This window comes from Chrysoperla carnea, chromosome 1 (assembly GCF_905475395.1).
Source record: "Chrysoperla carnea chromosome 1, inChrCarn1.1, whole genome shotgun sequence".
NCBI classification, from domain to species: domain Eukaryota; kingdom Metazoa; phylum Arthropoda; class Insecta; order Neuroptera; family Chrysopidae; genus Chrysoperla; species Chrysoperla carnea.
The window spans coordinates 23,290,323-23,861,779 of record NC_058337.1 but is presented as its reverse complement, the minus strand read 5'-3'; the positions used below and the strand labels follow the sequence as shown (position 1 = coordinate 23,861,779).

General features: G+C 29.0%; 16 protein-coding genes, 1 long non-coding RNA gene and 2 other non-coding genes across 25 annotated transcripts; 6 read left to right on the top strand and 13 right to left on the bottom strand.

Annotated features, from left to right (window-relative positions):
• Positions 1 to 7,456: 7,456 nt before the first annotated feature.
• Positions 7,457 to 8,174, bottom strand: LOC123290940 (coiled-coil domain-containing protein 12). Its single transcript, XM_044871326.1, has 2 exons — positions 7,927 to 8,174; positions 7,457 to 7,861 (listed from the first exon to the last, which is right to left on the bottom strand). Exons 1-2 carry the CDS (start codon positions 8,076 to 8,078, stop codon positions 7,516 to 7,518), a joined length of 498 nt encoding a protein of 165 aa, XP_044727261.1. The 5' UTR covers positions 8,079 to 8,174; the 3' UTR covers positions 7,457 to 7,515.
• A 3,278-nt stretch (positions 8,175 to 11,452) lies between these two features.
• LOC123295589 (putative uncharacterized protein DDB_G0271606) lies at positions 11,453 to 13,446 on the bottom strand. The gene is made up of 2 exons (XM_044877032.1): positions 13,441 to 13,446; positions 11,453 to 13,150 (listed from the first exon to the last, which is right to left on the bottom strand). Exons 1-2 carry the CDS (start codon positions 13,444 to 13,446, stop codon positions 11,453 to 11,455), a joined length of 1,704 nt encoding a protein of 567 aa, XP_044732967.1.
• An 84,406-nt stretch (positions 13,447 to 97,852) lies between these two features.
• Positions 97,853 to 233,263, bottom strand: LOC123291052 (all trans-polyprenyl-diphosphate synthase PDSS1). Its single transcript, XM_044871489.1, has 8 exons — positions 232,949 to 233,263; positions 153,170 to 153,715; positions 139,814 to 139,953; positions 139,598 to 139,736; positions 98,955 to 99,044; positions 98,694 to 98,825; positions 98,432 to 98,626; positions 97,853 to 98,174 (listed from the first exon to the last, which is right to left on the bottom strand). The coding sequence occupies exons 1-8, from the start codon at positions 233,099 to 233,101 to the stop codon at positions 97,953 to 97,955; spliced, it is 1,617 nt and encodes a 538-aa protein (XP_044727424.1). The 5' UTR covers positions 233,102 to 233,263; the 3' UTR covers positions 97,853 to 97,952.
• Positions 233,148 to 236,451, top strand: LOC123291053 (39S ribosomal protein L32, mitochondrial). Its single transcript, XM_044871491.1, has 4 exons — positions 233,148 to 233,254; positions 233,401 to 233,555; positions 233,661 to 233,915; positions 236,140 to 236,451. The coding sequence occupies exons 2-4, from the start codon at positions 233,465 to 233,467 to the stop codon at positions 236,403 to 236,405; spliced, it is 612 nt and encodes a 203-aa protein (XP_044727426.1). The 5' UTR covers positions 233,148 to 233,254; positions 233,401 to 233,464; the 3' UTR covers positions 236,406 to 236,451.
• Positions 236,452 to 238,909: 2,458 nt separating this feature from the next.
• Positions 238,910 to 242,415, bottom strand: LOC123305416 (protein spindle-F). The gene is made up of 2 exons (XM_044887126.1): positions 241,569 to 242,415; positions 238,910 to 239,255 (listed from the first exon to the last, which is right to left on the bottom strand). Exons 1-2 carry the CDS (start codon positions 242,359 to 242,361, stop codon positions 238,963 to 238,965), a joined length of 1,086 nt encoding a protein of 361 aa, XP_044743061.1. The 5' UTR covers positions 242,362 to 242,415; the 3' UTR covers positions 238,910 to 238,962.
• On the bottom strand, positions 240,222 to 240,303 carry Trnas-uga. Its single transcript has one exon. It is a non-coding gene; the product is annotated as a tRNA-Ser (tRNA).
• A 3,978-nt stretch (positions 242,416 to 246,393) lies between the features above and the next one.
• On the top strand, positions 246,394 to 250,715 carry LOC123295500. Its single transcript, XM_044876913.1, has 3 exons — positions 246,394 to 246,583; positions 248,845 to 249,290; positions 250,464 to 250,715. Exons 1-3 carry the CDS (start codon positions 246,394 to 246,396, stop codon positions 250,659 to 250,661), a joined length of 834 nt encoding a protein of 277 aa, XP_044732848.1. The 3' UTR covers positions 250,662 to 250,715.
• A 9,698-nt stretch (positions 250,716 to 260,413) lies between these two features.
• Positions 260,414 to 266,177, top strand: LOC123305555 (ras-related protein Rab-8A-like). Its single transcript, XM_044887310.1, has 4 exons — positions 260,414 to 260,542; positions 263,636 to 263,922; positions 263,993 to 264,106; positions 265,876 to 266,177. The coding sequence occupies exons 1-4, from the start codon at positions 260,419 to 260,421 to the stop codon at positions 265,975 to 265,977; spliced, it is 627 nt and encodes a 208-aa protein (XP_044743245.1). The 5' UTR covers positions 260,414 to 260,418; the 3' UTR covers positions 265,978 to 266,177.
• A 7,275-nt stretch (positions 266,178 to 273,452) lies between these two features.
• On the top strand, positions 273,453 to 280,150 carry LOC123295412 (serine/threonine-protein kinase Nek8). The gene is made up of 10 exons (XM_044876792.1): positions 273,453 to 273,519; positions 274,498 to 274,654; positions 274,715 to 274,906; positions 275,335 to 275,473; positions 276,207 to 276,511; positions 276,615 to 276,694; positions 277,891 to 278,361; positions 279,610 to 279,725; positions 279,800 to 279,946; positions 280,007 to 280,150. The coding sequence occupies exons 1-10, from the start codon at positions 273,453 to 273,455 to the stop codon at positions 280,148 to 280,150; spliced, it is 1,818 nt and encodes a 605-aa protein (XP_044732727.1).
• On the bottom strand, positions 275,921 to 283,633 carry LOC123305805. Its single transcript, XM_044887635.1, has 3 exons — positions 283,548 to 283,633; positions 280,406 to 280,675; positions 275,921 to 276,056 (listed from the first exon to the last, which is right to left on the bottom strand). Exons 1-2 carry the CDS (start codon positions 283,591 to 283,593, stop codon positions 280,410 to 280,412), a joined length of 312 nt encoding a protein of 103 aa, XP_044743570.1. The 5' UTR covers positions 283,594 to 283,633; the 3' UTR covers positions 275,921 to 276,056; positions 280,406 to 280,409.
• Positions 283,634 to 283,729: 96 nt separating this feature from the next.
• Positions 283,730 to 285,795, bottom strand: LOC123295330. Its single transcript, XM_044876679.1, has 2 exons — positions 285,581 to 285,795; positions 283,730 to 283,945 (listed from the first exon to the last, which is right to left on the bottom strand). Exons 1-2 carry the CDS (start codon positions 285,722 to 285,724, stop codon positions 283,730 to 283,732), a joined length of 360 nt encoding a protein of 119 aa, XP_044732614.1. The 5' UTR covers positions 285,725 to 285,795.
• Positions 285,796 to 287,425: 1,630 nt separating this feature from the next.
• On the bottom strand, positions 287,426 to 288,976 carry LOC123299885 (alcohol dehydrogenase class-3). The gene is made up of 4 exons (XM_044882292.1): positions 288,826 to 288,976; positions 288,506 to 288,749; positions 287,601 to 288,447; positions 287,426 to 287,538 (listed from the first exon to the last, which is right to left on the bottom strand). The coding sequence occupies exons 1-4, from the start codon at positions 288,844 to 288,846 to the stop codon at positions 287,514 to 287,516; spliced, it is 1,137 nt and encodes a 378-aa protein (XP_044738227.1). The 5' UTR covers positions 288,847 to 288,976; the 3' UTR covers positions 287,426 to 287,513.
• A 4,472-nt stretch (positions 288,977 to 293,448) lies between these two features.
• LOC123298729 (inter-alpha-trypsin inhibitor heavy chain H4-like) lies at positions 293,449 to 306,624 on the bottom strand. 3 transcript variants are annotated; one of them, XM_044880825.1, is made up of 13 exons: positions 306,489 to 306,624; positions 306,164 to 306,333; positions 304,953 to 305,197; positions 304,775 to 304,885; positions 303,659 to 303,912; positions 303,008 to 303,222; positions 301,406 to 302,146; positions 299,204 to 299,548; positions 298,277 to 298,433; positions 295,518 to 295,661; positions 294,792 to 295,024; positions 294,218 to 294,354; positions 293,449 to 293,736 (listed from the first exon to the last, which is right to left on the bottom strand). In XM_044880825.1, exons 2-13 carry the CDS (start codon positions 306,305 to 306,307, stop codon positions 293,679 to 293,681), a joined length of 2,784 nt encoding a protein of 927 aa, XP_044736760.1. In that variant the 5' UTR covers positions 306,308 to 306,333; positions 306,489 to 306,624; the 3' UTR covers positions 293,449 to 293,678. The 3 variants fall into 3 exon arrangements, with proteins under 3 accessions (XP_044736760.1, XP_044736775.1, XP_044736767.1); XM_044880840.1 differs by having other exon boundaries at positions 304,953 to 305,146; XM_044880832.1 differs by having other exon boundaries at positions 306,164 to 306,328.
• A 5,421-nt stretch (positions 306,625 to 312,045) lies between these two features.
• On the top strand, positions 312,046 to 320,042 carry LOC123305671. Its single transcript, XR_006536851.1, has 3 exons — positions 312,046 to 312,175; positions 317,512 to 317,536; positions 319,985 to 320,042. It is a non-coding gene; the product is annotated as an uncharacterized LOC123305671 (long non-coding RNA).
• Positions 320,043 to 320,184: 142 nt separating this feature from the next.
• On the bottom strand, positions 320,185 to 352,992 carry LOC123305670 (probable ubiquitin carboxyl-terminal hydrolase FAF-X). 3 transcript variants are annotated; one of them, XM_044887451.1, is made up of 32 exons: positions 352,978 to 352,992; positions 351,928 to 352,146; positions 349,641 to 349,899; positions 348,134 to 348,359; positions 347,774 to 348,065; positions 347,294 to 347,614; positions 346,334 to 346,690; positions 345,016 to 345,158; positions 344,635 to 344,900; positions 343,305 to 343,620; positions 341,600 to 341,910; positions 339,453 to 339,597; positions 338,848 to 339,088; positions 338,645 to 338,782; positions 338,050 to 338,516; positions 337,202 to 337,665; positions 335,568 to 335,848; positions 333,886 to 334,345; positions 333,040 to 333,607; positions 331,501 to 331,796; positions 331,271 to 331,421; positions 330,243 to 330,493; positions 328,509 to 328,681; positions 327,802 to 327,998; positions 327,602 to 327,729; positions 327,366 to 327,532; positions 325,794 to 326,101; positions 325,475 to 325,713; positions 324,237 to 324,442; positions 324,021 to 324,164; positions 321,044 to 321,318; positions 320,185 to 320,914 (listed from the first exon to the last, which is right to left on the bottom strand). In XM_044887451.1, the coding sequence occupies exons 2-32, from the start codon at positions 351,988 to 351,990 to the stop codon at positions 320,527 to 320,529; spliced, it is 8,241 nt and encodes a 2,746-aa protein (XP_044743386.1). In that variant the 5' UTR covers positions 351,991 to 352,146; positions 352,978 to 352,992; the 3' UTR covers positions 320,185 to 320,526. The 3 variants fall into 3 exon arrangements, with proteins under 3 accessions (XP_044743386.1, XP_044743385.1, XP_044743387.1); XM_044887450.1 differs by lacking the exon at positions 352,978 to 352,992 and adding an exon at positions 352,609 to 352,814; XM_044887452.1 differs by lacking the exon at positions 352,978 to 352,992 and adding an exon at positions 352,218 to 352,234.
• A 2,479-nt stretch (positions 352,993 to 355,471) lies between these two features.
• On the bottom strand, positions 355,472 to 363,684 carry LOC123305157 (eukaryotic translation initiation factor 2A). The gene is made up of 9 exons (XM_044886788.1): positions 363,456 to 363,684; positions 363,115 to 363,259; positions 362,834 to 363,052; positions 361,932 to 362,196; positions 359,639 to 359,960; positions 357,936 to 358,110; positions 357,284 to 357,549; positions 355,715 to 355,938; positions 355,472 to 355,636 (listed from the first exon to the last, which is right to left on the bottom strand). Exons 1-9 carry the CDS (start codon positions 363,481 to 363,483, stop codon positions 355,511 to 355,513), a joined length of 1,770 nt encoding a protein of 589 aa, XP_044742723.1. The 5' UTR covers positions 363,484 to 363,684; the 3' UTR covers positions 355,472 to 355,510.
• A 9,461-nt stretch (positions 363,685 to 373,145) lies between these two features.
• Positions 373,146 to 564,837, bottom strand: LOC123300788. 3 transcript variants are annotated; one of them, XM_044883454.1, is made up of 11 exons: positions 564,698 to 564,837; positions 505,392 to 507,837; positions 398,306 to 398,425; positions 388,654 to 388,748; positions 382,659 to 383,067; positions 381,967 to 382,210; positions 381,740 to 381,908; positions 379,467 to 379,767; positions 379,269 to 379,348; positions 375,331 to 375,355; positions 373,327 to 373,479 (listed from the first exon to the last, which is right to left on the bottom strand). In XM_044883454.1, the coding sequence occupies exons 2-11, from the start codon at positions 507,066 to 507,068 to the stop codon at positions 373,468 to 373,470; spliced, it is 3,132 nt and encodes a 1,043-aa protein (XP_044739389.1). In that variant the 5' UTR covers positions 507,069 to 507,837; positions 564,698 to 564,837; the 3' UTR covers positions 373,327 to 373,467. The 3 variants fall into 3 exon arrangements, with proteins under 3 accessions (XP_044739373.1, XP_044739382.1, XP_044739389.1); XM_044883438.1 differs by lacking the exon at positions 375,331 to 375,355 and having other exon boundaries at positions 373,146 to 373,479; XM_044883447.1 differs by lacking the exons at positions 375,331 to 375,355; positions 398,306 to 398,425 and having other exon boundaries at positions 373,146 to 373,479.
• On the bottom strand, positions 547,141 to 547,213 carry Trnar-acg. Its single transcript has one exon. It is a non-coding gene; the product is annotated as a tRNA-Arg (tRNA).
• Positions 564,838 to 566,822: 1,985 nt separating the features above from the next.
• On the top strand, positions 566,823 to 569,412 carry LOC123300178 (probable leucine--tRNA ligase, mitochondrial; the record flags this gene model as incomplete). The annotated part of the gene is made up of 1 exon (XM_044882691.1): positions 566,823 to 569,412. A coding segment is annotated over exon 1 (2,571 nt), but the record flags the coding sequence as incomplete, so codon positions are not given.
• Positions 569,413 to 571,457: the final 2,045 nt, after the last annotated feature.

Here is a 571,457-nt window from a genome sequence, read left to right as displayed (position 1 = left end):
AATTTGTCTGTAAGTAAAATCTAACCGATAAAGTGACGATACTTTATTTCCTTCAACTTTGCTTATTATAAAAATATAAGTTGATAAATTCTTAAAATTAAAAACGATAATTAGCCAAACCTCAATCGTAAGTAGTGCCCGCCTGGTCGAAAAATACCAAAAAATATTTCGTCTTAGATTTAAGTAAGAAATTCATGGTTTACTGCTTGGTCCGTTAATTCAGGAACATCTTGTATTTTATCAGACTTTAGAGGCCATTCATAAAATATGCCACACAAATAAGAGGAGTAGGACGAGGTATTACTTAGTATCACGAAATGTGACAGGAAGCCAAAAATATTTACCGGGCTAAGGAAACGTAGTGTTCCAAATCATTGCTTAATTTAGTTTATACATCATATTTTAGCTTGCTGGGTTTATTAAAATTAAGACTATTTAAAGGCAGAGGGTCTAGCAATTGAGACGTTATATTTGCTAAAGGAGTTGAAAAAAATGTGACGCGACATGATCAAGGAAGGAGGGATCTACGCAAATTTTCCGTGTAGTATTTTATAAATAGCTCTTTTGAAGCAACAAGCAATATTTTTGTACAAGAGTGTATACCTGACAATATAAATGTCTGATTCGTTTGAAATGAAACAACCTAACATATAACTTTAAGCCCGAATTTGTAAATCTTCATAAGCTCGTTTTCTTTCCTAAATGTTTCTCCCGCACGATCTTTTGTTCTCTAAGAGTAATTAAGGATATCTCTAAAATATATTTAAAAGGTTTGTCATCCTTTCATATCATTTACAATTGTTAACAATTTGTAAAAAATGGTTCTGCATCATCATACAGACAATTATGATACAGGACTGAGCCCGCATGCTCAATACCAATATTTTTTATAAAGCATAGCGGCTATTTTGGAATTCGCCAATTTAGTTTTTACTTTACTTTACTTTGTTATAACAGCAATAGTAATAAGCACTCTGGCAAAATTTAAACTGTCTAACTATTGCAATGACAGGCAAGCGAACGGATATCGGAGTTTTAATAATAAGATGCGCTACCCTTCGTAGTAAAATAGTATTATGTAATTTGCAACCCTGGACAACATAACTAACTCATATATGCAGGATTGGTAGATTTAGGCTGAGAACACATTTTAAAAATTTCTTCAACTCTTCATCTTAAACATGGCATACAATTCAAATACCCAACGGATTCCCTACAAATCTGAAACGGTACATACAATTTTTGACGCCGTTCTTCAAAAAAAAGCTTTTCCGGAATCATGTTCTTCATGCCAATCAAAACATCGGGAGGTATCTATTCAATCCTGCATATTTATAGATAAACTAGACATAATTTACGAAGTCGGGGAAAAATTATTGTGTTTCTAGTCGAAGCCATGATATTTCTTATAAATATTATGACAAAATAGCCAATTCCATAGTGACAATGGAAGGTTGTAATATGAACGCAATTGTTATAATATATAATAGGTAGGATTTAAGTGATTATTTCAAGGAATTTCGAGATTTTGTAATACTTTATACACAGAGTGATCCTAGCAATAATGGTAAGACTTTAGAAAATGATAACGCGCACGTTAAAATAATGATAACTTCTCAATACATTCAAGTCAAGAAAGCTTTCTTTTTTAGATACAGGGTAGTATAATTATGGAAAAAAGACATTTTTTGGAGTAGGTATTTCCCAAACGGCTCCTTAAAAGTTGGAAATTGGAAATCATAATTTTAACGTTATCTACCATTTCCAGAAGTCCTGCTGTTATAACTTGGAGCACTCTGTAATACCCATCCGAAAGTATAAACCGGGAGAAAATTTTTATTCTTACACAAATGTTACATCAGTTAGTTAGACTTGCACAACCTGATTGAAAAATTTACAAAAATTTTAATTATAATAATAAAATCTCGAAGCTCCTTAACAGTAATAAAAAAATTGTTTGTTTTGTTTAATTTTTAATGTTAAGTTAACAATAGTGCAAAGTTTAGGCTTTTGCTATTATGAAGTCGCAGGTCGATCTCGGATTATTCCGATTGAGAATTGTCAAATGATATTATTTAAGAATTTCTAAATGATAAATTGATTTAAAGTGAAATTTACAATCTATGGTTGCATCCATAAATGAAAAATTTCTTTATTTCCAAGAAAGTACATACATTGTTCCTCTAATTGTTGGAAGTACGATAACACACATGCGCTTTCTTTAAAATAACTGCAATCTTCATTTTGCAGATGCTATCGAACACAGCTCTTGATAAACTCTGAAGAGTTCAGTTACAAGGTTGAGTAACTTACAGCAAGCGGTAATCACGATATCCAAACGAAGCTATATTTGCGTCATTGAAATAAAATCTTAATTTAAAATAACAAAGCAAAATTAATTACCAAGATACATCAACAGATTTAGAATTTCATTATTCTGAAGAAAGCACATGAGTATATCATCCCTCCAAATATTGGAAGTATGATACATAAACATGAGCTTTCTTCAAAATAAAGCCAAATCTTCATTTTGAAGCGGTTATCGAACACAGCTGTTGATCTTGACGTCGCTATGGAGCTGAGCCTTAGCCTTAAGTGACTTAAATAATACTCTAAATAAAAATATATTTTTGTAAAAGCTTTGCACAACACAACGACTTAATTAACCTAGATGCTTCTGCATAATTAATAAACTACTAATATAAAATAATTTAGCTTGATATTGACAAACAAAAATGTGATAATAAAATTAAAAATGTATTTATTTGCCAGTAATAACATAGCATAAGATATTATTTTTTATAAGCTTAAAATAATTGTAATTACTAATATTAGAATATGAAAAACAAATTATTTTTATAAGTCTCCATCACGCTATAATTAGTAATAGTTCAAGCAAAAAAAAAAAAAAAAAAAAACATTAAGACATTCATTACGTACTCCATTTTATTTTTTTAAATTATGGAAATTTATAAAAATGTGTAATATTCTATGTAAAAAATGGAGTACGTATTTTTAAGACATAACGACAGCGACATAACATAAGTTATGCCAAACTGACACTAACTGACGGTAGGCGACAGTATTTGAAGTCTGCGTCAAATATTGCACATTACATCCAGGTTGTATTATTGAAAATGCACCTAAAGAGAAAATTATCTGATGAGAGTATGCTAAAAGTCAAAGTCACCAAACCTTAGCTTTACGTTCACTCAAAATAAAAATGGTACGCCATTTTTGTTAAAACAAAATATAATATTGGTGAATTGAGGCTAACCTTAAATATTCAGGAACAGCCACACAACATAAGTTATATCTAACTGACGCTAAGCATCAAGTATTTGATGTCTGCGTCAAATATTGCGCACCAACATCCAGGTTGAGCGTCATTTAAAACGCACTTTAAGAGAAACTTATCTGACGGGACTCTGGTGTAAAAGTCATAGTCAACAAAAACCTTAACTTTACGACAATTTCCCACTCTTGCTACGTGGCTAACCTGTCATTGAATGGTCCAAGATATAATAGCAGAACTTCAGCAAATGGTAGATAACGTTAAAATGCAATAAAATTATGATATCCCCTTAAAGCCGGGAAAGCCTACTTATCTAGATACTGATTTTAGAAAAAATGAAATTTTTGTGAGTATTCTCAAAACAGCTGTTTAGAAGAATTGAAAATTAGGAACGCAGTATGAACTAAGGATCTTGCATGATTTAAAGTTATGGTCATAAATTACGAAAACCAGCAGTGGGGATATCGATGTGCCATAACCTAGTTTCGAGAAAATCTCTTAAGACACTATCTTCATTGCAAATACATTATTCTTTCGTTTTCAATGAAGTCGGTGGTGTTTTTTTTCTAAACAAGATTTTTAAAGTCAAACTGCGAGCCAAAATTTCAATTTTTCTAAGCACCCGATTTTGTCCTACTAATAAAACATTCATTTTCCTGTATCTAAAAAAGAAAGCTTTCCCGATTATAAATGTATTGAGAAATTATCATTATTACAACGATATTTACCATTTCCTAAAGTCCTGCTGTTGTAACTTGGACCCCCTCCGTATATAATTAGAATATATATAATTTTTTTTTACTTTTGAGTTCATTGACGACAATAAAAGTATCACTTTTCTGTGTGAGTCAATTTTATCTACCAATTCTAATTGATTACAAACTGTCAAATCTTCACGCCGTTACAAGAAATTATACTTTAAAGTGAAATGGGTTTTTTTCGCTCAGCCTCAGAATACGCACACACTTAGAAATGCTTTTTCAGGCCAATGAGCCGCCGAATTCAAAACAAAATAAGCAAACGTTGTTAAATTTAAAGGGAAACATCTTAAGGTCATGTAAGGCCAATTAGGCCAACGAATCGTGACAAAAAAAGCAAAGATTGTTGAGTTCAAAGGGGGCTCTCTTATTATCATCTTAAAGACATCAATCTTTAATAAATTTCTTCTTAAAAGTATAAATTCAAATTCATAACTGTTAAGAGTTAGATGAACAATTTAAATTTCATAAATGCTTTTTTTGAAACATTTATTTTGATTACCGAAAAGATTCGAACTAAAATGAATTTTAAGGGTTGATTTCTGTGACTCAACTTTCTAATAAAATTAAATTTCTTCTATTTCTTATCTGTTATTAATCCCTGTTGACTTTTAAATAGTTCTGAACCTGAATCTTTGTGCTCAACATAACTTATGTTTGAAACATTTTTCTCGTTAAAATTTTAGTTTCAATTTATTTGCTCGTATCAAGTCAAAAAGGACCCGATCGGTTTATGAGAATTAAAAACTTTATAGCAGCTATCACTTGTTTTAGCAATGTTACGAATTACGATCTTTTTTACAGGGATAAAAAATTAATAATATAAAAAATTATATTTAGAAAAAGTTTTTATAAATTTTTCGGTTCATTATATTAGTCATAGCGCCACAAGCACAAAAGTTATGGGACGCTACTTGTAGATAAGTATTAAATTCTCATAGCCGGAAATGTGTTCAATTAAATTTTTAGCAATTTATCTCTTAGGCTGCCTTGTTATTAATGTCATCAACAGGATATATTCAATTAATTTTTTTTAAATAATCAATATCGTAAATCAAATATATTTTGTAAATATTTATGCAACAAATATTTTTATAATATCTTAGCATATCAATTCATAATTTCATATTCAATATTTTCGATATTTACGTAAACGAATAACAAATAAATAAATGTAAACAAAAACAACTTATAGTGCGTACTTTTTTTTAGTTTATAATTAGATTAATTATTTGTATGTTTAATTGTATTATGTACATAAATATATTAACATTAAAAATAATTTCACGAAATATAATAGCATTATTTATTTTACTTACCTATTTATTTTATGTAGTTACTTCTTCCCACACAAATATTTTCATAACATTTACTTGAAAGTTTATATTGCAAATAAAAATTTAATTAAAATTAATATAAAAAAAATTATTTTAGTTGAACTTACACTATTAAATAATAGAAAAAAAATTGTTATCAAACAGGAAAAATTAGTTTAACCTACTTTTTTTTACTATCACTTTGACATTGTTAACGATTTACCGCCAAAATAATACTTATCTGAAATAAGAATGCATTCTTCTATAAAACAACGTCATCTATTTTAGAAGTTAATAAAAAAAATTTAAGTTTAGATTTTTATACCTTGTTCTCAATTAATTAACTATTTTAGTACCTACAGTTTAAAATTACATATTAAAACTCTAGTTTTTCATTATCAAATTCAATTACTATTAAATGGGAGGATAACATAAGACTTTCAGATCAGGTAGTTTCGGAAAAATCACAATTTTTTAGAGAAGGTCATTCACTAATTTAGAAAATTTTCCATTGGTTTCTTTTTTTTTATCGAAATTTATCACTCTGGAATCGTATACTTTATTCTAGAAATATTTCTTCAAAGTGTTTCATATAACAAATGATTAATTACTTCTTTGAAATAAAAGCTCTAAAATTTTTTTACAATACCAACTCAGCTTCAATATTTAATTACTGGACAGTTTTCGAAAATTCATATAAAATTCGATAAACCATATTTGTCGATTTTTGACTTTGAATTCTATCCAATCAAGCGTGAATCCACAAAATATTTTGAAGGCGCCGAATGAACTTATCACGAGCAATTTTTTAGTAATTAAAATTTAAATATTTTCATTGGTTTATTTTGAAAATTTTCTCTTTTTTCAATTAAAATTTGATAATACTTGATAATTTTTGAAGTGTCGGTTAAAAAAATTGTTCTGGGATCACCTTTTGTGTACAATTTTATTCGAAATATCAAGAAACTGATCGTCCGATCATCAAAGTGACTCGATATTTGTATATTTTTTTAATCAAAATTACTTTGGAAAATAATTTTCATCTGAAATCGGAGACAATAAGTTTGCTCGATGAAATTTTATCCAAAATATACAAAAATTGTGTTTATTTAACGATAGGATGAGTGTTTTTTGAGATTTAGCCTAAACTTCCTGTACGAAAAGCTCATATTTCAGAGTGATTATGAAGATTTCTCGAAAAATATCCACTAATCGTCAAAAAAAACTGGATTTTTTTAATCTGGTTGATTTTGCGATTAAATGACATGTTTCTGAGGTAAAAATAAGATTTTTAGGGGATAAATTTTAAAAATTAGATAATTCATGGCAATTTTAGTTTCATTGTATTATAACGACCGGTTCCACCGGGTGGTGTTATACTCATATCACTCAATTGGAGGAATGAATTTAAATCGTAATTTGACTTAACTACATCACTATACTTCTAAATCTTACGAACCAGGAGTAATTTTTAAGGAAATAACTATAAAAGTATATATTGTAGAAATAACAAAAAATTTGATAATATGCAAAATTTTTCTTATGTCTCCTTAGCAGTACACCCCCTAGCTTCTAGAATCTTTAAGATTTAGAGTAGAGAGAAACCAAGAGCCCGAAAACCTAAAACGAGATTTAAAAATCTTTCCTAAATAGTTTACAGAAATTATAGTTCACGTTAATTTCCGAAGTTTTACTTTTATACATTACGGCTATTCCCTGACAAGTATAAACGTAATTGTTTATCCAAACCCATCATTATTAAAGTATTTTTAGTTCAAAAATTCTTAATGTAGTTAGTAAGATAGCGATTTCTTTTCAATAGGTAATTTAAAAGCTATCTCTAATGAATATTCTTCCTACATATAATCTACTCCAGATTCTTGTTAAATGAAAATGAAATAAAACAACAATCTTACAGACATGTAAAAAATGACTGGTTTTATAAAAAAAAATCAATCTTAAAAATTTCCAATGGATCGTTTTTCTTAAATTAATGATCTTATTTTTTAGTGTTAACAATTTTACTTGTTTGAAAGTTAATATGTTATACGACTAAATGATAATAATATATGCAATACATTCACAACTTCGCTTTATAAATTACCTTATTTATTAAAGAAATTATATAAATCATTCAAAACTTATATTACGTTTCTCGATCTTCACTTGTATCTGCATTCGTTATAGCATTTACGGCGTCTGCTAAATCAGTCACATCTTGCCTTTGTTTAAGACGGTCGCGTATCAATTCAGCTATAGCCCTTTGCGTACGTTTTTCTAAAATTTCTAATTTTTTAGCCACATCTCGTTTTAAATCCCAATCTGGTTTCCGTGGTGCTAAATTCTGTATGTCTAATTCTTCAATCACCACACGGGATTTTCCCGCAGCTAATTGATCTTTAACTTCATCTTGAATGTTTGCAGGTTTACCAGCTGGGATTAAAGCCTGTTTCAAAGAATCATCTTCTGGTTGATAACTTCGAAATTTTGGCCTGAAAATATTGTTAATCATTGTTAATAAGTGTTTAAAAATTATAAAAATATCAAGTTTACGTACTTAGGAAGTGTTTCTTTATTTGAGTTGTTTTCGTTATCCTTTTCGTTTTGTTCTTCGTGGTTCCGCTTTCTTTTTAATGCAAGTAATCGTTCTTTTCGTTTGAGTGCTTCATCTTCGAGAGAACCAATTTTTGGCTCAGACATTATTGTCATTATTTACTTACAAATACAAAATCATCGATAAAACTTCTCGCAGATAAACATAATTTAAGAACTTTTTGAGGTTATGTTTATACACGATTCAAAACGATTGTTGACATTTTATTTTAGTTTTTTTTTTTAAATAGAGGGGCATTATAGTACTCACAGTAGGTTTTGCTACATCTGTTTAGTAAACATTGAATCATTAGTCATGGATTTTGTGGTTTGTTTATTGACTAACTAAATTTAATAAAAAATTCCGTTAGGCTTGGTTAAGCCTATTTACGAGCATATACCGGATGGCTTGAGTAATTTTCGGACTTGTGCAGAGACTATATCAGACTATATACCCATATATTCTCTGGACTTGTGCATATAATACGCTAATGAATATTATTAATACACGCTGCACTGGTTGAAGCCAATTAAAGTTCGTTTTTCTATTTATATTCTATGATTATTTATTTTATTTAAGGTCGCTTTTTAACATCTAGGTCAATTCTATGATTAGTTAAACCATGAATAGTTAAAGCAACTTTTGATAGTTTAGAAAAGATTTACCCTATATAAGCGCGGTTTCTGACAATTTCTCGAAGGGAGCAATATGAACCTTACTCGAAAATTTTTTGTGTATCTAACAATTGTATACTTTTCATGCTCTTAAGTTTACATTGTTTCCTTACCCATTGACACTGGAATTTTGATCTCGTAAAAAAAGCTCAAAAATCTGATTTATTTGCGATTGAAGGGTTGAACGAAAAGTTTCGAGATTGGATAAATTGCACCTGGATATCAACCATCGTACATTATTTTAGTTTATTAGGTCCGATTTTTGCATTTTTTGATTCAATATTATTAATTTGTTTTTTGTTTAAATTGAAGATGAAAAATTTTCCCGATGTTTTGCTATTATCTTAGAGATCACCTCTTTAAAAAAAATCTATGAAATGGCAACTTTTTATTTTAGAATTTATTGAAAATCATATAAAGTGTAATTTTGAAATATAAAATTAAAAAAATCGGATTCATTAAACGGTAGAGTGAGTTATTTTTGAGATACTGCCTAAAACCTAGTAGGCACGAAAAAATTTTATTTCGGAACGGTTCTGGAAATTACTACAAAAATATTCATCTAATCGTCAAAAGTCTAATTGATTTTGCGATTAAACGACATGTTTCTGAAAAAACTACTAAAAAAATTGCCCTGGGAAATCATTGTTTTACTTCCTTACTCTTGGGATCCGTAATTGACCATATGGGTAAAATTTACGGGCTTCTAGAATAGCTATGACCACGGTGAAAGGCATTTTTTTTACATGTTTTTAATTCATCAATTTTTTATATCGGGTAGATACCTTTTCTTTTCTGGTATTGTGTTTAAACTTTTTTTCAATGCCATTCGCTTGCATAGATAAAATTGTTCGCTTGGTCGACAGCACAGTCATATACACGACAGTCGTGGTAGAATAAAAGACAATTTATCTTATGTAAAAAATCTTTATTTATTTAATTTATATAACATAATTTGTAATTAATAAATATATCATTTAAACGAAAATAAGTCTTAGCAAATATATTAGCATAAAATATATAATGTATAATAAAAATGAGGTATTTACAAAATAAAAACAAATGATGACAAGGTGCCATTTTAAAGTACCTAAGTAGAATTTTTGTGGTCTTCAATCTTCTGCAGAATTTGCCAAACAAATAACAAAAAGTTTTTGTCAGTATTTATGAGGTAGTCCAAGCGAATTCGAAATATATAGAAAGAATGCTTTTCTATTGTTAATTATTATATATTGTATTGTAATCTATGTTTACACAAATTTTCTGACTTAGGTTATAGCCAGATTTTTAGTCTTAAAAATTGAAATATTGCAATTTTTTATGTCACCTTTCCCTTTTATAGTTTCACGATTAGTCGAAAGTCAGTTTATTGAATGCATCATTTTCCGTGATTTTCATGCATCTTTCAGAGTTAATTTATAATTTTTATTTGCAATGTCCACATTTATAAAATGTATTATAGGTACTAACTTGTGAAAACAATACTACAAATAATCTAACGCACTTCATTAATTTTTTGGTTTGTTATTTATGTTAAATTAGAGTAAGAAAACAGGTTTTACATGAAAACACATGTTCAGGATATTCTATTGTATTTGGTTTAAGGAATAGCCAACAAAAATATAGAAAAAACAATATTGTTCGAAAAATAGTTTGGTTTGATTGCTTGGCACATAACTATAGAGAGTAGTCAAAGTTTAACATCAGGATTTCATTAAATGGTAGATAACGTTAAAATAACGACAATTTCTCAATACATTTGTAGCTGGGAAAGCGTCCTTTTCTAGATACAGAGTGGTGAAATTTTGGAAGAAAAAGGATATTTTTATGATATTGCCAAAACACCTGTTTTGAAAATTGGACAATATAGAGCTAAGAAGCCATTCATTAGTATCGTAAGGACTCTGAGGGTACGGGGAGTTAAAAATCTCTATATACCCTTATTTCGGGCGAAGAGAGGGATGGTTGGTCGTTTTAAAACCCATTTTTACGTAATATTTTGTAAGTCGAAATTTAATAGTATAAATCTAGTACCACTTCGGATGCCGAATCGTTTTCTTCATTCTATAATGTACGCTTCGATTTACATCTTATTTTACAAAATTTTTATTCTTTTCAATTTTTATCCATTATAAGTTTGATAAATAATAAAACTGCGAGTTTTAGTGCAACTGATCCTTTTCTAATAACATTTTGTTATTCTAACAAAGAAGTGGAATCTCACGTAGGTAAGAAGAGGGCGGAGGAGACCGAGAAATCTTAAATACCCTTACATAGACGTAGAAGGAGTCAGGATTCGCCAAAATCATCCTTACGTTATTGATAAATGGCACCTAAGGCTTCTTCATGTTTTAATGCTTATTATGATAAATTACAAAAACCAGCGGTAGAGATAGTATGCCATCACCCCATTTTGATTTAAAAAAAATTTGTTGCGCCAAAGACTTTATTGCAAATAAAATAACGTTACGTCTCTAGCTTTGTCAAATTTCCAATTTCTTTAAGGAGTCGTTTTGGCAATATTCACAATAATATCCTTTTTTTCTAAAATTTTAACACCTTGCAGGTGTCTATAAAAGGACGCGTTCCCGACTCTAAGTGTATTGAGAAATTGTCATGGTATTAACTTTATTAACCATTTGATGAAGTCCTGCTATTATAACTTCGAGCATCTTGTATAAGTGCCTTTTGTGGATAAACTAATTTAGAAATTATTTCATTGAAAATACTGTTAATATTATTTGATCAATCTTATGCTTGGACTACCCCCTTATGTTATGGAAGAAACATGGATTTTGATCATTTTATTGAATTATTCAATTCTTAAAATAAAACGTTTGTGAATCATCCGATCGTCTTAATATACCGTTAAATTGACCTCCAAAATGATTTAACGATAATACTTTAGAAACTATATTTAAATCCTCTTGCTGACCATTGTCTATTTGGTATACACCTGACTGGTATAACAAATCTTTCAATTGTCTATCAGCTAAAGTATACGAAGGTTGTTGACGAAAATCAATTGGTCGTCTGAAATCTTGAATTGAATTTTGTAGAGGTGGCTGTAATTGTCTTAAATCTTGGAATGAAGTTTGTACTGATGGCTGTTGTCTAAATGACCCGAAGTTACTGCCCTGCTGCTCTTGTCTAAATGTATTTTGATTTGATCCAAAGTTACCATTTTGTTGTTGATTTAACCTAAAGTTACCAGCATTTTGTTGTTGATTTAATCCAAAGTTACCACTATTTTGTTGTTGATTTAATCCAAAGTTACCAGTTTGTTGTTCTTGTCGAAAAACTCGATTGGAATTTAAACCAGGATCACTTTGAGAGAGTACAAAGTTGCTTATCGATGGTGTTTGTGGATTAATTTGTTGTAAAGGTGGTAAAGCTTGATTGAAATTTAATGGAATGTGATTTTGTTGGAGTGGTAAATCTTGAAGGCTTTGTTGTCGGAGTGATGCTAAAAAGTCAACTGCCTCACGATTAGGTAACTGTTGCTGAACTAAAAATGATGGTTGGGGTTGAGAAATTGCTTGCGTGGAAATACTTGGTTGAAACGAAACTAACGAGCCTTGTTGTCTAAAAAGTTGCTGACGTCTTTGATTTTCTTGTTGTTGACGACGCAATTCTTGTTCTTTTAACTGTAATTGTAATAATCGCTGTTGTTCTTGTAATCGCCTTTGTTCTTCTTGCTCACGTTGTCTTTGACGTTGTTGTAAAAGTGACTCTTGTTGTTCTTGCCGTTCTTTATAAAGTTGGAACAACTGTTGCTGAAATAAACTTGGTTTTTCATCGCCGATAATTACACTGGAATGAAGTACGTTATTAACATTTGACGATGTAGCTTTATTAATATCACGCTGTTTAGTGGATTTTGAATCATCTTTGTATAATGGAATTACACTGTGAGGTAGACCAAGTTCGTCTTGGTGTACTGTGAATGCAGCTACTAAAGGCGCAGAGAAAAATTGCACTTCTTCAACTTTACCCGTTTCACTGTTTACATCATCTGTTTCAGTTTGTGCTGTTGGAGCTGGTGTAGATAAATCGTCAGGTTTAGCGGTAACAAAGTTATTTGTGTTCTTATTTCGGTTCGATAATAAATTCGAATTTGATGCTCGGCTTTCGGCATCTGAACTGCTTGCAACAATTGTATCGGGCTCCAATTCAACAGGGGTGTGTTTTTTGGAGATAATGAAATTAATTTCTTCTTCGACAGGCCCATTTTGATTATTATTTCCTTGATCTGCGGAAAATGAATGAACGTCATATACTTTTTTTACGTCTGGATTTGTCTCAGATGATTGATCATTATCAGTTATTTCTTGTTTCTGTTGTATAATTTTTTGTTCTTTGCTTTCATCGTCGATTTTCGATAAAACTTTTAATAAAGCTTTACGTAATTTTGGATCAAGATTAAGTTTTTGATCAATTAAACCACTTGCGTCAATATCTTGTCCATGACTGCTAGTTAGTGATATGATTAATATTGCTATTGGTATCCAAATCTGAAACAAAAAAAAAATTACAATTAGATTTAAAAGTTATTTTTATCTAATATAGTATCTCATAGATTTCCTATTCCTATTGAAAGGAATCGGAAACCAATTAATTAGATTTCTTCGTATTACTTAAAACCAATTAAAAAAAAAGAATTGAACCAAAAGTTAACCTCCGAGTCATTCTCATTTATTACGACTCATTTCGATTCAAAATTTTGTATATGGATTTCGTTTTTGGCTAACAATTTATTTCTGCAGATTTGCATTCTAACATTTAGCTCATGATCCATTTATACTTCCATCCTGTTAGTTTTGGAGATGTAAACATGATTAATGAACAGCATTATTAGCTCCAAAGTTGAAATTTAGCTTATCCACGAAGCGAAAAATGAGCTTAATCGGTTTTCTTGAAATATTAAGCCTGTTCAGGGCCGAATTTAGGATGGATCCAGCGGAACTATGCCTCCAGGGCCTCCACCAATTGAGGGGCCCCCACCAATTCGCATAAAATAGAAAAGTTATTGGTATGTTTTATAATTGATCCCAAATTCGATAGAAATTAGTAAATGTACAACTGGTGAATGTGAAATTCCTTTACGTGAATCTGAAAAACCTACTTCTCTATAATCTTTCAAATTCTAAGAACTACTATGTCGGATAGACTAGAAGATAAGCATAAAAATGTGAGACATTATTAGAGTGGATTTCAGAAAAGGAAGAATCCTACGGAAAAAGAGAAAAAATTTGAGCCTCGTTAAAACTCCGAAATTGACGAATATATTCCTTGTTCACGAGCAACCGAAAGCTGACAACGAAAAGCCTTTCATTTTGTTAATAAGAAATCGCGCAAGGTTTTAATTTAATAAGAATTAATAAACGATTTGTCAGCCAACATCAAAATTTGACCCCAGGACCTCCGAATCCTAAATACGGCCCTGAGCCTGCTTGAATACCAAAATTGTATTTTTTGAAGTTAAAACATCCATATGCTTCTCCCCTCCATGCACCCTCTAGTTCATAAAATCATCTTTCCATCCCAAAAAATTAATAGTCTGTTGTGGTTTTTAGGTATCGAAGTTAAATTGAATCGTCTATTTGAAAATGAATAATAGCCTTGTTGTTACCTCGAAGAGGTGTTCAGGTTCATACATGAAATAATTTTTAAATAAAAATTACATGATCCAATATCTAAAAATGATATTGATATCTTACACCGGTTTGTTTTTATTCCATTTAAAAAATGTATACACTCTTTATATTCATTTACATATCTCGGTTGCATAGTGCTAAGAGTCAAAGAGTGTTACTAAAAATTCACGAAGTCACACAACAGCTAGATAAAATACTATTATATAAAAAAAAAAGCAATGTTTATTTTTTAAATTGAATTCATTCATTAATTTTGATTAAATTGCAAGCCAGGTATGTCATAAAAACTATATGTAACAAATTGTAGCAATCTTATAATTATAATAATAATAAATATTTATATTATAATTCGTGAGAACTTGTCGCAGTCATTCATTTATTATTGAGTTCAATCCAAAACTTCCGTATTGATGATAATATTATAGTATACTGAAAATATTGAAACACAAGCAATAAAATATGTCTTGAGTTTCCAAAGTTTGTTGAGGATATAGAGATTTCGAGAAATAAAGAGTGGAAATATCTCATTTTCAAAGGGCGATTGTTAACAACCAATCCATTATCGAAAATCAATCCATATGGACTTTCGTAACTCTCGATTAGTTCTACAAACCTATATTTAAATTCAGTTTGAATTTTAGTAAAAAATTGTGCGTTGCCCTTTCGAGTATACAAAATCCGAAATTCGAAACTGGCATCAAATACTTAGGAGCGCTCATTAATTTTTATTTTATTTTTAATCAACTTTTTAATCTTGATAGCACGAGAGCTGGCAACGTTTTTGAGAATTTATTTAAGACGACTAAAATTTGTTTTCTTATTGAACTTATCTAACTAACGCTGGATTTTTGTCTGAGCATTGCTCTCTGATCAATTAAGCTTTCATATATTATAATTATAATAGTATACTACACTACAAGGGCAGAAAGTTTGAAATTCCTTCGCCTCAGACATCGTGGCGCGCAGTTCAAGGTTCTCCAAATTTCTGCCCGTGTGATGTATACTATTTTTCTTTATTTTCAGACGATTTTGCCGTTGCTAATACAATACCAAATATTATTCGAATAATCGGCTAAAACTAATTGTGTCTATAATTTTAATATATTTTTCTTTATCCACGGCCGGAAGTACGCACTTGCTGCTTCTGTTGGGAGGCTGAAAGTTCCACAGTAAATTTATTTATTTTCAATGATTCGAATAATTTTTGGTACTCTCAGATGCTAGACTTACTTCATACCTATCAAATAAAAAACACAAATTTTTAATCCAGTCGTCATGAAATCAACTTTTTCGTGATTTTGAGTTATCGTAAATCACAAATCTTATATTTTTTCTAGTGTGTTTTTTTCCTGTCCACGCGATATCTTCCTTATTCTTTTAACAGATTTGAACATTTTCCTCTCATTTTCAAGCTTATCGAGCTGGCTTTCTGATATAAAGTAGACTAACAGCCTAATAATGTACCGCTTAGGAAAAACCAGGCTAGAGAAATAATATCAACATTTAATTTTATTTTTTATGAAATTTGTATATCATATCTGTAATAAAATTGCCTATAAATAACAATAAAGTAATTTACTGTTGGTATTTATCACTGTTTTTAGCCTCGGGTAAAGCATTGCGGAATTTCGTATGGGTCGAGCTACAGTATATATACATTACCTATGGTATGGTGTTAATTAAATGATAGGTAATTATTTCAAACCAAAAAACTTCAAAACTGCTTTTTTTTGTGGCCAACACTATTTACAGTATACTATATTTATATTTGAATATAACAGATGTATAATAAAAACTAAACATTTAATTTGAATATTAAGTATTGTATTTTGCAAATAAATGAAGAAGCTATCTATTTATATACTGGGTGTTCCAAACCACCCGTCCAGGCTGATTATTCTGAATAGTTTTCAAAAAAAATTGAAACGAAAAAACACGTATCAAATATTTTTTGAAACTCTATCTAACCATACCAAAAACACCCTCCACCCTCAACCCCTGTTAGGGGTAGGGGGTGTAACTTGAAAAAATCAAATGGAAATCCCTATTTTTTTCTGCAGATTTGGATTCTTCAGAAGAAAAGACAAACATTTTGTCTAAGAAATTTTTCCCGATTTTCGGTAGATCGCGCTACAATCGACAAAAATCGTTCTTTTAGATTATGACAAAAATCAAAACGAAAAAGTAAAAAAATAAATAAAAACACAAACACAAACACACAGAACCAAAACAAAAACAAAACAAAAGCAACACAAAAGTTAGAAATTCAACGAAAATAAAAGAGAAGCGAAAATGTCGAATTGCGGTAATTGAGGTAAACCACTAGACAATTGGGAGGATACTAAATAAAGCTCTTAGAAAGAATTAGATATGAATCATTTTAGATTTAATTTTTTTTCAGACTTTCCAAAATAAAAAAAAAAACATTTTTACAAAAATAATTTTTCTAAATCATAATAAAATATGAAAAACAAAAACAGAATAGTCTTTTCTTCAAAAAAACAAAAACAAAATTGAAAATAACTATTCTCGACTCAAAAAACTTTTCTCGCCTTCACTTGAACTGCAATTCTAATGCCAAATCTAAAAGAACGATTTTTGTCGATTGTAGCGTGATCTACCGAAAATCGGGAAAAATTTCTTAGACAAAATGTTTGTCTTTTCTTCTGAAGAATCCAAATCTGCAGAAAAAAATAGGGGTTTCCATTTGATTTTTTCAAGTTACACCCCCTACCCCTAACAGGGGTTGAGGGTGGAGGGTGGAGGGTGTTTTTGGTATGGTTAGATAGAGTTTCAAAAAATATTTGATACGTGTTTTTTCGTTTCAATTTTTTTTGAAAACTATTCAGAATAATCAGCCTGGACGGGTGGTTTGGAACACCCCGTATACATAAATACAAATCGATAAAAAAAAAAACAGGAAATTTTTATTGATTTATTTCTTTGTTTGTTATAAAATCATTTTGTTTTATAGATTTTATAGTGAAAATAATGATAGATAAAAACTATTTGTGGAAAGTATTTATTTATTTAAATGCAGATAAATAAAATATTTTATGAGTTAAATTTTAATTTGCATCAATATTGGAATATAAATTAAATATCTGCTTTTGGTTTCCGCAAAAACTTTGTTTTAAATCAATATGACTATGATTGAAATTTCACTCTTAAAATTTAAATTGAAGTTTAAAGCCCGTGACTTTATAGACAAGCATAGAAGAAATTAATAAAAGCTAGGATTTGTGGAAGTCTTTACGTAACACAGGGGCACCAGTCTGTCAAGCTGGGTAATAAGGATGGAATAAGAATCCAAAATTGTTAAAATTTGTGAAAAAATTTTAGTCTTTAGAAAAAAATAATGAATTAAGAATAAAGCAGCCAAAAGTTCGATTTACGAACGGCAGGCGGTTTCTGTGGGAATAAATATGTGGCAGACTGAATGCAAGTTGCTGAAAATTATTGAAAAATTAAAAACTAGGAGTAGTCCATTAAAATATTACCAAATGGAAAATAACATCCTAACGTGGAAAACCAAAGGACAGAAGGTTTGATCAGGTAAAAAGTCTTGGTAGATTGATATAAAATTTAAAGAACTAAAATTTCAAATACTATCAAGGTATAGTGGCAGGCCAAATACTAAGTATAGTGGTATGCTTTATAATAGGGCATCGGTCTATTCATCCAAAAATAAGTAATAAAGATGGATATCAAAGGCGTTAAAATTTACGAAAAAAAACAAGAACTACGTGTAGACCTTTGAAGTATCAATGGCTGGCAGTTTCTGTGAGAATAAATAGGTGATAGACTGGTTACAAGTTGATGAAAATTAACGAAAAATTAAAAAATAGGTGCAGTCACTAAAATGTTAACAGGAAATATTTTTGGTAATATAAAAAACGTGAAGAAAGCACAAGACACCCTAAAAACATGAGAAACCAGAAGGCAGACCGTTTGGCTTGATAAATAATCTTGGCAATTGAAAAATTTTTCAATAAAATTTGTTTGGTTTAAATTTTCTTTTATCTCTTTTGATTATATATATTAGAAGATTAATTTTTGTAGGTAGTGCATGGACCGATATTTCAAATTCACGAGCTTGAAGTCCCTTTTCAGGAAATGTTAACATTTTCAGTAGCTATTAATGGAATATACGTTCAAGAAATAAATTAAATTTGTTTCTGCATAATTTTGTGGATAACCGAATGTTTTATATGGGACGGGTTTTAAACTATAAATGCTTAGAAGTAGCATAAAATAGGTACCAGAAGTCTTTAATAATTATTATTTACAGAAAAATGTTTAAGCAAAAATTACAAGTACTAAAGATGGGAAAACCATAGGCACTTTAGATTGAGCTTTAACCTTCAAGGTTCATTAATTCCAACTCTTCTTCGTTTCTGATAAGAGATGCAAGTCCGTTTTAAATTAGAAAGTTTTTCTTCATATATGAAGTTTTTCTTCAAATTATGATTATATTGGGCAGAAATTCAATGTGGAATACGGGGCCGAATTTACTCAAAGATGTTTTTATCGATGCTATATGCTTAAGAATTCGTCATTATTTTTAGAAAGCGTATAAATCAGGATATTAAAATTATAAGTTTGGTTGAGAATATGCTTGTGAAATGCAAAATTATGCAATTTTTTTTAAACATCTTCAATATTTTTTGTCATGTCTAAGATCAAATTTACATGAACGCAAAAATATTTTGACCTTTCGATTAATTTGCCGTCCCCAAAATTTGCCACCTAGAGTTATGGCTCATTTGGCCCAATATGTTAATCCAAGCCTGTGTGGAAAGATTCATAGAACGCGTTAAAGGATGGCTATAAGGACTTTCGAGTCACCTGTATATGATTTCGATCTAAAACTGTTGGCGTTTACTAAAACTTACTAACCATAAAAAAAATAGACAGATGTGTTTAGCTATAAAATAATTTTTCAAATTTTTATTACTTTTATTTTAATATACTAAAAGTTTTCGTTTAGAAATACAACATAGTCAGTTAAATTTATGTTTAATAAGTCATTGACTTGAGTAAGTATTGATGTAGATAGGTTAGGTATGTACGAACGCATAACTAGAAGTAATTGATTATAATAATTAACTTTGTTAACACTTATCGATTGCAATTACCTACACCGTTTTATTTTTTACGTATAAAAAATGTTAATTAAGTTTAAAATAGCTTTGTTTCTTTCGAATATATATTATTATTATTTTAAAAGTGAAATTACTTTTACATTTGGCAAACGTATACTGTTTTTCCTTTCTTTTTTAAAATAAATCGTAAAATATCTTTGAGCAAATTTAAACATGCAATCGCAGATTTTCTTTATTATAATTATTAAAGGAATAAATTATAATGAGTTTGGCAATGTATTCAATAATTTTGTGTTATATGGCGGTCATGCCAAAAATAAGAATGAAAATATTGATACAGGCTCTGAAATTTTAAATAATCGAGTCAATAGGCGCTACAGAAAGGTGTGACTCTTGCCCTCCTCCACAATTTTCCTCTAAGCAATGCGATTCATGATTTTTGTTCCCAAACCGGAAACTCGGATTGCCCTCAATTCACCCCGCACTTGGCTCATTCATCTGGGCCATGGACTTCCTCTTTTCTTCTCTGGTAGCATAGCTCAAAATTTTTGTTTGACATTCTGTCGTCTTCCATTCTTTGAACGTGTACAAATCAACAGTATCTTTGGGATTAAATAAATTTCACAATATCTTCAGCGTTCAAGATCACTGGTATTTTCCGCTTGTTGCGGATGCGCCATTCTGTTTTATTGACTTTGACTGTAACTGCTCCATCTGGAAACTCGGATTGCTCTCAGGTCGTCGAGAACTTGGTTCAGCCATCTGAACAGTGGTATTCGTTTTTTCCTGGTAGCACAAATAAAATTTTTTTTTGGGATTCTGGCGTCTTTGATTCTTTGAAAGTGTCCAAACCACGGATCATTGTTACTTTATTCAGGATCTATGCTATTTCCTGGTTGTTGCAGATGTGCCATTCTGCTTTGTTGATTTTGATTGTGACTGCTCCATATATTCTTACATTCTCTGATTATTTTACGTTCGAACCTTCTTATCTTTTACTGATTTTATACAGTGAGTGTCCAGTTTTCACTCCCATAGGTTTTTAATGCTCGAACTAACTCGAAGGTCTTGTATATTTTTAACTTTGTCTTTCTTATGATAAATTTATTTTCAGCAGGATTTGAAGAAATAAAACTCTTAGGAGTTTCAAGTTGGCGAAGTAAGCTCGGTTGCCTTTCTGGGTTACGGTATTAATTTTCAAAATTTAAAAAGCAATGAAAAAAATCATTAAAAAATTTGATAAATAAAAAAGATTGATAAATAATTTTTTTTTAAGTAAATGTGATTGAGAATTATCAAAATAGGAGGCTGTAAATGTTTTTTTGGAACGATTCTAGCAGTTGTTGTAATTGGCGTTCAAAACGGAATCCTATTTTCTGGCAACGGACAAGTTTAGTAATCTTTTGGGAAAGCTATGAAGAGAGTAAAACTCGTGTACACACTGTAGTGAAAACAATATATTACTTTCGTAAATTAAAAATCAATTTCAAATATTGTTATAACACATATTCATATTTAATTATAATTTACAAAGAGGTTTACTACAAAAAATAATAGATACTAAAAACTAATTTTTATTGTTCTCAATTGCAAATAATTACACATCATCGAATAATAACAATAGTTCTGATTGTTTAACATCTATTTAACATATAATAAATACAAAAAACAAAATAAAATATATTTATTATTCAGACAAATAATGATTAATAAATATGTAATCATACATGTCTAACACAAATGTTAAATCAAAACGGTACTTTAAAGTGATAAAAAACTCTCTCAAAAATATTCTTTTAATAATATTTATTTATTATTTTAAACTATTTATTACAATAAATAGTCAAATATACCACACCTTATTATTTTTTATAAATATATATGTCAAAATTTATTTATTTTTATTTAAAATAATATGGATAGAAATAATTAAAAGATTCGATCTCTATTTTAATTTACTTTGATCAAAATTACTTATGCGAAAATATAATAAATTTATTGATATTTGATATCTGAAGATAATATCGATTTATTATTTACTGATAGATTTGTAAAATTATTTGATTGATGTACCTACTTAATATTATTGATATTTACACAGCGGCAATCAAAGTAAAGTCGACGCCTAGGCCCTCGGTAAAGATTGGCACCTTTTTATACAAAATAATATTAACAAGGTAGAATAATAATATAAACTTCAGTTTATTAGTTACGAACTGGACGTCACTGGTATATTTGTTAAATCTATATTAGCATCATGTCGCCCTCAAGATTAAGATACGCTAAGATCTGAACCGCCGCCTGGTGTGTTTGCCTTATGGATTGGTCATTTATTAGGGATGAAAAGTTTTCGTATAGAGAATCGATTCTCAATTCAGACTTTAATTTTTTGTCTTTCGATTCTTAGAATCGATTAATTGAAATGATTGATTTTTTAAAAATCGATTCTAAAATATAAAAAGTAAATTATTAAATGGTAAATATTCTCTACTTAAAATGGTTGATTAATTGTGAAGTTAAATTAGTATTGAACTATCGAAAATATGATCCAAGATTCTCATTGGCAAAATTAAAGGTGCGTGAATCAAATTTTCAATTTATATTATTTCAATTTATTTTTTTTTTGACTAGGTTCATAGTTGATACCGAAACTTATGGTATAAGTAAAAAGGCGAGTTTCTAGAATCGATTCCCGTTTGATTTTGGAAAGTAAAAGTCGACTCTCAATAATCGATTATTTCAAATGAAGTCGGTTCTCGAGTAGAACCGGAATCGACTTTGTCATCTCTATCATCTATAGATCTTTCAGAATTGCAATTACCAAGTAGCCATCAACCCTATTTATTTATTTTTTATGATCATCACTGTAAAATTAAAGGATGATGATATGAACCTAAGTATACATATTCACTATAGCTAAAATATATTTTGGCTTGTCACTTGATAGAAAGTTGTCTCTCGATTTTGATAAAACCAAGCATCATACAAAAAGAACCTTAAAATCCGCGAATCCAATTCTGATATATGATGCAATAGGCATGTATTGAGACAGGGACTAGAAAGAATTTTGTTGTGAATATATGCACTAAAACATTGAGAAGAAAGAATTTCTCTTTGTTTATAATAATTTATAAAAAATGCAAATAAAATTCAGAAATTTTTTATAAATTTTTGTGTTCTTAATCCGCCGTAAGATAAACGAGTATAAATAAGCAATAAATATTAATGCTTTACATGTTAATATTTTTATGTATTTAGTTGACAAACAAGTGTTTTTGCATATTAATTTTGTAATTTTGAATATTTTTCTTTTTATGTCTTTGTTAAGAACAGAATTAAATAATCATTTATTTTGTACGTTTTACATGTCCTGAGAATTTTTAAGAAAAGTGAAATTTTAGTATACTTTCTTTCAAAATGATGTTTTTTCACAAAAGCAGGCTTTGGCATTTAAATTCATCTTACCGTTTAACAAATTTCAGAAACATGTTAAACTAATTTTAATGGCTGTAAATGTTCGTGAAGGTCTAAGGAACACGAACAAATAAAAATTTCCCAACAAAAAAATCGGTGTTGCTCCACCCCTTCACATTTTGTGCATTATTAAGTGTACTTATTACCGACTTAAAAAAAATTCTAAACATAAACATTTGTCAAAAGATTTTCGTCTTGATGTAGGTAACTGCAAGAGGTGAACATCGCAAAATTTAAATTAAACGGATCAATAACTTTATTATGCCAAACCTCCCTAGCAGTTGAAAAAACAGTTTAATTTTAATAAAAAAAGAAAACTAACTAAAAGCTAACTTAAAATATTTTTTTCTACTACACCTGGATGCGAATTATTCTCTTTAGATAAGGACAAACACCTACTAATAATTACTGGAATAATTAATTAACAAAGTATTGATTTATCCGATGAATTATCCCAAACATAAATATGTAGTAAGTTTTTTTCTTGAAGATATTGGATAAAATTACAAAGCAGAATTACAATGGAAAATGAATGAGTCTTCGCTAAATTTTTTGGAAATATTCGATTCTGAAGAGTAGAAACAAAGTTCGTGTTTTTTAAGACATTTCTAATAGAAGTGAAAAACATGCGGGTTTTTTGTATGTATATTGTCTTTGTATGAATAACTTTAGACATAAGCTATGTGTTTATAACAGGAAAAATCGATTGATAGTAAGAGTTCTCTTCCTATGACGAAATAAGGTCTTATTAAAACCATCAGTAACAGTCGATTGAAAATGAGTAAAGACATTGATTTCGATTGTAGTATCTTTTCATATAAAATACACCAAAATAATTTTGTTCAACTTCAAAATCTCGAAAACAAAGAAATTTTGAGCACTGTATTTTGCCATATTTTCAGAAAATTTGATCGAGAACTAGTGGGATTTTTCAAGATTGTTGGATTATAAAATTATTTTTATTTTAAAAAATTTTTTATTATAAATTGTGAAGTCGATTGATTTAAAAATAAACAAGTGAAAACAAACAATTGACTGATTTAATTGTTGAAATATCATTTATAGACAGCCCACTTATGGCAGATTTTCGGCCACTATTTGTTTTGGTTTTCGAAAATATTCAAAATATTCGAGAGTCGAAAATTTTCGTTTTTCGAGGATCTTCCACAATACCACTAGCTAGTTGCAAATTTTCAACTCCCTAATTTTTATACTTTTGGAGGAAATGGATATCAAAGTTTTTGTTTCTAACAGTGATGTTTACGAAAAAATGTTTCAAACAAAAGTTAATTTTTTTAAAAGAAACATCTTTTATATTTAATCTTTCGTTCTATCTGTAACGGCTTACAAGATATGTCCTACGGACCCAAGATCCAATTGACCTATGTTATTTGCATACAAACTTTTTACGTAAACTCTAACTCACTTTTTACGCCCTGAGCACTCAATAAAAATTACTTTATATCTCTTTTGGTTTTACGTTACGTTAACGTCATGTTAACGGAACTAAGTGATATTATGAACACCTATAATAAAATTTTGTTCGTACCATCAACATTTTTATTTTTATATTTTTAGAATACCTTGATATATATTTCATATATACAGGGAGTAATATTTCACACAAAGCAGATTTTTGTTTTTCTAAAAGATCTGAACCTTTTTGCCAAAACCTCTATTTGAATTACAAATTATTTTTTTAAAATATGACAATTTAAAAAATTTAGGGTGTGAAAGATCCTAGGGGTAAAGATTTGCGAATTGGTAAATGTTTTTATAACGATACCAATTGTGGCATTGTATTCACTTTCTTAAATTTCTATATACAATAGTATTTTATTTAAATTAATATACTCAGGTATAGTATAGTATACCTATTTATTTGACACAAATGACAAAGTTTATACAGTATTATTATAATATAAGGTATTAGTGAAAGCAAAAATCATATTGTACTTTATTTAATATTTTTTATGATGATGTTCTTCTTGTTCCAAGCGAATCATATAAATATTATTGATATTCTTATATATTATATGTTCATTTTAATTAATGCATTATTCATGGCATGCTTATACTACAGTATAATATAATAAGTATTATATTATATGAATGAAATGAAAAGATTTGAAATTTATGATATTTTGTTTATACAAACTACAAATCTTTTGTGAAATATACTGAAACAATAATGTCAGGTGTTTTAAATAATATATAACATGGTACTATGGAGAGTAGAGGTAAGGAGGACTATCTCTGAATATAAAAATGTCCCAAAAAGACAGAAATTAAGAAGGATAGAGAAGTTCACATCAACTTCTTTTGCTATACTAGCGCCATTCTACCTACTTTATTTACTGCTATTTTGGGACATTTTTTAAGTCAAACAACCATAAAAGATTGTGCTCCTTTCTACGATGAGTTTCTATGATGATTGGATTAATAGTTTCTGAGATATCAACTAAAATCGTAAACGAAGGGTAGGGTAATCTGTTCTAAGAGTATGCGGAAGATAAGAGTACCTAGTGGTGCTAGCGACCAAACGGTTTGAGACGTGAAGATAACTTCAATTGTGTTTAGAAGAAAACAAGTGAAAACAAACAATTGACTGAGTTAATTGTTGAAATACCATGCATAGTCAGTGTTGATTTCTTTATCACATTCCAAATACAAACATGTGACACATACATAACTAATAAAGTATAGTACATATGTAAATAACTTTATAGGTTTCTGCATTACCGACCGACATTTAATGTACAGTTTGTACACGTATTATAAAATTTTCGCCTAATTAGCGCCCTCACGGGTAAACAGTGATGTTTACGAAAAAATGTTTCAAACAAAAGTTGTTTAATTTTCGATAAGGAACATTTTTTACATTTAAACTTTTGTTCTATCTCTAACGGTTTATAAGATGGGTTCTACGGACCCAAGACCCAATTGACCTATGATGCTCATTTACGAACTTGACCTCACTTTTTACGTCCTGAGTACGCTGTAAAAATTTCAGCTCGATATCTTTTTTCGTTTTTGAGTTATCGTGTCCACAGACGGACGGACGGACGGACGGACGGACAACCAGAAATGGACTAATTAGGTGATTCTATGAACACCTATGACAAAATTTTTTTCCTAGCATCAATATTTTTAAGCGTTACAAACTTGGGACTAAACTTAATATACTATGTATATTTCATATATGCATGGTATAAAAATTGAAAAAGCAGTAAAACGGAGAAGTTACGTAAGTCTGAGTTTTTTAACGCAATTTGTAATATATTTTTATCATTCCAAATTATTACAACTCGAAAGCGTAATGTATTTCAAAAAAAACGATTATTGTTTTCGTACCAAGCTTATATTGAAAATAATGACAGTTTCGCTACTCACCACTAGACGGCAGCTGCAAAAGTGCTTATATAAAATGCCTCTGTGGTGTAAGATGATGCCGTGCGCAGTTACATAGGAGTTCGCGCGTACTCTTATACGATTGTCTTATGCTATATGTTTATAAAGTGAAGCTGATTCCTCTATACAAGTTCTAAATCAATTCTAGACGTGCTAGAAAGATGCGTTTTTTTGAATTCGAGCCGGATTGCTTGAAACCTACGGGAAAACTTAAAATTTTTCATTGAAAACCACCAGAAAATCGTAAAAGCACCCCACCTCTCCAAATTACGTTATTAACACCTCCCAAAATTAACCCCCAAAATAAATTGGAAGAATGTCAAGAATTATACAAAGAAGAAGACTGGATTGAGTGTTTTTGGTGTAAAACTTGGTGGCATGAGATAAGCACCGCGGATTTATTTGCGATTTATGTGTTGATTAATATACGCGTATTCTTATCGAACCCCTTGCGTCTTCTTATAGACTTGTATGTGTAAGAGTACGCAAATGCCATTTTGTGACCTTTAGCAAATTACGCAAAACTTTATTAAGATAGCAAGTTGTTACTCATAATTTTATTATATTATTCAATAATCTTTCGAATAAAATCAAAACTAATTATAAAAATTAAGCTTACTCTTGATATAAATCTCTTCGAACAATTTCTACAATAGGAACGTAAGAAATTTATTAATCAAGATAAATCAAATTTCGTTTTTTTTTTTCTTTCAGTAAACAAAATATCCAGGAGCAGTATGCAACGATACAAACTAAAACGTAATTAATAACTCAAAAAATTGTCATGTATTCATATTGCCCTCCAAAAATAGATGTGCCCTTGATAAAACCCTATTTTCAAAGCCTTGAAGAAAATATAGAATAGGTATATAATATCATGTATGAAGTGTAGAGATTGTAACGAGCGTTTGTATTTGGAGCATTTCAATCGAATGTATGTACATTTGATAGATGCGACTTGGCTTTGTATACAAATATTACCTTAACAGCAGACGCGTTGCTTAGTTAATTATTGGAAATTCGCTTTATAGACCTTTTCACTTTAAAAAATGATTACCTTTTGTTTCGGACAGTTTTTTTTTAAAACTAAGGTGATAAAATGAATAACAAATATGTTGTATCTTTGTCCAAATTATTATTGCCTGCCCGAAACAATAATGAATCGTAATTGAAATGAAAAGGTCTATTATGAGCTCACGGTCTAAAACACTCAAATATAAAGCAAAAAAGCAATGACTCGTGACCCTATATTAAATAATTATATGATTAATAATAATTTCTTATATAAGTTGTTTAAATAAAAATAATAATAAAAAAAAATCCATTATGAGATAATATTTTGGCATTATTATAACACTATAGTTGTTATATTTTGACAGATAAATATTAACATTATATATGTGGTATAAGACAATTGCATTACAGTCATTAAAATAGATATAGGTATAAAGTATATTAAATTTCACTTCAATTTAAATAACTTTTTGTGATTAAGTTTTTTGTTAGTTATTTATTTATATGAGAAAAATTACCCGTTGAAAAATTTATAGTGTATTCCAGGTATGTTATAGATAGAAAATTTCGAATTTGGATATGGATATATGAATAATATTATACCGGTTTCAGTTACATTTACAGATATAAAATTATTTCGTTTTATGTGATATTTTTGAATAGTTTCAGTTACGGATTTTAGATTCCCCAAGAATAGACCTTTTACAAGAAAAAAAGAAATGCTTTTTGATAATTTTTTTTGAAAATATAGGTCGAGTATATCCTGTAACTCAAAAATTACGCATTTTTAACAATAAAAACACTATGAAAAAAATTGTTAAAAAGTCACAATATTTGAAATATTTTAAAACGATTTTTTTTGGCTCCACCGCACACGTGATCTGTGATGTCAATCCGACAAGCAATGACAGTAAAACAGTGTCAACAGTTGTATTAATATATCACTATTATCAACTTTAAATGACGTCAAACCCACCTTCGTGTAACATCGTGTGTTTCCGAATCGTTTTCGCCCATTTGAATTTTAATGATTTTCATTGTCTGTTTTCTCGGTCATATGGCTTCAAAAAAATCGGGGGAAAAAATTAGCCCATTTATCAAGACATTTACTTTCCTTTAAAAAAAAGAAAAAAAAATGTGAAAAAGGTCTATTATAAGAAGAATATAATCTGGATAAAAATTTGGTACTGCAAAATTATTTTAAAAAAACAAAGTAAGCGGCGTGCTAGTGCTTTACCGACAAAAACCTGTTATCACATGTAATTAAGACTCCACTCCTACCACTCCTATAAATTGCTTGAAACTTTTATATCAGATTCGGTTACGGTTACTGGTAGATTCTTATTTCGGATTTCAATTGATTTTTAAATTAAGTTCGAAATGGTTTTATTTAGGAACTAGTGAAGTAACTGAGTAAATAAGAGGCTATAAAGATTTTTAATGGTAATTCTCAAGAAAATAAAACTCTATAAGCATATTTGCGGTTATAGATTCGAATTTTAATGTCGAATTGTACCAGAACTTGATGAAATTAAATGAAAAGTAAAATTAGTAAAAGTAAAATTTTTGATATCTAGCTTAGTTTTAGAGCCATAGAAACCAGAAAATGAAGAAATATTGAATTTATAAGAAACCTTGTTAAAAAATGTCATTTTAATTAAGAATCTAAGTGACGGACCATCATCTCCCAAAAAATTCGACTTGATGCATAATTTTTAGAGAAAAGATAAAAAGTAAAGCTAAATACGACAATGGACAAACGAGTATTACTTATTATAATTACCTTTACAAGAAAATATTTACTCCCCTATCTAGTAAAATATATGCTTTAATATAGGTCATTAACGCTACTATCAAATGAATTACAAGCGTCTTATTGGCATCCTCAATTATATGCAGTTATGACCTCACAAGCATCTGAAATTGAATTCAGCTGACCGAGCCGAGTACGTTCGGTTATAGCAGATAGCTGCGTGCAATTGAAATCCTAACTGTTCATAGATAATAAGCCTGGCTGACCGTTATCTACAGATTTAGCAAGGGGAGGATTATTCACAATGGTAGGGCTTGGTTTCACTTGAGATGTGTTTACTTCTTCATATTAGTATTAAAGCCATGAAAGTTAGAAAAATTTGTTATTGCTCGAGTTTATTTAGAGTGACTTGTCGTGGAATCTAACCACTCATTATTCTAGGAGCGAATCACCATTCTTATATTTTGACTAAGCTCGTTTTTGTCAAATAAACTTCTTTTCAGCTTCAAAGATTTTAACTATCTAAGTGTTAATACTATTAGGATATGGCGATATTGTAGGTACATCGGACAAACTATAAAATTATATAAATAATATAAATATTATAAAGTGTAATCAATCTATAATATGAATTATGATTAGCACTTTTATAAAAATTGAAACCGCAAAAGTATAAATAATTATATTATAAGTATCCAATGTTTTATTATTAACTACCGTGTCCAATATCCTTTTAAAGTAAATATATACCGTGTGCTCAATTCAAGTCTGCACCATATGGAAAACTTGATTATTATTTGTTTTATGAAAAAAAATTATTCTTAATAAAAAGTCCTGTATAGTCTAGAACGCAATATAAAATAATCAGATGTGAATTTTTTCAATTCGTATACAATATTTTGTCGAAAAATTTAAATTTTGACCAAGATTGTACTCTTATTTTATACAGTTTTGATAAGATTTATTAAGAAATGTTGATCTTTATTGAAAAATTCGATTAGATATTTAATATTATTCATTTGCCATGATTTTGTTATTTTTATACCATGCATATATGTAATATGCAAGATATACTAAGCTTAATCCCAAGTTTGTAACGCTTAGAAATATTGATGGTACGCACAAAATTTTGGTACAGGTGTTCATACAATCACCTAATTAGTCCATTTTCGGTTGTCTGCCCGTCTGTCCGTCTGTCTGTCAACACGATAACTCAAAAATAAAAAGAGATATCAAGATGAAATTTATATAGCGTACTCAGGACGTAAAAAGTGAGGTCGAGATCGTAAATGAGCAATAATAGGTCAATTGGGTCATCTTGTAAACCATTAGAGATAGAAAAAAAATTAAATGTAAAAAATTTCCTTATAAAAATATCCGTTTATCCGTGAAGGCGCAAATTAGGCGTAAATTGTATAGTATGTATTATATGGGAATATCAGTTCTGTATGTGTGATATGTATGTATGTGTAATGTGATACAGTAATCAACACTATCTATGCATGGTATTTCAACAATTAACTCAATTGTTTGTTTTCACTTGTTATTAACTCGTTTCAGCACTGATAATTTTTACTACAGATCGATATGTAGACAAATTGATACCACACAGAATTGACACAGAAATTTCGATCAGTAGACATAAATTTTTATCAATGCTAATACAGGGAAGAGTTAGTAAAAGTAGTTTACTGTTGGTTTGAGTCATGTAAGAATTTTCATCAAGAAAACTTTAGTTCATAAAACCAATACTAAAAATGTTTTCCACATGGTGCCGCTTTAATTGACCATACTGTATATAATTTCTTAAGAGAAAATTTATTTAATACGTCTTGTTTTGTAAGTATAAAAAAATTTAATAGTATTTTAAAAGTGAAAATTTAATTTTAAATTATTGGACTGTTTAAAATAAATAATGTTCGACAGAAGATAACCCAACACAAGATAAAGGATGTAGCAAAAAGGGTATCTAGCTATTCATTTTTTAATTTTCCAAGCTATGATTAGGTGGGTTTTATTATTGTAAATTTATAAACAAATCAAAGAAGTATATCATTCACGAAACAGAAATTCAGTAATTATAATAACTTGAATTAATTAAATGAAATAATTAATTAAATTAAACAATTAGAAGAAAGATGGCTCATTGAAAATTTTCCATAAGTAACGAGAAATGAAAACTGTACCGATTTTTTAACTATGCAAGAAAGAGAAAGATTTAGGATTATTAAGCTTATCTATTAAATTTTACTCCCTGTCTTCGTAAAAAAGTTTTACCAAAAGCTTATGCTTCGTAGTGTGCAGTTACAACTCCTGTTTAGCGTGCTACCTTACAAAAAAAGAAGGAAATAGAGGCGTCGTGGAGCACCTGGTAGAAATTATATTCTTTTCGTACCTTGGTACATTATAAATGTAGCGCTTACTTTTTTTATTTTCAAGATATTTTTCTGAAAATTTTAGGTATTCATTTTAGAAGTCAAATACTTGTTTTATTCTTTTAGTTTTTACTATATGAATTTATTGTAATATTAGCTTAAAAAAAGGACATACTTCTGATTTAGTCGTAAAGCCGATAAAAGCGTACATTACGTTTGGTTTTATCAGGATATTTATTATGGCATAACATAAAAATTTTCTGGTACTTACTTTAAATTGTCTCTGTTATCTTTAACTTCTAACTTTCACAACTCAACTCTTTGACAAAAAGTACAAATTGACAAGTTATAAAAATATTTTTGCATTTTCGCAAAATTCATGGCAAGCTGGCTCGAGTGAAAAAGTTTTAATTTCCTAGTTGAAAATAGTCAGTTTTTGGTGTCAATTTTTTTGTTGCACTTTGTTGGTTTAACCTCCCAACTAGCAAACAAATCCGAACGATAACGAGCGATAAGGAACATATTTCTAACAATTTGAGAGTTTAGGCTATTTGAATATGAATGGAGACAAATTTATTGAATTTGAGATAAAATGTTTGAAATAGAAGTTGACCGTGTAACAAAGGAGGCCGAAATCACTTTTTAGCTATAGAACCCTTTGTTAAAATTTTATTACTCTCTCTATGCACTGTAGGTATACACACACAGATTAATTTAATACAATATAATTTTGGCGAAAGCGATGGAAACTTCCAGATTTATGATAATGAAGATATATAGACAATAGATATAGGCGGTGATCTGGGCTCATATTATCTCGATTCAAACAGCATTCCAATAAAAAAAAAACTGCATTGAGATCGATCCGTCCATTTGGATGCTTCAAACTTGTAATATTTATTTCATTCTGTTAATAAAACAGAGTTTCGTATATAGTAGAGAAGTTATTTTAAACAATATCTTATGTTACTCTATTATATAATGTAAATTTAATGAATTTTATCTCTTCCATTTATAAAAATTTTAATTATAGAAAAAAGCCATAAATCTTCATAATAAACTGCCTAAGGCTGGTTGACAATAAACTTAATAATGTATAAAAGAAAATCTTAATAATTATTACGCCCATGTATTACACCCATAATTATGCATCTTTTATTCAAGATTTTCGTAGATAACATTTTTAAAAATTACACAATTTTTGACTGGAAGTTGTTTGCTTAATCAACGAGAAATACAATCATTTACTTTTTTTTGTAAAAGGTCAAATTTTTAATTGACTATCAATAGATACACTGAAATTAACTCATAACTATCTTCAACTTGATTGATGGCATTTAAAAATGTAATTATATTAAAGAAGAAGAAGAAAAAAACCCATCACGATTATATGTTATATCTGTTTAATTATTATTGCGTATTGTTTGAAAAACACCTTCATTAAATATATTATGGAATTATATACCGAGTGCTTTATTTATAATGCTATAAGAGCTAGTTTATCAACGAAAAAGTTCATTTAAAGACCGCTAGATTTTTAATTTTTTTTTTCTAATTGAAAGTAGGTAGGGAATCGGAATGTATACGTCGGGAAGGCAATAATTTGGTTGATTTACTAACACGAATTTAGCGTTAGTTAACGCAACCGCTCTCAAGAGCTAATCGTACGTCATCCCTACCACAGTTCAAGAATGAAAGAATATCCAAAATTCAGTCGTCTTAACAAAAACTCTCGGAAACGTTGACATCTCTCGTTCTATAAAGGTATTTAAAATAGTTCATTTATATTTGTTGGTGAAAGCGTTTTTGATTTTTCCAATTTCATTAGAGCTTGGTATCTCCTATAACGTGAAACGATCACGACTTTCCAATTTGAATTCGATTAAAAATATATTTCATAAAATTCTGTACAGAAAAGGTATGTACCGCTTTTTATACCTTAAATGAAAAAAAAAAGAACTTTATAATTTGATAATCAAAAATTTGAAGACCTAATTATCGTGCAATATTCACTTGAAAAGAAAATTACTTGATATCTATCTTTTAATTTCTAGCGATGCCTACAAAGATACCTCTGACACGGAGTTAATGTGTCCCACCCCATGCAATAATTATATAGTATTTGAAATTATTTTTTGAAGTACCTTGATCTAATATATATTGATTCGTAAAGTAAATTTCGAGAAAAGACCAAAATTTTACACTTTGCGACATATATCTTCCTTTAATATAATGTGAAAAGTCATAGCACTTTTCTTATTTCATTTTTAAAGATCTGGCCAACGATATTAAATTCTAACAATCAGAATTGTAAAGTCCGTCTAATCATGAAGTAAACGAATTATCCGTTTTTATTAATTTTTGAACTTGTATTTTGTAAAACTCAAAGACGTTTCAATCTTTAATATAAATTGAAAATAAGTTTAGTTCACAGATGGTGAGGGCAAGAAAATGAAAATAGTCATCATACTAAAATGTGTGTTCGAGGAAATAATTAAAACATTATTTATTAAACAGTTTTTGTTGCCGAAGTTAAAATTCCCTGGAATTTGGAATTTGAATTCACAAAGAATTTTGTTTTTGAAACAAGTACATCTATTATTGCAACATTGATTCACAACAGGCTTACAATTACATTTTTGGAATCTCTGGCCACCGAAAGGTAACTGATTTGCTACAGCCTTTCTGAAAGAAGTATAGTTTGTATCTAATTACTATAAATCTGGCCGGGAAAATTTTTTAAATAACTTGGTTCAAGCTTTATGATTGCCGTTTCTCATATCAACAATTTTCCGTTGAATATTTTTCATGAGTAGAGGTCCACCGTCTACTTTGGATACACTTATCAAAACACTATACTAATATCTTACTTAGTTTCATATATATTTCATATATTATGACTAGGCAAGGCATATAGTTAAATGCTATCGATCCAAGTTATTTTTCTAGCTAGTTGATTGAATGGCTGAATATACTCAGGCCGCTAGTTTAACGGCTAGTTTAAGTAAAAAGGTTAGGGTGTTAATTGAAATGCTAATTAACTTAGCTGTATGCGACATATTCATATTAAAACTTTCACAAAATTATTAACTTAATTGTCGCAAATGAATTGAAAACTGATAATTTAACATCTAACAACCAAGCCTTTAGTATAAAAATAACAATAATAACTAACAGAGTTTATTGTTTAAATACATGTATATGCTGAATTTCTTATTGCATATGCTGATTTAATTACGATAAAAGGTTGGTTAATAATATGCCTAGAGCTTGGAATCCTTGAAAATCAGTGTTACGCATATGTTACGACAATACCACGAAGGCCAACTGTGATTACTAAAAGACAATTAAATGAAGATTAAGTGAAATTTTGTATAAAAAATTAAAAAAACAAAACATCTTATAAAGAATAGAAGATGATACTTCAACTTCATACATAAAACTTGTAATAAAAAGAACACTTATCTACAATTTTCATCTTTATAGCTGTAAGCAATATCTAAAGGTGTGGCTTACTGTTTAATATATAATTAACGAATCAATAATATTTAATAAATTTTATAAAAGAAACACATCATATAGAGAAGAATTCTTCATCATCTTCATCTTCTTCTTCTTGTTTTGTATGTCATCTGTTTACAGTTGTATTCCTTGCTTGTGCAAAATAAATTATGCGATATAGACAACAACAAGAAACCGCTATGGTATGTATTATACACAAGATATTATGAAGTGAAACTTTTAGTTTCATTACCTACGCGTGTGAAATTTTTTTCTTCAATTATAGTTTTGTTTGTATGTATTTTGCACATTGCATACAAACATGATTTATCTTCTACATATTTAATAGTAGACGACTGCGACACTGGAAATTGATGAGAGAATATTTATAGAATTGTAATAACTAAGTAGATTCTTTCGTGTAACCTGAAAGGTCAATTTTATTTTCTTAGTATTCAAAGGAGTTCAGATATTTACTAATACCTTGGTGAGCCGTAATTCGGTAATTTCAAGAAATTCCAGAATAGAGATTGGAATAGGATATAATTTTATGTACCTATAACCATATAATATCGAGGTTATTATTGCTGGATTATCACAAATGTATAAATTCAAAAAGCGGGAAATCTATCTATAATGCGATTTTTATATCTAACCCGAGCGCCGCAATTTTTTTCATATAAAGTCACTTCAATGATATTTTTTTTTGGAGCTTTTGTACTGAATTAAGTATTTATGATAAAAAAAATCAATTGAATTTTTCAAGTATTTATTTTTTCACTGCCATTGAAAAATTAGATTATCAATTCCTACAAAGTGGACCTAGACAGCACACACTTTACGATCAAAAACCGATCGATGGGCAAACCGAATTATATTCTAGACACCAAGAATGAATAGTAGAAATTGTGGGAGACAACGTAAGAGATGGTCGGATGAGTTTAGAACCTACGGAGGAAATACATGGTCAAGAATTGCTACTGACATACAAGCGTGGAGAGACGCATTTGACATTCTGCCCTTGTGATTAAATTTACATTTTTGAAAGGAGAGACCGTTGCTCATTTACTGGAATCAAGGCTTATCATTATTATTATTATTATTATTATTATCAATTCCTACTATTGAGGAAAAGAGTAAAACATCTTAGGAGATTTCGTTTTATTGTGGTTATACGCGCTAAAGATTCCAGACTCTAATAATTATCTGTTATTTTACCAAGTCGGTGACATTGAATTTTAATATAATGATCGGTACAAAAGTTTTTTCTATTTAGGCCAATTTACACGAATGCAGCGAATTCAAACTAGTTGCAAACCTGTTTTTTTTTATCACTAATTACCTCGGAAAGTGACTGGATGCAAAGAAAGTGACTAGTTTTCTGTGCAAGCCTTTGGAGACTATAGAAATAATATCTGTTGGTGTTGGCGCAGGGCAAAAAACAAAGTCTTTTAACGCTTTTTAAAATTATTTTCTATTTTTAAAAGTACCATTCAAAAGATCAAGATCCAGGAGATATTTCATAGCCCTGTTATTATTTCCAGAGCTCCCTGCATTGGATCTACCAGCCACCCGACACATTGTAAAAAACGATTGTCAATTTTCGATTAGGCGAATAAATACCTTGTAGGCTGGGCGTGGGCATTGATAAATAAATCTATAGAAATTGGAGTGTGGGGTTCATAACTCGCGTTATGAGCATTTTGCTCACGCTCGATTTAAAACATATGTATATATATATATATATATATATATATATATATATATATATATATATATATATATATATATATATATTTATATATTTATATATATTCATTTATTTGAAGCTTGTGAGGACGTTCAAAAACTACCCAATCTGCGTGAAAGAGAAAGACTTTTCGCATATTAAAAAATTGTAAGGTTATGCATAATTAAGCCACACACCTATTTCTAGAGGTATATTTATCAACAACAATGCATACTGATGAGCACTGGAACTAATATATTTTCTATCAAAATTTACGTTTTTAGCAAAACTATGATTATTCAAATAAAACGTACGCACGCATATTACCTAAACCATAACGTATAATTTATACCAATCTATTAACTAATTACACTTAAGGTAGTACCTACACGAAAGTGATATTCCAAGAATTTCTCAAAACTCAGAATATAAAATATTTAATTCATAATACACTTGCTGTTAAAATTAGAAGATGATTTACCATGCCATACATGAGATATTAGCAATTAAAAGTGACGCAATTTGTACGTGTACATGGGAGAAGTGTATAAAAATACACAAATTTACAAATATTATATTTATTTACCAATGAATGACGTCCACCATCTCTATGAAAAACTAATATAATGTAGAATACTATATTTAGAAAATATATAAAAAAAAATAAAAATTATTTACCATATAGTTTCGATAAAAAACTTAAATAAATAACTCGTTTTAGCGATGATTTTTGTGGAAAAGATATGAAGACTAATGTTAAAGGCATATGTCATAGTGTGTGTGTTTATATGTATACTAGAAACAGTAGTGAGGAACTACAGTCTTGTGAAAATAATATATGGTATATGTATAATAGTCATAGCACAGTTAATGCACTGAATGATAGTATTAGTCCAAAACTTTTTGACTGGACGGTCGCGGAGGAACTACCTTAAACACAATTTATTATTCAAATTTGTTCAAATATTTAGTAGTACATAAATAAATAAAAATTATTATTTTTTATAAACAAAACCCACATGTTTAATAGAATAAATAATAATTTTTTTTTTTCACATTATTATTTTTATATTAATCCTAATAAAGTACCAAAATAAAAAATATAAAACTTTCACGATATCTGAAATTTATTTAAAAAAAATTATTTACAAGTTTTTGTAAATGAACATACATATAATTTAATATTTAATTCAATAAATTATAAAATATTTTTTTATAATGTGTTAAATAAATATTATTAAATTAAATTAACTTTTCTACTGAGTGTTCTATTCAGTTTTTTTATTACAGTATGTTAACATTCGATTTATTGTTTGAATAAATATATATTTCTATTAAAATAATTCTATAATGTTTTAAAAAATACAACATTGCCTTTATATATATTAGTCCCAAGTTTGTAATGCTTAATAATATTGATGATACGAAAAAAATTTTGGTGTAGGTGTTCATAGAATCATCTAATTAGTCCATTTTCGGTTGTCCGTGCGTCCGTCCGTCTGTGAACACGATAATTCAAAAACGAAAATATAGATATCAGGCTGAAATTTTTACAGCGCACTCAGGATGTAAAAAGTGAGGTACACCTCGTAAATGAGCAACATAGTTCAATTGAGTCTTGTAAACCGTCAATTCTGTCTTGTCCGTAGGACCCATATTGTAAACCGTTAGAGATAGAACAAAAGTTTAAATATATAAAATGTTTCTTATAAAAAAATAAACAACTTTTGTTTGAAACATTTTTTTGTAAACATCAATGTTTACTCACGAGGGCATACATTAGATGTACATTTTATAGTATGTATTAATATGGGATTATAAGTTATGTATGTGTGACATGTTTAGATATATGTGTAATGAGATAGAGTAATCAAAATTGTCTATACATGGTATTTCAACAATTAACTCTGTCAATTGTTTGTTTTCACTTGTTCAACTTCTGAAAAAAATGATTTAATAAATAAGGTGGAAGCGTAAATAAATCCATGGTATCTAGGTCTCTTACTAAGAAGGATACTTTTTAAAATTTGAATAACAAAAACTTTAACGTGTCAAAATAAATTTTGGTGTATTTTGTAGCTTGTACAAAATATGGCTCATATATCTATCACAGCTTTGAGCTTTGACGGTTTGAATTTGAAAGTCGATTGATTTTTCAATCACACCTTTTTAGGTAAATTCAAAGATAAGTGAAATTTACAAAATTTGAAAAACCCCCGATAAATGCGATTTCTTCCTTGTAAACCGATTTTTGGAAACTTAGCTATAAAATATTCTCAATCAAGTCGGTGCGACCGTTTAGGGGCTACGATGCCATTGAGAAACACACAGACCCAAAGATAAACACTATAAACTTATAACACTCCTTCTTATATCAATATCAAAGTGATGGTCAAGGTCACAGATGAGATGAAAAGGATACTTAGAGAGCTATCATTTTTGTGTCAAATTTTTGGAAATATTTTATTTGAAATTGAAATATTTGAGTTGACCGTATTCTTTTGAATTATTGTTTTGACTTACCTAATTATTTTACCATTTCACTTTTAGAAATGAATTGAGCCAGGTTTATTTGACCATTCATTTCTATAGTAATTATTTATATGTTAAAATTATATGTCATAATCGCCAATTTTTTAGTTTTTTCGGTTATGGAACTCTAAGCTTGCACTTAGCTAAGAGCACTCCCCGTTAAATTACCTTCAAATGAAACCAAAAAAATTAAAATCGGTTTATCCGTTTAGGCACTACGATGCTACAGACAAACACACACACATAGCGATCAAACTTATACCCCTTACACCCCTTTTTTTGTTCGAGGGTTAAAAATATTTAAATTTTTCCAATTTTTTCATTACAGAAGTTACAAAAAATTCTCATAGAGCCTTGTTAAATATGCCTTGGTTGACATTTTCACAACAAAACTTTAGTGTCAAAGCTTCAAATTATAGAAAAATTTACGCCATAAAACTTTTTTAATGATATGTAGCTCTGGAGTATGAATTTCCAGAATAAAAACTCAATTAAGGCAATGACTTTTTGTTTTTGTTTACTTTTAATCATGTGTACGATATTTATTTACATCATAGTCTCTCGATTATAATTGATGTTTTTAATATGACACATACAGCGTAAACTCAATATTGACAAATATCTAGTCTAGTAAATTTTTCAATTCACTTTAATCAATTAAGGAAATATTTGAGCATTTTTTTTACCGAATCAATTAATTTTTATTTTGAAGAACTTTACATTACAAAATTAATCCACTTTAAAATCTGGTTGACAAAAGGGATCGTTTGCCACAGCTCAAAGTAGATGCATTTTTGAGAGTGTTTGAAGGCAACAAAAAATTTTTTTGAAATTTTTTTAAAAAATTCGAGAAGGGAAGATTACCCATGGCGTAGAAGTGCGAATATTTTAGACTTGAACGCTTCAATCTCTATACATATATTAGTGTCTAAGGGAAAAATGAAATTTTTTTAGATGAAAGGTAATTAATAGAAAAAAGTAAAGTATTTTACTTTTTTTTTATAATGTAAGATATGCAAAGTGCCTATCCCTTTAATTAATTACTACTAAGTATAGTTACGAGTCATTATTCTTTAATCAGAATTTTAATCAAGTTTTTAGAATATTTTGAAATACATTTAATGAACTTGTCACTCAACCTTGATTTATTATTAAACAATAATAAATTATTTACTATCTGTCATCATCTTAATAAAAAAAAATTGTACATAAATTTTATAATTATTATTTCATCAATAGCAAACAACACACACAGTTTATTAAAACAAAATAAAAAAGTAATTTCTTCTACATTATCTTAAATTATTTAAGAGTTCAACATTTCAGTCAAGTCAGTATCATCGATACATAAACAAAATAAGTAAAAGGTACGTACATAAGTTAACATACATTTTACATTAGGTAATGTATTTGATAGTACTCGGTAATCGTGGAAATAATATTCAAGAAAAAAATTACATGTTGAATCACACGTTAGCATGAAAATACAACTTTGATTCTATCATTATGACGAAAAAAAGCAAAATGTATGTGTTATGTCTTAACTATAATTATATTTATATAAAGCGCTGGAAAATATAGTTTTTCATTAATTTTAATTTTCAATTTTGTCAATTTTTCAATTAATTTTGGTAAAATTGGAATTTTTATAATAATGCAAAAATACAAATAATTAATTTTACTACAATGCTTCATTTAATCAATTTTTCCATAAGAGTTTAATATTTACTCGTCTAATAACGTTTTTAATAATTATAGGTCTTTTGACATTAACCCAGAGAAATGAGACAAAAAAACAGCCGTTTTGCTTAAAATATCCAAATAAGGTTTTTTCACCGGCGATTTTTTATTTGGAAAATCATTCAAGGTCAATGGTCTTGATATAGGTTTTTTTTTTCAAATATCTATTAAAATATTAGTTTTATGGCAGTTTTAGTTATTATCAAATTTGCTCATTATTTATTATAAAATTTTACATAACAAAGGTTCTTGTCAAAATATCCTTAGAAGTAATAGTTATAAAAATATTTGTCTGAAGAACATTTAAAAAAATATTTTTGATATTTTTCATGTTGTAGAGTCGGCGACTTTAACTTTTCCCAGTTAAATATTTCGAAAACTATTGCTTACTCGGAAATTTTGTAAAGAATCCTTTTTTTGTAAAATTAACTTAATTAACAAATAAATATATATAATAGCTAAAACTGCCATAAACTTAATAGTTTACGAGATACTTGCAAAAACTTATTTTTGCGACCTTTGACCGTGAATAATTTTTTTTGCGCATATGATTTTGCAATCAATTTTTATAGATTTTGCATCGAAACAAAAATAATCTCGATAAAAATCCTTCACTCAGATTTTTTAAGTAGAAAAACCTTTATTTTTTCTAAAGTTATTCAAAAATTTTCAGATCCTTTATAAATCGAAAAGTTAAACCTTTTATTTCTTTTTAAAAAGTGTTTAGTTAACAATTTTTTGAACCATTTTACTGCCAAACGTTTTAAGAAATGATTTTCAGCACTCTAAAATACGTAGTAAACTTTTAGTGCAGCTGATCGGTCTAGGACACGATTACCAACAAATATAGGAATGTGGAAAAAATTTTCAAAAAGATATTTCTTACTTTCTTATATTTGAAAAAAATAACCACAACAAAGTAGCGTATATGGTTGACAACTCAAAGCTCTGAGAAGTCGGGAGATATACTAGAAAGTCGGGAAAAACTTGAATTCTAAATATATTGATGAATCATAATAACTGTATAATATTTTTGATGTTTTGTATACCCCGTTTTTCCAAAATTAAAAATTTAAATAAAAATGCTTCAAATAATTTAAAAAAATCTTTATTGGCTGAACTCTGGAGCATTATTAATATTCATATCGGGAGTCGGAAGAGGCTACACGATTTCTGAAGTCTTCCGATCAAATCTACAGAGGTAGCAATTCTAATAGCAGAAAATGGACATTTTGGTTTAAACTGTTTATAATGTTCTAAGGCTTAATTAAAAAAAAAATAGTTTAAAAAAAAACTAAAAAACAAGCTTTTGTAACTCGCTAAACTAAAAAGTAGAAAATAATTTCTATAAGTTCCAAAAAAAAATAAGAGTGGCTAAGAAAATAATCAACATCAAATTTACTAAAGAAAAAATACCAGAAACATCTTGTGAAAACCGCAGAAACCAATTAAAGACACTTTTGTACGGAAAATATTAAGTTTCTTCCAGAATGTGCTGTGTACGTTAAACTACCAATCATATGCCCGCTCACTCGAGGACCAATGATTTTCAATTTGTTAAAAGATTCAAGTCCAAACCACAAGAGAAATATTATTAAGTTGGCTTCTGAATAGACCCGGTGAAAAAAAGAAGAAGTAATAAGTAACATTACTTAAATACTTATAAAGTTGACTCATATGTATACTAATAGTGAATTTATTTATTTTGTTACAAAGGTCGATGACGTATATAAAACTTTCTCCGTGTATTCTTGAAGATGAGGTTCATCACTTACACAGAAGTTATGTTAATGTTTAATCATACACAACAACTCGTCACTATACATATACGTACATATTATATGGGTAGGTAACTTTGTAAAGAGTTATTCGTGTTATTTGTTTGTTTACACTGATTCTTACAGTCAAACCTGTTAACAATTTTCTTATTCAATAAGATATGCATTATATTAACGTACTAATAAGCAAAGAATAACTTTCTGATTAATTTTATGACTGTATTCATTGATAAAATTTAATATTTATTTTATACTGATATATTTTACCCTATTTCCTATTTTACTGATAGTAGTCGGGAACATTAAAGTCGATGACTTTTAGAAATCGAAATTTTCCTTTTAATACAGTGAATAAGTCGGAAAAAGTGTTAATAGTGAAAAAGTAGGGAAACAGCACCGATTTTAATGAAACTTTTTGAACGGTGTTTATAGGACCCCAAGGAACATTCAACAAACTTTTTGAAATTTAGCTTAAAATTGTCATCTTTTTTTGATCTTTGAATACGAATCAGATGTCAGATTATAGAAATCCTGAAACCTATTCCGGAAATTCCACTTTTCAGCACGAAAACGGAAAACTAAATATTTATCGTCCAAACTATGCTCTAGGAGGTATTTTTGGTCACCGATTAAGAATTCAATGTCAAATAACACGAATTCTGTCACGTCTTTCGAAAATCGTGCCATTTTTGGCCTAGAAAATAACTGTTTTGTCACAAAAACGGCACAAAAAAAACACACGCACAATATTTTGGAATATTGAATGGCTGAATGTCCCTTGAAGTCTAATAAACACATTATAAAAAGTTTCATTTACATCGGTGCCGTTTCCCAACTTTTCCAATTCTTTCCGGCTTATTAACTGTACTAATAGCCTTATTTTTTATAAATATCTTTTGCCAATATCAAGCCTGCTAGCCCTAATGGTAATGGTTTCCTCTGTTTTCGCACATGGCAACATTTATTACTAACTTTTATCTAGTCGTCTATTTATACTACGATATCCTGTCTCTCGTACAAGCCTCTTCGATACAATAAAACATCACTAGGGGAATTCTTTGAAAATTTCGTCTGTCAGTAGGAAACTGAACTGTTATTTCTACAGTGCCCATAACTACACATTTTCAAATATATCGTAAATCACGTTCTATTTTTGCTATCCTTTCAGCCAACTTAGATGCTAGACTTAATTCCGTCGTGTTCTAGAAAAAACCTACAGTTCTTTTCTCTAATTTTCGATCGTATCATTTTATTCTTGACAATAAAATAGTCCGCCGGCACGCTAGCTCAAATGGACAATTTATTGCATATAATAATAATCAATTTATTGAATATAGAAGTATTTATGGTTCCATGAATTTTTTTGTCTGCTATTTGGATTGATAGAAGGGATTTGGTAATATAAATAAGAAGTTTTAATCGTGATTCGAGTGTCTAATTTATGGAATTTTGTTTTTTAAGTTTCGTTCGTGATAATTGTTTTTTCTGCCGTATCTGATAAATTCGTATCTGACTATCATTAATAATACATTTCGTAATTGATTTTTGCAAACTATCTGCCCATGAATTTCTTTTAACATTTACGGTAGGCAAAATATATGGTCGAATCATTAAAATCGAATTAGTAAAAATTTCGATTAATTACATGCCCAAGATTTATATTATAAATGTAGTTTTACTAGATTTGACGTTTATACTAAATGCAATTATAATTTAATTTACTTAAATTTCCCCTTAAAATGTCTCTCACAATTAAAAATAGTACACTATGTTGTAGATTGAAGTACATTAAGTTATGTAGGTATCATAATAATTAGGTATGCTTTTATGCATGTGATTATTTTATTATACAAGTAAAAAAGTAATAGATGTTATAAAATATCATTCATTCCTAGGGCGTTGTTATATTATTAATCCATAATTAGGTATATCGCGGTAATAATTAGGTACACTAATGGAAGATTTTTGTGTGCATTGAGGAAACAAATTCAAAATAATTTATAAAATTTAAAAATTTACATGTGAACATGATGTATGTTTAGTTAATTATAAATCAGTCTATGTTAAAGTGCATTTAAGATAGTTGAGGAATTTACGATCTAAAGACCATGGTTGCCTTTGCTTCAAGCTGAAAAATTCACTTCTATGACTATTTGGTAATATAAACGCTGTGCTATAAAAGTACAGACTAATAGCACCACTCTCTAAGATATACGGAAGCCTGAATGGTTCACTGTCAATTTATGAGAAAGTGGCGCTACACTAGCTTATTTTTTAAATGTGTACTACCCAACTTTAAAAAAGTCACTAGTTCACTTTTAACAAGTGCACTTGTGACTTGTGGCATTATGAAACCGAACCCTTTTCAAGATATCGGTATTTTGTCATGTGCAAATTTCTAATTATAACGTCATAATAAACATCTAATAATACTTTTAAAGGTTAGAAATTAGAAATGTACAGATGCATAAGAAAAACATCAACAATTAAACATTATACTTCTTAAATAATACTAAAGAAAAACTAACTACATAAGACAAATTATAAACATTATCATCTTATTATTAAATTCGGACATACAATTATTAATAATTCCAGACAGTTTCGGTTGTGTCTAATTAAAAGATAATCATCAACGACTGACATCTTCAAAAGGGTTCGTTTCCATAATGTCACAAGTCACAAGTGCACTTGTTGTAAGTGAACTATTGACTTTTTTAAAAGTTGGTTTAATGCTTGTGGGTAGTACACATTTAAAAATAAGTTAGTGTAGCGATACTTTCTCATAAATTGACAATGAAACATTTAGATCTCCGTAAAAATACCAAGTCATGATTCACTAGTTTATAAAAACAATATTTTTCCCCTGATTGACCAAAATACATGACAATACCATATAGATCGATTATTCTTAGATGTCAAGATTTTACTAATAGACATATATTTATCAGGCACGTCAGATATTTATCAGACCATCGAAATTGGGTAACACATTAAAAACTCATATCAAATCCGATTTTCTCGCAAAACTCAATCGAAAATTCAAGGAATTCAGGGATATAATAGGGGGATGTAGACTTAATAAGATTTCGCAGTCTTATAAATTGTTAGTTGATTATACCCCAAACAAATTTGGGAAACAGAAGGTAGAACCCGAAAATGTGCTCGAAACCTGCATCAAGAGGACGAAGAAAATGTATCAACGAAAATAGAGTTAAACTTGTTTAAAAGATAAAAAAAATAAATTGACAATACAAGGGCTAGTATCATCTCTACACCATAAGAAATGTATGGCGTTTACTACAATGCTGGTATGGTATAGAGACAGATTTCAAAGTATATGTGTTAGCATAAATAATATTACAGTATTGAATAGGGCTATCCACCAGAAGTATTGGGGGTATCGCCAACCGGTATATACTGCATTGACTTCTTGTATTGCTAATGTTTTAAATTCCTTCAATGATAAAATCAGTGTCGCATTCACATTTGATGATACTGATATAGTGCATGGTAAGGAATGCACGGCGTTTATTGCAATGCTGGTATGGTATAGCGGCAGATACTAAAAAAGTATTACCTTGTTGTATGATCCAAATCTATTTCAGCGTTTTGTATAATCCTTTAACCCATTAAATTAAACGAATCTCCGATTTTTAGCTGATTTTTAGATGACAATTTTCAGCTTTAGTAACTGTTTCGAAAGCATACATCTGACTCCTGTTCTATCGTTCATTTGACTGACCGCTCCATGTGTGTGCACACAACTACTATAACTATTTCTCAAATGATTAGCTTTAGAAAATTCAATTTTTTTAGCCTGGCTCTTAATCCATGTAAAAATAATTTTTTACTTAATTTCTTTTACTATTTTGATTAAAATAAAAATAATCATACAGGTTTCGTGATAATTATTTATCAAAAAAATTTCCTTTTTAATTTCGAACAAAAAAATATATATAAAAAAAACTACATATCTAATTTACCTACTAAGATGATTACATCTCATTAATTAATTAAATTTTGATTATGAGAATAACAGAAAAGAAAAAAATAAATATAATTAAAAAAAATTTGTACCTTCATATAAATAATAATATTTATAAATTGAGATATGTATTAGAAGATATAATTAATTTTTATTTATATTTTTAATTTCGAAATATAAAAAATATAATATTTATTATTTTAAATTAAAAATATTATTTATTGTATGGTAAAATTTATAATATAAATTTATATAATGAAAATTATTAGGTTTATATTAAAACAATGGATATACATCTATTATAAAATATAACATATTAATTAGTAAAGAAATAATTTTTGTTATTTATTAAATTATATAATATTTATTAACGAGTATTATCTGTTCGCGTGGTCCAAATTATATTTTATTTTGGGGTAGGGTAGGTCAAAATATTTGTTAATTTGATCATATATAATAATCATGTCGAAATTTCTGTAATTATTGCTATTTTAAATATTGAGTAAAAATTCACACTTTTATATTTTAAAATTAGATAATGGTTATTGTAATCAGCGTAGAACATATCGATGTTTCGCAATACTTTAGGTCAGATTCTCAAGAGAAAACTACCGTATTTAGATCTGTTTACAAACCGTAAGTCATCTTGTAATTACGAAGATTAGCATATTTCGATTGAATCTTTTTTATAACAGCTCTTAGATTTCAGTGAAACAGTCACCAAATTAGCAACGGATAAAAGTGTGACTACATTGTAGTAGAAATACGTTTTATTTATAATACAAAAAATTGATCTATGCATTGGGACGAATTTGAAATTTGTTTCAAATAACTAGAGTTCTCATAAATTATCTTTGGTGAATATAACTTCTCTGTATAGATACTTTTAGATTGATGACTGAGTGTACACATGTGTGTGTGTTCTGGAACTTTTTTTTTCGCTCGATACCAAAACGAAAGTGCTACCAAAAAACTGAAATTTTTTGTGTCAATTCATGAGTATTTAATACGCCTTCTGTATAAATTTCAAGCCCTTTTCACATGGTCGTTTATGAAGAAGTCGTAATAAATGTAGGTATTTAAGTAAGTAAGAGCTTTTAAAAATGTTTAAAAATTTTTTATCAATATTCCACAAGCTATAATATTTAAAATCATACCAAAATTAAGAACTGTGCCTAGAAATGACAAAATTATTTCTGTAAAAACACTGACTTTGATAGTTAATTTCTTCTAAACCGCACAGAGAATCGATATGAATTTTTCTAAAAAGACGTATAAAGTGATGATTAAGTGATAAATAAAATTTCAAATTTTATTGGATCATTTTCATTTTTTTAGTATCGAAATACATTAATGAAATGGTCGTGCTATTCTTAAAATTTTGTAGAACAATTTGCCATATCCGTTCATCCTTACCACTCTTCGGTAGGTATTATTATTCTCAAACTTCTTCGAGTTAAGAATTATTGCAGCTCTTTGTTTGTAACATGTATAACAATAATTTAGTCTTCGCTTGTGTAAAACTACATTTTTCGAGAATGAAGAATAAAACGAAAATTGCGCCTACAAATGCTTAAGCACGCATTGCTCGATTTACCACAGAGAAAGTTAATGGAAAAATTATTTGGTTAGTTGGAGATATTAAAAAATTCGTAGCTCAGGAGTTGCGTTTGCTAAGCGAATTCCTTCAGAGATAGAAAAAATTACACATGTTTCTTCAAATCGAATATTGCATAGAGAGTTTACAGACACATAAACGCATAGATACATACACACACACACACACATATATATATATACTAGCGGCCCCGACGGACGTTGTCCCGTAAAAACGTAACTCCAATTCATGAATACTTATACTACGTTTAGCCTGTCCGCTAAACCCATCCCGCTAAACCCCAATTTAACTCCTATTTATTGGAGTGGCCTGACCTTCGACCTTTGGCCTGACCTTTGATAGTAGAGCTCGCTGCGCTCGCATATGGCTCTAATAAATGCCTATTGACAATACCTGAATACTATTAAAAATACATAGTACACATAGTATACATAATGTGATATGATTTATATGCGCTCCCACCATTTAATGAAATTTCATTTTTTTGGTACGGAGCCCTCAAAAACAGTTGTACTGGACCAACTTGTAAATCTAAACCATCCTCGAATCCCCTTGAAATCACACAAAAAATTTCATTAAAATCGGTCCAGCCGTCTAGGAGGAGTTCAATTACATACACACGCACACAAGAAATATATATATTAAGATATATATATATATATATATATATATATATATATATATATATATATATATATATATATATATATGTATATAAATTTTAACGATGGTCATTTTTGACACATATATTGGGTAGGATCGGTGAACATTTGAAGAAATTTTTTTCAAAATTCCATCAACAGTACAAAAGAAATAGCTCCATTTCCTTTGGCAATTCGCTAAAAGTTATATAGTCAATTTTTTTTAAATCCGCCACTGAGTATCGGTCCTACAATCTTAAGATAAATACTTTAATTTGAAATTTTTGTGGTCATTTTATATAAATTAGGTGAAACCGTATTCCTTTTATGGAATTAACCATTCTAATATAGTGAAAAAGAATTTCAGTATGTATGATTTTCAATCAGACATTTTAGTCAATAGTTACCCTTATTAACTTAAGAATTATGACTTTATAAGTGAGTAAAGTATATTTGAATTCTTTTAAGATTTTTTCCAAATCGAATTATGATTGCATGAAGTTATTATGTATTACCATAATAAAAAAGCCTGTAGCATCTTAAAATACAAGAGTATTACATTCAAATTTTGTTTATAAATATCACTACTTTACTTTTAATAAAGAAATTACTATTATTAACTATCTAAAAGATTTAGAAAATTAATTGAAATAACTTTTGTTTCTTTTTTTTTTTTGAAAGTAATTATTACCCTCTAAAATAATAATAGTAATATTATTCGCCCTCGTGTTTAAATTTCCTAGGTTTATGTTTAATAAATTAATGCCTAAGTATTATTTATAGTCATGAATTCATGACTTGAATCTATGTCTATGATTTCTGGGTATTAGTTTATTACCTATACTAATAATTCTATATTATTTTGATTTTTTAAACGATTTATTAGAGATTTTAATGCTTTACGGGCAATTTGCATAACATCACTGATGCTTCTAAAATATAAAATTTGAAAAATTTAGCAAACTTTCTTCATTTCCTTTTGAATAGGAAAAACTACATTGTATCGATTATTTAAAATTATTATATTTTTATTATGGATATGTCAAGAGGTTCAATTATTAGAATATTACCCCAATATACGAGGAGAAAAAAAGACGAAGTCTCTAAATTTTTACCTATATAGAACCCGTTGCGATGAAAATTTAGCATTAAGCTTATTTCATTTACTAGATCAAAATTAATCGATGCCAAGTGGTGCTTTTGCCCAGGGGGCGGTAACCGTCTCTTCTAGAAATGGAAATATTTATGGTACAAATAAGAATCGACAGGGGGATGATTTTCCAGCAAAAAGTGTCATTCAAGCATGTTTCGAAAAGTCAAAATTCAAGTCACGATTTATTCACAATAGAAATTCGCCGTTTTAACCGTTTTTTCTCGAATAACTAGAGAAATTGACATCCTACGAAACAAAACAATGTAACGAAAATTATCGGAGTCACAAATAACAAGTGAAAAAAGCAATTGACTTAGTTAGTTGTTGAAATACCATGTATAGACAGTGTTGATTACTCTGTCACATTACACATACATGCATGTCACACATATATGACTGATATTTTTTTTTGAAATTTTGCAATTTAAATGCAGCAAATTTTATTTGTAAGTTTTCGATTTATTTAACGATAAAGACATTGTTTTTGTTTTTTCGAAATTTTTTTTGCATTTAAATTATAATGTATGTTAAAAAATATATATCCGTAAGTGCTAGAACTTTTTGAGCATGTTGTCAGCACCTAAAAAATGTAAATTGGAAAGCGACAATTATTTGAGTTCCCGTGGTTAATTCATCAGTTTTTTCGCTGAATAAAACATAAAAAAAGTATCTTTCTTTTCAGTATAACTCTGTTAATTGTCGTGGAAATGATTTTACCTTTTTTAATTTTCAAGGTTTTCGGTATCTCGAAAACAAAATTTAGATACCAAATCATTTCATATTGTTAGTTTTAATACGTTAAATTATAACAGCATTTATCATTAAATGATCGCAAATATTTTCTAAACTAATTTTCTTAAGAACTAACTTATTACCAATTAAATTAATCCGATTTAGTTACGGTCACATTTATATTACACAATCATACACGCATTTAAAAAATATACTATTTAAAGAATAAATAATTATTATAAACTTTTTAAATCGTTAATTTTATTTCTAAAATGTTATACACTTCAATTATTTAACACTTTAAAAATCAATCTTGTAAATTTACTTTTTATTATAAACTACTTTGATCATTATTACGAAATAATTTTGTCTGGGGCAACTCTATATAAAGCATATTCGTGTTGTTTTTTTAAGAACAAAAAACATTTCCTCTATACAGAATGATCCAATAACAACTTATACAACAAAGATTGTTAAAATCAACGGTAAATTACTTTCGATGAACGTGTAAGGCGTTGATATTTGAGCACTTTCTACCATCTAGAATTTTACATTAACACTTAGTCTTCCAGCTGCAAATTTCTAGTAAAATGGGGCTATGAGAGGCGTCTGAGGTTCCACATGCCAGAAAACCACTCACTAATCGTACTGTTAAACAAATTGAACGTGCAATAGAGACTGTGTAAAATTTGGGAGTAGTTCAGCATCCTTAGGAAGAAGTTCAACATACTTAGGGATCTGTGCGAAGAATTTTGCCCACATTACCGCGAGTTGAATTTGTACAATAACTAAAGCCGGCAGACTATCAAAAGCGGCTTGATTCCATTACGACAAAATGTGGACAAAATTCCTGATTTCATTTACAATAATAAGTCTTTCTTAAATACTACTGAATATCAATGATGATAATAAATTCCCAAGTTATTCAACACTCATACTAGAATAGTATTTTGTGACACCCTGTACATATAAATGGCTTGGCTTTTTTCTTCTTGTAAATCATTAAAAAATATTTAGATCTTATTTTACTATTTATCTTATAATATTTGTCTGTTTTAATTGTGTTTATAAATGAATGCATAACTAGGTGTATCCGGTGGTATATATATGAAAAATTATTATGAGGCCGATTTAAAGGTAAAAGGTATTTTTTTATAATGGATTTATAGGTAAAAGGTAAAGGTATCTATGATATGAAAATTGATTTTCATTCATAGATTTTCGTAATTTGACCATGCTTTTTGCTTGTTGTATATTTTATTTGAAAGTCATTGGCAACGTAAGAAGTAAAAACAACGGACAGAATGTTTGCTACAATTAGGGTTGCCAGATTGCCTTTCCCGAAAATACGGTTGCTTTAAAATTGTAAACCTAACCTAACCTTACCTGAAACATACTATAACTATATGTATGTATGTATAGTTAGAGATTCAATCATACTTTTTTTTTTAATCACTACATAGTATAAAACAAAGTCTCTTTCTCTGTCCCTATGTCCCTTTGTATGCTTAAATCTTTGAAACTACGCAGCGGATTTTGATGTGGTTTTTTTTAATAGATAGAGTGATTAAAGAGGAAGGTTTATATGTATAATAACATCCATTTAATAGTGGAAAAGTACTGCTATTTTTGAGGTTTCTAATGTGATGTCGTAAATAATTACATTTTTTCCGCATACATTGCAAACGCAGGCTGAACCCTACGAGTTTTATCAAAATAATGTACTAAGTATTGTACGCGTGCGGGCCACGGGCAGTAATGAATAAATCAAAACTACTGGATCGATTTTAATCACATAGGCTATATATTTTATACCCGTGCGAAGCCAGAGCGGGCCGCTATGTTTTTATATACAACGTTCACAGTTTTTCTGTAGTGTATTTAGTATCAGCATTGCACCCGTGCAAAGCCGGGGCGGGTCGCTAGTATTTAATAAAATTCTATATTTTATAAATATATTGAAATATCGAAAATAATATTCACATTTAATAAAAGCATTCATATTGAATAAAATTTTTATCTTTGACATTTCAATTTTATTATTTAGCAAATGCACGTAAATGTAAATATGCTGAGGCCATAATAATAATACTACGAGATACACTATTTTACAGATACTAGCTGACCGACCACGCATTGTTGTGGCTTATACTATCGCTATAGCCTTTACTTCTCCTACCCTCACTTGTTCTCATTTTTTGTTCTCAATTTATAGGTTTTATCTTTTGGTGCAGAACCCTAATTTTTTGAGAAAACAGGACCAAATTGTTAATAATTAACATGATGTATCCCATCAAATTCTAAACCTCTATTTAAGTTATTTTTTTCTTGATTAGCAAAAAAACGAGCTATTAACTATTATAGAATAAAATGGTCCGCCCTATATATAAAGATACCTACAGTTGCAATAACATTACACAGTTAATATATTGAGATATCTAGTGATTTCTAGTAATTTCAGCGCTGCATTATTGGTCACAACACAAATTAATACCCTGCTCATTCGATGTCTAAATATTCTCTCCCTTTCGGAACAAAACTATAGAGAGTTATACAAAAAGTGAAAAAAATGGGCGATACGGGCAACTCTCGACAATGGCATGCCATTTTTTAACCTCTTCGACAGTTGCAAATATTTTTCTCTTAATTTCTATTTATTATGCTGCCAATGATCTTCTTTTAAGAATAATACCTCGATTTTTATAAATTCCACACTCAAGCCATGGTCACATAGGGATACTCAAAACATTTCGTTTTACGTTATAACCAAACTTAAATTAATCTAAAAAGCAAGACATTAATTTTTGTGAAAAACTTGAATATTCTTATACACAAAATCTTTATATGGCTTTTCACTTTATCGATTATTTCTCTACCACGATTTATACATTTCACTGTAAAACAACTAAAGAGGTTATTCATTTATTTATTTTTACAATTTCTTATTGTTTACTTAAATAAACACATTTCACAATTCGTGATATTTAAATATCATTAAACAATTACTACACGATCCTTGTAGGTAATAATACCGCCCTAAAGGTATAAAAATTAATGTGATTTACTTAATATATTCTCAAGGAATTAAAATACATTTTTATGAAAAAAAAGACGGTTCTTACATTTTTCCTATGAACCCATACAATAAATATGATCATTATGATCGATAAAAACAATATAGGTATGCATATCTAATAATTATCGTATACCGTAATTCACGATTTTAAGAGAGTACTTACAAAAATATTTTTTAAGTACTTTATTCAGGTCATTAGAAATTTTTTATGACGTCGTGCTCATATTGCTGAATATTGCAGGAAAGTAGAAAAAGTAATGAAAGATTAGTTACTATTCGTATTACGTCATTATTTGAATCATATACCTATATGATGTATGCCAGAAACAAAATAGTTTAGAATCTAAATTTTTTTAATGTATTCATTTATTGGTTTTATTTGAGACATTATTTGACCTTGTTTAAAAGTTCAATGTCATAAATCAAGTATGCTTTGTTTTTTCAATGCAATTCAGCCCATTATTATATTATAACATTTACTGTAAACGAATCTTACAGCTCATTTTTCACCCACTTCTTATTCTTGTATGGTTTGAAAATATGGACAATTCTGACTATAAAACAAGATTATAATACCGCCTGCCTTTTTCATCATATAATTTGTAATTTGGTGGAAAAGGCTAAGGATGTCTTATCCTGGAATGCAAGGTGTGTGTGGCACCCTGGTGCAGGGAACTAGCTAACTAGCTAACAAACATTCATAATACCCATAAAAATACAGGTGTCAACATTGTTTTGAAACCAATACAAAAACCAATACTGATTTATTGCACCCCAGCTCTTGATATAGGTATACTTGAGTTGTTTTATCGAGGCCAACATTTAAGAAAACAAAGGAAATATTTAAAGCACAAACTTGTTGTTCGATCTTTTAATTCTGATTTAAAATAACTTAAATTTAGCAAAAATATAAATTCGAATCAATTAAATTGGACACTATTAGACTCGAAAACACATTTTAAAGTTGGCCTTGATAAAACAAACTCAAGTATAGTTACGACGGTCTTGAAAGAGGTGGGAAACATATATCAAAGTGAAGCGCTATTTTGTTTTAAATCTTATATTACAAAATTAGGATTCATTTTCATAGGTGAAATTATTAGTAAACTATTAGTAAGTCAGAATGTTTTTTATGGCGTTAACTGTACAATATTATTAATGTTAATTTCAAGTAATGAATTATTTTCAAAAAAATAAATTTATTTTATTAATTAAAGAAGTATATGGATGACCTATGATTTATTTGAATAGTCTAGCATGTTTTAAGTGAACGGAAGTTTTTGAAAGGTATAAACAAAACAACCAAATTAGCTTTAAGCGGTATATTAAACGAATTTTAATAAATAATTTTTCTGAAGCGACTTTGATTAGATTAAAAATCATATGCTACACGAAATTCTCATTTAGTAGATTGTTTCAAATATCCCATCTGTAGTATCTAATTTCGAGATATCTAATTACCTACCAATCCTTAACTTATGCACTACGTATATTTTATTAAGAACTAGGACGTTTTTTTATTTTGTTGTAAAAGTACAATTATGGTCATGGGATTAAGAGTTAGCATAAAGTAAGAATTCATTTATATACATGCAAATTTTAACTTCAGCATTTTACCTTCAAACGATATGTAGAAACTTAATTATTTTCGATTTAAAATGAACAAATTTGTCTCTTTGGACAACGAACATAGTTAGGCTACTGTTATGATAGGCCTCAGAGCAGAATACATGTCTTTACTAGACAATCAAATTAATAGAATTTCGAGTCTCTTATGTAAAAAGATTATTTTATTATGTTTTAAGAGTCCTCTTCATGGGACAGCTCGAAAGAATAAAAATTGTTAAAAGACTTTTTTTTCTTTTTAATTTTTTTTCTCGTAGCGCGCTAATTTCTAAAATAAAAATTATGAACACTTTTAAAATACATTTCAATATCATTCACAATATCTGAATAATAATAAATTATACCTAAATAATACTCAAATAGCTCACAATTAGCTAGATAAATATGGTGGGAGCGCAAATAAATACATTTGAATGGTAAGATGGAATGCAATATATTTTTTATATGCGTTTCCACCATTTATTTCATGGGTATTAATTTTTTGGGGCGTATTGTTAATCTAAACCATCCTCACACCCACTTACACACACAAAAATTTCAATAGACCTTTTCATCGATTTTATTTTGTTTCGGACAATTGTCAAAAAACTATTCAACCTAAGAAAGTTAAATATATTTTATCTTTTTCAAGCAGCGCTTTTTGACAAGGATAGAAAATATAAGATATGTCTTTACTTGATTGAAAACAGTCCGAAAAAAAAAGAATCATTTTGTAAATGAAAAGCCCTATTACAAACACCGATGACGCGAGTTTCATGATTTTTGTTCATCTTAAAAAGTGCTCAACGTGCGCCAAAAGAAGTTTTCACTCCCAAAATCTTTTATAGCTTGTCTAATTTACAAAAAATGATTTTAACTTTCAATAAAATATTTCTAACAAATAAACATTGAAATTTAATCAGCACATTAATTAAGTACAAGTAATTAAAAAAAAAATTTTAATTACAGGTAATAATTATAAATTAATTAATTACTATTATAAACCAACAGTAGTTAATAATAAAACAATTGATTGCATACCACAGTTACCTATTCATCCTTAATCATCTTCTTTTCAATAACATATTTACGCAATAATCAATTCGGAAGAACTCTTAAATACTACCTGAAATACCATACAAATCTTTTGTTTTGTATGATGATGCTTTGCACATATGATTAAGTATGATTGTTTTATGAAATATCAAATGTATTTAAAAAAAAAAATAAAGTAATAATCTTATAAACAATGGCAAATTGTTGTGTATATGTGTTTATATTGTTTGAAAACAAGAAGTATATATACAACTTATAAGAATAATACATATTTTTTTATGATTATTGTTTTTTAAAGAATTTAAAAATTATTATAATTCTCTTTATAAGAAAAAAAAAACAGTTAAGTGCGAAATGAGCTGGCCATGTAAGGGTTTCTGAACGTATGGAAATTTTAATTTACTAGATTATCATTTAAGATTTTATATATATTTTTCCAAAACTTTAAGCTGAGTAGTTTTTGACAAAGGAGGAGGGAGATTAAATATATTAGATTTTGTTATATTTCCTGCATATTTTTTAAGCTACATATACTCTGTGTCATAAAAAACTCACGGATTTATATAAAGATAGACTAAAAAGTGCGTTTGACACTGAGTATACGTATTTCTGTCCTTCAATTAATTTTCGAAATTTAATTCGTTAAGGGGTCTAAAACTCGATTTTTTTTTCTGATTTTTGTGATTCTACAACTTAATAAAAATATTATCTTAAAATTTTAAGCGCTTAGGAGCAAAACTTTCCAAGTTATAGACAATTGAGTTTCCGGGCATGATTGAGTTTCATGTATCACACTTTAATCGCGTTTTTCTCAAAAAATGTTTCAAAGTCGTCTCTGTAATGTAAATCTTGAAAACCTTGGGCGTGATTTCACCTAAACTTTGTCCACTTCATTTACATACTAAATATTAGTTTCTGAACGAAGGATATTTTTTTCAATTACAACTTATTTTTAATTAACAAAAAGAGCAATTTTTGGCAAAAATCAAAATTTAAATGAGAGTTATTTTATTGCATCTGCACCAAAAACTCAAAAAAATAATCACATCAGGTGAAGAGGTATTGAGGGTGAATACCTTCCATCTTCTGAGAAGTCTGTTTTGAGAATTTCATCGGATGGGAAATGATGTAAACAATAAGCCACAAAAGCGTGAATTTATATACTAGAGGGCAATTTATTCAAAGGTTCTGGGTTTTGTTTTCAAGTAAAGTAAAAAACGGTATTTTTTAGTACAAAAGATTAGTACGTTGAATACGTTAGAATTACTCAAACCATTTGTGCGTTATTATTTATGCGATATTTTAATTTTAAACATGGCAATGAAAATTTAGCAGTTTATGCTTGAAAAAAGTCCGGTAAGCCCCTTGGGTTAAAACAACGTCCTGTACCAGTGATCAATCAATTGTGAAGTATTTTGTTTTTTGTTTGCATGCCAGGTTTCTTAACTTTCAATTATATGTAATAATTATTAGAAATACTTAGGTTTAGGGAAGATGGTGTCAGTAAGGGAAACTTATGAGTTTTAAATACTTCAACCGCAAACCTTCTATAATAGATTTAGGGAAAAATAGACCGGAAAAATAGACCTGGAAGAATAGACCGAAAGAAATTTCCGTAATAGTGCCCCAATTTTGAACAAAAGGGATAAAAACTTCAGATCCCAACCAACTCTTCTATAGTCGACAAACTCAATTCAACCAACCCGTAATTACTAGTTTCTGAGTCTATTTTTTCCCATTACCGATGTTTATCGATAATTTTTATTTTATCGAAAAATATTTAATATGAAATATTCATTACGATGGTGAGGCGTTAGAAATTTTACTACAGCAGAATTTACAACAACAAGGCTTTATTCTGAGCGTGACATGAAATATCAGAGATAACCAACTAACAGATCTCATTATGTAAGGTTTGAAAAATTGAACTGTATGCATTCTTTTATTAAACTATTTTGCAACAAATTTCTTTGATTTTTATCTACAGAACTATAAACCATAAACTCTTATAATGACTTAATCGTTTATATTATGTTTTAATGTATAACTATTTTGATAAATGTCCGGAAGAAAGTTTATTTAACAAGTTTTTCATTAATTTTTATCTTTTGACTAATTTACCAACAAGATATTTATGACGCGTTTGTTGTGCGCATCACAGGTGTACTTACTAACTGTGTCTTTTTTTGTTATCTCAACAATAAAAAATTAATATACCCATTAACAGTTAATCTAAATATGATTTTTTTAAAGAAATAAAAATTTAATTTCGCGGTTAATTATTTATGGTTTAAAAATATTCTTTTTTTATAATATCATATAATTATAATTACATACAGATTGATGGATGCGCCTCTTATTTCTTTTAATAGATATTATCGTCATTAATTTTAATAATTTTGATGATTTTATGAGATTAATTTCTTCGTTAAAAATATGGTAATTTTTATGAATTTTTTTTTTTAGTTAAATCAATGGTTTTGTGTGTACGTTTTTGTAACAAAAAGGAAAGCAATTTACTTTCTTTAAACGGAAATGTTACTTTTTCCAGTAAAATAATTTTTTTTTAATGTTGTTTTAATTTACTTTATTTAGCTGGTATCTGATATCATTTTGCTCAAAATTTATTTAACTAAGTCTTTCAAGGATCGCATAATTCTTTTAATCTGAAGTATCTTCAAGTGAAGATACTTCAGATTAAAAGAATTATGCGATCCTTGAAAGACTTCTTAAGAAGGAAGAATTTAGAAAATAATGATGGTAAGAGTTCTTATTTCAATGAGCTTTCTTTCATATGTAATTGAATACATTTGAAAATTTTAATTTGGAGGAGCCGCAAAGAAATTTCATTAGAACGGAGAAAATGCGCAAAATTTTAAAAAGCCCTTAATACAAAATAGTTATTATTGATAAACGGTGTTCCGTTATGACCACTTTAATTCAACACATTGATATAAATAATAAAACTCTGAGTAAAAACACTTAGACTTATGTCACGCTCTTTACGGGAATTCAATCGCTTCATAAAACCCTATGAATGAATTAATAAATATTTTGTAGCCTCCCTAAAACGGGGGTGCTTTACGTTTGGTATTGTATACTCCAAACAGATGAATTTTTACCGGATCATTATCAGATATAAGTGTAAGAAGGTGCAGTTTTCCTAGGCCAGATTGATTAGTGATGAGCGAGACCAAGACCAAAACTTGGTGAGACCAAAAAAAAAAGACTGTATTTGACTTTCTTTGTTTAACAAATTCAGATTAAAAGATTTAGCATCTTCGTTGGTATTGGTTTTGCAAGTCTTGTTTGACTTGCCCTGTGTATGAGCAAGATCGAATTACAACACCAAGTATGCGAGACAGAAACAGTAACTTACAACAGGACCAAAACTATGTGTAATAAACAGAGAGTTCAAGTCTGCGTGTGAAACATAAAGACAGTCAAATTAGCCTTGTTTTGGTCTTGATGCTCTTCACTAACTGCTTAATTGAAATAAAATACGAAGTGTAGGACTAGTGTACATTCTACCAACTTCTTTTGGAAAGAACAAAAATTCTAAATCGGAGGATAGTCTTCATATGATGTCCGGGTGCTAGATCCCAAAACTACGCATGCTTCAAGAAGACTCCCCTCCTCTATATATACTCGTTCTAAAGATCTCAAAATAGTACTCAAACACGTTATACGTTTAAGACTAAAAAGTTTCTACGTAATGTAAAGATCAAATTTATCGAAACAAACTTGTCTATTTATGTGGAGTAGTGATATATAGAAGGCGTGCGAAATTTATTTCTGATTAGGGCTTAAGAGCTTAATCCCCTCCCCCTTTAATCAAAAAAATACTTAGGTTTAAAGATAAAAACCTTGGCAGCAGCCTCAAAATTTTCTGTCCTTGTTAATTTGAGTTACTATAATAACTAATTATTAACCACAAGTGTCTACAGTATTTCGAATCGTTAGGCACATCGAAAACACTTTATAGCATAGGATTGAATTTTGGGATCTTTCTTGCAGGAAAATTGCATTTGTGCCCGTTTGAAGCGTCCTATTTGGAACATAATAATTCCAAAATTTGCAAATTATCTCCTTCTTACCGAAAAATGTCAATTTGAGTTTATTTGAATTTATTTCATTTTTATTATATTCGCAAGGATGAGGTACAAATATCTAGGCCAGTTTTCATTTTCCCCAAAAGTTTTGAATTAAAATAAAATTTTAAAATAGCAATCATAATTTCAATAAATTATTAAAATAATTAATTTTATTTAAAAAAGGTAATTTCGAATTAATTTCGAAATTACTTAACGGCACGTGTATCCAAATTAGTTTATGTTAGGTCACACATAGGGTCATTCAACCATAGTTAAAGATTCTATCAAAACCAGATCTTAAACAAGAATATTTTAGAACACTCAATCAAACCAAAAAAATAGTTTTAAAAAATTTGATGAAAAAACACTTACGAAATTCATTTTTACTGACGAATAAAAAATTCCCAAAAAACGAAACAAATGAATAAAAACTACTACGACACTAAAACACAATTAATTGAATAATTTCAAGACCCGTCAATATATTATTGATGTATCTTGGACCGTGGACAAATGATAAACTGATTTAATTGTGGATTAAAATGAATCTTGTGGAAAGTTAATATGATGATTGTTTTTTTGTGGGGCGTAGTAAGATAAACACCCTGCGCTAACTATCTTTCTCATGGTATTATAAGTTAATATACGGAGATTAATGACTTGAAAGTAGAAGGGAGTTTGACTTCACGTTCGCTTTAGCTATCTCTTGTATGTATGCATGTACTCAACTCAACAGGTTATGCATAGTTTATTTAAAAAAAATCATTTGAAAACGAAGAAGAACTTATCTGATTAATAAAAATATTTTTTATGCATATGAAATTCTTTACTGTAATTTTAAACGGTAATGAAACACCAGGGACCAGTTTTTTTTCAACTTGTTTGAATTCGTAATAAATTTAAATATTTGATTCTTTTTCAAAAATGATAATTATGTTTTTTTATTTTCTAAAAGAACTTTCAACTTTTCTTTTTTTTATGTTTGCCGTAAAAATTTATTTATTTTTGGGTTGAATTTTAATTTATAGGCTATATGATGTATAATTAATTTACGCTTCATGTTTATAGTCTCTATTAGATTGTTAAGAAACGCTATTTAGTCCAGCAGGTATCGGCGCACAATAATGGAAAATTTTTTCACCAAAATTTGGAATTTTTTTGAGTATTCATTGAAGTATACAGGATGTTTTTTTTTAAGTTGACTTATGCTTGAAACTCGAAAATTGATTCGATAAAAATGCTTCAAGCCAAAAATTTTGGATGTAAATGCGCCCATCTTACGCAGGCATTAAACTTGACCTATGTTTTTAGGCTCAATGAAAAGCTCACTCTACTTCCTTACTCGTAATAGATACATGAACACTTTTAATTAGAAAGTTGAAATAGATTAAAACGGTAACATTTATGATCGAAATATTTTCCCGCAAACCGTACAGCTTAGGCAAAACCGGAATCAAAATTTTTACCCAAAATGGGTTTTTCTTGTAATTGTCTCTGTGAAATCTAGACATCCTTCGAACAAATTTTCTAGTAAAAGTGGTTTGTTTTTCTATAAAGACCATTTTTGTTCAAATTGAACTAAACTGTTGTAATCACTTCTGTTTGAAACATTTTTTCGTAAACATCACTATTTACTGACAAGGGCGCAAATTAGTTGCAAATATCATAGTATTTATTATGTGGGAACATCAGTTACGTGTGTGGGACTATCTAAGGGTAGATATTGTGTCATCAACACTCTATATATATAGTATTTCAACAATTAACTCAGTCATTTGTTGTTTTCACTTGTTTATTTTAAAAATTATACAGTGTGTCGCATTTAAGATGAAGACACTCCCATATTTTAGTAATTTATAGGAATATCGATTTGAAACATTGCACTGTTATACAGGGTGATGGGTCACTTTTTTCAAGATACTTAACCGGAAAGTGAACTTAAAACTCAGCCTATTACAAATTATCAAATAGGGTCAATTCTTAATATTTTGCATAGCATCAGAGATGGTTAGATATATCGAAAAAAAAAACTATTAGAAAAAGTATCTTAGAATATTTTTGTATGTCCATATACCGATTTTCATGACAAAATTCGCATTTTGAATTTTGTTGATTATTTTGGTCCACACTCATAATTATTACAAGTTTATTGAAAAGTTTGAATACATAACACTATTAAATTATGAATTTGTCCAGTTTTTACATTCCATAGCACACTAGTTTGTAATTTTATGACTAGTGTGCTATGGAATTTTGTCATGAAAATCGGTATATGGGTATAAAAAAATATTCTAAGCAACTTATTCTAAATCATCTCTGACGCTAATCAAAATATTAAAAATTAGACCTGTTTACCAATTTGTAGTAGTCTGAGTTCTGATTTCGGTTAATAATTCTAACAAATGTGACTCATCTTAAATGCGACACACTGTATAAAAATGCATTAATAAGTTGGCTTTATTATATTTCCTGGACTATTAGAAATTTAAAAAAAATTGTCACCCCGAGAAAGTTTGTGCATCCTTACTTCCTTACTGTTATTACCATCGTTTGACAAAAGTAAAAATAAATAGCAAAAATATTCAATTGACATATTACGTATATATTTTATGACATGAATACATAATTATGTGTTTTAACTGCAGTATGTGAGATAGACATTATAATTTTTAGAATGATCTATCCATTCAGCCATGTAATAATATAAAATTTGCATACTAAATTGCATACATATATATATAAGAATTAACAATATTGCAAATGATTTGAAATAAATGCAGATTTTTATAGAAGTTAGCAATATTTATATGTATTTATTTTTTTGCACGCATATATAATATAATCTATTTTTTAGTTATGTAATATTTAAGATGGTAACAATATTTTTTCACAATAATGATGAAACGTTTCATATAATGCACCTACCTCTTTTGTAAAAATAAATTTGTAAAAATATTGATAGATATATAATATACAGGTTGATAGAAAAAAAATTTATGAAACCTTCTTGTAAAAATGAAAAGATATGTAAATATTGTACGTATAACAACATCGTATAAAAAGACATACAGATAATGACCGTCGTTATAACTCTTCGTCAATAATGATGAGCATATATCGCTCGCTGATCGTAATACGGCCAGCAAGTATGGGTTTGACTCGTCCGCCATAACTATTGCTAATGTTAATATTACCTCAATACAGTATACAGTTCACCTCAATACAGTATACAGTTCACACCGTTCACTGACATAGTGGTATTCATAAAAAATTTCTTACCGTGTATTTTGAATCTTTTAACTTTACTTTTCAGTTATTCATTCGGGTAACAAAATACTTTTTATCAAAAGGATCGGCTTAAGTGAAATTTTTTCAACCGTTTTTTTTTTTGCTTCTCTTATTTAACCTCTGAATTTTAGGCATGAATAAGAAAAATTTTTTATGAAAATCAAGACAAGACGAATTTCAATGAAATTGGGCGATGTCAAGTAACATTACAAGTCTCTTTCCTCCTTGAATCGGGAAAAAATATCTTTTTGATTTAATTTGTCTAATTTCAAGAAATTATAGTTAATTTGTCTATTTTTTGGTTGTGAAAGAATTTTTCCACATTAGAATTTATGATTTTCAATGATTTATTTGCGGCGTTGACTAAATATATAGAAATAGAGAAACTGAAGTAATTTACAACGATACTATTCAAATATATGAAAGATCCATCTTATAGAAAATAGTGGGCTTTTAATGGTCTGGCCATTCTATAAATCACTGCTGTGTTTTTTAAGATTTTAGAAATCTTAATCCTGCTTATGATTTCCTGAAGTCAATTGCGATTTTCCGAATAAAAAACAGGCACACTATATAAATATATTTTGTTATGAATTCATTCAATTGTGGGTTCAAAGATGAATTTTATTAGGATACTGTATTTAAAAAATTAATCAAGTGTCAGCCCGCGAGGTCTTAGCATTCCGTACCGATACAATAATCATCTTAGCCAGAGTTAAGAAACCGTATACCAATTGATTAGCGTAGAAGAAACATGCCCTAAGGCACCATGATTGTACAATGTAATTGATTACACTAGCCCATTGAAACAATCTAAATTTCTTAAGAAAATGACAAAATAATGCTCGGATTTACATGTTTTATATAGAAGCCACAGTTAAATGAAGAATTTTAGTCTGGAGTGAGTTTCATGATGATGAATTATGAATCATTTGATGATCGGCATCAGCCACAAAACTAACTAGATAAGGACGTTCATGTGCCAACGACATAAATTAAAAAAATAATAAAAAATTATGATAATAAAAATTTTTAGACAAATAAAAATATCAAAAATGAATATACGCGCACTCCACTTATTACGTACTCCACATCCTTACTTATTTTTCGATTTTTTTCTTGATATGGAACGCTTTAAGCTTTTACAAATAGTCGTGAGTGACTTATAGCAAAAAATTATTTTCTACTTTTAAGTGGAATAAAAGTTTGTCCCTTAAAAAGTATTTTTTATACAAAATTTTAATTTGAGACTAAAAGAAGCTTGTAAAAATATATATGTATCAAATATGGTGGAAGAGATGGGAAAAAACAGACACCATTGACTATGTATTGTCATGCAAACTAAGCGTGCGTGCAAGATTTCAGCTCAATTGGCTCAATAATTCCTTACATACATACATGCATACATACATACATTGCAAGTTAAATTAAAAAAATATAAATAAATATAATAATTAATAAATATAAATGATTTTGATTTATTTAAAGAGGAAAATATGATGTTATGGAATTAATTTCTTTGAATTTTAAGTTTAAAAAGTGGCGAAAACAAGGTTATAAATGGTACTAAACGGAATATAAATTGATATTACTCAAAAATATCTTCTATAACTATACTTTTACTAGCTAAAAATTATTATTATATTAATTGCTACATATTGTTTCCATATACATACTATTTGTGGCACATGATTGTCCTTAACCAATGAAAAACAGAAGATTGATGAGCAAAAACTAAAACATTACAATCGAATTAATACGGAACCATTATACATAAAATAAGGTATGCATAGGTATACATTAGAATGATAATTTTAATACTATTTTCTCATGAATTTAAAGAAATATAACTTAAGGCGGCATTCATATAAGCATTATATAAATAAACTATATATTATACACATACACATATAATATGTTTGGTCCAATAATATTTCCATATGTCGGACTTAAGGATGTATGAGCATGGTAGTGGGGGCACAAATTTAAAAGTAGATATTTTCAATTTTGATGATAAATTTATATTATTACTTGACGATATAAGACGAAAAGTAAGAATAAAATTTTTCGATATCTGGCTTAATTTTCAAAATATCGAAAATTGAAAATTTTGTTTAATTATTTTGCTTTCGATATTTCGAAAACCAAGACACATATCGAAAAATTTTATTCTGATTTTTCGTCTACATTCATGAAGTTATAACAAAATTCATCATCAAAGTTGAAAATAAGATAAAAATAATTTCAACCCTTAATCTACCCTGCTCTTACATCCCTTATATGGACGGTGACACTTAGTTTTTTTCTTTTCTAATTCATTGCTAATATGTTTACTTTCTATTAAAAAGTTTTTTTTTTATTTCTTTTCATTTATTCCAAATGAAAATTATCAAAAACTTCCAAAATATGTCGTTTTTTGAGATTCCTCCATAAGAGCCAATGTATTTTATATCGATTTTTAATGACTTTTTTCTTAAAAATTTGCACGGTTACCTAAGCTGAAATTTTAACCACATATTCTTGGAGTAAAAGACTACCTACAAACAAATTTTGAGCCTTTAAATCAAACATTGTTGTCATGCTCATACATCCTTAAATAATGAAAATATTAAAATTTATACATATTTTAGTTCTTATTGTTTTAATGGTTTTAATAGATGTGTGTTTATGTGTTTACTCATACATACTTACATCATTTGTAGATGATATCTATGAGTTACCTTACAGGTGATGGGTTTGTTTCAATTTAGGGTCAATGGAAAATAATTATAACAAATATTCAACTTATATTTGACGGACAATAATGATATTTCAAATATATTATGAATGCAAGTGGGATAGAGATGATTGCCTCCAGGAAATTGAAAAATTTACAGAATAATTAATTAAAACCAAGGTCTAATAAATAATGGTCTAATACGTTATGAAAGAACTTTTTCCTTTTTAGTAGACGCTTCTTGAAAGGTTATGCTTGTAACAATAGTGTTAAATTACTTTGACGATAAATTATATGCTTGAAAAATTTTTGCATTCTTACTATAAATGTCAGTTAAGAAACAAAAATACTACTGAGCGAGAATCAAACTCAAGATTGCAATTCAATAAACTATTGATCAGGAAGCTATGACCGTGAAAAATAAAATATAATTTAATCTGTACAGCACAATAAAATTAAATAAAAAATCATAGCAATAAAGAAAATGTCTTGCAAATTTTCCACAGTTCGTTATTAATTTGGGGGTCAGCCCCCAAAAAAGGGACCCTCCCTGGGAGGCTGATTTTTTAGTATAAAGATTTTATAACCTACGAAAGAACTGTGAGAAAATTGAAAGATTTATTTGGTTTTAAAAACTGCGTACATGAGCAAAAAATACACCAATTAAATCAGCTAGAATTTTTATTTAATACATAGTTTTTTTGTAATTTGTAAAAAACTGATTAAAATCCTCCACTATCCTTGAAAAAAAGGGTTATCCCCCCCCCCTCCTGAAAGGCCGATTTTTTAGTAAGAAAATTTTACAACCTAATAAACAACTGTTGAAATTTTCAACGATGCAACAAGTTTTTCCTTTTAGATTCCATTGTATTAGTAAAACCGCATAAATTGGATCCGACCAGCATCATTTTCTAACTAGAAGGACTATAGTATCATGTTCCAATGTCTTTGAAAATACGAAGGCGTAAGGACAGTATAGAAAATCGATTTCAAGAACATAACATTTTGAATTAAAAATTTGGATGAACTTCCATTTTGAAGTTATTACATAAAATTAAAATGTATACCTTCATTACTCATTCATATTTCAAGAATCAAAAATCGCACGGTTGTAAGATATGGACACTTAGATATGGACAAAGGTAGTAGATTTTTTTAAAAATTCCTATTTTCTATTATCAGTTCTTAAAAGTACCATAGATAGATCTAGTGACTAAAAGGTTGACTTGAACGGTAATCTACCCACTGCCTTAATATAATGATTATGTTAAATAAAGCTTAATTTTAAATCTAGCACATTTTGTCTGTTTAGTTTGTTCACAATGACTGTTAAATGAATCTAAATTTTAAATCTAGCACATTTTGCCTGTTTAGTCTGTTCACACTGTCACACTTGTCCAAGAGTGTGATTACTTCAGCTTGACCCGTTTCTTTTCTCAAAGTGAACGTTACTTGAACGTATTTTATCTCGTTAACTAGAATACGCCACTTATTCAATTAATGTCTGCAGTTTTTGAGAAAATGAATTTGGATCCACGTCAATGGATAGAATCGCAGTATCATCTACAAATGTAGCTGTCATTTCTGTGTCATCGACCGGTAGATCCGCGGTATAAATTAAAGAGTTGGACCCAGAATACTGCCCTGAGGTACACCAAATTAAATAGAAAATGGACCAGAGAGTTCTTCTTGAATTTTGACTCGGAAGTATCTGTCTTCTAAGTATGATTTTAAAACACTGAAATATGAACTTGGAATTTGATGTTTTAATTTGTACAACAGGCCTGGATGCCATACTTTAAAGATAGTAGATGAAAAGCTTTATAAAGAACATAAATAATGTAATCATATGTTTTCCTTTTACAGTATTTTAAGCTTTATTACAATATTGTCGAAATTATTTTGCCAACAAATTTATTTCAAGGGTTAAAAAACAATCTGTGAGTTATTTATATGTGTAAGTTATAAGTTATAAGAGGGTGGAAACTTTTTTTTAAATCACCTTGTATTTATAAAATAATGTTTTAATTTAAATGCTTCTTTAATGTTTATAGTTAGAAATTTTAAAAAGATTTATGTACATTAGAAATTTAATAAAATGTTAATTGTTGTGTTTTTCTTATATGTAAGATATATAGACAATAATGGAAATAACTAAATATTATTATACTGTAAGTCTAAATAATGCCCCAAGATATATAAACAAATTTATAGAGTATACCCCAAATAAATAATTACATGAATGTTTAAAATTATTTGACATATATGACTTTTTGAATTTTTGTAAATTTTCAATTAGGTTTAAATTTATTTATGAGGCAAGAAATACGCCATGTTTGCAGAAAGCTTTATTAAATTTGTACGATTATCCTATTACTGAAATGTCGCATCTATTGAAATAGACAACTCTATAAAGTAATAAATAGCAAAAATTTAATTAAACGAAGAAAATATATTTTTGTAATAAAATGAAGTGGCTGCCGTCATAAATAATCATTTATTAAGATTCCCTACCGCGAACTACCAATTTGATTAATTTAATGAAATCAAACATCATCAAAGATATTTTTATAAATCAATGCCCTGTACATTTTTTATATTAAAAAATTTAAACTAATGTTTGAAACGGTTAGAAATAACTGTAACTTGAAAACGAAAAGAGTGAGCAGGCTAAATTTTTCAAATGTTAGGATACATTCTGAGTGTTATAAAGTTAATTTATTTAAATAAGTTCGTGGATATACCAAATATTAAGTCCTTGGATTTGCCACAAGTTTCGAACATTATGGTCAGTGGAGTAAATCTAGACGATATTTGTTGACTTAAGGGATTAAATACGTACGAACTAAACTGTTAAATTTGGCTCAATTAAATTCTCTAGTTTTTGAAAAAATAAAATAAAAACCGCATACAAGTTGAAAAATCGCTTTTTTGGTGGCCATTTCATTGATTAACTATGACGCACCATTTTTTCGAGGGTCAAAAATTGAGAGAGTGTTTATTTTGGCATTAAAAAAAAATTCGTAATGTTTGATAACTGAACTATTCAATCCGTATAAATATGCTAGTTTTACTCGACTAGGTTGAAAATATAAATTTTCAGCCATACAGTTCTTCGAATCGCATGATCCAGTCATAGACAAAATTTTTTATACAAGATACAGAACCTTCAGAACTTCAGAAAAAAGGATAATAATGTAAAAAATAATTTTCAAGTAAATAATCCAATCAATAACTTTCTTGTGAGTAATTACACTTTGAACTTGATGCTAACCATATCCTTACAAAAAAATCGATTCATTGATGTCGACTTCAAAACGAAATTGCTCACGAGGAAATTATTGATTGGACTATTAACTTTAAAATAATCTTTTTCCTTTTTGCGCATTTTATGAAGTCCGTTTTATACACACACAAATATTTAATGAGTTTAGGACGTTTATCTTTGTACCTACATAAAAAACACAAAATCACCTACACGTATTATCCCATATCTTGAAAACTACTGAACTGATATTGATGAAACTTTCATTGTTCCCTACGTTGAAGTAAATGTAAGCCAATAAAGATACGTCCACAAACATACATATTATATACACCTATAAAATTTTGTATATTGTATCAAGCTCTTGTTTGATTATCATATGTAAATATATTGCAGTTCAAATAATATAGCAAACATACGTGTCGAATTGATAGCCTCCATTTTAGAAGTCGGTTAGAAAATAGAAAAGTAATATAAGCGATTTAAAACAATCCCGACGATTTTTTTGAGTGGCGCCTAGAGCTCAGCTGTGATATGATAATTTTGGGAGTCATTTTTCATTTTCCTATAAAATACATTCATGAATTCATCAAAGCAATTTAACAAGCAATATACAGAATGTTCGATTTACATCTTGGTGTATAAATATCACGAGTAGGTGTATAAATATCACATTAATGCGTTAAGCAATGCATCTAAAGGAGAGGTATTATATACATTTGTTGAAGCTTCGATATGCGCTGAAATAGTTGTAAGATGCTTGGAGAGAGGCAATTTCTTAGTTGAATAGATGAACTACAACAGATAAGCCACGATACAAGTCACTTTTGCAATTTCATATAACACCTATAATACCTCTTACTTATATGCATTGCTTAACGCATGTACTCTGTCATACTCGTCATATGCCTAGATGTAAATCGAACATTCTGTATAAAAGATATGACTATTGTTAATATCGATTAGATCGTCAATTTCTCAAACAGTTTCTTCAGTTATTATTAAAAAGAAATAATCAAAAAGTAAATAAATCATTAGACAATCATCGACTTATATAATTATATGTCAAATATCATATTGTTCATTCTCTTGTATCAGATTACACTTCTATTTTAATACGTTGGTAATCATTAATCTTTAAACAGCGTCTAGATAAATAAATACAATAAATTATTTTTAAAAAAAGAATCATTTATAGAAAAATAATAATAAATATAATTAAAGAAATGATTACATACACAGCTAGTGACTATTTACAATCATTACACACACATATGGTTAATAGCATTTAAAACTTAAAAGTGAAAAGTGCATTTTATAAATTTTAAAATATTCACTTTACCTGCGTATGTTATGTAAACAAGATGCAAAAATCGTTAGCCATTAGCTTAGCGTTATTAATACAATGTTTGAAATGAATTATAGAGATGTAGAACGAGTGCCACCCTGTGAAAGGGCAACCCTCTGCAGAATATGGTGGGAGCGCATGTAAATGTATATATTTTCAGATATGAAAATCTTTAATCCGCGAAAGGAGTCAAAGTCGTGTTCAACATACTAACATACTTACATACTAACATAATAACATACGTATGAAGCAAATAAGAGCGTGTTAAAAAAACCATAAAAGTAAAGGAGCCATTTTTTTCCATACCCCTTTCACAAAATCGCAAATCAAATTTGTAAGCTCTAAAGCGATTCAGCGATACGGTTTCTATGAGCAAATTACTCAATCTCGAAAAATTGTCATAATGTCTACGTATTTATTGTATTTTTAGTCATGGAAATGTTGGCCCTGTAAGATAAAGGGATTCTAATAGTATAGCTAATAACATCAGAAACTATGGTGTCCGGTGTATGAAATATTAAATACTAGCTCCACCCGTGAGTAATTCCGCTCCCGTAGTTCGTAACCGCAACCCGTGGGTATCCTGTACCCGTGGCTAAAAGCAACAAACAACAAATTTCCTAGAATAATGGTGAAAAAAATAAAAAGGTCTCAAAGAACATGTATTAAAAATAGCAATTATATGTCCATAAAATGTTTGCCTAGTAATGTTTTGAGTATTCTATGTCTAGATGATTAGGAGAGCATCTGGAAGAACTAACATGTTAGCCTAATAAACCTATGTTTTTAATTTATGATATTTTTTCTTTCAAATTTTTTGTATAGCGTGTTTTTTTCTTAGCGGTACATTTTTAGACCGTGAGTATATTTTTCGTCAAACCTAGACATAATAAGCTTGAAAATGAGGGGTGAATGAATCAGGGAGTTTGATAAAGGAATAAAGGAAAATAAGGGTGGGACAGAAAAAACTTGCTAGATTTTTGAAATAAAGATATATGAACCTAATAATAGATCATTAAACATTTAAATAGATCATTTATAAGATATTACCCATTTGTTTTGACCTAGGTTCATAATTCAAAATTTAAAATTTTTTTAAGGGTATAATAAAAATGACAATTACGGTCATAAATATAAAGGTGTGATTAGCCTAGATTTTTTAAAATGGTAATAAAAAATATTACCTCACAACTTAATTCATTGAATTAATTACCCATTGTAATCAAATGAATGATAAATACCTGGGGCCTGATTAATATTATTGATATATTGATATCTTGATACCATTGGGACGAAGTTTATCTTTTTAATTTGATAATAAAGAAAAAAAAAATTAAAAAAACTTTTTGATCTTCCTTTTTTCTTGGTAAAATCACAGTTATAAAAATGTCTATGTTAGACGAAACTAGTCAAAAATATTTTAAATTATTAAAATATTAAATAAATAAAAGTGGACTAAGCAAAGTAAACTGATAATTGTATTTCTTCAATCCTCATTATGGAGTTCCACAAAGTAAAGCTCTCTACAATTAATTACACAGTTATCCTATTGAGATAAAAGCAATCATTGCACAAAATTATCGGATTGAAGTAAACACACTTAAGAAAAAGTGTTACAAAATAATCCTACAGGGTAAAATGATATTTCGTTGTTTTAAGTAAACCATTAAAGCCAAAGCTATTATATTTATCAATAGATAGCTTATACGTGATCAAATTAAATGTTGAACAAAGACTTATGGTGATGCAAAAGCTATTCAATGTTTCTCAGCAAAAAAATTAATTTTAATACTTTTGATTTATGGTGAGACAAATTTCAACATAAAATTTGATTTTTTGTGTTAGTTTTCGCCTATTGGTTGTTTTACCCTTGGCTTCTGTTAACTTTATATAATACTCAATAACATAATTTGATAGGCGTATAATGAATTTTAATGTCAGTTTTTATAAAGATTAAAATATGTCATTGCGGGTAAAATGATACCCTTTGTATTGGTTAAAATGCTCCCTATTTTTTGTGTAAAATTATAATAGGTAAAATGATTTCCCATTATTTGTCGGATCTTGAATGTGTTGATTTAGATGATTTTATCAGTGCATTTTGTACTTATTTTTATGCTAATCAGTGGTGCAATGTAAAAGAACAATTAATATTTTATGTGAACTGTTTGGTAAAAAACGCAATTGGATCACTTTACGACCGTTTCTTAGAAGTTCGGTTAAATGATCCCTTTTGAGAAATATTGAATAGTTCTAAAAATTTCAACAAATCAAAAGAGATCTTCATACCAACCAACATTTCACTTGAATACTTGAAATAAAGAAATCAAAAATATTTCGACGTTATACATATCTCGAATAGTTTGAGTGTTGATTTTTTTATAAAAAGTAAACATTTCTTGAGTCAAGGATCTCAATAGTTAAATCTTTAATAATATTTTTTTTTAAAGTACCTATTTAATTAGGTACTTAAAAAATTTTTCAACAAAGAAAATATTACTTCTCCGATATTAAAAACATTTTTTTCTTGCAAATAGTAAGTACATTTTTTACAAAAAAATAGCGACAAATATTTAATAGCATCAATGAAAATACGATAGTTTAAAATCAGAATTTTTATTTTTTTCTAGATTGATTTTCTCAGCTGTATAGGTACATATGAAGGTAGTTTAAGCGCAAGACTCAAACGGTTTTGGTTGAAAAGTTATCACCATTGATTTACAGTACACGTAAATATACCATAAATATACAATTTTAATTGAATGCTATCATAAAGATAATAAGCTAAACTGATCAGATACATGACCTGTATATACAGACTACATTTCAACTGAGGTTGTGTAACAGATTTACATTATATTAAAAAAAAACTGTTTTTTATAAACAAAAAAAAAGAGAATCATATAAGTTATCAATAAATACTAGTGTTGCCACAATATACTTAATCAAGAAAAAAGTCCTGATTTTCGACAAAATGTTTTTTTCAGAACATTCATCAAAATACAGGGTCATCAAATTGTAATTATTTGATTTTAATTTCAAATAAAAATAAAACGGTATGAAATATCATTATGCTTGTTTTGAAATTTACATATCGTATATCTTGATTTTTGTTTAAATTTGATCCTTTTGCACTGTTATACCGCACCAAATTGTTAATTTTTGTGAATTCACGAAGCCATCTCACCAAAAATTTGATTGATCAATTTTTTCATGAAACAATGGATTATTTACTCGAACACAGAAATTGCAGCTTTTGAAATTTAAAGCCCATTCTACGGTAAACCACATGTTTATGAATCACGCTTGTATCCACAAAGTTTTCACCTAATTAGTCCATTTCCGTATGTTTGTCCGCCTGTTCGCCCTCTCACACGTCATCTCGATAAACGAAAAGACGTATCAAGCTGAAATTTTTATAGCCTGCTAAAAACATAGAAAGTGAGGTTGATTTCCAAAGTGAGCAACATTAGCCAATTGGGTCTTGGATTTGTAGGTCCCATCTTGTAAACTGTTAATGATTGGCCAAAAGTTTAACTGTAAAAAATGTTCCTTATAAAAAAAATAAACAACTTTTGTTTGAAACATTTTTTTCGTAAAAATCACTCTTTATCCGTGAGGGCGAACATTAGGTTAGAACAAATATAGTATGTATACAAGTATTGTATTGTATCAAGTATTCATGTTTTGTATACATGTTGTAAGAGGTTGCTCATACATTTTAATGCTGAAATGTGGAGAAGAAATAATAACGATTAATTTAAGTCTTTAAATCCACTTTCTGAGGGCAATTGGTTGTTTGTGTGACCAAAGTAATATATACGAGATGGTAACCATGGTTCTCATTGATCTTGCATACGATCGATAAGAAATAAGAATCACCAGGTCGTTACAATGTATTTGTTTGTTTATTACTATTTACACTGAGGAAGTGAGGAGAAAGATATTCTTATTACTTTGCATATAAGAGGGACTGTCTTCCTTTACTTACATGGCGTAAAAGAACAAATGATGGCGTAATCAACACTGCCTGTTCATGGTATTTCCTCTGGTATGGATTAGTGAGACTATATATGCTATATTTTTTTTTTGAGATATAGAAGTTAAAAATCATATTAAATATAAACAAATTGACAATTTATAATAAATAAATGGTTAGCGAGTTTTTTAATTATATACCTACCATCATCGTCATGTTTTAAGAAAGAACAATTTATTTGTGAGGTATTCTTTCAATCATATCTCTTTATTATAGTAATCCCTTCTCCTATATAAAAAAACAACAACGACATATGTAAAATCTATCATTAGTCTGCTATAACCGGCTGTTAAAGAATTTTTAAAAAAATGTATATAAAGAAAGTTTCTTTTTCATTTTAATTTTATGTAAAGTAAAACAAATAATTTTCACTATCATTTAATGAAATTGTTTTTATTTATAATTGATTCAACTAATCAAGAACGTATTTTTTTTACAAATAAAACTGGAATGTCCGGTCACTAGGTATACAAGAGTAGGTACAGTTAACAGGTTACTGCATCTGGTTTTGAATGTCATGTTGTATTGAATGGCAGATGACTTTTAACCTTTTTGTCCGACTTACAAATTATACATTCTCAGCTTGACCTGAATGTAATTAGTATGTAGCTTCGCTATTTTGTCATTGACCTCTTAACTGATATTAATATTTTTTTCATTAACACTTCAAAATAAGATTTATTAAGTGATCTTTTTTTTACACTCTTGGAATGAATATTATATGTGTACATACTTAATCGGAAATCGAACCTACAACTTCTTGTATACAAGGCAGGTATTTTATCTCTGTTGTGAGCCGTAGATGATGTTGTGGCTATTTTAGTCTAAGCAACAAGTTCAAATTGATGAAATATAGAAATAATGGTGGTTATAATAGAATACAAATGAAATTTACAAAATTTAAAAAAATCCCGACAATTTTTTAGAATACGGAACCCTAAACTTGCTTTTGAAACATATCTTAGAAAACTCTCCATAAAATTACCTTTTTCCTTAAAGCTTTTTCCAAGCTGAGCCGATTTTGAAGATCATCGGCAATTTTTTAGTTTTTTCGGGTACGCCAAGCTAAACTTGCACTTGAAACATAGCTAAGAACAGTCTCCATTAAATTACCTTTCAAACGAAACAAAAAAAAAATCGGTTCATCAGTTTAGACGTTACGATGCCACAGACAAACTGACAGACACATACACATAGCGATCAAACTTACAACACTCCTTTTTTTTGTTTCGGGGGCTAAAAATACGTGTGATAGCTCGTTGGATTCGAAAAAGTTGCGAAAGTTTTAAACAATTAAAGATAAAAAAGATATTTCGTTTTTTTGCCTTTATTTTATTAAATATTTATATTTAAGAAATAAATAACAGTAACATAAATATTTATTATTATAATCTGGTAAATAATTTTATTTTAATTTTAAGGTTAATATTTTATTATTATTTGTTTCAGGGTGTTGCGGTCTTTTCGGATTTTTGTAATTTATTTATTTTTTAATTTTAAGATTTTTTAATTTTAAGAGATTAAATGCTATTGAAGAGGATTGCCAAAGCAATCGAAACCGGTCTAGCTAATTAATAATAATTTTATAATCGAGCTAAATATTTTTATTGTGGGTCCTGAAGGGGATATATTTTAACAAAATGCATAATACAGCCCACAGAAATGCTCATCTTAATTTGAATAACATAGGTAGTCATTTTTTTAAAGCAAAAGATGCTATGATTTCTAAACTGGTAAAAAAAAAAACGTCAGTTTTTTTATTAAAATCTAATAATTATTAAGAATTTTTCAATTTACTTTTTTGAATTCGGGGATAAAAGTATAGGAACTACTACTAATTTTATTCAAATATCAATCATATTCAAAACTTCAGTCTTATCAAAAATTAAATCAATTGAATGTTCTATTCCTTATTCGTGGAATCTTATGAACAATCAATAATAAGCACAATCGTAGACAAAATATCCGGAGGATCCTGGTTCGAATCCCACTTTTGTGTAATTCATGGAAATACTGTCCTCTCTCCCCATGCTATGTGGTATAATGTGTTAAGATGACAAAAGCTATTAAAAGCATCATGTATGAAGGATTTTGACTTAAAGTACACAAAATTTTGTTTCATAAAAAAGTAAGAATAAACGCGGTTAGAGCAGGATTATGAGTAAATTTTACCCCAACCTTTTTATGGGCTGGCCGTTAATATCACGTTTATCTGCTAAACAGGATCAATAATTTCCTGGAATAAGTTTTTTTTAAAGGAAATGGCTTTACGGGAAAAATAACAAAACATCAAATGATTAACTTTTATTAGTTACAAATTGTGCTCAATTTTCATATGTGAAAAAATTTTAGGGAAGGAATATTTATTAAAGATTGGAATTATAACATTTAATTGGCTTATAATACAATAATTCGTTTAATTCCTTTTTATGATGATCATCAGATATTGGTGCACCATTACCTGGTCTACCCCAAAATGCATCCCAAGTCTCAAAATGTAATAGGCTAGCCTCTTTATCATTTTGTTGTGTTTCCAAAAGTTGTTTATGTTTCTGTTTTACCTGTGTTGATAACTCCTCAAGATAATCAGGGCCACCATTATACGTCCAAAATCTTGAAAGAAGCATAAAATTGTATGCAATACCACCCTATACATTTTATGCAAATAATTTTTTCTCATTTCCAATTTTGTATGTTTAATGATAGTTCATATTTGAATTTTTGTTTTAAATATCCGAAATAAAAAAGTAAACTCGTTTAGACTTCAGAGCTAAATTGGAAACCATAACGCGTCACAGCCCTTAAATAAAGGATTTAAGCGAGTACTGTGTGGGTCAAATTTTCATTTCCATATCAATTCTGTTTGAATGGAAATTTGGCCCACTACTCGTTTAATAATGCACTAAAATAGTTTTTAACTGTTAAAAACTTTTTTTATAACGTCGTAGTTTAAAATCTGTCTTTAGCTACTGTTACGTTTATTAGTTCGGTCAAGGATTTTAAAAACCAAGATCTCAAAATAATTTTTCCAATAAAAAAAGGTATAGCATTTCAAAAATGATATGAGGTAGATTATTTAAAAATAGTTAAATAAATTTAAAAAGGTCAGGTTTTTAAAATCGAAGGCAAAGCGACTCAATACTTTTCTTCCATTATAATATTATTTTAAAATAATTATGTTCCTCGAATTTTCAATTTGTATACTTGTGAATTAATAAGCACTTATCAGTTAATAATTTCAAAAACTCATCCAAAACATTAATTGACTTAAAACGACAAACCACTCTCGTGAGTGTTACTAATTGAGCCTGCTCTCGCGGTATAGCCATAAAAAATAAATCATTAGTTTACAAAAAATAAGAAAAAAGTAGAAAAAACTATATATAAATGACTTCAATATATTTATTTCTTATACACCATAGCTAATGTACACAGCTATGGTAGCTCAGTTAAAAGCAAGTCCAATAAGCCAGAAATTGTGGGTTTGAACTGCACTTTTTAGTTTTCTTACATTGATGTCAAAATCTTATATTACTACGCGTAATATAGAAACTCGTTACTCTTTCACACATAATGCACTAAATTACAGAAATTATTTTATTATTTAAATAGATTCAGTATCACGTACTGAAAGTAAATGCACAAAATCCTTAGAAAAATAGGCGGGGGAAGTGATTCCATTTTAAGGAAAACCGTTTAAGGCTATACCTCCATAGCCGTGCACTTTAGACCGAAAATAGTAATAACCTTTATTGTAGATAATTAATTGCAACATTAAACGCGTTATAACGTCATAAATATTAATTTTAGAAAAAAAAGTTTAGAGTAAAAGTTTTAGGAAATTTGTAGATTTAAAAGTTAAGTTATTATCATTTTCTTGTTTAAACAAATATTACAAGAGATATCGGTCAAATAAGCAAAAAGAAAATCGTCATAGTCGTATAAATCATAAACGGTTAGTGACACAAAAAAAATTAATTTACAAAAAAGGTAGGTAATTTAATTATCTACAATAAAAGTTAACATTTTTGGTCTAAAGTGTGCGGTTATATAAATATAGCCTAAAACGGTTTTCCGTAAAATGGAGGCACTTCCTCCGCCTTTTTTGTAAGGATTTTATGCATTAACTTATGCATTAACTATTTAAATATATAAAAAAAACACTCCTGTAATTTAATGCAGAAATAAATACTGTGTAGCCTGAGGTATATTGTTTTCATGTCAAAAGATATAAAAATTTTATAAATAAAAATGTATCCGCCATATTCGATTAAGACGTCATGTAAAGTTTTAGATCTTATACACGTAAGAAAAATTTCAGTTAGTTTTAAATTTAGGATTGTAGTTAACAGACTGAAAGTCACAAAATAGACAGCGAAATGAATGAAAGGATACTTTTAAAATATGTTATGATGATGATTATTTGATTCTCCTGACCTGAAAAGTTAAATTTAGAATTCGTCAAATGGTTTTAGAGTAAAAGTATCATCTCCTACACGAACAACGCAGGAACAACAAAGCCATTTAGTACCCCTTTAAAGTATACTTACTTTGGACATTCAGGTATTCGTGTAACATCGGTTGAACAAAGAGGCAAACGTACAGAAGCGCCTCTTCGTTTTGCTAACAATGGCACTAATTCAATTCCACCTGTTAATTCACCAGATGATTTTCTCGGACCTTCCGGATGATCTTCATTGCTATTTTTATTGGTTTTTGGATTATTACAAATTCGACAATCTTTGTTTTCTTTTTCTGGATCATTTTGAGTAATTTTTGGTAAGGGTTTCTTCGTTATTTTAGGTAATTTTTCTAATTCTTTTCTTGATTTGGATAAAAAGTTATTATTCTCAATTTCTTGTAATATTTTCTCCGTTGTCCAACCCTGAAAAATTAATGTGTAGAAATCAAAATTATTTTCACGTACATTGTTTTATTATCTAGTCTTAGACGAAGAAAGGAAGGAATAAAGTTTGAAAAATTTGGCAGTAAGTCGGATTTGAATGCGGTTTTCGGTAGAGCACCAGGGTTCGTTCGAGCGTCGACTCGTTAGAGCGCCAGGGAATTTTGTGACCTAATTTGATTTATAAGAAATTATAAAAATGTAGGAAATATGCAATTATCATAATTAATATGCATTTTATAATTGCATTTTAAATTGACCGTAATTATATTAAATTCACCAATCGGTTAATAGTGATGAAAATGATTTCAGACTTGATCACCAGATACTTCAGAGACTAATTCTGTCGCAATATTCGTATTCAGCGATCCAAAAAAGTCCCGTGTAACAAGTTTGAAATCATATTCGCCACTATTAACCGAATTGTGAATTTAATATTTACGGTCAATTTTTCAATAAATATATGCGGTCACAAAATTTCCTCAAGCTCTAACGAATATATAATTAAACCTCATTCAAATCAGACTGACTGTTCAAATTTTTCGAACTTTTATTATTTTTAGCACTTCGTTTCTTCGTCTATATATATTATTAAAAAAATGCCATTAAAAAAAATTACTGAACTTTCTTTGTGTTTTCCCGGAAATGAATTTAGTTAAATTATTTTATGAGATAAACTACCAATTTCTTTAATCATTGAATAAATCTTTAAATTTCTTTTCCGATTTTATACAAGTGATAGTTCCAAAATGTTATTAATTATAGATTTCGATTTGCGAAAAGCCATCCAATTAGTTCTTAAGATCTCTCCAGGGAATAAAAATCATTAGTTAATCTAAGAACTTGAACAAGTTAGCAAAAAATTATTTTTAATATCAAATTACCATAGATTTGAAAAAGTTTGATCCAACTTGTGGTGGTGGTCGCCATGGATAGCCGCCTGGACCAACTTTTCCCCATGGCGCATCAAATCGATCCTACAAAAGCAATAATTGTTATGAAATGTACGTTTTGATAAATTCAAGTTGTTGATGTCTTACCAATTGTTTTGCATAGTCCATTGTCTCTTTATCTAATCTGGCACGTGATTTCTTTTGTTCGGCAACGATTGCATCTATTTAAAAACGATTAATTAATTTATTGTATAGAACTTAAATAGTTGTAAATAGTGTAATAGCTGAGAAATAAATATGCTAGTTTACAAAAATTTAATTACATTCCCCTTAAAAATGGAAATAAATAGAATGTTTATTTTCAATTACAAAAAATTTAAGAACAAAATCTTGGGCCAATTTTATGGAAAAAAGTTCAAATTAAAATACTTGATTTTCTCGCGCTCGCGATAATGATTCATTTCAATGAATTCGCTAAATGATTCATTTCATGAATAATAACGCTTAGAGAACCTCCCTTGACCTACTTTATCCGCTCTGTAAACAGCAACTCTGCTTCCTTCGCTTGGACAATACAAGACTACCTACAGCCACGGAGCTTGCAATTTAGTATGGACATTATTTTAGGATGTATGGGTATCTAGACTACCAGGAGACTACACAGGGTGGCTTAGTTGAGGAAAATTATAAAATTTTTACTCTTATTTTCATGAAATTTCACGCCGAGTGCAAAAAATTGCATCTTTCTAGCATGGATGGAAGAAAAAAGGTAGTTTTGGGGGGCTTTTTCCGTGGATCCAAAAGTATTCTCTTAATTTAACTTTATTATGCGTATAAAAAAATCTATTATTCTAAAATCTGAATAGAAATAAAAAGAGTAGCTTTGGGGATGTATTTAAGGTGCGACCGTTCGCGAGGTTCCATCTCTACACCAAAATTTATGAATTTTAAATTGGTTCTGGGGTTTAGGGGTAAAAACGCAGCTGAAGTTTGGTCATCAAAGCACGAGACAATTCCAATTTTAAGCAATATCTTTCCACTACAAATAAATAAAAAATATTTTATAAAATCGAAAAAAATAATACCTAATTGACGGCGATAAAAATCCTGCTGTTGTCTACTGGTTCGATATCGAAATTTATTTTCAATCTCTGGACGAACAGTATCACCCATTTGAAACCGCAACGCTGGATCTTCTTTAATTGTTGGGTTCGTTGGATGTTGATAATAGCTACGTGGACTACGATTTCGTGACACATATTTTGGACATAATCCAAAACGTGTACGTTTCTCATCATCCGGTATTAATTCATTGGTGCGGATATTGTGGCGTATATTATTTTCATTCGGTGCCCCACCACCTGGTTTCCCCCATGGATAATACTTATCCAACATATCACGTAACTATAAAAACAGAAAAAAACCATTTTTAATTTAAAAAATATACGATGGGCACTATCGGAGACGAAAAATTGTAATTTCCACCAGCATGATACAAGGAACAAATGAAATATCAGGAATAACTCAATATGATCTGCGCTAGGACAATCATTCTGAAAATAACGCTAGAAATTTGAATAGTTTTTTTGCCAATGTCAAAACCCTCCATATAACATGACGAATATCTTTTATAGGTACTAGGACAAATTTGGGCTGAGAAGAGTTTCGCGTTTCTAAAGGTTTAGTTTCTAAGAGTTTAGGGTTTCTAAACAATTTTTAATTTAAGTGCTTCGATATTTTATTTCTGATTTAAAATAACTTACCTATATTAAGCGAAAATATTAATTCGAATTAATTAAATTGTTAAAGTTAAAAAAGGTGGCCTTGGTAAAATAACTTAAGTATAGTTACCTACTTATATTTTAGAAAAATGAGTTATAAATCAAGTGCACATAGAACGACAGGTTGAAATTTTTGCCAAGAGAAAATATCTGCTCATTAAAGAGTTTTGCTGGACACCAAATTTAAACTATATTGATAAAAGTATTTCCGAGTTATACAAATGCTTTTTTAATTAAACTCTTTTACCTTTATAATGCTTGCCTATTTACCTATTTTACATGCAAAAAAACTTTCATAATGACGAAATAAAAACTTTCCATAATTCATTGACCATAATCAATTGACCATAATTCATATTTTTTCCAAATATGAATTATGGTCCCACAAAAAATATTCCATTTTTCACTCGAATAAGTACAGAATCTGCACGAGTTGATGCTTACACGATAATCACATTGAATATTTACACTGGTGGCGTTAAAATATTGGTATTTTTTCCCATTTTAGTGTAGGTACAAAAATTTATCGTAGTTGGCAAAAAATTCATGTTGCTATTTTTATATCCTGTTTATGAAATATATCAGAGTATAATTTAGTTCCAAGTTTGTAACGCTTAACGAAGTTTGTAATAAAAAAACCTAATTAATCAATGTTCGCTTGAAAAGAGATATTTTTTTAATCGAGTGAAATTTTTATACCGTGTTTAGGACTATGAGTTCGTAAAAGAGCAATATAGGTCAATTGGATCCATATTTTAAATCGTTACATATCGAACAAAAATTTAAATTCAAAAAAAGTTCCATATATAAAAAAAAAAAGCTATTTTGTTTGAATTATTTTTTGTAAATAACTTTGCCTTCCCTTGAAGGTCCAAATTAGGGCAAAACTATGGGTTTTAATTTCATATTAATCCTATCCGAACTTATTTCTAAAAGTAATAAAAGCACTGATATTCAACACTGTCTATATAGAATATTTCACCGATTAACTCAATCTATTGTTTTTTTTCACTTGTTTTTTTATTAAATTTACGAAAGTTTCAAATGCATAATGTAAGCTGAAACTTTTAAAACTTTTATCGTAGCGGCCAAAATCAATTACTTTTTAAAAAATTCAAAAATTTTGTCTATACTTCTAAATTCATAAGTGATCATAAGTGATATTGTTAATTTTAATGTTTCCGCATAAGAAACTCGAAACTTGTTCGCGAGACTTATACAGTGATTATCCCAACGCAAATCATATTTCGGATAACACAGACGATTCTTTTTCCACCTTTTTATGTGTTATATCATGCCAACAGAAGTACGTTTCTAAATTTCTTCATCACCGAAAGTAATTTAAAATTAAATTATACACAAACTTTTCTTTGTTCTTGAATATTTTGTTGTAATTGTTCCAAACGTCTTCTTGACACTGATGCCATACCTTCCCGAATTGAACGTTGTTGTTCAAGTTTCCGGTTACGTAATTCAGTCAATGGTGTCATCGAAATTCTTTATTATGCGTATATAAAATTAAATTGTTGCAACACAGTTAAATTCTAAACAACAATGAAATTATTCGCAACTAATCAGTTTGATGTACGATATAACTTACATTCTGCATCGAGAGTTGTTTGTCTGTAATACGGAATATGGGATGAGGGGGATTGGTTTCGATAAAGTGACGAGGCACCACTTTGTACCTTGCACATTTGAACATAAGTTCAGGAATGTTTGTTTGTCCTATATATTTTATAATATATATCAGAGTATATAATCCTTCCTTATCCAAGTCCTTTTATTTATGTAGACATGAACAATTTTTTACATAGTCATTCAACTGTTATTATAAAAATCAATTAATCAAAATGTATTGAATTACTAGGCAATTTCTTCAACATAAATATAATAATGATTGCCTATATATTTTTCAAATAAAAATTAAAAATTTATAATTATAATTTTTTGAGGAAAAATTAAATTATTTATCTCCTTTTATGATGTAATTAATAATTCTTAACAATTAAAATAATTACTTACAATTTTTTTTACTTTGTTATTCAGTTGATTGGATCGATTTCTTTCCGCTAGTGACTATGATGGCCAACTTCTAAGAGTTCTTTGGGATTCCAGTAGGCGAAATAACAAAAAAAATGTAAAGAAGCTGATTTTAGTTTGACTTTTAAGTACGCAACGAAATTTATCGTAGGAAGAAATACGGCCTGTCAATACAGGGTGGACTGTTTTATTCTATTATGGCTAACAGTACGTTTTGTAGTTAACCAATCAAAAATAACTTAATCAAAAGTTACAGAGTTTGATGGGGGGCATCATATTCTGACATAAAATTGGAGCTAATTCTCCGGGTTTTAGATACTAAAAAGTAAGAAATAGAATAACACTTTAAATTAAAAAGTTGAAAAACAAACATTTTTTCTTTGAAACATTTTTTTGAAAATCGTTAGCTTTCGGAAAAATATGTCATTATTGCATTTAATCGAAAAAAAACCACGCTGGCTACAGAAAAATATATATGCCCAAACTTGCCAAGAGCAACAGAGGATATTTGCCTGTATCCATCACTTTGACTTGAAATTCTAATTTCAAGATCATTTGATCAAGGTCAAAAATTTTCCATGGCTTAAAAGTTATTAACACAGACGAATAACCTTTATGGTCTTTGATAACATTTGTCTAACAAACTTTTCTAAAAAAAATAGATATTTTTTTCGATTAAATGCAATAATGTCATATTTTTATATCGCTATTCCTCCGAAAGCTAATTATTAAGTGTTAAGTTTTTTATCAACTGTCTATTTTAAAGTTTAATTCTATCTCTCATCCTTTAGGATCTAAATTAACTATTAAAGCAACCCGAAGAAATTATTTTTTATTGGATAACTACAAAAGGAGCTCTAATAGATTAAAATGGTCCACACTGTATACCCTCAATTTTCCTATATAAAAAAATACATGTTTATTTTCTTAAATTCAATTCTTATTACTCTTGAAAGGGATGGCTCTGAAATCTAAATGACCCTGCCCGAGTAATTGAAGGTTAAACATATTTTTTAAGCGATATCTCCAACAGAGCTATTTATACAAATAGCAAAAATTCTGGTGACGAAGAAAGTAAACCAAATTCTATTTATAGAATATGTTGAACTAATAAGCATTAAAAATAAAGAAATTTGTTGTTATATAGGCAAGTATCACAACAATGTATAATGAGTTACATACGGTTCATCTTCGAACGGGAAATTTATACATACCCAAGTAAGCACCACCAACTATGCATCCAGTTTACCGTCAAATAGGCTCATGGTCTTCGCTTTTCGAAGGAAATCAAAAAATATGTATGTATGTATGTATAAAACTTATGGTAGTGAGAGCACCAAGGGAATTTTAGATTTAGGGTTGCACTTATTTGTACCTTATTTTCAACTTTGATAATGAATTTTTTTATAACTTCATAAATGTAGACGAAAAATAAGAATAAAAATTTTCTATATCGGCTTTGGTTTTCGAAATATCGAAAGCTAAATAATTAAACAATATTTTCTTCAATTTTCCATATTTTGAAAATTACTCCAGATATCGAAAAATTTTATTCTGACTTTTCGTCTTATATTGTCAAGTATAACATAATTCACCCCCAAAATTATAATAAATAGTTTTTTTTGTTTATTTCTATCGACTATTTTTGGAGAAATCTATGAAAACATATCATCCATCTACCGTCTTACCATAAAATCAATGTTAAATATGTCTACTTTTGAAATCATTTATTTATTTAAATTATCGGGCTTTATTTTCAGACTTGATTTAGACTTAGTCCAACTTCGTATAAAAAAAATTCAAGTTTTTTATTTTAAATTGCCTTGGTGTTCGTACATCCTTACAAATTTATTATTTACACAATTTAAGAAATTTCAATTAGGTAAGTATATCCTAAAATCTTCCGGACACAATGATTGTTTCTTATTAATATGTATTTTTTATCATATTTAACATTTTCCTGACTTTATTCCTTATTATACTTTCAACGTATCTATATTTATAACGAAATTGAAACTAAAACTAAGTCGCAGAATACTGGACAGTTATTGACTAAATATTTGAAATAGCTGAAGTAAATAAATGGAAGAAATTAAAATATGAGGTTTGTTATATTGTAATAGACATTTATTTGCGCTTCCACCATAGGTAGGTTTTTAATAGGAATTGTTTGAGAAGAAAATTTTAAAAAAATGTTGACTTCTGCATAGAAGCGTCAAAATAAAAAAATTCTTAACTTCTCATAAAAACTTCTCAAGTAAAATAAAAATTAATTAATTAAATTTTAAAGATTTTTCCAATCTAGACAATAAAGGAAGGGGTTTATGGCGTTCAGAAAACCGATTTATTCCGCGAAAAATATAAATCATATTGATTGTTAGAATTCCTTCAAACAACTTTCGTAGGCTACTACTCACGCTCTGTATCAATACAAAACTGAAAGTACTTGGCAAAAGGACATTGATTTCGTCAAGATCAAATTTTCATCAAAACTACGAATTCGTTTTTTTATTTTTTTGCGACGGATATTGAAAATGGTCAGAATTGTGAATTTTGTTTAATATTCTGATTAAAAATTCATTTAATGCATATTTCATGTGAAAGGCGTCCGCAACAGAGTGGTGATCCATTTTTAGGCTAAGTATTGTTATTGTTTTTAATTACAATATAATACCTAACGCCTAGTGAAGATAAGGAAATTATATGAAGACTGGGTGGCTGCAGTTGCCTTTTTAATGAAGACCATGCAGATATTTGACTGAAGTTAGAAAAGAAAAACTACAGAAAACCTGACAACATTCACAATCGCTAGTTATAAGTTTGGGTATAACTACAGCTATACTGTGTCTTCGAACAGCTGGAACCCGTATCCTATCAGTTTCACTTGATTATTTAATACTGGTAAATAATTTAACAGATAGTCTTTTAGAAACATGCTTTCTTTAGAATCTGTTTTTTTTTTAGAATATGCATATTATAAACTCGACCTTTTAAATTAAAAAAAGAATATATTTTCGTTCTCATTTAAAATCTATTTTCGTTAAAAGTCGATAAAAATTAAAGTATTTTGATTGAAATGTCTTTGTTTAACTTTTTATAAATAATATTATTGTTATTGTTTTTCTAATAATAATATTATTCTGTATAAAAATAAAAAACTTTATGTATGATAAAAATTCGGGAATAACAGGCTGTGCATAGCGTGCTTACTAAACGTTCAATGTCGTGATAGTTTTGTATAAAATATATACATACTACATATCATATAATGTGTATCAGATAGACCTAGATATTATTTGGCAAAAATAATATTAATAAAAATATTGTATACCAATTTTATACAGGGTTTTGAATAATTATGGTTCATCATATTAAAAATTGATATGCATTGGAAAAAGGAAATGCTTTGGCTACATTTAACATTGCATTTTGCTTTTGGTTAAAATTTCTGGAAAAATCTAGATAAATTAAGATGTTGTCATATTGATCATAAAATTTTAATAAAAAATTCTTTTTAAGGGAAAAACTTTTATTGTACTAAAAAGTACAAAATTTTTTTTTCTATGAGTCGCTCATACACGACTATTTGTAAAAGCTTATGGCGTAAAATTTAAAATATTGAGAATGAATCAGAACGCCACATCCACTCTTCACACCTACTTTTTTTTCTATTCATTCTTGATATTGAAAGCCTCAAACTTTTACAAACAGACGTGTATGAGTGACTCATAGAAAAAATTATTTTGTACTTTTAAGTACAATAAAAGCTTACCCCTTAAAAAGTATTTTTTATTAAAATTTTTAATTTAAGACTAAAATAATATAAAATATAATGGAAGCGATGGAAGAATCAAAACGCCACTTACCTTAGCATGCATTGTCATCTAAACTAAGCATGCATGAAAATTTCAGCTCAATCGGTTGATGGTAACTGCTTCAAAATTGAGTTGCAAGATTCCACCCGGATAAACATACATACAAATAAAAGCTTTTATTAAAATGGGTAAATATATACACCCGTCATGGATATCCGTGGCTTTATTTATTCCGTAGATCACAGGGTGAACTTAAGGACCAAAAAACCTACAGATTCGTACTAGCTAGAATCCGATAAAGGCATGGCCAGCCCGTGGATCACAGGATCTCAATACAATCTAATTCATGCGTTTAATGTAATAATAACGTTTCTCTACGTTTACTATAACAATACATATAGCTATATCACTTAGAATGGTAAAACCTGTGCCAATTTTGTGACGCAGAGATACATGTTTATAACAGAGGTCACCCACATCATTATTTTAATCTTTATTTATTTAAATTACATCCGAATATATACAATTAAATTTATGATGTAGATACAGTCGGTTACTTCGTTCTTATGCAAGCGACGGCAGTGTGACTGGCGCTGCCTGGATTTGAACCAGCAACCTCCCAGTTTAGATACTCGGCCACCTTTCTAGGTAGTTGCCGCTCGGCCATTTAACCGGAAGGGTTCCGCTTAAATGAATGATTTGAGTCGGTCCTTGCCGTCATAAAAGTCATTGTTAAACATTTAATACTTGAATTTGCATGTATTCAGCTACGATAATCTATCGACATAATTAATTCATATAGAATTTAAAAATTCAGTTTTTGTTAAGGGCTATAATTCCAAAACGAATGGTTTTAGAGAGGTTATAAGAGTATACTTTAATTACAAAAAAGGGTTAACTTTTTTCATTTCTTTGAAACTAAAATTTATCTCAAAATTTAACCAAATTGAAGAAATTTAATTAAATTTTAATTGTCGTGAAATAATTATTTGCTAATGTAAAAAATTACGGGGAATTTGGGAAGGTAAATTATAAGCGTAGATCCAATCTGACTAAAAATATGTCTCTTTAAATCTTGCCACTCGTGTAAATATTCCATTCCAATAAATCGAAAATAGGATTTAGTTCATTAGCATCTTAACTAAAGGTTATAAAAAACAATTTTGAACACCCGTTTATCAACATGCATTCTATTGTTATGTTTGGGTTAAATTAGATGATGTCTGTCTCAAGAAATAAATATTATGTAATCAATAATTTTAATAAAAACAATTTTATGCGATTATTTATATGCTTTTCTAAACTAGCATAGTAACGGATAGATATAACGTCCACGGAAGGATTTTAAAACATTATACACACTCATACAGCTTTCTGAATTTTTTTGAAAAAAAAAATCATAATTTTTGTCTTTTGCGGACAATATTTTTAGCGGCCGACTAATTGAAAGTTATGACAACATAATGTAGTATTTGAATTTCAGTCTGAAAGAATTTTGCAAAATTAAAAATTATACAGAACTAGCTTGTAGAAGTCGAAAAAAAATTCCTGGTTATTGAAGGTTGCATATAGGTGAGGAAATTTTGCATTTTACTTTTGAATAATTTGCTGTAAGATGGATCGAGGTGTTGGTTATTGCTTTCGACTCAGGAGACAATTTTAAAACACTTTCACTTAGCAGAACGTGGACCGGGGCCCAGGGCGACCTATTACTAGAAATTTTCTCAGTGGCTTTTATAAGTTTGCCCCTTATTATTAATATGGTACCTATCACCTCCATAATTTTTATCAAATTTTTTATCTCCGCAACTTTTCTTTAAATTTGCTTTAAAATTTATTGAAATTTGACACAGGGAGGCTTTCGAGGTCACTGATTTAGAATTTGATACCCAATACCAAATCTGAAACTTTTTGGGAAATTGCAGCATTTTGCCGATGGAAAAGCGAAAAAATCTATTAAAAATATTTGTTTTTTTGGTGGTATTCCTGTTTTTATACCATGTATATGAAATATATCAACGTATACTAAGTTTGGTCCCATTAGGTGTACACAAAATCACCTAATTAGTCCATTTCCGGTTGTCCGCCTGTCTGTCTGTTTGTCCGTTTGTCATCACGATAACGAAAAAAGATATCAAGTTGAAATTTTAACAGTGAGCTCAGGTCGTAAAAAGTGTGGTCGAGGTCGTAAATGAGCAACATAGGTTAATTGGGTCTTGGGTCCGTAGTACCCATCTTGTAAACCGTTAGAGATAGAACAAAAGTTTAAATATAAGAAATGTTCCTTATAAAAAATAAACAACTATTGTTTGAAACATTTTTTCGAAAACATCACTGTTTACCCGTGAGGGCACAAATTAGGTTCGAATATTGTATAGTATGTATTATATGGGAACATCAGTCATGTGTGTATGACATGTATGTATGGCTGGCTATCTCTCTTTATTTACATGACGAGAAAAAACAAACGATTCCGTAATCAACACTGTTTATACATGGTAATTCAACAATTAACCCTGTTAATAGTTTGTTTCACTTGTTTAAATTAAAAAATACTTCAGAATAATATAATTCATTGATTTAAATCAGCCTTTCTCTAACGATTAGTCGATGAAAACCAAAATTTAGCACACATTATTAAAACAAGTACTAGTTGAAAGAAAATATGTTTTAACATAATAATAATAGTGTTTACTTTATTTGATCATTTACATGCAATATTTCCGTAATAGTCTGGTTAACAACTTCAAGTTGGTGAAATATATAAATAATGGTAATAAAAGTACTTGTGATAGCTCGTTGGATTCGGAATGATGTCTAGAAAATTGTGCTAGAAGCATTTTTCAGCACATCAAAAATTGTAAAAGTTATAAACAATTAAAGATAAAAAACAAGCTATTTCGTTTTTCGACGAATATTTCATAAAATATTAATATTTAAGAAATTTAAAAAAGGGCGCTTAAAGAGGAATAATTTCCAATAAAAAACTCAAGTTTTCGGAAAACTCAAGTCTATCTCCATTAAGTTATAATTTTAATTTAACACTGAAAATAGATCTTTTTGCGTCATTTTTAGATTGTTGATATATTATCAAAAACGAGTATCTCACCCTAAGTAATTTTTTGAAGATATTAAATATTAATTAAAAAAGTGAAAACAAACAACTGACTGAGTTAATTGTTGAAATACCATGTATAGACAGTGTTGATTATGGAATCGATTGTTTTTTCACGCTATCTTATACACACATAGCTGATATTCCTATATAATACACACTATACAATATTCGAAAATAATTTGTGTCCCCACGGGTAAACAGTGATGTTTTCGAAAAATGTTTGGAATAAAAGTTGTTTATTTTTTTATAAGGAACATTTCTTATATTTAAACTTTTGTTCTATCTCTAACAGTTTACAAGATGGGTTCTACGGACCCAAGACCCAATTGAAATATGTTGCTCATTTACGAACTCGACTTCACTTTTTAAGACCTGAGCACGCTGTAAAAATTTCAACTTGATACCTTTTGTCGTTTCTGAGTTATCGTGATGACAGACAGACATCCGGAAATGAACTAATTATCATCAATATTTTTTAGCTTTACAACTAAACTTAGTACACCTTGATATATTTCATATACATGGTATAAAAATTTGTAAAAATTATGGTGTATTCTGAACACAAAAGAATTTATTAGATATCCTTGGAAATTTAGCTTAAAGTTAGTTTACTTCAACAAGTTAGACAGTTGTTTATTCAGAAAATTTTCCATCATTTCAAATCCAACGAGCAGATCACTGAAGATATATCAAATTAATAAATAATAAAAATACGATCAACTTCTAGCCTAAATTGTTTCATTTATCTTCATTTATTTTTAAAAATATTGAAAGGTACTATGAACAAAATTTTGTATAGGTGTTCATAAAATCACCTAATTAATCCATTTCCGGTTGCCTGTCTGTCTGTCTGTCTGTCGTCTGTCCGTCTATCATCATGATTACTCAAAAACGAAAAGAGATACCAAGCTGAAATTTTTATAGAGTACTTAGGACGTAAAAAGTGAGGCCGAGTTCGTAAATGAGCAACAAAGATTATTACACCAAGTTTGAATATTTAGTGTGTTCACATTTTTAAAACATTCATAAGGTTCTAATGGATATTGCGTTTATATCCGGTTCTTTTCTGTTCTTAATTAAATCCAGAATATAGATTATTTCCGAGCTTATTATTTCTATATCTAATATATTGGATAAAATTGCGTTAAGTAGAGGAATATTATATATTTGTGAATAGTGATTAATCCATTCCAGGGACTCAATCTTTTCGCATGTTATAATACGTTTTGATTTAAAAAGATATCAAAATTGCTTAGTAGTGCTTGCTTCCTTCATGAATTATTTTATAAAATTTTATTTCATTTCTTATCTTGCTAACAAGTAAATATTTTCTTGATTCCAGAAAATTTTTACGGAACCAAATACTTATTTTCTTGTTTAAATAAATATTCATATCGTTGGCTCAAGACATATTTTTTTTAATAGGTTTCAACAATCCAGTAATTAGTTTAAACAGGGTAGAGGGTTGAAATGAAGATTAAGAATTTTTTATAAGAAACATATATATTTTTATAAAATTGATTACAACAAGAATAACAATTAATAATATTTTTAGACCCTCGACAAAAATTTAAATTAAATTCAAAAAAATAAAAGTATAAATTTGTTTTAAAAAGTTGTTGCTTCATTTTTTTATATTGTCTTTATTTCTTTTTTAACAATTAATTTGAAATTTTCTTTTTATATAATAGTACAATAAAATTAAATAACTATAAGGAAAAAAATATTGCATCTTTGATGTTTGGCACAGTTTGTTAATATAAAAAAACATCAAAGACAGCTGTAGCTGATGTAATAATTTTGAACATTTTTGTTTTATTGTTCGATTTTCTACCTTCAAAATTGACCGAGATATGCTAATTTAAAGATCGTATCTTCACTTAAGCATGCTCGCTAAAACATTTTGTGATTTACTATTATGTTTTTGTACATAATCAAAAAAATGGCAGAAAAAAATGTTTTTCTCAGATTTAATTTTCATATATCATTTTTTCATGTCTGATTTATTTATATACGCTAAATTTAAATTAAGAGTTTTCGATACGGGGTTGTAACAACCAAATAAACATCAGTGGCAAATATCAAAGATGCAACACTTTTTTCCGTATTACAATGATTTTTTAAGTAATTTTATTGTATAAGAGAAACAAAACATGAGAGTATACTAAGTTTATTAATTATATTTTAAGTAATTTATTTTTAATAAATTTTTTAACAAATAATAATTATAATAATATGTATAATATGTATAGAAGGTACCACAACCACTACACAACAATCTTCACCCACATCATTACGTATATGGATTACTTATGATGTTGTATAGCATTATAGATTTGATTGATTAATTAGAATAATTTTTTTTAATGGTTTTAAAATAATAATATACAGAGGGGAAAGTATAATTATTTATTAAAAATTGGTGTTTTTGTGTAAAAATTTCGTTTTTTTGTTTGCAATTCACAAATATTCGTTTTCTCGCAATCATTCAAGCAGCATTCATTAAAATTCATTAGAGTATACATTTGAAATTACATTGATAATTATATAATATTATTATTTAAGGGCAGCTTTAATAATATAAATCAATTTTTTTAAATTTCCTTTGGGATTAAGGTTATTGTTTAAACAACACAAATTATTTTAAAAAAGAGCATAGCTTCCCAAAGTTATCCACTAACAAGTAGCAGTGTAACTGAATGTTAGACGGTGTGGAAATTTCTCAATCTTGATCCAAGCCAATTAAGTATAAAGACGTGACTTCGTATTTACTCTAAATATATAGTTACAACACTTTCTTTCTACTTCATTCTGCTACACAAATTTCCAACTTTCTGATATCAAAGTATCTTCTACTACCAGTATTTATTTTAATTTTTATAGAATTGGGAACATGCGAATAAATTCAAATATTACAATCGCCTATTATGTAAAATAATAGAATGTTCCAAAAATCAAAAGCCAAGGAAGGTAATAATTAACCCTCGCGTTATTTCATAGATATTTATTCTTAAACACCAAAAATTCTAAGAAATTGAAAATTGATACACTTTCCGTAAAAATGTAACCGGTATTTATGACAAGCTAGAAATATTGATTTAAAAAAAAAAACTTTCATAATTTCATTGTATTCGTTTTGTTTACAGTAGCTGATAAAATCGGTCCCCCCATTTAGTGCGTCACGGCTGGGTACATAGATCGAAATGAATAAACAAAGAGATTACCTCTAATTTTTTGCTCCAAATATTTTTCGAAAGCAGTTTAACAGCTTAAGAAAAGTACATGTGCCGAAAATCGTATTAAATTCGCTCAAAAGCCAGTTGAACGTTGTTTTTTCGACGGACCTATCGAATCTAAACGAAAACCATCGCCTTCATCAGATTTCTCTCGCCTTGCTTTTTATTTATTCTTTTATTATCGGAATTAAAATTACCACTCTGTGGAACTATTTTCGGTTGCTCAAGCGAGGGCTATAGAAAAATAATGCCTATAAAAATGTTTTGAATTGGGTTTATATTAAATAATTCCCGATACTTTTCTGGCAGAGCTGTGTTTAAAAATAATATCAATTTAAAAATATGGACTTATGTAAATATAATCAAATTCCATGAAATGTATTTATTTTTGTTTAATAATTCATCTGCAGTTCCCATTTAAAAACTTAAAATAAATTTTAAATTGTGCTTTTTTTCAAAATTAAAATTTAAGAATTATCTAATCTAATTTACTACTGACATATTTAATTTACAAAGATTTTTAACTATTTTTTTTTATACATTTTTATATGTAATTTAATTAATACATTTGTTATGTAATTAATAAAATATAATTAATTATATTTATTTATAAATATACAGTTATTATATATATTATTTTAAAAATAATTATAATATTTTTTGTTTTAAGTTTCCAGACACTATTAATAACTTGTAGTAACGTCAAAAAAATATTTTTATACATTTTTAATGTTTTTAAAACTATGAATAACTAAAAAATTAATAATAACTAATTAATTATATATACAATTAAATTATAAACTAAATAATATATTTGTGACGATGTTTTTATTCTTTAACTTATAAATAACGAATATATCCGAATAACTATAACTAACAAATTTTTGATTGTGGCAGAGGCGGATTATCCATACGATAAAATGGGCACGTGCCTACAGGCGCGCGCTGGAAAGTTTTTAAACAAACATAAAATTAATTGGGTAAGCATTGATAAGTGATAACCAATTTATTGATACCAATAAAAATATTCAAATTCAAATCAGATAAACCTAGCCAACTAGCGATAATAATTCGTACTACTCCATAGTTAAAGATTATGAAAAGGCCACAAAGAGGATGCGTAAGAAATGGCTCACAGCAGAAGAATCTGTCGAAGATATCACTTCTTCATCATCTGATCGGCTTCTGTTTTTGATGAGACTAAACAGAGCCATCGAACAATAAGTTTATCTTAAATTTTGAAACAAAATGATCAAATGCTTATTATTTTCTTTCATATTCATGGTTTGGTACATCATGAATTTCGTTTTAGCTGGACATACATCGATAAATAACAGTTTGGCCGTATTGAAATGTTTTCGCGTAACAAATATTCGTGACTTTTTCAAAAAGATAATACATCTTCGTATAAAGCAGTAAAAGTGGACGAATTTAAGGATTTAATACGACAAATCAATCAACCACCTTATTAAACAGATAATGGCTTCGTCGGAATTGCTATGCTTTTGCCTAAAAATTCAATTCTCTGATAGCTTTTTTCAGTCTATCGTGTTCATAAACAAAATTTGAAAGTGCTCGCAAAATACTTAAATTTTTTTGGAAGAAACGGTAGCATTGGTGTATTTAGTCAAGATCTGATCTTGCTAGAAGGCGAAAAAAGCAATATCAAAGATTGGATGAAAATTATATGTTTTTTTACGTAATAATTGTTTAATTTTAATTTTCAATTTTGCTTATTTAACAACAAATACCGATATTTTATTGCATGTTTTTGTACACGTATCAATGCCACAGCTCCACCAATTTCTCTAGAAGAATTTGATAGTTAAAGTTATTCTGATATATGTTTCTGAATAAGAAATTAAAATTTTGAATTATAAAACTCTTCTTGAAAGTACGCTTTTACTTAGTGACGATTTTTAAATTTAATCCATCAAATACAATTGATTGTATCTTAAAATTTATACACGATTTCGACTTCTCGAGTTTGATCGTTATGTAAATTAAATTATTTATATTTTCACTTAGTTTATGTGATAGAATAAACTAAGCAATATTAAATATGAAAAATATCTCCAATTTTTTTCAAGAAAAATTAGAATCTTCATATTAGTATTCGATAAAATTTACATGAAAAATTTCGGCGTCGTGTATCTTTGGTTAAGGCGACTTGTGTGACTTTTAAGAAGATTGTTGGGGACAAAAATTAATATGTATATATTTTTTTCAGACTAGATTATGAATAATAAATGTTGTTTCTTACAAAAAAATTAATTGACTAAAATATTTTACGATAAAATTTATGCTTAGAAATTTTTCTCAATTTTTTTTTTTTTTTTAAAGGCAAATTATGTGATTTGAGTTAGTTTTGTGTTTAATTATTCCTGAGACTTAAAAGTGTTACAAAATAGAAAAATAAGTCAAAATCTGCGTTCAAAACTAATTTCATTCCAATTGGCAAGTGGAACTTCAAGAGTATTCATTTAGAATAATTTTAAGCCTTAAATATTTTGTTCGATTAAAAATTATATAATAATAAAAGAACAAGGGGAGGAGTATGACAGAGTATTGCTTTCAATTGTTACTTAATAATTATAATTCTAAAAAAAATTAAATACTACTTAATAATTTCTGCAATTTACTCTTAATTACTAGAAAAAAAAATTGAGCGTTAATGCCAATAATAATTAAGAATATAAATACTACATAAAATATAAAAAAAAAAACTTCAAATCGGCGTATGCAAAAATATTGCCGTTATTATGTATTTTATATTTTGGCAAATTCTCCTATTTATCCAAATGTAATATTGTAAAGAAAACCACTGGACGATTTTTTTTTATTTCATTCGATTTAAAACAAAATCTGTGATGAGTACAAGTGCTTTTTGATGCGGGGACTCTGTAATTGTATTTGCAAGTCGTGCTGCTTCCATACAATGTTGTTGGGCCAAAAATTGTGTTTGTTTTAAGCCTTGTGATTTATGGACTAATTCAAAAGCACGTTCACAATCGCCTGGTTCACCAAAACGACGCATTATCATTGGTGTTAATTCTGGATACTAAAACACAAAAATTAATAATTATTAAAAAATTGTTCGAAAAATTTGATATTTTGCTACCGGAAAATAGTTTTATTTTAAAGAGTCAATGCGACAAGGTTTGGTTGTTCATTGAACAACCAAATATTGTGTGTTATGTTAAACCCCATTATTGTTAACTGATAATTCAAGTTAACAAAAATTTAATTTAAAAGTACAAAAACTTTAAACCTCTTTGTGAAAGCAAATAAAGTTGAAGTATTGATTATTCAACAAACCTTTTCGCATGCAAATAAGACGGGCGCTGTAGCTAGACCTAATTTTAAATCGGCCGCAGTTGGTTTACCCATTTCTTCTGCTGAAGAAACAAAATCTAACATATCATCAACCAATTGAAATGCTAATCCCAAATTTCGTCCATATTGATATGCTAATTCACAAGTCTGTTCATCAGCTTGTGCCAAAATTGCCACCTATAGAAAAAAAAATTACGGTTAGCAAATATTTGTTCAATTTCTAGCCTCTTTTCAGTATACTTACAGATTTCAGTGAGTTAGCAATAAGTGATGCAGTTTTACGATATGTTTTCGTTAAATAATGAGCAAATCGTTCGTTTTCTGTTTCTTTTGAACCCAATTGCATGAATTCACCTTGAATTAAATCGGTAATTACCTATTTTAAAATAAATAAAAAACAAATTATAAAATTTAATAAATAAATAAATACCATTTAAATATTGTAGGTCAATTAGTTTATAGATATTTTATTTTAATAATAATTTTAAAGTACACTTTACTTTACCTCACTAAGTACTAATGTGACGTCATCATTCTTTAAACGAGCAATCATCATTGAGGCTACAGCTAAGATAAAATCACCAGCCATTGCAACCTGAAATATAAATAATATCAATGTTAGAAATTATAGTTAAACTTTTTAACTTTTGCTATTAATTTTGTAGAAATTTTATTAATACGTCACAATTTTGAGAGAATTTAATGGCAGTTTGTTGTGTAACAATTCAGTTCTGAGAGCTATTAATTACTGGAGAATTTTTATTGGGAAATTTATCGTATAGATGTGGTTTCATCTGATGACAGAAGAAGGTTCATTGTTAATATAAATTTTTTATCTACTGTAACGCATATTTAACAAAATCACTATTATTTTCCGGCTAAAATACAGTTTTAAAGAGTGAATTGGTTTTTCTTGTTATAACACTAGTTTTGTTGGCACTCTTCGAAAAAAATTTTCCAATAAAATGATTTGTATTTCTATAAAGACCATTTTTGTACAAATTGAATGAAAAAACGCGTAAAAAGCTATGATATGTAGTTTCTAATAGGGTCTTATGTTTGAGTTTTTATGAAGAACAACTTTCTAATTTAAAGTTTTCGTCTAATTTTCTCTATATCCCTATAAGATGTGTGTCTTTGAAATTAACATTTTTCGTTTGAAGCATTTTCATCGAATAAACTTATTTTTCGAGTTTCGTGCATATGTGGCAAGTTAAAAAAGCACCCAGTATATTATATGGGAAAAATATAATTATTGTTTTAGTTTTACAGGAAAATTAAGCTAAGCTATGTTTCAAACATAGCATATTAGAAGAGTACGATACTTTTTCAGTTATAATTCAAACTTAAACTTAACTAAACTTCAAACTTAAGTTTGATTATTGCCAAACTTAATAACAATCATGTATTAAAGGAAAAACGCGAAGCAAGTTGAAAAGGAAACAAGTGAAAACAAACAATTGACCGAGTTAATTGTTAAAATAGCCTGTATAGAAAATGTTGAATGCCAGAGCTTGCATTAATTTTAATAAATCAGCGGATGGACAAACTTTCGGCGGATGAACAAACGAGCGGACAGACGGAATTAATCATTAAGTGATTTTATGAACACCTCTACTAAAATTTTATTCGTATCATCAATATTTCTAAGCGTAACAAGCTTGGGGCAAAAATTAGAATACCTTGATATAAATTTCATATCTACAGGGTATAAATATGAAGTGGTCACAGGTTAGAAAAATTCGAACAACTATTTTGGTTTGAAGTCGACGTTTCTAATTAGTATGCAAATTTTTCAAGAATATTTACAAAATCAATTATGCAATATTAAAATTATATTTATGTATAAAATACTGTTATTATTTATGACGTATAAATAACTTAAATTTCATTTTCAATTGTATATTACCTATTCATCATCAGTTTCAACAATACTTAGTAGTCACAAGTCACGTGTTACCCTGAATACAATTATAAAACTGGTTTTTAAAGTACTAATTAGTGACGCAATTATTAATTGAAGAAAAGTATTTTTCAAAACGTTTATGAATAGTAATTTATGAAAATTAGAAAACAATGAATTTATTGACATTAATTTCGAGTGCGTTCAAGAAGAGAACAATTCAGGAAGCAATTAAATCTACGGTATAGGAATCTCGAAACTATACGCAAAATACACTTAGTTGAAGGTTGAGAGGGGGTGAAAGTTCTCAATTCGATATGTATTTTTTCCATATATGAATACTTCCTAATCTGGCGTTATATACTAAAAAGTCAAATCTCAAAAAAAAAAAAAAAAAAAAAAAAGAGTAAAAATTTGCTTTTGATGAGCAAATGTGGTATTACTTTATTTCTTCAATAACTGTTTTAGCACCATCCAAAACGAAATAGTTAGAGTTAGTGTCTGTTAAATTATACCGCCAATATTTCTCTGAGATTCTTAAAACGATTAATACGTCAATTTATTCAGTAATTCAGATTTATTCAGTAAGATACGGATATGTTGGCTTACAGATATATTTGAACATACAGATAGGTCAAAAAGCCTTACGATTTGGACTTTTAAAAATTTTTTTTTTCAACAGTTAGACGAGTAATTAATTAAAGTTCAATAGGGAAAAAGACTCCATTAATCAAAGTACGAAAATTATCACAATATATTCAGAAGAATAACCAACCAGCCTTCTCAAATATCTCAAATAAATAAATATACAACTCACATCGCTCAAATTTTGTCTCTGCAACAGAAATGGTGAATGCTATACGACATTATCCAACTCCATAAAATTTCTTGTATGCGTGTCGAGTAGAAATTACTGTTTTGTTTAAGCCATATCACGGCTTTGAATCTTTAAACTACTTACGACCGTATAGTTACGTAAAGATTAGTATATTTTTTCTATATAGACGTTAAAGGTCAGTGAACCATGTCGGTTCGTTGAACTATAGTGCTAAGATCAGTTAAAATTCACTCTTGAACTAGAATTCAATCAAACTCAGCTAATTATTCCGTTTGTCAAGTTTAAATCGACCATTTTTAAATTACAATTCAATTTTATCAAATACATCTTTCATTTAGGTTCGCTTTTAATGAACTTTTTAACAGTACAAGTGTATTCTTATTAATTGAATTTATATTAGGTTTTTGGTAGTACATACTATATTAAAATAATAAATTCTCGAGAATGAACGAAAGTTCGAAAAATTGTAGTCATATATCAATAATAAAATTATTTTTTATTATTTTAATTATTTTTTATATTCCTATTGTATTTTGTGTGTATTTTTCGTTTCATAAGTCAAGAAAAAGACACAAATATTTGATATTTGTATGAGTTTGGCCTCGTGGCTTTATTAAATTCATATTGACATTTCGCTCAATTTAATAGTGATAATTGTTCTATTGTGTTGTAGAATTTTGAATTATTGAATGGTGATTCATACTGTACTTTCCCTCATTTTTCCCTCTTAAAATACAAATTATTTGTTTGCCACATGTGCCTGGGGACTTTCAAATCGAGTAAGTAGAATTGATACATTAAACATATTTGGAATCAAAAGAAATTCGGAATCAGGAATGAATTTTTATAATTAATACAGTTCGCATTACTCGGTAACATAATTCCGTCAACATATTCTTTAAAAAAAAAAAAGAAAAACGGAAAGTCAGTCAAAAAGTATTGCCGATAATTTTGTCCTTTATCGAAAACTAATGTGATATTACAATGGACGTTAATCTACCGAGTTTAACGTCTTAAACAAAGTAAAATTTGAACAAAAATATTTATACATAAAATATATAAGCTTTTTAATTGGTAAGGGGCTTTTGGCCCACGCTGAAGAGACAAAACAAAAAATTTAAAGAAAGTACTCCTATCGATTTTTAACAATACAAAATAAGGATTACAAAGCAATAAAGTAACATAACTTAACATTATATTTAATCAATATAAATTATCAACATTAATTTAATAAAAATAATTATTATACAAAAATATATATTTAAAAAAAATTAAATTGTGTCTGTTTTAACATGAGTATATTATTATTGATGAAAAATATTATGAAACATTTAATATTTGAACTGAACATGAACGAACGATCTCTTCTGTGTTTGGCTGCAAAACCAGATGCAGGCGACCTTGTCATGGTTTAGTTCGCTTGGTAAAAAAGGTATTAGGCAATAAATTCATGTATACCTCTACCTGTATAATACAACATGTACATTATATATATATATTTAAAATTTAATATGTTTTATAATAATTATTGTTATAAGTAGGTATGCACGTATGTACTCTATACCACAGGCTACGGTTTTACAACCACTTAATAATTGATTTTATTAAAACTCAAATATGTCATATTGGTGGAAAATAATGAATAATCACCCAATATCACATGTAATGGTAGGAGAGAATTACTTAAAATTAATTAATAAAAGTACAAATTCAGTGAGAGAAATTCCAATTTCTAAAACGGACGCAACGTCATAGTATGTATCTTCTCAGACTTTTTGACATACATGTGGAAACGCAAAGAAATTATTAGTTCAATTTTTTAATCTTTACTTTTTAGTACAAAGTAATTTTTAAATGTCATGTAAAGTTTAATATAGTGAAGGATTCCACAAATAAAATGCCACGCATTGGAGTGATTTACAGCGTAAAAACTACACTGTTAATTGATTTAACTGTCAATTACAAAACAGTTTTCTATTTATTTCGGACAGAATTAAGTTGATGAAGATCAAATGAATAATTGCGAATATACAGAGTATTTTAATCTATAATAGCTCGTTTTTTAGTAAACCAATCAAAAAACAACTTAACGAAAAATTGCGTCTTAAATGGTTAGAGATAGAATGATACTTCAAATAAGAAAGTTGCTCCTCATAAAAAACTAACATTTTTCATCTAAACTACTCAATTTTGTAAAGGTAAACATCACGAACGGTTCTCTCGTGAATACAGTATATTTTGGTCTAGGTTCTAAATAAATAGCTGCTGTAATCTAGGCAGACAATCTTTCCCCAGAATAATAAGATCTCCTCCCACTTTTACTGAATTTCTACTCAGTAATAAGAAATCATTTGAATTTAAGATATATTGGAAATTAAAGAAACCGGTTAGAGTAGGTATTTGTTGTTTCGTCACGATAGCGCTTATTTAAATTTTGTCTTTTAAACATTTCAAAAACATATTGAAAATAGATAATAATAACGGATTGATTTTGAATATACAGTTTTAGTTTATGGACTTTATTTATAAAAAATTATTTCTAGGAAGTACCTTGATATTTTTCAATTTTATTTCCTATATATAAACTGAATGTACGCATCTTCAAATCGATAATTTATATTTTTTAAATGTCATGAACATTTAAATCATATGATTATGGTAATTCGAAACAAAAATTTTTTCAGTTTTAGAATATTTTGTTCTGTACCTTAAAATAAATTTAGAAATGATACCTAATTTAAGCCTGAAAAATCTGTACCTTAAAATAAATTTAGAAATGATACCTAATTTAAGCCATAAAATTATAACACTGAAACAATGAAAAACTATACTTATATTCTAAGATATAGCACGTAAAAATCCATGAACGCTAACTTTCTGCCGGGTGGGAAAAACTTATGAGTGGATGCGGAGCTTAAAATAAAATGAGAAAAATTGAAAAAAGTTTCTGCTCCTTGCCAAATAAGTTCCCTAACGATCAAACAAATTTTACGCAATGCTAGCAGACATATCCCGCCTGCCCTTCCCGACTAATCTCAATCAAACCATGTTACCCTTTTTCAGGTGGGAATAGGGAGAGGAGGAAATGTCTGCCAGCAGTATGTTACGCTTGATCGATCATTAGGGAGCTTATTTGGTAAGGGGCAGGAATTTTTCTCAATTTTTAATAATTTTATTTACCCTTTTCCTCGATCTCGAAAATGATCGCTTTGCGATACATTCGCCCTATGTGAGAAAATGTTTCACATCGACTCAGGAGCTTATTTACCATACCTACTGCTGAAAGTTAGGGGCCGATTATTTCTCCAACTGTTTACGAAGTTTAAGAAAGTCAAGCAGCTAAGTTGGAGTATAAATATAAAAAAAAAAAGATTTCGAAAAAATTATAATGGCATACCAAATAATGATAACAAAAGCAATATTTAAGAATCTTTGAAACTTCTAAACTTATATAAATAATTTAGTTCAAACTCTTTCTTTCCTCTCGTATTTCAGATTAAAAATAATAATGTGGGTTTAACCTCCGTTTTTATGACGTACGCCTTATCACAGTGGCCACCCACATCATTATTTGTTAACCTTTATTTATTAAATTACAGTAATATTTACAATTTCATTTTTGGTGTGGGTGGAACGGGTTACTTCGTTCTTGTCCAAGCGAAGACAATGTAATCAATTCTGCACTCCTATTAATTATAAATAGTTCACACTGCCGCTGCCTGGATTCGAACCCGCAACCTAAGTCTAAATAATCCAACCGGATGAATTCAGAATCAATTATTTAAAGAAAGATATTAGTTAAATTATCAATAAATGGATATTGCCAGAAAGGTAAAATTAAGAAAAATGTTAATCTACTACATCCTAAGATTCCAAATCTTTCTCAATACACCTGCTATGCTTGCTTTTCAAAAGAATACACTACTTCTAGCATCTATATTATAACAGAAATACTTCACCAAAAAATACTAGATAACGTTAAAATAATGAAATTTCTATTTTCTTGTTTATAAAAATAAACTTTATAATATTACATTTACTAATTCTTGTCAATATATGTAATGATCCATTGACAAATTCTCTAATATAATTAAGAAATTAGTTTTTTTAATTTTGTTGCACAAATTAACGGTACTTTAAATTCATTAATTTAAGTTGTGTAATTCACTTATGTTTAAAAAAAAAATTCATTTATGTTTAAAAAAAAAGTAAGTATACATATTGACTTTATTTAATTGAAATATATACACACCTTTGTTCAAAAAAATAAATTATTATTAATCAACTTAATTAATTAAACAAGTGAAAACAGACAATTGACTAAGTTAATTGTTGAAAAACCCTGTATTAAAAGTGTAATTTCTTACACTTACCATTTTTTTTGGTTTTCGAAAATTTTCAAAAGTATTTTCTAGATTATTTTTCTTTCACAAGACCACTTGTTGAAGCAAACTGCAAATTTTCAACTCCTATCTTTTATAGTTTTGGAGAAAAAGGACACCAAAGTTTTGTCCTAATTTGCGGAGAAATGTTTGCGAAAAATAAACAGTGATGTTCACGAAAAATTATTTCAAGGAAAAGTTATTCAATATGTAAGGAACATTTTTTACAATTAAACTTTTTTTCTACTTCTAAGGGCTTACAAGATGGGTCCTATCCGCCCGCCTGCCCGTTCGTCAAAACGATAACTCAAAAAGAAAAACTGCAATCTGTGCAACATAGGTCAATTGGGTCTTGAGTCCGTAGGACCCTGTTTAAATAAACAACTTTTGTCTGAAACATTTTTTTTCGTAAACATCATTGTTTACACGCGTTGGTGCAAATTATTTTCGACCATTTTATAGTATTTATTATATGGGATTATCAGTTAGGTATGTGTGACACCACAATCGTGTTAAGTATACACAACTGTGAAAATCTAAGAGCATCTGACTATCTTTCGTTACTTACATAACGTAAAAAAATAAATGTTTGCGTAATCAACACTGTCCATACAACAATTAACTGTTTTTTGTCAATTGTTTGTTTTCACTTGTTTAATATAATTTTCCTAAAAAAATAATTTTTTTCATATTTTATAGAGAGGAAATAATTTTCCAAGAAAAAGGGTTTTGGGTATTCTTAAACGTAAATAAACAAGATAAGTTTTCTTTAATTATAACGTTTAATTTTGGAAATTTTGTTATCAATATTAGTCCATCTCAACAATTTAATCCAAGATCCATTCCATTCCTGCCGCTCATTATTTTTAAGATATCCCGTATTATCATGTAGTTATTTTAACATAAAACAAAATAATAAACAACTATTCATCGACATTAAAAAAAAGTACTTTTTTGTACATTTAATTCTCACATTCCAAATTGTAATTAATTAAATAATTTAATTAACTATAATTAATGAAGAAATTAGGTATGAAGAAATGTGTGCATTTAAACAAAATTTTGCTTTTATTTTGAAAGTTAATTTGCAAAAAATAATTAAGATAATTAAAGTTTAGATTTTATCTGCTAATTATTCAAATCTTCTTTTTGTTTGCAGGTGACCTATTTCCATAAAATTTAACTCTTTTGATTTTTGTGTAGTCTGTCCTATTTAGATATGTTTTCTGTAAATAGATCAGTTAGTTTGTAGGAAATAGTAAGAAACTATGTCAAAATGTCAATAATATATTACATATACTTAGGCTAGACAATATAATATTGTGGTAAACGGATTTGTATCATTAATGTCGTCGATATATACAAAATGTTGTAGAAAAAATAAAATTTAACAAATTATAGAGAAAAAAAAGTGGGTATAAATATATTTTGGGTTCGGGATAAAGAAACAAGGAAATATTTGATTTTTCAATAACAATCGCCAATCGGTAACTCACATCTAATGAATATACAAGAATAGCAACAGCTCAAAATACACTTTTATTTACAAATAAATATGAAAAAATAATAAATAATTGAATATTTAACCGCGAATGATAGTTCGCTTTAGAAGGGTGTTATAAGGTGATAATTTTAAGGTTAAAACGTCCGCCATTCTTTACTCAGTCTTTATGCCCAAAATTGATGGTACAGGAGCTCGCAACGTCAGCAAAACAAGAATTTTATTATGATTGATTTTATGAAATGTTGTTCTTCCAGTTAGAGCTTGGGCCATCTGGCGGTAGTGATTGCGTTTAGTACTGCGCAGCCTAAATGTACAGGTAATAATCCTAAATTTAAAAAAAATTTTAGTATGTCTTTATAATTTTAATATTATGTTATTTAGGTATACAAAAAACCTAAAATTAAATAAATTTAAAATAATTCTTACTGCTGTTTGATTCGATCTCGGAACTAGAAATCACTAAAATAATATAAAAATACTGGCGCCTTAACAACCGCGGCCATCTAACACCCATTAGCATTGTAACTTTTTCGGTTTTATTCAAGGTTTAGCAACCGAATTAACGTCTGGCAAATTAAATTTAGGTTTTTGTATTCTTAAATAACATAATATTAAAATTGCAGACATACTAAAATACTTTTAAAATTTAGGATTATTACCAGTACATTTAGGTTGCGCAGTACTAAACGCAACCGCTACCGCTAGCCAGATGGCCCAAGCTACTAACTGATAAAGCAAGAAGAACAACATATCATAAAATCAGACATAATAAAATTATCTCTCCAAAACGTTGCGATCTCCTATATTATCATACTAGCTGTTACCCGCCCGCTTTGCTGGGCAACATCCCCACTTGCACCCCTCCCTCCACATTTCCTTGCGTTGGATAACAGTTTTGTAATGTACACGTCATGCTCTTTTATTTGATATCCCACTTAAGTATATTTGTAAATATTCGATAATTCCTTCCCACTTTCTCGCTACACCTTTCTACCCTCCGAAGGTTAAAAAAATCTTCTAAATGTAATTTAAAACATTCTGACCAAGTTTTGAACTATTAAAAGCCATAATTGAAAAATATGAATTTTTTATTCATGAACACCCCCGCAACCCCCCTTGTGGGTGGAATTTCGTAAAATCCGTTCTTAGCTGACCTCTACTTGGCAAAAGGAATATTCCTGCCAAATTTCAAGTCTCTAGGTCTTATAGTTCCAGAGATATCGTGATGAGTGACTATCTATCTATATCTATAGAAAGTCTCCTATATATATAAGATGATACCATCAGCTTCAGTTTTGGAATTTAAATTGTTTTTAAATTCCCCTCCAATATGACTACTTAGAACAGCACAACGTTTTACTTTTTAAATAAAGTATCAAGTTTTTTTTTTTTTTTTTCAAATATAAATTAGAATTTACGGAATAAAAGTTATCATTTATTGATAATTTTAATTAAAACTTGGAATAGAAATTATCAATATTCCTATAAGAAACCTTATAAGGAACTTATCTTAGAAAAATTATTATTAGGTTCTTATAAGGAACTTCATTAGGAGATATGTTCAAATAATTCTAAATAATCAATATTGATAATTTTATTTCCAAATCGGAATTTAAATTATCAATATAGTGATATTAATTACAAGCTTTAAGCGATATACACTCTGTGTCAAAAAAACACACAGATTTACATAGAATATATATATAAACTTAAATTAAAGTGTAATGTAAATTAATTATGTTTGGTATTATTGTCTTAAACAGGACATACAAAGATTAAAGAATAAATTGACAGTACATAGTCGGTGTGGTCCTAAAGTCGTGTGAGTGCGACCACTGTAGTCCACACGACAAACTTCCCAAAGGGACAAAAACATTAAAAAAAGGTCTTGTTAGCCTTCATAGATTATTCTTCGAATATGTACTGCAGCGTATGTTGGAACGATCATTATCTCCATAGATAAATGATGTGTTTTATTCACTTTTCAGATTCTGTTTATTTGGTTTTTTCCAGTTTTTTTATTACTATTAAAAAACGGCTCAACTAATTCTGCTGAAAACTCTTCCAGTTCTTAAATACGCAATTACGCGTCGAATAAGCAAAGTATTAATGTCATAACTGGTTCGCGAGATAATCGAGACGAAAAAATCCGAAAGAACATACGCACATACATACACACACATAGACATCACATTGAAAAGGTTTGATTCGGATATTGCGGCCTTGAAACCGCGGAAATATGTAAAACTGGAGATTTTAAAAATCGGCCCCATTACATTAACTTCCTCTGGGAAGTTAATAAAATAAGAATCGAGGACTAAATCAGAAATTCCTACAAAAAGTTCAAAATAAAAAAAAGATAAAACTTAATTACGCAAAAGACAAAAACAAACATAAAAGTTCAATATCTTAATTTGAAGACGAACGTAATAAAATTAAAACAATTTAACAAAGCCCGACAACGTGGACAAAAAAGCTTGATACCTAATATGAGTTTTTTTATCCATCGTGAGCAGTCTTAAATTTATTTAAAATTAAACCAATATTATTTTTATTGTACGATACCGTGTAACGAACGAATTAAAGAAAAGATTAAAAAACTAGTCGATATATTTTGTAATAATAGACATACACGGTATATAAAATAAATTATAATAAAAGGAAGGTACTTTATAAAAAAATGATAATTTTTTTATTTATATATTATTTTAATCAAAATGAATGGCATAAAGTTATGTTTAATATACTTTTAAAATTAATCATACACATATTCATATTCATATATTATGTATTCTACTATAAAATAACAGGTTATTATTACAACCACAAATCTGTACTTACATAAGATATAAAACGACCTTGTTTAGTGCAATGCACTTTTATTTATATAAAAAACAAAATGTTATTATTATTATTATTAATATAGCGGCAATAAAATTACAATTACAGTACTAATTATAATTGGGTTACAATTTGTAACATTTATTTGCAAACTTTTAATATGATACAGTTACCATATCAATGGTTTCTTTGTATTTACTTTTTCTTAAACGATGTAATTACGATTAAAAATACCAGTGTACTTAGTTTGTAGAATGGCGTATTATAGGAACAGTTTAGGCTAAGCACTATACTTTTAATATATATTGTATTTATTTATGATAAACTGACGAAATTAATAAATTGTTTTTGTATTTTCTGAAATGATGGAATAGCGATTATAAATAACAGTGAACGTAATTTGTAAGATGACGTTTTACAGATAAAGTTTAGGCTAAGCACTATGCACATAGTTATAAGATGTATTATATTTAATTATGGTAAACTGACGATTAGCATTCAATCGCTGCTGGATAAAATTTTCTAAATTAATACAAAATAAGTTCATCATTCTATGGTTTTTGTTTATACCACGGAAATAGATTTTTATAACTTTTTCAAACGACCATTCAGTTCCACCTATTTGTTCTTGGAATCGAGAATAGCAATATATTTTAGTGGGAATCCCATTCGTATATGAAGCTAAATTCAACAAGTGGATACAACACTTCATTGATTTAATTGTTGAAATACCATGTATAGACAGTGCTCATTACGCAATCGATTGCTTTTTTTTTAAAGGAAGATAGCCACTCTTACACATGAAGAAATAAGAGTATCTTTCTTATTACTTCCTTAGTGGATATAGTATATGCTAAAACTAACAAATACATGCATACATAATGTATGTAAGCTATAAATTTAAAATATATACAATAACTGTATACATACTATGTAATGTTTCAAACCTAATTTGCGCCCTCATGAGTAAACAGTAATTTTTACCAAAAAATGTTTAAAATAAACTCGACCTTACATTTTACATCCTGTGTTACCGTGTTGACAAACAGATAGACGGACAACCAAAAGTGGGCTAATTAGGATTTTATGAATATTTATACTAGAATTTTGTTCGTACCATCAATATTTTTAAGCGTTACAAACTTGGGACAAAACTAAGTATACCTTGATATATTTCATATATTCATGGTATAAAAATGCAATGAGTGATAAAAATAAACAAAGAAAATAAACAATATAACAATTTCCCTTGACCATAAAAGATAGTCTGTGGCCATCATGGGTTTTTCCTTAAGTTTATTTTAGTTTTAATAATTGCTTCGCTTTCGTGGAATATATTAAAGAAAAAAAGTTAATGACCATGTATATAATGCAACCTTTATAACAAACATACTCTATAGCATTTAAATATTAGTATAAATTTTGATAGAAATGAAATTATTTTCGAGACTCCAAATTATATAAAAAATGATTCATTGGATTAGGTTAATACACATACAATAAATTGTCTTATAATATATTGATTTGCCTTGAAAGGGTAATAACATACAAAAATATAATTTCAAATTTCAGATTATTGCAGAAATGATAATTTCATCCCCCATTATTGGTTTCTAATTTTTAACAAAAAAGGTCCATTTTATAAAACACTAGATGTATACTTACCCACTTTGCTGGGCAACATTCCCATTCTCACCCCTTGCATAGGGGTCACAGTTTTATAATCTACACGTCATGCTCTTTTATTTGATACCCAACTTGGGTATATTTGAAAATATTTTATTGATCATCCCCCCTTTCTCGCTCCACCCCCAAAGGTTAAAAATAGATAAAAACAAACCTTGAAGCTGGTTTTATATCTTGCAATATTTGAGCTTAATCGATGCACAACTTAAGTTTTTGAAGCACACGCCTTTCAACTCCTATTTAAACCCCTTACTCTAAAATAATATGCATGTATTATACATAAAAGCCTTCCTTTTGATTCATTCTATCTATTAGAAAAAACCGCATGAAAAGCCGTTGCGCAGTTGTAAAGATCTAAGCATACATAGGGACATCATAGGTACAGACAACGGGAAGCGTTGTTTTATACTATGTATTGATATTTGCAGTTAAATAGATTTGCAGTCATAAATATATCATATAATGATTTAAATAAAATATTGCAAAGTTTATAACACAAAAGTATACCTTTCAATATTTTGAGCTCGACGTTAAACAATCGATTACATATATTTTTGTCCAAATAAATTACTATACACTAGTTTAATTTGCCGCTCGTAATTGAAGTGTTGCAAGAAGAAGAAAAATTAATTGTCAAATTTTTCTGGTAATATTAAAAAACCCTTAAATGTTGATAATTAGTACCTAAAGTTGCAGAAAATCACATAAAAAATAATATTCCCTGATTATTTATTCTGTAAAATTAATGTTTACAGAAAGATTAACGATAATTGAATTTGTATAACATTAAAAAAATATTTTTCCCAATGACAAATTAAAATAATCTTCAGTACTTTTCAGCACAGAAAGTGCATATTTAACCTCTAAGATACTAATCTCTGTTCAAATATAAGAATTAATAATACAGTATTTTAGGCAGTGAAAGAAAGATTTCATCATCTGATAAGTTGAATGTATGGACCATAAGGATCTCACTTACATGAACAGCTTGTTGACATTGCATTTATCTATATTCAAAATAAACATTTTTCCCGTATAATATTAATAAGCTCCATCCGCCATTTGACACAATCCAAGATTATTATTGCAGAAAACAAATGGTTGAAGCGCAATTAAATTAAGTACTATATGAAATAATAACATCTATTATAAATTTATCAGCGCTTCCACCATATTTATTAAACTGGCTTCTTTGTGAATATTTATGAACTTTTTCAAATTCATGCAACGCTGATAGCACCATTTATACAAAGAAATAAAGTTTTATAAAACTGAAGTTAAAAGCTCTTCTTTTACTACTCTGATCATTAAGAATATTCCGATTCGCAATACGTTTTTTGTTTAAATTAATGAAAATTTATTCTGTTGATCAGCGAACTAATAAATAACATATTTATTTAAAAAATTATACCCTATTTTTTAAATAAAATATATTTCAAAACATTTTTTCTTTTTTTCATATAAAAATTAGCATAAAAATATGATTTAAATGTATTGTTGTAATAATGAGTATTACAAAATGTCATCATCATTTCTAGCATTTTTATATTAAAAAATGATTTTAATAACCAATCCTTTTTTAATATATTCATTTTACTTTTTATTGATAACTAAATAAATAAAGCATATATCATCGATTAACACATTCTAGTTAAAAAACAAGTGTAAACAAACAATTGACTGAGTTAATTGTTGAAATACCATGCATTAACAGTGTTGATTACTCTATCACTTAACACATATATACATGTCACACATACATAACTGATATTTCCATATAATACATACTATACAATTTACGAATAATTTGCGCCCTCACGAGTAAACATGTTTACAAAAAAATGTATCAAACAAAAGTTGTTTTGTTTTTTATAAGGATCATTTTTTACATTTAATCTTTTGTTCTTTCTCTAACGGTTTACAAGATGGGTATTACAGGCCCAAGACCCAATTGACCTATGTTGCTCATTTATGAACTCGACTTCACTTTTTACGTCCTGAATACGCTGTAAAAATTTCATTTTGATATGTGTTTTCGCGTTGACAGATAGACGGACAGACGGACAGACAACCGGAAATGGATTAATTAGGTCATTCTTTGAATACCTATAACAAAATTTTTTTCGTAGCACCAATATTTTTAAGCGTCACAAACTTGGGACTAAACTTAGTATACCTTGCATATTACATACATGCATGGTATAATTATGTATTTCTTTTCCTTCTACTGATTTCAAAAAGTAAAATACAATTTTTAAACTAAACAAGCTCAGCGCAAATCATTTGGGGTTTACTTAGGTAAAAAATTTTTCAGAATATGTGGAAAAGATCGCTTATGTCATTATTAACCCATATTTATATTTTTCAGTGTATTGGAGAGCCACGTAAGACTTACATCTCGGAATCCAGGGCCAGTTCTCGAATCTTTATAAAAACTGTTCGGATGCATTTCTTAAAGCTGACATAAAGAAGTTAACAAATTTTTGTTGCGATATTGTGCAGGGGCTAGCCACTCTATGCGGATGGAAAAATTTATGCTGAAAATGAGAACGGGAATCGATATAGGAATTCTAATCAAAATTGGTCATTATTTCGAAAAGTCAATACCTTGCGAATTATTGATGATTGAAATTCGGAGTATTTAACGTCAAATAACTGTCGTATAATATCATACACTGTCTAAAGTAAAAAACCCTTGAAAATGAAAAAAAGTTTCAAATCTTAATTGACGGAGTTATAATGACAACAAGTTTCTCGGAACTTTCTTTTTATGTTCTATTTAGTACAAAAACTGATGAATTTGCCACGGAAACAAAAACTAATGCTTGCTGCTTTCCAAGTAATTTACCACGGGAACTAAAATTAATGCTTTGCCGCTTCTCAATCTATATATTTATATATAAATTTTATGTTGTGTAGGCTTCAAAAACTTAAAAAGTTCTGCATCGATTCAGCTCAAATTTTTACACGTTATACAACCCGCTTAGAGGATGGTTTTTATCTATTTTTTCCCTCGGCGCAAGTGGGTTATGGAGGAGGAAGTAGGGATGATCAATCAATTATTTTCAAATATACGAAAGTAAGGTATCGAATAAAAGAGCATGACGTGTACATTACCTACATAACAATAACCCCCGACGCAAGGGGATATGGGAGTGGAATGGAAGTGGGGATGAACAATCTGAACTCTTTTATTGGTAGGTTGTAAAATTTTTTTTAATTTACAAGTTGTTAAACTTCTCATATATTTTTATGCAATCATAATGTGCCACAGCGAAGCGTGAAAGGGTACTGCTAACAATAAAAACATTCTTTGAGAAATGAGATAAGATGAGTCACAGCTGGAAAAACATGAAATTAGCTTAGTGAAGAAAACCGAATATTTAAAGTTAAATTTACGTATTTAGCCTAGATTTAAATATGTCTTTAACAAATTATATTAAACAAAGTAACCACAAAAGATGTTAAAAAAACATCCGGGAAGATTTTTTCGTTTAAATAAATACTAAACACTCTACTTCAGTCTGAAGAGTATTTCCATGAATTGAATCAAAGTTTTTTCATGTGATTTTTTTTTAACAGACAATAATTTAAAGAAGAGAAGAATATTTCAATATTTATTCATAAAATGTCCTCGTATTAACGATCATATTGTAAAGTAAATACTCAGAATATTAAATATATTTTGACGTAAAAAAACATACCGCTGAAAAAAATGACGATAATCACGTTTTGTTTTCAGTGTCCAATAATAAAAATAATTAAAATAGAAAGCAAAAAAATAATTGCAGATCCAATGCAGTAAAATTTCTATATAAATAATTCGCACTGTTTTTAAGAAAGCAGCATTGAGTATTCGCACCGTGCGTGAGTTTTATTGGAGGCGTTTCCATGGTAACGAGACACTACTTAAATTATAGAATTGTATGGATGTATATATAATTGTATGGATTGCATTTATGACTTATATTGAAAATTTAATATTATTGTCTCACAAATTTAAATAAATAATTATGATAATTTACATTTGAAAAATAATATTTGAGCAATTTGATTTCTTATTTTCACAATTTTTAATGCATTAAGTTTAATCATTTAGTGTTTTTCAATAATTTTAATTTGACATTTCTATAACATTTACATTTAAAGAATTGCAAATTAGTCATTACAGCCTCTTTTATCGCCAAAATTTCACTGGAAGCGCTACCATCGATTTTATTGTCCCTACCATGACTACGGTAGGGACGCACAACGAATAGCTCACAGATTCTTAGATCAAACACATTTCAATTGAGTAAAATAATATGTCCATTTTATACATCTATCAAAACGATCGCATAATCCTTTCTGAGGTTTTATCTTTCGCCAAAAATGATAAGAAAGAGCTGCAGGGTAGACTGTATATCCGTACATTCACAATTCACATTTTGTGTATAAAAGAGTCGAGTATCGTGACCTTAAAATGTAAAAATCGAAATTTTCGAAATAAAACAATAATAATTACGAAATATTCTTAGATCTGGGAATCGTGAAAACAAAGAATCCTAATATATTTTTAGTGATGACAAAACACTGCTATTTGAGAATAACAAGTCTTAGAAAAGGAACAGTCAAATAAAAATCAAATGTAATTTATTGATTAAAGGATGTTCAAATTTTACACAAATAACTATATACAAAAATATTCAGCCCATTTTTGTACACTTTAATTTTCATACAATTCAAATATCTACATAAATTGTAGGTATTGTTCAATTTATAATGAATTCATTGTATAACTCTATATGCATATGATAATGAGGTTTTACTATACCAATTAAATGTTTTTCAATTGAATATTAAATGTAATAAATCTTCAAATGATCTCATATATTGACGGACATATTATTAACAAGTGAATGTTTTTATTGTTGAAATATTACGTGAAAATATGTCAACAGTTATAATGTAATTCCTTCCTAATATCATTGGCGTACTTTTAAATTATGCTTGTGTGTTCGTTGTAGTAGTACAAGAAACGGTGGTAAAAGGTCAATCTTCACCCATCTGATGAAACCAAATGAAAAATGTTTTTTTTTGAAATTTTATTATTTTTTAAACACTCTTATCATAGTTTTTTTATCGAAAAGTGTTCATGGCTAATTTTAATTAATGTTAATATCAATTATTTTCGTGAACTGTTTTTTTCCAAAAAGCCTATACCGTTATTTTCGCAATTAAATTATTATCATTCTTCTTATACCAATTTTGATTGGCTAACAGATCGTTGTAGATCTGTTTATAACAGTTAAGCTAATATAGATAACTACATCGATCTGTTAATCGCTCGATATTGGTATCAGAAGAAATATAATTTAATTACGAAAATAATGGTAAAGACTTGCTTTAAAAAACAGTTCATGAAAATAAATGAAAATTTCCGAAATTGATGTTTTTGCTTACACCTTTACTCTCGTGATAAGAGAAATCCTCACAAAATCTGAAGGACTTAATAAAATATATTTTTAAAAACTGTAGATAGGTTGAAAAAATCTAAGGAATTCATAATTTGAAAATAGCTAAAATTATATGAAGATAGAAAAAGTTTCTTTTCCTGATTCCTAATTTACATCCTGATTGCTAATTAAATTCATTATTAATTCATTTTGCATAAAAATGACGAATTTTTTATACCATTGTAATGACAAAATTGAATTTACATAATTGAATTAAAATATTTAATTAGTTATGCGTCTATAATATTTTTCAAGCGCGATTCATTAAAGAAAGAGCAGGCGTAAGTTGTAAGTTGTCATATGAACTTTTCATGATAATTTTCTTTTTAATTTTATCCATTTTTGCATAATTTCCAAATTTGTTTCAATTTTATACTTTACCATAGTGATTTGAGGTAAATAATTAACTTTTGCTTAATGGCCAATAAATAATAAGTCATTCCTTCAAACACATATAAGTCTCAAATTTTATCGGACGGTGTAAAATATATTTCATTAAATCAAACGAATTACAAACATTTTTGGTAATTATACAGAATTGGGGATCCACTTATTTTTGGCTATAAAAGAATTTAAAATTTTCTTTTAAATTAGTTATGTTCCTCTGTGAGTTGCCGTAGAACCACATTTCAAACTGGGAGAATTATTATTTGAAGGACGAAAAACAAGTTTCAACCCCGAAATTTTTCGTATTTATCAAATTTCAAAAATTTGTTAATAATAAATTTTTAATAGAATTCATTAGAATTCAATAGAGCTTCAATTGAGCCGTTTTTGCTAAACTTATCTCAGTACCTAGTTGCTTCGTTTAGGAGTTAAATGTTTTTTTGTAACTTAGCTTTAAACGCCAGTGCTAATTTGATCAATTTGAGTAGTAGACATTGTCAACTAGGAAATTGGGGCAAAAATCGAAATTTAAATTGAAAACAAACAATTGACTGAGTTGATTACGTAATAGTTTGTTTTTTACGTCATGTAAGTAAAGAAAGATAGCCACTCTTAGACAGCCCCACATACATAACTGATTTTCCCATATAATAGATACTATATAATTTGCGCCTAATTTGCATACTCACGGATAAACAGTGATGTGTGTGAAAAAATGTTTCACACTAAAGTTGTTTATTTTTTTATAAGAACATTTTTTACATTTTAACTTTTGTTCTATCTCTAATGGCTTACAAGATGGGTCCTACGGTCCTAAGACCCATTTGACCTATGTTGCTCATTTAAGAATTCGACCACACTTTGTACGTCTTGAGCACACTATAAAAATTTCAGCTTGATATCTTTTTTCGTTTTTGAGTTATCGTAACACCTATCCCAAAATTTAGTTGTTAGCATCAATATTTTTAAGCGTTATTACAAACTTGGGACTAACTTAATAAACCTTGATATATTTCATATATAAATGGTATAAAAACTATTATAAATTTCCTAAACATGTTTTATACTATTGAAAAACTTAAACCAAGCGTTTATTATAAAAATCTAAAAAAATTAATCCTTTAATTAGAAACATTAGGTCAATTAGAAACACTAATAATTTATATCTACACAAACCGGTACCTATTTTTTTACAGTTAAAAAAAAATTTATTTTCCATCTCATCTGTTTGAAGATGAGCAAAGAAATTTATGTGATAATGAAAAATAAAATGACCTCAACATTTAATTTAAAAAGAACGGAATAGTGATTAGCAACAGTTTTTTTTTATTCTTTAATTTAGAAAAAAATGTTATTTTATGCTATTAAAACAAATTATTCAAATTAATTTAAAACCAAATAGTAGTTGACATTCATAACATTTCCGAAAAATTTCATATTTTTTAATTCGTTTTTAAATGATTTATTTAACTTGATCGGAATTATAGTATACTAGAGTGATACCCACCGCTTCGCTCGGTTTAAAAGTAAAGATTAATAAAGTTTGCTCTCGCTTATCCCCTTTCTATAACACTCGAAATAATGGTAAGGATTATTTTACACAGGTAAAATATATGGTTGACTATTTTTTTAAATGTATAATAGTCGTAATTATTCATTGAGTATATCAGAAAAGATGGCCGTGAAATATTGTATGTACTATTTTTACAGAAATCTGTAATTTATGGTAATGTCAAATGTCAAATTAAATAAGTTAAAAAAAATTTATTTATTTATTAATATATCTTTATAAATTATATCTCATGTGTTATTATGAAGTATAGCTATATTGCTGACAAACAAACAAACATGCTCACTTTCGTATTTATAATATAATAGAGATTTAAATAATTTATCATCATTTCTGTCAAAAGGTGAATAACAAGGAAATTTTTCCTTAATATTATTGTATTCATAATATTATTTTTAAGGAAGTGTTTATATTTTTATATTAAATTAATATTCTTTTATAATAATCTTATTGTTCTTTTAAATTAAGATTTTGGTGCCATAATGGTACGAATATCGTCACCCAATATCGGTTTTCTATCAAAATATAAATGGTAGAAACTTTATAGAAACAAAATAAATAAATTTTAAAAAAATTGTTAATTTATGCCAAATAATTATTTTATAGCGCAAAGAACCAAATTTGGAATCTTGCTCAAAATAAAAAATATTTTTCTTTTTTTTGAGTTTTATACAAAAAGGTTCTCTTGTGATTTTTTCTATAGACGCTTAGTTTTCGAAATAAAAATTCTTGAAAAATAAAAAATGCAATTTCCGATTTAAAAAAATATTGTTATTTTTTTCCATCTCTGAAGTAATTTGCTTAGCTAACGCAGCTCTTGCGCTGCGAATTCTTGTATTTCATTTTAAGAATTATTTCAAGCATTATCTTATCATTTCAAAACTTGCTCAATTTAAGTGAAGTTTGCTGAATTTTTAAAGTTTTTTTCTTTTTCTCATTTTCCGCTAAATTTGACTCTTCGTACTCTTCCTTAATTAACTCTTCCTTATTGAAAAGTTTTGATTTATTTTTAAGAGGTTGTAAAAAAGTTAAAAAAATAAACAAAATTATTATAATTTAGGGATATTTTGTAAGATTTGATAGATAGCATCTAATATTTCATAATAAAACAACAATTTTTTTTTTTAATTTCAAAATATGCGGAATTAGAAGTTATTATTTTTGTACACATATTTAAATAAGTTTTATTTTTAATTTAAAATTTAAAATATATACCAGTCAGCGAATCTAACACTACAATTTAAAATTGAAAATAAAACAAGTGAAAACAAACAATTGACTGAGTTAATTATTGAAATACCATGTATAGACAGTGTTGATTACTGAATCGTTGGTTTTTTCACGTCATGTAAGTAAAGAGAGATAGCCATATGACACACACATGACTGATATTCCCATATAATAAACACTATCTAATTTGCGACTTCACGGGTACGAAAAAATGTTTCAAACAAAAGTTGTTTATTTTTTTATAAGAATCAACACCATTATGGTTTTTTAAATTCTTCTTATTTATAAAAAAAATAATGTAAGCACTGATATTCAACACTTTCTATACAGGGTATTTACACAATTAACTCAGTCAATTGGTTATTTTCACTTTTTTATAATAGTTTCCAGCGATCATAAAAAGATATGAAAAAGACATAAAGAATATTTAATTCAGCCTTGAATATTTTAAAGTATATCTATGGATTATTTTTAAATCAGGATGCCAATCGTCTCTGAATTTAACAATAAATAGTTTTAGTTGCAAAACTATATGTTTGGTTAAAATATAAAATTTATTTTTATTGCTGTGTTTTCAAGAAAAGCAGAATTTTTAATCATTGATCAAAACGTAAAGATGGCACACGTAAAGATCTACACATGGAAGTTAAAATTATACAATCTCCAAAGAATTATTTTTATTTAACTGTAAGACTATTATGTTATGCATATTACTGAATTATTTGTTTAAACATCATTCCTGTAGAGGAAAACCTGTAAAGAAATCCATGCTATACTACTTGTTGCAAATCTATTATTTGAGTATGTACAAATCTATTATTTTTACTCAAAACGTAAAAACTGATAAATTTTTTAAAAATTCTAAAAAAAATTATGATTTTTGTAAAACTTTGATGGTAAAATAATAATTCAAAAATTTTTCAAGTTTATTTCACTCGAAAAATTGATCGTTTCTCTATGATTTAAAATTAAAATTGAATTTAATCTCATTCCATTTTCTTAAAAATAAAAACCCGTAATTCAGATCACGGCCTCCATCAAAATTCAGCTACTCATTTTTACCAATTTATTCAAAGTTTTCTATAAAACAATTTCACTTGATTCCCTAGCCGCAAAAACGGTTATCCCGGTCGCATTTAGCTAAGGGAAGAGCATGGTAGTGGCATGCAACATTCTAGCAAGTCACAGAAATCGTTAAATACGTACAGGATGTCCCGGAGTCAAATACGGTCAGTATGTTGAATGCCCTAGAGTATGTGGCGTAAGGTTGTATAATATACTATTTCAATTTTACATTTTTTAATTTTGTTTCTAAAAATATTATTTGTAAACATTCACCATTTCAATTGTGTTATTGGTTTGCCAAGAGTGTTTTTCTCAGTGAGTATTTCAGAGATATGATTGAAAGTTAGAAGAGTTAGAATAAGCAGGAATTAAATCACAAACATATGCACAAGGAATTTCAACAACAGAATGAGAGCGTTGATTATTTTTAATACGCGGCAACCGTCATGATTGGCACCAATTGTAGTGCCAAAAGGGAAAAAAGCTATTAAAGCTATTACCGTACATGGAATCATCAACAACATTATATATGTGTCAATTAGAGAACAAAAATAACCAACTAATTCTATTTTAAGCAGAAAAATTAAAAAAACAAAAATTAATTGACAAAGACATTACTAATTTTTAATATACCCATCATATTCTATAATAATGTAACTAAATATTACAATACCTATTTAATTACATAAATTATATACATTTTTTATGTTAAAAAACAATAATAATACTTATTTTTATATCACCTTATTATTAAAATAAATATCTATGTAAGTATTAAAATTATCTACACTATTGATGTGTTGTAGAAATTACTAATTATGTTAAACTTGGCCTCTTAAAATGTTTATATTGTTTTTTTTTTCTCTCTTCTTATTAATTATTTAACCAAAATCAATATAGTGTTTTATACAAACTATTAATAGACACAATTGGGTTAGTTAGCTACAAGAGTTACTTCGGGATCTCGGTTTTATAAACACGTGGAATGAACAACGGGCACAGAGAATCATAGGAAACAGCGAAGCTATTCTTATCAAATATAAAAGAGCACTTTCCAATATGAATAAAAACCTAATTTTGAACTCCTGTTACAGCCCCAGCCGTATGTAAGCAAAAAAGTACTCTTGTGATTTTTCCTCTAGGCGCTTAGTTTTCGAAATAAAAATTCCTGGAAAACTAAAAATGAAATATTAGATTTTAAGAAAAATGTGTTATTTTTTCAATCTCCGAGGGAATTCCCTTAGTAAATGGAAGTCTGCAATTGAGTAGCATCATTTTGAAAATAATTCAATGTAAAAGGGTTTAATTATTTAATTTTGTTTATTAATAGGTATTAAACATTGTTATACCTAATCCAAGATTCTTTATTACAGTTTATGATATTTAATGCATTTTTATTTTTTATATTTATCAATTTTTTTTATATCATTGTAAAAAGTAAGCACTGTTTAATTATAATATACAGAATGTAAGCAGAACTACTGTAAGCTTTATTGCAAATAAAGTTTTATTATTATTATTATTATTATTAGTTATTAATAGATGCTAATTTTATTAAATTAGTTAACTATTTTAATTATTAGCGTAGCACAATCGAAATTTCAGACAGTTTTAACGGCGGATAATCCTTCTTAAAAATTTGTAATTAAATGTTTAATATGCCACCCGTTCTTTTTATTCGATTATAAATCGATTTTTGAATTCTGAAAAATCATTATTTACATCTTCAGAAGTCCCTGATAGAATGAAGCTAGCGAGAGTGGCCTGCCTTAATTTTTTTAAATAAAAAATAGAAAATTAAAAATGTTTTACCAGTTTATATAAATGAACAAATTATTTTATTTATATAAATGAACAAATAACACAAAATGTACATTTTTTAATAAGTATAGACTTAGAAAACTAAAACCGTGTTCTGAAAGTAATATCTTAGCAAATCTTAATTATTGTCTTGCTTAAATCAAAAGGCAAAATCAAAAACTCAAATGTCCAGAAGGTGGAAATATAGTAAAAGTATAGTGAAATTGTGAGAAGTTTAAAAAAAATTAGTTATACATTTGAAAGCTAAAGAAGAGCATAAAGATAATCGTTTCACATGTCCTCAACTGGATTCAAATATTTTAAAACAGGGCCTCTCTCAAATGTATAAAAATCTAATTTTTCAATAATTATTTAATTAAATAAAGGCGAGTACCTAATTTAGTAAGTATTTAAATAAAGATGAGAAAAAAATCCAAATAAAATTACTTAGATATTTTAGAAATGATTACGAAATTATATTTAAATTTTGAACAAAAATTATTATGATGTCATTATTTGATTATAAAATTGTATTCATTTTTAATATATTACAAATAAAAAATTCAATTTCTCATGTTACTGACTTGATACAAGGTAACAGATTCTATAGTTAGATTACAGTAGAGTCTCACTAATACAACATTATAAAAACCAGGAGATGTAAGATTGCTAGGATTGTATATAAAATTTCAAAATGAATTAAGGTTGTTGTCTTGCTAAGGCCATTTCGACAGAACATTCTAAAATTGTGTATACTTATTAAGAATATATTATATAGTATACATTTACCATAAAAATTTGAAGTCGATTGACAGTGTCAACAACTCGAAATAAAATCAATTAATATTCGGGTAATTAACTTGGAGATTGAAAATTAATGTATTTGTTCTGAGTTTTAAAAAAATTATTACCATTCCATTCTTGAGATATAATTACAGAAACTTATTTAAATTTTTTGTACAATAGAGACAGATATTACGAGTATAAGTAGTGTAAGAGAGATGTCTATTATATACAGAATCACAGATGTTTATTATTATTATTTATCAGACAGAATACATACAGGACAGTACAGTATACAATACTTTTGCAACATTGTACGGAGACAACACACTTAAATTAATCATCAGTAGTAGTCATATTTCCAATTTATAGGAAGCGGTGTCAAAAATTCAAGCAGAAGGTAAAAGGTTACTGGATGTGTAAGACTGAAACTATCTTATCTGTATTACTAGTCAACTCGTAGATAGTTTATACAATCTTTAATTGAAATATGTATTTCTAAATAGATTCGGTATTACAAATAAGGTTTTAGTAAACTAGAACATCGATTGACTGAGGAGAACTTTAAGGAAAAAGTTACAAAGTTTTCAACAATAGAAAAGAATTCGAGCTAAAAAAAATCTACAGGCTTATTTAATGAAATTCCTTTAAGTATTGTTAAAAGAAAGGGTAATATATAGTTAGATTATAGAAGTGGTAATATAGAGTTAGATTATAGAGTGTCCAAGTGGGCACAAATACAAAAAAGCATCAAAATCTCATTTTTGAAGTATGCCAGAATAAACTTATGATTGTGTTTTTTATTTTTCAAAATTGATTTATTTAATCCATCAGCACTTTTGTCAACCGTTCGGTAATCTTTAGTCACGTGATGAGAGATTTCTTAACGCATCCTACACATGCGTCAAATATTTCGCGCGTTAAATATTTTTTAACTTTGTAAATCATAACCTCTACATAATTTTTTAATAAATTTATTTATTTATATTTTTTAATGCACTAGCTAATTAAAAACAAGTGAAAACAAACAATTGACTGAGTTAATTGTTGAAATACCATGCATAGTCAGTTGTTGATTTCTTTATCACATTACACATACAAATATGTGATACATACATAACTGATAATCAAGTATAGTACATATTATAAAATTTCCGCCTAATTGGCGCCCTCACGAATAAACAGTGATGATTACGAAAAAATGTTTCAAACAAAAGTTGTTTAATTTTTGATATGGAACATTTTTGTTCTATCTCTAACGGTTTACAAGATGGGTCCTACGGACCCAAGACCCAATTGACCTATGATGCTCATTTACGAACTTGACCTCATTTTTTACGTCCTGAGTACGCTGTAAAAATTTCAGCTCGATATCTTTTTTCATTTTTAAGTTATCGTGTCCACAGACGGACGGACGGACGGACGGACAACCGGAAATGGACTAATTAGGTGATTTTATGAACACCTATGATAAAATTTTTTTCCTAGCATCATTATTTTTAAGCGTTACAAACTTGGGACTAAACTTAATATACTATGTATATTTCATATATACATGGTATAATAATGGACCCTATGGTCTTAAAGTGTCCCACTTCAAAACACCCATTCTAACCTAACCTAATTAAAAATAGTTTGAGAAAATAGAATAGAGAAATAATCTAAATAATTAAATTAATTTTAACTAATTTCACCATATTTCTATCAAAAGTTTTTTTAATTTACTGAGTACGACTTAGATTAAACTAACGAAAGTACACGAACAGGCCACCAAAACCACCAAGATAAATGTACATGCCTGTCGATTTCGTAGGTCAAGTCAGCCTAATATTTTAACACGCTTAATATTTTCAAATGAGACCCTTTCACAACGAAAATTATTGGTAAAACATATCGTTAATTAAGTTCCAATCTTTCTTTAAAAAATAAACAAAACAAAAGAAAATTACAATCAACTTTGAATTCAAAGAATACTTTCCCTACTTCATCAAATCAATATTGAAATGAGTTCAAACATATGGTATATGTTTTCTCTAAGATAAAGAAACAGCAAATGATATTCTAAATAAGTGTGAAACTTGGTTTGAAATATTAATGTATAATGAATATTTCTAATCTTGATTATTAAATAAAAAAGGTTCGACAAAAATTTAAGCTGAGAAATTAAGTTACCATGTGAATCTCAATAAATAATAACGAATTATCTTTTCAGTAAAAATATACATATATATTTTTTATTGATTAATATTTACTGAATTTCATATAAGTGATGGAAACTTAATTTAAAAGCTGAATACCCTTGCAACTATAAACTCTGTAAATAGTAAAATTTTGACAAAATGAAAAAAAAAGCAAAATAAGTTGTTAGAAATAATCAAATTGTACTTTAGATAAACACCGAAGGCACAAAGATTATTCCGCTAAAGTGGAACAAAATCATTCCGTAGAGTTTGCAAGTATATGTTAAATGTCTTTTAAAAAATCAAGAGCTTCTTTTTGTTAATGAAATTTTGTATAATTTTTCTGATGGATTTGTCAAATAGCAAAATTGAAGATATAATGAAGAGAAAAAATTTTGGTTAATAAAAAGTTAATTTAGCCAAACAGCTTACATGCTGAAAAATTCAAAATTTCCAAAAGGTTTGGTCATATTAGTCTTCGCGACATAATCACTGTTAATGGAGTTTGGATATTAAGTGAAGTATATGAAGTGATTTCACTTAACAGGTGAATTACTGAGTCTTAATAATGTTTTATTATTTAAGTAAAAATAATCAATATGAATGATTTGATAATTGGAACACAGATTTAAAGTGATATAATTGTGTATTTCAATTTTATTACAGTGTATTATTCATAAAATATATCATTGTCTGTAATGTTCATAGTACAGTTAAAGATGTTTCAAATAAAGGAAAATGAAAGAAACCGCTCGCATTTTGCTAAAACCTCATGTGAATGTGTTTCTTAGGTGTCATATTAGTAGAGTGAAATTACGCCTTGTGTATGGATTAAAAGTTCGAGCAACGAAACTTTGGGGTTTTTCTTTTCACATCAAAATAAGTATTTTTTGAAATTTTTTACTTTCCCGGAGTGGTGCAACATGTTTAAAAAACAAAATGGCGTCAAAAATGAAATTTTTTTCAGAAATTTTATCATTTTTATTTTATATTCGCAAAAGGAGGCATCAGTGCATTTCCAAATTTGGTAGGTTTGTAGTCCATGTTAAGAACTACTCCTCATAATTTTTTGGTGGGGTTTCGTCCCTTCCCCTCCCAGTTATATATATATGTATACATACATATGGTAAAACAGTTCATTTGACTATAACTTGAAAAATATTCGATTGATTTTAATGAAACTAATATCAATAGTAAGTTTTATTACTTACAACTTTCGGTTAAAATTTTAGCGAAATCCGTTAAATAGTTCGGCCAAAATTTCCAATTTAGGGAATTGTTTAAATTGGCAGCCATTTTATGCCATTTTGTCCTACGAGGTTAAATTTTTTTTTAAATTGTAGCATTTTTTATTATCTTTCGATTTTATAATAAGTGGCTTACCCGTAAAATGACTCCTTGATCCATATTTTTGCGAAAAACGGAAAATTTAGCACTTTCTGGAAATAATTGTTTGGGGGGTGTATGGACTGGCTTTGGGGGGTGTTTTTTGCTTTGGCATGAGAAAACTATTTTTAAAAAAGATCTATATGGTTTAACGCACAATTTTTAAGTTTTAACCCCCGCGCTGTAAGGGGGAAGGGGTGTATTAAAATGCTAAAGTAACCCAAAATTTTAGATGCTCTTATTAATATAGCACTTTTTACAACATCCACCCCTTCCCCTCCCACTTTCATATTTTTTGCAAATTCCAAATTTTTATAACGTATAAAGGGGTTTTTGGGGTCGCTGATCTCGAATTTTGCAATAGATTATCAAAAACAATTGTAATATTTTTAGGGGGTGTACTTATTTGGGCCAAAAGTTCGAGATCAGCGACCCCCAAAACCTCTTTATACGTCGTAAAAATTTTGAATTTGCAAAAAATATGAAAGCGGGAGGGAAAGGGGTGGATGTTGTAAAAAGTGCTATATTAATAAGAGCATCTAAAATTTTGGGTTACTTTAGCATTTTAAACTATTTTGACCTCTTTTTAAAATCTTTTAAGACACATTTATTTCATACACCCCTTCCCCCTTACAGCGCGGGGGTTAAAACTTAAAAATTGTGCTTTAAACCATATAGACCTTTTTTAAAAATAGTTTTCTCATGCCAAAGCAAAAAACACCCCCCAAAGCCAGTCCATACACCCCCCAAACAATTATTTCCAGAAAGTGCTAAATTTTCCGTTTTTCGCAAAAATATGGATCAAGGAGTCATTTTACGGGTAAGCCACTTATTATAAAATCGAAAGATAATAAAAAATGCTACAATTTAAAAAAAAATTTAACCTCGTAGGACAAAATGGCATAAAATGGCTGCCATTTTAAACAATTCCCTAAATTGGAAATTTTGGCCGAACTATTTAACGGATTTCGCTAAAATTTTAACCGAAAGTTGTAAGTAATAAAACTTACTATTGATATTAGTTTCATTAAAATCAATCGAATATTTTTCAAGTTATAGTCAAATGAACTGTTTTACCATATGTATGTATACATATATATATAACTGGGAGGGGAAGGGACGAAACCCCACCAAAAAATTATGAGGAGTAGTTCTTAACATGGACTACAAACCTACCAAATTTGGAAATGCACTGAGGCCTCCTTTTGCGAATATAAAATAAAAATGATAAAATTTCTGAAAAAAATTTCATTTTTGACGCCATTTTGTTTTTTAAACATGTTGCACCACTCCGGGAAAGTAAAAAATTTCAAAAAATACTTATTTTGATGTGAAAAGAAAAACCCCAAAGTTTCGTTGCTCGAACTTTTAATCCATATAACAGCCTTTTTTTGCTTAGATTTACTCCAGTATATATCATTAGTAACGCATGGGTTAGTTGCGCAAATGTTTCTATTTGTTAATAAACAATAAATTGTTAATACAATGGAACGGTTAATGTTAAAGTTGGCTTACAAAATTAATAAATAGGCAACTTGAATTACGTATACGTTATACTTGTGTAATAGTTTTCGATTATTTGACGAACACTTAAAATTTATGTCATCAGGCTGCCTTACTACTAATTTTTTAAGTGCAACTGCAACATTGATCGTTTCATTGAATTAAAAATTTATTGTTTATTAACAAATAAAAACATTTGCGCCACTAACTCATGCGTTAATAATGATATTTGACACCTAAGAAACACATTCCATGAAGTTTTAGTAAAAATCGAGCGGTTTCTGTCATTTTCCTTTATTAGCCGATTTTTGTAACATCTCTTACTGTACTATAATATTTCAGAATTTTCAAAACAACATGCAATAATCAAATTGCATATGTGTAACTCAAAAGAAGTTGTAACAGTATATCTTCAATATTTTAAAAACTCTCTGTATGCGATGAATATGCTACAATTTAAAATCTGTTAAAGTTAACTTTTATTTTCACTTATGAAATTTAAAACATGTTTGACAACTAAAAAAAAATATATCCACACTCTATATACAAAAACATGTATTTAAAAATTTAAACTACAAAAACTAGTTCATTTACTTATTAGATTTAATAAACAAAGATTCTTGTATTGGTAATTTACATTGAATATGTGACAAACTTCATGTTATTGAATTTATTAAAAAACAAACTGTTGTATATTCTCAATTGATATATTCATTACCACAAATATCATAGGGTTGCATCTATAATTAAAAACTGGCAGTTACAAACCCGCTACGGAACCCTTAAATTTAATGGAGAGTATTAAATTACCTTTTTCTTTAAAGGATTTTGAAGATCGTCGTCAATTTTTTAAGAACACTGCCCGTTTTAAGAACACTGTCCGTTAAAAAACCTTAAAACGAAGCCAAAAAAATTAAAATTGATTCATCCGTTAGGCGCTACGATGCCACCGACAGGCAGGCAGACACACACACACACATAGCGGTCAAACTTATAACACCCCAAAAAATTATTGTGTTATAACCTTCACTTCATTTCTCATTATTTTTTATCACCCATTTTGTTCACAATTTTGTTAATTTTAATTTTTTGGTGCGGAACCCTAATTTTTTATAAGTAAAAACAGCATATGATACTTGCTGATAATGTAGCTTTCTATAGTTGAAATAATTTTTTTAATCGATTCAGTTTTATAGTTAATTTATTATAATATAATGTCTACAGTCCTAGTCAAATATTTACAGTCCTAGCACCAGGAGTTTGGATTATGCGTTGATATGCCAGTCAGTCAGTTTAATTATTCTTTTATATTATGTAACAGAGAAGAATAACATTATCCCACGAACTTCACTGGACCTGCAGATGTATATAAAAAACTGGAGTGATTGATTTCCCTTTTTCAAGATTAGGAATATTATTTTTATGAACAGAAATTTTTATACTGTGCAAAAGAATATTTATTTATAAAATATAATTAATTATATATAGTTTATATTTTAATTTTTTTTTTATCAATTACTGTACCTATTGTAGAATATAACCAGTTTCGTTTAAATTTTATTATACATATTTATAATTTTTATTAGTTTAAAAAAATTATTTTTATTTTAAAATATCTTATAAAATTAATATTTACATTCTTAATTAAGCTTAAAATTAGACTTATATACTATTTTATATACAGGAGTTATCCCGCAAAAGTGAGTGGGGTAATTTGTGTTCAATTTTGAACGATGCAGTGCCACTATTTAGGGTGAACAGAAATCAGATGTCAATTTAAATAGGAACATAAAAGGATAGCAAAAGATAGTAGATATTTTATAGACTCGAAACTAATAATACTAAAGTAATATATCAAATATTCAATCTATGTTATTGGATTTTGAACGAAAATCTTTAATGCTTTTGTTTACTTTATAAATCAGTAAGTGCCATTTTGAATTTCAAAAAATCCGTTCTTAGCGAGCGACTAATACATTGTATAACGAATTTTTTATCAAAAATTTCAAGTTTCTATTTATTTACAATGGTTTACCCTCGACTTTTTCTGCCACTTTTGAAATAAATACATATATTGTTATAGCCATTGTTTCAAATTTTTCGATACCATGCTAAAATATAGTTTCAAATTTTCGTTTATAAAGAAAAATTCCTAACATACTGCTTGTGAGAATAATAATTATAATTCTCTTTTGTAAATCTTATAAACCACATAAAGTAAAAAAAATGTTAGTAACTTTGAAATTATAGAAAACGATGATCTATACTTGTCTATAAACTTATGTATCTCTGCGTCACAAAATGTGCACACGTTTTAGCATTCTAAGTGATATAGGTATAACATATCATATAGTAATATTACTTAGAATTGTAAAACATGTGCAAAATTTGTGACTCAGAGTATACATGGGGTTTCTATATACAAACTTTCAACCTCTTTTCGTATTTTTTTAGTTTTTAAGATATTATTATTTATTAATATAATGGAATGGAATGTTATCTGCGCTTCCACCAGAATTATATGAATTATTTATATTTTAAAAATCGTTAATCCTGAATATGTAGATGAGGATTATTTTATTAAAATATTGTGCTGTCATCGGTCCTCGATTAATGTGCGAAATTTAAAATCAATCCGACGTTTAGAATTGGATAAAAACGTCAAAGATACCGTTACATGGATACATACTAAGTTAATAAAAGCGTGTTTATATTTAGAAGATTGGGAACGAACATAACCATGAATGTAACAAGTGAAAACAAATAATTGACTGAGTGAATTGTTGAAATACCATTTAAGGACTGTGTTGATTACACTGTCACATTACACATACATGTGTCACACATACATAACTGATATTCCCATATAATACATATTATATAATTTACGAATAATTTGCGTTCCCGCGGATAAACACTTATGTCCTGAACACGCTGTAAAAACTTTAGCTTGATATAATTTTTCGTTTTTGAGTTATCGTGTTGACAGACAGATGAGCAGACAGACAGACAACCGAAAATAAACTATAATTACGTGATTTTATAAACACCTATACCAAAATTTTGGTCGTAGCATCAATATTTTTAAGCGTTACAAACGGGCCATGTGACTAAACTTAATATACTATGATATATTTCATATAAACATGGTATAAAAATTATTAACTATTTTAAGTGTTTAAAAAAAAGGCCAAGCTAAAAATATTTAAGTAGTTTTACCTACTTTATTAATTAAGTAAGTATAATTATTCATTATAATAACACTTAAAATACTTTCAATATCGATGTTTTAATAACTTCACCTATGATTGAATAGATCAGAATATTTATGAATAAATTGACTATATAATTTTATGTATTTATGTATTAAATAAGTCTAAAAACATTGAAAATCCTTTTATTGAAATACTTATGATTAAATTTTTAGGATTCTGTTGTTAGATGTGCCATTGAACCACCTAAATTTGCTAACGGTAGATGTGCCATGAAACAAAAGTTATCAGGGACTGATTTTGTATAAAACCTGCAGTAGTTTTGATAACTGCAGAACTAGAAAACATTGGGCAATAATTTTTCTAATTCTAACTATAGTTATTTCTAGGTAGCCAAATACAATTTATGTTACTTTGATGTTATGCTGCGATCTAACAGCTAATGTAAGGAGCCGCCAAATGCAAGAACGGATGAACCGATTTTATTTTTTTTGGTTTCATTTGAAAGGTAATTTAACGGAGAGTGTTCTTAGCTATTAGGTGCGAGCTTAGGTTTCTGTAACCGTAAAAAACTGGCGATGATCTTCAAAATCGATTCAGTCTGGAAAAGGCATAACATATAAATAATTACTAAGGGAATGAATAGTCAAATAAAACTGGTTCAATTCATTTCGAAAAGTGAAATGGTAAAATAATTAGGTAATTTAAAACAATAATTCAAAAGAACAAAGTCAACACAAATATTTCAATTTCAATTAAAATATTTCCAAAAATTTGTCCCAAAAAATGATAGCTGTCTAAGTATCCTTTTCATCTCATCTGATGTCCTTGACCATCTCTTTGATATTGATTTAAGAAGGAGTGTAATAAGTTTAAAGTTTTTATCTGTGCGTCTGTGTGTTTTTCAGTGACAACGTAGCCCCTTATCGGTCGAACCGACTCGATTGAGAACATTTTATAACAAAGTTTCCAAAAATCGGTTTACAAGGAATAAATCGCATTTGTCGGGAGTTTTTTAAAATTAAGATAATTATTATTGTATTGACTTAATAATTAAAGTGTAGTTTTAGGGAATATAAAAAAAAATTATGGTGAAAAAGACGAGAACAAGCCTAAGTATCTTCTATACCCAATATGTTAGCTACTGAGATAATTTAGTTTCATTAATATTCTCCAGAAATTCTAAGAAATCGTAATACAAAAAATAGCATAAAATAAGCTAAAAGAAACGGAAGTACATCTCTATTTTAATTGAATAATAGGCTATAATTAAATTGACATATTAAAAAAAGATTATGACTATTGTGTATTTAAGAGTCTAATTTTTATGCAATAATTATATGATATTTATAGACTTAAACGTCCTTGGTGAAATATAGGTACTTAAATATTATATGAATTTATAATTAACGGTAAAAAACACAACACATACAACGAAATTATAATTAATGTTTATTTAATTATTAACAATATGCTAACTTATTTTAAGTATTATTCAACGATGTGTTATTAACAAACAATATTATTCATATGATAATAAACAAATTAGTAATAGAAATATTCGTGTATGGCTTGTTTTTATAAGCTGACTAGCTTGATACCCGCCCGCTAAACTGGGCTTAAAACTAAAAGCCTCCACTTTGTAGCCTCCACATCTCTTGATCTCACTTATCCCCCTCCCAAAACACTAGAAGGGATTGTTTTACACAGATAAAATATATGCAGTTTCCCATTTTTTAAAGTGTAAAATAGTCATTACTCATTGAGTATATTAGAAAAGATTGCCATGACTTGTTTGACATTTACTATTTTAAATTTTTACAAAAATCTTTAATGGTTCAAAATAATGAAAATAGATGGAACAGCAAAATGTCAGATGAATTTTAATTTTTTTTAAAAATATTTCTTTATAAATTATAGCTTATGTGTTATTCTGATCTATGAGCTACATTATTGTTCAGTTTCATTCAAATCCGTTCATCAGTTTTTGCGTGAAAGCGTAACAAACAAACAAACAAACAAATATCCTTAATTTCACATTTATAATACAATAGGAATAATCCATGCAATTAAGTCAGCATTCCTCTCTTATACATGCACAATGGGTTTGTGAAATCTATGAATCTGATACTTGAGGGGATCAAAATATACATATTAAGGTGCTTGATACGATTATCAAATATTCATGGTGAGAAAATCATTTCACACTAATCGAAGTTCTTAGCTTTATTTTGGTGAAACATTAAGAAAAACTATTCACTACCTTTCAGTATAAAAACATATTTCATACAGGTCAAAGGTCGTTTCTATATCTCAGGTTTAAAGCACTTGTCGTCAATCGCTTGGTCGCTCTTACAGCCTAAGATATATTGGACTTTATACTGAAGAAGTACACTCAGTGACCAATGAAATTTGAAGAGCAATGTGTAATAGATACGATACAGAAAATTCAGTTAAATTGCTAACGAAAACAAAAGTTAATTCAGACCAAAATGACGAGAAGTTAACGATTGACTTCAATGAACTGTACGAATATATCATAAGTGATCATTGTAAAATCTGTCATTCAATCATCATTTTATGCATAAAATTTTAGATGAGACGAAATTAAAATTAATAAAAAAGTGCATTTTAGTTTTCCCTAAAAAATGAAAACGCTATAACAGTGTTTTTAAAGACTAATAAAGAGTATAATAAGCATTCAAACTACGGTAAGTACACGAACAGACCCGAAAATATTATATGCTCCTTGTGAAAAAAGATAACACAATTTCTGAAGTGCATGAAGAAAAAATATTTTTAAAATTTGTAGATTGGTTGAAAAAATTACAAAAATTCACAATTCGCAAATACATAAAATTAAATGAAGATAGAAAAGTTATTTCTGTTTTATACCTAGCGTGAGCCAACGCGAGTGCTGACGGATTAAAGAAATCGGAAGTAGAACTACATGTTAAAAACGTTTGCATTTTTCTATAAATGACTTCTTCGAGCCGGCACTGACCGGAGCTGATGAGATCAATTTTGCATAGCAATTAAAATAATATAAAAACAAGTGAAAACAAACAATTGACTGAGTTAATTGTTGAAATACCATGTATAGTCAGTGTTGATTTCTTTATCACTTTATCACATTACACATACAAACATGTGACACATACATAACTGATAATCAAGTATAGTACATATTATAAAATTTCTGCCTAATTGGCGCCCTCACGGGTAAACAGTGATGTTTACGAAAAAAAGGTTTCAAACAAAAGTCGTTTAATTTTTGATAAGGAACATTTTTTACATTTAAACTTTTGTTCTATCTCTAACGGTTTACAAGATGGGTCCTACGGACCCAAGACCCAATTGACCTATGATGCTCATTTACGAACTTGACCTCACTTTTTACGTCCTGAGTACGCTGTAAAAATTTCAGCTCGATATCTTTTTTCGTTTTTGAGTTATCGTGTCCACAGACGGACGGACGGACAACCGGAAATGGACTAATTAGGTGATTTTGTGAACACTTATGACAAAATTTTTTTCCTAGCATCATTATTTTTAAGCGTTACAAACTTTGGACTAAACTTAATATACTATGTATATTTCATATATACATGGTATAATATTATAATGACCAATTACAATGAATATAATAATGAGACACCATACAATTAATATACAATATGTGTATTTTTATTATCCTATATGCACCCGCATACTTGATATATCCATGATTAAGAAAATAAGATAAAATTAAAAAGTGTAAAAATAATGAAATAGAGATTATTCACGTCATAATGTTGTTTACCTACTGTTCTACAATAGTTGGTAGTAAGTGCATTCTGTTTTGTTAGTATATTCAGGTCATTGGTGTTTGCAATTGTTTATTTATATTATAAATTTGGTTAAAAATTTAATTTAATTATTTTTGTATATGTATACTATTTTTGTATAAAATCAATTGTTTGTTTGTTTTTTTGCAGATTAGTTTGTTATAAAACAATTTAATTGTTTTGTTGTATTCAGATTTATTATTCCCAAAATAATTAACTGAGAAATTGTTTAAAAAAAACAAAGTTGCTTAATCATAACTAATAACTTGCAGAATAGACGTATGGCTAACCAACGAAATCTCAAGTAAACAATTTAAAAATCTAATTTAAAGAATATTTAAATTTTTTATTGAATTTATTTTCTCTCGATTAGAAATACTTTGGTCAATTTGAAGGTCTTTTTAGTTTCAAATGCATTAGTTTCACTAAATAATTTTTTCTTTAAATGTGTCGACATAGTACTTAGAATGATAATTAATTATGTTATTATAAAAACAAACACATTAACTTGTTAACAATATATCGACCATATACTTTTTATTTCTTAATTTGAATGTTAGTTTTAATATGTTATGGCCTTATTTTAAATTAGATTCTTGTATTATTGGCACATTTGGTCTAAAGATTCAGGTTTGAAAAAACAATTTAAAATGAAAAATATAGTGAACAAATAAAAGTTCAAAAACTAAACCCCGCCGACTTCAAAATCACGCCATTAAAAGTATGAAAACAAGAAGATATTTTCATCTGAAATTGTTATGATAACTATTTGAGATATGAGATATGATTGTTACATAGCCCGTAAATTTACTTAAATTTTAGCCTCAAACTCTAAGTGTTTCGCAAAGTTATCATTAATAAAAAATAGAATAGAATTAAGACCAAAAACAACAACTGGATTAAGAGCCAGGCCAAAAAAAATTTTTCTGAATTTACTAAAGCTTCTCATTTGACGATTGGTTATAGTAGTTGTGTACACACACACACTACGGTCAGTCAAGCGAACGGTAGAATAGGTGTCACATATATGCTATCAAAACGGTTAAGATTACCATGGTATTCGAAAGAATTTACTAAAGCTAAAAATTGTTTTACAGATTGTATATTGCATATAAATAACAGTTATGTCAGTCAGTCAATTAAATGTTAAAACAGAGCTGGAAAGTCAGACACAAATGTTATTTATGTGCAATATACAATCTGTATAAAAATTTTCAGCTTAAGTAAATTCAGAGAATTTTCTTGATTTGGCTCTCCCATTATACTGACAAACCCTAACAAGATATTATAATAGCTGCTTCACATTTAATTGAGTTGTTTAGTTTTTTTTCTATAATAATTTAATTGTTTAATAATCACCTGTATATGTTGAATATAAATTTTAAATGTAAAAAGTGAAAGGTAATCAGTAAATAATACAGCAACCAAAACAACAAGTAAAAATGATTACATTGGGCATTCATTCGACTGTCGAAGTTGACCAATACATTTAATATATTATTAAATGAAATCACACGTTACTACCAACATTCAAAATTAAACACATGTAGGTTTTATTCCTTTTGACAAACGAACAGACTGATTGTATTATAGAGGTATCTTACGTAATTGCCCTCAAACGATTTTATTTTAAATAAAAAGATAAAAATGTTTTCAATTGCATTCCTCTGTATAAATTAATCTTTTATAATTTAACAAAGAATAATAAATAAACCTAATATTTGTTTCTAAGTTCATTGTTAATTCATATTTTTTAACTTTTGCTTTTTTAGTTTTAATTATTAATATAATATTATGTACTCTACAATCTGATACACACCTGATTAGACAAAACGAATATAATTTCGTGAATAAAAAAGGATATATTTTAAAACTAGGATACCCTAATTTTAACGAATATTAAGTAAATTCTTATCTGAGGAATAATCAAATTTATAGAGAATTATTATAATCAAGCAGCTAAAGTGACTGCTTGTGGTAAAAAACAGGATTGGTAATGAACCAAGAAAAGCTAAGCTTGTTTTATGCACAAAATCGCACAATTTTGAACGATATTAAACAAAAAGTTGAATTTATGTATATCGGGTATTACTTTTGATAATAAAGTGGGCTATATATATAATGAGATAATTCAAGACATTTTAGTACATCTCCAAGATCAATAAAGCAAAACTTCTGTACTCTTTGAAAATGGTGTATCCTCTATGGAAAAACAATGAAATTTATTTGTGAAATGTCAGCTAGATAAATCAATAAAAATGTCAAGAATGAATGTGACTCGACAACGATAATCTACTAGAGATACTAATGTCAAGCTTCAGGGTCAAGATGAAGAGACAGATCAAATTTGCAACAGATGGATGAATTTTTTAGAGATATGCGAATTTTAAACAAATCAAATTGGCGCTCTTTATTCTTAGGAAATAGTGGTTAAGTAATGAACTAACTGGATTATCATTAAAAGAGGATTTAGTTTTTTATCTGAAAGATACGTCTTACATTGATAAAGACCCAATACCTTTGGCTTCTTTCGTTAGAAAACAGATAATCGAAGAAATTTGTGGGTTTCAGAAGTTGCATATTGTTGGTGATTGAAATAAAACAACACCTACAAGTTATGGGCATTAATATTTGAACGAAAAGAAAAATTTCGTCTGACACACTAAATACAGTCAAACCTGGTTCAGAGAGAGATGAAGAGGCCGTTTTTTTCGCTTATAGATGTTTCTCACTAATTTGAGTTTCTAGCTTATAGAGGTACCGGAGGGGTCTTTGAACTACAAAAACAAAATATCAGAGGATAAGAAAAGCAAAAATACATGCAGTTCCTGCAAAATAAAGAATTAGTCATACATAGCAAATGTTGAATTGTCGCTTATAGAGATACAGACAAGAGGGACTCTCAGTTATAGAGGTCAGGGAAGAAAAAACGACTGTCACTTATACAAGTTTGTTTTTTTCTTATAGAGGTTTTTAAGAGGTCCAAGTTAGGGGTCAGAGAAATATTGTCGCTTATAGAGTTTTTTCGCTCACCCAGGCTTGACTGTATATAACAAAGTAGATATTCTTAAAAAGAAAGTAAAACTGAAAGAGACATCGTGCTGAAGGCTTAAAAATATTAAAACACTGTTTTAAAGGTCTAAAAGTGTTGTCACAATTCCATGAAAAGAGTTCTTTATGGACAGATTTTATAAATAATTAATGTTTTAACCACAAATTATTTAAGCTAGCTTCATTTTTTTGTACATTTAATGTACTGAACTCTATTAAATTTAATTCAATTTCACAGAATAATTGAATTAATATCATTCTAACCTACTTTAAGTTAGATTTGTAATTACACTCCTTTTGTAAATAACACAAAATTATTTATATTAGTCTTAAATAAATCAGAAAAAAAAAACTAAGAAACAGTTTTACAAAATGTGTAACACGTATGTTGTTTCTTTTTTAAAAAACAAATTTTAATTGTGACGTATTAATAATAATAAATTATAATCAAGTGAAAGTAATTATAAGTGATAGTAGTAAGTAAATAAATAAACGTATGACTTACCTTTTTATGATTCCAGATGACATTCGCACTAGGCTTGCCTCGTCTAAATTCCGCTTGATCTATGACATCATCGTGTATTAAGGATGCTATATGAATCATTTCAGCGATCATTGATACTTCTTTTTGTGATGGTAAAAAACTAAACCGGAAATATTATTTGAAATATGCAAAATTTTTCTTTGCTAATGATTCAACTAAATATTATTAAACACTTACCTTATTTCTTTATTTAGGTGTCGATTTAATGCTCGTGACATTAATGTAACAACCATTGGTCGAAATGCTTTCCCTTGTCCATCGAAATAATATGTTCCTATTGCATGTAATTCTTCATTGTTCGTATTTTTTCGAATTAACTAGAATAAGAAAGAGGAAAAAATGAAATATATCATTAACTAATACTATTTTTTACTTATTTTAAATGCAAATTGTGTAGAGGGTTTGGAGTTTCTAGAAACGATCAAAACGTTTAATGTATTTTTGGATAGGCTATTACAAAATCTACCTATGTTGGAGTATCAACTAAAAATATATGAGAGGAGACATGGAGACAGGCACTAGACAGAGATGCAAGTCGAAACAAACAATCTAGTAAAGTCAAGAATCTGTGTCGATCACTGCAACTAAATAAAATCATTATTATATCGCAAAAATCATTTAGAAAAAGGAGATGATTTGGCAAAATCGTGATCATTGCTTCATATACAGAAATTTCAATCTAGGGGTAGATCGCAATAGGAGGAATCATCATAAGAAAAGTCAATTCTGTGAAGTAAGGAATCTGTGCTGTTTAACCCTCGGGTAGTCACAAATGATAGCTACTGTAACAAATACAACAGGAAATGTTTCACACCAATACGTTTATCCATAATTTCTTAAAACTGAGATAGAATCAATAAAATCAATCTATATTTTCAAAAGACAAAGACTGTTGGATGCCGTAGTGGTTTTCCTATCAAGGATACATACTAAGATTTCAATACTTATCAATGTTCCTTAAATATCACTAAGAAATTTTTAAGAATGAAATCAATATACATAAAAGAAGGAATGTGAAGTATATGAATTTCTATTTGACAATGTACAGCTTCAGTAACTGGAGAATAAACTCTGAACTTGACATAATCTAATACTCTTATTTTATAAAAATGTGTACATTCTTTTCAAGTTCATTTCACTTCAAGACATTGACTTACATTTTTTATCAATAAGATAAACAAAATGAATAAAAACAAGAGAATGAACAATTATTTACACGTCAATAACTTTTAAAGAGAAAACTTAATCACTTTTATTAAAGTAAATTATGTATAAATAGATATTCTCTATACTTCTATAGATTATCAAATTATTATTTAAAAATAATTTAAAATATTAAATATTAAATGTAGAATAGTGGATCCAAACACACACGATTAGGGCTTCCAACCTACTGTTGAAAACAGTATTTTACTTTTTTTCGTTCGTTAATACTTTTTTTTATGCGTAAAAACTAGCTGGTATCCGGAGCCATACGTAAAGTCTGTATAAAATGTTAATGCGAAGAAAAATGAAATAAAAAAAAATCTTAAAAGTTATTGCAGACTGCTCCCAAGATGGTTTTAAAAACTTCATACTTTTTATAGATAAAGCTATTTTTAACCCCCGAACTAAAAAACGGGGTGTTATAAGTTTGACCGCTATGTGTGTGTGTGTCTATCTGTGTCATTGTAGAGTGTTCTTAGCTATGTTTCAAGTGCGATCTTAGCACTTGAAACACTTAGCTTTCCGTACCAGAAAAAACTAAAAATTGGCGATAGTCTTCAAAATCTATTCAGTTTGAAAAAGGCATGACATATAAATAATTACTATGGAAATGAATGGTCAAATAAACCTGGTTAAATTCATTTCGAAAAGTGGTAAAATAATTAGGTAATTTTAAACAATAATTCAAAAGAACAAAGTCAACTCAAATATTTCAATTTCAATCAAAATATTTTTCCCAAATGATAGTTCTCTAAGTATTCTTTTCATCTCATCTAATGTCCTTGACCATCACTTTGATATTGATTTAAGAAGGAGTGTTATTAGTTTAAAGTGTTTATCTGTGCGTCTGTGTGTTTCTCATTAGCATCCTAAGCCTCTGAACGTTCAAACCGACTAGATTGAAAACATTTTATAGCAAAGTTTCCAAAAATCGGTTTACAAGGTATATATCGCATATGTCGGGGGTTTTTTAAATTTTGTAAATTCCACTTGTATATCTGGATAAATGGTTTGATTTCAATCAAACTAATTGGCTTTCTTTGATCAGTCATTTGTTGCCATTATTAGTCTTTAATCACCTTTGATCATTTTGAAAAAATGATTGAAAGTCTTCATTAGAGTCTACATGTTTTCTGTCCACGCTACTTCGGCCTTTACCGAAAGAGTATTTTCTGTAATGAATACAAAGTGGCGGGGTGACAGGAATAGAGCTTCTATTGATTTAATAAAAAATTAGCTCCTCATTTATTTCAATATTAACTTAAATTATGGGAAAGCATATTAATATTTAAAAAATGATAATAAATTGTTAAATTGTGCAAGAAGCTCCAAAAAATATGTTGTTATAACTTCCAAAAAATTAAATACTGTTTTCTTTTGTAAAATTCTATTCATTTTATTTCTACGATCTTATTATACTTCATTTCTCGTTCAAAAAATTCCCTACACACGATTGGTTATATTAATAGATATGATTTTAAAAAATTTGAAACCATATTTATGATTTTTATCCACATTATAGATATGTAATTGTATGTAATTCTTTTGTATTGGTATATCAAAAATATAACGAAACAAATGAATAAATATTTCATAAAGAATGTTACTAAAGGAATTTTACAATCAATTGGCACAATAGATACAAAGAGTAATAAGAACCATAAACAAGAAAACATTCAAATAAATCTCGTCTCTATAATATAAAATTATAAACTATATCAATGTCAAATCGTCATTGTATTTAGATGTCATGGTCGGTCAATGTTTGTTGCACTTATGTGTATAAAAATGTGTATGAGTGTGTTTATCAGAATCGTACATACTTAGGTTATTATTATTATTGTTATTATTTATGTGTATAATAAGTAAATTAACATTTTAATTCTAAGTTATTTTTTTTTAGTGTAATATTTTATATACTATTTAATTCTTTTGTTTATGTCTACTACATATAAATAATTATAATAGCTGGGGTATTGTTTAAAAAAAATAAAAATAAAAATTGTTATTATTTTGAAAGAGAAATTACAATGTATTAGAAAAGTAGGTCAAATATGTCGATCTTCTTTGAAGTTTTTATACGAAAAACAATGATATTCTTGTCACACCTCTGGTGACTATATACAGATTTATACAAGTGGGTATCAAATATTTAGAGTAAGTGATCTATAATGTGTCATAATCATTAAGAAAATTTTAAAGATTAACATATTTTCATTGGCATAGCGCATGAGCGACAAATACCATTGAATCACACGTGTAAATACATAAATTTTGAGTTATTGAGTTTTGCAACTAATCAAATGAAGTCTACAATAAATCACACCGATATATAACAGTTTCTAGTTTCTTCAGTTTAGTGTTATTTTTTAAAAATTGTCCATTTTGCATTCTTGTTGTTACAAACGTAAAAAATGTAATTAATAATTAATTCACATATGCGAATTTCGAGTTACAGAGATAATGAAATTAAAACTACGACTATTTCGATGTTTTCGGCTACGGAAGGAATGACACTATCATTTTCAAAAATTTTTTACAGTTTCTAAAAAGAAAGGATAGTAGTGCAAGCGAGATTTTAATTTTAAAGTTTTTAACAAGTGCAAACACTTTAGAACAATTAATGAGTTGTCAATGAATTTCATTGTTTAGATTGAGAATATCGATGGTCAACATTGGTAATTGATATTCTGTTTGTAGCCTGGAAATTCAAAGATGCAAGGCATAATAAAACCGTTGCTCTCCAAAGTTTCCACTAAAACACAATCATGCTGGTTGTGTTTTTTTGTTTCAAATTTTAATACATAGAATTATCCTGTATTTTTACTTTTTACTAGTTTAAGAGTAAAGAATGATGAAGTCTAATTCTAATAACTCCCCCCTCCCAGAACAAAATGGTTGGAAAATTAATAGCTATTATATTGGTCATTAATTATTTTGTGTGGTTAACTCAAGCAAAAAGGATACAAAAATTTAAGATTGAATTTATAAGTAAAATTCAGCATTTATGTAGTTCTGATCTACTTTTCGTCTTCCACACTCTGCAGTCTTATATGCATCCCTGACTGAATATTTGACAAATTTACGCTGCAAAACCTTTAGTTTTTCCTTAGCTCACTCGGAAAAAGTATATCTGATTAGAAATTGCCCTAAAATCAAAAATTACACACGCAGGGGTTTTTTATTGCTCTCGTAAGAATGCACAAGTGGTAAAATTGATAAAATAGTAAGTCTCGAAAACCAGTCAGTCATTGAAGACCCCATAACAGTTATGAGCATCATGACCCTAACAATTGTAAATTCTTCTTTACTTTCAAATCAAATAAGCAATATTTAAATCAAACAATCATAAAATTTAACTGCAGTGTAATTCTAAATAACATAGATATAGTGTGTTAAAAAGGTGTTGAAACCTATTATAATCAGTTATTGGTAAAAGTCACAACGTGCAAAACTATCTGGCTACCGATGATAATGGTGAAGGGTACTGTTTGTTTACAGACATTGACGGATATGCTTTTCCATACATTTCGGTCGTATGGCGAATGTACGATATCGGCTGTTGATAAAGTAAATGGTAAATTTTCAAGCCAATTTCTTCTGTACCTCTCTCTGCCCCTACGTTCTTCCACTTTTCCGAGAAGTATTACGGCTTCTAGTTCATTTTTTCTGATTCCCAAAAGTTACATTTTCATATTCCTTAAAGTCCCAAAAATTACATTTTCATATTTCTATTTCCTACACTTTTTCGCTACTAACATGGTCATTCCAAAGATTCTACGCCATATTCAAGTTTTAAACGATTCTAGTAAACTGCATTGTTGATTGGTTAAGCTTCCAGGACTCGCATCCATTTGATAATACTAACCATACATAATTTTGATTTAGATTCATATTAATATTTCTACTACATATCAATTTTCTAGTTTATTAAAAGAAGTTTTAGCCATAGACACCCGTTTTTCAATTTCGAGAATGCACTTTTCCATCGTTAATGATTAAACACTCAAGATAAATGCATTTCTCAACTGTTTTAAGTTTCATTATTTATGATTATATTAAGGGATTCGTTTTTATTTGCTGTCTTTTTTTGTATTTATGTCCATTCATAAATTTTTACTATTTTCGTACACTCCATTATGAGATTTTGTAATTTGTGTTCACTGTCAGTAATTAGAATTGTATCATCTACATCCGTATCTTATATTTCAAACATTAATACTCAAAGTTTAAAGTCCTTCCATATTTTTTAGTCGTTGGAAAATTTTTTCTGTGGTTAAATAAAATTGGTGACATGATGCACCTTTGTCGTACTCCTCGTTTAACAGAAACCTCTTCGGTTTTTGTTATATAGATTTTGATCACTGCTTTTTGATGCCCATACATATCACTTGTTTAAGATCTGTTATCTATATATACAAATTTACCCATATTTCTTCTGGTCATCGCGCGTGAACGGATGGAATAATTACGCTAATTTTTTTGTTGTTGTATTAATTATTGTGAGAAGAAGGTTTGTATGAAAGAAAAAAATTAGGAAAGTTGAGTGGAACATTTAACACAAGATTTAAGAAAAAATATGAAATGCATTAAATGGTGGAAACGCATATAAATATTTCATTATATTGCCTTAATATGTACTTATGTATTTATTTGCGCTCCCACCATATTTATCAAGGATTGTGAGCAGGTATTTGAATGGTATTATTTATTATTACTCAGGTATTGTGCATAAGTATATATGAGAGCTATATGCGAGCGCAGCGAGCTTCACCGGCGAAGGTTTCAGCCAGGCTGATGGTCGAAGTTTAGCGAGCTTGCGGATGGACTTTACGGTCTTAAAACTATTAATGAATTGGAGCTGCAAATAAATTGTAGGTGAAACGAAGTTAACTGGGTCGTCTAGAGTTATCAATATCGAATTCAATATTCATGGTTAAGACAGGACAACATCTGTGGGGTCAGCTAGTTACTTATAAGTAAAGATCTTAAATATTAATGACTCATTAAAAAAAATGGACTCAAAAAAAATTATCTTCTCGAGTATTCTTGGCAAAACATGCAATAAACAATGACATATACAATTTTGACTCAGATTTGTGTATTTCATGAAATATAATCAAACCAAACATTTTAGCGATTAGTTCAAATATGTAGGTAGGTTACATCCTAAGTCTAATTAAATGGCACTATTGAATTAACTAACATGATTCGTTCCGTATTTGACTGACTTTATTAATTTGAATCAACATTCCGTACTTTCGTAAAGACTAAAAGGTCTGTGATCATAATTGATTTTAGGTAACGGTTGTGATGAATGGAGGATTTTAACTCTCTAAATTACATAACTCAGAATCCTCAGATATTTGTTTATTAACACACTGTATATAAAAATAAAACAAACACACATACAATAATTAATAATTTCACTAATTATTTATAAACAATTAACCTTCATAAATAAATAATTTCATTTTCACTCCATAAAACCATAAATAATATTAATGCAAATCGCTAAGATATATATTTATAAAGAATAATAAATATAACTTAATATTTTTTTTATATATGTAGCTGAAAAAAAAAAAAAACTTTCTACAATTTTCATTTTGGGTAAAGAATTTCTGTTGATGTATTTGGTATGTTATATGTGATTTTTATTAGTTCTAAGTTCGTCCGTACCCAGAGAGATACTGGTTGGTATAGAAATATTTTTACTTCTATGTATAAGACTAACCAAGACTTTAAAAAAAACTGAACAAGACAAAGCAATCTCTGTCAGTTTATCGTTCAAAATCAATCACAAAGGAAAGAGTGGCATATATTAACCGCAATCTGAGCATATCGCAACGGATGCCTTTAGTTAGAGTAGGTTAGATTGTATAACTGCGTGTAAGTGGAAGTAGCCCTTAAAGAGGAGAATGTAAGTGTTCCTTTCTTTTGGTTCAGTGTATTACACTAGATAGATCTTTTATAATTATGTAATAACACTAACTAATTCAGCTTAAACTTACTTAGTGTACTACCTCAGGAAAAAAGAATATACACCGTTAAATTTTGTGGCCAGGAAATACTACTATTTAATTTCTAACCAGAGAAGTACTTAGAAGTTTCCAACGAGATAAATCGTCATTTATAAAAGCTCTGCTCAATTGTATCGGATTAAATAAGCTCGTCTCCATTAAATTTGTTGGTTCAATATTTGTAAAAATACGTTTCAAAACATTTCGATTTCAAAAAGCCTTAAACCTTAAAATGATTCAGAACGTGTAAGCGAAATAATTATTAATCTTGTCCATAATGCAATAAAAACCAGGAGTTTTATTTCTTAAAATAGGTTCTGTATCACTTGCTGAGTGTAAATGCACAAAATCCTTACAAAAATAACAGGGCGGAAGTGTCTCCCTTTTAAGGAAAACCGTTTTGTTTTATATCTCCGTAATCGTGCACTTTTGACTAAAAATGGTAGTGACCTTCATTGAAGATAATTAAATATTCTTGTAGTAATTTTTTTTGCATCAACAAACGTTTATAACTTATACGACTATTACTAACTTACTTATTGACTAGTAACGATGAAAATTCAATAAATATATAGAAAAATATTAATGATTGTGACATAATTAACAGTAAATAATTTGTCTTCTTACGAGGAAAAACAGCGACTAATCATTGAAATTTTCTTTAAAATAAAAAAAAAATTTGACAAAAAAGATAGGAAATTTAATCTATAGCAATAAGGTTATTGTCTTTTTTGGCCTGAAGTGCACGGTTACGGAGATATAGACCGATATGGTTTTTCTCAGAATGGCAGCACTTTCGCCCTCTTTTTTGTGAGAATTTTGAGCATTTACATTCAGTACGTGATACTTAACCTATTAAAAACAAGTGAAAACAAACAGTTGACTGAGTTAATTGTTGAAATACCATGCATAGACAGTGTTGATGACGCAATCGTTAGTTTTTTGATGTAAATAACAAAAGATATCCACTTTTAAATAGCCACACACACAAAACTGATATTCCTATATTAATACATACTATAAAATTTACACCTAATTAACGCCATCGTGGGTAAAAAGTGATGTTTGTAAAAAAATGTTTCAAACAAAAGTTCTTTATTATTTTATAAGGAACATTTTTTATATTTAAACTTTTGTTCTATCTCTAACGGTTTACAAGATGGGTCCGTAGGACCCAAGACCCAATTGACCTATTTTGCTCAATTACGAACTCAACCTCACTTTTTATCCCCTGAGTACGCAATAAAAATTTCAACTTGATATCTCTTTTCGTTTTTGAGTTATTGTGTTGGCAGACAGACGGACTGACAACCGGAAATGGACTAATTAGGTGATTAGTCTATGTTTTTATGCTTTACAAACTTTGGACTAAACTTAATATACTATGTATATTTCATACATGATATAAGAACTTCTGTAATTTAATGCAGAAAAAAATTATCTGAAGTCTGTACTAAAACTTCTATTTCGAAATATTTTGTAAATAAATTATTTATTACGATTAAGGATAAATGGCAGTACGGTCATGTCTTGTGAAAAAGTGATTGATTATACTTGTATACAGCGGTGACTTGATTATTTCACACCAGTTAATTTTTTTGTGTAAAGCCTAAATACATATTTAATTTTGATTTAAAAAGAACATTTTTTTAATAAATCAGTGACCTAGTATTAGTTTATATACCACCGATATTTTATAAAAATTGAAGTATGTAATTTTTAACAAGAAAAAGTAATTTAGTAAGTTAGATTAGTTTTAATATAACTAGTATATTCGATTATTTCTTTTATACTTGACATACGAGTTGTACTTGCAGTTGTCGATAGGAGACAAAGAATTTTTTTAAATAAAATAAGTTATACGAAGTATATGTGTATAATATATACTTATTTGAGACTTTTTATACTACATGTTACCTTTTGTAGTAAAATATTACAAATGTCAATATACAAGAAAATTTAGGTTATAGTATTTTGTAATAATCTTGTACACACATTTCATTGAACGTGTCAAATCTTGTGGGATGATATTAAATAATTTTTATTTGGCATTAAGTGTGGGCAGTGAAAATAAAATAGTAAATATATGAAAGAGCATTTATATACTCATCACCAGCATTTATTACGCTAGATCTATCAATAAAGGTTTTCTCTAGCAATTGAAAATAATGGCAGAACAATCGAAGGTCAAATGAATAAGACGATCATGTTTTTAGATTTTCATGTATGAATTTTTTTAAACATAGTGGGAGTGATGCGAAAAAAAGCATCGTCAATATCTTTTAAGTTGAAGGATGTAAAATAACACAAGCGAGTAGTCAAACTTAAACAAATCTAAGCCACACAAACAAGAAAGACGAAGTTGTGTATAATAATAATAATAAAGCATTACAACCCATTGTTGGACAAACGCCCTCCCCCCCCCCAAAGATTTCCACAGATTGCGATCCGAACGACGAAGTCGTAAGGAATAGTATTGGCTTAGCTTCGTGTTAACATAAGCGTTTGAAAAGTTTTTTTTTTTTTTTAAATTTGTCCAGTAGTTGAAAGTCATGACGAAAGATAAAACGAAAATGTTCATAATTTAGGTCTTTTTGTTAAAATTTTGAGCCTTTTTGCCGATATCATCCATATAGAGTGGGAATTACAATCTCGACAACATTCTCATTGATAATATCATGCATCAATAATATTTGTATAGCCATTCAAAAATTAATTCATTTAAGAAGGCATGTCTGATTTTAAGATTTTGGTTTTGTATTTTCCCTTTTCCTTGTATTTTTTCATAAAGAATCTCTCTTTTTTTTCCACCAGTTTGTAAGCTTGCGAATTAACATAGCTTAATGGCTGAAAGCCGAAGGTCTGCTTGATTCTGCCCCTTTCTTAGCCCTGCTCCAGAGAAGCAGTTATTGTGAGTGAAAATATTAGATACCATATATCAATTTTTGTGAAGTCGAAGGTTAAAACTAGGACCAAAGCCTTCATAACTCCCTCATCTCCCTCTTTGATGGTTCTAAAGTGGTTTTACTTCAATTCTCCTCTCTTATTTGGAGTTCCTAAAGAGGCTTTACGGTACCGAAATGGTTAAGAGAAATGGCTAGTTTTCTAAGTAATTTTAAGGAGTAGTTAAAATTAAACTTTTCAGAGCTGTTCTATACACGATTTTGATTGGCGTGAAATCACTCTTAGATTGGCGTGAAACAATATAATTTTTTTTTAAATCCTCTAAAATATTCATTGGTGGGAAATAAAATTTATACAGAAAAGCGATTATACAGATAAGAATGATTAAAGTTATAATTGAATTTCAAGAACTGTAATTATACCATTTACTTTATCGATTTGAAATTTTAATGTTATAGGTGTTCATATTCTGACAATGAAAATTGCGAAAATTAACTCGATTTTCGAAAAATAAAAGTACCAAATTTCCAAAATATCCAAATTTCCAATCGGTAATTCAATTATAACTTTAACCATTCTTAACGGGAAAACCGCTTTTCTTATAAAGTTTCACGCCAATCATAAATGTATATAGAACAGCCTTAAATAAAAGTCATAGTTCATAGTTGTGTCTGTCATGAATAGACATAAATGTTTGTCTAGTTTTATAATATACAAGGGTTCAGATACTTTTCGCTAATGGCTAAGTGCATAATTTAATTTTAAAACTACTTATGTTTTATTTATTACAATTTTTGTACCCACAAAACCCGTTACAAAAATTCATTATAATGAAATACAATTAAAAATATGTGATATTCGAAATATTGTTATTATTTATTATATTTATTCATCAATTATTTTGAAATATTATTTATTAAAAAAATTCAATTATATTCTACAAACAAAATTATATTCTACGTTGTTTATTGCATGTCAAATTAAAGTACAACAACGTACGACTTTCGATACCATATTTAATTAGTAACACAGGTTCACAAAATAATTTATAAAAAAAACCTGACGATTATTGTATAGTACGTATATTATGTTATCTACTTTTGAAATATGCATTATTAATATTTATAATAGTATTAAATATTTAGAGTGTGAAAAAATAAGAGATGTTTTATTAAAAAGTAAAATTTTTTTTATATTATTATTACATTATTGAAATAAAATTGCATGAGCGGAGTTAAAAATTTTCTATTCTATTTCTTTGAGGGAATTACTTAAAATAATACATCATCAAATCTAACATACATTTAAAGGTTATGGGCACATTGCATCCTCAACTTATATATTTCAAGCTGTGTTGAGTGATGCTTCCTTTACAGATATTAAGATTCAAAAGGCTTCAATATTCAACCATATTTTAGTTAATTTTAGGAATATAGTTTAAAATGGAAATGAGCGTAAACGTCCCCACCCCCAACTAGATTCAATCACTTTAAATTCATTTTCGTAGAAACCTTATTTAACGTACGTAAATTTATTCCACTTAATTTATGATTTTAGTCCACTCTCTCTTTAATTGCAAGATTTTCGTTAGCTTTTGTTGTTTTCCTGTGTGGACTTAAACGTGGCACAAAGTTATTACTATCCTGCCCCAGATCTTTCGACATCCTACGTTCCCATTAGGTGAGGTTTCATCATGAGTTTGACTTCTTAATTAGTACCTTAGACTAATCGTTTAAATCCTAGATACAAATGCAATGTTGTTGATGGAAAAATGATTAACTCCCTTCTTAAAAAGTTAAGACTTTTTCAGGAACAAAAATTAAAATTCTAATTTTTTTAACAGTTACTATTTTCATATTCGAAAGTGTCTCCCTATCCCGTATCCGCTAATGTAATCAAATTAATATAATATTATAAATAAAAATTGTATTGAGCAATTTGAAAAATTGTATCAAAAACCCCTTCTTATTATATTTAATAAATCTATTTATAAATTTATATTAATTTATTTTAATAAAATAAATTATATTATTTATAAGTGGTTCTATAAAATACTCAGTTTGTTAGAAACAGGCAGTATTAAATTTATTGCAAAATGATATAAAAAACTAATAAAAAACGGTTAAATATTTTGAAACATTTAACAAAAACTTTGTGAATTTGAGAGAAAACCTCTTTATCTTTTTTTTTTGGAATTTTCCTTTTTAATCTTTTCGTTCATCCCCCTCCTATGGCTAAGAGTTATTCACTATTCATTGTTACTGAGGTTAAAAGTTCCCGAAATATGAAACAGTAAAAATATTACCCCAATGGCCATAAATATCAAAACTTCTTTCTGTTTCATTAAATTTTAATTAATTTTTGATTTAATTAATTAAATAAATTAAGGAAAGTTCAATGAGAGAGGAGAAAAAAGCTAACAGTCTTGCCGTTACACTTGAAACCTATAAAAACTCTCCGTTTTCAAAGCCAAGAACAAGCTCTAAAATTTACTTTAAGAAATCTTCGAGCTGTGTGATCAACGGCAGCCTTAAGTGAATAGTGGAAAGGCTATTTCAGCTAGTGTAAGGCAAAATCATGAACATATTTTGTTTTCTTTTATTACATATATTTTACTGCTAACTATACATGTAGTTTAGTCAACAAGTTCAAATTGATGAAATGTAGAAAAAATAGTCGTAAAAATACGCGTTCTCGTTGCATTCGTTGGATTTGGAATGCTCGTTGGACTTGGATCGATGTCTAGAAAAATGTACCGTAAATGTTTTTAGAACATACAAAAATTGCAAATTTAAAAAGAATTAAAAATGAACAAAATTATTTTCGGATATATTTCATAAAATATTAATATTTCAGAAATTAAAAAAAAAAAGTTTCTTAAAGAGGAGAAAATTTCCAATAAAAAACTACCACTTCCGGAAGTCAGTCTCCATTATTCATAATTTTAATTTAACGCTGAAAATAGGACTTTTTGCGTCATTTTTAGATGGTTGTAATAGCGTCAAAACGAGTACCTATCTCACACTTTTTTTTTTAAGTTTTTAAATATTAAGTTAAAAATTTGAAAAAAATTATGGACTATTCTGAACACGTCAAAGAATTTATTACCGTTGGAAATTAATCTTAAAGTTAATTTTTCAATAAGTTAGACAATTGTTTATTAACAAAGTTTTATCAAATTTTGGTTTTCATTGTAAATTAAAAAAATGTTTAAATAATTGGTGTAAAATTTTTTGACTTCGTGGAGTTATCTGGCTTTCAAAAGAAAATTTTTTGCATCCAACTGGTAGTTCTAGAAATTAAGAGCTTAAACAGACGTCAACCAAAAAAAAATTTCCATAGCTTCATTACAATGGTATTGATATAGACAAATATAACTAAAAATAAAATAAGTACTTACCAATCTAATATCATCATAGACTTCTTTTAAGTCATCATCAATCAATCGATATGGATTGACTTGATATTCAGGTAATGAACTTGGCTGTTGGGTACTTCGCATTGTTGACATATATCTTACAACATCGCCACCAAATGATGATACATATGATAATTGTCCATTTTGACGACGGCATAATATATTTGTTGTCCATATTTGTTCTGGTCGTTGTCGTGGATGCCACCATAAATTTGAATTAATTATAATATTTGTATTATTATTATTTGTTGCTTTATGTGAACTATAATGTCGTTTTGGAATTATTATATTGTTATCAATTACTAAACTATTATTAATTTTATTACTAGTATTATTATTATGTTTATTATTATTATTATAACTATTCCATCGGACTAACGGTTCTTGATTTAGACTAGCAGCCACAGATGAGTATGTATCTTCTGTTGATATTCCATTATATTCTGTATTACTAATTCTTTTATTATTCTCTATTTGGACGATATTATCATTCGATGATGCTATTACAAGTTCACTTGGTGCTATGGTCTGGAACAAAAGAGAAAATAAATTTTATTAGATAAATTCGTTATTTATAACTAAAAAATATAGATACTATATGAAAAATGATTATCTTTTAATTTTTAAAGATAAAAATTGTCACTTAAGAAACAAACTAGGGTTTCTCATCGAGAAAGAGAGAAATTTGTCTCCAATCGAGACGGGAAAAAACTCCATGCCGCAAGAACTCGAGAAATAAATGCGCTAGGGAAATAAAAAATACAAAATCCTACAAAATACAACAATGAAAATGAAATAATTTTTCAACGCTGCAACAGAAACATTGATTAATAATACCGAAGAATTATATAATAGATTATATCCGAACACCAGTTCTGGTTCCACCGAAGTTTCCTTCGCCAATCAAAATAATGAAAGAAACTTGAAACTTGACGATGAAATCTTTGAACTTCAGTTAAAAAAAGCCATTGAGACAGCTGAAACTACTAAAAAAACCACACCCACATCACGAAAAATTTAATAAAAAAGGAATTTCAGTTATTTGAGTCTACTGGACAACAAACTCCTACTCTAGAAAAAGTATACAAAGCTGCAACGACAATTATACCAACATCAAGAGAGAATGAGCGTGTTTTCTCGTTATCGGGAAATATTGTCAATAAAATAAGAAACCGCCTGTTAGATGATGGTATTAATGCTCTTATATTTCTGAAAGCCTACTTTATATGAAAAAAGCTTCAAATTAACATTTGATTTGTTTATTGATTATTGAATTAGTTGATTCATTAATTATGATTTGTTTAATCGAATAACTGTGATATTTTATCCAAATAGTTATCAGAATATGTACTAATAATTTTGTTGATTTAATTTTACCAATTTTAATGGAAAGACTATGTTGTTATTAAACATTACCATAGTTATCTAAGCGTGCGTACTAGAAATTTTGTTTATTTAATTTTACTTAATATTTATTAAATAAAATAAACTTTATTTAATTAAAGGCATAATAATAGCTGTGCGATTATAGTTTGTTTAATTTATTGTTTTGTTAATTAATAATGGCAATTTATTGTAGCGAAAAATTTACTATTTAATTAAATTGATCTAAGCAATCAATCTAATTTTGTAATAAAGCAAAAATTTGAAAAAAACATCGTGCTTAATTAAAAATTTGAAAATTTCTCGAAATACTAGAGAAACTCGTGAAATCCGGCTCGAGAATTATTGTGCCTCGGGAAATAAAAAAGGTCGAGAAATGAGAAACCCTAAAGCAAACAAGTCCTACATCAAACCCTAGAATTCACAATCGGGGTACCTTAAAATCTATACCGACTTCAATCTTCCCAATAAGTTATTATTTAACGCAGTTGAGTTTTTTCTTTTTAATTTATTTATTTGTTTTAATTATTGTTTTTAATAAATTAATCGAATGAATTTTTTTGGGCAATAAAAAAGTAATTCCACGCACATGACTATCTGAATGCATGACATTCTAATGAAATTCATTATGTCCAATAATTTCAAATTAACGTTTTATTGAAATGTTAATTTTCACATGTATTTACTAAAATTAAAAAAAAAAAAACAAGTGAAAACAAACAATTAACCGAGTTAGTTGTTGAAATACCAAGTATAGACAGTGTTGATGTCGCAATCGTTTGTTTTTTGACGTTATGTTAATAAAAAAAGATATCCACTTTTAAATATCCACACACATATGACTGATATTCCCATATTAATACAAAATTTGGACCTAATTAGCGTACTCGTGGGTAAACAGAATTGCTTACAAAAAAATGTTTCAAACAAGACAACCGGAAATGGACAAATTAGGTGATTCTATGAACACCTATACCAAAATTTTTTTCGTACCATCAATATTTTTAAGCGTTACAAACTTGGGACTAAACTTAATATACTATGTATATTTCATATATACATGGTATAAAAACCCCATTAAAAGACAAAAACAATAAAATCTTTATGATTACATGACAAAATTTCTTCTTTTATCTTTTCAAAAGAAGTCAGCATAGTTTATTCACAAGCAGTAAGTAACTTTATAAATATTGAGCTGGTTTAACCAAACGTAAATAATTTATACTTTTCTTCATATTTGGGTGTGTAGTTGTTTTTAGCATATGTGTATGGTTTTAGCGAATAGGTAAGTCATAAATATATGAATCATCAAGAAGAAACTATTATCAATAGTTTTCACTTTTTATAATTACGCACAATTCATAAAATCGTCATCATCTCTAATATGCATCTTATGAAGAAATACGATTTAAAAAATAGATAAAAAATTAATAGTTCCGTATAAATAAAATTTGCTTTGTCAATATTAATAACTTTAATATTGAAGGAAGGTGTTGAAACATTTAATTTATAAACTAAATTTCTATGTTTCTCTTGTAAGACCTTCAACTCAGATTAGAAATTTTCGTTATAAATTATTAATACATTATATTTGCATTGTTATATTTTGATACAAGATTGTTGAGAAATATATATATTTCCATACTTGATATTGAAATAATATTTTATAGAAATACAAAGAACAATACAGGAAATTGGTATGCAGGACAATTTAAAAAAATAAAACAAGTTAAAATCTAATATTTAGGGTGCGTCATTTTAATCTATAATGGCTAATAGCTCATTTTGTAGCTAACCAACCAAAAAATAACTTAAACAAAAGTTGCAGAGTTTGGTAGGGACATCATGTTCTGACAGTCTTGGTCTTGGTCATGCAAATTTTTCAAGACCAAGACTAAGACCAATATAGTTGCCACTTCGACAAGACCAATACCAAGGCCAGGCAACCTTGAATCAAGACCAAGACAAAGACGCAACTCTGCAAGACCGAGACCTAAGTCTGCAAGACCAAGACTTATTTGCGCAAGACCAAGACTTTTACCAAATTTATTGTTGAAAATAATTAATGAACCGCCTAGAGAATTTTTCTATGTGCTTTTTATTATAACTGAGTAAATGTTTCTTTCGAATTTTAAGTAAAATCAGAGAAACAATGGAAAAACAATAACTAATCTACTAATTTTCGGTATAACATAGAACAATTATCTGTTCCCATCATTTTATATAAATAACAGGTATGTAGATAATTGATTAATTGTTACAATGAGACTTAATCGAAACTTAAAAATTCAAAACATATGGATGATGCAAGATCAAAAACATGATTCAATCGATTAAGACCAAGACTGAAATTATTTTGACAAGGCTAAGACCAGGACTAAAACTAAACAAGACCAATACCAAGATACAATGAGACTAAAACCAAGATAACTATGGTCTTGGTCTTGCTTTTGGTCACGATCATCACTACTGAAAAGCCCACAAGAAATCGTAGATCGTCGATCCAAGATTGAATATGTAATATATTTCTCGGTATCTTCTCAAAATAATTCACATTTACGAGGTACCATCTTATGGAAATATCCTATACAGGGTGAGTCATTTTAATCTATAATGGCTAATAACTCATTTTGTAGCTAATTTAATCTTCAGTTTTCCGTCTGTCTGTAAACAGGGTAACTTGAAAACGAAAAGATATCAACCTGAAAATGGGCCATGGGGTCTTGAGTCCGTAAGACCCATCTTGTAAACCTTTAGATACAGAACAAGTATAAATGTAAAAAATAATCCTCATAAAAAAAACTTTTTCGTAACGTCAAAAACAAACGATCGGTCATCATTTCCATACATGGTATTTCAACAATTAACTCAGTCAATTGTTTGTTTTCATTTGTTTTAAATAAAATTTTACAAAAAAAAAATTTTTTTTTTTAATTTATAAATTCCATTGAGCCTTATAGATGATTAAAATACATTTCATAATATTCAGCATAATAATACATAAAATAAAAATATACAATACGATTTTGTATTTATGTAATGTATTATGGTTAAGAATATTAATTATGAAATTACATCCTGCCGCCTTACTGACATACAGTCACATTGTCAGGTAGTCATCATTTTCAATCGCCTTTTTCACATAGCATTTATTTATTGGTGATTATTCATTGATTAATTATTAAAATGGTGATGTCAAATTTGCATTTGATAAAAATCATTATAAAAACATTTATTATTCTAAAAAGACGATAATACCTAGAACTGTATATAAATACCTTTATTATAAGATCAATGAATTAATATCTCATGTACTTATAAGAGAAGTTTTAAAGATCCGTAGGTATTTATAGATAAGCACCTTTAAAGCACTTACTTCTGAACTTGTACTAGGTAGAGATGTAGTGGGATTACTATTAATTCTAGCCTTTGACCAGAGCTTCTAGCAATGTAATATTTTAAGCAGAAAATAAATCTCCAAATGCTGCATTAATTCAACTATGCAAAACTGAAGTCAAAACTTCATAACCTATCATACAGCAAAGCTAATGGCAATGCATTCTTTTAAGCAATTAGTATTAGTATTTATTTGAGCAAGACTAAATTTTAAAATTTCTCTGAGTTACTACTTCTTACTTAAGCAAGAATTTAAGCAAGACATGATTCTAAGTTAAATACTTTATTTCAAACAAGACAATTCCTAGGGTTGCAAAGATGAAGAATACTTCGAAATTTTGCACCGATGGTTTAATATTAATGCTTTTATATTAAGCTGGGTAAACTGAATTTTTGTACACTTAAAAGGCAAATTTGGATATATTCAGTATCAGCTGACACGATAGACGTTGTACAATGAATATTGAATTCGATATCGATAACTTTAGATGACCGTGTCAACTTTGTTTCGCCTACAATTTATTTAATTATAACTAATCATCAGCGATTATATGAATCTTCATTAACCTGCAGCTGCAATTCATTAATTGCCATAATATGCTTAGCTTACCCGCTAAGTCCGTTCAGTCCACTCGCAAGTCCGCCCCTTGCTAAACAAAGTACACCTGTTAAACACAAATTTTACTACTATCTCTTGGAATAGTACTATCTTTTTAAGTACTATCAATGAAGCCTTCGGCAGTGAAATACCTCAATACTATTAAAATATCTGTTCGCTATTCCAGATAAATATGGTGGAAGCGCAAATAAATCATAAGTACATAATAAGGTAATATAATGCATTATTTACATGCGCTTCCACCATTAACTCCATTTATAATTTTTTCTTAAAATTCCGCTCAACTTCTATAATTTTTTCTTTCACATAAATCTTCTCTTAACAATAATTTACACAATAAAAAAAGAACTAGCCAAATTGTTAACCAGAAGAAATAGTGATTGATTTTTATATACCTATATAGATTAAAATGAATTAAGTCTGTAAAATAAATTCGGAACCTCCTTCGTTATAGACGCTTCAATAATCACTTGGCAAGTATTCGTGGTTTTTTTGTCTTCAAATTAATTGAAATGCATTAGATATAAAAATGCAAAGTATATGCTTTTTTTAAACTTGTCGGTAAAAAATCGAGCATTTATTCATTTTAAATTTAGAATTTTTATACTAGGCCAATGAACTCGTAAATTTGCTACTGTGGTAAACTATATTTTTTTCAAGAAAATTCGAAATTTTCGAAAAAAAAATATGAAAGTAGATATGAAATTCTAACGTTTAATTGAACTTGGAAAGAGCGCACAAGAGGAGACCAGCTGTACCTCAAAAAAAAATTATTACTTTAAAAAAAATCTAAATCGAGTTATGTAGGAACATGATTAATCAATTATAAGAAACTAACATTAGTTTTAAATCATTCATTTGTTTATTTCCACAAAAAAATCAAACATGAATGAACTAATTTTACAAATAAGTAAAATAGATTTACTAATAAATATACAATGCATTAATTAGCATTAATTAAATAATTACACATATTAATCTACTAAAGTTTTTACTATAATTTTATATCTAAAATAATAGTATACAAATTAAATAATTACGAATTATTGAAACAGGTTTCAAATATCTATAAATTGTCTAGATTTGGTTAACAGTATTTTTCATCAATTTAAAAAAATGCAGTACTTTTGTCTATTAGACAAATACTAAGAAATTGTTTTGTCTAGATTCGAAAAATCGCTCTTCATATGGAATTTCGGACAATATTTCAGAAACATTGCATAAAATTATGAAATGAACACGATTTTGGTATTTTTGGATCAAAATTAACTTATTTTCATGCTTTTATTGAAATTGGAGGCAAACAAAATTTCTCGATTTTTTACAATTTTCTTAAAGTCAATTTTTTAAGGGTATACCATTGGAAAAAACACTTAACTTTTCATTTCAGAAATTGAGAAAACTTAAGCGCTATATTTTAGAGAGATTTTTGGCGGTAGTTATCTCTAGAATAGCTAACATAGTAAATGAATTGAATTTTATGGTTATTTACATATTACAACGATTGGATGACAATGTCCGACAAGAATTGTATGAAAGTAAATATGAAAATGAAGATAAAAATAAAGTAGATAATAAAAATTTTAAAATAAATTTTTCATTTTTATACTAATTAAAATTATTTAGTAAATGAAAAAATATATTTAAAAAATCAAAGGCATTTTCAGGAAAACGAGATTTTTAATACTGCAGTACGCATTTCTCCGTTTGGAGCTGGAGAGCTTTTTTACATTTAAACTTTTGTTCTATCTCTAGCGGTTTACAAGATGGGATCCTGCGGACCCAAGACCCAATTGACCTCTATTGCTCATTTACAAACTCGACCTTCTTTTTACATCCTCAGCATGTTATAAAAATTTTACTTTGATATCTCTTTTCGTTTTTGAGTAATCGTGATGACAGACGACAGACAGACAGACAGGCAACCTAAATGGACAATTAAGTGATTTTTTGAACATCCAAAATTTCTTTCATAGTATCAATATTTTCAAGCGTTACAAACTTGGTACAAAACTTAGTATACCTTGGTATATTTCATATACATGGTATAAAAACACGTTATGTAGTATGTTTTAAGAAATGAACAGGATGAAGCAATTCAGTAATCCGTTGCAAATCTGCGAAGCTTTAAAGCATTATCAGGCAATACATCATTTAGAAAGTGTCTATGGAGAAAAGCGTTTCTAACTGGATAAAGAATGGGCTTATTTAGCATAAAATGTTCGAGGGTTTCGTTTTCTTCCATATTGCATAGTATACATAACACCTGAGAATTCCATTTATATAGAATGTCATTAATATATAATCTTATTTCTTGCTCCCCCATTAATCTCAGTTGTGCTATGGTCCTAATAAATTTTACTTTGAGAGGAAAATATAAATAGTTGCGATCATTTCCAGGGATATAATATTTATATTTCGTCTTAAATGTTGATATCCTGGATTGATCTTGTTGGGCAAATTCATCGCTGTATTTTTTAAGAATAGCATCCCGTGATTCGCGGGCTATAGATAGATTTATAGATACAGGTCTACAGATAATCAAGATTTAGAGAGCTTCTTAACATCATCTATCATCAACTGGGATTGGAAGTTATATATTTTCCACAACTCTTATAGATACTTTTACCGGATCTATTAAAATACAATTTTAAAATAATGAATTTGAACAAATTGGCTAGTATGAGTATGCATACAGTTGAATAAACTTAAGCCCACCTAGAGCTAAAAATGACAATAAAAAATTGATATGGACTCGATCCACACTGACAAATATAATTATTTGAATACATAGATAGAGTTGTAGAGTATGGAGTATATGTTATAAGTAATTAATGCTTTCTGCCTACCTAGTGTACCTATGAAGAATATTGATTGGAATGTGAAAGTAGTTTTCATATCCTATTATTAAAAATATAAACATACGCATTTTATTTAGTAGGTATATGATGTTACATATCTCAACATTTTCGTAAATCATTTGGACGTGAATTATATATATTGAGTGTACCTACCTAAATTTAAAAGACAACAAGTGAAAACAAACAATTGACTGAGTTAATTGTTGAAATACCATGCATATTCAGTGTTGATTTCTTTATCACATTACACATACAAACCTGTGACACATACATAACTGATAAACAAGTATAGTACATATTATAAAATTTCCGCCTAATTGGCGCCCTCACGGGTAAACAGTGATGTTTACAAAAAAAATTTTCAAACAAAAGTTTTTTATTTTTTTATAAGGAACATTTTTTACATTTAAACTTTTGTTCTATCTCTAACGGTTTACAAGATGGTTCCTACGGACCCAAGACCCAATTGACCTATGATGCTCATTTACGAACTTGACCTCACTTTTTACGTCCTGAGTACGCTGTAAAAATAAAATTAATCAGCTCGATATCTTTTTTGGTTTTTGAGTTATCGTGTCCACAGACGGACGAACGGACGGACAACCGGAAATGGATTAATTAGGTGATTTTATGGACACCTATGACAAAATTTTTTTCCTAGCATCATTATTTTTAAGCGTTACAAACTTGGGACTAAACTTAATATATTATGTATATTCCATATATACATGGTATAATAGACAACTTAGATGTAGCTGCATTAATTTTGAATCTTCAAAGTCTGTGGTAGAAGTTCTCGACATTTAAAATGTAAAAACGGTTTTATGATATTAATGCAAGTCCACACGATAAGATAGGCACCAACGCCAGTACTGACAAGTTATTAGATGGTACTTGGTTGTTAAGAAATGCTGTCCTTGATACACAATAACAAAATCTCTCTATATCAAATTTCCAGTCATAGTGGTGTTAAAGGAAATATTAGGACGAACCTGAGCCCTAAGATACAACCGATCAAATCAGGAAAGAACGTAATCCATAAAATTATAAAGAAAGAACAGAGAGATGTTATATGACAAGATCGAGATGATTTTGTATAACCAAGCGCTGCATAACGCTGCATAACCAAAGAAAACAGTTCAATAGCGGTAAATTTAAAAAACGCCAGATCATAAATTTTAGGGTAAAATTTTCTAAAAAATCTTAAAGAAGTCGTAGAAATATACACCTAAAATTAGTGAGCTTTCTTAAGCGTTGGAAATGCTTTAAAGCTAATGGTAGTTAAGAGGAGCTATGGGTTTGAATGCATGGTAATGTATCAGAAAGATAAGTCGAAAATACTCGTTGGATAGGTATGGAATTACATCCACTAAACAAATATACTAACATTAATAAAGGTAATTTTGAGGCACATTGTACGTAAATTTTTGTCAAATCAATGAATTGAAAAAATAGGATATATCTATCTTTTGTCGGTATATAATTTAGTATAAACACCTAGAACCTACAATTACACCGATACCATGTTGACTTTAACAACATATATATGAAAATAATTTATGTGAGCAAGTGTTGTTAATTTTAATAAATTAAAACATTTATTTAATATCTTGTTTTTATATAATAATAATTGTATGTAAATATAGGAAATATTTGAATTCATTTTATAGATTTTAATTTTATATAACTAAAATGTAAGCAATATGATCTTATTTATCACAATATTCCACGTAATTAAATTTTTGTTTGTTCGCTACATGATTTAGAATCGTCATAATCTGACGATTCGATATTATGTCTAATTTTCATGAAACAAAACACACATTATGTATTGTTAATAGTGTCTGTATAAACAGACGTAAGCGATTACGAATAAAAAAATTACAAGAGCATTAATCTATAAATATATAGGAGACTTTCTATAGATATAGATAGTCACTCATCACGATATCTCTGGAACTATAAGACCTAGAGACTTGAAATTTGGCAGGAATATTCCTTTTGCCAAGTAGAGGTCAGCTAACAACGGATTTTACGAAATTCCACCCGCAAGGGGGGTTGCGGGGGTGTTCATGAATAAAAAATTCATATTTTTCAATTATGGTTTTTAATAGTTCAAAACTTGGTCAGAATGTTTTAAATTATATTTAGAAATTTTTTTAACCTTCGGAGGGTAGAAAGGTGTAGCGAGAAAGTGGGAAGGAAATATCGAATATTTACAAATATACCTAAGTGGGGTATCAAATAAAAGAGCATGACGTGTACATTACAAAACTGTTATCCAACGCAAGGAAATGTGGAGGAAGGGGTGCAAGTAAGGATGTTGCCCAGCAAAGCGGGTAGTTCCCAGCTAGTATGTATATAAGATAACCAGATGAGACATAGTTTTTAAGAAATTTTATTGTTTTACAAAAACGCCTATCATATTTTACCGAAATGTTTTCATGGCTATTTTTAATTAAATTAATTTTAATCAGTTTTTTCTATGAACGGTTTTTTGCAGGCAAGAACATACTATTATCATCATTATATTATCTTTCTTCTGATACCAATTTCTATCGGTTAACAGATCGGTGTAGGTAACTATATTGAGTTACCCGTTCTTATGGTATGCAAAGATCTACACCGTCCTGTTAATCATTCGAAATTGGTAACAAAATATTAAATTAATGATTTAAATTAATTTAATTAAAAATAGTCATGAACACTTTTTGATAGAAAAACTATGATAGGCGTTTTTATAAATCAAAATAATTTCATTCAAAATATGTCTCATCAAATGGGTGAAGTTCGACCCTCTCTTGTGCTATAACTTCTAATTAAAACACACATGAGAGTACCTAATTCTCATGTCGGACTTAAATTCATTAAAATGAGGAAATTTGATTTAAAGAAACTTAAAAATTATTAAAAGGAAGAAATTTGAATTTATTTTATTACTTATAAATCGTAGTTGTCATATACAAAGCAAATTGGTAAGATAATTTAAAATTTGAATCTCCATTATAAATAATTTAATGATCATAATACTTTAAATTAACTGTCCGTAAACTCTTAGTCGCAGACTTCTCTTTCAGAAGGACAATTTTTTTTTGATTCGCAACAAGCTTACAATTCGTGAATTTCATCTATTGAGGAGAATATCCTACTCATACAATGAGTATAGTAGTATTGTATGTTTAGAAGTTCAGATGTTTGAATGTCAAAACGAACAACAGAACTTATTCACTTTAAATTTGGTATAAATTTGTCTTTATGGAACATATAATAAGGAATTTCTTAGGCTTTTTTTTTTAAATAATTAAGTTTCCGTACCAAAAAATTCAAACCAATGAAATTGTGAACAAAAAATAGATTAAGGATGTATGAGCATGACAACAATGTTTGATTTAAAGGCTCAAAATTTGTTTGTAGGTAGTCTTTTACTCAAAGAATATGTGGTTAAAATTTCAGCTTAGGTATCCGTGCAAATTTTTAAGAAAAAAGTCATTAAAAATCGATATAAAATACATTGGCTCTTATGGAGGAATCTCAAAAAACGACATATTTTGGAAGTTTTTGATAATTTTCATTTGGAATGAATGAAAACAAATTTAAAAAAAACTTTTTAATAGAAAGTAAACATATTAGCAATGAATTAGAAAAGAAAAAAACTAAGTGTCACCGTCCATATAAGGGATGTAAGAGCAGGGTAGATTAAGGGTTGAAATTATTTTTATCTTATTTTCAACTTTGATTATGAATTTTGTTATAACTTCATGAATGTAGACGAAAAATAAGAATAAAATTTTTCGATATGTATCTTGGTTTTCGAAATATCGAAAGCTAAATAATTAAACAAAATTTGCAATTTTCGATATTTTGAAAATTAAGCCAGATATCGAAAAATTTTATTCTTACTTTTCGTCTTATATCGTCAAGTAATAATATAAATTTATCATCAAAATTGAAAATATCTATTTTTAAATTTGTGCCCCCACTACCATGCTCATACATCCTTAAGAGTTTCTAAAAATAGATATCTCAATATCGATTTTTTTTCGCGATTACATTAGTTCAATTACGTCATGCTACTGTTGGAGTACATTCTTAATAATTTTTAACGCCAAATCAAATATAAAAAAGTTTCTGAAAAAACATCATTAAAGTCTGAATCCTCAAGCATCGATCACAAGTGCAATAAAATATAATATATGACCTTAATAAAATTGAGATATACAGGTGGTGAACAATCAAAATTTGCTCATTTAAATATCAATAGATTTTAAAAACTTTAATATCTTAACCTTGTTCAAAAATCTATAAATACAAAAATTTAAATAAATTACTGGTTCTTTAAATACATATCCGCATTTTATTTAAAAAGGAAAAAAAAAACAAATATTTTAAAGAAAAACAAAAAATAATTCACACTAAATTCTTATTCAAATTTCTTCCATTATTTTTTTTTTACTTCTAAAATATTCCATTGTCTTTTCCTTATTTATAGTTGTAGACACAAAGACTCCAAAAATTATTATTGATATTACTTCTTTCATAATAATACAGGGTGGGGCAAAGCATTGTTCGTTTTTAAAAACGGTTAAAAAAGAAATCCCATAAATTTTTCCAAATTATCTATTTATCACCATAAACTGAAGAAAAGCTTTTAAGAAAGGTAAGTCTGAAGAATCCGTGGGTAGAGTCAGGTATAAAGCATTAAAAAAACTCGACCGAATGGTATGAAATTATTTCATATCAAATTGCTGTAACGCTTCAACCGACACCTCAACGAAGTCAATATCATTTTTTGTTTGCACGATATCGATCAGGAAAAAATTTACCACATACGTACATACACACATACACATACTTCTTTTTCAAATTGATGTTAATGGCTTGTTCTGACTATAATAGGACAAAATTTTTATCGTTTATTTCCAATAAAATGACTTCCGTAGAACATAGAAATTTTTGTAGGTGGGTCTTGAAGTTATCCACAGCATAAGCGCAATTTTTGAATTTCCATCGCTCCATTTCGAATGAAAAGAAGTACATCATAGATAAAAACACGACCTAGTGACTTAAATACGCAATTTTCTTCAATACTGAATTTTCTTAAATGCTTTTTTTATGTAGTTTAAATTGGTAAGAAGATAAAAATTATGACGCTTTTTCTTAAAGCTTTTTCGAAAGCACATATTCTCTATCCCACTCTAAATAATTAATGTTTTCTACTAGAAAAATTGATTTTGATCTATCAACGGATCTTTTAAAGTCCTCTGAATTTAAAAAAAAATCTATTTTAGGCATTTGAAGTATAATACAAAATCGAATATAAACTTCTAATGTAGCTTTTGTATACATTTTGATATATCAACACTCGGGTGAATCTTTTTAATTAAAAATATAGAGTAATCAATTTTAAAAATATATACAAAATAAACAATATTTCTTTATTTTAATGTTGCATTATTTTTTAGGAAAGCACTTTATCTAAATCAGCCAATAAATACAACCCAAAAATCTGAGAGAGATAATATAAGTTAATCCAGTAAAATTTGAGAGACCCGCAAGGATCTCTTCCAGGATTTATGGATCCAAGGTTTCGAATCCAAACATTCTGAATCTGCAAACCCCCCGCAAATTTCTGTATGTGCGAATAACATGCATAGAGGATTTACCGTCTTCCACACAGATGAGATCATCAGAGATTCTCATGTTATGATCGTGATAGTTCAATCGACAGTATCCTTAAAGAGTCCCACCACGCTTCTTAACTGTGCTCTTGAGTTCCAGGAGAGCAAATTCGAATGGCTTAGCTGTGGTTATATACGAGCTTTCCTGTTAGATGCCATGCGCAAAGTCCCAGTAAACATTCAATTACGGAAAATCCAGCTTTGGAAATAACAGGTTCATATGTTAGAGGAGATTGAGACGAGTACTATCGTCCCAACGAGTCCGCTATTTCATTCTATTTAACTCCAGAATGGTCCGATACCTGACTGTGCTATTCAGTGCAAGTGCGATTTAATTCCTCGAAGCGTTCATAGACTAACCTCGATTGGAATCTTGACAAAAAAAAGAGCCAGAAATCGGCCTGGCTATCTGAGAAGATGCTTATATGTGCCCTACTGTAACGTTTCGTGTTACAGGTCTAAAAATCCGTCGCATATTGTTCAAGATGTATTGATTTATTTATTCTAGGTCCATAAACCTCCGCATCAAATAGATTTCTGGCCCTGGACCCTTCCGTACAAAGATATGGTCCGTCAGGGGGTGAAAAGTTAGGTACATATCAATCACATTCTTCAAGAGAAGAAACGATCACCCTTAATTTGTGATCAAATTGTAATTTAGAACAGTATATTACTTTGGTTACGCTAACAACCAGTTACTCTCAGAAAGTGGACAAGACACCAATCAAGTTGTTTTCTCTCCACATTTCCGCATTCAAATGTAAGAGCAACCTCCTACAGTTACAAATACTTTTGTGCATATTTTTTGTTTGTGCATATGTTACTATTTATTAATAGTAAAAATCAGCTGACAAAACAAAACAAAAAAACCAAAATGTTTTTTGACCTTTAATAACCACACTCATATTAGCTACTTTAAGAATTTTAACTTAAAATATAATTGCATGTTAAGGAAGTATAACTGTATTTCGTTTTTTTAAAACTACTATTCAATTTGTAGTAAAATATTAAAATTTGTGTGCGTTTTAATGAGACCCGGAAAGTTTGAAGGTCTTGTTTACTTGCATTGGTTTATATCTCTAGTAATTATAAAAATTCTTCCGAAAATATAATTATTACATAGTATATAAACAAAAATTTGATTTATTATGATTTTTTTTTTAGATAAACGAGATGTAAGGTCAAGTGGATATTTGACCTTACTGACAATTAAGAGGACCAGAATGATAGTGTTATGTTTTATAGAACACAAAAATATGATGAGGTAATTAAATCATAAATCATCACTGGAAAAATCCGGCTGAATACAACAAACGAGGAAGAACCGTTTTCTGAATGCATCGTCACAATTGAATCACTGTAAGATGATTGCAGGCCAATCAAGGTACTTCGGTTACTCGCTTCTGCCTCGAAAGGGGCTTAGTCAGTTGTAATGAGGAAAAATTTTCAAAATTGTGAGGCTACAAAATTTTAAAAAATATGGTATATTTTTATACCATGTATATATGAAATATACATAGTATATTAAGTTTAGTCCCAAGTTTGTAAGGCTTAAAAATAATGATGTTAGGAAAAACATTTTGTCATAGATGTTTATAAAATAACCTAATTAGTCCATTTCCAGTTGTCCGTCCGTCCGTCCGTCCGCCCGTCTGTGGACACGATAACTCAAAAACGAAAAAAGATACCGAGCTGAAATTTTTACAGCGTACTCAGGACGTAAAAAGTGAGGTCAAGTTCGTAAATGAGCATCATAGGTCAATTGGGTCTTGGGTCCGTAGGACCCATCTTGTAAACCGTTAGAGATAAAACAAAAGTTTAAATATAAAAAATGAAACAATCATACATATATAAAGTGAGACAATCACAAAGTTAATTTCTCAAAAATTGCTCATAACGAAAAATTGTTTAAAACTACCATCGAAATATTTAAAACAAAAAATAATTAAATTTCCGAAAATGGATATTTGGTATTGAACACTAAGTAATCAAAAACCAAATTTTCAATATCCATATTGGGTTGAACCTTTATGTAGGTACTAAACATATATAAATTACAACAAGGCATGCAAGTGTAATTAATTAAAAAATGACAAGAATAGTGAGGACCTTCAGTTAATTACAATTAAGATATTACGATGTTGTGGTAGGTATCACATTTCATTACGTATCTAAACCAGAAATTATCTGTATGATCATGATTTTTGATAAGATATTTATTTAAGAAGGTTAGACAAATTTATACGTTTTATTTTTTAAAAGCATTTTAATTAAAACTAATATCTTCAATATTTACATTTTAATTGCTCTTTACTTATTGCTTGTTATGCTCATCGAGTTTACACATAAAGCAATACAATAATTGTATTGTGTACTTTCGGAAGTAAAAAAAAGTAGATTGATTAATTTAAAGTATCTACTTTAATTCTACTTTGGACAAATGAAATAAACACGAAGTTAAAACTCGCATATTCTTGACATCAATACCCGAAGAAATGTACATATCTTGGAAGGAATCCCACGGTCTCTGGCTACCTAAGAGGCTGCCTTGAAATGCTACAGTTTGCAGGTTAATTCTCACAATAAGTTGTGTATATTTTGTGAAGTTCTCCGTTTTCGATATATTAACAGTTTAATGTTTGGAAAAACTCCAAAAAGAACATTTTAAAATTTGAAAAACGAGGCTTAAAATTAGATTTTTGAGCTAATCAACCTAAAATAATGTTAAATTTTTGTAAACTTTGACTTAAATTATTAACTTTGCTTCGCGTAGTAATTAATATAAGTTTTATAGAATACGTTTAACAATTTACACCAAAAGACTAGTGTTATATGAAAAGACTAACATTCCATCAATGTTAATTGGTTGAAATAAATGAATGAAAAGTACTTTTACCAATGATGTAAGGTCGGATTTTACCGTAGGCAACAGAAACTTTACTAGGTGGAAGCATGTAAAATGTTATAGATCATAAAATTTTGTAGTAAATCAAATGAATAATAATAATTAATAATAAATTGTAACTTAATCGATATACATATGATTTTATTGGTTTATGCCATATTGTCAATTTTAATTATACACGGTTTCCTTATTTCATGGCTTATTTTGTAAAAATAATAAACATATTGAATAATAAAAAACTTGAGAAACATTCAAAACCTCCCGATTATGTAAATACTTTTGCATCCAATGTTAAACATTAAAGTTTTTATATAATATATATATATGAAATATAAATAGTATATTAAGTTTAGTCCCAAGTTTTTAACGCTTAAAAATATTGATGCTACGAACAAAATTTTGGTATAGGTAAATCATCTAAGTAGTCCATTTTTTTTTGTCTGTCCGTCTGTCTGTGTTTTTGTCTGTCAACACGATAACTCAAAAACGAAAAATGATATCTCATTTTTAATGATCCTCACGGGTAAAGTGAAGTTAACGAAAAAATGTTTCAAACAAAAGTTGTTTATTTTTTTATAAGAAACTTTTTTACATTTAAATACATCTGTAACGGCTTACAAGATTCTGTGAATCCAAGATTCGATTGACCTATGTTGCTTATTAACTCAAACTCACTTTTAATGGCTTGAGGACGCTTTAAAAATATCAGCTTGATACCTCTTATCGTTTTTGAGTTATCGTGGAGAGGCAGGCGGACAGATGGAAATGGACTAATAAAGTGATTTTATGAACAACTATACCAAACTTTTGTTAATAGGATCATATTTCTTACCGTTACAAACTTGGGACTAAAATTAGCATACCTCGATGTATATTTTATATATACAGGGTGTTAAAATTTCAGTAGAATGTATGAATTTTCATTTATTTTCGATATGTCAATCATGGTAATAAAAAAGACACGATTCTGAAATTGTATATACAATAGAATTATTTCCTGTTATTTATTTTTATATTTTATAATAAATAAAACACAATTATATCATCATACGTTTATTTTAAATAATTATAAATAAATTAAACTATTATGTAATGTAAAACAAGTATATTTAATTGAAATACAATACATCGGAAGAAAATTATAGTGAAGATCTGTATTTTCAAACTTTTATTATATAAAAACAACTAACATTATTATTGATTTAAAAAATTTTTTTCCCTGAACTTTACTCACACTTTGTGGTTTATATTTACTTCCTCGGTATTTTATTTATATAAGAAAACACTCCGTACAGTATTTATTATCTTGTTTTCACATAACACGCTCGTGAAATATTATGTTTCAGAAAAACTTCATGAAAAACACATTGCGATTAAGACTCGCGAACAATTATTATACCATGTATATACCATGTATATATGAAATATATCAAGGTATACTTAGTTTAGTACCAAGTTAATAACGCTTAAAAATATTGACGCTACCATGACCATCGTTAAAATTTATTGTATACATATAATATGTATATACTTATGTATCTATACGTTTATGCTCTGTAAACTCTCTAGCGGTCGCAATTTAAGTTCGATGGGGGTGGGAAGTGCGCAAAGTACAAAATTTTGATTTTTTTCAAAATGAAAAATATTTTGGTGTCAGTTTTGAGCAAAAAAGTACTCTTGTAATTCTTTCACTAGAAGCTCAGTTTTCGAAATAAAAATTTTTGAAAAATTAAAAATGCAATATTCGATTACTAAGAAAAATGTGTTTTTTTTTTCAATCTCTGAGGGAATTCGTTTAGCTAATCTGGCCCCTGAGCTCCCAATTTGTTTTTATTTGTTTTTATTTGTTTTTTTTTTTTTTTAAGCGTGATTTTGAAATAACTGGGTTTTAATTTTTGAACTCTTATGAATAAAATATAATAAAATACAGTATCATTTTTCAATTAAATAAATAATTTTTTTTTGTGTGAACTAAATAGATAGATAGGTATTTGATTATCCTTCCTGTTAACATGACTGCGGACTGTTATTGCATAAAATTATTTATTATTTAATATATAATCCAATATTACGAAATATAAAATAATGATCATCATAAAATTATTACTTTTTAATATTTATATTTTAATAATAATTACGATAAATATTAATTCATTATTTTTACAGTGGCTCTTAACAACGAAGTATAATTTTGTTAACTGAATCAATATTCTCCTAATTTTGTATTTACTTCAAACGGTTGAATTCTAAGGGCAAACACAACAATGTGTCATGATCTAGATCCATTAATCATCAGGTCAATAATTTCCCAAGTAAACAAATAATTTATGGTAATTCGTTTTTTTTAAACATACAGGCCTTACAAATTATTTTTTTACTACCATAAAATACACAAAAAAGCATTTAATTGTGTCTATAACTATGTCTTACAAAACTCAGTTACAATTAATTAATTTTCTTGAATGCATATTTATGTAATTTAAGACAGTTCTATATACATTTTTGAATGACGTGAAATTTTTCTTTAGAATCCTCTTAAATATTCATTGGTGGAAAAAAATATTTATAAAGAAAAGCGGTTTTCTAAATAAGAATGGTTAAAATTACATTTGAATTTCAAGTACTGCGATTATACCCTTTACTCTATCGATTTGAAATTTGGATATGTTATGAGTATTCATATTCTACCTGCCCTGGTTACTTTTATTTTTCGAAACATCTGTTAATTTTCCAAATTTTCATTGTTCACATTCAGATATAATGGAATACGAAAAAGCACTTAAGTGTGAACAATGAAAATTGTGAAAATTAACAGGATTTTTGAAAAATAACCAGGGTAGATAGAATATGAGTACCTGTAACATATTCAAATTTCAAATCGATAGAGTAAAGGGTATAATCGCAATGTTGAAATTCAATAGTAACTTGAACTATTCTTATTTGGAAAACCGCTTTTCTTTATAAACACCAACAAATGTTTAAGAGGAGTCTTAAAAAAATGTTAAGTTTCACGCTAATCAAATATTGATTTCCAACCATTGAAAAATGTGTATAGAACCGTCCCAATTTAAAAATACAATATTTGTTCGCCCATCCGATAACCAGATGAGACATATTTTTATGAAGTTTTATTGATTTATAGACACGCCGATGATAGCTTGACCATCGAAGTGTTCATGGCTGTTTTTAATTGTATGAACTTTTATCAATTGTTTTTGTTCACGGTTTCTTGCAGGCAAACCTATACTATTATTTTTGTAATAAAATTACCTTTCTTGTAATAACAAACCAATCGAAATTGATATTAGAAGAAAGGTAGGTTTATTACGAAAATAAAAGGATAGGCTTGCCTGCAAAAAACGTTCATGAAAAAAATTGATTAAAATTAATTTAATTACAAATAGCTATGAGCACTTTTCGATGGACAATATATATATATATATATATATATATATATATATATATATGAGAATCTTTATTGACATGCTCGTAGAGCTAATCAAATTACATTATAGTGTGTAACAATAACAAACTAAACAGAAAAAAAAAAAAACATAAAAATTAACTTAATAATATAAAAATTAAAAAAATAATAATAATAAAAATAAAAATTAAAAATATTCGACTTGGAAGGTATATTTGGGAGGATAAAATCAGAGTGAATGGTGAAAGAGTGTGTGTGCTGTGTCATGGCATCGAATCGGGGCATCATTTATTAATGGATTGCCAGGGCACAGATGAGAATATGAGGGTAAGCATACTTGATTCTGGGTTGAAGAATCCGGATCAAATACTAAATGTGAGGAAACAGGAGGATGTGATAATGGTAGGACGATATATCAATGACATATTAAAAAGAAGAAAAGACCGACTGGTATAAGTGTTGGATATTTTTTTCTATTTTTTTGGACAAAATATAACAAGCGTAATTATATATCAATAAAGTTTCATAAACAATATCTCTCGTCTGGTCATCAGTCGGATGAAGGTCGACTTTATACCATCTCTGTACTATTACTTATATTCTCTTGACAATAAATTCACTTGAAAATACTATTTATGAAATTTTATATGTTTTTTTATTGATTTCTATGTTTTTTTTATTGATTTTAAGATAGTAAAAATAACTTGGAAAAGATTATAGGTTTTTGTTTCACAACACTTTTAAAATCGCACTCTTCTCTGCCCCACCCTGTACATGGACTCTCCAATTATATACATGAGAAACCACTGTTTGATAATTACTGATATTACACATGCAATATGTGTTTAATAAGTACATACGAACATAGATTAGAACCACTGCACTGTATGAATGTATATTCACAATAATCACACATCAAATATAACAAATAAATAATATAATAATATAATAGTAATTAGAAATTTAGCAATACGACCCTGACATCATCTCCTTGCTTGCTAAACTTATACCAATCATTACATTTAATAATGTAGGTAATATAAAAAGGATCCATTAATATTATAAATTTTATCGTAATTATAAACAAAATTATTATATATATATTGATGGATTGGCAAAAGATACCAAAATAGTTTAATAAACAAATAATTACTCCAAATTAAACTAACGAATCGAATCGTCCTTCAAAACCTATATCACTACCGAACTTATGCAATCATTGCAGCTATTTGCATACAATCAATATTAATGGGTTAGAACAGTTTTTACAAAATCCTGAGTTGATCTCTACCTACTGATTTGAATAGAGAGGAGGGTATAAACCTTAGATCATATATTTTAAATAGATAAGCCCAGTGTATACCAAGTATGTATATTTTGGCGTCACAGAGTAGATTAACTAAGATGAAAATAAAATAAACAAAAAGGTATAAACATTAGGTCAAATCATATAATTAAGGTAGTAAGTACTATCGGTAATAGACTTTGCATTCAGAATTTAATGAAACTTGGCATAGTTGTCCATTATCATATCATAATTAACCAGTTAAATTTTTAGGGGCCTTCAGAGAACTGAAAATCTGAACATTCAGTTTTGTGAAATAAAATAAAATCTATGATTTCTCATAAGGATCAATGTTAAAATATCTTTAAAATATTTTTTTTCAGTTCTCTGAAGGCCCCTACAAATTTAACTGGTTAATTATGATATAATAAATGGACAACTATACCAAGTTTCATTAAATTCTGAATGCAAAATCTATTACCGATAGTACTACCTTAAATGACAAAAAGGGAATTTCTACTAATGGATATACGAACGAGATCTGTGATTGATATAAACTAAATTGTTCTGTGGTTTTTGTTTGTTTATACCAAGGGTATAGATGTTCCCCATATTAGATGACCCATAGTTTCTCGGATAAAGTGTCGTAGTTTCTCGGAGTCTTGAATAAAAGTTAAATTTTTTTTAACCATCCTCTCCTCACTCTTTCCAAGTGAGGCCAATGACTTCACTACATAGTATAAAACAAAGTCGCTTTTTCTGTCCCTATGTCCCTATGTCCCTTTGTACGCTTAAATCTTTGAAACTACGCAACAGATTTTGATGCTAGATGGAGTGATTTTTTAATAGATAGAGTGATTCAAGAGGAAGGTTTTTATGTATAATACATCCATATTATAGTAGAGTAAGGGGTTGAAATAGGGGTTGAAAGGGATATGCTTCAAAAACTAAAAAAGTTGTGCATCGATTAAGCTCAAATATTGACACGAGATACAACCAGCTTCAAAGATCTATTGTTTTTATCTAATTTTAACCTTCGGATGGTAGAAAGGTGTAGCGAGAAGGTGGGAAGGAATTATCGAATATTTACAAATATACCTAAGTGGGGTATCAAATAAAAGAGCATGACGTGTACATTACAAAACTGTTATCCGACGAAAGGAAATGTGGAGGGAGGGGTGCAAGTGGGGATGTTGCCCAGCAAAGCGGGTAGTTCACAGCTAGTAGTGACATATAAGGTACAACTTAAAAGATGATTATCAAAATTCACAGAATTGTTCGAGATCATCACCGTGCATCGATGAAAATAGGCAGTGAAATAATGGAAGCATGGGAAATGAACAAAGTATAGACACTGAAAAGTGGCGAGAATCTACGAATGTTTCGGAACTTTCAACAAACTCCTTGGTTTTTTTAGTGCAACTCAAAGAGAGCATAGCTAAGTATTTACTGAGAAAATTCTAAGTATATCCCAAGAGAAAACTTTAAGGGAGTCGATGATCGAAATGTCGTATAAGATAAGCATTGTGATATAATAATCAAAAGAGAACCAATTTTTAAAAATACCATCATTGTCGGAGCTACCGGGTGGAAAATAACAAATTTGTAAGAGGTGGATTTCAATTTTTCGATTTATGATACTTTTATAATAGAAAGAGTATTAATTATTGAAAAATTTCTCAAAAATAAAACTTATGGCAAGTATAAATATGTTTCAATGTCAAAGACTAAAATTATAAAAATAATCAGAATATAGCGATAAATTGTGTTAACAAGTGAAATTTACACAATTCAAAAACCTCGTCAAATTTTTCGGATACGGAACCCTAAACTCGCACTTGAAACATAGCTAACTCTCCTTTAAATTACCTTTCCAAAGAAACTAAAAGAATTAAAACCAGTTCATTCGTTTAGGCGCTACGATGCCACAGACAGACACACGCACATAGCGGTCAAACTTAAATCACCCCTTTTTTTTTTAGTTCGGGGGTTAAAAATACAATTTTTCACGTGTTTTTATCAATTTTTAAGAATAAAAATATATTTTTGTAAATATTTACCTATAATAATATATTTTATTAAAAACATTGATTGACAATTTCTCTTATTTTAAAAATAAATAAATTATAAATGAATCCTTGTACCAAATAGAATTATTTATTATTATGTAATATTAATAATATATTAATGGTTGCGTTGCGAATATGATTCCTCTTTAATACAGAAGAATGACTTTATAAACCGATAAACACAACATCCTAACCAAAAGGTCAACGGAAAATGTTAATTATTATTTATTATTTTAATAAATAATTAAAAAATAAATATTCAATATACTTAAAGAAATACATATTTATTATTAAAGCAAACAAAAGAATTAACAAGATGCAGTATCAGGGTTAGTTTTTTTTATCCTAAAACGTAGTTGAATTTACAATTTTTATATCTTGCTTATGACGAAACAGATTTTTCCATTCTAATAATTTATATTTATCTTGATATGAGGATTATGTATATAGCTGAAGACAAAAAAAATATAATTACAATAATCATTTAAAAAAATTAAAATAACCAACCCGGAGTGAACCACATTTTAGTCGGTAAAAAACACAGATTCGAAATTTTTGAAAATCGAAATTAATGAATTTTTCAATTCAGTTTTCGCCCACTTTGAAATTTCTGAATGATTTGAAATTTATTTATAATAAGAACAGTTTATCATAACATCTATCTTATCAAAGGGGGAAAGGAAAAAACACTGTGATTTTTATACCATGTATATGAAATATACTAAGATATACTAAGTTTAGTCCCAAGTTATTAACGTTTAAAACTATTGATTCTAAGAACAAAATTCTGTCTGTCGTCTGTCCATCCGTCTGTTATCCAGTCTTGGGTCCGTAGGACTCCTTTTATAAACCGTTAGAGATAAAACAAAAGTTTAAATGTAAAAAATGATCTTTTATAAAAAAATAAACAACTTTTGGTTGAAACATTTTTTCGTAAACGTCACTGTTTACCCGTGAGTATGCGCAAATTGTATAGTATGTATTCTATGGGAATATCAGTTATATATGTGTGACATGTACGTATGTATGACAGAGTAATCAACACTGTCTATACATGGTATTGCAACAATTAACTCCGTCAATTGTTTGTTTTCACTTGTTAATAGAAATAAAATGTATCGCTCTACTAATTCGATTTTTATCAAGAATCGTTCTCGTGGCCCCAACAAAGGAAGAGATACAACAGATACATCCCGTTTTATTGAATACCGTTCAAAACTATTCTGAAAGATTTATTATTCACTGATTCTGCTATCAAAAAAAAAAAAAGAGAAAAATAAGTAGATATCTGTTAATTTTTCTCGTGTGTAAATTTTTGGTCGCGTATGTGATCAAAATGTCCCCGAGTACTGTGAAAGAGAATGCCCTACTTACAAGAATTTTTGTAAAGGGAAAAGTGTTTAGGCTAAGCATAGTTAAGCCACACATCAATTTCCAGGCATATAATTATCAAAAACATTCCAGGGCTATTAAAATTATAAAACATAGTTTTAAAAACTACAAAAACACGTTTTACTAACTAACATAGTTAACTAAAAAGTTAAAAACCAAAATCTTGTGATTTTATGATAAATTATCTCTAGATCAGATATGTGAAGCAATGTATTAGATCAACAGAAATGAATATTCAATTTCGGCGTGATTTAAAGACTATACCAGCACACTTTTGACTTATTAAGTAGATAAAAAAATAAACCGATTTACATTTGTAAACAAATCATTTAAGTTTGTAAACAATGCCTTGAAATTAAAACTGTATTGATTATTTTTTTGTAATACACTTGTATATTAAACAATTTATGTAAATTAAGCATCACAGTAGTTAAAATTGTCAATTGTATGGTAATAAACTACAATATCTACATGTCATATTTTAATCTTTGTGAAATTTAAAAACATAACATAATTTATTGTTATTTAGATAGATAATAATCTGGTTTTCTATTGTATAAAAATATTTGTAAGTAATTTGTTAAACATTCAATTATCATGTTTAAAAATTATATTCATACAAATTATGAATAAATTATAGCTTTATTAATTTGAATTGTTATACATGCGCGAGTTATTTAAACTATACCAAATAAAACTTGCAATATGTTCACAATCCGACAAAGTGTAATGCAGTGTTATTGAATAACATCTTCTGTCATCTAAAAAAGTAAATAGTAGATACTTGTTCTAAACCACTGAAAGGAAAGTACCTAGTATATCACTTAAATAATATTGCGTTCTTAAAATACACGTCTTTTCTATTTAAGTAACAAAATCTTGTTGAACAACCCTGTATATCAAATTTTTTAAATAAGTCAGTATAAATTAAACCTTGTATATAAAATAGAAAGCAGCTCGATAATTTTCCTAGACAAAAATTTCGAAATATTCATCAATTTTCACCTTTTTGCGCTTTGCAACACAAAGTTTTAATTAAGGTAGTTCCTCCGCGACCGTCCAGTCAAAAAGTTTTGGACTAATACTATCATTCAGTGCATTAACTGTGCTATGACTATTATACATATACCATATATTATTTTCACAAGACTGTAGTTCCTCACTACTGTTTCTAGTATACATATAAACACACACACTATGACATATGCCTTTAACATTAGTCTTCATATCTTTTCCACAAAAATCATCGCTAAAACGAGTTATTTATTTAAGTTTTTTATCGAAACTATATGGTAAATAATTTTTATTTTTATTTATATATTTTCTAAATATAGTATTCTACATTATATTAGTTTTTCATAGAGATGGTAGACGTCATTCATTGATAAATAAATATAATATTTGTAAATTTGTGTATTTTTATACACTTCTCCCATGTACACGTACAAATTGCGTCACTTTTAATTGCTAATATCTCATGTATGGCATGGTAAATCATCTTCTAATTTTAACAGCAAGTGTATTATGAATTAAATATTTTATATTCTGAGTTTTGAGAAATTCTTGGAATATCACTTTCGTGTAGGTACTACCTTAATAGATATTTGTTTGGATATTTAACTAAAAAGATAATTTTGAATAACGTACAAAGGATTTTGTTCTATTACATTCAGCACGTAATACTAAACCTATTTTTAACCCCCGAACTTAAAAAAAACGGGTGTTATAAGTTTGCACGCTATGTGTGTGTGTGTCTGTGTGTTTGTCTGTCTATGGAATCGTAGCGCCTGAACGGATGAACCGATTTTAATTTTTTTGGTTTGAAATGTAATTTAACGGAGAGTGTTCTTAGCTATGTGTTTAGCTTCAACTGCGAGTTTAGGTTTCCGTACCCGAAAAACTAAAAAATTGGCGATGATTTTCAAAATAACATATAAATAATTGCTATGTAAATGAATGGTCAAATAAACCTGGCTCAATTCATTTCGAAAAGTGAAATGAAAGAATAATTAGGTAATTCAAAACAATAATTCAAAAGAACATAGTCAACTCAATATATTTCAATTTCAATTAAAATATTTCTAAAAATTTGTCCCAAAAAATGAAAGCTCTCTAAGTATCCTTTTCATCTCATTAATTTCTTTGACCATTACTTTGATATTGATTTAAGAAGGAGTGTTATAAGTTTAAAGATCTTAATTGTGCGTCTGTGTGAAGTGTTTTATGGAACCGACTTGATTGAGAACATTTTCCACAAATTGGTTTACAAATTTTTTTTAAATTTTGTAAATTTCACTGGAGTTAAAAATATATTATAATAGGTGATTACTGGTTATATCAGTTTATGTAAAAAATAAAATTATATACAGTAAATTGTATTTAATAAAAATTTGTCCGTGTAGAATGTTTGCGAAAAAAGCTTTTTAATGTAAAAAAAAAACCTTTAAGTCTAGACAAGTGAAGATGCCCTTGCCATTTCATCAAGATAAATATAACACAAGCTACAGAAGATAATAGTCGATACTGTCTTTATTATTTGTATAAGATTTATTTGTTTAAAATAATATGTCGTTAAATTCATATCACACAATAACTGTCATTCACATAATTTGTTAAAAAGTATTGAAATGGAAGAAATCTTGATGATTTAATTTATTCCATTATGATTTCATTGCACTTGTTATACTCAAGAGTTAGGGTGTCCCCCCCTCAGCCCCATAACGTTTTTGAAAAGAAAACCAATTATTGTGTTAATAGGGTGTTATCGTTAGTCAAAAATAAATCATGAAATTTGAAAAAGTTAAAATTTATGTAAAAATATACTTAAATTTTCTGATTTTGAGTCATAAAAGCACATTTTTCTTTTAAAATATTAAAATTAAAAATCGCAATTTTTAAACTGTATATCACGTGACCTAAAACGCGGGTAAGCCCTGCTGTGATGTCATAGCGGTATGAGTCATATACCATCAGTTAGTTCAGTGTAGACAGCTAGGTATAATATATACATACCCATATTACGCCATCAAATTGGATGCCAGCGTTTTTGACAGTTTAAAAAAGGTTTAAAATTTAAGTTTTTGGCAAGAAAGCGTGTGTATTTTTCCGAAATAAATTTTTGGTGGCTTTTTATTAGCAAAATCAACATTTTGAAGTACTTTTTCAAAAATAGTGGAATACCCTATTATATATAGTTATAAGAGAATGTTTTATACAAGTCTTCCTTTTTTACCATACACGGAAAAAGAAGGTTGTTGAAGCTTTTATTTGCTTGCTTTTTTAACTTCAGTGTGTGAATGCTGGTCATACTCTGGATAAAAAATGTAAGCACAACACATTTAAATTCTGCTAACATTTGTTCTTCGCCCATTATATTATATTTTTACTACAGGATTGTATAAAAACTAAAAATCTATATTCAAAATAGCTTATTTTTTAGAGATTTTGCTAATTTAAATTGTTTGTAATTTATAAAATAACATAATAATGATTTTATCAATAACACACACATTTTGTTATCGCAGATCAATTAATTCGTGGTTTTTAGAGTAATTGCCTTGGACTTTACAAAATAAAAGTCTTTAAAGAAACGAAGGTCTATGTTAAAAACCACAAATAATTATTAAATCGAAATCTAATAACTAATTACTAAAATTGATTTGGAAAAATACACGAAAAATGAATCAAAAAGGTTAAGCCGAAGTTCCTATCGCATCCTTCATGAAATGATTTGCAATTTCTTAATAAATTACGCTAATACTAATTGCAATTAAATAATAAATTGGCAGTACATAGTCGATGTGGTCTTGTTAGCTTTCATGGATTATTCTTCAAACATGTATTGCAGATTATGCTGGAACAATCATTATCTCTCTCTAGATAAATGATGTGTTTTATCCACTTTTCAGATTCTGTTTATTCAGTTTTTTCCAGTTTTTTTATTACCATTAAAAACGGTTCAACTAATTCTACTGAAAACTCTTTCAGTTCTTAAATACCTGAATAAGCCAAATCACGTATTAATGTCATAACTGGTTCGCGAGATAATCGAGGCGAAAGAATCCGAATGAACATACGAACATACGCACACACGTACACACACAGACATCACATTGAAAAGGTTTGATTCGGATATTACGGTCTTGAAACCGCCAAAAACTGTAAAACAGGATATTTTCAAAATCGGCCTTATTACATTAACTTCGTCTGGGAAGTTAATAATTTCCCATGCTTTATATTTAAAATAATGTGGATCTATCCGATGGACACTCGTTTTGTATATTCAAAAGCAATTCAAATCAATATTCTCATTCATGCGTTAATAACTTGTACTGACATAAATTGTCATAAATTTTTAACACTAATATCCTGTAGCATACTAATTATTATTTATAGCAAGTTTTAATTAATGTTTTTAAGCGCAATCAACATACATAATTTTTGGATACATAAAAATAAATCTAAGCAATTTAATTTAGAATCACACGTAGGAAATAAAAAAACTTTATCTCATTGTCTGATATTAATCTGAAAAAGCGTACGAAATTAAAATATTTAGGATTATTTGAATAATTCACTTAAAATTAATTCGTGGAAATTTACCTTCATTAATTAATTCGTACCGGAAATTTGTAGTGTTTCCATATTTGAAAACATCAAAATGTATAAAACATTTCAGAGTGGTTTAGCTGAGCAGAACATTAATTTTTTACATTAAGTTTAGATGTCCTTCACTCTTCTAAATTTAACTCGTGCAAGGCCAGAGGTAAAGGGAGAAATCATAGATCCATGAATATTTATCCAAAAAAGTAGAATGCACCTGCATTGATAATGCATTCAGCTCGTATTCGTAAGATTCCATATAAGATTAAATAAAATTTCATATATAGACTTTGACGCAGAACATTAAAACAAAAAATATCAGATCAATAGAAATAATTTTAAGAAGTGATTTCGATATGAAAAGTGATTCTTTCATTTTCTTTAAAAATAGGAATTGTTTTCATTCAAAAAACCATAAAAGCGCTTACTAAATTTTTGTGTACTAATCTATTTTCTATAACATTGCTGCTGATCAAAATATTATAGAGAGCTACTGAAGAGAAATTCTAATTTTTTCCTGTGTTTCTTGACCTTCAATAGTTTAAAATTACTTGATATAAAAAACAAAACGTATTTAAAATTCATTAGAAGTTTTTTTTGTTTTAAAATAATTTCACTTTTTTACATAAAGAATTTGTTATAAATACAGAGTGATCCAAGACACGTATAAAGTAACAAAAAAAAAATCGAAAAATTGTACTATTTTATACTGGAGATGGTTAGTTATTTTTAACAATAGCAGCAACTATTTGCTGTTTTTAAAATAAACAAACATTAAACTTTTATAGGATTTAAAATTTTACACAAGTCTTTAAAATGCTTTCAACTTTACATATTAAACAGTTTTAGAAATATGGAAACCAAAGAAAATTCCAAATTTTAAAACAAATAGCAAGGTTATTGATAACTGGGAGTTGAAACTCGCCAACTGCCGAAAATAATTCGTACGTTACAATTTCGACTTCCAGATGACAATACTTGTATTTACAGACAAATCCCGCATAATGACGAGAAAAATTTGTTCTATTAAACAGGACCGCTTTTTCAAAAATTCCAATTAAGATCACCTGATGACTTACCATTTATCAATAGTATGTAACCAAAAAATAACTAAATCTACCTATTTTTATGCTTTTTTAACTCCCGAACAAAAAAGTGTGTTATAAGTTTGACGCTATGTATGTCTACCTGTCTGTGTCATCGTAGCACTTAATGTATGAACCGTTTTGGGCTTTTTTTCGTTTGAAAAGTAAGTTAATGAGGAGTGTTCTTAGCTATGTTTTAATTGAGATTTTAGGGTTCCATACGCAGAACAACTAAAAAATAGGCAAAATCGTTCAGTTTGGAGAAGGCTTTCAGGAAAAAGGTAATTTAATGGAGAGTATACCCGAAAAATTTATCGGAGATTTATAGATTTTTATTTTGAAACTAGTCTATTAAAAATAAGTTAGCCCAAAATACTTCTTTGCACCATTTCAAGATGTTTTTTTACGAAATACGAATGTTTAAGTATAATCAACATCTTACAATTTCAAATTATAAAAAAGGATGAATCATGTTCTATGAACCACCCAATACACTTGTCATTAGTTTATAAATTTCGTAATATAAGTATTTCTATATTTACGCATTGTTGATTTATATTTTTTATTAACATATAAAAAGTACGTAAGTTGTATTAGAGATATAAATCTTCAGCTGTATATGGTGGATCGGAGATGATATTTTTAAGTTAAAAAGTGAAGGTTAACAGGATAGAAATTATCACACACAGCATCATTATAGTAGTTTTTGTTTTATGTAACTTTACACATGTGATTATAATACTATCAACATGCTATCATAATAAAACCCCACCTATTTGAGTATCTCACACAATTCTTCTATAAAAAATTATACAATATTTTTGTTATAAAATTATACAAGTTTTTATTAACAAAGACAACTTGCCGTGCCCCCAAATCCTTTAGGTTTTCAACCAAATGGTTCCAAAGTTCATTTTTTTAAAGTTTTATAGATTTTTAGACAATTTGCTTCCCATCACTAAAAAAATGTTAGAGATAGAACTAAACTTTAAGTTTCAAAACTATTTCTAATTGGCACGTCTTTGTATAGATTTCATTACTTCTTAGAGATAAACAAGCAGCTCCATCGAAACTTGGCTAGTTTTTTACAGAATTTGGTGGTATATCCTTTTATTAATCAATATTTTTACATAACTTTAACATACAAAGAATGATCAGACAAGATATATATGTGTTTAACTTTAAATAAAATACAAAACGGAGTAAGAGATACCAAGCTTTGCAAATTCAAATTAGTAACAGCAAAGTTCAATCTGAATATCTACATATCAAAAATGGCGTACCACAGGGCAGCATTTTGGGACCGTACCTATTTTTAATTTACATTAATGATTTAGTTATTTGTTTGGATCAAAAACCAATCCTATTTGCAGATGACATTTCTATTGTGTTTGAGGCTGAGAATATCAGTGAACTACAAGATTCTATCACCAATACAGTGAATGATTGGGCTAAAAAAATAGATTATGCTGAAACACAAGGTATTAAATTTGGAAATTATGGTGAAAAAATCGACCAAAGTTGCATTCGTATCATTTTTGAATTAAAGCTATATGAATCTTGTAGAAAAATATTTATAGAAAACAAGTTGCTTACTCTATATGGCATTTACGTATTGGAGTCCACCTTATTTGTTAGAAATAATTTTCAACTATTTAAACAATGGTCCATACGAGATAGACCAGACAAAACTCAATTTAATACTTGATGGCCCGTATAATAACTTCATGAGATTTTTTCAATAAATTACCAATTGAAATTCGTAAACTACATAGTGACTCAAAATTTAAGAAAGATTTAAAAAGTTTATTGGCTGAAAGGTGTGATTATAAAGTTAAAGATTTCCTGTACGTTATGTAAGCTAATTGTAAATATCATGACCATTTTCCATGTAAATAAATTGTTATCATAATTATTATTATTATATTTTTGCAAAATAAAATGTCTTGGTTATTATCTCTAAAAGGATTTCATATTTACATGAAATTATTTTTAAATTACAAACAAATCATATTGATAATGGCATAACGATTTGCTTTATATTTCCAATTAAAAATCAATAAACCCAATTTGGTCACCCTATAACTGTAAATCAATAATTCTTACATACTGTAATTGAATGAGTCCATTTTAATGTGTATGATTCACCTATCTAGCTTTAATATTTCATTAATCTCGTACCTGCAACAAATAAATTAACCATTATTAATTTTTATTTATATATCTTTACAATGTGTTATTATCTCTTTATAATACAAATAAATAACTAAAATGGTTATTAAAACATTTATTTCACTTCAATTCAATATGGTTTTTAATAAGAAAGATATGATTATTTTTATAAATAACTTCATAATATGCTATTATGAAAACAATAAGAAATTTATGGGTGATTTTACTTAAGAAACAAACGAGTTTTAAGATATTCACTATACAAAATGACTTGATAAAACGTCAAATAAAAGTCTCACAGATTTATCAAAGCCTAGTGATTTTTATACCATGTATATGAAAAATACCAAGGTATACTAAGTTTAGTCCCAAGTTTGAAACGCTTAAAAATATTGATGCTATGAACAAAATTTTGGTATAGGTGTTCATAAAATCACCTAATTAGTCCATTTCCGGTTGTCTGTCTGTCGTTTGTCGTCTGTCTGTCGTCTGTTTGTCGTCTGTCGACTGTCATCACGATAACTCAAAAACGAAAAGAGATATCAAGCTGAAATTTTTATAGTGTGCTTAGGACGTAAAAGTGAGGTCGAGTTCGTAAATGAGCAACATAGGCCAATTGAGTCTTATAAACTGTTATAGATAGAACGAAAGTTTAAATGTAAAAAATCTTCCTTTTAAAAAAATAAACAACTTTTGTTTGAAACATTTTTTCATATACATCACTGTTTTCCCGCGAGAGCGTAAATTATGCACAAATTGTATAGTATGTATTATATGGGTATATCAGTTATATATGTGTGACATGTATGTATGTGAAATGTAACAGAGTAATCAACACTGTCTATACATGGTATTTCAACAATTAACTCAGTCAATTGTTCGTTTTCACTTGTTTAACTGTTGTTTTAACTTCCATAATATGTCTATTATATAGAAATAAAGGTGTGAACTATGATCAAATGCATTAGTCGGTCACTTCGTTGTATTTTCTTCAGGGTCGTTGATTAGGCTTAAAACATTTTACTTTAAACTTTTTAGCGAAAAAAGATAAATGATCAAAATACAAAACAAAAAATTTCAAACCTAACTTTATCTTGACCGGATTGATTGAGTATCGGTGTTTATTGATGGCAAAATAATATGCCAGAACAAAAAACCAGTGAATTATTTTTGAGTTTAACGCAATATTAACAGAAACACTAACAAGATTTTATAAATGCAGTTAATAAATGGTGGAAACGCAATTAAGTTATATTATATATTACTTTTACTATACACTATACATTTCTTTGCGCTTCCACCATATTTTATTACTTTATACAGAAGAAGAATAAAGAACTGCCTTACTTTATAAAAACAACGTTATAGTATAGGTTTTTCGTCATTATACATTGTCATTGATAAGTACACTTCTAAAAATTACTGTTTGGTTTAATTATGCTTAGTCTAACGCCTTTTTTATCCAAGAAAATTATTGTAAATGGAGCATGTTCTTTCACACAACTCCAAAACTTTTTCAGTGCACGAGTTTCAATTTGAAGTATATCCTAATGGAAGCATAATTGAATCATAATGCGAAACTTGTTTTAAATGACGCTTATTTAAAAAAGTCAACGAAATTTCCATTGACCAACATTTTGAAAATTACAACTTTCTGCAATTTACTACTTATTAGTTGGATAAATCTACCGGATTTTGATTATAAATTCGGCAAATTCTGGGAAAAAGCTAATTTTTTTAATAGGTTTTTTTCATTGTTACAGAAATTACAGAAAACGAGTTTTATGGTTCCGGAACGATTCGCGATAAAACTGTTTATCCTGATAAGCGGTTTTATCCTTACATTGTTTTCTTTGGTGATTGCAATCGACTATCTGAACATAAACTCAAAATCTCAGGAAAACCACAGTAACCTCATATTTTCAACTTACTCTGATAACTTTTTGAAAAAATGAAGGAATTGAGTTGCAATTCTGGAAAAAGATATATAAACTTATGATCATAAAAAGGGGTGGAAAATTTTAGCCCGATACATAACGTCAATTTTGAGAAAAACGAATTTTTCTGAAAATTTCGTCAGCTCGTACAGTTTTTTTTTTTAAATTACAGATTTTTTATGTACTATGATAGTGCGAAATTGAATGTGTTTTTCAAAATCTGATTATGAGCCGAACATAAGGTACAACAAGGTACAACAATTGGAAAAAACAATTGAAAATTTCCAATTTCTAGGTTTTCAATTTATTCAAAACCTAAAAAAAATTTCTTCGGCATGGTCGTTTATTTATTTTATTATTTTATTTTTGGTAGGTACATTTACGAAAAGAGTTAATCTCATAAATACTCAGTCGATATCCCCTAAAGATACGGAACTCTAACAAGAACAAATTATGAATATTTAAAAAAGAATAATTTAAAGTATTGTATAATAATAATATTTCCGTATTATTTTGGTCAAATCAAATAACACAAACGTATAACTTAAAACTAACAAGAAGTTAGTAAATAGCTACCTACCTACCTACCATATAGTAGAGAGGTATTTAATTATTATATAATTTGTCGCGCATCTATTTTTAAAATTCTTTATATTATAATACTTATGTAATAATTATACACATAAGTTGTTGTATGATTAACGTAGTTGTGTCATAAATTTTATTAAAGTTTCACATTCAAATACTGGTTTTTTGTTTTTAAAGTTTTTAAGTATGTTTGTATTTTTATACCATGTATATATGAAGTATATCAAGGTATATTAAGTTTAGTCCCAAGTTTGTAACGCTTAAAAATATGGATGATACCAACAAAATTTTGGTATAGCTGTTCATAAAATCATCTAATTAGTCCATTTCCGATTGTCTGTCTTCTCGTCTGCCCGTCTGTCTGTGAACACAATAAGTCAAAAACGAAAAGAGATATCAAGCTGAAATTATAGCGAGCACAGAACGTGAAAAGTGAGATCGAGTTCGTAATGAGCAGCATATGTCAAAGTCTTGGGTGCGTAGAACCCATCTTGTAAACCGTTAGAGATAGAACATAAGTTTAAATGTAAAAAATGTTCCGTATAAAAAATAAACAACTCCTGTTTGAAACATTTTTTCGTATACATCACTGTTTTTTATCCGTGAGGTCGCAAATTAGCTTAGAAACATTATATAGTACGTGCATATAGGTACCTATTGTTTATATTTTAAATTTATACGTTACATATATTGTGTATGTGTTTGTTTGTTTATTTTACTTTACTAACATGGCGTAAAAAACAAACGAATGCGTAATCAACACTGTCTATATTTCAATAATTAATTCAGTCAATTGTTTTATATCATTTTAAGTATATCTTAAATTGTAGTTTTTTAACAAATGTTTCTTTTCGTTGATTATTTTTTAAGCTTATCACACAATATCCATTAATCCATTAGAGCCCAATCTTAATTAAGGCATTAAATTATATTGATCCAGCTTATGCATTTGAATTGCCTCCGTAAACATTCCCACGTGTAAACTAATTTAAGAGTAATTTTTTACTGATGATAAAAATAAGAAGAAACTTTTTAAAGTATACTTAATGAAAATAATACCTTTAGGCTTCTTTCATAACGTCACGACCTTTAAATAATCGTGTCTTAAAAATAAATGCATCTTTTGACCTTATAAATAGTAAAAGAATTTAAATCTTCACACACACGCATTTTGGTTGAAAATACAATGGCCTTGATAAAAAACGATCTACTATAATTGAGAATTATATAGGAAAATATAAAAAACGTTCTGCAACGTATTTTTTTTTCTTTAAATTAAAAAAAAATAAAAATTTAACAATATGAAAAATAAATTAAAAGATCTCTTTTCAGTCTTTTTTAACACATTTTTGAGAATCAATTTTTAAAAGCTTTTGTTTAACTTGCAATGTATGTATGTATGTTACGGTGGATTCTTTGAACTCATTTTTGAAGAAGATATCTTCAACCGATTGAACTGAAATTTAGCATGCACATTTAGTTTAGATGCCAATGCATGGTAAGGCTGCGGCGTCCTGATTTTCCCATCGCTTCCACCATATTTTATATAAATACAATTTTTATAGTCTTAAATAAAAGTTTTAATAAAATATACTTTTTTAGGGACAAGCTTTTATTGTACTAAAAAGTAGAAAATAATTTGATCTATAAGTCACTCATACCCGACTATTGTAAAAGCTTGAGGCGCTTAATATCAAGGATGAATCGAAAAGTAATTAGGCATGTGGAGTAGATGAGGCGTTCCGATTCATTTTTGATATTTTAAATTAACCGTCTCAAGCTTTTACAAACAGTCGGGTATGGGTGACTTATAAATAAAATTATTTTCTACTTTTTAGTACAATAAAAGCTTCTCCCTTAAAAAGTATTTTTTATTAAAATTTTTGGTCTTTGTAATCTAAAGTACTTAGTATCGAGTTTTAATAAATATAGACACGTATCACATTTTATTTGACATAAAGAGTACCTACTTTCCGATACAGATATGTATATTAATATATTTACGGAACCCTAGAAAATGAACTTAAATTATATTAATTATAGAATTATTATAAAAACCAGAATTTCGAAATATTTAATAACATTTGAAAAACATGTTTAATAATATTATAAATTAATCCAAATTAAATAATAAATATTTAAGGACAAAAATAATTGTATAATCCATTTATTTTAAAAAACACATCACTTTTTTTTTAATGAGTATAATTAAAATCACTTGTATTAATAATTAATTATTTAATAAATAATTGTAGGAATATGTTTATAGTTTTTAATAAAATATTTGATATTTTATATACAGGAGAGTGTTGTACCATGGATCAAAGCCCGAATATACCTTAAAGGAATCTCCAATGTGACAAGCCATTTTTAAGCATTTTTATACCATGTATATATGAAATATACATAGTATACTAAGTTTAGTTCCAAGTTTTTAACGCTTAAAAATATTAATGCTACGAAAAAAATTTTGGCGGGGGTGTTCATAGAATCACCTAATTAGTCCATTTCCGGTTGTCTGTCCGTAAGCACGATAACTCAAAAACGAAAAGATTTATCAAGCTCAATTTTTATAGCGTGCTTAGGATGTTAAAAGTAATGTCAAGTTTGTAAATGAGCAACATAGGTCAATTGGGTTTTAGGTCCGTAGGATCCATCTTGTAAAACGTTGGAGATAGAACCAAAATTTAAATGTAAGAAATGTATACCCACGAGAGCGCTAATTAGATGCAAATTTAAAAGTATGTATTAATATGGGAATATCAGTTATGTGTGTGTGACTATTTAAGAGTGGATATCTTTCTTTATTTACGTGATGTCAAAAAACAAACGATTGCGTCATCAACACTGTCTATACATGATATTTTAACTATTAACTCAGTCAATTGTTTCTTTTCACTTGTTGGGAAGTTTTTTTTGACGAACAATGAAAAGCTAGAACTTTGAAGCTCTTACCATATATTTATTAATATTTTAAGATTATATTAAAAAGGAAAATTTCAAAGAAAAATATTGATTGGAACGGAAGTTATACCACTCCGAAGACACCCGCCACCCCAAAAAGGGACGCTAACTTCCTTCACAATTTCGACTGCATGGCTTATCTGAGAGAAAAAACAAAACGGCATTCCAAATGCCTCAAATGAACTAGAGTCAGGTAAAAATATGGAAAATTACATTTTTGGCAGTCTGTAAATGTCATGAAGTTTTTTCATTACGAAACAAATAGAAATAATCGGACCTTTTGGATGATTCTAGTTCATCTTATTCGTTTACATGTGTGTTTACAGGAAAGTTTAAGACCAGTTTAAGAAACACAGTTTTGAGAAAAATGTGTTTAAATTTTCGAGTTCTTCTCTGAATATCTGCTTCTTTTAACTGTTGCTGTTTCTTTATAACGACTATAAGATTTTAAAAAAAAAAAAAAAAACTTCACCAACATATTCTAATTTAAATTCACATAACCAATTGTTCACTAATAAGAAATTATTTAGGGAGAATTTGTTTTAAAACAGAAAACATTATTTCATGTGTAAACAAGGAAATAATAAAAGCATGATTTTTAACTTTACGCATTGAATTGTGATTCACTGTACATTATAATAATAAGGTACAAGAATTTACCCGATATATTTTAATTATGAGTTTTTAATAAAATATAAGATATTTCATATATATATTTTAAAATATCATGATTTTGAGTATCATATATGTATATAATATGATTATAAATATTATTTTATTATTTTATTAAACGCATATTAAAATTATTTGGGAATAATTATTGATATAATAAATACCTAAAACTGAATTAATTTGACATTGATATATTTTAATTTTTTATTAGTTTTATGATTTAGATGTCAGATTTAAAAAATAAATCAATTACACTATTGTAATAAGACATTGAACTAATTTTATTTAGAACAGAAATATTAATCCATAAAATTTATTTTGCAAATACATATATTGTGTTGTCGTACAATAAATAACAAGAGATATGATGGAACTGCAATGGTCACCAAATTTTTTTTTATAGGAAACACTTTTCAAAGAGTATGCGGTCCATGATTATTTACAGCAAAACTTGACCTATAACACGCAAGTGTATTTTTTTTCAATGCTCTTTTTATTAAGATTTTTCTTAATAAAAACTGTTTGTCTTTATAGTTTATGCCATTGTATCATAAATAAACATCAATTATATAATCGAAAGGTTTCGCGTTTAAAAATTGTATGCAAACTTGTGAACAAAACATAATTAAAAAACATAAAAAATATAACACATAATTTTAATTTTTATGTTATTTCATTGTTTTCAGTGACTTTAAAATGGCACAAATGAGCCAAAATACAGAAAAAAGGCCATTGCCCGTATCACTTTTCGGAAAATGATACTTTTAAATTTGGTTTTTGATTTGAATATAAAAGAAAAATAATTAAAACCTTGAAATATTATTAAAATTTCAATGATTGTAGGTTAGGTAAGGTTATATTGGCTGTCCACGAAGGACACACTTAGACTATAGAGCCCATTGTGATACCATATATGTGTTTTACCACCTTTCCGCTGATAATTTCATTTATCAGCTACTCAATTTCAGAGGCTGAGTGCACCTCCTTCATGCATACATATACCGTGCACTACACCAGCCCGTCACTGCTATTAATTAAATTAATTTAGTTACGACGGCGGGAATCGGACCCGCCACCCTAAACATATCGCGGACGGAATAGGTTACGCCTTAACCAACTGAGCTAATAGGGCGACTCAAAAATTGTAACCATCAATCAATAATTTGGTAAATAACGGTAATATTACGCTTAAAATGTGACGAATGGGCTGTTTAGATTAATTGATTTTTTAATGTAATTTTGATTATGAAATTAATATTTTATTAAAACTTTAAATTAGTCAAGGCAGGTATTTCATTTCTAATGCCATTTCTAACTTTGCTCGATTTTTCATCTAAAAAAACTAACAATTGATACTAAGAATATGCTAAGTATTTAAACAATTAATTTGGTCAGTTGTTTAACTGTTAAAAATAAACAATGTAATTTTATCTCATAACTTATATAAATTTAATTCCGTTGGTATCCTTAAATAAAACAATTCATTATGATTATGTAAATAAACATATTATTATTTATTTATTTATTAAGCCATTTAAAACCAAATAATGTTTTAAGCATTTTGTTTTGTACCAACATAATAGACCGGTAGCAGCTAACATAAATTTGATCAATCATCCCATGTATGACTTTCAGTATTTTTTTTTTTTTGGTATTGATTTTTGAATGATTAATTAAGTGTTAGCCTTAATTAACCAAGTAGAAATATAAAAGTTCGAATTTTAAACATATTTAGCTTTTATTTTATGCCATACGAGTTCGAATCCCGGGTTCTGTGTAATTTTTTTGTTTCTTTCTGTTTGTTCAAATGAAAATAGTAAATGTGCATTTTCCATTGAAGTGCACAGTCACATTTTCATATGTTAAGTGATATAATGTGTTAAGATAACAAAAGTTATTAAAAGTTTCATGTATGAAGGACTGATAAAGTACACGAAAATTTGAAATAAATGTAAAAAGTTTAGTTTCATAATAAAAATATATAATGCTGTATTGATTTTGTTATTTTTAAAGAAGTTAGCGGATCTCTTTTCGAATTTTCCAACTTTTTCATATAGAGAATTTGCCGTTTTAAATCCGTAAATTATTCGTGAAATTTTTATTTTGTCGCTCAATTATTTTTTGAAAAATCCTACTGGTCTACTAACTTAATCTTAAATTATTAGACCAGGCTGATTTTTTTTTAAATAATTGAGCGACAAAATTAAAACTTTTGCGAATAATTTACGGGTGAAAAACGGTAAATTCTCAGTAAGGTAAAGTCGGGAAATTTTCATTGAGTAAAGTAGTGATCCGTTTACTTAATATAATAAGTTATGCCAGCCCCCTTTTTTTTAATAATTGAATGGCAAAATTAAAACTTTTACCAATAATTCAAGGATAAACACGGCAAATTCTCAGTAGGTAAAGTTGGAAAATTATTCAAGTGTTCTGCTCAGTTAATAAGGGTATTTCAAAGTGATGTTTTAATTAATAACAATAATGCTTTTATTAGAATAATAAATAATATTCATCAGTTAAAGAAAATTAAGGCCAGCGGTAGTCGTTTTACTTTAGAATACGTTTAAAGTTATTGATATCAAATTTTCTATTAAATTTTTTTATCAAAATTATCAACAAGGTCGGGTTTTTGGACTTTTGTTCCCAAAATTTTATGCTCAAGATGATTTGATGAAATTAATATCATTAAGTGTCGAGTAAATAGTGTATTTCTTCTAAATACTGATTATATCTAAGTCGTCAGATTTCGATATTTCGAAAACTCTGGTATAAATTTCCTCTCAATTTTCGTCTAATTTCCTCAAGATCTAGCAGAACCCATAAAAAGAGCCGAAACAGAAATTGTGAATTTTAAAATCCACTCAATTTTTAAGGAAGTATCTAAAGCGACGTATATATGTTAAAATAAAGTAATTAACAATACAATATGTAAAAAAAATGCGTAAACTTTCCAACTCTCGAAAAGGTTAACAAGGGCATTAGATTTATTAATATTATGCAGACAAAGTTGGATTGTATGTTCCAAGTGTACAATTTCGTTTAATAAACTCTTATCTTAGTAATCTAAACGCTACAAATAATAAAAAGTCCTGAAGCCCATTCCCGATTCAATCGACACAAAATTTAAGTTAGTAGATGCTGGTCTATAACCAGCCTGTACGTTATAGTTTTATTATTACCCCTGTGACAATATTATAGTGGTGACGATAACGAACATGAATAGTATGTATATCCTTGTACACACTTAGCATAAATAAAGCAGAAATTAAATATTTATGACGATTAACACTTATAAGAAAATATGCGTGATATGAATTTGTACTATATTGAATATTTTTTCATTCAAAAATATAACATTCCAAGCATTTGCTTATCATAAAAAATTGACAACTACCATTTGAAGATCGATTTAATCTGCAATCTATTAGAATATGATTATTATTAAATTAGGTCATGCTTTGTTGCGATTATAAAATTGACAATTTCCATTTTGAGAATACTTTTTTTAACGTCTCTGATATTTTATACTTAGACTTTAATTACTAGACTATTAAGATTAAAAATTGCGGTCAATATTTGACAAACTCTTTCTTCCTTTTGACGAACAGATTGGAACGCAGAGATTAGCTTCCATACGTCATCTTCCCTGTTGATTTCAAATTGCTATAAACCGATGGTATAGTCCAATAATTATAATCTTCCATGTTATAGCCAGAAATTTATACAAAAAGGTTATAAAACCAAAAATTAAGACAGTTACACCGTCCGATTGGAATTTATTTCCTATAGACCATGGATAGAAAAGCAGAAAAAGTAATGTTCATTCCAGTTTTACTTTGAACAAGAAGGCATTATTCAATCGAAGAGGAATTTGAAACTGAAGACCGAAAACATACTAAAAAGTTCCCGGTGAAAAAAAAGGAAATTATATTTTAATACAACATCAGGCAGTCGCTGAGATTTATTGTAGAGCTTTGTGTAACTTTTGTAGAGTTTTGTATAACTTTTGTAGAGATTTGTATAACTAAGCGGGATAAACACAGCTAGCTACGATATATATATGAATAAATCCAGCCCATGTTTCTGCAAACATTGACATTATTAACATCTCCGGGCACAATACTGCCAGACACAAGCATCAATAGACATCCGGGAGTTCCGTTTGCGAACTATAAGCGGCTTCTAAAAGATAATATTTTGAAAAGGCCAATCTGAGATGGAAGAAGGAACTCACTTGTGGTACTACAAAATAGTTATGGTCAGAGCACAATCGTATGCGTTCCGAAGATCTTATATCGCTTCCAATTAGCAAAATTATTGCGACTACTATAAGACACTGGCTAGACAGCAGATCAGGTCCTGGCAGAACGCCAGAACCTTGCAGCGAATCACGTGTATAGGAGGAGGAACTCACTTGAGCCAGCTTTTCTTTGACAATCTCTCCGACCTGGAGTCCGTTTACGTCAAAGCAATCCTGCTGTTCTTAAACAGCTCCCAATGGTTCATCGGGTAGTGGCCAGGAATGGGGAAACCTTTTTTCGGAATCACAACGGACCCTATGGTCTAAGTGTGTCCCACCCCAGGACCGCCACTCTAACCTAACCTAACCTAATCTAAACTATATAAAGTCCCACTATTCTTGTTAGTACGTTTTTGCTCTTTAAAAAGGAAATTGTTAATTTCCGATCCAAAAAATCAACAAAATTATTGCATCCGCAATAAAATATTCATTTAAAAATAGAAATACCAATGTAAACGTAAACCTTGGAATAAAAAACATCCCTTTATTTTTATTTTTTTACAAACATCCTCTGAATGAGTAGAAATAAACAATTAAATCAATATTCTATAATACAATTTATATAATTATTAATAATTACTTGTTTAAATACACACAATTAATTAATTTACACACACAATCAAACAAACAAAAAATTTCACTATTTCGTAAAATAAAAATGTGTGTTTGTAGTATGTAAGTGTGTACTTTATTAATAATGATTAAATAATTTTAAAGAATAATTAGTTTTTATGTATGATTTTTAGTTGCATCGCGTAATTTATCCGACCTTCATTACACATTAATAATATTTAATAATAAATATATAATATTTTAAAAGCAAAAAAAAAAAATATGCGTCAATTTTTATTTTGTTTAACCCAAATTATTTGTACAAATATTGTGAAATTTACGTAAAGTTTACAAATTTTTTATTTAAATATAAAACATAACAAAAAAAGAATGTGCATTTTTTTTCCAATTTTAAATTATTTTAAATAAATAATTGACCAATAATGTTTTTACTTTCAATTGCCTTGTTATAAGAAGTAATCTATATTTATAATTACCGATCATACCACTTATGACTTATGTCCAACATATGTCTGAACAAAATGCAGAGGTAGGATCAATACAAACACGAAAAATAATGACTATGGCTAATGACAAGCAAGCTAAATGTTTTATAAATACAAAGTGTAATGAATTATAAAGTAAAAAATAAACTGTTTTTCTGTTAGTCCCGTATATAGGGAAAGAAACTCGCTTAAAAAAACCTTCTTTTCAGGGAAAAAAACTCACTTAAAAAAAAAGCTTAGAATCCATTACATTATCGTTTTCTAGGATTATCCAAATTTTCACCTCCAAAAAAAATGGGGAGAAATGATCATAATAAAAGTTCCAATGCAAAAAAGCCTGTGTCGATTTAAGCTGTTTTTCAAGTTTTGTAGACTACTTTTTTCAAAAATTTGCTCAGTATCAAACATATTTCCACGGTACATTATATATTTTTCACGTCGCTTCCACCATAATTTAATTTTGTAACCTATTTTCCAATTTCGTTATAATTTCAAAATAATTAAGCAGTTGGTGGGTTCAGTGTGACCCTTTAGGTCCAGACGAAGTTATTCAGTATAATAAAGAGCTTAAAAAAATTATAAAATTAAAAAAAAAAATTGACCGGCTCGAAAAGACTCGATCGAATGTCACGAAATTCTTTTCGGATCATTAATTCGCTTCGATCAACACCTCAACGAGGTCCATATCATTTTTTGTTCGCGCAATATCGATCAGGAAAAAATATTTTTTTAAAAGTTGCCCAACTCGATCGAATGCTATGAATTTCTTTTTGGATCATATTTTCGTTAATACGCTACGATCGACACCTCAACGAAATCGATATCATTTTTTGATCGCGAGATATCGATCAGGAAAAAATTTTAAAAAAAAGTCGACCAACTCGATCGAATGCTATGAATTTGTTTTTGGATCATATTTCCGTTAATAACGAAGTCGATATCAAATTTATGAAAGTATTTATTTCGTTTATCATACGAAATTCGTTTATCATACGAGATTACTAAAAACTTTCGTATACCTTCAGCTAAAGTAATTGTTAATTAAGTTTAAATATGCAAAAATCAAAATATTTACTGAATATTGAAAGGCGAAATTACAAGACGCTTGTATTGAAATTTAGACTACAGAGTTCAAAATAAATGTTATTATTTTAAAACAATTTTATGAAAAAGCTTGACAAACATGTTTAAGGTAAAGTAATAGAGATATCTTTTTTCCACCGCTACCACCAAATTGTATTTTGCAATTTAGTATTTTTAAATTCCATTATAATATCAAATAGAATGAATTGTACCATAATTTTTTTTTTTTTAAGAACTGCACACATATGATACGGCAATCAAAAGTGAGTGCAATTATATCTAAGATTTGCTTACAATTCATAATTACAGGGGAAACTAATAGGAGTTTGTTAACAAATGGGTAGATAATCGGTAATCATTGAATGATAAATGTAAGAATAAAATAAAATCCGTCTATTAAAACAAAAAACAAAAAAAAAAACAAAAACAAACAAAAAATCAGAAAAAAAACCGTGTAAAGAATTTGACCTTGCACATTAATGACAATGCCCTCTGAATTAACTATGAAAAAAAAAGTAGGTCACAATTATACACATACATGAAATGGCCAGCCACATCAAGTGAACCAGTCAGCCAGCTAGCCATATATACAAAAAAAAGAATAGTATCTACTTTTTATCACGTATATAACTTTATAGAACAGGTGGGCAAACATGCTGCTCACTGCTCACTGCTTGCTCGCTACACAACACATAAGCGAAGCGCTTATTGCTTTGCTTGTTTGATGATGATGAAGACGCAGAAAGAATTTATTTATTTCTTCAATCAAAAAATACTTTCATTTAATAACATGCGATGCATATATATGGTATATATTAAATTAAATAAAGATGGAGTGTATGGTAAGGTTGTTTTTTATTAAATACATACACGAAGGAGAAAGTGGAAACTAAACCACTCTCCATTACACTTTATATAAAGAAATTTATTAGTAAAGAGATTCTTCTAAATATAATAATAATATAATAGTGAAATGGCGCGACCTACAATATGTATACATATACACATGCATGCCTTGCTTGCTCGCGCTAGTGTAAAGAAATTTTATTTTGTTGCGTTCGTTGATCGCACATAGTCACATATATATATACATAGATAGATAGGTAAATGCTTGACTGATTGAATTATGTTGATAGTAAGAACATGCATGTGTTGTGATCTTGAAAAACGATAAAGCACAAAGTGGTTATTAATGATGGCTTTGTTGGAAAAATCATTTTTCCATGCGACAATCGAGTATGATAACAGGCATAAACTGAATTTTAATAGGAATTGAATAAATAGATGTTCATTAAAAAACCATAGTAATTTATAATAATACTGTGCAGGTGAATAAATTTTACACAATAAAAATAGCCCAGTCTTTTAATAGTCTTCTCATTCCATAGATCATTGCTGTTTTTTTCAGATAAGCCTGCTTGTGACGACTACCATTTTGACTGCCTGACGTCATTGATTTTGCCAATAATACATATTCATACTATTGTACTCATACCGTACTAAACCTAATCGATTATATATACCATACTAAACCGAATTCATATGATCGATTCAAAAATTGATGATGATCGGACTAATATTTATAGAGGTCCCATATTTATAATAATTGTAAACTGTATAAAATAATAATTTTTGGTGTTGGCGCAAGGAAATAAATTTGAAAATCGTTTTAAATGATATTTTCTGCTTATTCGAGTGAAAATATATTCCATTCAAAGTGGACAGTTTTGTTTTTACTAACGATTTATGTAATTTATTTACATAACTGCAATCTGACCATATAAGTCATTAGAACATGCTTGGCAAAATAGTTGAATCACTATTGAGCTTTCCGACACACTTCATAATGACTTTAACGCTGACCAGCTAACAAAAAAACTGAGTGGCTCTTGATATTTGAATTGGCCTACTTTAAGATATACTAGTTGTTGAACTATATTTCCCGGTTAAGATATTAACACGTAGTAAAATCAGGTAGCACTGGATATATCACCGTCTACTCCAAATCTAACGAAAACTTGTTGCCAATGATAAAAATAAATTATGCAACGTTGAATATTTTTTTTTATAGAAAAGATTATTCAAAATTAAAATAAACGCCTGCAAGAAGTATTATCAATTTTTAGTTTGTTTTAAAAGCCCTCGAAAACGACTGTGGCAAAGCATTAACGTCTTATTAGCACATAACGTCTTAAAACATTAACAATTAATGTTTCTACTGACTGTAATTGACTACAACTAAGCTATGAAGGACCTGTAACATAAGATAAGCTATAATAAAAAAAAATTAGCATGTTATGCCTAGTTATAAATTTGAAAAAAATGAGAAATTAGAAACTTGAAGCAGTCCATTTTCTAGTAAGAATTCAACTTAATATGAAACTAACTTACTACATAAAATATATCTTATTATACTGGCTTGATTTTGTGAACCACATTGTATGTGAATACACCATGTATTTATGCTTTAAGGTAATTGATATCAAAGTCAAGTAATATAAATTTAATAACAACAATAATTCATAGATAATTACTATTACTGGTCAGTTAATAATCTTGTTCTTCTCTATAATATAACAACATAAAAAGTAAATACCTATATCATTTCACCATATGGGTTTAATCAAACAAAATTTTACTTTTTCTCATGAGCATATGATAATACAAATTTATAATATAAAACACACAAAAAAACTGGTCTGAACGCCACATAACTCCTGTATGCAGACTGGTAGCGTATTCAGGTTTTGCTAGATACATATAATTATACAGCTCAATGGCATGTTTGTCAGTGGCAACAACGAGCGTTTACGAATACTTACAATATCATAATGTATCCAAATAGGGATGTTACATTAATTTTTTTCCCCACAAATTCATATATAAATGAAAGAATAATTCATTATATTTAAGAAATGTTTTTTTAAATTAATAATTCCACTTTTTCATTAATTTTTAATAAAAAATTAATAAATTTTGGAATAAATAAAATGATAGTGATGTATTAACGTCCGTTGAAGCTGTGTGCCAATCGGTTTCTATGAAAATTTACGTTATAATATAGTGAAAGCCAACTGAGAAACAAACCATTTATCATTATTCATGTTATTTTAACAATTTCTCCGTGCAATGGCGTTACGAAAGCGAGGTGTTGACGTCACTGCCGTTTGAATTTATAGTTTAGAAAAACCATTTTCAATTGTAAAATTACATGAAAAATTATTTTTTTTTTAATTTTAATTTTTCTTAATAATTTTTAGTAAGTTTCACCGAAAAAAAAATAAATAAAAAACATGCAACTTCTCTATTTCGATCCTGTCGGTGGCAAGTATTGTGCAAAGCCGAATCTTTTATTAAAAACCAGACTTGAATATTAAAGAATTTTCCACGCAGAAGCCTCGCAGTGTTAGCAGATTTTCTAATAGGAAGTTGAAAATACACCCAAAAAAAACTCTATAGGTGGGGCTGTTCAAAAGAGTATAAACATTCACCTCTATGGTATTCGTTGTGTGCGTAGTCATAGTAGGGACAATAAAATCGATGCCAGCGCTTCTAGTGAAAAATTTTGGCGTTAAAGGAAACTGTTATGACTAATTTACAATTCTTTATATGTTAATGTCATATAAAATGTTAAATTAAGATTATAATATACATCCATGCAATTCTATAATTAGAGTAGTGTATCGTTACCATGGAAACGCTTCCAATAAAACTCACGCACGGTGCGAATAAACAAATAAAAAACCATAAAACTAAACTTCTTTTGTAACATTCACAAATATATTTCATAACTAAGTAGAGCCAATAAAATCGTAAATATTCTAATTACAAAAAAAATGATAATTCGATAAATATTAGAAAATTGTGTTTGATACAACTATGATTAAAAAAAATAGTAGCTGATGTATTTACATGGAACACTTCTAAATAGCCTCTACATTCAATTATAAGTTGTTATTTTGTACATAGATGTAAAAATAATCTTCTTTAAAAAGTTCTGAATATTTTCTCCCTGAAGCCTTGAATATAAAAAATAATAATAATACTACACCTTTCAATTTAAAAACAAAAAAAATGTTTTATTTTATTATAAGTATGTTTATATGACAATCAGACTAGTGAACCCGGAACTATCATTAATTAAAAGATATTCTACAAAAAAAAAATCATTTTACTTTTCAATATGCATAATTTGATTAATTTTTTTTTATTAGCAAAATTTGTTGTCTATTTGTAATAAGATAATCAAGTTTATCTTGTAGATGCTCTTCTTCAATAGAAATAATTCACGGAGAAAGGATTTCACAGTTTTTATTTATTTAGAAGGTCTCAGATTAACTAAAACTATGGATTCAGATAGCTCTTTGATGAATGTCCTTGATCAAAGTTTAAACAAAGGTATAACTACACGTCCAAGAACGTCAAGTTGTCTGAGGAATCATCAGCAGCTATTTTTTCTTTTTTAAGAACAAATTATTTTAACACTCTTTTATTAGCTTCATACACATGTTAGTAAGAGTAAGAGTCTAAGTGGTAGAGCAGTCTAAGGCAATAGACTTTGACCGTTTGTCTATAAGACTTAGATTGCGGGTTCGAATCCAGCAAGTGGCAGTGTGAACAATTATAATTAACGGGAGTGGTAGAATTGATCATATTGTCGTCGCTTGGAGAAGAACGAAGTAACCGACTCCACCCACATCAAAAATGTAATTGTAAATATGGATGTAGTTAAATAAAAAGATTGTAGATCATCAAATAACGATGTGAGTGCCTTCTGTTGTAGGCGTATATGCCAGAGAAACGGAGGTTAAACCTCATTATTATCATTATATGTTAGTATGTAATGGAAACTTTGAACATGATTGATCTCTTCAAAACGTCGGATTAACTCGACATTTAGCATACTGATCAAGAACTGATAACAATACAATAGTTTAATTAGTTTATTTGATTATCCTGATCAGGATTTTCAAAATTAATATATTGCATATCTGAAAACATATAAATTTATTTGCGCTTCCACCATATTTATACTGGATTTTTGATAAATAAATAATTATTTTAAAAAACTAAAAAACACAAAATTAATAATAGTTTAAAAAAACCAAAAAACACGCTTTAGTAATTAGCCAAACTAAAAGGAAGAAAACAGTTTCTTTAAATTTAAAAAAAAAAAATCATTTTATCGTAAAAAAGCTTTTTGATATTTTATAATGACTTTACTTTTACCAATATCTGTCTATAAAATATTTACAATAATTGAAATTTAAAACCCCACGCTTTTTAACGATAAAATGATTCTTTGAATTTAAAGAAATTATTTTGTACCTTTTAGTTCGTTTAGTTAAAAAAGCGTGTTTTTGGTTTTTTTTTAAACTATTATTTATTAGTATTACTAATTTATTTTAGTATTGGTGATGCATTCTAGTTCCTTTTGAAATATAGGTATGATATCACCACAGGAATCATTAAACTGTCATAGTTGAATGAGTTAAAAATTGAATAATTTAATCATCACGAACTACATATTTATTCACTTATAATAAAATAGTAGTTACATCTTGAAAAATCATTAAATATTTACGGTTACAAAAAGATTAGATTACAAAAATTAGGTAATGTTAAAAGGAAATTCAGTTTCTTTTCTGTTGTTAGTTAATTTACATTTAATGACATTGTAAACACGAAAATTCATTTATTATTCGTTAATGCATGAAATTAATGAACTTACTGAAGTTGTCTTTCCTGTGAAACAATATTAAGTAGGCAAATGATTATTAAGTAGGTAATTAACGATAATTAATAATTTTTGTTAAGTTATGAAATAACAAAATGCGTATATGTATGAAAATATTATTTGCTTTATAAATTAGAAAAACGAATTATTGTCTTAATAATTTTATTACAAAAATATGTTTTTTCGTCGTATTAGGCTAAAGGAAGTAATCTTCTAAAAGGCTAATGAGTATAAGCATATAAATTTCGTTTCATTCTGGCTTTACTGATAATTACTTAATTGTGTTAATTCACGAAAAGAATGGAGACTTGAATGCGTGGTTAAATTTAGAAAAAAATTTATAACTGATATTATCTTCGAAGAATTTTTTTTTCTTCAAAATTAACTTTAACTTTTATTATCTGACATTAAAATATATTCGTAAAATATACCCCGCTTTTCAAAATTTTTGTGTGTCAAAAACATAATTTTTTCGATGGCACATAATATAAAAAATTTTATATAAATACATTTATTTTATAATAAATAAGTTTTCTATGAATATAAATATTTTGAACAAAATAAGGAATTTAAAATCAGCTATAAACGTAAAAAGTTAAACCACGCATTGAAGTCTCCATTCTTTTCGTGAATTAACACGAATTAATAATGACCCGTAATGCCGGCACGAAAAAAAATTTATTTGAATGATTCTTTTCGTGAGCTTTTTGGAGTATAGGAATCTGACTAAATTTTTTGATCACTTCAGTTAGTTTTTAAAAACTTTTACTAGTATACAAGATATGAAAGTTTAAAATTCCTAATTAAAAAAAGAGGAGGATACCCTAGTGACGTCAAACGCGGGTATCGCCTTAGATATTACATATAAAACTTTGTTTTTCTAAAAGGAGATGGGAAATCTTTAAATGAAATCTTTAATTGCTTATAACTTCTACGTTTTTTAATCAATTTTAAATTCAATTTCAAATTTTAGCATGGTGTCAAGTCTAGTTTTACATTTTTATTTGAATCGTGGCTCAAAGTTATGCACATTTTCGATTTTCATGTTTTATGACAATTTTTTTTTGGCAGCCATTAATGTTAAAAGAAATTCTTTGACAATTCTTTACGTGAATAAAAATGGTAGAAAACTATATTTTTGCATATAATGATGTGAGTAACCTTAAGCAAAACAATTATTAGAAAATGACAATCGGCTCTATTAAAAACAGATTTAAAAAATTAAATGTAAATAAAACAAAACTATTTAAAAAAAACTTTATTAACAATAATATTTTTTGGAAATTATTACCCTACCATTCTACAAAAAGAAATTATATAAATTTTTATGATGATAATATCAATATTTCTGCAATCTATGTATATTTGATTTCGCATATGATAATAAATATCAAATTAGTAAGTATTTGTTTCCTGAAATTGTAATAATAAGTTACATATTTACACATATTATATCATATGTATAACAAAGAATACATATATTGTTCTTACATAACTTTAAATAATTATTTTATTATTGTAATATATAATGCATCTGTAGTTCTATTTATAATAGTTCCCTACTTATTATTAAAATAATTAGCTTAATTAAGTTGTTAAAGAAATATACGACAATATGTGACTGATTATTCTAGTCTATTCCATATTTATATCTATTGCAGAATAGATTTTAAAATAGTCTTAAAAATTATTAAAAGTATTAATGTAAAAATTGAACCATAAATAATTTATAATAATTTGTGCACATGCAAATTATATCTAGGCTACATTATAAGTTAATTAGTTACATTTCAATATAATGATTAAGATAATACTTTAAAAAAAAAAATATTACAGTGCTGTAACTACCCAATTTCGATCAAATTATGACTGATACATAATAAAGAATTGTCCATAATCAACCTTGTCTCTCCTCTGCCCGTATAATTGCCAGCCAGTGAAATTTTTGGCGTAGGAAGTGCGTACCGTAGCAACTTGACTTTTTCTATTGTATTATTAGTACTGAATAGAAAAATTAGAGAGAAATATGAGTGTAGACATTATCTATCTTGTAATAACTATCATAGCCTATAAAAGTAATGAGCTTAAATCGCTCCGAACATTATCGAAAGAAAGAGTTTACACTGGACTCCCGTCTACAAATCGAAAGAACCATTAACTAAATTTTTTTTTGTGAGAACATTCACGGGATCTGGAATATCTCTGATTGCGAAACCATTTTAAATTAATATTCGTTTCTTTCTGGTATTCTATCTAAAAAAGTATAGTTGAGAAACAGATCCAAAATCATTTTGTTCATCATGGTGCAAAGTAAAATGACTAACGTTTGACGCCCTAAGAATTGAAGACACAGAAAAATTGCAATTGCATGAATTAAAAAACATATACTTTATAGATGGAGTAAAAAAATGGTGGAAGCACAATTAAATTTTGCAGGATATCATTAATTTTATATACTAATGCGCTTATTTGCGCTTCCACCATATTTATTATTAGGAATGCTCTTTCACACAAAACTACTCACGGAGATAAGTATTACAATCACAATGAAATTTAAACGGCCTATCTTTATCGAATTAAAATGGCGGCATAGCAAGAACACGATATAGAAAATAATGTTAATATCCGTGTGGTAACAAAGCAAGTGCAATGTGACTGAACAAGTTTTTTATTATCATTTTTTTGTGAATTGGTCTTTTTTCTAACGTCAATTTCAATGCATCTTTCGTTAAAATTTGAAAATTTATGAGAATAGATGACAAGATCTGAAATGAAAATTAAAATCGATTGATAAACATGAAAGCAATTAAATAATTTTTTCTATCCATTTCATGCAAAATAACTTTGATATGTAATTTCTATAGAAATCGCAAGTTATGACGTCACTACGTGCTTTTTTCTCTCTTTCTATTTGTACATTTAAATTATTCATATTTTCATAATTTTTGATGTTATCGAAAAATTGATTGCACAAGATGTTTTGGCTCAATATCGAATTTTTTATAAAAAAACAAATAACTTTTGTTCGAAATATTTTTTCGTTTTATTTAACACACATGTTCGAAATTAAGCTATTACTGATAAAAGATAAAGATAAATTTGTATTAGAACGTAATTTTTTATCAAAGGACAAATAACTTTTGTTCGAAAAAATTTTTTCGTAAAACTATACATTCGGATCAAAGGAGTACAAAAATCTGGTTTAAGCATTCAATTTATAAAGAACAACGTTAATATTACGAACATTGCCTATATCTTAAGTTCCTACATCGGGTAACATCTATAACCGCATTAAACTTCGAATTCCTAATTAAAAACTATGTCTGTCTTAAGTAACAACTGAGCTAGCTGTATTCTGACGGTCTATATGGAAATCATGTAGTGTTCACAACGAATTATCAATAATAATATATTGCAATTTTTACTGCGTCTAAAATTCGTAACTTTTATGTTTATATTTGATTACAATAAAATTATTTCCTAATTTAAATAAAAATTTCTAAAACAGTATTATATACGTGACAAATTAACAATAAATTAAAATATTAAATAAAAAAAATTAACTGGATTTCTCAAATATATTTAATAAATTAATAAATACGACCTTTGGCTGGCTGTATTCTAACACACAGGGGCCAACAGAATATGCGACAACTTGTAATAAATATTTATATTAATAAAACAAAAAAAATGATGAAAAAGTGAGAGTTTTTTGGGTGGGTTTTGACCGTTTAATAACAACAGGTTTTTGTGTAAAACAATTTTTTTTTTCTTTTTTTTACTCATTTCATTCGACGAAGGAGATCAACATTTGCCCTAAAGCATTAAAAATTTTATAAATGAATTTTTTTACGTGTATATACTAAATCAATAGGCGGGATGTACCGACAAAATATTGTAAAAATTTTTAATCTAAAATTTATTTTACGCAGTATATAATAAAAATTAAGTTCATGAATTTTTAAGTTGATAAACTGGTTTTTTGTCTCCTTCTGTCGTCTCAGTGAATATTATACATATTACTCAAATATGAGCTGTAAATAATTTATTTCAAAAACGATTCAATCATAACACAGAAGTTTTGTTTATTTGTTCTTAGTTTTCAAGATCAACTAGGATGATATTGGCTATTCGTAAATAGCCAATTTCACAGTAGATTCCTAATGGCCATTAAAATTATTTTGATGGAAATACCAAAGGCTTTTTTATGAATTTTGACCTTTTGAACAGAATTTCTATTTAGAAAAAATTAACGATCGTTCTTTTGCAAAATATATCTTTTTTGTATTCTCATACAGTTAAAAACAAAAAGTACTTCTCTAATTTTTTCACTGTAGCCTTATTTTTCAGATAAAAACAGAAAAAAATTGAATTTTTACCTCTTTAAAACTTGAATCATAATTTTTATTGAGAAAATATTTTTCAATTCTACTGGCTAAGTTTTGAAGTTCAAGTCATGTTCTGCAAGGAAGAATAAATTTCAATTCGAAAAATTTGAATGTTTGTGATTCTTTAAACTAGTCAGTGGACCTTAATTAGCCACGAGAACTTCTCTGATGTCTGAAGCGGTAGTTTTATAGCTATAGACAACGCAATTTGAAATCAGCAAAGATTCTATAAAATCATTTGTTCGTTTTTAAAATAAACAGTAGTTTAAGAGTCCATTATGACTATTTTCAGGCAAGCCTATAACATTAATTGAATTATCTTTCTTCCGATGCCAATTCGATTGGTTAACAGATCGGTTAATCCAAATTGGTATCAGAAGCAAGATAAAGTTATAAGAAAATAATGGCATAGGCTTGCCTGAAAAAAATGTTTCATGGTCAAAATTGATTAAAATTAATTTAATTAAAGTAGACATGAAAATTTTTCGACAGAAAAACTATGATAAGAGTATTTAAAATCAATAAAATTTTATTCAAAATATGTCTCATCTGGTTATCAAATGAATGAAGATCGACCTTATACCGTCTTTTGTACTAAATACTCTACATATCAAAAAAATTACAGAGTAAATACACGTCGTATATTGCCGTGTGCCATCCATCACAGCACTGGGTATGAGCTATTATCACGTGAAAAGTAACCATTTCATTAAAGAATAAATTTTTGTCAAAATTATTACTCAATATTTGTAATTCAATTTCCAATGGTCATGCAGATTGATAATATTTGTATTACGTAAACTGTACTACATTAAATATATTTAATATCAAATACAATATTTACTCCTTAAAATTTATTAAAAGAAAAAAAAAAGTGTGTTAATTTCAAAATGGTAACGCACCTTTATTGTCAAAACAATTTAAAAAATTCAATTAATTAATTGACATAAAATCATATATAATAATTATTATTACTTTTAAATAATTTATTATTAATATCTTGATATATGAAATAGGATTTTTTTAAATACTATAAAAAACCTACTCCACTTCTGATGATATATTCCTAAGTTATGTTAATTATAACTATTTCACGCCTGTTAATTAACTTTAAACTGTTTAAAATTCAAATATTTGAACACATTAATTTAGAGCTGATACATAGTGTTTATTCATTAAATCGACTTTTTTACGGAGGTTATACAAAGTATTCTATGCAACAAAGAATCCCAAACGGATTCAATCAATGATTTAATATCCATCAAAAACTGTACTTTGAGTCAATCTTATCAATCGTTCACATATGGCCATGAAAAATTTTAATGCCTACTTTTCGACTTCAATATAAGATATTATTTTAAGCATTATTACTTATAAACTATGACATCGAATAAAATACCAAGAGTTAGAAAAATTTTTGCGTACTGCATTTTTGAACGAAAATTAATAGAAAAAAAGTATTATTCACTTGGGTTTCGAATCGATATGTACCAAAGAACTAGGAAAACACGTCATTTTTAATACTTGTTGCAAATTATTTATCAATATATTTCCAGCATGGTACTTGCAGTTACTATGGTAAAACACACTTTTTGGCAGAATTTAACGAATTTTTTTCACAGACTCTGATTAGGGCTTACTATTAAATTCCAAATTTTCAGAAATGTTGACCGTTTAATACACGAGATAATTAAAGCTAAGGTTCCCAATTTTGAGCACTTTACGTCAAAATTAATATCTCGAAAACAAAACGACGTGGTGCTATTTTTTTCCCATAAACATCAATTCTGTCGATTGGATTTTTTTTAATATCGTAAAAAATAGCTGGGATAACAGTGAGTTTTTATATTTTGCAATTTTAAGAATTTTTTATTTATTTTGCAATTAAAAAAAAAAAAAGCTCGAATTAACAGTGAGTTTTTAAAATTTATAAAAAAAAATTTCTAAGCTACTGTTTTGGCAATATTAACAATAATATCCTTAAAATCGCATTTATCCAGCAAAAGACGCTTTCCCTGCTTTAAGTGTGTTGCAATTGTCATTATTTTAATATTAATTTGATGAAGTCCCACTGTTATAACTTGAACCACTGTGTATAAAAATAAGTATATGAGTAAACGACAAGCTTCAGTTTTTTTTTTCATCCAGGAAATAGAAATCGCAACAAAACATATTTTTGATTTTGTGAAGTTGATAACGAAATACAATCTTCGTTATTTTTATGCAATGTTAAACAAAAATATCTGAGAATTTAAATTTAAATTCGATTTTACTTTTAAATTTAAGTTCTAACATTACATATAGCTCTTAAGTACCAGATATTTGCATATTTTCACGGATTTGTGCAATACTTGCATATAATACGACCTCTAATTATAATTCAAAGCTATAATTTCACAATCAATAACTTAAATACGTTTTGTACACTATTTTTTAGTAAATATACTAAACAAAAAAAAAACTTTCATATTTTCCAGTTTCACCTCTAAAAATAGTTGTTAAATTTTATTATCATTCAGCAACCACGTAGCAATAAAAATTTATTGATTGAAATAAGTAATGTAATCATAACTAATCATTTACTTAATTGTCGTGAATATCCGATGTCCAGAAACGTCTTAAAACCTAAATATAAGACTTAACCAGAAATTTGAGTAATGAATATTACATTTAGCAAACAAGTAGATCTTCATCTCAAAGATGTATGAAGATGTATTCAGCACGATTTAGATATTTATAGGAAAAATTAAATATTAGAAAAAAAAATTTAGAAGAAGTGTAAAGCATAATTTATTGATTTGATTTAGCTTTCATTTGACTTGTCTTATCTTCAATGATTATGAAATGATATTGTAACAGATTGATTGAATTTATGAAAAAATATTTCAATCTAACGTTTGAGTAAGTTTATAAAAAGAAATATAATGAAAAAGGATAATAGGTTTAAGGCTAAAAACGCACGTTTATCCAACTAACATAGATTTAAAAATGCTGTAATTAAGTGTAAAAAAATTTTTCAAATAGAGAATAATTTTGAGATGTGTAAGCGTAATCCTTTTGGCGCTCTCTGTTGGTGTATTTATATGTGACCTGTCAATTGGTGAAAGTTCAATGTATAATTTGCACTTTAAAAAAAATGAATTTACAACCCAGAATTTACACCCGTTATTATTAATTTTTCTAATAAAAAGCCGTAGAACTATTTAACTCAATACCATACAGTATGTCAACAAATCTGACAAGCCACATATTATGGTGTCACGTCCGTTTTAAAATTTGAATTTCTCTCACTGAATTTGTACTTTTATTAATTAATTTTAAGTAATTAAACAGATATTAATTACTAAAATCATGGTTTAGTTGAAATGTCCAGCCAATAATAAAGTTACGGAAAAAAAAATATTTGAACCAAATTTAAATTTTATGAATATTCCCTATTATGTGATTATAAAAAGTGCTTTAGAGTGATACGTCCCTGAAAAAAGCTTTATTTAAACATAATATATTCCTAAAACGCACGTTTGACGCATCGTATGAATTCAGGTTAAATTAAAGAAAAAGCCTACTGACGAACCTCTTATTCTCTAGAACAGGCAATAATTTTTTGAATTTTTGTTTAATGAACATCAATACCAATTTTGTTTCTACGATCAATATTTATAACCGTTACAAATTGAGATGAAACTTATAATACCCTTGTATATATTGCACTAATACACGATATGAAATCTATCAACTATGTCAGTATCGATGTGGACGCCATACTGGTTCGTGATATCACAATACTTCTGATAGATAGCCCTATTTAATACTGTAATATTATATTACTAATGCTAACATAGATACGATAGTATCTGTCTTTATACCATACCAGCATTGTAGTAAACGTCATACATTTCTTATCGTGTATTTCTTTTGGTTTCAAGGATAAATATTTATGACATAATCCATGAACCTTTTTTATCCAATTTCCACATGAAGATCTCTTTTTAGCTTTCGAGCACACACCAAATTTCAGCACGCTATCTTTTTATTTTGTTTAGACTGGAAGTACAGGAAGGCAAAGTCTGAGGAAATGTAAAAGCGGCAGGTAGGTGGATAAATAAAAACATGCTATAAAATTTTTTTTTCGAACTATATATCCAACGATTGCGAAGTTTAGTGTCCTTGATTTTTAACGGGTTATCGTGCCTGTCTCTAAACACACGCACATAAAGTATGCATTTTTATTAAATAGTTTTGATTTCTTTAGGTGAGTGAATGTGGTAGATTGGATAATAAAACACAACAATTTTCTTTTTCTTTTTAGTATATTGATTACTTAATAAAAATAAAAAATAGTCATTCAATGAATTTCAATCACATAAAGTATACCATCATTGATCAACGCAATATACTCAATACAGAGCGTTCAAAAAAACATGAGACTGAGTTAAAAATCTTTCACTAGGTATACTATACCATGTATATATGAAATATATCATATCATAGTATATTAAGTTTAGCCCCAAGTTTGTAACGCTTAAAAATATTGATACTATGAACAAAATTTTGGTATAAGTGTTTATAAAATCACTTAATTAGTTCATTTTCGGTTGTCTGTCTTTCAGTCTGTCAACACGATAACTTAAAAACGAAAAATGATATCAAGCTGAAATTTACAGCATGCTCAGGACATAAAAAGGGAAGTCAAGATCGTAAATGGGCAACATAGGTCAATTGGGTCTTGGGTCCATAGGACCCATCTTGTAAACTGTTAGAGATAGAACAAAACTTTAAATGTAAAAAATGTTCCTTATATAAAAATAAACAACTTTCGTTTGAAACATTTTTTCCTCTCTGTTTACCCGTCGCTGTTTACCCCTTGAGAGCGCAAATTATATAGTATGTATTATGGGAATATCAGTTATGTATGTGTGACATGGATGTATGTGTTATGTGATAGTGTAATCAACACAGTCTGTACATGGTATTTCAACAGTTAACTCAATCAATTGTTTGTTTTCACCTGTTCACTAAAATAAGTTTAGCGCGATTTGTTTGCAAAATGATACACCTTTTAATTTGAAATATCTTTACAGTTGCTGTAACTTCTTAATTGCGTCTTCAGTTTTAGGTGAATAAATAAAAACTGTTATATTCGAATCATGTTTGCCTAATACACTTATTATTTAATTTTTTGATATTTTTTGGCTAACCTAGCATGCTTTTTTCCTGTGCGGTACATTTTTTTAAGACCATAAGTTTATTTTTCACTAGAAGCCAGCATGATAAGCTTGAAATGAGAGGTGAATCATGGAATTTGAGAAAGGAATAAGGAAGACAAGGTATAGACAGAAAAAAACAGGCTAGAGAAGTAATATATAAGGACTTAGGGTGTTGCAATTAAATTTTCGAATTGTGTTAAAAATTATATTAAAATATGCATTAGCAGTTTTCATAGGCATGAATATGTGTTTAAAAAAATTAAATCAGCGAGGAATGCTATCTGATTCATAGCATTTTGCTTCATTTACTTTCATATAGGAATCCCAATAAATAAGCAAACGTGTTCGACCATATGGTGCGTTTTCAGAAATTTTTTTAATTAATTTGTTCGATTCATAAAAAATCGATAATTACTGAATATGTAAATCAATAAATATTTAATTGAAACATACAAATTTTTTAATTGTATTTATTAATGAATGAGTGTCTATTTCTATTGAATGAAGAATTTCATGAAAGTGTTATACATGAGTGTATTCACACGCGCGTAAACTTTAAAAAAATGTAACAGATATAAAAAATATTTCGAAAAAACAAAAACATTATTATGTCTTTACAAGCTAAAAATTTAACTTTCTCAATTAAAAACTTAGAAAATAATTAAATATATATAACAAAATTTTTTAAATTTTTTTTATCGATATCGCGCGAACAAAAGAGGTTGAGGTATCATTTGTAGCGTATTAATGGCAATATGATCCGAAATAATTTGCAAATCTTCGGTCGAGTCATTTCGAGTCGGTCGAGTTTTTTATTTATTTAACTCTTTACTATCCTGGTAAGATATTCGTGTGAACCTCAAAGATCGCACCAGACCCACCCTACGGCTTGTTTATTTCATTCTTTAAGGTAGCACAGCAATTATTTAGGGATGGAAGTAAAGTTGATGTTTAGGGGGCAGACTAAGAGAAGACAAGCGAGTTGAAAGATAGCACCGTCTTAAAAGTTGGCATTGTCTATATTGCGAGTAGTACATAGAGAGGATAAGTGAGGTAAAGATAGGTTCTCTGAATCAATGATTTACTAAATGAATCATTTATGAAATCCCTTGAAATGAATCATTATTACGAGCGACGCCATGGAGAAGAGCTAGTTTTTCATTATATGATATCAAAAATTGTATGAAATCCTTTTGTTTATCATAGAGTCCTGTGAAATCTATATATATAAAAGAAAGTCGTGTTAGTTACTCCACTTATAACTGAAGAACGGCTGAACCGATTTAGCTGAAAAGGGAGGTAGTTTAGAGCCAGGAGAAGGACATAGGATACTTATCCCGTTCGACAGCATTCCCATGTGACTTGACATGAAACGTCAGTCACTATAAAACGTGGTATAACAAAAAAGAATCAGACTTGGAATAACAAAACGCAAATGACAGCTATGTAATTATGCAATACTCAATGAATTATGACTATTTTACACTTAAAAAAATTGAAAACTTTGCATATATTTTAGCTGTGTAAAACAATCCTTTCGAATGTTATGAAAGGGGTATAAGTCAGATCAAGAGAGGTGGAAGATAAAAAGCGGTGGTTTTTACTTTTTAGTCCAGTGAAACGGGCGGGTATTAAGCTAGTTATTATTAAATTAGTAAATAAAATGAATCTTAAATGTGATTGAAAGGAAAAACTTTTATTAGTAATGAAATATACAGATTTTTGCTTTAACATTGTAATGTATTCATGTTAATATAAGATTATTCACGATAGTCTTTATCTAAACAAAATAAATCTTCAGGGTCTATTGAATTTTGAGTGTATTACTTCTATATACAGACTAGGTATTTAAAATATTATACGAGTATTTCTATTTTAAGGGTTTCTTCAAACAATTCTGTAGTATTTATGTCTATATTAGACGGACCGGAAAATCCACGAAAGCTCCAGAATTTTTAGCTGTCGTGTTCCACAATTACAATTTACCATCCCGAAATTCCCAATTACGTTTTATTTTTTACAACATGGTGAGTAAGTGAATACCCACTGAAAATTTCTCGCTTAGATTCCTACAGAGTTGGCCCCCTTCTTGAATTTTAAGTCAATCACCTCCATTAAAAATTATTTAAATCATTTATGCTTAAAAAAAAATTTTCAACAAATGTTGAGTTTTCATTAACTTTTGTTAACTTTTTTTCTACATATAAGTAGAGGTTATTTGAGTGTTCGACATCGTATATTATATCAATGGAGTAACCTTGTTTGTTTTATGTAAGAATTTTAAATATTTCATTACATTATTCTTAATCTCAACTATTTTAATACCCACATATAACGTATCTATAAAAATTACAAAAACATATAAAATTATCATCTGATAATGTCCATTTTGTAATAGGAAGAAATAAATATTTGTCCAAGAAAAAAAACCGAGAAATATTTCAAAAATCAAATTGAAAAATTACATCGTAAAATGGTTGATAAATAAATTTTAAATTCATTAACAATAATTAATTAATAGTTATAATAACGAGATAATCAATTCTTAATTTTAGGTGCTTTTAATTTTATAATACAAAGCTATTCTTTATTTTTGTCGGCAACTTTCGCAGCAAGTATGTACATATATAGCACAAAAAGCTTGTTTAATAATTATTTTATCCGATTACATTATTATTAGTATAAAATAAATAAGTTTATAATTAATTTATTTTGTAAATGCCATTAAAAAAAATTAAATATAAATAAAAAAATTGAAATTTACTTCATCTTTAATACTAAAATTATTCAGATTAATTCTTAATATTTTTAAAGGATTCGAAAGTATTTTAATTGTTAATTATACTTTTACTAAAATTTATCCATCTCTCACTAATTTTTGAAAATTTTTCTTTAATCGATGGAAAAAAAACAAGAATGCCAAACTATGCCAGCTCAACCCATGTTAATAATGCAATGTCTTTTTTAATCCTTATAGTAATTTTTACCGTCATTTTTTATCAAAGCCTTCAGATTCTATAAAAAATTAAGCGTCGTAATTAATTCTTAAAAATATTTATTGCTTAGTAAGAAATCAGAGCTCTGAATGTACTTATGGCTCGCAATATTTATTAAGAAAAGCGATTCTTAAGTTTTTTAGCATAACTTTTTCCAATGTTCGGTCAAAAACAATCCAATAAATATTATACTGGATTATTATTAATATAAAAAGGGAACTTTAATAAAAAAGTGAGTGCCTAAATACGTGTAAATGAATTATTTTCAAGGTGTAGTAAATAATAAACATATTCTCTATGATTATCTCAAAACAAAAACAAAAAAACATTCATTTTATTTCATGCTCTATGAAATAAACACATACAATTTAAGTAAATTAAACTGTTTATTTTCAAAATTAATGTATAATAATATAACATTTATATAAAAAATTGTATACTATTTATTAAAAATCTCATCGTGTTTAGTCACACGCTAATATTATAATTATTTAGGTACGTTTCCCTCACGTTAATTAAGCTGTGGGAGTTTTATCTATTGCTCTCAATTCTCAAAAAAAATAAATCGTATGAGTGACCTAGAAATATACATATTGTTACGAGTCTTATGTCGTAGGTGGCTGTGAAGATCTTTTCTAGAAAACAATGAGATTTAGTCTTACGTCGAAGGTAGGCTATGCAAATACCAAAAAAGCTCCCTAATGATCAAACAAACGTTATATACTGCTGGCAGATACTTCCCTCCTCCTAAACGCCCGAAAAAGAGTAACATAGTTTGATTGACAGTAGTCGGGAAGGAAAAGAGGGATATGTCTGTTAGCATTACGTAACATTTGTGCGATCGTTAGAGAACTTATAACGAGATAGAGGGAACCCGCCCTTCTATCTCGAAAATGGCCGCTCTGCCATATATATGTCCTATGAGAGAAAGTACTCAACATCGAATCAGGAGCTTATTTATCACGCGGCAGAAAGTTAGGGTTCATGGATTTTTTGACGCGCCATATACAAGAATATTCGTGCCTGGCCGAAGTACTACGAGAGAAATAAAACTATTCAATATATTTAAAAGGCCGAGATTTTTGTGGGCTCCATAAACCACCTACTGGCGATTGTCAAGGTGGATAACCCTTAGGCTCTTCGATAACATTCGATAATAAGACAATTTGCTTAAAGTGAATGAAAGTTGGTGGGTAATGGTTGGAAAAAATGTGTACTGGGTTATATCTAGCGTTTAGTGTATCAGAGACGTATAAGAATTTTCCAAAAAGTTTTCGAATTTGTAGGAGCAGGCCAAAATGTTTTAGACTGTTCTTAAATGTTCCAGACTGTTCGACAATGATCTGGAATGCTTCAGAATTTTCAAAATTTTTCAAGAAGATTTGAAATGTTCGAGAAATCTATAAAATATTCGAGAATGATCTAGCATATTTATAAAATTTTGCAGAATGTCCTACAACATTTCAAGATAGATAATCCGGATTATATCAGAATGTTACAGATGTTAAGATAGAGAAATATATCTTGATTCCATTAAGCTGACGATATACTTTTACTAGAGCAACGCCGATCATAGTAGCCATTCCTTTATAGTCCGGAGCGGCAAATCCGGAAAATATGATATACAGTAATCTCGATAAACGGGATTCAATAAGACGAGGACTATTCCGAAAACTGGGATTGTTTTTAAAAATTAATTATAATTTATTAATAAAATAAAGCACTGAAAAAACACCATTGGAATCTATGTATTGGAATCTAAGTAAGAGAAACTGAAGATATAATATATACCCTGAAACAGCTGTTGATATATGTTTGAAACTCAAAAAATTAGTTTTAGCGATAAAAAAGCTTAAAGCAAAAAATTTTGGATATGTAGGCGCACATCTTACGCAGACATTAAACGTGGCTGAGGTTTTCAAGCTCATTCTACTCCATAACTGGCAATCGATAGATGAGCACTTTAAATTAGAAAGTTGTTATTGATTAAAAAAGTAACTTTTTTGTTCGTATCATTTTTCCGCAAACCGTACAATTTAGGCAAAAAAAAGTTTGAAAAATTTTACTCTAAGTTGTTTTTTCGTATCCAAGTTGTTATTTTGTATAACTGTTTCTGCGAAGTCTAGGCACTCTTCGAAAAAAAAATTAAATCCAATAAAAGTGGTGCGTTTTTCTATAAAGGCCATTTTAGTTGCCACAAATCGCACAAAAAAGCTAGATTTTTGCTATCAATCACTGTTTAAACTATTCGGTCTAAAAAAAATGTCTCATACATAAAATGTTTGCGTATTTATAAAGAATAACTTTATTATTTAAAACGTTCGTCTGATTGTCTCATTGTCAGTTATGAATCAGAGTGAGGTTTTAATTTAACCTCAAAACTTTCGAATTCGATACCGGCATAAGATGTGCCCCTTTGAAACTAATATTTTTCGTTTGAACAATTTTCCTCAATTAAATTTATTTATCGGTTTTCAAGCATATGCCCATTTAAAACACTCAGTATATTATGTTATGTAAAGGGTGGCAGAATAGCTAGATGGGGCCCTGGTGGTTTGTGTATCACAGTTTAGTGCAGTGATATAGATACTTATCTCGCTACCGTAATAGAAAACATTAGTTAAAGTTTGGCTTGAATAAGACATAAAGAGTTAAAGTTTGGCTTGAATAAGACATCGCAAATTAGCATTTAACAAAATAAAAAACTTACATACTGCCTGGAATCTAAATAATAATTAATAATCATATTATTTATATGTGCGAATATAATTTTTAATTAATTATTTAGCATATTACAAATAAAATTATTATTATATAGGTATGTTAAACTTGAAAGAAAGTTTAATATCACAAATTATATTATTATTATTTTTATATTAAAATGGATGTGATTATATTTGTAACGGGTGAAAAAATGTTTGATTGTTTGGAACTGAACGAAAGTTTCTTTTTTTGCTGTTGTTTGTTTGTGTTTTTCACAAAATTGTATTACCTACTATTATTACATTCTGTTTTCAATTGAGATTAAAATTGTAAGCATTACAATGGATCCAAAAAAAAGATAACCATAAAATAATTAATACTCTAAAATAATTTCCCTACATATTAAAATTATTTGACAGAGGCGTTTGTCAAATATTTTCATCATCATCATCAATTTCGTCAAGCATCAAACAAGGTTGTCAAACGTTTCTGCTGTCATAAGTTAAAAAGCCCTATCTCCAAGAAATAAAAAATTAGAGTAAATAAAAAAAAAATTTTTCATCTTCATAAAATTTTTTTTCAAATGTCTCTTTAGGTGTAAAAGTTGTTTTGATGTCCAAAACGTTGTGTTAACATTAATATAATTAAATTTTTTAACCCCCGACCTAAAAATAGGGGTGTTATAAGTTTGACCCCTATGTGTGTGTGTGTGTGTGTGTCTGTCTGTCTGTCTGCGGCACCGTAGCGTCTAAACGGATGAACCACTTTTGATTTTTTTGGTTTCGTTTGAAAGGAAATTTAATGGAAAGTGAGTGTTCTTAGCTGTTTCAAGTGCGAATTTAGGGTTCCGTATCCGAAAAACTAAAAATTTGGCGATAATCTTCAAAATCGGCTCAGGTTGGAAAAACCTTTAAGAAAATAGATAATTTAATGGAGAGTGTTCTTAATTATGTTTCAAATTTGAGTTTAGAGTTCTGAACCCGAAAAATTTGTCGAGGTTTTTTTAAACTTTGTAAATTTCACTTGTAATCAGTTTTAAGAAAAAATTTAAGAGGATCTCAAACTGTAATTCAGATCAATTTCAACATAACTCATCACTGTATCGAATTTTGAGGTAAATGTCAAACGCGGTCTTAGTTAAAGTCTTTTAAATAAATCATCACAGCAAATACGTTTGATGAAAGTGTTTGGTAATGATGTCCAAAAAGTCTAATATTGATTTGATGTTTCGCTTATATTTCCCATAATTTTTTTAAAACAATCCTCAAATAATTAAAGTATTGTAGAGTTATAGGAAAATTTTGTATTAATAAACGTTTAAGTGCTAATAGAGCATAATTGGGTAAGAATTAAGATATTATTTACCTATAATTTTGTACGGTAAATATTCTGTGAATATTTTAAAATATTATTTATTAATAATTTATTTTAACTAGCCGCTACCGGTCCGCTTTACTTCACCAACTTTAAAAGCAAATACCAGCACTTCACGCCTCAGATTGCACTTTACACCGGCTTTAGCGGAACTACTACCTTTGGTGAAAGCTGTTTGAATTTGCAATCCTGATTCCAGCTTTAAAACCAAATAAACCTGCCTCTCCTTGACAAAATACCCCTTGAGAAGTAAAACGATGATCAACAGGACTTCGGCCTGTCTCAGTGCTCGCTTTTTTTTATAAATATAGTAGTGTGGTTTATAATAATAGTACGAATTGTCAAGAAATGTGGTTTTATCGTTATTTTCTTAGTCTTTTGTCATCGTAACGAGGCGAATACTGACACATACCAATAAAAACAAGCCGCGGGTAGTCTGGTGCAACCCTTGAGATCCACACGAATAACTTCTAATAAAAAGTTATAACAAATTTAAAAAAATAAAAACTCGATCGACTCTTAACAATTCGATCGAATGTTATAAAATGTTATAGAATGTTTTTTTGGATCATATTTCTGTTAAATCGCTTCGATCGCCACTTGGAAGTCGATATCACATTTTTTGCTTGCACAATATCGTTGACCTAAAAAAATAACCACGAACGTGCGTTCACCCACTCACACACACACACACTTCTTCTCCAAATTGGAAAAGTCCTGACCATGAAACGTAAAGATATATTGAAAATTTCGATTTCGAAAATCTGACCCACTACAATAGCTTCCTATACTGGGATGTTAATAAATATCGATTTTTTACTCTTATTATAAATGAAAATTATATATATATATATATATATATATACATAATTATGATAGAAAAACTCAACACTTGGCATCGGGAATTCTAATTTTCGGGTTGACTCAGACCATTAATCAACACCAAACTTAGATAATGAAACCCATTAATGCAATTGTAGCCTTTGTGTTGTCCTATAACCTATAAGCTTTTCAACGAATTCAATTTCATCAACATCGGTCCATTAGTTTTGTGAAATACTTGAACAAACAAACAGACAAAAGTTTTATAATAGTAAAGAAAAGGTAATTACTTTATGAGATAAATTTTAGTATAATTATTATCATATAGTAATGCGAAAAACCTTGAAAAAAAATTAGATCAAATAATACTGTTGGCAACATTATCCTTCAGAACAAATCTTTAGCGGAATAGTACAAGAGGCACAGTCTTTAAGATTTTCACTCACTTGTAAGAGCGGTAAGACATTCCAATTGTTTTTCCAGTTCGCTTTTTATATTCCCCATTTATGTTTAATGAGATCTAGGTTTAAAATCCGCCTACAAGGATCCCGTATTGTGTAGTAGAAATCTGGTAGTAGAAATACTGTAGTTTGGGCTATAGAATTCCTCGGCCAGCAAGCAAAAGAGTCCGAAATTCACATTCCTGTATTGTTATTGGTTTCATAACCTGGTAAACATTTATAATACCAAAAAAACAGATTTTCTAGCGTCAAAACGCTATTGAAAGTCGCTATAGTTAAATAATTTCAGAAAAAATAGTTTAACCATTTTACATAAAAAATAGTCATTCCCATTCTTTGTTACATGTAGATATATTAAATAAATATTTATAAAATATACTCGTGCGACTTTAATAACAATAATTTCTAATAAATTCAAATTAGAATAAGTATTTTTTAAATGATTAATTAATCAATATTACATTATATTCAATAAAATATTTAAAGTAAAAGTAAACAGTTTTTCATTGCCATCAATTCAATGAATATAATTGCGTGTATCGATTGATGATTGATCATCCATTGACTAAAATACAATTATATTCAAAATCATTATTATCACATCAAATCATTTAAATTACTGTAAGCATCTTGATGAAGTAATCAAATCAAATAATTCAACTTTAAATTTTAATTTTTATACAGGTGATTTTTTTTAGAATCTTAGCAAGTAGAAATATGAAAGCTCGAATCTCACGAAAAAATTCCAACATTCGAATTATCGATTTCTTTGGCTTATCAGGATTCGAGTTATCAAGTGTGTCAAATATTCAACCTCATGTTAAGGAGATTTCAAATAACTGACGCTTATCACTCTGTCATAGAAGAGACAGTGGTACAATTGACCCTAGAAATAAGACGTTTTGTAAGCCAAATTTTGTTTTTCTTTAACTAACTAACTTCTTTTTTGTGGAGTTTTCTTAAGAGTCGCGTCTATATCAACAAACCTGCAACGTGGGAGCATCTAAAAGCTAATATCCGCCAAGTTGTAGTCGAAATAATCCTCAAAAACTCGCAGAAAGTCATAGAAAAATGAGTATACTAAATATTCGATTAATAAAAATATACCTAAGATAATATTACAATTCGTGTGCTTTTTTAATATTAAAGTTATAGGAAGCTCAATTTGGATCACCTTTATAATAATTTTTAACAAGCAACGGAAAAATTTTGTTCTTTTTACGTAAGAAGATTTAAAAATTTTGAAAATTTTTATTGTCTAAAATCAGTTCCAAAATTTGATGAGAAGCACATGTAAATATTTTATGAATATCATAAATGACCTTTTTATACCATGCATATATGAAATATACATAGTATATTAAGTTTAGTCCCAAGTTTGTAACGCTTAAAAATAATGATGCTAGGAAAAAAATTTTGTCATAGCTGTTCATAAAATCACCTAATTAGTCCATTTCCGGTTGTCCGTCCGTCCGTCTGTGGTCACGATAACTCAAAAACGAAAAAACATATCGAGCTGAAATTTTTACAGCGTACTCAGGACGTAAAAAGTGAGGTCAAGTTCGTAAATGAGCATCATAGGTCAATTGGGTTTTGGGTCCGTAGGACCCATCTTGTAAACCGTTAGAGATAGAATAAAAGTTTAAATGTAAAAAATGTTCCTTATAAAAAAATAAAAAACTTTTGTTTGAAACATTTTTTTGTAAACATCACTGTTTACCCACGAGGGCGTTAATTAGGTGCAAATTTTATAGTATGTATTAATATAGGAATATCAGTTGTGTGTGTGTCTTTTGTTATTTACGTGACGTCAAAAAAACGATTGCGCATCAACACTGTCTATACATTTTTGTATGTGTTATGTGATAAAGAAATCAACACTGACTATGCATGGTATTTCAACAATTAACTAAGTCAATTGTTTCTTTTCACTTGTTTGAGATTATAAAACTAACTACTCAACCAATAGGGGACATCCTTTAAATTAGTTAAACAGATTACCCGCATCATTTAAAATTATATGAAACTAAAAGCCAAGAAGATACACGCAATTTAATATCGACATCATTTACTTTTAATAAAGCTTGAATTTTTATATCATGTTTATATGAAATATATATCAAGGTATACTACTAAGTTTAGTCCCAAGTTTGTAACGCTTAGAAATATTGATGATACGAACAAAATTTTGGTATAGGTGTTCATAAAATCACTTAATTAGCCCACTTTCGTTTGTCCGCCTGTCCGTCTGTCTATCAAGCTGAAATTGTTATAGCGTGCTAGGGGCATAAAAAGTGAGTTTGAGTTCGTAAATGACCAACATAGGTTTTCGTAATTTCGAAATATCGAAACGTAGGCCAGAATATCACCATTTTATTTGACATAAAAGTTTTTGTTTTTATATTAAGCATATCTAATTTATAAGACAATGTAAAGTCTAGTACTCGACACTGTCTTCCTGGTATAAATTTCAATAAATAACTGAGTTAATCGTTTACTTTCACTTTAAGCCTTTACAACATCCAAACAAATTTATGCCCTTGCTAAAATTTACAGCTCTATACAATATTTTTAAAAGAAAACTCATTCCTGATTTGATCCGCAACTATTCCTGATTTGAAAGTCCTCTTAAGTCATAAGTGATCTAAGAAAAGTTTCTTGCTCCCATAAAGTCATCTATGTAGGTATATTATCCATAGTAGGTGTGTTTAAATGCTCGGTCCTCCAGAATATAGTAACTAACTATTAGTCTAAAATTCGATCAGATGTCTTGCTTACTAAAAAAAACATTGTTAAGAGCGATGTGGGCTGCTCTCGATTTTCGGAAATGTGGGCTGTTCTCTATTGTCACAAGCTAGAATCAGTTCAACTTCGATATTTTAAAAGTATTTATCATTGAGAAAGAAATACTCCAAATCGAGATATACTCCATAGAAGTCGAGATTTTAAAAAGAATGTGTAAATTGTATAACAAACAATTTCTGGATATAACTCGTCTTCCTAAATTGTGTCTGCAAGCCTTACAAAACTGGCCTGCGACTCGCGAAGCCAATATAAAATTTAATTGGTACTCACAACTGGATAATAAATTATCTGTCATTGGTGCAGAAAGCTTACTAAATGTGAATTGAAAAATATGTTTGAAAAAGAGCTAAATTCAATTTTATTTAAATTATGCCGAATTTAATTCTAAATTCAATCCGTTTTACAGGCAGGCAAGCAATCTGGAAAACGAAGTTTTATTTAAATATAAGAGCACCAACTGCCAAACATTGAATTGTTAGCCAGCTTCGCATGTGTCAACCATCATAATTTTGACTAGTTTATGACGGGATATTTTATAAATTCTAATGTCCGATGGGATCTCCAGGGATGTTGAATGCCTGATCTGCAACTCTCATGACTCAGATGATTTGAAATATCTCCTTATTGTATGTCCGCAATATTGCAATTTAAGGAGAAAACATATTTCTAAATATTTGGACTCCAATGTACAAATTTTGAAAAATGTTCAACAAATATTGTTAATTAATGATTTTGAAAAATTAAATAATATTTTCCATTATATAACGGAATCCTTGAAAATCAGATCTTTACTTTTAGAATGATTTAGTTTCTTAAAAAATTTTACCATGTATATGTTAATTTTAATTTCTAAAATTAATTTTTTTTTATGTTTTTCATGTTTAGTTGAGTTAAACGTAACAATATTATAATAATTATTAATTTATTTTTATTTAATTTTTTTTTTTTTTTTTTTTGTATTATTTTAATAATTTTACTTTTAATTTGAGTTAATTGTATTACTTTGAAACTCAATTTCATTTGTATGGGGTTTATCCCCAAAAACAAATAAAGCGTTTATTATTATTATTATTAATATTATTATTATTACTATTAGTATAGAAAATTTAACACACCCTTATAGTATGCCTACACTTAGTAATTAACTAATTATTCATTAATCACTCTGTATTTACACAAAACGTTTAAAATTATAAATATAATTTACATATATTTTAGATATCATTTTTCATTTTTAATAAAATATATTTACAAAAAATATAATACTGTATATATAATATATACTTAGTTATATGAACATATCAAATTTTATACAAGAAAGAGGACTAAAAAGTAAAAAGTTCCCCATTGGCAAGGCTATGACCTACTCTTCCATATATAAAATGTAAAATAATATATAAAAATTTTTTACGCAATGGTATCAAAGCTATCAATAATTCATAAATATATAATAACTATGTCTGCTATAAAAATATTTTAGAACATTATTGATTTTTTTTAATATATGAATTAAGAAATGTCTCAAATATTTAAGTTTTTACAAATATGTAATAAGTGTCAAAATAACCAATACAAATTTTTTAATTATAATCATTAGAAGATTATTTAGATGACTCACTGGCTTACCGGTGGTCAAATCGAACATGGTAGTTATTTACCATCTAGAGGGTAGAGTTAAATAGGGGTCAAAGTAAAAAAGTATCCAGCTCAAAACAGAAAATAATAGTTCTAAAATTGACCAGAATGGCGCTTGTAAAATAAGAATTCAAATTTTCGATATCTGCCTTGGTTTTCGAAATATCAAAAGCTAAATAATTAGACAAAATTTTCAATTTTCAATATTTTGAAAATTACTCCAGATATAAAAAAATTATATTCTTACTTTTCATATTATTTGTCAAGTTATAACATAAGTAATTCACCATCAAAATTGAATATATATATTTTTTTAATTTTTGTCCTCACTTCCGTGCTAATATATGCTTAATTAATCAGGCACAACGGGTTTTTTTTGTTTAAAATTATTAAAATTTTAACTTTAATTTAAATAGTTTTATTTTTAATTTTCACCGACAAGTTTTGGAGAAATCTATGAAAACATGATCCATCTACCGTTTTTCCATAAGACCAATGTTAAATATGTCTACTTTTAAGTCATTTATTTATTTAAATAATCAGGCAATCCGCCCCTAAAATTTTCAGAATTGATTTAAACTTAGCCCAACTTCATATTTAAAAAAAATCAAAAGTTTTTATCCGAAATTGTCCTGTTGCTGGTACATCTTTAATTAATTTAAATAACTAATAAATAGTTAGAATTTTTGTCCAATACAAAACTATTTTGATTTTGAAAATATACACACAAAAACTTTCACAAAACATACCAACACAAAACTATCTTATATAAAAACAAAACAAAATTATTCAAAGCACGTTAATAATGTATGATATTAGCTCACACATTCTTAGATGAGCTAATAATTATATAGAGTGTATTACTTAAAATATAATGTATTTTAATGAAAAATTTATTATATACAGAATGATTTTTATAAAGTTTCCACACTTGCGTTTCGAAAAAGGGGTTGAAAATTCAAAAAACGCAAAACATGTTTCGACTTATTTTTAAGGCGGAATGAAAATACAGTATTCATTTTTTTTTTATGGAGACGTTTTCATGGTAAAATAGAGATCAACTTCGGCTTTTCTTTTAAGGAACTAACTAAGTGCGTAATTTCTGTCCCCGATACTCGAAATCGAATTTGAAAAAATTTCCTAGATTTCAACTTTTCAAATTATTTTAATGTCACTGCAATTTTAATGTTATTTAGTTATCGCGCCAAGTTCAATGCCAAGTAATTTATATTTTTTTGAGATTCAAGCTCAACAAATTCGACAAAAAAATTAATAGTTTTCCGAACCGAAATATTTTTTGTTCATTAATGAGTAAAATAATTTATTCTTAAAAATACAATCCTTTTTATCTTATTGGTCTAAGAGATATAAGGCCAATCTTCACCCATCTGATAGTCAGACCATACATTTTTTGTGAATTTTTTTTTATTTTTAAACACTCCTCTCATAGTTCTATCGAAAATTGTTCATAGCTGTTTTTAATAAATTAAATTAATTTAAAGGTTTATTTCAGACAAGTCTATCCCATTATTTTCATAATTACATTATCTTTCTTCTGATACCAATGTCGATTGGTTAACTGATCGATGTAGAAAGAAAACGACAGTTCATGGAAAAAATTGATTCAAATTAATGAAATTAAAAATAGCCATGAACACTTTTCGATAGAAAAACTATGATAAAAGTGTTTAAAAATCAATAAAATTTCATAAAAAATATGACTCATATGGTTATCAGATGGATGAACATCGACCTTACACCGTCTCTTGTAGGTACTATATTTATTGTAAACATCCTGTATATATAATTTTGTAAACAAGAAAGTTTATTATTATAAAATATTTAATAAATTGAAAAAACTGTCACATATGTGTCATAAATATTATAATTTTTATTAACGCAGTAGTAGTTACAAATCAAAAATAATCAATTTCTTTTATTTTATAAAAATAAAAACTTAAGTTTTTACTATTAAACCACATTATTTATATATTTATTATGTTTGTTTACTAATTCACCATACAGAGTGTTTCAAAATTGTACGGAACTATTTTAAATACGTGTTCTTTAGCTTACAAGTAAAATTTACAAAATTGAAAAAATTCCAACAAATTTTTCGGGTGCAGAACCCTAAACTCGCACTTGAAACCTTATTTAAAACACTCTCCATTAAATTACCTTTTTCCTTAAAGGATTCTCCAAACTGAAACGATTTTGAAGATCATCGCCTTTTTTGGGTACGGAACCCTAAAATCGCACTTGAAACATAGCTATGAACACTCTTCATTAATTTATCTTTCAAACGAAACAAACAAAATCACAGACACACATACATAGCGGTCAAACTTATAACATCCCTTTTTTTGGTTCGGAGGTTAAAAAAAAACAAAAAAGTAGCATATGCTAATATATGCCCAAAAATAATTAATTACCGATATACATTAGTTTAATTGAATTAATAGGTTATTGATTATGTTCTATAGAAAGGAACTAAGACGTTCGCAGGTTTATATTGCAGAAATGGTTTAATGGGTTATTAAAGAAGAAAAAACTGCGGAGTCCTATTTAATTTCGATAAATTTTATAAAAAAACTTTTTGTAGAGAATCAAACCCATCGGAATAGTATTGTTCAAAAATTAAATTTAAAATAAGATAAAAAGATATTAACAGTTTAATGTTTGGAAAAACTCAAAAAAGACATTTTAAAAACTGAAGTTGAGGCTTTAGAATTACAGAATCTGTAATTACTCTTCAGAACTTCATAAAGGATGCTCAAACATTATTTTAGAATTTTGAAAAGCTCAAAAATTTAATTGTGAGCCCCGTTTTTCAGCTTTTAGAATGGCTTTTTTGGAGTTTTCCCAAACATTAAACTGTTAATATCTCGAAAACGAAGAAGTTTCCGAAAAAATCACAAAGAGCCTTTTTTACGTTAAATGACCCATAGAACCTAGAGTAGCTTTTACTTGATTCAAAAAAATGTTATTTAACTGTTTCTGTAGAGGGGGGGGTATACAAAAATTCATTGGATCAATGGGGTTTCTGGCAAGATCCAGAATATTAATCTATAAGCTTTTCTAATCAAGAATCAATTGACAAAATGCGGTACTCGTATTTTGCACACTCAACCCCATCCAGAGACCGCTCTATTTTGATTTTGAAAGTAATTTGGTTAATTTTATTGATTGAAAATGGTGCGGTAATAAACTATTTACGCCACGCCAAATGAGTGGGATAGGTAGTTCTTATATAACGGGCTTAGATAAATATTTTTTTGCTACAATATACAACATATATTTACATGAATTTATGCGAATATTTTGAGCTAGAGTGCACGCACATAAAAAAGTCAGTGAAATTTTGAAACATCTTACGCATATTCATTCAAATAAATTATTTATTTATGTTATTATTGTGGTTTTTTATTTTCTTTCAAATATTTTAAATATTCCAATTGTTGACCACAAATATAACCTATTTACACTAGTCAACACAAATTTTGCCCCCAGAAACATTAGTATACTTTTTGAAAGGTTTTTTGGCGTGCTGAATACAAATCTGAGCGCAAAATTCTTTTCCCCCTAAATTCGAAATCACGTTTTACCGGTGAATAATTTTTTCTCACAATAAAATTTATGCCATCAGAAAATACAATTTATTCTACTTCAAAAATCATTTTGTATTTTTCCAAAATCTTATTCCAGGAAATAGAATAAATAAGTAATATATAAGTAGAATTAATTAATTATATCTAAATATTTATATTAGTAGTAATACAATGTGTATTCATTTTTAATTATAATAAATGTCATATGATTTCTCGAAAAGCAAAAAAGATATCAGAAAATTCAAGAAGTATAAAGAGGGAATGAAAAAGAAGGCTTCCAATTTCCATATGAGAAAAAAATTACACCATGATGTTACAAAATTTTAAATATAATTGAAAAATGGATTTTTCCCATTTTTAGGTAAAAATATTTCAAAAACGTTATGTATTCGAGAAATTGCGAAGCAGAATTCGAATTCAGCACGACCCTGCACAGATGTCAACTCCAACGCAATGCTCATATGACTGCAATTTTGAAGGTCACTTTTTTATATATTGTCCAAGTGACCAAAAAACCTTTTTATTTTATAAACTGAGAAAAAGTGAGCCGGTTAGTTTTACACATACTTCAAAGTAGATGAGTAATCGGAAAGTGTTTTTCTAGAAAAAATCACTTTTTTCTAAGAAAAAGCAATATTTAATTATGAATTATGGAAATAGAGTTTCAAGATGTTTCATAAAAAAAATCATTTGATAATTCCAATTTAGGAAATTAATTTCAAATTTAAATGACAAATTTTTTACTAACAAAATAATTTATAAAAAAAACTTGTTTGACTGGATAAAAAGTATAAAATCAAAATATAGGGTGTCCGAAATTTACGCAAGATTATTGGTTTTTTTTTTTAAAAGATGTTTAGTGTTGACAACGAAAAACAATGACAGCTATCCGTTCAGGGTTAAATTCAAAATGGAGCTACATGACTACTACACGAAAGAAACATGATTTCAATGCCGAGCAATATTAATTGTATTAATTCCGGAAGACTAGAACAGAACTGATCGCATGTTTAATCAATCATACGACCTACAGCCATCTGCAGCTGACCTTTTAATTTTCTTGAAATCTAAGATCTAGGATAACAACGCACTAAGACTGAGCGCTGAATCAAATGAAATATAGCCACATTTTTGCAAAAAAAATTGTATATGCATGAAAAACATGCTATTCCATGCATAGCCCTATGCGGTCTGCTAGGAATCACTTAAAAATGTACACTTTTTTTTTAATTAAAATTTTTTTCTATTAAAATTACTTCTTGCATTATTTTTGGAGCACCCTTTAAAATTAAATTAATATCTTTTTTAAATTACGACAACAACAACAACAAAAAACCATGTAAAAAAAAGAAAACAAATCAAACTAATTAGATTGAAAAATAAATTAATTTAATTAAGTGTAATTATTTTTGAGAGCACCATATGAACACATCCACTATAAAAAATACCACTATATTATCTTATTTGATTTAATAAAAGTGAAATTAAGTGAAAACTTTTTTATAAAAATTTTTTAAAGATTTTTAATATATAATTTTTTTACAATAAAATCAACAAAAATTTTTTTTCAAGTTATTGAAATTAATTTTTGTAATATTTTTTTAGAAAGTCGCTTGATCAAATAATATGAATTATTTTTTAAATTTTTTTGAGCATTTAACAAAACTAAAATTGAGCAAAATTATTTTTTTTTACTACTGAGTGGAATATAAATTTTTTATTTACGTAACAAACTCTTTTTTTCGTAATTTGAATTTTATTGTAGCAATATATGTGTGTTATTTATAATATTTTTAATTAAATGTCAAAGTACTTTTACTTCAAATTAAATTATAAAATTCAGAATTAATTAAATAACAAATAAACAAATTTTAAAATTTCTTAAATTTATTCAACGAAAAAATTTTCAAAAAAAAAAAAAACATTATGAAATATATCTCATCTTAAAGGTAATTGAATTTCATGAAAGGTAATAAATGTCCTTGACACATTTTTAATAATAGTGAAAGATTTAAAAAAAAAAAAAAATTAATAATTAACAAAAAAAAAAAGATAAGAAATTTTAACTAATTTATTATTATTGGAAAACAGTAAGGTCGCCATAAAAATAATACAAGACTACAATTTTAAAAGAAAGTAACAATCTCACTGAAATTTATAGAAAGTGCTTTTTAATAAAACGAGTTCATTTTAATATTCAAGACATCTCTAGGCAAATTAATAAATAATATAAAATTTTATTTATTAATTATTTTATACATATTAAATTCTTTTATTCAACAATTAAATTTTGTATGCATAAAACGCACTTTTTTATGGTACAACAATGCAGGGCGGTAAATTTAAATTTAAATTGAAGTTGCTAGAAAACACGCTTTAATTATTAAACGTCAAATTGATGTGCATTTGACAAAAATAGAGCAAGCGCATTAAGATATTAATCACTATTTCGATTTATATAATACCAATTTTTTTTTTTCGAAGTTAACAATTAAAATTGATAACAATCACTTAGAAATAATTAAATTAGATAAAAAATGAATAAATCTGACCTGATTATTTAAAATCCTTGCCGAAGACGATGATTTGATCCTGACATAACTTGTTAATTTTTTTTTCACTGGCGCCGATTGTCCGAACTGACACAATAATTTTTCATGGACCCGACGGGCACAAAGTCTCGTAGATGACCCTATACACGCCATCGTCAAAACTGTTTTAATTTCACATAAAACATCAACATTCACACTAAGCGTATTTTGTCTTTGCTTCCACCACGAGGATCTCTATAAAATATAACCCAATCTCTCTCCCACCTGAATAAAAAAAAAAATTCACTCTCTACTCATTTCGACGCTGTATGTATACATTTTATTATATCGACGTCTGTATTAACTGTTTTAAATTAACCTCAATTTAATTATTTATCTAAAAATGTGAAATTATTTATTGTTTATTAGTTCATAATTACATTTCAAATTGTAGTGATAATTTTTATTTGTAGGGTTACATAATCGTTCCGTGTCTCACGTGTAGTATGATTTGATTCGTTATCATCTGTGTGAATTATGGCGTCGAAATTATTAACCAGTTTGCAAGTATCGTTACAGAAATTAGAACAGATTATTGCGTTTACATTTTTTAGACGTTTTCCACCTGGTAAGTAAACTTAACATATTTTAATACATTACTTAATGATTTTGTTTGAAAATTTATGTAGATCTTTGCACATAACCTTACATTTTTGTTTTTTTATTTCAATAGATGCATATTGTTTAGCTGGAATAAATATTGATAATCGACCCGCTCCGTCAAATGTAGCAAAATCGAAATTTTCATTAAAAGATTTAATCGGCGATGGTTTGTTATGGGCAGTACCAAAAAATCGACGTACAATTGAACGACGATTAAAACGAAAATATGGTTCTCCGGAATATGTGGTGAAAATACTTAAACCAAAGAATCATTTACGAATTTGTGGTAAATGTGGACACTATTATGAAGTTGGTGTTCTTTGCCGTAAGTAAATTTGTATCTTGACAAACTGTAGAGTATTATTCATCCATTTTTATTCTTAACTAAAACCGCCGTTTTGCCATGTATAGATATAGTAGGAGAGTTGATCGAAATCAACCCTTTCTGAATATTTTTTCTTTTTAATATTTTGTCCTTTTTTAGTTTTTTTTAATTAGATACCACGGGTTTTTTTTAACGATTTTTTTCGAAAATGTTGCCTTTTCAAATGAACATGATGATTTCATGTTTGAGTTACCGTCCTGAAAAAACGTAACAGAGAATTTGTCGAACACTTTAACCACTTGATAAAATTAATAATTATTAAACAATCCAGATAAAGTAAATAGGGAATATTCATGAAATTTAAATTTGGTTCAAATATTTTTTTTCCGTAACTTTACTGGCTGAACAATTCAACTAAACCATTATTTTAGTAATTAATATCTTTTCAATTACTTAAAATTAATTAATAAAAGTACAAATTCAGTGAGAAAAATTCAAAATTTCTAAAACAGGAAATTCAAATTTTTAAACGGACGTGACATCATAGTACTGGCTTGTCAAATTTGTTGACATACCGTATGGTATTAATTACTTACATTTGGTATGATATTACATTAATTTCTATTATTCTACGGTTTTTAATTAGAAAACTTAATGATAACGAGTCTAAATTCTATGTTGTAAATTCATTTTTTTTAAGTGTAAATTATACATTGAACTGTCACCAATTGACAGATCACGTACTTATACGATATCAACAAAAAGCGCCAAAAAACTGCGTTTAAATATCTCAAAATTATAATGTATTTTAAATATTTTTTACACTTAATTAACACATTTTTAAGTAGTATTTATATTTTTTACTTTGTTATAACGGTGCAAACAATGAATTAAAAATATAAAAAAATATATGAATATTCCCTATTATGTATGTATTGAAAAACTTATAGTATGTTCGAGATGGCACGCAAGCACATCAGTGCAGTATTTTTGTCGGAAAAAATATTTTATCGTTTAATAATTATTAATGTTATCAAGTGGTCATATTGTCCGACAAATTGCCTGCTACATTTTTTCAGACCGATAACTCAATTATGTCGTCATCATGCTCATTTGAGAACACAGCACTTTCGAAAAAAATCGTACAGGATAGTTTGGTAGAGTCGTCAAACGGGAGCCACTCACGAACTTTCTTATATGTATTAATCATTCAAAAACCGTGGTGTCCCACGGTCTAAAGTGACTTTTGGGATTTAATTACTGTCGAAAAGTTGAAAATGGAAGTAAAATTTTTTCTTGGATTTCTTTCTATTGTTTTACATTTTACCGTTTAAAGATTACCCGGTGCAAATAAAATTGAAAAAAGCACAGAAATTTTGCTTTCGATTTGGTTAAAAGTCAATGTTAAGGGTAATTCATTCCTTAAAATACGACCATTTAACCTTTTGACTTACAGTTATCAAGATAATTTAATATTAAGACGAGAAAAGCAAAAATCAAATTTTTGTCCAAAAATTCCACCTTCAAATAACATTAAATTTCAGTGTGACTTTAATCTGTATGGAAATCTAAAAAAAAATTAGGGAAAGTTAAGATCAATTATAATAGAAAATTTTGACAGTAAATTCTTCTAATGTTCGTAACCGGTTACAGATAGAGAAAAATTATACTAGGAAGTTATTTTTATAAAATAACAAACTATTTTAATAAATTTAATCAATTCGGAAAAATCTTTTTTTTTAAAGAATAACATCATAAATTTTCAACTATTTTTTAACCCCGTCATCTAACTCACGTATCTAAATTGGTAGTTAATGTCAATCATTATCTCTTACAATAAGTCAACTACTAAATTTCTGTATCGGTGGCAAAACTGCTTCTGCTTTATAAACTGTATTTTTAAATATTGAGAAAATTTTAAGGATAACACAAGCAATTCTTATCCAGTTTTACTGTTATTAAAAATGGTATTTAAAAGAACAAATAAAAGAAATAATCTTAAAATACGTGGCATTTATCATGACCCTACTCTTATTCTTTACAACGTAATTAGTGAAAATTCTCTTTCTAAAGAACTGTCGGAATCTCCACAATCTATTATTAGATCACTGATATACTTGAATGATAATAGTATCGTAGAAACAATTAGAGCGGAAAAATTTATTTGATTCTATGAATAAAAATTTAGATTTCATTGAATAAATACATTTTAATTATTTTTCAGCACATTGCTACTCAAAAGTACTGGAAGAAACAAAAGCTATACAAGACCGTATACAAGCTGATTTAAATTTAGAACCAGTTGAAAAGGATGTTGTTGTATTATATGAAAATGAAAAAATCGATCCAAACTCCGAAGAATTTTATAAAAATAAACGTATTGTTGAAATGAAAAAACCAAGACCTTCATGGTTTAGTAAAAATTTACTGCAAAAAACAACACAAGCACCAGCTACAACGTCTGATGTAAAACCGACGCAACTTGGTTAAAATAAAATAATTCGTAGTGTTAATTTTTAATATATTGTTTATTAAAATAAATTATAGTCATATACAAAAAAAAAAGTTTTTTAATTCAGAAAACGAAATATTTTACTAATATTTTAATACAGAAAAAAGTTTATTCTCTTCAAATTTTTCAAAATATTTAAACTGAATTTCTTTAAATTCTATTTATCACAGTCATATTTTATTTATTTAATTTGTCGTATTTGAAAATTAATCCAATTTAATTTATCAATAATCAATGCTCATAAACTAAAAATTTATTCAATTGAATTTTAAGCCTGCTGGTAATTTCTGTTAAATTAAATTTTTAACTAATGGGTTAAATTTATGTCTACAATTACTCATTGTTAGGACAGAAGGTACTTTAGACATTTGGTTCAAGATAGTGAAGAAGAATTTTTCTATGGCTAGAACATCAATATTTTGAAATAGGCGCCCTCTAACGTTGCTTGATTCAGTATTTCCACGAATGAGGGATCAATGGTGAAACATCTCCAACATTTACTGACAGAACGCTGCCATGTGTATTTGATGTTAACTTCCACAATATCATGCTTTCAAAATTCGCCAAGCATGTGAAAAAAGATATGTTTCCTTTACAATTTTCCATGTTATATTTAAGAATTTTCACACACCAAAAGCAAGGCAGAGAATATATTGCTTCTTCCTGTAACTTGTTGCATAATATTACTTTATGTTCCTTATTATATATGGTTATACAAATAATTCTGTAAATCATTTCTAATCAGGCAAAATGAGTGTGAGAGAGTATATATGCATTAAGCAATGTGTATAAGAAAGAATGAAATAAATAGATAGGTAGTGTGTTTGTATGTCAGCTAATCCACTCTTATTACATGTGAAAACAATACTGAACTACTAGTGTTCAGTAACCAAATGACTATTTTTATTTCTTTCTTTCTTATAAACATTGCTCAAGTATATGTAGTCTTTCACAGTCATTGATGCCTTATAAGAAATGATTTACGATACGTCAACCAAAAAATGTCAGAATTTATAAGTTCAATCCATATCCTTTCCATGATGGATATCAAGGTAGTTTATGAACATTTAGAAAAATCTATGGACGTGAAAAAGTGCACAATTCGATAAAGATTAGATTGTTTTGGTGAAATTTTAATGGACCTATGTTAAAATGTGCACTTATTTTATATTTTTAGATCACCTAAACGCAGAATTTATGCAAATTTTTTACAATAGGGTATACTTTTAAGAAGGATTACAGAAAATTTGTTTCTAATATGTGACAACAGGTGGAAGACATTTTTAAATTATCAAAATTTTTCGCCAAAAACAACATAAAACTATTTTTAACCATATTTTTTAAAAGTAAATGGATTCGGTATAAATATAATCAAAAAAGTTTTCGAAAGCATATTTCTAGCAAAAACTATTTCCAAATATATATTTGAGAATGAAACAATTTTGTAATAGGTCTGCTGCAACTGTCGACACAATTTCTGAAAAAATCGTTTTCAAATCATCATCAATTAAACTAAACCCTATTGTAGTATTTTCACTAACCATTTTTTTTTTTTCAAACAGTACCAATTAACATTAAAAGATTAAACATACATTTTAAAGTAATAGGATTTTAGTATTAAATAAAAGAATATACCTATTATTCTTTTTTTCTAAATATATACCTACTTATAATAATTAATTTTATTTATTTATTATATATATTGAGATTGCAGATTTAACTGAAAATTTTAAAAATTTAAATTTTTTAATCACTCTGTCAAATATTTTTGGCCAACCATTAAATTAGTTTTTCTTATAATCAATGACCTTACATACAATTGTATCAGTGATAAATCAGAATTTTCTCCGCCAAACCACATTAAAAATAGTAAACTTTTTTAAATGAAAATTATTATAAATTAAGAATATTTTTTTAGAAAGTGTACAAAAATTTTGACGTGGATATGTCTATGTTTTCGTTTGTCATTTCATGACCAACAGCGTATGACAATTATTTAATTTGTCACTTTTTGAGCTACAACGAAGCTATGTTAACAACATTTCGAAAACCGATGTTTCTAGATTTCCGCCTGCCCTACTTTATAATTGGGTAGTTATAGTGAATGTAAAAAAAATTTCAAAAACTAAAATCTAAGCTTCGAAAGCAGAAGCCAAAAGCAAATATTTAACAAAGTGATTTTTTCTTATAGCAACATCCACCTTTCATTTATATTCACATACTTTCTAGGCAAACTTATCTAGTAACTTAAAAACCAGAAAACTCTCGTTGATTTTTCCAAATCATATTGTCGTCCAATAATTCAACTTATAAAATATAATACACACAATAATTCCAAGCAATAAAATGAAAGCACCACCGTAAAAAAAAAATCCTTTTTACAAACAAAAAATTCCTAAAAATCTAAAATATCAACAATTAACCAGAACCAAAAATATTTTTAAAATAACCAAAGTGAAATTTTTATTTGATTCCTAACAGTTTCTTGAATTTTCCTACTTGATATAATAATCGATCATTTTGATAAAATAAAGGCTATATACCTAAGGTTGTGACAATTTCAAATTGATCTGTAATAGAATCATCAACAAAATGATTTTCCACATGTCGATGAAAATCGCTATCAGCATCAATATTTAAATTAAATACTTTCATACACATTGGACATAAACGAATGTTATTGCTGTTGCTCTTAATATTGCTTCCTGATGGTTTCATGTTATCCTGATTTTTTTTCTCAATTTCTTCACTGCTTTTGTTTACAATTATTTTGGTTGTTTCTTGTTTATTAGAAGTTTTTCGGCAATTTTTGCACAATTTTTCGCCATCTATAATTAAAAAACTTTGTGTTAAAAATTGTGATTTGTTTTTACTTTACCATTCCCATTTTTTTTTTGGAAAAAAATAATGGAAAAACTATTATAATCAAGTAAAATAAATGTTCGGCATCGAGAGGATCTTAATCCTTGAATCTCTAAATTGAAAATTTGTCTAAGGTGAATGCTTTATTCGTAGGTAAATAATATTTTATGTAAACTCAAGAAAGAGCAATAAGAATTCTAGATTTCAAATACAGTCGTAGACAGTTTTGTATTCCTGTTCTCATCACATAAAAAAAACTTAAATATCGAGCTGCGATTTTCCTGCCTACTCCTAAACAATGTAGGCAATGAGTATAAAATCTACGAATTTTATTCGCTTGTTGTTATCAAGATAATGATCTTTCGAAACTGAATTCAATAACAATATGATCAAAAAGAAGAAGAATATCACTTAATATCTAGTAAGTCAACTGACTTGGAGTTGTTCAGAAAAGTTGGTGAGTATCACTATCAGTTTAGTTTTGTTAAAAACACAAGCAAAATAATATCAAAGCTCAATTTTTATGTAGCTTTTTTAGTTTTAAGGTCAAGTATTAATGATGTCATTAAATAACTGTTTGTACAAGTGTAATGTGTAAAACTATCAATAAAGTAAATAATTAATATTCAGAAAATGGGATAATAAACAAGAAAACTACGAAACACTTCATGCAACTTACTCATTTTCTCTTAGCTTAGTTTAGTGGATGTTTTGGGTGATTTAGTTTGTTTTTAAACAAGACGACAAACACTTAACTTCTGCACTTTTGTCATATCTACAGAATAATATAATTTTATAAAAATTTAGTGTTTGGTAAATTAAAATAACAAATTTACTTGTTTTGTAATAAAATATCTGATGTTCAAAAATTCTCACTATATAGTCATTAAAAATTTCTAAAAATATTTAATGTAAATTTAAAAAAAATTTAACGCTGCGGACAGGATTCGAACCTGTGCGGGTAGAACCCAATGGATTTCAAGTCCATCTCCTTAACCACTCGGACACCGCAGCTTGTTATATTTATATCAAAAAAGAAAGTCTATCAAAGTTGTTTCGTTTTTAATATAATTACTGTATTCCGCAATAAAAATTTATTCATTATTTTCAAAAAAACTTTTTGTAAAAGCTTTTATATAACTTGCTTTGTTGCTAATCTCTTTTTTTCTACGTACTAAATTTCGACTAATTGTAATCAACCTTGAGTTTGGATTCTGATGATAATACAAAATAATTATTTGACTACAACACGAAAATACGCTCCGAAATATAATTATCGTGGCAGTGACGCTAAGAATGAAGATTGAAACCTAAGATTAAAGAATATATATTTCCTAATTAAAAGGCATACCACTATTATTTAAGTAAATGAAAGGCTTTAATTAACATCTTACTTTCAAATCATTGTTATAAATACAAGTTGTCTTATTTTTAACAAATTTTAGCTCCTGATCCTGACAAAAATGGGAGTATAAGTTAGCTCTCAGGCCGATTGACTAAAAACTAGTTTAACTTGGTTCACTGAAAATTTTATCAGGTTGTTTGAAGATCATCAGATCTTTTTCTTATTTAATAGAATCTATTATTTCTAGTTATAGAGATACCAGAACGGTAAACTTCCCTAGGGTGGGGGATTCCATATTAAAAAGGAAATCTTTGGATATAAAAGACTGGTACAAAAAATGTTGTAAAAAATCACGTTTTCAGGCTTATTTAGCTTGCCTGATAATTTTAAAATATTGCCCAAACGTAATATTTCTTTGCCTAAAGACAGGTACCGCAGCGCTGTTTGAAATCTAGCCCTGTATATTTTTTATGTTGATAATTTTAAAATGGATCACATTTAACGCGCTTAATAAAAATTTAAAACTATAAAAAGAAAAACAATCTGCTTTTGTAGGTTCGAAGGGCTCGGTACGGAAATATGAATATATGCCTTAGAAAATAAAAGGCCCAATATTAAGTATTACATTTTCAATACAAAAGTTAATATTAATAAAAATTAATATTTTTTTACAAGAAGTACAAGAAAGTAGTAAGTCATATTTTATTTTATGCTGTACAAGATATCTATTTAATTAAATTTTTTGAACGCTTCACACCTTCAATCGTATTGTGGGCAATAGATTTAAACCGTTAAGGTTCAAAGATCAACTGTTTGATGTCGAGGTTTTTTGAAATTTTCCCATGTTTACACTTATTTATTACGTATGACGTATTAGGCAAAGATAAGATAACAAATACTTATAATTACAGGAAAAGCCAACGTCATTACTTACCCGAATGATACTTTTGTATAAGTTCAACAGCACTCTTTAACTTCGTTTGTTGCAGAAGTAATATGTCTTTCAAATTATGTAAATTCTCTGAATGTTTCGTAAGTTCATTAAATGACGACTCCTCATCACTATCTTCTGGATATGTAAAACCAATCGAATGTACATCAATTTCAATATCATTTTGTAATTCAGCCATTTGTGCACATTGCTCTTCTAAATCTGCTTTCTCTTTTGACAAACGATTCAATAACTTCAATGATATTTCTTCTAAACTAACATACTCTGATTCACTTGGATCCGTCACACGTTTTATCATCTCCGAACGTTCTCTAGGTGAATGTTGTGTAAATGTTTTTGAACGAATTAAATGATTACTTACTGGAATAGGACCTAATGATGATTCATTCATTTTATGTTGATTTAACGCATCATTTATTTTTAATAATTGATTACCCAACGAATTATTTACATCTGTTAATTTCGATAGACGACTCCATAAATTACGATTCTCTGATGCAACCATCATTACATTTTGTGCTAATTGAGACTTTTGTTTCGTTAATTGACCTATTTTATCTTGTAATAATTCCACTTCTGTTTTACTTGTATTAGAAATATTTATCGATGGTTTTTCACGGCAATATTTCATGCGTAAACTACAATTTTCATCTTCCACGGTGGCTAAACGTTTTTGTAGTTGTTGACACCGTTCTTGCATTGTTTTTAATGCCAATTGTAAGGCATAATTTGATGTATTTTCACAATTATATGTTAAATCATTAATCGATTCCATTTTTGATTAATTATCACTGTGATATATTTTTGTTTTACGTAAATTATATATAAAAACTACTCGGGAGATACCCCATATTTTAATTTGTATATAAAACAGATGTCAAATGACAGTACTGTGTTCTGACAAGAATACTTTTGTTACACTGCGCAATGTTATCCGTAAAATAGTTATGATGGAGGTAATAATTTTAGAATCAAAAAGATAAGACTAAACTGATCATCTTATTGTAATTAATGTGATAATTATTAAGTAATTATAAGTGTTAACATCTATATTTGATTAATTAATATTTGTGGAGTATAAAAATTTAATATTTGACTGTTGGCATAAAGCATTTTAGACATATTTCACTCATGGGCGTCTACTTGATATTTGTATATAGTAATGTCAGTTAAATTAAGAACGCGAATATGAAATTGTAAAAACACACGCTGAATAAAGATGATAGAACCTGAACCCTTATTTATAATTTACTATCAGAACTAAATTAGGATTATTAGCCTGGAAAACAGGCTATTTATTATCATCTAAAATGTAGAAAAAAAATGTCTAATACTTCAAAATATTTAGGATTTTAATGTTCTGCTTCTATTTACGAACACAAAATTAAAATGTTCGTCATCATGGTAGCTCCTGTTACAGACTTATATTATGTATAGACTGACACTGACAATGCTGTTGTTTTCCGCGAATCTAGATTGAAATCGCATCGTAGATTGTAGATTGGTTGGCTGCAGTTGTTAATGGAGAATAACTTATTACAATAAAATAATAATTTAAACGTAGACCCAAATAGTTCCTAGATCATCAAGTCTGTTTGTTTTTATTTGTTGCCAGATTCCACACATTATTATGTGTGTAGGATTTGTATTTGTATCATAATGTGTGAGACAAGGAATTTAGCAACAGACAACAGACAATAAAACTATTTTGGACTATTTTGGTATGTACTACGAGCCAAGCCAAGAAATAATTGAGAATGAAAAAATAAAAGGCGTTTTTTTTCGTTTATTAGTTATGTAGTCTACTACTATGGGTACAAAGCTGTAGATATTCGTCAAAAACAAACTTGAATGCGGTAGTCAACTAAAATAATACTGCAGGGCAAACGAAAATTGCCATAGAATTAATTAAAGTTGGCGCCCATGAGAGTCCGTCTACGATTCGTCTATTTATTGCCGGCGCGTTTAACATTACTATTTCAATTTTAGAATATGTTCTATACCAGTGATATATTATTGAAATTTTATTGTACCAGTTCTATTTATTATTTTTTTGTGAATTTGTTGTGTTAAAAAATTAACTTCTAACTACCGTAAATAATACACACTTTCATACATTCGTAGAAATTTGTAATAAAATATAGATATTGAAGTAAAATGGATATTATGAATGTACATTAATTATCGACAGTTTCTATTAATTAATGATGGCAATTTAAAAGAAAAATCTGGTGTAAAAAATTCGCAAGATCTCTATGTACAGGTAAAGTATAAAAACTTGAATTGGTTATAAACAAGCGATTCGTAAATCATTTTCGTTATGTTTCACAGATAGCAAAAAGTATCTGTTGTCTTTACAGCTATTAATATTGTGTTGTGAAATAATAAATTTTCTGTAATTGGCGTCTTGATTTTATGATTTATATAGTTGACATCTTGACGAATACGCTTTGACATTTATAAAAAATAAAATCGGCTCAGATAGGCCAACCAAAGAGGTTATATACATAAAGAACGGCAGGGCCCAAAACTTGCGATATGCGAAGAGAGAGAGAAGACTGCCAGGGAATTCCCCTGTGTCCTTATCTATTACATAAAAAAAATAATACAAATATAGTAGACACTAAATCTCTATGAATCATATGAGTATGACAAGGACACAGGGGAACTCATTAGCAATCTTCTCTCTCGTTCATCATATCGCATCCATTTACAGGCTAACAGATCTCTCGCGTTCTCTATATGTATTATCTCTATGAGACCAACACAGACCAGCATATCCATCACTAACCTCCATTTAAGGCAGCTCGTACTAGTATAGTAAAAAAACACCAGCCAAGTGGCCAAGAGTGTCAAGGCCGACAAGGCGTTTATATGTCTCCTGTTAAATTTTTTGGAATTGAGAGGCTTTGCTGAATATTATTTATGTCTGTTTTTTACTTATAATTAACGGATCACGCGGTTAATTTATCAAACTGTCGTTATATGGATGGGAACATGTTAAGTGGCGTTGCTCGTGAAGGTTTTCTACAGTTTTTCGGTACAGACATATGACGCCATATTTCCTTTACCCTTTCACATTGTGTATTCTAGGCCATTTGTAGAATTGTAAAAATAAATGAAGAATATAAAAAGTAATGTGGAAGGTCTCTGCTGGATTACAATAAAAAACGGAGGTAAAACTCTTATTGTTACTTTTTAAATAGTAACGTATAGATAAATTAAAAAAAAAAATTATGTGCATGATGTTTTAAAGTGATTTGTTTTTATAGTCATTATACTAGCATTAATTGTTTGAGAATATTAAGAGTATATCATAAATATTCTGAAATTAATCCAGCATATGGTGGATTCACACACTGGATTGAATTGTAGAAAAGACGCTAATATATATTTTAATTTTTGTTTATTTTTAATGATTATTTCAATTTTAAGGACTAAAAATCATCATCACATACTTATTATAATATATTTACTTATTTCTAACGAATAAAAATTTATTAGAAACAAATGAAAACAAACAATTGATTGAGTTAATTGTTGAAATACCATGCATAGACAGTGTTGACTACTCTATCACAATACACGTAGGTACATACATGTCACACATACATACATAACTGATATTCCCATATAATACATACTATATAATTTACGCCTAATTTGCACCCTCACGAGTAAACAGTGATGCTTACGAACAAATGTTTCAAACAATAGTTATTTATTTTTGAAAAGGAACATTTTTCACATTTAAACTTTTGTTCTATCTCTAATGGTTTACAAGATGGGTCCTACGGACCCAAGACCCAATTGCCCAATGTTGCTCACTTACGAACTCGACCTCACTTTTTACGTCCTGAGAGTACGCTGTAAAAATTTCAGCTTGATATCTTTTTTCGTTTTTGAGTTATCGTGTTCACAGACGGGCGGACGGACGTACAACCGGAAATGGACTAATTAGGTGATTTTATGAACATCTTTACCAAAATTTTGTGCGTAGTATAAATATTTTTAAGCGTTACAAACTTAAATATATGCATGGTATAAAAATACTTATATTTATATGCTATTATCTCTTGAAAATATATATTTTTCACCTTGAAATATATTTTTTCATTTATAAATGATTAATTGAAGTTAATTAAGAAATTTTACTTCTTTTTCAATTTGTTATCATTTGTTTAACTCTAAAAAATACGTCACGAAATTTTTGTATGTATAAATCCACTTTTTTGTCAAGTAGTCTCCTCAGTTCGAAAATAGCTTTTTACAATAATCTGTATATAGAGGTATTTAGATGTATACAAGCATTCAAACATATGATTTTTAATATACTACTCGAATATACCATTTTCTATTTAAGGGTTCCTTCCGTATGATTGTTGCTCTGATTTTTGATGTTTTATTACACGCACACGTGTATTAAGAACGTATCTGTTTTCTAAATACATATTTAAACGTTGAATATTTATTTAAAATTATTCATGTTTGTTTTGATAAATTCTCTGTATTGATTTTAAAGTATGCATACTTTTTGAACTAAAAAAGCATTATAACGAAAACTTAATAACATAATTTGATTGGATCTCTTGTTTATTTATTGATATTTTAATATTCAGTGATTACAGCAGGACTGTAATTACTATGAATATAGTTACATTCATTTTTTTTATTCAAATTTAATAATTATATGAATATTTTATAATTTAATTTCAAAAATATTACATTTTTATTTAAAGGTGGAAAGAGTTATGTTTGAAATATTTATGAGCATAAAAAATCAAATTATCGTACAATATAGGCAATAATGGTAACGTGGATGTGTTATGGATGGAAGAATTTTAAGGAGGAAATAATATCACGATTTGCTGGTGCATTATTTACAACATTATTGCCACCGATACATATATTAACGTTATGGTATTTTTGGTCACAATATTCACGGCGTGTTGACAAGATAAATTGTTCATGTTCGTGTTGGGATACCGTTTTTAAAGGTTAGTCGAGTAGACGAATATAAAGATTATTTTAGTTACGAACATGAAACTTTTTTCGCATTTTTTAAATGTAAAGATAATAAATAAATTGACAACAGGATTAATAGGATCTAATATATCAAAAATAAGTAAAATAAATTCATTATACCAAGAACTCACGATCTTATTATCCTGAAGGAACTTTACACATTAATTCTTTGAAAAATCTTAAAGATAATTGGATGACACAGTGTAAATACTAAAATTCTCAATTATTCTTGTTAAAAATGAAATGCCCTGTACTTTTTAAAAAAAACTTCAGTGAATTTTGGGTTCTATCGTTATTTATAAAAGAGAAAAAGGATGTGGTATAAATTTTTTTCATGCTTAATAAAATATAAGCTATGGAATAACCATATAGTACATTCAGATGAAACAGATTAAACCAAATGAAACAAACCGCTCACTTTATGCCAAAACCTAGTGGAATGTTTTTCTTAGATGTCAAATATCATTCGTAAGCCACTAATTAGTTAAACAAATGATTCTATATGTTAATAAACAATAAATTGTTAATTAAATTAAATGGTCCATGCTAAAGTTGACTTAAAAAATTAATAAATAGGCAACTTATATTACTGATATGTTATACATGTATGATAGTTTTTCGATTATTAGACAAAAATTAACATGTCAGTAATATAAGTCGCCTATTTATTAATTTTTTGTCAACTTTAGAATGGTCTATTTCATTTAATAAGCAATTTATTGAATACTCTGCGTCACAAACTGTGCACATATTTTATCATTCTGTGATATAGCTATAATATATCATATAGTAACATCACTTAGAATGCTAAAACACGTGCACATTTTGTGACGCAGAGATATTAGCAAATAGAAACATAACAAATAATTCTACCAGGTTTTAGCAAAACGTGAGCGGTTTATTTCATTTTCTTTAATTAGCCGATTTTTTTTAACATCTTTTACTGTACTAATGACATATTCATCGTCTATACTCGGATAGACGTAAATTATCGTCTATACTCGGATGCACTTGAAATGTAGTTGAATATATTTTAATAAAAAAAATTGGTAGTTATTAACATTAATTACTGAATAATTAAAATTTTAATTAAAATAGTAGGTATTAGTCACTCGAGTAGTGATCTGTGAGATATTCCAAAGTATTTCCCTCCTGGTTTGCTATGAGGTGTTAACGAAATCGTTATATACTAAGTTTTCTAATTATAAATTGGAAATTTTATATACTTTTTAAAATAGAAATTGTATGTAGACAGTTTTACGAAGATTGCAATCAGCTGATATTACACCGTAGACTTTCTGCTCAATTTTTGTAAGTACAGTATCTGTGGTTAGCCATTCGTCATTACCACATATTATTATTTAAACGTCATAATCATCAATCAAGCTGTGCTATTTAGCATTTAAATTGATCCAAATCCCTTTAAACAGTTTAAACACTACTATAACAATTTGATTGTAGTCTATTGGATTTTAACGCTAAGATGTCAGCGCCACGAGTAAAAAAATGTAAACCATTCTTGTTACAATCAGCTGATTATTTCAATGATTAAAGAGGCAGGAGATATATGCTTTATTATACATTTTAATGTGCTGTGCTATATTTGGCGTTATGAGAATAGTTCTTTTTTCTATCGCTAGATAGAGTCTTTCTTAGCATTAAAATCCAATAAGCGAGTGACAGCGATATTCTCTATCTAACTGTATTGCCAGTCTATATTTTATATAAGTAAGTCTATGATATTAGTTATTGTATTGCTTATTGTAAATAGCATGAAGCTTATAAGTAAATAGTAACAGTTTATCTTTTTTTGAATAGTTAGATAGCTATTTTTAACTTTTCCAAGCTGTGTTTTTTTGGGCTTGCAAGTATATAGCTGTAGGTACTATTTTCCAAATATCTCATGCGCGCATAATTATGAGTTATGGCTGACAACATTTCTTATTTTTCACGTGTTAGTAATACCGGTTACAATTGTCAAAGTAACCGGTTACCTTGACAAGTGAAAAATTTGGCTAAATCTCTTGAGTTCCCGCCCATTTACATTTAGCTATTTTTTCATTTTGAATCTGAATTTACTATAAAAATATCTACTCTTGAAAAAATTAAAGGGCCTAAACCCACGGACTATATTGCTACGATCTTATACAAGTGGCAAAGTTTGATGTTGTTATTCAATCAATCTATTTTCAAATATTGTAGAAAATGTTATTGTTATTCTTCTTTCTTCCAGGTACATATGAATCGGGCATTGCATCATATAAACATTTTTATTTTAATGCAACCAATAATACATTTAAAATATGGCTAATTGCATCGTGTGGTATATTAATATTATACGAAACACTACGTCATTTAGTTACATTAATGTTACGACATAAATTACGATATTCAATGGCAATACTATTTTTATCATCAATATTTCCACATTATTATTCATGGTGGATTTATATGAATTATTATAACGATGAATTCTATTCACAATGGTTACATCAAACATTTTTTACAATTACTGAATTGTTATCAACGATATATGTTATACATTTAGCGAATAAGGATTCATGTGTTACGTCACGTAAAGTCATGTTAATTGTGGGAATTGCACTTGTACATATATTTAGTAGCGCTGGTGATCAATTTATTTTTAATGTTATACGTGGTCAAGGGTATTCCCATCAGGTAAGGATTAATGAAACTCAATTCTTTTTCTGATTCCCTGTCCTCATATCATGCCCATCATGTCTTCATTTGGGATCGTCAGAGATTCCCAGATTATGTATGTGCTAGTTTTATCGAGTATATTCGAAAATATATCTTTTAAACATCCCTGAATAAGATTTAATCATTTACTGTTGAATAGTCTAGTAGTATGTGTCGCAACCAACTCGGTTAAATAGCTGTTCAATAAACATCCTAGCCTTTTTACTAAACAGTACCGTTCAACTACTCAATCAATCAGTTAGGCTCAATCAAACAGCTAATAACTTAGATTGATAATGTTTAACTACTCTCCTAGCCTATTCATTTAAATTAAGTTCCACTTTCTGAAACCTAGCGCTGAAACTCATACACTGTCAATATGGCGTCGGAAAGCAGCAATATTGTTGGTGTTTCTCACAGTTTGATTGCGTTTACGCAAAAAAAAGTATTATGGAAGATTGTAGTGACAAAAAGTTGTAACCAGCATGGTATTTTTTAAAACTGGTTTTCACGGCAAGAGCGTTAGTACTTAAATACAAACTATATCGAAGAAATTTCAGAAAGTCCAATTTCTGTGAGAGAGGCTGTGATAAGTCAGTCACTTTTTGGTGGCCAGACATTCCAAAACTGTATTTTTAAAAACTGCTTGCTGTGAATCAATGTTAGTACACTTAATAACGGAAAATGTGGTTGAACAGCTCCGAATTCAAAAATTCTTATACATGTTCCTTAGACCTTCAGGAACATTCAGGCACGGAGAGGTGATTTCCAAGATGAAATTTGGAATTTTCTTAAATTTTTTTATCATTGTCATTTCTAGTGGTGATCTTAGTGGGGTTGTAACCATTTTCAGATACTTTTTGACCTCGCATTCGTGACCAGCGACCGCAAAAATTTCAAAAAGACTATTTCCGAGGTGAAATTTAGAATTTACTTAATTTTTTATCTCTGCCACTACTAAAAGTGATTTTAATGGGGTTGCAACTACCTTCAGTTGGTTTTTAACCTCGAATTCATTATCAGTGACCTCGGAAACTATTTGGAATCATTGTTACTATTTGGAATGCTTTGAGGGTGGGAAAATTACCTTCTAGAAAATTATTATTTCTAGAAAAAAATAAAATTTTTAATAAAATAACATATTTTTTGTAGATTGTTCGTGATTTAAGTTTTATGGTACCTGATATTTTGCATCTATTGCTTCCAATTTGGCTGTTACGACATACAAGACGGAAGTATGTATCGTTAATTGGCCCGCGATCATATTGGTGCGATAGTCATTTACGACGAGATATTGCATTAACATTAATTTTAGTAAGTTTCGGAGTACTATTTTGTTCATGGCTGTAAGTAAAATTTTAATAAGAAATCTACTGATAATGATATCTTCAAGCACAATTTTCAAACGGCACTAATAATGGCGCTTCTATTTAGAATCAATACTCAAATTATGATAAAACCAAATAATATATTGCTACAAGTTATTTTTCAGGTTTCTGTTATTTAGTTGTTTAAGATTCAAAGAATAGTTGATTAATGAATAATATTACGTTCGTTGAAAGTAAGTAGAAATTTGACGATACCAAATAAAATTAAGTATATTGTTCTCTAAAGAAACTAATTTTATAACTGGAGGTAGAATCTCTTTGATAGTAGGTACCAAATGAAATCTTATGATATTTTAATAACAAGGATTAACAATTTTAATTTCAGTATTACGATAATTTAAATATTAAAAATTATAGATTATACATTGAAAAATTGTATTAATGTCTGCATTGAAGAGAAAAGTGGTGATGTTTTAGTGAAGTAGATTAATTTTAGTTACTTCTGGGTACTTATTTAAAAATTTTTATATTTCATTTGATTATACAAAAGAAAGAAAATTTAAAAATTTGTTTGCACTTTGGATATTATAAAAGTAAAATTACTGACGTCAAAGCCATATATATTATATGGGCGCGAATTGATCTCACGACATCTGTAATTCCAGATCAACACTCTGCCTCTGAGCCACCAGATGATGATGCGACAAAGTGTTCTCGGTTGTAGGTTCAATTTTCGCTCAGATTTGTATATATATCTTTATATCATATTAATATTAAGGTATTGATACTAGCTTAGTAAAACAAAATTTTAAAAGGTTATTAAGAAAGGAATTAAGAATTTTAATTATGCGCCATTTTTGTTCGATCTTAGCTGGAGCGTTCACATTTTACACCAGTCATCACTTGCAAACAATACGACATAAGCATGCAACGTTTCACATTTTAACAATCAAATGTTTGTGTAGAAATATCGGTGAAAAATTATGTCATAGATGTTTCTCCAGTTAACAGTTCGTAATTTATCAAAAGAAGTTTGCATATTCTGCTTTAGTTATTGCTTGAAGTATATTGAAAAATTAAATATACTTCATGGGAAATCGTGGTTACACGGCGTACAAATGGCAGTTGTAAAATATGGGCACTCTATCTATTAACGTATTCGGTTTCTGTCAGATGTTTGCGGGTGGCAAGCGTGGATTCACCGAAGTGGGTAAGATGAGAATACTCAAACCCTAATAGGCTTAACGTCACACTTTCGGGGTCTTATTGAGGTCGATTGAAGTACATCATAGACGATATGCTGACATGTTATTTCACATTTTTGACAAAAAATTATCTTTTTATTATTATTATTATTTTATTTTTTTATTTTTTGGTACATTAATACTTGCATTTGAAAAAAGAGATGAATATTCGTTGAGTGCGCAGCCATCTACTAATTTAAAAGTAATCGTCGAGTTTGTATGCACATATACATTCCACCAAAACATGTGAGCCTCCTTCCTTTGTAGTGGCATGGAGTGGTGGTGATGTTAGTAGTTTGTACTGTTTATAAACATAGGTTTACATACGTTAAATTTAATTTGATACCCTTTGAAGTTGTATAAATTTCATCAAAATCAATTCAGTAGTTTTGAGTCTTTATATGACACAGTGATGTACAAACAAGCACACATTCTACTTTCTAATTTTCGTGAGCGAAAAAACTAACACCTTACCGGTTTATTTACAACATTTTTTGAAGTCTGGGTCCGCGCCTGGTTATAGCAACACCGAAATTTCCCGAATACTAACGATGTCATTCTCAAAGTTTCATCATAATGATTAATGATTGTCAAATTGTGAGAGGGTTTGGGAAGCTTGATGTAACCACCAGTTAGCATCTGACAGAGGGTGGATTTACTATCCCACTTTAAGAAAAACGATTTAAAACAATTCAAAACCCTTAAAATTTTAATAATTTTAAATGGTTTTAAATCTTTAAATCGGTCGTCTATTTTCGAGATGTTTTGAAAAGAAATTATTTTACATCATTTCGTATAATTAGTGAAAAACTATATATTACCGTTTAAAACCATTCAAAAATTTAAATCGTTCTATATCATTATAGAACACGATTCCATCTTAAATAGTTTTGAATCGAAGCAGACAATTTAAAACTATTGATTAAACGATTTGAAACTGTTTTTCTTTACCAGGGATAAGAAATAGTGCGTAATTTAAATTTAATAGAATCTATTTAGGTACATTTGAGTACATCATTGAGCCCACCTCCCCCCTCCCAAATATTTCTACTTACTTAAGGATAAAATAAATTCCCCCAAAAATCGATTGTTTATGTTTTAGATAAATATTCTATATACAGTTACCTATGTATTTATTAGAAATATTACCTAGTAATCTAGTCAAAAAATGGCCTTGTGTATAATCGAAACCAATTAGGATATTTATACATTATCATAGTTTAGGAGTTATCTGGTGCTTCTGTACGAAATTATTATTAAACGCATATACATTAAACACATTTTTTTATTTTAATAAAAAATGTTAATAATTTTTTATAAAAATTTTTGAAAAATTATACAATAAAATTCCGTATTAAGTTTTTGTTTGTGATAATTATGCGTATATAAAATCTTTCAATACTTTTTCAAAAAGCTATAAGCTTGCGTTCTTTTATTATGCTAGTATATCATGACTGGTCATTATGATTTCGGAACGCAAGCCGAATAAAATACTTAATATGTAGGATCCGTAGCATAATGTTGTGTTATTTTTGCACATATGGAATTTATATTAAAATTATAAGTATTTTCGAATTTAATTATAACATTAAACGATCAGAACACAGTCTGGGTAGAGTATCCATGTATATAATACCTCTCACTTATTGTTAGATGCATTGCTTAACGAATGTATTCTGTCATACTCGTGATATTTATATGCCTAGATGTAAATCGAATTAGTGGTATAGTCATTTAGTAAATTTACTGCGACTAAAGTAAAATAAAGTAACAGACTTATTAGTCAGCCGCTACACAACGCTTTGCTTTCTGAACGCACTAAAAGGATAATAATTAGCTTTCTTAAGCTGATTACATGTTCGTTCATGTTAGCTGGCCACGCTATTTCAATTTCAATAACATCATCATCAGCTGATTATGACGTTTAATTTTACTTGGGTACTAAATCGAGTAGTTGACCTTCGGAAACGCACATTGTGGGATATTCTATCATAATTTTAATTTTTTGACACTATTCCTAATCATGGATAATTAAAAGCCTCTTAAGTAATATACCTCAACTTCCAAATCGCTTATTTTTCATAACAAATAAGTATTTCGATTACAAAAAAAAAGGTTTAATATGAACCATGCCAAGCAGAAGTAATTATTCTATGGAGGACATGACTATTTTGTGATCGAAGTACCTATATTTATATCACATAATCATTGGCCTAGAATGCGGCAAATTAATATTCTATATCTATTTCATATATTTTTGTCTTTGATAATTTTTGTAGCTTAAGATCTAAATATAATGGAGTGTGTTTGACAGCTTTTTATGAAACAATGACTGTTTGATTTTGTCTGGTAGTTTATGCTCTGGACTCGCTGAAATTAACTTAAAACTTACAATCTGAAAAAATCGAAAATATTTCGATTGTTAAAAGGTTGTTGTTTAGGTCTATATAATCAAATTTCCAGCATACTCTTAACATATTTAGATCTAATATGAAATGACTATATGAAGTTTACCTACGGAACCTAAATACAATGTATATACTTTTAAAAGACTGGTTTTTAAAAATTAAAATAATCTTACAAAAATTAATGATAACATCGCCTCAAACTGTCTGGAAATTTTCTTTTGGTATAAGTATCTGAATTTAAGGGTTTTTTGAGTTAAAGATTTGCCAAAGCCACGAAATTTGGCTAAATATAATCTCGAAACTACTCTTATTGCAACAAATGAATAAAAACATCGTGAACTAAAATAAATCAAAATTAGAGAATTCCATCAAAATTCATATATTTCAAATTTTCCAGGTTTAAGGAGCTGTTGTCTAATTTTTATTTAAAAAAGAAGTTAAAAACTATTTAAACTGAAAGTTACTAAAAATATATAAAATATGTTATAAGCTTCCAATCTATTATTAAGTTTTGTGTAAACATTAATCGTTTTCCGTGCCTTTTTAAACACAAAAGAGCATAAAATCTTGAGAAATCTGTCAATTAGGTATTAAAACGAATATATTCGAAATAATTTTACATATAAATACTTTTTATGGGTTGATTCAATTTTGATTTTCACATAAAGAAATTATTTTTGAATTAACGAAAATGTGTCTATCTATTTTGAAAAATGAAGATATCTTTTAAAATAGTCCTCCAAAATAGTCCTCACAGAACCAAATCATTTACTCTATACCTACCCATAATTTCGAATGTACCATTCTTCTCATTTGAGTTAATCGCAGGAACTTACTATTAAAAATGAATCTCGAAGTAAGAGATACTTCTAATTTTAAACTAGTTTAAAGCACAGTTGTCAGTTGTGAATAATGGTATCAGAGAAAATGATTAGGTTATAATGACTGTATAGAAGAAGATAAGAATAGTATGCTGGTTTTGATGAAAACTATGCGACATTTCTCTTGGCGAAATAATAGCTGAAAATTAACGTCTCCTACTATTCGTTGTGACACCTTCTGCAATAGTTATGATACCTTACCAATGTTCAGTATGTTTGTCTTCCAACCAGCGTTGTGTAATGTCGTGGATACACTGCAATCGTTTCTGATTGCACACTGACCGTACGTGTCTTTCAGTACCACTAACAAATTGATGTTCTTTTCTCGATTTTATATCATTGGCCTTTCTTATCATAGTTCACATAATTTCAAAGAACACACCCAAATATCTAGTCATCTTTGTGCCCAATATCTTCTTTGGAATATTCCCATGGACTCTTTAATACTTTGTTCACGATCATGCATATAGCCTTATTGTTGCTCAGTTTGTCCATATAAAATTAGTTTCTCAAAGGACCCCGCAAGATTAGATAGGAAAATGGCTTCTTGTGAAACTTTTTCTAACCCACTCTAAAATGTTCCCTGAATCATTCTGATCAGAAGCTCTCACGGTACGGGCGATCACTACTCGTTACAAAATTTTGTGTCCGTGAGAGCTTTTGATCAGAACGATCCGAAAAACATTTTTGGGGGCGATTTGAAAAATTTTCATAGAAAGCCATTTTCCTAGTCATATGGGTACTACAAATATAATATATGCGTAGCTTTGATCACCCGTAGCTCGAAAACTACTCGTTAAAAAGTTTTGTTGCCGTGAGAGCTTTTGATAAGAATGATTCAAAGAACATTGTAGAGTGGGTTAGAAAAAGTTTCACAGAAAGCCATTTTCCTATCTTCTTGCGAGGTCCTTTCGATGTCGTTGAAAGTTTTTATTGCCTTTTATGAATGATCCTAATATGAATATGCTTTTAATCATTTGGAAAATACTCATTTACGATTTATATTTTTTAATTAAAATTGAATCATCCTCCTTTTTTGTTTTTGTATAATTTCATAACAATAACAACAATAAAAAAAAATTCAGAACTTAATTCAGAATTTTATAAATCGTATAATATTAATGGCATCCAATTTTTGTGTTCCCTTGCCGTAAACTCATATCATAAATAATATAATCCACCTTATCATTCACCTAGATATAATGCAAATATAATTGATTTAATTAATATTAATGAATTTTAAAAATGTTGTAATAATAATAAAATGCGACCAATAAATAACTGAAGGAATTTTTGAAAAACATTATTACACTGAAAAATGTGATAATCTATTTAAAAAAATATAATGAGACAATAGATGAATTTAAAAAAAAAATGTTTGTTAGTTTTTTAATATGAAAAATGAAAAACCTTATTATGAATGTAATGAATACCTATAAAGTGTATCCTTAAAATAGGATAAAATCATTTGCCTTAAATTGTTATATAAAATTTTTAAAACAAACGAATCATAATTATATGTTTTATTAACTAATAAGTAATCTTAAACAAGTGAAAAAAATCGACTGACTGGCACCAAACTTTTATTCTAATTTGCATCCTCACGGGTAAACAATGTTTACGAAAAAATGTTTCAGGCAAAAGTTGTTTATTTTTTTATGAGGGTATCTTTTTTCGTTTTTGAGTTATCGTGTTCACGGACAGGCGGAGAAACGAAAATGAACTAATTAGGTGATTTTAAAGATAGTATTCTAAATACAGTAGAATCTCGATAACTTAAACCTCGGTAACATAAAAACCTCTGTTACTTCAAAAAATACTATGTTCCCTTCCCATCAAAGCCCAAAACCTCTATAACTTAAAATACGCAACCTCTATAACTTAAATAAATAATCTCTGTATAGGCCCTCAGTAACTACATAGAAACATGTACATACCTCTATATTAACTAGCGTACATAGAAACTTGTACATACCTCTATATTAACCTTTACCTAACATAGACCCTTGATAACTTAAAACCTCTATAACTTAAAATATTTTGTGTTTCCCTTGGACTTTAACTTATCGAGATTCTACTGTAATTAAAAATTACGTAATTTTTACGTTTTTAGTACTTTTTAGTTAGTACATGAAGATGTTTATTAGCTGTGCCACTTTTGCCTTCACAAACCGTCTCCTGTAAAATTGAAAAAGGAAAACCATAATCGCCCGTGTATATTTGCATAATATTAATTAATAATATCTCTTAACCGGTACGGTAAAAAAATTCTCCTCACGTAGGAAACTATGATATTTTCAAAAAAATTTAAAAAAAAAAGTAGTTAACTGTAGGGTTGCCACCCCGGTCAGGTCTCTCGCCCGGCATATTATAACGGTGGTGTTGTGGGGAGGGGCATTGCAGTGAGAAGCGGGAAATTGAAAAAAAAGGCAAATTACGTCATATTTAATTTATTTTAACTACATCAAAAATATAAGTATGAAATAATATAAATATATTAGAAATTTGCATCTATCAACACCTAATCACAATGTATACAGACAAAAATTTTACACAAGCATGCCTCGAACAAACATGAAAACTGACTTCTTATCGTGATACCAACAAATTAAGCTGAAAAGCCCTATAATCACTAATTATGAACAAAATCAATTTTCACTACTCTTGTTCAATCATAATGCTAATTTTTGCTTTTTTGACAATGACCACGCGGTGGCCCGACAAAATTTTCAAAAGCCTGACCTCTCAGCAAAATCTTTGAAGCGTCACTGCCAGGCAGGAGAGGCTCGAGCAGGTGTCAACCCTAGTTAACTGTAACCCTTGATACTGCCATAATACCTTAATACCACACATTACGTGATCGATCCATCTGCATAAACTTCGAAAGTCTTCACTTGAGTAAAAATTTATGTTATGGCTGAAGCTCCCTACCGGCTACTCCTTCTGGACAGTGTTTTGGCTTCTTTGACAATCGGAGTGTACATTATGACAAATTACATATTTTTACTTTTAGTTACTAAAACATAAGAAAATTATTTATATAATTCGATCATATTATTTCACGTATTCTATTTAATATAAATAGAATATATTAATAATTAATTAGTAATTAATTGCAATAATTAATGATATGTAAACAATTAGGTTGTGAATTCAAATTTTTAGTGAATAAGAAATTTCATTCATATCACACAAAAAAAGAATAGAATTATAAAAATGCCATCATGTGATCAGATCGACCATTCATTATTCCAAAAAGAATTTTACTTCAAATAAATTTTAAAACTTGGGTCACACGAAAAAGTTACTTGACTGAATTGCTGTCAAAGTTTTAAAAGTTGTTTAAACTTAAAATGATATTAGTTCATATACTTTTTGGAACAATTTACGTTTTTGTTAATATACATAAATATACGTAATAAAAACCCCACTTTAAACGAAATATTCTTTATTAAATAATAAATATTCCATAATAAATACACGTAAAAATTATTATGATAAAAACTATTTTAATTGTTAATAATTAATTATTTATTTTAATTTATGTATAAAAATATATGTAATTATATTTCAAAATCAAAAGAAATTGAATAAAAAAATTAATAAAAATTATTATAAACCTTTTATTATTTAATTTTGACTAATATGTTATGCAGTAAGAAGTCAATAAATTATCACAATTGTTGGTCCAAAAACTTTTAACTTAAATTTTTTTGGCATTAAAATGAAATAAGCGGAAATTCTCTAGTTTTCTGTTGGTATATTTTGGCAAAAACATTTAGAATTCATCATAGAATGGGTAGAAAATGTTTAGTTTTAACATTTCATAATTTTTATATTCTGTGATGAATTCTAGCATTTTTTGGGTAGGAAATATTTCTTCGAAGTATCCTTATCGAAGAAAAAAATCACGAAGTATTTTTTTTCTTTAAATAATTTGCCAAAATTAGGTACTAGATATTTTTTCCGACTTTTTCTTGCCCTTCTATACCAAATTTTGTTTTAATGCTCCAAATTTTGGAGAAAATAGAATGTTCTTTTCGCAGCGAATGTCTCTTATAAATGATGCTTTCGAAATCTGGGGATCTCTTTAAGGATTTAGTCACAATATTCAGCTTTTTTTCCAAAGCTTAGGTTCAGTATATACTGTCTATACTACTAAAACAAAGTGACTATACTATCGACTCTATACTGACTATACTATTGTATAATCAATCCTATATATATACTAGCTGATTCCCGCCCTCTTCGGTGGGCACACAAACCATTTGGATGTGAATTTATACTTCTTTTATTAACGAAATTTTTAATTTCGGTTTGATATTTATTGTAAATTTTTCAAATTTTAAATAGGAAAATATAGAGCCAGTCAGTGAATACACAGATTTCCACATCACCCATGAAAAGTACTGTGTATTGGAATGCGTTCCTGTTTTTGTAATTAAATAGTATTTTATTTTCAGTAACTATTAAATTATTTAATTATTTAATTTATAAGAGTAATCAATCTTTTTTTTTTTTTTATTAAACAGAAATTTTTACAAAATTGACCTTTAATGGCTTTTTTTTAATGATGATAAACGCAAACTAACCATGCAATACCGAAACTTTCAATATTAAAAACCTTAAACCTCGAAGGTTGTTTTATTTTTATTTATTTTATGGCATAATTACAATGAATCATCAACGTCACAACAAAAACATGTTTTAATCTTAATTGGTCATAAATTTTTCCGTTAGTAGACGGAAACAATAATAAAATATAAGGGAATTTCCATCATGTCACGTACATTACCCCTTTCCCTTTGAAAACAAATCAGGCATGATAATGACTAGACGATATTTTTATTGTATAATAATGATAATCGTCTGGCGCCAAGCAGACTGGCGTCTGGATATGGGTTACAGGTGGGTAGCGCGTATGCGCTCAAATGAAAATCAATTCATATCCAATGAAATTTGTACCTTTGTACTGTGTAGGTAATCTAATAAATTATAATAATACAATACCCTCTATGTGTATATACTTTCTTCGAATATTCTTTCACATATCAAAAAAATAATTTTCATAATAAGAAAATTATCTCAATAAAAATGTAAAAGATTTTCTTTTTGATTTTTTCAAAAAAATAGTTTTATATTTATTATTATTTGAAGCATTTTAATTTTAAAACGTTTGTGCCAAAAATATATAAAAAATTGTGCAAGTGGTTTAGTGTTTTAAAGGGCATATAAAGTGGAAAAATATGGCGTTAGATTTTTCAGCAACATATAAAGTATTAGTTTTAGGTGATTCAAATGTGGGAAAAACATGTATTGTGCATCGATATTGCGATGAACGATATTATGATACATACATATCAACTATAGGCAAGTAGTTTTTCCTGGAATTTTTCAATTTTCATCTAAATGTCATACATTATGTGCCAAGAGTTCATTCTATTAATATTTGATTAACAAAGAAGAAAAAATATAGCTGTTTATTATTATTGACTAACAATTTGATGTAACATTTTCCGAAGCCTCAAGCTTTTATTTATAATCTCATATACGTAAATCAGGGGGGAGGTATTTTTCATATTTATTAGCACATTAAATTAACTTTTTATATCGTAGAATTAAAATTAATTTTTTTTGCACCTTTTAAAAATCAAATAAACTTTCCAACACTTCCTCTTTCTATTTATTCACCACGGCATGGCTTCCACTCTTGTTCTTTCGCAACTAATCAAATTTTGATTATAATGATTTGTAGCAGACAAGTAGGCGACAATAATTAAAAGTCTGCTGAATAAAAAAAGAATCATAATTTTTTAGTTTTAAAATTAATTAATCTAAATTAAAGAATAACAAGTGGAAATAAATAATTGACTGAACTTATTGTTGAAATACTCTGTATAGACAATGCTGAATATCAAAAAATTTGAAAAACCAACAAATTTATTAAAATATTTGTTTATAATTTATTACAACCATTTATTCTAGTTTTTGAAACTTTTTCGAAGTATTTTCTAGAAAACTTTCTTTTATTGGTTTTAAAAAAAATCATTTATAAGGCTTACTTGTGAAGCTATTTACAAATTTTATCTCTCTAACTTTTATAGTTTTAGAGAAAATGGGCAGCAAAATTTTGCCCTAATTTGCTACCTCACGAGAAAACAATGATGTTTACAAAAAAATGATTCAAACAAATGTTGTTTATTTTTTAACCCCCGAACCAAACAAAATTCATAGCGCAGAAGCTGCGTTAGCTAAGCGAATTCCTCACGAGATAGAAAAATAACACATTTTTCTTAAAATTGAATATTGCATTTTTAATTTTTCAATAATTTTTATTTCGAAAACTAAGCGCCTAGAGAAAAAATCACAAGAATACTTTTTTGCTTAAAACTGATCAAAACAAAATATTTTCTATTTAAAAATTCAAAATTTTGCACTTTGCACTTCTTTTGAACTCCATTTTGTTCGGAAATTCGCTAAAAAGGGTGTTATAAGTTGACCACTATGTGTGTCTGTCTGTCTGTGGCATCGTAGAGCTTAAACGGATGAACCTATTTGGATTTTTTTTTTGTTTCGTTTGAAAGGTAATTTAATAGAAAGTGATCTAAGCTGTGTGTTATTTTCAATCTAATCTAATATGTGTTGTTAATCTAATATCTAATGTGTTATTTTCAATCTCTGAGGGAATTCGCTTAGCTTACGTAGCTTATGCGCTACCAATTTTTTTTGGTTCGGGGGTTAAAAAATAAACAACTTTTGTTTGAATCATTTTTTTAAGTGCGACTTTAGGGTTCCGTACCCGGAATAACTAAATAATAGCCGATGATCTTAAAATCGGTTTAGTTTGGAGAAGAGTCTAAGGAAAAGGTAATTTAATGGAGAGTGTAGATACGTTTCAAATGCGAGTTTAGAGTTCCGAACCCGAACAATATCTCGGGGTTTTTTTAATTTTGTAAATTTTACTTGTTTGAAAGGAACTTTATTAACAATTAAACTTTTATCTCTTACGGTTTATAAGGGTCTTGGGTCCTACGGACACAAGACCCAATTGACCTATGTTGTCTTTTATGAAATCAAACTCACTTTTTACGACCGTTTTTTAGTTATCGGGTTGATGGAAGGACAAACGGACAATCGAAAATGGACTAATTAAGTGATTTTATGAACACCTTTACCAAATATTGTTCGTATCATCAATATTTCTAAGCGTTAGAGACTAAAATTAGTATACTTATATACAGATATATACAGAGTATAAAAACGCTTTAATAAATGTTTCTTTTATTCCTGAAACATTCATTCTGAAAAAGTATGAAAAGGTCTATGTAAAACTAATTAAGCAGTTTGAAGACTGCATTTTTACAAGTTTTTTGACTCTTCTAAAAGACTTTTCAGAATTAATCAGGGATTTCATGAAAATTTAGCTAAAGTAAGACTAGACTTCAGATTTTCGAAAAATTAATTACTGTAAGTTTTACCATATTTAATATATCTCGAAAGGAATATACGAAATCTAAATAATTTGCTGGCAATTTTTTATATTCCTTACAAGAAGTATTAAATATGATATAACGTACTAAAAGTTCTATACAACGGTTCTCTACGTAGAGTACACCTCAAAATAAGTCGAGAAAGCTAAACTTGCCTTAGTGCCAACGTCCTTCGTATATGGGCTAGGCCTGTTTCTTTTATTTTTAAACCAATTTTTTATTCAATTTCATTCATTCGTCAGTTTGACTCAATTCTTCTTCGAAAATAAATCTAATTATCGCTAGGATAGAAACCTAAAGCTCAGAAAAAAATAAAATCATACAATCTTGGAAACAATTATACAGGGTGACATTAAAAGTTCCGTACATCGCTATACCAAATATAGTGAGTGCACTTCAAAATAAGTCGATTTAGTTAAATTTGCCTTAGTACCGAGTTGCTTGGTTCGGTGCTAGCAAAATGTACTTTTTATACAGAGTATTTCAACAATTAACTCATTAATTTTCACTTATTTATGAGAGAATAATTAGCCATGAATAGAATAAAAATACAAAATGCTATCCAAAAATCCACGCTCTACGCCAATGGATTGATGTATTTTTATGTGGGATTTTTTATCTTGCTAGTAAATTTGAATCGTTTTGGAAATCAGTTTGGTTTTTATTTAAAGAAAAAACAATTTCAATAATTTTAGCTAATTCGACTTATTTTGATCAATACCTGCTATATCTGACAGATCTTTTAGAGACACCCTGTATAAAACCTTGAGGCAGTCAGTCTATATGGGCATCATTAAATACGAATAGCTCGAAAGTAAATAATTTCCACTCCACCTCGTATTGTAGTTGCAGATTTTGACCCACCTAATGAAAATTTTATATTTCATTTTTAAATTACCTTTTTTAAGTTTTATAAGGATTTTGAAAATTGATTTATTTTTAATACAAATTTTTGGTATGTGTTTAAATTTAGGAATAGATTTTAAGCAGAAAATAATAAATTTGGATGGTGTTCCAATTAAATTACAAATATGGGATACAGCTGGACAAGAACGATTTCGTACATTAACAACAGCTTATTATCGTGGTGCAATGGGAATTTTATTAATGTATGATGTAACTAGTATGGATTCATTTAATCATTTAGATTATTGGCTTCGAAATATACAAGAGAATGCATCACCAGATGTTGTGAAAGTTTTAGCTGGAAATAAATGTGAATCAAATGATCGAGCAGTGGATGCAGAACGTGGACAAAAAGTAAATTGTGAATTTAATTCTTAAACAAAATATGTATATTTATAATTTATTTATTTTAAATTTATTTTAGATTGCTGATAATTTTGATATGCCATTTTTTGAAGTATCTTGCAAACAAAATATAAATGTTGAAGAGGCATTTATTACATTAGCTAGGAAAATTAGAGAACAACGGGAACGAAAGGTAAAAAATAATCAGAAATGGATAATTAAAGGCTCACTTAAAAGTCACTAATCAGTTCACGTAAACCTATTGATTTTATATCTTTCTTTTCCATCCTTTCCGTACTTTACTATAATTCATTCACTCTTTTGCTTTAAAACATTTGCAGCTGCAGCTTTTATTTGCTCATTATTGTTATTTTTAGAGGCTTTTAGAAGCTTATTTTTTTCTCGATGTCTATTCCTAGCGTCTCTTCCAGATCAATAAGAAATCCTTGCCCTAAAATTTTAGAACATAGTTTTTCTAGTACCAGTATTGGATATTGTTATAATACATGGTCTCCTGTTCCTTCTTCTTAATCGTATTCATTGCAGTAGTTGCCATTTGCGTTCTCTTTTTTTGAGGTTAATATCGAAATTCACTCAAAAGTAATGAATTTAAATATTTCCTTTCCACCCTTTCCTTTCATCTACTCCTTTATTTTGAAATTTTGCCAGCTTTCAGAAGCCCATTACTTTCTCGATGTCTGCTTCCGGCTTCTCTTCCAGGTCATTTAGTAAAGCTTGTCCTAAAATTTTAGAACGTCGGCTTTCTAGTAACAGTAACGAGTATCGGTAAAGTAAATGATATCCCATTTCTTTTTCCCAATCGTATTCTCTACGATAGTTCTCTTTCTTTCCTTTCCGTACTTTAATTGTAACCTTTCCAGCTTTTAGACGCTCATTATTTTCTCGACGTCTATTTCCGAGGTCTCTGCCAGGCCATTTAGAAAATCTTCCCCTAAAATTCAAGAACATCAATTTTCTAGTACCAGTATCGGATGCAGTTATCCAGTACCACTACGTAGTGGATTTATAATAATAGCATGTATTTATAATAAGGCATTCTAGGCACTGGTTTAGGGCATCAACGCAGAGAGAACATCGGTTATTAAACTTCTGATAAAAAATTATATGTTTTATTACGGTAATGTTATTGGTCAACCATCAATTTTCTCAACGCACAATTCTCTGTTTTTTTGTTTTAAAGAGGAATATTGTACCATTCTTGAGAACAGCCTGTCGACCGAGGACAAGACGTTTTCGAGTAAGAGATGCTATTTTAAGCAGATGAAGTTATAAGATTCGAGGCCACACAGAAAGCCCACAACTTCTCCGCCGGGATTGCCCCCAAGATTGATGGATATAGCTGACACACTGCAGGCTTTTGCAGGTGCAAATAACATCCCACCACCCTTCTCAACTGTGTTCTAGTGAATTCCAGCCGAGCCCAGGCGAATAGCCTGGCTGTGGTTATATACAGTTTGGCCAGCCGCAGACATTACTCAAAATCCCAATAATCAAGATGGAGTTGCCTAGAAGAACCTTCTCGTACTAACGGGTTCGCTGCTTTGTTCCCTTTAACGCCCGAGTGGCCCGATATCCAGATCAGTCTGATTCTCTGTAATTAGTCCAGTGATTTAAAAAAACTAGGTTATTCTTATAAATGAGTAGTCAGTTAATCATGCTGTCAATACTTCTACTATAACTCTACATGCCTTTTTTAAAGATAATCGATACATGATAATCGAATGATTTCGGTGATAATTTTAAAATTTCCACATGAACCTTCCAAGTTATTAAGTTTACAAACCTGTTCACCTCCTTATTTTCCTTCACCTCCTTATTTTCCTTCACATCAATCCACCCTAGACAAATGTTGCCATTGCGTATACAATATTTCCATACATATTTTGATAAATTTAGAATTTGAATACAAATATTTGTCAATAAATATTTAAATTATTTTAGGGTGACGCATTCGAAGAAAACGAAAAACCAACAGAAGGTTTGCATACAATTTTAAATCAATCGGATCAAAATGAGTCATGGCGACCGTGTTCTACGTGTTAGCGTTAATATCACATATATTTACTGTCATATAAAATATACAAAGAATATATTTAGAGTCTAATCAAATTATTGTCAGAAATCAAAGTGTAAAAAAAATTTTCTTTACTTATTTTGGACACAACAGCATTTCTAGAAAACACTAAATAATATCTATATGATATTCAATCTTCAAAATAAAATAAAAATAGCACTGCACTAGAATACTTTTGTTGGGCATTATACTATGAAAACAGAGAGTGTATTATTGGCTACATTCATCTCTAAAACGATTATTAGACGAGTATTTATAAAAGCCTTATTTTATCAAATATATTAATCAGGGTTCAAACTATTTATTATTGCCAAATTTTGAAGATTTTTGTTTACGTGGATTATTTTTTCAATATTTATAATACAAAAGAGAAACAGGGCAAATCTAAAGACTGTATATATGCGTCAAAAATTTATAAAAATATATCAGAAAATTATTTTTTGAATTGGCAGCTAATTTATGGAGAAAAATTGGGCTGTGTTTGTTGGAAAATTTATGTATAGTATTTGCGATTTATTATTTTAGCATCGACGAAAGCTTCGAAATTGCCTAATCAATTTTGATTCGAAATTCGATCAAACGTATATGCTTATAACGCAATAAATTGAAAATACCAAAAGATATCCATACAAGACCCAATTTAAACAATTAAAATTTATATAAATTTGAATGAGTTAAGCGTGTTATTGGATTTTAAACTAAGCATAACGCTTTGTTGACAAAATCACGTTGGATTAAACCATTAATTAAAACTGGATCGTGCCAAGTTTATACAAATATGTTGAGTTTTCATAATAAAATTTCAATATTGTTTCAAAAAATATAATCACTAAATTATATTATTTAAATTGTAAATATTTTGTAAAAAAATTTAATTTAATTTGCTCTGTTTAGAAAAAATCGTGTGCCTCTCACATTAAAAAAAGGATGCTTTTAACAAAAATGCTTCTGAAATTCTTGTAAGATTAGTATAATGATCCTAAACGTTTTTATATCATAATCTTGTACGAATTTAGAGACTCGAAGAATAGATCTCCATTGAATATTTTAATGTAAATTATGTAATAGTTATGCCATGTTATCTTTACGTAATATGTAGGTCATATGTGACTCGCCACTTTACAATTTTTGGGCAAGAACATTATTTAATTGCCTTTGCGTACATAAGATATAGTCTAAGATCCCGCTACAAAATCAGTACATTCATAACGTGATTAATCAAACTCTTATTTTAGCGTATGTTTATATAAATAGGGGAATAAGGGAGTGTGTGGTAATTGGCACCATCTAAGGAATATTGTTAATAAAACTCATAACGTCTATAATTTAAATATTTATTTGGCATGAACGTAAGCTGTACTTATCTGGTAACCAGAAAATCATAGAAAAATCTTAAGCCTAAGTAATATTTGGCGAAAATTTTAAAAAATCAGGATGTGCCTTTGGCTCCAATTACCCGAACGTTCGGGAAATAGGAGCCAATAAATGATCCATTAGGCGAATGGGAGCCATTAAAATTTAATAAGTCTAGGTTAGTCTCATCCTTGATTTCAGTCAGTCTCAAATAAATCTAATCTTATATATCAAAGAATTAAAAAATAAAATGAACTTTGGTGACAAAATGGTCTCGTTTGTCCAACCATTATGGGAGCAGGCGTAGATAGCTCTCGGTGGTCCATCTTTTTCAAGCTGAGCGAGTGGCGTTGACGTGGAAAAATAAAAAGAAGGGGGATGAACATTCTTGGAGCACTCATGGCACATATTACCGTCATATTTTTTCCTATTTCCCATGAAACTTCAAATTATTATAGGTACGAGGAATAAAATATCCTGCGATGGGATAATGAGAGCCTTACAGCTCTTGTTTAATTTTACGTATTATTTACCTGTACTAAAATTTAATAATACGTAAAATTAAACAAAATTCTATACCTAGATACCTAGCATCTTTACTAGCTGGCAACTCCTATTTGCGGCTACCTTTTCATAAGCAGCTTTATAACATCATATTCAGGAAAATGTAAGCTTTAATTTGATGTAAACAAAATCAATATACGTTATGAACGTAAAAATACAACAAAGTAATACCTATTTATACCTAGCTGAGAAAAGCATAACTTTTCCAAGTTTTTACATGCATTTCTGTGGAGTATATGATATTTTCAACGAAATTGCGGGCACTTTTTAATCGGAACCTAGTTAAAAGAGTATTCCCCTATTCATAAACATACGCTAAATAAGAGTTTGATTAACCGTTATGAATGTACTAATTTTGTTGCGGGATCTTAGACTAATATTGTTATGTCAATTTTTTCTATGTAGAAGGGTCACATTTTTTGAAGAAAAAAAAGTCAATTTCGGGTTCCAAAGTGAAACTTATAAATGAGATAATGTTGGAGTAAACATTAACCCGCCAATTAGCAACCCGTAAACAATATTCGTAGCATGGCTAAAAAGTTTAGGATCATATTCTATTTCTAAAATATTTATATTTGTAAATAAATTTTTTGTGTTTATATACTTAAATAATATTAATCAGAAGACTGGGAAAAAAACAAATAAACATCGCAAATGAATTGCTCATAAAACGCTACCTACAAATAAAACGAGATGTAACTCAATTAAATGGGATTGAACTAATTTTAAGTAAAACATAACTAAATGTCGAAAAAAAAGCAAAATGCATTGCGCTAATACTTAAATGCACAAAAATTATAATCGCCTTGATCGTCGTGCCTATATAAGAACTGCCAAGCCTCTAGCATAAAAATAGCACACATACGTTCAATTAATAATACATTTTTAGAACATTTTTAGTGAACAAAAGCCTCCCATTGATAAAAAAAACTACATTATTAGCTGAAGAAAAACAAGTAGGTGGTTTATAATAATAATATAACTACGGAAGCCTGGTTGGCTCATTCTCAACTCACACGGAACTGGCGCCACAAGCGTCCATTTTAAACATGACCCAGGTTAACCCAGGTTAAACAGTACAAAATAACCAGGTTATTTTCAACTCGTTGGTTGGTTAGAAATTTGTAGCTCGTGGGTTGTAGACTGGTTGAGTTCAAATAGCACACAAGTTTTAAATGCACATGTTTAAAATGAGCCAATGCGGCGTTACTTTCTGTGAGTTGAGATTGAGCCAACCGGGCCTCCGTATATAACATTCAATATCTGCTTTAAAGCTTCGAAAACAATTTGCACAATTTGATAATTTAATAACTCATTAAAAATGTATGTTTATTTAGGAAATATATTATTGACTGAAAAAATATAATTCTTGAAAATATACATATATTGACTTGGCCCTTCATTTTTTTTTTCAATTATTCGCTACTTGTACTCATATATGTGATACTTGTACTACGTTACTTGTTGTAAAACATGTTTATGTAAAACACTACCAGTTAAGATTTAGCTACAAGTCAAAGTGATGTGAAATTGAACAAGCCTCTGAAAATCAAATTTTATGTATAAATAAATATCCGAGAAAACTGCAGGTAAAAATTCACAAAACATAAAAATTTAGTAGTACACGGGTGCCAGTAGTGGGAGAAATTAGTAATAGAGTAAGAGCCAGCGCCTGCCAGACATACGTTAAAGTATAAAAGCTGAAATTTTTTTTGCGTATTCTCACTGGTGTAGGGACCAATCTTTGGGGGCTACAAACCTTGTGTTAGTTTAAACAAGAAAATGGTAATAACTAAACATTTAAATCTACAAATTTCCTAAACTACAAATTTTTTCAACTAATATTAGAAGACATATCGGTCAAATATTCAATAAGTAAATCGTCATAGTTGTTTAAGGCATAAACGGTTAGTGATACAAAAAAAATTAGTTTACAAAAAAGTAGGTAATTTAATTATCTACAATAAAAGTTATTACCATTTTTGGTCTAAAGCGCACTGTTATGGAGATATAGCCTAAAACGGTTTTCCCTAAAATGGAGGCGCTTCCCCCGCTTATTTTTGTAAGGATTTTGTGCTTTTACATTCAGTACGTGATACTGAACATATTTAAATAATAAAATAACTCGAATCTTGCAGTGAAATAAGTTTATAATCATCGAAGAAAATGTAGATTGTGTATTTTGTGCATTTGACCTTCTTCCGCGCCTGGGGGTAGTGTCAGCCCCTTCCGATTGGTCTGTCTTTTTCAATATTGACTTATGGTCATTTGACCACTCTGTGTAAATTTCAGCTTTAAATTAAATTGTAAATTACTTTAACGTGAGAGAGCTCGGGTACTGCGCCTCTGATTACCTGATACCTACCGAAGGCACCGTTAGTCAAGGTTTGTAACTCCCCAAGATTGTTCCCTACACCAGTGAGAATACGCAAAAAAAATTTCAGCTTTTATACTTTAACGTATGTCTGGCAAGCGCTGGCTCTTAGTCCATAATAAAATATCCATAAACAAAAAAATTTTCAAAGTAACAACCTTACTTCATGAGACTTTAAATGATTAAGTATCCAAGTCAATCATTTCGAAATTTATCAATTATATCTATATTTTTAAGAAAAAATTGATACAAAAGTTTTTAGAAATACTGAATAGTGTTTTGTAAATCATATAGTTTATTAATATATATTTAAAAAAAAAAAAAAATTATTTAAATAATTATCACCTTCGTTAAATACCTGTGTAATAAAAATGTTGTTTTTGTTAAAAATTTTATTATTTTCTTAAATTTAAAACATATTTGGTGGGACCATTTTCAGTTTTGTCAAGTATTATGAAATGATCATTTAATTTGAAATTGTATTTAATTTTATCCTTGATAAAAAAAGTGTATGATAAATAAAATTTTAAAATATACTTGCGTTTTTTTAAGTGTCCTTTTTTCAGGTACCTAAGCAATTTATTATGAACCACTTTGTTTTACTTGGGTAAACATAGCTGCTCTCGTCAAAGCTTTTAAAAGTCAATTGATCAGCCATCAGCTAGCTGACGCATTGGCGATAAGCAGAATTTGCGTAGACGTTAGGATATAGAAAGGCAATTTTTATACTATTTGGCAAATTATAAAGATATTGTTTTAAGAAAAAATTTATTAAGCTTATTGTATAATATCAATCCCTGAAATCTAAGGCCCTCATGTACCGATGTCAAATATGGGTTACGAATTCCCACTTTTTCCATTACATAAAGAAAGTGATGTAAACATAATAAATAATATATGTTACGTCGTATGATGTAACATATAGAGTTATGCGCTAGATAGAGGTGAGTGCAAAATCCGAGGAGTGCATTTTGTCAATTGATTCTTGTTCAGAAAATCTTATAGGTTAATATTCCGGATGTTGCCAGAAACCCTATTGTTTCAATTTTTGTATATCACTCTCCCTCCCCAGAAACAGATAAATGTCAATTTTTTGAATTGAATAAATTTTTTGGGTAATTTTACGTCAAAAAAGCCCCTTGTGATTTTTTCCTAAAGTTCACCGTTTTTGAGTTATTAACAGGTTAATGTTTGGAAAAACTCCAGAAAGGTTGAAAATTAATGCAAATAAATTAAACTTTTGAGCAAATAAATTGTTAATCAATTTTTAACAATTGAAAATTTAGGCCTAGAATCAAACAATCTGTAATTATTCTCCAGAACTTTGTAAAAGATGTTCAAAGATGATTTTAAGATTTTGAAAAGCTCAAAAGTTTAAATTTATTTGCATTAATTTTCAGCTTTGAAAAAAAATTACAAAAAAACCTTCGGATAGCTTTTATTTGGTTCAAAAAATTGACATGTAGGTAACTGTTTCTGGGGAGGCCGAAGGATATACCAAAAAATCGAACCAATAGGCAACATCAACAATGGCAACATCCGGAATATTCGCATCTATTTCAGATTTTCTGAACAAGAATCTATTGACAAAATGGGGTCCTCGGATTTGGACACTCAACTCTATTTAGCGCTTCCTCTAATATGCATAATATTTACATCATGTTCTTAGGTTAGAACTAGTTACTAATATTTCACATAAATATGACATAATTTAGAAAAATGTTCGCTGGATATGGAATACTTATACTTACAATGAAAACTACTGTTTCATCAGTGTCGCATTAAGTGTTGTGTCTCATAGGCGGATTTCCAATTAAACTAAAGGCGGACTTATCTTTTTCGCTCCTAGACCACAGTCACTCTGCCCTTTTTTTTTTAGTCTTCGTAAATCTACCAAAAATTTGTCTACTTCGTTCCACTTTCCTTCCATTTGTCCACTCTTTTTAGTCCTCGTTCTACGATCAAATTTTTTTTAAATTTGAAGATAAAAAAATTTGTATGTGCAGGCTCCTAGGCGGCCGTCTAGGCTGCCTAAATGGTAAATGCGACACTGAATCACGATGATATTTGATAAAATTAGTATAAAAAGCTACGTGGAGCTAGTTTAAAGTAGTTGTCTCAGATTTTTTTAGAGTCAATTTCGAACGAACTTTCACAGATATGCTCAGTATTTTTTTTTTATATACGAAAGTTATTTTTCAATGAGGATTTTACGGGAAAATTCAGTAATTTTTTAGACATAGTTTAGTAAATCATTTACTAAATCATTTAGTAAAGCAATAATTCATGATCATTTAAAAAGAAAACGGGTATGTAGTCGAGGGGAACACTATCGGTTATAAATATTAAAGGCAACATAATTTCGAAAATATTAATAGAAATCAGAAACAAATAACACATTAATTTTATTTCAAATCAATATAATAAATGAAAAGTTGAAACCTATTGAAATATCCACAATCCTCATTTAAACCCAAAGATTTTGCGTTTCGTTGAAAAGTAATTAAGTTTACAAAAACAAATGTGTGAAATAGGCCACTACATCTTTAGTAGACTCCAAAGAGAAACTATAAACCTATGTAGGTTCATTGTTTGCTCCAGAACAAAAACTGATTGAAAATAAAATTATTATTTGTATCATTATATAAATTTTCGTAGAGGTTCGTGCCCCGGCTTTTGTGTAATTTTTTTTTAATTTTTATTTGTTCAAATAAAAATACGTAACTTGTGTTAAGTGTACAGCCTCTTTCTCATATATAAAGTGGTATAATGTGTTAAAATAACAAAAGTATGCGTATCACTAAAATGTATGAAGGACTTTGATTTATATAAAGTACACCAAAATTTGAAATAAATGCAAACAGTTTATTTTCATAATAAAAATATGCAATTTCGTAGAGGTGTTTTATCATTATATAGAAGGAAAATGAAATAGGAATGAATTACAACTTCCCCTCTCTAAAATATTTCTAATTTTTTGGACAGACAACAAAGAACATCGTATATTGAATATTCCAAATAATTATTAATATAATTTATCACTATCAATATAAAAAATCTAAAATTGTCAATTATTCCCATGACAACTTAATTTCAAAACAACACCACAAATTACTTTTTGTTTGATTAACATGATTTAGTTGAACAACAATCATGAATACGCCACTTGATTCAGCCAGCTTTTTAGAAAAGTATACGAAAATTAAAATTGTTGGAAAAGGTAAATTAATCATCCAGTATAGCGACATAAAGTTTGGCAACAATATTATGGTAACTTTATTATTGTAAAATGGAAATCATGCGCAAAGAAGTGGCATTTGTTAATTCTCTCCAAAGTCCTCGGATCGATTCCCAACAAGATGCTATGATTTGTTCGTACTTTATTCGGTCTTTTTTCGATTATTTTAGCATAATACGTATTTTAATTTATAATAAAATAAATGAATAAGCCTCAATAAATACCTCAAATAAATGTGTGGACTATACAGAATAGTTTATAAAACATGTGAAAACAAACAATTGACTGAGTTAATTGTTAAAATACCCTGTATAGAAAGTGTTTAATGTCAGTGCTTGAATTATTTTATAAATTAAAAGAGTTTAAAAAACCAAAATAATTTTGGCCTTTCGATCAATATTTATTTGGTTAGAATTTGAAAGTAGAATTAGAATTTTTTTCGTTTTTCGAGAATGTTTCACAAGACCGCTAGTTGAAGCTACCTGCAAATTTTTAAATTTCTATCTTTTATAGTTTTGGAGAAAATGGACACCAAACTTTTGTTCTAATTTGCGCCCTCTCGGATAGAGTGACGTTTATGAAAAAATGTTTCAAGCAAAAGTTGTTTATTTATTTATAAGGAACATTTTTTACATTTAAACTTTTGTTCAAACTTGGGACAATAACCTTAGTATACCATTGCTCTATATATTTCATATATACAGGTATAAATATGGGAAATAATCATTATTTCGTGGAATTCGTTAACTAATAAGTATAATGAAGTACGAAAAAATAAACACATTTACCGGTGATCTAAACATCCAACACGGGCAATCGGAAAGTCTGCGGTTCGTTTCCCGGCATAACGCATTGATTTGTTTTTCAATATTTCTATTTGATTAGATTTTTACCTTGTGTATATTCCCTAAAAATTTTCCTTCGTTAATGTTACAGCCATATTATTTTGATTATTCTTAGGATCTTCCGGAACAGCTATACTATATGAACGTAACATTGATAAAAAATTAGTAGTTGTAAAAGAAGTTAATTTGTTTGATTTAAGTGAAAATGAGAAAGAATTGGCATTAAACGAAGTCCATGTTTTGTCAGTTTTAAATCATCCTAACATTATTGGGTAAATTGACTTTGTATAAAATAGTATAATTAATTTTATAACAATTTTTTATTTGTTTAGCTATTATGGAAGCCTGGAACAAAATGGTAGTTTATTTATTGAAATGGAGTATGCGGATAACGGTACATTAGCTGATTTGTTAAATACTTTAAATTCTACTAACAATTTCCTACCAAATACAATAATTGTTCATGTTTTTTCACAAATTGTTTCTGCTATTTGTCATATACATGCAAATAATATTTTACATAGGTACAATTTTTAATTTTTACAACTTATGAGCTGCAATAAGAGTATGAAAAAGACACCATATTTTCTTTATCTCAACTATAATTCGAATCTATCTGTCTCTATATATCTGGTTTCCATCATAATCCACCGACAACTTAAAGAACACAATCATTTTATAATATCCTAAAAATTCCTTTTGCTTACTTAGCACTTTCTCTTTCTATGGAAGAATTTACAATCCCTGTTGTATATCCTCAGTGAAAAATCGGTTAGCGTTGTCTTTTAGCCTTACGGGATTAAGCCTAGTAATCATGAATTAATCATTCCAATTCATTTTTATATTCCCTACGTTTTACCAGATACGTTTAAAATTCACTTAAGTGATTTAAACCGCTTTTAGAAACATGCTAAGGGCTATTTTCTATGTTTATAGATGCTTATTTTTGTAGAGATTTGAAAACTGCAAATATATTTTTGAATATTGATGGGAGTGTAAAAGTTGGTGACTTTGGATTATCAAAATTATTAACAACACGTATTTGGACAGATACAGTTCTTGGTACACCATTTTATTTAAGTCCAGAAATGGTAAAAATAAACATTTAAAGAAATCAGTGGTATTAATTTCTCGTAGAAAAAATTGTATATTTCGAAAGTATAGTTGATTGGAAAACAAATGGAAAAACAAAATATATTTATTAATAAATTGATTTGCCTAATATTAATATTGAGTAAATTTTAATATTATGTTACAAGCTTAATCTTATGAAATAGCCATTGTAAAGTTTCATGTAAGAAAAAAGATTGAGTTTGGCGAATGGTTAGCCATAATGGTTTTCTTTTTTCCTGTGTTAAAGCTTTAGCCTTTTGTATGAATGCAAGCCTTTTAAGCAAGCTGAACAGAAGCCTTCGTGGTATAATAGCCATTGTAAAGTTCTATGTAACAAAAAAGATTCGTGTGGGCGCAAGCCTTCTAAGCAAGCTGGACATCAGCCTTCCACTTTTATGCTATCAAAATCTTTCTGAGATCTAATTACAGCATCGATTTAGCAATTGCATAGTCTGCTACGTGCGTTCTACATTCGATTCTAGACCCATAGATTCTAATAAATTTTGAACTTGAACTTTGTTGATTAACTTTTTTGAGAAATTTCCATCGGCTTCCGAGTAACTAGAGTTAAATACATTTGAAAAAACACTTAAATGAACACATTCTATTTAAATGTACGAATTGTACACATATATCTTAGAGTCAAAACTTAATACTACTGTCCTTTTTGATCGAATAAGTGTTTCAAGATGTTTTTATACTCATTTTTAGTGTGCTGGAGAAGAATACAATGAAAAATCGGATGTTTGGGCATTAGGATGTATTTTATATGAAATGATTACACTTAAAAAACCATTTCAAGCAACAAACCTAACCGCTTTGGTAAAAAAAATTACCGAAGAAGATATAATACCATTACCACATAATGTAAATTGTTTTCAAGAATTAGTGACCAGTTTATTACAAAAGCAACCAAATTTACGACCAACTGCTGAGATAATCAAAACTAATTATTTGCCAGAAATATCAAAAGAAATATCAAAAACAAAATGTTTTGAGGAGTTTAGTGGTGAACGGTAAAAGCTATGACATTTTGTTTTAAAGTAATTTTTAATAATATATTTTAACTTTTTTTAGAAATATTTTTTATTTATTGCAATCATTTAAAAATAATATTAATTTACAACCGATAAATTTACCACCAAAAAGATTTTCAGAACTTTCAATTAGTGATACGCATTACATTGCTTTAACTTCAGGTAAATATTTCATAAAATAAAAAGTGCCAGCAAATTCAAATTTTTAAAAGTGATATTTGCTGTCACATACATTAATGAGTAAGACATGTGGAAGTCGTTGATGCAGATTACTTCAATATATCAAGTCTGGAGTTCGTGAATTAAAATTACATTCTTGCAACAGTGCTTTAATCAATTAACCTAACTAACCTTGGTGATCGATCACCCATATTAAATGAGCTCAAAAATATTTTAGATTTAAAATTGGAATGTTACCAAGAAAAAAGTCCTCCAAAGTAAAACATTTACGATCTCATTTTCTGAAGATATTTTTCTTCTCGATGCATGAAGGATCTACAAAATAATTTCAGAGAAAAGTTTACAGTCTGTGAAACACGAATGTTCTCTGACCTAAGACCTAGAGTCTCTCACAGACTGGAAAGTTTTCTCTGAATTTATTTTTGGAGATCCTTCTTGCATCGAGAAAAAAAAACATTCAGAAAGGATATCGTAAAGGTTTTACTTCGGAGGACTTTTTTTATGCTAAAATTTTTATGACTTCAATTTTAAGTGTTTTTGAGCTCGTTTAATAATGTCGATCGATCAGCCAGGTGTCCGAACAGCTAAGGACACGATATTAGGAACCGAGAGGATGCAGTTTAAATCTCGGCGGTGGCTGATTAGTTAAGTTAATTGAATTAATCTTACTAAAATAACTTTAATTTGTAAAATTTGGTGGAGCTATTAAAATCATCTTGACCTGTTAACACTTAGCGTCTTAATGTTTGGTTTCCAATAATGTATCTCTATTAAAGTGATCACATTTCATATTTTCATATGTTTCCAAACAAATCTATACCACAGTCTCCAAATGAAAAAGGTGCAAAGTCATAAAGCGTGAAAGTATACGGAAGCAATCGCAATAATTTACGATTAATTTTTTCAACAGTAATCTAAAAGTTTGATTTTAAATTATTTTAGATAATATGGTGTATAAATGGAATAATATAAAAAATACAAACGATATCAAAAATTTGCATCCAATTAAACCAATGAATACAAATTTGCTATTAGGCAAATCAATTAAGAAGTACTTATAATTTAAATATAAATACTTTTCAAAAACCATTTTTTATTTGAAAAATTTTGTTCCAGAGTTGCTGCTGGCAATAATTTTAGTTTATTTTTAACAAACGATCAAAATGTGTTAATCGAAGGTGATATATTAAACCATAATTCAACAAATTTAAAAATTATCGAAACATTAAAGAATTCTCGAATTCAGAGTATTAATTGTGGCCATTCACATGCTGTTGCATTATCCGAGGATGGTACAGTTTATTGTTGGGGTAAAAATATACACGGTTGTTTAGGTTTAGGTGAACCTTTAAAAAATAAGGCTGATCCCACTAAAATCGATTTACCGTTAATGAATAATCAAATAATAAACATATTCATTGGATCAAATGCAACTGGAATTTTGGATAGCAATGGTGTTTTATATTTATGTGGATCAAATATTTATCAGAAATTAACACCAAGAAAAGTGGAATTTTTATCGAAATTCAGTCAAGTACAATATGTTAAAAGTAAAATTAAAATGGTGTCGTTGGGAGAGTATCATACAGCCATTTTAACCGTAAAAGGACAAGTCTTTACCTTAGGAAATAATGATGTGGGTCAACTGGGTTATGGCCATAATAAAATTTACGATAATACTCCAAAAATTGTTGAATTTATGCAACATAAAATTATAATTGTACGAATATATATGTTACAGGAAAAGTTGATTGCCAGTAAGAGTTGACTCTTCCTAGGCAGAGTAAACTTTTACTAAAAACGTCAGTAAGAGTTGATTCAAAATAAGTAAAGATACTTTTCGTAGGAAGACTTAACTATGCCTGCTATGGATTAGTAAAAGTTGATTTCCTGGGAAGTTCGGCAGATACATATTTTGTTTTGTTATTGTGCGTTTGTTTTTATTGATATCTTGTTTGTTGAAAGTTGAAATGAGCAAAAATTAGAGTTTAGCTTATGTTTGGCGTCCTATAAGTAATATTAATTGTAGTTTTTTTCTAAAAATATATTCGTTTTTTTACAGTAAGAATATACGGACACTACCATGTGAATAGCGTAAGTCTAACGTTAAGATAATTTGATGTATACTCTGCGTCACAAAATCTGCACATGTTTTACCATTCTAACTGATATTACTATATGTATGTTACAGCTGTATCACTTAGAATCGTAAAACCTGTACAGATTTTGTGACGGAGAGTATAGATAATTACCGTGAACAGAATATTAAGTTTGTCGTGGAAAAAGTGGCTTTTTTCTGTGATTGCGTCCATTAACTGATCCACGGGTTGGCCATACCTTTAATGTGGTCGACTTCTCGCAAGTTTGCGGGTTTTTTGGCTTTTTAGTTAGCCCTATGATTACGTGCATTCACTGATCCTCAGAAAATCTTCGAAAAGCTCAAAAAACTAGATTCAAAAAAACTAAAGATAATATTCTGTTCACTTTAATCATATACTCGAAATTATGTCCACGTGAGATTCACGCTAAACACACGATAGTGATCTTATATCCTCATCTTTTCTTTATTGTATAAAAATTTTTTAACTTTTCCATGTTTACTTATTAATAATGGATTTTCCTTTTTTATTAGCTGGTAACCGTTTCCCTGCAAAATGTCATCTTTTACTATTTGAAGCCAGGGAAAGTATACTTTACTTAGCTATAGTTAACTCTGACTAGTAAATGTTGATTAAATTTCAACACTTTTCGGTTTTAATCAACTCTTACTGAAAAAACCAGTAACAGTTGGCTTTACCTAGGAAAAGTCAACTCTTACTGGAGAATCAACTTTTCATGTCACATACACACAAATAGCACAAAAAACAGTAATAACTTAAATTACGCGTGTGTGCAAGATAAAATCACACCTTGTCGTAATCGTATCGTGCAAGTCTATTCTCACGATCAAATACTCATCCAATATGATTGGATGAAAAAAGGAAACTCGTGTGTTGGATTATCCACAAATCCTGTAATTTTAAGATGTTACTGTGATGAAAAATAAATAAAACAATATAACATTTTAAAATTAAATATTGTTTATAGGATATAACTTGTGGACCATGTTATACTGCCGCAATCACAAACAATAACGTTTTGTATTTATGGGGAAAACAGTTTTCATTTTCATTGAATCCGATTTCACCAACAAATTCATTATTAAATACTGCAATTAATTCATTAAAACCTACTGTAAGTAGATTTTTAAACATGATCGAAACCGATTTTGTAGAAAATTGTTATATTTTGTAGAAAACTGATGACGAAACACTCAAATTCTTTAATGAGATGGCCAGTATTCATTTAACAAATTTAATTTTTATACCAACGCCAATTTTAGCGTACGTATCACAATTAGCTATTTGTTGCACAGAAAGTCGTTCGAAAAGAGAATAGTATTCCTATGTACACAAAAAAGGAATTAACTACCGTTTTTTGTAGATTATTTTCATCGCCTGAACAAATTGTCAACAACAAAATCATAAAGTGTGAGGGCTTAAAATCATTATCCTCGTACTTATTGCTACTGAATATTACAAGCACAGTTCCACCAAAACAACATAAGTTAAAACAAAATTTTAATAATTTATTTAATAAAATATCAATATGAATACAAAAATTATTATATTTAAGTATAAAAATAAAACTCACTATTTTAAAGTTGTCTATAACGTTTACGCTGTCCCCGTATAGGTTTTTTTCGACGTTTTATTTTCGATTTTAATAATAAATCATTGTTTGTTGTTATATCTTCACCAGATTTTTCATCACCCGAAGTATGATTATCTTTACCACTATCGTTGCCAATATTCATTTTTTTCAAATTTTCAACAAAATTTGTATTGGAAAATAAATTTACCATTGAATCATTCATTGTACTTTTGAAATTTGTTTCATTAAATGTTGGTGTTACCAGTTTTTCTAAAAATAAATTTCATATTCTCAAAATGTACACATAGCCCAGAGAAATAAGACAATAAAAAAGTGGATGTGCTTAAAAATTCACGTGTTCCAATCCAAGTTTTTTTAACGGGATTATCTTTATTCGGATGCAAGAAATGGCCTGTAAAAAGTTCATTGCAAAATCATGTGCGCAAAAAAAAAAAAATATTCAAAGTCAAAAGTCGCGAAAATAGGTTTTTTTAAAATATCTCGTAAACTATGAAGATTATCGAATTTTTAGATATTGTAAAATTTGTTTGTGAGTAAATTTTACAGGTTCTATACAAAATATCTGTAGAAGCAATAATTCTTAAGATATTTGACTGAACAAAATATCAACAACAACAAAAATTAAACAAGTGAAAACAAACAAATGACTGAGTTAATTGTGTAAATACCATGTATTAACATGTGTTGATTACTCTGTCACATTACACATGTCACACATACATAACCAGTGGCGGATTAAGTATTTTGCCGCCCTAGGCCCTGTCTGATTTGCCGCCCTTTTTAAAAGATGAAATTTTATTTTTTTGAATCCGTTTATATTATTTAGATATAATATTTATTTCATAAAAATACAATTGTTGAACAATACAAAAATAATTGAATTTTTCAATGGTAAGAAACACAATAATAATATTATGAGACTTTAGTTTTATACGTAAAACAAAGCAGAGTCAAATCACTGTCATTACATGCTACGCGCAGCGCTCTTGTTTTCTGTAAATATATTATATATGTAACGTTCTCACTGTGTTACCCAAACTCAATGTGCAATACTTTATCAGTATTGCACTCACAAATAAAAAAGTTAATCAGAAAATAAATTCCATTCTATTTCATAGAAATTTATTTGTAAATTTATATAAAAAAAATTCGAATAGATCCCTAAAATGTATTGTCGTTACATTATATCAGATTTAAAATTTTGACATTCTGAAAAATTTGCCGCCCCCCAAATTGTGCCGCCCTAGGCCCGGGCCTCACGGGCCTAGGCGGTAATCCATCACTGTACATAACTGATATTAATTGTATCGAGTTACATTGTGGAAGTCTTTTTATTTATTATTTAGCAATAACAACCACTTATATTTTTTTTTTATAAATTATTTATTTAAAATAAAATAAAAAAATTATGTTGACGATCGTTTCGGCTTGTTTAGCCATTTTCAAAACAATGTGAATTATTCTAAATTTACAAGGAATTTGAAATAAACAACTTTTATTCAAACATTTTTTCGTAAACATGATTGTTTTCTCGTGCAGGGACAAATTAGGCCAAAACTTTGGAGGCCATTTTCTCCAAAAATATAAAAGATGGGGGAATGAAAATTTGTAGGTAGCTTCAACTTGCTACCTTATGAAAAATTATTGAAAAAAATCCAAAAAAGTTTTCTAGCAAATACTTCGGAAAATTTTCAAAATTTTCGACACCTGGTACAAATGGGATTGAGTAGCGATAAAAAGCTGCTTTTGGATTTTTTTAGGCAGAAAAACCTTTATTTTCTTAGGCTAACATATAAAATTGTTTTATTTTCGCCGCTGGATGCCACATTATCCATTTGTCACATTTATGGCTAATAATTTATATGTTAGACTTGCTTTAAAATTAGTTTTCAGCTTTAAAATGACATGATCAGCTTTTAAATGAAGAATACATAATGGAATTTGATAAAGGAATAAGACGGAATTTTATAAAATGGCGTCCAGGTGAAAAAACACTTAAAATATACGGAAAAATTTTGTTTTTTAACATGTTTTATAAACAAAGTGGGAAAGTAATAAAAGTTTTTGCCAAACATTATGCAAAGGCTTAAAAGAAGGTAATTTTAAGTTTTCGAGCAATATGTCATACTTTTGCTTGGAAAGCGAATATCTTGGCCCAAAGAACTCGTACGGAAATTTTTCATTTTCAAGAAAAATAAACAAACTTTTAAGTGGTTTTAATAAATTTTTAACTTTCCATGCAAAGCGCCAAGGAATGATAAAAATTTTTAAGCAATGGATTATAAAATTAGAAAGTAATAAGAATTCTCAAATGAGGTGTTGAGGATACAAATTCAAAAATTTTTCCCAAAGATACAGCCTTTTGAAATTTATGTAATTTTAAATATTTGGTTGTGTATATGAGTGAATTTTCAGAATTTATTATTTCCCAAAAAAATTTATAAATATTCTTAACACACCAGTTGAAGTATTGCGGAAAAGAATGCACAGGTCAAATTAGAAATGGACAGAGCAGGTGAGTTTTTTTAAGTGTTTGAAGTCATGAATTAACCTTCAATAAAATGTATCCGAATAGAGCTGTGACTCTTGAATACAATAGAGTATTATCGTTAGTCAAAAATAAATCATGAAATTTGAAAAAAGTTAAAATTTATGTAAAAATATACTTAAATATTCTGATTTCGAGTCATAAAAACACATTTTTCTTTAAAAAAATTAAAAATCGTAATTTTTAAACTGTGTATCACGTGACCTAAACGCGGGTAAGCCCTGCTGTGATGTCATAGCGGTATGAGTCATAGACCATCAGTTAGTTCAGTGTAGACAGTTGGGTATAATAGACAGAGGTGTAGACAGATGTCTATGAATATATCTGTCAAAATTATTTCGTATAGTGATACCCATATTACGTCATCAAATTGGATGCCCGTGTTTTTGACAGTTTAAAAAAGGTTTAAAATTTAATTTAAGTTTTTGGCAAAAAAGCGTATGTATTTTTCCGAAATAAATTTTTTGTGGCTTTTTATTAACAAAATCAACATTTTGAAGTACTTTTTCAAATATATAATAGTGGAATACCCTATTATTAATACTTATAGTATAACATAAGTGGTATACTTACTATTTTCAATAAATTGTCCACTTAATTTATGTTCTTTTAATTCCATATCCTTGTCATTAATTATATCTATTAATTTTTCTTCTCTATTTTTCATTAAAATTAATGAAAAACATAATGGTAAGACGACTTCTTGTGAAAACTAAAATATTACGCAAATCAAGTTTATCTTTTGAACAATTTAACTAACGGTATATTTTTCGTACACAAATTGTCGTTTCTTTTTTTAACTTAAAATCCATTTCTATATCTTTACTTGAAAATTTTGTACGTAATTTTACATTTAAAGCCTGATTTTCATCACTTTGTAAAATAAAATTACAACCATCACGATTTTCATAAAATAATGAATGAAGTTTTGCTTTCAACTTAGCCGCAGGCATTTCAACGTTGTTCAACAACTGAAATGAAAATTTTAAATTATAAAATTTTTACATCACAAGGAACATATTGTAAGGGTTGGTTTTATCAAAGATTTCTTAGCGAAACATGCAAAAACTCGGAAAAATTTATCTCAATGATGTTATAATAAGCGAACAAAAGAAACTTGGAAATATAGAACAGAGCGTAGAAATATTGGTTTTCCCTAGTTTCAATTAGTTCTAGGTTCTTCATTTCTTTCAAATTCATTTAATTTCAAAGGACTACATATATATTTAATATTTTTCATAATAGGAAATATTCATGAAATTTAAATTTCGTTCAAATATTTTTCTTCCGTAACTTTAATGACGAACGTGACATCATAGTACGGGCTTTGTCAAATTTGTTGACATACTGTATGGTATTAATTACTTACATTTTGTATGGTATTTCATTAAATTATACTATTCTACTACGAATGTAAATTTGTAAATTCATTTTTTAAAGTGTAAATTATACATTGAACTGTCACCAATTGACAGATCACGTACTTATACGTCACCAACAGAAAGCGCCAAAAAACTGCGTTTAAATATCTCAAAATTATAATGTATTTTAAATGTTTTTTTTTACTTAAATAAAGCATTTTTAAGCAGTATTTATATTTTTTTACTTTGTTATAACGGTGTAAACAATAAATTAAAAATATAAACAGTGGCGGATTAAGTATTTTGCCGCCCTAGGCCCTGTCTGATTTGCCGCCCTTTTTAAAAGATGAAATTTTATTTTTTTGAATCCGTTTATATTATTTAGATATAATATTTATTTCATAAAAATACAATTGTTGAACAATACAAAAATAATTGAATTTTTCAATGGTAAGAAACACAATAATAATATTATGAGACTTTAGTTTTATACGTAAAACAAAGCAGAGTCAAATCACTGTCATTACATGCTACGCGCAGCGCTCTTGTTTTCTGTAAATATATTATATATGTAACGTTCTCACTGTGTTACCCAAACTCAATGTGCAATACTTTATCAGTATTGCACTCACAAATAAAAAAGTTAATCAGAAAATAAATTCCATTCTATTTCATAGAAATTTATTTGTAAATTTATATAAAAAAAATTCGAATAGATCCCTAAAATGTATTGTCGTTACATTATATCAGATTTAAAATTTTGACATTCTGAAAAATTTGCCGCCCCCCAAATTGTGCCGCCCTAGGCCCGGGCCTCACGGGCCTAGGCGGTAATCCATCACTGAATATAAAAAAATACATAAATATTCCCTATTCATGATATGCACTGAATATCAGCAATCTAAAATCATTCAAAATTTTCAGTTGGAATGAATAAGGAAAAAGTATTTGTATTTCCCATTCCAGTCAATTCCTTCAATCATGAATCGGAAGTTATTCTGTAACAAAATTTCTACAATCCCAACGCTTATGATACGAGCTGATTTATAGCTATGACGGAGGCTTTTAACTTTTTCTCGGATCCCATCCAACTTGGAGAGGTGGCAACCCTAACTCTAGTTAATAATGCTATAATGATGTAAATAATCACTATCCCTTCTATATAATTATTTACAGATGCGAATAAATAATCAATCAAATTAACCTGAAAGAAGAAAAATGGACTAGTATTTTAGAAATAAATACCTGAAATCTATTACAAATATCATTTGTTTTTAAATTTTCCACCCAAATGTTTTCGAAATCTGAACAATACACACTGAATGTCTCGTCATCATAAAATGATTTAAATATGTAATTTTTATCATTCAAAATCAAAGAAAACCACATTTCAAATCTTCAATCGAAAAATTTTGCATCAACAATAATTATTTTTAAAATACGTATCTGAGACTTTTTAGGTTATATTTCATTTTTCATATATGTAATTTTAAAACCTGTATAGGAATCGTATATATACGAAATATAGTAGCTTCTACCCGCGGCTTCGCTCGAGTTTTTGTCCTTATAATTTTGTCCCAATAACTGGTATAGATCATTAAAAAGTAAATAAAATAATATGAACATTTATATATACAACGTTTATTCCAATTCCCTTTTACAATAGAGGGAGAAACAATCAATTTCCCTCCCAAAACAGAGAATACTTCTGTATACTATATTATATATTCTTCCATCCGGTGCAAGTATATAAAGATTAAAAAGGTGATTTATAAAATATTATTAAATATATAAGGCCAAAAATTGTATCCGTTCACCCTGTTTTTTTATACCATGCATATATGTAATATGCAAGGTAATACTAAATTTAGTCGCAAGTTTGTAACGCTTAAAAATATTGATGCTATGAACAAAATTTTGGTATAGATGTTTATAAAATTACCTAATTAGTCCATTTTCGGTTGTCTGCCCGTCTGCCTGCCAACACGATAACTCAAAAACGAAAAAAGATATCAAGCTGAAATTTTTACAGCGTACTCAGGACCATGAAGGTTATAAAGAAGGAGAATCGCTATGTACTAAAGCATTAGCGCACCTGTCCCTGAAAATTTGTAGAATTTTTAGTTCATTTTCAGCCACCAGCCGCGCTGTCGTCGGTAGGTAGTATATTAGCGCACAACAGCCCGCATTTAATGATACAACTTAGCGATCCCAGCGCCTCACTTATTTTTTCAAAATATTGGGGACAATATTTTCTATTGCGATCGTTTTCCTTCTTTATAACCTTCATGCTCGGGACGTAAAAAGTGAGGTTGAGTTCGTAAATGAGCAACATTGGTCAATTGGGTCTTGGGTCCGTAGGACCCATCTTTTAAACCGTTAGAGATAGAACAAAAGTTTAAATGTAAAAAATCTTGCTTATCAAAAATAAACAACTTTTGTTTGAAACATTTTTCGTATACATCACTGTTTACCCGTCAGGGCGCAAATTAGGCGTAAATTGCATACTATGTATTACGTATGTGTGATTACACATACATACATGTTATGTATGTGTGACATGTATGTATGTGTAATGTGAAAGAGTAATCAACACTGTCTATGCATGGTATTTCAACAATTAACTCAGTCAATTGTTTGCTTTCACTTGTTTTTTTTAATTTCAAAAAAAAAGTCATGGGGACTGTCGATGAAAGCTTAAAACTTTGGAATAATGGGCCTTGGTTGGTTTTCGGCCTGGCTGGAGTCTTCGACAGTGAAGCTCGCTGCTCTCACATATAGCTCTAATAAATACCTATTCACAAAACCTAAATAAAAATAAGCTGCACCATTTATTTCATGGGTTTTAATTTTTTGTTGCGGAACCCTCAAAGAAATTTTGTAGTGGTCCGAATTTTTCCAAAATCGATTATTATTGAAAAAAGAAAAGTCTTTTTTCCCCTCAATGTCACACCCCTAACCGAAATATACAATAGTTTGATTAAAGATGGGAATAACGTTAGGCCTCCACTTTTTTAGGATAAAAAGTGGTAGCTTTCAATTTTTTATAAAATGAATCAGAAAAGGGAAAAAATAAAAAAGCTCAAGGAGAAAATTATAAATTTATATATATTTAAAATAATTTCATAAAAATAACACTTTTTTTAGTAAAAGATTCAAAAAAACAATTAGTAACTTCTTACAAATCTACAACACCTCGAATGCTAAAACAAAAATAAAGAATTAATTTTTATTCTAATTATAAAATTAATATATTAAATATTACCTGATTCCATCATGCATAAGTTGGAAAGCTTCATTAATTTTATCCAAGGTTAATTTATGAGTTACAAATTCATCCAGCATAATTTTCTTGTTAAGATAATCCTCAATTAATTTGGGTACACTTTCACGACTTTTCCAACCACCAAAAGCTGTTCCCTTCCATGTACGACCTGTAACTAATTGGAAAGGTCTAGTACTTATTTCTTGTCCAGATGCAGCTACTCCAATAATAACAGAGGTTCCCCATCCTTTATGGCATGCTTCCAAAGCTGCTCGCATTGTGTTTACATTTCCAATACATTCGAATGTAAAATCTAAACCACCATCGGTTAATTCAACTAACACATCTTGGATACTACGATTTGGATAATCTTTTGGATTCACAAATTCAGTACAACCAAATTTTTTGGCAACTTCAAATTTGGCAGGATTAATATCAATACCAATGATTCGAGTTGCTCCGGCAGCTCGACATCCCATTGCTACAGCTAAACCAACAGCTCCTAAACCCCATATCGCACATGAACTTCCAGGTTCAACTTTAGCGGTATTTAATGCAGCACCGTAGCCAGTTGGAATGCCACATCCTAATAAACATATCTTATCAAATGGAGCTGCAGGATCTGCTTTCGCAACGGAAATATCCGCAACAACAGTGTATTGGCTAAATGTTGAACAACCCATAAAATGAAATACTTCTTTTCCTTTACATTTAAATCTGCTTGTTCCATCAGGCATCACTCCTTTTCCTTGAGTAATACGTATTTTTTGACATAGATTTGTTTTGGGAGATTTGCAGAATTTGCATTCACCGCATTGTGGAACGTATAAAGGAAGCACATGATCTCCTAAATATAGAAATTTGTTAATAAAAATGAATTAATTCGAAATATACTTATAACATACCCGGTTTGACATTAGTGACTCCTTCGCCAACACTTTCAACTATTCCTGCACCTTCATGTCCAAGAATTACCGGAAATATACCTTCAGGGTCTAATCCACCCAAAGTGTAGGCATCTGTATGACAAACTCCCGTTGAAATAATTTTTATACGAACTTCATTTGCTTTTGGTGGTTCAACTTGCACTTCTTCTATTTGTAATGGTTGTTTGGGGCCCCATGCAACCGCCGCTTTGCATGTTATAACCTTTTTTAAAATAAAAAAAAATTAATAAAAATAATAATTTGAAATTTATTATGCAACGTAATATTTTTTAACTTACTTTTCCAGTAGTATCGCTCATATTTTCAGTAATTTCGGAGATAAACAAATTGTTATTTAATGGAAAACAATTTTAAAATATAATCAACCGGTGATCATAAAATATTTCAAGTATTTGATAACTTTTAACCCTACTTATTATTCAACTAATTATGTATACTATTATATACTGGGTGACTTTTAAGTTAATAGAGCAAGAGCCCGCTTCGGCCAGACGCACATCATTTCATAAAACCCTAAAGTTTATCTGCGCACGTCACCAACACAGGTAAGAACGATGAGCGACTATGAAGTTTAGGTAGTGGTTACCTTGACAGGTAACAGGTAACAAAGGTGTAAAAAACAGAACCTCAAGTACATTAAGACATAAAGCTCTATTTTTTTACATTTTCTTCAGAATAATATTTAAAATGACGTCATCCATTGCCGGACACTTAGTATAGTTTCAACCCCCTGCCAGACACCCCCAAACTCTAAAAAATTGTGATTACACTTACATTATAGTATAAAAGCTGAATTTGATATATGTTTCTTGGGGGGCTATGAAAAGAAGTTACCCCAGCAGCCGGACAGTTTTCAAGGTTTTTTCCATCTTGCCAGAGGCCTTGAGAGTCCGCCGTCGGTGCGAGCGCGAGGCAATATATATTCAGGCGGGTTTGTGTGAGATGGTGAGACAACGTTTTTAATATTGTCCAGAAATTCATATGCAACATATACAATGTCGGTAGCATAATTGATGTTGATGCTGCGTGCCTTCAAATGTTCATTCATTCATATACGGTCTCTGATGTGGACGAAGCTTTTGATCGAAAAAAAATTGCGGAATTTCGACGCCAGCAATCTTCCACCATGTAAAAGCGAACAATTTTTACGAGCAAATCATATATGTTGTATTTGGAACAATGCTCACCAAAAAAGTCCAACCATATATAAGCCAGAATATAATGGTTGGGTACAAGAAAATAACCAATACCATTTCAAATGGTTTGAAGGGGATCAGCTACCAAATTATGTCAGTGAATCGTTAGAAATTATATTAGGTATGTAATTACTATGTCAAATTATGTACATGATTTTATTATTATTCATAATTGTAAAATATGAATAACGATAACTCAAAAACGAAAAAAGATATCGAGTTGAAATTTTTACAGGGTACTCAGGACGTAAAAAGTGAGGTCAAGTTCGTAAATGAGCATCATAGGTCAATTGGGTCTTGAGTCCGTAGGACCCATCTTGTAAACCGTTAGAGATAGAACAAAAGTTTAATTGTAAAAAATGTTCCTTATCAAAAATTAAACAACTTTTGTTTGAAACATTTTTTCGTAAACATCACTGTTTACCCGTGAGGGCGCCAATTAGGCGGAAATTTTATAATATGTACTATACTTGATTATCAGTTATGTATGTGTCACATGTTTGTATGTGTAATGTGATAAAGAAATAAACACTGACTATGCATGGTATTTCAACAATTAACTCAGTCAATTGTTTGTTTTCACTTGTTTAGATTTGTTTTTTTATTAAACTCACCATCTCACTCAAACCCGCCTGAATATATATTGCCTCGCGCTCGCACTGACGGCGGACTCTCAAGGCCTCTGGCAAGATGGAAAAAACCTTGAAAACTGTCCGGCTGCTGGGGTAACTTCTTTTCATAGCCCCCCAAGAAACATATATCAAATTCAGCTTTTATACTATAATGTAAGTGTAATCACAATTTTTTAGAGTTTGGGGGTGTCTGGCAGGGGGTTGAAACTATACTAAGTGTCCGGCAATGGATGACATCATTTTAAATATTATTCTGAAGAAAATGTAAAAAAATAGAGCTTTATATCTTAATGTACTTGAGGTGCTGCTCGCACCGACGGCGGACTCTCAAGGCCTCTGGCAAGATGGAAAAAACCTTGAAAACTGTCCGGCTGCTGGGGTAACTTCTTTTCATAGCCCCCCAAGAAACATATATCAAATTCAGCTTTTATACTATAATGTAAGTGTAATCACAATTTTTTAGAGTTTGGGGGTGTCTGGCAGGGGGTTGAAACTATACTAAGTGTCCGGCAATGGATGACATCATTTTAAATATTATTCTGAAGAAAATGTAAAAAAATAGAGCTTTATGTCTTAATGTACTTGAGGTTCTGTTTTTTACACCTTTGTTACCTGTTACCTGTCAAGGTAACCACTACCTAAACTTCATAGTCGCTCATCGTTCTTACCTGTGTTGGTGACGTGCGCAGATAAACTTTAGGGTTTTATGAAATGATGTGCGTCTGGCCGAAGCGGGCTCTTGGACTATAATTATTTCATAATTTTCAAATCATTTATTTGAAAATTAAAAGAAAATTTGGTAAGTAGGTACCTATTTAATTATTATTATAATTTTGGAATGGGCATGATGAGCGATGATTTATAATTCTTTGTGATTTTTTTTCTTCAATTGCACAAAAGACGCGTTTTTTTGGATTGCGGCTACCGTGATGGTGAACTGACAAATGATAATCTAACACTAGATTACTAGATCCCAAATTACTAATTGATCACTCCTTGAGTTGCTGTAGCTTCCCTAGCCTTTTGTGTTTGACTTTATGTTATCTTACGTGAGTGAGTCACAGTGATTCTTCAACAACAGACCGCCGATCTCTCGCCATAGCCCTGTGACTCTTCACTCACGTACCATTGGGCAAGAGATTGACCATCAATTCAATCGCAGGCTGTTTCATCACAAAAGAAGAGCAGCATCTGATAACATCACCTCGCAGATAAATTTTTATTAATCAAGATCATGATCTTCTTTATTGATCATATACCTAATCTCCGCTCGGTTGGATGTTGCTCTGATCTTTTACACAGGGTTCTATTACTTGAGAGTGAGATTAGTTATGTTACACCAAAGATCAAACATTTATTTACACCAAAGAGCAAATTGATAATGCCTCCCTCTAATTTACATGATATAAATATAATGTAATGGGCGTTGATATAATATTACAGACAAAACTATAATACAACATATACTATTATTATAACCACCCCATATTCTTGATTTTAAATATTTAATTATCGTCAATTGCAATTTCATGATATCAATCCTTATTTTTTCTGTTTATTGTAGGTGTGTTGTATGTGGAAATGAGTATACAAAAGACAGCTAAACGGATTATTTATTATGGCACGGTTTTCTAGTAGAGTGGTAGAGTTATAAAAGCCATCATATATAATATAAACCGTATATGGTAGTATTGTCTAGAGGTCTAGACTCATCTTCGAATATATAGCAAAACTGTGAAGTCGTCTAGTCTCTTGAATTCATTAAAAAATTTAGATAAACTTTGATTGTTAGTGAGCTGTAAGTATATAATCACTTTAATCGCAACACGTTTTATTAAAGTGCGAAAGCGTCCTTCGTATGATCAATTTCAAATGTGAAGATACTTTCCACGAATATAGTATATATCATATTTCTATTCAGTTCAAATGTACCATAAATTCGTTGAGAATTTTTAATTTTAACTCTAGAGGAGACGATAAAAGTGTTCTCTCATCTTTCATTGTCTTAAAAGTACAGTAACTGATTTTTACATACTCCATTCCGGTAATCCGGCCTATTTTTGTGTGTTTATACAATTCTGGTATTATGAATTCTGGTAATCTAGAAGATATTGGCGTATGAGTTTTTTAAATCGGTGTCTTTAAGCACAGGCTCGAATTTAGCAATTGGTTTACTATGCTCCTGTGGGACGAACAGTATTCCTTTGTTTACTCTCCCTTATTATCATCCTACACTCGTGTTCTACTTCTTCTACCAGACCTGTTTAAAGTAGCCAATTTTTCGAGAATGCAATAATACCATATGTTCGATGAACCTACACTTTTGTACCCATAACTCGTTACTAAAGCTAAAGCTTATACATTATATTGAAATTTCTAAGATAACTGATCCGTAGAACCCATCTTGTTAACCGTTATAGATAGAGAAAAAAGTTTAAATGTAAAAAATGTTTCTTATAAAAAAATAAACAACTTTTTTTGAAACATTTTTTCGTAAAAATCACTGTTTTTACTCTTGAGGACGCAAATCAGGTGTAAATTATATAGTATGTATATGGGAATATCAGCTCTGTGGGGCTATACCTAAAACAAACCAATCCGTAATCAACACTGTCTATACATGGTATTTCAACAATTAACTCAGTAAGTGTTTGTTTTCATTTGTTATAAATTTATAATAACTTGAAAACGATTGAAACGAGTTGCGCAAAGGCACCATTATCTAAACTGATAATACACATTTTCGATACTTTGTTTAAACTTCTAGCCGATTTAGAATAAAAAATTTTGACCAAACTGTTATTTCTACTACTATGCTAATACATCCTGGACTATTATGAAATGTAAACATTTCCAATAACAAAATGATATGCAAATTTAACTATCATCTTTTATTATATTCCACTATAGATTTTTATATTTATCAAAAATCACAATATTTTTCTTAAAACATCATGAAAAGTAAAGCTAATTGTTGTAAAGCTGATTTAAAATTGATTCAATTTAATCTAATGATATGCAAGCCGTTGTAGGTTTCAACTTCCATCATGAGAGTCGAAAAATGGTCGAAAACTTAAGAATACCAACAAATTATTTTTATTGTTTTTTTTATCTTTTAAATCTACATATATGAGAAATATCACATTTTCAGTAAAGTAAAATAAAAAATATTTTACGAAACAGTTCTTAAATTTATCACAAACAGCGGCGAAGTGCAGCTCCAAATAGAATTTTCCCATAATAAGTACCATTGACTTTAATTAATTGGTTCTATTAATTTTAATTTACTTCATTCACTCTTCTCTAACCACGAACTGATTGGATATCACAGCACATCGTAAAATAGTTATTTCCTAAATATCTGTAAAATAAATAATTCTTTAAAATTAGGTTTTCATAGAGCCGGTTTGGAGGTAGGCTAATTTTTTTAATAATTCGTAATCAAAATGCTAGTTTATGAACAAGTTCAAATTGGTGAAATATAGAAATACTGGTCGTAAAAATACGTGTAGCTCGTTGGATTCGGAATGATGTCTAGAAAAATGTGCCAGGAGCTTTTTTCAGCATATAAAAAATTGCAAAAGTTATCCACAATTAAAGATGAAAAAAAGGTTCGTTCATCTTCAAAAAGATTCGTTTCCATAATACCACAAGTGACAAGTGCACTTGTTGAAAGTGAACTAGTGGCTTTTTAAAAGTTGGTTTTATACTTGTGGGTAGTACACATATAAAAAATAAGCTAGTGTAGCGCCACTTTCTCATAAATTGATTGTGAGCCATTCAGGCTTCCGTACTCTACCATTGTGATCGAGATTCGAGCTTGAAATATTTCTAATACTTACACGCCATTGCACTTATATTGTTTATATTTAGTTTCATTAGTTAATGTAGTCCATGAATTTTGACACTTATTAACAGGAACACATACTCCAGTTTTTCCATCATCTGCATTATTACATCTGCCAAATGACGCTCGACTCTAAAATTTAAAAATAATATGTTGACCTTCTTAAAGAATGTAAGATGATAGGCATAGAAAAACCGCCAATTTTGATGAAAAATGATTGTATGATTCTTTGGGGGGTGATGTTTTATGGCATGGGTACGGGCAGGTTTTTATGAACAAGTAACAATTATCCAATGAAATGCAGCACTCTAATTTTTAATATGTAACATATGAATCACGATTGAAAACCGCAGCGTAAAGATATCTTGCAATGTTGGAATTCCTTTCGTAGAGCTTGGAAGGTTTTTGCTTGTTGCGTCTTCAAACAAGGTAAAATAGATTATTCATAACTTTGATTTATAAATTATAAGAGACCTGCATTTTTGGCTTCTTCTTTGCTAAAAATGTTCGACCTTTCTCTCTTTCATTCATGCATTTATTATGTTGTAAAAAATTATACAATTTCATACCTCAGGCAGATCAGTAATACTGTAAATAACACCATTTATTTCGACAAAACCATCGGATATATTCAGCCAATCAAAATTTTCTAAACCATATTTTTTGAGTAACTGTGTATGATTTAGAGCTACTGTGATTGGTATTACTGTTGTTGATATCGGTATAGTTGATGTAAATCTAAAAGGTGTCGTCGAATATATGTTATCATTTCGATCGATATTATCCTGTGCGGATACCACATCTAAAATTCAAATATATCAGTTACTACATATGGTAGTTTAATATTATTTTAGTAGAGTTCCTCAAGTGAGAGCTAAGCCAACGACGTCTTTTTTTAATCATTCATTACCGTTTTGGATTGATGTTTGAAAAGATTAGTAAAACTGACATTATTTTCTATAAAATTTGAAAGCATACACGAGGAGAAAAAGAAATGCAATAAATGCATTCGAGAGCTTATTCATTCATCTTTAGAATGTTTTTATGCATTCTCGTACGAGCTTAAGCTATAAATAATCCCGTTTGGATTAATTACTGTTTGAATTTTCTAAAATGTGAAATTTTTTTGATGACATTAATTGTAGGTACTTACTATATGATTACAAGTTTGACATTGACCAATCATAAGTCAAATAATAAGCTATCACTTATAGTGGTTTAAACGCTTCAAAAAAAAAAAAGAAGCGCTTTGCCTTAACTCTTAATGGAGTAATCTTATATATTAAAATACTAACCTGCTTGCCTTCTAGGGGAAATCAATTGAGCTCTCATATATGAGCGAGTTCGAGGTACGGTCGTGAATGCCATTCTAATTGCACTCTTAGTGTTTGCCCACCCAGAATTGGAAACATATCCACCAAAATTACGTGAAGATGTAGCTAATAAAAATAGTTTAATAATAGATCAAGAAAAACCCTCTGATTGGCTGTATCCCTGATACAGTTGTTAGTTTTACGTGGACACGGCTTTGCTAATAGAGAAATTTGGGAACATACGTTTGAAATCAGAGTACCTATTCTTTTAAACATGTGCTTGACTGATTGTATGTATTCTTTGATTTTATTCGTTTATACGTATGGTACAACTTTAGCGAACTGTTTAAAATGAACCTAGATTTTATTCTACCTTGCTCTATCTAGAACAGTATCGAGCTCTCTTGACATCTAGAGCAGTTTCTCTATGCAGTACACTGAATAGAGTTAGACTAATCTAGCTAGACTTTCTTGTATGTAGATTAAAAAACATTTTTACTCAACATTCTCTAGTTAGAGTGTACATTTAAAACAAAAAAAATTACAGATTTATTTATCGATCGATTTCTGATTGATATATTTTATTATTATTTCGAATATTTTCACATTATATGCTAAAGCAGAATTATAATGTAGAAAATTAAATTATTTAGAACATTATTATATCATTTAGAACATGTATGCAAATTTATATTCATTTTATTGTGGGCAAAATAAAAGTATAGGTAATAAATCTGCTACCGTTTCAGGCTCAAGGTAACATGAGTTTTCTTTTTCGGAAAATAAAGATTAAGGCTACTTTAAAAAATGACGGAACATCAGTCAGGCAACTGGGGACCGTAGGTCTGAGTGGAGAGCCAAACATGTAAACAAATTTTTTTCGCAACGAACAGGTACGTGGCTGATGTTTTGTCAAAATGTTAAAAAAGTAATGTTAAAAACAGTTTGTCAAAACACCAGCCATGTAACCGAAAACCGTAAGCCTGAGTCGAAAGCCAAACATGTAAAAAAAAATTTTTTTGCAACGAACAGATCTGTGGCTGATTTTTTTGTCAAAATGTTAAAAGAAATGTTAAAAATAATTTGCCAAAACATTATCCAGCTAAAGGGGACCATAAATCTGAGTGCAGAGCCACAGAAGCTTTAAAAAAATTATTGACCGTTTCATTGTTGACATATAATAATGCAAATTTAAAACATTTTGTTGGACAGAAACGACTATATGGTTAGAGTATTGTAGTAGGAAAGAAATAGCTATATTAATATAATTCCAAATTCATATGTATAAAAATAGTTAAATAAGTACAGTTTAACTTTTAACATTCTGACCAAACATCAGCCACGTACTCGTCCGTTGCAAAAAAATTTTTTTTGCATGTTTGTCTCGCCACTCAGATCTCCCCGGTTGCATGCCTAATGTTTTGGCAAACTGTTTTTAACATTACTTTTAATATTATGACAAAACATCATCCACATACCTACCTGTTCGATGCAAAAAAAATTTTTTTTTGCATGTTCGGCTCTTAACTCAGGCCTACGGTTTCCGGTTGCCTAGCTGATGTTCCAGCATTTGTTAGAGTAATCTTGAATCTTTATTTTGTGCAAAAAAATTCACATATCTGTTCGAGAGTATAACTTGCATGTCCCTTTTAGGTTCATACTAGTTTAGCTCAATTAGTACTCCTAATACTCTCTAGATCAAAAACCAAGACGTGTCCGCGTAATAAAAGATATTAAAAAAAAGCTACAGAGTAAAAATTTTAATAAATTTTCATAAAAATAGCGAAAATGGCAGAAAAGAATAGTAAAAGTATACTAGTGAAATGGATCTGCCCACAATTCTTTATGAAAAATTATTTTACCTTAAAACATGGGTTCCAAAAAATAATATTAAAGATAATAATTTATTTTTAGAAATATATTCATAGGCAGATTCATTTTTCGTAGAAAACAAAACTGTAAGCATTAATAAACATTATTGCACGATATTTGCCAATCCAACAACACCATACACCTTTAAGACTACGATTAAAAAATAAGCGATAACACCTTAAACTAAAACAGACCAAAACCATTTAACCTGGGATTTAGGCAAATATCACCTTATTATAATAAATTGGTGTATGTTCTATCTAATTTTAGCCTCTATGAACCTCAATATGGCTGTAGGCGATATATCATCAATACATAGTATAAAACAAAGTCGCTTCCGTGTGTCTGTCCCTAATCCTTATGTATTCTTAGATCTTTAAAACAACGCAACGGATTTAGATGCGATTATTTCTAACAGATAAAGTGATTCAAGAGGAAGGTTTTTGTATATAAAATATTCATAATATAGTAGAGTAAGGGGTTGACATAGCAGTTGAAAAGAATGTGCTTTAAAAATTTGTTCATCGATTAAGCTCAAATATTGACAAGATGTACATCCAGCTTCAAGGATTGTTTTTATCTATTTTTAACCTTCACAAAACTGGGAATGAATAATCGAATATTTTCAAATATAAATAAAATGCATGGCGTGTACATTACAAAACTGCGAACCCTACGCAAGGGAATATGGGGGAGGGTTGAAAGTGGGGATATTGCCCAGTAAAGCGGGTAGTTCACAGCTAGTATCTGATAATAAGTAGACAGTAACCCAGCTATGGAGCTAAGCTTGTTTTATACGAAAAATATCAAGAGAAATTATATAAATATTTTTAATTATCCCTAATTTAAAAATAAAAATTTTTACTTACAAGGACTATATCCAAATACTTGAGATCGAGAATTTAATGCTAAAGCCATTGATGGTTTATTCACTGGTATTGGTACCGGCAAAGTTTCCGATGTTGAATTTGATGTCGAATTGGGTTTTACAACTACCAATGATGTAAGTTTAGTCACAAATGAATACTAAAAATATTCAAAAATACTCATCGATAATTAATAAAGGAAAAAAAATTCCTTTTCAAAATTTCTTTGCTATTTCATGGTATTTTATTTTTATTTATTTAGAAATAGAGCGAAGCAAAAACAATAGGGTATTATCGTTAATCAAAAATAAATCATGAAATTGGAAAAAAGTTAAAATTTATGTAAAAATATACTTAAATATTCTGATTTCGAGTCATAAAAGCACTTATTTCTTTTAAAATATTAAAATAAAAAAATCGTAATTATTAAACTGTATACCACGTGACCTAAAACGCGGGTAAGCCCTGCTGTGATTTCATAGCGGTATGAGTCATAGACCATCAGTTAGTTCAGTGTAGACAGTTGGGTATAATATATACATAGATAAGTATTTATATTTATATTATAATCAGATGTCTATGAATATATCTGTCAAAATTATTTGTTATTTCGTATAGTGATACCCATATTACGTCATCAAATTGGATGCCCGCATTTTTAAATTTTAATTTAAGTTTTTGGCAAGAAAGCGTATGTGTATTTTTCCGAAATAATGGCTTTTTATTAGCAAAATCAACATTTTGAAGTACTTTTTCAAAAATAGTGGAATACCCTATTACGCATTCATCGAGAATCGAGCCCGAGACTCCAAGCTTTTTTAATTAATTTTACTTACACTTTGAGAATCATCATATGAGTTGAAACATGACATTTCAATAAATAAAAATAAAAGTGAAATTGCATTTTTTCTTAAAGGAATGTTAACATACTTTTAAAGCAATTTCTAATGCCTGCTTTTCAATTGATTTCTCTGTTAATTTAGTATTTGGACTTTCTGTAGTTTCAAACAAAGTTGGACCTAAATCTGGATCGATATACGCATCCTTTTTATCTAGTAATTGTTTAATTTTTAAAAATGCCCAAAGTCTTTCCAATGACGGCTTTGATGTCGGTGAATTTACAATATTGATTGATTTAAATTGACTGTGATTTGTTTCATGTGGAACAAAAATAGTTAGTTGTGGAATTATATTTTTATCGATCAATTTCCCAGTAGTAATAAATTCGCTTCCATTGAATAATGTATGACAATTATGATTCGTTAAATTTTCCACCTAAAAATGAATCAAAATTAAATTATAAAATGAAAGTAAAAAATGAAAAAATATTCTGGAACAAATTCAACCAAACGGTTATTTGGGTTCAACATTGTAGTTCTAAAAATCTATTTTCTTAAATTGTAAGAGATAGAAAATTAAATCTTCTTTTTTTAAAAGTAAAGAATTTTCTCAACAAACTTCAATATATAGGATGTTTAAACGATTAACTATGAAAGTTGATACTAGCTAAATTTCTGGCGTAATTAACAAACAAATGGCTAAAAAACTCATGAGCTTCCTCACTAAAGTTATATAGTGTTTCCCCTGACTCGATGGTCATAGTTTAAGAGTGTGTCTTAGAACATTTTTAAGTCGAAAGTGCTTTTTGGACTTTTGTCCAAAACCCTTTAGTTAAGTGGTTATAAAGTCATTGTTGAGTAAAGTAGTTTACTCTTTTATTAATTAAAAATTTTCATACAAAAGCTATAGCTGATGTAATTTTGCATATTTTCGTTTTTTATTCCAACTTTCTAGCATCAAAATTGGCTGAGATATGTCACTTTTTACGATAGGTACTTTTTTTAACGTTAGTTAATATTAGTGTCCGAACAAAACTGGAATTTCTACCGAAACCGAAACTGAAACTTTTTTAGACATGTTAAAAATTGATTTTTTTACTGAAATTTGGCTTAGTTTTTACATTTATACAGACAGTTAACACAGTTTTCAAAATAAAATCCACACCACTAGTGATTAAATTAAAATGTAATTTGAATTAAATGAATATTGTGTACATACTGTATTTTCTCATACTTAAAATCAACAAACAAGTATCTGAAGATCACACACAATTAAATCATAGCGATAGCAGGCAGTTGTTTCAATGTGTGGGTGGTTAAAATTAATAAAATCAAATCCAAGAACGCATACACAACACAACACATCAAGTCACGACAAAATTACACCGGACTGGCCGGCAAACTCAGCAGACATGAACTCACTCAAAGTTAGCCGAACGACGTTAATTCACGAACGCAGAGTTTCAATGTGGCCAAAAATTCGACAGATTTTCTGTCGAAACCGTACAAGAAAAACATAACAAACGTCGAAATTAAAACCCGTGAGACCTGGGCCTACGGCGACAAGATTTAAGGGGCACCGAAATTTATAAAGTTTAGGTTATTAGAACAAGAAACGCGCGATTTACGAAGACTGAAAAAATAGAGAGGAAAGACAAATTCTTATGAAAAGGGCGCGTTGGAATTTCAGCCCTACCTTCTACGTTGATATAAAATATTCAAAATCCAATACTCACAAGTGAAAATAAACAATTGACTGAATTAATTGTTGAAATACTATGTATAGTGTTATTACGCAATCGTGTATATAAAACACGACTGTGATGTCACACACACATAAATGATATTCCCGTATAAAACATACTATAAAATGTTTTAACCTAATGTCCAACCTCAAGGGTAAACAGCGTTGTTTACGAAAAAATGTTTCAAACAAAAGTTATTTATTTTTTATAAGGGACATTTTTTATATTTAACTTTTGTCCTATATCTCTAACGATTTACAAGATGGGTCCTACGGATTCACGACCCAATTTCCCTATGTTGCTCATTTAAGAACAGAACCTCACTTTTTGTCCTCAGCACGCTATAAAAATTACAGCTTGATATCTCCTTTCGTTTTTTAGTTATCGTGATCACGGACAGGCAGAGGGACGAACAGACAACCAGAAATGGACTAATTAGTTGATTTTATGAACACCTGTATCAAAATTTTGTTCGTGGCCAATATTTTTAAGCGTTAAAAACTTGGGATTAATCTCAGTATACCACGGATGGTATAAAAATGGATTACCTGATTATCTGGATACGCAAATGAAACGTTTTTCAAAATTGGTGATGATATTTGTTTATAGAACTGTTGTAATTGTATATCTGCATCATGTGCCTCATAAATATGTCGCATAAAACCTGAATTACGAATTGCTAATTGTTTTAAAAATCCTCGATCAGCATCATTACCAAACGCAAGCGCAAATATTGATGAGTATCGTGAACCTTTATTTAATCCATTAACTGTTTTCAAAATATTGCTGGTTCTTGTTTCACCAACAGTCGGATCTCCATCTGTTAAAAACATAATTAAAGGGTCTGCATTTGGACCGTCATGATGAGAACCAACACCAGCTTGTGCTATTTTTAATGCAACTTTTAATGCGATATTAATGTTTGTCCCACCATAGGCTTCCAAATTATCAATCACTGTTTTTGCTTTAGCAATATTGTTTGCGTTCACAGCATACGCAGGAACTATTTTAATTTCCTCTTCTGTGTGATCAAACCATTTAAAAGACCAATCGTGGACCTTGATTATAGGGTCACTCAGGTCATATACACGTGCGTTATAGTTAAATGCAATTAAATTAAAATAATCACCAGGGTGTAAATCATCTAAAATATAATTCATGGCACGTCTTAATTGTTGAAGTTTGGAGCCTATCATTGAGTAACTAACATCCAATACAAAAATAACATGTTTGTTTAAAGGTTTTAAACCATTTGGTGCAAAGAAGTGAACAAAATAACCATCATAAACCTAAAAAAGAATATATTTTAGTAAAGAAGCGTGGATCCAAAAAAAATTTTAGCTGACAATATGAACGTTTCATGAGCATAAGCCAGTCTCAAGGGAATCAAAATCGAACCCGATTCGAAAAAAATTGCGAATGGCTGAAAGTCTTAAGAGGCTATTTTGTACGCTGATAATGAATTTTTGGGTAATTTTGTTAACAAGATTCGTTCCTAGCCTCGGATGCTAGGAAAAAAAGATATGGATTTTTTGGCTCGAAATTTAATTTTTTTAATTTTGTCATTTTTATGTTGTTTCACCTCTATTTTTAGATTATATTGCCTTAAATCTACAAGACCTATTTTGACTCTATTTAATACCTGCATTTTTTCGGCCTAAAAACTGAATTTTACGATTTTCCGAAAATGGTTTATTTTAATGACGGAAGTGCCGATAACGCACTTAGAAAAGCGCACAAGATAAAACCTTAGAAAAGTATTTTCCGATATTCGCCAAATAGAAAAATAAAAAAAACTCTTACTGGACGACTACACTAGCATCTTTTCAGTAATTAATGAATTAAAAACTTTTATATCGCGATGATTATAAAGATATCTCGAAAAATACCCATCTAATCATCAAATGAGCTGAAATTTTATGTGTTGAGATCCTAATTAATATAAATAATTTATAAACACGAAAATCTCGATGATGTTATTACGAACGACAAGTTTCTGAGGTATCGATTTTAAACGACACGTCCAGAAACTACACGCCCAATCGTTAAAAGTATCCCACATTTGTAAGTTATTGCGGGTCAACATTATTTCAAAAAATGAGTTTTATGCAAATCGGAGATAAAAATATATAAATTTTTAGAATACTCACAACCATAGAACCACCTTTGAAATCTCTTGAAACATCATACTGAACCACAAATTGTCCAGAAACACCAGTATTAACGTCATCCGTTGGAGGATTTTCTTTATTTTTATTCTTCAAATCATTGATTAATTGTTTTTGTTGATCTATTGTTGGAGAAAATCGAATGTGTGCCATTGTTTTTGCATTATTTTTAAATTCTTTCGTTGCATATTTATTATCTAAAAATATGTTTGAATAAAAGATATAAAAAATGGAGTAAAATAGTTGATAAAATAATTGAATGCCAATTCAATCAGTCATTGCTAAATTAATTAATACAAGCTGTTCATGTGAGTGCAACCCTTATCCGTACCACACATTGAACTTTCCAGATGATGAAAATAACTTTATATAACTGCCTAAAACACTTCATAATTAATTATTGGATTTCAACAGAGATATTTAAGATACTCGCTTTTTATTCCTTTCTCGCTTTCTATTGAAGCGTAAAGATATGTTGAATATTTCAATTTGGATTTTCGTACCGATTACAAAAATTTCCCTATGGGAAGTTAATAAACAATCAAATAGAAACAATGAACAGACAATGAAACAGAACAACACTGAAGATGACATTCAATCATTTTCACACATACAGTTATTACTTTCACATACTTTCTGTATTTTCATCTGGATCAATTTCATTTCCGGTACGTAAAACAGGTGTTCTCAGAATTGTAATTGGTTCTGATTCAATAATATCCACATCAACGCTCATATCACGAACCAATTGTCGAGGATGTAAATTTATTACAAGATTATAAACACCTAATCGACGAGTTAATAATTCTTCGTAAGTTAAATTAAATGTTGCCTTACTGTGTGGCTCAACATTTACTGATACTGTAAATCGGTTTGAGTCTCTTGCACTAAAATAGAGATTGGAAGATTGATAAATTTTTTTATTAATTTCTAGACACACTATTTACTACTTAACATCTTATTATCTGTTACATGATCGATTTTTGAATCGTAGCAATATTTTATCAAAGCTTGTCTCTATCCCAACAATATTCCTGGCACTGAACAATACAGTCAGGCTGATCTGGATACTGGGCCACTCTGGCGTTAAAACTCTTTAACCTGAGCCTTAAATTTCCATAGCAAGATGCTTCGTAATTTATCGAATAAAGGAATGGCTACGAAAAGTCCACCTTGATTATTGGGACTTTACGCAAGGCATGCGGCAGTCCAAACTGTGTATAAACACAGATAGGCCATTCGACTGTGCCCGCCTGAAACTTATTAGAGCACGGTTGAGAAGGGTGGCGGGAATCATGACAGGACACTGTTGATTGAACTATCAGCTTCATAACATGAGGATCTGTCATAATCCCACTTGACAGATTTTGAATATTCGGGTCCGAAATAGGAGAGAGATCCCGGCGGAGAAGAACAAGCTTTTTTTTCGTGGCGTATGGCCTCGACTGAATCCTATAGCTACATTTGTTTTTAATAGAATCTATTACCCGAAGACGTCTTCGGGAGACAGATTGTTTTCATGACAGATGATCTAACATGATGAATAAATATTTGAAACCTCCCCCCCTTCCCGTCTTGGATGATTCCTGCGCACGGGACTGGGACAGACTTTTTGTTTAGAAGTTTTACTTTAGTGTCAAAGTAAAAGTTACCATAGTCACCTCTCTTAGTTAAACAAAATCTTATATCCACCCTTACTAAAAATTGATGGGTAGAATTTACGAAACAATTAAATATGTTTTAAATTACCTTACTGAAACATGAGCTGCACCAATTCCACTAGATACAGCTTGATCATAAATTTGTTTAGCTTCATCCTTCTTTTTAACGAATGCTTTAAAGACTTTACCATCCAATTCCCTAGATATAAAATCAATATTTCAGAGCCTTGTTTAAAACGCCACTTAGATAATTAAAGTTAGCTTACATTAAAAACTCAGAAATAAATGCTGTTTCTGGTATTACGATTGAAAATGTGACTTCTTGTGAATTATTAGCTGGATTTGCTATACGGCTTGATACCACATTTGTTGCATATCGTGTATTAATAACTGAATATACTTTCATGCTGTATATGTTTGGTTTTCGATTTTCATTATCGGATGTAGATTTGGGATTAGTCTGAATGAAATAACTCATGATTTTTAATAAACAACGTCGATTTCGTTTCAACTGAAATTATTCTCACACATTCTAAACTTACAATTAAATAATAATATAACGAATATAGTCTGGGGTCCATCATCATATACATTTGTCATCGATAAATACACTTATTCCTAAGTGATTTAATTATGCTTACTCTCACAATTTTTTCTCTACGAAAATTCTGTAACATTAAGTCCGGAAACATTTTGAATGGCGTCATGGTTAAAATTACAGTTCCGTGAAGGAGAACGCCTTACTTACGAGAATTTCAGAAGAGAAAAAAGTTCTTTGATTAAGAAGCATAGTTAAGTGTCACAGAAAATTTTGTAGGTGTATTTATTATTGTCATTGGTCATTGGTGTATGTTTACGGGCACTGGGATTAAGATACAAAATGTTCGTGGCTATTTAATACACCGCCATTTTTAAATCGGACGCTATCATTGTAAAAAGGTGGATTATCAATGTATGGTGTTCTTAAATGTACAGAGAGAGTCCCAGCTTTAGAAAAGAGCGGAGAATTGGGTAACTTCGGTCAATATTGATTAAACGGTTTTATTATTTACCCATAAAATTGAGTCGTTGCACAGTTTTCAGTTATTGTGCATATATTTTATATTTATATTAGAAACCTAACAAAGCTTGAGTTTCAGCCGAAATTGAATTTTGGCTTTGTTTTAGATTTTTACTCATGCGCGTGTATAAGGGTTTTTTACTATTTAATTAAGAACTTTCTAATTTAAAGGATTCTTCTATTTCATACCAGTTATGAGATAATAACGACTCCAAATAAGCCACTTTCGGTTGAAACTGAAGGGTGAAAAAATTCCCAAATCGATTCGATATAGCCAATTTACATTTAAAAAGGTGATCACATTATAAACAACATACTTCGCTTTTGCAAGGGGTTAGATGAGTGTCACCCGGTATATTAAATTTAAATATTTGTGCAAGATGTTTAAACCGTTAAGAGCAAATTTTAAATACTTACGTCTTGAGTAACAAACGTGTCTAATGAAGGCGTTGTAAATTCTTGTTTCGGTGAAACAGTAACAAATGAATCATCATTTACAGGAATTCCAATCGAATTTGTAATTATAGCTGCAATACAGCAGATGATACTCAGGAGCCTCATCTTTCTATTAACTAGCTATTACTGCACTTTAACAAATGGAAAATTTACAAGTGAAAAATCGTGTTATATATTATGCTAATGTCTAATAATTGATCGCATCCTTGATTTAATATAATAATAGAAATTTTCCAATGATACAATCACTTCGAGAATAATTATGCAAGTATTCATTGTTACTTACCTTAAAACAGAAACAATTTATCCAGTTTATGTATGCACTGTTTCTAAAAGTTATAATACTATCGGTATAAAATTTGAAATTAAAAACAAATATTAAACTGTTAATAGACTTATGATAGACTTCAAAGGATTTAGTAAATACGGCATACCAGTTTCTGTTTATATTGTTTGGCCAGCAGGTCAAATTTCCCCCTTTACCCCCGGAGTTTAACACACACAATCTTATTTTACTAAAGGAATAGATTAAGGTAATTCGATGTCTAGTATATAATATGTTTAAATGATTTTTTCTTTAAATTATGTTATACGAAATGTCTTCTTGAAAGTCTGTACAAAGATATACCAGTTAAAATGCAGCTATCGATTTAGCAAAATTTATCTTAGTTGCAAAGTTGCTGCGCTGCGTCTGGGCTCTACACGGCCCTAAAGTTGCGATTTTGAAATCTTATTTTTTAAATAAGTTAAATTAAATTAATATTTTGTAAAATAAAATTTTTTTTTCTTTTTTGATAAAAATCCATATTAAAATTATGATTAATATTAATTCTATTGGCGTAAAATGGCGGGATTTTTGTATTTTTTCCCCAATTTCAAAGTCAATGAAAGCAAAGGATTTTAAATACCTATAAAGTAAATATTTCACTGCAAAGAAGATACTCGCTGTTAAGACTCTCATGGTTTGCTAAAGATTTGTACCTTACACTTTTGAAGAAACTTCAACGCAAAAGTTAAGCTTAAAAAATAATATATAATTGCTCCAGCAGCCTTTAGATCTTAAAATATCGTTAATCGAGTACCCACCTGCATTTTATCTGGTACTATAGTAAAGTGTTGTTCAGACCTTTCGAAGACAACTTTAGTTGTCTTTGAAAGGTCTGTAATTGCTTGAAGTAGCATGTGAAATGGGATGCATGAAAATAAAAACTTTTATCCGCCAATTTAATTGATAGAATCTGTGATTAAAACTAAGAGTGAGGTTATATTAAAAGTGTTTTTCACTTACCCCCCTAATGTATGGAGTATTTTTATCCGACTGCGCGAAGCAAAAGAGTCAAAAGCAAAAGAGGCGCTAGAGACAAAAAATGTGGGCCGATTTTGATGATTCTTACGTCAATCGATTTGTCTTAACCTTGCAAGTGCTACTGAAGATATGGCAGTGATGAAAATTCAATATGGCGATCACCAGACGGCATATTGTAAAGAATAATGTATGTGTTTTCCTGTGTGACACACTAGAGACCAAACACATGGGCCGATCTTGATGATTCTGACATGAACCGATTTGTATTAATCTTGCGAGTGTTAATGAAGATATGGCAGTAATGAAAATTGAATATGACGACCAAAGACGCCATATTGTGAAAAGAAAAACATGAAAGTCGGCGAACTATGTCAAGTGGAGTATCATCGAATAGCTAATAAAATAGAAAAATTGTTTAACGTAATTATCATTAAAATCGGTTCACGCGTTTGGTCTCCAGAGAGCGAAAATGATCAAACATACATACACTATAGGTTGAAAATGAAAATCGACGACCTATGGTAAGTGGGGTTTCGATGAATAAGTATTTGAAAATCCTAACTAAAAAGGGTAAAATAAAAAAAAAATATTTAAAAAATCAAAAAACCCGACTGCGGTTAATATAAACTGAAAAGATAAAAACAAGTCCAGCAATTTAAATAGCGACTTTAACAATCAGGACCCCTTAAATCCCCAAATATTTTCAAAAATATTAACAGAACTTGGAGATCATTGTCACTTTTGTTCAGGAACTCGAGGTTGAATGGAATTTGACGAGACTTATACCGTAAGCTGAGTGCCTAGCACAAAAACTAGGTCCTCAGCTTTATGCGTCTTCTCAATTGTCTAATTTCAATATTAATGAAATTTTGGTGATCGATCTACCTTAATACAAATATGTATTATTATTATTGATAATAAAATCCAATTATATTATGTATTCAGAAACACATTCGGCGTAAGTAATGCAATCAAATTTTAATATTTTTGTTTATATTAACTGCGTGTTGGATGGAAAATTATCATTAATCTTTTCCAATTTAAAATGGGCGCTAGCAATGTTTGACTATGCAAAAACCGATGTACACGCTAACTTTTTAGACGGTTCTTAAAAATTCGTTTAATAACTGTAAGATGTTCTGTATACGAATTCTGATAGTTCCATAGAATATTATACATAGAGAACGCGAGGGACCTGCTAGCCTTTAAGTGGATGCGATACGATGAATGAGAGAGAAGACTGCCAGTGAGTTCCCCTGTGTCATAATCATATGTACATTATTATATTAAGTAAGTACAAGTATATGTATTAGTAAGTATAAGTATATGTATTAGACAAGGACACAGGGAAACTGACTGACTCTCTCGCTTCGCATATCGCATCCACTTACAGGCTAGCGTTCTCTATCTTCATATCTCTATGGATAGTTCCTGATGAGTAGATCAGAAATTTACACGGGCCAAAAAATACAGGTTTTTGAGATATGGGCAAGCACGGGTCAAGATATTTGGCGCCCCTATACTCCGCTCATCTTAGGGTTTCACCTCGGAATAACGGAATAAGCTGAATTTTTGTACAACCCTTTATTTTGATAGCACAAAAGTCATATATAGTCACGTGTGCACGTCCTTAGATATTCAAGGTCAAAGGTCTCGAAAATCATCTTTTTGTGAATATCTCGTTTCTTTTGTCTTCAATCGTATTCCGTAGATTCCGAGGTTGACTTATTTTGACTAAATTGATCGGGTTACTAGGCAATTTCAAAAATTGTCGCCCTCCGTAACAAAATATGTTTTCACATCTCAGTTAAATGGATTAAAACTTTAATAAGAGACTTGTCCCAAAACAAGCAACTTACGTGCGTATACTTAACGAATTCTTGTAGATGAATAAAAAGAAAAAATCCACTCCTGACTTTCGAATACTCATCCTTGGTTACCAACTAGCACCTAAAATAATGGGGTAATTTCACATGTTATCATTTATTTACTTAGAACTGTCTTTAAAAAGGTTTTTCCTTATGTACATTTCAGAATAGATTTGAAGACTCTTAATATTGATATACCGAGTGTATTTTTAACTTCCCAGTGGGAAGTTATTGTAATGGATTCGATTTTGCAATTTGAAAATTTTGACATATCTCCATGTTTCAAGGCTTTTAGAGTCGAATAGTATGGTTTTTAAAAGGATTTCGGGTTCAATTTTCGCCTCACGTATCGCGTATCCTGATCGCTGAAAGCCTAGATCCATTCCAAATAGGTTAATTGGTGACCAACTTCATTTTTTAATGAAACCCTAGATTTTTTGTAGATGATTCATATTTTATAGGGAAAAAAAACTTCTGAATAACAAATTTTTCTTAAAGCATATTTTTTGTAATTTTAGCAAAAAATAAGAAATATTTTCGTTCATGTCTTATGCGAAAACTATTGTTTTACCTACAAGAAAATTTGTAGAATGCAAATAAATGTTTTTTATTTAAACACGAAATCATTGAGAATTTTTCGAATTTCTTTCATATATTGCAAATGTCAAGTTAAACAAGTGAAAACAAACAATTGACTGAGTTAATTGTTTAAATACCATGTATAGACAGTGTTGATTACTCTGTAACATTACATATACATAGATGTCATACATATATCAATGATATTCCCATATAATACATACTATACAAATTGCGCATAATTTGCGGTCTCACGGGTAAATAGTGATGTTTACGAAAGAATGTTTCAAACAAATGTTGTTTATTTTTTAATAAGGAACATTTTTTACATTTAAACTTTTGTTCTATCTCTAACGGTTTACAAGATGGGTCCTACGGTCCCAAGACTCAATTGACCTATGTTGCTCATTTACGAACTTGACCTCAATTTTTACGTCCTAAGCTCGCTATAAAAATAACAGCTTGATATCTCTTTTCGTTTTTGAGTAATCGTGATGACACAGACAGACAACCGGAAATTGACTAATTAGGTGATTTTATGAACACCTATATCAAATTTTTTACGTAGCATCAATATTTTTAAGCGTTACAAACTTGGGACTAAACTTAATATACTATGTATATTTCATATATACATGGTATAAAAAGACACTCTAAATACATAGAATGGTCACGGTTCACAGTAGTTTTGATAAGAATTTCGTCTTCCTGCACTGTCATAAGGACAAATTAAAAACTATGAATCGTAGAATGTTCAAATTTATGATTCAAGATCGTTGTAACTTTAGTTTTTCACATATCCTTTTGTATTTCTTTGTGTAGCGATATTCAAAATTTTTGGTATCTCGTATAACCCATCTAGAGCATTATGCACCTTCGCTTTTGTGTATATACCTCGTTTTATATATGTAACGATATAAAAAAAACTTCCCAATAGAAATATTAAAAAATATAAAAATATACTATCTCTGTGTCCATTATGACAAGTTTATGACTGCCATGCAGTGTCTACGTCCAAAGGTATACTAAGTTTAGCCCCAAGTTTGTAACGGTTAAAAATATTGATGCTATGAACAAAATTTTGGTATAGGTGTTCATAAAATCACCTAATTAGTCCATTTCCAGTTGTCTGTCTGTCGTCTGTCCGTCTGTCATCACGATTAATCAAAAACGAAAAGATATATGAAGCTGAAATTTTTATAGCGTGCTGAGGACCTAAGAAGTGAGGTCGAGTTCGTAAATGAGCAACATAGGTCAATTGGGTCTTGGGTCTGTAGGACCCATCTTGTAAACCGTTAGAATAGAACAAAAGTTTAAATGTAAAAAATGTTGCTTATAAACTTACAACTTTGGTTAAAACCTTTTTTTCGTAAATTTCGTAATCACTGCTAACCTGTGAGAGCGCATATTACGCGCAAATTGTAGTGTTTAAATGGGTATATCAGTTATATGTTTGTGACATGTATGTATGTGTAATGTGACAGAGTAATCAACCCTGTCTTTACATGGTATTTCAACAGTTAACTCAGTCAATTGTTTGTTTTCACTTGTTTTATTAATGGTTTTATAAATTGAGGACACGCATTTTTATATAACTCACTCTGTACTTAATATATAACGATTACATCACATAAAATTTTTGATAGTAAATATTTTTATCAAATCATTTTTTTTTTTTTTTTATTCAAAATTCCCAATTTTTAATTTTTTTCCCTTATTAATCGAAATGCTGTTTTCATAATTTCTTCTTACTTCAAAAATTTTGTTTTTGATCTTGTATTCGTTCTGTCTTAAATTCATGCCATATGGCTTGCTTCTTTCAAAAAACGTAATGTTTTGAAACCGACTTGCTTACTAAAAAACTTACTTTATTTTAAAATAAGTCAACCGCTTTAATACTTTATTTTATTTTTATTTTATACCTTTTATTTTTTTATATTTATTTTGAAAATTATTCGATTCAAACACTTTCTAATTTTTACTGATTTCAAATAATTAATAACGCAAATAAAAATTAAATGCGTGGGTTCTTATTAACTTTTGTTTCTTTTTTTTTCCTTAGAGCGAATCTAACGAAAACATTGACTACAAAAAAGAATATTTTAATTTAAAAAGAAATAATATCAATAAATATCAAGAATTGGAAGAACGATATAATAAATTAGAGAGAGAGGTGTGAAAAACTCGAAGATGAGTTAAGACGGAAGAATTATATTTTAGGTAATTGATACATTTTTCTATTATATTACATCTAACTAACCATTTTATAATAACATTTAGTGTAATAAGATAAAACACAAAAAGTGTAAATTAATCAGCCGTAGAGAGTCACAATAGAAAATTCACACAGTATAGTATATCTTGCAAAAAGGGAAGTAGAAAAAAATAATCACATCAATACTCCAGGTCTATAAAATTTTCGGTCTATTTTTCCCATTACATGCAAAAAGAATACGAAATTTTTTCTACGTACTGTTGTTGTTTCATTTAATTAAAACGGCATACTAATTTGTGATAGCTCTAACTGTAACAATCTTATCTAAATATCATTGATATTACATTACATAGACTGGGTGCAGTCAAACGATTTTAAGCGTGCCAAAATCTGAGGTAATTGCTTAAGATTGGTCAAATCCATTGTAGATTCGTAAGAAAAAATACGTGATAAGTTTTTTTTTTAAGTTAATTTGCAAAAAAATTCATTGAAATCACAATGTTTTATGTAAAACATTTCTTTACCGATATATTCTCTGACATTTTGTGATATGAAAATTTGATATTCAATGTAAGTTTTTTTGATAAACGTCCCTATATTCTTTTGATAAATGTATTTTTGTTTAAAGTCCCTAGCTGACCTCAGCAATCACCTCAGACGTTGGCACGCTTTTCACTGTACGGAAAAATAGGCGATGCTTAGTCTATATGTATAACTATAAAGTCAATACTTAATATCGAACTAGGAATCAGAAGAGTTGAAAATCTCATTATAAAGAAAGCGATCAACTATCGTAATAAGAATGAATGAGGGAACGTTAGGTGTATTGAATGAATGATTTTTCGAATGTACTTATGAGTTTAGTTGGAGTAGTAAGAAAATTGACGGTCTGAGAATGTGTGTAGTGAGTGAAGCTGTAGAAAGTGTGAAACATTTGATAGAAGATTGTCCTGAACCGACATGAATAGAAAAACAAGTGAAAACAAACAATTGGCTAAGTAAATTGTTTAAATACCATGCATAGAGTGTGTTGATTACTCACATTACACTATTACACATACATACATGTCACACATATATAACTGATATTCCCATATAATACATACTATACAATTTACGATTAATTTACGCCCTCACGGGTAAACAGTGATGCTTACGAAAAAATTTTTAAACAAAAGTTGGTTATTTTTTTATAAGGAATATTTTTTTTATTTAAACTTTTGTTCTATCTCTAACGGTTTACAAGATGGGTCTTACGGACCCAAGACCCAATTGACCTATGTTGCTCATTTACGAACTCGACCTCACTTTTTACGTCCTGAGTACCCTGTAAATATTTCAACTTCATATCATTTTTCGTTTTTGAGTTATCGTGGCGACAGACAGACTGACAGACAGACGGACATCCGGAACACCTAAAGGTACCAAAATTTTGTTTGTAGAATCAATATTTATGAGCGTTACAAACTTGGGACTAAACTTAGTATACCTTGCACATTTGATATATACTTGGTATAACAAGAAGTGAATAATATTCCACTTTTCACTGCCTCGGACATTATCAATGTATGGCCGATCCGAAACACATTACATTAGTAATTGCGTATCTCCGCTCCATTCTCAAAAAACAATAATCCTATCTTTGGTAAAGCCGTTCATGTATCATATAATATTACGTTTTTTTTTATATAAGAGTAATGATGTTAAGCAATTTTATGCTAAATATTATTTTATTAAATAAAGATCTAAACAAGTTGCTACAGAAGGATAGAGAAGTTCACAACAAACACAAAGTAGGTAATAAGAGTAAGATAGAGATCTAAACAAGTTGTTATAGAAGGATAGAGAAGTTCACATCAAATACCTTTCGGTACACAAGCTACTGTCGATGTACACTTTTTTTTTTGTTTCTTATCTAAAGTGATTAATCTCACTTCTACCGTTTTTCCATATTTAGACGTTTTTTCACTTGTCCGCCATTTTATAAAAAAGGGCGTTGTCTAAAATCTTATCGTGCTCGTTAGAAAACTTGTACTTTTTAGTTTGGGAATCTATTGTTCAAAATTTTTTCACCCCCTGTCGCTTTGTACTGCTCTACCACATGTATAGTACATCTAAAAATAAGTCGATTCTTTCGTAGTAAGGCGTTATTTTAAAGTTTAAATTTTTGCATCAACTAATTGGTGTAGAAGGTAGGGGATCATTCTACTAAAACTCCTAGAATTTCTATCAATGGAGATGAAGTGTTTAAAATTGAAAATTTTAAGTAAACAAATCGTTAGTTCAAATCGAGTACCTTATTTCCATTGGCAGTGGAGGATTTAGGCTTAGGCCCGTTTGGCTTGCGCCTAAGGCGACCACATTTAAGAGGCGTCGAAATTTAAAAAGTTGAGGTTATTTTTACGAGAAGGATACTTTAAAAGACTAAGCGATCCTGTATTTCGTCAAAAAAAAGGCGACTTGTGATGCCTTGGGTCTAGGATGCCGTTATTATCAAATCCGCCACTGTCCATTGCGCAGAAATTTGTGAGGCTTTAGTACAATGTCTTCCTACATTCTACGCCAATAAATTGATATTAATCATGATTTTTATATGAGTTTTGTATGTCTGCTAAAACAGTGCTCTGCATGTTAAAATATGATGTCTTACTTTAATCTGAATAATTGTTGTACGAAATATTTTTTTGTAGTGTAAGTATTTTAGAAAATATTTGGTTCCGTCGATCAAAATGGGTTAGCCTGTATATACAATTCTAACACCTCTAATCGTTACCAATTCACATAAGAATAGAAGTTCAAACAAAAAACAATAAAACGAATTAATATAAGTATGTAATTTTAAAAAATAAATTTATTATGCAATATCTTTACAAATAATAACTTTTAAAAAAAATCATAATTTAAAATCATTACAAGTATAGATTCCAATAGAAAATATTGGGCCGAAATTGAGAGGGATATAAATGAAAAAAAAAGTGATATCACAAAAAAATTTTACAGACATTAGTTATCGTCGGTAGTAAAATGATTTTAAAAAAAATGGTATTTGCAAATATCTGGTATTTGTAATTATATTTTGTTAGTTTTTTTTTATACAAATATTAATAAATATACACAACATTTTACATTTAATTACAAAAAACAGGAAAACTAATAAATGATATTTTTTTAAACAACTATATCGATATTTAAAACGTAAAACATTTACATGTGCTTTTAGTTTTTTTTTTTTAGTAAACAGTGATTGGTGGTGTGGTGACATTTTTAAAGGAAATTTTTTGATTTTTCTTTTTGACATTAGGAATTTTGTGTTTGTTAAATATTTTGATCGTCATCAACTTAGATTTTTAAATCCAGTAACCAAAAACTTTTTAGTTGTTGAACAAAAATTCCGTTGGTGGTTTTCAAATAAAGTTTGGTTTTTTCAATTTTATTCTAAGTTGATAAAGTACATCTAATTAAAAATACAGGTTGCATTAGAAAACTATAAACACAACGATGAAATTACGTGAAATTTTAATAATTTTTGGACCTCATTCCAATGTTAGTGTTTCTTTTTTGGTATTCAAAAGAAACATGTTACTAACTTATTAATTAGTAACCAGGCTCAGAAGTGATCAAAATCGATAATCTATATAGCCATGACAGTAATTTTCAACAAATTATTAACAAACGTTATCGCTAGATAGAGATTTCGATTATCAATCTTTTTTTTTTTTTGGTAGCTCAGAGTGTATATGGTTTTACTGTTTTTTTACCTGTGAAGTGAATAAACAAAACCAAGCAATTCTATATTTCGTGTAGGTAGCAAATAAGTTATCTCATATATTTCCCGTTAACTCTCAATCAAAATTTTAATTTCAAGAGTAGGTTAGCAAAGTGTGAAAAACACAAAATAAACTGAGACTTCGTCAGAGAAGAGATTGAAGATATATTGCTTTTTATTTATACACAACTTTAATTTAAGTATTTGAATGCCCAGAGTCACGTTTATATGCCGCCATCGCCTGCCTAAGCCTCTTTATCTCTCAAAAACTACCAATATAAATGCATAAAGAGCAAATAAAAAGATTAATTACTTCACAGCTTTTTTACTTCACAGCGAATATTGGAATATGGTGTTCCTGATCATATAAACTGTATCTCAATTTAGGAATATTATTCTCCCCTTTATTATTATTTTTCCATTCTCCCATATCTTATAATTCAGTCGAACAAGGTTATCTGTCTCAAAATTTTAGCGTGTGGTGCTCGTCATGTGTCACCTTAACATTCAAGATAGATTGGTCAGTCAAATTTTTTTAAAAATTTGAAAATAGTTTCTGTGCAACCTGTATACAAGAATATTTAACAACATAAAAACGAAGAAAATTATGACGGCCCATATGTAATATCATTATCATCCAAATTTGTAAACAACAAAAAGCAATAACAATAAACGGTTGCTTTTCAAATTTAAAAAAAAATTGTTTTTCTTTTTAAATGCAAATAACATTTAAATAGCTTAAAGAATAAAATCTTTGATGTAAAAATTGTATACACATTACGTTTGTGAAGTATGCAGATTTCGACAACTCTATACCATTTAAAAAAAGAACCAAATTCCTAAATTTCAACAAATTCATATTACTTAAACTTAGGTAAGTGCTGTTTAGTTTGAACAGCGTTTTTTAAAATAGCGCGCATTCTTTTTTTTCTTAATTAAAATCTGATGTTTAAAATTAAAAAAAATCATCGCCATGAACAGTATTATCACAGCATTATCTTAATTGATGAAAACTACTAGTTTTTGTTTCTTAATTATCATAATATATATTTTCTCTTTTTTTTTTTTAATATTGTGTATTCGAAAAGTATGCACTACAAAAATCGATGCTCGATTATATATGTTGAATACCTTTTAAACACTTTATAGAAATAGTACTAATTGAATACCACACGCACAATAAATATTCTCAAAACAAGGCTAAGACACATCGATCTACACGGATCACGGTAAAACAAACTTTATGTTTAAATATAGGGTTCGTTTTCATTTTATCAGGTTGTCCTATGTGGCTTGGCTTGTCTACACAGTTGCTGGTTTTTAAAACTAATGTATATAGACGATATATCATGGAATTTTTTGTGTATTTGTAAAATTTCTTTGAATATTTTAGATCGTACCTAGTATTTTATCGTTTAGGATTTCAAATATTTTTTTGAATTTTCATACAACTTTCTGGTGAATTAAATTTCAAGTTATGTAAATCATACTATTTTATTAATATTATTTATTTATTTATGAAATGCAGTACCCCAATAACATTGCACTTTAAAAATTTTTATTTTTATTTTCCAGATAATCGATCATAATCACAGCCATGGTAAGTTTAGTGGTGCAGCTCACAAAAATATAAATATTTCATTCTGTTCTAATAAAAGACAAAATTCTACAAGTTATTTATTATAATTCAGCATTTTCCCAGATAATGGACATCCTGATATTTAACGTGATAGAGATGCCCTTTAAACCTTGATAGAATAAATTTCTTGTTTAGAAATATTTTGTACGCTGTTTTATAATTTAAATACAAGATAATCCATTTGCGCCAGCATATTTGAATCAATTTGTTTTCCAATAAATATTAAAAATAGATTCTTCCACAAATTATAAAGATCTTGAATCACAGACCATGCAACTACATTGATCTCACTACACGATTATTACCTGAGATAATCGCAAACTAATATAAAATCATTAATTCTGATTTTATTTAGCATTGATTGTAAAAATTCCGATAAATTTGTTGTGGAATGAACCTAAATGATTATCTTAAAAATTCTTAATTTTATTTTGGAACCTCTGTATCTCTCTATCTATTAATTAGTACTACACTTTTTAGCATTGAAAGAATCCTAATCATTTACTTATTGTTAAGTAATAGGGATATTTAAATTACAAAAATTATCTGACTTAAATTACATGTCAATTTTTTTATAACATTATTTTTAAAATTCAGTCTTTTTACTGTAAATTGAAAGTAATTAATTTCCTAAGATTACTAATCATCCCCTCTGCAAAGAAAAGTTTTGATAAAGTGTTTTAAATGTGTGTGTATGTGAATATGTGTGAATGGACTTATTATAAGAATGCAAATTTAGTAAATACCCTATTAATTAACATTAATAAACTAATCGTTGTGTTTTCATTTTATTGTTTAATTAGTTCGTTAATTATTATGTCTAAAGCTTTTTTTATTGTTAATTTTGTTTTCCTACTAAAACGCCATTTGTATTGATTTTTTTCAAATTGTTACTTTCCTGCCAAATGAAATATTTAAAATACAAAATTAATTTGTTCCATTTAAGAATATCAAAATATTTTTATTATCGCTCTTTTATTGTCTAGCATTTTTTTGTTTTTGTATAAAATTAATTATCGTTAAAGATAGACGTACTATTTGCAAAAAAGCGAGAGTTAATGTAGCAGAGAAAAGGAATATAAAAATGTATTTATTTATTTTTGGTTCCATTTAAGAAATATGCATTGCAATAATTTGATTTAACAGTAAATTTTTGTTGAATAAGAATAGCACAAATGAAAAGATTTCGTGAAAATTTAGCTTATATCGCTGATTACATACACACAATTTTTTTAATCAACTGATTTGACCATCCATCGCTGTTGTTAAAACCAAAAGTACATTGAAGTAAATTGAAATTCAACAGGAAAAAACCGAGCGATAATTTTACTGTTTTCGAATTTGGCGATTTTAATGTGTTGACTCGCTTTTCACTTCAAACCATGTCATATGTTTCAAAATAATACACACAACAGTGAATAATTGGTATTTATAAAATTCTTAAATTGACTTGATGATGAAACTACTGTCTCAAATGACGATGTAATGTAAGCAGTGACGTTGAATTGCATACTCCCAAAAAAGTCTTTGATTTCCCAAATGGAATTTTAAAGATGGTAATTTCATTAACAATTCTTTATAAAAGATACAAAAGCTATAGAACTACTGAGTTACTACAGCATAAATTTCGTGACGAACGAGATATTGTTTGTTTTTATCGTCTAAAGACGTTCACGATAGAATCGAGAATCCGGAGACTCGCATACTCAAATTTAAAGCATCTTTTACACCTACATAACCTTTCCTACAGAAATAACGTTGCGTGAAGTCTAAATGAAATCGTATTGTTTGTGCTTCTTGCGTATTCTTACAAAGAAGAATGTACTTCCTTCAATCAAGTAGGAACGCAAGCATGTTTTTCTTCATTCTTTACTTCAGGAAATAGTATCCGTATATGGACTTCTTTTCTTGATGCAGTTTAAGATAATAGTTCAACTTAATATGATACTTTTTGAAATATCGTAAATCATTGAATCTATAATCAGAATATGGCGGACCCCGTAAGAAATTAACAATCTTTGTTATATATATACAAATCTTGAAATTTTATTTTCGTATCAAAAAACGAATCTTTAAAACAATTAAATAAAAAAAACTTGAGATTCTTAAATGTTAACAAACTAAATATCATTAATCTGTATGAAAATAAATAAAAAAATCAAAATATATTTTTTAAATTACATTCGTCAATTATAAATAATTACGTTTAAAAAGGTTTTTTTTGCACATAAATAATATTTTTTAATATACTCGAAGAGAGATTAAATCACACACTTGGCAGTAATTATAAAAATTAAATTAAGAACACAAGAAATCAAAAAAATTATTCAACAACACACCAACGAACGGCGCGGCGCGCGCTTCATGCTTATGTTTTTTTTTTTACATTTTTTTTTTGTTTTCTTTTAGATATTTTAGAGCAATTGGGCGGAGGAGAAAGAGAGAGGGAGATTAAATTACAATCAACTAGCAAAAAGGGTTACTTTTTTTTTTTTTAGATATTTTATATATATTTCTATATATACTTTTTTTTAAATATAATAATGCATAAGAAGTTTTGCTGTAATATTATTAATAATTAAAGCATAATTTTATATTAATTTATAAACTGTTCCTATTTTAAACTTTGATAGTAGGTAATGGTGGCATTAATTTTCAATTTAGATACACATGCGTCCACGCACGCGCAGTTTACGCATACATCATAACATCATTCAGTTTTTAAAATGACAGACTAGGCACTCTGTTATTATACATAATATATTGGTACTTTAAAAATGGTTTTTTTTTTTTTTTTGGGAGAACGATGAAATAGATGCTGCTGTATTGGTATATGCTCTTTTTTTTGTTTTTCATATCAATCACGATAATAAAAATTAAGTTCTATGTGCGCATGCCTTCATTATTATTTATCATTATTATACATGGTATAATAATTTTAGGATGCTCACTTAACTTGTTGACGATTGTTGTGAATTTGTTGTTGGCTCAAGTGTGGTAGTGACATTAGTAGTGTCCGTCATTTTTGTCGGACTTCCTTGACGTCCTTTGTTGGCTGTCGTTGTTGTTGTTGTTGCCGGTGATGTGGTTGTTAATGTTGAAGATGGTGTCGATACTAATTGCAATCGAGTCAAATCTGGGAAATCAATTACCACTGGTGGACTATTATTACTAGTGTTACCTGATGATGGTGGAGTTTGTTGTTGATTGACTTGTTGTGATTTACCCCATTCAACGACAACTAAATTTGAATTATTCCCTAATGGCGGCGATCCTGGTGGACACGCTGGTGATGGTGATACAGGCTTTGTTACGTCTGGTAATTCGGTTACCATTACACTGTAAACAAATTTTATTATTGAATTCATACTTTTATGAAAATTAATGGTAAATCATGGTAAAAATTTGATGATCTTTTTCCAATCCATTTTGGTAAATTTTTGTATTAAAAATAATATTTGGACTTACTTTTGATTATTAGATGAAAGTCTCCGTACAGGACTAGAACCACTGCCACTTGGGTATGCAGTATATGTAGGACTAGAATGTTGTTGCGACTGTTGTTGTAACTGTATAGAATGTGCCAATTGTTGTTGACTTAATGGTAATCGCCCAGTGTTCGCCCATTGTTGTAATAATTGTCTGTTCGATTGTGCAACGGGCATTACTTGAACAGTTTGTGGTTGTAAATCTTCAGCCTGATTATCACTTTCATGTTCTGATAATTCTTCAGGTTCCGTTTCCTAATGAAAGAAATAAGGAGTTGTATAATTCGCTGGTGAAGGTACAAAAAGGAAAAAATAAATAAATAAATTTACAGTTACATTGAATAGAACTGTAAAATTTACAATTACATTCAATGGTAGTGAATAATTTAACTGAAGAAATATTTTCCTCAAAAAGTGGACTACGAAGAAAATAATAGATTTATCGAATTGATTCTAGTTTATTAGATAAATCTATTATAAAGGTGTTTTTGACCTTAAAAGTCATTAAAAAGTCAAACTCAGTTTCACAACTACAAAGCGACATAATACTTTAAAATTGAAAATTGTTTTTAAAAAAGGAAGAGGTAGGGATCTGAAGATTAAATATTTTTCTTAACTTTAAATCTCCGAGCGCTCTAACAAGGATTGAATCGGAGTAGAATTCTAATGCATTTGAATAAGTCACATGAATTCAGGATCGGAACCCATCTTAGCCTTGAACGATTTAATTGAAAGATGTCACTACTGTATCGCTCCTTGAGTTGAACCTCAGAAGGAGTAGTCACTGTAGTTTAACTCAGAACTTAAACAAGAGGAATTAAAAAAACATTCTATCCATTTTAAGATAGTCCAGCTGTTTGAGAAAGTACGGTGAATGTTCATTTTTTTTGCGGTAGATGATAGTTCAAAGTCCCTTGATCACAATAAACATAGTTTTGGTTCTCTCGGGGCAAAATTTAGAATTGTTTCATTTTGAAATTGTGATTTTTAACACAGTACTTTATGGAATAATAATAATAATGGGGTTTAACCTCCGTTTTTCTGACATACGTCTATAACAGAGGCACCAGCCACATCGTTATTTGTTAACCTTTATTTATTTAATAACTACATCCATATTTTACAATTACATTTATGATGTGGGTGGAATCGGTTACTTCGTTCTTATCCAAGCGATGGCAATGTGATCAATTCTACCTGGATTCGAACCGGCAAAGGATTCCTGGATTCAAACCGGCGAACTAAGTAGTCAAACGGTTAAAATCTAACGCCTTAGACCGCTCGGCCCTTTAGGCTCAACTTTATGGAAGAACTCACAATAGTGCTAATTGTACAAAAAATAATCGGTAATTGAGCTTCAAAAAAGTTTTCATTATGAAGAAAATTTATCTCAGATTGTTATGAAAAAAAAATTTTATTAAAAAATATTTTTTAGGGGACAAGCTTTTATTGTACTAAAAATAAGAAAATAATTTTATCTAGTCACTCATACCCGACTATTTGTAAAAGCTTGAGGAGCTTAATATCAAGAATGAATCGAAAAATAATTATGCATGTGGAGTAGATGAGGCGTTCTGATTCATTTTTGATATTTTAAATTAAGCGCTTCAAACTTTTACAAATGGTCGAGTATGAGTGACCCATAGATAAAATTTTTAATGCAATAAAAGCTTGTTTCTTAAAAAGCATTTTTTATTAAAATTTTTAATTTAAGACTAAAAAATGTATATATATAAAATATGGTGGAAGCGATTGGGGAAATCAGGACGCCACAACCTTACCATGCATTGTCATCCAAACTAAATGTCCACGCAAAATTTCAGCTCAATCGGAAACCGTAAAGTGGATCAAATTTGATTTGCAAGATTTGATTACAGACAGACACGGGACAGGTGAAACTAAATAAAAGCTTCTAAAAAAAACTTTACCTTACGGCGCTTTCCAAAAAGAAAACATAAAAAAACTTTGGTTTTTGGCGATTTTACGATATTTTTAGAGCATTTTATTACATTTATGTCATACAAATTGCCTAGTTAACTAATCACGTGACGGCCGGACTACTTTAACCCATCTAGATTTTCACTACATTTTCTATAAATTAGTATATATAGGATATCTTTTTTAAATTGACATATGCTTGAAACTCGAAAAATAAAGTTTTATCGATAAAAATGCTTCAAGCAAAAAATGTTGGGTTTATAGGCGCACATCTTACGCAGACATTAAACTTGACCCAGGTTTTCACGCTCAATGAAAAGGTCACATTTTTATACCCGGTAATAGATAAATAATACTTAAAATTAAAAAGTTGTTATCGATTAAAAAGTTAACATTGTTCGAAACATTTGTCCGCAAATCGTACAGTTTAGGTAAAAACGGACTGAAAAGTTTTATCCAAAATTGTTTTTTCGCATGTCTTCTGCGAAATCCAGACACTCTTCGAAAAACAATTTCCAATAAAAGTAGTTTGTTTTACTATACAGACCATTTTTGTTCAAATTAAATGAAAAACTCCCAAAAAGCTATGATATGTAGTTTTTATAGGATCTTAAAGGGTATTTTTACTATCAATTACTGTCTAAACTATCCAGTTTACAAAAAAAGGTTTCAAGCAAAAAATGTTTCTCTTTTTATAAAGAACAACTTTATAATTTAAAGTGATCGTCTAATGTTTGTCAGTTATGAATTAGAGTGAGATTTTAATTGAACCAGAAAAGTTAGATTGAATCGTTAACACTAGACTCAAAGTTCAAATAAATTATCACACTATCAGGCTTAGATAGATTCCACAAAATAGCAAATTTTGTCTAAGCTAAATAGAGTTAGCTCAAAAACTTAAACTTTCCTTGGAGATGCTAAGATTAACAAAAGGATATCTTATTCAAATTTCAGTAATCATTCGGTTATAATTGTTTTGAAAATGATTTAATATAAAATTTAAATTTTTTGTTAAATACCTCTTCAGGGCATAATTCCATAGCACGTTCTAAAACTTTTCGAGCACTATTCGATCGTTCTAAAAAGAAACCATTTGTGTTGTCATTAGATTGTGCTGGTGGAGACCAAGCATTGTAATTATATTGTTGATTTCCTGGAAATTTCTGTATCAAGAAAATAAAATATTAATGTCACTTATTCAAAATCAGAAATGAATAAAAAAAGAAATTATATACCCTTTCCATTTCATCATGCAACCAATCAACAGCACTAATCCATTTTTCTTTCATATCAGCATTTTCACGCATAATTTTATACGCATGTTGACTTCTACTAAATAAAGTAACCATAAATTTAATACACTGATATGCTCGTTTTTGGTAATGATTTTTACTACGTTGAATTGATTCAAATATGCCTTCACGTTCTTCAGGTACTCCATCTGAAAAATAAATAATTTTATTTTAACTAGCAATATCCGCGGTTTTGCTATACAGGGTGGACCATTTTAATCTATTATGGTTAATACCTCGTAGTTATATAATCAAACAATAACTTAAAAAAACTTGCTGTGTTTGATGGGGGACATCATGTTCTGACATCAGATTGAACATAGTTCTCTGGGTTTTTAATAGTCAATTTAGATCCTAAAAGGTAAGAGATAAAATAATACTTTAAATTAGAAAGTGCATTCTCATAAAAAAAACTAAAATTTTTATTTAAAAATTTTTTTTGAAAATCATTAGCTTTCAGAAAAATATTGCTTTTAATCGAAAGAAAACACGCATTGAGACCTTTGTCTTTAAATATTTTTGAAAATTTGCCTGGACTTAAAAGTGATTAACACAGACGAATGACCTTTATTGCCCTTGATAACTTTTGAATAAAAAATTTTTCTAAAGTTTGCGTATTTTCTTTCGCTAACGATTTTTTAAATAATAAATATTAGTTTTTTTATGAGGATCAACTTTCTTGTTTAAAGTTTTATTCTATCTCTTACCGATTAAGATCTAAATTGACTATTAAAGCAACCCAGAGAACTGGGTCTAATCTGATGCCAGAACACGATGCCAACCCATCAAACTTTGCAATTTTTATTTAAGTTATTTTTTGATTGGTTAACTACAAAAAGAGCTATTAGCCATGATAGATTAAAATGGTACACCCTGTATAGAGTGTTCTAAATACTGCAATAGAAAAGCAGAGTGATATAGATTTGTAAAAAGGAATTTTGAGAATTTATCGATTGATATTGGTTAGATTGAAACTTTTATTTTAAGCAAAAAATATATAATTTATCTTATCATTTTTTTCTTAAAAAATAATATTATGGGATTAACAACATTTTTATTATACAAAATCTCGAGAGCGAACTATATTGAAATTTGTTTTTAGATGTGATTTGTAAATTACTTGGAAAAATGTGTTTCGTTTATGATAGAGCTACTCAAATTGGTTGAGTTTCTTAACTTACTTTGAATTCCATTTAATGCGTTACAAACACGATGCGTTTGCCATGAATCTTCAATTAACATTAATGCTAATAATAATTCGAAATAATGTCGTAAATCATGGAAATATGCAAATGCCACCTGCCATAATAATTCACATAACACAGCTCGACTAAAATGTGGATTTTCCCAACTACAATATTGTAATAATTTTATACAATCTTCTAAAATATTCGTATCTTCAATAACCTTTTTTAAATAACTGCAATTAAAATTAATTATATAATTAATGTATTCATTTTATGAATCAATGCAATCAATGAGTAATAGTGGCGAAATTACCTAGTTCTCTTAAATAATAAATCTTCAGCTTGTGGATTTAAAGTCATAATTGGTTCAGGACATGCGGGATCACCATATGGATTTGGTAATGCGGCCACCTTTTCAGATTTCACTGTATGTGATCGTCCATCAGCCAATATAACATTTTCTACATTTGCCGAATTAAAATTAAATGCACTAATGTCACAGCAACGTACTAATGTTATTACAACTTGATGTAATTTACTTAATTCAGGATATTGATATTTAATTGCAGGTCCAGGTCCTTCATCTATTGCCACTTGCATAAATGTCGTTGGTACATTTAGCTGCAAAAGAAAATATAAAATTACGATTTTTGCGCCAATTTTTTCGAAAGATTTCCATTTCTCAAGTCATTTTATGAACTTTTACTACACATGGGAGAGGAACTCAAAAAAGATCCTCTACGCAATCTTTCATACCTTAGTATTGTTTACAGTTTATAATAGAGATATTTAGTTAGACATACATACATTCCCCTTCTGATTTGAAAAACTAAGGATTTTTGAGCCAACATAGCCTTAAAGGACCCCGTACGATTAGATAGGAAAATGGCTTTCTGTGAAATTTTTTCAAACTACTTCCAATTTTTCTTCGAATCGTTCTGATAAAAAACCCTTACGACGACAAAATTTTTTAAGAAGTTTTCGAGCTATGGGCATTCAAAAATACACATATATTATAGTTATAGTATATGACTACCGTGTGTGGTATGTGCGTGTAAGACTATCGCTGTTGAATATAGTCATGCAGTTGATGTGTTGTACGATGTATCATTATCGAGACGGTAGTCAAAGTCATATACTATAACTACAATATATTTGTAGCTTTAGTCGCCCTTATCTCGAAAACGACCCGTTAAAAAAATTTGTGGTCGTGAGAACTTTTGTTCAGAACGATCCGAAGAACATTTTTAGGGCGGTTAGAAAAATTTGAACCTTGAATCTAGTTATTTATAGGGTTATTTAAAAACCGACTGAAGTTAACTAAAACAAAACAGAAGAAAATTTTAGTTCAAAGATAATTTTTAACTTTTAACTAAAATTTTTTTAATTTCTTAAAAAAGGAGCATATTTTTGTAGAAGCATATTTTTAAAAATCAACAGATTCATTCAGCAGGTAATACAAAGTTTTATTGCCTTCTTCGTTCTAAATGAGCAACATAGGTCAATTGGGCCTTGTAAACCATTGAAGATAGAACACAAGTAAAAATTTTTCCTTATAAAAAAATAAATAGCTTTTGACTGAAACATTTTTTCGTTAACATTATGGTTTACCCGTGAGGGTGCAAATTAGGAAAAAAAACTTCCATTTTCTGCAAAACTATAAAAGATAGGCAATTGAAAATTTGCAGATAAATTCAACTAGTGGTCTTATAAAAGATTCTAGTAAATGAAATTCAATAAAATCTGATAGTTTATTATAAGAAACAACCTTCTTCTTCCAATATTTCTTGTATTTCTTACCTGAATTGACATTAGAGGGAGTCTGATTCTTCTCTCGCTTCCTCTATTCGCAGTCTATATTAAAATTAATCTATTAATTACTCACCTTAAGTAACTGAGCTTTTTCCGGTATACCTAATGCAGCATACATATGAAAAAGTGTAAAATAATGAGGTAAATGTCGACCATGTTCACTAACTTCCCGATGTAATAACGATAAAACGGCATGCAGTAAATGATCACTTAAAGTTGCGGTTGCATCTAATAAAATGGCTGAAAAATTCAATATGAATTAAAATAAACTTCAATAAAAAAATAATATTCCTTAAATAAACTTCTTACTAGGAGTTTTAATCATTGGTGGTGGACTAGGACCATCTTGTAATGAGAAATGTGCTAAAAATACAATAATTTTCATAAACGCAGAACGTACTTCTGTTAGCGGACAACTTAATAAATATTCACAAAATCTAGAAAAAAATTATTTTTTTAATTTATTTATATTAAAATAAATATTTTTTTTTAAGAAAATTTGATTTTACCTATGCGGATACCGAAAAAGCATTTTATATGCAAACCACGATCGAGCTTGCGCAGATGCTCTTAAATGTACACATAATACATCATACCAATCAGCAGCGGCGCCACGTAAATTTTTCTTTGTATGAAATCCAGTATGGAATAAAAATCGAGCAGCTAACTGTACACTTATCATAGATAATTGTTCAGCATCGGGACTCTGAATATGCAAATAGAATGTTTTATTAAATTTTCTACCACAGAACATAAACAATTTTTTTTGTGTGTACTAAAAATTTATGAAAAGAACATCGATAACTTATAAATTAATAAAAACCAACAAATAGCGTTAATTTTTTTCTTCCCACAATGTCTTATTCTGTTTTATACCATTAGTTCGATTTACATCTAGGCATATAACTATCACGAGTATGGCAGAGTATGAAATTGCAAAAGAGACTTGTATTGTGGCTTCGATGTCTTTTAAGCTATACGACAGTTCTTCTGTTATGTGCCTGCGGAGAGTGGGGATCAACATATGTATATAATACCTCTCACTTAGATGCATTGCTTAACAAATGTATTCTGTTATACTCGTGATATTTATATGCCTAGATGTAAATCGATCTAGTGGTGTATTAAAATTACACAGAATTAAAAATTGTATCGATTTTCCTTGGAATAACTGTTATGGTGGTTCTACTGTGTATTTTAAAAATATATCACTTACAAGTTTTTCATTTCCTCTAGTTAACGAAGGTGCATTACATGTGACTAGTTTACGTATAAAACTAAAGTATTCTAAAGAAAATTGACTCCTGTGATGCAAGAATTTTATATTTTGTTTACGAACACTATTTTCGATAGGTACGGGCATTTTCATCATGCTTAATCGACTATCACCTGCAAATTAAATCTTAATATTACAAACTTGATATTACAAACATCAAAAGTGATATAATTCATTTTTTAACGGAATATTTAATAAAAAAAATTAAGACAAAATGAAATGTTTTTTGTAGACGATTTAATTGAATACGTTTTATCGATTAATTCATTAAGGGAACTTATAGCGTTCAGAGCTCTAAACCTTAACAATATTACTTTAAAATTTCAGAAAAAAAAGAAACTTTTTGATTTATTCATATATATATAGGAGGATGTTTCTGTAACTTGACATTTGCAAAAAATAAAATTTAAAAAAATGTATGGTAAAAATTTGAAAAAATGTTCAATGATTTTGTGTTTTAGGTAGTACGGACGCCAAGGCAAGTTTAGGCTTGTTGAAATTATTTGTACCTTATTTTCAACTTTGTTATAAAATAATTTTGTAATGTAATAATCATGAATGTAGATGAAAAATAAGAATAAAATTTTTCAATATCTGCCTTGGTTTTCGAAATATCAAAAGTTTAATAACTAAACAAAATTTTCAATTTTCGATATTTTTAAAATTACTCCAGATATCGAAAAATTGTATTCTTACTTTTTGTATTATATTGTCAAGTTATAACATAAAATTTCGAAAGTATTCTCTGGGTTTTTTTTTTTTTCTAGAATGTTTCACAAAACCACTAGTTGAAGTACTGAAAATTTTCAACACACTTTTTTTATAGTTTTGGAGAATATGGACACCAAATTTTTTTCCTAAGTTGCGCCTTCCCGGGTAAACAGTGATGTTTACGAAAGAATGATTCAACAAAAAGTTGTTAATTTTTTTATAAGGAATAATTTTTACATTTAAACTTTTGTTCTATCTCTAACGATTTACAAGATGGATACTTTTTCATTTGATTGAAAGATCAAAAGATTCCATTTTAATATTGGCATATCTCGGTCAATTTTGAAGCTAGAAAGTCGAAAATAAAACTGCTCGGTTAGACGCAACCCTGAGAAGTCGATTTTTTGGTACGAAGTTCTTACAACCTAATAAACAACTGTAGAAAATTTCAAAGATGCTGAGAGTTGATTTATTTCTTAATTTTTTTGCAAATGTCAAGCTATAAAAACACCCGGTATATATTGTATTATTTAGAATAGCTCGAAGCCAAGTTTATCGATTTTGTTCTTGTTGGTCTTATTTTTGGTTGTAAGCAAACCAACAAACAAACAAAATTTAAAAAATTGTAACTTTTTTTTTGTAACCCGTAAAAGAACGAGTACTTTAAAAATGCTTTTGTTTTTTTTTTTTTTTGTTTTAGACCATACGAAATCGAGATATTAGGGCAATAGTTAATAAAACCTTTTAAATAGGGGATCTATACAGGAAAAATATGACGAAAATTATTAGTATGACATTTTTTCTAATAATTTTAAAAATATATAATTATAAAGGCTGAACTATAACTATTATATATTTTTTTTAAATATTTAAACCCAAAGTTTCCATTTTTTTCTCCTCAACAAGGTAAGTCCCCTTATACATAATTAAAAATATTAATTTATTTACAATAAATGAACTTACTAAGTGAAAGCTTTTCAAAACTTTTTTCAAACGAACGTTCATCTATATCTAATCGTGTATAAAATAACATATACGCATTCCACCAACGTTTTTGTCGTCGATATGTAACACGTTTTAACATATTATCAAATACTTCACCCATATATTCACCACCAAAACATTGTGCTTTCATTTCTTCATCGTCATGCATACGACATTCTGTTACCTCACCATCATCAAATTTATACCAACGTACTAAACCGCCAGCTTCCCTGTAAATTATTAATTTTGTTTCATCAACAAATTATAACGAGAAGTTGCTTGTAAAATTGAGAACAAGCATTTTCTTAAATCTTTTACAAATTTAAACTTTTTCTAATTTATCGGAAAAGATTTCTTTAAAGGGGATCCCTCCTTGAGATAGGTTCAAAAAATCGATTTTTGCGTGCATAAATGTTAAAGATACAAAAGTTAGAAGAAACAGAATGTTGGTAAGATAAGTATTTGAAACTTTAAATGCATTTTTCTCAAAAAAGTATTTTTTAAAACTTTCCTCTATCATAACTGGAGAACGGTTTAACCGATTCACTTGAAATTTATAGGTAGGCTCTTAGCACATGTAAGCGCACGGTATGAACTAGAATCATCCAAAAGGTCCAAGTATTTCTATTTTCTTTAAGTAGCGAAAAAATTCAAATAAATAATGACATTTGAAATTTTTTTTCAGCAGTCTGCCAAAAATCTAATTTTTAATATTTTCTAGTTCATTAAATGCACTAGATTCAAATGCGGTTTTTTTTCTTTCAAATAACTCAGTCAGTCGAAATCGTGGAAGAACTTAGCGACCTTTTTTCGGGGCGGGTGCCTTTAGAGTTGTACAACATCCATTATAATAATTGTTTTGCATAATTTTAGAATAATAATAATTAAATGAAAAAAACCTCTAAATTCTATATTTTCATTGTTCATCAAAAATAATTTCCAAATAATGCATAAAAAATATTCCGTATCACAGTGGGGCCCCATAACAGTACGGTATTAGAACTTACCTATTAAGTATATATGAATAATAATGTCCACCACTAGCTTGTCCACTATGTACAACAATTCCTGAAAGTCTATATCTTGTACATACATCACGACCACCTCCCTCTAAATCACAGTCAATTTCTTCACCTTCTAGTTTTGCTAAACCAGAAACTGAAAATGCAAAACAATTTAAAATAGAAATAATATTAAAAGTTATTGGATAAATAAAAGATTGAATAAAAATACAAACCTGTATAAGGTTCCATATCTAAATCTCTAGGAAATTCAAAATAATCATTAAATTTTGTTGGACATAAACGATCATAATCATATTCAAAACGTTTTAATTGTATTGCAAGTATTGGTGGTAATTTTTTAACACATAAACGTTTTACTGTAACTACTTTTCGAGCACACTTTTCACAATAATATGCATCCGGTCCTTCTAATAATTCACCTTTTACATATTGTTCCATTGAATCTTGCAATGAACTATGATTACGTATATCTACACTTATTATACTAAATGGTTCTTCTTTTGAATACCTAAAAAAAATAAATATATAAAATATTTTAGATAAGAGATACGAATAGTAGGGGGCCCGAATAGTCATGGTTTCTCTTTTAAGTAAATTAGATTCCCATTTAACTAAATAATGCAAATCTTACAACTAGTTTAGACCCAGTCTGTACTAAATAAAAATGGGCGAGTGGATACACCGATTCAATTGGTCGAGCGTGCAAAATATTTCAATACTTTGTGCATTTGCAAGGACACATAACGTTATGTTAGATCCGCATTGTTTATGATATCATTTCATGATTAATTGCTATTTTAACAAAACAGATTTTAGTACTATGGTAACTGAATTTTTAATTACTAGGCCTAAAATAATGAACCAAAACTTACTCTCAAGTTCACTAGTGATAAATTCGAAAAAATCATGTCAAAGTCTACACGATTCCTTTTCTTTGGTCAATATTTATGATTCGATTTATAATGAATTTATTCAAAAATGGCAAGCAATCAATAAAGATTACTATTTATCTACACTGAAGCGTTTTTATAAGAAAAACCGTTAATAGTAGCCAAAATTATGGAGAACCAGGGTATTAATCAGAAATGCTCCACTAGTGATCCGCGCTCATAAAACATAATTCTTTGGAAGAATTGAAGACTAAGCTCGAAAACGCCTATAAAAATTGATTTGAAGTTTGGAAATTATACTAGCAAAGGTTGTTGCTAGTATAATTTGTTGCATCAAATGGAGCATTGTTCGAAAGTGACAAAAATAAATATTTATGAATTAACGAAAATTATGTTTAAGGGTGTACGAGTACTGAAGCTTCAAAAATATTAAGGCTTGTTTTTTTATATGTAGTTGAAATACTTAGAATAAGGAAAGATGAATAAAAAAAATTTTTAAAAATCTGGACGAAAAATAAGAATAAATTTTTTGATATCTGCCTTGGTTTTCGAAATATCGAAAGCTGAACATTTAAATAAAATTTTCAAATATCGATATTTTGAAAATTACGCCAGATATCGAAAATTTTTATTCTCACTTTTTGTGTCTTACTGTAAGTTGCTATCCTATTCGTACATCCTTAATTTTATAATTCCCGACACATTTTTGACAGATAGGTAGGGACATTGACGTTTGAGACTGAGTGTCAAACGATTTTAAGCGTGCCAACATTTGAGATAATTGCTTAGGACCAACCATTGTAGATTCGTAAGAGAAAATGTAAAGTGATTTCAAAAATAAAAGAGTTGAAAAATATTTACCTATGCGGGCAATCTTTACAAATTTTTTGATCTGAATAAGAACCACCTAAAATTTTACTCATAATTTGTTCATGTCCTAATGCCTTGAATGCTTCATCAATACTTTCAACCAAACATGTAAAGAATTCAACAGCATCCTGTTGTTCCCTTAAATTAACTGGTTCTCCCAACAATCTAAAATGTCGCCAAAGGCCACGTGGTATATAATATTGTAATCGACTATAAGCTAAATGTCCAAAAATTGCTTGTACTTGTTTTAATATAACAATATTGTATTCTTTACGCGATTCTTCTAAACCACATTTCTCGTCGTTACAATCATTATCATTAGTCTCTAAATTAGCCTCTCCTTCAAGTCTTTCCTCTCCACTGAAATCTTCATCCGGATCTGTGGCAGCTCCGTCACATGCTAATAAACCAACACGTATACTTTCAACCATATACAATTGTTGTAATACTGAATTCATGTAACAGGTTGCACCCGCATTTTTTAATCCAACAAAACCATCTATTGGCCTCGGTCCAACGGGTGGTAAATAATCCCATTCTTGTAACGGTGGCTCATATTCTGCAAATAAAATGGCGAATTACAAAAATATTCTTAATCTGGCAGTCAATGGGGTATCTAAACGAAAGACAAAATGTGAAGTAAATTGTGAGACTGATATATTGAACCTTGTTCATTTTTAAACTTTGCGCCAACGAGAACTTTTTGAACGTTGTGGAAATGAAAGAAATCAAAAAGTATAATTTAAAAAATGTATCGATTCTGGCCTTGACTCAAAATCCATAAGGTTTAGATCTTTTCTATGACAAATGGTATTACAGTAAACAGTATTGATTTACCTGAATAAAACATATCAGTTAACATATTAACCAATCGTTGACAATTTGGTGCACAGCCAACACTTAATCCCACCAACAAATCGAATGCAGCCGCTTGTAAAGCACCAGTTCCACAAACTGGTACACATGGTTCCATTGATAGTTTCCCTTCTTTCCACAATAACATCATTTGTTTCGATGGTGGAAATATAAAATCTTCAATAAGTTCTTTAATTAATGTACCACCTTTGGCTTCATTTGAACCTATTTCATATTTTCTCTCCGGGCTCATAAAACTTAATAATTCTTTTGCAAGACCTAGATGACCTTCCAATACCGCTTCATGTGGAGGTGCATTATCTGGATCACGTAATGAATCACGTACATTACGCAACCATTGTATTTCAGCATTTAGCAACGTTGATGCTGTTGGTATGGCGCAATCGGACAGAAAAGCACGGTTTAAAAGTAGACATAAAAGCTGAAATTATAAATAAAATTTCGATTTGAATGTAATTTTTTCTTTATACATTTATAAATAAATTGATAAAACCATAAATTCATAATATAGAATAATTCTTCTGGTTTAATTCACGTAGTAGGTAGAACTTCGATTTATGGGGATATTATAATCAAAACTTTTTTTTGATTTTTGGTAATATTCTTAATCTAATAAATTTATGAAACCAAGCCTGACGAAATAGTATATTACACACGGAAGTGAGAAAAAGTTTTATCTCACCTCCGTGCAGAAAGTGTCTTTTTTCTACCCACTATGCAAAATGAAGTTAATACTTGCCGCCTACGCCGGGGAGGAAAATAGTATACACACCACGGGAGCAATTAAAAAATGTCTCAGATCTCATGTTCCATTGTCGACTGAGGCGAAATCGAGGGTGGCAATGAACACAGGATCTGAAACAATCTTTACTTTTGCTCCTTAGGTGTGTAATATACTATTAAACCCTCTCAAGAGATCAATGTGTGTCAACAGGAGGAGTATGCTAAAGCAGAAATTCTGTATCCCGCTTTAATGTCGCATTTTATCCACAAATCAAGGAAAGCGTTCGCACCTAGGCCATTGATTTTAATCCTTATAGCCAGATATTAAAAAACGCTAAAAGAAATATTCTTAGATTTACGGGCATTACTTGGAGCATAAAAACTATAAATACCTCGAAACTATGAATATTCATAAGAAAAATAGTGCGAAAGGTTTATGGCGGCATTTGAAGGCGAAAAAAAACTATTAAAGAAGAAGTGGGGAAAAATCATTCACAAAGAAATGAGGGGCGACTTCCGATATATATATATATGTATACTGGCCATTATTATTTTATTATTATTCCACACACTCTAATGCATACACTACCGGCTAAATAGTTATCTGTCATACTGGCAAGTGTACTGATGTATATTACGGAAAACGCCCAAGCTTTACTAAATTTAAAAGGCTTCGTTTATTTCGACAAATTGTACGAATAACATAAAATCAAGCTTTAAAAGCAATTTATTGAGCCAGAATAAAGAGTATAAGGTTTCAAGATACGCAATACTTATGACGACGAAGTGAAAACACAAAGATTCTTAGGGAGAAGGCGGAAAGACAGTAACCTGCTCGCCCGAAATCAGGTTGTACAAGAAACAAAACTAGCACTGAGTTATGAGAAATAAAGTATCAAAAATTATGAATAATAACTTACTTGAAAATATTCATGTGAATTATCAGCATTTTCCACAACAGTTGTATCCAAAACACTAAATAACAATTGTATACATCTTTGTAATGATGTACGACTCGCTGCCCCATATGTACAAATCATCATAAATTGTTCGGCAGCTGCTACCCGAATGGCTCGATTTGGACATAACAGCAACAAGTCAATAATAAACATTTGCCACATTTTATTTGTTCCTAATGACTCCAGTGTTGCTGGATTTAAAACTAGCGCCACTGTTAATGTCTCTAATGCTTCTTTACAAACTAGAATTCCATTAAAATAAATTAGAACATTTAGACCGTGGAACAGAAAAGGTGCCTTCTAAAATGATTAATATATCTCTACATCTTTTTTCGAAAGCGCTGCGTTTTTAAATTAGCATGATATCGTTATATTAAAGCTATCGATCCGAAAAAACGCACCAGAGAATTTGTCGGACAAATAACTATTAAACAATAAAATATTTTGTTGGACAAAAATACTGTATCGATGAGCTTGTCTACGACCTCGAACATGTCGTACTCTAGTTTTTTTAACTTTCAATACATACATAATTTATTTTTGCTGAATTGTTTAATAATAATTAATGTTATCAAGTGGTCATAGTGTCCGACCAACTCTCCGCTGCGTTTTCTCAGTCCGATAGCTTAAATATTACGTTATCATACTCAATTGAAAACGCAGCACTTTTGAAAAAAGTCGTAGAGAGAAGTTTGGTAGACTAACCAAAAGGAAGCCACTCACGAAGTTTCCGTTCCCAATCTAGTTTATTTTATAATGAATGAACATTACATTTTGTTTATATTTAAGGTAGTATGGGTCGTCAACAGACCATCTTTTTTTTCAGAATTTTAAATACCTTACAAAATTTAATACACACATTACCGTAATTTATCATAAAATTAAACTGATTTTATAACAAATAATAATACATAAAATTACATTACAAAAAAAATAAAAAAATAAATAGTATTTTGACCATTCATTTGATTAGTTATTGTAGTTATAATTTCTATATTATCGACATATCATACTCTAGAAATCTACTGTATCATTAAAGCGCCGAGTTATGGTTCTTTAAAATTTTCGGAGTCGATTGTATATTTTATAAAAACAATTTTTTGTGACATATTAATTAAACTTGTCAACCGATGTTAACGACATTTGTTAATGATTCTTAAAGTTATCACACTCATAATGAAACATACGGAAATCACAATGTGAATTATGAGTAATATTTTTTGATAATGACCGATAACATATGTGATATGTGAACACAGTTTTTTGGAAATATGGGAATTTTGGTCTTGTAGAAAGAATAACGCACGGGATCCCATTGAGTCAATGTAAAAACTACGATTTTTAATTTTAAATATTTCATTAAAAAAGTCGATAAGGCATCCTCAAACTTGAATAAAACATTATTTAGATGCTTATCTTTAATGTAATAAAAGGCATAAAAGGCTAACTGTTCTAAGAGTATTTTTATATTTTACCCATACTACCTTAAGTAAACTAGAGCCTTAGTTACCACTAACAGTTTTTATTTTAGGCTTAGGCGGAAATAAATTCAAATTCATAATGATTATTTTAACAAAAATATATTTCGAACTCACCCATAACATCCTCAATTTCAGGTCTTGGTTTATTCAACGGATCACACATTGTATGTAAAATATCCGGTCCAGCATTGACTGCTTGAAGATTTCCACTAGATGCTGCCCAAGCTAAACGTACAATTGCTAGTGTTGTACCAGCTGTGGGTAATTCACCAGACATTGCTTGCGTAAATAACGGTTGAGTTCGTTGTGTACTACTTGTTGACGATAACATTTGTTCCGCTAGATTATGCGAAACTTTTACAGCAACGGTACGTAATGTTTGCTCAGCACTGTGTCCAGGTACTGTACGTAATCCCACACTTAATGCCAGTGCTGGATTTAATGGTGAATTTGTGTTGGTGTTTTCTGGTAAACCTAAATCGGGTGATGAACCTTCTTCTTCACCTAATCTTACGACAACGTTGCCCGCAACAGTCAATAAGAATTTACAAATTTTTAATAATGATAAATACGCAGATCTGTGTACACAAAAGTTTATAGAAAGTCAGTTTATTTTTATTTTCATAAATATTTACTAGAAGCCCAAAGGGAAATTTTTTAATCAATTTTATGTCTTTATAATACAGTCATACCAAATAATATCTGAATTATTTGAACATTTAAGAAGTAATTATTTCCTTAAAAAAAAATAAAAACTTTTGATAGAGATATTTCTTCGAAAATCGAATAGATTCAATAAAAATTAAAGATACAAAACCCTTATGCAGTACGCCCCTTAAAATTAACTAAAAATAAATGAACGATATCTTTACTTATTGAATATGACAAATCCGCAAAGAAAAAAAGACATTTTAAAGCCGAAATTTCATTTTGGGTTTCTGATGTCTCTTGACAATACAAACCTTTTTGTAGGCAAATCTGCATCAGGCATAAAATTATTACGTGTTAACATATCTAAAAATAAACTAACATCTGGATGCGTCATTACAAAATGTTGAAATTCAAATGCTTTTTCAGATAATGGATCTGCAGCTGGCATTAATAACGCATATAACACCTCCAAATGATACAAAACTTGTGATGCTGGTGGTCCAAAAAAAACTGTTTCAACATTTAAATCGTTACGACTATTTAAAGATGATTCTTGAGCTGATACAGGATTTGGAGTGTCAGTGTTAGCGGATCCATCATTTAGTGATGGCGGTGGTGGTCGAAATATCCAATGCAATCGTTCAATTGTTGCTTGATCTGGTGGCATTGATTGTAAAATTGCTCGACCACCATCGCGTAACGCATCCTGATTAATTACACTGCCTAATGTTTGTAATTGCCAGAAGAATTGCGCATGTTGGGAATTTTTTGACATTAACTAAAACATTACAACAAATGATATAGAATCAAACCCGATGAAATATTCACGTTAAACATTTCAATTTTTTTAGTTTTAAATTCCGTAATTTCTGTACTATTTTACGAAAAAGATTAAATTAAACTTACCACTCCAGGTAAAGTATTTTCAGCTTCAAGATTTGGTCCATCATAAGGATGTTGAGGTGAACTTGTCGAACTATCTGAACTACTTTCCGGTGAACTGGCCATATTTGAATTTACTTGACTTAATTTAGCTGACATTAACTGTAAAATTTTTAAAACGTTATATATGTGACTGGAAGAATTTGAAGAAGCTTTTTCACACTTACAATTTTATCCCTAACAGGTATTTGAGCCAAGGTTTTTCTATCATCCGATGTATCCAATGGATCACCATTTAAAAATAATTCTAATCGTACCGACGCAGAACTTGCTTTAATTCGTCGAAGAATTGCACGTCGTAATGCAGCTATTGTATCATTTGAATGTGTAAATACCTCTAAATCTTCAATTTGTCGACCCGGATGCGAAAATCGTACAACCACTGTTAAATGTTTACCTCGACAAGCTCTGAGATAAAAGTAATTGTACTTAAAAATTTCATAATTGTAAAAAGCAAACATTGAATAGATTTCAAAAACTACTGATTATTTTTTCAAATTTACGAGTTCAGAATGGTAATTATTTCTTGAAAGCGAATAATATTCATAAAATCAAATGTTAAGCTATAATCAAAGATATAACTAACGTGGAAAAGCAATTACTTCCGAAAAATGGATATATTATTAAGAAATATTGTTTGGTTTAGTTCAAGCGATGTTAACTGTGATTTGCAAATCAGAAAAGTGAGAACTCACGATTCCACCTTTTACTATTAATTATAAAAATTTGTCCTAGTATGAAATCTATCTAATTGTTAACATATTTATCTTACCTATGTAAAGGTAAAATTTTACGTTCGCCATTAAAATCACCATCACATTCTGTAATATATTCATGTAAAACTTTCATAACTCGACACATTTTAATTGCTTCGTTAGTAAGACGAAATTTACTATCGTGTTCTGGATCGATTTTATCTAAACATTAACGTAAAAAGTTGTTAATATTTGTTTTTTAATTATAAACAAACAAATGTCAAGCGCATATAGGGTTCCGTATTCACTATTCAAATCCTGTCCAATATCCAAGTTCTTAAAAGGAGTCAGATACAGAATATTTGGACCCAAACAAAGAACTTCTCCTCTTGGAACAAGTTACGATAGAGAATACTGGATTCGATAGTTATGTATATTCATCTTCACTGATAGTCAAGTAAATTTATCTTCAACGGGAAGACAGACGTCTACGAGGGCACAGAGAAAGATTTATAGATTTAAGGCCTAAGCATTCAACAATAAAGGTTTTATAAACTAGGAAAAAAATAGGGTGGTGCCTATACCTTAGCCAAATATTGTTATAAAGATCTCCTTATGTGATTACGGAACCCCAATAACTAGACAAAATAATAAATTTTAGAAGTTTTGATGGCCTACTTTTGGTTACATCATTAGTGATCATCATAACATTTAATTGCCAAGTTTTTGTAAATATGAACTTTTCAGATAAACCAATTGAGGCTAATAACAAAAGTTATATTCAATTATCTGGCAAATGTTACAAAAAAAATAAAGCAAATGAAATGTACATAATATAAATATTATTAATGAGTAAGGTTTTCGTATACTTTTTATAGGTTACTATTTAACACCAATTTTAACAAAAATGAAATTCTAAAAAAGCCCACAAAAAATGAGTTGTTAAATTTCACTAGATTGGTTGGTAATTTTTTTTTTTTATAATGTAAAGGTACGGTGTGTAAAGTTCTTGAACATGTAGCCGAGTCGTATTAAAATCAAAATTATTGATTTCAGTCACAAAATTAAAGTGGTTAATTTATTGATTATTTTTATATAAAAAAATGCGTTGAATACGATGGTGACAAAAAAATTGTAAACCCTTTGCTTCATTGTTAAAAATTATGAATTTTAGCATTAATTTTGTTGATTTTGAGGTTTTTGTAGGCTCGCTGGCTTTACAATATTTTTGCACACTGCTTATCGAATGTCATGTTTATGCCTTTTATAGTTTCTGAGGAATAACGTCTCAAAAATTAAACACGTCTTAAAAAATGTCACTGCCTGACATAAACCTACAATTATAACTCAGGAGTGCTAGAAAAATTCACGATGCACCAGACAAAAAAAAAAGATTTTAACAAAATACGCCGTTTAAGACTAGTTGCGACCTTTTAGCTTCGACCATTCAATTGTTATAAACAAAAAAAAAGGAACAAAATTAACAATTTCTTTCTGACTTTTTTTTCTTCTCAACACAAGGTTGTATGGATATTTTCATAGGATACACAGTTTTTTTGTTTGTTATTATATTTCACGTATTTTGCAATTGTTTAAACAAATTAACTAATTGGTTTATAAGGGATTTGTAACTTTCTGTGACATTTTTTTAACTTCCCTCTCCGAATGAGCATAAATATTAATGAGAACCAACAACTACATAAAGTCTTACCAAAAAAATTTTTTTTTACACCCCTCTCATCGCATAGAATATAAACAGCTATTAAACAAATTGAATATCTTGACTTAGAAAAGCCGTATCAAGATGGAACATAGGCAAATAATAGATAAAAAATAAGAAAAATTTTAAGCGTAAGCAAGTTGACCTCAATCCAACCAGCAAAACCGGAGGTGTCGGCCACTTTTTGTTTGCCCGTCTCAATTGTTTGTTAATTTTTTTTAATCCTTTATGAACATAAAGTAAAAATATTAATTTCACTTGTTTTAATTTTTCGGCAAAATTAAATAAGTCTTTCATAGATTTTTCTCGTAGCATTTACTTTTGAACGCATTTAAAAATTTTTTGGTTGAAAAATTGGCTTTATCATAAAATGTAGCATCAAACTACACTTCTGTTAAACAAATATACGAAAAATAATTATTAAGTCAACTAATCCAATTCTCTCTTAATCTATTTATATTATGTAAAACAACCATTAAAAAATGAAATAAAAATTATATTTACTTGATTCGGTAATTGACTCTCTACTTAAAACTGAAACATTATCATAATGTGCACGTAATCGATCACAACATTCTGATATATAATTTTCATGAAATTCAACAAGCGAGGCCTGTAAACGGGGTCCAAGATTTGTATTCACTTCTTTTAATAATTCAATAGCACGATTTGCAATTTCTTCCTCACTGTTTGTAACCACTCGCCATAAATAATCCGTACCAATTAAATCTGGATCATCCATCAATAATGAATGTCGTTTTCTTTTTAATTTACCTTCTTTCGTATTTACAGCTTTAAAAAATCGTTCAAAACATCTGTAACAGAAGAAATTAAAATTGAATATTACAAATTGTTTTATACTCTCTTCAATAAACTTGATAAAAAAATAAATTTATTTTGTGAAATAAAAATCTAAAATAATTATTAATAATAACATGTTTTTCTATTCCATTTTGATGAAAGTAATAACTTAAAAGAACAAGGTAACAAGAATAATTCAGTACAATTCGTAATTTTCAATTTACGGATTGCCAATAATTCTAGATTCGATCAAAACTATTTACCGCTTAAGCTGAAATACCTGAGATATTACTAAGCGCGAAGCAAAATAGATTTTTAGGACGAAGTAATTTCCTCTAACTCTAAGAATAGGGACTCACTTAACTCGTGTTTTTTTTCAACGCGCATTTTGGGAAAGCATAGATCATGTCAAGAAAATACTACGTTCATACAACGCAGTTTTTAATTGTGTGCATCTAATTTAGCACTCCCATACAATATCTATTAATATCGTCTAACGTCTGTTTCTTGTACCAGAAAAATATATAACGGTTGCTAAATTTACAGAGAGAATGTCCGCCAAAAAAAATAGTAAAATTTTGACTGAAAATGATTCAAAAAATTTGAAATTTTATTTAAAATTTGAAATGGTTTATGAGAAATTAACTATAAGTCAGTGTTTTTATCAAAAAAAAGGGCACAATTCTCATAAACCGTACAGAGAATCGATACGAATTTTTCACAAAACCTATACAAGGGTGATGAAATGATTGATTTTTACTTCAACTCTAAGATATTTTGATACCTTAAATTGAAAATGATTCCGAAGATTTGAAATTTTATTTATCAATTAATCATCCCTTTATACGTTTTTAACGAAAAATTTATTACGACTTCTTCATATACCATCATGTGAAATGGGTTATTTTTAATGATTAATTTATCGTAAATCGTTTACAGAATCGACTTGAAATTTATAAAGAAGGCGTATTATATAATCATTAATTGATACACAAAATTTAGTTTTTTGGTAGCACTTTCGTTTTGGTATCGAAATCCCTTAAAATAAATTTTTTATGTAAGTGGAAAAGTGAAAAACTTTTATTCAGCAACAAATTCGAAATTATTTTTTTTAAACAATGACACATAAATTATAAAATTTTATCTATTGGAAAGAATTGAGATCTTATGTTGTAAAACGGAATTTTTTTCGCGGTTGTATCCTACATTTGTATTATATCCGAAAATTATAAAATAAAACTTTTTCGTAGTGCACAAATTCTTATTGAAGATACTATGTAGCCAAAACGCTCGAAATACATAGTTTGTCCATATTATACAATGTTTTTCGAATTACAGGTATTTTAGTTTGATTAGCGCAATATTTCTTTTATACATGCAGACACATTTCGTAATAAATAATACTCACTTCATTCCACTTTCCGTTAATAAAACTGGATCTAATTGTAATATATTATTTTCAAAAAAATCTTTATTTATACCAGGATCTAAATCAGGTTCTTCACCCATCAATTTTGAAAACCATTTAAAACATGCCTCACGATCACTAACAAATACAGCATTTTCAGCTAAACATTGCCATATTTGTTTTGCTTGATCAGCGCATAACCATAATTGGCCATCTTTTAATAAAAATCTAAGAAAATTTAATCGTTCTTGTACTTGTAATATATGATTATACCGACGATCTGGTAAATATTTTACTGGATCTAAAGTTTTATCTTCTGAAAAAAACATACAATGTAATTATTATTTATTAATTCCATTATTTTTTTAATAGGTTTGAACTTGAGATTTCAACGAAAGTAACAAATAAAGTTGTCTAATTGATTATACAATGATTTTCAAAATAGTCTCTGATCGTAGCTTACAATACTTGTGATACCAATAGCTGTCCAAGTGCCTCTTAGATCATGAAAAACACTATACGGATTTATATGAGATATTTCTCTCTGGCAATCCACCTAGTGCTTGAACCAGAAGAATCGATATGTACATAATTATGCTTTTTCAATTTTTCCCTCAGTGGGACAGAAGTACCCAACTTCCGGACACCACATTCTCGTTATTTAACATTTAAAAAAACTATTGGATTTTATATTTTGAACAATTCTAATCATTTTTTTATTCATCACATTTTTTACCTAACCTTAAAAATTATTCGGTCAAATTTGATTTGAAAATTGTAGGATGATTCTAATCATTTTTTGATTCTTCATATTTTTTGATTCTTCACAAATTGTAGGATGATATTATATTATGGACCATTCTATATAATACTAGCTTGATAAAAAATAATATTTATTTTCGTCAATAACGAATTTTCGCAAAAACCCGTACTTTTTTCTCTTTCAAACGCTTATATATAAAAAACGGTGAGGTTTGTTGAAAATTATCAAGAGTCAAAAGGGCCGCAAAATAATTTTTATTATCTTCAATAACGTATTTTCGGCGAAAATCCACTGAATCAAATGCCTTATTTTCTCAACTGAGGGTAGTGCGTCTTGAGACTGAACATTGTCTATTTAACTACAATCCGAAAATCTCCAACGATACCAGATATATGGCATTTACGAAGACTGATGATACTTCTAATAATGTTATTTGTATCTAGATACAAATAACATGAATGAGATGGATAGCCTGTCTTAAATTTAATCAGCGAAGACGTTTTATGGTCTTCCAACTTTATAGAATTACATGAATTTAATAAATACTCTCCCGCGATTGTGTCTTACCTTTATAAAGTGCACGTGTTTTTTCCATATATGTAATTAAACTATTTGTTACAAGTATCACTAATGAATGTTGATTTTGTAAACGATCAATAATTTCTTGTCGATAATATACATGATGGGTACATTGTCCGGATCCACTATGGGCACTTGTACCACCCCCACCACCGCCTCCACCACCACTTTGTTCATATAAACAGCAAATATCACGAATTTGTTTTAATGCAGGTAATACCCATTGATCACCAGCTTTTAACTCATCAACACATCTAAAAAAAAATGTAATTAGCCAAAGAACTACTGATTTTTAAGATTAAGTTTCTTATGTTTACTAGCACAAATAATTTTTTAATACAAACATTCTAAATTTTATTTAAAACTTACTTGTCTAACCAAATAGTTTTTTGAGCATCCCTTTCTTGTGAACAACTATAATCTAAAATTTTAACGTGTGCTGTCAGAGCTTGGTCCATAATTTCAGTAGGAACTTCTTCTGAATGAGCTAAATTCCAAAATAAAGTAAGCACCTAAAACAAATTTAAAATTCTTAAAAACATGTCCATTGATATTTGTTGGGAATGGCAAACACTTATTACATAAACTTTGAATCCCAAAAGCATTTAAGACCAAGCATCTATCGGAATGGTATGCAATTTTTTTTTTTTTGTAAATATTAATGGGGTCGTTATTGTACGCTACCTAAAATTATGTTAATCTAACAATTTAATAACATTTTATTGTACATTATTCAACTTTAACTTTGAGGACTGTTATCCCACGTAATATTCAAAAGAGAAAAATTGCTTGAAATGTTTAATTTCCTTTTTTAAAAAGTGAAAACAATTTGAGTTAATTGTTGAAATACCACGTATAGAGTGTTGATTACGCAATCGCTTCTTTTTTTTGCGCCCTATAACTAAAGAAATATAGTCACTATTAAATAGCCCATACATACTGATATTCCCATATAATACATACTTTGTAATTTGCGCCCTCACGGGTAAACAGTGCTGTTTATGAAAAAATGTTTCAAACCAAAGTTGTTTATTTTTTTATAAGGATCATTTATTATAATTTTGTTCTATCTCTAACGGTTAACAAGATGTGTCCTACGGACCCAAGACCCAATTGGCCTATGATGCTAATTTATGAACTGGACCTCACTTTTTTCGTCTTGAGCACGCTGTAAAAATTTCAGCTTGAAATTTTTTTTTTTTGAGTTATTGTTTTGACGGACAGACAACCGAAAATGGACTGATTAGATGATTTTATGAACACCTCCTATACCAAAATTTTACTTTGATATATTTGATATTTACATGGTATAAAAACGTATCTTACCATCTAGCAACGGAATTTTTAAAAGTATAAGACACTTACTATCTGAAATTTTTTGGGAAAATACTCTTATACCCCTTTTTTTATAGGTATTCCAATTTCAGCGCATTTTTTTATCATTGGATCTGTTATTCTGGATAATTACTGATTAGAAATTAAGTCGTTAAAGCATTAAAAATTAAATGTTTTTAGTTAATTCTTTTTTAATTGATAAAAAAAAATCGTGAATCTTTTATCATTTTTAAATATTATTGTTCATCACGTTTTTATTTTGTAAATTATCATTTCGTGAGAAACTGCATTAGTTTTTGTGTAATTTATGCCTTAACTATAAAAGTGAGTTTCAACTTTTCTTTTTTCTTACCTTATGAGCCATGACACCATCTTTATCGTCTTCAGCAAGACGTCGTATTAATTCCAACAATTTTTCACGTTGTTTTCGATTAGCATTTGTCCAACTCGATTGAAAACAATCAAATAAATGATCCAATTGTTCTGGGCTAAAATCCCATGCTAATTTTGCTAATAAATCATGAACATTTTTAACAATCGCTTCATGTTTACCAGCTTGTGCAGACCATACAGCATCTAAATCCGATAGACTTAACGCACGTTCTTTGATTATAAATCGTAATATTTTTTCTAGTTTATCAACATATTGAGGTTGATGTAACGAATCACGTAAAACTATTTCAATAACATTATTATCTTTCAACCATTTCTAGAACAATAATAAAAGAGATTAGTACAAATTCGATTTTTTTCCTAGAAATTTAAATCGTCGCGAAACGATCTTATCTTGAAACTATAGACATAGTATAGAACCCTTCCATCTGGGTGCAAGTTATATGAAGTTCAAAACAAGAGGTATGGATCCAAACCTTCTGCAGAAACTCCTTACACGCTTTTATTGATACAAATAATATATGTGAAGGTCATTATCGATAAAGTCACAGTGACAATACAATTATTAAACTGAGCACAGTTGAAAGATCTAGCTGTAGTTATGCAAATACCGAGCATTTTGAAGAAGTCACTGGCGAAAGAGACCTTTAAGACTAGCCCTGGAACTTAATGATCTCAGTGCCCCTAATGAATACAATAGAGGCATAATATTTTGTCGAAGCCAGACTTGATATAGAATGTCCAAAACAACTATAACCCCTAAGACGAATGATTTTTGAGCCATATCCATCCAGCTTTATGTAATCTCATTTAACACTGCTTTGTCAAAAAGTCGCTACGCTAATTCGTTCCACATCATCACTGTGGTTCTTGACATTGAAAGAAATATTAACTTACTATGAAAGAAATATTAACTTACCGTCATACGTTCCGATGTTAACCAATCTTCTTCTTCTAGATGATGTTTATTTGGATAATATCCTACACTGCCAATTACTTTATTGATTTCATTTAACGCATTCATTTTTCCATTAAAGCTTGATATTTGTAACTGTCGTAAAATCATTTTTAATCGAAATTCTTCTAATGTGCCAACCATATCGTCTTGATGGGGTGCTCTAGATGCTAAACATTTTGCTGCTTTAATGATAGCTGCCACCAAATCATTTTTACTTTCATTTTTGGCTTCACGTTTTAATTCATCGTCCGATAATTTATCTAATATACTTGGCACCATTTCCTATTCAAAAATTTTGTATAACAATGTAAATTTTCGATAAAAATTACAATTTTTATCATGTTAATCAAGCTTCAACAAAGGACTCTATGGTACCCTTATTACAAAAATTAAGTTTTTTTAACGAGAGAAACATGCAAAACAGCAGGAAATGATACTTACAAGTATTGGCATAATATATTTGACAACTGTTTGTACAGTTAAAAATTCATAACATAATCCAAAAGGTTTGATTAATGCATACACGACAGCCAACGACAATGTACGTCCGCATAAAAATCGCTCTGTTAATTTTTGAAAACCACCTAATTGCCCAAACCTATTTATTAAATCAACAAGCCATCCACGTGGTATACGACTATCATTCGGTGGTCTTGCATAAAGTTCATCATCTGGAATATTTGAACCAGGTGGTACTGTTTCGCTCTGTCGTGAAACATTAAATGTATGAAATCTAAAAAAAAAGTAATGATAAGTTTTAGAATGTTAAGTACACGATATAGATACGTTTGAATAACTTACTTATTCGAAGGATTTAAAACCATAGCTAAGAGATCAAGTAATGGAAACCAATCTTGATCGAGTTTGATAACACAAAGCTCGATTAAACGAAGGCAATTTTGATAAATGCATAAATGTATATTGGATTTCCAACTACTGACAGCATCATCTGTTAAAATTTTTGTAAATGATATTGTTAAACCTTCACGAAAAAATCGTTGACACGCCTCGCTTCTAACATCTTGCCCTAAATTAAAATAAATATAATTTAATGATTAACATCTAGACGTTTCTCAAAATAGTCTTGAATCAATGACACCCATTAGAAAAATATACCTTTATTAATTGTGTTTAAAATAAGATTATGGTGCAAGTAATCCAATTTCAAAATCAGCCTAAAACACTTTGCAATAACTAAAATATTACCCTTATGATGAAGGGTTAATGGCATATTGGCGTGGTTTAAAAATATGATAAAGTTTAATCTATAAAAATTGAATAGGTGTTTGCTATTTAACATCATATTATCAATCTTGAAATATATGAGACTAGTATCCGCACTCTGGGAATTAATCGTTATCTAAGAGATGGTATAAGGTCCATCTTCAACCATCTGATAACCAAATGAGACATATTTTTATGAAATTTTAATGATTGATAAACACGCCTATGATACCTTATCTATCGAAAAGTAATTAAATTATCTTTTTTCTGATACCATTTTTCATTAGTTAACAGATCGATGAAGTTACTTACCTGTTCATACGGTATGAACAGATCTACACCGATCTGTTAACTAATCGAAATTAATATCAGAAGAAAGATAATTTAATTACGAAAATAATGGTATAATAGCTTTGCCTGTAAAAAACGGTCATGGAAAAAAATTATTTAAATTAAATTAAAAATGGCCATGAACACTATTCGGTAAATAAGCTATTATAGGCGTGTTTATAAATCAATAAAATTTCATAAAAATTACGTCTCATTTGGTTATCAGATGGGTGAAGTTCGATCTTATACCGTCTACTATACTATCGGATAAATTCCAAAAACCATTACCCTAGGTAATTAAAACAAAAGAAACAGAAAAGCCATTTTACTGTTGAACAGTTTCCAAAAATTTTTGATACCTTTAAGATATTTCTGAGTTCCATAATAATCAATGGTCAATCATATTCCCTGATAATTCCCGGCTTTTCCAGTACTTATGTCTCTTTGTTTTATTTTTCCAAATTTTTATTAGATACACGGTTGGTTTCATAGTCACTCTAATCACATAAAATTTTCTATTGAAAGTGGCTTTTTAGTCAGTTTAAGAATATTATGAAATTGTAAAAAAGTTCAAATATCGAGCGGAAAAAATAAATATTAAAAAACTTTTTAACAGTTCTTTATTTTTGCAAATTCCGATACTAGTCCTTTTTTAACTCATTTACTAATGATTAAAATCTTCCAAATAAATATGGGTATATTTTTTTAATGTTGGATCTCAAATCAAATTTGAAAATAGAATAATGATAGAAACCTTTTCGACAAAGATCAATGGCAGCATTAAGTAAACATTCTAATTCTTGTTCTGGTAAAACGGGTACCACCCATCGTAAATTTGATATTTTTTCATCTAATGTAGCTAATTTTGCATGTGGAAATTCAGGTTCGGTAATTTCCTCAATTTCAACATCGTTATCGTCAACAGGAACATTATTTATTTCAGTTTGTGACACTACTTGATTATTAGATCCTGTATTTACACCAGGTTGTTGCACGACTGCTGGAGGCATTGTCTATAAAGACACAAAAACAAATAAGACAATAATTGTTATCAGTTATCCTTAACCTAGACATTAAATAAATAAGTTTAATTAATCTAATCGCCAAAATTTATTTATTTAATATTATTTTTAAAAAAAAGTTAAATCATTTGTAAATAATTTCAACAAAAAAATAAACAAACACTTTTTTTATGTAGAAATCTCTTATTAATATTCATACAATTTTATTTAAAATAGATCTGGCAAAAGGCCATCAAATGTATAAAAACAAAATTATCTCGTATTTAGATCCAAAAACAAAAATTTATTGACCATTTTTGTCGAAAATTTCACTAATTTGTTCGTTATAACAATTTTAAAGCAACTATATTAATTAATAAAAAGTAAAGCCGACCGCACACTATCAGAATCTGATACACAACGCATGCGATTAGAAATTCTGACATGCTTCGTTAAGTATGCCAAACACAATTCTAATAAGAAATTCTGTCTGTAAAATTAGACGCCGGATAATTATGCTAATCGGCGCCTGTCATATTTTCTTATCAGAACTTTTGATAGTATGCGCCTTGTATCATATTTTGATAGTGTTATAAGAAATTCCGATTGTGTGTGGTCGGCCTTAAGTTTTGTTTATAAAAAAAATTTAATTATTCGCTTTATTATTGTAAATAATAAAAGTAAATAATATTTAAGCAGACATTGTGTAATTAAAATTACAATACGCTTGTACAAAAATATTTAAGCCTTTAATAATTTACCTTGGAACCTTGGATCTAACCTAAATGGAACCTTGGATCTATAAATCCTGACAAAGTGTTTAAAAAATATAGGCACGTTAGTTTTCATACGATAGCTTTTTGAAGAGAATGATCTAATAACTTGTTAATTTTTTTGCCTTTTTTATAAAAATTTAAAAAAAAAATACAATATTTGAGGATTCAAAAACTAACTTATTATTAAAATGTGACTAATTAAAGTTAAAATTATAATTTTTGCAAAAAGTTTTAATGCAAAGTTTCTTGGGTCGTAATAAATCTCGGAAAAGATTATTAATGATTGTCAGTGAAATAACTAAGAATGCGTCAAATTTATGCTAAATATTTTAGAAAACACCAATATCAAACGCTGTTAAAAATTTTTTGTATATAAATTCTTCCACGCGAGAATTAGATGTGCCTATATAAAAATCTTTTAGGGCATCTGATGTATGAAGCCATGTATTATACTAATTTTTGTTTTCCAAGGTATTTTTCTACGAGATCGGAGGAAATCTTGCCTAACCATAACTCAAAATAAAATAAACGAAATCTTTGAGTGATATCTATTCGCTTTCATTCTAATAAAAAATTAAGCAACGAAAATCCTAAAGTCAACATAAAAATATCTACTTGATTATTCATTCATGGCATATTTTTTTATAAGTAACACATTGATGATGAAACCGTCAACCATTTATAAAATTAATAACTCTTCTTTAAAGAAATTTATTACGACCATTTAATTTATGCTGTTGTGGATAATAAAGTCTACATTTTAGCCGAAATATAGATTTATGAACTACATTCTCAGTTTAAATATTAAAGCTTCGAAAATGTTTACAATACATAATCATAAAATACTGTCGGGTTTCGACAAGCCGAAAATTACAATCGAGTGTTTTTTTTATCCATAAGAAAATGGTTTCTTGATCTCGAAAGGTTAATAATCACTTTCTCGAAATTTACTCCAACCCACCAGTCAGGCAGCTGAAAAAATGACTTCAAAATGCTTTTCTCTACTTAACTAAAATTTTAAAAGGTATGGTTTCAAATTATCGTCTATAATCAGAATGACACAATTTTTTTGTTAACGATTACTCGGCGTAGTTATTACAAATAATAATCTCAATAACGTCTATTTTTAATTCTTAAGTGTCATAAAGTGAAATTATTTTTGAGTAAAAAGACAATATTTTTGTACCTTATTTTAAAATTCGGCTTATCGAAATTCGATTATATTAAAAAAAAATAATAACATGTATTGGTGTTATAAACAGACCTGGCCTTGCAGTTGTAATGTAGGATCGGGAGGCTCAGTGGCCCCACGAGTCGCTATGGTCATACTGGGCGATGCCGCCGCCGTTAATCTCTCCGTTCACCGCTGCTTTGCTTACTGAAATGGGCTACTTTACACATACGCCCCACTAAACACACACTTCATAAATAATCTACACGCTACGAAATAATTCTTAAATTGAGACTTTTACATTATCTAACGCTGTAAAAAAATTATTTATAATTAAAAACAAACATAATTTTTTGAATTCCATAAAAGTATAAAGTAGTTACTTTAAGGAGAACTAAAAAGTGACAGCCTCAAGGACAGATTTATTAATAATTGCATTTCAGGGATAATTGTGAAATGAGTCAAATATAAATTGAAAAAGTCTTTGTGTGAAACAAAAATTATTTATCATATTTGCAAAAATAATTTTGGTACATTCTTATATGAAGAACACATTTAAAGATTAGATGAAAGAAGGGTTAGCACATTTATTAAAAAGTTACAAAAATTGAACAACAAATTTGAAAGTAAATAACAATTTCCAAAATGTTTCATATTGAGTATGAATAATTGAAACTATTATTATCAAACCTGCATTTTCATCATATAACTTTGAAACGTCAGTCAACATAAGAGTACAATTCGGGTTGCAAATTGTATTCAAAAAAATGTTACCTGTCTAATAAAACTTCACTTCTTTCGTTTCCTTTTTTAAATAATTATAAACACAACACTAAATTATTGTTTGAATGATAATGTTTTAATAAATGCATATAAATAATGTATAATAAAAAATTACAAAGCTTTAAAATTTTTGACAAATTGCCCGATTCATCAGCCGGCCAGAGACAAGATGGCGACTGATTGAATAAAATTTTTCGAAAAATCTATTCAAATTTACATAATATATGATGTTTACATTGAATTATAAATATTATTTAATTATTGAATCAGGTTTATTTATTATTTTTAGTAAATACGTCTTGGTTTGATGTCTTCAGTATTTATTAAAATTTTTGTATTTATTGATCATTTTTGTCTTACTTTTGTACTTATTCTATTATTTATCTTTGTTGTTTTTGGTAACAACTTATTATAATTAAAAGTAATTTTATTTTTCTTAAGTTTTATTCAAATTAAATTATTTATAACTAATCAGTCGTTTTATTGTTAAATTTTTTTTTAATTATAATTATTTCAACAATTAATAAAAATTTTTCACAGTCAATTGTTTATCTTTTATGAATCCATATCAACTATTTTTAAAGAACTAAAGTTCCGAAAATATTATCTATTTTTCTACAATAGATAGGGCTTTCTATTAAAATTCCCTAAACATTATTAACCGGAAGTAGATAAATATAAATAATAATATACGAAAACATTTATTTTTGTATTCTTTATTTAATAAAAATTTTGTATACAGTCTGATTTTTTTATTATTTTTATTAAAATTATCAAACTTTCTCAAAAATCACATTTTTCGTTTATAGGCAACTTTTTAGACTCGAATGTGTATTCATTGCATTGTATGTAAAACAATAGAAACAAAAAACTCGACTACGAGTTCTGAAAATATTAAAATCACAAATAAATGATAACAAGCATACTTATTTTAAGTTAACGTAGACAGGCTAAAAATCTAGCCATTATGTAACTCTCAATAATAACTTTCTAAATTTGTCTGTTATGAGCCTAAATCAAACCATTTTCGGTTTGGCATATTTTATTAACAGACAGATACAATTGATATTAAAAACATTGTATAATTTTTTGTTCGCTTAGATATAACTTTTACTGATATAGTCTCTGGATATAACTGAGTGAATTTAAAATTGTAAATGAATAAAGAAAAAAACTGCAGTAATGTAATGCAGTATTTGTAACTTCTTTGAAACCATTAGCCAGATGTTTCACCATTATATTTTCCATATTTTCTTTATTCTTGGAAAATTTAAAGTAGGCACACTCGCTAACAAGGAAAGAAAAGATTTCATTAAATTTCTTATATTTTTAAGGACAGTTGAGTAAAATACAGTGGTTTCTTTTTTATCAAATATAGCATAAAAATGTGACTTCTTATCTAAAAATGATGATGAATTTCATTCATATCACTATTGTAAATCAATTTGGAAATTTAAACAGGGCGTGTCTCGTAAATATGTTTATCTAAGGAACGGCTAATCGAAAAACCAAAATTTCACATAAATTTGAGGTGGAAACTAAACTATTTTTTTAGTTTAAAGGCATCTTAGTTTAAGCTTGGTAATCAATTGCAAATTTTGCCGGGTGATCTCTTAAGAAAAAGTTCCCGATTATGAACAATTTTCGTTGAGAAAAAGTTGTTATGTTAGGCACGACATTGACAAAAGTTTCTCAAATTTTCAGACGTTCTGAAATGACTATGCTTGACTTTCGGTCCATCAGTTTCCTGCCTCAACTGCGAAGTACCTTAAGGACGTACACAAATTTACGTTTCAAATTTTGAGGGTGAATCTGGTGGAACTTAGGAAAAATAGACGAATGTTAGAGTAAAATTTTTCGATATACGCCTCAAGATTTAGAAAAAAATCACTTATTTAAGAAATTAACACAAATGCCATTATTTTATGAAAAAACGAGTGCCGATTATTATAATTTTCTTTATAGGAAAATATTTGTCATGCCTTTAACTAATGAATATTAGTTTTCCAAATTAATTGTAAGAAAATTAGCCTTGTTATATAATAAAGCATACCTTTTAAAACACCTAAATATAGGATTTATATATTAAAAACGAAAATTTTAACAACTCAAATATATGAATTTAACGCTATATGAATATATGAATTAAAATATTTACCCTCTTATAAAGGGCATTAAAGAGAATCTATATACATACTCGATTTAAAGACGGTCCTAAGAAAACGTGATTTTGGGAAGGTCATTAATTTTCAAACATGAGTTTTGATCCGATTTTTATTTATTTATTCGATTTTCGATGAATTGCTAAAACAATTAGGAACATGCCTAAAATAAAATGACAACAATAAAAAATATTTGAAAAATAAATTTATTTTTCATACATCAATTAAAACGCAGCATGAAACCAATAATTGGACGTTTCATGATCTCAATATAACAACATGATTACAATATGATTTAATAATATACAACTTTTTAATTATAAAATAAGTAGAATTATGTATATAATTAATTTTAATTTACCATCAATTTAGGATTTTCAATTAAATTTATTTGGTATTAATTAATTAATTAATTAAATATTTATTTAATATTATCTAACTTTTTTTGTTGTTTATATTTTAAAATACGTTTTAAAAATGTTTTTCCATGTTTGTATGTTTTATAAATGTTTTTTTTTCTTTACATGTATGGTATGTATATTTAGATGTTTGATGTAAAAAGATATTTAAAAAATGAAAAAAGAACAATACTAAAAAATGATTTTTTATACATATTTTTTTTAGTTATTATAAAAAAAAAATTAAGATGAAAAAAATAAATTCGAATAAATTGATGTTAAATTCAAAGATTTTTTTAACATAATTAACAAACAAAGAAAGTTTTAACTTGATCACAAAGTCAATTCTTTCATTTCATTTAACAAATCCACTTCTGTTTTAATTTTTGATAATTGATTGATTTCCAATATTTTACCGGCTGCTTGCATTTCTTTTAATTTAGCGATTGCTTCTAATTTCTATAAATATTAATTATCTATATGTTACAAGAGATATGTTAGATATTTTTACTATTTGGTTTTAACATAAATACATACCCGTTTTATATTCTTAATCTTTTTGTCTTTTTCAGGATCGCCAGTTAAACTGGCGGAGGTTGAGGACGAGGAATTGGGAGTTTTTGGATGGTTTTGTTGTTGTTGTTGTTTATCTGTATTTCGATCATATTTGATTGTACTGTTCGTTTCTTCAGCTAAGCGTCTTGCTTTTTGTGCTTCACGTTTCTTCTTCTGTTTAATGGCCGCTTTTGAGGGCGCAGTTGCTATTTAATTTTACAAAACAATTTAGTAAATTATTATATCATTTTTTAAATTATTTACATAAATGCTAGATATCACGAAACGTACACGCAAACGGGAATTTAACCCACAAAATCTGATATATCGGAACAGCATTTTAACCTTCTGACCTAGCGGAGTGTATGGTAGCTGCTGTACAGTTCTCCCGTATCTTGTGTTTATACGCATTTTCAATTTTTTACAACTATTTTACATATTTTTTAATTATTTTGTAAACTAACCATTCTTAATAAATGGATCGTACTTTGCCATTAAGTTATGTGTCTAAACAAATTTTAACATTCTTGATAGCAATGCTAAATGAAGCAAAGTATGAGCGTACTTTTCTTCATACCGAAACAGTAAAAAATGTTCAGGCACAATACTTAATGACAAAGTAAATAATAAACATTAGTCACCTCCGTTGGTAAACCTATAACCTTGTAGGAGCCCAATGAAATTTATTTATATGCACATTGACTATTTACTTTTCGTTGCTACGAAGATTAACATAGATACGACATGTGTTGTATATTCTGATCTGAATATCAGATTATATTAGTATGAAATGGGGATGGAGTAATAGCCTTGTTGACACGGTAGGGTTTGTATCTAGTGCCCCTTCTGCCAACTTGATTTAAAGATGTTTCGTAATGTTTTAAATCAGACTGGCTACGCGTCAGGCCACCCTCTAATTTCTAAGACCTTCGAAAAGTTGGGTCGAACTCTAGGAGAGACGTGTTGTACCCTCTAGCATGATACAATTAATGATTTGAGAGGAAAAGGTTTGAAACAAAAGGGCAACAATAATTTTAAAGGCTGAAGTACGCGAATAAAAAACACAACTGCAATATTATATTAAAAGGAGAAGCCCACAGTTCTTTATTTTCTATGTAGTCGTCTCTCCTGACAATGCATATCATAAGGGTCAAGGACATCTAAATTTATAATAATTTCTGAAACCAAAAATTGGGTGTCGGTTTGGAGGGTTAAAATGAATAATTTTTTCTTTAGTTAATGAAATGTGTTACTGCTTGTTTCTTTCTTTATGGTATATAATGGGGGCATATAGATCGGTACCTAGTATGCCTGAGTTGTAATTTGGTGCTAGCTGCAACTTTTGCACTACTAGATATAATTTAATATAATTTTATGGTATTTTTAATAGCTTTATGTCGGTTCTTAAGATCTTAAATTCACTTGCACCGATAAACAAAAAGCGATTCTAATGATAAAACTATTGTTGTGTTTCATATTGAATGAATATTCATAATGGATAGTTAGTAATGTGGATATAAAAATTATAAATTTAAATTAATAATAAATTACTTTCTCCTCCTGGTTTGCGTGGTGGATCATCATCGTCATCATGAAGCCGGAAAGTAGTTTCTCTACCACGAGCACTTGGAGGCCTATATACTTGTTTTGATGCTTGTGGCTGACTTGGTGTAATACCTTCCACTGGTGTATAGTTTATTGGCTTTTCAGGAAAGATTCCCGGGGGGTAACTTTGCCAAGATACTTCATATAGTTCTTCCTGAGAATTCCATGGTCTTTCATATAATAATGTGCCAGTATAATGCCATATCTTGTAACTAAATATTTTTTGATTAAAATTAATACAGGTTAGTTAGTAGATAATTAAATTTGGAAATAATTCGTGGTCTTGGTGTTATACTCTGCTTAAAGACGCAGTCAAAATCCTTCTGAAATAGAATCTTAATAGAATTTTAATCTATTTCAACAGGATTTTGACGGCATTGTTTCAGACATACAAGAATCGCAAACAGTAAGTTATTTAATAAGATCGATCATTTTCTTTACGCAAATACCACTTTCTACATAATGTTAGTTAAAACAAGTAACACGGCAGTGATTAATTAATTATATTCAAAATTTTTTAGGAATTATTTCCGAAAAGATATTTTTAATATTCTGTCCTTATCTAAAAACTTTTAAGTAAATTGAAATTTTTATTTACCCGTTACTCATACGTAATCTAGGGGCAGTGGTAGCTGTAACAAAATGTGTTCCATCCGGAGACCATTGAAGTTGTGTTGTATCTGGGGCTTCACATTTACCAATTAATTTTCTAGCAGCCGTATCCCACAACTCAATTTGTCCTCGTAGATTACCAAAACCACCCAATAATAAAAGTGCATAGAAGTTAAGAAAAATAAAAACGATAGCAAAATTTTCGAGCTCTTCAGAACTTTATTCGTATCAGCTAAAAGATACTTACAAAAGTTGATGGGTCTAAAGGCAGTAAAAACAGTACGATCAAAGCAGAGTGACCACAAGAATATAGAAATTATTGGCCAAAACAATTTCATCCCTGTTTTCCGCTATTTAATCCGTAAAAAGAGTAAAAAAAATTATGAATCAAACTTTTCTAAGAAAATAAAATCGTTCCGATTAAATCACAAATTTTTTTGGATCCAAATTATCCACATGTATTGAATTATACCGAAATTAATATTATTTTTTTAATGTTTTTTGATTAAAAAGTACAAAAATCAGATTCATATGTCGATTGGATGAATAATTTTCCTAAAAATTGACGCCCTTAAGAGTTTAGGGAGATTCAGAATTTTCAATAAATCAATTTTTTTTCCATTTTCTCAAAGTATAATATCTTGAAAATATTATCTCAAGAAAATATTATTTTTGAGTTATTGAACAAAGGGTGTTGGTAGCAGTAACTTTAAGCGATTTTTTCTCAAAACTATGTTTTTAAGGTCGATTACCACTGTCATTCAAAAACCGCTCGGTGGATTAGAATGAAATTTATACAACTTTTTTTAAAATAGTTTAAAGATTTTTGAAAACTTCGATTTTTTTTTTTAATAAACAATTTACTGTTGCTTTTTTTCTGAAAATTCGAGAGTAAATTATCAGAGAAAGCTTCAATCAGGCATTAGATTAACTATAAAAATACGGATTCTCCGGGCGAAAAGTGTCAGCTTTCGTCCCGCTTAGTTAAACGAAATGCCGCTTTCCGCCTTCGGCGAGCAGAAAATAGTATAAACACCACGGAAGCAAGTAAATAATATCCTAGATCTCATATTTGTAACTCTCGGTTTATCATCTCAATGAACATGAGATCTGAGACATTCTTTTATTTTGATGTGTAATATACAATTTTTTTATTTGAATGATTTCGGGTGAACTGTTGAGAAGTTATGCTAGTCACCGCAAGGGACTACTTGTGGTACAGGTGACGATACAAATAGCGATAACTTATTATATAATTAATATTTTCTTTCAAAAGAGTGAAATCAAGTTGAAACATGGCATAACAATGTAGTATTGTTACTTTTATAAAATAAATAAAATTACTATGTAAAAAATTTTTACTAAAATTATAGTTTTTTCGTGCCGCTGTTTGCCCCTAATCCCTTAATTTTTCTCGAAGAGCGATATTTTGGGGGAGATTTTAACCGATAATTCAACGACAACAAAATGAACTAATCAACAACCAAAAACACACTTTTTTTATTAAATTTGTAAATATTTATTAAGATAATGGATTTCCGATTTTCCCGGTTTGTGGCCACTCTAAAAAGTTAACACCCCTCTTAGTTTCGAAGACTTCTTATGTGGACCTTAGTTGGTTTAACCAGAAAAAACTGAACTTATACCTATATATCGTTTAAAAAATTTATTAAGTATTCAAAAGGATATTGTTTCCATGAATGTTGTAGTGAATAGCATTCCGTGGACCACTACCAAATTCAAAAATTGGCTCACAATCTATATTAAATAAAGTGGCTTTGGATGGCATAAAACCATAAATAATACAAAATTCAGTACTTTTTGGTGACCATGCTACACAATGTATTGGACCATCCTTGCTTAAGCAAACCATGGCTGTGTTACCTTTTGTACTTAAATAATGTAACGCTTGTTTACCATAATAGGAAGCACCAGTTTTATCTACTTCTGTACTTGTCATCAACAATACACTTGTACCTTTGTTATTCCAGAAAAATTCGACTCGATCATCCTTTAAAACGCAGATACATTAAAAAAGATAGTTCAATGAGAACAATAACGTTGCGAAAATTTTCCGACTCATTCAATTTGAATTTAGTTAGAGCCGAAAGTAGAGCTGAGAAACCGATACCTTTAATTAACGTATCATGTTCGAACTAATTTTGAATGGAAGTCTTTATCTAATAATTTTTCAAATTTATAAATCACATGGTTAGAAAATTAAAGTTAGAACGGGGGGGGGGTGATTTAAAGCAACTTTGGGAGCTTTGTAAGAACTGTTTTTCTGAGGAGAAAAACCTATTTGAAACTTTTTATTGTTCTGTAAAAAATTCAACGATACCAATGCCTTAATTGAAATACAGATGATTAAGTTACGAACACAAACGGACATGGCGAAATTAAAAGTTTCTGTTTTGGAATTTGGCAACGAAATTCTAAAAAACTTCTGTCTCGCATTTGGGTAACATATAAGAAATTATACTGGATGGCCCATTTTAAAATATGCATCTGAATATCTCACCAGACGCACCACCTATTAAAAAATAACCCAAAAAAAAATTGTAGAGTTTATGTTGGACATCAGATTTGACCTAATTCTTCGCGTTTCTTTAATGGCCAATTTAGATCCTAAACGGTAAAAGATAGAATAATACTTTAAATTAGAAAGTTGATCCTCACAAAAAAATACAGGACATTCGACTGTGTATTCGTCACTTTGACCTATAATTATAGATAAAGTTTAAGCGTATTTTCTTTCGATTAAATCCAATATTTTTAAGTCGCATTTTCTCTGAAAGCTAAGGTTTCTTGAAAAAATGTTTTAAACAAAAATGGTTAGTTTTTTTAATGAGGATCAACTTTTTAATTTAAACTGTTATTCTATCTCTTGCCATTTAGAATCTAAATTGCTTATTAACCCGAAGAACCAGGTCCAATCTGATATCAGAACATGATGTGAGATGTCCCCCATTAAACTCTACAATTTTTGTGGAAGTTAATTTATTTTAACAGGTGGCACCTCTGGCGAGATATTCGGATGCATAGATATAAATGGCGCACATGTATATAATTACTCAGATTTCTAAAAGAGAAGTTGCATTAATTTTTTTTTGCCACAAATTCACATATAAATGAAAGAATAATTCACCTTAAAGTATATTTGAGCAATTTTTTTTATTTTTATTAATTATTAATAAAAAAATTGGTATATTTTTGAATTAAAAAAAAAAAACGACTTGTAATTGTTTGTGACGTCTTGATTTGCGTCACTGAGAAACCTGAGAACCAATCGGAATCACGCTAAATTCACATTTTCCGGCTAGTTTCCATGTAAAATTTTTTTGCAATATATTGAAAAGTAGAGATACAAACCATTTATCGTCTTGCACGTTATTTTATCATTTTTCCGTGCCGTGGCGTTACTAAAGAGATATGTTGATAATTTTTCCAAAACAAATTAAAATGCACTAAAAAGTAAAAAAATAACGATAATATAATGTTGTTAAAATTATTGTTATTTTTGGAGTCGGTGTCAGCCAAAGAAACAACTCTGACAGAACAGTTTGCAACATTAGCTTGGCTGACACCGACTCCAAAAATAACAATAATTTTAACTACATTATATTATCGTTATATTTTTACTTTTTAGTGCATTTTAATTTGTTTTGGAAAAAGTTTTCTTTTGAAGTCGGTTTTCTTTTTGTTTAAAGTTTTTTTTTTTTTTTATTTTGTGATTTTTAGTGAACCTGAACTCCACTAACTAATTTATCACTAAAAAAGGAATCATCGAAATCGGTTGGCGTGATATTGAGTTATTCATCCTCTTAGTCAAAAGTTCTGAGGTAACAAACATTAAAAAAAAAAAAAAAATACAGTCGAATTGATAACCTCCTCCTGTTTTGTTTGATGTCGGTTAAAAAATTTAAAAACATGCAACTTCTCTATTTTTAGTTTTCAAAGTGAACATGAGATAAAATTTTACCTGGAAGAAACTTTTAGTGGCAATAGCTTGTGTAGCATCGAACTTAGGATATTTAAAAATACGACCACAGCCTCGTTGGCCTGCTTTTCCTGGCGTATAACAAATTACATGATGGGGTGGTCGTCCAGGTGCCAAAGCAAACGAACGTATTTTCTCACCACCAACATTATGAACGGGTTTTTCAAAATTGGCATCTTCATAAAAAACTACATCGTTATTAATTAATTGAGCACAAATTTTTTCATCTGCGGACCACTGTGGTTCCCTAAAAGTAAACAAAACCATAAAATATATAAATTCAAACGTTAAATAGATTAATCTAAGAAAATGAATAATTTAAATAACTTTAAACAAAATTAGATAGAAAATTTAAAAACAGCGCTAAATACATTCTTAAAAATTTTCTGCAAAATATCATCGATCCGAATAGACGTGTATTTTACGGGATCAAAGATTAACATCGTTTTCTCATATATTTCGAAAGCCGTAGACATTTTACAAATTTATGTAAATAGGAAATTGTAGTTGGGAAAATTTCCTGCATAAATGATTCAAAGAGATATTTCGGTAGAACAAATAATTTTTGAAATCAACAGCTCTAAAGAATTACCGGGCACATTATCATTTCACAAATCATCAAAATGCTTTTGCTTTCAAAGCTTTGAAAGCGAGTTTACGAAAAAAATTAAGCCTAATCTAAACTTATTCCTAAAAATGTATGTCATGTACAACTGATAACGAACATTTATCTTCGAAAAATGTGTTAACCTTTTCAGATCTTTGACCCCACATAGTTATTCGTATGCCATTTGGATAGAAGAAAGACTTTCACAAACTATTTTAATTTTTTGTTGCTATTTACGTTTACTTTTTCTGGATGAATGCAGTTAAAAAAAATTTACCATTCAATTTGTTTTTTATGGACAAATGATTTTACAAGTTCACCATTAGATGATTTGTAAATGTGTAAATTTGGTGTTCCTCGAGGTTCGGCATTGGTAACAATAAACGGCTCCCAACTCATTAAGTAAGTACCCAAAGGCGAAAACGATAAGCAACAAACTTTTGGGCGTGGGATTTCCGCTATTAACGACCATGTTTGAGTGTTCACTATTTTCAATCTGGAAAAAATAAAAAATAAACGGTGAAAAATAAGTAAATTTAAGTTATTTATAGAACTTACTTCGCTCCATTAACCCAAGCAAAATATTGCCCTTGTGGACTAAATAGCAATGTTTTACAAGCTTTACTGAGGTCTTTCGAAAATTCGGAAACATTTTCATAACTAGGTGGCCCGTAACTTAAACTAACTCCCGTTGATCCCCTAACTAAAAAAAATTTTTTATTAGAAAAACAGAAATTGTATTATAACCTCAAAAATTGAGTACAATAAACATGTGTCATATAAACATGAAAAGCATGATTTTTCAGCAAGTATTTGAATGAAATATGATTGAAAAAACAATTATGAAATAAAAACTATCCTTTATTAATTAAAATTTATATAAATAAAATTAACAATACCGGCAATTGCTGGCAATGGAGCTGACATGATGAAATAGCTGAAATCCGACCACGACAGCCGTAAAATAAAGAAACGTCAGTTCATACAAATATTCATTTCTCAAATTCTGTTTGATTTATAAAATAAACAAAATTTTCTTTGGTTCATACTATTTTCATAATAATTCAATCTTTTCTAGACTTGCTATGTTTAATTATTTTTACCTCTCAATTTTTTTTTTAATTATTGCGTAATAAGATAAAATTGATAAATATTCAAATATTTAACTATAATTATTAATAATTTAAAAAAAAAAAATGTTTAAATTAGAAACAAAAAATTATAAAAAAAAAACTAATTTATTTCTTGTCATTTAGAATGTAACACTAAAATCGATTTTGTAAATCTAATAATTATATTCAAACTTGAATTTCTACAACACATATTTTTTATTAAATAAAAAATATTTAATTTTTGTACGATGTTTTTGTGAACCGAGCCGAAATATCGAAACTAATAATATTGATGTAAATTAATTTAGCAAATTTACCCCCGCCGCGTATCTAACCGTGTTCTTGATAATAATGTGCAAATTTGGTTATCAACACATTTGCATAAGCATTTTACAAAGTGGAGAATTAAAAAAAAAAAAGAAATACGTCTATGTTGACCAATTTCATTTATTTTAATCTTTAACTTTTGTAATTTTATATTCGTATTATATTTTGTAGTTCTTTGTTAACCAATAACTTCATCTACACTATTAAATAAGTTACGCATGATTTTTTCATAAATTATCAAATTTATTATCTTGCCTTTGCCTGTGCCTTTGTTATCATTTATAAACCATTGATAATAATTAACTACCTAATTCTAGAATATAACGGTTTGATTGAGAATTTATTGAAATAGTGGAGCACATTAGGTCGATCGTAATAATAGTTCAAAAATTTTTAGAATCCTCTGAAACTAAACTAATTTATTGAAAATTATCTATTTTTCAACATTGAAAGATGGGCAGGAAAATGTTAAAATACCTATATTTTAAAATATTGCAAAAATTTTACAATATTTCGCATACGATTGTACCTACTTGGCAAAATTTAATAATGTAAGAATTTGAATAAAAGTGGATTGATCGTATTTATAAAGTTTTATGAGATTTCATGGGAAATTACGAATATATAAAACTACATAATGAAAATTATATTTAATTGAGGGGGTACCGCGCTTGGGTTCCTAAAACCAGTCTTATGCAGGTAGTGCGATGCTACCATATTTGTGACGATATTCTTTTAAATGAAATTGATACAATCGAAATTGATACGATACAATCAGTGCGTAGGTACCTATACTGAAACCGAAAGTTTGATATAAATTGCCAATTTATCAAGACTGCAATTGAGCAAAACTTGCGGGGATTAATTTTATCATTTTTTTAACCGACTTTGATGATTCTTTTTTTATTTGAAAGCTGGTGCTTTCAAAATTTTATCACCCCATTTCCGCTTTGCACGGAGAGTTGAAAATATGACAAATGTTATCCCTAAATTTTATATGAAGCTTAGAAGTTACCAAATTAAAAATTATCTTACAACAAATTTGTTAAGAGCACTCGAAAACTTGTTTATTTTTCTTGAAAATTAGGCATAAAAAATTTCCGTACGAGATTTTTGGACCAAGATATTCGCTTTCCAAGCAAACTTGGCACTTCAGGATTTAAAATCTTGTATCCTGTATGTTTTTAAGTTTAAGTTTTTGAACGATACTAAAAAAATTTCAGTGCGATGAATATTACTAAAGATACAGGATTTAAATCTAAAAGTGCCAATTTTGCTTGGTAAACGAATATCTTGGTCCATAAAGCTCGTACAGAAATTTTTTAGCCATCATTTTCAAGAAAAAGAAAGAGGCTTTCGAGTGGCTTTAACAAATTTGTTGTAAATTAAATTTAAAATTTTGGTAAAATCTAAACTTCATATAAAATTTAGAGATAACATTTCTCATACTTTCAAGAGAGAGATTCTATTATAAGCAAGAGATTCCAAAACTAGAAAGTATAAGTTTTCAAATGAGATTTCGATGATTGTAGAGATTCAGTTGTTTGAAATTATGGTAAAATTTAGTGTTTCCTAAAATCGATTGTTTTTGTTAGGCGAGAAAATTTAGCATTTTACCACTAAAATTTAAAAGTAAGATGGATCGAGTTGCGGTTATTTGCATTACGTCCTAGAAGATATTTATAAACTTTGTAAATGTTGCAGTTTATTCAAAGATAATTTCCATCGTTTGTGCATTAAAAAATGCATTTTTTCTGATGCAATTTTTTAAGCATAATTGAAAAAAATTATTATCCCGTCAATAATGTAATGGGCATCCTGACCATTAGAATCATCTTCGGGAATACTGATTTTTTTCGAAATGTATCTAAAATCGTCACTCGGAAATTCGAGGTCGCTGATCACGAATATGATGTTCAAATAGTTCCTCGACGTTACTATAGGGATCTGGTCATCTCGGCCATGGGGATCATCCTCGAGAATTACATTCGAGTTCATTGTAATATATTTTTTAATAAATAAATGAACAAAATTAAGGAATAAGTAGACAATAACTCAAAAATTGTGTATTTTTTCATTTTTATTGTCTAATTAGCTGTGAACTACCCGCTGTGCTGAGCAACATTCCATTTTCACCCTCTCCTCCATATCCCCTTGCGTATAGGTTACAGTTTTGTAATGTACACGCCATGCTCTTTTATTTGATACCCCACTTGGGTTATTATTTGAAAATATTCGATTATTCATCCTCACTTTGTCGCTCCACCTTTCTACCTCCCGAAGGTTAAAAATACATAAAAACAATCCTTGAAGCTGGTTGTATATCTTGTCAATATTTTAGCATAATCGATGCACAACTTTTTAAGTTTTTGAAGCACATCCCTTTCAACGCCTATTTCAACCCCTCACTCTACTGTGTATTATGCATGTTTTATACATAAAAAGATTTCTCTTGAATCACTCTATTAGAAAAAAAATCGCATTAAAATCCGTTGAGTAGTTTTAAAGATGTAAGCATACATAGGGATTAGGGACAGACAGTCGGATTGAAGCGACTTTGTTTTATACTATGTATTGATGTAAAATATTGTTATATTTTTTGTTTCTTATACCGCATGTATATGACATATGTCAAGGTATATTAATTTTAGTCCCAAGTTTGTAACGCTTGAATATATTGATGCTACCAACAAAATTTTGGTATAGGTCTTCATAAAATCTTCATCTAATTAGTCCGTTTTCGGTTTCTGTCTGTCTGTCAACGCGATAACTCAAAAACGAAAAGAGTTATTAAGTTGATTTTTACAGCGTGCTCAGGTCGTAAAAAGTGAGGTCGAGTTCGTAAATGAGCAACATAGGTTAATTAGGTCTTGAGTCCGTAGGGCCCGTCTTGTAAACCGTTAAAGATAGAATAAAAGTTTTAAACGTAAAAAAATGTTCCTTATAAAGAAATAAACAACTTTTGTTTGAAACATTTTTTCGTAAACATCACTGTTTACCCGTGGGGGAGCAAATTAGGCGCAAATTGTATAGTATGTATTATATGGGAATATCAGCTATATTAGTTATGTATGTGTGACATGTATGTATGTGTAATGTGACAGTGTAATCAACACTGTCTATACATGGTATTTCAACAATTAACTTACTCAGTTGTTTGTTTTTTCACTTGTTTTTCATAATTATTTGTGCAAAAATTTATTCATTATTTACATTATTGTCCAATTAATTTCTTTTTTAATTTTAATCTTAAACAATATATTTTTTACAGAAAATATATAAAAAACATTCATTTAGTAATAATAGTTGTTACTTTACCTAAATTGTCGTTTTCAACTTTCTTTTATTTTATTTTGTCAAACTTACGCCTTTAAAATATCTTAAAACTTATAGGTCGCCCAGTCATGATGTTCAGGTCCCCAGTTACTCAGCCTTTTTGGATTGAGAGATAGGTTTCTGAAATATCGACTGAGGCTGTTTATAGTTGTCATCTCTTGTATAAGATTCAAGTCGATATCCTAAAAACTCATCATACAATCATTAAAGGCACCCAATTTGTGAATATTTTGAATCAAAATTACTCAAGAAAATAATTTTTATACAAATCGGACGCAATTTGAAAAAATTCAGAAAATCACAAACAAAAAATTGGTTTCGGGATTCGATGAAACTTAGTATATAGAATAGTTTTGGCCAAGAAGAATACAAAAATCGGATTCATTTAACGATTTGATTAATAGATTTTGAGATATTGCCTAAAATCCTGTACGAAATCCTGTCCTTTTATTTCAGATCGTATGTGAAGATATCTGTAAAAATTATCATCTGATCGTCAAATAAGCCAATTCTCCTTTATATTCCACAGTCACAAAAATTTATTTATTTTTCTGATTGAAAAAGGGTCCGATGTATCGACCGAAGAAATTTCTCTGGGAAATCACTTTTTCTACTACTTCACTACTTTCTATCAGCTATTCGACTCTTAGGGCGTGAGATTGTATATTATTTGATAATTACCAATTGACTACTTTATTTTTTGAAGGAGTAGCTCCTGATTATTTAAGGATAGATGAACATTTAGGATATTTTAGGTAATAATTTTTCTTTTCGTGAAATATAAAAATTAAAAAACATTTTTTTTGATTATTATTAATCAATTTAATAAAGATTCGTCTATTATAAAATGAAATTAGTACAAGATAACAATATTAAAATAGGTCAAACACAATTACATAATTTTTAACAATACAATATTTGAGATGATTTCGATTGATTGTTTTTACTTTTTTTTTTTTAATTAATCAATATAAAATCGTTTTTTTTTTTTTTTTTTAATAATCAATTCTTTTAATGAAATTCCTTTAATAACATTTTCTTATTTAAATATATACTTAGTAATAATAATTAAGTTAACAATAATAATTGAAAAAAATTAATAAATCTTGAAAAATAAAAAGCAACAAAAAACTTACAGAAAAATCTGTGTTTTTTTTCTTTAAAAAATTTATACAATATTAATTATACATAACAAAAAAAAAAAAACAATATTCTATTTAAAAATATTTGGACTAGAAACGGGGAGAATACAAAGAAAATAATTGAATGCGTCTGTATACAAAAATTAACAACAAATATTCAGAATCGAAATTAGGATCAAAATTTTCAATCACTTTCGACAACTTAGCTTATCAGACGATATAGTTTTATTGTTATGCATTTTTTCAGTTAATTGACGGACGCAAAAAATACTCGATTTTTTTAACAAACCATCATCAGGGAAAAATTTTCAAATTCCAAATTATATTGTAAAAGTTTATAAATTGTAATTTTAAAAATTATTTCTGATAATAGTTGCATTTTACTCAAATCAAATTGATGAATAAATTTATTATTTTGATGGAAAAAAGCGTATTAAACTGCGTAAAAAGTGGCATAGTAAAGTTCAATATTATTACATATGTCCAAAATGTTTAATTTATTCATTTCGATTTGAATTAAGAACGCAACTAATGACTTAACAAGAAAGCCTAAAGCATGGAACATTTGTTTGAATATCAGTAGTAAATTATTTCTATAAGTTAATGCTTAAATATTTTTACACTTTTTGATATAAGATAATCAATTATTACAAATAGTGTGAAAACTTTATTACTTCAAAGTCAATTTTCTAAACATCTGTCTCTAAAATGTACTATTTCTACATTTTCTTTAAACAGATTTTTTAATTATTTTCATAGTTTGATGGCGTTCCAAAATTTTTATTTTTGTATGGTAGATAATTTCATTTTTATTCCCATAGAATTTTTAAAATTTAAAATAAACATAATTTAAAGTTACTTTTTGAAATTAGCTAGTATACAAGGTTGTACAGTAAGATGTTACAACATATTTATCTCACCATCTTTGTTTAACAAACTGATTTTAGTGAATTAAACTAGACAAATGTATGGAATCCAGTATGGAAGGTATGACATCACCCATTTTAAAATCGTGAAATTGGTGTGACGTAATTTATAGGTGGCTCCTAATTGATATAAGCATCAAATATTTGATGTATACATCAATTAACTATGTCTGATAGTAATTGTCGCTAGAATTAAATAATTAAAGCTAACGTAAATTATTGTCAGTTTGACATTACAGCCATTCACAATTTTTTTGAAACGGGCTCTATTTTGATCTACCAGGAGACTGGCTTATAATCTAGTTCTGTCAAAACAAAGTGGCACTGAGCAAAAGAGAGTGTAGATATGAATGCACGTACTATATTTCTTTCGCAGTGCCACTTTGGTTTGATAGAACTCTACCACACTGAATACATATGCCTAAGAAATACTTTTGGAATGTCATCAATATAAAAAATAATTCGGTAGGGAAAATAATTTGGTATTAAATAATTAAGCCAATTTTGTCATACTCATATTTCATTCGTATCCTAATTTCGATCTTCATAAATAAATAAAATTTGCTATATACTTAGATGAAATTTTGTTAACATATTTCACTAGAAATTTATGTTAAAAATTCAATTAAAACAATATTTAATTTTGATATATCTCTGTACCATTATTTATAATAAAAAAAAGATTAAGGCCAAAAAAATTGCTATTTTAATTAATGATAAATTAATGAAATGCTTTACATCAGAAAAACTCATTATTTTATCATCAATCAAAATTTTTTTCTACCAAAAATTTATTAAATATATATAAAATACTTGATAAAAGATCAATTAGGGCGTCTTGCAAGCTGCCGGAAATACCTCGGTTATTTCTTAAAAATTCCGAAATATATTTATTATCTTCTGGTAGTTATATTAAGTATTATGCTCTGCGATTGGGCATATTCAACTAGGTTATCATTTCCCGGTGAACTGGATGACACCTTGATAATTGACAATATTTCAAATTATTAGTAATATTTTTGAGAATTACAACTTCATTACAAATTTATAAATATGTATTTTAAAATAGTTCCACAATCATTTAGTAGAAAGACTGGGAATGTGATTCTTTATAGAGAATATTTTCACATAAAACAAAATTTTATAGTTGCTTCAAAACCAAACGAAAACATTGCCTTTTCGTTTTTCAAGGTCGTATAATTCATTTGCACACTGCTGTTTTAAAGATTTAGAATACTATTTAACACACTCATAATGAATATGCATGGAAATCGAAACATTCTAGCCATTTGATTTTGCGGTAACTACAAGGCTTCGTTTTATATAGAAATGGTCTCTAAAATAATCACAATCCCGTCAAGCTCACCTAATTGTAAATTAAACATAAGCGCATAAAATTTGAAAAAGACGAATATTATTTGATAATTCTGAATTTTTTTCAGAAATATTTTTGAAAGAGTATTTTGTTTTTCGTTTTTATTAAATACGAATTTTAGTATTAATATAAATTTTATTTATGTTATAAAATTATTTTTTTGAAAACTAAAAATTCGATTTTTTTTATTGACTTTTAAACATAGTAATTATACTACTTTTAGTAAAATAACTGAATAAATTATTCTTACCTTGAAAGGTTTGATTTTCTACTTTAGACCAATCATTAGGAACAAAAATAGACGAATTCTATATGACACGATTGGATGCTGGAATATTATTGCATAGTTTTGGCAGCCATTTCAGAACGTCTGAAAAATTAAGAAGCTATTGTTGCAGTTGTGTCCAATATATTTTTCTTGTCCGGCAAATATAAAATTGATAGAAGTTAATTGTGAACAAATGAACTTGTCTATTGATTCAAGTTAGTCAATAGAAAATTCCATAATTTTTTGTCTGATTTTATACCTCCCATTCATGCCTAATCGATTTACAAAATAATAAAAATATATAGAAACTTGCTCATAAATCAAATTTTCCTTCACTTATGAGCTATGAAATATACAACTTTCAAAAACTTTTGACAATTTATCCAATTTAATTTTACATTGGACTTGTACAGCAGAAAATGTATATTAAGTATAAAATTTGACACCCTCATACATTATCTATGTCTTCCTAATTATAGTAAAAATATATAACGGATGCTAATTTAACAGAATAAGCGGCCGTCTTTATATTGGATTTTAATGCTGAGAAAGACTATCTAGCTATAGAAAAAATAACTATAGGTGTTAGCTCGTATAGATATATAATATTTAACAGAAATGTTGTATACAATCTTGTAAACATTTTGACAACAAAAATTTTGTTTAAGAATTATATAAAACATTAAAATAATTGTTTTTATTTTAATTATTGTTACTATACCGTTTAAGTATCGTTGTAGCGGGCCAAAGTGCAATTCTTCAAAAAAAGTAAATCTCGACTTAAGTTTTCATAAATTTCCAAATTGTAGTTAGGAAATAAAAATGAGAGATAGTGATTAACAGAATTGGCAAGTTTGGAAAGAAAAACTTAAAATGCCGAGTAGTATTAAAGTATGAAATTTATGGTCCTAAATTTGTATGAAAAATTTGTATAACAACCCAAACAAAAAAAGTTTTATATAAAAAAGTAGGAAAACTATCGCAATTATAAAACTAGGGGAGCAAATATGGGCACAGCACTTATACAAAATGTGTAATGAAGTAGGTACCTTTTGTCTTTTTATTCAATGAAAATCAGCACAGTCTAACAGGTATGGTTTACATTTTTTTTACTGTCACCTTAGCGTTAAAATCCAATAACTATCAACTACATCCGCGAACTGGCAATAATATCAAAGTATACGATCGTGGCATACAAAAGTTTCCTAACCATTGGTCTACATTTTTATCCAAGTTACTCAAATTGAAATAAAATTTCTTAAATACGTTGGTTTTTTTATACAAAATTTTTTAAATATATTGTTAATTTATAAAACATTAATTTTTAATACTTAAATGTGAAATATAATTTGCATACAAGTTTTCGTATGCAAAAGAAGACTAGACGTGTGTGTGGGGGGATTATTATTATAACCAATGTCATGTATTTTTTTTTAGAATTATATTTACAAATGAAAATTTTATTAATTATTATTTTTATTAAATTTTTTTGTCAGTACAGAGTGAACTAATCAAAAATTTGTAATTTCACATTATTAAATACTTAAAGGTATATACATTTTATTAAACTTCACAATAATTAATTAGGTCGCACAATTTTTGCCGAAAATTTTTTTTTTTTTGCATTTTTTCTTTATTTGAAATTTTCAAAAATAATTTGTTAGTCTTTCTTTTATGTTTATTTTAATACAACAATCATTCACCTAAACACACACCCACTCCAATTTTGAGTTAATAAAAATTATATTTCTATCAACGGATTTTTTGTTTGTTTTTTGAACACCTGAGAGTGAATTCCACCTAAGATTTTTGTTTTGCACCATCTTCGTGCTTCATCACACCAACACACAAAACACTTAATTTAATTGATTTTTTTCATCCACTTTATTTCACGCTATGTAAACTAACAAAATACGTGGGGATTACTTTAAAAAATAATAATAATAACGTTCAATTTATCGAATAGTCACAATTTTTACACGATTTTGTGTGTGTGTGAAAATGTGAATTGTGGTAACACTTTTTTTTAAAAAAAGTGTGCCATATTATATTTGGATTTGTTTTTTTTTTTGTATATGAAAAAAGCTGGATATCATTTTCATTGATTCAAAAAGTGCACTGAATATTAATTTTTTGTGTATTTTCTTGGATGTTTAATTTTTGTTGTAATTAAATGCTACACTCATCACTGTCCTGAGCATAATCATCGTCGTCATCGGATATTGGACGAGAATTATTTGCTAAATCATTCCAATCTTCGTTGATCAAACACTTATATGTACGTATCATTGGTTGCGATTGTTGTAATTGTGATTGTGATAATGAATTATTGTTTAATGTATTTTTTGATAATACATCGTTGTTATAAATATCTGGTGATAATATCATGTCCAAACTTGTTGATAATTGATCCACACAATCATTTTCATCGAACGAGCTATAAAAAAAATTCAATTTACATATTTTTAAAATACTTAGTGAAATAACTTTAGCAAGAATAACGCAAGCTGCTGAGAGAGTCATTTTTTTGGCAATGAATTTCTAATCATGAACAAAATTACAAAATACAGTAATATCCTCACGATTATAGTACATACAAGCTGAGAAGTTTCACACATAAAAAATTAACCCGTACAATTTTTCAACGGGATAATTAGGACAAAAATTTAAAGTTTTTAAGAAAAAATACTTTGGAAAAAAACGGAAGGGTGCGAAAATGTGTTTTTTTTAAAACCAAATCCGTTGAAACTTTTTGTGAAAACACGGTTTTTCATCGTGAAAAAATTTGTCGTTTTTGCAATTTATTGAGAGACTCTAATTGCAGCTTTTCGTCGAAAAACAATATAAGACTTCCGCAAAATTTGCGAAATGAAGAAATAGGTGCTTCGGAAAAGCCGTGCGCGATCGGTAAAGAAGCATATTATAACAATTAAAAAAAAAGCATTTTCTGCGTTAAGAATTGTTCTAAATCATCTGCATAATTAATAATCTCGTAGATGCATGATGGAACCGTGAAAACGCCAAGAAAAACAAGTTAACAATTACACACTGACCAGTGCTGTGTCGATCAACTGCTATACTTTCTAAATTCCTGTTTTTCTTTGCGTTTTCACGGCTTCATCAGGAATCTATCAAATTAATAATTAATTATACAAAGATTCTAGGGAAACTTTGAACGAAGAAAATTTTTTTTTTATTATCGTAGGATACTTCGTTACCGATCGCGCACGGATTTTTCGACACAACTATTTTTGCATTGTCGAAAATTGTACGGAAAATTTATATTATTTTGCGACGAAAATTTATTTGCAAGCGATGCTATTAAAAGCTTCAATATGTGCCTTGAAAAGATTTCCTGCGAGTCTGCGAGTCATACAAGCCAGTAAAATAATTGGCGAAAAACACTATTTTTTCGCTAGTCTCATTTTTTGTTTGTTTTTTTAGCGTTATAACCTTTCCGATTTTTTTAAATAACTTTCTACACTCCGATTTTCTGCAAGATATTTTTTCGTAAAAATTACTATTTTTATCGTAATTGAGGTATTTTGGCTCATACTGAATTAATAGGTAGGTACTGAATGAAGAAAGGAAGTCCTCTATATTATTTGACAGTAATTTCAGAATCGCTGAAAATTTAAGAAGCTTTCATGTCGTATTTTTCGGTTTCGTTCGTGTCTCAAAAATTTACAGCCGGAGACTTCTCTTCAAGGAGTCTGGAAAATTTGTAAGTGTGCGGCAGTTTAAAATTGATTTCTCAGGCCATGTAATTTCTCGTAGAAAAAAAAAATTGATAGACATGATATTATCAAAGCTTCTCAAATTTCCAGCCGCCTGTCTCTAGACTTTATAACTGATGAGCATTCAAATTATGCTTATGATCAGTATTATTTAATTGTTGTAAAAAATTTATTGCCCTTAGGTTTAGATGAAACAATTTCAGTTGATGTATACGCTCGAAGTATTCGATAATTACTGTATTAAGCGCACATGATTAACAGCCAAACTATGCTAACAAATATGTTAATTTAAAAAAAAAATTGTTAAGAAGAAATTTTGATGTTTCCCTCAAAGATAAAAATTACAAAAAAAACATCAAAATGCCTTCTTTTTCGTTTAATCTTAAAAATTAAGTGCGTGCAAATTGAATTGAGTTTTTGTTCTCAAGAGTGTCGCCAATACTCTGTTGAATTTTTCTACATATTATAAATGTGCCATAAAAAAGCAATTGATCAGAAAATTGTCAATAACAAGAAACCAACTCTAGCCATGCAATAAGAACGCATCTTACCCTAGCATAGGCACACTCTTCCTCCCTGTAAGACCGAAAAAAAATTATAATAAAAAATACTATTAGCATACAACCACCGAAAATTATGAATTACATGAAAATGGATTATTTTATCAATTTTTAATTTTCAAAATTTCACAATTTGTTAATAAATTAAGGTTATTCGATTGCTAATGTAAAGTGAGATATCCAATTTTCACACATATTCGACCAATATATGTCAGATTTCGATAATAATACAATACTAAAATAGCACCCAAAAAAGTTAAATTAATAATAGAAACTGAAAATACACAACGAAATGGTTAAATATTATTTAAATTAAAAAATACTTGAGCAGGATTTGTGAGCGCAAACTATTGATCGTTAAAATATGCACGCTCACAAGAGAGCTGAAAAATCATGAAAATAGGAAAAAAAACTATTGGTTCTCATATTTTGAACTATTCCTAGCATTTTTTTACCTTTGGGACCATCCATTAATTACGTCACATGTCAAGGGGGAGGGAGGGGGGTTAAAGAAATATGACATTGTGTGACAAGAGGTAGGGGGGCAAAAGTTTTGTGATGTCACATGTTAAAATTTAAAATATAAACCCAAAATTTAAATGTAAAAACAAAATAAAACCAACTTTTTATTATATTCCCTTTCTAAATTCTCCTGTGCTATTCATATTTTTTAACGAAAATTTGAATACTTTATTAACGTAATCGCGGTTTATCGGTAACTTCATTAATGTTTTTTTCTGTCTATTATTTAAATTATGAAAAAAAAATTTTAACTGCTGTTTTTATTTAAATTATAAAATATGTAAGGTTCCACAAAGGAGGGGGGTCTGTTTCTACTTTCATGATTTTTTAGAACGATTGGCTATTACGTACTTGTAAGCGCGCTCATGCGCATAAATTTAAAGACCATACACTTTCTGAATAAACTGACTTTTTTCTACATCCTCATACAAGCAGTTTTGCGCCCCGTAAAAATTAGAAGTGTATTTTTAAATTCCGGCCACAAAAGTCTTATTTCCTCAACTATTTTCATCACTTCATCAGTCTTACTCATAATTAGTAATTTGTTTTTTTAATGCTTGCAAGAACTTCATTTATTCTATGAAGTAGGTAATCGAATAACCTTAACCGCTATACATTTGATTGTTATTTTTGGAAATGAGTATAAGTTATTTTTAACTTTATATCGTTTATTTTTTATTTCCAAATGTATACGCGGTAAATAATTTAAATATTTTCGAAATTGTTATGTCTACAAAATTTAACAAATGCAAAACAATACGCACTTTTTTTTGTTAGTAATGAAAATATAATTTAGATATTTATGAAATTAATAAAATTACAAAATAAAAGAATATAAAAAAATTATACGGTTACAAGGTTTAAAATCATGTTCAAAGAATTAAATGCATTCAGTCGGATACCTGCTAACCACTTGCAACATCGTTGGGATTCGAATTTGAAAAAGATTTTAAAAACAGTCAATGGCAATATTGCTATTATTGAAATCCATAAAGATAAAGGAAAAGAGGCAGGCCTGCTAAAACTTGGCGACGTGACCTTCAATCAAAAGACTTGTGACGTCACTTTAACGGTCTATTGATGTCGATGGCTGAAGATATCAATCAAGCAATTATTTTCAGAGGCGACATGACAGAGCAAGCAAAACAGTTGAATGTTGCATTAATATCTCTATGTACAGTTCCAAAGCAAATGAACTAATTATCAGGCGAAATCGGCGGAAGGGTACTTTCGGAAATCAATTTACATACCTCTATTAGATTCGGTTATTAATAATTTGGGACAGAGATTGTCTCCGGAGGTACTCGATCTATTTCAGTTGGGAGTTTTTCTACCTAAACCAAATGTTAGTGTCAGGGACTTGGATATTGACTTCGAGACAATGAAAAAAGTGGTCCAGATATACCGGCTATTCCTTAATGGTAGTGAATCATCAACTGTTATAAATTGATATCGATTTTGGTTGGCCAAATGGAAAAGGGAATGTGAAAATAATTTCACCATACACGAGTCGGTAGCTTATCTCATTGAAGCATGCGCGACCAAGATTTATACAATAATCTTTACTATAAAAATTTTCTTACAAATACTGGCAACCCCCGTCAGCGTAGCTAGCAAAGGTTTCTACTCTTTGCAGAGTAAAATCTTGATTGCGTGCTTAATGGCACAGCAAAGATTATTCGGGCCAGCTCTCTTAAACATAGAAAAAAATGTTAACCTGGATATCGATGAAATTATTAACGTTTTCGCGAAAAAGAAACGTAAGCTTGAATTTGTAATTTAAGTAAGCACCTAAATAAAATTATTTTATGTAAAATGTATACTAACGTTTAATTTAATTTTACATCCTCCGAAATTGTAAAAATTTCGGAAAGATCGATTCAATAGTTTGAGTCTAAATGTGACACTGTGGTGTGCAAACAAACATACTCTAAATTTGTAATTTTTGTGAGCGAACAAAATAACATTTAACAAGTTTATTAATTATTAGTGTTCGCCCCAAACCTTTGCCTACGTGGTACTATAAATTGTACAAAATTTTTATCAGGGCGTCATATATTTTGTAAACATTCCTCTCTAGGAATGCACCACAACGATCATAAGCGAGACGATTCTCCGACTCGCACTTCGATTTTCGGGTGGCTGTGATGACTACAACCTTTTTCAAGGGCTGGACCCGTTTCTGTCAACGATAAGGTTAAACAGACTGGAGTTTCTAAGAAAGGGCTAAAAACTGTAGACAATAAAGTCTGGTTGGATATATTGGCTGTCCACGAAGGACACACTTAGGCTGTAGAGCCCATTGAGATACCATATATGTGTTTTAGCACCTTTTCCGCTGATAATTTCATTTATCAGCTCCTCAATTATTTTCAGAGGCTGAGTACACTTTCTTCATGCATATACCATGTACTACACCAGTCCATCACAACTATTAAATTAATTTTTGTTGTGACGGCGGGAATCGAATCCGCTACTCTAGGCACCACGAACGAAATTGGTTACGCCTTAACCAACTGAGCTACTAGGGTTGATTAGGTTGTTATAAAGGTTAGATGGCAATGAATTTTTAGAACCTGAAGCCTCTAGCGAAGAGGTAACAGGAATTTTTTTGTTCAATTTTTTTGGAAATTTCGTAGCATATTTATGAGGAAAAGGATGACTTAATACAAACGAGAACGCGATGTTTATGAGAATATCAGATTGCAACATGAGAATTAATGAAAAGGGCTTAGAAAATATTTTAAAATAATTTAGGAATGGAATTACTCTCGCTCTAGCCACGATTCGAAAGACATATCATGACCTCGGTACCATTTTCATTAAAAAGGAATCTAAATTTTGTAGTTTAGTTTTTAGATTGATAAATTTAAACTCTATACTAACGTTCACCCTGTATCAAAATTATGTGGATTACCATTAAAAGTAATTTTCGATAGTTTAATAGGTCCTTGTATTCAGCTCTTGGCCTTAAAGTAGGGAGTAAATCAAGAATTTATGACGTAAGGAAAGGGGGGAGGGTATTAATCGTAATTCGTAAAATGAATTTAGTATGATTTTTGAATAAAATTTTGAATGACAGCCAATCCAGGTCTAGATGACGGAACAGCTTTACCCTAAGCCCCTCTGCCATCGGTGCATTATGGATTGGTTTTTATTTGTTGGTTGATTACTGGCGCAGCAATTTTATTTACAATAACTTCGGTCTAAATGCTTGCTTGCCTCATATGAGTTAAAAATATTAATAATGGGGAGTGAGAAATCATTGATAAATCTATGGCATAATTAAGTACATTGACTTTATACTGATGTTATAAAGTATATTTATTTATATAATTAAACTAAAATTAGTTTGAAAAAGGAATTTTGTATGAAAATATACACTTCGAAATTATAATCATACTTACATTTGATCTTGCTGGTCGCCCCCTTCTTCAGCAACTAATAATTCATATTCCTCAGCAGCATAACGATCCCAATCCGACAACTAAAACATAAAACAACATTAGAAGTCTAAATCGAACACGGTAATTGCCGGTATTTTTCCCACAATGAATTAGTTCTAGTGAGCACTCAAATATTAAGCCTGTCAATATTTTTTATACCTCATGTCCTTCGCCATCATGATCACGTTGCGACGCGAATGGATCACGTTGTTCATGATCTAAATATTTTTCTAAATTAAAGAATGTATCAAAGAATATTGGTGTCATTTTGCATTTTTTCAGATCACCAAGTGCTATCTTTCCTAGTTGTGCTGGTTTAACCATATCTAACATTTGACACAGACAATCTTCGAAAGGTAAAGTTTCAATTCCAATTGCTTCCATACGTTGCATTTGTTCTTCGTAGAAGTATTCAAGCTCATACATTGATAAGAAACCGTCACCATCCAAATCCATACACCTAAAATTTATAATATAAATTTTTAGATGATAAATAAATAACTTGGTATGTATCTCGGAATTTAAGAGACCATGACCATGAAGAGGACAAGAAACGAATAAAATCAATATAACTATTTTATTGATTAAAAAAGCCACTTTAATCCATCATAAGTCTATCGCATCGTCCATGTTTTACAAATTTACAAAGACCGTCTTAGATTTTAGTTTAGACAAGGTTGAATTATCTATTCGAACTAGACCACATTTAGACTGAATGGTCCATTGTGATTCAACAGATTTTAAATTCAAGTGGTCGTCAAAGAACGTTTGATCAAAGATGTTGATAATCTTCTCAACATTGTCGCTTCATCTTTTAGACTTCAGTAATCACTGCAATACCAACCGAAGCCCTATAATGACCGCTGTTAGTTGCAAATAGAAAAGATCATTCGCAGAGTTGCGATATTAATGTAAAGCTTAAACAGATTTAATTTGGCACACAATTTGTCTTGCAATATCGCGTAAAATTTTGTTAAGGGAGTTTTATTTAGGTTGACATTGAAAATCCAATGAAGATTGGCAAAACTAGGCTACTTTAGCGGATAGATATATAGACCGAGATTAGGAATTTGTTTCACGTAATTATGTTCGGTTTTGACCAAACAGATATTCATTTGTATGTGCCAATAATAATAAAGGCCGTACCTTCCTCCTGTTAGACAGCAACAGTGGTTCAACAGACAATTATCCAAATTTCTTTATCCAGACAATTATCAAACTTTATATTTTTATTTTCAAAGCAAGATATAAAACCTATTAATGCCTGGAAGGGCCTTTATTTTAATAAGAGGTGTCCCAAAATTAATGCAAGAAGTTTTGATAGAAAACACAGTTTCTTAAAAATTTGTAAATGTTTTTATTAATTCATAAAGTTTGCAGTATAGGGTCATGTATAGAAAAGTTTATCCGGTAAAATTTATAGCATATCAGGTAAAATTCCAATATCTTATCGCACAATTTTTTTGTTGAAATTTTCCTTGACCATAGTGATACAGATCTAGACCGTGGGAGACAACGGTTTTTTTTAAAATGATAAATATGTACTTGAAACTTCGTGAGTGGCTTCCTTTTGCCTACCAAAATTTTTCTCTACCAATTTCTTCGAAAAGACAGCGTTTTCAAATAAGCATGATGACGTCATATTAGAGTTATCGTTTAAAAAAAAAAGCAGCAGAAAATTTATCGGACACTATGACCACTTCATAACAAACAATTCAGTAAAAGTGAACCATGTACGTATTCAAAAACAAAAATACTTAAGTACGGCATGTTCGAGGTGGTATATAAGTATCATCATCGGTGCAGTATTTTTGTCGGACAAAATATTTTATAGGTTAATAATTATTAATGTTATCATAGTGTCTGATAAATTCCCTGCTGTGTTTTTTCAGAACGATAACTCAAATATGACGTCATCATGGACATTTGAAAACGCAGCCTTTTTGAAAAAAAACGTAGAGGAAAGTTTGGTAGACTCGTCAAAAGAAAGCCACCCACGAAGTTTCAAGTATGTATTTATCATTTAAAAAAGCACGTGATGTCCCACGGTCTAATCCGAATTTTCTCCCTCAAGGCGCGAGACTTGTTGTCAGAAACAGCATACTTCAAAAAAAACTCCTTGGAAAAAAATCAAATAATGTTAAATTCCATGATTTGGACGGTCTATCATGGTCTTCGCTCACTGTTTTTTTTTTAAAATTTACCTTTTCACATTTAATGAAGCTAAATAGTTTATACGAAAATCGCGAGCTGCTTAAACTTTATTATTTTTAAAACCTTGCCCAACATTGAAAACGGATTTTTTTCACCGAGTCCTCAATTTTAAAAAACCCTTGACTGCCAGCTATCGAATTACTTACTACACAAATGGGCAAACACTCAAATATTGCGTTAATTTTGGGACACCTTTTATATAAGCAAGTAATGCTTACCTGAACCAATATTCAACTGCAGTTGGATGCATTTTATCTTCTTCAGATAATAAGAACCATACGAAATCAGTGTAACTCATTTTTTCTTCACGATGATTTGATAAACTTCTAGGTCCGTTACGATTTACAGCCCCACTAAATATTCTATCAATAATTCTTGAAGATAATGCTACGAAAACAAAAACAATTTTAAACTATATAACAATTAAATTTTAATTTGATCTTACCATGATCATTGTGTTTTGTTAAATCTTGTCGATCAATCATTAAATCATGATCTCTATCCAATTCCCAAAATTTACAATAAATTACATAGAAATGTTCGTAACTAAAGTATGCTGTCACTTGATTGATATCTTCTTCTTCTTCTAGTAATTGAATCACTGACAATAAATTTGATCTACGTAATTCTGAAATTGATATTCGACCAGACCATGATCGATTTACACAATAGAAAATTCTAGCTATCACCTGTAAAAAATAAAAGTGTTAATTTAAGTTTCGTTTCATATGAAACAGAAATTTAATTAATTAAATGAAAATATTAATTAAAATAAACAGCTAACTAAAGAAACGATAAATAATACTAGAACTTTATTTTCCAAAATTGAAGAAGTCTAGAAAAGTCGGAACTCTTTAAAAACCAGGACATAGATAGATTTGATACATTCTAATTTCCTGGAAAAGATGAAAAAATCGTGGTGGGGAATCATAACATCGAAAAAGATATTGTATCATCTGGGCTGCAGCCCAAAAAGCCATTTAGTAGATCCGTCCCTAGCTAAGAATTTGCTCATGAGTAAGAACCAAAAAATATTACTCTGAATAACTTCAACTGGATTTTATTTTATCCACTTATTCTAAATTGACATCGGTACGCTAAAAAATTGATGATTACTATGATGTAATATCTACTTACAGTATGTACGTATCTTGAATGAAATTCGGTAGCTTCTTTAAGGAACGTTAAACCAGGATGTGAGTCAACTACATCCTGTATAAGTGATATAAAATCTTCTGGACATAGCCATGTACGTTGACCTTGTGTTAAAATATAAACAAATCTGGAAGCCGGATCATGGCATTGCGATACCATTTGTTTCCAAAATTCAATAAATTTATTAACATCGATACTTTTATTGTCACGGGCAACCGCATTAAATAAAGGTACTTTCCAATAATGTGGTAATTCGCATGCTTCTGTAAGTACTGAACATGTTTCTTTGGTTACTAGTCCACTTGATTCTTTTGCAAATGCCGCTTGTATACGTTGTAACGTTTGTTCATATTGAATTGGCGAAACTGGTTTTCCTTGTGGGAAATAAAACCTATGAAAAAAGAAAAAGAAGAATTAGAGAAATTTCGTAATTTTATCATCAATACATATAGTATAAAACAAAGTCGCTTTCGTCTGTCTGTCCCTAATCCCTATTTATGCTTAGATCTTTAAAACTACGGAACGGATTTTGATTCAGTTTTTTTTAATAGAGTGATTAAAGAGGAACGTTTTTATGTATAATACATGCATAAAATAGTAGAGTAAGGGGTTGAAATAGGGATTGAAATAGATGTGCTTCAAAAACTTAAAAAGTTGTGTATCGATGAAGCTCAAATATTGACAAGATATACAATCAGCTTCAAGGATTGTTTTTATCTATTTTTAGCCTTCGGGGGTGGAAAGGTGGAGCGAGAAAGTGAATATTTTCAAATATATCCAAGTGGGGTAACAAATAAAAGAGCATGACGTTTACATTAGAAAACTGTTACACCGACACAAGGGGATATGTGAGAGGAGTGAAAGTGGGAATGCTATCCAGCAAAGCGGGTAGTTCACAGCTAGTTGCATTATAAAATTTGCTAAAGATATGTTTCGTGTCACTCATAAAAGGGAACACTCTTTCTTGCGGTTGACTAAAAACCTTTAGAAACGTTTGTATGTATAATTTTTAGTGATTACCTTCAAATGAGTCATTCATAAGTGATTAAAAGTTTCAAAATTCAAAAAGATATTCAAGTAAAATTTTTATAGCGTGTCCAGGACCTAGAACGTGAATTTGAGTTCGAAAATGAGCAACATAGGCCAATTGGGTCTTGGATTCGCAGGACCCATTTCGTAAACCGTAAATAGAGTTATAACCATAGAATAATATACATAGATAACGCGAGGGATATGCTAGCCTGTAAGTGGATACGATATGATGAATGAGAGAGAAGACTGCCAGTTAGTTCAGTTCCTATGTGTCCTTGTCATAGTTATATTTTATAATCATATGATGCATAGAGATTTTGTGTAATGTAAACAATATCTAGCCAATGACATATAGATTAGACAAGGACTGAAGGACACATAGGAACCACCTCACAGTCTTCTCTCTCATTCATCATATCGCAAATTTTGGGCCATGACGTTCTCTACGTATAATATTCTATGGTTAAAACCAAAGTTTAAATGTAATAAAAAGAGATAGAACAAAAGTTTAAATGTAAAATATGTCATCTTTAAACAAATAAACTACTTATGATCGGCGCAACCGTGAGGGCGCAACTTAAACTAGAACATAAGTTTCCATTTTCTTCAAAACTATACAAGATAGAAGGTTGAAAATTTGTAGGTTCAAATAATTGGCCTCTTGATTATAATTTCATACCAATTCTGTCAGATAACACGAAGAGGGGCAAATTGAAATTTTTTTGAACTTTCGAAAGGGCGGACATAATGTTACCACTTTATTTGACTTGAATGTTTTAGTTTTTTGATTTTACAGCTTAAAAAAATTTAAATCTTTGCATAAAAAAAATTTAATGCAAGCTCATATAAGGCATTTAATTATGTTTTGCGCGTTACTAATAAAAAAAACATTTGTTTTTGTATAAAACTTATAAATTATTATCGACGCATGTACAAAATAATTCACAAGGATTTATTGTAAAATTTCTTTTCAATTATAATTGTAATTTTTTTTTTCTTTTAATTAATTGGTCTGATATTTTAATGTACTTTGAATTTATATTTTGAAAAAATTCTGAAAACAATGCAAGGTTATGTGTTTGTAAGATTAACAATGAAAATGACTATTTTTAGTTTAACAATAGAATTGATTTATATAATTTTGTATGTCAATTATTATAGTTAGTAACATTATATCATGGATGCTGTATGCTAGTACTACTATAGCTATACACAATAACAAGGAAGAAAAAATCATTTTAATGAAAAAAGCATTTTATATTTTCTTAAATGTATGCCACTATATTTAGAAATTTACTTAAGGGAAAAGCACGCATTTTAAAATTTAAAAAAAAGTGTTTAATGAAATGCCTAATTTATTAATTTTTTTGTTAAAAAAATTTAATAATACTTAGAAGAAAAAGTAGAATAATAATTTTAAAAAATTATTCTTATTTTTTTATTAGGTTACAAATTTAAATTGGGATTTTGCATCAAATTTTTTTTTGACAAAAATGGAAAGATCATATATAAGTTTTATAACAAAAATGTTTTTAGTTTTTCATGAGAATGCTAAAGTTACAGACAGTTTTAAAAGAACTTTTAAAAAGAGAAACGAAAATGCCTGACAAAAAAAATATTCTTAAAACATCGTTGTGACGTAATAATGTTAATTGAATAGTATAAACTGTATACAATTATTAATTAACATTATGACGTTACACGATCTTTTAAGAAAATTTTGTCGGGCGTTTTCGTTTCTCTTTTGAAAAGTTCTTTTAAAACTGTCTGTAACTTAAAATTATCATAAAAAATAAAAACGGTTTTGTTATAAAACTGTATATGATCTTTTCATTTTTGTCAAAAAAAAGAATATTTTTTTTTTTCAAAATTCCAATTATAGAAATTTCAATTTGGTTTAATCAAATTTTGCGATTTAAATTTTTGGACGGCTTGTTTAGGAAAAATAGTGTTAAATAAAATGTCATAAATAAATTAAATAAAAAAAAGTCCTATAAATAAATTTATTCAGTTCTTTGAAATTATTATTAAGTAAAATTAAAACTACACTTTGACTTTGCTTGTAACATCGATTGCTTTAGAGTAATCTTGCTCAATGTGGGGGGTTTGAACCCTTTTCCCTCCCTATAAATACGCCACTAGTGTACAGGGTAGGGTACATGTCTAGAAATTTTGAGGTACAATTCATATTTAAAATAACCAAGATAGATTATAGTCTGGAATAGTAGGTAGGCTAAAAAATGTATGGTTCCCGTGGGATAGATTTGTTTTAATTTTGCATAGAGCAAAGCATCGACATGATTTTTGCATAGGTAGTGATAGTTTACGAGGTCAGAAAATGACATTTGCCCTAAAACTCACGGTTCCTATGGGATAGCATATAGGAACCGTGTTTTTAAAGGGTTTTACAAGCTTGATTAATTTACACAGTAACGATAAAAACTCTCAAAATATCTTTAAATCGCGAGTAACACCGCGGGGTGCAGCTAGTAATATATATTTCCATTTCTTATAATAAAGGTTCGAACGATATCTTCATTAGGTCTTGAATGGTTCTTAGGTGAGTAGCAAAGACTTAAGGAAATCATAATTTAGGAAAAAGTCGGATGAGTTAAATCCAGTAACCGCGATTGACATTATGTACTAATAGGCTATGGAAAGAACTACTCTATAAAAACTTTTGTGGTCACAATCTGAAAAGCATGTGGTTCCAGCAGGATGGATGCGACTTTTTTCCTTGGAATTTTTTGAAATCTAAAGTTTACGCCTGTCACCCAAGGACTATTTTAGGTGTAGTGTACGAGATTCAGTATAGAAATTGGCAGCAATAAATTGAAATTGGCCGTTATATAAACTTTCGATGGAAAGCATAAAGTCTTGAAAAGATACCTTTGCAGTTTTTGGATCTGTGGTGTGTGAAAATTATCGAAGAACGGTTTTGTTGGTTGCTTGTTATTTCGAGAATTTCTCGATTAATATTAGTCAAATTAAAATTCTTATAATAAGCAAAGTTGTAGACAATTTTTTGTACAAAGGTTTCGAACATTATTTCTGAAGTAATTTTTTCAGACCCAACGTGAATCATATTAGGTGGCCCCCAATGCTTCAATTGGCTCTTTTTTCACATTTTATTATATCGATAGAGTTTAACAATCTATTTTTTCCTCATCGGGAGTGTTTTACTCACTTAAGATAAAATATAACCGTTGAGAATATGAGAATTCGAAATAAAGAACATTCTAAATTATACAAAGTTCTTCTTTCCGACTGGCGCCTGTTTTTATCAAGGTTTTTTTATTATTATTCAAAAGAATAATACGTGAAGAATATTAAAAATGCCATGGTGGTCTTAGTTTTTAAACACGAGTCGCTATTTCCATAGCATATTTGTGGAAGAAGGTTAAGAAGAAATCTGTTAATGATTTCTTTTTATTCGTTTAGAATAAGTAGGCAGTATAGATAATATATTATTACGTAATATATTTATGATGTAATCAAACGTAATATGTGTGTATCAGAGTGATACTTATGGTTCAGATGTCCAGTTTGGGACCATATATGAAAAGGGAATATTTAAAATTTTATCGAATTTGATTCGACAGATCGCATTATGAACTTCAAGGGATCATGTTAGATATTTAAATTTACCGTAAGTATTAGAAGCTTTGTGAGTTTAAGGTTACTTTAATAATTATAAACAATGATATGGTTGTATCGGATTTATTAGATGGCTGTTGGTTTACCACTACAGAATTATTAATTCTCTAAAATACTTTCGAAAAGTTCCTCACTAGTTCAAATCGTCAAACATGACTTTCGAAATTTTATTTTTCCAAAAAAAAAAAAACAAAAAAAACAAAATGAGAAGCAAAATACTTGTTTTGACATTTACAGCCATACTTAATTGTGAGGACACATGTAACAAAATTACTTGTTGGTTTTTAGTCAGTTTAACCAGTTCCACAAGGAACTTAATTATCGGTAGTTATATTCAACTAAAGAAAACTTTACCTCGTTTCCACATCTGCTTTTCTCACATTCCAAAAATTTCTAGAGAAGGAAAAACTTTGGTACTTGTAAGATCTTATTAACAATCAATTGGGGGACAAATAGTAATATAATAAATAAATATAATTGACCTTGCTCTCTCGAATAACTCCATCGTTTCCATGCCGTGATTGACACCAACATAAATAAGGCAATTTTGCTTTTATGGTACCCGAAAAACTATGAGAAAGGGGAGATGAAGCTCGCCAATATTCATCTTGGTGGCTCGTATTGTACTATAAAAATCCGCATCTAAAACAAAATCAGGAGAGGCAAGGCAACAAGAGCTCGAAAACCATTAACGTCTCTATAATCTTCGCGGCTTTTAGCTGCTACAGCTGACTTTTAGCTACTCTTTGAGAGCTTCGGGAAGAAATACAGACAAAAATTATCTCTGATTCCCAATTTCATGGAGTATCTTCATCGAGTCTACTCGTTTAAGCTGACTGAGGTGAACATTGAATACTTCAGTGTAATGACTGGCACAGAAGTAGTAAAAATAAGTTAAAATTATCATTAGGCAAATTAGGTTGTGTATTTCGCCAAAACCTTAATAAAGTGGTGATCTGACTTTCTTAAAATCGCCTTTGCGCTCCTCTCTTTTATGCTAAAAAAAGTCGACATTTAAGAAACCGGGAGAGGCAGGGCAATGAGACTCAAAATACCACCAGCAAATTTCTATATTCTTTTTTCTCCCCCGACTTTGGACTACTTCGTGATAATGTAGTGGATATATTACGAAAACGGAATCCTAAACAAAAAAAGAGAACACAACTTCCAAAGTATTGTGTAACTTTTAAGCACCTATATTACTAGGTACAGACTACGTAGAGGTGGAGGAGGGCTTCACTATGTAATATTACATACTCTGACATAATAATAATATACACTAACTAACCTTGGTATGAAGACATTCCGGTTTGCTTTGATGTGACGCTGAAGTGTTGTATGTGCAGGTAAAGGTTTTGAACTGATCTCTTTACGGCCAAATGTCTGCAAGCAAAATAAAACATATTATTTACTTTTTTTTTATTTTTACATATTATACAAATTATTATTTAAAATCCATTTGTGTAGGTTAGGTTATTTCTACACTTATTCAACAGAATTATTAATACATAATAATATAATATACAAATCTATGTAATTATTAAAGTATAGTAAAAGTCGCATATGAAGTCCTTGAAGGGATTGTGTTAACAAGTATTAAAAAATTGACAACTGTTAAGACCAGATTGTTATTTTGATCCACTTGTCGCTAAAATTTGAGGAGAAAAATATTCTTAAAAATTTTTATGAATATCGTATGTTTCTTACGGTTAACTTTATAAAACAAATATTAGATAACTTTGTAGTTCATTTTCGGGATTAATTCAATAAAATTCTGACGTTACTTTTAGTGTGTATCATCTTCACGCCACCTCCTAAGTAGAGGATATGTCGGTATAAGTAAATTCCTAAATTTAAAGCATACCTACATATTCCAAATATTGCGAAAATGTGATAAGATTTTATTAATATTGCTAAATAATGTAAAAAGTAAGAATAAAAAACTGCTAAAATATTTGATAAACTTTCAGAAAACTCCACCTTTGCATGTAGAATATTTTTCTTTCCCCAAAAGTTTAATAAGTATTGGGGAAGCGCAAATAAATGTATTGGGCGCCTTGGCAAACTGCACAATTGAATTGCGTTTCCACCATTTATATTTTTATAACATACAATGTCATTTATAACATGGGCGCTGTGAGGAGGGTGCAAGGGGGTGCACTTGCACCCTCCTGCCGGGAAAGAAAATACACGGAAAAAGATTGAACTTTGTAACGAATATATTTTAAACAAAACGCTAATCTTTAAACAAAAGACACAATTTTTGTAGATTTATAGATTACTTAATTTTCTACAAAAATATGCATTTCTCATTTTGTAAGTTTATAAATTAGCGAGTTATAAAATAAAGAAAAAAAATTTCATCGGCGCTTCAAAGTCTTGTATTCAATATTTTTAATGTATTAGGTTTGTAGATTTAAAAGTTAAGTTATTATCATTTTCTTGTTTAAACAAATATTAGAAGAGATATCGGTCAAATAGTCAAAAAGTAAATCGTTATAGTCGTATAAGTCATAAACCGTTTGAAATACAAAAACAAATTTACAAAAAAAGGTAGATAGTTTAATTATCTTCAATAAAGGTTTTTACCATTTTTGGTCTAAAGTACACGGTTATGGAGATATAGCCTAAAACGGTTTTCCTTAAAATGGAGGCACTTACCCCGCCTATTTTTTTAAAAATTTTGTGCATTTACATTCAGTAAGTGATACTTAACCTATTTAAATAATAAAATAACTCCTATAATTTAGTGCATTATGGACAAGAGTAACTAGCTTCTATATAACTTGCAGTATTAATAAAATTGTAAATTTATCTTCCAAAATTACCTCAACCCGTGTTAACTCGACCCAAACTAACTAAATCTAACACAATGAGTTGATTTTTGTTAATAGATGTTGGAAATTACTGAACAGATATCGATGATCATTTTTATTAAATAAAAGTTTGGTATTCGTATTAGTTATTTAATTATCGGATTGGCAAATTTATTTTTCATTCTCGAATGTACATGCATTTCATAGACTGAAGCTAAATTTTGTTTAAGGTGGCTTTAACTGTACAATTATTTTTGAACATTAAAAAATAATTTTTTTTGTCATTTATAAATTACATACATTAATTCCAATTAAACAAAATAGCTTCTTGGAAAATTATTAATAATTATGAAGACGATGATAATAATAGTTATGTCGTGGTTATGCCTTTCAGAAAGAAGAATGTTGTTGACTTATAAAAAAACCAAAATGAAAATGTATGAATTGGAGCGTGAACAAAGATATGAACAGGATAATGGATTAAAACTTTTAATGGAACATTATTTTGTGATGGTTTTATAATAACGAAAATGTCACTTATTTACCTCACAACTCTCCAATGTGAAGATTGGTGGTGTACATTTAATTTCATAGTAGAAAGGAAATGAAATTAATTACGTCGACCACATCATTTTTATAGAAGATGATAATTGTACAACAATTTTCTCAAATTATAGAATCAAGGTCTGTGGCTGTCAATAGTGGTTTAAAGTGGAATGTACCTACACTTTTAAAAATCTCCCAAAAAAATTAAGGATATTCCAAAAAGGAAACTAAAGCCTTCAAAAAAAGTAAAATCAATAAACACTGAAAATGAGTCTTATCTCGAATGAGCATTACTCTGAAGAAAAGTTACAATTTAAGGTTTTTTTTTTTTTTAAATGTTTGTTGTTCGATCACTTTCTAGTTGGGGGTTAAAAAATTTTGGGCCTTTTCTGCATAGAAAAAAATTTGTTGCAAATAACTTCGAAAATATCTTAGCACAATGAAACTAAATATATAAAAGAAAAAAAGTGTTGCATCTTCGAAATTTTCCATAATTCGACCACTCAAGGGGGGGGAGTGCTTAACCCTCTGCTTTGGAGGGTAATTGGGGGGATTTTAATCAGTTTTTTACACATTACAAAAAAAAAAAAAAAAAATTGCATCAAATAAGAAAAAGGGTCAAATAAAGGTTCTAGCTGTTTTAATTGTGGACATTTTTGTTTTTTTTTTCGACTTTCTAGCTTCAAAATTGATCGAGATATTGTAATTTTAAAATGGTGTATTTTTTGCAAAAGTTTAAATATAAAAGTTATTATTTATAAAAAAGGAACAACTTTTATTTCTCCAAAACAATAAAAGCTAGGGAGTTGAAAATTATCTTCTTTTGGTCAAAGAAGATAAAGTCTTAACGAAATTGTTAAACAATAATTTTTTAAATTCAAAATAATATATAAATAAGAGATTTATAAAACAAGAATTTTAACCACAAAATATTTTGAAAAAATTTATAATTTAGTAATAATAATGATCCATTAAAAATAAAACCAATTATTTTGTCATTTCCAGTCCAATTATTTTCATATAACAAAAAGAAAATTAGTAAATAAACATATTTACCGACAAAAATAACAAAAAAAATAGGAATTGTATTTATAATATGAAATTTATAGTACAGGCGTGATGGTCAGCGATTATTTTATTTGCATCGATAAGTGGAAAAAAAACTGTCTGTTAGAACATGCAATTTTTCAATGTCATTTTTGAAATATTTGAGCTGTATACTTCCCACCTGACACCATACAAAAATAAATTTTTGTATATAGTTATTCTAAAAATATTAAAAAACAAGTGAAAACGAACAGTTGACGGAGTTGAGCAAACTAAAAGTTAATTTCGCTTTACAAGATGGGTCTTACAGACTATTACCACTCTGTTTCCTGAACACGCCATAAAAATTTTAGCTTGATCTTTTTTCGTTTTTTGAGTTATCGTGTCTACTGACAGGCGAGCAGACAGGCAGAAGGACAGACAGACAGACAGGCGGACATACAGTTAGACGAACGGACAATCTGAAATTGATTTTTTAGGTGATTTTATGTACACCCATTGATAACTGGCAGTTGCAACTCGCCAGCTGGTTACAATTATTCGTACTAATTAAAATCAGAAGGAGCCCCGAATTCAGTAGTTACAATTTCAACTACCAGATGGCAATACTTATACTTATCATTTTTTAAGGAAAATAAAAATATTAAAATTCAAATCAGATAAATCCCGCAAACTGGCGATAAAAATTTGTACTATTAAACCGGACCGCTTTTTTAGTAGTTTCAATTTAGACCACCTGATTACTTACCATTTATGAATACCAAAATTTTATTCGTTGCATCAATTTTTTAAGCGTTACAAACTTGGGAAATTAAACCTAGTATACCTTGATTTATATTATACATATATACACTTATACAGGGTATCAAAAAAAAAGGTCGTATATTTTGGTAAGCTCAATTCTCTTTTCTACAACTGCTTGCACTATTGATAAAGTTTATATTTCGAGACAGATGGTAGAAACATAGTGATCCAAGTAACATTTCTTTATATCTGATAAAATAAAGAAATTAAGTTTTTAAGTTTTTATTAATAGACCATACATATAAAAATTAATATTAACTGTTGGAATACATACATTAACAAAATCAATCTTGTTAAAGTAAGAGGTGACATTTGTTGGGGGAAATGATTCCAAATGGCATTTAGAGTGTGGCATGAGAGAATTATAAAGATTTAAGTTCTCGTGCCCACACGCTAAAATCTTTAATTTAAGAAAAATGATACTTAGACCACTGTAGTTTTACCCTTTTATCATGGTTATTTAAAATATTAAAAAAAAAAAAAAATTATTAGTAAATATATAGCTTTTTTAGGTCTGCCAAGCTAGCAGATACAATATACAGCGTGTCTACTTAAGTTGGCTTCATATGGAAAACTTTTTTTATTATTATTAAGGTTTACGAAAGAAACACTGTTGGCCACTTTTGGGACCAAATGCTGATAGTTGATTACATGAAGCTTATAAGAAGGAGAACGATCGCTATAGAAAATATTGTCCCCGAAATATGGATAAAATAAGTGAGGCGCTGCGACCGCGAAGTAGTATCAATAAAAGCGGGCTGTTGTGCGCTAATTTGAAATGATATATCAATTTGTACATTATGCTAACAACAACAGCTAACTTCGCAGATACTACTTCTTGATGACAGCGCGGCTGGTGGCTTAAAAATGAACTATAAATTCTACAAATTTTCAGGGACAGGTGCGCTAATGCTTTAGTACATAGCGATCTTTCTCCTTCTTTATAACCTTCATGGTTGATTACTTCAATTACACAATTGGCAATTGCTTAGCTCAAATTTGGTACATTTACAGAGCTAGGTAATCAAATAAACGAATTTAGCGTAAATAAACGAATTCTGCCTCTGAAAGTTTACCCCAAAATCAGAATTACTTTAAATTCGTTAGCTAAATAGAAAATTAAAAAAACAACACATGTAAAAGTTTTTAAGAATATACATGAAATGCGAGTCCAGCGCACATCTGACCGGTTTTTTTGCCCCTCTCGAAAATTACAAATCATAAATATGTCGGGGTTAACTTTATAGAATTAATTTTATCTCTGTTCTGAAATTTTAATTATTCCATCTACACACCGGTAATGCAAAACTATACATTTTTGTAACAAAAGATAATGTATAGAATTCATTATTATAATACAGTGCAACCTTAATATAACGAACCTCAATATAACGAATTCCTCGATTTAACAAATTTTTCGCAATCCCCTTGAATTGTCCATAAGAGTCAATATAAAATATACCTCTACATTACGAATATTTTTTGCGAACAGCCTCTTTATAACGAATTTTCAACTACATAAAAAATTTAAATACCTCTAAATAACGAAATTCGTCAATTCAAAACCTTTATATAACGTATAAAGTCCCACCAATATATGACAGTTAGTATACTTCATAGTATGAAATTCATGTCGCGAGAGGTTCCGACACTTTTTACCTCTTTATAACGAATTTTAGACCAACTTAACCTCAATATAACAAACCTCAGTTTAACGAATTACTTGATATAACGAATATTTACTGGTTCCCTTCAGATTCGTTATATCGAGGTTGCACTGTATTTGGTTTCAAAATATTTCAAACGGATACCACATATAATACAATTTACGATATCACGATATCAAACTTTTATTCTAATTTTTAAATTACTGATGTGTTATGAATTTCATTCAATTGATTTGACAAAAAAAAAATGTATTAACAAAAAAAAAAAAAAACCGAATTAAAAAATAAAAACAATTCAAAAACAAATTAATATGCACTAAAAAGTAAAATATAACGTAGTTACAATTATTGTTATTTTGGAGTCGATGTCAGCCAAGGAAACAACTGTGACAGAACAGTTTTCTACATTAACTTGGCTGACACCGACTCCAAAAATAACAATAATTATTAACTACATTATATTTTCGTTGTATAGGGACTAAATGGCCGAGCGGTCTAAGGCGTTCGTCTTAGAACGTTGAACTATTTAGACTTAGGTTGCGGTAGTAACCGACTCCACCCACATCAAAAATGTAATTGTAAATATGTTTGTAATTGATTAAATAAAAAAAGATTAACAAATAATGATGTGAGTGGCCTCTGTGATAAGGCGTAGGCCATAAAAACGGAGGTTAAACTCCCATTATTATTATTATTATTATTATTATTATATTTTACTTTTTAGTGTCTATTAATTTGTTTTTGAATTTTTTTTTGAAGTCGGTTGTTTTTTTGCTAAAAATTTTCTTTATTTTATGATTTTTAGTGAAGTACACTAATTTATCACTAAAAAACGAAATCATCAAAATCGTTTGGCGTGATACTGAGTTATTCGTCCATTTGTCGCGCACAATTAATGAAAATTTAAGACTTATCTGGTTTTCACATGGATACCATTGTCAGAACTGGACCAAATTGAAAAGCAACCACACGGGAAGCACAAGCTTTCAAATAGATAAAGAATCATCAAAATCGGTTAACCCCCAGTCAAAAGTTCTGAGGTAACAAACATTAAAAAAATACAGTTGAATTGACAACCTCTTTCTTTTTTGTTTGAAGTCGGTTAAAAAAATGTATTAACAAACATATACCATAAACTTTTGAAAATTATACATTTAAAAATAATACAGGAAAGGTTAATTATAATAATTTGGGTACACATTTCCTGGTTATTGCCGCTGCTGGCATACCCATAATCTGATTAACTTGAAAGCCATATATCCCTGTAACTATGGCAAGCACGCGAAGGTTATGATGATGAAATTCTAAGAATATTTGTGTGCAGCTTTTGGGTTTGATGGGCGATTAACAAATTATTAAAAATTATTAAAATTAAAATTTTAATAATAATAAAATTTTGAAAAAATATTTACTAGGTACACTTAGTTTTTAAGCTTGCGTCTCCCCCCCAAAAAGTGCTTTAGAAAATGAGTAACCTTCCAACCGCACAAAATGAATTCCAATTGAAATAATATGCGTTGTAAGACAATCGACCAGAAATAAAATTTAATTAACAGAATAATTGAGATAACTTCATTACCCACGATGCAAACTCCCAGAAAATCAGTAAAACCCCCAAAATTACGTTTTTTCAATTTTATACTTGCTAGAGAAATGAGATTTTTAGAATAGTTTCAAAAAACTGCATCTTTATGTTCTATGCTGCATGTATAGAACAGAAAAACGTAATTTTGAAGAGTTTTTCCGATTTTCTGGAGGTTTGCGATGTGGGTAATAAAATTTCTCGGAATATTTTGTTAATTTGACTTAATTTTGAGTCGAATACTGAAACTTCCATCTTTTTAGCATGTATAGGACTGTAAAACGTAATTTGGGGGGGTTTTTCCGATTGCCCCAGGAGCTACGATGTGGGTAGTGAAATTTTACTTTATTTTGAGTCGATTGCTGAAAATTCTAGCTTTCTAGCATGTATGGGACTGAAAAACATAATTTTGGGGTGTTTTTCCGATTTTTCGGGGGTTCAAAACGGTTAAAGTTGAGTAAATTTTCTACGAAGGTTTGATGTTCGGATTTCGAAGGTTCAGTGGTGAAATTTGGGTCCGCCGCAGGCTTATAATATTATTGACGTATAAGCAGAATATTGAGTGCATGGTACCATTCGCCGTGATTTCAATTAACAGTGTCTAGTAAAAAATACTAGATGACCCTCAATCAAGAAAGTATTTTTACTGGTTATACTGGTTGAGATTGCTGTCTGAAGAAATATTTATTTGTTTTTGGAATATCAACAGCCAAGTAAAAGCTTTTACTTAAATTCAGTAATTCAGTTCCAACAGGCAGACCGACAAATAAAACCTACAAATTTCAGTTTTGTCTAAATTGACCGTACGTGTACCATTGAACAAAGTGAACCAAGTTTTGAATCTCCGCGAATGGGAACATGCGAAAAGTCTTAAGATTTCATATTAAATTGGGGAAGTCTAGAGAAGAGGGATATTTCTCAACTTCCTGATGAAAAGTTATTAGATTTTATGGAATATAATTGTTGAATAATTTCGTGGATAGTTAGGATTTAGGGAATAAATTGAAAGGATTGCATATAAAAAAGGTAGGATTATGAAATAAAAAGATTATCATATACAGTAGATTCTCTATAATCCGTTTGTGTGTTAATGTAGCTTATACAATATCACTTGATTACATAGAGATGGAAATATTTAAATTATGTGTCACTATAAAATTATTTCTGTTAAAAAACCTTTCAGGCATCCAGAGATTTGAATAATTCCATAAAACACCTGCTGTGTTGTATTTGGGATTATTGAGACTCTACCGTAAATTAATTTATTTTATCAAGTAAATTATAAACATACTAAATTAATCCTTTTTTTAAACATTAAACCGTTTTTGAAATAGAGGTGGCCCAAGATGGAGCGCCCACACATCAAGTTGGAGAGGAAAATTGGAGTTTTTAAGGAGTATAACAGTTTCATAAAGGGAGCGTGAAACATAAGATGTAACATGACAACACTTCGATTTTCAGAGTCAAAAAGGATCAACGATAACAAAGTTAAATGACTGCAAATAGTGTATTTTTAAGGAAACAAAAAAACAAGAATATAATCCAGGGAATAAAGAATAAATAAAAACCGAACTTCGGGATAATTCCGGGAATGCTAGATTTATGTACGAACCTTTTATTTGTGGTTAAACAAAATCACAAAAGTCCCCATCGATCCGAATACCACTACAAAAGTTACCCGGGGTCATAGGTCACGAAATACGATTTTTCGTGAATATTTCGTTAACGGTGCCTGTTATCGAAAAAATAGTAGTTATCAAATTTGTGCATCAAGAAATTGCCTATAAAAAATATACAATTATTTTCCTTCGTAAGACTAACGGTTAATAAGAAAATTCGACTCAAAAAGGTGTAACGTTGTACCCTGTTAATTAGGAGTATACTAGGTGAAGTATGCACTCCTTAACGGTATCTGGATGTTGAATATTTATAATTAAACGCTAATTGAAATATAGATATAAATGAAATAATCATTTTTAAAGTATGAACGTTATAACTTTTGAGTTGAATTTTCTTTAAGACCGTAAGTCTTACGAAAAAAACCAATTATATACTTTTTTTATGGGTAATTTCTTGATCTACTAATTTGATAATTACTATTTTTTCGACAAAAGTGACCCTTAACGAAATAATCTTGAAAAATCGTATTTTGTGACATTTTGTATCGATGGGTACTTTTGAGATTTTGTTTGGAATCACAAATAAAAGGTTCAGCTTTCCTGGAATTTTTCCGAAATGAAATTTTTATACTCTCTGGATTATTATAATTGTTCTTAAGAGAATTCGTTTAGTTTACACAGCATCTGCATGAGGAATTTATTTTATCAATAAGCCAATGATTTACATTTTTTTTATAACATAAAAAGTATAGTAGTAATAACGCTATTTAGCGGAATTCATTAATTACAATTTACTTGATAAAATCTAACAGGAAATTATGATTATAAGGATATAGGAAACAATATGATAGGAACTTACGTTAAATATTGATCGTATTACTTTCCAATTTAAATATAATTGTATTTTCAATTTTCTAGGATTTTGTTTTCGATTTCGATCTTTAACTCTTGCTCTTAACAAAGTTGACATATATTGATTCTAAATTTAAAAAAAAAAATGTTAATTAATAAATTATGTAAATTTAATTAAAAAAACATTTTGTTGGTAAGAATGTTTTAATTATGTTTTGTATGTGTAATATAGGTATAATTAATTGATTGTAGATTTGTTGAAGTGAATTAAATAAATTTTTTTTTAATGTTTAAACTTTCATTTTTAAATAAATATTCAAATTAGATTCTAAATGTGTATAATACACCTACGTATTTTATATAAAAAATTTATTTTTAAATCGCAAGAAATCACCTACACACGTAACAACGGATGTATAGTAAATGGGGCCTTGAACGTACCCAGCGCCGGGTTTAGTTATTTGATGCCCCAGGTTTTTATAGCGAATGGTGCCTTAGTTTTTTATTATATATATATTTTTTTTTATTTGAATTAAAATAGTTACAATTTTTAGAGTAAAGTTGACTGAAATGCTGTTTGCTTGTTTGACTTTTTAATAGCAAATTTTGCTAATATCGTTAAAATTGACGATTGATTTGTAATATGCTATTTTTTTCATAATTTTTTATCAAGTTAAATTTAATAATCGATTATTTTATCACTGAAAGTACCTATTCTAGAGTAATAATAGTGTAAAAAAATACGCTTTTGTTACTAACTGAATTAAAAAGTAGAAAATAATTTAAGTTAAACGAAAAAAAAAAAAATACAAAAAATAGAGTGATTAAGAAAAAGATCGTGGTGTGCTAAATTTCAATTTTGTTAATATTTTATTGGTACATGTTGGTAAAAGCAAAACTATTAAAAAATATCTTTAAAAGCACCCCACGCCTTTTTGACGATAAAATGATTTTTTTAATCATTCTATATTTTTGAACTTCTAGAAATTATTTTCTACTTTTTAGTTCAGCTAGTTACAAAAGCGGGTTTTTTTAGTTTTTTAAACTATTATTTAGTTTCCGTGTTTTCAGAAATGAAAAAATCGTTAATCCAGAAGATCCTGATCAGGATAATCGGACAAACTATTGTATTGTCATCGGTCCTTGATAAGTGGACGAAGTTTAAATTCAATCTGACGTTTGAAATAGGTGAAAATCACACTCAAAGATTCCTTTAAATAGGATAAATAGGTGTACTCAATTACATATACATAATATTATATGTAATCCGTGAATTTTTTGTAACACTGAGATACGTGCATGCCAAGCTAATAAAAGCGTGTTAAAATATTCAAGTTTATTTAATTTTAACAAGTGAAAACATACAATTGACTGAGTTAATTGTTGAAATACCATGTATAGTCAGTGTTGATTACTCTGTCACATTACACATACATACATGTCACACATACATAACTAATATTCCCATATAATGCATACTATAAAATAAACGCCTAATTTGGGCCCTCACGGCTAAACAGTGATGTTTGCGAAAAAATGTTTTAAACAAAAGTTGTTTATTTTTTTATAAGGAATATTTTTTACATTTAAACTTTTGTTCCATCTCCAACGGTTTACAAGATGGGTCCTACGGATCCAAGACCCAATTGATCTATATTGCTCATTTACGAACTCGACCTTACTTTTTTCGTCCTGAGTACGCTGTAAAAATTCCAGCTTGATATCTCTTTTCGTTTTTGAGTAATCGTGATGACAGACGGACAGACGACAGACGACAGACGACAGACGACAGACGACAGACGACAGACGACAGACGACAGACGACAGACGACAGACGACAGACGACAGACGACAGACGACAGACGAAAGACAGACAGACGACAGACAGACAGACGACAGACAGACAGACAGACAGACAGACAGACAGACAGACAGACAACCGGAAATGGACTAATTAGGTGTTCTATGAAAACCTATACCAAAATTTTTTTCGTAGTATCAATATTTGTAAGCGTTACAAACTTGGGACTAAACTTAATACCTGTAATATATTAGGCAGCTAAACAACGATTGATAATTATCAACAAGAATATACGACTAAAAACTCGACTATTTGTCTTAAAACAAACAATTTTCTTTAACAAAAATATAGTGATTGTCCAAATTATGAAATGAAAAAAATGGAAATAAAATTTAAGAACCATGGCCTATTTATCGTGCTTTAAAATTCGAGTTTAACGCTTTCCAGCGATAAGTAGCTGTTTGATGAATACTTATGCCTCATAAAAATATGCTCTTTTTTAAAATATAAACTATTATCTTTTAATAAATAAAAAAAGCTTTTCTTTTTCCTTTATTTTCGTGCAAATTTTCTTTATAATGTTGTAAAAATGATTTGTAATGTATGTAGTTTTAGCAACAAGTGTTTTTGATGACATTCATTACAAGTGACCCATCATTCATGACTATGTATGAAATTAACTCGTGGTATAACTTTAAAAACTTTTAAATAATAAAAACTATCCTAAACTACTATTATAGGAAAAATCTCTGATGACATCAAATAGTCATTATGGCAGTCATAAGCAGGCTTCAATCACATTATAATGGAAGAGAGCTAGTTTAAGAAAAATTCGTTGAATTTACTAAAGCTGATAATTTGAGGATTGATTATAGTAGTTGTGTACACACACATACTGCGGTCAGTCAAGCGAAAGATAGAACGGGGGTCATATACATGATATCAAAAAGGTGCAGTTTTACGTGTTACTAAAATGAATTTACTAAAGCTGAAAATTGTTATACAGATTGTATATTGCAAATAAATAACAGTTATGATTGTCAGTCAGTCAGTTAGTTAGTTAATACATCAGATTTATGATTTCCATGGTATTTAAATGAAATTATTAAAACTGAAAATTGTTATATAGCAATATATAAGCTGTATAACAATTTTCAGCATTAATAAATTCATTTATTCAATTCATTCTGACTGACATTTATTTATTCAATTCATTCTGACTGTTATTTATTTGCATTATACAATTTGTATAACAATTTTCAGCTTTAGTAAATTCATTTTAGTAAGCTTTAGTAAATTCATCGTTCGCTTGACTGGCCGTAGTATGTGCGTGTACACAACTACTATAACCAATCCTTAAATTATCAGCTTTAGTAAATTCAACGAACTTTTCTTGACTTTGCTCTTAATCCATTATTAAACACTTTCTGAAACGAAATTTATACCTGTTATGGTAGTTTAATCCTCCGGTTGTCGCATAGCAAAATGATTTCCCCAATACATTTATTTTAGCATTCTATTTCATAATTGGAGTGTTCAAGTTTAATTGATATTTTAATCAACCTCTCATAATTTAATTAATAATATGTCATTCAAAAAAACATAATGTCACTCATAAAACACTATTGTGTCGATTAAAAATTGAGAAGATTAAAATCTGAATAATATCAAAAGGATGGATATATTATTTGTATAATGAAATCGTATTTTCTTCTTCAAAGAATAAAAAAAATTATTTAAAAAATAAAAAAACCCGACTGAGTTAAATATAAACTGAAAAGAAAAAACAAGTCCAGCAGTTTACATACCGATTTTAACAGTCGGTATCCATTATGGGAAACATTTTAGCCAGTGTAGATTTTAATGATCCCGACTGTTAAAGTCGTTATGTAAACTGCTGGACTTGTTTTTTCTTTTCAGTTTATATTTAACTCAGTCGGGTTTTTTTATTTTTTAAATAATTTTTTCAAATACCTATTCAACGAGATGCCAATTCAAATTTTTCATTTTTTTTTGGTATCGAAATACCTTAAGTAATATCACAGTATTGAATAGGGCTATCCATCAGAAGTATTGAGATTGCCAACCAATATGGGTTTGACGCCCATACTCCATTGGCTTGTACGCCATTCCTATTGCCAAATTCCCTCAATAATCAAGTCGGTATGGCGTTCACGCCGGTACTGACATAGTGATATTCACAAAAAATACCGTGTACTTTGTTATTTCCTTCTCAAATCAAATTGTTTAACTCTTTGCTGAACACCTCGGCCGACTAGATTTGGAATTTTCGTGTAAATTTTTGCACAAAATAATTTATTTGCTCATCAATAATTGGTTTTATTTATTACTAGCTGATTAAAATGTTAAATTTCGATTTGATATTTATTGTAAACTTTTGAAATTTTAAATAGGAAAATATAGTGCCAGTCAATGAATACACATATTTCCACATCACCCATGAGGTACTGTGGGATTGGGATGCGTTCCCGTTATTTAGTGTGGCGGACTGCAGAAAATGACGTCTATGTCACGAAAGAGGTAAGTCTGCGAAATTTTATGTTAATCGGACTGATAGTTTCGGAGATTTCGTGATGAGTCAGTCAGTGGTAAATCGCTTATATATATAAGTGTTATATAGATAAGTGTTACTGTGATTGTTCTCGGACTATTTTATCGTACCATACATTTTATAAGATAGAAATTACACTTTAATTTTTTTCATTTTCATGGGTAATTTATCAACATAGGTATAAAAGTTGATTACAAAGTAACATTATAGTGTATAGGTATAATGTACAAATGTAATTCTTATTAGTGATAAATGTTCGTCATGCGTATAACAAGAAAACCAGGAACTGAATTAATTTATTAAAATTAGTAGGTAATATAATAGTTTAAATAAATAAAATAAAAATATGTATATACAATTTATTTTAATTGTGAAATGTTTTTTGTAATTTTTTTTGTTATAAATAAATAATAAAAAAAAATCTAGTTGAAAAGTCAAAAACCTTGGATAATTAATTTATTGCCATTTTTAGTATTTGTAGAATATATTTTTAAAAGTTTTAAATTTAGACAAACTAGTTTTTTATTTTAGATTTTTTTTGTTTGTTGATATATTACGAAAAAATGATTGAAAGTTATAATATTTATGAATAATAATTTTTATTTATTTATTTAATATTTTTTAATTTATTCTAAACAAGTGAAAACAAATAATTGATTGAGTTAATTGTTGAAATACCATGTATAGAAAGTGTTGAATGTCAGTGTTTTAATAAGTTATAAAAGTTTAAAAAACCAACACAATTATGGCGACCTCTTGTCGTAATTTGTTTTATTTTTCGAAAATTTTTAAACCGAACCATGACGCCTCCCTTTACATATAACATACGTTGTGAGTTGTTTCTTATGCAAGTCGTTAAAACGTGCGCCGTTTCGATTCACTTTCGTAGGTGAATTGGGTCTTTTGTCCGTAGGATCCATCTTGTAAAGCGTTAGAGATATAATGAAAGTTTTTAATAAAAAACATGGTCCTTAAGCGCATTTTCTTTCGATTAAATGCATAAATGATAATTTTAAATCGCATATTTCCTCCGAAAGCTAACTATTTTCGAAATAATGTTTTAGATAAAAAATGTTAGTTCTTTAATGAGAATCAAACTTTTCAGTGTAAATTTACTCTTAACTTTAAGGATTTAAATTAACTATTAGAGCAATCTGGAGAACTGAGCCATCTGGAGGTCCAATCTGATATCAGAATATAATGCTCACCCCCTCCCGCGCCCATCAAACTCTGCAACTCTTGTTAAAGTAATTTTTTGATTGGTTAGTTACAAATCAAGTTATTAGCCATAACAGATAAAAATGCTCCATCCTGTATGTCTCCCAGGCTAGAAAAAATAGTAAACATTATTTTTATTTAATTAATAGCCCTAATGTCGTAGTAAATTAATCACATTACACTTTTGACTGATTTGTTCGAAGGACACTGCTGGATCCTGAGAATTTGACACTTTGAATACAAATTACGACAAGAAAATAATATTAGTTCTAATTAGTGGATAACTAGAAATAGAAGAAAATAACAACATGTTATACAAAAAAAAATTATTTTTTAACACATTTAACATGATATTTTAGCTGAAACGTCGAAAATGCTTAAGTTTGTAGAACTACCTATATAACAAATGTATGATGAGTTATTTTTAATTAATGCAGAACCTAGTCGCATAGATAATATGATGTAATGAAATCTAAATATTATTATTATAAACAAAGAAGATTTTCTGACATCATAAAAACACACCAAGCCTCCGACGATATGTAAGTAAGTACATATAATCACTATGCTCAATATACCATGTGTGTTTGTACCATCTAGGCATATACATATCTGTAGTATGACAGAATACATCCGTTTAGTAATGCATCTAAGCGAGAGGTATTATATACATGTATTGAACATTAGTTGGAAGACGCTTGGAGAGTGGGAGTTTGTAATATTTGTATGCAACAAAACTCCCACTCTCTGCATGCATACAACAGAGGATCTGTCGTATCGAATCTGTAGTCTTACAACAAATGTATATAATACCTCTCGCTTAAATGCATTACTAAACGGATGTATTCTGTCATACTACAGATATGTATATGCCTAGATGGTACAAACACACATGGTATATATAGGTACATGGACTATGTGGTGGACTGTGGCGTGGTGTACCTATCTTATAATTAATATTTTTGTATAAAAAAATACACGGGGCGTACTTTAAAGAATTTAGTGATGAGACCAGGCCGCAAGCCAACAAGGTAATTAATTGTACAATTGTAGCTAATTGCTTGTAATTACAACAATACTCTGGGTCTGTAAAATTTTTCTATTTTTTTGCGGTTACCTTAAAACATAGTTAACAACACTCTCGATCAAATTTCCTTTAAAATAAATAATACTTAAAATAAAAAAAAACTAAAAAAACATGCTTTTACAATGAGCTGAACTAAAAAGTAAAAAATAATTTCTGTAAGTTAAAAAAATACGAGTGATTAAGACTGATTAAGTCATTATAAAATATCTTAAAAAGCACCCCACATTTTTCTTAAAATCGAATAATGCATTTTTAGTTTTTCAAGAATTTTTATTTCAAAAACTACTTGGCTTAAAACTGATCAAATCTGATCATGAGTACTTTTTGGCTTAAAACTGATCAAAAAATACAAAAAGTTTTTATTTTGAAAATATTCAAAATTTACTTTGCTTTTTTTTCTTTTCTATGTCATTGCTTATATGTTCACATTCTATTAAAAAGTTTTTTTTTAAATTTGTTTTCATTTGTTCCAAGTGATTGTTATCAAAAACTTTCAAATTATGTTTTTTTTGAGATTTCCCCACAAGAGGTATTATATTATTATTTTTTTCAAAGAGTTTTTTTCTTAAAATTTGCTTGCATACATAAGCTGAAATTTTAACCACATATTCTTTGAGTAAAACTCCATATAAAAAAATTTTGAGCCTTTAAATAAAACATTGTTGTCATGCTCATACATTCTTAAGTAAATAGTTGTTCTGAACTTCGTAGATCAAGTGTTTTATGGCAACTCTACTAAGTTTATAATTAGTTTTAAAAGGTACAAGTATTTCCGATTATTTGTGACATCACTAATGACTAAAAAACCATACAATATTCACATTATAAATAATAAAAAACAAGTTTATTTTATACTTTTGTGTAGGTAATGAATTAAAAAATAATAATACGTATAAAATACATAGCCATGATACAAGTTAACTGGTTATGGTAATATTTACTCCATATAATTCTGGCGCTATTTAATAATAATTTCTTTTATGTATGTTACTACAAAAACCCGCATTCAGATACGATTGGCTAATAGTCAACTATTAAGTTAATTGGTCATAGTACGAATTAAAACACATTCGTGAAAATTTAGATGGATGGATGTTGTTAGGTTCACAACTTTAATTTTAAATAAAACAAAGAAAAATGTTTTCAATATCAATAAAAAATTTTCTTTATTGGAAAAATAATTGTATGCTATTCATGTTTAAACATGACTTCGATCATTTGGCCGTTACTGTTGGCGCTTGGTGCAAATAGATGTTCAATTAGCACACACTTTTCGCAGTAATTATTACACACTTTTCGAAGTCCTATTTAGCCATTTAGTCGCCGAATGTTGTATTCCAAGTGTTTAATCGTCACTGGTAATCTAATGACTAAACATATCCTCAATCTAATATGGTTAGATCTCACGATCTTGGAGGTACATTAACAGGTCCATTAATGAAATTATAGCCCAATAATGAAATAGTGAAATAATAGAAGAAAGAGGTGAAATAATAAGGAGCGTATTAGTCGATAAATTTCGGACTCGTTAAGTAACATACATTATAATAAATATTGAATCGATATGATTTGAATTTATTTTAAGATGATTTATATCTAATCTATTTTTATCTGCTTTGTATAAAAAAAAAATGTAAACATTTAATAAAATATTTGTAATTACATATTTTATTATAATTTTTATAATTTAGAATGTTATTTGTTTCAATTATTTGTATTATCTATATCATTCTATAAACAGATAGATATACTGATTATTTACAAGTCAACAATTGAGTTAATTATTGAAATACCATGCATAGACAGAGTTTTCAAATCCATGAAATTGTGATTAAAAGAGAGGATAAGTGATGACAAGGAAAGTGAGGGCTATAATGCGCTGATCTTTGTTTTTAAAGTTGAAATTGCCCAGCGAAAGTGTGACTATTCAGTGCTAGTTCTAGCAATTTAGAGTAGGTACATCACATAGACCAAAAAATATTTTAAAACAAGTGAAAAGAAACAATTGACTGAGTTAATTGTTGAAATACCATGCATAGTCAGTGTTGATTTCTTTATCACATAGAAAATAAGTTTAGAAAAAAGTAATCTGAGAAAATTTTGTTTTTCAAATACAATTAGCATTCAATACCGCCTATTAAATGCACCTTTTCCAATGCACCTTTTACGATACCTACTTATAAAACTCCATGATCAATTAATCGATGATTTTAGTTACTTTCTTTAGAAAGTATTTTTTAATAGGATTTTCAAATAATTGTATTTTTTGTAATAATTGATTTTATAAAACTTGAATTAAACATAATAAAGCTTTCAACATCAATTATCTACAACAACCACGAATTACATTAACATTAACAGAAAAAAAAATAAAATAAAAGTGACACAAACAATTTTCTTGTTGATGTTTTATATAAATTATACGCCTAAAAATTTCCACCATCTGCTTTTCATTGGATACGTTTTTGTTTTTCGGTATTATAAACATATTTGGGTTAAGGTCGTTTTATACACATCATCATCTCATACCAACAAGCACAAGTGTTCTAAGTACTGTTGTTGGCTGTGAACATGATATCCTGTGTATATTTCAAGTATAGTTCAAATATTATAGCACTGGAAAACAGAAAGATTATATTTCAATTTGTTTTTATCTCATAAATCATTAAGAAAGTATGTATCTATAATTATATACTATTATAAAAAATTTTGAATGTTTGTACTCTGAAAAGAAAATTTAAAATAATGACAACCTCAACCCGAAGTTGGTTCGAAGTTTCATATGGAAATAAAGTAAAAAATACTTTCAAACAATTTTCTAATAATTGGTACAAGTACAGCTAAATATTTGTATTTATAATAGAATGGGATTGAATTTAAAATATGAATTTATTGATACAAAATCACTGAAGTTAAATAAACAAAATCATTACTTCTATGAAAGAGATTGATTTTAGTTTGAAAGTCATGCATTTTATTGATGGAAAATAAAATTGTATTTAGTTGGAATATATAATCGTGTCAATAAAGCGAACCGATAAATTAAAAGAAAATTTCTTTACGTTTGCTTTAAATAGAAGATTTGGTTATGATGATCGCATATCTATGTCTAGTCCATATATGATTGAGCCAACTACAAGAAGTTACTAACTTACAGAAAGTTTGAAATAAACTTATTGATCATTTTTATAATATATACCATTTTTTTTGGTATTTATATATTAAGTATCGGTGGCACAGTTGTTAAGCTGTAGACTTAAGACACTAAAATCAATATTAATTCATATGTCGCTGGTTCATAGTGATGGTGTATAGTGATTTGCAATTTAATTGTTAAAATGTATCAAACCTTTTTTCTACGCGAACTATTTTTGTTTTTAACAAATAATTTTCTCCATAATCGGAAAAAAAATTGAAATTGAAACTCTTGCCTGAATATTTATATATAACGGGTTGTTCACAAGCGACGAAATTTTAAAATTTTTAAACTGACAAAATTTTACTTGTTTCGGATTACTATTGCTTGTCATAATTTGACACTGAAAGTGAATTTATTGTAACAGGTCTAAATTTATTGAAACCAGAACAAAAACAATCGTTTAAACCAACAAAAATCTACCATTATAGCTGGATCCCACCGTCCTTGATATCTTATTTCTATTGTTCGCACATCTTGATGGAACCTTTCTCTTTGTTTATCACTCACCTCACCAAGATTATCATGTAAAAAGCTTAAATGACAGTGTAAATGGATTTTGAGTGACATGCTGATGGCATATTTGGATATTTTATTTTATGTGTCTCGCCAAAATATAAGAACTGCAAAAGGCATATTCTTTTGTTTACTTTTCATCCACTTCGAAAGTCCCACCTAACAAGAAATGCAACACATTTTAGGTATCCACGAAATTCAAAATCTCCAATCCTAAATCCAAAATAGCAGCAATAAACTGCTTTAATCTCTTCCGTAATATTTTTTAAATTTGCCAAAAATCAAAATTTTGTGTGGCTGAAACAGGGTTAACGAACTTAGTTATCATTATAGCCCACTGTTTTAATGATTTAGTTATTCCATAAACCACTGTTGTTTTTTCTAAGATTTTATGCGTGCATATGCCTGCGATATTGAGGACTTCGTAAATGTTTTTACAAATAATACGGTTGTTTAATAAATTCAGTTGGTCTAGCTCTGACAGCGTAAAGAGCTCCTACGCATTTGCGTAGGTAAACAGACTTCCTATGTATTTACCTGTGTGTAAACACATTTCTGGCTAGAAAAATGTTTGTCCATGTTCTAATATCTGAACAGTCGTATATAGGTAATGTATGTACCGTACACCAAACGACAATGCCCATACAAAGTCGTAAAACATATAAATTTATGTTCATATATAGTATAGTATTATGCTACTTCAAAAACAGACAGAAATTTTATTTACTATCGTTGGGTGATAGTAACTGTGTTTTGTGTGACTGGCTAAATAAATTTATTTACAAACAAAAAAATTTATTTTTACATTCATTCTTTTACCAATATAACCTTCCAAAAGTTATTATGGTTTTTAAATTTTATTTATATGATTTTCTTCATGAAAGTTTTCTTTTATAACAATTTTATAAGTTTTAAAATATCGTCTCAAAATCTCCATCCTTTTAAGAAGATTTGATAATTTAATGTATTTTTCAGTTTCTTACTCATTCTATGAGTATGAATTTATGAATTTTGATTAATATATGATTCAGTAGTATTGAGTACCTTTTTCAGAATAATACTATGAAAAAAATACAAATTAAATGCATCACTTTTGTTGCATTGGTACTGGACCCTAAGTAATAAGTTATGGTACGATTGTTGATGCCGTGAAAACTATTCGATCCTTTATATCCACTCCCATGAATTTATAATAAAAACTAAGTAAGTTGTAAGTTTTTCGTGTGTTATTATTGCAAGTATATGTACAGAGTGTTCGATTTACATCTAGGCATATAAATATAACGAGTATGACAGAGTACATGCGTTAAGTTATGCATCTCTAACGGTTTAACAAAAGCAAAACTCAAAATTTTAACATTTATGAAAACCATGTAAATTGAAGCATTATATCTCAAAAAACTATTGCTGTGGGTTGGCTTAAATTGTTTCAAATTTAATATACTTTAAAAATGATAGTAGCAATTAATCACTCCCCTAAGTGAAAAAACAAAACATTCTTGAATGAAAATTGAAATTTCTTACTCGAAAAAGTTACCAGAAAAAGCATGTAATTTTTCAAAGCCTTCCTTAAATGAGCTAGCGGAACAAATTAATGTAAAACTTGGTTTGGGTAACGAGACACAGGGACATGAAAGGAAATTGTGAAGCCGACGAGCTAGCTAGATATGGCACAATGCTGCCGGACACAAGCATCAATAAATATCCGGGAGTTCCATTTGCGAACTGCAAGTTGCTCCTCAAAGAGGATATCTTAAAAAAGGCCAATTTTAGATGGAAATAGGAACGTACTTGTGGTACTACAACACAGATATGGTCTGAGTACAATCGTAGGCGTTTTGAAGATCTTATATCACTTCCAAGGGCCTCTGTTAGCAAAGTTATTGCGGCTATTACAGGACACTAGTTTAGCCTGGACCTGGAAGTGTATCACGACTACTGCAGGAGCTGTCACAGTGGTGAGGAGGAGGAGACAATGTCTGCCCAGCTTTTGCTATGAGGAGATGGACTTAATTGGGCCAGCCTGTCTTTGGCTACCTCTCCGACCTCAAGTCCGTCAACGTCAAAGCTCTCCTGCTGTTCTTAAACAGCTCCAAGTGGTTTATGGAGTAGTGGGCGGGGATGGGCAAACCCATTTTCGGTATCACAACAGACCTTATGGTCTAAGTGTGTCCCACCCCAAGACAGCCACTCTAACTTAACCCTAACCTTCCAAAGGTAGTGAATTTTCTAAATTATCACAAAATTTTGACTTTAATATTTTACGAACGCATTATTATTAGATATTCAAAAAATAATGATTTTAATGTGAAAATTCTACATAAACATAATAGGTAAATTACTTTAACAGAAAACTTACAGAATAATTTATTGAAAATATATGTATAACAATTTTCCAACGCGATAATATAATTTATTAGTAAAGATATGATTCAATGTAATTTTCAAGTATAAATATTTAACATTACTGAAATTGAAAGATAATTCTCACACATTTGTAATTTATACATCATGATTATTATAAAAAGTTCATTTTGTTTTGCGATAAACGATATAAGAATGAGTAGGATTGGAGTTGTCTGCTTTATTCTGGCTGGCACAGTAAAATAAGACACGTGCAATTATATTGTTTTATAACGTTTTACACGCACATTTTAAAAGACACGTGCAATATTGTACAGCAATATATTTTTTGAAATTCATATAGGTAATTTTATCACGATTTATTAGCTTCGGAAACAGAAATTTGAAATATGGAAGATGTGACGGGAAGTGATTTATGTAAGGATATTGAAAAAGTAGATTTGTTTTTTGAACTATGTTCTTCCCTATCGCACGTTATGATTTGTTTGCTGGTTGGGAGGTAAAATCACAAAGAGTGAATCAGACACCAAAATCCGACATGTAGATTACCTAGGATACTAAAGCTTTTTTAATCGGTTCAACTTGCCATGAATTTTAAGTATATGCAAAAACATTTTACAATCTATCAATTTGTATTTTTTTTTTCAAAATTTTGCCAATTTTAATAATTGTTATAGTTAATTGTTATTGTTAAATATTATGTTAATCTATTATTTTGTTAAAAATCAAGTACACATGTCATTAAAATATATAAGATCAAACTTATAAGATCAAGGTAAAACTCATGAATTTTTATTCATTTAGTTTTTTGTTTTTTAGTTATTATGTATTGGACGTTTTATTGTAATTTTGATAATTTGTAGTTGCTGAAGAAGTCTCGATAAAGAGACGAAAAGTACAACAGCATCAACTGTAATGTTCTGATTTACTATTCCAAGTCCAACTTTCCTGTGATTCAATATACTTTTCGTTTTAGACGTGATAAATAATTTTAAATAATAGAGGACGTGATAAGGTCCGAGCCGGCAGAAATAGTCGATGGCAAACCACTAAAGATAGAATCTTGAATTTATTAACAGATTTCTAAAAAAAATTCAGTATAACAGATTTTCTTACAAAACCAAATATTAAAGAATGAATATCTGATACAGAACTACTAATAAAATATTATTTTTTAATTCCTTGTAGTAAAGTATTGCAATCGCAAACAAATTGTTATTGAATTTTCAATGAAAATAACAAATTTGACATCTCTGAAATATTTTGATTTATTTCGCTGTAAGTTCTGTGCATGAATCTCTCGTACCTCAAAAATCATTACCAGTGAAAGTTGAAATATAAGATTTAGGATCTAGTTAAAACCATCAGCTTGTAACTAGATGTCGAAGTATCTCCTATGTACTTCTTTGCACGTAACGACATCGAAAATTTTCAAAAATTTTAATAACAAGTGGTCATTCCTAGTGGCTCAGTTGGTTAAGGCGTAACCAATTCCGTTTGCAGCATACTTTGGGTAGCAGGTTCGGTTTTCGTTGTCACAACAAATATTTATATAATTAATAGTTGTATTGTTCTGGTGTAGAGCATGGTATATGCATGAAGGAGGTGCACTCATCCTCTGAAAAGCTTATAAATGAAATCAGCGGAAAAGGTGGTTAAAACACATATATGTTATCACAATGGGCTCTATAGCCTATGTGCCCATCGTGGACAGCCAATATAATATAACCTAACCTAATAACAAATGAAAACAAACAATTGGTTGAGTTAACTATTGAAATACCTTGTGTAGAAAGTGTCGAATGTCAGTGCTCGCATTATTTTTAATTAAATATAAATATAATTATAAAAGTTTAAAAAACCAACACAATTATGTTTAATTTGTTTTGGTATTTGAAAAGTATTTTCTAGGATTTTTGTTTGTTTTTCTAAAATCTTTCACGAGACAACTAGTTGAAGCTAGCATCAAATTTTCAAATCCCTATCTTTTAAAATTTTTGAAAAAATGGATTCCAAAATTTTGTTTTAATTTGTAAGCTCACGGTAAGCATGTTTGTTTGTTATAGCTCATACTTCAGAATAACACATAAGCTATAAATTATAAAGATAAAGATATTAATAAAAAAATTAATTTAATCTGACATTTACTATTTTAAATTTTTACAGAAATATTTAATTTATGGTTGAATGATCATCATTTTGAACCATAAATTAAGATTTCTGAAAACATTAAATGACAAACATACCATGGTAACCTTTTCTGATATACTCAATCAATTATGACTATTTTACAATTTAAAAAATTGAAAACTGTGCATATCCAAGCAAATAAAGCGGAGTTAATTTGTGCAAATCATTTTGTGTTTTCCAAGGTCATATCTAAGAGTATTTTAATTTTTTCTTGTTCAAATATGTAATGAAATAATAATTAATAATAATTAGCCACTGGACCCACTAAGTGGGTATGGGCCTCTCCTCCATTTTTAAGGAAAAGTAATTTTAAATTTTTTTATGTTTTTAGATTGCTGGCAAGATTTTTATGGCATTTTTCCACGCATGTCTGTCCCTTGCAAATCTGGTCCACTCGTTACCAGCATAGCGTTTAAATTCGTCCATCCATCTTATATTCTGCCTTCCTTGCCTTCTTTTGCAGTAATTAGGTGTCCAATATATTAGTTTTTTAGTCCATCGGTCATCTTGCGTTCTTAGAATGTGACCGGCCCAAGACCACTTGAGTTTTTTTTGCCATGAAGACCGCATCTTTAAGATCTGTTTTACGACGGATACTGTTGTTTGTTATTTTATCGCGTAGTCGTATATTTAGTATTGCTCTTTCCATTTTTCTTTGACACACTCCTATTGCTGTGTTTGTTGTGTCTTTCCTAGACCAAGTTTGACATCCGTAGAGCATTACCGGTAAGATGCATGTATCCATGACTTTCTGCTTAATTGTCCAATGAAAGTTTCCTTTTAAAATTTCTTTTAAGGACCAGAATTTCTTCCAAGCTGTAATACATCTTCTTTGCACCTCTTTTGTTTCCTTGTTGACGAAACTAACTAGCTGTCCTAAGTAAATGTAATCTTCGGTGTATTTCAATTCATACCCTTCAATTGATATTTTTCTGTGTGTACCGTTGGTAATGATTGCAGTTTTATTATAATTGATGGATAGCCCCGCTTTTTTAATCTCTGTAGCTAGTTCCATTAACATAGTCTCCAGCTTTTCAGCTGATTCAGCAAAGATTACTACATCATCTGCAAACCTGAGATTGGATAGATACTCTCCATTTATATTTAAGCCATAACTATCCCATTCCATATGTCTGAATATAGTTTCTAGGATGCAGTTGAAAATATCAGCGGACAGGGGATCACCCTGTCTCACACCTCTATTTTGCTCAAAAGTTGGTGTAATGAAATGCCCGGTTATATAGAACACACGGTATATACAAAGAAATACCAAGGAATCATATTAACAAGAGAATATGTCAATAATGTTCAATGGAATTTAATATATTTATTGAACGAAATATGAAATGCATTTGTTATATGGTGTGTATGGTGACAGAACACAGATGAGGAAGGACAATTAATAATTTTACGATGTAGAACTATTTTAGATGCATCACACAATAATTCAATCAAGGTAAATTGTATTTGCTATAATAAGTATGTTATTGAGATTTTATTTTAAAACATTATTTTGCAATAAAACAAAATTGCATATATATTTATTTTCTTGTAATTATCGTTTATACGTATTTGGTATGCATCTCAAACAAGGATGGAAATATTTCAACATATTATAATAATGATTTTTCACACAGCTATTAGAATTTGTAATTTATTTAAATGTATCCATATGAGAAACACATTGAAAAATCATAGATAATTTTATTTCAGAATATTTCTGACATGCTTTGATATCCCAAAGATTGAATTTGTTAATTTGAAGCTAGTCTAAAATTTTGAAAAATTTATTAAATGTAAACAATAATAACGTGCCAATCAAAAATACAAGAAAGGTCATAATTAGGCTATTTTTTGATCATGTTATTCTACAAACAATGCAATGGAATGCAGTGAGCCTTATTTGTTTATCTGAGCTCGTGAGAAAAGCATTGCTTTTCTCATTCAGTATGCGTGCGAAAAATAGTTCGTTACCGCCATAGTGTGATATTGAATTCAATCCCGCACTAGGGCAGTAATTTTTTACTTTTTTAATTTTCTATTTTTCTCAATAAGCCATTACAAATTTTAAATAATAATTATCTTTTATTTCTACATTTTAGAGGCGTAGATAATGTGTTGTACGATAGGTATATGTGTGATAACGCATTATTAACGTACTTATGCGATTGTCCAACTCGTGCTACGCACTCGTTGTGTAAATTTCGCAGGCGTACGTTAATAATACTGTTATCCCACTAGTATCGTAAATAACTATTGTAGTAACGATATTTACCAATGGTCTAAGGGACGGTATAAGGTCGATCTGATAACTATATAAGATAACCATAAATTTTATTGATCATAGTTTTTTTTTTTCGAAAAGTTGTCTTGGCTATTTTTAATTAATTTTAGTAAACTTTTTCCATGAACAGTTTTTTTCATGCAAGCCTATTGGACAATTCTACTAAGGAAGACTCTGTCTACCGATTTTAATTGGAACCTTTTTATAAGTTACTTTATAGACACAGAATATTATTAAATATTTTAGCAAAGCACAATAAAGTACAATATTTATAAGAAAAACACACAAAAAGTACAAAATTTGTATAAACAGTAGGTATCCGAATACATAAGTAATATCAAAAGTATTTTTAAAAACACAAAACACGCAAAAGTCAATTTCAAGTCAAGTACACATTATATATTTAAAACACACAACACGGTTAAAGTACAAAATTTATAAGAAAAACATTTATCAGAAAATTGGAAATCAACAACACAAGAGGAGCAATATTTTTAAATAACGAAAATAATCAGCTATCAAAAGCACCTTATTAGGACCCCACCGGACCCACATTTACAGGTTCCACCGAACAAGGAGTGTATTTTGACCAGCTGAATCCGAATTTTCAACTTGCTCACCGCTCAGAGTGGGGGGAAATTTGTTATTAACAAATTTTGGTAATATGCCATTTTATTCTACATATGAAAAAACAAATATTTATTTTTTTTATTCGTTTTGATACGACCAATAGAACTGGAGATACTCATTTTTCATATATATACAAGTTCATTTTTTACTACCGCAGCGCTACGATCCTAAAAATATACTCGGATACAATCAGTGTTGGATTTACCGGGAAGCAAAGAAAGCAATTGCTTGGGGCCCCGCTTGGACAGGGGCCCCAAAAAATGGAAAATTTTAAAAATACATTCGAAAATTTGAAAAAAAAAATAAATAACACATGAAAAAAAGAAAAAATCCATGTCAACAATATATATATTGTACCAAATCATTTTCAAGGATGAACTGTTTTCAGCGTTTCCAAATGTTGAATGCCTCATCAGGCTATTTCTTACAATACCGATAGCTGATAGTACAGGGGAGAGATCGTTCAGCGCATTAAAACGCGTCAAAAATTATTTACGCTCATCGATGTGTCAAGAAAGATGTGTTAGTGATTTAGGCTTACTGTTTATCGAAAAAGACAAGCTTGAAAAACTTGACTTTGATGATGTCATTCTGTCACTTTGATGTGACTGGGTATTTTACAATGAGGGCCCCAAAAACCTGAGGTTGCTTGGGGCCCCGTCAGATGTAAATCCGGCACTGGATACAATTACTATGCAATTAAATTATCTTTCATTTGATACCAATTTCGATTAGTTAACAGATCGGTGCAGTTACCTATATTAGCTTACCTATGGTATGTAAAGATCTACACCGATATGTTAACCAATTGAAATTGATATCAGAAGAATGATAACTTAGTAAGGAAAATAATGGTATATGATTGCGTGAAAAAGAACCGTTCAGGCAAAAAAATGATTAAAATAAATCTAATTAAAAATAGCCATAAACACTTTTCGATAGAATCACTATGATAAAAAAACCTTTTTTGACAGTAACCCAACCTACTCACCGATATGAATCATATAGTTCAATTTGTGGAGACTGCACTGAAGTTAAAGCTGAATGTTATGTATATATTTTCGGGGAAAACATGACTAAAAATACATCTGCAGCTTGAAAAATTTAATTTTAAATTGAAACATAGTTATTATTAATTAAACCTTTTACACGAAAGAAAGAAATGAAAAAATTACACACTTGCTTACATCAGGTTTTCTAAGAAAAAATTGTTTCATTTTCCGATTAAAAGCTATTCTAATATAAACAGCAAATTAAATTTTTTACTAGGTATTCAAAATGGAAAACCTGTTTTTGTAGAAGATGTGTAAATAATATAAATAGAAAATTAAATTATCTTTTTACAATAAAGTTTCTAGCAAAAAGCATAATTTAATTTTAATTCATAGAAAAAACGAATTAGTAGAAAATATATAAAATCAAATTTATGGAAAAAGTGAACACTTTTTTAAATATAATACAAAAACTAACTAAACTTAATATACCTTGCATATTACATATATGCATGGTATAATTAAACGTTTGCTTTTAGTATATTTTAGCCCAAGAGTCGGCTATTAAAAAAAGAAAAGCAGAAATCTTAAACTCTTTCCTTTTCAAAACGACAGGTTGAAGTGTTAAATCGTATAAACCTATATGCTTTGAAAATCGTCAGCTTTTTTTCGGTTTTGTAAGAATCTGATGGCTGATAAAAATGTGGAAGCGGTAAGGCGAGTAAATATTTTTATTTTCTAAAATAAATATTTAGTAATTTTAAAAATTATTTCCCTGCGCTATCACAAAAATTATGTTTGAATAACCAAGTTAATAGATAATATTGATTTTTTAAAATTTTCAAATTTCGTTTAAAATTGAATATTTTTATGAATATTTGAGAAAAACTACATTCAACACATTTTTACGGTCAGATTTTAATAATAACATTCCTATTTACACCTATGTATTTCATTTTTTAAACAATGGAATTCTTAATAATAATTTTGAGTGAAGACCAAAATAATGAAAAGATTCAAATGGACTAAGAGCCAGCGCTTGCCAGACATACGTTAAAGTATAAAAGCTGAAATTTTTTTTGCGTATTCTCACTGGTGTAGGGAACAATCTTTGGAGGTTACATATCTTCACTAACGTTGCCTTCGATAGGTAGCAGGTAATCAGGGGCGCAGTACCCGAGCTCTCTCACGTTAAAGTATAAAAGCTGAAATTCACACAGAGTGTTCAAATGACCATTATTATATTTAATATTGAAAAAGACAGATCAATCCGAAGGGGCTAACACTCCCCAAGACGTGGTAGAAGGTCAAATGCAAAAATACACAAATATCTACATTTTCTTCCATGATTATGAACTTATTTCACTGCAAGAGTTATTTTATTATTTAAATATGTTCAGTATCACGTACTGAATGTAAAAGCACAAAATCCTTGCAAAAATAAGCGGGGGAAGTGCCTCCATTTTAAGGAAAACCGTTTTAGGCTATATCTCTATAACCGTGCGCTTTAGACCAAAAATGGTAATAACTTTTATTGTAGATAATTAAATTACCTACTTTTTTGTATCACTAACCGTTTATGACTTATACAACTATGACGATTTACTTATTGATTATTTGACCGATATGTCTTCTAATGTTAGTTGGGTGGATTGATATATCTTTTTCAATATTGACTTAAAATGGTCATTTGAACACTCTGTGTGAATTTCAGCTTTTATACTTTAACGTGAGGGAGCTCGGGTACTGCGCCCCTGATTACCTGCTACCTACCGAAGGCACCGTTAGTCAAGGTTTGTAGCCCCCAAAGATTGGTCCCTACACCAGTGAGAATACGCAAAAAAATTTCAGCTTTTATATTTTAACGTATGTCTGGCAGGCGCTGGCTCTTACTCTAAAAATGGAAATTTTGTAATGAACATCGGTATATGGGTAAAAAAAAATTTTCTTAACGTCTGTTTCTAATTTATTTTGTCGATATCTTTAACACGAAGCAATATATTAAGAATCGGCACTATTTGTTAATTTGTAGTAGGCTGAGTTTAAAGTTCGGATCTCGGTTAAGTATGCCAAAAATAATGATCCCTCAGCCTGTATGATCATGCAAACATTCGAATCGGTAATCCTCTGAATAAAGAAAATATGGGGTTGTCTTCATCTTAAATGCGACACACTGTTTACATATACATAGAAGATAGAAAATAGAAAGATGGATAAAGAATTGCTAGAATTTCTAGATTATTGTTGTATAGTGTTCTAAAACAAAGAATCTTTATTGCTAACTCCTTGTCTAAATAAATAATATAACAAGTCATTAAAAGAAAATTGTTCTAAGAATGGTACATTAAGGATGTACGAGCGCCAAGGCAATTTTTGATAAAAGGCTTGATTTTATTTTTATATGAAGTTGGACTAAGTTTAAATCAATTCTGAAAATTTTAGGGGGGGAGGAAGGTTTGCCCGATTATTTAAATAAATAACTAAATGACTTTAAAAGTAGGCATATTTAACATATTGGTCTTATGGGAAAACGATAGATGGATGATATGTTTTCATAGATTTTTTCAAAACTAATCGGTGGAAATTAAACAAAAACTATTTAAATTAAAGTTAAAATTTTAATTAATTATTGAAAAAAAAAAAAAAAAAAAAAAAAAATATATATATATATATATATATATATATATATATATATATATATATTTTTCAATTTTGGTGGTGAATTATGTTATAACTGGACAATATAAGACGAAACGTAAGAATAAAACTTTTTGATATCTGGAGTAATTTTCAAAATATCGAAAATTGAAAATTTTGTTTAATCATTTAGCTTTCGATAATTCGAAAACCAAGGCAGATATCGAAAAATTTTATTCTTATTTTTCATCTACATTCAGGAAGTAATAACAAAATTCATGATCAAAGTTGAAAATAAGGTACAAATAATTTCAACTCTAAATCTAAAATTGACTTGGCGCTCGTACTACCTTAAAAATACTTACTCTAAATGTTATTTAGTCGTAGGTAATAAGTACGTTGGTTTTGTTACTAAATGTAAGAAGTTCAATTTACTTACAACAGTTGTATTATTAGAGATCTAAGTAATGTGTATTTTATAAGAAGTAGGTGTATTATGAACAGCTGATTCGCCTTATTTGGCACCTACATACAAAATTATTATATACAATTCATATTATATATTTTCTATATAAATGAAATGTCTTGTCTATACATATATTTATCAATAATTTTATTATTGTCTATAAAAATATTTTTTATTTATTTTTTATTCAACAGGGACGAATTTAATATGTAGGGCGAAATAAGTAGTCAAAGTCCCTCGAACGCCTTACTTAAAGTACGAGTAAGACAATGACAACCTAACCAGCAACAACCTAAAATACGAGTAAGACAGAGAGGCAACAATTTTTTTTTCTACCTATCTCATTGCTGTTAAAGAAACTGAGATAGGTAGAAGAGTCGCTTATCCGTCTCGCTTTCTCCTCTATGAATAATGCGGTTTCAATAAAGTTTATGACACACAATAAAGTTACAACAATGGTGACTTCAACTTAAAATAACTCGCCCATGCCTGTTAACTAGACTCTAGTTAACATGTGTCGTTTTTATTCCATTTTGCAGAAAATTTTGACGAAGGAATCATTTGATGCATAATTGCATCTAGAAAATCTCGCATAAAAATGCTAAAGTCACAATTTATTAAAGAGAGTTTTTTGGTTATTACTAATATTTCAAAAACTATTACAGGTATTGGAAATCGGAAAAAAGGTTCTATGTTTCTGTACTTAGTGTAATGTATGTATTCTAACATATTTTATGACGTCACGCATTTTGAATTGCCCATCAAATATAACAGGCGGGAAATTGGAAGATATTCGAAATTTAAAGACATATAAATAATTCTTACACCATTTATTTTAGTTTTCTATAGCTACTCAAAAAAATGATAATAAAACTGCATAAGTTTGAGGCTTGATCTATTTCCATAGGATGTATATACTTGACTCATTTTTATACGATTCGAGTTCGTTTTTAATTCTTTCTAATCAAAAATCGGAGATAAATAAATTTTAGTATAGAGTTACAGCAAAACTTTAAAAGGTAGGAAAAGTATTCACTGCCTTGTTTCCTTGTGTATTGGGAGATGAAAAAGTATTGATTTCGATAAAAATGCATAAATCAAAATACGACCCTGATTTTGAGTCACCAAATTTATTTAAAAAATATTTGATAAAAAGATATTAAAACTGCCTACATGACTACATGCATAGTTTGGAATTTTATTTTTAGAATATTCAACGCAATAATTTAATTTGGTATTATTTTATTCAAAATATATATTTTCATATTGATTAGCTTTGAAAAGTATTTATAAAATAATCTGCTTGTAAACAATAAATAGCTCTTTTCTAATTATATAAGGATCTGATGGACGATTGAAGAGTGTAACGTTTGTTAAAATTATTATTTCCAACCACAATTATACTAAAATAACTTCAGTCTATTTTCTCGGTATTCCTTTCCTGTTAACAGGAATTCAGCTTTAATTATGGCATGGCAAGCATAGCTTTGGTCTTAAAAGTATCAGATAAAACTCTTGCACCACTTGCACTAGTAACATTGATCTTGCAAGGTCAAGAATACTAAGAGCAAGCTAGGGAAGGACAACAAAACATTTGACTATCTGTGTTACACAGTCTTATACTTTGATCTTAGTTATAGAAGAGAAATGTAATCTTGTGTATATACAGAAGGTCCATGAAATTGTTTAGCCCACTTAAAAAATATTGAATTTGGATTAGGTGAAAATTAAAAGCTTTTTAGATGCAGTTTCGAAAACCTTAAACATCTATAACATCTAAAAAGCTCCTAATTTTCACCTAAACCAAATTCAATATTTTTAATTTGAGCTAGCAATTTGTAGAGCCATACGAAAATTCATGATTTAATTTAGTAGTTATATTACGTAAATTAGACAATATCATAAATCGATCCCACATAGACATGGTCAACCGGTACGTCACAGGGTGAACGTCATTCCAGGGTGAACACAAGTACTAAATAGCCCGCAAACTAATTTTTAACCTAATGCAAATTCAATATTTTTAACTTGAACTAGCCATGGATCTTATTACATTAAAAGACTTACAGCAGTGTGTAGTAAGAGCAAGACCAATGTATAGGTACGCCTTTGTTTAAATTACGTAAAGAAAGAAACAAATATGATTTTCGTCTTGCTTTCTAGCCAAAACTTTGCTTATCTTTGGCTCTCACGGTTGGTCAATACTATAAAAAAAACAAGTGAAAACAAACAATTGACTGAGTTAATTGTTGAAATACCCTGTCTAGAAAGTGTTGAATTGATGTGCTTGCATTATTTTTTTTTATAAATTAGAATAGTTTAAAAAACAAACACGAAAATTTTCGAAATTATTTTCTAAGATTTTTTTTTGTTTTTCGAGAAAATTTCACAAGATCACTAGTTGAAACTACCTGCAAATTTTCAACCCTCTATCTATTATAGTTTTCGAGAAAATGGACACCAAAGTTTTGTCCTAATTCGCTCCCTCGCGGATAAACGGTGTCGTTTACGAGGAAATGTTTAAAACAAAAGTTGTTTCCTTTTTTATAAGGAACATTTTTTACGTTTTAACTTTTGATCTATCTCTAATGGTTTACAAGATGGGTCCTACTGACCCAAGATCCAATTGACTTATTTACAAACTTTGCCTCACTTTTTACATCCTGGCCACGCTATAAAAATTTCAGCTTGATAACTCATTTCGTTTTTGAGTTTCATCTCCACAGACAGACGGACAGACAACCGGAAATGGACTAATTAGTTGATTTTATTAACACCTATACCAAAAATTTGTTCGTTGCATCAATATTTTTGGGCGTTAGAACTTAGAATTACCTTGATGTATATTACATATATACAGGCTATAAAAAGTTTTGTGGACGTTTCGGTCATTAGAAAATTAAATGAGTTTGTTTTATCTTATTTGTTACTCAATTTTTAGATTATCCAAGAAAAATTTAAAATATTCGGATCTATTTTACTTCCAAGTTATGAATTTTTGAAATAAACATTAATAATTAAATTTCCTTTTCATAAGAATTTGAAGAACTATTTTAATTAAAATCATTCTCAAATAATTCTGATGGATGAATAAGTTATATAATACATACCAGTATTACACAGTGCACACATATTGTCTGATTATTGTTAGGGGCAAACATAAATAATTAATAGTATATGAATCAACCAACCATAAAATCTAATTCTATTTACATAATAATCGTTCGTATACGATCAGCATGTACTACTGATGTTGTGGCCAGACACGAAGGCGAACACTAAACAACAACGAAAATAGATAAGTATCAAATGGACACTAAACGATGAGTTTGTGAAAGGTAAAGAAACAAATTTTGTCTTTGAATTATTACGATTTTTGTAAGAACTTCTTGGAAAAAAATGTTTAAAAAAAAGGATAAAAATTTTGTATTTATTTTTTAATGATTTAAATTTATTTAGAAAATTTTGATCAAAAATTACAAAAATCTAATCTGAACGGTCTGTCAAAATGTGACGTTGTCACTTCAATGGATTTTAAAATTGATGCCTGTGAATCTGAACCGTAACTGAGAACGAGAAGCATCGTTTTGTTATGTAATGATGTTTTTGTGAAAACTTTTCTGCAAAACAGTTTCCGTCCTTAATTGCAAAAAACATTTTAACATTTAAGCTCAACCCAATTACATCATTTCTAAGGGTCTCGAGTTTAATTGGTTTTTACTATGTTACTTACAACTCAAACGAGCATTTCCATTCGCTACAACAACCTTTGTCGCTATAATCGATATTTGCCGAGTTATAAGGATTTAAAAAAGTAAATTGTTAATAACTTTTGTTTACCTCATATTCGTAATCAGCGAATTAAAAAACTTCAGAAAACACTGCTTCAATGCATTCCGAGTTTTACTTCCTACGAAATCCCTATCCCGCGTTATGAATAAAGATTGATTCCCTATTAGCAATGATTTCCAACACAATTGATATAACAACCTTAATCAATGGGTTGTATTCATTTTGCGATGTTATATGTACTAAATATGTTATGTGAATAAATAAATTTAAACACTTTAATTCTCGCTTAACCTTTTTATTATAATTTATAATGCGACATGTTTCGGATAATACTCCATGTTGTACACTGAATTGCCTATTTTCGATGTTTGGTTTTCGTCTTCGTGTCTGGCCGTAGCTTTATGTTAACAACTATACACAGTGATTTAATTTAAAATTAACAAAGGTCATTTAAATTAATATTAGTTTAGTGTAGGTATTGTTTTTGATTATTCAAACTTTTGAACAGAATCTATAACAAATATTATATCTAAGGCATATTGATAGTGATGGGTGTAGTTTGATTTTTGTAATCACATCAATAATACATATATTAAATAAATAAATTAGCATGGATGTAACCTAGGTCAATTGAGATTTTGATAACCATGAATTACATACAAATAACATTCAGATTAATATTTATTTCGTATCAAAACTGACATTGTTACAAAAACTGGAAATGGACGTCAATTATCGATATAGTTAGGTCTATTTCATTATATTCGAAATACAACGGTAAGAGTCACGAAGAAAAGTGTTAAGTTACTTGAAAATTTTCCGTTCACAAAAATTATGAGTATTGATTTTAATAATTAAGATGACACTACAAATAAAATTAGTAGCCATTTAATTTCTCAGCCTTTTTCTACATATTTATAGACAAGGAATACATCGAAATAGAACGAAAGGAGGCTCTGTTTACACAGACAAAATTTGAAAAATAACTTTCATGCAATAATTCGTGCAAAACTATTTTTTGTCTTAAATTGTTCGAAATACCTTAATCACTCGTGATTGTTCAATATTATTAGCAAAGATATCAAAACAAAACAATATGGCTAACCCAATATAATGTATTCATTAAAATTACATGGATAAACAACAAGAACAATAATTATTAATATTAGTCCACAAGAGAGCACCCTTTTTATCAAATGATTATACATACATACTTAAAACTTCTTGAGTGGCTTCTTTTGGCGAGTCTAACTAACTTTCTTCCTACGACTTTTTTCGAAAGTTCAGCGTTTTCAAATGAGCATTATAACGACATATTTAAGCTAGCGAACTGAAAAAACGTAGCATTTGTCGGTCACTAGGGCCACTTTTGAAAACATTAATAATTATTAAACTATAAAATATTTTGTCCAACAAAAATACTGCACCGATGAGCTTGTTTACTACCTCGAACATGAAGTATTTAACCTCATGATAACCAGCCACTTAGTTCATTTTTAGATCACTTGATAACTTTTGTCCCACAAATGGTAAACTTTCAAATTATCGGGTAGTTTAATATTCAAATCAAAATTTAAGAAACATAAAATATTTTCCATCTGTCAATTGTGATCAACGGCTGTAAAATAATTTGTCCCATATACGGGACAAAAGTTATCATGAGGTTAAGTAATTTTGCTTTTCAATACAATCAATCAATAACTATACTATAACTATATCAGTATCAGTAAATTATACACCAATGTTGACTATCAGAATACAGCAGTGGTGTTATGATAAGTACTTGATCAATGAGAATCAAGCGAGATTCAGACCCGAATTCGAAGCTATAGACAATGACGTTATCATTATTTGAAAACGCAGCACTTTTCGAAATAAGTCATAGAGAGAAAGTTTGATATACTCGCCACGAGGAAGCCACGAGGAAGCCACTCACGAAGTTTCAAGTATATATTTAATAAAAAGGGTGCTGTCCCGCGGACTATATAATTTGGATGGTAGGTAAAAGTTAATTCTCATGAATATTAGTTGATATCACATCTGCCTGCCTTGTCATTTTATATTAATCGTGACCTACACACTTCTATTAAATATTAATGTGATTACGACTACCACAAGAATACTTCAATTTATGTATTAATACAATTAGGGTAAAAGTTGTGAATCTTTGATAAATGTTATAGATATGGTCCTACCATTTGGAGGTGATACAAACACGATACTTACAAAAAGCTCTGTTTATAGAAATTTGCCGACAGCAGGCACTAACAAAATTGACACTAATCCCATTGTAAACTGAAATCCGGTAAATCTACCATTGCTGGAAGAAACGTATATACTAACGTGTACGTAGTTCTTTGGTTTGGTGTTGCTCGCCATATGTTATTTTTTGTAGGAAAACCATAATAAACCACCAGCCGTTTATTGAGGTCTTCAAATATCCCATAACGGACGGAAATAACTGGGCCAATACTCGATCAAGCGTGGGAGGAAACTGTTTGGGGCTAGATCAAACTTCTAAGACTTCAAAGACCCAATTATGAATCGAATGATATCGAATGATAATATCGCGTAAAGCTTCGATATTACATCTTAGAAAGCTTTTGTGGCAAATATATTGATCCAATCCTAGATGCAAGTAAAAAACTCTAGCCATGATCAAGGCTTGGAGCACGCCAAAGCTTGGGATGAAATACCAATACTGGATCATGTGCAAGCTAGTGAACAAAACATAAATGTGTGTATAAATACAAGAGGTCTGAGTTCGAGTTTATTTTTTTCAATTCTCTTTAAAGCATTTCTTGTACTTGGATACACGCTTTCCCAAAATGGTAATTACTTTTCCGCAGGATATGTTAGCTTTAAGCTAATTCATCGGGTTCTTTCCAACAGGAGAGCTTAAAGGAAAGAATTATACAATCAATTTGTGTAAGAATTAAGATAACTGAGAAAATCAGTACTAAGAAATTCTAAAAATAAAATTATCGCAATAATTATATCTCTGACACGAGAGAAAGGAGGGATTATTTATTTTTAAACCAATTATTAGGAATTAAGAATCAAATTTCAAAATTTTTTTTTGACTCAAAATAAAGCAAAAATTTAAAAACCTTTGTTGCATAACATACCACGCTAAAGCAATTTAACTAATTTTCATTTGCATTTACATAAACAGATAAGTAAAATCTGACAACTTGACTGCTTACGCTTACCCGACGTGATGATCATGTGTGTGTACCTATTAATTATTCAACTCTTTGTTAGGTTTATTTAGTAATACATATTAAAGTAAATAAATTCAATGAATATGCAATCAAGTAGGTAAGTGAGAGGGACGGAGAGGTCGCTACATTTTTACAATATTCTTTTAAATTAAAATAAAAACAAGTGATTTTTGTTGTATGCATAATATTAAGTTCGTAGATAACGAACACACCTTTATTTTTAAAAACACAGGTGTCCTAGAAAACAATGAAGGAATTTAATTTTTGCTTATCCATTTTAGCGAATAACTATTTAAATATCGAATTTGTAATTGGTAATTGTCATCATGACCTTATATATGAATAGACACAAGACAAACTATCAGTGGAGGATTGAGGCTTGATGCTGCCCTTTCGGCGGCCATTTATTTGGTTTTCAAATATTTTCGAAAATCGAATTTTCTGTCATATTTCGAGAATTTTTCACAAGATCACTAGTTGAAGCTATTTGCAAATTTTCAACTGCATATCTTTTATAGTTTTGGAGAAAAATGACACAAAGTTTTTTCCTAATTTGCTCCCTCGGGGAAACAATGATATTTACGAAAAAATATTCCAAACAAAAGTTATTTATTTTTGTTTAAAGAAAATTTATACTTTTGTTTAAAAATTAAAAAACATTGAGGTTTGAGGAACGTAAATGTGCTCTCAAAATTGTTCAATTTATTTTTTTCTTTCTTTCTAATAAACCATAGTATTTTTCGATAAAGACCATATTGATAAAAGAAAATTGATCTATAAAAAAATTAGCATTGCGGCAAATTAAAAAGTAAATTCCATCATTAGTTTATTCAAAACATTTTTTTGAAAAAATTTGGATTGCTCTTGAATTGGTTCGCCCAACGCCCTACGTCCCTACGCCCGCGCCTAACGGACATAAGCCTAAATCCAGCACTACAAACCATCCAAAACAATCAAACAGATTTGGATCCAAAAAACATAACTTGGCAATGCATGTGTATTTCTTATATTACAGGATTTTAGACGATATTTCAAAAAATACTACCCTATTTTGTGTAAAAGTTTCCCTACATACCAAGTTTCCGAATCAAATTATCCTGATTTTCTTGATATATTCAAAATTTATTCAAAAGACAAATGGATACATTTTTTTTTTTGTAAATACAACTTTTTGTTTGACCTAGCAACGCTTCTGAATGTGATTTCAGAGATCTAGACTCAAATTTTACACTAGGGGCAATTCCTTCAATCGATACGTCACAAATTTGTAAAATCAATCACAGTTACGTGCTATGGATTATTTAGAATTATTAAAGACCATAAAACATTTGACTTATATTATTTGACTAATAAATGTGAATTTTTCGAAATAATTTGAGAATCGCTACGAAATAAAAGCTTTTCGTACAGGATTGTAGGCCATATTTCAAAATCCATTCCCCGAATAGTTTAAATATACCCAAAAGAGTTAAGAATGATATTTGTTTCAATTTTTAAAATAACGAAAATAAAAATGTTTATATTATGAAAATAAGAATAATAATAAATTGATAATTATCAACATACGACATAATATCATTCAAGGTTGTACAGATCATTTTGTTCCACCTGGTTTCTGAAATACATACATAATAGTAAGAAAAATTCCAAAACATTTATCATTATTATTATTTATTTATTTTTATTATTATTCATTTAAGCTATAATTGTGTGAAATACATTATTTTAATTTTCAATTTAAAAATAAAATAAAAATTTTTACACTTAATCAAATTTTAAAATATATTAATGTAATCAATTCTTTAATAAAAAGTAATTAAATTACACAATTTTTTTAATTAAAAAATTTAAAGAAATGATGGAACATATTTAAAAAATATAACAAAAGAAGAGAAGCCCATTGAAAAATCAACGGTACCTCCCAAATAATAATAATAATAATAAAATAAAGTTCGACTAAAACCCCGACAAAATCTTGCTCTTAAAAGTATGGAAAGAAGAAAATATTTTCATCTGAAATTGTTATGATCAGTAAAATCGTCATTACAGTCGGGGGGACATCTTTTGTGTCCTGTGGAAAACTGTTTAATCTTAGAGGTCCCCCGCCTGTAATGACGATTTTACTGATCATAACAATTTCAGAGGAAAATATTTTCTTGTTTTCCTACTTTTAAGAGTAATAGGTCGGGGTTTTAGTTTTCGAATTTTATTCGATCATAACTTTATGTCCTCTAGAAGGCACCATATAACCAGCGAGCGGTCAAGACGCTTCTAACGATACCTTATTTGTCAAATTATGATAAGTAGTTTAGAAGTTAGGTGGAAACAGACGGAAATACATACATTTTAAACTGTTTTGCGGTTATAATTTCGTGATGAAATTTAACAATATATATATTTTTGAAAAGTGCTAATTTAATTTGAAACCAAAGACGCTATAATTAAATCTAACTTTGTTTTTCGATCATAACTTTATGCCCTCTAGAGGGCGGCATAATCAATTTAATGTGACGCCACATAGCCTTTAACCAGTGGACGATCAAGACGCTGCTAACGATACCTTATTTGTCAAATTATGATAAGTAGTAAGAAGCTAGGTCCGAACAGATGAACATACATACATATCGGTCAAACACATAACGCCATTGTATAGTCAGTCGGGGTAAAAACTATACGAATTTCTCAAAAACAACAAAAAAGTACTTTCCTATCTAATTTCTGTAACTCTATAGAAAAAATGAAAAAATTTGTCAGAACCCTTTTTTTCAGCGGACCTTTTCCTATTTGTTACAATTAAATGATAAATTTTAAATTTTACGAATAAAAAATTATGAACTAAAAGTCGTAACCAAACAATTTCAAAAAATTGAAAACTTCTTTCGGTGGTCTTCGCGTGGTTTTTAGTTTTTTTTCATTATTATTCTTTTTTTTCAAAACAGCTATGAATTTTAAAGGAGTACCTTAATTTTATTAACTAAATTAAGCCATTATAACTATTTTTGGCAACGCTTATCGCTTATGTACAAGAAATATGCAAATATACATGATTTATACAATTAAAAAAAAAACAAAATCTTTTTCCTGTTCAAAAAGACATCATAGAAATCATAGAAAGTTCATAAGAGGACATAGCGCGTGCATTGGACATTGGATATTTAACGAATTATTTTATAAATGTATGTTCTGAATATATATTGACCTAAATTTATATTTGTATAAGTAGTTTTCAAAAATAATGAGTCAAAACATATGGGAGTGTACAATTACGCAAAATTTTAATGATAAACGGGATCATATATTATTTTTTTTAATTATTTACTTCAAAATTTTCACTTATAATCTGCTTCTTATTATTTAATTAAGCTCACTCATATTAATTAATTTTCAATGGTTTAAGCTTTTCAATATATTTTTTAAGTGAATTATTCGATGTTTGTTGAAAAATTCCGTAACTAGAGATTTAATTTAATAACAGAAAAAATATCGAATTCATCGTGTCAAGGAACAGTTTCCCATTATTTAAATTTTTATCTAAATTACTTTTGTTCTTCCAATCACTTCCATCATATTTGATGTATACACTGCACATATAGAGTGAGGCATATTTTGGTACGTTTTTAAAATTATTCCGTATATTATCCTAAAAATATGCTCGATTAATGTAAATATTGAAAACTTGTTATAAAATTTATGGTGTCTCAAGTAAAAATGTTATGCCAATCTTTCAGAGACAATTAAGACTTTGAGGGACGCAATAGAAGGTACTAAGTGAAAAAATCAAAAAGAGGTTCAATAGTGTAGACGCTGAGTGGGTGCATTAAATGGTCTCACCGAACATGGAGTGTATTTCGACGTATTTTGATCCGCTGAAACCGAATTACTGTTTAACACACATTTTTCGCTAACTTGATTAAATTTTTATGCTTACTTGTAAAACTATTTATATTTTCCTCTTTTAAAAGCACCCAAGTAATCGAATTTATGTAACTATTTAATTACTAAAAATAATAAATAATCGTCTTTTGACTCTGACAATAATCTTCGTCAGACTATTTAAAAAAAAATTTTAACTCAATGTACTATATTTTATTTATAAAAGTAGAAGTTTTATATTTTTTATAGAAGGTGGACCTACATTGTCGAAAATGTTTGCGCTCATTCAACATTTGCTATCTATTACACGTTAACATTTCTTCCAATTTCTATTGATTAACTACATGAAACCCCTTCGTCAAATTATTTTCAAAAAGTTATTTAATTACATATCAAAAATCCAAATTTTTGTCTATACAATACTATTTTATCTAAAACAATGTCCGATCAACCTTAATTTAAAATGAATTTAATAAAAGAAGAATCGTTTAAATTATTTTTGTTAAAAATACGTCAACTCAAAATTTATTATTTAAAAATTCCCATTAAAAACTTGTGACCGCCATAAGTCATTTTAATCACGCAAAACAAATCAAAAACTTTCAGACACAAAGGGGAAACATATACAAGAAATATACATCCAATGAAGTTATACACAATTTTTTTATTAAATTAGATATGCAACTAGTAATTCAATCACGCATATACCCTTATCGTGTCAACCCCAGTATTTCTTTGATAAATTGAAATTCCTTTTATACCATGTGTATGAAAAAAATATCAAGGTATACTAAGTTTAGTCCCAAGTTTGTAACGCTTAGAAATATTGATACTATGAACGAAATTTTGGTATTCGTTTGTGCGTAGTCATGCTAGGGACAATATAATCGATGCCAGCGCTTCCAGTGAAAATTTTATATTTTGGCAATAAAAGAGGCTGTTATGACTAATTTGCAGTTCTATACATGTTAATCTTATAGAAAACTAGCTGGGAACTACCCGCTTTGCTGGGCAACATCCCCACTTGCACCCCTCCCTCCACATTTCCTTTCGTTGGATAACAGTTTTGTAATGTACACGTCATGCTCTTTTATTTGATACCCCACTTAGGTATATTTGTAAATATTCGATATTTCCTTCCCACTTTCTCGCTACACCTTTCTACCCTCCGAAGGTTAAAAAAATTTCTAAATGTAATTTAAAACATTCTGACCAAGTTTTGAACTATTAAAAGCCATAATTGAAAAATATGAATTTTTTATTCATGAACACCCCCGCAACCCCCCCCTTGTGGGTGGAATTTCGTAAAATCCGTTCTTAGCTGACCTCTACTTGGCAAAAGGAATATTCCTGCCAAATTTCAAGTCTCTAGGTCTTATAGTTCCAGAGATATCGTGATGAGTGACTATCTATATCTATAGAAAGTCTCCTATATATTTATAGATGTCAAATTAAAATTATTGAAAAACACTAATTAATTAAACTTAATGCATTAAAAATTGTGTAAATAAGAAATCAAATTGCACAAATATTATTTTTCAAATATAAATTATCAAAATTATTTAATTAAATTTGTGAAACAATAATATTAAATTTTCAGTGTAAGTCATAAATGCAATCGTTACAATTATATATGTGCAACCATACAATTCTATAATTAAAGTATTGTATCGTTATCATGGAAACACCTCCAATAAAACTCACGCACGGTGCGAATAGGTGTTCATAAAATCAACTTATTAGTCCATTTCCCGTTGTCTGTCTATCTGTCGTCTGTATGTCCGCCTGTCAACACGATTACTCGTCAAACGAAACAAGATATCAAGCTGACAACATAGGTCAATTGGGTCTTGGGTCCGTATAACCCATTTTGTAAACCGTTAGAGATAGAATAAAAGTTTCGTAAATGTAAAAATGTTTCTTATAAAAAACTAAACAACTTTTGTCTGAAACATTTTTTCGTAGGCAGCACTGTTTACCCGTGAAAGCGCAAATTGTATAGTATGTATTATATGGGAATATCAGTTATATATGTGTGACATTTATGTATGTGTAATGTGACAGAGTAATCAACACTGTCTATACATAGTATTTCAACAATTAACTCAGTCAATTGTTTGTTTTCACTTGTTATATCTATTTTTCTTCGTAAATAAATGTGGTTTCTTAATATTGAATGGTATTTAGTACAAGAACATATAAACTTATTTTTTTGTTCAATTAAAACCAAAAATGGCTTCCTTTTTTTTTATAAATGTTACAATATTGTTATTATTATATTTAATTTTATAATAAAGTTAACATTCCGTCACGCAGCCATCCATAACAATATCACGTATATGTAAGTACTATGTGTATATTTAGTAGGTATCTACTACTATAATAATACAATACACCATCAGTGATGTATCTGTACTTATAAACTACTTAACGATTAGACGATAATAATATTGTTGACATAGATCTATTTAATTTAAATTATGTTTTACTGAAGGTACCTACTTGGAATTATATTTATTATACTATTTAATATAGCTACCACTGTCACTACCTAAAGCAATACTATGTTTATACCATGTATATATGAAATATACTATGTGTGTTTGTACCATTTAGGCATATACATATCTGTAGTATGACAAAATACATTCGTTTAATAATGCATCTAAGCGAGAGGTATTATATGTATGTGTTGTAAGACTACAGATACGATACGACAGATCTTCTGTTGTATGCACGTAGAGAGTTGGAGTTTTGATGAACTTACTAGTTATCTGTAACTAAAAAACTCCCCCTCTCCAAGCGTCTTCCAACTAATGTTCAATACATGTATATAATACCTCTCGCTTAGATGCATTACTACACGGATGTATTCTGTCATACTACAGATATATATATGCCTTGATGGTACAAACACACATGGTATATCAAGCTATACTAACTTTAGTCCCAAGTTTGTAACGCCAAATTTGCAATATAGGCTCAAATATTGATACAGCGAACAAAATTTTGGTATAGGTGTTCTTAAAAGCACCTAATTAGTTCATTTCGAGATGTCTGTCTGTGATCACGATAACTCAAAAACGAAAAGACATATCAGGCGGAAATTTGTATTCGCTCCGTGCGTGAGTTTCGTTTCCATGGTAACGATACACTACTTTAATTATAGAATTGTATGGATGCATATATAATTATACGGATTGCATTTAAGACTTACATTGAAAATTTAATATTATTGTCTCACAAATTTAAATAAATAATTATGATAATTTATATTTGAAAAATAATATTTGTTCAATTTGATTTCTTATTTTCACAATTTTTAATGCATTAAGTTTAATTAATTCGTGTTTTACAATAATTTTAATTTGACATTTCTATAACATTAACATGTAAAGAACTGCAAATTAGTAATAACAGCCCCCTTTAACGCCAAAATTTTTTACTGGAAGCGCTGGCATCGATTTTATTGTCCCTACCATGACTACGCACACAACGAATAGTAGAGCTTTATATTTAAAGTTTAACTTCGTAAATGAGCAACATAGCAACATTAAATGTAACAAATCTTTCTTGTTTGAAACATTTTTTCGTAAATATCATTTGTTTTCCAGTGAGTGAGCAAATTAGGGCAAAATTTTTTAGTTCATTTTCTACAAAACTATAAAAGATAGAGAGTTGAAAATTTGTAGGTAGCTTGAACTAGTTAATCTTGTAAAAGGTTTCGAAGAAAAATAAAGGTTTTTAGAAAATTTTTCGAAAAATAATGCAAGCACTGATATTCAACACTGTCTATACGGAATAATTCAAAAATTAACTCTTAATTCTTACTTTTGTTTGAAACATTTTTCGTAAACATCACTATTTACCCGTGAGGGACCAAATAGGGATTAAATTCGGTCTCCATTTTCTCCAAAAGTATAAAAGATAGGTAGTTGAAAAGTTGCAGGTAGCTTCAAATAGTGGTCTAGTGAAACATTGTTGAAAACAAATATTCGGAAATATTTTCGAAAACCAAGTGACTGGCGTAATTGTATTGGTTTAAAAAAAAAAAAATATCTTATTTTCAAAAAAAATAATGCAAGGACTGACATTCAACACTTTCTATACAGGTTATTTCAACAATTAACTGAGTCAGTTGTTTATTTTTACTTGTTTTAATTTAAAATGTAACTTTTGTGAAATATAGATGCCATTTAAAATTTAACGTGTTCAGCTTGAAAATTGACTTTGATCAATTGAATCAGATAAAAAACAGCAAACATATTATAAATATAAATCCGACTCCTTGTTGAAACCGAGGTAAACGCTTGGCTGATTTAAGCAAGTTTCCGCCGTGCAATTAACCTAAAACATAAATTGCCATAATTGTCCAAGCCTGCTTTTGGTATCCACATGCTCTTGCACAGCCAGTTCGGAATAGATTGGGAGGCGGCGCAGGAATTGTTGAAGCAATTGGTAGAAGGCCCTGATCGGTTCGTGTCCATCCTCGTTTCTCCGAATCCAGGTAGTTTTCAAGCCAAGTTTGAACCTAGTGGGAAGTCCGGAAGAATTGGTATTTAGCAGCATTTTCAGTAGGCGGTAGAGTTTTTAAATTAATATTATTTTGGGTTAACAACCGAACGCAAATTAGGCGCAAATTATATAGTATCTGTATTATATGGGAATATCAGTTATGTGTACGTGACATGTATGTATGTGTAATGTGACAGTGTAATGGACACTGCCTATACATGGTATGTCAACAATTAACTCAGTTGATTGTTTTTTTTCACTTGTTTTTCTTATTTTTACAAAATTTACCTGCGTAAGTACAAAATACACCTGTATAAGTGATTAATATTAAAATGTTACGAGTTTCACAGAAAACCAAAGAATGTTAAACTAAATTTTTTTTAAAGAAGAGTAAACATCATAAAGTTTTAACATGTTTCTACATTTCTCAGTTGAAGTAAAGTAGTGTCGATATCTATTACGAAATCCATTAACTCGACCATAACGATAAAGAGCTCAAGAATGTATACGCGAGGGCAAGTATTATTCGGGAATTCAAAGAGCTTCGGCCACGGTAAAGCAATCTAAGGTCGATTGATGAAACACCGAAATACTAACAGGAGTAAATTTGGAATAATTGACCGATTTTTTTAAGATACCTTCCCTATGAAATTTTACAACAATATATTAAATGAATTTCAATGCAAAACTCAGGAGATGCTACTTTGCAGTAATAAAGACAATCACAGGCTCGATTTGAAGGCGTTTTTAGATACCTACACATATTATTGTCACATTTAAAAGTAAATATTCGTAAAACATAAATATGATGATAATTATAAATGCTAATAATAAATAAAATATTAACACAATTTTGAATGACCTTCAATGCTTATTCATATAATCATATTATATGTATTTCAAAATGATACATATTATATTATTATGTACGTATTATATTGTTTGTTTATAAAATCATAAAATTAATGTGTACAAAAATATTTTTAGGAATGCATTTTAAATTACAAAAGGATGGTTTTAATTTCATTTTACACGTCATATTGTGAACAATTTTAAGTTTTATATTGGAATAATTATAAAAAAAAAGTGAAAATAAACAATTAATTGAGTTAATTGTTGAAATAACATGTAGAGATAATATTGAATATCAGGGCTAGCATTATTTTCTAAAAAACTTTTTTTTTTCGAAAATCTTTCACAAGACTTTTACTCCCTCGCGAGAAAACAATGATATTTACGAAAAAATGATTCTAACAAACGCTGGTTATTTTTATACCATGTATATATCTAACATATATCAAGGTATACTACGTTTAGTCCCAAGTTTGTAACGCTTTAAAATATTGATCACTTAATTATTTCAAAACGAAAATAGATATCAAGGTGAAATTTTTATAACGTGCTCAGGGCGTAAAAAGTGAGGTGGAGTTCGTAAATGATTACTAATGAGTTCGTAAATCACGATTGCTCATACGAAAAAAGACATCAAGCTGACAACACAGGTCAATTGGGTTGGGTCCGTAGAACCCTTCTTGTAAATCGTTGGAGATTAAACTGTTTTCGTCTGGTGGTCGCCATATTAAATTTTCATCACTGCCATATCTTCAGTAGCATTTGCAAGGTTAAAGCAAATCGATTGACGAACGTCAGAATAATTAAAATCGGCCCACGGGTTTGGTCTCTAGTATGCCATATAGGAACACACATATATAGACTACTGATAAACACATTACCACTCCTTTGCGTTGCTCAGTCGGGTAAAATAAAATAGTTTTGTAAAAAAAAATTTTGGATTTACCGATGGATTTAAATATTGGATCTGAACAACATCCCTATATATTTCCATATTTTACATAATAAAAACATTTTAATATTAATACTGATAAAATGTTATAATTAAACAAGTTAACATTGGTAAAATTTTGAAACGCATTGTTATCTTGATCCCATAGCATTGTTTATTAAATACATTGTTTATTTTATTGTGTATTTATCCACCATATCAATTACAAAAATATTATGTTGAAAAACGACAAATGATTGACAGTCATATGAGCAGTGAATTTTGTTTTTATTTATAGCTTACAGTTTATATACAACAGACAAATTTTTTGCAAAAAAATAAAACCGACGAAAAAAAAGAAAAAACTAATTTTAAAAAATTGATTCCAATCAATTAATTTTCTTGTGAGCAATTACGCTTTGAAGACGACGCCAATGAATCGATTTTTAGCAAAGGATATGGTAAGCATTAAAAGGAAGTTTATTATATAATTAATTAGAGTCGGTAAGTACTTGAAGATTAAGTACTTGGAAATTATTTGTTAATTTTCTGTGCATCTTTCGCCAGATGTTTTTTATTATATACTTTTTAGTTTCAGGTCTATCTTCGTACGTAATAAACAAATTCAGGTACACGTATTAGTCCGTATTTTTAAAACTACTGAATCGATTTTGACTAATAATTATGGGGCTCCACCTGGAGAGAATACCCTTTTTCAAAAACAAATGAAATTTACAAAATTTTAAAAACAACTCGTACTTTAAACATATCTTAGAACACTCTACTTTAAATTACCATTTTCCTTAAAATCTTTCCCAAACTAAATCGATTTTGAATATCATCGCAAGCAGACAGACAAAAACGCATAGAGGTCAAACACTCTGTTTTTTTAATTCGGGTGAAGGTCGACCCTAATTCGGGTATTGTACGATATGGTATAAAAAATAAAATAAGAATTATCGAAATCTGAATACTCGGTAAAAAGTTTTGCGTGGTCATCCATAAAAAAAATATACGAGTTTACTTGAGAACCTCCTCCTTTTTCATCAGTTAAAAAACAAAGCATTGCTAATACTAGACACTATCAATCAAACATCAATAATAAGTATCATATTCCAATTTAAAAAGATTGAATTAGTCTGAAATGATTTGGAGCTAAACTTTTTTTATAGTGTTCATCTTTTGTATAGTTATTAATTAAGTCCAATTAGTACTTCGCACAATCAGTGTTCGATACTACAATTCATAGAACTTTTCATTATTTTCTTATACTTTCTTATTGACAACTGATTGTGCTAAAACTTTGATTCAATTTCACTTAATGACAATTTTTTCGTAGCGATTGTTTTGGTGACGAGAGTGGAAAAATGACTTTGAAAAAAAAAAGCGGGTGATTTAAAAATTATCCAATCAGTTCGATCGATGTTGTGACTTCATCTTTAATGTGGAAGGGAAGTACATGGATGATCGATTTAGAGAATAATACTTATTTCCTATATTTCTAATTAAAAAAAAAATGTTTAAGAATTATTTTCCTGTGAAGTTGTTGGAATTGATAAAGTTTGCATTTTTAACATACAAATCCTATAATGTACTGTTTCCAAAAAATGTTTTATTATTTAACAACGGTAATTATATTGATCGACAAAATTTGATTTATTTTTATTTTGCCACAATTATGTAAAAGTATATTATATCCAAATAAGTAATTATATCCATACGGAAATTGTTTGGTGCGAAAAAATTACTTTCCAGGGATACACGACTTTGAATATACGGGAAAAGCGAATTTTTTTTCCATATTTAGGATTAATTTTGAATTTTTCAAAAGCATGGCGTGCTGAAGCAATCTTAGTTCAGATTTGAATTCATCCCGCCCAAAACCTTTCGTAAAGTAGACTCATAGATCTGTGACAAAATTAAATTTCAATTTTTTCCCCAATTTTGTATTATATAAACACGCATTTCGACACCATGGAGTCATTATCAGTATGAATTAGCTAATCGTAATTACTCTTATAAAAAATAATCCTTTATAGTTTTAAAAATAGAAATTTGCATTTCTTGTAAATAGTGATCTTCAGGCTTTAATATTCGAAAACCATGCCTTATATTGAAAAATTTTACTATTAATTTTTGTAATTTTAACCAATTTTTAACAAAATCCAGTATCAAAATTTTGAATTTTTATTTATTAGAAAGTGGTATATTTTATTTAATTATTTTGCAAATATTAAATATTATAAATTATTAATTTATTAATGGATTAAAAATGAAATGAATTATTTTCGTTTGACCAATATATTCATAAAATTAGTTTTTGATTTCGCATGAAATATAAAAGTGAATTATTTATTTTCAAAACCATTAAACAATTTAAAATGAAACATTTTAAATTATTTTGTTTAGATAATATTTTGAAAATAGCTATATAATTTAAAAAATTTTTTCAGGTTCCTTTCCCCTCCCTTTTTTTCAACAGCAAAGATATTCAGATTGACTCTATGCTTTATTTATACCCAGCTTTCATAATAATACATTTTGCAGAATCAATCTTTACCAATATCTGCGTTTTTACTAATACCCTTTTGGTTTCCTGTTGACATAGTCAATAAGTAGTAAATAAATCATCACTTCCGCAAAGCATCAATTACAGATAGTATAGGTACACAATTTGACTTAAAAGGGGGAGAAAACATCAACTTTAAATACCAGTTGTGAAATTATCGTTTATAACTTACAGATAATTTAATTTATATTTGTTTCGTGATTAAATATAATTAATTTAACAGTTTTACATATATTGTTTGAAATACAAACAATAACATTTCTTTTTTTTTTTTTTTTTAAATACACGATGAATTTAATAAAAATAAATCAATTCAAATAAACTTTATATTTATTCACGAAAATTTTATTTTTTCTATTATTATATTGATATTAAAATTAATATATACATTAGTCGTAAAAAGTTTTACTTTGACATTTACTTTTTGCTTCTACAAATGTACTTTAAAAAATTTTAAAAACTCCAAAACAAGTGAAATTTACAAAATTTAAAAATCCCCTGATAATTTTTTCGGGTACGGAACCCTCAGTTTGCACTTGAAACATTTAAAAATACCCTCCATTAAATTACCTTTTTACTTAGAGATTCCTCCAAACTGAGCTGATTTGATAATCATCGCCTTTTTTAGTTGTTCCTGTTACGGAACCCTAAACTTGCACTTACCTTACAAACGAAACAAAAAAATCATAAAAAAACTTTTAACAAAAAGAAAAAACCCACTTCAAAAAAAAAACAGTTCAAAACAAATTAATATGCACTAAAAAGTAAAAAATAACGAAAATATAATATAGTTACAATTTTTGTTATTTTTGGATTCGGTGTCAGCCAAGGAAACAACTGTGACAGAATAGTTTGCTACATTAACTTGGCTGACACCGACTCCAAAAATATCAATAATTGTAACTACATTATATTATCGTTATTTTTTTACTTTGTAGTGCATATTAATTTGTTTTTGAATTGTTTTTTTTTGTAAGTCGGTTTTTTTTTTTGTTAAGTTTTATTTTATGATTTTTAGTGAATCTGAAGTACACTAACTAATTTGTCACTAAAAAAAGAATCATCGGAATCGATTGGCGTGATACTGAGTTATTCGTGCATTTGTCGCGCACAAATACTTAATGCAAATTTAAGACTTATATGGTTTTTACATGAATACCATTGTCAGAACTGGACAAAATTGAAATTGGACCACACGGGAAGCACGCGCTTTAAAATTGATAAAGAATCATCAAAATTAGTTCACCCAGTCAAAAGTTTTGAGGTATCAAACATTAAAAAAAAAATACAGTCGAATTGAGGACCTCTTTTTTTTGTTTGAAGTTGATTAAAAATCAGTTCATTCAGACAGACAGACACACACACATAGCGGTCAAACTTATAAAACTCCTTTTTTGATTCGGGGTTTAAAATACCATAGTTAAAAATTTTTATATGTTATCATTAAATCGAAAATTTTACTTTTCCCAGCGCATCCATATTCATCAGATCCCATATAAAACCAGCAAACAACTAGCGGATTTTAAATAAAGACTTTAAGCAGATTTTAAATGTTTCGGTGCCACAAATAAACGATAAGCTCAGGTAGATGTTTCAAACTTTACATCCCCATTTTATCGGAATACTAACATTTCAGCCAATATTTGATCAACTTAGAAAAATATTAGAGACCAATTGAAACACAGTCATTTCTATTGAAACACAGCCAAAATCTCGCAAACTTACGAATTTCAATAAGCCTTCTTGGAGACTTTAGGGAGGGGAGCAACAGCAACTCCTTGTCCTCGCCCTGTTGGTGACATCCTAGATATCAGCAACTCATTCTAAAACGTATTCATCAGCTATGAATAAAAAATAATTCATGGAAAATGTCAAACATTCGAATATAAATACTCAAATGCATTTATTTTACATCTGACTAAATAGTTTTTCCGGTAATAAAGGACAAAGAAAATATTTGGCATAAATGTTATTTGAATGACGTATAAAGTAATATAAGTGACAACGCCTTCTAAAAAGTATGCTTTCTTTGCCAAGGAAATGAATACAGAAAATTATTTATGTTTTATTTTCTATTTAGATAAGTTTTTAAGGTTAACAATCTTCATTATTTAGTATACAGATCGTGTTTGTACCATCTAGGGATACCAATATTACTAGAATGACAGAATACATGCGTTAAGCAATGCATCTAAATGAGAGACATTACATACATATGTTGAACATGTAATTGTGAGACTACAGATACGATACGACAGATCTTCTGTTTTGTGCATGCATTTTACAACTACATGCTCAACAAATGTATATAATACCTCTCACTTAGTGTATTGCGTAACGCATGTATTCTGTCATACTAGTGATATTGGTATCCCTAGATGGTACAAAGACGGATTGTATAAGCAAAATAATATATCATTTTTAATAGCTTGAATATCATTGTACAAAAATCTTTGTTTAGAAGAAGTGGGAATTCTTCTTTGAAAAAGCGTGTATTTGGGATTTAGAACAAAAATTTTGTTGTTGATAAAAATGGAAAGCTTATTTATGAGTTTTATAGCAAAACTTTTTTTATTTTTTCACGATAATGGCTACAGTTACAGATAGTTTTAAAAGAACTTTTTAAAGAAGAAACGAAAACGTCCGACAAAAAAAATGTTAAATATCGTTGTGACGTAATAATGTTAATTGAATAGTATACACTGTTTACAGTTATTAATTAACATTATGACGTTACACGATCTTTTACAAAATTTCCCATTGCACAGATTAAAGACAGAGAGAGAAAGAAATTGCCCATTGCAGAGATTAAAGAGAAGAGAGAGAAAGAAATGATATGAAAATACACTTTGAAATTTAAAATTTGGTGAAACCGATGGAGGAAATATTTTTATGATGAAGCGTGCTAAGTTACACCATGTAACTCAAAAATGGCTGAACCGCTGATCTCTGATTTGTTGAATTAGTCTCCGCCAAGAATAGAAGAAGAACTATTCCTTCCGACAAAGGGGGAGTATAATATCGCCTATAAAATGTAATTATCAGCCAATAACATAGGCTATATTTTATTTTCTAAAAATAAGGGTGCCGTATCAAAAAATTGAAACCCATGCAATTGTGAACACAAGTGGAGACAAGTGAGAGCAGGGGAAGTGAAGGTTCTTTGTTTTTTAAATTTAAATTGTTTAGCAAAGCAGGTTCTTAACTGCTAGTCTCGAATAAAATTTAAATTTGGTTGATGTACATAGGGTTTACAAAAGCAGCAAGGAGAGAAACAAACAAATCATTTATCTTCCCTCCATGATATTTTATCATCTCTAGGGGGTGGCGTTATGAAACCGGTATAATGACGCTACTGAGTTTTGAATGTACATTTAAACAAAAAATTTATTTGTAAAATTACACGGAAAATAAATTGTTATACTATTTTTAAAATTGTTATATTATATAAAATAAAATTGCAAAACATGCAACTTCTCTATTAAAAAATTATAGTAAATGCTCGAAAAACTTAAAATTTCATTTTATAAAATGAGGGTATTCGAGATGAGTATCTATTTAATTTTTATAAAATAACAAAAAGCACGCACGTAAAAAACGGAAAATTATGCGTATATTAGCGTTAACCAGCGGCTTTGCCACGGGTAAAATAAAAAATTGGGTTTTCAGTAAGCTTTGTTCTGCGTCATGAATACAGAACAATTAGCAATTTAAATTTGTTAATCAGGCGAGCGAAGCGAGCCTCTACTAGGTTAAAATGTAATTTTTTGGTGGTTAACTTGACAAAAAAAATACAAAAAATTTAGAGATGAAATGAAATGTTGTAGTTCCATATTTATGTCTAGATGTGTTATCAATCATTATTTTTAGAAAAAAATATATAAATAATAAATAATAAAAAACAACAGTACTTTTTTATTTATTACATGTATGTATATATCTATATATATGCAGAGACAGTGGCACCATCTGTGAGCTACATCTAATACTAATATATAATTGGCTACATTTAATATTAATTTTAATTGAGTGTCCATCTGTAGATTCTTAAGTACCAAAAAAGTCATAATGAAAAATTCAAAAAACGTGATAACATAACATAAACAATTAATTTTTGCAATTCTACAGAAGAATAACTTTAAAATAACTAAAATTTTAATTGTAGTTATTATAATTTTAAAGTTATTTATTAATTAATTGTAATTTTAGCAATAAAATGCCACGACGTCGTACGTTGACGGGTCGTAAAGAGCGTGATCGTAATCGATCATTAATGCGTGATCATTGGAAACGACGAAAACAAGATAAAAAAGTATGTCATTATCGTTGGTTTGATTTACAAATTAATAAAGATGGGTTTTGTTGTATTCGTCATAAATTTAAAATAAAAAATGAATTGAATATTTTCACAGCGGATAATAACATGGATCATGGTTTACAACCTGATGTTTTAAAGAAATTAACGTTTGATGAGGAACAATTAAATAAAAAATATTTGTCAATAATTGAAGTATAATTTTATTTTATAAATAACTATTTTATATGATACCATTCGCAAGCCATTACAAAGTTATCCCAGATTACCATCTATCTCCCTGAACAAAATTGCATTGATTTTAAATTCGTTTGACGTGAAAAAAGAGAAAAAATTGAACAAATTAAAATGGTGAAAAATGTATATAGATTTCCTGAAATTAATTGTAATAAATTATCCTTTTTTTTTTCATTTTCTGCTACATTGAAATTAAACAGCTTCGATTACAGAGTCTAGTATGTAACCTACTTTTAATCTATTAAATAGTTTAAGAAGTTTATGACCCATTTCATAGCGTGTAATTGCTTGGATATAAATTACATAAAACACTATCGATAATTTGTGTAAATAAGACAGCTAACAGTTAAACACTTAACACTATTAGTCCATTAAAATAGTCAGGTATTTAGAATTTTTAATATCAATCACTCTATCTGTCGTGTTTCCATCACAACTTGATATCGAAATTCTAATAACGACAGAGGGAGGTATAAACTCCCAAAAGAGTGTTTTTCCATTTCCATCCCTATGCCGATTGAATGAGAAGTTTTTGAGGTGTCGACTAAATTTTTATACGAGGGCTACCATCGCAATTGATTCAGTCGATACCTTAAAAAATAAAAACACTTAGCTTTAACTCGCAAAAACAATCAAACTTTTATGTCCTTGGATTATTTAAAGTAGTTACTAGTTAACTCATTTAACCATTAGATGAGTATTTTTTCAGACACGTGCAGAATAGTTCCAAAATAAAAGCTTTTCGTGAACGATTTTAGGCGATATCTCAAGAACTATTCACCTAATCGTTGAACTATTCACCTAATTTTTGTATTTTTTCGGACAAAATTATCCTTTGTAGGTATCTAGTTTCATCTAATTCCGACATAAATTTTGTGTGTGATTTTCTTGACTTTTTCAAACCTGGACCCTTTGAGAAAATTGTTGAAAATCGGGAAAATTTGTTTGTTACCAATTTAGATATAAATCATTTCCTAGTTTAATTTTGAAAAAAAAAAATACAAAAATGGGGCCTCTTCTACAAGTAGTTGCTGAGATATTCAATAAAATTGTATACGGATGATGATACTCCGAGGCAATTCTTTTTACATGAACACCGATGTTACAAATGGAATTACGCTGAAAGTGCCTTAAGCCGTTCATGTTCATTGATGTAAACTAAAAGTTATCTAGTATAACATCGAACTTATCATTGGTAAATATATAAATATATAATATTATAATACATAATATACAGTGATGGGAAATAGTTTGACAACCCCCTCAATTTACTTTCAACTGTTCAAGAAAAGGGGTAAAATTAATATGATTTAGAGAGGATTATAATACGGATTGTTTACCACCTTAAGATGAGTAGGAGGCTGAGAAGTACGCTTTTTTTGAATGAAAGAGGGGGGGAGGTTAGTGATTTGTTACTTCAAAGATTTCTTCTGAGATAAATATTGCGGATTTTGGCAAAATTCGCTACGAGTTTCTTTTCGCGAACTTACGATAATTTAAAGTAGTCGATTTTAGTATTTTTTTTTATATTAAGCGCACCAAAAACCCTCACATCCAAACATCATAGAGGTTTTAGAGTCAACAAATTGCGTGAAAAATGAAATTAGTAAAGTAAAAAATCCCGACAAATGCAGTCCAATAAAATCTAAAATATCTATCCAATAAAAACAAAAACAAAAAACATTTCATCCGATTAGAAGCTGCGATGCTCCATACACAGACAGATAGAAACACACACATAGCGGTCAAACTTATAACATCCCACTTTTTTGCGTCGGGGGTTAAAAATGTCAATAATCATAATTAAGTTCTATGAAAAAAACCATGTGTAACAAGAAAACAGTGACAAGGATTCCATGGCTTGTAATCTCCACGTTTTTTAATAATTCCCCCGAAAAGTTGCATTCGTCTTGGTAAAACGTTTAAAATAAATTATCACTCAAACTCCCGTTCCATTTCAAAAAAACGCACCCTTCTAGAAGCAACGCTCTAGAAGGCTTGAGAATTTTAAGGTTGCTCCCAAACTTGAGCTAAAATAGCAAAACATTAAAAAAAAATTTCTGAAAATCAGTATCTAGGGGATTTTGGATCTCTAAATTACTAAAAAGGACCTCTAAAATCACTATAAGGCCTTTAAGGGAGTTGAAATGTAATTTTTTAAGCAGTTAATAATCGATTAAAGTATCCATATATAATGTCACTTAAAACTGACATAGAACTTAAAATATTTTCTTTCCCTTCAATATGAAAAACTTGTATTTGGATTCAGCGCCTCCAAAACACCCGATTAATAATTTTAGCTGTATTTATGTTTTTTTAGGGGTCGGTTAAACTTCCTCCTTAAATATGCTCAGTTCACAAAATTAAAGGATGATGTTTGGTTCAAATATCATAAGAATAGTTTTAAAAAAAATTATGAAAATCAGCATTGTGAGTTCATTTTCCAGGTAGTTTGGCTTTTCTGATTCGTGTATTTATGTTGAACCGTTTAAAAGTGTTTAGCGTGTTGCCGAACTTTTTCCAATCACTGTACTATATAGGTGTCACTAAATCTCCTGCAATAATTTAATATTTGTGTGATGTATGTAATATGTATGTATGTATGTATGAAATGGTTATAACACTATCTAACACTAACTAGTATGAGCTATTAAATGTTTGCACATTGAAAATTATATTGACCTAGAAAAGCCTACTACACTAAACTGTATACATATCGAGTTTACATGCAACACTGGGGCATTTGTACAGGATGACACCAAAGTCATTTTATACTTCGAATGGAATTTTGTAAACAAATCATTATTTATTGTCAATAACGTATAATAGTCCTCAGTACATCACGTTATTTTTTCTGTAATTACAACACGTTAAAAACTTCGTGAATTTTTTTAATATGGTTATTGTTAAATATATACTTAAGGTAGTACCAGCATGAAATCACTTTTCGACAGATTTGGCCGAATTTTTTTTCTCGGGTTTATAATAGCTTTATTTATGAATTCCTAAAATTTCATAATTTTTGACCGTTTAGATCGCGAGATATGTAAAGACAAAGTTCGCGATTTTGAGGGTCATGTCCCATTTAAAGCATGTAAAATGTCCGGTTTCTCCAACTATTTTTTATGATATTATTATATATTGAAGAAAAAGTAGAAAAAAATGTTTATACAATACAATTCTAAAAAAAAAAATTTAGAAATTAATTTTCACTTTCGAGATATTAATTTTGACGTAAATTGATCGAAATTGGGACGTTGGCATAATTATTTCCCATTTTAAACGGTCAAAATTTCTGAAACTTTGGGAATTAATAGTAAGCATTATTAAATTCTTAAATTTAATTTTTCGTTAAATTCTGTCGAAAAAAAAATTGTACCATTGCTTTAACATAGAAACTGCAAATACCATGCTGGAACATCGTTAACGGTTGATAATCTTAAATTTAGAGCACTAAATTTGAAGAAGTTTCTTAAATTTGGAGCACTATAAAAAAAAGACTATGGGATATACAGAAAAAAGTTTATATATATTATTTTTATATAATTTATACCCCCCCCCCCCCCATTAAATGTTTCGGGTTCGGAACCCTAAACTCGCACTTGAAACATCTAAGAACACTCTCCACTAGGTTATGTTAGGTTAGAGTGGATGTCCTAGGGTGGGACACAGACCATAGGGTCCGTTGGTATACCGAAAAGGGTTGGCCCATATCCCCGGCCACTACTCCATGAACCATTTGGAGCTGTTTAAGAACAGCAGGGCTGCTTTGACGTCGGCGGACTTTAGGTCGGAGTGGTCATCAAAGAGAGGCTAAAGTCCAACTTTCCACTAAATTACTTTTCAAATGAAACAAAAAAACTAAAATCGGTTCATCTGTTTAGGCGCTAGGATGCCACAGACAGACACACATACACACACAGAGCGGTCATAAAATATGATACCTGAAGCTCGTGCCCTCTTGCCTCGCCAACTCGGATTTACATTCGGGGAATACCTCTGAACATATTCCAACAAGAAAAAATTTCTGCAGTAAATTACAGTATGAACCTACTTTTTTTGTTGTGGCTATTAGGGTAATGGTAATGTTTTTGAAATTAAACATTTTAAGTTTAGAATCAGTGCCTCTGTCAATCCCAGAGGACGAAAAACATTTTCGATTATTCTTGTCTATATATTCCACGTCTTTCAAGATGGTTGTCGCAGTCGCAACTTTAATATTAATTTTGAACAATTTTTAGCTTTTACTATTATTTAAACACCGTTTGTTGCCGGAATTATTTATAACTTGAGATAAAATATATGATACATCTTTAAAAAAAGCAGTTGTAGTTTTGGCATGCATATCGTATTCCGTCACTAGAGCCGTGGGACTATGTTAATTTCAACGCACAGTACACGAAATCACTACTTAGAATTGTAGTTTTACTGGTGTAACTCGTAAAAGCAATTCGCACTCGACTAACCGAAACCCTGCATTACTGTCATTGACTTTATAGTTATACATAGACTATAGCATCGCCTATCTTCCCATACAGTGAGAAGCGTGCCAACATCTGAGGTAATTGCTTAGGTCAGCTAGGCACATTTATCAAAAGAATATAGGGACATTTATCAACAAAAACGTTGAATGTTAAATTTTCATTTCACAAAATATTTTTCATAAAACATCGTGATTTCACTTAACTTTTTCGCTTTTTGACTTAAAAAAATACTTATCACGTAGAACTTTACATTTTTTCTTACAAATCTACAATGGATTAGACCTAAGCAAGTTGGGGCCTCAGATGTTGGCACGCTTAAAATCGTGTGACACTTAGTCTATGTAATGTAATGTCAATGATTACTGTCGACCAAAAAGCTGATTCAAAATAAATTCAAATGATTAAAGTATGTACACTGTACAGTACTTATTTAACTAATCATTTAATTTTCTCACCCTATATTTGCATAAGTTTACTTATAGCTGCACGATTTATTTACAAACATGTTTTCAATTTAATAATAAGGTTATTCCTGTCACCAAATAAACTTGTCACATTCACAAATTTATATTTATTGACATATTTTATCAATAGTTTTATTATTTATTCAATCATTGTAGGCAAAGAAAATATGTAAATTATCTAAATTTTGAGTGAATATTGGGAATTTATCTATTTACTATTCGAATTGCGTCATCAAGCTTATTTATGGGACTAAAATGACTCAATTTTTCTTGTTAGGACAGAAAGTTATAATTTTTACGAGATTTCATGGTAAAACTGTTTTTTCTAACAGTGGTATTTATACTAAAAACAATGAAAGAAAACAATTGACTTAATTAATTGTTGAAATACCCTGTATAGACAACGCAATCACCAGAAGTGTTATTCTTTTATCAATTATATAACTTTAATAAACACATTATCACTTCTTTGCGTAGCTCAGTCGGGTAAAAATACAAAATCTTCTTTCAAATAAAATGGTGATATCCTGGCCGCTCATTCGAAATAATTTCTATTTGCCTCCCGTTTATATTATCCGACTGGCTTGATAAAAAGAATAATTATCTGAAGCTAGAAATTTTCAACCTTCTATCTTGTATAGTTTTGGAGAAAATAGAAACTTATATTCCAGATAATCGATAATCGCGACTGGGATTGTATGGAAAAGTTCATTATAAATGAAATAAAGCATTTGCAAAAACAGTATTGGAATGTATATATTTAATATGAGACTGTACACACAGTATTAAACACCTTCTAATAATCGAGACCCTACTGTATTTAACTTTTTTAACTTTACATTTTATATATGACTTCACACATAAATATGCGATAAACATATTATGGTATAGTGTATTTAAATAATATGATTGTTATATTCAGTAGTTCAATTTCTAGTTAGATATCAGATTGTAGTGTATTTTCTGTTATCAAATCTGTATTATCATTATATAATTTTATAAATAAACATTTAGTAGGTTTCTGGTTTATTTTCTATGTACAAAATATATATAAACACAATGAGTTTGATTCAAAATTGTAGAGCCACCTATCAAATTAAGTTTGGAAAGCCGAGCTTTAATTTTAACGAAACAGTAGAAATTTGATTTGAATTTCTGAAGCTACCATTAACCTGCCGTTCAGAAAATAATTAGATATTTCACGTAGTTCGGTAAAAAAAAATACGAAGGCCAAATTTTCAACTTTAAATTTAAAATAGTAACATTAATGTTAAGAATTATAAATAATCTTCTTTTCTTAAACTAACAGGCAGATGGTGGAATCTTATTTAAATATGTAAAACTAAGCTATAAACTTTCGGCAGTTCGGTATAATTGCAGTTATCTCATGGGGGTAGTTTTTGAGGAAGAACTGCTGTGTTCGGTATAATTACAGCTAATAACCTCACCCCTTAAGAGAGGGGATTAAAAGGAATTAACTGCCTGTTAAGTTTCGTTAAAGTTAAGGACTTTAATTATTACTTGAATATTTTTGTTTTCAGTAATATTTATTTTTAGAATGTCTAAAAGGGGTAAAAATGATAACATTTTTTTATTTTCTTCATATTAATTGAGTAGTATTTGTAAATTCACTATCCTGATGCCCACCTGCTTCGCTGGGCAATTTTCATTTTAAAAATGAAGCCCACCGCATTATAGCCTTCACCTTCCTTGCATTTACTTAACTCCCTTCCATAAAATATGAAATAAATTTTATCTACGCTCGTGAAAAAAGAAATACTTTTCTACACTCAGTATGCGTAGGAAAAATAGTTCATTACCGCCCCTAGTGTGATAATGAATTCATTCTCGCACTAGGGCGGCAATGAATTCAATCACTGTAGTAACGCACTCGTTGTGAAAATTTTGCAGGCGTACGTTAATAATGCTGTTATGTCACTTGTATCGTAAATAACTATTCTTATGAATCCAAACTATTTACCCTTTGCTTTTAAAACATAAGTTTTTAAGCGAAACACTGCGTTTTCTAATCATAGTTCGAATCCGAAAAAAAATCTGGACTTTTAATATTAAAGTCCAGATCCCCTACACCAATCGCTGAAACTCCTTTAAAGAACAAATTAACCTCTTCTCTGATAATTCCGATTTGTGTTTACTTAAACGGTTTGAATTTTTTTTCTTAAATCTCGTCGTTATTTATATCAAAACATAGTTAGTGGGGAATCTGATATAACGACTTTAGTTTAATAGCTGATGTTAGCCCAAAAAAATTTAAACAATTGGATGTCTTAATTGGATGATTAACTGGATGCCGTTTATCAGTATTACTTGATTGTTTTTTTTGCCGGTGGTGAAAACAATGATCAGATTCAAGTGTGTTTAAAAAAAAAAACGTTAAATCGTAACTATCGCAATAGGCTAGGTATGTGTTTTATAGGGATTTCTAACATTACTGTGGGACCAAAGCCTAGATTCATTTCTTAGGCTAGAGACTCGTCTACTTAATTGTAAACTGGTTTCTATTTACACGAAGAGCTCGTGTTTTGATTAAAAATTATCATAGAACGGTTCATTTTTTCATGAACTCACGATTACCACATATACATTATTATTATAATTTACAGTCGTTATCTAACTCTATACCTACTGACAGTTGTGTCTACAACGAATATATTTTTTTTACCTGATTCTAGTGTTGTTTATATCCCAAGCAAACAGATTTATGTATCTATTTATTAAGGATAATATACCATGCATACATACCTAGTACATTTACATTGTTTTATACATTTAATTAAAATTTTACTTTTATGTAATAAAGAAATTTATTTAGGTGTTTTTTCCTTCCATAATTTATGAGAAAAGACAGAAAATATGAATAATGAAGGTTGTTTTACATATTATTGTAATTAACTTGATGAAGGAGACGAATTTTTATATTATTTAGTATGTGGGAGTTTTGTCAGTATAAAATATACTTCTTATAATGAAATTCTGTACCTTTTTTGTCATAGCCAAAGATGTTTTTGTTTAATATAAAAAAACAATATTTTTCGTCGATGTAGCAGTTTCCATTACTATAAGGGGTTAGTAATATTATTATATTATTGAAGAATTATTAATTATCGATACTGGACAATATATTGATCGTTTTGAACGAAGAGATAGAGACGTATTCTACTCGTGATCTGTAGTCCTTTTATCGGTGTTGTCGAACCATTTCGGGAATGGCTGGTAATATCACTTAATTATTCAGAATTTAATGAAACTTGGCATAGTTGTCCATTATTATATCATAATTAACCCGTTAAATTTTTAAGGGCTTTCAGAGATCTGACAATCTGAACGTCCAGTATTGTGAAAAAAAAATCTGTGATTTCCCATAAGGATCAATGTTAAAATATCTTTAAAATATTTTTTTTTCAGTTCTCTGAAGGCCCCTAAAAATTTAACTGATTAATTATGATATAATAATGATTAAAAATTTTTGATTTATGAAAATAAAATTTCCGGTTAATGAAATCTTGTGAAAGTTTTTTAATTAAATTTTACTCACTGCTATCTCGATTTTTAATATTAAGTTAATAAAATACTAGACGGTAGAATTGATTAATTCTCCTAAAGAGTATAATATCTATGCTTAATTATTTATTGTTTAAATTATTTCAGGTATATATAAAAGCAATCTCTTACCACGCTAAACAGGAATGAATTCTACGCACCTAGAAAAAATTAATAATTTTCATTAGTTATTATAACTATTAAATTTTAAAAAAACATCAAATAGGATAAGATTTAATAAGGAATAGAAGTTAGAATAGGCGAAAATATAATGCATCTTAGCTTTTTTTTCTGTAGGAGGTTATGGTTTTATTGAAAAAAAGTAAAAAACACTATCATGAAAAATTCAAAAACAAGCATAAAAATTATAGATCAAAACCTACATTTTATGCAAAAGGTAATTTTGTGTAATCATTGAAGCGTTATTGCTCCGAATTTTTTACTGTGAACCGATTTGCATGCTATTTTGGAATTAGGCTCATCTTACCCTTAACTTCAAAAGTGAAAATGATCTGAACTCCGCACGCACCATGGGGGAGGTTGCCACCCCTTCTCAGTGGTGTAAATTTTTGTTCAAAATAATCTCGGATATCCATTGAAGGCAGAATTTTAAGAAAAAAATGTTCTATAAAGTTTTTCAAAAAACCCAACACTTTTCAAGCTATTGGCAATGGAAAATTCGAAAAACTTTATAGAACAATTTTTTCTTAAAATTCGGCCTTCAATGAATATCCGAGGTTATTTTGGAAAAAAATGACACCACCGAGAAAGGGTGGCAACCTCCTCCAGGGTGGGTGCGGAGTTCAGATCATTTTCACTTTTGAAGTTAAGGATAATATGAGCCTAAATCCAAAATTTCATGCAAATCGGTTCACAGTAAAAAAAATCGGAGGTAAGACCCTATTTTTCGCTTCAATAACTGCACTAATTATATTAAAAACTGTTGTATCCGGACCAAAAACCTTCCAAAAGATTCGTATTGTTCATAACAAAGCAATAATTTATGTAGTAAAAATTTATTAAAAATTAAGATTTTCATTTTAAATAATTATGCGTCAGAACTTCAAATAATTATTTTTTTATATAAATTTCCAGTCGTTTTCAACACTGATGTAAAAATAGTTTACAGGTAATATTAAAATATTGATTATTTCTAACTCGCCACTATCAAATAAATTTATCGTCAATTTTTTATGAGTTCTCTGTATCAAAATGTAATTTTAATGTAATATGTAAATTGAAGGATCCACACAATGAATGGTAATGTATATTTTAAGTTGAAAAGGTTACATCATTGTAATAAGGCATAGAAAATTCAATATTATTTTAAAATTTTTAATACAAGATGATTCATTCGAGTTCAATTAAATGTTATTTCTCAGAGCTGTAATTGTCCATGAGTCAAGTAAAAAATGCTTGCAACTTTATTTTTAAGAATTGTTTAGAAAAAACGTCTTATAGAAATGAGGGCTAAAAAGTACAAAATTATTTCAATTGAAATGTAGAAGAAAGCACACCCCCATGCTTTCTAACACTAAGCAATGTATTAGTAAGGGAATAGCTTTCCTCTATTTTATCGGTAAATATGACTTAAAAGAAAAAAAAAGTAATTGGAAAACTATAAATAAAAAACATCTTGCTAATCAATTTCCAAAATTCTTATATTTTTGGCATAATTTTATGCGTGGTGTTTTTGGTGAATCACTATGTATGAATTGTACAAATTTACACTCTTGAAAACCATATACAATGTGTCTCACGTTGAGTGTAACCACTCTTGTATTTTGGATTTAAATTTTTTCGCAATTAATACTACACGCAGAGGTGTATTCGATGGTCTATGAGTAGAGCTGTATCATTTCAGAACTTTCATACCCCAATAGCCAGAGCAAAAATAGTAGTTTCATAATGCAATTTACTGCATTATGAAACTACTTTTATACTACGAATGTTACTACAAAAAGATGCTTACTAAATTTATTGGAAATTATATGTTCTACAAATTTGTGAATACCATTTTTAAAGTACCATGAACCGTTAACTATATATTTAGTAATAACCATATTAAGAACAGGTTGGAGCGGTATAAATAAAACCCCTTGAATTATTCAGAAAAAAATTTCCAATATTTATAGAAAATGTTATTCTCTATGAAAATGATCCTCACCATTTTTGTTGTACGATGCCCAGTTCTCGAGATATTTGGTGAAACATGTTTTCCAAGATGGCGGCTGAAGCTCACGACCCTCCCCCTCGTCCCGCAAAATTGGATTTACACTCGGAGGATACCTCTAAATATGTTCCAAGGCGAAAAAAATTTCTGCAGTAAATTGCATTAACTATTTACCGGGTGGTTCATAAATTTTGTCTTAATTCGAGCAAAAGCAGTAAGTATTGAAAATTGACCTTAAATTGTTTGCTAAAATGCTTATACATTATTCAAGCAATATACAAAGATATGTTTAAATTTGAAAAGGCGGGATGCTACGCCTCGAGAGGAGGCCGATATCTTTGTTTAAAGGGATCAGTTTGTTTTTTTGAAATAACTACTACACTATTAATTTTAGCGAAAAAAGTGCCGGAAGCATTTTTGTAGAGCATGCTTTTTTGCGTAAATCACATACTAAACAATCTACTGAAAAGTTTCAAAGTGCAAAATTAGAGACAGTTAATTTTCTTTTTCAGGATTAAGCATTTTTCGGCGAAAGGCATGGAAAAAAGTCTCAACAAAAATTATAGACAACATAACAGGCAATTACATGTGTTATTTAAAAGCAACTAATGGGCCTCTAAAACATTAATAACGCTCTTTAAGAGTAAAAATACTCAATGAATGTTGATGATATGGAATTATTGCAATGTGAGCATGATAAAATTTCAAAATTATATGTTTCAAATTTTGCACTTTTTTCAAAATTCGATCGATAATTTTATTCCCTAAAAAATTCCCTCGACACTCGCTAAAATCAATTGTTATTGCAAAAAAACAAACTCATCCCTTTAAACCAAGATGGTGGCGTTTTCCAAGGGATAGCATCCCGCCTTTTCAAATTTAAACTTACTTTTGACCACCCTAACCGTAACGTAAGTCGGGATTCCCCCCAAAAACGCGATTTAAAAATCTAGGATGATTGTACTAGTTTTCTTATTTTTACGATATAATTTAAATCACAGGAGGTCGCAGGAAATGATAGCTTTAATTCTACTTATGAACTATCTGATGCGTCTCCTAGGGCGCGATAAAAATTATTTAAATTGCTTTCTTTATTTCAAAATACGAAGGTGGTTACATTCAAATGTGAGACACACAACACACTTTTTATTCCTGTGGGATTGTTGCTATTATGTCATGTATATTGAATGTTGTAACAGTAACCTTTTCCCGAAATAGTGGAGGAATAATAATATCAAAGGTAAATGTGTGGTACAGTATTAAATTACGAACATAACATTTTACTCAGGCGAGTATATATGATTCTTTAATGACATTCAAGTATGTATATTCTTGGAATTTTCAAATACTATAGGTATCTTTCTGTAAATTAAAATGTTCTTCAATTTTCGTTGAAACGAAAACGAACAAGCAAAAAATTATTTTATGCTTGAATTGAGTATTGTTAAAAAAAGCCTTTGATGTTTTAATACATTTTCCTTAAATCGTTTTTGAGTGTTTAAGTAACGAATAAAAAAAAGTATTGTATCAAGGTTTGCACGTGCCATGAAAATATTAGAAATAATGTATGTCAAAACTGGTTTTAATGATGAAAATGATGAAAATGAAAGGTCCCGACTGAAATCTGAACACATATATAAAAGGTGGGTCATTTCAATCTATGCACTTGAATATCTGGCTACAGACGATAAGCATTCAAGATCAAATGAAGTTATTAAAACGATTTCAAGCTTGCTGGAAATTGAAATTTTTAATTGATTAGAATATAGTACTTTTGTAAATTTCTGCTAAAAGTCATTTTTACCAAGAAAATAGAGGAAAGCTATTTCCTTATTAATGCATTGCTATTAAAAATTTAAGAGTTTGATGGGGGACCATCATGTTCTGACATCAGATTGGACCAGGTTCTTCTGGTTTCAACAATTATTGATAAACTTTAAGCGTATTTTAAAGCCGCATTTTCTCCGAAAGCTAACATTATACGAAAAAATGTTTTAAATAAAAATTGTTGGTTTTGTTATTAGGTGCAACTTTCGAATATGAAGTGTTATCTTATTTCTTACTGTTCAGAAACTTAATTGGCTATTAAAGCAACCCCAAGAACATGGTCCAATATCATGTCAGAACATGTCCTCCATCAAACTCTAATATTTTGGATGAGGTCATTTTTTAATAGGTGGCGCCTCTAATGAGTATTCGGATGCATAATATTGAATTTTGCAAAAATTGCTTCGTTCATTAGCTTTGGCCAAAGTTGGACAAGTTGGCAAACCCAGGCTTAACAATTCTAGCGCAACCTTGGACAAAAAAGAACTTGCTGACCAATGCCTAACCTATATTTCATCGTCAAGCTTGGAGTTATCTACATGAGCAGTCCAAACATTGATGGATCCTGTTTTTTCTACTTGACCCAATATATTTGAATGCACATCAGGAGTATATTAAAAGTCTCAAGTTTGTAACGCTTAGAAATATTGATGATGCCAACAAAATTTTAGTATAGATGTTCATTTACCTTAATAGGCCATTCCTGTTTAAAAATTTTGCTGAAGGAAGAATGATTCAGTAATTTTTAACACTCGGTATTATAATTTTTGCCCCCTTTAGAGTGTATATTTTTAAATATTAAAAAGGGGAAAAAAATTCTAGATAATCATAGATAAAAGCATTCTACTACGTACGTCGACTATACAGAAATAAATAAACATAATGTTAAAATGTTATAACCTTTTGTTTGACATTTAAAAAAAAAATATTTTTTTCGATGTATCATTCCCATTTCATCATTTTTTTTATTGGCTATAGAAAATGTGTTTTTTTAAATTATTTTTATTGTTGTATTGTATTGTTGTAAAACAAATATTAAAAACATATTTTCTTTATTTTCTTACAAATATGAAAATACTACTTGGATTACTAGGGTTCTACCACCCCTCCATGGTTTTTTTAAGAAATTCAGACGGGAAATTTTCATTTCGTCCTTAAAACAGATTCGTCGTTAAACCTGATGTTATAACCGTTATCGTTAAAACCAATTATGACTTTATTTCTAAAAATCAATAAGAAATATCATTCTTTTTTTTATTTAGTAAACAGTAATAAGGCTTCTTTGGAATTAAAATAGATAATGTTAGCTTGAATGTTAAATTTTTTCTAAAACTGTTAATATTTATTATGTAAATAAAAACTATTATCTAATATTTGTTGTAGTTATTTATAATTTGTTGAAAGAATAAATAATATTTAATTATATGATTATTATAGAAGGTTTCATCTCACACCACTACACCCCGCCCAAAGGAGTAGTTCGTTCATATCTTCGCATTATCATACCTTTTGCTATACTATAATGCGGTATACGCTACGCTGCTATGTCGTAATAAATGATAATTTGTTTCTTTAAGGTAGTTTGCTTATGGTAATCCAAGATATATAATTAATATTTAACTTTATTTTGAATGTTCAAGTATTTGTAGAAAGAACCATAAGAAAACAAAATGAAACTAGGAACATTTAAAGCAATATTAAATTTGCTACGAATATCAGGAAAGTTAGCCATATTTATAATTTTAAAGCGATGAAATTCTCGATTAGTAATAAGCAAAAAAAATTTATCGCCGCATATACATTAAATTATCAATTAAGATTTTCATTATATAAATGGGGATAAAAACTGCAATGTTTTTAATATGTGCTTAAACACGGTAAGAACTTTTTTGTGGATATCACTATGTCAGTATCGGTGTAAACGCTATACTGATTTGAACGTTGAGGAAATAGTAACATTCACAATAGTTATGGCAGATGAGTCAATGCAGTATGGGTGTCAGGCAAAATTTGTGTCATCACACCAGAGGAGAGAGGATTTTACAAATGTGACCACTTGTTCCTAAAACGGTGGGGGATCAAAACATCATAAAATTTGTGTGACGTAATTTATGAATGATTCCTTATTTAAAATTGAAATTAACCGTAATTAGTTAATTACAAAATGAACTAATTATTTTAACTTTATAAAATGAAATTCATCAATTATGTTACAAAACTTTTCGTTATTTAAAGAGCTAACTACCTTAATATTTTGTATGTATCCTGATGTTGGTTAGTTGTGTGCTGACCTTGATATGTTCCTACCTTCGATTATCTTAGAATAGTTTTGAATATAATAATAAAATATTATAATAACTAGATAGATAACTTTATATTATATTATGTTGTCGCAGTGGGTGCAGTATGTTGAATATATTTTCAAAAACGTATAGTTTTATGGCTTCTAAAATGTTATCTATGAAGTTATCTGAAAAAATATATTCATACAATTAAACGATATAAACGCAAGTGAATCTGTTATTATCGTTTTTTATTTAAAATTATAAAAAAATTTTAATGGACAGTTGGGATTCGAAGTAATTACTTTGGTGCAGAAAAAGTATTTTATTTAAAGCTATCTATTTCATTTCTTGATAGCTTCCAGGGCGCAATGAAAGTTGCATCAACCTTCTTTATTGCTTCTACATTCAGTCTACGGAGAATGGGATTAAATTCAAAATATTACTAAATAAACTTCGTAAGACTAACTTAATTAAAGAATATTTTTCTTATCAATAGAGCTGGTTCTGGTGGTTTTAAAATGAACCAATTTAACTTATTTATGGGACCAAAATGGCTCAATTTTGATTGTTGGTACTGGAAATTGTAATTTTTATATAAAGTTTGATGACAAAACTTCTTAAACATTGATCTTAGCCCGAAAAATGGGTCGGTACTCTGGACACCACTCGCATCAATTTTTAGAATTCCTACAAAAAACATTTCCGACTTACTCTGATAATTTTCATTCACTCCAAAATATTACCACTTTTTCTTTTCTTTAATTGAAAGAGATTGATGAGTCTCAGATTTGTTAGTTATTTAACCTCTTCCGGGGATACTGATGCAAATGTATATTTAAAAGTTATTAAATGAATGCTTAAAAAAAAAACTTCGCAAGTGACTTCATTTCAGTGTAACCTACAGCATTTTTATTTGTGAAAACCTGGGACGTTAGCAAACTGACAAGTTTAAGGCGTAGTTCTGAGAAAAGGGCTCATGAAATAGGTAGGCCAGTATGTACATTTAATTTAACTTATATTTATTAAACAATTGTGTAAAAATTAACCGGTTGTTCTTAAATTTTTCATTCTCCGGTTTTTCCGACATGTTGGGGCTTATTATTATATTCATATATCTTGCATTCAAGAAAAAATCAAACGGTTGTTCATATTTTTTCAATAGGTCGTTTAATTGACATATTTCCCGTCTTCCCCATATTGAAAACGCCCCAATTTCAAAGTTTTCGTAAATGTAAATGTTGTAGGTTACACTGAAATGAAGCCACTCACGAAATTACGTAAGTGTGTTCATCCGAAACTATACCCGCTCGCTGTACTGTAGACTACAGTCTTTTGATTTTGTAGTTTGTAATTTTTTTTAAAATCACATATTATTTTGAATAAGAACTAGGAGATCGCCATAAAATCATCAACATCCATTTTGAAATATTTTTTTAACATATAATTGATTCTATTAGGTATATGAAATATTTTGAATAAAATATCGCAAAAATTTTAAGTTTTGCAGGTCGTCAAATAGATTTTTTGCCGTTTTTGTCGATTACCTTTTACCAAAATTTGAACTGGTCGAGCAATGAAGTCAAATGTAATATCAAATTTCGTAGATCAGATTAATCATAATATTGTTGAGATTCGTTAAGAAATCGGAAACAAATTACGTACTTAAATAAATTCAGTGAAGTTGAATGAACAAACATAGATTAATTAAAAAATATTTTTTTATTAAAAATGATTTTTTCTTTCCTTTTGAACTTCGGCATAGACACAAGTACGTATATACAAAATTATAATTTTTTTTTAAAATTTGTGTTTGATGTTGAAAAATAATGATTATAGAAATATGAAAGAAAATAATCGATGCATAACATGTTGAAAATAATTTTATGTTGCGTGTGTTTTAATGTCGTCTGTCCATGCAAAAATTAATACATACTCTCCCACACACATTAAGTATATGTAATATACACGTCCAGAACTAATTGAGACATTATGTAGGTATATCTATAATATAATTTTTATTTATGTATATTGAAATTATTAGTGCATTGATTTTGATGAGATACATTAAAAATTTCTAGGAAAGAATATTATCAGTCAAGGTTCAATTGTTACCTTCGTACCTTATCAATAAACCGTAATTTCTGTCATACGGGCCTAATTTTTGAGTAAAGAGTCCCGCATAACAGTACTGCGTTTCAAAGGCAATGTAGCTTTTGTTAGTCATTTTTTGCTCTAGCCTGGAGCGGATCTTGCTTTGGTTGCCCTTTTCCAAGCCTACGCCTAATCGAATAAAACAAGCATAGGCTTGACAATTCTTCTTGTCCAAGTTTTGTCCAATATTAATAAGTCAAGACTGATAGACCTTGCACATTATATAATGGTTTTTATACAATCTATATATAAAATATATTAACGTATACTAAGTATAGTCCCAAGTTTGTAACGCTTAAAAATATTGATGCTACGAAGAAAAATTAGATATAGGTGGTCATAAAATCACCTAATTAGTCCATTTCCGGTTGTCCGTCCGTATAGATGTCTGTCTGTCTGTGAACGCGATAAATAAAAAAGCACAAGAGATATCAAGCTGAAATTTTTACAGCGTGCTTAGAACGTTAAAAAGCTAAGTCGTGTTCGTAATTGAGCAACAAAGGTTAATTGTGTTTTGGGTCCGTTGGTCTCATCTTGTAAACCGTTAGAGATAGAACAAAAGTTTAAGTGTAAAAAAAGTTCCTTATAAAAAAATAAACCATTTTTATTTCAAACATTTTTTCGAAAACATCACTGTTTATCCTTGAGTCAGAAATTAGATTAGTAACATTACATAGTATGTATACAGGTATTGTGTCTAATTTAAATTTGTACGTTACATATATTATGTATGTGTTTGTTTCTATATAGCAGAAACTATATCCACTGGAGAAGTGAGAAGAAAGATACTCGTTATTTCTTCGTGTGTAAGAGTGGCTATCTTTCTTTACTTACATGACGTATATAACAGACGATTGCGTTATCAACACTGTCTATACATGGTATTTCAACAATTAACTCAGTCAATTGTTTGCCTTCGCTTGTTTTTTTATTACATTAAAAAATACCTATACCCTGGTTACATTATAGAGATCAAGCGTGTTTTCGAGCATAAGAATACAATTTATTTGATTCGAATTTAAAATTTTTCTAGATATAAGTTATTTTAAAGCAGAATTAAAAGATCGAACCAGTTAAATTAAGCTAGCAATATTACATATTATACCATGAGAAACATGTCATTAAAAGCTGGTAGTATTCAAACCCAGGTTATGGCATAATAGTCTAAGATCCCAATTAGGATCGACCTTCACCCATCTTTTTACCGGATGAAAGTTATTTTTTATGAAATATAAAATGTTAACAAATATCCCTGCAATAGGTTGCCTAAAAAAATGTGGTCCAGACTACTTTTAGTGAAAATATCAAGAGTAAAATTTTTAGAAATTTTTCACTGACTATCATATCTAACGAATTTTGATCTACTTGAAAGTAAAAGCCATAAAGAATATGCAGCAGCTATGCTGTCTGCCTCTTTTCGTTCACTATTTTCGCATTTATACAAGTTGTGAATAGTAATTACGTTCATCTGTTAATTCATTGCCTCACATATATAAATAAAGATAATTTTATTGCAAATACGGTGCTATATGATTGTCCACAAAATATCAGTCAAAAAATAAAATTTACAAGCTTTCCAAGTTTTGATATTTTTATTAAAAGTTGTCTGGACCATATTTTTTAGGGCAACCCACAACAGGGATATTTGTAAATATTTTACATTTCATAAAAAATAACTTTCATTCGGTAAACAGATGGGTGAAGGTCGACCTTAATTCGGATCTTGTACTATAACCATATATGTACTACCTAATACAAGTATTGGTCTAAAAATTGGTTATTATACGTAAAATCCCTTTATATTATAAATGTAAAAGTAAGCATGTTTGTTTGTTTTTTTGTTACGCTTTCACGCTAAAACTAGCGAATGGTTTGTACATGAAACTGTACAGCAATATAGCTGATATATCAGAATAACACATGAACTATAATTTATAAAGATATATTAAAAAAAAAAAAATTTAATTCAATTTGACATTAACCATTTTTTAAATTTTTATAGAAATCTTTAATTTATGGTACATAATCATGATTATAGATGGAACAGATCTATGATCATCATTTTGACCCATAAATTAAAGAATTCTGTAAAAATTTAAAATAATAAATGTCAAGCATATCATAGTCAACTTTTCTGATATACTCAATTAAAAATGATTATTTAACAAAATTGAATGCTGTGTAAATCAAGAGAAGGTGGAGGCTATAAAGCGGTGAATTTTACTTTTAAGCCCAGTAAAGCGGGCGGGTATCAATCTAGTAATATGATATTATTTACATTCACAAAAGTCGAGAGAATACCGAATACCCAAACTAGGACAAATATCAGATACTATAAAGCTTGGATCAAAATCTGACACACAAGTCTGGTACAATACTATCAGTTTAAACCTTATAAAAACTTTTAAGCACCCGGTACACGATATAAAAACAAAGTAATAAAATCTTCACTCGGAGGAATATTTGATTGAAGAATAATTCTTACCACATTTAAATAAAATAATTCAATATATCTTAATTAACTTTACAGACCTATGTGTGTGTGTATCTTCGATACACATTTGAAGCTCTGGTGAATTCTTTAGCCATTAAATTGTCAAACATAAAAACACAATCGTATAACATTATAAAACTGGGAATGTTATTATTATGTCTTCTGTTACAAAAAGAGGAAAAGATGAATACTATTTTTTTGATTGTTATTTGTACACAGTATGAGATCAGAGGCGTCAGTCTACTATATTTTAGAGAACAGAAAATATCGAAGTTAAAGAAAAATGAAATACAAAATTTGATCTACATTCAATACGAAAACAGTTCCTGTATGACTTGCCAGTTGTTGATTTTAATGTTATGTTATACATATGTTTTCTAAAAATATACACCCCTCTTCTTATTATACCTTTTAAAATTTATAAGCCCTTCAAGAGAAACAGCGCAATACGTATAGGCCAGTTTTAAAACTGACGCGTATCTGTCATTTCGATCAGTAGTTCTTCAGATATTGAAGTTTTAGGGGCTTTACTTCCTATGACTCTACAAGTGAAAACAAACAATTGACTGAGTTAAATATTAAAATACCATGTATAGACAGTGTTGATGACGCAATAGTTTGTTTTTTGACGATATGTAAGTAAACAAAGATATTACTAACTTTTAGATAGCCACACATTCATAACTGATATTCCCATATAATACATACTATAAAATTTGCATCTTATTTGCGGACTCATGGGTAAACAGTGATGTTTAGAAAAAAATGTTTACTTTTTTATAAAAAACATTTTTTACATTTAAACTTTTGTTATATCTCTAACAGTTTACAAGACCGAATTGACCTATGTTGCTCATTTACGAACTCGACCTCACTTCTTACGTCCTGAGCACACTGTAAAAATTTTAACTTGATACCTTTTTTGGTTTTTGAATTATCGTGATGACGGACAGACAGACAACCGGAAATGGATTAATTAGGTGATTTTATGAACATCTATACCAAAATTTTGTTAATAGCATGAATATTTTTAATTAAGCGTTACAAACTTGGGACAAAACTTAGTATACCTTGATATGTTTTATTTATATGGTATGAAAGAAAAAACTGACTGACTGATCGATCAATGCACAGCTGAAACCACTGAGTCTAGAAGCATGAAATTTTGCACAAACCTTCCTCAAATGAAGTGTGCATTAAGAAGATATTTTTATCCCCTTAAATGCTAGAAAAAATGATATATGAGTTCATGATGATTTAAAACAAAAAAGGTAATTAAAGTTTACTGTATGACAATATTCAAAAAATTCATTCTTCAAACAGGTAAAACAGGGGTTGAAAGTTTATATGAAACTTTGCCATTTTTGAAGTTAGAACTGTTAAAACTGATAGAGGTATGTATGTGCTCATGGTTTAAGATAAAAATTTACTGTATGACTTTTTATTTCAATATATAATAGAGCTCCATGACCGAAGCTCACGCTATTTTCTAAGGGGATGGTGGCAAAGTTGATGTTTACAGAGCAAGCTTAAAAGGGCAAGCAGGTTGAAGGAGAGCATGTGGATCTCTGAAGTCTTTGGCATTGTTTCTATTGAGATAAGTGTCGAGGTAAAGGTACATTCAGTAAATGAATCATTTATGGACTCCATTGAAATGAACCATTGTCACGAACGAAGTCATGAACAAAAGCTAGTGGAAAATTGTAGTGGATATTCTCCAGATTCGAGAAAACGTAATTGTGGCTGAGGAGCAAATCTGAAGATTACATTAGATGCGGACGTAATTCTTTGTAATAGGCGCAAGCAAGTAGTGTTATTAAAACTTCGATATCTCGAAAACGAATAGTCATTACGAATTTATATACGCCGTTCTTATTTTCCAACTAACTAGCTTGATACTAGCCCGCTTCACTAGGTTTAAAAGTAAAAACCACCGCTTTATAGCCTCCACGTCTCTTGATCTCACTTATTCCCCTTCAATGATACTCGAAGAAATTGTTTTACACAGCTAAAATATTTGCACAATTTTGAATTTTTTAAGTGTAAAATAGTCATAATTCATTGAGTATATCAGAAAAGATGGCCATGAATTGTTTGACATTTACTATTATGAATTTTTAAAGAAATCTTTTTAAAGTTTTTTTATTTATTTTAAATATTTCTTTGTAAATTATAGCTCATGTGTTATTCTGATATGAGCCATATTGCTTTACAGTTACATTCAAATCCATTCGCTAGTTTTTGCGTGAAAGCGTAACAAACAAACATCTTTACTTTCATATTTATAATATATATAGGGATAGGGATAACGGTAATAGCCATGTCTAGGTTGTACGGTTAACGCATAGCTTTCTTCCACTAGTAAATTTATTGCAGAAGTTTTAATAGATGATATATTGAGCTTTTACAAATACATACCAAAAGTGTCTTTGTTAATCTTATGTGTTTGGCGTCTCGGGCAAAGAATAATCATTTAATTTAATCATACATAATGCCTGATTAGTTGCAATCAATAAGAAAAGTGTGGCATACCGCATTATTACGCCACTGATTATAACAGAGGTAATGATGATGGCCTCTGCCTGGCTGCACCCACACAACACCTAGTTTTTAATTTGATATATTCTTTTATTTGAACAATCAATTTAAAAAAATATATTCGGTTTTTTTTTTTAAACTTTTAAATTGTTACCAATTTATATCAATTGTTGCTCATTACATTTAACATTTAATTAATTTATTTTTTTAATTTTCACACTTTTTTTCGTTTGTTTCAAATTGAAAATGTGTTATTAGGTGTGTGTGGGAAATGAACATATTTCATGATTAAGGCATAGGAAGAAAATTATTTTTATAAATTTTGTACACAAAAACAGATTTAAATATAGAAAGATATCAATTAACAAGAGTGTAAAATAAAAAAATTAACTTGGATTAGAAGTTGAATTTTTAGAACTATTCAATATTTCTCAAAAGAGATCGTTTTGACCGACCTTGTAAGGATAGTGGATAAAATGATCCCATTGCATTTTTTATCAAACAGTTTACATAAAATATTTTTTATATTTCACATAAGAAATTTCACAATAAAATTTATTTTTCCATAAATAATAAACAGAAAAATTAACATTTTTGCCACAAAACACAAATTAGCTTATAATCACCATAAGTCTTTGTTGAACGATTAATTTGATCTCGCGGAAACCATCTATCGATAAATATACTAGAAGGCTCTTATGGTTTACTTAAAACAATGAAGGATCACCTGAGCGATCATTATAGACCACTTTCCTCTAATTTTTTCTTATATTACTTTACCTGCGATGAAATAAGGAATAAGAAATGAAATGAGATGAAAAAGTATATTTTTTTATTATCATGAACTTCATAAAAAGCTTTGAAGATCCATTCTGGCTTTTAGCAATAGGCCGTAAAGCAAATTTTATTTTCTTTAAATATTTATCCGAAATTTTTAACAGTGTAATTTTTTTTTTTTTGTCCAGTTTCTAGGAACTATTGATTATCGATTAATCGTACAGTCGTCTCTAGAAAAATCTCTAGGTATATCCTTTGAAATATAATTAAATCGTTTGTACTTATTCGAAACTATCAAAAAGTAATACAAATTACCTTTTATGTATAAAAAATCAGCAATTATTTTTATTTTATTTCATAAATAATAATTATAATTAAAGTTCAAATTTCAAGGTATGGAACATTAATCAAGAGAAACTTCAAACAATCACATCTTCAATCATATATGATAATCAAAAATGATCACATCATGTACAAACAAATGACATTTGTCTTAAATATTATATCGAAAGCCAATATAAAAATCAGCAATCTTTATATTGCCTGAATAACAGATGAAGGGAAATATTCTGCGAGTTCATGTTAACAGGCCAGAGATTGTTAGGTATAATATTATTTTAAAACTTCTGCAAATGAATTACTACAGGTAATATAGAAAATCATTACTCTTGTCCATAATGCACTAAATTACAGGAGTTATTTTATTATTTAAATAGATTCAGTGTCAAGTACTGAAAGTAAATGTACAAAATCCTTACAAAAATAGGCGTGGGAAGTGCCTTCATTTTAAGGAAAATCGTTTTAGGTTATATCTCCATAACCATGCACTTTAGACCAAAAATGGTAATAACCTTCATTGTAGATAATTAATTACCTACTTTTTTCGTAAAATAATTTTTTTTTGTATCACTAATCGTTTATGACTTATACAACTATGACGATTTACTTTTTGACTGTTTGACCGATATCTCTTCTAATATTTGTTTAAACAAGAAAATGATAATAATTTAACTTTTAAATCTACAAATATCCTAAACCTATTACTTTAAACTTTTATTCTAAAATTAATATTTATGAAGTTATGTCGCGTTTAATGTTGCAACCACCGGGTGCAAGATTAATACAAAAGAAGTATGCACAGTGTAATGATAAAAATTCAATAAATATATAAAAAATGTTAACATTAGCAAAAAATAATTTCCCTTCTTACCTGTAAAAGCAGGGACCACTCCTTAAAATCTTTTTTTATTAAGAAAGAAAAAAGACTTAAAAGATGGGAAATTTAATTATCTACAAAAAAGGTTATTAACATTTTGGCTTGCTTAAAGTGCACGGTTGCGAGGTTATAGGCACTAACGGATTTTCTCAAAATGGCGGCACTGCCTCCCTCCAAATTTGTAAGGATTTTTTGTATTTACATTCAGTAAGTTATAATAGGCCTATTTTTAGAAAAAAAAACTCCTGTAAATTATTGCAAGAAAAAATTCGTTATAACTTCATAAAAAGCGTTATAACTTCATAAATATTAATTTTAGAAATAAAAGGACCATTTGATTTTAAAGTCCTCTCGTGGCTTAAATGTGACGCTTTTAAAACAAAGACAGAACAAAAACTCCTGGAATTAGTGCATTACCTATCTGCCACTAACATACATACATAGTTGAAGAAGTAATATCACAACCATCTCATTCTCTTCCTTCATATATCAATTTATGACATCATCATTATCATAAGATTGATAATAATCAAAATTGCAGAATCAGCTACAATCAAAAACAACAACCAACCAATCTATATAGGTACTTATAACGTAAAAATACACAATACACAATTGAGGATGATGATAATCAACAAAAATTAATGTGCCGCAACATTTAAATCTTGATTTGAATGTCATCATTACATTTATTTATTTATTTATCAAATTGAAAATGATTTAATAAAATTATTACGCACCATGTTCAAAAGAAATCATTTGATAAATACGATTGATTTATATTGAAATTGAAATAAAATCATCATTAATAAAATAACAAAATTATGGTTGACATTTTAATAACAACGATTACATAATCGATTAAAAAGATTTTACTGGTTATTAATAGATTCCAGTAGGGGATACAAAAACCACATATTTATTTGTTTAAAATTTTTGTTTCCTTACATTAGGGTATAATTATTTTTTTTTTACATAACAGAAGTAAATTGTATATTAAAAATATTTATTACCGAAGACGTCGGAGATTAATAAAAAACATTGACGATTCATTTTTTAACCATATAATATTACTAACCACCCGCTTCGCTCGACAACTTAAATACAAAGATTATTGTGTTATAACCTTTACTACATATACTGTAACTTATGCTTCTACACAATTTCGTCTTCTTCCTTCTACCCCCATATCCCCTTCCGTTGAGGTTACAGTTTTGTGATGTTCAGATCATGCTCTTTTATTTGATACTCCACTTGGGCATATTTGAAAATATTCGATTGTTCATCTCCACTTTCACGCCCCACCTACCTGTCAAAAAATCCTTGAAGCTGGTTGTATATTGTATCAAAATTTGAGCTTAATCGATTAATCGATGTATAACTATTAAATTGTTTGCAACACAGCCATTTCGACCCCTATTTCAACTCCTTACAGCCCACTTTTCTCATTAAAAAACATTTCTTAGGCTCTAGAATATATCTATACTAAAATTCATTTAAATCGGTTCAGTAGTTTAGGCGTGATTGCGTAACATACATACATACAAACAGACAGAATTACTTTTGCATTTATAATATAGTTAAGGAAGTTAAGGATGGTAAGGTTAAGGATTTATGTATTTACGTACATCATTCTGAGGATCTAACAACAGAGTGTGTAGGTCAGAGTGGCTGTTCTAGCCGCAACATTCTGGAAGTGATATAATCGGAACGCCTAAGCTTGTAGTCAGACCATATATATCTTGTAGTACCACAAGTACGTTCCTGCCTCAGTCTAAGATTAGCCTTTTTCCAAAAATCCTCTTTAAGGGGCAGCTTGCTGCTCGCAAACGGAACTGCCGGATGCCTGTTGATGCTGGGATTCAACAGCCTGGTGTTAGTTCTAGCAAGCTCACCGGCTTCACAATTTCATGGAATATCCCTGTGTCCCGGTAGCCTTACCAGGTTTACATTCATTTGTTTTAGGGACAAATGTAGTCCTGTGCTAACTTGCAGATTAGATAGACCGAGCTAAAGAATTAAGGGCAGCTTGGCTGTCAATTTGAAAAATTTAAATTTCTTATATCTTATTTCTTTTCGTAATTTTATATTTTGCAGGTAAAATTATTTTTGATATTTGTACACAAGACCTTACTAATGAGCGAAATAATAAATCACCTAATTAGTCCATTTCCGTTTACTGTTCGATCCGCCCGTGATCCGTACAACTCAAAAACGAAAAATGATATCAAGCTGTTTCTATAGCGTGCTCAAGACATAAAAAGTAAGTTTCAGTTAAATGACCAAAATAATTTATAATTTAGAATAAACTAGAACAAATGGAGGCCGTCATAAATTTGTTGGTTTTTTACTAACTTTTCTAATTTATTAAAAATAATGCAAGCACTGACAATTCAACATATACCTACAGAGTATTTTAACAATTAGCTCAGTCAATTGTTTATATTCACTTGTTTAAAATAATTTATACGCTTGAATAAATTAATTATCAGAATTATATTCCCTGTTTCAAAACCCTTATAATTCCTCTGGAATATTATAAAAAGCACAAATCTTTCAATGAGTAAAAAACATTTTTTTTTTGCTTCTACATTAAAAAATATATACCCTCATATTTTTATGATAAAATGATGAATGGATAGACGACGTGGGTAGATATAAAATCAAGTTAAGATTTAAAATGTTGATAATAGAATCTTTTCTGAGGATAAAAATAATAGAGCGGACGCTGGATGGGGTTGAGTGTGCAAAATATGATATGAGTACCGCATTTTGTCAATTGATTCTTGATCAGCAAAGCTTTTAGATTAATATTCTGGAACTTGCCAGAAACCCCATTGGTCCAATTTTTGCATACAACCCCTGCATAGAAACAGTTAAGTGACATTTTTTTGAATCAAGTAAAATTTACTCTAGGGTCTATGAGTCATTTAACGTCAAAAAGGCTCGTTGTGTTTGAATATCCTTTAATAAGTTCTGAAGAGTAGTAATACAGGTTACTTCATTCTAGAGGCTCACTTTTCAATTCTTAAAAAGATGTTTAATTCCCATTATTAACAATAAGTAAGACAGAGGTACTAAATATTTCAGTCTTACACACTGTTATTAATAAGAATTATAACATCTTTAAAGAATTATAGGTTGAGGCTTGAGAATTACAGAATCTTTAATTACTCTTCAGAACTTCATAAAGAATGTTCAAACATTATTTTAGAATTTTGATAAGCTCAAAAATGTAATTGTGAGCCCCGTTTTTCAGCGATTAAAATGGCTTTTTTGGAGTTTTTTCAAACATTAAAATATCTCGAAAAACGAAGAAGTTTACGAAAAAATCACAACGAGGCTTTTTGACGTTAAATAATCCATCGAGTCTTGAGTAACTATTACTTGATGCAAAAAAATGTCATTTACCTAACTGTTTCTAGGGGGGGGGGGGGGGGTATGCAAAAATTGGACCAATGGGGTTTCTAGTAAGTTCCAGAATATTAATCTATAAGCTTTTCTGATCAAGAATCAATTGACAAAATGCGGTACTCATATTTTGCACACTCAACCCCATCCAGAGCCTGCACTATAATGGAAATCATGAATTTAAATGAAATTTACTTTGTTTTTTGTTTTATATTTAAGATCTTATTAAATATGACAAAAAAACATATTTTGTATTTATTGCCTTATATAATGCTTACAAAAAAAAGTTATTTTCATTTGCATACTTTTATTTCAGTAAAAACATTTTTCATTTTTTTCGATAAATGATTTTAATATAATTTTTTGTTTCAACATTTTTTTTCTAATTTTTTCTTGGCAATTTGTCATGAAGTCAGTGACTTCATGTGAAAAATATTTTGGTATTTTAATTTTGTATTTTTATTTGAAAATATTTTTATGTGAATTTTATATTACTAGTCCCTTAAGAGAATAAAATTATTTTGAAAGTCTTTGCATTAAATTTTACTTAAAGTAAAATTAGGTTTATTTTGATTGCTGATGGATTTTTAAGTCGAAAGTTCTAAGAAAACTGTACTTTCTCGTGTTACACATAAGGATTTGTTTTTAATGAAAACTATTAGCATACTTTGCGAATTTGTCAATGAATTTAAAATAATAATTGAATTAATTTTGAACAAAAAAAAATGCTACACACTTTGTGTCAAGAATCTACAACGAATCTCTCTTACACCGGGCAGGGCAGCTGCCCACTTCTTATTTACATACACATTATTGGTAAATCGTACCCCCTGCTATCCCCAAGGGAATCCTCTACATGGTAAGAAGTGCATTTCGTTCGTAAAGCTGGTTTTATTTACATTAAACTACGGCGCTATTTACAATAAAATGGTGTTATTTATAATACAGTATTGTAAATATCGCCATAGTGTATTGTAAATAACGGCATAGTATTGTAAATAACGCCATATACCATACCAGCATTACAATAAAAACTATGTATTTTTTACCGTGAAGAACTCAAAAAAATGCAGATCTTTTTCTCGAACTGTTTGAAAGGAAATTCAGGGTTGCTGGCTGCTTGCCAGAACAGTTTTAAAACTTACCTACTTGATATCCACCCACTTCCTTGGGTTTAAAAGTAAAGATTGGTAAAGTCCACCGCGTTATAGCCTTCACCCCCCTTGCTCTCACTTATCCCCTTTCCATAATATTCGAAATAATGCTAGGGATAGTTTTACACAGGTAAAATATATGTACAGTTTTCAATATTTTTTTAATGTAAAATAGTCATAATTTATTGAGTATATTAGAAAAGATGGCCATAATTTTTTTTAAATTTACTATTTTTACAATATTTAATTTATGGTTCAAAATGATGCTCATAGATGGCGCCGTAAAATATTATGGCTCATGTGTTATTCTGATGTATTAGCTATATTATTGTAGAGTTTCATCCAAATCCATTCTGTAGTTTTTGCGTAAAAGCGTAACAAACAAACATTCTTAATTTCACATTTATTATGTACTAGAGGGATACCCACCAGCTTCGCTGGATTAAAAGTAAAGATTGATAAAGATTGCTCTCGCATATCCCCTCTTTCTATAACACTCAAAATAATGGTTAGGATTGTTTTACAAAGGTAAAATATATGTATGGTTTCCTATTTTTTTAAATGTATAATAGTCGTAATTATTCATTGAGTATATCAGAAAAGATGGCCCTGAAATATTTTATATTGACTATTTTTACAGAAATCTGTAATTTATGGTAATGTCAAATGACTACTTTTACAGAAATCTTTAGTTTATGGTAATGTCAAATTAAATTAATTTTTGAATTTTTTTATTAATATGTCTTTATAAATTATATCTAATGTGTTATTTTGAAGTATGAAATATATTGGTGCACAGTTTCATTAAAAACCATTCGCTAGTTTTAGCGTGAAAGCGTAACAAAGAAACAAACAAACAAACATGCTTACTGTCGCATTTATATTATATAGAGATAGAGATATAGACATATAGGGATATAGGGATATTACTGGGATAGTTTAAAAAATTTATCTTGAAGTTTGTAACAGAAACTTTTGTAGGCATTAATCTACCGCTATTATTTTCGCTCGTCGTTATCCGTAAGCACGATAACTCTATAATTAAAAGAGATGATCGTTGTGAAATCAATGTCTGATTTTTATCACAAAAATTTATTAAAACAGAAACAATTTTCGCTTGAAACTTTATATAAGTAAACTGAATATATTTGTAACGTGTTTTAATACAAAATTTTATCTAATAACGTTAAACTGTTGCAACGAAAATTTAATGAGATTCTTAATCTCAGAAGTTTCTTGAAGCTATAACTTATATAAAAATATCAACATCGATAATCATCCAGTCACAAGTTTAAATTCTCTAATTAAATTTTTTAGTTAAAATATTTATTTTTTCATCAAATACACTTAATTTTTATTCAAAACAAAAGTCATGAGAAATTTTCCATTCTAAAAATAATTATTAAAAAGAATAATTATTAAAAACACAAAATTTCTTTATGAAAATTAAGATGAAATAATAATTTTTAAACAGTATTTTTAAATTGAACTCAAGGTTATTTCTACGTTTTTCTTATTTTTATTAAATATACGCATCAGATGGTAGTATGTCAGTTACGCTTTTAAGTAGTGTTTGTATCTGATTATATAGAGAAAAAAGTCAGAAATCTAAGATAAAAACATACCTTTTGTAATGCAAATGTAATTTTCAATATTAAGAAATAAAATTTACAAATTTAAAAGGTATTAAAAATGTTTTTTTTTTTTTGTGAGAAAAATAAAATTCGCATTTATAGGCTTAGGTATTGGCAGATATTTCCAAATTCAATTCAAAACTTTGTTATAACGCGTGTCTACTTGGCTCCATATGGAAAACTTTTTTTGTATAAGGCTTACGAAAAAAGTTATTCTTTATAAAAATCTATACTTTCGAAAATATTAACATTCAGCTATTCACTTTTGACATCGACTGTACAGGGTATCCACAAATTGAAAAAGTTCGATAAGAATGTTAATGGTGGAATAGCTAAAAAGGTAAAAGGTTCTAGGAATCACTCCCGATATTAGTAGGAGTGTATTTAAAGAGTTTTGAAAAGAACAATTACATATATGGAATTCGAAGGTGGATACTTTGAAGCAAAAACGAAATTAAGATAACTGTGGTTACTTACGTCAACAATTGTAATTCTATTTGTAATGTATTGTATGAATTATTTCGTTGCGTATCATTGAATGTATCAAATCAGTGGCAATAATTCGAAATAACCAATATAATAGAAAAATCCGAATAGTAGACAGAGTCAACCTTGAATCCCACTGTATTATGCGGTTTTTTCCTTAATTATCGATTAAATACTATTTAAATAATTATTTAATACCTTATTTTTATAAATATTGACCCGAGTACATATAGCTGAGATAATATTTGTCTGAAAGCTTTTTTTATACGTTGGACCGTTTTTGAGATAGAGGACGCAGAAAATTGAGCGCTGAGCTATACGTACCTTAGTGCTGGATCAATATTTATAAATATATGGTATTAAACAATTATTTAAGTGGTATTTAATCGATAATTAAATGAAAAAACTGTATAATAGACAAGGTCAATCTTGTATCCCAGTCTATTATGCGTTTTGTTCTATAATTATATAATACTTTATATTTATAAATATGGTCCAGCACTCAAGTACGTTAAGCTGAGCGCAACACCTTTCAACACAAAAATTTCACTAGTGTATAATTAAAAGTATTTTTCGAGAAACGTCGTTAATATTCTGACCTATATTTGTCATTTGGTGCGGTAACGGTTTACAACCATATTAAAATAAAACCAATATAAATGTTATTTAATTGATTTTTATGAATGATTATTGTGTGTTAGAATGGCATATTTTATAAGATAAAAAAAGAAAAACATACATAAGTACATGTAAATGAAAAATAATAAACAGGTTTTTGAAAATGCAATCAATTAAAAATGAAATAATTATAAATAAATAACATTCAACTATGAATATTATATTAAACATGTGTATATAATGTTAGGTATTTATGTACAGTTTACATAGTACAAAACTTTCTAAGCTAAATTTGGAAAAACTGTGGGTGTTATTTAACGTATGTCCAGAAGTCTTTACCCGCCCTTTAATGAGGTCTTCGAAAAGTAAGATAGATACAGAAAAGTGTTTCAAGCAAAAGTTGTTTTTATCAAAGTTGGGCATTTCATTTAACATTAACCTTGAACGCCTTGAAAGTAAGTTAAGGTGATTGTAAACCTACAGTATTGTAGAAAAGTTTTGTTTATTGCACGGTACATATATATAAACCAAATGGCAAATACATACTTTGTAGTCAAGTAATGAGTTATTTTTAGCTTTACAATACCACGCAACTACAAAAATATATGATATATGTGTGCAAGTGATGCTTATAAATTTGATAATAAAGATATCTCTCTTCAGTCATCAATACTCTAACTATAGTCGTCTTTGTTAAACAAATAATGAATCTTCGGTGAACTCATAATTAAATTAAAATTTTGTTTTTATATCATCGGCAACCTTATATTTTTATGGTATTATTATAAACTACAAGATTGTTTAAATATTTTAGATTTTTTTTTTAGAATGAATCATTTTTTAAGCCAACTTTGAACGATAAAATAATAATAAACAGCCCGATGACCTAGGAATTATTTGTGATTTATGGAAACTTTGTTAATCAAAAAATGTATTTATAAAGTTTTATTGAAAGCCCTAGTATTATTCAATCCTTGCATATCTCCTTAAAGGTAGGTACACACGATTTTATAAGAAAAAATTTTGTTTAAAACGTTTTTTTGGAAATATGAAGAGATTCCACAGAAACTTAATGTAAAACCAGTGAAAACAAACAATTGAGTTAATTGTTGAAATACCATGTATAGACAGTGTTGATAACTCACCTTACACATACATATATACATGTCACACATATATAACTGATATTCCCATATAATACATACTATACAATTTGCGCTCTCACGGGTAAACGAAAGTTAAAGACCCAATTGACCTTTGAGTAATCGTGATAACAGACGGACAGACAAACGACAGACCTACAGACAATCCAAAATACACCTATTCCAAAATTTTGTTAATAGTATCAATATTTTTAAGCGTTACAAACTTGGGACTAAACTTGGGAGTATACTTTGGTATATTTCATATATATGGTATAAATTTACTAAAGCAATCAAATTTTGGTTTAAAATTATAAATATTCACTCCAATTTCGGGTTTTTGTTTTGCCAAAAAAATTAACTTTGGCATTCACTCCGAAAACCCTACCTGATAACTAAACAAATTAAAGATTCCAAGGCGTTTTCACATATAGATACATTTTAACCATCAATTTCTGCCGAATCTATTCAACTTAACCATTCTAGGTCTCCCTCAGATTGTATAAAATCCTTGAATATCATCTAAAAGAAGTTGATTCTATTTCTTGTCGGAATTATTTAATAAGAATTAATTAATGTTATTTTCATGGAATTTCAATTCTATTGTTAAAAATTGTTCTTGAACTTAGTGTTCAAGGGTATTTACTATAAAAAAAAAACTTTCATATTTGAAATATTTGTATTATGTAAACTGTAACATTACTCTCATCTTTTATTAACAAAAAAACAGCATCCATTTAGTAATTACTAAACAAAAAATTTTTATGAATGGTACTACCCACAAATATTATTTTCGCTTCCCCACATAATAATTTTAAGCAACTCACACCCACTCAGATAATATATAAAACATATAGATAATTATTATGTAGGTATGTTTTTATACGTAATATTATTAATTAAAACACTATTACCAAAAAAATAAATATAATTGCAATGGGTTTTGTTACTCCTTCTGATATTTATAAGTAATTGGTATATATAATTGTAATAAAGTATAGTTTTTCATAGGATTCAGTTGCTTTAAAAAGTATACTTTAAATTCTTGATTTAATAATTACTCTGAGAAAAAGGATATTTTGAGTCAAATGATTTTCTGTTTGGAGTTGGATACGGCGAAGCCCGCATATAGAGGCTTACTCAATCCCCTGACACAGTTGGCAGGTCGATATTGTCAATTCCATAAGGAATTGAGATACGTCAGTTAGTGGCTTGCACAGAATTTTTAGACAGAGTATGCAGAAATTTTTAAAAGCTCCTATATAATCAAAAATACTGCATGTTGGTTTTGGTTCATCGTCATGGAGAGTAAATAATTATGTAGGTATTTGTAACCACAAATATTATATTATTTAATTATAATATATATATATATATATATATTATAATTAAATAATAGCAGTGAAAAGATGGTGGTGTGAGTATACGCATTTTTTCCAAAGGTGCGATACTTAAGGAAAGCTTCTAAGTGTTTTTCAGATTGATCGTTTTTTTTTTGTGGTCGTAGAAAAATTATGAACATCGTTGTAACTGCTGTCGTTCAAATGGTTTTTTGTTGGTAAATAGTAGACAAGGGAAACAAATAACCTGCAAATTAGACTGCTATGTTTGCAACCTGTCAGCCAATAATATGAATCAGATTATTTTGTGTAAAATTTACGATTGACTGACCTGATATAATATCAACAAACAAACCAAAACAATCAACATTTGATTCGACTCAGTATAAAAACAATAAGACGAAAAAGTAATAGTGCCTTATGTTCGTATATCTCTAGTCGTTATACGAATTATAGAGATCAACTGATCATTCAAACTTGTTACTTCAGTAAATGTCGTAATTTGTCGTATTGTAAAAGACACTGTCTTTCTATGCACTCGTATGTGTGGCGTTTTATTGTATTTATACGAATACACACACGTATGGCTATGAGTGCTCACATATAAACATTTAAGCTAGAATAGTTCATGCTTTATGTAGGATTCAGTTCACCCTAATAATTATTAAATTATTATGGGTTTTATTAATATTATTATTGATTCCACAAAAAAATATTTGGTTCAATTGAACTTTTGGAACAATAAAAAAATTTTGCATCAAACGATTATTAATTTAGTTTGATTATTATTCTTATTGATTAAAAAAAGAAAATATTTTGTTCAATTGAAAAAATAATGTGCTCAATTCATTAAAACTTTTTACTTTTGCAACAATAAAAACAAATTTTTTATGCAGCCGTTGGTAGCTTTGACTTTGAAGCGAAAGCATTCGATGTAAATTCGTTTCGATTTTTTAATAAATACTATCATTTCATCGAAAGAATCATGAATATCAATCACTCCTTTCAGTTCTATATTTCATTTCTTCGATAAGAACAGAAAGTTTCCAATGTTTCTTCTTATAATCATGAACATGCATAAAATATATCATTTGAAAATAAATAGAAATATTCGAACCGAACAGAGTTATCATATTCGTTGTGTGCGTAGTCATGGTAGGGATAATAAAATCGATGCCAGCGCTTTAAGTGAAAAATTTTGGAGATAAAGTGGGCTGTTATGACTAATTTGCAATTCTTTACATGTTAATGATATAGAAACTGTCAAATTAAAATGATTGAAAAACACTAATTAATTAAACTTAATGCATTAAAAATTGTGAAAATAAGAAATCAAATTGTACAAATATTATTTTTCAAATGTTAATTATCGTAATTATTTATTTAAATTTGTGAAACAAGAATATTAAATTTTAAATGTAAGTTTTCAATGCAATCCACACAATTATATATGCATCCATTAATTCTATAATTAAAGTAGTGTATCGTTGTCATGGAAACGAAATTCACGCTCGGAGCGAATACATTAAAATAACAAAACTTGATCTGAACAACGTTTTCCATCTTAGCCATAGGGTCGATATATTAAAATCTATGGTTATATAACCTAAATTTCATAAAACAACAGGCATGAGATTTGTACAAACTTTGTAGCGAAATAGCATCAATTTATGCGCGATAGACGTATACATATATATATGTATAATTTTAAAACTAATTGATTGAAATGTAAAAAGTTCCACATTAATTATTGAAGATTTATTCATTGTACATTGACTCAACTACCTAAAATTTAACTTCAATTCCTTGGCGCAATTGGTTTAAAAGAAGCTACATAGTTACTCTGATTCCGACAGGCTTGTGTGAATCATATTCTATAGACTCAACTGCGAATTTATCAACTCCGCGAGAATTGCTGCTGATTACACTATCACATTACTCATACATGTCACACATACATAACTCATATTCGAATATAATACATACTATACAATTTGCGCCCCTACGGATAAACAATGATGTTTGCGAAAAAATGTTTCAAACAAACTTGTTTATTTTTTTTTTAAGGATCATTTTTTACATTTAAATTTGTGTTCTATCACTAACGGTTTACACGATATTTCATCTCATTTACGAACTCGATCTCACTTTTTACGCCCTGAGCACGTTATACAAATTTCAGCTTGATATTGTTTTTCGTTTTTGGTTATCGTGTCCACAGACAGATAGACATACAACTGGAAAAAGACTTTTTAGGTTAATTTTATGAACACCTATACCAAAATTTTGTTCGTAGCATCAATATTTTTAGGTGTTAAAAACTTGTTACTAAACTTAGTATACCTTGATATATATTACATATATACATGGTATAAATATATCTCATCTATTTATCAGATGGGTGAAGATCGACCTTATACCGTCAGTCATTCATAGAACACCTTTCTTAATCGAATAAAAAGTAAAAACCTATTAGTTTTACGTCTGTGGATGACATGTCAATATTTAAAAAAAGAAAAGATGCAAACGGTAAAATGTCTAGAAATTAACCCAGTGTCATATTATAAATCAACTGTTTACATCTTTGAAAGGAAATGTGAAATACATACACCAGCAGAGTACTCAATATACATACCTTTACATTCGGCATGTACCTATACAATATACATACATGTACAATTCAACAGTATTAGCGTTCAACTTTGACCTCGGGATGTTGGCGCGTTTCCATGGCAACGAAATCGATTCAAATTTAAACAGCCGGTAAAGTAGAGAAACGCATATAAGTATATTCTAAATACATGAGAGATGATACAAGGAATACTATATTTGCTTTTTTTTGTACCTACTACCTATACCTATTAATACACGCTGATTTTTAAAAAGTTTCCGCCCGTATATTTCAAAAATTAAGAAACTTAAAAACAAGAAAACATGTATCGATTCATTTTCCATAATTTTTCTACGTTATATACACTTTTTTTTATCCTCCAGAAATTGTGTGAACTTCTCTCAACACGAGAGTAATGGTGTAAGCAGAAAAATATTAACTTCGGAAATTTTCGGACCTGTTTGTGTACTTCGTTACTTTAGTATAAGTCGCACTCAGTAAATTAAAAAAACTTGTGATAGAAATATGATAAAATTAGTTAAAATAATATTTATACCATGCATATATGTAATATGCAAGGTATACTAAGTTTAGTCCCAAGTTTGTAACGCTTAAAAATATTGATGCCACGCACAAAATTTTGCTATAGGTGTTCATAAAATCACCTAATTAGTCCATTTCCGGTTGTCCGTCCGTCCTTCCGTCTGTAGACACGATAACTAAAAAACGAAAAAAGATATCGAGCTGAAATTTTTACAGCGCACTCAGGACATAAAAAGTGAGGTCGAGTTCGTAAATGAGCATCATAGGTCAATTGGGTCTTGGGTCCGTAGGACCCATCTTGTAAACCGTTAGAGATATAACAAAAAATTAAATGTAAAAAATGTTCCTTATCGAAAAATAAACAACTTTTGTTTGAAACATTTTTTCGTAAACATCACTGTTTACTCGTGAGGGCGCTAATTAGGCGGAAATTTTATAGTTGAATATCAGTTATGTATGTGTCACATATATGTATGTGTTATGTGATAAAGAAATCAACACTGACTATGCATGGTATTTCAACAATTAACTCAATTGTTTGTTTTCACTTGTTTTACAATATTTTCAGTCTCAAACACCAATTAATAATAACGTAAACAAACTATTTTTAATAAGCTAATGCATTAAAAAATAAATTTATATAGAATTCTGTACAGATGATGATTTACAAAGTTAAAGAATATTTAAAGCGCAAAATATTTAACGCATGTGCTGAAGGCGATTAAAGAATTAAGAAAATCTGTCATCACGCGATTAAAGATTACCAAACGGTTGATGCCAGAGCTGACAGGTTCAGGTGTATGAAAATACAATATTTTGATTTTGTATACGGTGGCATCTTCATGGTCAAATAAGTACAACAATTTCAAAGGGTTCATTTTATCGTAAAAAAGCGTGTTAGATGTCGATTATTGTAAATGTATTTTTTTAAATAGAACTATGTATTTCTGGTGGACAATTCTTGTTCTTTGAAGAAAAAAACCAAATTTTGTTTAAAATATATTTTAGACGTCAATTTTTTACAGCTCATATCAGGAATTTTCAGGTTAACAATTTCCCACCAAGAATTTTTCAACCATAAAATTCTAAAAATAAATTATTTTACAGATTCTTATTTATTATTAAAAAACAAATAACTTTTTCTTGACAAATATTCCCGCATCTTAAAAAATCCTAAAATCAGGTACCAAAAATTGAGATATGGGAAAAAGTTGCCGTTTTGGACTAGCACCTGCTACAAAAGGATATTTGGCCATGAAGACTTTTTCAAGAAAAAAAATTTTTTTTTTATTTTCAGTCCCTCTAAAAATGAGTTGATACGTTTTTGAAATATAAGGATGGAAACTTTTGGAAAAGCACTCTGTATAAGTAAAATATCGCAACGTCTGCCAATTTTTTAACGTGTTTGCGAAGGTATAGTAACATTTCAAGTATTAACAAAATAAATGTTCGACCATAAGCACTCAAATTTTATATTTACTGTCGAATTACGGTAATTTGATAAATCATAAATTGCATTTATAGGTTATTATTGTTCGTTTACCCTGTATATATGTTGGATTCGTTGCGTACAGAGATGAATTTCGCACCAAGTGTGATTTTAGCCCATTATTTTAAAAAAAATCTGATTTTTATGTGTTCTATTTGTCGGGAAAAAAGGATTTATATCACTTTCAAAATAATCAAAAAATGAGCACAAAACATTCAAAATAAGCAGGCCTATGAAGGTAGCGTAGCCAAGTCATAGTAATAAAACTTACACCATATTTGTTTGCTAATTATTTGCCAAATTTTCTTGCCAAAGAATTGATTTTTTTGCCATAGCCGTTTGCGAAAAGCAATTGTCCTGCTGATTTGAAGTCAGCGTAACCAACGCTATATTTCCGGATCTTTTATACTTACCAAAAAAGCTTCGTGGCATATTTTTTTGCTAATTATTTGCTATTTTTTTGCCAATGCTCAAGTTTTTTGCTGCTACCATTACTTAATCGAAAGGTAAAACATTGTTCGGCACATAATTGCCATACATCTGGGGCTATCTTACGGTTCCTCGGGCCGCAAAATTATCCCGGAGGCGATGGCACTACTGTGACAAAATCTACTATTTCTTACCTTTTTGGCGCATGTAGAAAATCAATTATTTAGCAAAAAAACTAGCAAAAAAATATGCCACATTGTTTTAGTAAAGTGTGAGAGATCCGGAGAGACTTCAGTTTCAAGTCAGCGGGACCATCGTTTTTAAAAAACGGCTATGGCAAAAAAAAAGCAAATAATTAACAAAAAAATATGGTGTAAGTTTTATTACGGCCCTATGATATGGTTACGCTAGCTTCATAGATATAAAATAAGCGGCATATATTATTGAGTTTTCATACAATGATAAAAGATGGAGAACTATATCCGCGGGCAGCGCTAAATTCGATTCTACAAGCAACGAAAATTTTTTTACTTTTAAAACTATTGTAAAAAGTCATTTGCTAGTTTAATTGCCCTTAAGTTTTATTTCATGAACAGAGGTGACTAACATTTACATACGTCGACAGCATATCTACATGTAACAACAATGACGTTCACAGCGCTACCGTCGTAGCAAAATATAAAAGTTGAAAATATTATAATCGACTTTTTATAGATAAAACTTCCAAGCTAGCGTTTTACAAATTGAACGCTTTACCAATAATGATTCAATTTAAAATTGCTGCAAATGTTTTTTAAAAATTAGTTTTTTAAAGTCAATAATAGCTTAAAAAAAGTAAAAATACACACTTTAGTAACTAGCTGAACTTGTAAGTAGAAAATAAGTTCAAGAAAAAAATTAAAGTGATTAAGAAAAAAGAAAAAAATCATATTTTATCGAAAAAAAGAATGGAGTGCTATATTTCAATTATTATAAATATTTTATTGACAGATATTGGTAAAAGTAAAGTCATTATAAAGTATCTTAAAAAGCACTCCACCTTTTTTTACGATAAAATGATTTTTTTCTTAATCATTCTATGTTTTTGTTGAACTTATAGAAATTACTCTCTACTTTTAAAAGTAATTACAAAATCATGTTTATTTTCTGCGTTATAAACTATTAATTATTAATATTATAGAATGTTAGCTGCGCTTCCACCATCAAAATTTTTTTAGTTAATCGATAATCCTAATAGGATGATAATCGGACAACTTTATATTGAATTGACGTCGGTCCTTGATAAGTTACATGAGGTTTATATCTATTTTGCGATTAATTACTGAAATCACTTTTCATTATACGTTATAAAAATTTTGATTTGATTTCGTATTGTTTACTTGACAAAAACATACAAAATTTCGTATTTAGCAGTATGTTTTTATGAATTTGACTATGGCAGACATTACACATTATATTCATCATGTAAGTTTTTCGGTAGGGAACGGTCAAGTATTACATAAGCAAATTTTCGGGACTTTAGATCGTTAAACAGTTTTTTTATCTAGTTAATTCTACAGAAAAGATGAACACTGTGAAGGGAGGGGGTTCAAGAAATTTTAATCACATGAAACCTTTTAACTGCAAAATATTTGGCAACATTTTTGTACATCACAAAATAATTCATAAAGTATATGGTAAACTTTATATACTAAATCCACAGACAAGAAGATACAGAGAACTTAAAATGTTAATGTTTTGTGCTTATTTGACAAACATTATTGAGAGGAACATGTCAGCACCAACCAAATTCGAGAACCATACAATGCTGTATTTCATAATAGGAAATATACAGAATGTTCTATTTACATCTAGACATATGAATATCACGAGTATGACAGAATACATGTGTTAAACAATGCATCTAAGTGAGAGGTATTATATACATGTGTTGAAGCTTTGATATACATTGAGATAGTTGTAAGACGCTTGGATAGTGGGTGTTTCTTAATTGCATAGATGAACTACAACAGATAAGCCACGATACAATTCCACTTTTTCAATTTCATATAACACCTATAATACCTCTTACTCAGATACATTGCTTAACACATGTACTTTGTCATATTCGTGATATTTATATGCCTAGATGTAAATCGAACATTCTGTATAATAAAATATATAAAACGTTTCTACAACAAATCTAATATAATATGAAAATTTATATATTTTAGGTTTTTATATCTACTAAATAACTTCTATTTAAATATTTATTTTTATTGCTTATAATGGACCATTTTATTCTGACATTTTTCTGATGCTGCTACTTCCTAACACTTTTTATTTAATTTATTATTTATTTTAACTTTTCTGTGATGTGTATGAACTTTGGCAAAAACTTTTTTTTCAATCATTCATTTTATTTCAATTAGGTCAGACGGCTGGACGGTAACAAATAAATTATTTTCGTTTGCAAGAAAAAATAATCATTCGAATTATTTCTTCACTTTAGTCCTTACGCAATCAAAGTAGATAATTAATTCATAATAGAATGATAAATTGTAAAAAAAATCTGGATTTTACATATCTTACGATTAATTTGGAAAAATTACACCTATGTATTTCTTGAGGCATTTTTTTTTTTTGAATTTGGTTATTGGATGGATATTTTTCTTTGTGCTAACTATGTTTCTATAAAACAAATTATGGGTCACATTTTTCTATATCAATATTTTAAAAAGTCAGGAACAATACAATTTCTTAAAAAGTACTATGCACACAATTCAATTAAAACACCTCAAAACGAGTGTGGTCAACCCAAATTGCAGCAAAAAAAAAAACATTTTGGTAAATGTAAATATTAAATGTTTTATATTAACATACTCAAATCGTATTTACAAAAAGAGTCTAATGTAAAAAAAGAAGAGTCTAAGAGTCTAAGAGTCTAAGTCGTACAAACTCTTAACACGTACTACGTAAACGCTTTCACTTAATAACTTTTCAGCAAAAAACAGAAAAAAAAAGTAAATGGACCAAAACTAGGAAGACCACTCTATTGGAATTTTATAACATAAGCTTTTACATTTTTTACCCTCTCCCGAAAACATCTTTAAAAACTAAAAATTACCACATTAACCTTATTTCTTTTGGACATGCTTCAATTCTGTGTAAATAGAGGTAAAAATTGAAATACTTACTAATTTGAGATAAAAGTATCCAGTTTGGTGCCAAATACATTTGGTCAATAGTCAATACTTTTGCATTTTCCATTTTTGAATAAAAATTTATAAGCCATATCAACTGAAGTTGCAATCAACAGCAATTAAAAGTTTTCTCTATTTGATGCAATTAAAAGAAAATATGTAAAAAGATTTTTTTGTAAATTACTAATTACACTATAATATTTGATATATTATACATTAATTACTCATTAATTAATAATAACGTTAGAATTTGACATGTAGAAAGTGTGAAAGTGATTAGAATTGTAAATTATTCGTTTTGTTAAAAAAAATGTATTAACACCTTCGCTTAAAACAAAAAGAGTCAGTCAATTGGAAATTCGAAAATTAAGCATGAAAGTTTCAGTATTTAAGAACGTAAAATGATTTACAAAAACGTCAAAAACTAATTCATTTATTTATAATTTTCAATTGGAAATTTAAATAAGAGACGACATTCAATTAATAAAATAATTGAGGGAAAGTGGCCAGTTGTATTTAGAGGGAAATCTGTTCATGTTCCCACAGTTTATTTTTATTCTTATTTCAAATATAATCCTATTTTATAATGCAAATAATTCAATATTTTTATCTCGAATTAGGTTAAGCTAAATCAGTAATACAGTAGTTTATTTTTACATTTTAATATTGAAAATTTTGTATTTAAAAATCGATACAAACCGTCAAACCTGCTGCGTTTAATAAAATGTTTTTTTTTAGTTCTGTTATATCTAGTCGGATATCGTTTTTCAGAGAAATTGTAAAAAGAAATGCGTGAATAAATAGATAACGAACCCAAATAATTTAGTTTTTTCTAAACTTTGATAAACATAAATATACAAATTTATGTGTTCGCTTTAAAGTATTTTATTGAAAAAATTCAGCCCTGAATTACTATACGCAATTTCTGGTTCAAAATCTCCTAAGATATGGGGACTTAACGTTCAAATCGCTGCTATTGGATACTTGTAAATGTGTAAATACATAAACCCTTGATTTTCTTTAAAGAGATGTTCAATGGCCACTTTCAATCCTGAAAAACAATATGAAAAACCAAAAATTTTAATATTGCCAAAGATCTTTAATACCCCCCCCCCCCCTAACATAGCTCCATAGTGTTTTTGCCTATTATTTTATCGTAAGCCCTTCTATTTCAATAAACAATTGCTGGCAAATATACAGGGTGGGTCATTTATAATGGCAAATAGCTCGTTTTGTAGTACAAAAATTGCAGAGTTTGATGGGGGCATCATGTTTTGACATCAGATTAGGCCTAGTTCTTTAATAGATTTTAACTTTAATTTAAATAGTTATTTTTTAATTTCCACTGTCTAGTTTTGGAGAAATCTATGAAAAAATATCATCCAGCTACCGTTTTCCCAGAAGAAATATGTAAAAAAATCAAGCCTTTTGTCCAGAATTGCCCTGGCTTTTGTACATCCTTAAGGAAAATTGTTAAAATATGCACTTATATCATCATTTAGACAAAGTGAAGAGAATCGTATAAAAAACTTGAGGTTGAATAGCTGTTTGTACTCGTGCGTCGATTTGTACTGCATTATATCAATAGACACTTCCAGTAAATTTTTCGATGTACCAAAAACACGTCGAATCGATTGTAGGGACCAATAAAAGATTTACATTTAAAAGTGTTTTGCAATAAATATACTCGCTTTAAAAAAATGTGACATTGAAACACTTCAACATCGTGCGCCATGAATCATGACGTCATCTGCTATGACAATGTATAGTATACCAAAGAGTTTATATATACAACTAGAGAACGCCACGGCTCAAAACTTGCAACATGATGAATGACAGAGAAGACAGCCAGAAAATTCCCCTGTGTCCTTGTCTAATCTATGTCATTGGCTACATATTGTTTACATTATTGCTATTAAGTAAATAGTTAAAAAACGATTTATGGAATATTATTTAATACATTAAAAGTTATTCAAAAAGTAGAAACGCCAAAACGTGAACTTAATTTACATAACAAACACAAAACAGTTTAATTTTTAATAATATTTAATTTTAATAAAGTTTTATTCAGTTTAATTATTATTTAAATTTAAGTGCACTTTCATCTACCAATATTTATGAAAAAACAAATTGTGCACTTAGTATTATTGTGTACTTAGTATATTGTGTACCTATACTTAATATAAACTGTGACCACATATTGGAAAATATGCAAATCTGCATATTAAGCACTTTTCATTTTTCAGAAAAAATAATACAAAACTGTATATAACCTCTTTGTCAAAAAACAAAAATAATAGCAGACACAAAATCTCTATGCATCATATGATTGTGACATATGACTATGACAGGGACACAGGGAAACTCACTGGCAGTTTTCTCTCTTATTCATCATATCGCATCCACTTAGAGGTTAAAAGATGTTTATATTCTATTATTTTATATTGAAGACAATTCAATTTAAGAAAGATCAGGAATAACAACTTAAACGTTTCAATACTGAACCCTAAAAAACACCGTATTTCCAACTAATAAACAATTAAATGAATCGAACAAATAAAAAAATAAAAAAATACACATCACATTCGAACACGCACACAAAGTAAACAAAATAATTTGACGTTAACTACTGCCTACACACGTTTTTATAAAAAAAAATAACTAAGTATTGTCATACGTAATAAAGCGTACGGTATTTTTATCAAATGGATGATAACTTTTCATCCATGAACAAAACAGATCATATATGAAAAATGATTATCGATAGCTACTCATTATCATACAAACATTTTATAAATTTATTTTTCATGTTAATTTCACTTTGATCATACCTTTTTTTTTATTTATATGTTGTATTAATTTGTTTGAATCTTTTTCTTTTTTTTTTTTTTTGTTGAATAAATGTTTATTGAGAAATTAGAAATAATTTTACTTTCCTTTATCACGAAAGTGAATATTTATTGAGTCTCTTTACGTCTATACGTGTTGTCTATCTATCTTACGTCTATGCACAGACCGAATTCACAGACGAACAATCGAAACAATAGTCCCCTCCAAAAAGTCAAAAAGTAAGGAATTCAACATAAGCAAATAATTTGCAACCGTAACAAATTTTTTCAATTTTTACAAACAGTAAACCGTAACCTAGTGACATTTGAAAAATTGGATCTTTTTAAGATCTAAAAAACACATTTGACGAATAGATGAGTATTTTGCCTAGATATTTCCAGAATCACTCCGAAATAAGAGCTCATACATAGACGTTCGTTTTAGGCGATATCTCAAAACATACATTTTTTTATTTTTAACCCCCGAACTAAAAAAAAAAGAGTGTAATAAGTTTGACTGCTATGTGTGTGTGTCTGTGTGTTTGTCTGTCTGTGGCATCGTAGCGCCTAAACGGATGAACCGATTTTAATTTTTTTGGTTTCTTTTGAAAGGTAATTTACCGGAGAGTGTTCTTAGCTAGCAAGTGCGAGCTTAGGATAACATACCCGAAAAAAGTAAAAATTGGCGATGATATTCAAAATTAATTCAACATATAAATAATTACTATGAGAATGAATAATGGTCAAATAATTAAGTAATTCAAAACAATAATTCAAAAGAACAAAGTCAACTCAAATATTTCAATTTTAATTACAATATTTCCAAAAAACGTCTCAAAAAAGTGATAGCTCTCTAAGTATCCTTTTCATCTCATCTGATGTCCTTAACCATCACTTTGATATTGTTTTGAGAAGGATTGTTATAAGTTTAAAGTGTATTTATTATCTGTGTGTTTCTCAGTAGTATCGTAGCCCCTAAGTTTCCAAAAATCGGTTTACAAGAATTAAATCGCATTTGTCGGGGGTTTTTTAAATTTAGTAAATTTCACTAGTTTGGGATCAAGTTCTTGATTCAACAACTTCAATACAGAAGTCGTAAAGGTTTTTTACTATTTTTACTTTTTTTAAATTTTCTTAAACCAAAAAAATACTTACATGCACATCTAACGCAGACATTAAATTTGTCCTAGGTTTTCCAACACTTTGAAAAGCTCACTCCGAAAACTGAGATCGAATTCGAATATAAAATATGTGCCTTTGAAACTAACATTTTTTGTTGGAAGCATTTTCCTCGATTAAATTTACTTATCGAATTTCAAGCATATGTCAACTTAAAAAAGGCACCTTGTATGCTTCATCAAAATTTCTTTTTTTCAAAGAAAAAGTAAGCAAAGATTAAAATTTTATGTTGAAAAATGAACAAAAATCATTTCCTAGAGTAATTTTGACTCTAAAAATGCAAAAATGGACTTGGGTGATTTGGAATGAACTAGTATTTCCTGAGATATCGACTAAAATAAATTTATATTTTATATATAAAAAAAACTAAAAAACACGCATTGTTACACAAAAAAGTGGAAATTAATTTTAATAATAATGTAGAAAAAGCTTGAGGTCGTCGATATCTGTCAAATCAGCTAATTTAAAGAATGAATGTCGACAGCATCCCACGCTTTGAATTTTACATTACAATTTAAATTACTTACTTTTTAGTGCAATAAATCGTTGAAAATTAGAAAAAATATAATTCTAATAAAATGCATGGGTTTCGATCTGACGACCTTCCGCATTAGAACGGGCACCTTAGCTAATACAGCATCTCATAGCTCATTGTTAAAATTACAATTCATATTTCAAGAAAATATTATTAATAGTAATAAAGATAAGATTATCGATCGTTTATCCTAGTGATCTTGATCGAGATACTGGGGCAAAGTTATTCAATTATTGTATTGTCATCGGACCTCGAACCTGTGAAAATATTCAAATTAATCAGAAAATTAAAAGTAGATTAAAATTGACTTCTAAGATTTTATTACATTGTTTGTTAGCTAATTTGTTACAAGTGAAGCTAATAAAAATGTATTAAAAAACAATGCAATTCTTCAATCGATACTTCAGAAACTTTCAAACGTAAAGTAAATTCGATTTTTTATAGGTAGTTACGACTGTCTTTATACCATACATATATGTAATATGCAAGGTATACTAAGTTTAGTCCCAAGTTTGTAACGCTTAAAAATATTGATGCTAAGAACAAAATTTTGGTGTTCATAAAATCATTTAATTAGTCCATTTTCGGTTGTCTGTCCGTCTATCCGTTTGTCTGTCAACACGATAACTTAAAAACGAAAAAAGATCAAGCTGAAATTTTTACAGCGTACTCAGGACGTAAAAAGTGAGGTTAAGGTCGTGGGTCTTGGGTCGGTAGGACCCATCTTGTAAACCGTTAGAGATAGAAGAAAAATTTAAATGTAAAAAATATTCCTTATAAAAAAATAAATTAGGCGTAAATTGTATAGTGTGTATTATATGGGGATATTAGTTATGTATGTGTGACATGTATGTATGTGTAATCTGATTAGAGAGTAATCAAAACTGTCTAGGCATGGTATTTCCACAGTTAGCTCAGCCAATTGTTTGTTTTCACTTGTTTTTGTTTAATTTGTGTTATGATATCTTCAACGTTTTGTATACAAATAACCTTACATATAGAAGCTACTTATTTTTCGTGTACATAGAGGTTAAGTAATGCAAACTAAATTCTCTTTTTATTAAAGGTCCGATTTAAAAAACAAACGATATGGTACAATGAATATCATAATGCATAATAAATTGGAAGGTTTGTTGCTCCACCAAGGTGATTTTCGTGTATGTAATTTGCATACATACATCTTGTTTGTACAAGGCACTTTTGGGTACTACCAAAGTGCTTATATAAAGGCACAGAAGTGAACTAAAAGATACTGCTAGTCTTGTATCCTTTTGATTGCAACTGTTCTTGAAGCGACAAAAAATTCAAGAATTTTGTTATTTTGATGGTTATCAGAGCCTAAATGGCCGAGCGGTCTAAGGCGTTTGCCTTTGATTGTTTGTCCATTTAGACTTAGGTTGTGGGTTCGAATCCAAGCAGCGGCAGTGTGAACAATTTATAATTAATGGAAGTGCAGAATTGATCACATTGTCGTCGCTTGGATAAGAACGAAGTAACCGACTCCACCAGCATCAAAATGTAATTGTAAATACATGTTTGTAATTAAAATAAATAAAGATTCACAAATAATGATGTGGGTGGCCTCTGTTATAGGCGTATATGTCAGAGAAACGGAGGTTAAGCCCCATTATTATTATTAATATTATTATATTTTGATGGTTTACGAATAGAGGAGAGCCGTTAGATTTTTACCTCGGAATCCAAGGATAGTGAATGAATCTTTATAAAAACTGTTCGACTGCATTGTTTAAAGCTTTCTTAAAAAAGTAAGGAAAAAAAAATTTGTGCGATCTTGCCCAGGGGGTGGTGGAGATCCCTTCTTGGGGGTGGAAAAGTTTATGTTAAAAATGATAACGGGAATCGATAAAACGACGAATTCTAAGCAAAAAAAGTCATTAAAGTATATTTCGAAAGGTAAATACTTTTCTAGTTGTTGGAGATTAAAATTCGGAGTATTTAACGTCAAATAAGTGACAATTTTGAAGTTTTTGGAAGATTATATTGGCGATATTTCAATCGCCAACAACTGGGAAAGTATTCTCTTTGCGAAATATACTTAAATGACTTTTTGCTTAAAATTCACATTTTTATCGATTCTCGTTGTCATTTTTAAAATAAACTTTTCCACCTCCGAGAAGGGGTCTGTCCCGCCCCCTGAGCAAGATCGCACAAATTTTTGTTTTTAACTTCTTTAAGTAAACTTTAAACAATGTATTCGAACATTTTTTATAAGGATTCATTGACTATCCTTGGATTCCGAGCTTTTAACATAATTATACCTCAAAGATCTCTGTTAGACAAGTTTTTAGCTCTGAACATTTTATTGTTTTAATTAAATAATATATTGTTTTAGCCCATTTGAAAATGAATTGATCTTACTTTTGAGTGTTTGAATGGTTTTAAAGCTTTAAAATAGTTTTAACTTTAACAGAAATATAATAACATTTAAATAAGTATTATTTAAATAGTTTAAATACTTCCAAAATTAAACAAAATTCTAAATTTAAACAAAGTTTAAAATCTTTAGTATATTTCAATATAAATATTTTTTTAATTTTAAAATTAATCTTTAGAATAAATTTGTAAATCCATGACGTGTAACGTCACCTCAAGCAAACACGTTTAATAATTTTTATTTTTATTTGAAACAAAATAAAATTAATTGGATAACGCCAGGCATATTCATATATGTATTACATAATAAATTATTTTCAATTATTTTTACGTCCATGTACAGATTATCGAATATACGTTTTTCAATTTCCAAAATTAATTTGTTTTGAAGATTACTGATTTTTAAGAATTTGTCTCACATCCGGAACCCTTCAAGCTCTGTACCTCATGCACAAAGAAACTGTGAAAAGGATTTCTAAATTTAAGATTAGCGCTATCAAAAAGACGAGTTTAATATTTAATTTAGGTTTTGTAAACTAAATAATATTATAATAAATAATTAAAATAATAAAAAATAATTTTGAGATAAAATAAAAAAACTTGTAGTCATACACTAATAATAAAATTATTTTTTATTATTTTAATTATTTATTATAATATAGTATGTACTACCAAAAACCTAATATAAATTCAATTAATAGATAATATTGTTTTCTATTGATATAAGCTTTTAATATATTTAGACTTAAACATGTATGTTTTTTTAGCGAATTTCCGAAGGAAATGAAGCTATTGCTTTGTACTAATGATGGAATTTTGGAAAAATTCCTTCAATTGTTCATCGATCCTACCTAATACAGGATCCTAGTTTTGTCAGCTGCTTAATAGGTAAAAAAATATTATAAGTATTACGCAAGAAGCACAACTTTTTCACACCCCTCTAAGGGGTCTCCAAATAACATAAAAGCAGCTTTACATATCGCGATTTTAGTTGATTTATTTGTAAGATATTACTAACGAAAATACCTTTCTTAATTATTCGGATTTTTCTGGGTTCTATTTTTTTTTCCCAAATTTGTGAAATTTTCATGTATTATTTCTATTTGTAAAACATTTTAAATTTTTTTAAACTCTTAGCATTTCATTTAGCATTTCAGACTGTGCATAGAGGAGGTATATCGAGAAAAATTTCAAATGTGATTTTTGATTTAATGAAACATTAAAGATTTTTTTGTTATTTTTAATTAACCAGAAATGAAACATTAAAAAAAACATTATCGTAAGAATAATAAGAACAGCAATAATACTCGATGTAAGTATGTAACAAAGTTTGAGGTAAAATATTTTGGCATGAAATCAAGATTTTACGTTTAATCTGATAAGCATAGATTATTTATGATTTAACAATATATTAATAAAACATACATACTTTGATACTACATTCATGTGGCCAAATTATACAGGTGTATATGAGGCAATACCTTTAATTAAAATATGTACAATGTTAGACAGTAAAATAGAACTTAATAAAATTTTTAATCGAATGAGAAGTTATAGGTCAGTCAGTAAAATTGAGTTTGACAAAATTCATTTCAGATCATTTTTCAAACTTGTTTTCAATGTTTTTCCAATAAATTTGAAACAGTGCTTTCCAGCGAAAAGCAATAATTAAATTGTGAATAGAAACTATTTTTTACATTTTTTTAGAGAATTTTATACTAACGGTTCTAGAAATACGGAAAAAGTAGTTACTTGTTAATTTTCGGAAAAGGACAATATGGAAGTACTATTTCCACAAAACGGCAATCGGAAATTAATTTGGAATCAAAACGACTTTAGAAAAAAGTTATATCTTGTCAGTCTTAGGCTTACAATAAAAGATATAACGAAAATTAGTTGCCTCAAAAAAAAATGTAATTATTAAAGTCATTCGGGTCGCCAAAATTTAGTCCAGGTTGAGTTAAAGTGGATTCACTTTTTAAGGTAATACACATTAAAAGAGTTGAATTTATTCACAAAAAAAAAAAAAAACTTTTGCAACTATTTTTATACCCTGTATTTATAAAATATATATCAAGGTATATTAATTTTATTTCCAAGTTTGTTTTTAATAATTTCCTTCTTTTTAAATTCAAATTTGAAGTGACTTTTATAAATGTATCAAAATAATATAAAATTTAGTAAAAGTAACGAGCCAGATATCGCCTTCATGGACGTATTGGCAAAGGAGCATAGTAGGTGGAGCAAGGAACAGCTGTATCGACCATCGACCGCCGCACTGTTAACTTATAAAATTTACAATAAATCATGACTTTTTGACTAATTCTCAATTGTGGTACAGAAAATGTCAAATTAAAATTCTTGAAAAATAACAATTTATTAAACTTTCTGCAATATTGTGAAAATAAGAGATGAAATGTTATTAATTATATTTTTTTTATTAAATTAACATAATTATGTACTTATTTAAATTTGTTACAGTATAAGTATTAAATTTTCAATGTAAAACATATATGCAATATAGACTTATATGTGCATCCATACAACTATATTAATAAATGTAGATTGACGTCACTATGGTAACTTATTAAAAATAAAAATAATGCACGGAGCTAATATGTTTATGCCAAAATGTTGAATTTATGAAATTTTTAATCGAAAATTTCTTATTTGCCACCTAGAACCAAAATTTCTCTTTTAAACTCCCCTCCCCCTCCCCAAATTTGGTCAAAAAGTCAAGTTTGTGTTAACAAAAAAACCAACCGATCTTGGCGTTATTTTTTACACTCACTCCCATCAAGCAACAAAGTTCTACGAACTACATACGTTTGAAGCCAAACATTTAGAGCATACCAAACAACTAATTTTGCTGACAAGCTTTGTATAATCCCTTAATTATTTCTTTAATTAAGATATAAAACCTCTATAACTAAAGCGAATAATTTATGGTTGACCTTCAGTAGCTCAGCAGATGTATCTAATATGTTTTCGTATATTAAAATAAATTCTATATTTTTTTATCAAAAGTGTACAGTTGAAATTTACTAATTTGTAAAATTTACAGTCGACATTTGGTTTTAATTTCTGATTCAAATCTTTCAAAAAATAAAACAAAATTAACTTTTTGAAAAAAAAATCAAAAATAAATTTAATTACTTAAGACGGAATAATATAAATTATCATAAAAATTACATTATTTAAAAAAAAATTTTTAACTAAAATTATAAATATTATTTATTCATAATAAACAAACTAGTTATACAAGAATTTATAATATTTTTTAACAAAAAATTAAAAATATTTAAATACGCCATTTATTTTTATTTTTTTTAATAAATATTTTTAAATTCTTTTAATATTATATCTTCTAGGCATGTTTTATTTAAAATAGGGTAAGGACATCGAAAAGAAGCACGAATCGAATGTATTAATTATGGAATGTTTTATTGTTCCGGCATGGTACGATCAATTACATGACCATCGAATATTTGCTATTCAATTATTGTTTTCGTGAACAGCTAATAATTTTGACCTTCAATTATCCTTCGATATTCATGTCAAATTTTTTAGGAAGCTATTAGGTTTGCGTTTCATGCTGTAATATGAAACTCACGTTGAATTTACAACATAATCCAAATATAACGGTAACTCGTGATTTTAAATTTTCTGAGATGCTTGCAGAAATGAACACGAAACTTGATATCAGGAGTATTTAGCTTAAGACAAAAATATGTATTATAAAACATGTTTACATCTGTAACTTCGTACATGCGAAAAGGTCAATTTCAATTCAATTTTTTGTAATTGTAAAGTAAAAATCGAAATTCTTAACAATCTTTGATGCAAAAATCTAATCGGCTACTTGAAAATTATTTCCTCTTTTCTTGTTGCAATAATGACGTTAACGAGTAAATATGGTAGTCCTTTAAGCAGAATTTTGAAAAATAATATTTAAAAAAAAACAGTAGTAGTCAATTGGTGCCACTCGATAGCTTTTGCAATGGGGATAATGCCTTAAATTTGGTTAATCACTTCATCAGATGAAGAATTCTCACTGCAAGGCCGGAAAAGTGAAGTTGGATTTTAAAAATATTGAGAAGAATGCAAAATATATGAACGTTTAAAACTCTTAATTAAGCAAAGAGGAAGATATAGAATAATGACATCATTGCACGGTATTGCCATATAGAAATGTTTTGCAAGAAAGAGACGGGCAACAATCTTTATAGCATAAATTCTCGACGCTTGAATCTGCAGGTATCAGTTTTTTTTGATTATACTTTATTTTTATAAATGATACATAATAGTAGAATAGATTACAGCAGGATTCCCTACAAAATCACCAATATCAAAATTACCAGGGTTGCTTGCAATTACCTTATCAACAGAGAATTCAGAAAAAATTTTCTAGCTTTGTCATTTTGAAGCATAGGTTCTATTAAATGCACACGAAAAGTTATTCCGTAGTACCATGTGCTCCATTGTGTGTTTCACTAAATTTGGAAAATTGTGTTCTGAAATAAACAAGTTAGTATTTCCGAGAAAACTTTAATCTATATTGAAATGTTTTTAGGGTACTGCGAGCGCCGAGGCAAGTTACTTGTGGTTCAAATTATTTGTACATTATTTTCAACTTTGTTGATGAATTTTCTTATAACTTCATGAATGTAGACGAAAAATACGAATTACATTTTCGATATCTGCCTTGATTTCCGAAATATGGAAAGCTAAATAACTAAACAAAATTTTCAATTTCCGATATTTTGAAAATTACTCTAGATATCGAAAAAAAATAATACTTACTTTTCGTCTTATATTGTCAAGTTATAACATAATTCATCAACAAAATTGAAAAATATATATATTTTTTAATTTGTGTCCCCACTACCGTGCTCATACATCCTTAATTAGTCGGACACAAGGGGTTATTTGTTTTTTTTTCAATACTTAAATAATTTTTTTTTAATTTCCACCGACTAGTTTTGGAGAAATCTATGAAAACCTATCATCCATCTACGGTTTTCCCATAAGATCAATATTAAATATATGACTACTTTTGAAGTCATTTGCGGGCAGCTCCCCTTAAATTTTCAAAATTTATTTAAAAAAAAAAAAAAAAAAAAACTAATTAAAAATTAAAAATAAAAATTGTGTCGACCGACTTCATTAAGGATGTAGGCATGGGCAGTGTAATGTCAGGTATAAATCTTTTTATTAACAATTTTAAATTTTAATGACGAAATATGAAGATTAAAGAATTACGAAATATAAAAGATTGAAAATTTTTGGATATTTTTTATTCAGTCTTCAGTATTTCAAAAATTAATCAAATATAGAATAATATTGAAAATTTTATAGGATTTTCAACCCTAAATCTAGTTTACTCGTACTTTCTTAATAAATACCCGGTATGAGGAAAATTATTTAATCAGATTTAAAAAAATATTCGTATATAGTAGAAAAAACTAGTAGTGCCATATACAACACTCACTTCACTAATAAAAAAAAGCGAAAAAAAAGTTTTCGACATTTTAATAAAACTTTTTAAAATTTACATTTTTCTATTCTGTAGATATAAAAAGTTTTTCATTTTCAATACATGAAAAAATATTAATATTTATCTACAAAAAAGAAAATCTTGACTTTTGAACAAACTTATGGATTAAACAGAAGTGAGTAGTTAGTAAGTGTAAGGTTATTCGATAAAACGTGGGATAAAACATAACAGCTATTATTAAAACTTAAAAATTACTTAAAAACTCAAAACAGATTTAATTAATCACTTCTAACAAGAGTATCAATTGCTCACTATGATAGTTAATCAAATATTTCATGAGACTATTTGAGATATTTTCGTAAATATGTAGTATATCTGTGTTTTGATTGATTGATTGAAGAAATAGAAAACGAGATATTCTAAAAAGAACTGACTTTTGTGACCTATGCTCTTGAATATCTAATGACGCTGACACGTGTTCATAAGTGACTTTTGAGACAGATTTTATACTAACAAAATAACGTTTTTTATATAGAAGTGATCAGCTTATTCCGTAAGACTCCGAGGTGATGTCCTAAGATGACGCATTTTCGCATTAACATATCTCTATATATTATAAATGCGAAAGTTAGCATGTTTGTTTGTTTGTTACGCTTTCACGCTAAAACTAGCGAATGATTTTTAACGAAACTGTACAGCAATACAGCTCATACTTCAGAATAACACGAGACATAATTTATAAAGATATATTAATAAAAAACAAAAAAAAATTTTTTAATTAATTTATTTTGGCATTACCATAAATTACAGATTTCTGTAAAATTAGTCATTTGACATTACCATAAATTACAGATTTCTGTAAAAATAGTCAATATAAAATATTTCACATCCATCTTTTCTGATATACTCAATGAATAATTACGACTATTAAGCATATTTTAAAAAATAGAAAACCATACATATATTTTACCTGTGTAAAACAATCCAACTGTGATCCTGTGATATAGAAAGGGGATAAGCGAGAGCAATCTTTATCAATCTTTACTTTTAAACCCAGCGAAGCGGGAGGGTATCACTCTAGTTTTTAGTAATAAAATATAATATTAAATAATTTGAAAGTTCGATTGTATCAGAATGCTTAATTGTAAGGATTGATGGATGATCAATATCATGGTTTATCTTATTTGTAATTTGTATTGCATAATATCACAGCACTTTAACCTTTGGCTTTGCTTTATTACTTTGTTCGTGACTGAATAACCTTAATATTTATTCCGCTTTAATATAAAATGTGTGCAATAAATGGAGTTTGAAGTACGGAAATATTGCGGCATAATAATAATAATAAGTACAGTACTTAAAATGCATTCACTAGCTGACTACAAAAGCAAGTTGATCGGAAGTTGTTGGTAATGTTCTAACTAAATATTATAATAGGCTTTTGTTCATTATTTTAATATAATATATTAAATACAATTATTATTATCAATTAATTTTATTAATTTTGTTTATTTTAATTTATTTTATTCTATTTTATTTTTCTTTTAAATTGAACAGTAATTTTGACAAATTATTAGCAGCATAGCTCCGTAACTAAAGTCATATTTCTCCCTCATTTTGCAACATTTAGACGAGACTGACTGGTCTGGCATTTCGATTTTTTTTTTTATTTCTTAAATTACAAAGATATAAAAATTTCAAAATGCTAAAAACATTTTTTTAATAAAGTTTCTCTTAAAAAAATTTTCCCTTGAACGTTAAGAACCTACTCCAAATTGCTTACCAGCTCTCTGGATTATTGCTTTTCAATAAATTTTTTAATTTAAAAATGCCGACATGAAAAAGAGTAAAAAAGAGCTGGAAAGTGATACTCCCAAAAAGCATATCCTTGACACTAGGTCAACTTACATACTAATTGCCAACTCTCTAGTTCAGTTTGAAGGGTCTGTAGATATGCGTAAAGCCTTAAAAAACGCACAAAAAATAATAATTTTGTAGTATAAACAACGGGATAGGGGGCTAGGAAGTTGATCCCCCCAAAAGACACATTCTTCACACTAATTCAACCTATATACCTATTAAAATATCCTGGTTCAATTTGGAGAGATTGTATAAATGTGCAGAGCCATAAAAATGTATAAAAACAGCTTTTTACACCTGGAAAATACCTTCGAAATTGCTGAAATTAGGCCTCGTTTTAATAACAAGAATCCACATTGTATACAACTCATTTTAACTTAAGAGGGCCGAGAAGTGCAAACGTTTGGAATACAAATATACAACGTGTTCTGTTATTGTGTGCAGAAACCTAGCTTCCGAAAATAAGCTCATCAAGAGCAACAAAAAAACTTTTCCAAATTTGGATCTGAGGCCTAATTTGGCAGATACAGATATGACAAAAATTGATACATTTGTTCATTCACTGACTATCATTCGATAACCAGTAGCCAATGATAATCAGTAAATATCTGTAAATTTCATTTAATAATATTCAACTAAGGAAGGGATTTTTAAAAGTATAAAATGATTTAATTGGATTATATATTATTTTATATTATTATATTATTTTGAAAAAATATTAGATTATTGTACGTAAACAAACAAACCATGCAACAATGGATGTGGTTTGTTAGTTTACGTCCAATGATAAAATGTTTACTTATAATTATTACTATTTTCTCACAATAATAGAATAAAAATATAAAAAGTGGGACAGTGTGACCAAATTCAATTAAATAATTTTATTTTTTTTTTTAAATTCCTTCCATTATTAAGTGAAACTTACTAATGTCTACTGATTATCATTGGCTACTGGTAATCGAATGATAGTCAGTGAATGAACAAATGTATAAATTTTTGTCATACCCGTATCTCCCAAATAAGGCCTCAGATCCAAATTTGGAAAAGAGTTTTTTTGTTTCTCTTGATGAGCTTATTTTCGGAAGCTAGGTTTCTGCAGTCAATAACAGAACATGTTGTATATGGTGGGACCAACGATAACACGGGCTTCGAGAGACCAACTATTATCATAGCATCTCATAAACAAATTGAACACAAGTTCAATGATTTCCTTTGCGTGTAAGATGGTGTAATATTAGACTCAATTACAAACATTAATTAAAAAAATTATTTAAAATGTAAAATGAAGATTATTTGATGCTGCTGATATTAAATACTCTTTAGTACAGTTCAAATTACAAGAAATGTGATATACAATGTAATAACACATAGCACATAGCACATTGAATGGCTGTTAATGACCGGATAACATTATTAGAATTGTATTTCTATATTAAGTGCGTTTTTTTTTTCTATTTTTAAATATACAGTTTTTTTTTACAATTTATAGGTAAAATTGACTTTCTCTCTTGAATACACCACTACACTTTGTAATGATTTAGTGATTTGATTTTTTTAGAATAGTAGTTTATTATGGGAATTTTATTTTCAATGCTTTTAATAATATTTTGTTTAACATAATAAAAAAAATTTAATTGCAAAATATCAACACAAATATGTACAATGACTTTAATAATGTATATAATAATTACTATTTTATGTGTTTAAAAAGTCAGATGTTTTAAAGTAATTGCAAAATTGGTTGATAATTTATTGGTTTTCCCCGCTCATTTTACAACAAATAAGTAACAAAATTAAAATAGTGACTTTTGACTTTATGTGGGCGTTTAACTTTATGCGTAATAACTGAACTGACTTAGTAAGCTTATATGCCTAAGAATAAATCATTGATAGTTATTGTTATTTGTAATGAAAAAAAATTTCCGTATAGTTGGTTTGGAACGAAAATTGTGCAGGTCCGAATTCAGACACCATCTTCGTAAAATCTGCAAAATGCGATGGATTGAATTCAATGAATGCTAGAGATTGAATTTGATAAGCGTTTTGCATTATCTTCAAATCTTAAGTATCTTAACTATTATAAATCCGAATATGACTTTGTTGATTTGATAACCTTTCACACAAATTTAATCGTTATTATTCGTTGTGTGTGTAGTCATGGTAGCGTAATAAAAACGTAGCCAGCGCTTCCAGTGAAAAATTTTGGCGAGAAAGGAGGCTGTTATGACTAATTTGCAATTCTTTACATGTTAATCTTATAGAAAATGTCAAATTAAAATTATTGAAAAACACTAATTAAACTTGCATTAAAAAATGTGAAAATAAGAAATCAAATTGCACAATTATTTAATTGTAGAGAGCTTTACTTTGTGGAACTCCATAATTAGGATAAGAAATAAAATAGACATTTTCATAACTGTGTCAGTTATGAAAATGTCTATGTTAGACGAAACTAGTCAAAATATTTTAAATTATTAAAATATTAAAAAATAAAAGTGGACTAAGCAAAGTAGCATAAGCAAATTATCATAATTATTTATTTAAATTTGTGAGACAATAATATTTAATTTTCAATGTAAGTCATAAATGCAATCCATACAATTATATATGCATGCATACAATTCTATAATTAAAGTAGTGTATCGTTACCATGTATAGAAAATAGTATACAACCTAAGAAATCCAATTTTCTGATCCAGGATCGTAATATACTAATGAATCAATGGGAGCGGTATTCGACGTTAAAACATGATGGAAGGTCCCTTCACTTTAGATTCTGCTTTTTAAAGATTGGGTAATAGTTTCCATGCTTGTCTTTACAGATGTTATTTTATATATTTTTTGAATAAATGCACATTAATATTCATGGCTAGAACTCTATCCAATATATTATTGCACATATCCATCAAAACGTTATAAAACACCTAATAAGTATGTTTGTTGTTTATATAGTTTTACAATAATATATTATTGAGTTGAATGACATATTGTTGTATTTATTTTATAAGAGAAGTTTTTTTTAACGACAATGCCCTTTTTATACATCATACTTACTGATAGTGATACACGACAAATGTGATCGTATCGCTAGCAGATGCACTTTATCGTCCAACTAATATTTTAATAAATTAATTGGGGTAATTGAGTTAATTAACCTTTTATAAAATTACTTTATTGTAGGCGGGAAAACCATATGAGAGTGTTAAATGTTAAACTAAAAAACATATAATAATTTACTGGAATGCATATAATTTAAAGAAAGAAAATAGCGATGCTAATAATAAAATTCTATTTTGATAAAATAGTCTATTCTTCTCATAGTTAAAATTATTAACACCAGTATTGAATAACGCAATCGATATTCAAAATAATCTTTTTATAAATACGAACTTTGCAAGATTTCCATTCCTCAACACTTTGTCAGCTAAATTATATAAATGTTTGAAAAATACGAATATAAAACTAGTTTGAGAGTTAATTTTTTTATTCCAAGTTAAAAGACAAAGTGATACTGTATTCCAGGCAGAGCTGGTAGCCATCATGAGACGTGCTGACCACCTCCAATTGGACAATTTGAGGGATGATGTGATTAGTATCTGCACAGACAGTCAAGCAGCACTCCAAGCGCTATCAAACTGTAACGTGTCATCGCGACTCGTCAAGGAGACTAGAAACAGTCTAAGCAACCTGGCGAGGCACAATAAAGTCAATATTACCTGGATCCCCGGACACTCTGGTTGGAACGGTATGGAGAGAGCAGACAAGCTGGCCAAACTGGGAACCACCATGGTTCCCACTCAAGAAAAGCTTGCGACGATGCCATACCAAGAAGATCTTAACAGATTAGGAGATAATCTGAAAAACCAACAATTAAAAGCATGGACCAGCTACGAGGGAGGGCGATTCGCCAAAAGCCTGTTGGGTGAAGGAAACTCGTCATCGTAGAGTTACTCACAGGGCATGATAACCTGAACAAGTTCCAACATCAGATTGGAAAAACACAATCTCCCGCGTGTGACTGATGCGGAGAAAATTCAGAAGAAACATCGATCCACTTTCTCTGTTATTGCCCGGCGCTCATACAGCAGCGAAGGAAATGGTTTGGTCCGGCCATATTCGAACCAGAAGAAATTAGGAAACTCAGCGCTAGGCAAATCCTGGGTTTCAGTACATCAGTTGGTTATAATAGCCACTGAAAAGTGTAGCGGGGATAGGCAAGCGTCTTAGTACAAGCGTCTATTTGGCTAGGAACCCTTGCTTCGAGGCGCGATGTTCGAGCATGTTCCGCTAACCTCCATACCATACCATACCATAAAAGACAAAGTGGATAATTTAGATCAGCCGAGTTTGGTTTATGGAATATTTTGTGAGTGTGATAAGTGTTACATAGGACAAACTAAACAAATAGATTAGATTTGATATACAGAGATCTTGATTTTATGAATTGTTTTGCAATCTAAACTTGATCTGAAATTAATGTGGAAGTAAGAGTGGATGTTTTACATAAAAGGAAATATATAAGACACTAACCTGTGCTTTATGATGAACTTCATGTCCATTACGCCATGTATTTATAGCTGGCGCTGTACGCGAACGTTGTTTGTCCAACAATAACTCACTAGGACACTTTTCAAATATAAGTACACGTTCAGCCACTGAACCACGTGTTAAAAATGGTCGTACCGGATTATTACCACTTACTAAAGAACTATTTGTAGCAGCCGCAGCTGCTCTGATATGTTGTCTTTGACTATTTGTCAATTCAGGATGTGGGACATTTTGATGGTGACTATTCTCGGTTGAATTCAGATTCGTACCACTATTGGTTCGAGGTCGTGGTCGTAAGCCCCATCGTGTTGACATATCAACCACATCTGATGTTTTTTGATCACCTGCACCACCGGTGGAAGCGGTTGGGGGTTCAAATTTATTACGTACTCTTGAAACAATAGCCGCCACAGGTGTTTCGCTACGTTCAATAGTTGGTTTACCGATCACATCGTCCAAACGCTGTTGTGGTGTCTGTTGAGCAGCGCGATAGCGTACTTTGGCATAATCGACAATAGACATATTTGATAAATCGTTACGATCATCTTTCGACAATGGTCGATCTTGATTCGAAGGAGGTGAAGTTAAGTAACAACTAACGGCTTCCCGACTTGGAGATACATCTTTTTTTATGAATGATGACGGGGATGGTGACGAGGGTGAACCATTCGATTTATTTTTTTTCGAGGATAAAGTTCGTTCAGGAGTTGTACGATCCTCAGCAATAATAACCCCAGTTTTTAATGCATTTATAAGTCTCTCTTCTTCTCTGGCCACTTCATCCAAATATGATGGGCTATTTTTGGATGATGGGAGTGTGGCATATTTTGATGATTCATTATTTAAAGACTGCGGTGCTGAAATTTGTTCTAAGGTTGATTTTACGGTACGTTTTGGTGATTCAATTTTATTTTTAAGTGGCCATGTTTGTAAGCCCGCTGTTGGTGAAGTTGTGGATGAAACAGTGGAAGAATCTGTTTGTGACATAGATGAAGATGAATTTTGTACTAAATATGTAGGCCGTTTTGGTGTTTGTGGTTTTTGTGGTTGTAAATCAGGTGGAAATATTGTTTCAATTGTATCGGATAATAATTCTTGACGGAATAACGCTGGTTTTGGTGATATCTGTGGTTTCTGTAATATTTGTGGCTTTGTCGATGATGGTTTTGTCAAATTATTATTGTTATTATTACTATACGTAGTTGTGGCGGAAGTTGTGGATGAAGGTGATTGTAAATTACTCTCAAATTTTTGCAAAGCAAATTGTATACTTGACGGTAACGATTTAGCTGGTGATTTTTGTCGTGCTGCAGCCATTCTAGCCGCTTTATCCTCACTAACAAAATTATTCACAAATTTTTCTAAATGATTGTTATCTAAATGTTGTGTTTGTTGTAACAAATCAACAACTGGCGATTTAATTGTTGAACTATCAATAACGGAGCTCGTTTGTTGTTGTGGTGTTAACGTACTACCAAATTTGTCCGCTGCCTGTGCATTACTATGACAATTCAATATTTCAGTTGGTGCAAGACCACGTGATTTCCATGTTTGATATATTGCCTCAGCATGATCACTTATTTGTTTCGCAATCGCTGCAATATCTTCTTCACCAGAATCAGGAAATTTGCTACCACGTAATTTAGCAGTCGTAGCCATTTCCCATTTAAATTACAACGTGAAGATTATTAAATTTCCCTGAAATGTGTGTGTTCTTGTAACACACCACCCTTGTTAAAAGGGGATGATGTTATATTAGTATGTGCTATATTTTTTAAAATAATAAATAACACTAGGTTGATAAATTTTCCTCTTTAAAATTTGTTATTCAAACAGCATGTTATTTATAGAATTTAGAGGCAGTTTTACGGTGTCGTCATCCAATTTAATTGCACTCACGATGTTTGTAGTCAGTCAACGTGGGTCCGACTACTGTTTTTAATTTCCCCGATGTGAAAATTGAGACACACTAAGCAAACAAAAGCACCAATTCACTTCACTGGATTTGATATAAAATTTTGCAGGTTGCTGAATGTAAGAAAAAAACACTTTACACACTTAATAACACACCGTTGTCGAATTGTATTACTCCAAACAACATTGGAAATAAAACAATAAGCACACTAGATAGATATTATTGGAAAGTGGACACGCTCGCGACATACACCACATACAACAACGGCGACGTCGTTTATAAAACTGATCGCAAGTCGCAACTCGAAGAACTATGTGTGGTGGATTGGATTGGATCGTTGTTGGATGTTGTTATTTGTTCTTCTCTTTTACTGCGCTGCGCTGTTTAGCTGCACTGAGTGAGAGACAGAGATAGGTTAATTGTGTTGGTGTAGTTTGTAGTGGTGGTACCAATATTTTTAAACATTGACTTGATGTAAGTAATCAGATGTAGGCAGACACGCGACAACACAATCTGTAAATAAAAACAAAACATTAGTGTGTGTTTGTTATTCAACCAAAAAAAAATTAAATTCTTTTTATTTGAGTTTTTTTTTTTAAATTTATTATTTCTGTTCTTAAAACAATGCTTTGCATACAATATTTAGAGCAAATACAGGTTTCAAAAATAAAAGAGTTGTTTGTTATATACGGTCCTCGCGTTAGAAGTTTTTCAACCCCTAAGAAAGCTTATAATAAGTATACATAGTTACAAAAAATAAAATTAGAATTGTGCAGATTTTGAACTAACAAATTTTAGCAACTCGGTGTTAAGGATGTTAAATAACAGGTTTAAACTATAGTCACGTGGACTCTTTGGAAAATTAGGAAATCGAAAAATAAAACTTAAAAACTAAATAATAGTTTAAAAAACTAAAAAACAAGCTTTTGTAACTAGCTGAACTAAAAAGTAGAAAATCATTTCTTTTAATTCAAAAATATCATTTTATCGTAAAAAAACGTGTGGTGCTAAATTTCAAATATTGTAAAAATATGTAGACAGATATTGGTAATAGTAAAGTCATTATAAAATATCTTAAAAGCACCCCACGCTTGTTTACGATAATATGATTTTTTTGAATTTAAAGAAATTAATTTCTACCTTTTAGCTCAGCTAGTTACAAAAGCGTGTTTTTTAGTTTTTTCAAACTATTATTTACTTTGTGTTTTTCAGTTTTCTAGACTATTTTTATTTATCAAAAATTCAGTATAAATATGGTGGGAGCGCAAATAAATGTATATATTTTCAGATATGGAAATCGTTATTCCTAAAAATCCTGATCAAGATAATCAAATAAATTAATTAAATTATTGTATTGTCATCGGTCATTGATATGTATGCCAAACTTCGAGTTAATCCGACGATTTGTAGGAGGTCACAATCATCAAAATCATTTGTAGGGAGTGAATCCAAAGTTTCTGTTACGTACTAACATACTAGCATACGTATGAAAGCGAGTTAAATAGTTTTCTTCCTAAAACTGGAAGAAAAATTTTAAGTAAAAAATTCTAAATGTAAAATTCCTAACTGACGTGGTTCTACACATTTTCATTTTTATTCGATTTTCTACCATCAAAATTACCTCTAATACTACTTTTATGACGCAGATATACACGAAACCCAACATTTTATCAATTTTTTGCGAGTAACTGAAAAACTATACACCATAGAAAAACCATAAAAAGCCATAAAAACAATAATACTTTTCGTAAGCCTCATTGGATGTCGTAGTTTATTCGTTGACACCTGAAGTCGAATCATTCAATATTTAATAAAATAAATAAAAAAATAAAATCCCCAACTGTGTTAAATAAAATTGGACAAAAAAAAAACAAGTTGAGTAGTTTACATAGCGACTTTAACAGTCGGAGCCCATTATCGGGAAGCTTTGAGTCAGTCTAGATTTTAACGGGCCCCGGCTGTTAAAGTCGCTATGAACCAACTGAACTTGTTTATTTCTTTTTCGAGTTTATTTAACACAGTCGGTTATTTAATTTTTTTTTATTATTTATTTTATTTTAGTTTTATTAGTGTCCCAACACTAATAAAACCGCTATTATTATCTATACATATAAAACGCTTTGTCCTGGATGACTGACTGACTGACAGATTAACGTATAGCCCAAACTGCTGATCGTAGACACCTGAAACTTGTAAGATGTATTCTTTGTATGACGTAAGCATCCAATAAGAAAGGAATTCCGAAATTATACCACTAAAAAGTTGAAAAACGGGGGCAAATTTTGTATGGTACAACGTGATTCCTGGCTCCAATTTAGGTACTTCAAATTTTGCATAAACATTCTTTAACAGAATTGATGGAAGGCATATTTCATATTTTATTGAAAAAAGGCGTATTTCATAATTTATTAAAATTTCAAATAAAATTAAAATTACAAACTTCAAAAATACAAAAAAAAAATATCACTGGTCAAGCTGATAAATATTTTAAAATAAACATCGATTATCCATAACTCTAATATTCAATCGTTCTTTGTACATAGAGGTATAAATGTGATAACTACTAATATAATGTATTTATTAATTGCATATCGAATAGAAAATATTAATAAATGTTATATTATGTAAAATAAAATATAAATAAGGTCAAAGACCTTTTCATTACTAGTTGCTAATTAGTTTTATAGTGTAACAAAATAATTATTATCAGTTGAGTCTAGGTTATTAAGATTATTATTTTTACATGTATAAGAAGTTACATAATTAGTGGCCAACTTCTTGGATATAGGATAAGTTTTTATGTTATGAAAAATTAAATGTTTCAAACATCGTGCTTTTCTAGACAATTATATAGATCTGTAGGTTTAATAATAATATCGAAAATATTTTCGTTTTCTTTCAGGATATATTCCCTTAAAATCCTTCCTACGATCATTGAAGTTCTGGGTATAGAAACTTCACCCTCTGATTTAATTTAGACGCCGTTTATTACAACATTTATTAATAGTTTCTAAAATGACAAATGTCGTGTAAGAATTTCACAATTAATTATAAGACCTCATATACCATTTGCTATGATAGAAGAACAAAGAAAAAGATTCAAGTGTCACGATGCTTTTTTTGTGGGAATCCCCTCCAAATTGCTAAAATAGGCATTTGATAACATCAATCTGCCTTGATGTCAAATGACTCCGTCATTTAAATCCTGCTCTAGAGGCCATGAAACGGATTAATAACATAATAGCCCACCCCTTTTCGTTGACCTTCAATACAGTGCATATGATCGAAGAAAATATGATTAAAAAAACCTCACGAACGCTTTTTGCTAGTTTTAATTAAGGATCACTTATATTCATTTTGTTAATTTTAATTAAATATTAAATGAAGTAACAACTATCTTTGTATTATCACGTCATAGATTATAGTTTTTACTACTCTGACTGATAGTATGTTGAAACATAGTGTATCATCACTACATATTATAAAACAAAGTCGCTTTTTCTGTCCCTATGTCCCTATGTCCCTATGTACGCTTAAATCTTTGAAACTACGTAACGGATTTTGATGCGGTTTTAATAGATAGAGTGATTCAAGAGGAAGGTTTATATGTATAATAACATCCATTAAATAGTGGAGAAGTACTGCTATTTTTGAGGTTTCTAATGTGATGTAAAAAGTAAATAAGTAAAAATGTAGTGTATGAATTTAGATATTCCAAAGATAGAAGGAAATCTTCATGGTATAGGGAAAGGGGGATTGTTTTACTCCAAATTTAACGCGTACGGGCCACGGGCAGTAATGAATAAATCAAAACTGCTGGATCGATTTTAATCACATAGGCTATATATTTTATACCCGCGCGAAGCCAGAGCGGGCCGCTATGTTTTTATATACAACGTTCACAGTTTTTCTGTAGTGTATTTAGTATCAGCATTGCACCCGTGCGAAGCCGGGGCGGGTCGCTAGTAGTGTATAATAAGTAATTTTATGTTAATTAGTTCGAAGAAAATAGAAACTTCACCTTAGAAAGAGCATCTGATATTAACTAATTCGTAATTATTAAAACTCATTCTTAGCTTTATACAATCACTTTTTATTAAAAATCTGTATGACACTTTTCAAAATGATCGTAAAAAATGGTAAAAATATTATTTATTATATCACTATATAGTATAAAAGAAGTCGCTATATAGTCGCTTCCCGCTTTCTGCCTGTCACTAGTTATGCTTCAATCTTTAAAACTACGCAATGGATTTTGATGCGTTATTTAATAGAAAGAGTGATGCAAGAGTAGGGTTTATTTGCATAATAAAGAAACACTGATAATTTTAAAGGTTTCTAATGTGATGTCGTAAATAAACACATTCTGTAGTATATATCAGCATTGCACTCGTGCAAAGCCGGGCGGATCGCTAGTTTTTAATAAAAAGTGGTTGTATAAAGTTAAAAAATGAGTTTGAGTACTGACAAACACTTCCACAAATTAACGCTTACTACAATTAATATAATTTGTAATGGATGGATGGATTAAATTATGTTTAAAAAAATGTATGGATAATAGCGTATGATTTATCGAGAATATAATTGCGAAAAATCGGTATTTCCCGTGTGAACACTCTCCAAATCGCTGATATTAGGTCCTTTTAGGCCTTTCAGCTCATTTGAACTAAAGAGGGCTGTTAGAGAAGCCCGAACGTTCGGGTCAGACCTCCACCTCAAATTCTATAAATCGTGTTCAAGAAGTTGATTTATAACGTCATAATTTCGAGAAAAATATTATTTAAAACATTCTGATACGTTCTGTATTGTGTATTTAAGTAGGTATATATTTATAATTTTCTTATAAAATGCAACACACAGCTTTAGTTAGTTAAAGTTCATCTTTACTGCTGTTACAACTGATTTAAAAATATTAATTATGTGCGCTAAATATATTCAAAAATCTATCTATAGGTGGACAACACTCACACGACCTCTATATACTTCACAATTACTTACAACCGTCAAAAATAACACAGCTGTAAATTTCAATTTCATTTGCTTGGACAAAAATATTAAATATTTTCAATATCCATACAAGATATAACCACAGAAATTTGAACTAAGTAAAAAAATCGAGGTTTTGGAAAATAGGAAAAGAGCAAATTTTCAAAATGTAAAGAAAAAATTAAATGAATTTACATTTAAAGTGAATAACGTTTCCGCAGTTCAAAATTATTACCATATTTGGTTTAGAAAAAAGTGGTGACTTGGAAAGTTTTCCGGGAGTATTAAATATGGATGATTTTATAGATTTTGAAGTGCTCTTTTCGAATTTCCACTTTGCTACCTCGTATCTTTGCCGCTCGCACCGCCATATTGGAAAAAATGGCGTCAAAAAATGAGTTATACCACGAAAATGCGTATTAAGTAACACTTTGCGGTGCTCATACGTCGAAACTATTGATTTTACGAAAAAGACAAATTGTATTAATTTTTTTCTAGTTTAATTTTGTATATAAATTTTTTCTTCCTCGTAGTATGAGTACGCCATTTTTCCAATATGGCGCGAGGATATATAAAATACGAGGTAGCAAAGTGGAATTTCCAAAAGAGCACCTCAAAATCTATAAAATACCCATTTTCAAAACTTCCGCAAAACTTTCCAGGTAAAACTAACAAATAACTACACTATATCGAAACCAACAAAAAAAAATTTTCATCGTTAAATATTACTACTTTACCGACGTTAAATTTTTAGACTGGTGGAAACCATGACGTTCATTGTAACGAACTAGTAACAAACAAGTGTGCAACGTACAGGAAAGCAAATTTTCAAATAATCGCAATATGATTCAGAGAGTTCAAAAATAAGATTATCTACCTCCATAAGATTTACTTTTTGTTACACGCATTTTCTTTACCACACGCAATTTCAACCAATCATATTAGCTAAATTACTATCAAAATCTAAACTAATAACAAATTACTATAGTAACTTTTTGAATGCTATATAGTTTGCTCAAAAACTCAAATTTTATATTATTATAGAACAAGATCCGAATTAGGGTCGACCTTCACCCATCTGTTTACCGAATGAAAGTTATTTTTTATGAAATGTAAAATATTAACAAATATTCCTGTAACGGGTTGCCTAAAAAAATATGGTCAAGACTATTTTTAATATAAATATCAAAACTTGGAAAGCTTGTAAACATTATTTTTGACCAATATTTTGTGGCCAATCATATGCCATCGTATTTGTAACAAAATTATCTTTATTTAGATATGCGAGTCAATGAATTAACAGATGCACGTAATTACTATTTTCAACTTGTATATATGGGATAATAGAGAATGAAAAGATCGACAATTCAGTCGCTGCATATTTCTTATGGCTTTTACTATTGTTTTATGACCAAAATTCGTTAGATATGCAAGTAAGAGAAAAATTTCAAAAAATTTTACGCTTGATATTTTCACTAAAAGTAGTCTTGACCGCATTTCTTTAGGCAACCCATTACAGGGATATTTGTTAACATTTTATACTTCATAAAAAATAACATTCATTCGGTTAGCAGATGGGTGAAGGTCGACCCTAATTCGGATCTTAGACTATTATTACCGTTCACATTTTAGATCAAGTATTGATCGATATATACATGCATACATTAATAATGCTCTTATCTCACTTGTATCGTAAAAAAAGTATTCAGAATTATCGTTACCTACTATAAAAATATCAATTTTTTAATTTCTTTTTATGAACTGTTATATAAGAATAGTAAATTTGAGATATAAACGGTTCCGGTGACTATACAAGTGACTTAAGAAGTTGGTATCCCGGACTTGGTCGTAGTATCTATGTATTAATTATAGACACACTATAGCAATATTTCAATGACTAATCTTAATGATAACAGCCAGCCTCAAAATAAAATACTAATAGTTGGACTATAATTAATTATTTATTTATAGCCTACCAAAGCACTTTAGCTTAAACATTTGGCATTTGTAAGATAATTTATTAAATTAGCAAAATTAAAAAGTGATCAATTCTTTATTAACTATATAGATAAGTTCTTTATATGGCAATGAATTTTAAATAGACTTGTTTTACAAAATCATAATATTATACAGGGGCGTAGCTCTGGATCTATCAGGAGTCTGAATGTTTACAGATTATTTTGAAAGTAAGAATTAAGTTTTGTCATTTAGTACACTGAAAAAAAAATTAAAATAATGACAACCTCATCCCGAAGTTGTCCGTTTCTAATGATTGGAACAAGTACAGCTAAATATTTGTATTCACAATAGAATGGGATTGAATAAATATTGATACAAAATAACTGAAATTAAATAAACAATCATTACTTCTATGAAAGAGATTGATTTTAGTTTTAAGTCATGCATTTTATTAATGGAAAATAAAATTGTACTTAGAATATATAATCGTGTAAATAAAGTGAATCGATGAATTAAAAGAAAATTTCTTTGCGTTTGCCTTAAATAGAGCATTTGGTTGTTATTATCGCATATCTATCATGTCTAGTCCATATGTGATTGAGCCAACTACGTGAAGATTGTTGTTACTAACTTAAAAAGCATCGATAGCGCAGTTGGTTAAGCTGTAGACTAAAATAAGAAGTAATCCATATGAGAAAATCGATTTTTTTTTTTAAATAAAATTATTAGCAGGTATAACCTTTTATTTTTGTTACCTGCTCATGTAGTTGTGACAATCACATCAGAATTTTGTTATTTATAAGTGTTAGAACCAATTAAAAAAAGATTGATTAAAACTATATTGCATTTCAAAACAACAATATTTGAAATATTTTAGACAGTATATTACTTGCGTTTGTGTCAACTTCATCACTCAATCACATACGGTAGTTGTATCACATTTGTGGCACCATTCGCGATATTTGATCTCGCGATGAGGTTGAGACAACCTCATATAGGTTGGTATTAAGATTTTTTTTCGGTGTGCACAAAACTCAAAACTCTCTACGTAAAAATTTCATGAGGTATACGCACCAAATTTGAAGTATAGACACACATACCTAATGACCATCAAAAAAAAATTTTTCGTTTCATATTGATGGATAGTTTATAGATTATATAGACGATATTGATAGATGAAAAAAGTTCTAAAATTGAGTAATTGTAAATTCGGAGTCATTTGACTATTCAAGGCTTTATCTCGTTATGGGCATATCGACAGAAAATTCTGAATTTTCTTTATACTTATTTAGAATAAAGTTCGGATAATTAACATGGAGAGCATAGGAGAAGTTGTGTTTTTAACAAGTTTTTTAATAGGATTTTGTCCACTAAGAATAAATCGGTTGAATAAAAGTTTCTAATGATTAATCATAATATGTAGATAACAAAACACAAAATTAATTTTAATAAAATTTAAGGATCATTAATATTTTTAGATAATAATTTTCATAAACCTATGCATCCGGTCACGTCACAGAAAACACAGATCATATGTACTTTCATGGTACAACGTCACATCATATGAAAGACTACGTAAGCTTACAACAACATATAAAACAACATTAAATACAACATATAGCATGTCATGAAGTGACATCATACAGACACCAGTACACTTTACACTGTTTTGGTACTAAATTTGAATTGGTTTTTTAAAATGCAAAATAACATAAGAAAATTAGTTTTTTTAATAATACTTTCTTGGTGTAAATCAGATACTAAACATATAAAACAATTTTTCAAATATAGGACAAAAGCCTATTCTAGAAAAAAAAAAATGGATTTAAGATATTTTCAAAAAACTAACTAACTAAACATTCATGTTTTTATTCTTAGTTTTAAAAAAAATTATTGACCGTTTCATTCTTGAGAAATAATTACTCAAGTTATTAAATTTTATTGTTGAACAGAAACAGTTATATTTAGTAGTTGTAAAGAGATGTCTATTATAATACAGACTTTAATACGATAATACCTCGCGTTGTACATTAGAGTTAAAAATAACACTTTATTTGACTATGTACGTATACTAATCATGTGTACTGTTGCTGTTCACATAGTACACAACAATTTTACAATATTGTACAGAGACAAATACCTTAATTTTGAAACATTCCAATTCTTTCCGTTTAAAAAATTTAAAAAAAATCGAAGAGTTTGTATTTATTTTTCTTATTTTTGTTAATAGTACCAAGTTAAACAGTGGGTAAATATCCTCTTTATCGAATTTCACATTTAAATAAACAAAAGATAAAGAAGGTACACATTATTTAAAATTAAAATCCTCTTCTTATATACGCCTCTATATTTTATAGCTATATTTATTTACATTAATTATTATTCATTTAAAAAAATTAATTTATTTTCTCTGTTAATGATGATGCAATTATGTTAATTTTATCTGACACGTTCAAATATTTTTATATATAAATCATTTATTATTATTCATAATGTAGGTAAAACTATCATAATTAATGTATTTATTAGTCGTCTTTAAATCGCAATTTATTTTGAGAACTATTGAGAATATTAATTGGTTCCTTATAAATTTAATTATTCGTGAATACTATTATTTTATACAAAATTTGTTTTTAATAATTGGTATAATCAATAATACAACATATAATTGTCTTTCGTGTTGTTTTTTTGCTAGCGGAACAAGACTGAATCTGCTTGACAGATATTAATGCAACTTGGCCAAGTGATCACTTACAATATGGCTCAGGAAAGATGCATGTAATAAAAAATATTTCAATTATACTTTTTGAAAAACGCAAGCTTTTATTGCACTAAAAAGTAGAAAATAATTATTTCTATGAATCACACTAATACATGACTATTTGTAAAAAGTGGGTGCGCTAAATTTAAAATAGATTCAAAGCGCTACAAGCTTTTACAAAAGTCATGTATGAAATTTCTCATAGAAATAATTACTTTGTAGTTTTTAGTACAATAAAAGCTTGGCCTTTAAAAAGTGTTTTCTATTTAAAACTACAAAAGGTATACTCATGTAGGTACCTTTATCAAATGAGGTGGAAGCGATGTGAAATAAGTTATGCTTAGCAATAAAAATGCATAACTATACGATTTACATATGTTATACCATGGGAGTGCATAAAATATAGCTAGTCCGCAATATTGGGCGGTCCGCTATATTGGATTTAAAATGACATCACTTAGTTAACCATGCATTGTCATTCAAACTAACCAGCGTATATGCAAAATTTCAGCTCAATCGCTATGTTAAATTCGTTTTGTATTTTCTAATTTAAACTTGCGAAAGCGGATGAAAGTTGATTTTAAACATGTCATTACATTCATACACACATCGAAGTCATGCAAATAAAAGCGCATCTATTAAAAATAAGGAAATTCAAGACAAATTTTCCTAATATATTATCTATAATTTTTTCTCTAAACTTCTCATGTTCGAATAACTACTTCTTAAAACATTTTTGGTAATTTTTCTTTCGGTTTTAGATAAAGATACGAAAGTGTCCGAAAAAATAAAACCATAACAAGCGGTATTCGTTTTTCCATGGAATATTTTAAGTAATCAACTTTATTTTTGTACCATGTATATATTAAATATATCATCATATATTAAGTTTAGTCCCAAGTTTGAAACGATTAAAAATATTGATTGTACGAAAAAAATTTTGGTATAGGTGTTCGTAGAATCACCTAATTAGTCCATTTCCGGTTGTACGTCCGTTCGTCTGTCAGCTCTATAAATCAAAAACGAAAAAAGATATCAAGCTAAAATTTTTACAGCGTACTCAGGACATAAAAAGTGAGGCCGAGTTCATAAATGAGCAACATAGGTCCATAGGGTCTTTATTAGCGAAAAATATTCCTTATCAAAAAATAAACATTTGCAAATTTTTTTTCGTAAACATCACTGTTTACCCGTGAGAGCGTGAAATTAGGCTCAAATTGTATAGTATGTATTATTTGGGAATATCAGTTACATATGTGTGACATGTATGTATGTGTAATGTAACAGAGTAATTAACACTGTCTTATACATAGTATTTCAACAATTAACTCAGTCAATTATTTATTTTCACTTGTTTTTATTAAAAAATTGCGTTAAATGTTTAATTAAAGTCGAATTTTTTTATTAGAAGGAATTTATATCCGAAAACTCAAATTTATTACCAAAAAGGGAGCTAAAATTTAATTTTAAATTTTTCAATGTTTTTTTCGTTTCGTGGTGCAACAACTCCTTGTTATTTTTTATATCTGTATCGTTAATAATTAATGTGTTTATTGATCGAAACTCAACAAAGATCGACCAATGTGTGCTGATGTGTCGCCAACTCGATGATGATATATTAATGGATTTTGTAATCAACAATAATAATTTTCTAACAAATCATTTCCTAAATTAACAACAACACACAACGTTTTCGACACAAAACGTTTTAACCAGGAAATTAAAAAAAGATGATTATATTTTAAAAGTCGCATAAATTTATTAATTACACTTCTTTTGAGGACAAATAATTTGCTACAGTACGAAGTAAAATGATTTAGGAATAAATTATAAAAAATAGTTTTCAATTTCGAAACGAAATTCTTATTTAAATAATATCAAAATATTATGTTTGACCATGAAGACGTTCCCGAACAAAAAAACTAAATACTATATTTTCATTCCCCTTCAAAAAAGTCGATATGTGTTTTCGTGTTTTATGATTATTTTTGTGTTTTCCAAATATATTTTTGTGTTTCTATAGAGATATTTAAAGGATCGGTTATCCCTATACATTATAAATGTGAAAGTAAGGATGTTTGTTTGTTTGTTTGTTACGCTTTCACGCTGTTCAGCAATAAAGCTCATACATCAGAATAACACATGAGTTAAAAATTATAAAGGTATAGATATTTAATACAAAAAATTAAATTTAATCTGACATTTACTATTTTCAATTTTTACAGCAATCTTTATTTTATGCTTCAAAATAATGATCACAGATGGAGCAGAATGATCATCATTTTGAACCATAAATTCAAGATTTCTGTATAAATTTAAAACAGTGTTTGTCAAACGATTCATGGCCACCTTTTCTGATTAACTGAATGAATTTAGGATATTTTACAATTAAAAAAATTAAAAACTGTGCATATCTTTAAGCCGCGTAGAACAATCCTTTCAAATGTTATGAAAGCGTAATAAGTGAGATAAGGGAGGTGGAGGCTATAAAGCGATGGTTTACACTTCTAAGTCCAGTGAAGCGGGCTGGTATCAAGCTAGTATGAATATAAGCGGCATCGAACAAGAGAGAGTGTAGATATCTACACTCTTTCTTGTTCGGTGCCACTTTGGTATTAACGACCTGTACTAGACACCCGCTCCGGCTTCGCACGGATGCAGTTCTTGATTACATTATTTTGATGTAAGTCTTAGGCAAGAAGAAGAGACTTTGTTCCGATATCTTTATCTTTATTCGTAACACATACGAAATTTCATTTAGATTTTACATGATGGTGAAAACTGTTTAAAATTATTTGCGTGATTAAGAAGGAGTTAGCGGATAAACAAACAGGCAGATAAACGCGGGACGTGTTTCTTTTATACTTGTATCTATAGATTTATTATAAAACCAATCGAAAATTTTGTCATGACAGTTTTCTACTCATATATAAAACTCCCAGGCTACTCATAAAAGAAAATTTTAGATATAATTGAAAAAAATGTATATGAAAGAAAAATATTTTCTCTTTAAACTTTCTTTATGTGATAAAATTTCACAATATGACAAAGCAAACAAGTGATTTAATATAAGAGATCGTGTTTATATACTATCAAATTCTGGATCAAATGGGTTATAAATCTCCTGCGGGATTATAAGAATATGTGCATTGTATACACACAAATTTCACCAATTCATTTGCGTCTACATTTTTTATAAATAATTCTCACCTTCGAAGTAATTTTCCTCAAAAGATTTATGCAACACTTTATCAAACTACAATTTAACAAAGTGAAAATGTTTTTACATAAAATGAGTAAGTGTACACATAGATTACTTAACTAAGGGTTTGAAGCGCTTCAAGTTTGCAAAAAATAGGATTTTCAGACGAATATGTGTACTAATTGCGATAAAAGAAACTAATTCAAAAGATACATGGTAAGAAATTTTTTGTGGATATCACTATGTCAGTGTCGGTATGAACGGCATACTGTGTACTGTATTGATGTAATAGTAACATTAGCAATAGTTACAGCGGACGAGTCAATGCAGTATGGGCGTAAGGCCCACACTGTTAAGCGATACTCATAATACTTTTTTTGGATAGCCCTATTCAATACTATAATATTACTTATTCTAGCATAGCTATAATTTAGTATCTGTCTCTATACCATACTAGCATTTTAGTAAACGCCATGCATTTCTTACCGTGTATAAATAACTTCTAAAAAAAAACTATCCTCCGAACAAAGAATTTATAAGTCACCAACTTGTAATCCATTCTTTGTTTCATTAAAATTTTTTGTCAGTATACTCATTCTTGAAAGAATAAGAATGGTGTTCGTCAGGATCTTATAATATCGCCTTCCAACTGAGCAGAATAAGATACATTTGTCTTATATTTAAATCATCCTACCAGCGTTTGATGTCCTAACTTCTAATGGTTTTAAAATAAAACTTGCCATATTAATAATGAATGGAATAAATATAAATAATTAAAAAAAGTTAAAAAACAAGACTGCTCTGCCAAAAAGCGAACTAAAATGTAAACAAGTCAAATTTAAAAAATTTTAAACAACCCCGATAAATTTTTCGGGTACGAAACGGTAAACTCGCACTTGAAACATATCTAAGTACCGATCTTGAAGATTATCGCTTATTTTTGAGTTGTTGCGGGTACGGAACCCTAAACACACAATTCAAACATAGTTAAGAGCACTCTTTATTAAATTAGCTTTTAAACGAAACAAAAAAATCAAAATCGGTTCATCTTTTTAGGCACTACGATGCCACCCATTTTTTAGAACGGGAGTTTTATTAGTTAATCTGTATATACAAAGTAAACGGTATGCAAAGCTCATTTACTCGCTGATTGAACAGTTAAATAAAATTTTAAGTGCAATCGGCCACCGTTCTGTGGAACACTTTTTAATCTAAGAGATTTCCCGGCACTAATGGCAATTTTATTTACAGGTTCAGTCAGCGATAAATGAAGAATCTTTCGCTTTGTATATTACATATTATCTAATAAAACTTGTTTTTTACTTTTTAGTTCGCTTTTTGATAGAGCATTTGTGTTTTTTAATATTTTAATCTACCTAACCGGTGTAAAAACCCTCCAAGAATAGAAATGTCTCTCTCAATTTGGTTTTAATTTTGTTGTGGAATACGTATGAATAGGAGATACAGAGCCCTAGAATAATAAATGCTGTGGTTAACAGAAAGAAAATAGGAACTACTAGTAGTTTGTTTGGCAAACGAAATACGAATACCAATATATAAAGATTGAAAAACACTGACGAACAAAAAGTAAAGCGTTAGTCCATAGTTCCCGGTCCGTGCGCGCTGTCGTCAGTCATCATCATATTATGTTGTTTGTATAATAGTAGTAGTATAGAATAGTGTACTGTATATCTAGAAATAGACACCCGGAGGTCATTACTTGCGCTTCTTTTCAATTCGTTATTTGCTTGCTTTTATACATTATATTACTACTATTCCTTGTTCACTTGTTAAAATACAGAATATCTACTATGTTTGTTGGTTGGTTGTACCGATGCGGCGGTATAAATACATTGTAAAAAAAAAAGACGTCGGTCGTTTGTCGATGCTATATATTACGTATTTTCCATACGTTTTTTGTGAATGGATGACCAAAATAGCTTGGCGAATATATTTTCAATATTCTCTAGCAAAGTATTCCTTAAATCTTTACAAAGTATTCTGCACTAGCGGTGGCTCATGTTTAACTATACCTCCCTTCGCGGAAATTATCCGCGCCAAGAATGGGCCACTATTGCTTTGATAAGCCAATTCCTTGCAAAAGCCTTTAGTCCGCCAGACAACTTTTCTATTTTCAAATTATTGAAAGTGGGACGTTCTCTTTCTCGCAGGCCAGAACCTTTTCCATTGCATACAAAAGCTTCACCTTGCTGTATATCTTTTGTAATTTTTTGTCGCTTTTTTGTAATTTTAATAGATAGAAAGGTGATAATAAATGCAATAATCGTTTTTTTCCAACACTTTATAGAAAATAATATTTGTACTCGACATTTTTAGAAAATCGTAATTTTGGATTTTACCGTTGAAACGCGATGTTATCATTCATTCGATTTTGATACAAAATTCGGCTTTTTTCCGGTTCTTATTTCCTTTATGGGTTCTGCGACTGCGAATATTTGGAGATCCATTTTTTATAATATTAGAAAAAAAACCTTAGATCTAAGCCGAAACTTATCATGGAGAAAAAAGTTATTAGGAACGCCATGATCCTCAAGGCCTATCTAAAAAAAATAGTAATTTTTAAATATTTTTGCAATGCCTTCCTCAAAAGATACTAAACCTAGTTGAGGTCTCTCCCGTACCATTTGAATATTGTTGAATTTCGTAAAATTTGAAGATCTAAGAGTCTGCTTAGAAAATTTAAGTTTTATCTCAATCGGGTCAAAAAGTCTTCGCAAGTCCGTATCACACACTACAGTCAGTGAACAGATGAAAATTTAGAACTCTTTCTACTTTTAACTTTTACCACCTATTTCATCTATAAAAAATATTTTTTACTATTTTATTTTATTTTTTCAAAATATTCCAAAATATAATATCATATAGTTTTCAAATCAAATTTTTGATCAGAACCACAAGATAATCTTTATTTTCGTCGAAATACGAAATTTTCGGCGAAAACTCGTATTTTTTTAACGCTTATATATCGAAAACGGTGAGATAAAGTAAAAAATGAAAAGTCAAAAAGTGTTAAGAATATAATATCGATTGGTTTTTTAATCAAAACTTTGACCAGAACTACAAAAAAAACGTCAATAACAAGTTTTCAGCGAAAATTCGGCAAAATTTTTTTGTACACCTACTGTACTTTCAACTAGCCTTTTTCCTCTGAAGATTAAAAAAAGATCCTCTAGATGGCAGGATATTGTACCCCCCCCTAGTGTTGTCATCTAGCGGATTTTTTTTAATCTTCAGAGGAAAAAGGCTAATTAAATTTATACTTTTTTTTTCGTAATCATATATTGGCATTTTACTTAGGCAATAAAATAATCATTTTTCATATCTACTATTTCCCCAAATTTATTAAATGTAATAATTCTAAAATGTAATCATATCGCTAATAACAGAATCGGTAAATTTATTCATACTATGTTAGGGGGTTACCTAACTTTTACAACCGATTTGGCGTGGGAACCAATTTTTTTTCAAATGGTTAGATTGTACGCCATAATTTCAAGTGGAAATTGTCCGGCTACCTTTTAAGTCAAGTTGGTCCCCTCAAAATCAAAAACAAAAATAAGGATTGTCACTGTTTATCGACCTAGTTGACTTTGCAACCTATTATTTCTTGAAAAGATAGATTGAAAGCTATTGCAATTGCCATATCCTTCATTTTTGCAACCGGTGTTATAGGATTTCCATAGTCCTTTGTTTTTTTTTTGCCGCTTGATTACAAAGTTTGAGCCGGGTACTGATTAACTAAGTGATTTTGCGGTCCGCTCCCGAGATATCCTTTGAACCTCAAGTGTTGTCATGAATCATAGCCCTCCTTTTGCTTCGCCATAGTTGAGTAAAACTTGTAACTGTACATCCCTTTAAATAAATAGTAAACACTTTTATTTATTCATTTTCTTCGTTATGTTTGTTTGCTTGTTTTTTAAACAAACAAAGACAAAAGAACTATAAATATACACAACATAGACATACAGGTTATATATTGAAAAAATATGTTAAGCCATATTTAATTATCCTTCCTTTATGTTTGGGAAAAGTTAACAAGAAAAAAAAACAGATATTTATTTTTTGTGAATGAACTTCTTTAAGCTGAGTGTAAATTATATTTGAAGTAATATCATTCATTAAATTGCTTTAACGTTATTCGGTTATTGGATCAATAAACATGCAAATTGAATAGGCATAGTTAATTCCTCATGTATGCATAAAATGGTCGTTAGAATAAACAAGTGAAATTTACAAAATTTGAAAAACCCCCGATAAATGCGATTTATTCCTTGTAAACCGATTTTTGGAAATTTAGCTATAAAATGTTCTCTATCAAGTAGGTTCAACCATTTAGGGGCTACGATGCAACTGAAAAACACACAGACGCACAGAAAAACACTTTAAACTTATAACACTCCCTCGTGATGAAATGGATACTTAGAGAGCTATCATTTTTTGGGACAAATTTCTGAACATATTTTAATTGAAATTGAAATATTTAAGTTGAGTTTGTTCTTTTGAATTATTGTTTTGAATTACCTAATTATTTTACCACTTCACTTTTCCAAATGAATTGAGCCAGGTTTATTTAACCATTCATTTCCATAGTAATTATTTATATGTTAAAATGATATGTCATCAATACCTATTTTAAAGTTAAATAATACCTCTTCAATTTTCCAAAAACTCCTCCTACCACAATTAGAAATAAAAAATGAAGAAATAAATCGAATTCAATACAAATACTAGAATAATTCGCGATGTTTGGTTCAAAAATTTTGATGGTAAGCCCCCAATTATACCCTTAATGAGAATAGAAAAGAATAGCAACAAGTGAAAACAAACAATTGACTGAGTTAATTGTTGAAATACCATGCATAGACAGTGTTAATGACTCTTATCACATTACATATACATACATTTCACACATATGTAACTGATATCCCCATATAATACGAATTATGCAATTTACACCTAATTTGCGCCCTAACGGGTAAACAGTGCTGTTAACGAAAAAATATTTCAAACAAAAGATGTTAATTTTTTGATAAGATTTTTTACATTTTTTAAACTGTTGTTCTATCTCTAACGGTTTACAAGATCTCAACTGACTTATGTTGCTCATTTACGAACTTGACCTCACTTTTTAGGCCCTGAGTACGCTGTAAAAATTTCAGCTTGATATCTTTTTTCGTTTTTGAGTTATCGTGTTGGCAGACAGACGGACAGACGGACAAACAACCGAAAATGGACTAATTAGGTGATTTTATAAACACCAATACCAAAATTTTGGGACTAAAGTTAGTATATATATAAAACAGTTAACATAATAACAAGTAAATACAGCGTTTTTTAAACATTAAAAATTAATTATGATAACTATCGCACGATCCATATAAATATAATATTTAAGCATCTAAACAGACGCGACTCTTAATATGTTGCACCTTCATGTCATTGATTTCCGGTGTAGTGTATCTAAAAATAAACCTCTCCCTTTTAAGTTCGGCAAAATCTAAAACAAAAACATAGTTTATTTACTTTAAACACGTATCTTTTTGGTTCTTTTCTTCCCGTACCTTTTTAAACTAAATTCAAAATATAATTTTGTCTGTATATACGGTAGATTAATTACGGATTTAAGAGACTTAAAACAAATTGTTATTTATAGCATTTAGTTTATTCCATAAAGAATAGTTATTTACGATACTAGTGGAATAAAGAATAGTTATTTACAATACTAGTGGGATAACATATTCCCCTCCCCCCCCCCGGGAGAGATTTGAAAAATTGTCACTAATTTATGGTTCTGAAAACTGTCTGCTTGTTTGATAATTCATTAGATGTGATTCTGAACAGTCATCCTACAAAGTTTGAGCTCGACAAGTCGTCCCATTCCCGAATTATGTCAAAACACCATAAATGTCGTTACGCGGGAAAAAAATTTGAGGTGATGGTTCTGGAAACTGTGTAAAACTTGCTTGGTTGTGTTGAGGATGTCAAAAGGATCAGATAATATGTCTGGCAGAAAAGCAAGTGGTCAGGGATTTTTTTGGCAGCACTTTGAAAAACACTAATTATTCCCTGGGGAGGGGGGGGTTATATGACACATAGAAATTCGAGGAACCTTACAGGGCGACTTGGAACATTACCTACTATCATATTTAAAGCTCAGCAGACGGTTACCATGACCATCAGTAAATCATATGTACATCTCTCTACCTATATTCCTTTATAAAATTCCATGATTCATCCCTCTTTTTCAATCTTATTATGCCTAGGTTTGACGAAAAATATACTCACGGTCTAAAACTGTACCGCTTAGGAAAAAACACGCTAGACAAATAATTTGAACGAAAAAATATCATAAATTTAAATTATAAGCTTAGTAGGCAAGCATGTTAGTTTTTACAGATGCTCTCCTAATACTCTAGACAAATAATTACTATTTTTAATATATATTATTCTCCTAATATTATTATTATTTAAGATCTTTTGATTTTTTTCAACCCTTTTCTACGAAATTTGCTGTTGATTTTTTTTAGCCACGGGTAATGGTAACTACGGAAGCGGACTTCCGTACGTGTCGAGCTAGTCCTTGTATATTACGTATAATGAAAAATTTAAACCTGTAGACGAAGCCTAAAATCATTGGCTGGTTAAACTTTTGACATTTTTAATCAGATATTTCAATTGTTGATTTACACGTGAAGGAATTATTATTGTTATTTATTTAAAATTTTGATATTAAAGTTATGAATGGGGACAAAGTAGAATATGAAGTTTTTTCACAATATATTAAGGAAGTACGAGCAGGGTAGCATCTTTGAGAAAAAGGCTTGATTTTTTTTATACGTAGTTTCAATACGTATAAATGAATTCTGAAAAGTTGATAGATTCTGAAAGATTATTTTAATAAATAATTTATAATTGACTTCAAAAGTAGGCATCATATTTAACACAGGTCTTATAAGAAAACTACTATTAGACGAGATGCTTTTATAATTTTCACCCAGAGTTTTTTTCGCCTAGACAAGTAGTAGTTAATGAAAAAAAGGCCTTAATAAAGACAAAAAAAAGCATGTCAACGTGAAGGAAGTAATTTCCAGTATAATATTTTTCAAAATTATATTTTCAATTTAGGCTTGCCACCTTGGTCAGGTCTCTCGCCCGACACATTATGAAGGTGGTGTTTTGGAGGGGGGGGAGGTTGCAGTGAGAAGAAAGAAATTCAAAAAAGGTCCAATTTCGTCGTATTTAATTTATTTTAACTACATCAAAAATATAAGTATGAAGTAATATAAATATATTATAAATTTGCACATATTGTTCACCATTTTGCACGAAAACTACCAGTCAGTTTGTTTTAGCATTAATCCTACACGTATCTATTAACACTTAATCACAAGGTGCAAACAGAAGAAATTTACACAAGCATAACTCAAACATGACAATTCTGCACGAACGTGACTCATATAGAACGAATATAAAAGTTTTACAACTGAGTTCTTATCAAAATAAGCTGAAAAGTGCTCTAAACACTAAAATCATGATCAATATCAATTCTCATTACTCTAGTTGGTGAGGTCAAATCCATCGTGGTGGCGGATTCAGCAATCATAATGCTAATTTTTGCTTTTTCGAACCTAAACACGCGGTGGCCCGACAAAATTGTAAAAAACCCTGCAAAACCTTCTAAGCTCGTCACTGCTGGGAGAGGCCCGAGTAGGTGGTAACGATATTTCAATTGCGATGAATATTTATAATATAACTTAACGAAATTAGATGAAAAGTAAGGTAAAATATTGAAAATTTTGGTTTATAATATTGAGTATTGGAAAATTAAATCAGATATCGAAAAATTAGTACTCTTACTTTTCGACTAAATACATTGAATTATAACAAAAATCATCAAAATTGAAAATTTGATAAATAACCTTAATATCTTTATCTACCATGCTCGTACTTCCTTAAAATAGTGGTAGATTAATCAATGAATCTACTTGTATATTAATACCATTTGATATTCTTTGCATACTAATTTTGGTCAACATTTTTGTGTTACAGTCTGTATAAATTTGGCACACACTAAACAGAATACGTGAACATCATTCATAATTTTTTTAGTACGTTTTTATACGCACGAAACAAGCTACTGTTTATCAATGTAACAGCTATTTGTTTAATATATCTAAAATTTTGTGTGTTTTTCTTTGAAACGTTTCTAAATCATTTTCAAGCTCAATTTATTGATAAAAATACTTACTAAATATTCGATGATGTATTCTGTAAGAACACAACAAAATTAAATGAACGATACTGAGGCAAAATAAAATGAAAGATATATTCTATGAAACTTAATTCTATTAATTCTATATGAACTCGCGAAACTTCGATGAAAAGTTATATTTTTCGATATTTAGCATAGCTTCGAAATTTAAAAGAAGAAATCATTTAAAAAACAAGTACACATATGCACGGTAAGATAAGAAATTTTTTGTGGATATCACTATAACAGTATCGTTGTGAGCTACATACTGATTTGACCATTTAAGATAACATTAGCAATAGTTATGGCGGACGAGTCAATGGTAGGCGATTCCTACAATACTTCTGGTGGATAGGCCTATTCAATACTGTAATATTATTTGTGCTAAGATAGATACTATAGTATATATCATACCAGCATTGTCGTAAACACCTTACATTTCTTACCGTGTAATTTTAGGTATAAATAATTTGAATACAACGTGAAAATAAAAATGGTCAAAAGTAGCTTATTTTTAATGGAAAAGCGAATAGACCATACTATGATTTTCGAAGAAATATTATAAGGCCATTTTTTAAATTAATGAATTTTCCAAATAAACTTGATAGGCAGTTTCTGCAAACCATCTCAGTTTATTGGATGGTGTTTTTACAGAGCCCATAAAAAGTGTTTTATTATTTTATTTATTTTCTCAAAAAAACATAATTGAGGTACCTGTTTATGCACCACTCTTACTTATTTTTGATGTAATAAGCAAGTACAATTCAACAAACAGCTAATCGAAACCATACCTCATATTATTGTATACATATACAGACGTTATTTCAGTAGTTTTAATACGAGGTAAAAAAATTACTAAAATTTGTGATGTCACAAGCAAGTAAATAAGCAACGACCAAACCAAACCGCTTTAAATCGTGTGATAACAGTTAAATAAACTTAAATTTTTTTCGAATAAATAATCGATTATTTTTGTATTAGGATAACGAAAAATTGATTTTAAAACCTAATAATCTTTGCAGTAATTCATAATTATGAGATTATTTCTCATACAGTCAAATAGCCTATTACTATGCAAGTGATCGGTTAAAATATACGTGTTTTACCACCTTTCCGCTGATAATTTCATTTATCAGCTCCTCAATTTCAGAGGCTGAGTGCACCTCTTTAATGCATATACCATGCACTACACCAGCCCCATCACAACTATTAATTAAATTAATTTTGTTGCGACGGCGGGAATCGAACCCGCTACCCTATGTATATTGCGGACGGATAATTATTAATATCGCAAGAAATATTATTTTTTCTATACAAATATAAAAGACAAAAGCGGAGACCTTTCAAAAAGAAAAAGTTAAATAATAGAAATGGCCTAAGTAATTTAAAATATATAACTTTTTATTACAATAAGTTAGAATTACTTTTTAGTTTTGGTGATTTTTCATTTCATTTTAGAGTTCTTATTTATAGTCTAAAATAATATTATATTTGAATCAACTTTCGGAGTGATGACGCCATGGATGAAAAGTATTAATAAAATCATATTTTATTAAAAAAAAATCCTACTTATAATAAATCGACATCTAGACACATATTTATTGTATTTTATTTTAGTTAATATTCAGTAAGAAATTTTCATAACTAATATTGAAAGTGTCATGGGTATTACCTAAAATGCTTTTTTAGTCGATATTTTGATATAAAATATTATACCATGTATATATGATACATAGTATATTAAGTTTAGTCCCAAGTTTGTAACGCTTAAAAATATTGATGCTACGGAAAAAATTTTGGTATAGGTGTTCATAGAATCACCTAATTAGTCCATTTCCGACTGTCCGTCCGTCCGTCCGTCCGTAGAGATAGAACAAAAGTTCAAATGTGAAAAATGTTCCTTATAAAAAAATAAACAACTTTTGTTTGAAACATTTATTCGTAAACATCACTGTTTACCCGTGAGGGCGCCAATTAGGCGGAAATTTTATAATATGTACTATACTTGATTATCAGTTATGTATGTGTCACATGTTTGTATGTGTAATGTGATAAAGAAATCAACACTGACTATGCATGGTATTTCAACAATTAACTCAGTCAATTGTTTGTTTTCACTTGGTTATAATTAGATTCTAGTTTTAAATTATGTAGTCATTTTTCTCTCGGAAAGGCAATATATGCGTTTGATCGTTTATTAAATTAACAATTGTGCATTTACAAAGATTATAATAACTGAAAAAATGTATATTCTGTATTACAACGAAAACTATTTTTGCATAACTGAAAACATATAAAAGCTAGAATACCAATGATGATTATATTCAGTTGACCTACTATGAAATTTTTCAATATGTTTGAACGTTATTAAGGAGTATGGGGACTTTTATACATCGAGAATGAGGAGAAATGAATATAGAATTCAAGTACGCAACATATGTGGGTGTCTTATAACAAATAACCGGATGCCCAGAGCTATGCGCTTGTTTTAAAGTTTTATATTTTCAAACAAAATATTTTATAATGATTAGCTATTATCCACTCTCTTCAATCCAGGAATAAGCTGTTATACATAAAATTATACGCTACATTTAAAAATTATTTTGTACTATGTAGTACAAAAAGAAGAAGTTAAAATTTGCAAATCTATTATTAGACTAACAAATAGTCTCTTTCTATTGAGTCCTCCAAGCAATATTCAACCAAGCAATGTTATAAATATAACTTTATAAAATCTCTATGAAAATAGCACCCCCAAATGCGAATTTCTATAAAAGGCTGCTTGAATTCGTATGACCATAATTTGTAAATATTTGTCCACCCAAAATTTTGGTTTGTCAACCCTCTAATTAAAAGTTAAGACATAATTAAAAATTATGACATCAACAAATTTTCATAAAATGCAAATGCCATTCGTTAAGCAACGATTTGTTTACATTTTTCCACCCAAAATATTTGTTTGTCTATTATATCCTACAGTTTTTACTTTTAAAAAAAATTAAAATTTGATATCAGCACCCCCAAATGGAATTTTAACAAAATACAGACTACAGAATACCATTATTTGGTAACTGTTTGTCCACCCGTTTGCTCACCTCAAAATAAAGTTATGGGAAAATATAATTTGACTTCACCATTCCCAAATACAAATTTTCATTTTAAAAAAATTATTAAAACTTACAATTACTTCATAAATTATAAAAATACTAGAATGATACCCACCCGCTTCGCTGGGTTTGAAAATATTAGACGTGAAAGAGCAAAAGTCCCAACAAAAACGAATAAAAATCACTAACTCAATTTAGTTATCTGCCTACTGCCTACCCCCTAAGAACGATGGCGTGATTATTTATAGCCTATGACCATTTCTAGGTTATCATCTATCACCATACCAAATTTCATCAAAATCCGTTTAGGCGTGAAAGAGTAACAGACAGACAGACAGACAGACAGACAGAGTTACTTTCGCATTTATAATATTAGTATGGATAATGATAAAAATTTTGTAACATCAATTTTTTGCCTTGTAAAGATAAATTACGTTAAAGATAAATTACGTCCTTTTTTGATAAAATTTAATCGAAATTCTGTGCCAGCAAGAGTTCAAAGCACCATCATAAATGAAATCTAAAAAGTCCTCATCGATCCGAAACGTAGAAAAAAATTTAAGCGAGGTCAAAGGTTACAAAAACGGATTTTTCGTGATTTTCAGCAAACGGTAAGTTTTATCATAAAACTAGCTTTGGCAAATATGTTAGATCAGAATATTATATATAAAAATGTCTCAATACTTTTTTTCCTAAAAGCCACCGTTTCTGAGATATAACGATTCCAAAAGTTGGAAGAGTTGTAATCGTTAAATATGTATAAGTTACATATATACATCAATGAAGCTGTAATACTAGTAACAATATTTTTCTCTCGGTCAATGTTACTTAAATATATAAAATTTTACTTATATATATCCGTTGGGTGCGTAGTAATGGTAGGGGAAAATCAAATCGATGCCAGCGCTTGCCGTGGATAATTTTGGGGTAAAGGTAGCTATAATGACTAATTTTCAATTCTTTACAAATAAAGACATTTTTTAAATTTCATTATCTGATCTACAATTTTCGTCAGAACTAAATTTATGATAAAACATACCGTTTCGCTGAAAATCGTGAAAAACCCGTTATTGTAAAATTTGGTCCCTCGTAAATTTTTTTTCACACCTCGGATCGATGAGGACTTTTTAAATTTCATTTATGAAAGTTCTTTGATCAATTCTACCAAATTTAACCCGGGTGAAGTCAAGCTAATAAATAGCGTGTTAAGAAAGGTAAGAAGTCATACCGAAACTCCTTCAAATAAAAAGTGCTTAATATACTCATCTCTACCAAACATATTTTTCTGCTGTCAACAATATTTTAAATGCATATTATAATACAACTGTTGTGTAAAAACTTTGGTGTGCATTACTCTAATCACATCAGTATACAAAAAGGATGTATATGAACAAATGGTCAATAATAATCAAAGAGATGATAAGGTACATCAATCAAAACATTTTTGTACAAGGAACTTGTGACCAAAAACGCACAATGAAAATTATAATATGGTCAATTTTTCAAAAAATCAAAACAATTTTGGGGAAACAGTCAATTACTTGGTCCTCACTTTTTTAATAACAGAAAAACAAATAATCAATTGATGATTATAACTAACAAGGTGCTTCGAAATCTCAAGTTTCAAGCGTCTAGCCTTATTTTCAACTATTTGACCTGTGGATGATCTTATAAAAATATGCAATATTTGCAGGTATGTGATTTTGTTATCTTTAGTCCTTTTGGGCTCTGACAGGGCTCGTTCTAAGGGTACGTTTCACGCAACTTTTCCAAAACTGTTGAGCTTTTAAAAATCATTATTTTTCTCTTCCAATATTTTGCGCGATTCATAACCATACGATTTTTCGTCGTCAAGATACGAGCTATTTTATAAGCGGCGATCAAATGTGCAGAAAATTCAAATATCATTTCATATATCTAAATAAACCACGAAAAAATTTATTGAATTTTAACACGAATAACTTATTTCCATCAATCGTAGCGTACATTTGACATAAATGGGCTTCAAGATAAAACGCAAACAAGTGCAACGACATCAAAATCATCAAATTTGAATGAATTGAACACAAGATATGGGCCAAAACATAAAAAAAGTCATTTTCCAAGATGGCGGCAAAAAGGTTAAATTAGCGAATACACAAAATCAGATTTAAGGTATCCAAACAACCCCAATTGAATGAATGAATAAAATCTAGTGTGAAAATTTTTGGGTCTATCCGTAAGTGCACCGACCCAAATGTCTATTATTACATACCATGGTCTATTATTACATACAAATGTCTATTATTAATACTGGGTGGGGATAAATGCAAATTTAAAAATGGTATAGAAAATTTGATAATAAAATGCAACGATAATGACAACAACAGTAATTGCTGTCTTTATCGTTGCATTTAATTATCAAATTATCTATATCACTTTTTTAAATTTTTATTAATTCCACCCAATCACGATAAAGGCATCCTTATTTTATTAAGTGCTCTGTCATTGGATATATTTATTTATTTTTTATTGATTTGGACAATTATCTCGGTAATTAGGTCTCAGATCGAACTAGGGTAAAGAGCTTCTTCGTTTGTCTTGATAAGATTATACAGGTCTACGACTAAAAAACTGCATAGGATTTTTTTACATTTTCTTAAAGATTTTGACCTCCAAAAAACAGGAAAAATATTCCAAACATTCTATCACATAGGTTTTTATAGATATTAGTAACAACATAAACTAGTCTTTAAGTAGTATTATATAGTATTTTAAAGTAATACTATATTAAACTAGTCTTAAAGTATTATTATTGCACAATAAAAATAAAATAGCTTCGCTTCCAATGGGGTATTCTGTGCATATGGAAGAAAACTAAATGTATTAATTTGGCCATTATCCCGGAAAGAATCAAATATCAGGACCATTAATGGATGGTTTGTGGGGACTTTTGGGTCAGCAGGCAGCTGACGATGATTTTGGGTCAGCAGGCAGGCTATACTAAATACCCTTGCTTCTAGAGAGCAGAGAGCCAGAGAACAGCATTGGACTAAAAGTGATTGGCCACCCCGAGATACTTTAAAACCTGGAGAGAAAAATGATTTCAATACTACTTTGGTACCGCCAGAAAAAGTTTCGTTACCATCTCTCCATATCAATTTGGGGTTGATGAAACAATTTGTAAAACCCCTGCAAGGGGTGGAGACTGTTTTAAATATCTATGTACAAAATTCCCGAAGCTGTCAGAAGTAAAGTTGAAAGAGGGAGTTTTCACTGGCCCCGACATCAGAAGGCTTTTAACCGGCACCCTCTTTGTGGAAAGTATGAATGAGAATGAAAAATAAGCTTGTGTATCGTTCAAGGATGTAGTGTGAAAGTTTTTGGGAAATACTAAGGATCCTGACTACAAAACCATTGTTCAACTAGCAGCATACGAAGCTCAAGACTGCAAGATAAGCCTGAAGGTCCATTTTTTGCACTCCTACATAGACTTTTTTCCTGAAAACCTGAGAGCTTACAGCGAAAAACAGGGGGAGCGGTTTCACCAAGATGTCCGCGATATCGAGAGACGGTACCAAGGAAGATGGGATGTGACTATGCTTGCAGGCTACTGTATAATTTTTAATATACGAGTGGTTTTACCAATTTTTTGTTTTTGAATTTGCAAAAAAACCTTACGTGATAGAAAAAAATGGGCATCATGTCTGAAATCAGCGCATTCTAAAACATATAATTTAGTAAAAATATCTCATGCAACTGACAAAAATTTTTTTTTGCAGACCTGTGTTATTTAGGAAGTCGAGAGTTCTCCCGTCAATTAAAGAAAACCTTGTATAGGTATAAACATTTTACAAAAATTTATATATGGATGTAAAAAAAATATAACATTAGAGAAAATTGTAATAATAATAATAAATTGTATAGTTGTACCTTGAGTACATGAAGTCAAGTAGTATTTACTAAGTTGTCCAAAGTATTATAATAATATACGAAGTATACAACACATAATCCATGAGTCATGGTTCAAATATGAATACAAATGAAATAAAAACGGCAACCTCTGACTACTGAAAAATATTTAGCATTACTAACTACTACGTAATGTGAAATTTTCATAGAGTTTTCTACCTGATAACTTAATTTGATTGCAACTATATGAAACAATAATTAACGACAACTACGTCAAACAGTGATGTACGATAAACGATATGCCTGTTTTAAACTATTCGCAAGCGATCGGGAGAAATTACTATATAAAAATAAATACCCCCTGAATCTCCTTCAAAAAATGTTGTTGTCATAAGATAGCTTATGATGATCCAAAATGATGATGCAACAAGAAAATAACTAGCCAGAAGGCTATATTTCTTAATTTTTAAGGAAACTTGTATGTAAAAAAAAATTTTGGGCACTTTTTGAGCTTCAACCATTGAGCCTTATGAAAAAAAGGAAAATAAAACTTTTGTAGAAAATACTTCGAAAAATTTTCGAACATTGGAACCTATGGCGGCTAGTAAGCGATGTAAAACTAATTCTTTAGTATGTTATTTGGACCCCTTAGGGGAATGTGAAACTACGTTTTGCAAGCAAAAAAATTGTGCTATCTGCGTAATAGGCGAAAAACTCTTTTTTTATTTTTGTATCACTAACCGACAAATTTTATATAGGGGTACATATCTAATATTTTAGATAATAATACAATTACATTTAAATTATGATAAATATTATTTTTGATAATTTACCTAAGAATGCAGCTTATTAAGAGGATTTCAGAAAAAAATAGCATGTGCATTTCGTAGGACTCCTATGGACGCTTAAAAATTCATAGTCTCCGAGAATGGACTGCTATCCTACTAATTACACAAGCGATTACGTATTACATATTTAAAGTACCGACTCCATGAGCATATAACTTTTGAAATCGACGCACGCTAACCATATCCCTAGCTAAAAAATGATTGACTGTCGTCAGAGTAAAAAAATGTTGAGAGTCGTCCAGGATATAATATCTAATGGCTTTCAAATTGATTTTTTGACCAGAACCTGCAAATAATCTTTATTTCTTCAATAACGAGTCTTCAAAGAAAAATTGAATTTTTTTATTTTCAAATGCTTATATCTAGAAAACGTTGAGGTTAAGTGAAAAATGTCAGGGATCAAAAATACTTCCGTATAAGAAATCATTAAAAATATAAAATTCAATATTTTTTTTAATAGTAAATAAAGATAATGTGTTGTCCGAAAGTAGGGTACCACTGTATGGGCGCAATTCGAAAATGCACAAGTTCGCATGAATATGAATTTTTTGAGTGCATTCAAATAAACATTTTCCAGCTGCTCTCATAAAAAACAACTGACGCGAAGTTTTTCCCTGGGTCAGACTGTTTTTTTCAGTTTTTTCTACCACAAATCTAACTGAAATGTTCAATGCTATGAAATCAAAAGCCAAACAATAATATTTTTAATATTTTCAAGAAACATAAATTTTATTTTATGTATCTACGCTTTTATTTTATGACAAAACAGAAGAACATGTCATACATACATTCAAAAAAAACTATGGCAATAAATACAAAAATTTATGAACATAATAATTTGAATTGCGCATTATTATATTACGACAGTGGTATAAGCAAGCGGGCGACTACTCGACTAGCAGCTACATTATTGTATCGAATGTCAAGTTGTTTAGATTTTTTTTTCTCTATTTGTGTATTATAAAAAACGCTTAACCCAGATATATTCGATTTAAAAAGAGTTGTTGACATGATTTTTTACTTCAAAGTTATATTGATTTTTATTATCAATGACTTTATCTTCGTTCTATACACACCATTTTTGAAAAGTGAAACTTACTGTACTGTCGTCATAAATTAAAAAGCTCTATTTTCAAAAAAAAGAAGTTTCGCAAACTGTGTTAACATTTGTATAATTAATTTTTAATCTTTTTTAAGAATATATTGACTTAGGACCACAGAAAAGGTATCTCAAACTAGGTATCTCGAACTGGAATTTGAATCAACATAAATTTCAAAATAACCGATTGTATTAGATTTTAAAGTAATTCGACTGTTTGAGCAAGAACGGTGAACCTTACCTTATGGAAGAACTCAATAATGTTAATTGTAAAAAAATTAATCGGTAATTGAACTTCAAAAAAGTTTTCATCATGGTGAAAATTTATGACAGATTTTGTTTATGCAAATAAAACATTACCTTACAGCGCTTTCAACAAAGAAAACAAAAAAAAACTTTGGTTTTTGACGTTTAAACGTCAAAAACTAGATTTTATCTTTTACGATATTTTTTAAGCATTTTATTACATTTACGTGATACAAATATTATTTTTATTCTTAGCTTAGATTTAAACTCAATGAATCTAAATTTAGTTGCTAACTTGACTAGTCATGTGATGGCCGAACTACCTTCTAGGAGTTGTGAATAGCGAAAGAGTGACATTGCTTTTCATTGGTACACGGTAAGAAATGCATGGCGTTTACCACAATGCTGGTATAGAGACACATACTGTGAGTATTTATGATCGCATAAGTACTATTGCAGTCTTGAATAGGGCTATCCAACGTATTGTGAGTATCCGCCAATCAGTATGGGCCTGACATCTGACTCGTCCGCCATAACTATTGCTAATGTTTCTATTACCTCAATGTTCAAATCAGTATGCGTTTACACCGACATAGTGATATCCACAAACAATTTCTTACCGTGTAGCCCAATGTAATATAAGAAAATCGATAAGAGTTTGTTCAAAATTTAAATTTTTAATTATTTAGTGTGGTCACTAATTTATATTAACATAGTGAGTGAAAAAGTTCCAATAGAAACAATAGAAGCCTCTGATATTATTTTCGAATCGGCATTTGACATCTGGTTTTAAAGTATAATTATCTAGCCTATATGAGAAGTTGTTTAATTTAAAATAAACCTGCAGCGATCTTTTTAATCCGAAACGTCCAGTAATTCGAGCACTTTGCCTTCATCGTTTCTACACCGTTTGTACACGTAGTTTGTACAATTGCAAAGTGTAAAGTGCGCTATAAATAAAAATGGCAAGAATAATATTGAATGAGAAATATTTGTAATTTTAGAAAACACATAGAAACTTCTACTCTTCCACATTTATTAGTTAGAGAGATGTACATACGATTTACTGATGGTCTTGGTAACCGTCTGCTGAGCCTTAAATATGATAGTAGGTAATGTTCCAAGTCGCCCTGTAAGGTTCCTCGAATTTCTATGTGACATACCCCCCCCCAAGGGAATAATTCGTGTTTTTCAAATTGCTGCCAAAAAATCCCTGGTCACTTGCTTTTCTGACAGACATATTTTCCTGGTCCTTTTGACATCCTCAACACAACCAAACAAGTTTTACAGTTTCCAGAACCATCACTCAAATTTTTTACCGCGTAACGACATTTTCGGGTTTTTTGGCATAATTCGCGAATGGGACGACTTGTTGAGCTCAAACTTTGCAGGATGACTGTTCAGAATCTCATCTAATGAATTGTCAAATAAGCAGACAATTTCCAGAACCATAACCAAGTAACAGTTTTTCAAATCTCCCCCTGGAGGGAGGGGGGAATATGACACATAGAAATTCGAGGAACCTTACAGGGCGACTTGGAACATTACGTACTATCATATATAAGGCTCAGCAGACGGTTACCATGACCATCAGTAAATCATATAATATGTACATCTCTCTAACTATATCAACTAAAAAAACATGATCGTCAAACAAATGCTTCGGTTTTAAGGACACAAACTGAAATTACAAAGACAGATAGACGTTCTGTCTATAAAGGAAACGATAAAAACTTCGATAATGTTAAAAACAATTCGAATTTGATTGCTTTTATTACTACACCGTGAGAATATAACAGGTAATATTCACGCTATTTTGTCAATACATTTCATGAATATACTTTATTAGGATTCCGTATCTTCAAATTAAAATGAATTGTAGATTTTTGAGTCATCATATAAAAGAATGCCTGACGGGTTGGTGTCCAATTTTCGGACAATTCGTAAATGAGCAACATAGGTCAATTGGGTCTTGGGTCCGTAGGACACATCGTGTTAACCGTTAGTAATAGAACAAAAGTTTAAATGTAAAAAATGTTCCTCATAAAAAAAATTAACATCTTTTGTTGGAATCATTTTTTCGTAAACATTACTGTTTACTCGTGAGAGCGCAAATAATGCGCAAATTTTATAGTATATATTAAAAGGGAATATTAGTTATGTATGTGTGACATGTATGTATGTGTAATGTAACAGAGTAATCAACACTGTCTATACATAGTATTTCAACAATTAACTCAGTCAATTGTTTATTTTCACTTGTTTTTCAATAATTTTAATTTGACATTTACATGTAAACAATTGAAAATCAGTCATATTTTAAATAAAACGCATAACTAATTGTAAATTTTATAGATGACAGCGATGCCATCCATTCAAATGTACCTACACTCCACATACTACACTCCCAACGAATATATTATATTTTTGAAAAACCATTCTATTTTATAAATATTCGTAGATGCAATATTTCAATAAGAGGACAACATTTGGCACAAAAACGATTTTTAATACATTCAAGAGAAAAAACAGAGAGAATTTTTTGTTTTTTAAAATACATAATAAATCAATTCTATCTTTTTTTAAAAATATTGTATTATTTATTTTATTTGACATAGCACATAGCAAGACATAACAAGAACAGAATAACTATCAATAGGTATACCGGTAATTTTTCTTTACCATATTTCCGTTTGACAAGTGAATACACTTTCTTCAATTGAATAGTGTAATAATAATGGTGGTTTAGTGAAAATTATTATTTTATCATTTTCTATACTTTTACTATGTTTAAAACGCGAAATAACAATAATAATATTGTTTAGCTTTGATACCGGTGTGCTATATTACTAATCATTAAATGTTAGTTAACGGTTTACAATAATCAGGAACGTATTCATTTATTTACATAAAAATACAGGTTTTAAAAAAATAGTGATTATAAAAATTGTTAAGTTTAGGCAAAATATGTACAGTCTAAACCGATTATAATGACAAACCGGTTATAAATATAATTTCCTATAAATTTCGTTGGAAAATTTTTTGTCATAACATTCGTAGTTTTAGAGCTATAGGCCATTAACCAGGTATTTTTTTTCTACAATTTACTGCAAAATACCTGGTTATTGGCCTATAGCTCTTAAACTACGAATATTACGGCAAAAAATTTTGGATGAAATTTATTGGAAATCATATGTTCTACAAAGCTTATAACCATTTTTAATATACCGTGAACTGTTAACCATATATTTAGCAATAACCATATTAAGAAAAATTTGGAGCGGTATAAATAAAAACCCATGCATTATACAGAAAAAAGTTTCGAATAAAAGTTATAGAAAATGTTATTCTGTATGAAAATGATCCCTACCATTTTTGTTGTACGATGTCCGGTTCACGAGATATTTGATAAAACGTGTTTTCCAAGATGGTGGCTGAAGCGCAAGCCCCTGCGTCCCGCCAATTTGGATTTACACTCGGAAGATAGCCCTTAATATGTTCCAAGACGAACAAAAATTCTGCAGTAAATTGCAGAAAAAAAAACCGGGTATTTGCTTAATATATATTCATTTTAAAAAAACGTCGTTTTATTCGTTTTTTCATGAAAAACTGAAACCGGCAATGCAAATTATAACTCTTCCTGGCATCTATTGGTGTATATCGTAGTTAATGAAATACAATGCAAATTATAACTCTTCCTGACATCTATTGGTGTATATCGTAGTTAATGATTCAAATTGGTATTTGTGTGGAGACATTTAAAACGGTCTTCTATTAGTGATAAAATTTGTGTCTTTTTAAGAATACCGAGCAAAGCTCGGTCATCCAGATATTTTTGATAATAGAAGTTGCACCATTTTTAATTTGGTTCCAATCTATCAATTTATTTGAGGTGCTAATTCGTGCTTTTATAAGTGTTTGCATTCACTTTGCGTACGCCTTACATTCGGATGTTAAGTACAATAAAACTAAATAATTAAAAAAAATTAAGAAGCTCGCTGATGAATAACATTATAGCCTCGGGACCTCTTAAATTAAAAATTATTCCAAAAAACGGTCCCTCGATTGCAAATACAGTCTTTGATCTGTTTAGTCATCGACTAAATGAGTAGCCTTCCGCTATGTTTCGTGACCTTCGATATGTTTTAAAGAGAGTATTAAGTGTTTTGAAATATTAAAACGATAACTGGGCATTTTTTCAAGTTTAATAAGCTAATTCGCATTTAAATATTTGTTGTTAATCACCCAAGATATGTTTTGATTACACTCCTGTTCATAAAGTTCATATATATCGTGACTCTGATTTTTCTCACCCTTGTGAATTCTTAAAACGTAATCAATATACTACAACACAACACTATGGTGCTGGTACTAACTACTAAACGATATTAAGTAAATTTGTAATAATCACGACTACACCTTCTCTAGAGGTATCAGTTATAGGTGGATAAGTTTCAAATGTATAATTATTCCCAAAGTATAAAGTGTTTCATAATTATAATCCATAATTTTTCGACTATATATCGCAAATTGAAGCAAAGTTTGGTGAGTCAACCCAATGCGAGCTTTAGGAACTGTCTAAAGTTTTTGATATACAAGGTGGTTCAAGTTAAAAGAGCAGAGCTGCAGCAAATGGTAGATAACGTTAAAATAATGATAATTTTTCAATACAGATATAGCCAGGAAAGCCTTCTTGTGTTTGAACAATAATATTGATTACCAAAATATTACCAAAACGAGTGTTTAAAAAATTGGAAATTTTGGCACGCAGTATGAGATAAGAATACTGGGTATACAAATTCCATAGCTGTACCATACAAATGAGTACACATTATAAAGCTATCAGTTTAATTAATATGTTGTCCTGCAGGCGCGGATCTATTACTAAATTATGTAAAGGATCACGGACTATTAATTATAAATCCTTTTTGAATGCCTTCCATGACCCTAGGCTGGATGTAAAACATTGATATATTAAAATCTTCTACCCTAGAAAATAAAAAATGTTTAAGAATCAAAACAGTCTACAAATTAAAATCTTTTTCATGGATACCTCTCAAGCTATCATATACCCAATTGTTCTTTGTCCCTGTTACACTCTGCACAAACAAAATATATTTTTCAATTAAAAATTTATTCATAATTACGTGTAAAAAGTTTTTGACACATGTTTAACATAATTTGTACTAATTAACTTCATTATTTACATACATAAATTATAATGCCTACATTACGAGTCAAGTATTATGGGGTCATACACCTGTCTCATCAAAAAAAGTAAGAGTGTCAGTGTTCTTATGTTTGACTTGTTAATTATCAGAGTTTTTGGTTTATATATGACAAACAACTCCCAAATACATGACATCATTATTATAATGTCTAATTTATATTGGACGACTAACTTGGCCTAGTATACGAACTATAATAGCAAATGGTAGATACTTAACGTTAAAATAATATATCGGTATAGTTATAGCGGTATAGTTACCGATAATTTATCGGCACAGTTATAGTCAGGAGAGCCTTGTTTTCTAGATATAAAGTACTAAATTATATGCTTAGAAATTTTACCACTAAATTTATGACCTAAGGATCTTTCATGATATAAAGGTTATGATAATAAAATTACGAAAACCAGCGGTGGAGACCTGGACGTGTCTTAGCCCTGTTTCAAACACCCATACACCAAAAGAAATTTTTTATGGACATCACTATGTCACTACCGGTGTGAACGCCACACTGATTTGAAAATAGAAGCAATTGTAACATTAGCAATAGTTATAGCGGACAAGTCAATGTAGTGTGAGCATCAGGCTGATACTGGTTAGGGAAACCACAATACTTCTGGTAGATAGCCTTATTCAATACTGTAATATTAATATGGATACTATTCTATATGTCTCTATACAGAAACAGTATTGTGGTAAGCGCCATGCATTTCTTACCTTGTATCTCCACCACTGATTTTCGTAATTTATGACCATAGGTTTAAATCAGGAAGGATCCTTAGTTCACACTGTATGCAAAATTTCCAACTTAATATACACTCGTTTTGGTAATACTCACAAAAATATCTTTTTTCTCAAAATTACACCATGTATTGAGAAATTATCATTATTTTAACATTATCTACCATTTGCTGAAATTCTTCTATTATAACTTGGACCACCCTGTATATTTACCACAACATCAGCAAATTTCGGAAATATACGCTCAGTTTTTATAAATATCACAAAATACCAGAATATTATGAAATGCCATAACTAATAACAGTTTAAATTCCCGGATTATTTTAGAAGAAAAAAAGGTTTTTTCATGAAAACTCTAAAATTTATTATTGTCTTTAAAATACACGTAAAAAATATGAGGATGAACGGTGCCGCGGTGTATTAAGAAGAAAAGAAAACATTTCATAAATCATTAAAACCCTTAAAAATCATATTTAGGTCAAAAATATGTCAGTTTGAAACTTTATATTTTCAAAAATATACATTTGTCGGAAAAAAATTTCGTTAGAAACTTTTCAAAATCCACGTTCTGTCCCATTAAAAGCGAAAAACTACCGAGTCTCACAAGTAGATATCGGGGCAAATTATTTACCATAGTACATAAATTGACAAAAACATGTTTTTTTCACTAAAATTGGAAAGAGCCATATTTATAGTTTGAAATATTATTCAGACCCAGAGAACTAGGTCCAATCTGATGTCAGAAAATAGTGGCCCCCATCAAAAGCTGCTACTTTCGTTCAGTTTATTTTTCGATTGTAGGTTAACTACAAAACAAGTTAATAGCAATAATAGATTAAAATGGTCCACCCTGAATATATTATGTTCTTTCGACTCAGATAACAATGTTAGGAACAATTTTTAGTCGAAAACAACAATATTTAACAATATTTGTAACTAGGTTCGCATCCTGGCAAGATCGAAATTTTAATAATTTTTTTATGTTTTTTTCTTCGATATTTCATATCCAACCATTTGGGGAAAATGCAATTTTGTACGGTTATCCAAAAATCACAATCCTAAGGTCAACTGCTCTGCCAAGTATTAAGAATTCATTAACCTGCCGTAAACCTTTGCCTTGAAACATTTTCAGCTTTAACCTCGTTTAGGCAGTTCTGTCTCAAAATTTAATGTGCCAGTTCTCCAAGACATAATGGTCGATATCAACGTAAATAGATTTATTGTTCAGAAAAACATTACTCGTTTAAAAGACAATTTCTAGACATAAAATAAATAATAAATCGATATTATTTTTCCTTTTCATTTTCACTGCAGTTATGTAATAGGTTTTTTTTTCTTCATATAATGTTATTAATAAAAGCGAATTATGTTTAATCAATACATTGTTGTATAAGGATAACACACCCTTCACCATCACAATGTGATGGGGATGTTGGGGGTGGCTATAGCGATGGTGGATGATAATATTATTGGTCTTTTAGCGAATTTCCTCTTAATTAAATGGAGCTATTGGTTTTGTAGTGGTGATGGAATTTTACAAAAATTTATTTAAATGTCAAAATGAATATAAGTGATTTTTAATTGAATCTATCTTTTCAAAAACCTCTTAAGTCACATTTTTTCCAACGTGCATTTTTTCCTAATAATATTCCCTTGAAGGTAGATGTTTTGCGTATTCTGGATATAGGCCACGTTAGTCAATACATTTCTACCTCTTCAAATAATAAATTCTCTCTTTAACCATAATTTAAAAAAAAATGAAATCAATCGATTTCATGGCTAGGGGCGAAGGGGGTAAAACTTAAAATTCTCTAGGTACCATTCTTGAACTTTTCCCTAGATATCTAAATCGACATGTTTTCATTAAAAACAATAATCATATCAAATTATGAAATTAGAAATCAAGTTGAAATTTTTATAGCGTGTGGGCATTCTAAGCCAGCCAAATTATTTTCTTGTTTTTTGACTGACGGCTCATCGGGAATTCTCCCAAACTCCCATATGGCCAGTTCTCCCCTAGTTGGAAGGATTCTACCGCTCTGTTTGTGGGTTGAAAGTATGAGAAATGTAGTCTCATAATTTTCTAAAAGCTGTGAAAGCATACGCGGGGTGTAAAAATTATTTTTCATGAAATTCAATGTAGGCATTCGAAAGTTTATGAATTTCCCGTTGTATGTTACGTACTGTCGAATAAAATTGGACACTATCGAATGAAAAACTTTATTTTTTTAAATTTTATAAAAATTTATTATTTTCTTTAAATCGTCACAGATTTTCCCACATTGTCAAAGCATATTTGTTGCTGTAAACGAATGAAACTTTGAAAGTTTCATTTCTCTGTATATTGCGCTTTTACGCACCCTCGTTCGAGCTTTTCTTTACTGAATTACGTAGTTGTTTAATTCAAGTTAATTCGAAAGTATTAATTTATTACTATTTACGTTCGTAGTGTGTATCTTATTTTAAAAAGTCTCGTTCGAGAATGCAAATAACATATTCGGCAGAGATATGCATAAGATTTGGAATACATGTATATTAATTAAATATCAAAGGAACTAACAACTATTTTCATATTATTTTATCAAAGAAATTCGTTAGTTGAAGCAGCTTCTGCGTTACCATATTTTTTTATTCATTATATTGGTTTTCTTTAATTTACTTTAATATTTGCTCATCGCAGGGAATAAGGATGAGTATTTAATTCTTTGCTATTTCGTTATCGTTAAGATTTCTTTTTTTTTTTAAATAAAAACACAATAATTTTTTTTGGGAAAATACATAAATTTTTACGTAATGAAATACATTTTTTCATATTTTGTTTTAAATACTACGTTTCATAAACATTAAAAGCGATGTGGCTATATCATTTTGTTTTCTTGATATAAAAAAAATCTTCTAAAAAATTAAATACGATTTATTTTACCAGTCATACTAGGCCGATCATTTCAGACGAAAAAACGCCGTTTTATGGTAACTTGGGGCAGGGTGAAAACTAAAAAAAAGAAGTCCGACAGACACAAAACCCCTGTCATAAAATCCAGCGTTTGCCAAACGCAGAAAATGACTTAAATTTTTTTTAAAAGCCATTTGTTTTAAAGAAATGCTTGTATTTCATTCCATATAAGAGATACTACACATTCCGCTAAGGGTAATAGATCTAGTGAGTATGATGAGTATGTGCACTCGTATCTACACTCTCTCTTGTTCAGTGCCACTTTGGTTTGAACGAACTCTAGAATTATTACCATGAGCGGAAAGTATAATAGTATCTCGAATATGGAAAGAAATACAAGCATTTCAAAAAATTTAAGTGATTTTCTTGAAATGACCACTTTGGTTTGAAGGAACTCTACCTAAGAAATAAGAAGAAACGGTAATTTCTGTAATTACAGCGACTCTAATGAAAATTAAATTGAAAAATTATCAAGTAGGATTTGTAATGTACAATTATTGTATAATTTTAAAAAAATTATACTCGATCTTGCCAGGATTCGAACCTGGAATCTTCTGATCCGTAGTCAGACGCGTTATCCGTTGCGCCACAAGACCTTGTTAAATAATATTTTCAAATTAAGAATGGAATTATCGAATTTGTATACCAATATCTAAACAAAAATAAAGTAATATGTCGTTCATCGTCACAAAATTCAGTCGAATTGAGAACCTCCTCCTTTTTTGTTTGAAGTCGGTTAACAAAATTAAATATCAAGGTAAAAAATAAAAAATTAATGCATCCTTGAAATTTTTCACAGTTGTTTGTTAGGTTGTAAAAACTTCGTAAATTAAGTCGACCTCTCAGCAGCGTACCTATCCTCATTTTTGGGAGTTTTAATCTGTTTTTTACAAAATACAAAAAAACTATGCATTAATAAATAAAAAAAGTTCAAATAAAACAAGTATATGGCTGAAATATTTGTGCAAATTGACCGAGATATGAAGATTTTAAAATAGTAAACCGTTAGAGATAGAACAAAAGTTTAAATACAAAAGTTATTTCTTATAAAAAAATCAACTTTTATTTGAATTATTCCTTCGTAAACATCACTGTTTACGAAAACACAAACATTTTCTTAAAAATTATAAAAAAATGTGTGTTGAAAATTTCCAGATTAACTTCAACTATAGTGGTTTATTGTGAAACATTATAGAACAACAAAAAATTCCAGAAAATACTTCCAGAAAATTTTAATAGGTTTATTATAAACAAACGATTCTTAGATAATCCGATGGCATGTACATTTACGGATTGACGTTTTTATTGCAAGCGTATAATAATAGATAATAATAAATAGTACTAGTAACTAAAATAACAGCAATTATAATGATATGAATAGGTTACATAGAGAAACAAAAAGAAAACGATTTTGCATATTTCTGTAATCGTCCGCAAACCCACGTTACTTTATATATTTGTTTTTTTCCTTGCGGTCAGCTTCTAACATGAAAAATTTTTCAGTATCAAGGCTTTGTTTTTCACAAGGCTCGAAAAATTTTTGATTGCGTTCCAAGCTTCAAAAGCACTTTATCTATTTTTTAACAGAAATATATTAAAAAATCATTTTGCTCGAACTTTAGCAACTTCGTTAATCCATCTTCAGTAAATTTAAATTTTAAGGTGTAAGTTAACGGACATTCCGTTTTATTGATAGTACAAGAGACGGTATAAGGTCGAACATACCTGATAACCCGATGAGACATATTCTTTTATCCCCCGAAGTAAAAAAAAGGGTGCAAGTTTGACCGCTATGTGTGTGTGTGTGTGTGTCTGCCTGTGGCATCGTAGCGCCTAAACAAATGAACCGATTATGATTTTTTTGTTTCGTCTGAAAGGTAATTTAATGGAGAGTGTTCTTAGCCATGTTTCAAGTGCGAATTTAGGGTTTCGTACCCGAAGAAACTAAAAATTTGACGATGATCTTCAAAATCGGATCATTTTGGAAAAGGCTTTAAGAGAAAAGGTAATTTAATGGAAATGTTTTTAGATATGTTTCAAGCGCAAGTTTAGTGTTCCGGATTAGAAAAAAAAATTGAAAATAGATGTAAAGATCGTCATTTTCGTAGAATTGAATTCACTATTTTTTTTCACTCTAACAGTAGCGATCACATAGAAAATAGCGGCCAAACTTGATCAAAAACGGCATTTTAATTTTTTTTTAAATACTCTTTGCCAAAGAAGATTTGCAAAAATCACTTAATATTTTGTAAATTCGATGTCAAAAGTGAATAGCTGACTGTTAATATTTTTGAAAGCAGAGCTTTTTATAAAGAATAAATTTTTTTCGTAAACCTTATAACAAAAATCACTTAATATTTTGTAAATTCGATGTCAAAAGTGAATAGCTGACTGTTAATATTTTTGAAAGCAGAGCTTTTTATAAAGAATAAATTTTTTTCGTAAACCTTATAACAAAAATCACTTAATATTTTGTAAATTCGATGTCAAAAGTGAATAGCTGACTGTTAATATTTTTGAAAGCAGAGCTTTTTATAAAAAATAAATTTTTTTCGTAAACCTTATAATAAAAAAGTTTTCCATATGTAGCCAGCTTAGCTAGACACCAGTATACAAATGTACATATCGTTTATAACGACTCTCAGTTATAACGATCCAAATTCCAACAATTTAAACTGTAATATCATTTTAGGTTTTTATGAAAGTCGGTGTATCATTTAGTACATAGGATGGATATAATCCCAAGAATACTAAATCTGTTTACTACATATAAACCGCATCGCGATGTTACATACGAACATGCATATTATACAAAACGCAACAAAAAATAGAAACACACACACACACACACACGAGTATTGCAGAGACCATGCTGGTCGTCATCTTCGGCTGCTGAATTAAGCGGGACATAATGATGGTATCATATTATTAAATAAGCAAAACGTAAAAACCTATTCATAATAACAGTACAAATGTAAAATGCTTATATTACTTCCGCATATCTATTTGATTTCGTTATATCTATCTATATTCTAAAATAAAATAACACGATATATGATTGTAGCTATAGTTCCTCCTAAATAATATAAATAAATAAAGCTCGACTGTCGCTCATAGAGGTATAGATAGGTAGCAGTCTCACTTACGGAGGTCTATGAGGGAAAAACGACTCTCTCTTACAGAGGTTTCTGTTTCTCGCTAATAGAGGTTTTGGGAGCTTAAAATGAAGGGTCCTGGCTATTACTGTCAATTATAGAGTTTTCTCACTTATCCAGTTCTCACTTACCCAGGTTTGACTGTATTTAAATTTTTTTAAATAGATTTTTTTACGCCAAGTGTGTGTGTTACAAAAAGGGTTTAAAATTGGGGTGAAGCGAATTCTTAACAACTGAGGTGTTTGTGGTCAAATTCGACACATTATTTTCGATATTTCGATTATCATTCAAATTCTGATTATTCTTATAAAAATTATTCGCAAACCAAAATTGTTTTGTAATAGAAAATACAAAGACAAATATTTACATTTAAAAAAAAACTTCAGTGTTAAGTTTGTAACTTATATAGATGTCAGAAAAAAGACAAAGTATGTCAAATTTTGCCAAGATCTATAGTAAAGATATTTGTTTTTAATAAAATCCTTACTTTTTAATCCAATTTTTAACTATTTTTAAACTAAAATAGTTAATATTGGTGTATTTAGTGACTTTAATTAATATTCACATTATTTTTGAAAATTCTAAGAAAAATACAAGCCCTGTATATAATATCTCTTCACATCACAAAACTAAATTCTTATCTATCCAGAATTCAAAAATGCATGCTCAAAATAGCATTTTCATTATCAAAGCTTTTCCACGTTCATTTAAATGTTATTTTCAAAATCATATCATAAAATTGAAATTTTCTTCAAATCGTAAAACTAATGTTATATTTCAAAAAATTAGGTTAATACAATTTTCAATATTTGTAATACAATTATTTACGGATAAAAATTTCAATCTTTATACTTTTACATTATCGTATTGAAAATATATTTGATTTTTAGCATTCCGTGCCAAACTGTTAAGCATTTTGATCAGCGTGAAAAAAAATTATTTTATTACTTTCAATTGTGGTACTGCATTTACCAAATGTATAAAAAAAATGGATCAGAACGTCAGTTGGTTAAAGCCATCTAAAGTTCATATTTGCCTCCCCTTGGACCAAAAGCTCGGTACGCCCATGATCTAAGAAGTGATAAGGTACACAAAAAAAGATTATGGCATGAGGAACATGTGCCGGGAAAAGCCCTCGTTTAGAGCTACATGCGTTAGAAATTTTTCATGCCGACCAAATTTCGGATGGGTCAAAATTTCATCTATCAAAATTTCTGATGGATCACAAAAATAGAGTTTCGGAACATGTTTGTCAAATAAAAATTATTGTACCCGATCCCCTTAAAGTATTGACAATTAGTTGTGATACACCGAATAGATGTTGCCCACTTATGTTTTATGGATATATGGTTGCCATTCCAACACTCAAAGCTCATTGCTTATTAGATCAGTTATTAAAGCTTCAACTACAAATTACCTTCATGTCAGATTCATTGACATACTTTTACTAAAAGCCGAGCATCAAAGAAAGTCACCGAACACATTTTTTCAAGTTCACCATTAGTAATAATAATTGATAATATTAGTTGCAAAAGTGCACTGCACACGAAAATGCTACGATAACACTCTTGATGTATTTGTATAATTTTTAAGTCGCCAGTAGACGTTGATTTTATCCATATGTGAAGGATTTAACTTCTAGACTAGTTCATATTTACGTTGTAATCGAAAATACACAATTTATAAGCAAACAGTTACCCTATTAGGAGATCAAGTTTTTTAATGTTCTATAGGTCGATGATTTTAACCCAGCTAGAACTTCTTCGTCAATCCCCATATAAATTTAAATTACTACCAAACTTCTCCGAGATCTAGCACGAGACATTAGTCATGGTCCGTTCGTTTGGCAGAGTTATTCCACTAATGAAGCTGCACGTATAGAAGAGACTTACCAGATTCAGAGTACAGATGCAGGCGGATACGTTGAGGCAAAAACGAATTTAAGAAAACTGTTTAAGAAAGAATTGTTAACGAAGGGAATGTTTTGACCACTTAATTTTAAATCAAATTTTGCAAGACTTATTTATCTGTTATCCAAAAGGATAACACGTTATCTGTTATCCAAAGTCATCATACTTAAAATGTTTATTTCCTAATTTGAAACATTTATAACAAAATAAAACGTTTTCGGGGTTTCTAATTTTATCGAATAAAGAAAAACAGCTTATTTCGAAAATCACTAATGGCATCAAGCAGCCAATATGGCAGTCATAAACAGGCTTAAATCTTAAAAAAATAAAGCAGTAGTAGTCTATGGATTGATTATACCATTAAAAAAGTGGGCTATTTTGTATTAGACCGTTCATACTTGTTTTAACAGTATTGTTGTAAGTTGCAATGGTTTGTTAATATCCATCTATTTATAACTCCTGCTGAAACTCAGTTTAAACTTGTTATTACCTACTATTATTTTCCCATTATTGGTCACAGCGTTTGCAAAGGACAAAAATCCCATTTCAACAAAAAGCATTTAATAAAGGGGAAAATATAATCTTAATGGTGAAAGGAAAATATAATTTACTCCTAACGACTTTGTTCATTACTTTAAATCTATTTTATTAACTTCCCAGAGGAAGTTAGTGTAATGGGGCCGATTTGGAAAATCTCCAGTTTTACATATTTCCGCGGTTTCAAGGCCTTAATATCCAAATCAATGTGATGTCTGTGTGTGTACGTATGTGCGTATGTTCGTTCGGATTCTTTCGCCTCGATTATCTCGCGAACCAGTTATGATATTAACACGTGACTGGGTTTATTCGACGCGTAATCGCGTATTTAAAATTGAAAGAGTTTTCATCAGGATTAGTTGAGCAGGTTTTTAATGGTAATAAAAAAAACTAGAAAAAAACTGAATAAACAGAATTTGAAAAGTGGATAAAACACATCATTTATATATGGAGATAATGATCGTTCCATCATAAGCTGCAGTTCATGTTCGAAGAATAATTTATGAAGGCTAACAAGACCTTTTCCTTTTTTTAAACCCCCCCCCCCTATGGGAAGTTAGTTAGTCGTGTGGACTACAGGCATGGCACAAAACTTCAGTACCACACCGACTATGTACTGCCAATTTAAAAAACGAATACACCCATTTTAAGAACAATATAAACAAAAATATTTAAGGTATGTGGTCTGCTTTATATGTCAATCAATATCAAAATTCTACATACTTTTTTAAATTGAAAATTTTCACAAATCAAATTACTGAAAATAAATGTTCATATCAGATATGAGATGAAGTTACGATCTGTAACTATAACACACGATCACTTAGATAAATGTAACGTCAATTTATTGATACAACACCTGACACCTTTATTCGATTTTTAGTCAGTTTCCATGCAAATATAAACTTATGAACTGCACCGAAGGTCAACGGGGAGAGTGGAATTGTGTTATATTTTCGTTTTGTAACCCTTAAAACAGTATTTAAGAGGTTTTGAGGATCTCCAGTGGTCTCCTTTTGTTTAAATGAGCTGAAATTCGGTATTTATAGTTGTTCACTAAGTGGATCCATTTTATTAATGCGAGTGCTGATTTCAGTAATTTGCAAGGGATTCCCAGAATAAAAAGCACTTTTTCCAAAGTTTTTAAGGCTTTGCGCAGTTAAAGTTAGTATAAGGAAGTATCCTTTGTTGGTGTCAACTTCCCACCTTTTTTTTATATGTGGGATTATAATGTTTTTCACAGGTTTTCACTAGTTCAAAAACATGAAAAGGCAAAAATTTCATTTCAATAAAAAGCACCTTATGAGGGGGGGGGTATAATTTTATTGATGGAGCTATGCAAGTTTGGACGATAAATACTTAGTTTGACGTTTATGTGCCAAAAAAGTGAAATTCTTGGCCAAAAATGACACTGTTTTCAGCGATTTCGAATTCAGCGACCAAAAATATTTACTAGATGACAATTTCAAGCCAGAAAAAGCATTTTAAAAAATGTGACCTACATATGGCCCACCATGGGGCCCTTTGTACTACATTAAGTTGATTGAACGTCCCTTGGGGTCCTATAAACACGTTACAAAAAGTTTCATTAAAATCGGTGCTGTTTCCCAACTTTTCTTATGGATCCCGTCTTATTAGTTTATGGGGATGGAGCTTATGAGGAAGAATTATACCATCAAATCCCATTAAATTATTTTTGGGTGTAAATTTCGATTATAAAAATTGTCCAGCCACTTTACCATATGTATGTAAGACAATTTATATTTTAAACACAAGTTTCTTAATTGCATCCGTTATCTGAACCGTGCATTTATGAAGAGGGGATCAGCAACTTGAATCATTTTGAACAACCCTTTGAACATTCCTAAAATTCAGAGTTAAACTAAATGAAGAAATATACCAAGGTATACTAAGCTAAGTCCCAAGTTTGTAACGCATAAAAATATTGTCTGTCCGTCTGTCATCACGATTACTCAAAAACGAAAAGAGTTATCAAGATGAAATTTTTATATCGTTCTGAAGACGTAAAAAGTGAGGTCGATTTCGTAAATGAGCAACATAGGTCAATTGGGTCTTGGGTCCGTAAGACCCATCTTTTAAACCGTTAGAGATAGAACAAAAGTTAAATGTAAAAAATGTTCCTTATAAAAAAATAAACAACTTTTGTTTGAAATATTATTTCGTTAACATCACTGTTTACCCTATCTATCTCTAACGGTTTACAAGATAGGTCCTATGGACCCAAGACCCAATTGACCTATATTGCTCATTTACGAACTCGGCCTCACTTTTTACGCCCTCAGAACGCTATAAAAATTTCAGCTTATTTTCTTTTTTCGTTTTTTGAGTAATCGTGATGACAGACGGACAGACAGACGACAGACGACAAACGACATACAGACAACCGGAAATAGACTAATTAGATGATTTACCTATACATCAGTAGCATCAATATTTTAAAGCGTTACAAACTTGGGACTAAACTTAGTATACCTCGGTATATTTCATATGCATGGTATAAAAATTTGATCTGCACTCATAAAATGTAGTAAGTACGTGCATTTACCTCACTGTGAGATTTCAAAAATCCTAAAAAGAAAGCAAAGGATAAGAAACGAGAACCATGACGTATAATTCACACTTAACGATTGTGCCTTTTTATACTGTTTTCATTTTGAATTTTTATCGTAACCAAAATTAATATGTGTCTTCTAAAATTTAGGTCACCCATAAATATTTATAAAAATAAAATTTGCTATAATAATTTGACTATGAAATAGCACAGATGCTTACAGTAATAATTCGCAATAGCTCGCTCGTATACTCACTATAATGTGTAAATTTTATACCTTTGTATATTCCGCATACGTCGCCTAAAGCGAATCAGAAAGATAATGATGTTAATATTATTACATAAAAAAGTTTTTCTAGCTTTTTGTTTAACCAGTACTTTAAATCAGTAATTTTGATAACAAAAATCTCTACATTAATTACACTTGTAGTGATTTGTAGCAAATATATCCAGAGCCATGCCTACCTTATCGTCTTCAAAAGAGCAAATATTAAAAAAATTAAAGTGGATATTTTAGTTAACACGTGCATGTTTAAGCATCCTTCCTAACTTATCTAAAAATATTTTAAAACAACAACATGGCGTACATTATTAAAAAAGTCCGAAGAAGTCCGCAAAAAAAAAATAAAAAAAGTAGACTAAAGTTAGGGGGGTTAAGAGAGCTTGAGGGTCTTAATTACTCTCAAAATCGATCAAATAGAACTTGAGTTATGACGGCATCCGATTTGAAAAACACCATTCCGAGAAAATTGCATTAAAATAAAGTCAATATCTACCTATTGTATAAAGTCAATATCTTCTCGAAATTTCAAACTTTTATCATTAGCTATTTAGGCTAGGCGTCAAAATATTCCAGATTATTTCCTCCCTATAAATTTAAATTTCTTTATTTATCCAATGTCCATTGTGGAATGTCCAAATGGCAAAAACAGAGCTTTTATAATTTCCCAGTTTTGAGAAAGAGACGATAAAAAATGTATAACTTTTTATGTCACTCAATTTTCACGTAAGGAGACTGCAGCTTCATGATTTCTGATATCGCTACGTGTACTTACTATTATGGTTAACAGCCCGTTTATTAGTTAATCAATCAAAAAATAACTTGAATAAAAGTTGAAGAGTTTGTTGGGGGACAACATGTTCTGATATCATATTAGACCTAGTTCCCCTGGTTGCTTTAATAATTAATTCAAATCCTAAAAGGTAAGGGATACAATAACACTTTAAATTAGAACCTTAACCCGTCAGCACTCACATCAACCTTTCGGTAATCATTAGTCGCATGATGAGATTTGCTCTCACGTTCTGTACATGCGTCAAATATTTCGCTTGTTGAATATTCTTTAACTTTGTAAATCATAACCTCTATATAATTTTGTATAAATTTATTTTTTAATGCACTAGTTAGTGAAAAATATATTACGTGATTATTAAATGATGTTTGAGAATGAAAATATTAGAGCTGAGAAAAAATAATCTAAATAATTGAATTCATTTTAACTAATTTCACCATATTTCTATCACAAATTTTTTTTAATTTACTGAGTACTACTTATATTAAAATAACGAAAGTATACAAACGGCCCGAAAATTTTCGAAGTTAACATTTTTTTGCTTACACCTTATTTTCGTGACGAGAGAAATTCTCACAATTTCTGAAGGACTTAAAATTTTTTAACTGTATATATTTAAGGGTGACTCCATTAATTACGTGAGGAATTTTAAGGATTTTTTGACCCCCCCTCTTGGTGAGATGTCGTAAGATTTTTGTCGACCCCCCCCCTACCCCAATCTCACGTGAGATTTTTCAAAACTTATACTTTGGGTATACAAGTATTGGATTTATTTAAAAAAAATTACACAATTTGCTCAATTTCAATATTTAATTCATTTTGCCATATTTGATTTTTACTTTCATTCAACTTTAAGTTTCACGCAACTTTATAACATTTTCTGCTAAAAAAAATTACGTGATATTTTCCAAGACCCCCCCCCCTCTCTCCCCGAAGTGAGATTTAGTAAGATTCGGCTCGACCCCCTGCCCCTCTAAATACCTCACGTAATTAATGGACGCCCCCCTAAGTTTAATTTTTTACAACTGTAGATGGGTTGAAAATATCTGAACAATTCAAAAATAAATAAAATTTTATGAAGATAAACAAAGTTTCAACTACATATACCATTTGAAAAATAAAAGTTATTTATGTTTTAAATCGAACGTGAGCTCATAACGCGGGTGCTGACGGGTTAATAAAGTTTATATCACGTAGATTGTACCGTTTATTTTTCATCAGGTTTCTTGTCTAATTTTTTTAAATAATCGATAGGGATTCAACAAAATGCCATTTATCAAAAAATTTATATATTTTTTTACTTATTTAAAAATGAAATTAGTGTTTAAATAAATTATTTAAGTATCAATCTTTTATTTTAAAAACGAACAGGCATATTGTATAAAGAACAAGCATACATACATACATATTTGAATGGAGACAGTTAGGAGTCGTGGCCCCTTATTTGGCAGTGTGTGTAATTCCCCGCAATATCCCTCAAGCGTCGCGACGACAACAGTCTGAAATAACTTTTAATACTTTTTTGACTTCTGCGCGAACTGCAACAACATTTACGAGAACATACCACTATATATATTCTCAATTCATTTTATTTACTCGAATATTATATATTATCTACTACAAAATTAAATTTCGATTTTGTTTTATTTATTTATTTAAATCGGAATACAGGAAACGGAATGTTTTTAAGTTAAGATTAAAAACTATTTTCTTTATAAAAGAAATAATCTATTCTAAATCTAATCTTACTTAATTCCCACGATTAAAAAGCATTCTTCATCACATCCGTGAATTGAAAAAAATTTAGCGTTGCAATATGAGTAATATTAGTAATCCAAAACGTTAAAAATAATCTTAGTGGTAAAAGTTGACAGAATGAAATAATGTGACAGGTTGAAAAAGTGAAAAAGGAAAAAAAATGTTCTTTAAAAGAGTTTATTTGATCTACATATTTTTAAAATTGTCATGTTTTCAGTGATTATCAGATTTAAACATACTTCTTACAAATATAATAGAATCGAAAATCGCAAAAATGTCAAACACCAAAGTACAGTAATATTTTTATTTCATACTAATATCACAAGCAATAGAGAAATTAATAAACTATATTTAGTCGCAGAAACAACATACTAAAAGCGGTCAAAATTCGAAAAATTTTAATGCGGTTTTCGGCATTCGGCACGTTAGAGCACCAGGAAATTTTGTGGTCTAAATTAATTTATAAGAAATTAAAAAAATGCAATTGGCATAAATAATATGCATTTTATAATTGCATTTTAAATTAACCGTTAATATATAATATCTGGATGACCGAGCTTTGCTCGGTATTCTTAAAAAGACACAAATTTTATCACTAATAGAAGACCGTTTTAAATGTCTTCACACAAATACCAATTTGAATGTCCCGGTAATGTATTTTATTTCATTAACTACGATATACACCAATAGATGTCCGGAAGAGTTATAATTTGCATTGTATGTCATTAACTACGATATACACCAAAAGATGTCAGGAAGAGTCATATTTTGCGATGTATGTTTCAGTTTTTCATGAAAAAACGAATAAAACGACGTTTTTTTAAAATGAAACCTTGTTAGATCGACTTATCGCCCCAAAAAACCCCTACATACTCATTTTCATGAAAATCGTTGGAGCCATTTCCAATATATATATATATATATATATATATATATATATATATATATATATATATATATATATATATATATATAAGAGAACAAGAATTGCTCGTTTAAATATATAAGATTAATGAAGATGATTTCAAACTTGTTACTCGAAAGTTTTTGGGGTCGCTGAACACGATATCGCAGTAGATTACCCGGTACCTCGGAGATCAATTCTATCGAGATATTCGTGCTCAGCCACTCCAAAACCCATCGAGTAACGAGTTTGGACCGATTATACAATATTGATCACACTATACGGCACGGAAGATTATGGTTAAACGGCATGATTTTAACAAAATTTTCTTTCAAGGCTAGATGCAGGGTAATTGGCTGTACATTTTCGTAATATACAGGGTGGCCGGAAACACGCGGAATGTATCAAAGTTGTATTTTTTTTAACGGAACATCCGATTTATTATTTCATTTTCAGGTTCTACAATCAAAATAAAGGTGATTTTTAATTAAGGTTTACCGATACCGATCGTTCTCCTTCTTTATAGCCTCCATAGTTGAGTTTCTCAAAGCTTATGCCAGTGAGTAACTGAATTACGTATACGGGTTGCCCAATACTTCTGACTAAAGAATTGCATGTTTTAAGCAGTAATAAGTTGTTTAACTTAAACACAACACATGGTTTATGTCAACAGCAAGTGTAAATTGTAATTGTTAACTATCAAATACCATAAACTTTCCTATAGCTAACTGTGTACGTTTTCATGAAAAAAGCACATTTTTAGATTCGAACTGATTTTAACAAATTATATATTCATAAAGTTATAAAGTATTTCAAGAAGTCAATATTAAAGAGGGTTTAATTCCGCGCCAAATGAGCATCTAAAAGTTAAAATTTCGTTCAGTGGTACAGCTAAAATCAAAAGTTAGAAACCGGAAAATTTTTTCATTTAATTGTTAACCCATATTTTGCGATTTTCCATATCACATATCTTTGAAACAGATCACTCCTATTGAAAATAAAATTTTACGTTATATAACACCCCAATTTTCAAATTCAGTCAAATTTGGCATCAAATCAAAATTAGTCAAATCAAAAAAGTCCTATTAATTCTTGAAATACCCTGTATAGAAAGTGTTGAATACTAATGCTTATATTATTTATATAAAATTCGAAAAATATAAAAAACCGACTTTTTTACTCGCCATATATATCACTTCTTATTTTCGGACTCGCAGAATTCATTTTTTAAGATTTCTGATTCATTTGCTCCGTCAGAAACATAGGATACAACCTATTTTTCAAATAAACCTTTCATGACATCATATATTTTTAAAGATATTTTTCTACCGTTAAATTGCCTAAACGATTTTCTTTATATAAACGTTACTTAAAACTCTGACATAGATTAGAGACAGTGGCGAATCAACCCATATGGGCACGATGGACATGCCCATCACCTACAATAAGTGCAAATATATGTTTCCTCATGCCTAAACTTATTCTTTTACAATATTATAAATGTCATAATTTGTATTAAAAAATATTATAAGGAATTTTCTTTAATGAAATAAAACCGACAGTTAATAGTTAAATGTACGTATAGGTTTACAGAGAATACAGACAGATACACAAAATCTGCATTCTTTGATTTATATAATTTCATAGTGTTATAATTTTGTGTTTATAGCCTTATAATTTTATAGTATCAATGTATCGGAGATACATTGCGTGTATATTTAAAAACAAGTGAAAGCAAACAATTGACTGAGTTAATTATTGAAATACCATGTATAGACAGTTTTGATGACGCAATCGTTTGTTTTTTGACGGCACGTAAGTAAGGAAAGATATCCACATATTTATAACTGCTATTCCCATATAATACATACTATAAATATTGCATCTAATTTGCGCCCTCAAACAAAAGTTGATTTTTTTTTTTATATAAGAAAAATTTTTTACATAAAACTTTTTTTCTATCTCTAATGGTTTACAAGATCGGTCCTACATAGCCAAGACCCAAGACCTATCTCGTTCATTTACGAACTGGACCCTTTTTACATCCTGAGCACGCTGTAAAAATTTCAACTTGATATTTTTTTTCGTTTTTTAGTTATCGTGATGACAAACGGACGACAGACAGACAACCGGAAATGGACTAATTAGGTGATTTTATTAACACCTTTACCAAAATTTTGTTGGTAGCATCAATATTTTTAAGCGTTACAAACTTGGGACTAAACTTAGTATACTTTGATATATTTCATATACATGGTATAAAAATCTCACCATTGCCCATTGATCACATTAATGCCTCCCAAATTTTAACACATATTTAATGTAGTTTGCTAAATTGTTCACAAGTATTTGAATTTTTTTATTGTTTTTTATATTTTTTGTATACAAAAAAATAAACTATACATAAAAGTTCTGCAATAATAGTTCGAATTTTATTGATGTAAACATAGAATTATTAGAGATGAATTGTTAATTTTTCGACTCTTTTTGTGACTAAACTACCACGGAACCCGGGCCCCGCGGCTCTAAAGAGATCCTTTGAAGTGAACAAATTGGATTTTTTTTGTTAATTATAGAAATTTCAGACATTTTTCATTGATTATGTATAGGAAAAATTGAGTTCTTTTACCAGTATTTCTTTTGAAAACGAAGAAGCAAGAGATCTAAACGTTTTCAATCTTATCCATGTAGAATGTATTTACGAATATGAAAGTTTGAAAGAAATATTTTAGTAATCACTAATATAACGCCTTTTTAATGTAAAAAAATCGGAAAAATATGCAACGTATGAATAAATAAGTTTCAGCGTAAAATAATATCAGTAGATCATGGACGAGTTTACATTTGGTTGATGTTCGGTTGATCCGCGTCTGAGTGGAGATAAGCAAATTCATGTCAGTAGCAATGATTGTATATGTCTTTGGTACATGAGCCTTACTTTGTGTCAAGTCGAGTTAAGCTCATGTTTTAACAAAAGCCAAAGGCATACATAATTTTATTCATAATAATAAAGAAGAAGTTTATTGTATAATTAAGACATTTAAAAAATGGATAGAAACTTTTTATATTACACTTCAAATTATGACCTCATAATTATTAGTACAATTAATTAAATTGACCTGACTTTTTTATTATTTTATTTGACTTAACAGTTATAAGTTCTATAAATTAATTATTATTATTATTATTACTATTAAAACTGCTAAAGATAAATAAATTTTAATTTATGGTCATGCGTGGAAAAAATTGCAACATTCAATATGATAATCCCTAAATAAACATATTAAAACTAAGCAGTAACCAGTGATTGTAACATAGCATTGACTAGGGCTCTATACATATACAGGGTGGGTCATTTTAATCTATACACATAAATATCTCGTTTTGTAGCTAACCAATCAAAAAAATAACTGAAACAAAAGTTGTAGAGTTTGATGTGTCTCATTAATAGTATACACGGATAGAGGTAACTATACTTGTAAATTTTCTTATTTTGCATTTAAAGAAAAAAAGTTATTCTATATAAATAAATTTGATTATTCTGAAAAGTATGTAGGCATGTTTAAAACTTCTTAATAATATACAGGGTAGACAAAAATTTGGAATCACTACTTTTATATTTGGTAAACTACCCTTCCTTTTTATAAGTTGACAAAATGTTACTAAGAAAAGTTGCTCGAAATTAATGACTAATACAAAATTAAGATCTTTCCAACTTTAACGGATAATTTTTATTGTAGAGTTCCTTTGCAAATCATTAAAAAGCTTGTCAAAATTAAGAAAGTAATAATAGCCTTAATAGTATAAAGTCTGCATAAAGTTTATAAAAAATTTAGGGTTTTTGTTGAAAAATGTATTATGGAGATACATGTTAAGGAGGATCCCCTCACCAGTAATAGAAAAAAATAAATTAGTAGAAAATGATCCAAATTTTTAGTATGTTGTAGTTAACGATACATATTATTAAATTTAAAAAAAATTTGGGTATCTTATCGATCAATTAAGAGAGTAATTAATTAATTAAAAATACACTAAATAACATAATCATCCTCATATCATGCTATGTTATTTAGTGTATTTTTAATTAATTAATTACTCTTAATTGATCGATAAGATACCCAAATTTTTTTTTTATTTAATAATATGTATCGTTAACTACAACATACTAAAAATTTGGATCATTTTCTACATCTTCTTGATGTTATGTATAGAATCGTAATTGTTAATTGCAAACAACTTTTCTTAGGAACATTATGTCAACTTATAAAAAGGAAACGTAGTTTATCAAAAAGAAAAATAGTGATTCCAAATTTGTGTCTACCCTGTACATTATTTAGAAGTTTTAAATATGACTACATACTTTTCAGAATGAGCAAAAATTTGTATAAACAATGACTTTTTTTTTCTTAAAAGGCAAATATAGTTACCTCTATCCGTTGACACAAAGTGTATATACAAAGTGGACACCATTTTAATCTATTATGGCTAATAACTCGTTTTGTACAACCAATTAAAAAATAATTTTAGCAAAAGTTGCAGAGTGTGATGGGGGACATCATGTTCAGACATTAGACCTAGTTCTTCGGGTTTCTTTAATTTTCCAATTAAGATAATAAACGGTAAGAGATAGAATAACACTTAAAATTAGAAAGTTGATCATCATAAAAAAACTAACAATTTTTGTTTAAAACATTTTTTCCAAAAACAACTTTCGGAGGTAATGCGAATTACAAATATGTCATTAATGCATCTAATCAAAGTCATGGACACAGACGAATGTCCTCTATTGCTCTTGACAACTTTTGGCTAAAGTATTTTTCCGTAGTTAGCATGTTTTCTTTCAATTAAATGTAATAATGATATATTTTTAAGTCACATTCCCTCCGAAAGTTGTTAGTTTTTTTATGAGGATCAACTTTCTAATTTAAAGTTTTATTCTATCTCTTACCGTTTAGGATCTAAACATTTCCATTTTAAAAAGTGATTATATTTTGTTTCGGGCAGTTTGTTAAAAAATTAATAGGGTTTGTTAAAATGAATAATAAATATCTTGTATCTTTGTTCAACCTATTACTGTGCGTACGAAACAATAATGAATCGTAATTGAAATGAAAAGATCTATTAAAAAAACCCGAAGACCTTGATCCCATCAGTGGAAATTTTCGAAAATCGTTAGCTTTTGGAGGAAATACGACTTAAAAATATGTCATTATTGCATTTAAGCGAAAGAAAACAATTCAAAGATTAATTGAAAGTTAGTCACATATTTTAAATAAAACGCATGTCTATTTAGCTGTCCCCTCCACCTACTATACTCCCTACCAATAAGGAATAAGGAAACATAATGGAGAGTGTTCTTAGCTATGTTTCAAATGCAATTTTAGGGTTCCGTAACCGAAACAATTGTCAGGATATTTTTAAATTTTGAAAATTTCACTTGCCTGACTCTACTTATAGGCAGTTTATTTCACGTATGATGTAATCGGAATTCTAGAGCGTAGAATATTTAAATTCACTTTCTATTACAATGATAAAATTCCATTCGCCAATATTTCTTGCCTTTTAAGGTATTACTAATTTATTTATACAATTCCATTAAACAAAGAGCAGAGCTTGAGAATTCAAAAAATGTATTACCTAATCGATCAAAATACTACTTACATAAAGACATAACATAAAGAAATTAATTCAACACCAAAAATTATTTCAAAACTTATTTCCACGTCTATATTGAATGAAAGCTCCACGCATGATAAATTCCTTGCTTTTTTCTGCTTGGGAAACTTTTTTCTTCAGCTAAGAAACCGTACTATATTGTGATTTAAGATACATTTGACTATGTCACTTTTTATAAGCATGCGTAAATCATGCGTAGTCAATATTTACTAACAGAAAAAATTAGCTTTTTATTCTATTGTGTTAACCTCAAAATACACCTAAAAATTATGGAACTATGACTTTATCAGCTTTTTATTATAATAATAATTACATAACTGAAGAGTATGTCTAGAATAAAAATGTACGAAGTTAGTGGGAAAACAAATTTTTTTGTTCATTTTTGAGAGGAATACAAAAATACCAACTTTGCAGGCATAATTAACAAAAAATAGCTTTGACAATAATATATATATTGTTGTAGTGATAATGAATAGAATGGAACAAAAAGCTTACCTAAACTTTAACAAAAACTAACATAATTTACAAACAAAATATAAAGAAAAATTATAAACACCAATAAAAATGTTCTATTTAACAATTTCCATACTCAAAAATTCATATATTTTTATAAAAAATTCATGAATATTCTTCATTTTCCCGACAGTATACACACATTCACTAAACAATATACACAAATTTATATAGGGAAACTGACGGACACAATAAGCAGTCTACAAAACGAACGTATAAAGCGAATTCAATAAACAGCTGACAATCAAAGTAGCAACGCTTGAATTCTGCGCACGCTTCATAAAACTAACATGAAAAAAGTATGTACTATGTACATAATATGTATATGCTTTTATTATTTTTCTATTGAGCTTTTTTTGTATTTGCAAAGCTTTAGAATGAGCTTTTTATCAATGTTTAGAATTGTACTCACCACAAAAAGAAAATTTATGAATATATTCCGTTATATGTGGATTTCTGACCATAAATACATATCGTTTTTGGTACTTTTATTTTATAAAGTTATTCGTCACATGCCACATACATAAACACACTGAACAGAAATTAATAAAAAAATTCTATAAAAAGCACGTGTCTAAATCAAATATAAAAACATCAATTTTGAAAAAAAATCACATACAATTCTTTTCTTTATTATTAGTACCTACAAGTAATTTTGAAATTACATAAATATAATGTCAATTTGTGAAAACAATTGAAAATTTAATTCATTTATTTAGAAAGGAAAATACGCTATCTTGACAAACATTAAAAAATTGAGTTCGTGGATTTTATTGTATAAAAATCAACTTCTTTTAGGTTTTTTTTGGCAAAATTCTTTTGAATTAAGAAATTTTGGCCTACAAAGATATTCGAAAATTATATTATTTAGCATATTATACATTGTTGTGGTTAGTAATTACCATAGATACTAATCTTAAAATACCCAATACAGAATGCGATTTAATAAACGGATAGAGATTTCCTCAGAAACTTACTACCAATTAATTACTAGATGGCAGCACGTATTAGTAAAACAAACAAATTTTTCATTTAATTTTGAAGTAATCCTTTTAATTAATCTACATGTTTTTAACAAAAAAGCTCGAACCTACTCTGCATGCGTCTTCTCAATTTTTCAAGAAGAGTACGTTCAAAAAAGAATAATGAAAACAGTGAATCTTTGATTATTTTAAACCAAAATATATGTTCAGTGGTACTACCACCACATAATTAGCAGTAAAAGTTTAGTTACTCTCAACATATTTTTTGGTTTAAAATAATCAAATATTCACTTTTTTCAATTGTCTTTTCTGGACTGGAAGTCTTTCTCGCAAAATTATTAATTTTTTGAATTTTTCCACAAGTTGAGAAGACGCATTTTAGAATAGGTTCGGGATTTTCCATTAAAAACATCTAAATTCAGATTAATGACGATTTACTCACAAATAAGGTAAATGAATCTGTAAATTTTAAATAACTAAATAAGGAAAAAAATTTAAAGTTAATTTTCAAAAAATGTGTTAAATCCAAAAAAAATTAATTACTTAAGAACTATCAATACGTTTTCATGCTATCTCAAGCCGGAGTAATTTATTAAATCGGTTCAATAATTACCGCTATCATTATAATATTTTTCCGGTCCCTATTTTAAATTTTCATATCTTTTATGATCAGATTCGAATTCAGCGACCCCGTATTTGTCGGGGTAGAATTTTTATCTATAATATTTTCTTTTTTGTACAACTGCCTACTTGGGGGGCTTAGAATTCAAGCTCTCGAAAAGTAGCGAGATGGGTGAAAAACTGAATTATTGAATTATTTCTAAAGGTAATTACAAACAAAATGAGCTGCAAAATCCATCCACTTTACTTTCAAAAACTTAGTTCAAAACACCTTCATTTACTCGACTAAAACATTTTTTTATAACACCCATTAAAAGCAATTTTCAGATCAATAAATGTTAAATTTTTATAAATGAAAAATTCGAAATTTACTTTTTTTGCAACAATGAGAGATAATGATAAAAAAATTATACAAGAATGCAACTCAGTTATTGTAAATCAATGCAATGTGAATAAGTAAGGTTACGTTTAAAATAAGTAAAATGGTATTAAAAGGACAGTCCTAAGACTGAAAAAAGTGACATGAATTTTATTAAAAGATGTAAGGCTAATAATATATTAAGAACTAAAGTAATTAATTTAAGTAAAAATGCTTCAACTGGAATTAGTAAGTGGAATAATGAATTAACAACATCTATAAAGCTTGATATCGAAAACTACTGGAAAAATGAAATAAACAAATCCCAAAATACAAAAACTGGAAAAAAAGATGATAAATATTTCGTATTATCTATGTTTCCATATCCATCAGGAAAATTACATATGGGTCATGTCCGGGTGTATACAATAAGCGATGCTGTAGCACGATATTATCGTCTTAACGGTAAAGAAGTCATACATCCAATGGGTTGGGATGCATTTGGACTTCCAGCTGAAAATGCTGCCATTGAACATAACGTCGAACCTTCAAAATGGACTCAAGAAAATATAGCAAATATGAAACTCCAATTAGAAAAATTAGGTTGTAGTTTTGATTGGTCTCGAGAACTGGCAACTTGTAATCCAGATTACTACAAATGGACTCAAGATTTATTTATTAAATTATTTCAAAATGGATTGGTTTATCAGAAAGAGTCCTTAGTTAATTGGGACCCAATTGATCAAACTGTATTAGCCGACGAGCAAGTTGATATTAATGGATGTTCGTGGCGATCTGGAGCAAAAGTTGAGAAAAAACCTTTGAAACAATGGTTTATACGTACTACAAGATTTGCAAAGCCCCTGTTAGATGGTCTAAACGATCCTCTTTTAGATAATTGGCGTGATATCATTAAATTACAAAGACATTGGATTGGAGAATGTAATGGAGTTTTATTCAATTTTGTTTTGGATAATGACGACAAAGAAAAAATTTCATTATGGACCGCGTATCCAGAATATATTGAGTATTGTAGTTTCATTGCTTTTTCTAAAAAAAGTTATTTAAGTTTGAAAAATAATAATGGGAAAATTACACATGCCATCAATCCGTTTACTCAAGAAAAGGTTCCTATTTTATTTACCGACGAAATCAATTATCCTGAAGGTTGTGATTCATATATAGGAATACCATTTGTATCTGAATCAGACCATGACATAGCAACACGTAATAATTTTCCAATTAAAAACCCTGAAAAAGTTTTACAAAATGAAGTCGAAAAAATAGATGCGAGAAACGAAATTTGTTCTAGAGCTAAACTCTTAAATATTGGAGGATATTGGTGTAGTTCAAAATTACGTGATTGGTTAATTTCACGACAAAGATTTTGGGGTACACCTATACCAATAATACATTGTAAAAGCTGTGGACCACAGCCGGTTCCATCAAAAGATTTACCGATTAAATTACCAGAATTAAAAAAACTTTCTGTAAAAGGATTGCCACCACTTTTAAACGCAACTGACTGGTTACATACTAATTGTCCAAAATGTGGAGGTGATGCAACTCGAGAAACCGATACAATGGATACATTTGTAGATTCCTCATGGTATTATTTAAGATATATGGATTCTAAAAATGAAAAAGAACCATTTTCACGCGATCAAGTTATGAAATTATCTCCAGTCGATTTGTACATTGGGGGAAAAGAGCATGCAACGTTACATTTATATTATACACGGTTCTTACATCATTTTTTACACTATTTGGATTTAGTTCCGGAACGGGAACCGTTTAAGAAATTATTAGTTCAAGGTATGGTTAATGGCCGAACGTATCGTCTAAAAGGAAGTGGAAAGTATTTAAAAGAAAATGAAATCGAAATTATCGATTTAAAGAAAGGACAAGCTGTCGAAAAAAGTACGAAACAACCGGTGGTTATCGCATGGGAAAAAATGAGTAAATCAAAACATAATGGAGTCGAACCAAATTATATGTTCGATGAATACAGTGTCGATACAACTAGATTATTAATTTTAGCTGATGTCGCACCAACATCACCAAGAAATTGGAACACAGCTACATTTCCCGGTATATTAAATTGGCAAAAACGATTATGGTTAACAGTGAACGATTTTTTAAAATATCGTTCTGAATTACCCCCAAAAATTGATTCGGAAAAATTTCAAGCACAAGAAGAGAAGTTATACGATTCTAGGAATTATTACATTACAGGTGTTAATTTTAATATATGCTCTGCCCAACAATTAAGTGTTGCAATTTCAAAAATGCAAGGTTTGACAAATTCGTTACGTCAATCAACACCGGATGTTGTTGCATACGGTGCTCATTATGAACATGCTTTAGCCGCTCAAATAATTATGTTAGCACCAATGGCACCACATTTTGCATCGGAGCTATGGGCAGGATTTATATCAGCACCAAATAAAATAAATAACACGGATATTTTGTGGAATAAAAATGTTTTAGAACAGTTATGGCCAGAAGTGGATTCAAATTATAAATGTAATTTAGATTTTAAAGTGAATGGTGAAGATATATCGTTATGCAAATTAAATCGAACTGATTTAGATAAATTGACGTACACACAAGCATACGAATTAGCTACAAATGATGAAAAATTATTTAATTTTATTGATAATCGAAGAATTGTAAAAATACATTTTAATTTGTACAAAAGTTGTAAAGCAATATTACATTTTATTGTTGATCGATCGAAAAAACAAGTTATAAAATAAAATTTTTAAATTATCTATCATTAACAATTAATTATAAGCACACATTCTTAATTGATCCTCGAGAAATTCTTATGTGGTTTAATTATGCTTACTCGAACAACTTTTACCTTAACGGAAATTCTTATAATTGAGGCTTTCTCTTTCACAGATCCTGGAAATCTTTTGATTATGTAGCTAAGTTGAAAATTGACGCAAAAAACATTTTTCCGGACATTCGATATACCGGGAAGAATTTTTCAATCTGAACAAGGAATACCCTACTTTATCGAGTGTCGGGCAAATGTTTTTACATTTTTTGTGTTTATCAATGACAATGTATGCATACAGGCAGGCACCCAGATTTTTTTTAAACCTTAAAAATGCTTGATATTGTCAGTAAAAGAGACATTTATATTATACACGGTTCTTACATCATTTTTTACACTATTTGTATTTTTGGAATTATTATTTCAATAGAAGTATTGTTCGATTGAATATTTTTCTATTAAATTATTGTTGGAATTAATCACAGTTACTTAGCTTAGCTTAGCTTATTGAAATCATTTTTTCTCGAATTCAGGACACATAATTTTACGAGATCTATCGTTCCCTACGGTTTTCGTAATTATACCATACCATGTAATAATGCTCCCATTACTCCCATCCTATTTTTAATGTTGTAATTTAAAATAATAGTAATTTAAAATAATAGTAATTTAAAATAATTATTTCAGTAACTTTTACCAAAGACAAGAGGTTGGAACTTTAGTAGGTATTTCTTTAACTATTGAAGCATATGATCGCGTAAAAAAAATAGCGCATTACCGCACCACAACTTTTTTAGGGCCATTTTACAAAAGTCCTGTTTTTTGCATTTAGCTGCGGTTTGCAAAAAGTATACATTCGATTTTGCTGAAATTGTGTGTGATACTTCATGGGCCCAAAAGCTACAATCCTTTTAAATCTGAGCTTTGAATCTTTAAAACAACAAGAGTTATGAAGTTTTGAAATTTCGAGCAAAATCGATGGTTTTTTGCAATTTGTGGGGACATCGATGGACCAATCGGGTTCATTCGCAGCTCATTTTTTTCGCCTTTTTATGGCGCCTAAGCTTATTAAACGCTTTTTTATTTTTAACTCAATCCGACGATGTCTGATGCGAAAGACCGGATTAGGCCACTTTACCATTTTTTTAGACCCTTTCCGACCATCAAAAAATGTTAGATTTTAGTTTCTCTTTGTCTTGGGTCCGTAGGACCCATCTTGTAAACCGTTAGAGATAGAACAAAAGTTTAAATGTATAAAATATTCCTTATAAAAAAATAATCAACTTTTGGTTGAAACATTTTTTCGTAAATATCACTGTTTATCCGTGAGGGCGCAAATTAGGCGTAAATTGTATAGTGTGTAATTATGGAAATATCAGTTATGTATGTGTGATATTTATGTATGTGTAATGTGATAGTGTCATCAGCACTGTCTATGTATGGTATTTCAACAATTAACTCAGTCAATTGTTTGTTTTCACTTGTTTTGTCTTAAAATTGGTTTCTGAATTAGTAAATGATTGTTCTGACATTAAAATTAATAAAAATCTTCACGTAAGGTTCTTAAAGTGTTACGTTTGATCAATATTCCTGCGTTATTGTTATATTCCTGCGAAACTTTAATAATTTCTCCAGATATTATTAACAGATTAAACTCTTTTGAGATGTTCTTAAAGTTTTACGTGTGATCAATAGTGTTATATTCCTGTGAAATTTTAATAATTTCTTCAGATATTATTTATTAACAGATTAAACTCTTTTGAGATGTGGTATTACAGGAAAATGTTAAACATAAAATGGTTTACCTACATATCGAACGATAGATGTGTAGGTAAGTCATTTTATGTTGAGCATTTTCATGTAACACCACATCTCAAAAAATTTTAATATGTTAATAATATCTGGAGAAATTATTAAAATTTCACAGGAATATAACACTATTGATCACACGTAAAACTTGAAGAATCTTACGCGAAGATTTTTATCAATTTTAAC

Excerpts from the sequence above, each read along its gene's own strand:
- LOC123290940 (XM_044871326.1), bottom strand. The coding sequence starts at position 8,078 with ATGACAATAATGTCTGAGCCAAAAATTGGTTCTCTCGAAGATGAAGCA. Across the intron at positions 7,862-7,926 it reads AATAAAGAAACACTTCCTAA|GCCAAAATTTCGAAGTTATC; the intron begins GTACGTAAACTT and ends CAATATTTTCAG.
- LOC123291052 (XM_044871489.1), bottom strand. The coding sequence starts at position 233,101 with ATGGCGTGTATAGGGTCATCTACGAGACTTTGTGCCCGTCGGGTCCAT. Across the intron at positions 153,716-232,948 it reads CAAGGATTTTAAATAATCAG|ACCATAGCACCAAGTGAACT; the intron begins GTCAGATTTATT and ends CTTTTGTTCCAG. Across the intron at positions 98,826-98,954 it reads TCACATTAGTACTTAGTGAG|GTAATTACCGATTTAATTCA; the intron begins GTAAAGTAAAGT and ends ATTTTAAAATAG.
- LOC123291053 (XM_044871491.1), top strand. The coding sequence starts at position 233,465 with ATGGCGTCGAAATTATTAACCAGTTTGCAAGTATCGTTACAGAAATTA. Across the intron at positions 233,556-233,660 it reads TTTTAGACGTTTTCCACCTG|ATGCATATTGTTTAGCTGGA; the intron begins GTAAGTAAACTT and ends TTATTTCAATAG. Across the intron at positions 233,916-236,139 it reads TGAAGTTGGTGTTCTTTGCC|CACATTGCTACTCAAAAGTA; the intron begins GTAAGTAAATTT and ends ATTATTTTTCAG.
- LOC123305416 (XM_044887126.1), bottom strand. The coding sequence starts at position 242,361 with ATGGAATCGATTAATGATTTAACATATAATTGTGAAAATACATCAAAT. Across the intron at positions 239,256-241,568 it reads TATACAAAAGTATCATTCGG|ATGGCGAAAAATTGTGCAAA; the intron begins GTAAGTAATGAC and ends TTTTAATTATAG.
- LOC123295500 (XM_044876913.1), top strand. The coding sequence starts at position 246,394 with ATGGTAACGTGGATGTGTTATGGATGGAAGAATTTTAAGGAGGAAATA. Across the intron at positions 246,584-248,844 it reads TTGGGATACCGTTTTTAAAG|GTACATATGAATCGGGCATT; the intron begins GTTAGTCGAGTA and ends TCTTTCTTCCAG. Across the intron at positions 249,291-250,463 it reads GTCAAGGGTATTCCCATCAG|ATTGTTCGTGATTTAAGTTT; the intron begins GTAAGGATTAAT and ends TATTTTTTGTAG.
- LOC123305555 (XM_044887310.1), top strand. The coding sequence starts at position 260,419 with ATGGCGTTAGATTTTTCAGCAACATATAAAGTATTAGTTTTAGGTGAT. Across the intron at positions 260,543-263,635 it reads TACATACATATCAACTATAG|GAATAGATTTTAAGCAGAAA; the intron begins GCAAGTAGTTTT and ends GTTTAAATTTAG. Across the intron at positions 263,923-263,992 it reads ATGCAGAACGTGGACAAAAA|ATTGCTGATAATTTTGATAT; the intron begins GTAAATTGTGAA and ends AATTTATTTTAG.
- LOC123295412 (XM_044876792.1), top strand. The coding sequence starts at position 273,453 with ATGAATACGCCACTTGATTCAGCCAGCTTTTTAGAAAAGTATACGAAA. Across the intron at positions 276,512-276,614 it reads GAGGAGTTTAGTGGTGAACG|TTTACAACCGATAAATTTAC; the intron begins GTAAAAGCTATG and ends AAATAATATTAA. Across the intron at positions 276,695-277,890 it reads TTACATTGCTTTAACTTCAG|GTGATATATTAAACCATAAT; the intron begins GTAAATATTTCA and ends TGTTAATCGAAG.
- LOC123305805 (XM_044887635.1), bottom strand. The coding sequence starts at position 283,593 with ATGGAATTAAAAGAACATAAATTAAGTGGACAATTTATTGAAAATA. Across the intron at positions 280,676-283,547 it reads TGGACAATTTATTGAAAATA|AAAAACTGGTAACACCAACA; the intron begins GTAAGTATACCA and ends ATTTATTTTTAG.
- LOC123295330 (XM_044876679.1), bottom strand. The coding sequence starts at position 285,724 with ATGTGGTTTTCTTTGATTTTGAATGATAAAAATTACATATTTAAATCA. Across the intron at positions 283,946-285,580 it reads ATATTTGTAATAGATTTCAG|TTGTTGAACAACGTTGAAAT; the intron begins GTATTTATTTCT and ends TTTTCATTTCAG.
- LOC123299885 (XM_044882292.1), bottom strand. The coding sequence starts at position 288,846 with ATGAGCGATACTACTGGAAAA. Across the intron at positions 288,750-288,825 it reads TGAGCGATACTACTGGAAAA|GTTATAACATGCAAAGCGGC; the intron begins GTAAGTTAAAAA and ends ATTTTAAAAAAG. Across the intron at positions 287,539-287,600 it reads CTTATGCATGATGGAATCAG|CATTCGAGGTGTTGTAGATT; the intron begins GTAATATTTAAT and ends TTTTTGTTTTAG.
- LOC123298729 (XM_044880825.1), bottom strand. The coding sequence starts at position 306,307 with ATGAGGCTCCTGAGTATCATCTGCTGTATTGCAGCTATAATTACAAAT. Across the intron at positions 304,886-304,952 it reads TTTATTTCTGAGTTTTTAAT|GGAATTGGATGGTAAAGTCT; the intron begins GTAAGCTAACTT and ends TTTTATATCTAG. Across the intron at positions 299,549-301,405 it reads TTGCGTATCCAGATAATCAG|GTGGAAAATTTAACGAATCA; the intron begins GTAATCCATTTT and ends ATTCATTTTTAG.
- LOC123305670 (XM_044887451.1), bottom strand. The coding sequence starts at position 351,990 with ATGACCATAGCGACTCGTGGGGCCACTGAGCCTCCCGATCCTACATTA. Across the intron at positions 341,911-343,304 it reads TTAACGGAAAGTGGAATGAA|ATGTTTTGAACGATTTTTTA; the intron begins GTGAGTATTATT and ends CTTCTGTTACAG. Across the intron at positions 325,714-325,793 it reads TTATTATTTAAGAGAACTAG|TTATTTAAAAAAGGTTATTG; the intron begins GTAATTTCGCCA and ends TTTTAATTGCAG.
- LOC123305157 (XM_044886788.1), bottom strand. The coding sequence starts at position 363,483 with ATGTCAGCTCCATTGCCAGCAATTGCCG. Across the intron at positions 359,961-361,931 it reads CCACTAAAAGTTTCTTCCAG|GATGATCGAGTCGAATTTTT; the intron begins GTAAAATTTTAT and ends TGCGTTTTAAAG. Across the intron at positions 357,550-357,935 it reads AGATTACGTATGAGTAACGG|TTACAAGATATGGCATTATA; the intron begins GTAAATAAAAAT and ends AAAAATATTTAG.
- LOC123300788 (XM_044883438.1), bottom strand. The coding sequence starts at position 507,068 with ATGGCTACGACTGCTAAATTACGTGGTAGCAAATTTCCTGATTCTGGT. Across the intron at positions 382,211-382,658 it reads ATTCAAGATACGTACATACT|GTGATAGCTAGAATTTTCTA; the intron begins GTAAGTAGATAT and ends TATTTTTTACAG. Across the intron at positions 379,768-381,739 it reads GCAGTTGAATATTGGTTCAG|GTGTATGGATTTGGATGGTG; the intron begins GTAAGCATTACT and ends TATAAATTTTAG.